The sequence below is a fragment of the Pristis pectinata genome, chromosome 9 (genome assembly GCF_009764475.1).
Source record: "Pristis pectinata isolate sPriPec2 chromosome 9, sPriPec2.1.pri, whole genome shotgun sequence".
NCBI lineage: Eukaryota > Metazoa > Chordata > Chondrichthyes > Rhinopristiformes > Pristidae > Pristis > Pristis pectinata.
In genome coordinates, this window is record NC_067413.1 from 36,612,831 (window position 1) to 37,189,546 (window position 576,716).

At 41.7% G+C, this 576,716-nt stretch overlaps 5 protein-coding genes across 14 annotated transcripts; 3 read left to right on the plus strand and 2 right to left on the minus strand.

Annotated features, from left to right (window-relative positions):
- The first annotated feature begins 102,210 nt into the window (after nt 1–102,210).
- On the plus strand, nt 102,211–371,651 carry ctdp1 (CTD (carboxy-terminal domain, RNA polymerase II, polypeptide A) phosphatase, subunit 1). 2 transcript variants are annotated; one of them, XM_052023722.1, is made up of 13 exons: nt 102,211–102,737; nt 129,342–129,425; nt 131,809–131,902; nt 134,293–134,421; nt 135,962–136,112; nt 149,150–149,240; nt 155,021–155,187; nt 157,477–158,589; nt 189,452–189,593; nt 191,527–191,757; nt 220,247–220,424; nt 281,392–281,603; nt 371,316–371,651. In XM_052023722.1, exons 1-13 carry the CDS (start codon nt 102,409–102,411, stop codon nt 371,449–371,451), a joined length of 3,057 nt encoding a protein of 1,018 aa, XP_051879682.1. In that variant the 5' UTR covers nt 102,211–102,408; the 3' UTR covers nt 371,452–371,651. The 2 variants fall into 2 exon arrangements, with proteins under 2 accessions (XP_051879682.1, XP_051879683.1); XM_052023723.1 differs by lacking the exon at nt 281,392–281,603 and having other exon boundaries at nt 371,316–371,458.
- A 32,787-nt stretch (nt 371,652–404,438) lies between these two features.
- On the plus strand, nt 404,439–447,347 carry LOC127574500 (potassium voltage-gated channel subfamily G member 2-like). The gene is made up of 3 exons (XM_052023529.1): nt 404,439–404,554; nt 428,681–429,484; nt 446,559–447,347. The coding sequence occupies exons 2-3, from the start codon at nt 428,750–428,752 to the stop codon at nt 447,345–447,347; spliced, it is 1,524 nt and encodes a 507-aa protein (XP_051879489.1). The 5' UTR covers nt 404,439–404,554; nt 428,681–428,749.
- A 23,648-nt stretch (nt 447,348–470,995) lies between these two features.
- Nucleotides 470,996–513,001, minus strand: LOC127574586 (solute carrier family 66 member 2). Of its 2 annotated transcripts, XM_052023703.1 has the most exons (6): nt 512,906–513,001; nt 506,403–506,861; nt 496,506–496,639; nt 494,197–494,241; nt 478,506–478,722; nt 470,996–474,813 (listed from the first exon to the last, which is right to left on the minus strand). In XM_052023703.1, the coding sequence occupies exons 2-6, from the start codon at nt 506,609–506,611 to the stop codon at nt 474,606–474,608; spliced, it is 813 nt and encodes a 270-aa protein (XP_051879663.1). In that variant the 5' UTR covers nt 506,612–506,861; nt 512,906–513,001; the 3' UTR covers nt 470,996–474,605. The 2 variants fall into 2 exon arrangements, with proteins under 2 accessions (XP_051879663.1, XP_051879664.1); XM_052023704.1 differs by lacking the exon at nt 494,197–494,241.
- Nucleotides 513,002–516,328: 3,327 nt separating this feature from the next.
- txnl4a (thioredoxin-like 4A) lies at nt 516,329–525,743 on the minus strand. Of its 3 annotated transcripts, none has more exons than XM_052023384.1 (4): nt 525,659–525,743; nt 522,774–522,945; nt 521,493–521,596; nt 516,329–517,030 (listed from the first exon to the last, which is right to left on the minus strand). In XM_052023384.1, exons 2-4 carry the CDS (start codon nt 522,924–522,926, stop codon nt 516,859–516,861), a joined length of 429 nt encoding a protein of 142 aa, XP_051879344.1. In that variant the 5' UTR covers nt 522,927–522,945; nt 525,659–525,743; the 3' UTR covers nt 516,329–516,858. The 3 variants fall into 3 exon arrangements, with proteins under 3 accessions (XP_051879344.1, XP_051879343.1, XP_051879345.1); XM_052023385.1 differs by lacking the exon at nt 516,329–517,030 and adding an exon at nt 518,978–519,364 and having other exon boundaries at nt 522,774–523,009; nt 525,659–525,688; XM_052023383.1 differs by lacking the exon at nt 525,659–525,743 and having other exon boundaries at nt 522,774–523,009.
- A 24,181-nt stretch (nt 525,744–549,924) lies between these two features.
- On the plus strand, nt 549,925–568,073 carry tfap2a (transcription factor AP-2 alpha). 6 transcript variants are annotated; one of them, XM_052023689.1, is made up of 9 exons: nt 549,925–550,017; nt 553,947–554,045; nt 556,010–556,084; nt 556,313–556,744; nt 559,188–559,239; nt 561,236–561,467; nt 562,157–562,275; nt 564,597–564,738; nt 566,555–568,073. In XM_052023689.1, exons 1-9 carry the CDS (start codon nt 549,985–549,987, stop codon nt 566,844–566,846), a joined length of 1,476 nt encoding a protein of 491 aa, XP_051879649.1. In that variant the 5' UTR covers nt 549,925–549,984; the 3' UTR covers nt 566,847–568,073. The 6 variants fall into 6 exon arrangements, with proteins under 6 accessions (XP_051879649.1, XP_051879651.1, XP_051879654.1 ...); XM_052023691.1 differs by lacking the exon at nt 556,010–556,084; XM_052023693.1 differs by lacking the exon at nt 553,947–554,045 and having other exon boundaries at nt 549,949–550,017.
- Nucleotides 568,074–576,716: the final 8,643 nt, after the last annotated feature.

Here is a 576,716-nt window from a genome sequence, read left to right on the forward strand (position 1 = left end):
TAAAAAGGTTAAACTGCTCAAAGGAAAACATGGATAAACACTAGATACGAAAATGCCATCCATATTTAACAGCAAATGTTCTTGCTTGTGTAAACTACAGTTTTTTAACTGCCAACATTTGCTTTACAGAAGATGGTCATATCACAACATTAAGGCATCCAGTACATCATTTTAATTATTAATCAAAACTGTTTATCATCCCAGGTAAACTATTTTCACATCCATGCTCTTTGCTACACCATAATTCAATTTATCCACATACACCCACATGAAATAGAACAAAATTCACATGAAAGCTAAACTTCAAAAGAGCAAAATAGTCATCTTTCTCAGTGTTTGGTTCAGGCCCAGATCTGATGTCAAAAGGAGTGCCTGGTCAATATTAAACATTGTGGCATCAGCCTATTGTACACTGCTTCCAGAATTAATTCCATTTAAATACAACATACTGATGATAATATATAGCACAAATAATTCTACCAACCAGGGATGAATTCTGAGACACACAAGGCACAATGGTATGATTGCAGTGTACACAAAGCTCCGTGCATCTGGTATACATGCTTGTACAATTCTATACTACATAGCAATCCCAATCAGAAATAGTCACCTTTCACTTAAAGCACACCCATCTTCACTCAAAATTATCTGCCAAACCTTTTACATAGACTTAAAAGCATAATATGATGATGTATATCATACTTAGGTCTATAATATTTTTTATCAGTTTTCATTTGCAGGATTTCGGCATCACTAACAAGGCCAACATTTAATGCCCATTGCCCTCAGGAGAGCTATTAACAGTAAACCTGATGCAGGGTCTTGGCCTGAAACGTCAACAATTTGTTTTCCCCACAGATACTGCCTGACCTGCTGAATCCCTCCAGCAGTTTGTTCTTTGCTCCAGATTCCAGCATCTGCAGTCTCTTGGGTCTCTAAGAATCAACCACATTGATGTGGATCAGGAGTTATGTATGGAAACACAGAGGAAGAACAGGAGATATCCTTCTGAAAGGATAAGTGAACCAGTTGGGTTTTAACAACAATCCAGAAGCATCCAGATCACCAGTGGAGACGTGGACATTTTTTGTTATTTATTTAGCTGAATGTTTAAATTTCTAACCACGTTTGTGAATTCATACCAGCAAATCCTTAGTCCTAATGTCTGAATTGTTAGTCCTGTAACATAATCATTATGCTTATAGCACTTTTAAGCAGGGGATATATTAATCATCTCTGTATTGTTCCATTCTTGTGTATGCAGTGTATTTGGAGGCTGTTATGTACTGTTAGTCTGTTGGTATGTGCAGAACACCATGATATCTACAGCATACTTAATCCCAGTCTGACAGCAAGCCACACCAACACATGGTGTCATCATATATGCACATTAGCATCCTGTAAGATATTTATTTACATATATTTTGCATAATATTATAATATTACATATTATGCATATTATAGATGAATATGCCAGAGCATATATACTTTGAAGTGAGAACATCATACACGTCTCTCATCCTACTCCTTCCCCAGACAAATCAAATGTGGCAAATGAGTTTTCATGAAGGCTGTGGTCTCCACACTTAATTTCAAGAGACCAGACAGATCGCAATGAAAATAAACATACGCACAAATAGATGATTATTTAAAAATACAACTAACCGCAAGAAAATCTTGTAAGAAATGTTATTAGGTTTAGAAATTGATCACAAAAGCTCCTCAGCAGTTTTTAAGTACTGTTCAGTGGATGAAATCTTCCAATAAATGGCCTTAAAACCCCAATAATGAACAAGACTAAGAAAGAAGCATTGAATTTTAAGGGTCAGAATAATAAAAGAAAACAGAATATGAAGGGAAATGTTAGCAATCACTTGCAAATAACAAAACCCCTTAGATATAAGATTACATGTAGAATTTATTTGATGAGGAATTAGATGTTACTTATAAATGTAATTTGGCTTCTTTAAAATGTCCTGCTTTTAACGTTGGTATTATGAACCCCATTAAGTGAAGTCCACTTGATAGAACATTGTTTATGGTTTCTTCTAAAAGCTAATGTATACTTCATTGTCTAATTTTTCTTGACTAATCTATACTTTAATATGTGGAAGAAAGTATAGTATGCTTGCTTATAGTTTTCAAACACCATTGCCAAGTTCAGCTCATGTGTGGAACTGAAAGTCAAATCCAATGGGACAATGAGTTGCAACTCAGTGCTGCCTTATAATAAAAGAATATTTAAGATGATTTACAATGTCATATTTCAATTCACTCACTTTGTTCGCGCCAAGACGAGACTCATGTGTATCTGGATGAAGCAAGGCATTTTGCAGACAATAATTAACTCAATGTGTGGAAGTCTTTTCAAATTACTGAAAACTCGGACACTCTATTCACTGTGTAAAGTTTAAGCATGTCCAAGTCTGTCAGCTGTGGGTAGAACTCTTGCCAGTGCTGGATACTGTGAGTTCAAGTCCCACTCTGGAGACTTGAGCACAAGAATCTTGGCTGCCATTCTAGAGCAGCACCAAGGAAGAGCCTCACTAACAGAGGTGTCATCTTTCAGATGATACATTTATCAAAGGCCTCATCCATCTTCTCAGGCAGATACAAAGTGCAGGTCCTAGAAAGTCATCCCTAGTTGGTGGTGCTAAAGCCACATATTATACTTGCAGAGTAACATACCTCAGAGTAACATTCCTGTGAAGTCAATGGAATGAATTTCACAGGCAGAGTCCAATGTGTTTCTATGTAGTGTGTTTAGTGCTCCCTGCTGAGATGAATTTCTGGAGACCTATGGAGTTACCCCTGGTCAATACTTATTCTTCAGCACCACAGAAAGAGATTATCTGATCCTTATTACATTGCCATTTGTAGGACCTTGCTATGCTACCTCACAAAAGCAGCCAGCATAATCAAAGACCCCTCCCACCCCACACAATCTCTTCCCCCCACCTCCCCCCATCAGGCAGAAGATATGAAAGCTTGAAAACACGCACCACCAGGCTCAAGGACTGCTTCTATTCTGCTGTTATAAGACACCTGAATGGACGTCTGGTACATTAAAGATAAACCTTTGACCTCACAATCTACTTCATCATGGCCCTTGCACCTTATTGTCTACCTGCACTACATTTTCTCTGTAACTGTAATCGTAATGCTATAATCTGCATTCTGTTATTGTTTTTACCTTGTACTACTTCAGAGTACTTATGTTTTGAAATGATCTGCATGGATGTCTTGCAAAACTAAGTTTTTCACAGTATCTCGGTACATGTGACAATAATAAACCAATACTAATATGTGTTGTGTGCAAAAGGCTGCTACATCATTTCCTGCGAAAAGTTCTTTATGCACTTTGGAAAACCCTGCGGCCATAAACACTATTTAAGTGCAGGTCTTTATTTTCAAATGTTATCTAGCCAGTGCAATCAAGCCAAGTTCTTTAGCAATGAGCAAGAGAAAGAAAGTGGCATTTATTGGTGTTTAGACTTCATCAGGGTTTGGCTCTAATTCCTTCATAGGACATTTAGTCATCCCTGCATTTGAAATTGGTTGTGGCTTTCACAACAACATTTTCAGTAAACAAAACACAGCATAGTCCCATATGCCTTCAGCACCATATAAGAGACAAGATTTAGTGGTTGCAATACACAGCTGCAGAGTAAAATCAGTGAAGAATGATGTCATGTAATCCAAAATGCAAAGGGGAAGGAATATTGTCTCTCCAATAAACCAAGTGAAAAGCAGCGTATAATTTCAAAGGATAAAGCAATGATTATGGTTTGACTGTAAGCCAAAAAGCAAGAGCTAAATAAGTAACAAATCAGAAACAGCAGGCAAATTCCTCATCCATATTGCAATGAGGGTAGATCTTCCACCCTGACTCTAGGGCTTACACTGGGACTTACCCAGCTATTCCCCTGGAAGTCCCAGTTTCCAGTGCTAGTGTCAGCCTTAGCCAGCAGTGACATCTTCGCCCCTTTGGTTAGGCTGTGGCTGCCCTTCATGACAGACTCCTTGTGGAGCTCGATGGGGCAGTGTGATATTCTGCAGGATTGCTACTTTCAGATTAGGAAAGATTAGCTCTCAGAACAGTTGTGGAAATTTTTACTGTTTATTAATAGTTAAGTTTCAATTCTTAATTGATGTTTTGTGTGTTTTTTTTAGTATTTTAAACATACAACATGTCAAATATTTTCAACATTTTAACAATATGTTTTATTTTTTAAACAGGTTCTAAGTGTTACTGAATGAACTTGAATGTTAAAGGCACTCGCAAATAGCCATTAACGTTAACCTTTCGACAGCAGATGAATTGGGGGTCAGGACCTCATCGACAGTCAAAGCCGTTGTGTGAGTGCAACTGACTGCACTGTGATGATCCTTGCATTGCATGGGCTTCACTGAAGTGCTGGGACCTCGATTCCTCAAGGGGACTGTACAGGTGCTGCTCTGGAACCCACAGTGTGCGCCATGGTAGGTAGTTAGCAATCACAAGGCAACAACTAATCTGCCCCATTATATTCACTTTGATTAATCACATGCAATTGTGAAAAAGAACCAACATGGCAATCTTACTCTCTGTAATGCTAATTCTGATACTATTAAAGCATTGATAATATTTACTCTTGCATGTGTTACATTGACTTCCATCATGCAACTAAGTTTAAAACAATTTAATTCCTGTCTAATGGCATGGACTTTGGAATCAATGGTAATAGGGATGACTATTAACCTTTAAGAAAGAGGCCAGCAAAGATCTAATGTGAACCTCCCACTTTCTCAATCTGACAAATCAGTAGGTTCACTGATGTCCAGTAGCTGAGATGTCATCAAAATGTCTGGGCTGCCAGTTGCATTAGGAATTCTTATAGGCAGCAATTGCACACATTTTTAATTAACTTTAACAGAGTGCTAAACGAGGACATGTGGCCAGGTGAGTTTTTATTTAATTTTTTAAAAATTGTAATATTTTACTATCCACATATATATAGGACCAATGATGTTGTGAATCAATATTTATTGTTTAGTACACCATCTAAAACCCCCTTAGACAACATGCAACAAAAAAAGACATTTCCAAAGTATTTTACATTAAGCATGGTCCACAAGTAATAAGTTCATGTCAATTCAACTGATTTCTCTTAGTCACATGGAGAAGGCTCCAATCAACATCAAGGGATTTCAGCCTGAGATGCTAACTCTGTTTCTCTTCCCATAGATCCTGGCTGACCTGCTCAGTGTTCAAACACTTTCTGTTTTTATTTTAGATTTCCAGCATCTACAGTTGTTTGCAATTCCAAACAACATCCTCTGTGGAGGAATCACTGACAGCAACTTAGGATTTGCATGTCAGGCTATGATTCCATGGAAATCCCAAAGCTGCTGTCGGTAACAGAGTTACACAGAATATCAGCTTGTAGTTTCCCTACAAAGACATATCTGAGCCAATTGAGACAAAAATGCATCTGTGTAGTTATATTGGGTTTTGCTGTGCCAATGATGGAACAAGACCTTCAAACTGTATGTTGCTAGTAGATTGTTTTTACTTCAAATGTTTTTATATTTCACTTTTCTCCCCTCTACTCTTGCTCTGCTGGAACTTTTGACTGCTTGACATGGATTCCATGCACCAGTTCTCTTTATGTGTCCTGTCTTACCTTGAGTGTGTTTTGGGGCCCAGTGATGTTGTGATGGGACAGTGGTAATTCTTCTTTTACTTCTTTGTATTAAGTGCTCACTGCTGTTGCCACAGCATTGCAGAGGGCAACAGAGAAGTCGCCGCCTTGTGACTAAGTCTGGAATCACCAATATGCCAGACCAGGTGAGAACAGCAGACCACCAGAGGACATTAGTGAACCAGGTAAGTATTTATGAAATTCAATTAGTTTCATCATTATCATTATTGATAATTGCAATCATCGATAGTAGCTAATGGCGGATTTTATTTGATTAAATGAATTCAAATTCACATATTGTCATGGTGTGGTTTGAATTCATATCTCCAGACCTCTGGATACCAGTAGAGTAACACAAAAGCCATGAGACTATACCCAAAACTTTCTGTGTGTTGAATATTTCTAAACTTAATCAGATAGCTAAGAGCAAAGGTTTTACATTCCTATTGTTGATAATGGCACCGATGTCTTTTAATGTATTTTTGCTTCATATCAACTGCGAGGCAAAACTCTTTGCATGAGTTCTGTTTGCTGTAGTTTCAGGAGGCCCTTTATAAATAGTCATTGCTGTAAACCAACGACCTCTCGTTCATTGACTGCTGCAGTGATGCCAATGCTCACTCACCTCTTTAATTGAGCACTTCTTACCAGACATTTCCAATGTCATCAATTGGTGTACTGCAACTGGGAAAGAAGACCATGTCTAAGCCCATCCTTGAAAGAGGAAAACCACAGGGTAAGTCACTCTTTATTAATCTCACACATTTTGTGACAGCTAGTTCACATCATAGAGGTTTGGGAAAACATTGTTTGAGTGCCTTTTAATTGAATATTTAATATAGTTGTCTAGAGTTCCAAAGAACCAGAAATAAATAACTCATAAAATGGAAGATGAAAATAGTTATTTTTGATTTCAAAGTAGATAAGCACAGTTATGTAACAGCTAGGGCTACATTTGTAAAATGTGACGTGTCCCCTATTAACTTTTAAAAGCTGACCTTTGGATTTTTCCCAAACCTAACAAGCAGTTTCCTTTCCTTGTTCCCTACCTTCTGCAATCAGCATTTGAAAACAACTTACAGAAAATTCTCAGTGGGTAGGACACACAGCTGCAAAAGTTTCCCTGTTTGTCAAAATATTAACGTTAACTTTCTCATAAAGGTCAAGCCACTTCTGTTGTGAGTCATTGGGTACCACATCTGGTTGTGGTGTCAACCCACCTCCAGGCCAATCCTAAAAAAAACATATCCTTATCTCAGACTCCTTGCATTGTTCTTATTTACCTATCCCTACCCACCCTGTGTTGCTAAATCCCTTTCAGTTAAATTAAGACAAAATCCTTCCTTCTTCCCAATTTCAGGGAAGATTTCCACCTCTGATTTGAGCTCCTGTTTGGATGAACATATTTACACCAACTACAAATGACAACGATTTATTTCTTGCAACTTTTTTTGATTTCATGTTAAATAAGAAATAAATGCATTTTCATATTGAGTAAGACTAGGGAAAAATCATTAGCCCAATGGCAGAAGATGCATATTAATAAGACTTCAAAGTCGAGTTTATTGTCGTATACACTCATACATTTATGCACAGGTGCAATGAAAACTTACTTTCAGCAGCATCACAGGCACATAGCATTAGAGACACAACATTCACAAGAAACATATAAATTATACAAAATTATACAAGAAAGAACACAATTAGAACAAAATAAAAATCAAAGTTCATTGTAGTGCAAAGTGGTCATAGTGTTGCTATACTGAGGTAGTGATTCAGGTTGTGCAGGTTGGTTCAAGAACTAAATGGTTGAAGGAAAGTAGCTGCTCTTGATCCTGGTGGTATGGGACATCAGGCTACTGTACCTCCTGCCTGATGGTAGCTGCAAGAAGATGGCATGGCCGGATGGTGGAGATCTTTGATGATAGATGTTGCTTTCTTGAGGCAGCACCTCATGTGGGGAGGGATTTGCCCATGATGTATTATACTGAGTCCACTACTCTCTGCAGCTTCTTACGTTCCTGCAGATTCGAACTGCCGTACCAGACCATAATGCAACCAATCAGGATACTTTAAATAGTACATCTGTAAAAGATTGTTAGAGTGTTTGGTGACCTTCTTAAATATCAAAAGTATTAATACTTTGTGGTATGTATCCATTAACATAGGTCTGAAAGATCAGAAAACTATTGACCTCTTGACTATAAAAGAAAAGTAACAAGGCTGTATTTAGGGGATATTTGGGCAAAAGATAGAAGTATATTAAGTGGCCAACTAAAATTAACCATCAATTTATGATCTAAAACATGCTCTATAATACATAAAAGCTTTTCAAAGCTCTGGCCCCTGAATTCTGTTTCTGGGTCTTCTTCAAGACAACATGGATGTGAGTCGGTCTTCTGAGTAGCTTCTACCTTTGTCACTTCTGTCATTGCCTCTTGTGGCCTGTATGTTATCTGGTTCACTAATCACTGCCACATTGATTCTTTATGTTCAGAACTGGTCTTTCGCAGGGTTAGACTGTAGATTAGTTCCCATTGAGAGTTTTCTGCATCGGTTTCAGTGGCCCATTCATTTGAGCATTTTGTCTGACCTTTGAGGCCAGGAAATAGAAGGCATTGGAATGGAGACTGCTTGAGCATCAGATCACTTTTACTGCTATATTTGGAAGAGCAGACAGCTTTATGATTTGAAAAATCAAAAGCAGAGTCATACAATAGATGAAAAAGTTGCTCATAAACTCCAGCCTTGAACTAGGCATCTAGTATCACCACTAATGGAGCTGTGAAGCATCAGTAGTACTGATGCTTCACAGCTCCAGTGACTCAGATTCAATCCTGACCTCCCATACAGTCTCTGTGGAGTTTGCACATTCTCCCTCTGACCTCATAGGTTCTCACAGGTGCTCAGAGTTCCTCCCACATCCCAATATCTCCCCACTAACTTTCAGTCCAGATGAACGGTCTCGACTCAAAACGTCAACTGTCCATTTCCCTCCATAGATGCTGCCTGATGCATTAAGTTCCTCCAGCATCTTGTGTGTTGCAGGTTACCAGGTTAATTGATTACTGTAAAGTACCCCAAGTGCAATTGAGTGATAAGAGAATCAGAATGGAGTTGATGAATATGTGTGAAAGAATAAACTACAGGGAAAATAAGTAGGAAATTGGATTCAAGGGATTGCTGTGAGAGCTAACCTTCTATGAAAAATCTCAGGCTCTAAGGATAATGTTTCTGCCCAAATTTTAAGGCTAGCCTCTTTAGACAGGGTCTACATTTTGGAATGCCCTACCCTTATACAATTTAACCTCTGTATCTATGTTGCTAAGGGTAACGTCCTCATTCAACTGGGTTCAAGGGTAAATAACTGCTGGTGGAGATGGAACCTCAGACCATCATCATGCACGGATCTGCTGGTCATGGTGGCACCAAAGCCAGTTCTATGGGTTTCAAATATCTGAATTACGTTCCACTGGGGAGTATCAGGATTTTAGAGAACATTCTTTCTTAATAATTTAGTTAACTTTTGCAGTTAGTACTCTGCATTTAACTTAACATTAACCTTAACTTGTAATTCCTTTCACAATCTCAGTCAGTGCTGAACAAGCTGCTTGTAATGACAGTCAATCAGTTACCTGGCTGGAACCTGTTACCTGTTAATTGCTGTCAGCTGGCAGGGGGCTGACTTAGGTTTTTGGAATTTCTGCTGGTATAAATACAGAGGTTTTAGCCAAGTATGAAGTCTGGGGTTTTTTTTTCACTTCTATGGATTCTGGTATTGTTTGTCAGAGACGGAGCTGTGAAGGTCATTGTTGGGAGTTCATTGGTCTATCCATCTTAAAGGTTACTTTTAAATAATAAATCAGTTCATAAAGATTAACTGCTATCTTAAAACTAGATGATTGATACATGTGACAATAATAAACCAATTACCATTCCCCTGGTGAATCAAATAAAAATGCCCGAAACACTCAGCAGGTCAGGCAGCCTCTGTGGAAAGAGAAAGAGTTAACATTTTGGGTCCAAGATCCTGCATCAGAACTAGGAAAGGGAGAAAGCAAATTAGGTTTAGATTGTAGAGAGGGTAGGGAGGTAGGGAGGGATGGACAGGACAGGACAAAGGGAATATCTGTGATAATGTGAGGCAGGGGTAGCCCTGAGGATAAGCTGTAAATGAGATAATCTGTTCAATGGTTAATGGGGGCAGTTGGAGTGAGAGAGAATTTGAACAAAGGAATTATCTTTGTTTCTCCCTCCACAGATGCTGCCTGACCTGCTGAGTGTTTCCAGAATTTGTATTTAACTCTCCAAATCAATACTACAAGGTCCTACCACAATTCAAGTGAAACACATCTGAGAGTTCTACAGCATGGAAACAGGCCCTTTGACCCCCACCCACCCTGGACATTCTCTCTTCGTCCCTCCCCCTACCCTACTCACACCCTAATCAGGCAGAAGATACAAAAGCCTGAAAGCATGTACCACTGGGCTCAAAAACTGCTTCTATCCTGTTATAAGACTATTGAATGTACAATAAGATGGACTCTTGACCTGACAATCTACTTTGTTATGGCCTTGCACCTTATTGTCTGCCTGCACTGCACTTTCTCTATAACTGTAACACTTTAATCTGCATTTCTGTTGTTGTTAGCTTCTCCCTACTTCAATCTGAGGTTCCCATCTGTTTTAAGAAGGCCACTGTCATCCCAGTACCTAAGAAAAACAAGGTAATGTGCCTTAATGGTAGGTACTTAATGGCAGGTAACAGTTTACAGTGCCAGTGACCCGGGTTCAAATCAGGTCACTATCTGCAAGGAGTCTGTACATTCTCCCCATGACTGCGTGGGTTTCCTCCGGGTGCTCCGGTTTCCTCCCACATTCCAAAGACGTACAGGTTAGGAAGTTATGGGCATGCTATGTTGGTGCCAGAAGCATGGCAACACTTGCGGGCTGCCTCCAGTACACACTGCAAAAAGATGCATTTCACTGTGTGTTTCGATGTACAAGCCACTAATAAAGAAATCTCATCTTATCTAATGACTACTGCCTGGTGGCTTGGACTTCTACCATCATGCAGTACTTCAGGATGGCATACATTAACTCCAGCATCCCAGACAACCTCGACCCACTTCAATTCTCCTACCACTGAAACAGGTCTAAAACAGATGCCATCTCACTGGCCCTATGCTCATCTCTGGAGCATCTGAACAGTAAAGGCACCTTTGTTAGACTATTGTTTATTGGCTACAGCTCTGCCTTCAATACTATAATTCCAAGAAAACTCATCACCAAACTCCTAGACCTGGGACTCAACACCTCTCTCTGTAACTGGATCCTTGACTTCCTGACCAACAGACCGCAATCAGTGAGGATAGGCAGCAACACCTCTGCCACAATTATTCTTAACACTGGTGCCCCACAAGGCTGCGTCCTCAGCCCCCTACTGTATATCTGACAATAATAAACCAATTTACCAAACCTGGTCTGTTTTTATTTGTTTTCTAGCAACTGCAGTTTGTTTTTATTTTCAAATGAGGCTTGTCAATATGGCTTAAAACCAAAAACTGGTGGGGAGGGATCAGCTGAGGCAAAAATTAGGAGGTTAGGGAAAGGGCAAGGTGATCATGCAGGCTGTGATCAATGGGCAATGATAACCAATGTGTAACAAGAAGGGACAATGTACTTTCAGAGGTAGGGGGAAAATGGTAAATGAACAAAATGTAAGGTTTTATCTGAATACAGCAAATTGATTTACTATTGTCACATATACTGAAGTACAGTGGAAAAAGTTTGTTTTGCATGCCATCCATACAGATCACTTCATCACATCAGTGTATTGAGGTAGTACAAGGGAAAAGCAATAACAGAATGCAGAATAAAGTGTTATAGTTACAAAGAAAGTGCAGACAATAATGTGCAAGGCAATAACAAGGTAGATTGTGAGGTCAAGAGCGCCCCCTTATCGTACTAGGGGACCGTTCTATAATCTTATAACAGTGGGACAGAAGCTGTCCTTGAGCCTGCTGGATGGATCTTCACTCTGTGCAAGATTCCACATGGACAGGCCCATCCTCAGCCTCGCTGGTCAGTTCCATGTGGGTCTGGAGGTCGGGTTGGTAGTTCATGTGCTCCGGGAGGTTGGAAGATCGCCAGACGTGTAAGTAGATTTAAAAGGACATTATTAGTAATACTTAGTCATAGAATTTAGATTTAAAAGAGTATAACAACTATAGTAGAAATAATGAGAGGATCTACAGAGAGCAGCTTGCAACAAATCACCATGCTCCAGCACCATTTTGCTTGATAGAAGAACTGATGGCCTAAATTGAAGTAAATGGGTACGATCTGATTGGCATTACCAATATATGGTTGTGAGGTGACCAAGGCTGAAAATGCTTTGTGGTGCAACATGTCAAAAAAGATAGACAGAAAAGGATTTGGAGTAACTTTATTAATAGAAAATGAGATCAGCACCATAGTGAGAATGATTTCTATTCATTAACTAATCCTCCATCCATCATAATGTAACCCTGACTGCATGAACTCTTATCTTGTCAGGGAACTACTGACCTGTTAGCTTAATGTCAGTAGTAGGGGAAAATGTTGGAATCTGTAATGAAGGATGAATAACAGAACACTTGGAAAAGAATAATGGGTTTGAGCAGATTCAGCATGGATTTGTGAATGGAAAATCATGTTTAATCTACTGGAGTTCTTTGAGTATGTGAGTAGTAGAATAGACAAGGGGGAATCAATGATAAATTGGTTTATTATTGTCAAATGTACCGAGATACAGTGGAAAAACATTGTTGTGCATGCCATCCATACAGATCATTTCATTGCAACAGTATATTGAGGTTGTACAAGGGAAAACAATAACAGAATGCAGAATATAGTGTTATAGTCACAGAGAAAGTCCAGACAGACAATAAGGTGCAAGGCCACAACGAGGTAGATTGAGGTCAAGAGTCCATCTCATCGAACAAGTGACAATAATAAACCAATACCAATACCGTTCAATGGTCTTATAACAGTGGGATAGAAGCTGTCCTTGAACCTGATGCTATGTGCTTTCAGGCTTTTGTATCTTCTGCCTGGTGGGAGGGGGAGAAGAGAGAATGTTTGGGGTAGGTGGGATCTTTGATTACGTTGTAAATATTTGGATTTTCAAGCTTTTGATAAGTTCCTGCGGTCACAAAATTGAAGTGGGGGGTAATATACTGAGATGGATTGAGAATTGTCTGTTGGGCAGAAGGCAGAATGGGCATATATGAATCTTTCTCAGGTTGGCACCACAGGGATCAGTGTTTGGAACCCAGCTGTTCACTCTCTATAGGCTAAAGGAACCAAGTGTTATATTTCCAAGTTTGCTGATGATGCAGAACTAGATGGAATTGTGACTCCAGGGGAGCATGTAAGGAAAGTTCAGTGGGATAAACACAAGTGAGATGACAGATGGAAGATAGTGTAGAAATGTGTGATGTTATCCACAACAGAAAAGCAGAGAATTTTTAAGTATAACGTTGATGTTCAAAAGTATCTACATGTCCTTGTCCACAAGTCACTGGAGCCAATGTGCATGTCCAGCAAACAATTAAGAAAGCAAATGACATGTTGGCTTTTATTATGAGGATTTGAAAACAGGACCAAAGAGGTCTTACTGCAGTTATATAGGGCTTTGGTGAGAACTCACCTGGAGTATTGTGTTCAGTCTTTGCCTCCTCACCTAAAAAAAGCATACATGTGCCATAAAAGTGCAAGAAAGATTCACCAGTGTTGTTCCTGGGATGGCAGGTTTGCACTGAAAAGAGATTGAGTAGACTAGGCTGGTACTCTCTAGTTTAGAAGACTGAGAGGAGATCCCGTTAAAACTTATACAAAGTTCTTAGAGCTTGGCAGACTGGATGCAGGGAGGACATTTCCCTGACTGAGAAGTCTAGAACAGGGGGATCATAGTCTCAGAATAAGGGGTAAACTGCTTAGGACTGAGATGAGATACTTCTTCAACAGAGGGTAGTGTGTTTTTGTAATTCTCCACCCCAGAAGGCTGTGGAGGCTCTGTCACTGAGCTTGTTCAAAACCAAGATCAATAGGATATTAAGGGAAGCAAGAAATAAGGGGATAGTGCAGGAAAATAGTGGTGAGGAATCAAGGATTCTGGGGAACAGACTGGAAAGTGGATCTTGGACCAAAATCAGATTAGCCTTTATCTTACTGAGGGGCAGAATGTCCTACTCTGTTCCTACTGCCTATGTATGATAAGGGCAGGAGAATGCAGTGAGCTTGGAAAGACATAGAAGGAATGGGTTTTCAGAGCAAGAACAAAGGGTTTTGTCCATTTTATAACAGACATTCATAAAGCAGGCAAGGAACTGATGGCTTAAGGATAGGCAAAGGGAGGAATCAAACCTTGAAATGACGAGAGATGGAGAAAAAATACAAAAAAATTGCTTCTGAAATTAAAACACAAAGATGCTGGAAATACTTAACAGGTCAAGCAGCATCTGTGGAGAGAGAATTACATTTCAAGTCAATGACCTTTAAGTTTTCTGACCTGGTACTTGGATTGCAATGGAGCAGGTTTACCATCGTAGCTCATTTATTATTCTTTCTTTGTTCCACCTTGCTGGCATTGATAGAACACTGACAAGCACCTGCCTTGTGCTCTCTGTCCCTAACTTGTTCAAAATGTGAGGTGAAGCATTTCCCAGCTTCACTAATGCATGTGTTTGCATAGTGTTAATCTATGGGCTATTACGCAGAGGTCTGAAACACTGATCCAGTAATGAAGGTTCAAATCACCACCATGGCAGTTAGAGAATTTAAATTCAAGTAGGCCCATAAAGTCATAGTAGGAAACAGGCCCTTTGGCCCACCAAGTCCATGTCGACCATCAACCACTCATTTGCATTAATTCCATATGATTCCCCCACTTATTCCCATCAACTCCCCCAGATTCTACCATCAATCTACACACTAAGGGCAATTTACAGTGGCCAATAAATCTACCAACCCGCACGTCCTTAGGATCTGGAAGGAAACCAGATGCAGAGAGAACATGCAAACTCCGCACATACAGCACCTGAGGTCAGGATTGAACCTGGGTTGCCAGTGCTCTGAGGCAGTGGGTCTACTAGTAATTAAACCTGGAATCCAAAAAGAAAAGTTTGTGTGATGGTGACCCTGCTTTGTTTTAAAATCCTATCTTGTTCATCGATGTCCTTCAGGGAAAGAAATCTGCCATCCTTGCCTAGTCTGGGTGCATGATTCCACACCCATCAATCTGTTTGATTTTTAATGGCCTCCTCACTTCTGGGGCAATTAAGGATGGGCAATAAATGCAAATATCACCAGCGATGTCCGCCTCCTGTGGATTGACCAATACAATTAAGTCCATGAAGTTAGGAGCCCGGCAGTCTTGCGACTGCCACCAGATATAATTCTAAACCTCTCAGCACCTTTCCAATCAAACAATGTGAAGTTTCCCTTAAGTATCTGCAGGCCATCTGGGTTTGTCTCACCTGCACACTGTGCTGAACCATGCCTGGTGAGCTACAACTCGCTCCCACAACTCACTAGAAATGACCTACCAACTTCCCACGTTTCAACTACCAGTCTCCGGTGGATTCAGCTGCAGTGGAATTTCCGACCCTCATCAAATGGATACAAAAAATGCTTTCCTCCATGGGCACCTTGTCTGCCTGCAATGAATGCATCATTCTAAATTAACTTCCCTAGTTGTCACCATTTTCCACAATCCTGTCTCCCTTCTAGAGCCCCACTTAACTACTAGTGATACAATGCATTATAGTGGCACCCACTGCAATGCAGACTCATCTTAAACTCATATACTCCCCGCTCAATATTTATCCATTATGAAGTATCCAATTATCTGGGCTTTATCAGCTTAGCTGTTGACCGGCATTTGCTGTGAGCAAATTGACTGCTGTCTCCTCCTTTACTGACTATATGTCAAGAGTAGTTTCATTGGTTGTAAGGTGCTCTGCAACATTCTGAAAGGGATATGAAATGTATTTATATAAACATTTTTTCTTTGCAAACAAAGATACTTTTTAAGCTACTTGTGTGTTGCTGCTTATGGATCAGGAAGGGTGCTTCACATGAACAATCGATTCACTGCATAAGATCTGATTTCCTCTCTTTATTCCAGTTTGTATTTTGTTGTATTTAAAACTAAGTCATCATGTGAAGTGTTTGCTATATAAAATCAGGAAATGTTATTACTTGCATTTAAACAGACTTAAAGAGCAGCTAAAAGGTCATTGATTTCACACTTATCTCTCTCCATCCCTTCAAAGGTGACATTTTCCACAGCTCATTAGCACTTGTCATTGTAAGAGTGAAAGACAAAGTGATGAGGTAAGCAGGTACATGGAGATGACCAGGGCATTTCCAGGATTTATTTTATTTCAGATTTCCAGCATCTGCAGTATATTACTTTTGGATTAAAATAAAAACTTGTATAGATTCAAATCCGGCTGCTGTCTGAAAGGAGTTTGTATGTTCTCCCCGTGTCTGCGTGGGTTTCCTCCGGGTGCTCCGGTTTCCTCCCACATTCCAAAGATGTACAGGTTAGGAAGTTGAGGGCATGCTATGTTGGCGCCGGAAGCGTGGCGACACTTGCGGGCTGCCCCCCAAAAATCACTATGCAAAAGATGTATTTCACTGTGTGTTTTGATGTACATGTGACTAATAAAGATCTTATCTTATCTTATCTTATCTTATCTTATCTTATCAACAATGTCCCACCAAGACAATTGACTGCAAATCTGGATACACAGGAGACTGTAGATGCTGGAATCTGGAGCAACAAACAATCTGCTGGAGGAAGTCAGCGCGTCGAGCAGCATCTGAGGGAGGGAAGGAATTGTTGACATTTCAGGTCGAAACCCTGCATCAGGACTGCAAATCTGATTGCTCACTGGAAAGTATTCCAACATTTTCTTCAATAGGTATCAGTCATTTCATGGTTAGTGTTGTGGTTTGAGTCTGGACCTCAGTTCTTTAGTAGTTTGTTGACTTCATTAAGCACTTTATGATACTGTGCCAAGCTCTCTTAGAGGAAGATTGTTTTCGATTATTCTGCAACATAATTTTGAGCTTTTCTTTGAAGTTTAAGCCTCTTTGTAGCAAAGTTTTGTCTTCAGGACATTTGCCCTGATTAAACCGAAAGTTTTGATAAATAGACATGGGGATGAAGTTTATCACAGGCACATGTGAAGTGATATATTTTCAGTAAGAAGTATAAAGAGTAATTAGAAAAGAGAAATCGTGTGCATGAATACATATTTGAAGGTTGCGAGACAGCTGTGTAGAATGCTTAAAGAATTGAATTCTTGGCTTTATAAATGGAGGCACGCTACAAGAGCAAGGAAGTTATTCAAAACCTTTATAAACCACCAGTTAAGCCTCAGCTGGAATAGTATTCCTTTCTGGGTTGCACATTTTAGTAAGTATGTCAAGATCTTGGGGAGAGTGCAGAAGAGATTTCCTAGAATTGTATACAAGATGAAGGACTTTGGTTATACACAGGGACTGGAGAAGTGGGAACTGTTGAAGAAGAAAAAGTTGAGGAGATTTGAGAAGGATGTTTGAAATCACGACCAGCCTTGACAGAATAAATCTGTTTCCAGAGGCGGTAGTCAGTGACCAGAGGATATAGTAACTGGCAAAAGAACTAGATGATATGTAACAAAATTAACAGGAAGTTGTTCTGATTTAGAAAAGGATGATAGAAGCAGATTCAACAGTAGCAATTGAACGTGAAACGGGTAAATTCATTTATTGAGTCTTCAGGCGTAAGAGAACCTCAATGCCAGATTTTGTCCTGACAGATGGAATCACATGTTTGGCTACACACCACCTGTTCCCACTGTCCTTCACCATGTTTTCTTTGGACGACCCATTTTCTATATCCTGACTGGTGTCCACCTTGCAGCTGTTCTGGGAAGAGCAGCCAGTAGCATTTGACATGGACCTCAGTCTGCTCCTTTTCAACATTTGGTCAAAAGACTTCGCCTTTGCCTCTGGTTTAAAATTCTTCTCAGCCAGAAAACTGAGGATATTCCACAGGAACTTGCCTTGGAAAACCTTGGACTGGTAAGCTACTCAAGTCATACGTTTTCAGCACTGAGCGATATATCAATGCCCTGAAGACTTCTGAGGAAGATCATCAGCTTTGTCTTAATTCCCAGTTGCTTTAGTAAAGCTGAAGGTTGGCTCCAAATCACTTCTCCCAATGTTCTTGCTGCTGTCTCCGTTCCTGGGTAGTTGAACTGTAATTAGATAGCTCTTCCACAAAAACAACACATCAAATGGAGTTCTATGCTATCAGTTTATTAAAACCTTGGCTTCAGCAAAGCTCCTGCTGGTGCCTATGCTGAGAAGAAAAGCTAGATAGCACAGGTAGACCATATTGTCCACAGGTCAAATGAAGTTCCACACCAAGTACCGTGCTTGGGTGATGTAAATCAAAGTGGTCAACAAAAATGAATTTGAGAGTTTTTCTTATTGCTCTTTTTACCTGGGAGATCTATAGTTCCCCCAGTCTAGTTCTAAGGCTTCATTGGCTCCAGCTTCTATAGCTTTAATGCAGTCCATCTCAGTAATCTAAAAGATTTTAGCTAGTCCCAATCTTAGACCTTCTAACACCCCTGCTTCATTGCTTTAGATCCTGGCTGCTAATACAACGGCTATTATTTCAACACCTCAGATTTACTGTCACTTTGAATTGCTTCATAAGAGAGCATATGCAGAAGATATTTGCTTCCACCTCTCTCACTCCACCCTGCCACAGTCCACCCAACCAGCTCCCTTAGGGATGAACGGTGACTGCGAGATTAATTTAGCTCTGCACTCTCCAAGTTTCCATTCTAGTCCTCGGCTGTGGAATCCATAGTGGATTGTGCAATATCTAATGGATTCCAGAAGTCATTGGTTAGAAACCATTCCAAACCCAACAGTGGTTGCATGACAACTGGGGGGAGGAGAATTCATTGTCCTCCACACCCATAGTTATTCTCTTCAGGCTTTTAGCTATGACAATGGATGTTCCAAACTGTAAAACAAGTTTTTATTTTTATGCTATGCAGAATTTAGGGGATTATTTATGTAAAATTCCAGGGTATAACACCTAATTTGTCTAAAATCGATCTGTATAACTAAATAACCACTTATAAAATATCTTCTGGTTAGTTTTTGCATCCACTTTGAAAATTGATAACTTAGTTAGTCTTCTACAACGAATGTGGAGGCAAATAGTTTTTTTAATCTTAAATGTATTTGTCTTGCTCTATTGATTATCTCTTCTGTACATGCTGAACACATTAGAGGCTTTGTGGAGTGTATTCCACAATGCACCCATCAGCTCACTCAAGTTAGCATTCTCCATGTGTCAGTCCAGACAATGTCCCATGAAAAATATCTTTTCCAAGCCCAGTGATTGGATGAAGTGCACAAGCATTCATTAATCCAAGAAGGCTCATCCTGTCTCCTGGATACTCAATTCTATCTCTATCTACTGCTGCTTTGCATTATAGCTTTGATGGAGCCTAAATTTAATCTTCACATAACTGAAGTAACAACCATGTGGATAATTACAGCATTGTTTCATTTTCAAAATTTGCGGAGGAACTGTGGTAAAATGGAATTGTCCAAATGCATTGTGGCAGACCACTGATCATAATGTCTGCACTATCTTGCATTTGACAGAGGCCTTTACTAGTGACTTTCATGGACAAGTTTACTGCTGCTGGAACTGATTCTAGGAAGAACTGTTTTTAATGTTCAGATCACAGAAGCAGAGAGCTTTACGGCATAGAAGGCTATTTAGTCTGTTTTGTTCTTTCCAGCCAAAGAGCTATTGAGACAATCCCACTTTCCGGCTGTTGGCAGACAGGTAACAACGTATCAAGCACTCATCCAGACTCGAACCATGGGGGCTTCTTCCTCTATTATTACTTCAGGCTGTGAGTTTCCCATCTTCAGCTGCTTGGTAACAAACTCATATCCTTATCACTGCAGTAATCCTTCTACCATTTGCATTAACACGATGTTCCTTTGTTATCAATCTCTCTGCGAAGGGGAAATAGATCTTTATTTTTCATCCTGTCCAAGCCACGTTTAATTTTATACACCTTAATTATATCTCCCCTCAGCCTCCTCTGTTCCAAAGCAAACAAGTCCAACTTAGCCAGTCTTTCCTCCTAACAAAATTTCTCCAGGCTTGACAGCAGCCGCATAAATCTCCTCTGCGCCCTCTCTCGAGCAATCACATCCTTCCCGTACTGTAATGATCAGAACTGTACACAGTACTGTAGTTGTGGCTTATCTTGCAATAAAGTCAAAAAAGACATGGTTATATTTGGAATAGCTTTAATTTGTGGAAGTGTACACACTACGCATTTCACATCTCTATGTCTTATATTATTTGTATATTAGTATCATATTCTGCTGTAGGAAGGCATCATGATGTTTTTATTGATTGCGTTGACAGGATGGTGAGCTCACAAGTACAAAGTCCAATTACACAAACCACAAAGCAATCAGCAACTCATAGACACATCTGTAATTTAGCTCAACTGTTAATTTGTATCCATACATGCTAACAAGCAGTCTACGGTCCAAGTTCTTGCATGACATATAGCTGTTAACCTGCCCTGTTTCTTTCAAGCTATTTCTCAAATGTTGCCCATGGGGGAAATCCTAGGTAATTGAACTATTTTTTCCTGGCTAATGTTCCTCGCTCAAACAACACCACCCAAAAAAAAATTGATTAGCTCTGGTTCATTTCATTGGGCTGAATTGTGCTGGCTGTCACCAACAGTTCCAAAGGGAACAGCTAGGATTCAGCCAGTCCAACAGCCAGGATTCAGCCAGTCCAACACAAGTAAGTTCCAAAACAAAGTGGACCTACAGTGAATCTGGATCATGTTGTGTGGTAGATGCCACTGCACCTTCATTCTTGTCTGACACTGGACTCCCACGTTTTGCTGGAATTCTGGAATACACACCACCATCTGCATCAATGCCGCTGAGGTGGAGACGGTTGACAGCTTCAAGTTCCTTGGTGTAAATATCAGTGTCGACTTGTTCTGGTCCAGTCACATGGACACTATGGCCAAGAAAGCGCACCAGCACCTCTACTTCCTCAGAAGGCTAAGGAAATTTGGCATGTCCCTGATGACCCTCCCCAATTTTTACAGATGTACCATAGAAAGCATCTTATGTGGATGCATCACAGCTTGGTATGGCAACTGCTCTGTCCAAGCCTGCAGAGAATTGTGAGCACAGCCCAGTCTATCATAAAAACCAGCCTCCCCTGCATTGACTCTGTCTACACTTCCTGCTGTCTCAGGAATACAACCAATGTACTCAAAGACCCCTCCCACCCCGGTCATTCTCTCTTCTTCCTGCCCCCACCCCCACCCCTCCCACTTCCATCGGGCAGAAGATACAAAAGCTTGAGAACATGTACCACCAAAGGACAGCTTCTATCCCTCTGTTGTAAGACTTTTTAATGGCCCTCTTATATGATAAAGATGAACTCTTTGTCTCTCAATTTACCTCATCATGGCACTTGCACCTTAGTTGCCTACCTGCACTGCATTTTCTTTGTATCTGTTAATGCTATATTCAGCGGTCTGTTATTGTTTTCCTTTCGTACTACCTCAGTGTACTTAAGTATGGAATGATCTGTCTGGATGGCAAGCAAAACAAAGCTCTTCACTGCATCTCAGTACATGTGACAATAATAAATCAATTACCAATTCCCCATTATTATGGACATAGTAGCACAGTGATTAAGTTACTGTGCTTAGCCGACTAATCTAGAGATCCCACCTATGCAGCTGGGGAATTTATATGTGAGTAATTAGTTCTGAAAACAAAAGGCCAGTTTCATCTTTTAATGATAATAATGAAACTACTGCATTGTTTGGATCATTGTCCTACAGGGAAGGAAATCTGCCATCATTACCTAATGAGACTTCAGACCAATCCACGTGGTTGACTCTTAACTGTTTCCTCAGTTTGGGGGCAGGTAGGGATGGATAATAAATGCTGGCATTGGCAGTGATTTCCACATGTGAACAAATGAGTAAAGCTAATTCCTGCTCCAGAATGGAGAATTCAACTCTGCTCCTACATCAGTTAGACCAGGTGTAGGATCAGAGACCCCACTCATTTCAGTGGGGTTTGTCAGCCTAGAGAATAAGGAAGGTAATCACTATTTAAAATGATTTTACTTTGGTTTAATGCTTATTGATTTAATTCTTTCACTGTTAGAACGAACCATAGAACACTAAAGCACAGAAAACAGGCCATTCGGCCCTTCTAGTCTGTGCAGAAACTTTATTCCACTAGTCGCATTGACCTGCACCCAGTCCGTAACCCTCCAGACCTCTCCCGTCCATGTATCTATCCAATTTATTCTTAAAACTTGAAAGTGAGCCCGCATTTACCACGTCAGATGGCAGCCCGTTCCACACTCCCACCACTCTCTGAGTGAAGAAGTTCCCCCTAAGCCTTTCCCCTTTCACCCTAAAGCCATGTCCTCTCGTACTTATCTCTCCTAACCTAGGTGGAAAGAGCCTACCCTCATTTACTCTATCTATACCCCTCATAATTTTGTAAACCTCTGTCAAATCTCCCCTCATTCTTCTACGCTCCAAGGAATAAAGTCCTAACCTGTTCAATCTTTCCTTGTAACTCAACTCCTGAAGACCCGGCAACATTCTAGTACATCTTCTCTGCACTCTTTTAGTCTTACTGATATCCTTCCTATAGTTACGTGGGTGACCAGAACTGCACACAATATTCTAAATTTAGCCTCACCAAAGTCTTATACAACCTCACCATAACATCCCAACTCCTATACTCAATACTTCGATTTATGAATGCCAGAATGCCAAAAGCCCTCTTTACAACCCTGTCTACCTGTGACGTAACTTTCAGGGAATTATGTATCTGAACTCTCAGATCCTTTTGTTCCTCCACACTCCTCAGTGCCCTACCATTTACTGTGTATGTCCTACCTTGATTTGTCCTTCCAAAATGCAACACCTCACACTTGTCTGCATTAAATTCTATCTGCCATCTTCTGGCCCACTTTTTCAGTTGGTCCAGATCCCTCTGCCAGCTTTGAAAACCTTCCTCGCTGTCACAACACCTCCAATCTTTGTGTCATCAGCAAACATTATCTTTAATTATCTTTTCATAAGTGTAACTTTGAATTATTAATTTTAATTGAGATTCAACAACTATCAATAACAAAAGCCTCAACTAATCTGCAAGAGACCTACCACTGAAGTTTCTATGTCTCTTCACTCAATACCTCGATGTGTAGAGTCAGCAATCACTCCTCTATTTCCAGCCCAGGTAGTGTGGGTGGGTGGGGAACGCTGGTAGCAATTCTGGGCAGTTGCCTGACTTGGGGAGTTTTGCCCCATAAGCTATCTGTGAGATCTTGATGTGTACAAAATGCTCTGTTGCATTCACTTAAATGACAACAATGGCTGCCTTTCACTAAATGTCAAGTATAGTTAAGGTGCTCATGAAACACGTTAAGGTTCAATATAGTCATTGTGTTGTTGCTTTGCATCCCTAACTTAATGTGAAAGGAACATAGAACAGGAATAGCTACTTATCTCCTCAAGCCTGCTCCCCCATTGAGTGAGACCATGGCCAACTTGTGCCCCAGCTCCAAGTACCTGCCTTCCCCCAATTCCTTTGTAATTTTTAAGTTATGAAAATGAAAAAGATTTAAAATAAACAATTGTCCCTTATTAATTGTTGTTTGGAGAAGATTCCAGACTTCTACCACATGTAGAAGAATCAGATTTATTATCACTGTCTTATGACATGAAATGTGTTGCTTTGCGGCAGCAGTACAGTGAAAAGGCATAAAATTTCTTTGAATTACAGAATAAATAGTGCAAAAAAAAGGAATAACAAGGTAGTGTTCATTGACCGTTCAGAAATCTGATGGCAGAGGGGAAGAAGCTGTTTCTGAATCATTGAGTGTGGGTCTTCAGGATCCTGTACCTCCTCTCTGATGGTAGTAACGAGAAGAGGGCATGTCCCGGATGGTGAGGGTCCTTAGTGATGGATGCCAACTACTTGAGGCACTGCCTCTTGAAGATGTCCTCGGTGGTGGCACCGGGATTGTGTTTGTGATGGAATTGGCTGAGTCTACAACCCTCTGCAGCCTCTTGTGATCCTGTGCATTGGAGCCTCCATACCAATCAGATGCTCTCCACCGTACATCTATAGAAATTTGCAAGAATTTGGTGACATACAAAATCTCCTCAAACTCCTCATGAAGTAGAACCACTGCCATGCCTTCTTCATGATTGCATCAATGTGTTGGGCCCAGGATAGATCATGTGAAATGTTGACACCCAGGAACTTAAAGTTGCTCAAAACTTTGATATGGATGTATTAATTTGAATGCCATATCATAGAATCACAAAAATTTATGGTATACAGGGTCCTTTCAGCCCACTTTCCAGCTCTCAGTCCATAGGCCCGCAGGTTATGGGTCTTTAAGTACTCATCCAGATCCTTTTAAAATGTGTGCAGGCTTCTACCTTCACCACCCTCTCAGGTAGTGAGTTCCAAACCCCCAACTCTTGGTCATCAACATTTTCTTAACTCCCCTTTAATCTTTCCATCAATTAACTTACATCGACGCCACCTTGTCCCCTTTCATTACTGACCTCACTGCTAAGGGAGATAGTTTCCTTGTTATCGAGGTAGAGCCGCTGGCACGCCTTCTTCATGATTGCATCCAGGACAGAACCTCCAAGATGTTGACATCCAGGAACTTAAAGCTGCTCACCCTTTCCACCGCTGACCCCTCAATGAGGACTGGTGTATGTTCTCCCAGCTTCCCCTTCCTGAAGTCCACAGTCAATTCTTTGGTCTTGCTGATGCTGAGTGCGAGGTTCTTGTTGCAACACCACTCAATCAGCCGATCTTTCTTTCTTTTTCAATTTTTTTTTAGTTTTCAAATACAGATTAATATATAACATCAATGTTTGTACATGTAATACAAAGAGATCGGGAGAACCATCATGGCATGGATAATCATAAAAAACAATAAAGTATATAAAAAAATCTGTATATCCAATGATCTCTTAGTGAATGAATAAAAGAAAGGAAAGAAAAAGATTTATTATAAAATATAAAAGAAAGAAAAAAAAAATCCCCAAAACAATAAGAAAATTTATAAACAGTATATCAAACCAAACTAAGCTAAGGAAAAAAAAAAATTCAAAAAGAAAACAAACAGAAAAAAAAACTGGACTAAAATTTCTAGTTGAAACAGCAATATTATGTTCTCAACTCCATTCCTCTAAGTTGAAAGGTTATTACAAGGGGATCTATATCATGTGAAAATATTGAATAAATGGACTCCCAACTTCCTCAAATTTAAGCGAAGGATCAACAGTACCACTCCTAATTTTTTCCAAGTTTAAACATGATATAGTTTGAGAGATCTATCTCACTCCTGTGCACCTCCTCATCGCCATCTGAGATGAAACAGTGGTGTCACCTGCAAATTTATAGATACCATTAAAGCTGTACTTAGCCACACAGTCATGAGTGCAGAGGGAGTAGAGCAGTGGGCTAAGCACGCATCCTTGAGATGTGCCTGCGTTGATCATCAGTGAGGGGGAGATGTTATCACCGATTTGTACTGACTGTGGTCTCTTGATTAGGATGTCAAGGGTCCAGTTGCAGAGGGGGGTACAGAGGCCCAGGTTTTGAAGCTTGTTGTTTAATACCAAGGGGATTATGGTGTTGAACACCAAGCTGTAATCGATGAACAGCAGCCTGACGTATGTTTTGCTGTTGTCTAGGTGCTCCAAGGCAGAGTGGAGAGCCAGTGAGATTGCGTACGCCATAGACCTGTTGCAGCAGTAGGCAAATTGCAGTGGGTCCAGGTCCTTGCTCAGGCAGGAGTTAATTCTAGCCGTGCCCAACCTCTCAAAGCACTTCATCACAGTAGATGTGAGTGCTACTGGGCGATAGTCATTGAGGAAGCTCACCCAGCTCTTCTTAGGCACTGGTATGATTGCTGCCCTTTGGAAGCGGGTGAGAACCTTCCACCACAGCAGTGAGAGGTTGAAGATGTCCTTGAGCACTCCAGCCAGTTGGTCGGCACAGGTTTTCAGTACCCTGCCAGGTACACCACCGAGGCCTGACGCCTTGTGAGGGTTCATCCTCTTGAAGGATATTTTGACATCGGCCTCCAAGACAGAGATCACAGAGTCACCAGATGCTGTGGGGATTCACACAGGTGTAGTGTTATTCTCCCTTTCAAAGTGTGCATAAATGTCATTGAGCTTATTGGAGAGTGAAGCATCACTGCCACTTATGCTGTTTGGTTTTGCCTTATAGGAAATAATGGCATGCAAACCCTGCCACAGCCGTCTTGCATCTGATTGTGTCTCTAATTTCACAGAGAATTGCCTTTTCACTCTCACGATGGCTGTAGGTTGTTCCCAGACTTCTTGTGGGGTTCTGAATCACTGGTCTTGAACGCCACAGATCTAGCCCTCAGCAGACTGAGGATCTCTTGTTTCATTCAGGGCTTCTGGTTTGGGAAGACTCAGTATGTTCTTGAAGGCACACACTCACCCACGCGGGACTTTGTGAAGTCGGTGAAGGCTGTGGCATATTCATTCAGATCCGAAGATGAATCCCTGAATATGGTCCAGTCCATTGATTCAAAGCAGTTCTGTAAAAGGTCCTCCGCTTCCTCTTCGTGGTCCTCACCACTGATGCTGCGGTCCTCAGTCTCCGCCTATACGCCAGGAGTAGAAGTACAGCCAGGTGGTCAGAGTTGCCAAAGTGTGGGCACTGGATGGCACGGTAAGCATCCTTGATGGTGGTGTAACAGTGATCAAGTGTGTTGGCTCCTCTGGTTCTGCAGGTGATGTGTTGGTGGTAGTTTGTCAGAGACTTCTTCAAGCTGGCCTGGTTGAAGTTCTGTGCGGAAGTTGTCAGGGTGCACTGTCTCATGGCTGTTGATCACAATGCTCAGCTCCTCCAGTGCCAGCCTGACGTCTGCCAGGAGTGGAATGTACACTGCAACAAGGATGACAGTGGAGAACTCCCTTGGCAGGTAAAACGGACAGCACTTGACTGTCAGATATTCCACGTCAGGAGAGCAGGACTGAGACAGAACCGCCACAGCTGTGCACCACAATGAGTTAATCATGAAGCAAACGCCGCCACCTCTGCCTTTACCTGATGTCACCAACCAGTCCTCACGGTGGATGGTGAAGCCCTTAGGCTGGAGCACTGTATCCAGAGTGCTGGGGGTGAGCCATGTCTCTGTGAAGCAGAGTCCCTGACGTCCCTCTGCAGTCTTGCTCTGAGGTCTTCAATTTTATTTTCCAGACCTTACATTGGCAGGGAGGATGGTAGGGAAGGGGGGCCTTAGGGCCCTGTGTTTCAGTTTTACCTGCAGCCATCCCTGGCAGCCAGGTTTTCTGAGACAATGGAGACATTCCCTGAGCTTCTGGCTGCTGCACTCACTCCCTGGGTGGTCTGAAGTCCCAAGTCTGCCGGTTCTGAAGATTCATTTAAGTGACTTGAAACAATATTGCTTGCTGCAGTGTCTGTGACTGCAGATTTCAGCTGCAGTAGTTGTAAACGGGAATTCTTGATGATTCCCTTGGGAGCGGCACACAAAAAGTCACCCCTCTCTTGCGCCATTTTAAAAAGGCATTTCGGAAGTGTTTTTCAAGTTCACTCCCGAAAGACCCGGCTCTAATATTTGGATCACGCCCCCTAATCTTAGATCCCCACCTCTTCCTATCCAACTTTGCAGTTTTCTTTTATGTTAAATGTTGAATACATTGCTCACTAACCTTCTGAATTCCAAAATAAAAGAAGCAAATGCTGGAGAAACACATCAGGTTTCAAGTTTTCAACCCCTTGTTACAACTATTCTGAAACATTAACTATTTCTCTGTCCACAGATGCTGTCCAATTTGCTGAGTATCTCCAGCAATTATTTTTTTAATTTTTATTTAAGGTTTCCAGCACCTGCAGTTTTTTTTGACTCACTTACTTCTAAGTTCCAGCCCTAGTTTATGTGATCTCTCTTCATTATATAGTCCTTGGACATTGTACTGATATTTTGCAGTGCAACATCTGGGTTGCAATAAAGTGATGGACAAAACCAAATGATGTTGCTGTAATTAGCTGCTCTGATGTGGCATTGCTCATGGCAAATTGGGTGATTATAAGACCAAAGGGGTTAAAAGATGTGTTGTTCAACTAAGGTAATTTAAGTTCTTCAAATGCCTAATTGTGGACCAATTAGAAACTGGTGTCAGAGTTAATAAGATTTAATTGTTTAAGTATACAGGAGGAGGTGAAGCAAAACATGATCCTTCTTTAAAAGAAAAGCAAGATTTGCAGATGCTACATACCCAAATTAGAAACAAAATGCAAGGAATACTCAACAGATCAGGCACCCTCTGTGGAGAGAGGAACAGAGTTAAGGTTGAAGACTATTTATTAGATTATTGACTTGAAGTATTAATTCTGTTTCTCTCTCCACAGATGCTGCCTGATGGCTGAGTGTCTCCAGCACTTTTTGTTTTTATTTTGTCCTTTATGTTGGCAAGAGGGTATCTAAGTTGTAATATGTGGGTTTCTTTTATTTTCAGTTATTCTGTGCTACAACTAATCCAATGTATTTGTTCTTGGTAGGAAAGTTTCTCTGTGAATGTTTCTGACTGGGTTTCTTCTGGAGGAAATCCAATCTATATTTGTAAGAAATTTTATTGAACAACATATAACAGCAGGAGTTATTTGATGCCCTGATTCTGTGCCAGTTCTCTGAAACTAATTGTCCCATTATTTCTCCAACCCTCCATCTCTGTCCTCTGGTTCCTGTTCTTCATGGTGTAGTAAATATATGCACTTCATAAATTAGTATGCTAATAGATACCCCTCCAACCATCTCTGCTATACAACCAGTAGTTCCTGTTTCTCTGGTATCTCTAACATCACCAAATTTCATAATGTCTGCTAAATTGTCTTTCAGTTTAAAGAATTACATGGGATGTAAGATGCAGAAACAGTCCATTTGGCTCAACCAGTTCATGCCAACTCAAGCTGCATCCCATCGAAATCTATCAGTGTAATTCTTTATTTCCTTTTCTGTCATGCTTGTCCAGCTTCTCTTCAAATGCTTCAATGCAGTTCATCTCAACCAGTCACTAAGGAAGTGAGCTTTGTAATCTCATCACCTTTTGTGTAAGAGGTTCCTTCTGACTACAACATGGATTTTTTGGCAACTATCTTGCATTAACAGTCTTCAGTCTTCCTCTCTGCATCCACTCTATCAAAGCCTTACATCATTTGAAAGACCTCCATTTGGTCACCCTTGACCTTTCTACAGAGATGAGACACAGTCCATTCATCCTTTCCTGATGTGAATACCCTCACATTTCCGGCATCACTTTTTAAGTCTCTCAAGTCAAGCCAAGTTGAGTTTATTGCCATGTGCACAAGTACAGTGAGGTAAAGGTACAATGAAAAACTTGCTTGCATCTGCACATAAGTGCAGACCACACAGGATATAAATTATACAAGGCAGTGAAGAAAGAGAGAAAAAAAGACTTTAGTGCAAAAACAAGACCTCAGTGCAAAAACAAAACAAAACAAAGAATCTTTTCTGGACCTTCTCCAGTGCCTCTAACCTTTTTATATGACATCCAGAACTGTATCTAGTACTTTAATTGTGCTCTGAATAAGGTTTGTTACAGGTTTAATATAACTACCCTACTTTTCAATTGTCTTGCTCTAGGAATATATACTAGCATTTAGTTTGCTTTTCTTTTGATCTTGCCGACCTATGACTTAACTTGTAGTAATTGGTTTATTTACATAACTCCATTCTCGACACAGCAGTTAGCTTGATCTGTGCGCCTCCCATTGGACTCAATATCACACCCCCTTCTACCATCAGCACACTAATGCTGCAGAGTGTATAATCTATGTCATCTCCTCAAGGATCCTTCAACAGCAGCATGTCTGTGATCTCAAGACCAGCAATGATGCAGAGATACCACTTCCTCCAAATCATAGGTGATTATGACAGATATACATTTTCTCTGATGTCATTAATTCAAAATCCTGAAATCCTCTGCCAAAACCTATAAAGATACTTTTATTTATATAGTGTCTTTCACAACCTTGATGTTCTTTTTGAAGTGTAGTCACTGTTCTAACGTGGGGAAAGTGGAGAACAGTTTTCTGAAACACTTACATGATGACTGCCAGTTTTAACTGTTTTGATAATGTTGGTTGAACGTTAAATATTGGCCAAGGCTTTGGAAAGAACTTCCCTGCTCTTCTTTGAAATAAGGCAATGGGAAATTTTTTTATCCACTAGAGTAATCATGGTTTAATATTTCATCCAAGGGATAGCACTTCAAACAGTGCAGCCATCCAATACTTAATTGAAGCATCTGCCTACATTGTGTCTCTGGAGAGTAATTAGAACACACAACCTTTTGTCACGGAGGGAAGACACAGCTCAAAATATCAATAAAGACTGCAAAAGTTTCAGGAAAAATGCCAGCCACCACTCATCCTCGCATCCGAAAAGGTTAGGCAAAGAGTGCAGCCTTGTGTTCCAGGTAAAGTCCCCAGCTTATCCACTGCAGTCAATGGAGCCAAAATTCTGAAGCTGGAAATAATGTTCAGCTTCTACTATATCACATGTTTAGTTCAAGTAACAAGGATGATTTCTTATCCTGTACCTCTCATCTGTTACTAAAATTGGAACTCAGTTGGGCTAATGGTCTGATTAGTAAGAATCCCTCAGCTTTGAAATATCAGGGTGGGATTTCTAATCATGCGAATTAATTTGGAAAGTAAAAGGGTAAATTGTGACTTTTCCTTGCAATTTTTACACATTTTGGTTTTCACTTTAGGTTTTGGAAATTTTGAATAGTAGAGGTGAGTCAGTGGTAGAGCTGTGTCAAGACTTTTTTCTGCTATTATTTAAAAGGAGCAAGATTTTCCCTGCAGTAATTTTTGAAGAGTTGCAGAACAAGAATAGAGGGAGAGAAAATGACTGGAGAAGGAAAGTTCTCCCCATATGATCGTTTTCTATTTTAAATAATCAATTGCGATGTTGAAAAAGATATATTCACACAGCAGAGAGTAAGGAGTACTTGTATCTTTGAATCTGATTTATTTTGCCACTATGACACTGCCTATACTAAAGAATTATTAATTATTTGTAATTGTTTGTGATTGTAATTGTTTTAAATTCCAACTCTAGGATATTGAGACCCTTGTGTCTGAGACATGATGCATCTAAACCTATCTGTAGCACCATACAAAATCTGAGATACTTTATTAATTGGGCCAAATTTCCAAGAACCAAATAAACCATTCTACCACCTGTCCAGCCTTACTCTCCAAAATGTTGAATTTGTCAAGCAACACTTGACTATCACAGAATTTGATTCTACACACTGATGTATTGTTAGGAATAATTTCAAGTGCCGCAGTCTCTGATAACTTCTTCCAACACAATTTGAAGTATGTTTTGCACACGATGCCATTCCATCATACTTTTTGCATTGAAGACAAAGGAATAGAATTTTATAACCCTTCCACACCGCATCCTTTGTTTAGCATAAATGTCCTGATGAACTTCATAAACTTTACTCTCTTAAAATATGGTTATTTTCTATGTTTTTTTTTCCAGAAAGCCTTCAGAGAAAAATGTATATTTAAATTGGTTTAATATTGTCACATGTACCAAGGTTCAGTGATAAACTTTGTTTTGCATGCCATCCATATGTATCATTTCATTACAACAGTGCATTGAGGTAGTACAAGAGAAAATAATAACAGAATGCAGAATAAAGTGTTACAGCTACAGCGAAAGTGCAGTGCAGGCAGACAATAAGGTGCAAGGCTATGATGAGATAGATTGTGAGGACAATAGTCCATCTTATTGTATTAGGGGACCGTTCAATAGTGCTGTCCTTGAGCCTGGTGGTACGTGATTTCGTATCTTCTGCCTGATGGGAGGGGGGAGAAGAGAGAATGTCCGGGATGGGTGGGATCTTTGATTATGTTGGCTGCTTTAGTGAGGTACTGAGAAGTATAGACAGAGTCCATGGATGGGAGGTTGGTTTCTGTGATGTACTGAGCTGTGTCGACAACTTTCTGCAGTTTCTTGCGGTCTTGGGCAGAGCAGTTATCATACCAAACCATGATGCATATGGATAGCATGTTTTCTATGGTGCATCAATAAAAATTGGTGAGGGTCAAAGGGGACATGCCAAATTTCTTTAGCCTCCTGAGGAAGTCTACTTTCATATTCCTTTCTGAACATTCCACCATATTTTCTATCCAACACAAACTACTCTAGAAATATAGTCACTGTTGCAAATATGCGAAACACCCGTTTGCCTGTTTGTGCACAGCAAGATCCCACAAATTGCAACACAATCTATTTTGGCAGCATTGGCACAAAAGCACCCCTCTTCTTCTTCAATATTGTGCCACAGGAGAAAACAGACAGGGCCTCTGTTTCACATCACATTCCAAAGATGTACAATGTTGCTGAGATCTTTGCGTCCAAGCACCTAAGACGGGACTTGAACCCACAATCTCCTGACTCTGAAGCAAGAGTGTTTTCAGCTGAGCCACAGCTGATAACATAGCAACCATGCAATCATAAAAGCTATTATATATAAGCATTTTACAGTTGTTGTGTGGTTAGCTGTATCAGTTTAGTTTACTCTCATGTGAGTTGCTCTTTAGTGTTAATTATGGAATCATCTTCCTTGTCTTGAACATGTAGTTGAATGAACCAAAATCAGCCCCACACACCCTACCTTTCTGCAAACTTAGAACATGGTTTCCATCATGAACCAGATTTCAAGTTTTTGTGAGCTGTCTGTAATTTTAAAAATACTGGTCAGAAACTCCAAACAACTTAAATTCACAATACTGGATTTTATTTGATCCTGATAAGGATTTCTGTTTATTTAGGATTTTGAATGCAGATGTATACGTCATCATTGGTGTTATGAATTCAGATAAAACATTATTGCAGTCATAAAATATATATCGCCTGGTCTTGGGTTAATTAACTTCATTGTTTTTTGAGGGGGAAGGAATTGTGCTACATGTTCACTTAATCCCAAATTCACAAAGGTCACTTCAATAAGCTCGTGTTACAACAGGAAGGACTGAGAATGGAAAAAAAAACTAAATCATTTTGGGTTAATTTAGGTGTATAACTAAATTAAATCCAATTGATGTGAATTTGTGTAGAAGCTGGCATCATTGGGCTCTTTGAAAAGATCAACATTGCTTGGCCACTTAGCAAGTTGGACATTTTCCACTCAGCCCCAGCTTGCTGGCTAGCTACGGGCATAATCAGAACATGTCTGGTGTTTGTTATTACCAGTGTGGCTAAACAGAAGGATGTCATACTCCTGGGCATCTGTGATAAAGCAGGGAGATTCCAATTCCAGCAAACTAATTGAAGAAATTTCACTTCACCTTCTCCAACCCTTGGCTGATCAGAGGCGTGTGGTCCTTGGGGGTTTGTGGTGCATAAAGTGCTGGATGGTGAAAAGATAAGTTCCAAGAGAAATGACAACCTGCTGTCTGAAGACACATCCCAATTGTCACCAGTACAAGAGGCTCTCTTTAAACACAGACCACTGGGAATAGACAGACAAATTTCTCTTCAGCCCAAGAGGAGCCTTTGGTAGAGTAGCCTCTGACCTACTCCTGACTTTCAAACAGACACCACTTAACCCTTGCAGTCACAGGACACCCATTCTATTCCATACAATTTCCCCACAGTCTACATTTGAGGGGTTCCCATTCAGTGTTGGAAAGGGTGTCCTGGGATGTTGGGATCTTAACTTTGGACACACTGTAGCGTAGTGGTTAGCGTAACATTTTACAGCGCCAGTGACCCAGGTTCAATTCAGGCCACTGTCTCTGTTAGGAGTTTGTACGTTCTCCCCATGTGTGTGTGTGGGTTTCCTTCGGGTGCTCCAGTTTCCTCCCACATTCCAAAGGCGTACGGGTTAGGAAGTTTTGGGCATGCTATGTTGGCACCGCGGCGACATTCGCGGGCTGCCCCCAGAACACTATTTGCTTGTTAATGCAACAAATTTTGTGATGGATGCATCCAGAGAAAGGGAAGGCAAACTGTTTTGGTTTAAATGATGTACAAAATGATTGGGCATGGTAATCCAGTTATGAACAATCACATGCTCTGCATTGTACATTTTTTTTCAGATGTGATTCTAAGTAGCAAACACCACAGCTCAGATTGATAATGCACTCAAATATATTGGGTAGCAGCTGCTTATGCAGCCAATTATGGGTTGGAATCTCTGCACATGTGTGACCATTTAATGACAACTATTTGCCAGCATCTACAAGTTGGTAAATATTAACTTTTAATTTTTTTCAAAGAACCAGTAAAAGGTTTCAGCTCTGGGTTGTGGAGGCAACAAACCACTTAGAAGGCAAGGGAAAAAAGATTTAATAAGTGATCAAGAAGGCAACAGATGATGAACTCAAAGCATTAGAGTTTCTGAAGGAGGTTTTGTGGTTTAATTTATAATTAAAAAAAAATAATAATTTGGAGCTCATTTAATTTAAACTCTATCTACTATATTACCATTTACAGTTTTTGTTTCTCTCTTGGCTCATACTTTCTTACCCAATAAAATTGCAGGAGTGTTTTGAATACAGGAATTAATGGTGAATGCATGGCTCAGTTACAGGACAAAGTTAGTCACTTCAGAGTAAAAGCAACATTCCAGCAGGAAATCCATTTTTCTGTTTAGGAAAGCTTTGAGTTAGAGGTGGTGAAAGGAAATGTACTGTTGAGCATCACAAATAGTTTTCCAGACTGCTTTAGACACGCCTGCAAATGTTATTGTTCAAACACTTTTTGTGGGTGTTGCCACCCATACAGTTATACAATCGCATTTTATGTCTGGTAGTGAAGTGAGTGTATGCACTATAAAAAGACTGCTTCCAGCTATGGCTAATAATTAAAAACAGATTCTGGCTCCAAATACAATATCATCACCGCATTCTAGGGATGGAAATTATAAACCAAAGCAACTTTATAATTTAAATTTTTGGTTGATTCCATGTTGATCAATATCAATATGAAATAATATTAGAAATAGCCAATCTGCCCCTTAAGTTTGCTCTGCCATTCGATAAGGTTTGGGCTGCTCCGCCATTCAATTAATCTGGGCCCTACTCTCAACCATTACTCCCTTATACTTTTTATTCCCTTTACATTCAAACATCTATCAGCCCCAATCTCGAATATACTCTGCAGACAAATATTCACTGGCATTTGGGAATTGCAAAGATTCATCAATGCATGCTTCCTCTTTTTTACACTTAAAATCACTGGCAAATATTTCTATTGTGTTATGTGTAAACCGGGTGAAATCCACTCACTGGTAATACAACCCTAGATTGCTCCATGCTGGACCATTCTCAGTTTTCTTTCTTCCAACCTTTGTCATTGTGAGGCTTTGCTATTAAGGAATAACCTTATGCCTGTAGATTGGTAGAACTTAATAAATGAGTTGTAAATGTAGAACTTACTTCCCATTGCAGCTAACAATGGGAGGTAACTATGACCTTAGAACTCTAGGTTCACCAGCAGTGGCTGTCATCTCTTAATTTAAGGATGATCTGTTCAGGTAAGTGTGAGCTGATGCATTTTGGGAAACCAAACCAGGGTAGGGCTTGTACAGTGAATGATAAGGCCCGGGAGAGTGTTGTAGAACAGAGGGACCTAGGAGTGCAAGTATATAGTTCACTGAAAGTGGCATCACAGGTAGACAGTGTGGTGAAGAAGGCACTTGGTGTGCTGGCCTTCATCAGTCAGGGCACTGAGTATAGGAGTTGGGACATTATGTTGCAGTTGTACAAGACACTGGTGAGACCACACCTGGAGTATCGTGTACAGTTTTGGTCAACCTGTTATAGCAAGGATGCCACCAATCTGGAAAGAGTGCAAAGAATATTAACAATAATTTTGCTGGGACTCAAGGGCCTGAGTTATAGGAGAGGTTGGGCAGGCTAAGACTTCATTCCTTGGAGCATATGAGACTGAGGGGGGACCCTACAGAGGTGTATAAAATCATGAGGGACATAGATAGGGTGAATGCACACAGTCTTTTTCCCAGGGAAAGGGACATAAAAACTAGAGGGCATAGGTTTAAGATGAGAGGGGAGAGATTTAAAAGAGACCCGAGGGGTAACTTCTTCACACAAAGGATGGAGAGTATATGGAATGAGCTGCCAGAGAAAACAGTTGAGGCAAGTACAATAACAACATTCAAAAGACATTTGGACAGGTATATGGATAGGAAAGGTTTGGGACTACTTTAGGTGAGCACCTTAGTTGGCATGGACGAGTTAGGCCAAAGGGCCTGTTTCCATGCAATATTACTCTATGACCTTTAATGTGGTTTGTTAGTGGATCCTGTGGAAACTCAATAATCTAATCCTAGGCAAATTCCTCTCCAAAATTTCAAGTTGCTGCTCTGTGTGAGAGCTATCCACTAGTCTAAATTTCTTTTCTTTTCCTTCTAATGCCCTTTCTTTTTAGCTCCAACGATAAGCTGTTTCTCTACAAAGCAGGCTTATGCTTAATAGAGGCTTTGAGATCAGTCAGTGACCCACTTTTCCCAGCATGTGATGACCATGTCTCTTTTCTTGATGTTTTCCTTCTGTGCATCTTGCTTCCTGTGGTTGTTGTGGAATCTCTGGCCAATCTGGACTGAAAACCAGAGGCAAAAACTAAACAAACTAACCTTCTAAAAGCAACATTCTTAATGGAGCAAACTATCTTCATATATAATCAATAACCAATCATTGCCTTTTTTTAACTTTCAAAATATATGAACCTTAATGTTCAACTTGTTTTATTTAAATTGGTTTGCAAATATGGAGGTATTATGTTCAAAGTTTTGCCATTTCATGTTACCTTGGATGTAATTCCAATGCAACAAAGATAACTTATTGAAATGTAAAATTTTGAAGGGTTGACATAAGAAATGCTGTGAGATGTTCCCTCAGGAGGGGATGTTTATTACTAAAGGTCATGGACTCAGGGTAAAGGGACACTCATTTAAACTTGAGAAACAGAGGATTTTCTTTTCACCGGGTAATGAATCTTTGGAATTCTCTACTCCAAAGTGCTGTGGAGTTGTGTCATTAAGTATATTCCAGCCTGAGATTTTGGGAATAAAAGGGAATCATCCATCTACCTCTGTCTAAATGTTACAGGGATTGTGCATCAACTGTGATACTATTGAATAGCAGAGCAGACTTCTATCAAATTTCCCAATTTTTATCAAATTTCATTCAGATTTTGATGTAGGCCATTAAGGCAATGTTTCTTTTGTGCACTTGTATAGACATTTTCTGATGTATAAGAGAGAGATCCAGCCACATTTAGTAACAGTTACAATCTGTTTCATTTATTTCCATTCATTTTGCACTATCTCTCAAGATGGGGCACATTTCTTAAGGCATGCTCTTGAAATATTTACTTATTGTAAACTAGTCCAAGGATTTTACAAATTTGCTTATTTGAATTTTTTATTTATTTACAGGAAGTGGCCAAAACTGACAAGGCTAGTGTTTATTATCCATTGAACTGAGTAGTTTGCTCAGTGCTTCGGAGGGCAATCTCGGAGTCAACCATCTTATTGAGGTCCAAGACTGACTTTTGAAGCAGAAATGGTAAGGATAGCATAGTTTTCTTCCCGGACAATGCATTTTTTCAACAGTTATAGTCACCATTATAGCTCAGTAGATTTTTGATTCCAGATTTAAACAACTGTTTAAATTCCCCAGCTGTAATTTGAACTCATTCCTCAGGAGCTTTAGTTCTACAATTTTAATCAGTTCTGCATCCAGGAACATTGCCACAATGCTTTCTGGGTCTTCCATTGACATTTAGCCTCCTTTAACTTTAAATAAGATAATCTTGGCCGTCTATTATCAGATATTGCCAAGGTGTGTCAGGCCATCTGAGCAGATTTTTGAGAAGCTGGTAGATGTAGGCAGAGAAGTACGTGGTATAATTCCACAAATTCACAAATGCAATCCTGGGACAGAAGGACAAATTCCAAAAATTCCATTGTAAAAGAGCAGGCTTCTTCAGAGTTTACTTTTGGATCGACATGGCACTGGACACAATGTTGTGAAAATAGGATGTTGTAGAGGAAGTTATTGGACAGGTTATTTTTTCCACTTATGAAGGAAGCTTGTCAAACTCAGTTATGACTTGTCTTATTAATCAGTGTGTTCAACAGCTTCCTTTGCTTATGATGAGTCATAAGCAATTGGAGATTTCTTATCATTGAAAGAAGTACCTGATAGAGGTAATGTGGGCTATTCTGGGATGTTTGTTGTCAGGTAATGGTGAGTTGGGAAGAAGACCATAGGAACCTGGAAGTAATCACCTCGTAACCATCCATTGCTGGAGTTCTATTTTATCTAAGGCCCAGACTGCCGTGCAAAGCTGTTCCCTGTGTAGATTTTATTCTTTCAGATAGAGGGGCCTAGCTGTCTTCTGGCATCAGCTGAAGTAGAAATATTCAGTTGCAAATCTGCCAAATCTATTGAAGGATAGGTTAGTTGGACCCCACTTATAGGCTGAAGGATAGGATAGGTTAGATGGACCCCACTCATTAGCACCAATTGCTGTTTGCAGACTCTGTTCCATTTTTAAGGGGTAGTAATAACTAGTTTCCTATGCATAACTTTAACAGCACCAATTCATTCTAGGAATAGTCAACTTTAACATGAGTTCAAGTTTATTGTCATAGGCACACATGCACGGGCTATAAGTGCCATGAAAATGAACTTTTTCAGCAGCATAATATGTTACAAGACGAGGACAAACATAAGCCAACATAAACTCAAATTAACACAAATTACACGTGCAAATTAAACAATGAAATAAACAATGACATTAGTGAAAGAGTAGGCCATTCACCCCAGTGTTCTCTCCCCCAGCGCGTGTGTGTGCATGTGCGCACACGCGCACACACACACAGACACACACGCGCACACACACACACACACACACACACACACACACCTGGCCACCTAGTTTTCTTCTCCCTTGGTTCACCTTTCCGTGCCCTCCCCACTTGGTTCCATCTGTCCATCACCTCATCCCCATCTGGTTCTCTATGATCGCCTAACAGCTTCTGACCCATCTCCCAACCCTTCATACTGCTATGTACTAGCTAATCTTTCCACTTCCCTCTTGACCCAAAGCATCGACTTACCCCATTTGCCTCAACAAATGTTGACTGCCTCCAGCGCTATGTTTTTGATTCAGCCCTTTGAGCCTGCTCTGCCATTCGGTAATATCTTTTACGTATCCCAATTCCATCCCTTGCCCTTGGTCCCAGATTCCTTAATATCCTAGGCTATCAAATCTTTGATGAGTTCAGATATAAAATGATTAACTAAATGTCCAGTTACTGTTCCATACTTCTGTTGTCTTTTATGTGGAGGGTGCACCAAGGAATTCTGCGCCAATTTCACATTTTTATTTTGGGTACACTAAGGATGTGTTGCATCTAGCCTAAAACATCCAGTCAAATCCCCCAGAAAAGATTTCCAAAATTGAACAAAAATCCATTAAAAGAAAAACTATAACATCTTGCATACAGGTCTGTGCATTAAAACAGGTCCTGTGCAGTTCTTGCATGTAGAGCTTACATTTGGTGCACTGCTGCTGCACTGATTGTTAGGAATTGAGCCAGTGCTCATTTCTCCCCACTGCAGCCACACAATGGCAGAAAGAGCCTCCAAGGAGATGAGGGGGAATATTGGAGAGAGGGACATGGCACTCTCCAGCGTGTCTGACTATCCTCCATGATGAAGTGGATAGATCAAGTCCAGACAACACTGTGAGATGAGGGCTGATCAAGGAACTGCAGATTGCAACATGATTTGATTTTTAAGTCAAAGGCTACAATCATTGAAGGAATCCCCACTGGTTAATAATGCTAACTATTGGACATTAAGGATGGGAAATGCTGGGTTCAATGTTGCAGTGCAACTCCTTTAAGTTCCAATCTCATATCTAATCCCTGTACAATGTGCTAGTAACTTTCCACTGAGTTATCAATAAGGCTTGTAGATTTTTCCCCCAAAAGCTCCATTTGGTGCTGGGTCTGAAGGAAAGGCACACCCCGTGATCTATGATGTCATTAAATAGACAACTGAAGCTGAACAAATGTCAGCTACGCTAAGGTGAAGTGCCTGAACCAATTTCCTGATGGATGCTATTTCACCCAGAAGTAATTGCTAGCATGCTTCTCAATCAAATGGTTCTGAATTTAAGCCTGTTGCTCTTGTCTTCAAGTCCCCTGCCAGATGAGAGAGAGGAGACAAATTCTCCCTATCCATCTTTTTGAATTTCAAAAACCTCCAGAAAATCCTTTTAGAGATGGGCAATAAATGATGGGCTTACTGGCAATATCCACTGCCCATGAATGATATTTTAAAAACATGCATTGAACTTATAAAAGCAAATTACAGATCCTCCCGAAGTTATGACAGTTCCATTCCTGAAAACTGTTCGTAACCCAAACGGTTCTCAAGTTGGAAATGCAGTCGCCTTGCAATATATTTAAAATAAAATGTAGGCCATCCAAGTACAAGGTGTAGTTAAACCAGGGTGTTTAATTCAACCATACAAATATTGCCATGAACCAAGTTCCTACATGGCAAAAGATGCCTGCAGCCCCACAGCACCTGGCAAATGCATCTGGCCGGTCTCTGAGAAACTCAGTCACGTGTATGGGCTGTACATAAGTTGGAAGCCATAACCTGAAAAGAACCTGTGGATATGTGACTACATGTATCTCTGAAATTTTTACGCATCTGGCAATTAATTTATACAAGGAATCCTAATCTAAGTACTGCTTATTAACTTGTTTTGCATTTTTAATTCAGACATACTTCAGCAATTTTGAGAATTCTTGGCCATTATTCCAGAAGAAAAACTGGTGATCAAGGGACAAGGTCAGAAAATCAACTAAATTGGAATGTACTTTGCTCTGTATATAAAGTAAATATATTTCTTTTGGTAAGCTTGGAAGGTTTAGTGCTGTAACTAGGGGAGTTCTCCAATACTTGTGCTGTAATATTTTGTGTATAATTGCCACCTGAGATTGGAATTTTCAACTCTTGCTGAGCAGAGTCAAAGTTCCATGCTTACCAAGGCTCAATGAACACGTCTGCTATGAAGCTACCAGAAAATGATGATCATTCGCCAGATTTGTGCAAAATTGGGTCCTGCATCACAAACAAAATATCTTCAGATCTTGCATGACGAGTTTGGCAGTTTTCCTGTCCCCAAGCCTTTGACCAGCAATCCTCATATCTGTGACTCAGCAGCAAATTCTGTCTGGTTACATTCTTGCAGATTGCTGGATGGACCATGTTTTGAATAATATCTATTATTTTGGGAAACATATTCTTGGAAAGAGTTTGTTGAAGCTTCACTAGAATGTTACTGGGACTTCACCAGTTAAACTATGAGGAGGAATTACGTAATTTATGTTTCAGTCTGGAAGGTTTAGAGGATTTTACAGAGGTTTATGAAATTAGAAGGTGGATAGGGAGAATTCATCCTTCTTTCCTCAACCCCACCTACCCCTGCTACTGACTCAAGCAAGGGACGCAGCTTTAAATTCAGATTCAGATTGGTGTGGAGAGGTTTGGAGATGTGTCTTCAAAACCAGATCCATCTGAGTAGGTTTTAAGGACATGTGGCACATAAAAGCAATGTTTCCCAGATTATGTTGTGCTAGCAGTCACTTCTGGGTCAAATAGTACCCATCAGGAAACTGATTCAGACACTTCACCTTAGCAAAGCTGACGGTTGCTTAGCTTTAATTGTCTACTTAATGACTTTATAGATCATGGGGTGTGTCTTTCCTTCAGAGTTAGCAGCAATTGGAACTTTTGGGGGAAACACCTACAAGCCTCATTGATAACTCTGTGGAAAATAAGGAGCACATCATACAGAGATCCGGAATAAGATCAGAACTTAAAGAACCTGTATTTCAACATTGAATCAAACATTCTTTACTGCCTTGATCTGAAATGGTATGCTGGGGCATAAGAGGGAGGTAAAAATTAATTACGTTGCTGTGCATTCCCAAGCCAAACAAGGTAAGGATAGCATATTTACTTTCCTGAAAGACATTAGTGAACCAAGTGAGTTTTTCTTTACTACAAAAAGGAATTTTCACCATTAGTGATACCATTTTATTTATTCCAGATTAGTTTAGTTCCATTCAGTGAAAGTTATTCTCAATATCTCAGCTCCAAAGTGGGCATGCCTCTGGTGCAGGAATCCACTTCTGCAAAAACACATGTCCTTCTCTTTGCAATGCTCACCTTACTCTATGCTGCCACCTCAGTGGTCAGAACTACCCTTCACCAATTGACTCTTGATGTCATTCTCATATTGGACCATTGCTGTGCAACTATTGGACAGTTCTGTGAAAAAGGCAGGTTCTGGCATCTTATGCTCCTTCCAAAACATCTCCTCTCCCTTTGAGCCTTTCCACTGAAGTTTCCATTACAAAACACCTTCAGGAATGTAGGATTCAGGAACACCACTTCCCAGATATGCTTTGGGACAAGGGGAGTAGCTAACGTTTGGGAACCACAGTTTGCTTGGAACCTTTAGTCAACTAGTGGATGGCACACACCATATATTCTTTAATCATAGTTTGTCTTCTCCTCTTGCAGAAATTATGATCTTGACTTAAAAAACTGAACATTTATTCATTGCCCTCCTAACAACCCAAGATCCTATGCAGCCCATTTTATTTTCTCCTGACCTTTTCCTTACCCCTTAGAACTGAATTCAGGCCGAAGCCAATTATTGCAATTTCAAGAAATCTGATTATTCCCCAGTTGCATTGACTGACTCATTTCTTTTTATAGTGATAAAGTTCCTTTAACAAAAGCCAATTTCTGTTTTCCTTTCCATTTACCATTTAAAACACAACTGTGGCCTTTTTTTTAATTAGAAACAGTTTAACTTTAGTTCAGTAGCCAAATCTGAATTTATAGTTGTCAGATGGCTTGGAGGCTGTCCAATTGATCTGATTCAGAGGTGGGAGTATTCTGTTGCTTAGTCACCAGCTTGGTTGGTAAAACAAAGCTCAAGGAGTGCATGCATGGTGAAGCTAATCAGAATTTGTCTAGACACAGTCAAATACATGTCTTTGAGTAGCATTATTATTATTTACTGCAAAATGTTGTCATAGATAATTGATACATTTAATTTTGTTTTCACAAGGAATGCATTTTCCCTGTTACTGTGTACAATTTCTTATCTTAAAGACAATTTCATAACTCAAGCCCAGGCTCTCTTACAGAATTGGAATGGACAATCAAAAATTGTGAGGTATCAAAGGGTGAGTTAATTTAGTTCACGTAGGTTCTTAGGCAGTCCCAGGGGACAAAGGTGATTTGTTTTCACTCAAGTTGTGAAGTGACAGAGGCCAATGTGGGATCTGCAGATTCTGCTACATAGAACATAGTACAGCACAGGAGCAGGCCCTTTGGCCCACAATGTCTGTGCTGCACATGGTCCACATCCCTCCATCCTCTGCATGTTCATGTGTCTATCTAAAAGCCTCTTAAATACCACTATCGTAACTGCTTCCATCACTACTCCTGGCAGCCCATTCCAGGCACCTACTAATCTATGTGGTAAAAACAAAAACTGCTCCACACATCTCCTTTAAACTTTCCTCATCTCACCTTAGAGCAATGCCTTCTAGTATTTGACATTTCCACCCTGGGAAAAAGATTCTGACTATCTACCCTATCTATGCCTCTCATAATTTTATAAACTCATATCAGGTCTGCCCTCAGCCTCTGATGCTGTAGAAAAATCAACTCAGGCTTGTCCAACTTCGCCTTATAGCTCAGACTCTCTAATCCAGGCAGCATCCTGGTAAGGTCCATGGAGGGAAATGAACAGTTGACGTTTCGGGTCAAGACCCAGTCTCGACCCAAAAAGTCAACTGCCCATTTCCCTCCATAGATGCTGCCTGACCTGCTGAGTTCCTCCAGTGTTTTGTGTGTTGCTGCAGATTCCAGCATCTGCAGTCACTTGTGTTAGCATCTCAGTAGATCTCTTCTGTAGACCTTTTCTAAAACCTTCACATCCTTCCTGTAATGGGGCAACCAGAATTGCACACAATAACATATGGGGCAAGGAACGTTTGATGGAGTAGGAAAGTGGGTACTGTGGGAGGTGGTGAGCTCCTCCTGCCATTTGGTGATTTGCATGTTCCCACTGAATGACTCAAGGTTCTCAGTGCTTACCAGGACTCTCCTCAGTTGTCACTGGATTCTGTCAGCTGCATTGAAATTGCCTTCAGCCGGCACTTCCATGAAGAACCACCATCCATAGGCAGCCCATGGCTCAGCAATCCAAGTGCAGCCAGGTACATATGTCCAAGACAAGTCAGAGGCCTGACCTCCTGTTCCATCACTGAACTTAATGTGCAATGGAAGTCCAGGAGATGCAATGCAATGGACTGCAGATCCCCAATGGTTCTCCACAGGGCTGCTTGTGTGAGGTAAGCAATCTGACCTGTAGGAACTAGCCTCTAAATGCCACCACTCTCCATTTCCTGGGCACCAATGAACATGTGGAAATGACCACTTATTCCTCATGAACAGTGCACCGAGTTCCTCACTGAGCAAGGATGAAACTGCTGTACTTGTGTCTTTGCCTAAAGCAGTAAAGCCAGGCTTTCAGACACCCCTTCACTATCAAGGTAAGAATTTGACATGTAACTAACTGAATGGAAGACTGCTCGCCAATTCTCATACTCCCGACCCTTCCCATTTACAAAGCCTTTACCCAGACACTCTTCCACTTTCTTCCCCTGAGTCAACCTGGGCCTCTTGGATCCCAATTTTTCCTCCCTCCCTTGCTCCATAATTGTCCTCCAAAATCCCTCCACCCTGGTCCTCACTCACAGCAGGCAGACCAATATTCAATCACTCCTCTGGAGATTCACTACATCTCACCAGCTTCATAGAAATGAGGCCTGAGGTCCAATATCCAGGACAGCCCAATCCTCCCCATCCAAGTGCAGAAATATTCTATGCTTCAAACCAATCCCACAGCAACCCCCCCAAACTGACCACATCTGTGCTTCTAACCCATAGTCACTATATTTTGTATCTATAGCATGAATATCTTAAGTTCAGCTGTCAGTATAATTTTGCAAACACCCCCTCTGTATTTTGTTGACGAAAGAAATAACAGACTACTTTAGAATGATTACAATGCAATTCTGAAGTTGATGTGCAGATGATAATTATAAATTAGGTTTTGCTGGCAGTTTATGTTCGGTGTCCCACTTTTATTTTGATAATCATACAAGGAATTATTTATTCAATTTTTCAGTTAGAAAGCACTTCTCCATTTTACAGGGAGTTTGGTAAAGATGAACTATCATACTCTACATTGTTTTCTATCAGCCTGGGTGAGAATTGACTTTTTTCCATTTCTGTAAGGAAGAAAAAGGAATGAAAAATTTTTCACAGCCTCAGGACATCCCAAATTACTTTCAGCCAATGAAAGTGTGGCCTTTGCAGTAATATAGGAGAAGCAGCATTCAATTTGCACACAGTAAGATCCCACAAACAACAATGTGATAACGACCTGTTAATTTATTTTTGTGGTGATGACTGTACTTGCTGACACAACCACTCCCAGTGAAGGAACATCTCCAATTGTTAAATCTCATCCTTGTTTTAAACCTATCCTGTAATCTCCTCCAGATATCTGCTCTCCTCCATTTATGGCCTCTTGTTCTTCCCACCACCTCTGACAGTCATGCCTTCAGCTAAGAGGGCTCTAACCTCTGGAATTTCCTCCCTCAGTCTCTCTGCTGCTATCTCATAGAGTCACAGAATCTAGTCAAAGAGAGATACAGTGTGGAAAATGGCCCTTCAGCCCAACAAGCTCTGGCCAACCCTCAACCATCTTTTTATACTAATTCTATATTAATCCCATTTTTCATTCTTCCCACATTCTCATCAACTCCCCCTGATTCTACCACTCACCTGCACACCAGGGGCATTTTACTGTGGCCAATTAATGTACCAATCAAACTCCCTTGTGGAAAGACCTGAGCATCCATCATTCATTTGAATATCTTTGCTATCTGCTGCAATTTTTGAAACACAGTGGCCAACCTTTCTTTTTCATATACATCTTTTCCATTTTTTTTTTGGTGTGATTGTATAATATTATGGGAAGGCTAGAAGTGATAACAAGGAAACTATCTCCCTTAGCAGTGAGGTCAGTAATGAGAGGGGACAAGGTGGCATTGATGTAAGTTAATTGATGGAAAGATTAAAGGGGAGTTAAGAAAATGTTGATGACCAAGAGTTGGGGGTTTGGAACTCACTACCTGAGAGGGTGGTGAAGGTAGAAGCCTGCACACATTTTAAAAGGATCTGGATGAGTACTTAAAGACCCATAACCTGCAGGCCTATGGACTGAGAGCTGGAAAGTGGGCTGAAAGGACTTGTATACCATAAATTTTTGTGATTCTATAATATGGCATTCAAATTAATACATTCATATCCAAGTTTCGAGCAACTTTAGGTTCCTGGATGTCAATGTCTCACAGGATCTATCCTGGGCCCAACACATTGATGCAATCATGAAGAAGGCATGGCAGCGGTTCTACTTCATGAGGAGTTTGAGGAGATTTGGTATGTCACCAAAGGTTCTTGCAAATTTCTATAGATATATGGTAGAGAGCATCTGACTAGTTGCATCACAGCCTGGTATGGAGGCTCCAATGGCACAGGATCGCAAGAGGCTGCAGAGGGTTGCAGACTCCGCCAACTCCATCATGGGCACAACCCTCCCCACCATCGAGGACATCTTCAAGAGGCAGTGCCTCAAGAAGGCAGCATCCATCACTAAGGACCCTCACCATCCAGGACGTGCCCTCTTCTCATTAGTACCACAAGGGAGGAGGTACAGGATCCTGAAGACCCACATTCAATGATTCAGAAACAGCTTCTTCCCCTCTGCCATCAGATTTCTGAACAGTCCATGAACACTACCTCATTATTCCTTATTGTTGCACTATTTATTTTGTAATTTTATGTCTTTGCATTGTACTGCTGCTTCAAAACAACAAATTTCACATCATATAAGACAGTGATAATAAACCTGATTCTGATTCTACTCACTTATGACGGAGATCTGATCTGTCAAGTGAAAGAAGCAGCAAAAATATTTTAAAAATAAGATCATTGCATATTTTCAAGTGTAAATTAATTAGCTTCCTGTTTACACAGAATTAGTTATTGAAGCAGGATTCTAGGACAGATGTTCAATTAGATTGAACACTTTGCAGGCTACCAGAAATGACTGGTAACCTGGAAGTAGGTGGTGCCCTCAGATGTTAGTGATCTCTGCGTAGTTAGATTTGATATAAAAATAAATGCGAAGGCCAAGAATAATAAGTGCACTGTCCCTGGGATGGACAAATTCCAAGTCTGTGACGAGAGTTCTGTAAAGGAATGTGTAAAACTGGAAAAACAAAATAGATTTTCAAAATTATTATAGGGAACAGAGAATATGTCATGTCTTCATAAGAGAAAATAGACCAGCAAGAAACAAGATTAAGAGCATAAATAAATAATTCCTGTAGTTCACGGTCATCACTGATGTTAGATTTTAATTCCAGATTAATGAAATTCCTTGAATTCAAATTTTACATTTGTCATGGTGGGACTTGACATTGTCTCCAAGTCGCTGGCCAATAACTTAACTCATGTAATTTGGTAAATTACATTAATTTAATACATTAATTTATTTAGCGACTTGAAGACAAGGTCAAGTCCCACCATGACAAATGTAAAATTTGAATTCAAGTAGTTTCATAAACCTGAATTAAAATCTGATATTCTCTCATCTCCCCCTCGCGTTGGGCAGAAGATACAAAAGACTGAAAGCATGTACCACCAGGCTCAAGGACAGCTTCTACCCTGCTGTTATAAGACTATTGAATGGTCCCCTTGTATGATAAGATGAACTCTTGACCTCGCAATCTACCTCGTCGTGGCCTTGCACCTTATTGTCTACCTGCATTGCACTTTCTCTGTAATTGTAACACTTTATTCTGCATTCTGTTATTGTTTTTCCATTGTACTGCCTTGATGTACTGATGTGATGAAATGATCTGCATGGAACACACGCAGTTTTTCACTGTACCTCGGTACATTAACAATAATTTACCAATTTACTTATTTACCAATGTTAATATCAGTGAGCACCATGAAACCACTGGAATGGAGTAAAAACAAAATAATATTTTTCTACAGCCCTTTAAGGAAAGCAAGCTGCCATCCCTACCCAGTTTGGCCTATATACAGTGGCATGCAAAAGTTTGGGCACTCCTGGTCAAAATTTCTGTTACTGTGAATAGTTAAGTGAGGAGAAGATGAACTGATCTCCAAAAGTCATAAAGTTAAAGATGAAACATTATTTTCAACATTTTAAGCAAGATTAGTGTATTATTTTTGTCTTGTACAATTTTAGAGTGAAAAAAGGAAAAAAGCACCATGCAAAAATTTGGGCACCCCAAGAGATTTGAGCTCTCAGATAACTTTCACCAAGGGTTCAGACCTTCATTAGTTTGTTAGAGCTATGGCTTGTTCACAGTCATTGTTAGGAAAGGCCAAGTGATGCAAATTTCAAAGCTTTATAAATACCTTGACTCCTCAAACCTTGTGCCAACAATCAGCAGCCATGGGCTCCTTTAAGCAGCTGCCTAGCACTCTTAAAATTAAAATAAATGATGCCCACAGAGCAGGAGAAGGCTATAAGAAGATAGCAAAGCGTTTTCAGGTAGCCGTTTCCTCAGTTCGTAATGTAATTAAGAAATGGCAGTTAACGGGAACAGTGGAGGTCAAGTTGAGGTCTGGAAGACCAAGAAAACTTTCCAAGAGAACTGCTCGTAGGATTGCTAAGAAGGCAAATCAAAACCCCTGTTTGACTGGAAAAGACCTTCAGGAAGATTTAGCAGACTCTGGAGTGGTGATGCACTGTTCTACTGTGCAGTGACACCTGCACAAATATGACCTTCATGGAAGAGTCATCAGAAGAAAACCTTTCCTGCGTCCTCACCACAAAATTCAGCATCAGAAGTTTGCAAAGGAACATCTAAACAAGCCTGATGCATTTTGGAAACAAGTCCTGTGGACTGATGAAGTTAAAATAGAACTTTTTGGCCGCAATGAGCAAAGGTATGTTTGGAGAAAAAAGGGTGCAGAATTTCATGAAAAGAACACCTCTTCAACTGTTAAGCACAGAGGTGGATCGATCATGCTTTGGGCTTGTGTTGCAGCCGGTGGCATGGGGAACATTTCACTGGTAGAGGGAAGAATGAATTCAATTAAATACCAGCAAATTCTGGAAGCAAACATCACAGCGTCTGTAAAAAAGCTGAAGATGAAAAGAGGATGGCTTCTACAACAGGATAACGATCCTAAACATACCTCAAAATCCACAATGGACTACCTCAAGAGGCACAAGCTTGAAGGTTTTGCCATGGCCCTCACAGTCTCCCAACCTAAACATCATCGAAAATCTGTGGATAGACCTCAAAAGAGCAGTGCATGCAAGACGGCCCAAGCATCTCACAGAACTAGAAGACTTTTGCAAGGAAGAATGGGCGAAAATCCCCCAAACAAGAATTGAAAGCATTTCAAGAAAGCATTTACAAGCTGTGATACTTGCCAAAGGGGGTGTTACTAAGTACTGACCATGCAGGGTGCCCAAACTTTTGCTTCGGGCCCTTTTCCTGTTTTGTTATTTTGAAACTGTAAAAGATGGAAATAAAAAAGTAATCTTGCTTAAAATATTGAAGAAATGTGTCATCTTTAACTTTATGCCTTTTGGAAATCAGGTCATCTTTTACTCGCTTAGCTATTCACAGTAACAGAAATTTTGACCAGGGGTGCCCAAACTTTTACATGCCACTGTATGACTCTAGACTCAAGGCAATGTGGTTGATTTTATCAGCAAGTCACACAGTTGATAAGCAATAATTACTTGCCAAACCAACAACTCTCTTATCCCCTGAATAAAACAAAAATGAAGGTTTCAAATGATGGAAGGAAGCAAGATAGTGGAAAATACAATCTATTATAAACAACAGAACACAATATTTAAAAAGACTTAGAGAATGATAGAAGTACAAGCAACGAACAATCTGCTGGAGGAACTCCACGGGCCGAGCAGCACCTGTGGGAGGAAAAGAGCTGTCAACATTTCAGATCGAAACCCTGCATCAGGAAATACAAGTTCTAGATTGCAACATGACAAGTTTTTTTTTGTTATGTTGCAAAATAGACCATTGGGTGGAATAATTATCAGGAAAGGAGAAATGTTAAATTACTCAAACTGGGAATTGTCAACAATTTATAAATGGGCATCAGCAAAGCACTGTGCGAAGAAATTTCAGTAATTGACTGTATTTGGGGCATCGAGACCAATACTCTACTATCTCAGAGGAAGTGAATGAGGAAATGGGCAAGAGGGGGTCCTTTACTGAAATACCCAATGGATCACAGGTTCAACGACAGCAAACCCATGGAGCTGCATCATCAGATGACTTCCTCTGAAGAGGGTGAGCCACTCTTGTAATACACCAAGGACCTGACCCACCCGAAACTGATAACAAAAAATCAAGCACTGATGAAAACAAAACAGAAATATCAGCGGAAGTGGAGCAAAGGAGTGGCTGTTAGCAAAGGGGAAAAAGGAAAGGGCATCAGCACCATTATTAGCAATAAACTGAATCCAATCAGAATAAAGCTGTTAATATAATCACATAGGTCTGGAAAAAGTAATTAGAATATTGAATCCTTTTAATTAAGATTTAAAATTAAACACATTTTTTAGGCGGAAAATTGGGCAATGGAACTGGCCCTGAACAAGAGTACAAAGCCAATTAATCCCTTTTTAAAAAAAGATGTTTAAAAATTTAAAGCAGAATGGAGCCGTAAATGTAAGCAGATTTAGCGTGGAATTACTATCAGCAGTGTTACAAAGGATGCATAGTCTATGAAATGATCTCCTGAATTTGTACTGAATTAGTTTCACACCTCACAAAACATCAACTAAGATAAAGCTTGATTAAAGTTCCAAGATAAAGCTTGTGTTATGTGCCCATTCAGATGCCTAATTCCAAATCATTGCTGACTGATGAGGATAAAAGGATGGATCTTGCACTTAATAGTCAGAAGACAAAATTCCTTCAGTGATCAGCCACCACCATACAACACCCCAATTCCCCCAACAAGCAAGACCAGAGAAATCATGACCCGCTGAGTTCCTTCAGCGTTTTGTGTTGCTCCAGATTCCAGTATCTACATTCTCTTGCGTTGAGATTTTGCTGCTCCACTGCAAAGTCTCTTCAAGGTATGCCTACCTTGAAGAAGTTTTCCTCCTCTCTTCAATGGGAGTTCTGTGAGACCCTCTTTCACTGCTTCCCCTCTGTGATCTCTGCTACTCACCTGCCAAGCTCTTGCTCCACCCCTTCCCTCCACCTTTTTATATGAGCTATCTCTCCTCTTTCCTTCCAGTCCAGATGAAGGGTCTCGACTCGAAACATGGACTGTCCATTGCCCTCCATAGATGCTGCCTGACCTGCTGAGTTCCTCCAGGACTTTGTGTGTTGCTCCAGATTCCAGCATCTGCAGTCATTTGTGTCTCCAGAGAAATCATGAATTACTTTCCATATCTCAGGAGACATGTCCAGGCAAAGCTAGATATTGATTAAAATTCACTTTGGCCTTCATTATGTCAGTACAGCCAGTGGCTATTTGAGAAAGAGGGTTAGAAGGCAAAACCACAAGCCTGGTACCAAGCTCATGGTCTAACAGGCAGCAATGGTCTCCACATCCCTACATACTTTGAAGACATGGTCACCTTACAGTGGGCACCTCAAAGCATGAGAAATACCACTGTCTTTGCCAACTCCTCCAAGCCTATTGACAGGATAAGCAAAATAATGTCATTGTTTTCTCCTAGGCCAACATTGTCAACATCGAGACTTAATCACAATCAAATAGTTGTAGTGGGTGGGTCACATCATCTGCACACCCAACACCACAGAGTCCAGAAGCAAGCCCTCCACTCTGAGCTCCATCACAGCAAGAGATTTTCAAGAGCACAGATCATATCAAGGTCCCTCTCCTCCACACTGTTCAATATTCTCCTATTTATTGTGTATTCCCCTTGCTTTTTGCAACTCCCTCATTAGCTCAAACTTTTCTGGATTGAATTTTATTTGTTTCTTTTCTGTCCACATGACAAGATCATCAATGTCTTGCTGCAGTCTAAAGTTTTCCTCTGCTCTGTCAACCATGTGGCTAGTTGTTTTATGATCTGCAAACTTCTTTATTGGGCCAGACATTTAGACAGGTACATGGATAGGAAAGGTTTATTGGGATATGGGCCAAACACAGGGACTAGCTTGGATAGACATCTTGGTCGGCATGGATGAGTTGGGCCAAAGGTTTGTTTCCATGCTGTATAACTCTATGACTCTATATTTCAAGGGCATTCTCTAAGTCTCTTTGTAACAATGTACCATCTGCCCCAACACAGTGGTGCAGCTGGTAGAGCTGTGCCTCACTACTCCAACGGCCCAGATTCAATCCTAACCTCCGGTGCTGTCTGTGTGGTGTTTACACCTCCATGTGACAGTGTAGGTTTTCTCCAGGTGCTCTGGTTTCCTCCCACATCCCAAAAATGGTCAGGCTGGTAGGTTAAATGGCTCCAGTAAATTACCCCTAGCTTGCAGATGAGTGATAGAATCTGAGAAGAGTTAATGGGAATATGAGAGGATGAAATGGGTTAGGGTAGGATTAGTATAACAATGGGTGCTTGATGGTTGATGTAGACTTGATGGGCTGAAGGGCCTGTTTATATGCTGTATCTCTCTCTGGCTCTATGTAACACTGGAAGCTATATGTCATTCAGTCTTTGCTGGGGCAGACTGTCAAAGTTTGTCCAGCCAACATTTGGTGGTTTTATTTTGTTGTCCAATATCATGCTGCATTAGATTGTAGCCATGGATGAGACAGTTTGCTTTAGAGTGGGCACTGCCTCTACCTCTAACTGAGACATAATCCAGATATCTGAGGATCTGTAGTCAAGCAAACCCAACAACCTCTTGTGGACTTTCAACATTTCTTTAGAGGTCAGTGATTCTGAGGAGTTAAACTTGGATCAAGTCCACTTTCAGCAGACCGCTGGAACTCCCTAGTGCTGTAAATACCACATGTTAACTAGGACAAGGTCAATTCTGGTTGTTATAATTTGGCAGGACTACAGCAATAATAATTTGTGTTTTATCCCAACCTATAGTTTTTCTCCAGAGATTGGTTATCGAGGAAGCTAAGAGCTTGGATGAGTGCCAACCCATTGTAAGAACCGTCAATTTACCATTTCTCTTCCACTTATGGAAAAATACTCAGCTCATCTCCTGCTGAAAACCACATCCTCACCTTTGTCACCTCTAGATCTGAGAATTCTAACACTCTCCTATCTATCCTATGTCCATCAACATGCCATAGACTTGGTGTCATTCCACACTATACTATCTGAGCTCATGCACTAAGTTCCATTCATCTACGACCCCTCCATTCATTGTCCCCTTGTTAAACGATGCTCCAGTTTTAAAATTCTCCAATTTATTTTCAAATCACTCCATGCCCTCACTGCTTCCTGTGTCTGCAATCTTCTCTGACCCAATAATGGTTTGAGATCTCTGCAGAATTTTATTTCAGGCCTTTTGTTCATCCTTGTAATTAATCACTACACCACTGCACAGTGTAGGCAAACTTGTCTAGGATGATGGGACCAAACAATGCTGAAAGGCTGCTCCTTCTCAATGCAAGGTCTAGAATTCAAGAATGAAGAATTGATTATTGAGGACTGAGATGGTGAGAACTTTTTTTATGTGGCGGTTGCAGAATCTTTGTCCCACAATGCTGGGGGTGCTCAATCATTGGTTAAATTCAAGGCTGAGATTGGAAACTAAATGGATCAAGGGAAATGTTAATGGGTGGTGGTGTGTGGTGGAAGAGGGCTTGAGGGATTGGTTCAATCATAATCTTACTGAATGGAGGAGTGGGTTAATGAATCTAAATGGTTCAATTATTTTTATGTCCTTTTGTTTTTAAAATGCAACCAGCATCAACATTTAACATTAGCCTCAATCTTCGCACGTTTGTTCCTCAGTGTCAGCGGCGTGTTGCAGACAGAGTCGTACCTTCTTATTCCCAGCAGTCAGCTCATGGCTAAACCACCAATTCGAGTTTATTAAAAGCCAATTTAGAAATAAATAGAAGCATGTTACATGAACTTTAAACAAAATAATACTTCTTTTATAAACTGTAACTAAATGATCTACAAAACTATAGATACAGACCAAGGAGCTCTCCAGTGAGGCACAGCATGTGGCAATTACACAATGCTTGGCCTGAGTTATTTGCAGTTGCAATCCTTGCACCTCAGTGAGTTGTATTATTGTCTCTGGTCTAGAAGGCTGTAGACTCAAGACCTGTTCCAGCACAAATATTTAATGACATTCTAATGGAATGCTGCACTGTTAGGGGTGTTTTCTTTTAGATGAGTCATTAAACTGAGGTCCTCTCTATCCATTCTGATAGAGACATTGATATACCTACTCATGTCAATGCAAAAGATCCCACTCCACTATTTCAAAGATGAGTTACCCACACCATTTCAGCTGAACTGTATCCATAAACAATATTACCAAAACAAATATGGTAATTCACATGAACAAGCAAGATGCTGGGGGAACCTCGTTGGTCAGGCAACATCTGTGGAGGGAAATGGATAGATCATCTGGACTGAAAGACAGAGGGTGGATAGCCAGTATAAAAAGATGGAGGGAGGGAGTGAAGCAAGAGCTGGCAAGCAATAGGCTATCAACCCCCTCAGCTGGATCCACCTATCAGATATCAGCTCTTGCTCCACCCCTTCCCACAAGAGAGATAGAAGGAGATTTCTTTATCTAGATGACAGTGAACCTTTGAAATTTTCTACCCAAGAGGGCTGTAGCGGCTCAGAATACACTACTCTTGCAGACTGAATGGGGGTTATTTTTAATATGGTCACCTAATCTACATTTGGGTTCTCCAATGCAGAGGGATATGGAAAGGTCTGAGGGATATGGGTCAAACACAGGCAAATGGGACTAGCTCAGTTTGGTTACTTGGTTGGCATGGGCAAGTTAGACTGAAGGTCCTGTTTCCTTGTTGTATAGCTCTATGACATCAGAAGCACTGAGTGCAGTACACTAGATTAGAAGAAGTCCAACTGAATCACTGCTTCACCTGAAAGGAGTGTGTGAGTCCCTGGATGTTGGGAAAGGCAGAGGTATATTTAAAATGGAATTCATAGATACTAAGGAATATGGGGTTTGTGCAGGAAAGTGACACTGAGGTACAGGATTGGCAATGAGCTTCCTGAATGGTGGAGCAGGCACAGGAAGCTCAATAGTCTACTACTGTTTCTATTTATAATTTGTTCTTATGTTCTTATTCTGCGCAGCCTCACAAATCCTTTTCAGAAGGCAGCACATTGCTGCCAGAATTCCTTTGCACCACAGACGAAGAAAGTGACACTGTTGATCTTCCATCAGAACCACTTGCTCTTCCTCTGTTAACAGTGCAGCTCATCTGGCATATTAACCACATTCCCTGGCTTGTGGGCAGAAGAGGTTGGAGACACTTACAGGATGTCTCCAGCTCCTGGCTTGTTCAAAGTTCTTGGCCTACAAACTCAAACGAGACGAACATAAACCACAAATAATGCCATCCAAACATTGCAATGTGCGGTGTGCGATGTTTGTGATAGCATGTTTGTGCGTCAGTATGAGAGTGAGGGTAACTGGAATGGAACTAGCATAATCCTGGTTTGTAAAAGACATCTGGCCCTTCAAGTTACCCATCTCCCTTGAAAATGTCTCCCCCAATGACGTCTGGGTTTGAGTCCCTTTCAAATCCATCTCTGTTCATCTTTATTCTCTCTCCTCTTCTGGTCAAACTTTGCTAAGTTTTTACTCATCCGCAGGGTATGACCCTCACAAGCAACACACATCCCTAACTGCCATTAAAAGTGTGGTGGTAAAACCCCTTCATAAACTGTTGGAGCCCTGTGGTGAAGCTGCAAGGTGGTTTGTGATACAATATTGTGGCTGGCTCGGCCTATTCTGGGGACAGTTGAGAATTAACCACGTTACTGTGGGTCTGGACTCATAGACTAGTAAGACTAGATTGAGTAAGTACAGCTGATTTCCTTCCCTAAAGCACGTGTAGCTACATCTACTGTGTCAAAATTTCTGTTAGACCACAGTTAGAAGTTTCAGCTACAAATTGCTGGTTGCATTTGGCTTTTGTTACATACGGTGTCAGCATCCAATGGCCATCTGTGTGGTGTCACAGCCACATGAGACAAACCTCTAGCAAGACATGAAGTCAGTATGAAAAGAGCAGCTCTTTGTGTGTATCCCTCTCTGCATGTTCGTGTGGCCTGAAAGCTTTCCCCAACCTGAGTTCTTAGAAATGCTTTGATTCTGTCAGAAATTTAAGCAGTGTTATTCTTGGGGACGTTGTTCTACTTACCTTTATCTTCAGCCTTTCCTTTCCCTGTGCTTTATCAAATCATAGAACAGGAGGAGGCCACTCAGTCCATCATGTCCACACTGGTGCATATAGAACTACCCATCTAGAGGGGCATAGATAGAGTGAACAGGATAGATTCTTTAATCATGAGCCAGTCAGTATACGAGGCTAAGGGCTGACCTCATAGACATTTATAAAATCACAAGCAGCACAGATGAGGGGGATAGTCACAGTCTTTTTCCCAAGGAAAGGGAATCAAACACAAGAGGGCGTAGGTCTGAGGTGAGAGGGGAATAATTTTAAAGGGATCCAACAGGCAACTTCTTCATGCAGAGGGTGGTGCGTATATGGAATGAGCTGCCGGAGGAAGTGGTTGAGGCAGGTACAATAACACCATTTAAAAGACATTTGGACAGATACGTGGATAGGAAAGGCTTAGAGGGGGATGGGCCAAATGCGGACAACTGGGACTAGGTTAGATAGGCATCTTGCTTGGCGTGGATGAGTTGGGCCGAAGGGCCAGATTCCGTGCTGTGTTACTCTATGTCTCCATGACTCTACCCAACCTAATCCCACCTTCCAGCACCACGTCTGTAGCCCTGTGAGTCACAGCCTCTCAAGCTCACGTTTCAAGTACCGCGACACACTGTTGCAGCTAATAGAGCTACTGCCTCACAGCTTCAGTGACTCAGGTTCAATCCTATATAGAGTTTGTACATTCTCCCTGTGACTGCATGGGTTTTTTACCCCAGACACTTCAGCTACCTCCCACATCCCAAAGGTGTGCAGGTTGGTAGGTTAATTGGCCGCTGTAAATTGCCCCTAGTGTACAGGTGGGTGTTAGAATCTGGGGGAAACTGATGGGAATGTGAAGAGAATAAAACAGGTTAAGTGTAAGTGGGTACTTGATGGTCAGTGTGGACTCAGTGGGTCAAAGGGCCTGTTTCCATGCTGGATGACTCCAAGACTCTATGTTTTTAAAAGTAATAAGGGTATTGACCAATACCACCAAAGATTTCCAGACCATCGCTAACCTGTGGGTGAAGATCGTTCCCCACAAATGATTACAGTCTTTTTCCCAGGTAGGGGAGTCTAAAACTAGAGGGCAGAGGTTTAAGGTGAGAGGGAAATTATATAAAAGGGACCTGAGTGGCAAGTTTTCCACAGGGTGGTGGGTATATGGAATGAGCTGCCAGAGGAAGTAGTAGAGCCGGGTACAGTTACAACATTTAAAAGACATTTGGACAGGCACATGGATAGGAAAGGTTTAGAGGGATATAGGCCAAATGCAGGCAAATGGGACTAGCTCAGGTTGGAACCTTGGTTGGCATGAACGAGTTGGGCTGAAGGGCCTGATTCCATGCTGTATAACTCTATGACTCTATAATTCCCCTATAATCCTTCTACTGAGTATTTAAGTCCAAGGATAGCAAACATCAGCATTCAGTCAGATTCTGAACTGGTAGGCTCCTGCACAGAAATATTGTAGCACTAATACCCACTGTGTATTGCCCTGTGCCAATGCAAGCATTAAATGTCAACTTAATCCAAGTTCCCTCAACAGTAATAATTATTTCCAACACTTTATTCAACATCCAGCTGGAAGGCTGCAAGAATTACACAGTCTGCTGACAATAAGATTATCAGATGTTAACAGGCAGGTGAAAGTTCTATGAAACCAAAGTTTAGGAGTAACCTCAAATACCACAAGAGTACATAGACTGCACTTTCTAGGCTACAACCACACATTATAGGGGATGAGATGTATACCGTTATGTGTTTACCCCTCTTTCTATAACAGTGCCGGGGATGTATAACAGTACATCGTGTACTCTTGGCTAACCTTCTACACAAATTGATCAACTTTATCTTCAACAGCTTGTATTTATGGAGCATCTGTACCAGAGCAGCTTGATCAAAAGAACTTCACAAGAACGATTATCAAACAAGATTTAATACCAAGCCACACAAGGAAGTTCTGGCCAAAAATAGCCAAAATTTTTGGAGGTGGGTTTAGTATGTCTCCTGAAGCAGGAAAAAGCTAGGGAGGTGGAGAAGTTTGGGAAGTAAGTTCTGGAGCATAGGGTCTTGGTTGGAGTGAAGTGGAAAATGCAGAGATCTTGTCAGTCTGCAAGAGGATGGAAAGAGAGGGCAGGGCCACAGAGATATTGACAAAGAAGGATAAGTATTTTAAAGGAAGAAAGACACACTAATAAAACCTTTTATGTCCTTTACAAGATGTCCCAAAGTGCTTTACAGACACATTTCAAGTTTAGTCACTGCTGCGATGAGGGAAATGTGGCAACCAATTTGTGCACAGCAAGGTCCCACAAACAGCAATGCAATAATGACCGGATCATCTATTTTTGTGTAGTTTGCTGAGTGATAAGTATTTGCCAGGATAATTGGGATAAGCCCTTCTTTTCCTTTACATTCAGCTGGTAGAACAGATGGGGCTCAATTTAAAGGCCAACATCTGCATCTGAACAGCACTCTCTTTAGAGAGGCACAGTGGCACAGCTAGCAAAACCACTGACTCGCGGCGCTGGAGACCCTGGTTCAATCCTGACCTCCATCTTTGTGTGGAGTATGTATGCTCTCCACATTACCATCTGGATTTCCTCCGGGTGCTCTGGTTTCCTCCTGCATCCCAAAGGCATGAGAGTTGGTAGGTTATTTAGCCATCGTAATTTGCTCCTAGCACGTAGGTAACTGGTAGAATCTGGGAGGAGTTTACTAGAATGTGGGAAGAATAAAAAATGGGAATAAAGTAGGATATGAGGGATATGTAAATGGGTTGGTGCGGATTCAATAGCCCAAAGGGTCTATTTCCTAGCTGTAAGACTCTATACTAATACTGCTTCTAAGATCATGTATTCCCAGACTGATCAGTGACCACAGAAGGAAGCGAGTCAATGGGATTTGATCCTTGAACAATAACACAATATTTTTTCCTCGAGCAGTTCCAGCTGAGGAAGACCATTACCTCGGCATTGTAACTGGCAGAAGCTTCATTAGTCCAGAGTGGAAACAACAGCTGTTCCTGGAGATGTATCTAAGTACAGGAAGCCCTGGTTGTAAATAATTTCTGTAGCGCTAGTTAACTCATTGCAATGACTTCCTCACTTTGTAACTAAGCTTCATGAGAATAAGAGCATTGACTAACAAAGGCTTCCTGTATTTCTTTATATCTGTTTCAAAACAAAAAAGAAATCTGTTCCTCCGATCTTGCGTATAAGTGAAAACCAGGTCATCTGAGTTGCTAGGTGTAACTTACTCACTCTGGGCACAGTGAGAAATTTCTCAATGAAAAGTGGTGCCCCGCCTCAAAATGTGGTTATAATGGCTCATGAATAACAACATACTGGCAGATGGCAAGTCTTTCCATGGATGGACAAAAATGGTCTTCTTTGGTTAATTTTCTGGCACAAAACATTGAATCATAGAATTACGCTCACAGAACCAGGCCAATCAGCTCAATATGTTTGTGCTTGCCCTTTGGTGGAGCCATTCAGTTAATCACTATCATCAGCTTCTTAATGATAGGGAGAATAACAACTTCATCATTTTCATCCTATTCTAGAGCAAAGAGGGTCAACTAATAATCTATCTAAAGTTCTACCATTTCCACTCTGATCTGGCTAGTAAATGATGTGTGTGAGTGAAACGAGAGATTGGAGTCTGTGTGTGTGTGTGCGTGCGTGCGTGCGTGCGTGCGTGCGTGCGTGCGTGCGTGTGTGTGCGTGTGTCTGTGTCTGTGTCTGTGTTATTTGCTCACATGGTTGGGTATGTATATAGGTAGTGTGTGTGTGTGTGTTTTTAAACCTGCATGTGTGTGTGTGCATATGGTAGGTGTGTGCATGTGTATGGTCACAGGGTTCGTGAGTGTTGTCGTCTGGATTTGTGGCTATTTTCGTGTGTGGCTGTGTGTGCATAATGAGCGTATGCGTTTGCTTGGGTAGGAAAAGTTTCTGCTCTTCTCTATCCCTTTCCACTATAATAGTACAAGAACTTGAGGAATAGCAGCAATTTGCCTTTGCAACAGCAAGCCCAACAGATGTGCAACTCTATTCATTTAATGACATCAAAGGCTCCGTGGGGAAGGACTACAGTTTAGGGTTCTTCTGCCACTGGAGAGGGAGGGGCGGGGACAGGCGAGAAAGCCCCTAAATATTGTAAATATGGGACCGGGTAGCTTCCAGGGAGCCACATGTGTGGCATCGGTGCTGTTTTCATTATAAAAAGGTAACACTAATGAGTGATCTGTACAAGAATGTAAAGGTTAGCACTGTTTTGTAATTGTATATAGTTTGTCTTTTATTATGAATAAAGTTTATTTTGTATAAAAAAAATCACCTGTTTGTGCATCAAACAAGCTCTTGAAGGTTATTTGCCCATACTCATCCTGGTAGTCAGTTTTAGTACAATACCCATGATAGCTGGAAGTCACAATTGTCTGGAATGTTTGCAGTGACTGGAAAGGTCCATGAAGTGGGACTACTTTAAGAAGAAGGAAGTGTTTTCCCTATCTCTCCACGTGCCCAAATAGCCTCAGTAGATTCAAAGGTGAGCCACAGAGCCCTGTGAAGCAGTAATGTTAAAAGTTCAATTACTAGTTTATTCACCTCACACAGGGGAACAGTAAGAGCACAGGAGTTGATCTCAAGATGCCTGGAATTGAAAGGAGAAAACATTAGTCCTATGCTTCAATGTTATAAAAGGGCAGCTAGGAGTGAGGTTAGAAAACACTGAAGGACTCCTTATACACCACAATGTAATGTCAGATTACACTGCAATATTATCTCCATGTATCTCCAAATAGAACTGTTGCAATTCCTCTCTGGAATTCTGTTTTTTTTTTAAGACCAGCTGGTATCAGAACTTCAGCAAGGCAGCAGGATAAGGCCATCACAGTGCTGGTACCAACACATCATTGTAAGTCCCTACAATCAAAGTCCTGTACTTCCTAAGGAGACCAGGATGTTGCCCTCACTGTTCAGATTGTACGTAATACAGTTACATACAGGAGTATAATGGCTAAGTTACTGGACTAGTATCCAAAGGCCTGGGTGATCGAATGCGAACATCAGCTTGAATCCCACCATCACAAATGGGGAGCTTCAATTCAAGTGATTAAATAAGTCTGGAATTAATGGTGAAAGTGGAACCCACCTGGTTCTGCTTTACTTACCACCCTGGTCAAGAAGGGTATTGGCTCTTAACTGCCTCTCACCCCAAATATTCCCTCTTCTCCCTCTCCTATTCTATCCTGCTGTTATCAGACTCTTGAACGAACCTCTAATATGCTAAACGTGAGCTCTTGATCTTCCAATCTACCTCATCTTTGCCCTTGCACCTTATTTGTCTACCCAGACTGCACTTTCTCTGTAGCTGGAACACAATATTCTTCATTCTGTTTTCTTTACACTACCTTGATGTATTTACGTATGACATGATCTGTCTGGATGGTATGCAAATAAATATTTTTCACTGTATCTTGGTACATATGACAATAACAGACCTCTGAAATGGTCTAACAACCTGTCCCAGTCCAGGGACAATTAGGAGTCCAATCAAGCCAGTGTTGCCCACATCCCATGAATAAACAAAAAAAAGAATCATTTAACAATTTGATTTAACAGAAGTGAAAAGGGGATGATTTTCAACAGCACTGTTTACATTGGAAGTAAATAACTATCAAAGGCAGGTTCGGTGTAAGGTACCTGTATAGAACCTTGTTCCTGCAACTCGGTTCCAACATCACAAATTTAGCAATTAAATCAGAAGGCAAATCTCAATCCCAAGCCGGTTGGTTAACAACCATTTGGACAGTCTAAAACAAATTCTAAATGGTCTCAAATTGGTCACCAACACTCCTGCCCAAAGCAGGTGGAAGACTTCTTTCATATGGAGTGGGGAAGAGCAGAAGAAATGGAGAGAGAGAGAGAGAGAGAGACAGAGAGAGAGAGAGAGAGAGACAGAGAGAGAGAGAGACAGAGAGAGAGAGAGAGAGAGATGGCTGTGTTCACTTTGTCCCAGTGTAGAGAGGTTGCTGAAAGCCATTCAATAAACATTTCCACTGGGAGAAAGTTTCCACCTGGAGCATAAACACATCACAGCCTTCCATTGGATGACATGCTACCATACATCACTTCTGTTCCCTTTCCTAGTGGGTCACATACTTCCAGTGTGGGCCTACAAAGGAGACAGGGGTTTTCAGCCTGATGCCTTTCTACCATCTTGCTGTCTGTTAAGGCACATTAAATTGGAGACACAAGAGACTGCAGATGCCGGAACACACAGAAAGCTGGAGGAACTCAGCAGGTCAGGCAACATACAGCACCTCATATTCCACCTGGGTGGTCTACAATCAGACAGCATGAGCATTAAGTTCTCCAATTTCAGGTAACCTGTTCCCCCTCTGTCCCTTTTCTCTCTCCTCCTGATCTACCCAGTTCCTCCTACCCTCACCCCAACCCGACACCCTGTTTCTTTCCCCTCCTCCACACAATCCTCCCACAGGGACCCCTCGCCCACTGTTCCCATCTGCCCTCTCCACCTCTCTTATTTAATTCCATGCTCCACCTTCCTTTCCTATCAGATTCCATCATCTGCAGCCCTTGGTTGTGTCCACCTGTCACCTCCCAGCCTCTGTCATGATTTCCACTCTTCCCTCCCCCATCTGTCTATCACCCCTCCTCACCTGAATCCACCTATTATTTGTCAGCTCCTGCTCCACCCCTTCCCTTCACCTATTTATACTGGCTACCTCCCCTCTATCTTTCAGTCCAGATCAAGGTCTCGACCTGAAACATCGACAATCCATTTCCCTCCACAGATACTGGCTGACCCACTGAGTTCCTCCAGCTTCTTTTGTGTTGTGGTACATTAAGCACTGACCAGCTCACTAATAGTGTTCCAACAAGGCACAAATTTCCAAACAGTTCACCCTTCTCCTGAACCAGACTTCATTGCCTGTCCTGGATGTAGATTGGACCACGGTCATCTCCCAAGATTGCTCAAGCTTACAATGCCCTGTTTTTTTTAACCCCTTCCCTCTTCCCAGAAGGGAAGCATAATTGCTGGAGAAATTTAAAACTATGTGAAAATATTTCCCCAGTGCATTGGCTGAACAAAAAGAGAGAAGTATCTGCTTAGTATCAGGTGACCTTTTCTCCAACAAGTCATTACTTCTGTACTGATCCAAATTGTTCACCCAGAACTAGACTGAATGAAAAATGATGCCTCCCCAGAAAAAGCATTGTTAGCACCAGAACTTCAGAACTGAGGCCTTGCTGATAATGTGCTTGCTGAGAAATTATAATCACCAGATTTTTTTAAAGAAAAATTGGCAAGTGTTGTATACAGGACTTGAGCTATTCATTAGCTTGGTGCTATTTAAATAGCTGTTATAATGTTGTAAAATTATAATTTATAGGTATGTGCTTTGACTACACGGCTCCAAATTAGGATTGGACACAGAAGAAAGCACATTGACACCAGTGCAGAGCAAATTGTGGAACGAGAAACCAGGATCTCTGTAAAATATTGATGAGGGGGAAGTCAATGAACAATTCCTTGGAAAGATTGACTTTGCTGTGAAACTGAGACTGAGGAACTCACTGGTTTAGTCCGTTTGTGTACACTTTGTGAATAGATGAGACATGGAAAGATGGGTCCACACTTGTGATGGTGCAAGAATGTCCCAGTCTTCCACAGTTCTCAGGCTTGTTTTCAGATTCCTCCCTGGTCTCAGTCCTATCTCTATAATCTCTTCAATTTCATATCCCTCTGGAGAAATCTGCACTCCTCCAATTTTGACCTGTTGCACATTCCTTGACTAGTCTGGATTCTGTGCTATGCAATTCCCTCCCGAAATCTCTGCTTCCTTTGACCAAACTTGCCACCTGGAAATTCCAGTGCATACACAAGATGAACAACAACTGTTTTGGGCATAGTTCCATTGCATTAAGATTCTGTTCCCATTGGTAAAGGGTCAGGAACCCAGGAACAGAAAGATCAATGTGATTGGCAAAAGAACCATAAATGACGTAAGGTATAACTTTTCTAGATGGTATTGGTATTGGCACCAGTTTATTATTGTCACATGTACCGAGATATAGTGAAAAGCTTCAGTCTGCATGCCATCCAGACAGAAGATTCCATGTATAAGTACATCGATGTAGTAAAAGGGAAAGCAGCATGCAAAATATAGTGTTGCAGTTACAGAGAAAACACAGTGTAGGTAGACAAATATGATGCAAGGGCCATGACGAAATAGATTGGGAAATCAAGAGTTCATCTATTTGCGTATGAGGTGTTCGTTCCCACAGTGGGATAGAAGCTGTCGAGCCTGGTGGGACGTGCTCTCATGTTTTTGTATCTTCTACCCAACAGGAGAGGGGAGAAGAGAGAATGACCAGTGTGGGAGATGTCCTTGGTTATGTTGGCTGCTTTCCCGAAACAGCGGGAAGTGTAGACAAAGTCGATGGAGGGGAGGTTGTTTTTGCGTGATGGACTGGGCTGCGTTCACGACTCTCTGCAGTTTCTTGCAGTCTTGGGCAGAGCAGTTGACATTCTGAAATGCACTGTAGTGGAGGCAGATCCAATTGTAGCATTCAAAAGGCAGCTGACTTTGTTTCTGAAAGAGAAGAATTTACAGAGATACAGGGAAAGCGAGGGAATGGAACTGGCTGGATTGTTCTGATCTGAAGCTGGGATGCAGTCAATTGGCTGAATGGCCTCCATCCATGCTGGAGTTATTCTGTGATTGAGTTGAAACCTGTCAGTAGCTCCCAGCCTGCTGCCCAGTTCTCCACCCCAGAGTCCAGAAAACCAATCAGTGGCCAGGGTGGGGGAGACACTTAGTTCATCCACTTACTTGATTCATCACCAGTGTTCCGAAACTCCAGACAGCAGAGTATTTGTGGAGGGAGAGTGATGAGGGAACAGGACACCACTTCTTGTGGTGTGAGGGGGAAAGGGTATCAGTTTACTTTCATCACATGTACTGAGGTACAGTGAAAAGCTTTTGTTTGCATGCCATTCAAGCAGATCATTCCATACATAAGTACATCAAGGTAGTAAAATGGAAAACAAAATGCAGTATATAGTGTTGCAGTTGCAGAGGAAATGCAGTGCAGGTAGACTGTGTGTGTGGGAGTTAATGTGGCACTTGCTGTGGGGAGGGAAGTGTGATTGTTGCACTGGTAAAGGGGATTCCATACACAAAAATAAGTTTCATGAACAATGTCAGGCTGTGAACCCTGGTGAGGAAGTTGTCTCACGACAGGAAGAGCAGTCAAATGTCATGATATGCATGATATGCATCATTTTAAGCATAGATTTAGACATTCAGATAGCACAGAAGCAGGCCCTTCGGCCCACCCTGTCCATGTTGACCATGGGTACCGGTTCATACCAGCACTTAGCCTTCTATTCTCAATAGCCTTGGAAATGGATTGCAGGTTAAATCAAATGGCAATCCCATAATGCTGAATTAAACATCCCTTTGCCATCAAATTTCTGGGCACTCTCCTTTGACTTAGTTTTTGGTTACTTGGTCTGCATTCTGTTATTGCCTTCCCCCTATGTACTGTTGCGAAGAAATGATCTGTATGGATGGCATACAAAACAGTTTTTCACTGAACCTCAGTACATGTGACAATAATAAACCTATTTACTTGGCATTAAAACCTGTTGCGGAGGGTTTAAACTAGTTTGGCAAGCGATGGGAACCAGAGTGATAGGTCAGAGGGTGGGGCAGTTGGTGTACAGGTTGATACAGCTTGGGGAAAGACTGTGAGGAAGGATAGGCAGTTGACAGGGCAAAATTGCAATCAGTTGGATGGGTTGAAGTTTGTCTATTTTAATGCAAGAAGTATCAGGAACAAGGGTGATGAAATTAGAGCATGGGTCAGTACATGGAACTACGATGTTGCAGCCATTACAGAGACTTGGCTGTCACGAGGGCAGGAATGGCTGCTGTATGTTCCGGGGTTTAAATGTTTTAAAAGGGACATGGAGGGAGGTAAAAGAGGTGGGGGAGTGGCATTGCTAATCAGGGATAGTATCACAGCTGCAGAAAGGGAAGACGTCCCGGAGGGATCATCTACTGAGTCAGTGTGGGTGGAGGTCAGAAACAGAAAGGGAGCAATCACTCTATTGGGAGTATTCTATTGACCCCCCCCCCCCTCCATAGCAGCAGAGACACTGAGGAACTGATCAGGAGGCAGATTTTGGAAAGATGCAAAAATAACAGGGTTGTTGTCATGGGTGATTTCAACTTCCCTAGTACTGATTGGCACCTCCTTAGTGCAAAAGGTTTGGATGGGGCGGAATTTATTAGATATGTCTAGGAAAGATTCCTGACACAATATGTAGACAGGCCGATTAGAGGAGAGGCCATTCTGGGTCTGGTACTAGGCAATGAACCTGGTCAAGTGTCAGGTCTCTTGGTGGGTGAGCATTTTGGAGATAGTGACCACAACTTCCTGACCTTTACCCTTGCCTTGGAGAGGGATAGGAGAAGACGATATGGGAAGGTATTTATTTAGGGGAGGAGGAATTATGGTGCTATTAGGCAGGAACTTAGGAGTGTAACTTGGTTGTAGGTGTACTCAGGGAAATGCACAATGGAAATGAAGAGGTTGTTTAGAGATCACTTGCATGGAGTTCTGGATAAGTTTGTCCCAATGAGGTAGGAAAAGGATGGTAGGGTGAAGGAACCACGGTTGACAAGGGATGTGGAATATAAGATAAGATATCTTTACTGGTCACATGTACATTGAAACACACAGTGAAATGCACCTTTTTCGTAGAGTGTTCTGGGGGCAGCCCACAACTGTCGCCATGCTTCCGGTGCCAACATAGCATGTCCACAACTTCCTAACTTGTACGTCTTTGGAATGTGGGAGAAAACCGGATCACCTGGAGGAAACCCACACAGACACAGGGAGCACGTACAAACTCCTTACCGACAGTAGCTGGAATTGAACCTGGGTCGCTGGCGCTGTAATAGCGTTGCGCTAACCGCTACACTACCGTGCTGAATATCTAGTGAAAGAAGCTTACATAAGGTTTAGGAAGCAAGGATCAGACAGGACTCAGACAGAGTTACAAGGTAGCCAGGAAGGAGCTTAAGAATGGACTTAGGAGAGCTAGAAGGGGCCATGAGAATGCCATGGCGAGTAGGATTAAGGAAAACCCCAAGGCGTTCTACTTGTATGTGAAGAACAGGAGAATGACCAGAGTGAAGGTAGGATCATTGGGGATAGAGAAGGAAATGTGCCTGGAGTTGGAGGAGGTAGGGGAGGTTCTTAATGAATACTTTGCTTTAGTATTCACATGTGAGAAAGACATTGACGTTTGTGAGGAATGTGTAAAACAAGCTGATAAGCTAGAACATGTCGATGTTAAGAAAGAGGATGTGCTGGAACTTTTGAAAAACATTAAGATAGATAAGTCCCCAGGACAGGACAGGATATATCCCAGGATACTACAGGAAGCAATGGAAGAAATTTCTGAGCCCTTGGCAATGATCTTTGCATCTTCACTGGCCACAGGAGTAGTTCCAGATGATTGGAAGGTGACAAATGTTATTCCTTTGTTCAAGAAAAGGCGTAGGGCTAACCCTGGGAATTATAGACTAGTGAGTCTTACTTTAGTGATGGGAAAATTATTGGAAAAGATTCTGAGGGACGGGATTTATGAGCATTTGGAGAAGCATAGTCTGATTAGGGTTAGTCAGCATGGCTTTGTGAGGGGCAGGTTGTGCCTCACGAGCCTGATTGAATTCCTTGAGGATATGACAAAACACATTGATGAGGGTTGAGCAGTGGATGTGGTGAATATGGACTTTAGTAAGGTGTTTGATAAGGTTCCCCATGATAGGCTCATTCAGAAGGATGGGAGGCATGGGATCCAGGGAAACTTGGCTGTATCGATACGGAATTGGCTTGCCCATAGAAGCCAGAGAATGGTTGTAGATGGAGTGTATTCTGCCTGGAGGTCGGTGACCAGTGGTGTTCCGCAGGGATCTGTTCTGGGACACCTGCTCTTCGTGATTTTTATAAATGACTTGGATGAGGAAGTGGAAGGGTGAGTTAGTAAGTTTGCAGATGACACAAAGGTTGGTGGTGTCGTGGATAGTGTAGAAGGGTTGTCGAGGGTTACAACGGAACATTGATGGGATGCAAAGCTGGGCTGAGAAGTGGCAGATGGAGTACAACCTAGAAAGATGGGAAGTGATTCACTTTGGAAGGCCAAATTTGAAGGCAGAATACGCGGTTAATGGCAGGATTCTTAGCAGTATGGAGGAACAGAGGGATCTTGGGGTCCAAGTCCATAGATCTCTCAAAGTTGCCGTGCAAGTTGATAGGGTTGTTAAGAAAGTGTATGGCCTGTTGGCCTTCATTAGTCAGGGGATTGAGTTCAATAGCCATGAGGTAATGTTGCAGGTCTATAAAACCCTGGTTAGACTACACTTAGAATATTGTGTTCAGTTCTGGTCGCCTCACTATAGGAAGGATGTGGAAGCTTTGGAAAGGGTGCAGAGGAGATTTAGCAGAATGCTACCTGGATTGGAGAGCATGGCTTCTTGAGGATAGGTTGAGTGAACTAGGGCTTTTCTCTTTGGAGCGAAGGAGGATGAAAGGTGACCTGATAGAGGTGTGCAAGATGATAAGAGGCATAGGTCGAGTGGACATCCAGAGACGTTTTCTCAAGGCGGAAATGGCTAACACGAGGGGACATAATTTTAAGGTGATTGGAGGAAAGTACAGGAGGGATATCAGAGGTAAGTTTTTTACACAGAGAGTCGTGGGTGCGTGGAATGCGCTTCCAGGGGTGCTGGTAGAGGCAGATACATTAGGGACATTTAAGAGACTCTTAGATAGGCACATGGATGATAGAAAAATATGGGAGGGAATGGTTAGATTGATCCTAAAGTAGGTTAAAAGGTCGGCATAACATCGTGGGCCGAAGGGACTGTACTGTGCTGTAATGTCTTATGTTCTATGTAAAACCTCAATGTGCTGGTTGGATTTAGATTTTGTTTGATTGTCACTCCTGTGAACCACCTTCGGATTTTTTGCTGTGGTAAAGATACCATAGGAGAACAAGTCATTTTCTCCAGCTCACTGGGTTTCTCTAAAGTTGGGTTCACTATGTGGTCGGAATGTTTGGAACGCAATTGGGAATTGCCAGTGGGAAATTCAATGTTAGTACTAAGTCTGCAATGCTACAATCTGGTGAGCTAGATTAGACTGGATTAGGATGAAACAGCCACTGTGGGTGCTGGGAGCAGGGACAGTGTTCAGATTAAGATTCACTGTTTTATAAAGAAAGCGGAGAAAAGCCTCTGGTATCTGAAGATAGAAAGTCCCATGAGAGGATGAGTGTAATGTTCCGGAGGGAGGTGCAAGAGAAGATTATTGCAGCCTCCATTTACCTCTCACAGGCTGCCACGTAGTGCAGGAAGAGGTTTAATGATCACATAAGGGGGGTTCAGGTAAGTGAAGGGATTCTACCCCCTTACCATTCACCATCCTGAATGAATAAAAGATATGCATCTCACCTCTTTAGCTGTCATGCCCACTCTGTATGCCTTCAACCTAATGACAGAGAAAAGACTCAATTCACCAGGACTATTTGGAAATAATATGCCATCACGTTAACTCATGTTGGTGCCACAGCTGAATTCGGCTGGTCTTGAAGCAGAGGTATTTAATATGGGTCTGTACCTGCAAGGTTTTATAATCATGGTAAGGACAAAGAGAATAGTAACAGAAAAGTAATTTCCAGTCATGTTCCACCTTCTCCCAGTTCTATTTTTGCAAAGGAAAAGTCTGTGGTTAAACCTTTCAAGTCTGACAGATATTCTCTCAGTTACAGAGCGATGGTCATTTTTATGAGGCCTGACCCACCAACATCCAAGTGAGTCCATATTTCCCATTGTCTAACTAGGGTCTAACAATAAAACACACCTGTGGTCTCAACAGGCTTTATGACACATTCTTAGGCAATGTTTTACATTTTTTAATGATTAAAAGTAGATAATTTCAGGACACATACAAAAATGTAAAATGTAAAACAGTGGTAACATGGCCTTAGTTAGTAGCCCTGTGACCCAAACTGCTGGCCCAGATGTGGGATCAAATCCCACCAGAGATGTCCTTAAAAGCAGTCACCCAATCTATATTTGATTTCTCTAGTACAGAGGAGACCACACCACAAGCACCAAACACAACATGCTAAATTGGAATAATTACAATGGAATCATAGATTCATAGAGTCACAGAGTTATACAGAATGGAAGCAGGCCCTTTAGCCCAACTCCTCCTGCCAACCAAGATGCCTATCTAAGCTACTCGCTTTTGCCTGCCTTTGCCTCATCTCCCTCTAAGCCTTTCCTATCCATGTACCTGTCCAGGTGTCTTTTAAATGTTGTAATTGTACTCAGCTCTACCCCCTCCTCTGGCAGTTCGTTCTATATACGCATCATCCTCTGTGTGGAAAAATTTGCCTTTTAAATCTTTCCCCTCTCATCTTAAACCTGTGCACTCTAGTTCACTTTGCAGAATTTATTTGTTCCAGTTTAGAAGCCTATCCCTGAGCCCTAGTTTGCAGTCACTTTAATTCACTGCCCCACTCTCACCCTGACCTCTCTGTCTTCCGATTCCTACATTGCCCCAATGATGCCCAGTGCAGGCTTAAGGAGCAACATCTCATTTTTGGTCTGAATATTGGGAGGTAATATTGAACTTAACAGTTTTGGGTAAGCCCCTTTTTTCTCTCCTTCTACACGGATGTGGTTGTACCTTCCTGTTTCAATGTGTTTCATTTTTCTTTTCTATCTCCGACTTAAGTTAATTGTTATCTTGGCAACTTTGCTGTGCACCCTATCACAGACATTCCCCCTGTTCTCTCCACCCCTACCCTCTCTGCAGCTTAAAACACGCTTGCTTTTTCATTTTTCCAGTTCTGATGAAGGGTCCATGACTCTGTTTCTTTCCCCACAGATGCTGCCTGACCTGCTGAGTGTTCCCAACAGTTTCTGTTTTTGTTTTGGATTTCCAGCATCTACAGTTTTTTTGCTCAAAGTAGTTAAAAGCGACTAAAGAAATTAGACCTATATTCTATGGAGTTTAGAAAAATGATGGGAGATGTTACTGAATCAAGATCCTTCAAGGGCATGGCAGAGTAGACGTTGAGATTTTTTTTCACTGATGGGAGAATCTCAAATGAGGGGACATAGTGACTGGATAAGGGGTTATGAAGGTTTAAAATGAAGGTGCGTAGGAATTTCTTGTTGCGGAGAGTGGTGAATCTCTGGAATTCTCTATCCTGGAGGGCTGTGGAGATAGATCATTGGGAGTATTCAAAGAGGAAGCAGAAATCTTTCTGAAAGATCAGGGAACAGAGGGCTATGGGGAGCTGGCACAGAAGAAGAGATGAGACCCGGGGCAGATCAGCCACAATCATATTAAATGGTGGGACAGGCTTGAGAGGCCGAATGGCTTACTCCTGCTCCTATTTCCTTGTCTTTATGTTCTTATAATCTCACATGCAATGCCAAAACGATCAATTGATTTAATCAGGCATTCATGCTAGATGTCCTTGATTACTCCAAGTCTTTGCAAATGATCATTAACCTTGTCCTTCAGAAATGTTTCCATAACTTGTCCCAACAACCACGTTAGAGTCAAAGAGCCAGAGTTAAAATGCATGGATACAGGCCCTTCAGCCCAACTCGTCCATACCAACCAAGCTGCCTGTCTGAACTGGTCCATATCCCTCTAAACCTTTCCTATTCATGTCACTGTCCAAATATCCTTTAAATGTCTTTAAACCCTCCCCTGCAGCTTCCTTTAACAGCTCATTCCATGTACCCACCACCCTCTATGAAAAACTTGCCCCTCAGGTCTAAATCTTTCCCCTCTGACCTTGCATCTATGCCCTCTAATTTTAAACTGCTCTACCCGGGGAAAAAGACCATCTATCTTATCTAAACACCTCATGATTTTGTAAGCCTCTATAAGGTCATCCCTCAGCCTCCTACACTGACTGACCTATAATTAAAGAATCTATCCTGTTCTGCCACTTTAAATGATGGTGCCACATTAAAAATCCTTAAGTCCTCTGCCATTTCATATGTGTTAGACAATACAGTCAGAACCTCTGTTGTTTCCTCCCTTATTTGCTTCAGTGCTCTGGGACTCTGACTGTCAGTACTCTTCATTATTGGTGTGTCAATTAGAAGACAGCTTTAAGTAACTATAGAAGGGAGCTAAATACAGGAATTCGGAATTTGCATGTTCAAGCTTCTCAGTTTTCCCACAAACTATGATATAATAGTTTTGAATTCATATACACAGAGGGGCTTGAAAATGATAGGTACGAAACTCATCAGAATATTCATCAGAATGCAGTGTCAACATAATTCTTAACAACAGAATTAATTTAAGCTACCGTTACAAAGTCTCCTACCTTATTTTCTTTTGTAGATGTGGAAGATTATACCTTTAAATTTTAACTATCATTGGATGTTGTAAAAATGTATAAAAATATCAACGTTCATTGATTATTTTTGTCTCTTATCACTCTTTCTGAGTTGAGCCTTTTCCCTCTTTTAATATAACTTTCTGCACATGCTTTTTTTACTGAATTAGATATTCTAACTGATTGGGTCAGATGCAATTAACTCAATTTTGTTGGTTATGGACAAAGCCCATTTCTTGCTGAGTTCATGCTAGATCTAAGTAATCCATGGTATTCCCTGTAGCAAAATGGCTTCCTAATGACAGAAAGTTCTAATGCAGAGTCCCAGAGTGTAAAGCTCAGCACCACTCTCACACAACTGACCACAAAATATGGCCCAATGTGTTTTGAAATAAGAACTCCAGTGATCCAGTGTCTCGAAATGTCAAAGACCTTTAAAATTTCTGAACAAAAAGAATAACAAGTATTAAAATTGCTTATTCAGAAATGTGGTACAGTAAAAATTTCCCTCTTAAACAATAGAATTTCACTTTTCTTCACATTAGTTAAGACATATGTAGGGTTACTGGAGGTTCTGTCAAGGCAAGGTCAGTTGTTACACTGATTAATTTAGTTTAATTTAATCAGTTCTGTATAATTTGTGGATTGTAGACACTCCAGTGATTAATCTATGCCTCACAATAAGGGATATCTTTCACCTAGGTCATGGAATCCAAGACAATGGTGTTATGAGAAAGGTTCTTTTGGTATCTTAAAGGTAAAGGTATCTGGACACACAGTCTTTGTACTTTAAAAGGAGGATTTTATTCACAAATACCAACAGGGGAACAGAATGTGAAGGAACAAATGCACCCTCATACACTCGCACTAGGGTGATCGCGAAACATGGGGGGAGTCGCAACAGGGGTGAAGTGCACACACGCTCACACACACACAACGAACTAGTACGAACAAGTACGTTGTCTGGACCCCCTGAACTGGGACAAACAATGGCTCTACACTACTGGGAGTCTACTCAGGACGCTCCTAGACCCCCGTGGAAGTGCACCCTCTCACCTGTGGTCTCAACCCCAACAGCAATCAGAAAAAGAGGAAGAGAGCCCACATGTACCATCTTTTATAGGGCTGTAGTGGGGTGGAGCCTGCTCAGGTGAAACAAGCAAATGGCTCAGGGTCAATAACAAAGGTGGGTTACAAGCCAATCCTCAGGTGTGCTCTTTAATAGTTGGGGCGGAGCCGGACCCCTGATTGACAGTGGTGTAGCCTCCCACCTGATAGGCAATGCTATCATCCGACCATGGGGGCTCAGTAGTGTTGTCACTGTCATCTGACCCCTGGCCTTTCATACTACACATGGAAACAGGCACTTTGGCCCACCAACTCTGTGCTGACCATCAACCACCATTTACAATGATCCCATTTTATTCTCCCGACATTGTCATCACCTGCCCCCAGATTCTACCACTCATCTACACACCAGGGGCAATTTACAGTGGACAAATAGCCTATCAACCCACACATCATTGGGATGTGGCAGGAAAATAGAGCACCCAGGGGAAACACACGTGGCCACAGGGGGAACGTGCAAACTTCACACAGACAGCATCAGAGGTCAGGGTCAAACCTGAGTTGCTGGAGCTGTGAGATAGCAGTTCTACCAGCTGCTCCACTGAGAACCCAATGCAGTCTCCACTTGTCTTCCCATACAGATACAGATATCACACACAAAATGGTGTCATCATCCTGCCATCCCTGTCATTGGTAGATATGGTAACTTGTTGTGCCTCCAACCTATTCTTTAGGAATGCAAGTATTCCAAAAGCTGAAAGTTCCTTGCCAGTCATTGTTCTGTTAATGTACTACTTCCCCAGATACAAACTTTGCTTCAGTACTGTCTGAGACAGGACCCACCCAATTTTCCAATCAGAATTCATACATGTGGCTTCACAGGCTCCAAGTATAATTTGTGGTTAATGACAGTGGTTTCTGTTGTTGCTGTTGCTCATAATAAAGAATGGGATAAACGTAGTGGAGAGAAATGGTCATTGTTCGGAAAATCAAGAAGTAGAATCAGTTGGGTGGAGCAAAAGCCAGAAAATATTGGTGCAAGTTGTGTATTGTCTCCCAAATAGTTGGGGAAAGCATTAATCAGGAAATGAGAGGCACATGTGACAAGTGCAATACGTTAATCATGGAGGACTTAAATCAGTGTATAAACTCGGCAAACCACATCGGCAATAAGATTGTGGAAGATGAATTCATAGTGTAGAAGATCAGTAGGTTGAGGAACCAATGAGGGAACAGGCATTTCAGATCTAGTTTTGTGCATTGAGAAAGGGTTCATTAATAATCTTGCAGTTCAGGGAGCTTTAGGAACAAGAAATCATGATATGATAGAATTTCATATAAATATTGAACATGATTTAGTTCAATCTGACACTAGAGTCTTAAATCTAAACAAATCAAACTACAAGTGTATGAGATGGCCATGGTAGATTGGGAAACAGCTTGAAAAAGGATGAGAAGGGTAAATCAACCATGATCATATTGAATGGCAGGGCTACACTGAGGGGGTCAAGTAGCCTACTCCCGCTCCTATGTTCTTGTGTTTGCTTTATTTTAATTAATAGTACAATTTTTAGTTGATTTATTCAAGCTAAATTAATTTAGTTTTAACTTTTTATATTATTATCATAATAAAATATTGTAATTATTGCAAAGCTTTTCATCAGTTTCTAAATATCGCTGACCATTGGAGTCATTGTGAAAATGCCTTTGACAACATGGGCTGTCTAAAGGTCATCAGGGCGGTCTGCGGTCTGGGTCTTAGTTTCCAGCCATTCGTGGGCTGCACCCTCCCTCATCAAATGGCCTGGGATGGTGTAGGGAGTAAGGTGGTCACCAAAGACAAGTGAGATGGTGGGCATCCCAGAAGAGGAGAGCTCGTGGTGACAGCCACATCCAGTGGCTCAACCTCCAATATGCATGAGCAAAAGAAATCCCTCTCCCTCATATCAAAATGATTCTTAGGACATAGAACATGCCAAACTACTTAACCTGGTAATTAAACACCTAACTAAACTAATCCCTTCTGCCTACGCAGTGTCCATATCCCTCCATTTTCTGCACATTCATGTACCTATCTAAGAGCCTCTTAGACACCTCTGTCATATTTGCTTCCACTACAACCACTGGAAGCGCATTCCAGGCACCCACCACATTCTGTGTAAAAAAACTTGCCCCGCATATCTGCTGTGAACTTGCCTCTATCTTACCTTAAATGCATGCTCTCTAGCATTAGGCATTTCGACCATGGGAGAAATGTATCGGCTGCCTACTCTATCTATGCCTCTCATAATCTTATAAACTTCCATCAGATCTCCCCTCAGCCTCCACCGCTGCAGAGAAAACACCCAAGTTTGTCCAACCTCTCCTTACAGCACATGCCCTCTGATCCAGGCAGCATCCTGGTAAACCTCTTCTACACGTTCTCCAAAGCCTCCGCATCCTTCCTTTAATGGGGTGACCAGAATTGAATACAATACTCCAGATGTAGCCTAACCAGAGCTTTATAAAGCTGCAACATGAATTGTTCTTTATAATTATTGTTGAATGGTATTTGTTTAACTCACAAGGGGGCAGTTAAAGAATCTTAGAACTTCATTGCACAATGGATGGTACATTGGTGCAGCTGGTACAAGTGACCCGGTTCCATTGACCCGGGTTCGATTGTGACCTCCAGTGCTGTCTGTGCGTAGTTTGCTCATTCTCCCTGTGCTCTCACTCCTTGCCCCCAGGTGCTCCAGTATCCTCCCATATCCTGAAGGCAATTAAATTGGGCAAGTTAATTAGCCAATGTAAATTGGCCCTCGTGTGCAGATGAATGGCAGAAGTGTCGGAGTAGGTCATTTGGCCCTTCAAGCTTGCTCTGCCATTTATCAAGGTTATGGCTGATCTTTTACTTTGTCTCCACTGTCCAGCCCTATCCACATATCCACATTCTCCTGTGTCTGCATGGGTTTCCTCCAGGTGCTCTGGTTTCCTCTCACATTGCAAAGACATACAGGTAGGTTAATTTGGATTTAAAATGGGCGGCGCGGACTCGTTGGGCCGGAAGGGCCTGTTACCACGCTGTAAATAAAATTTAATATTTAATATCACTTGATTCTCTCAAGATAAAGGCAGCTTTTGAATTCTGCTTTGATTAAACTCTACCTCTGAGGCTCCACCGTCCTTCAGAATAGAGAATTCTACAGATTCACCCCTTTCTGAGAGGAAATTTCTCCTCATCTCAGTACTAATAAATAATCCTGAGACTGTGGCCCTGGTTCTACACTCCTCAGCCTCTTGCTGAGCCCTGTAAGACTGCAATGGTGCCCCCAAGGAACCTCTAGACAGCAACCAGTAGATTTCTATATATTGTTCTCATGTGCAGAGGCAAGAATTTAATGCAAATTTCATTAAGTAATAACAGTGAGTACTGACAGTTGGCGATCAACATATTATTTAGAAAAAAAAGGTTTATTAGCATTCTTACAATGTTTTCATTGTTTTCAATTCAGCATTTACAAAATGTACAGCAAATTAAAACATTGCCATATTGCCATCCTTGTCCAGGATGCACTCCAGCCCCTGCAGCATCCACCGGTCCTGGAACATCTCCAGAGAACCAGTGGGTACAGTGTGCTCCCTCTTCAGGGACACCCATGTACAGGCATACCCTCGGAAGAAGGGCAGGCAATCAGCTTGGGTGGAGCTCTCGATGGCCCACTACCTGGACCTGTGAATGACCACCTTGGCCAGGCCCAGGAGCAGACCGATGAGGAGGTCTTCTGACTGACTCATCCTCCTCCACACCAGGTCATAGAGTCATAGAGCATGGAAACTGGCCCATTAGCCCAACTTGTCCATGCTGACCAAGATGCCCAGCCAAGCTAGTCCCATTTGCCTGTGTTTGGCCTATAACCTTCTAAAGCCTTCCTATCCGTGTACCTGTCCAACTGTCTTTTAAAAGTTGTTGTTGCACCTGCCTCAACCACTTCCTCTGTGTAAAACAAAAAGTTGCCACTCAAGTTCCTATCAAATCTTTCCCCTCTCACCTTAAACCTATGCCCTCTAGTTCTTGAGTCCCCAATCCTGGGAAAAAGACTGAGAGCATTCACCCCACCTATGCCCCTCATGATTTTATGCACCTCTATAAGATGACCTCTCAGTCTCCAACACTCCAAAGATAAAAGTCCTAGTCTGTCTAACCTCTCCCTGTAATTCAGTCCCTCGAGTCCTGGCAACATCCTTGTAAATCTTTTCTGCACTCTTTCAAATTTAATAACATCTTTCCAAAGATAAGAAGAGTGGGGCTGAAGTGCAACCAGAAGTTGAGGAGCAGCCCCTTAAAATTTTCAAACAGGGGCTGCCATCTCTCACACTCAATGCATACACGGAACACGGACTCCTCCAGGCCACAGAAATGGCAGGCAACCTGGGAGTCTGTGAACCAACTTCAAAACCTATTGCACGGCACTGCTCTGTGCAACACTCTCCACCCCAGGTACCTGATGTAAAGGGGGAGGACTCCCGCTGAGAGAGACCATCGTTGCGGACCCCCATTCACTGCCGGATGGCAGGACAGACCACCACTGCATGTCCAGAGGGCAGACAAGGGCAAGGAAGTGGAGAATGTGCAAAAGCAGTCTGTACAGGAAACACCTCTGTATCATACATTCTAATTTATTGAGTTTCCACTGGGCAAGTTAATACCTCTGAATAACATGTTAAGCTTCCATTACAGTAAAACTCCGATGATCCAGCTTGAGACTTGGTGGTGATATATTGACAGATTTTTCAGACTATTGGATGGTATTCCTATTAGTATACCAACATACTTCAAGTTCACTTTATGTTAGATGTCGCGCTGTATGATAATAAATTTCCAGTGAACACGGTAGATTTAAAGAGTGCACAGGAACTGGGACACTGGTGAGTTTCAGGGGAGCACAGAAAATGTGAGCTAGATGCTGAGCCATCGGGGTTTCTAAATAGTCGGATAACGGATTATTGGGTTTTTGATGCATTTTTTTAAAATTAGGTATGAAAGTACTTTGCCAGTCAAGCTGAAAGTTAAGGGATCTTCTTGAAATATAAAACCAGTTCATGGACGGCAATGCAGTGACACATGGGTATGCATTGCCACCTGGTGGCTCTTTTCCATATGGCTTGATGCTTCTGTAAGCGTTAACCTCTCATTGATGGACATTCATAACACATGGTGCCACACAACACAATTTTTTTAAATAGTTTCTTTTTCTCAGAAGACTGAGAGATGAACTAATACAGATATTTAGGAGTGTGGAAGTACTGTTGGGGTGAGCAAAGAAGATATTTTCACCAGTTGGGAGATCAAAACTAATATCGGACGACCACTGATAAATCCAATAAAAGAAATGTCTTTGTGAAGAAAGTGGAAAGAATGCATGAGCAGCAGTGGTTAGCGTAACACTATTACGGCGCCAGCGACCCAGATTCAGTTCCCGGCGCTGTCTGTAAGGAGATTGTACGTTCTCCCCATGTGTCTACGCAGGTTTCTTCGGGTGGGCATGCTATGCTGCGGCCAGAAGAGTGGCGACACTTGCAGACTGGCCCCAGCACATTCTCAGTAACGCAAAAAGATGCATTTTACTGTGTGTTTTGACGTACGTGTGACTAATAAATAAATAAATATCTTGATTATCAGAGATACATTGAAGTAGAACCTGAATTAACCCATGAGGGAGGAACAAACAGAGGGTTATATTGGTAAGATTAGATGAAAGTGAGTGAGGGTGTGGAGGAATCATCTATAGAGTAAAAGCCAAGGCAAATCAATTAGCTCAAGTAGCCTATTCCTGAGTTGAAGATACCATTCAGTTTGTGGTTCAATACGGTCAGAGCTCACCATGTGGAATTGTAGGCTTACGTATAGTTTTAGATTCTCTGGATTAGATTTACTTTGTGATCTTTAACAGGTACAGACATATAGTTGAGACACAAGAGGCTGCAGATGTTGGAATCTGGAGCAACACACAAGATACTGGAGGAACTCAGTGGGTCAGCCAGCACCTGTGGAGGGAAATGGACAGACGAAGGGTCTCTGACTCGCTGAGTTCCTCCATCATTGTGCTTGTTGCTGTCTATATAAAGTTGCTATTTGTGTGCCATCCTCTGATTTCAATTGGGTGCCTCACCAAAACCCAGTAACCTTTTAGTAAATTAATAACACGACAGATTGGGAAATGATTTGGGGCCTAAAACCAGCAGGAAACAGCTGTGTTGGGTCCACTCTGGTACGGATGATCTGAAGCCCAGAATGTCATTCTACTGTACTGGTCTACACTAGCATTAATGCTTTACATCTCCTCATCTAGCACCCCTCAATGTTTCCTTCAATTCCATTTCCCCTTATGTCTTTTCTCATCTTGCCCTCCATACATCTCTACTATTCACCTCAACCACATCCTATGTGATACTGGAAATCTGAAGTCAAACAGAAAATGCTGGGAGATATTCAGCAGATCAGGCAGCATCCATGGAGAGAGAAACAAATTATTCTCAATGACTCTTCAACAGAACTCCTGAGTATTTCCAGCATTCTGTTTTCATTTTGCCTGAGAGAGGGGGGAATGGTGACATCCAGTGGCAAGACTGATAAACTACAATAGCTCAAATTTGCTTAAAGCTACCAGTAATATAACGATTCATCCACTTCCTTGTTTTGCATATACACAGTATCTCAGCAAAGCATCTGTGTTTCATGATTCAATACCATAGAATAGAAAGGGGTGGTGAATCGGGACAATCACCTAATCTGGGTGCAAAATCACAGAAGAAAGAATTATATTCTTCATTGAAACTCTTCCATCCAGTGCTCTCATTGTTAGAGTTCTTGTTGATAACATAAACATAAAGGAGGTATTTAGGATACCATCCATGAAAAGGTTTCAATGCTCTATCATTATTCAGATCACTAGCATCTCTGCCAAATGCTTGGGACCAGAATTTTACTTATGAAAGTGGACTAATCTTACGGCACATTAACTCTTAGGAATCAGAGAATCGTGGAAAATTTACAGCACAGAAGGAGCCCATTGAGCCTATCCGCACAACCTCGCTATCAGTGTAAGTTACTAATTCCACCCTTGTCCCTTTTTCTGTCATCTTGCAAACTTTTCCTCATTATACATTTATTCAATTCCCTCTGGAAGGCCACATTGAAACCTGTCTCCACCAAATCTACAGGCAGCACATTCTAGATTCCAACTACATGCTGTGTAAAACATCTTTTCTTCATGTCAGTCTTAATCCACTTCCCTTTATTTTGTACCTGTGACCTCAAATCCTCAGCCCCTCCACCAAAAGAAACAGACTGCCAGTATCTTCTCTGCCAAGACCCCCCAGTATTTCTTATCCAATCAAATCTCCCCTCATTCTTCTCCGAAGAAAACAGTCCCAGCCTCTCTAATCTATCCCACAAAGATTCAGTGGTAATGAATTTGTAACTGTAAAAGTGACCCATTTCTCTTGATACTGTTGGCTTTGGCCAAAAAAACCATTGGCTGAGAAAGGTTTAGTTTAAGAGAACATGTGCTTTGCTTGCTAATATAATGTAGCCAAAATAATAAAAAAGAGTGGTAAACAAAAATTAAAATAAACTTTCACATGAGAGAGGAGGACATGAGCTACTTAAGTGAAACATTAACATTCTGGGTTGCATAGTTGGACAATGTAGATTTTCCAAAGGTCGGAATTACACATACTGACATAAAGAAACATTGCTCCTATTTCTTGATGTGCTGACGTCAACCGACATGGACCGAATCAACATTTCCAGTCAATGAACCAGGCTCTAGTTAAAGGGCATCAACCTGAAAAGTTAACTCTGCTTCTCTCTCCGCAGATGCTGCCTGATCTGCTGAGTGTTTCTGGCATTTTCTGTTTGAATTAAACCACACAAAAAAAATAGTTCTTGTACATTTAGTCAGTAAGTTTGCAGATAACATGAAAATTGGTGACGTTGTTGATAGGAGGATAGTCATAGGCTGATGTAGATGAGTTGGTAAAATGGGCAGCACAATGGCAGATGGAATTTAATCCTGATATATGTGAAGTGATGCACTGCAGAAGGACTAATAGGACTAATTGCAGGGCTTCAGTGAGTATTGAGGAACAGAGGGACTTTGGTGTACAAGTCCAAAGATTCCTAAAGACGGTAGCACAGGTAGATAGGGTGGTGAAGAAGGTATATGCAATACTTGCCTTCATTAATCAGGGCATAAAATATCAGAGCAGAGAGGTTATGGTACAACTTCAGTAAAAAACATTGATTAGGCTACAGCTGGAATATTGTGTGCAGTTTTGGTCACCACACGATAGGAAGAACATAACTGCATTGGAGAGGACGCAAAGGAGATTCACAAGGACGTTGCCTGGGATGGAATGTTCCAGTCATGAGAAGAGACCCCTGGGACGAATTGTGCCAAAGGTTTACAAGGAGTCTGCAACCCTTAATAAAATTGAGACAATTTAGCTGGAAAGTTCATAAGTAAAGTAAAAATAAAACAAAAATAAAGTTGGCATAGTAGTTGCCCTTAAAAGGAACGACCCATGATGTCATCCCTGCCAGTCCTGATGAAGGGTCTTGGCCCAAAATGTCGACTGTTCATTTCCCTCCATAGATGCTGCCTGACCAGCTGAGTTCCTCCAGCATTTTGCATGTGTTGCTCCAGACTTCCAGCATCTGCAATCTCTCTTGTATCTCCATGATGTCATCAGGTGTCAATGGGAGGGGGAAGTATTTTTGCCAACTTGAACAGAAGGGCACTTTCCTTCTGAAAATTTGGGACCTCCTGATGTCAAGGAGGTTTAAGTGAGAGAAGCAGAACCATCATTGAAATTTGTTGGACTCACTATTGAGCCCAGAAGACTGTAATGTGCCTGGCTAAAAGCTGGTGTCTTTCCTTAAGCCGTGAGCTTCTGTTAAACTGTGTGGCAAGCCAAAAGACCAGGAGGCAAGAGTCAAATTGGGGTGGAGAATTGACACAAGTGATGATCAGAATTCACTCTGGCAAACTGTTCATTCAATCTGCTATTTATCTTCATACACTATTTATTTTCTCATTTCTCCAGCCTTACTAAGTATAAGTAGAAATAAGTACCACTACTTCCTATACGGAATCCTTAATGTTTTTCCATTGGTTTATGAAGGGAAAATAAAAGCTAAATATACTGATTTCAAGAAGCAACTTCGAAGCATATCTTTCTAAGACTGATCACCTAAAATGTATTGTGATTATCATCTACTCAAGCATTCAGGAATAAAAGCCTGAATAGCTTGATAGCACCTTTGCCTACTCTGCCTCAAAAGGTCTCTAAAGCTTCAAAATAATAACTGTGACATATACTATTCTTTGGCTACTATTCCAACAGTCCAGTTGTTGCTTCCTTTGGAGAGAACAAACAGTAGGGAGTTTAGGGAGAGGGAAAAGACTACAGATGCTGGAATCTGGAGCAATTAACAAACTGCTGGAGGAATTTGGTGGGTCGAGGAGCATCTGTGGAGGGAGAGGAATAGTCAACATTTTGGGTCGGGACCCTGCATCCTGACCCTGTGGCAGGGAGATTAGCTTGAACCTACACCTAAGCTCATTATTTGCTTCTCATGGCCCATGTTAGGAGATTGGATTGAATATATAATCCTGTTTAGCATCAAATGTTCCTGCCAATGGATCTCACAATCATTGTGTGGCTGGTATTCACCATCGAACCCGACGCCTGCTTACATACTCGGAGAACCCAGCAGTTTAATAGTTATGCCTCATGTCATTTGGATTCGAGATTTATGTCTATTCCAGAAGTTTCCATGCTCCTCTCTAACTTATCCAAAGACAAACACCTGAGAAGATGTAATCTGATGCAGATTGATAGCCAGCTTTGGCTCATAGCAAATAAGCATAGAAGAAACACAGCTGCTGCCACACAGCACCAGAGACCCAGGTTCAATCCGGGACTGTCTGTGTGGAAGTTGCACTTATTATCTGTGACCATTTGGGTTTCTTCTTGATGCTCTGGTTTCCTCCCACAACCCAAGGATGTGCAAATTGGTAGATTAACTGGCCACTGTAAAATTGCTCCAAGCATACAGGTGAGTGGTAGAATATGGGACAATGTTGATAAGATTGTGGGAAAAACTTTAAAAATGGATTAACAGGATTAGTGTAACTGGGTGCTTGATGGTTGATGTGGACTCAGTGGGCTGAAGGGCCTGTTTCTGTCCTATATCTCACTATGATTCTAATCACCGTTTTTATCCGATTCAACTTGTCGCTCTGCAATAATAATAAAAATAATGAATATGCCACGTTTCCCCACGCTTTGAGTCATCTTGTATAACTTAACAAGTATAGGAAAGAACTACTGTGCTACGTTCTAATCTATTGATACTGATGATAACTTAAACCCCCAGTTGCCTACCTCTATAAAGTCTCAGTCATAGAGCATGGATCACTCAGTCAACTGATCAAGGAGGAAGGCTATTTCCTCATTCCTTGGTTTCTGCTGGTGGTTGGATACCCTGCTCTTTGATTCCAGGGTTGTCCCAAGACATTACATGCTGTGCATTGGGACCACCACCTGGGATGATGTGACATTATAGGAATGGCTTCGGTTTCTGTATTACAAAGCTCAAAGAGTAAGGCACCAATTACAACATCAGTGGCTAGTCTTCAGCTCAGTGGGTAGCATGCTTGTTGGCACAATTCCCACTCCAAATACATGAACTAGAAAGTCCAGGTTGATGCATTAATGCAGTACAGAGAGAATGCTACACTCTCAGTGACTTCCCCTTTCAAGATGAAATATTAAATGATGTCCCCATTGACCTTCAGAGACAAATGTATTTAAAATAAAATCCTGTTGCAATACTCTGAAGAACAGGGAAATTGTTCCATGTGCCCTTACCAATGTTTATTGCTTAATCAGCATCATTAAAAGAGATTACTGATTATTATTACACAGCTGTTTGTGGGATCTTGCCATGTACAAATTGACTGCTGCATTTTCGACATCACAGCAGCAAACAAAGTTTGAGAGTGCTTCATTGGATAGAAAGCATGGTGGAATATTCTGAAAGATTGTATGTAAATGCAAGACTTGCTTTCCCATAGAGGCAAGCCTCTGTCTTATTAACCTAATAATTATTAGCCGCTTCTGCAATGACTTATCCAGACTGTCCACCCACAGAGACTGTTTATTAGTGCTTTGCATCTTAGGTGATACAAACAGGAAGTATTAAAATGAGGCATGTGTTCCTGGGAAAAATTCAAAATGTTTTAATGTTTAATTAACTCCTCATTTGCAGGGCTGAAATATTAAATCCACTGCAATTCCCTGAATTAATCTTCCACTGACGTGAATTAGCATGATCAAAGTCCTGGTTATTTATTTTTTACATATTTGAAAGAGCATAAGTTACTTTAAAACAGGTGGTCTATAAATAAAAGACCAATGTGATCAGAATGAGCGTGATTAAACTAAAGCAACAAAGAAAATGCTGGAGGAACTCTGTGGGTTGTGCAGCATTGTGGAGGGAAATGGACAGTTAACATTTCAAGTTGAGACCCTTCATCCGGACTTTCTTTGTTGCTCCTGACTCCAACATCTGCAGTCTTTTGTGTCTCCGTGATTAAGCTAAAACTGCATTACCGCAGTGAACTGTAATGGAGAAAGTGAAATACAATGCACTAAGTGCCAATAAAATGGACATGATCATATGCATGGTCAACATATGGTCTTGTATTCAACATTTAGACGCGATAAGGATGAAAATTGTTTGAATACAAATGAGTGAATTTCTAAATATGGCTTCATACACGCAAAATTCCAGTTTGTCATAAATAATTGGAAAAAGATAGTAAAAGCCAAATTATCTCCCAAATTCATGATTCCTGCCACCTCGAACAACAAGGGCAGGTAGGGGATGTAAAAACCAAATCCTGACTTGAAAAGGTATCACCATTCGTTCATGGTCACTGGCTCAAAGTCTTGGAACTCCCTGACCAGTAGCACTGTGAGAGCCCCTTCATCAGAAGGACAGTAGTGGTTCAAGAAGGCAGCTCACCATCACCTTCGCAAGGGCAATCAGGGATGGGCAATAAGTTCTGGCCCAGATCACATGAATGAGCAAAACAAAAAATTAGGTTTAATTTTATGATGATAAAGAAATAAACTTGTGGAAGTTTAGTAAAGTGGAGCAAGACTATGAATTTTAAACACTGATTTCACTTACATCCCTGATTTTTTTTACAGTAGGTTCTATCTGCACATAGATACTCACAGGCGATCCCTGCGTGACGGACATTCGGGTAATGGAAATTCACTTCCACTAAATTCACAAATCACTACCCAAAAATTTGAGATAAGGAATAAAATTCACTCTAATGGAATTTATGTGAAAAAAGTAAATAAATACAGGCCATCCCCTGGTTACTACCTATATACATACGAGCTCCATAATATCATTAAATTCAAACATCTAATGTAAATACACATGTTTATTGCTACAAATGGCAGCACTAGTTTCCTCTCTCTGTCCACTTTTGGTAATTGTTCTTTCTTGTCAGTCTTATGTCTTGCAGCCTAGAACCACAAAGTTTATTTTTTCCAACTGGCATTTGAGATAGCACTGCCTTACATTACTGAATATCACGACATGGACTGTTTTCTAGGAATGCAAGCCCGCCCCACCCCACCCCAACCCCGTCATGTGGGAGTTGCATTACAATTTGCCACACATTGATAATTCTAATGAAGGCTAATTACAAAGTGTTTTTATGACCTTATACTGGAATAATCATTGCAAAATATGCAGCTTAATTGCATGCAACATAAAATTCTCTCAGTTTAACTCCCTGCAGCACAGCGGTGCAAAACCTCTAGCGACCATGGTTCAATCCTGACCTCGGGTGCTGTCTGTTTGGAGTTTGCATGTTTTTAGCTGTGACCACATGGGTTTTCCTCAGGTGCTCCTGTATTTTCCCATATCCCAAAAATATGTGGATTTGTAGATTAATTGACTGCTGTAAGTGTCCCCTATTGAGTAGATGAGGGGTAGAACCAAAGGTTGGGGGAAGATTGTTGATGGAAATATGAGGACAAAGGTTTACAGCAGAAATTAGTGGGAGTGGGATTGTTCTGTGAGCTATCATGGACTTAATGGGCTGAAATAGCCTCCTTGTATGTAATGTAACATGTATAAGAAGTGACCTAGAACTTCAAAAATGCTACACCTTCATCCAGAATTAGTTCCCACTATTCCTTGTCCTTTAACCTTTTAATGAAAGTCACTTATTTTTAATAGCTTTCTCCTTTCACGACAAAGTCAACTAATGCTAAAATTTACTAGAGTTTGTGATAATGCATTATCATTTGATACATTGCAGTAGCTCTCTGGAATGTCCAAGAGACATTCATCAAGTGTGCATCAGGAAAATGTGGCACAGTGATTATAAGGGAGATCTCAGCATTACTCATCAGGAAAATGTCACAACAGTGCTCAGAGAGGACATACTGGAGGGCTCATCTACTGAGGCAATATGAGTGGGCTCATATTGAGAAATAAGAAAAAGATGACCATGTAATTGGGACCATATTACAGACCTCCTAATAGTCAGCAGCATTTAGAGCAACAAATTTGTAGAGAGATAGCAGACAGTCGCAAGAAAAATAAGGTTGTGATAGGTGATTTTAACTTTCCACATATTGACTGGGACTCCCATACTCTAAAGGGATTGGATGGTATAGAGTTTGTCAAATGTGTTCAGAGAAGTTTCCTTAATCAGTATGTAGAGGTCCCAATTAGAGAGAGTGCGATACTGGATCTCCTCTTTGGAAACGAGACAAGGCAGGTGACGGAAGTGTGTGCAGGCGAAGACTTTGGATCTAGTGATTATGATTCCGTTGGTTTCAAGATAATTATGGATAAGAATAGGACTGGTCCTCAGGTTGAGATTCTAAATTGGAGTAGGGCCAATTTTGATGATATCAGAAGGGATCTGGCAGGTGTGGATTGGGATAGGCTGTTTTCCGACAAAGAGATGCTTGGTAAGTGGGAGGCTTTCAAAAGCGAAATATTGAGAGTACAGAATCTGTATGTTACTGTTAGAATAAAAGGCAAGGCTAACAGGTTTAGGGAACCTTGGTTATCAAGGGATATTGAGGCCCTAGTAAAGAAAAAGAAGGTGGCGCATGTCAGGTATAGGCAGTTAGGATCAAATGAGGCACTTGAGGAGTATAAGAAATGCAAGAGAACACTTCAGGGAGAAATCAGGAGGGCAAAAAGAGGACATGAGGTTGTTCTGGCAGACAGGGTGAAAGACAATCTCAAGGGTTTCTACAGTTACATTAAGAGCTAAAGGGTAGTAAGGGACAAAATTGGTCCTCTTGAAGATCAGCGTGGTCATCTATGCATGGAGCCGAAAGAGATGGGGGAGATCTTAAATGAATGTCTTGCATCTGTATTTACTGTGGAGAAAGACACAGAGACTATAGAACTGAGGCAAAAGAGTAGAAAGGTCATGGACCATATCTGAATTACGGAAGAGGAGGCGCTGGCTGTCTTGACGCGAATTAAGGTGGATAAATCCCCAAGGCCTGACAAGGTGCCCCCTCTGACCTTGTGGGAGGCTAGTGCAGTAATTGCAGGGGCCCTGGCAGAGATATTTAAAATATCCTTAGCCACGGGTAAGGTGCCAGAGGACTGGAGGATAGCTAATGTTCTGTTGTTCAAGAAAGGGTCTAAGAATAAGCTGGGAAATTATTGGCCAGTGAGCCTGATGTTAGTCGAAGGTATTCTAAGGGACAGGATATATAAATATTTGGATAGACAGGGCCTGATTAGGGGTAGTTAACATGGCTTTGTGCACGGTAGGTCATGTCTAACCAATCTTATAGAATATTTCGAGGAGATTACCAAGAAGGGCGATGAGGGAAAGGCAGTGGATGTTGTCTACATGGACTTTAGCAAGGCCTTTGACAAAGTTCCACATGGGAGGCTGGTCCAGAAGGTTAAGTCGCTTGGCATTCAGGATGAAGTAGCCAATTGGATTCAACATTGGTTTAATGCAAGAAGCCAGAGTGTGGTAGTAGGTGGTTGTCTCTCTGACTGGAGGCCTGTGTCTAGTGGTGTGCCGCAGGGACTGGTGCTGGGTCCATTGTTGTTTATCATCTATACTAATGATTTAGATGATAACCTGGTGAACTGGATCAGCAAATTTGCGGATGATGCCAAGATTGGGAGCACAGTGGACAGTGAGGAAAACTATCAAAGCTTGCAGCGTGATCTTGACCAGCTAAGTAAATGGGCGGAAAGATGGCAGCTGGAATTTAATGCAGACAAGTGTGAGTTGTTGCACTTTGGGAGTACAAACCAGGGTAAGACTTACACAGTGAATTGTAGGGCTCTGCAGAGTGCAGTAGAACAAAGGGACCTGGGAATACATATCCATAGTTCCTTGAAAGTGGCGTCACAGGTGGATAGGGTCATAAAAAGAGCTTTTGGCACTTTGGTCTTCATAAATCAGGCCATTGAGTACAGGAGATGGGATGTTATGTTGAAGTTGTTCAAGACATTGGTGAGACCGAATTTAGAGTATTGTGTGCAGTTCAGCTCCACCTACCTACAGGAAAGATATCAACAAGCTTGAAAGAGTGCAGAGAAATTTTACAAGGATGTTTCTGGGACTTGAAGACCTGTTATAGGGAAAGGTTGAATAGGTTAGGAGCGCAGGAGAATGCGGGGAGATCTCATAGAGGTATACAAAATTATGAGGGGTATAGATAGGGTGAATGCATGCAGGCTTTTTCCCCTAAAGTTGGTTGAGACTAGAACTAGAGGGCATAGGTTTATGGTGAAAGGTGAAATATTAAGGAGAATCTGAGGGGAAATTTCTTCACTCAGAGGGTGGTGCGAGTGTGGAATGAGCTGCCAATGGAAGTGGTGGATGTGGTTTCAATGGTAACATTTAAGAGAAGTTTGGATAGGTATATGGATGGGAGGGGTTTGGAGAGATATGGTCTGGGTGCAGGTAGATAGGACTAGGCAGAAGATCAGGTCAGCATGGACTAGATAGGCTGAAGGGCCAGTTTCTGTGCTGTAGTCCTCTATAACTCTACTCTATGACTCTTTAATTAACTCAGCCTTTTCCATGCAGCACTTCCAAAAGGTCATTTCATGCTGTCTATCATAAGCTCCATCATTCAATCTTTCATTTCATGCAAAAAGAGAATCTTGTATTGAACTGAATGATCGATGATTAAAAGCAGGTCTTGAGTGAAAAGTGGCTATATAAGTGCAAGCTTTTAAATTGCCATGTTAAAGGCGAATAAATGGTATTTCTAAGAATACTTGAATTAATTGAAATGTTTATACTTTCACAGCTTTCACAGCTTCAGATCCCCCAAAGTGCTCTATAGCCAATGAAATATTCCTGAACTGTCCCAACTCTTGTGACAACCAATCTTCTACCCCCAATGGTAAGTGTAGCAATGGCCAGGTAATCTATTCTAGCAATGGTGATCGAGGGATTACCATAATATTGGCTTAAATATATATGAGCTGTATGTCTCTATGATTCTACCAGAAGCAGCTAGTAAACTCCAGAGAATAAACTACAGTGCTGGAATAACATACCAATTGTAAATCTGGCCAGCTTCCTCCTATGTTGCCCAGTGCTCCTTGAACATATGTATGACCTGCCAAGGATTTTACTCTTCTAGATATGGAAAAAGCTACACATAGACAGGACATGACTTTTCTTTGAAGTGCTGTTTGTGTTGTGGTGGAAAGGGAAATAGTAGGCCAGATGAATTCATGGCTGAGGAGCAGGTGCAGGGGGCAAGGATTCAGGTTCTTGGACCATTGGGATCTCTTCTGGGGTAGAGGTGACTTGTACAAGAGGGACGGGTTGCACTTGAACCAGAAGGGGACCAATATCCTTGCAGAGAAATTTCCTAGGGCTGGCATAGTAGTGTAGCAGTCAGCATAACGCTATTACAGCACCAGTGACCCAGGTTCAATTCTAGCCTCTGTCTGTAAGGAGTTTGTATGTTCTCCCTGTGTCTGCATGGGTTTCCTCCTGCATTCCAAAGGCGAACGGGTTAGAAAGTTGTGGGCATGCTACATTGGTGCCGGAAGCGTGGCAATACTTGCGGGCTGCCCCCAGAACACTCTATGCAAAAGATGCATTACACTGTGTGTTTTGATGTACATGTGACTAATAAAGATATCTTATTTTATCTAGTGCCACGTGGGAGGGTTTAAACTAGAATGGCAAGGGGTTGGGACTCAGCAGGAGCAAGTCATGGGATAAAGCAGTAGCCAGCGAGAGCATATTTAGTAGTCAGGATAGACAGGGGCACAGTAAAGACAGGGAAAGGAATACTCAGTTAAGATGCATTTATTTCAATGCCCAAGGTTTAACAGGTAAGGCGGATGAATTCAGAGCATGGATTGGCTCTGAAGAGTGGGATGTTATAGCCATAACAGAAACATAGTTGAGAGAAGGGCAGGACCGGCAGCTCAATATTCCAGGATACAGATGCTACGAACGTGACAGAGGTTCAGGTAAGCAAGGAGGGAGTTTTGCCTTTTTGATAAGGGAGGACGTAACAGTAGAGATGACATTCTTGGTGGATTGTCCAATGAGGCCATATTGGTATTGGTTTATTATTGTCACTTGTACCGAGGTACAGTGAAAAACTTGTCTTGCATACCGATCGTACAGGTCAATTCATTACACAGTGCAGTTATATGGGTAGAACTTAGAAACAAGAAGGGGAGGGTCACTCTAGTGGGGCTGTATTATAGACCCCCCCCCCAATAGTCAGTGGGAACTTGAGGAGCAGGTGTGTAGAGAAATTGCTCATAGTTTAAGAATAATAGGGTTGTATTAATGGGAGATTTTAATTTCCCTGGTATTGAACGGGCCACCCAGAGTTTTTAGGGCCTGGACAGGGTGGAATTGGTGAAATATGTCCAGGGAAGTTTCCTGAGATGATACATAGAGGGCACTGCTTGGGAGGGTGCAATACTGGACCTCCTCTTAGGGAACAAGGCAGGCCAAGTAACTGAAGTGGCAGGCAGGGAGCACCTTGTCTCTCATGACCACAATTCTTTTAGTTTTAAGATAGTGCTGGAAAGGGATAGGACAGGTCCACAGGTTAGGGTCCTAAACTGGAGCAGGGCTAATTTGGGGGAATTAGGCAGAATCTAGCAGATGTCGATAAGGTGAGCCTGTTTGAAGGGAAAGGAATGAATGGCAAGTGGGAGGTTTTTAAGAGTGTGATATCAAGAGTCCAGGAGCAGCATGTTCCTGTTAGCGTGAAGGGTAAGCCTGGCAAGTTTAGGGAACCATGGCTGACGAGGGATATTGAGGCTCTGGTCAAGAAAAAGGAAGCATACATTGAGTTTAGGAGGTCATGGATGAGTGAATCCATTGATGACTATAAAAAGATTAAGAATACTCTTAAGAGGGAAATCAGCAGGGCAAAGAGAGGGTATGAGATGGATCTGGCAGGTAAGATTAATTAAGGAAAATCCCAAGAGGTTCTGTAGCTACATTAAGAGTAAAAATGTGACCAGGGAGAGAGTAGGTCCCCTCAGAGATCAGCAGGGCCGCCTATGTCTTGAGTCGCAAGAGATGGGTGGGATTTTTAATGACTATTTCTCCTCGATGTTTACTGAGGAGAAAATCATGGTTGCTCAAGAGATACGGGAAACAAGTGGAGATGTTATGGTGGACATTCATATTACCAGGGAGGAGGTATTTGCAGCCTTACAGTGCTTTAAGTGGATAAATTCCCAGGGCCTGACTGAGTGTAACCTTGGACTTTGTGGGAGGCTAGAGGAGAAATTGCAGAGGCCCTTGCAGAGATATTTGCTTCATCGTTAGCCATTGGTGTGAAGTTCCTGAAGACTGGAAGATGGCTAATGTTGTTCTGTTGTCTAAGAAGGGTACCAAGGACAAACCAGGGAACCACAGGCCTGTCAGCCTGACATCAGTAGTGGGGAAGTTACTGGAGGGAATTCTGAGGGACAGGATCTACCGGCATTTGGATAGACAGAGTATGATTTGGAACAGTCAGCATGGCTTTGTGCATGGAAAGTTGTGCTTGACAAACAATTTAGAGTTTTTTGAAGAGGTAACCAAAAAGGTAGATGAGGGTAGGGCAGTGGATGTTGTTTATTTGGACTTTAGTAAGGCCTTCGACAAGGTCCCACATGGCAGGCTGGTCTGGAAGGTTAGGTCCCATGGAATACAGGGAGAGGTAGTTAAGTGGATTCAAAATTGTCTTGGAGGTAGTGGGCAGATGGTGGTGGTTGAGGGTTGTTTCTTGGAATGGAGGCCAATGACTAGTGGTGTGCTACAGGGGTCAGTGTTGGGACCCTTGTTATTTGTTATTTATATATATAATATGGATGCGAATACACAAGGCTTGATCAGTAAGTTTGCGGATGACATGAAGTTAGAAGGTGTTGTTGATGTGAAGAAGGTTATTGTAGATTTCAGAGGGATCTTGATCAGTTAGGGAAGCGGGCCAAGGTGTGGCAAATGGATCTCAATATAGATAAGTATGAGGTGATGCATTTTGGAAAGTCAAACCAGCGTAGGACTTATACTATGAATGGTAGGGCACTAGGGAGTGTAATGGAACAGAGGGACCTAGGAGTACAATTGCATAGTTTGTTGAAAGCGATGTCACAGGTGGACAGGGTCATGAAAAAAGGCGTTTAGCATGCTGGCCTTCATCAGTCCGGGCATTGAGTATAGGAGTTGGGACCTTATGTTGCAGTTGTATAAGTCGTTGGCGAGGCTGCACTTGGAGTGCCGTGTGCAGTTTTGGTCGCCCTGTTATAGGAAAGACGTGGTTAGACTGTAAAAAGTGTAGAAAAGATTTACGAGGATGTTGCCAGGACCAGAGCGGCTGAGTTATACGGAGCGATTGTGCAGGCTAGGTCTTTATTCATTGGAACATAGGAGAATGAGGGGCAACCCTATAGAAGTGTTTAAAATTATGAAAGGTATAGATAAGGTGGATGATAACAGTCTTTTCCTCAGGATAGGGAGTTCAAAACTAGGGGGCATAGACTTAGGATGAGAGGGGAAAGATTTAAAAGGGATCCAAGGGGCAACACTTTCACACAGAGGGTCATGAGTACATGGAACGATCTGCCAGGTACAATAGTAGCATTTAAGAAGCATTTGAATAGGTACGTGGAGGGGCGAAGGTTAGAGGGATATGGGCTGAACACAGGAAATTGGGACTAGCTGGGTGAGCACCATGGTCGGCATGGACTCATTGGGCCGAAGGGCCTGTATCCTTGCTGTATTTCTCTATGATTTTATGACTCTAACAATGTATTAATGCATCTTGCCTACTATAACGGTTCTCCAAGAGACTTCACTGATACATTTAAGTTAAATCAAGTGAGTCTGGCTAACATGGTTACAAAGATTTCAAGGAAGCAATTAACTGAATGTGTATGACATTCAAAGCCCTGTTTGAAAACTCCCACAATATTGTGAGCAGAAAAAGCTTTCACTCAATGAATTGTAGGATATGAACAACCACAAAAATTGCACAGAATTCCCTCCAGTCCAGAAAGTTGCTGTGAAGAGTTCCTCATGGACCAATCCAACATACCTTCCCCTCTATGTCCAGGATTGATTGGTGGTTGGAGCTGTACTCTGCAGTCTTAGTTGATGATGCCAAAGGTAATAGGAGATAAAATGAAGCCCATGCAACAGGAAGATTGTTGGAGCAAAGAACAGCCAATCTATTCTCTTTTTAAGTGCTAGAATAAATCAGGTGGCTCCTAAAACATTTGTACTCTCTTTCCAAAGTGGATGAATTACTTACAGCACATAAACAAACCACCTAACACTATAGGACCATGCTGATGGATCATCCTGTCAAGATTTCCTTTTGTTTCTTTTTCTCCTATCCAACCTTACTTTAAACGTACACATTTAGATAATTTTCCTCAACTGCTCCAATCATATGTGGGAGGAGGAAGGGGAGAAACAGGAGTACAGACTGTCAATAATCATCCACACGGAACAGTGCACATTTTTCCTCCAGAATTAAAGGCACACACACATGTCTTCAAAACCCTGCAAATTTAAATTCCTGTTCAATCTGCTGACTCAAGGAGTTGGAAACTTTCATGTTCCAACCATTCTCTGGGTGAACAGATTTCTCCTGAATTCCCTATTGGGCTTGTTAGTGGACTGTTGTACATTAATGACCCCTGCTTCTAATCTTATCTGCAAATTAAAACCATCTACTGTAAACCCCCTCCCTGCCCCCCCCCGACCTTCCCTTTGCTAAATTTAAAGAAACAGAATCATATTGGTTCATGAGCTTCCAATCTCTGAAGATCCTCGGTGTGGAGATTGGTATGGTGGGTCCAATCTGATATCATTCCAAAACTGTAAAACCATTATTGGAACTTTCCCAGTTAGCTCTATTGTCATAGAGTCATACAGCGCTCAAACAGGCCCTTCAGCCCACCGGGTCTGCACCAACCATCAACCACCCAGCTACACTAAACCTATACTAATCCCATGTTATTCTCCCTCCATTCTCATCAACTTCCCCCAGATTCTATCACACACCTATACAAGAGGGGTAATTTACAGTGGCTAATTAGCCTACCAACCTTCATGTCTTTGGCACGTTGGAGGAAAGCAGACAACCTGGAGGAAACCCACACAGTTACAGGGAGAATGTTCAAACTCCACACAGACAGCACCGGAGGTGAGGATCAAACCTGGGTCACTGCAGCAGTGAGGCAGTGGCTCCACCAGTTGCTTTGCTGTGCCACTCTAAATTGTAAACATTTGTCTATTCTAAATTATAAAGATTTGGGTGAAAATTCATCTTTGATTGCATTTACTATGCACTTCCATATAATGGTATCAGTGGCTCTTCTCAGCTTCCAAAAATCTGTTCTGTCAAGGAACCTGCAGTTCAAATACAGATTTCAACACAGCCACCACTACGTTACATACTTAGTGCAGGGGAATGAGGAGTAATAGGGTGGCACAGTGGATGACTTCCCAAACTGCTCTACTTATAAACTTGAGTTCATCCAATCGCCTCCCAGCCTCTGTTGCTATTTCCACTGTTCCCTCCTCCATCTGCCTATCACTCCTCATGTGGATCCACCGATCACTTTCCTGCTCTTGCCCCACCCCTTCCCCTCTCCTCTTTATCTGCCTATCTCCCCTATCCTCTTTCAGTCCAGATGAAGAGTCAAAACTATGATTGTCCATTTCACTCTACAGATGCTACCTGACTCGCTGAGTTCTTCCAGAAATTTGTTTTTTTGCTCCTAATTCATACCATCCTACCAACCCATAAGAGCATTGCTCGCTGATTAACTCTGGCTCATTAATTGGCAACACAATTAAATTTTCCATTCCTGTCTGTGAATTCCTCTGTTGCCTTCTACCTCCCTATTTCTCACGTCTTCCACAGTCCTCCAACTCTTTAATTCTGACCTCTTATGCATCTCTGAAATTAAAAGCGCTACCTTTGGTAGCCATGTCCTCAATTATCAAGACTTAAGCTCTAGAATTTCCTCTCTAAACCCCTCCACCTTACTCTCCTCATTTAAGGCATGCTTTAAATCTAAACCTTTGACCAAGCATTTGGTTACTTGACCCAATATTCCCTGATAACCTTCATTGCTAATTCATTTTAATAATGGCTCCTGCGAACTGTCTTATGAAATTTTACTGCAGTAAAAGCACTATAATAATTTTTGTTCATACTTTCCAGAATAAAAGGAAAATTAACATATTTTTGGTTCATCTTAAATTGTTGTTCAGATAAAAATTTTGGATCAGGATCAAATGTTTGCATACTCTTGATTGATGAATATATGATAAGCAAATTGTTCATTAAAAACAATGGCTCCCATGCAATAGCAGTTATGAATCCTGTAGAATTCAACTTGTTAAGACTTATTGTTGCTTATTATGAAATTAAACTTATGGTATAGAGTCATGAAGCAGATCTGGGAGAAGATAGAACGTGAAAGTAAATTAGTGAGAAATCTAAAGATTATACTAGTTTCTACAATGAGTTCCAAAATAAATCCAGGTCCCATGAAGAGAATGACAAGAGAAATTATAATGGGGAATAAAGGAACAGTTAAGGCATTAAATAAAGATTGTAGGAGAGCCAATAATTAGAGTTATAGAGTTGCACAGATCCTTTGGCCCAATTTGTCCATACTGACTAAGATGTCTTCCTGAACATGTCCCATTTGCCTGCATTTCGCCCATATCCCTCTAAACCTTTCCTATCCATGAACTGGTCCAACTGTCTTAAATGTTGTAATTGTACCCACCTCTGGCAGCTCGTTCCATATACTCACTACCCTCTGTGTGAAAAACTTGCCCCTCAGGTCCCCTTTAAAACTCTCCCCTCTCAAATTAAACCTGTGCCCTCTAGTTTTAGACTCCCCTATCCTGGGAAAAAGACTGTGACCATCCACCTTATCTACGCACCTCATAATTTTATAAATCTTTATAAGGTCATGCCTTAGCCTTCTTTGCTCCAGAGAAAAGAGTCTCAGCCTATCCAGTCTCTCCTCATAACTCAAGCCCTCCAGTCCCAGCAACATCCTTATGAATCTTTTCTGCACCCGCTCAGTTGAACCAGTTAATAGGGAGACCAAAAGTTGTTGATGTGAGGGATACAAAATATTTAATATTAACAAAAGAAGTACTGTTTTTTTATTAATTAAAATATTAATAAAAGAAGTACCACCAGAAGCGCCAGGATCTCCCGGTGGCCAGCCATTTTAATTCCACCTCCCATTCCCATACTGACACGTCTGTCCATGGCCTCCTCTACTGCCAAGTTGGAGCTAGACGAAGATTAGAGGAACAACACCTCATATTCCATTTCGGCAGTCTCCAACCTGATGGCATCAACCTCGATTTCTTTAACTTCCGGTAACCACTCCCTCTTTTTTGGTTTACCCTTATCCCTCTGGCCCTTTTATCCCTTCTCTTTTCTCTCCTCCGCCCTCACGACCTGCCCATCACCCACACCTCCCTCTTTCTGGTTCCCCACCTCCTTCCCTTTATTCTATGGTCTACTGTCCTCATCTATCAGATTCCATCTTGTTCAGCTCTTTGCCTCTTCCACTATCACCTCCCAGCTTCTCACATCATTCCCACTTTTCCCCCTCCCCCACCTACCTTCCTCTCTCACCTGTATTCACCTGTCATCCACCAGCCTGTGCTCTTCCCCCTCCACCCACCCTTTTATTCTGGCTCCTGCTCTCTTTCATTCCAGTCCTGATGAAGGGTCTCGGCCCGAAACGGCAACCGTTCATTTCCCTCCACAGATACTGCCTGACCCACTGAGTTCCTCCAGCATTTTGTGTGCTGCTATATCTGTTCAGCAGGACAGGTAACATCTGGGGAAAGAGAAAGGGTTAATGTTTCAGGTCGAAAACCCTTCATCAGAACCTCTCCTTCCCAGAAACGTTAACTCTGTTTCTCTGTCCACTGAAGCTGCCTGACCTACTGGGTGTTCTCCAACATCTGCAGTTTTTTATGTTCTTTTACTCTTGATTCTGCAACCATCCCAGCATATTAGAAGATAGGAGGGAAGGATGGAAAAAGAAAATTGGAAACCACAGACAAGTTAGGTTGACATCAGCTGTTGGGAAAATGTGGGAATTCATTATAAAGGACATAGTGATAGGGCACTTAGAAAATCAAAATATAATTTGGTGGAGTCAAATGCAATATATTCTATTGTGATGCATAAGGGGGAACTAGTGGATGTAGTATATCTGGATTTTCAAAAGTCATTGGATAAGGTACTCACAAAAGGGCTCAGGAGGTAGGGTATACAGTAGCAGGGATTGCTTGAAGGAGGAGAAAGTACAACAGGGATAAATGGAAAATCTTTAGGTTCACGGAATTACTTTTTCAGTTCCACAGGAATCAATATTGGGTCTTCAACTATTCATCATGTTTATTAATGACAAATGAAAAGACAGAATAATTTATCCAAGTTTGCTGATGATACAAAACTATCTGAAGAACTGAGGCAAGAGGAGGACTTAAAGAATCTTCAGAAGGATAAGGATATTAATGAGTGGGCAGATGCAATATAATCTGCAAAAAAGAAGGCAACATCCATCATCAAAGATCCCCACCATCCGGGCCATGCCATCTTCTTGCAGCTACCATCAGGCAGGAGGTACAGAAGCCTGAAGTCCCGCACCACCAGGTTCAAGAACAGCTACTTCCCTTCAACCATGCAGTTTTTGAACCAACCGATAAAACCCTAATCACTACAGTTTAGCAACGCTATGACCACTATGATCACTTTGCACTAAAATGGAATTTGTTTTATTTGTTCCAATTGTGTTCTTTCTCGTAAAAATTGTGTATAATTTATGTTTAATTTATGCTTTTGCTGTGAATGCTGCTTATATGATGGAATGTGCCTGTGATGCTGCTGTAAGTAAGTTTTTCATTGCACCTGTGCACACATGTACTTGTGCATATGACAATGAACTTCACTCTTTGACTTTGGTAGGAAGAATAAAAAAACTGAATAAGGTGTAAATTGGTGTTCAAAAGGACCTTGGTATACTGGTTCATGAGCTATGGAAATTTAACAATGTATCTACTGCAAACGAATAGGAAGGTTAATGGTACATAGCTCTTTATGGTAAGCGGGTTGTACTACAACATAAGCAAATTTTATTGAAACTGTAAAAGCTTTGGGGAGCTCTCATCCATGGTACTGTGTGCAGTTTTGGTGTCCATGCTAAAGGAAGAGTGCACTTTGGTGCTTGTGCATTGTTGATTCACCATACACCAGTTTCCTGGGATGTGGGAGTTGCCTATGAAGAGAAATTCCATCCGATTGTTACATATTTATTGGATTTGAGAAGACTGAAAAGTGGTTACAATGATAACTTTAGGATATTGAGAGTAATTTTCAGAGAAAATGCTCCTTTTTCTGGCTGGATAGCCTAGAACTGGGGATGGGGAAGTCTAAGGATAAAGACTTGGCCATTTGGGATTGAGGTGAGGAGTAATTTCATTAAAAGGTTGTAAATTTTTGGAGCACAGCCACACAGCTGTGGCTGTTCAGTAATTGTTTACATTTTAAGACCAGGGCCATGGATTATTGGGCACTAAGGAAATCAGGGGATATGAGAATCAAGTAAATCAAGTAGACAAGATAGGCAAAAAACCATAATCTTATTGAATGGCAGAGCAGACTCAAAGTGCTATATGCTCCTTTTTTTTCATTTTTATTGTTCAGTGTTGCATCTTGGTAAATTAAACCTGGGCAGGACTTGCACTGTAAATGGCAGGGCCCTGGAGAGTGTTGTAGAACGGAGAGATCTTCGAGTACAAGTATATAGCTTCCTGAAAGCTGCAACACAGATATACAGAAGGTGTTTGGCATGCTTGCCTTCATTAGTCAGGGCATTTTGTGCAAGAGTTGGAACATTATAACTGTACAAGACGTTGGTGAGACCAGAATTAGAGTATTGTGTGCAGTTCTGGTTGCCTAGCTATAGGAAGGATGTCATTAAGTTGGAAAGGGTGCAGAAAAGATTCACCAGGATGTTACCAGGTCTGGAGAGCATGAATTATAAGGGGAGACTGGATAGGCTGGGACTTTTTTCCCCTGGAACACAGGAGGCCGAGGGGTTACCTTATTGAGGTACGGTATATAAGATCATGAGGGACATAGATAGGGTGAATTCACACAGTCTTTCTCCCAGGGTAGGAGAGTCTAAAACTAGAAGGCATAGACTTAAGGTGAGAGGGGAGAAATTTAAAGGGGAAATGAGCAGCAACTTTTTCTCACAGTGTTGGGTAGATGGAACAAGCTGCCAGAGGAAGTGGTTGAGGCAGGTACAATTAGAACATTTAAAGATATTTGGACAGGTACATGGATAGGAAAGGTTTAGAGGGATATGAGCCAACCACAGGCAAATGGGACTAGCTCAGGTAGGCAACTTGGTCAGCATGGATGAGTTAGGCTGAAGGAACTGTTTCTATGCTGTATAACTCTACGTATCTAAACTGCTTTATAGTTCACCAGATCTTTCAAGTTACACTAATGTCCCTGATACTATTTTTATTCCCATATTTTAAACATTTAATATCCTTTGGGGGCAGAGTTTTAGCTTAAAAGGTAAAATTATACCGAGCTGGAAATGTGAAAAAGGCATGCAAACTCAACCTTTTCTGCAGGACTACCCTCCTTGAAGCTACATTACACGTCATTCACATTGCCTTTCACTAAAATTAAAATCCATTGGTCTCCACACTGGCACTTCGATCCACTGCTATTTTACTATTTTTCCCTACAATTTAAGCGAAGCGCTGGCAATGCAGGCAGCTTAACTTGTCAACTGCTGCAGCTAATGATTTTTATAGCTTTCATTTTTGAGACTCATTTGACTTTTTTTATTTGTTTCTTCCCACACTAAGTTAGTCTAGTCGTGGAAATAACTGCCCTGCCTTGTTGGGAGAGTGACGTTAAACAGAAGTTTCATCTGTTTTGGGGATCATTTACATCCACCCCAAAACAGGTGAAACGTTATCTTAAAGTCGCTCTCCTAACACAGCACGTCGGACAGTGCTGCACTCCCTCGATATTCAACGGGTGCAACAGCCTGGATTTTTTGCATTCCACTTTCTTGGGGTGGAGTTTTGAGTTTGGAACCTGCTGAATCACCGAGCCTACAGCAGACACCAACCAAACGGCCGAATGACAAGCCCTTGATCAGCTGCAATTAGACCACCTCCTTATTTTGACCTTTAATGATTCGGGCCTGATAATTGTCGCCGTTTTCTCTTTTTTTCTTATCGTGGCGAGAAGTTACTGTCGCCAGCGTTGACTTGAAACCATTGAGCTAGCTTTCCTTGAATGCAATATGAATGTTGGTGTCATTATGCAGTGCTGTCAAACCTACGCGCGTGAAAAAATCCTCTGTGATTGCAAGGTCAGGCTGCAAAGTAAGAGTTTATACGCGCTTCTGTGTGTGTTTGAGCGCTGGGACAGTGCAGTCGGAAGACGTACTGTAAGATCCCTGCATGTGTACCGGAAGTTCCCTGTGCAGGCTCCGGGTGTATTATTTCCTGTTTACAGGCGGGAAGAGTGAACCTTTTCTTACACTTTTGCCTCTGAATATTTCCCCACTTGGAGGCTGAGGATTTGCAAAACACAGAACGCGGAGAAATCGTCTCATCGCCCTTTTCCTAGCGGTGAGAAGATGGCGACGTTGGCGGAGGCGGGGGAGTCGGACCGGGACCGAGAAGGAGATCAGGACCAGGACCAGACGCCCGCAGCTGCAGCCGGGGCCGTGCTGGAAGTGTCGGCCCCGGGCTCCGTACCGTTACGGCTGCTGGAATGGAGCGTGAAAGTAGGCTGTCCGGTGCAGATAGGCTCGGTGCTGGCCCACTGCCTCCCCGTGGAATCAGACGACGGCGGCGCCGAACGCGAAAGGCCCCGGTCCCGGCCGCAGGAGAAGCGGGTGAAGTCGGACCGGGCTGGGGTGGTGAAGGAGCTTTGCTGGCAACCGGGCCAAGTGGTTCCCAGCGGGTAAGAGGCAGGCGAGGAGTTGCAACGCGTGACAGAACGCGTTACAGTGGGAATGGAACGTGGCCCGGGGATGGAACACAGCGCGTTACAGTGGGAATGGAACGTGGCCCGGGGATGGAACACAGCGCGTTACATTGGGAATGGAACGTGGCCCGGGGATGGAACGTCCGCGCGAGGGGCGAAACAGCTCAACTGTCTACAAGTGGTGGCGGAGTGCGCGCGGAGAGAGACCCACTTCACGGGCCACTTGCAAGAAGCAAAATGTTTGGCCAAAAATGCATGTTGATTGCTCGGAGAAGGGGGTGTGTTTCTTCCGTGGGAGGGCTTAAACAGCACTTGAGTTTTTAAGTTATGGGTATGCAACTAAACGAGTGTAAGTTTAGGATTTAAAGGGTGCACAAGATGACATGCATTTCTTTGAGATGCATCTCAGGTGAGACGAAATGAAATTGAACACACGTGATTACTGTAGAGTGGATTCCCGTCTACTTTTTCCCAATAACTTCAAATTTGCGTCGAGCCGGGTAAAGCCACTCTTTTTATTCGTGGTTGATATCCAAGGCTGTCGTGTTTGTCACTTTTGTCCCGTCCATCTTGGAGGTTGCCAACCTAGCACTATAAGTTGAGATGTAACTTGCATTTCAGCGACAAATTATCTTTGTTATGGATAGGTAGTGGCGAAGTGTTTTGCAAATTCGTGTCATTGAAGCTCGCGAATGGAATAGTTTTTAAGTCGAACAGCAAAATACTGGACAGGATAGTAAGCATCTGCGGAATGAGAACCAGTTGTCGTTTCAGGTCCGGGATCCTTCAGCAGACGAACTTCCATTTGCTGTCGTTTTAACTCTTCGCGTTACTGTTGTGATAACTGAAAGGAAGGTTTCAAACATTTCTACACAATTGACTGATGAATAAGTCACCAGAGACTGAGGTGCATATCAGGACTGTCAACTTCGTGTTTGATTTAAACAGAAGTTGCGGTTTCTGGAAGCAAAACTTGTCCCTCCCACTTTAGCCACCGTTATGCTTAGAACATTACAGATGGGGTCGGCAGAGTTGATGTAAACTTTTAAGTTCTTGTCATTCTCTTCAGGGAATTGAGTTCGCTAAGTGTGTGGTTACTTCAGTTGCTGCCAGCCAAGTGTTGACAAAGGCCCCCCGGGATAGCTGTGTATTAGTGTTAAAATTAAACTTTGTGCAGCTGTTTACCAGACAATTGGACAGCTCAGGAGCATTTATAGTGTTGAATTGGTTGTCATTACATTGTGGCTAATATGTGACCAATGTGGTGTAGAATTACTTTCGTTGATGGTGCATTCATTGATTTTAGGAAGTTGCATGGTTTAGTGATACAATGCACTTTGCTGGAGTGTTATTTGAGGGTGTGAGTTCGAATCCTGTTATGGAGGCTTGGGCATGAAGTCCTAGGTTGACAGTGTTGTAATAACAAGTACTGCATTCTACCATTTGCTGTTGTTTAACTGAGGTGTTAATCCAAGGCCCTATTGGGTTACTTGTTTTAAAAAAAATCCCATGGCACTGGTTTGAAGAAGAGCAGGGTTTTGTTTTACCTGAATTACTAGCCTGCATTTAACCCTGAATCAGTGTCTGTAGAAAGAGATAATCTGAACATTGCTGTTCATAGTAGCAAACTGTATGCCAATTGACTGCCGTGATCGGCCAGATAGCAGCTGACTTCAAAAGTACTACATTGCCTGTGAAGTGCTTTGGGATTTTCTGAAAGGAATGTGAAGAAATGCAAGTCTCTCTCAGTCTCTCTCAGTCTCTCTCAGTCTCTCTCAGTCTCTCTCAGTCTCTCTCAGTCTCAGTATTTGTTGCTATAAATAGGAAAAGAACCCTCCACAGCACTGACTAGATGGTGCTAAAGGATCTAACAAATGGTTTTTAAGTTCCTAAGTGGATTTGTAAATCAGTTGGTTCATGGTTTTGTATTAAAAACCATAACTAGCAGATTTTCTGTGGAGTTGCAAATTGGATGTTGTCCTGTTTTGCTAACATTGGCCTATATAGTGTATAAGATCAGAATATCTAATATTCCTTGCTACTTTCACTTAATACATTCCTTCACAGGACTACTGGGATCACACAAAGCTTATCCATACCACTGGTCGATCTCCCATCATATTTAAACAGTATTTTGACATATTTGGTCACTTTCTCCTGCTGCCTCTGAAAGAAAGAAAAGACATGCCTATGTAGTGTTTTTTCGTGCATCCTGAAGTAAATAGGACATGGGCACTATAATAGCTTAGGAAATAGGGGAGTTGTCGTATACAGTGAGATCTCACAACAGCATACAGTTATGGAGTCATACAGCATGGAAATAGGCCCTTCGGCCCAACTCATCCAAGCCAACCAAGTTGTCTGAAAGAACTAGTCTTGTTTGCCTGCGTTTGGCCCATTTCCCTCTAAACCTTTCCTATAACTCAATGTAACTGCACAGTGTAATGAATTGACCTGTACGATTGGTATGCAAGACAAGTTTTTCACTGTACCTCAGTACAAGTGACAATAATATACCAATACCTGTCCAGATGTCTTTTAAATGTCATAATTGTACCTGCCTCTTCCTCTGGCAGCTTGTTCCATAAACCCACCACCATCTTGGTGGAAAAGGTTGCTTCCTGGGTCCTTTTTAAATCTTTTCCTTGTCACTTTAAACCTGTGCCCTCTAGTTTTGGACTCCCCCCTCCCTGGGGAGATAATGACCAGATAGTTTCTTAGTGGTGTTTTGTGCAGGATGAAAGATGCTGGGAAATGCACCCAGTTCTGTGAAAGAATGAAGATCTTTTAAGTCTACACACGTTTGTCTATTCTGGAAGATGACAGCTGCAACAATGCAGCACTTCCTCAGCACTGCACAAAAGTAGTTGAAACCTCTGTCTCAGTCTTCTGCTTCCATCCTGTTAATTCTTCTTTTTCTTTGTTTCTTTGCTTTCCTTTAATTCTGAAAACAGCAGATTGTTGTGAAGCACTCAAGAGTTCCATTCTGAGTTTGCAATGACTTGGCTCCATTGATGCCAGTGTTGCCATGTAGTCCTTCCAAGTTGTCTTATTCATTGGAAAATAATACATGTTGTTGACATTCTCCAACAAACTAGTCTCCATTACAATGTATTGCTATCTTTCTCTGTCACCTTCAGAGGTGTATTTGAGTCAGTTACATGTTAAATATTAAAGCAACTGTCCCACCATAATAATGGGGACACTTAAATTCAATAGAACAGTACTGCACAAGAACAGGTTCTTCGGTCCACTATGTCTGTGCCAAACACAATGCCAGATTAAATTAAATCTCTTCTTCCTCAGCATGATCCATATCCCTCAATTCCCTGCATATTCATATGTCTATCTAAAAGCCTCTTGAACACCACTAAGGTATCTATTTTTACCACTGCCCCTGGCAGCCTGTTCCAGGCACCTACTACTCTGTGTAAAATAAAAACTTGCCCCGCACATCTCCTTTAAACTGCTCTTTCCCCCCCCCCCCCCTTAAATGCGTGTCCTCTAGTATTTGACATTTCTACCCTAGGAAAAAGATTCTGACTGTCTATCTTTGCCTCTCATGGTTTTAAAAGCTTCTATCAGGTCTTCCCTCAGCCTCTGCACCAGAGAAAACAACCCAAGGTTGTCCAACCTCTCCTTGTAGCTCATACCCTCGAATCCAAGCAGCATTCTGGTAAACCTGCAGCTATTCCGAAGTCTCTATGTCCTTCCTGTCACGGGGTGACCAGAATTGCACACAATACTCCACGTGTGGCCTAACCAAAGTTTTGTGTAGCTTTGTTGTATAAATCTGGAACAAAGAAATAGTGGTTATAATGGCCTGAAAGCTATCAGATTGTTGGAAAACTATCATATTATCTCGTATTTCTTTGATATAAAGGTGGCTATTTGGTCCATCAAATCTACTAACTGTCATCACATTCCTATCAGTCCAACTTGCCATTTGAACATCACCTTCCCACATTCTCCTGATATCCACTTACACTAGGAGTAACTTGCAATTAGTAACTAAATAATCTGCACTTCCTTTGGTGGGAGAAAACCAGAGCACCTAACTCAAGTCCATTTTGCCACAGAGAACATGCAGAATCTTCTTGGTGAACACCCAAGGTCAAGATTGAACCTGGGTTGCTCTAGCTGTGAGGCAGCAGCACTGTCTGCTGTGCCACTTTCTACTTCACTGACCTTGAGGGTAGGAAATCTTACCAGGTCTGGCCTCTTTATGATACCAGATTCACAGTAGCCTGGTTAATCTTAACTACCCTATGAATGGCTAGCAGGCCAGTCAGGTCAAAGGCTGTCAGAGACAGACAATTAATGCTGGCTTTGCTCTGAAGCCCACAGCCTGAGAACTCATTAAAGCCATAAATATCCCACAGCCCCATTATTTGTCTTGATGAGATTTTTGCAACTTGTGCTTTAAGTGGAAATGGAAGTGTGTATATTGTAGCTTTCTTGTACAAAGACAGTAGTGATGTTTCCATGTGCTTTTGTTACACAAGGTTCACACCATTTGGAAGACATCAGAGTGCAGCTCATGCAGTTTACTGTCTTCTGTTTATCACAAGCAATAATATTATTGTTGATCCCAAATATTACCTGATGCAGAAAAATAAGCAGTTGGGGGTCTTTGCTTGATATTTGCATAGTATTTTGAAATAGAAAGTGATCTTTTGGCTCAATATTTAATCTCAACCTTTCTCTACCCAACTGCAAACCCTTTGTTTTGTAATCCACTGGGCCATTACCTATATCTTGCTAAGGTCCTCTTGGAATATTACGTGGCTATTAACATTTCCATTGAATAACACTTTGAATCTTTTGGCTCTGGATTTCTTCACACCCTCTTGCCCCTTTATTCCCACACCATTCCCTATGCCAGTTCCAGGTAATACCCTAAATATTGCTTTGTTATATAATTACAAAACCTGACCTGAAATATATGCCCTTAAGGTGCAACAAACAATCTGCTGGAGGAAGTCAGTGGGTCGAGCAGTATCTGTAGCAGGGGGTGGGGGAGGAATCGTTGACACTCTGGATGGAAACCCTACATCCAGCCCTGACGCAGGGTTTCAACTTGAAACGTCAACAATTCCTTTCCTCCCGCAGATGCTGCTCAACCCACTGAGTTCCTCCAGCAGATTGTTTGTTCACAAGACAAAGGAGCAGAAGTAGGCCATCGAGTCTGCTCCGCTACCTCACCATAAGCTAAACTATTCCTATCTAGCCCCAATTTCCAGCCTTTTCCCCATATCCCTTGATACCTTGACTAATTAGATACCTATCAATCTCCTCCTTAAACACCCTCAATGATCAGGCCTCCACAGTTGTACGTGACAATGAATTCCACAAATCCACAACCTTCTGGCTAAAGAAATTTCTTCTCATTTCTGTTCTAAATGGGTACCCTCTAATTCTAAGACTGTGCCCTCTAGTCCCGGACTCACCCACCAAGGGAAACAGCTTGGCCACATCTACTCTGTCCCGTCCTTGCAACATTCAAAATGTTTCTATGAGGTCCCCTCTCATTCTTCTGTACTCCAGTGAGTACAGTCCAAGAGCTGACAAATGCTCATCGTATATTAGCCCTTTCATTCTGGGAATTATCTCCGTAAATCTTTTCTGAACCCTCTCCAACGTCAGTACATCCTTCCTAAGATAAGGGGCCCAAAACTGCACACAGTACTCCAAATGAGGTCTCACCAGTGCCCCATAGAGCCTCATCAACACTTCCTTATTTTTATACGTTATACCTCTTGAAATGAATGCCAACATAGCATTCGCTTTCCTTACTGCCGATCCAACCTGGTGGTTAACCTTTAGGGTATCCTGCACGAGGACCTCCAAGTCCCTTTGCACTTCTGTACATTGAATTTTCTCCCCATCTAAATAATAATCTGCCCGCTTATTTCTTCTTCCAAAGTGTACAACCACACATTTCTCAACATTGAATCTCATTTGTCATTTCTTTGCCCATGCTCCTAAACTATCTAAGTCTCTCTGCAACCTTAATGTTTCTTCAATACTCCCTACTCCTCCCCCTATCTTGGTGTTGTCTGCAAACTTAGCCACAAAACCATTTACACCATAATCTAAATCATCGATATAGTATAAAAAGAAGCGGCCCCAACACCGACCCCTGCGGAACACCACTGGTAACCGGCCGCCAACCAGAGCAGTATCCCTTTATTCCCACCCTTTGCTTTCTGCCTATCAGCCAATGCTCCACCCATTCCAATATCCTACCTGTAATTCCATGAGCTCTCATATTATTTAGCAGCCTCTTGTGTGGCATCTTGTCAAAGGCCTTTTGAAAATCCAAATACACAGCATCCACAGCCTCTCCCTTATTGCTCCCAGGTTCCAACATTTGCAGTCTACATGCCCTTAAGGAAGTGGAAGTTATAGTGGGATAGCCAAATTTTTTTGTTTGGTGGTGTGTATAAGTAGATGGTTCATAGAGTGTGATGTGCCACTGTTTCAAAGGGAGGTTTGAAAAGCCAGTATCCCATTACATATTTGTATCTCAGAACAGTAAATTTAATTGATGTTCAGATATGAAGTAAATTTTGCCATGGTTGCCTATGAAACTCTTCTTTATGTTGTGATCCACGATATAAACTGCATCTGCTAATTTGTCCTTCTGCATGCTATTAAATATATAACCTGAACAAAAAGTGCCTTCTGATGGCGTGTACAGATATGGAATTGTAACTGATACAACACTGGAGACTTCTCAGCTGTTCATGCTGGTGCCAACTCTGTGTTAATTTGATAAGAAAATTCACATTCTTGTTTCCAAATTCCTCTGTGTCTTGCCCCTCCATATTTCTGTAACCTCTTCCAGTCCTACTACTCTCTGAGATTGCTGTGACATCCCAATTTTGGCCTCTTGGTCATCCTTGCTTCACCACTGCTGGCCATAAGCTCTGGAATTCCTGCCCTAAACTTCTCTGCCTCTGTCATCCTTTAATCGTCTCCCTTTATTGATCAAACCTTTGGTCACCTGTCCTAATACCCATTTTGTCAACATTTTTTATCTGATAATGTTCTTGGGAAACAGCTTGGAACGTTTTTTTTGCTGTATTAAAGATGCTACGCAACTGAAAGTTGTTGCAAGAGCTCTCCAATTCGTCCCACTCCACTTATTTTTCCCCACAGCCTTGGATGTGTTTCTGTTCCAAATTTCCTGTTGAAGTTCTGATTGAATCTGCTCTCTTGAGCAATGTGTTCCAGATTGCAACAAGTTGCAGTAGGCAACTTTTTGTTGTCTTAAAACGTAGAACAGCACAGCACAGGAACAGGCCCTTCAGCCCACGATGTTGTGTTGAACTAATTAAGCTAATGACACCTAATCCCTTTTGACTATACAATGTCCATATCCCTCCATTCTCTGCATATTCATGTGCCCATCTAAGAGCCTCATAAACGCCTCTATCATATCTGCCTCCACTGCCACCCCGGCAACACATTCTAGGTACCCATTACTCTCTATAAGAAAAAAACTTGCCCTGCTCATCTCCTTTTGGATATTCTCCCTCTCACCTCAAATGCATGCCCTCTCGTATTAGACGTTTTGACCCTGGAGGAAAAAGATACAGGCTGTCTACTCTATCTATGCCTCTCGTAATTTTATAAACTTCTATCAGTCTCCCCTCAGCCTCTGCCGCTCCAGAGAAAATAACCCTAGTTTGCCCAACCTCTCCTGATAGCAAATGCCCTCTAATTCAGGCAGCATTCTGGTAAACCTCCTCTGCACCCTTTACATAGCCCTCCACATCCTTCCTATAATGAGATGACCAGAATTCAGATGTGGCCTGACCAGAGTTTTATAAAGCTGCAATATAGCTGCCTGACTCTTGAACTCAGTGTCTCTTGACTCAATGCCTTCCCCCTTCTGGTTCTCCTGCCCCATCATCTTCAGTCTGTGTCCTCTGATTATATCCAGCAAGCATTTTTCTCCATCAAACCCTTGTAGGGTCATAGAGTCGTACAGCAAGGAAACGTGCCCTTCAGCCCATTGAGTCTGCACTATACTAATCCCATTTTATTCTCCCACATTCTTGCATATTAGGGGCAGTTTACAGTGGCCAATTAACTTACCAACTCACATCTCTTTTGGGAGGTGGGAGGAAACTGAAGCACCCCGAGGAAACCCATGCAGCCACAGGGAGAATGTGCAAACTCCACACAGGCAACATCCAAGGTCAGCACCTAACCCTAAGTTGTTGGAGTTGTGGGGCAGCAGCTCTACCAGCTGTGCAGTTGTGCCACATAGTGTTTGACGATGTAAGTCTCTTTCCTCCCCCCCCCCCCCCCCCACCACTTGCAGGTTGTTGGTGGGTGTGGGCCAGGTTGTTGTTGGCCTCCATTTCTGATGGTAACAGAAGCAGTCAACGGCCCATTTTACCATCGTAAAAGGGCACATGGCTTTTGGGACAAAGTTTGTCTCTTGGCAGATGTCCTTCTGTGTTCACTGGATATCTTGTGACGTAGTCAAAAGGTGATGGAGGCAGATATGTGTTGATTAGAAATGTGGCAGATACAACAAAATGCATTTGTTTTCCATTCTATGAACTGAGTTTAATTCCAATGGAAATGTATTTATTACAGCTGTTTAACTTTTTAAAAAAATATGCCTTTCTTTTGTTGACAAGCAAAAACCTGCAATGCTTGAAATCCAAAATAAAAATAGAAAATACCCAAAATATTTTAAGTGAGGTGGCAGCCAATGAGAGAGAAATGGTGTTAATGTTTTAGGTCAGAACTGACTTTTGATGAATTTTGATGAAGGTTTATTGACCTGAAACTTTAACTCTGTTTCTTTCTCCACGCTGCCTGACCTGCTTAGTATTTTGGGCTTTTGCTGTTGTTATGATCACAAATTTCTTCAGCACTATTTGTACTTGGAGAATGTACCAAAAGGGCTTTGCAGCATGCAGGAAATGCAGTGATTAATTTGTGCACAGCAAGCTGCCACAAATAGCATTCTACCACATGTACAGGGTTGGATTTTCCTCCTGTGTTTGACTGATCTGATCCTTAATGGGTATGCAGTCTACAGCTTTAAATCCCCTGTGGTTAATTGCTTGAGGTTATTTGGTGGTGATTTGTAAATTTCTGGCTCCATGTGTGAGGAAGTGAATGTGAAATGATTGTTTTTTTTTAAAAAAAATATACACACACCTAGAAATTCCTCAAATGTGTCTATTAGTGCAAAGTTCTTTATTCTGCTTAATTTAGAAACTTATTAGAGTGACCCGTGCAGTCTTGTGAGCCTGCTCTGCAATTCAGTAAGATCACAGCTGATCCTGTGCCTCAAGTCCATTTCACCGCATGAACCCCATTAACCTTTACTTGGTGTCTGATAAATCTTTTATTCTTGGCTTTGAATACACTTGGTTACTGAGCACCCACAGCTCTTTGGGGTGGAGAATTCCAAAGGTACACAGCCCTCTGAGTGAAGAAATTCCTCCTCCTCCTCCATGCTGAACCTGCAATGTCTCCAACTCCCTTTTATCCTGCAACATTGCAAGATAATGCATCTCTTGCAACATTTCACATTTAAGAGTTTTCTTGGATTTGTTTCGGATGAGAAAAGAGAGAAAACTAAAGGTACACATTTGAATGCAGAAGAATGAAACCTGGGGTGTGTTTTTTTTTAATGAATGAATCGGAAAAGTGCAGTAGTGGAACTCCACATTCTTTACCAAGGTTCTGGTTTCATTCTTGTCCCTGTATCTTAAATGCAAAGGCATGTGTTTGCCCCTTGTACTTGCAGATTTTGGTGCAGTACTGATGGGCAATTGAGAACCATCTAACCGATCTTTAGACCGCAAATGCATCCTGGAATGAGATCTGCACAGCAGGAAGGTGTTTCTGAGAGACTTTGATAAATGTTTTCCAAGATTTTTGTCCAGTCAAAAATAAAGCAATTTAAATATGTTTTCCTCAATGTATTTTCCAACCTTTTAGTCAGTAAGGTGGGATTATCAGGGCTATCAGCACCAGTGAGTGCTGAGGTAAAGCAGAAAATGTCTTGATCACGGTTTGCATTCAAGAACTTTGTTGAGAAGCAGTTGCACAAGTATGATTAGGTGAGTTTGAATGAGTACACTGAGATTCGGAGTGTAAAATACAGTTGCGTTGAGGCTCCTGATGAGTTAGCCTGTGGAAAGAGAGGAGGATGAGGTCATTGGAAGGATTTGGAAGCAGAGTATTTTTAGAGGTCTTGCCTTTTTATGTTGTGGCTTCCATTTCCCTTTCAAGGACATCCCAAAGTGCTTTGTGGCCATTGAAGAACATTTGCAGGGTAGTCAAGGAGCAAATGCAGCAGCCATTTATACACAGCAAGCTCCCACAAAACAATATTGAGCTAATGATCAGATCATCTGTTTTAGTGATGTTGATTGAGAGTTAATTATTGGCTGGGACCCTGGTGAGATCTTCCAAACTACTCTTTAAAAGGATGCCGTGGGATATTTTGTGTCTATCCGAGAGAGCTCAGTTTAACAGCTGGAGCTTAATTTGGCCAAGTGGGAGGTGTTGCACTTTGGGAGATCAAAGGTAAAGGGATCACACGCTGTTAATGGCAAGACCCTTAACAATGTTGATGTACAGAGGAATCTTGGGTCCAAGTTCATAGCTCCCTGAGAGTGGCTGCACGGGTTGAAAGGGTGGTAAGGAAGGTGTATGGCACGCTTGCCTTTATTAATCAAGACATTGAGTTTGGGAAGTTACGTTGCAGCTTTATAAAACTCTGGTTAGGCTGCAGCTGGAGTATTGCATTGAATTCTGGTTGCACCATTATAGGATGGATGTGGAGGCTTCGGAGAGGGTGCAGAAGAGGTTACCAGGATGCTGCCTGGATTAGAGGGCATAGGAGGAGAGGTTGGACAATGTTAGGTTGTTTTCTCTGGAGCAGCGGAGGCTGAAGGGAGACCTGATAGAAGTTTATAGGATTATGAGAGGCATAGATAGACAGCTAGTATCTTTTTCCCAGGGTTGAAATGTCTAATACTAGGGCGCATGCATTTAAGGTGAGAGGGGGAAAGTTGAAAGATGTGTGGGCCAAGTCTTTTTTTCCAGAGTGGTGGGTGCCTGGAATGTGCTGCCAGGGGTGGTAGTGGAGGCAAATGTGATAGAGGTGTTTAAGGGTTTCTTAGATAGGCACATGAATGTGTAGAGAACACCAGGCTATGGATATTGTGTAGGCAGAAGGGATTAGTTTAGTTAAACATTTAATTAGTTTGGCACAACATCGTGGACCATGGGGCACACTCCTGTGCTGTACTGTTCTATGTTAACATGTTGCCCAATACAGTAAAAGTCTGCTAATCCGGCACATCTGGGACTTTGTTGTTGGACTGGCAGATTTTTTTGGACAATTGGATGTTATTCCAATTAATACTCCAACACACTTTTAATTCACTTTTTTTAATAAAAAGGTGTTGCATAGTAAATTAGCAAAATAAATTTTCCAGTGAACCCGCTAAATCTCAGGGAAGCTCGGGGAAAAGAACCAGGTAGGTTCCAAGGGAGGATGGAATCCCATGGAACTTCAAGAGTGCCGGAACCAGAGACCTGGTGAGCCAGATGTCGAATCATCAGGAACCATCCCATTTACAAAGCACCAGAAAGCAGATTGTTGGAGTTTTAGTGGAGATGATCCCTCTGTGTGTGCAGCAGATCCTATGCTGTTACTAGTGCCAACCTAGGTGTTGAAGGATGTGGAGTCTCCTTGAGTAAGAGGCCTGTTTTGCCCCATTCAATGAGATCATGCCTGTCCTAGGCTCTAACTCCATTCACCCTTTGTTCCACATCTAAGTAGCTCTGATTTAAGAACCTAATCGCTGATTTAAAGGTAGCATTAACGAGCTTCAATTGTTCCCCCACACACACCCACGGTACAAACTGTCTCCTCACTTCACTCCTGAAAGGTCTGACTCAAATTCTTGGACTTGTCCGAAACCCTCCGACTCTGAGGCAGGAGTGCTTTCAAGTGAGCCACAGCTGGCACTGAGGAATCCATTGCTCAGTGAAGTGTTGTCTCCCCAGTATCTGGATTGGTTCCAGCATCGTTGCATTGTTGTAAGTTTCTCATCAGTGACTGCGGCTAATTGATTTGTGTGATGGGGAAGGTCACTCAGAGGGCACCAGATGGTAAGGGGGTTAAAGATCTTAAACTAACATCAATATACTGTGCACTTAAAGAATGGCTTCAGCGCAGTTGCAAATGGCAGATTAAAAGTAATTATTTTGTAATTTTGTCTGCAGTTACTGCGCACAGTGGAGGGGAACATGCTGTTCAAAGCCAGCTGTGGAAACCTTCTGCTTTTACTGTTCTAATTTTGAAATGCTTACCGGAACTTCATTTAACGTTCAGTGAAAAGTAAATCTGATGCAGTCTCAGTGGTTCTAATTGTGTGGCACCGTGGTGGTTTGTGTCATGTGATTGAATCGCGAGGACTTTTGCGTCTCCTTTGCTAGCAGATGCCAGTTCGAAAGTTTAAACCCCAGAAGGGGGACGTGTCTGTGGAGATTTTTTTCACCAGTCTGCCTGTTTGGCTGTTAACCAGTAATTCTGGAAATTTGCAAAGCCATGGAGACCAATCCCATTTTCAGTATATGCCGCTGAGGTGATGGTGGACACGTGAGCTGGTATAGGTTGGGCACACACAGGAGGCTGACAGGTGGTCATGTAAACCGAGACTGTTGGATACACGTGCTGTCGGGAAGGATTGTAGAATGATGATGTGGATGTAATTCCAGGGTAGGTTTTATTTTAAACCCCTTTTCTAATCCGGGGGCATGAAGGCCACTTGATGTCCCACCTGAATCTGACCTCATTTTCCCACATTACTATATTGACTACACTGGATTGATGTAAAGTGTTCGGGGTCTACAACAAAGCACGTCTCTCATTGGGTGCAGGTTTCCTCCGGCTGCTCAAGTTTCTTCCCATGTTGCAAAAACTTGTGGGTTGGTAGGGTAGTTGGCCGTAGTGTGCAGGGGTGCTGGGGGAAGGGGAGTTGATGGGAATGTGGGAAGAGTAAAATAGATTAGGATAGGATTAGTGTAAATGTGACCATTATTGTTCACGAGAGGCACAGTCTCAGTGAGCTAAAGGGCTCGTCTTTGTGCTGTATTGGTTTATTCTTGTCACTTGTACCGAGGTACAGTGGAAAAACTTGTCTTGCATACCGATCGTACAGATCAATTCATTGCACGGTGCAGTACATTGGGTTACGTCTCTGATTCCTTATGGACCTATGATAAATGCTGAAGCCCTCCCAGCTTCCATAATTAAAAATACTTGATAATAATTGGAAAATTTAAACTCTCTATAATTAGCATTGGCTGAGGCTCTGGCAAATTCATCAGAGACAGAGCGCTCTGGGTTCAAGACCCACTCCAGAGGATCGAGAGCATAATCTCGTGTAACACTGTGTGGTATTACGTTATGCTACTAAGGTGTTAAACTGAGGTGCTCTCTACCCTCTTGGGTTGATGTTGATGATTCTATTGGACTTGATGAATGTTCTTTTTCAGCCAAGATTGTAAGTTCTTTCATCTGTTCATGGGCTATTGTGTACAAATGGGTTGCCCAGTACCCCATTTTATAACACTTGACTGTGCCTCAGTAGTAATTCACTGCTTTGGGACATGCAGTGGTCATGAAAGCAAACTTTTTATGCAATTGCAAATTTGCTCTATCAGTAAAATGCATTGTGTTTAAGAATTGGCTTATTATTTACACTCAGTGAAGTTTGGTTTCCATTTGTTCATGGTTTTTATATTTGGTTTGTAGCTGTTGAACAGTCAGTTTGCTGTGTTTCTCCATATTTCCTGCTGTGTTTCTCCATATTTCCTGCTGTATCCTTGTGTTTTTTTTACAAAAAAGTATTGATGACTGCAGCTTGCATTCGTATAAAGCCTTTAGTGTTGTTTTTCATTGCAAAACCCCTCGTGGTAACACATCTCAAACTGAATTTTGCATAATAGGTTATGAACAAGGTCAAGTAGCAAACAGTATGGTACACCCCCGTGTTTCAGAGGTGGTGTTCCTAAAAAAAAATTGTCCATATCATGATTTTCTGTATCACAAACTTGTTGGGGGGGGGGGGGAGTATTGACAAAATTTGTTTCTTTCTCATTTTGTATTTAGTTTTTTTTGTATGAGTTCTTTAAATTTTATTCTGTATCTCAAATTTCCTGGTAATGATTTGTGAATTCCATAAGAGTGAATTTCCATTACATAGGGCAAGACTGCATAAAGCATTAAAATGTAATTATAATTTAATCCAGAAAAAATGCAGTCAGGTAGCCTTCTGGATTGAGTGCTGGATTTTGGACTATTAGATCTCTTGTTGGACTGGATATACTTTGTCTGCCACCTGTCTCAGGTTGGTGATGAACATGAGACTTAAATGGGACACTGCTTGTGATACCAGCACAATAGGCTTGCCTTTAAACACTGCTTGGTATTCCGCGAATGGATTGTTTCTATTCCCAGGTGGAAAATCTGGGTCCACTGTTCTCTTGGGATTCTCTCCTTCCTCGGGACTTGTTTATAAACATAAGCCTAGGTGGGGCTGGTGGAGAGCTTAGCCGGATGCCTTTTCATTTAGCAGTCAGATTTCTGAAAGACAGTGGAAAATGCTCGAGCACTCACATATAACATGAATGATGGAGAAAGGTAAGATTGCAATTATAGTTGGTGCTTATCCAGTTAGTTTCACATCCTGTGTATTTTTCAATCAGAAAGGATTTTTCCTCTCCCCGGAATGTGTTTTTGTTTTCATTAGAGTACATTAGAACAGTACAGCACAGGAGCAGGCCCTTCAGCCCATGATGTCTGTGCTGACCATGATGCCAATCCAAACTAATCTCATCTGCCTGCACATAGTCTATATTTCTCCATTCCCGGTCTGTTCACGTGACTATCTAAATGCCTCTTCAACATTGCTATAGTATCGGCTTCTATCACTTTTCTGGCAGTGTGTTCCAGGCACCTACCGCTCTGTGTGGGGGAGGGAAAAAAACTGCTTTGTAAATCTCCTGTAAACTTTCTCCCTCTGATCTTGGCACTCTGCCCTCATATTTCACATTTCCACCCAGGGAGAGAGACCCTGACTCTCGACCCTATCCTTGCCTCTCATAATTTTATATACTCCTATCAGGTTGCCCCTCAGCCTCCAATACTCAATTGTTTTCTTAATGTGGAATGCTGAATAATTTTCTTTAGTTATGAGTTCATGGATTTTAGTTTATGTAATAGTCATAGCCTGGAAACAGGTCCTTCAGCCCAACTGGTCTATGCCAACCAAGATTCCTATTTGCCCATGTTTGGCCTGTATCCCTCTAAACCTTTCCTATCCATGTACCTGCCCAAGTTCCTTTTAAATGTTGTGAATGTACCTGCCTCAGCCACTTCCTTTGACAACTCATTCCTTATACGGAGTACCCTCTGGGTGAATAAAGTTGCCCTTCAGGTTCCTATTAAATCGCTCCCCTCTCACCTTAAACTTATGCCCTCTAGTTCTTGATTCTCCAACCCTGAGGAGGGAAAAAAGCCCTGTGCATTCACCCTAGCTATGCTCCTCATGATTTTATATACCTCTATAAGATCATCCCTTATTCTTATTCACTCCAGTGAATAAAGTCACTGAATACATTTAAGGATAAGTAAATTTTCATACACATAGGTGTCAAGGGGTATGGAGAGAGAACAAGAATATAGGATTGAGGTAAAGGATCAGCCATGATTGTGTTGAATGGTGCAGCAGGTTTGGAGAGCCCAGTGGCCATCTACTGCTCCTATCTTCTGCTACCCTGACCAGAATTGGGTGCAAGCCTCCAGTTGTGGCCAGACCAGTGTTTGATAAGGATTTATCCTCATTGTGAATTCCATGATACTTGTAAACCCCAGGATTAATAAAAATTGGGTACTGCACCATATTTGATCCCAGTAAATGGTTAGACCATAAGATGTAGGAGCAGAATTAGGCCAGTCATCCCATCGTGTCTTCTCCGCCATTCAATCATGGCAGTTTTTTTTTCAACCCCATTCTCCTGCCTTCTTCCCATAACCCTTAACCTCCTTACCATCAAGAACCTATCAGTCTCTGCCTTAAATACACCCAATGACTTGGCCTCCACAGCTCTCTGTGGCAACAAATTCCACAGATTCACCACCATCTGGCTGAAGAAATTCCTCCTCCTCTCAGTTTTGAAGGGACATCCCTTTATTCTGAGGCTGTGCCCTTAGATCCTAGACACTGTGACTAATAGAAACATCTGATGTTTGACAAGTCAAAGGCACGATGTAAATATGTTGTATTGTTCTTTGATCTGGCACTCCTGGTCCAGTCAACTTGATGTTTTACATTGTGATGTAGTAATTTGTCATATGTAAACCATGTATTTATGGTTTGCACTTAAAGCCACAGCAACCTATAATTTTCAGAAATATGCCCTTAAGGGCATTTCTCCATTGGGACTTGGTATAAGAAAGCCTGCAGTTGATTGAGTGAATGGGTCGTTGTAGGTTCATATTATCAATTGCTTCAAATCCTGCCTATTTATTTTTCTAAAAACTTATTTCAAAGATTGAACTCTACCGATAGAATTGAAAACTGTGGATTTAACATCAAAGATTTAGAACATAAGTGATGGAGGGATAGCGTTTTTGTTGGCTAGAACAATTAGTTGCATAATTATAACAGGTTTTAACAGAGAACATCCCAGTGCATAGCCAAATGTTGAGACCTACGTAATGTAAGGACATAAATAGAAGTAGGAGTAGGCCATTTAGCCCCATGTGCTTGCTCCACCATTCAACGAGATCATGGCTGACTTTGTTTCCACTGCTTTTCTTGCACTAACTCTATGTCGCTCAATTTGCTTAATATTCAGGACTCTCTCAATTTCTGCCTTGGATGTACTGACAGAGCTTCCGTGACCATCTTGCGCTGTGAACTGCAAACATTTCAATAGCCTCTGGTTGCATGGTGGAAGGGCAGATGCTTCTACATGTGCAATGCACCCCAAAGAACTTTCAAAAAGGTTCACATTGATCCAATAGAGTTCAGTTGACTCCTGTAACCATCCCCTTCCAGCTTCATGATACAGTAATCTGACGGTTCAATTAGTAGCAGTCTTGTCTCTGATTGAAACGTTGTAATTACAAAGTCTAGGCCAGTGCTTCCTGTGCCAGTCCTGAGGGAGTGGCGTACAATCAGGAAATCAAAAACAACCTGCAGGTGCTTGAAATATGAAACAAAACCAGAAAATGCTGGAAACGCTCAGCAGTTCAGGCAGCATTTGTGGAGAGAGAGACTGAGTTGGTCTTAAGTTGAAGACTCATCATTAGATCTGGGGAAAGAGGGGGAAAAAAAAAAGTTCAATTCCAGAGGTGGTGGTGGGCAGGAGGGATGGCTAGGACAAAGGAGAGATCTGTGGTAAGGAGAGGCCTGGGTTGATGTGGGAATAAGTTGTTAATGGAGCAGCTGGAGACTGATTAGGAGAGTGCTGTGAAAATAGGTTGGTGTGCTGATAGAGAGGAGGAAAAAAATACTGATCAACTATAACGGGCCAGTTGCAGTGAATCTGGCCAGTTCTGATGCAGAGAAAGCAAATTATTGGAAGTTGGAGAATCTGATATTCGAGAAGGCCGCAACATGCCCAGAAGGAAGATGAGGTGCTGTTTCTCAGATGTTGGGCCTTGTTATGAAAGTGCAAGAGGCCACAGACAAATTGCAGTGAAAGTGGGGTGGAGAATTAAAGTGGCAGGCAGCAGGAAGCTCATGGTTGTCCCCGTCACTTGAATACAGATGGTCTGCAAAACAGTCACCCAATCTGCCTTTGGTTTCTCCAGTATGAGATAAGATGAGATATCTTTATTAGTCACATGTACATCAAAACACACAGTGAAATGCATCTTGTGTGTCGAGTGTTCTGGGGGTCAGCCTGCAAGTGTCGCCACGCTTCCAGCGCCAACATAACGTGCCCACAACCTCCTAACCCGTACGTCTTTGGAATGTGGGAGGAAACCCACGCAGACGTGGGGAGAACGTACAAACTCCTTACAGACAGCGACCGGAATTGAACCCTGGTCGCTGGCGCTGTAAAGCGTTACGCTAACCGCTACACTACTGTGCCTGCCCCTTATAGAGGAGACCACATTGCTGCTTCACGTGGAAAGACTGTTCGGCACAGAGTTATTTCACAACTCTGTAAAGTTCAGTGTCAGTTTAATTAGATTCGTAACATGTTCAATTTTTAGTGATAAGGACTTAATTTAATCTCTGTAGTGTATTTTGATTTGCATTAAAGCACACAGCAGATGTATCCTTAAATCAAAGAAGCCGCAGTTGCCGTTGCTTTTGCCTTGATCTGTTTGAAATGCTGAAAGGGGAGGGGACGATGTATCTGGTGGTGGAGTTGGCAGGAACTGTGAAGGATGATGCATTGAGAGAGGAGGCTGGGATAGAAGGTGAGGATCAGGGGAACCCTGTTCTTGCTCTGGGGGGGGATAAAAAACCTGCAGATGCTGGAAAGCTGAAATGAAAACAGAAAATGTCAGAAATACTCTGCAGGTCAGGCAGCATCTGTGGAAAGAGAAACAGTCAATATTTCGGATCTGAGATCCTTTGCCAGAACTGGAAAAGTGTTCCTGGCATTTTTTTGTATCCTTGTTCTGTCCAGGGTCAGAGGGTATTGGTTTATTATTGTCACATGTACTGAGATAGAGTGAAAAGCTTGTGTTTGCTTGTCATCCAGACAGATCATTCCATACATCAAGCTAGTAAAAAGAAAAACAGAATGCAGAATATAGTGTAGCGGTCACAGAGAAAGTGCAGTGTAAGTAGGCAAGGGCCACAATGAGGCAGATTGGAAGATCAACAGAGAGTAGAGGTGCTGTATGGTCAGAAGTACTTTTGTTCACACAAGGCATTAAAACTCTGCTCTCTCAGGCAGTTATAGTTGATCTTGTGGCATTTTTCAAAGACAACAGGGGCATTTGTTCTGTTGCGTGGGAGCCAATGTTTATTCCTGAATCAGCATCACTAAAAGCAGGTAATGTGCTCATTAACACTTTGCTATTTGTGAATGCTTGCTGTGTGCAAATTGACTGTCATCTTTTCCAGATTAAAGGAATATCTGCACTTTACAAATAAATATGTTTTGGGAATTCCTGAGATTGTGAAAGTCCTTTTGTAATACAAATCTTATCTTTACCTCATTGCTGTTTAGTGATATCTGCCATCTAGTAGCCTTCAGAGCCAAGAAAGCAGTCAGTAGAACATGTTTTTAAAGACTTCTTGAAACAAAAACTTATCTGGAGTCTTGCTCACTTTCTTGAGCATTTGAGGGAATAACTCATTTGGGACTTCAGGCATGGAGTTATTCCACAACTGCAAAGTTCAGAGTCAATTTAATTAGATTTTTAACTTCAATTTTCAGTGATGAGGACCAAATTTAATCTCTGTAGCATTTCTTGATTGAAGTATAAATTTGACGGAATGCTTTAATGCAAAAATCAAAGTATTCTGCAGTGTTCTAAGAGCTGTCCAAGTTCCTAACTGAAGGTCTTTCTTCCTTCTTCCTGTGTTTGTCAGCACTCCAAGAGCTTTGCACCAAAACCAGCTTTTAACATTCCAGATCTCCATTAAAAGAGAAACTTGTAGATGTTCTCCTTTGTAGTGCTTCATCTAAATCCTGTGCACTTCCTAAAAATGTCTTCAATTTCTGCTTTCCATCTGGAGGATATGTGGAGCTGCAGGCCATCTTAGCAACAGGGTTCACAGTTACAACAGTATTCCGAGGACTGAGGGATGTGGTGATGTGCAGCTTTTACTTTGAAAGGCATTGTGTTCATGAGCCTTGTGGTTAAATTACTAGACTCTGTCTTGGGGAGGGTGGAGTGAAATACCACTGTGCCAAATTGAGAATTTGATTTCTCTTTTAATGGTGGAATGTTAAAAGCTGGTTCTGGTTTTAAAAAAAGCTCTTGGAGTACTGACAAACTCAAGCAGAAGGAAGGAAAAACTTTGGGAACTCGGACAGCATTTAGAACAATGACTTAGAGGGTTAATTAACACCAGATTTAAAATAGTCTAAATGCAAGTCTCTTCATATATACCTACTTTTATGATATTTAACCAAAATAACCTCAAAATAGTTCCCCAATAATTAGCCAAAATAATATATTTTGTATTGGTATTTGTTTATTATTGTCGCATGTACTAAGATACAGTGAAAAAACTTGTGTTTGTGTGCTGTCCAGGCAGATGCATGCCATATGTAAGTGTATCAAGGTAGTTAGAAAGCTGAGAATTAAGAGTAGAACGATTCTAATAAATGTAATGAGAGAATCTTCTGGGGACAGCTCATAAAGAGTTTGCCCAAAAATAACTCAAATAATAAACAATTTATCCAAAATAAGCTTAGTCGCTTATTTTATACAATATTCACCTTTCTTTATAAACTGCATTTCAAGAAATACATTTGCATAATCCTTATAGCTTTGCCTTGGGTGTTAGATTTGATGCGATTAGATGGATTGACATTTGAGAATAATGTGTCAGTGAACAACTGTAAATAAAGAAATATGCTCGGTTGGAACACCACCCTCCAGTGCTCATGTTGTTGTGCAACTGAGTCAGTGCATCACCTGTCAGCTAGTAGGTGGAACTTAAGGTAGCAGTCATACCAAGTGATAGAGTCATTGAGACATACGGCCTTTGGACTACTATCCTTGCTGACCATCAAGAACCCATCTGTACTCATCCCATTTATCTGCACTTGGTCCATAGCCTGGGCAGTTCAGGTGCTTGTCTGGATGCTTCTTCAACTTGCCTCTGCCAACTCCTTAGGCAGTGTGTTCCAGATTTCAGTCACCCCCTGTTTGGTGGGAGGGTGGGGGGAAGCTCCTCCTCCGATCCCCTCCAAACACTTTACCTTTTGCCCTAAGTCTGTGCCCTAGAGTTTTAGACACCTCTGCTATGGGGTAAAATATCTTGCCATCTGCCTTACCCAAGCCCCTTATTATTTTGAATACCTGTCCCTCATAAACTTAAAAATTTCCCTAATGACATTAAAATTAGGAGTAGGCTATCTGGCCCTTCAAACCATTCATCAAAATCATGGCTAATCTTGTACCTCAGCACCACTTTTCCTGCACTATCCCTGTATTTGTTGATTCCCTTTTTAAAAAAAAGAACATAGCAATCTTGATTTTTGAATGAACTCATTGACTGAGCCTACACAGCCCCTTTGGGGTAGAGAATACCAAAGATCAAATGAAGAACCTTATCCTTATCCAAGTCCCAAATAGCTGACCTCTTCTGAGATGGTGATTCCTTGTTCTGGACTCTTCAACGAGGGGAAACCTCTTCCCTGCATCCACCCTGTTGAGCCCTGTAAGGATTATGCAAGTTTCAATGAAATCACCTGTCATTCTTCTAAACTCTATTCACTACTCTCCTTAATCTCTTCTCCTATGGCTTATAACCAGCCGTGAAACCAATGTAGTGAATCTTTACTGTACTCCCTATTTGGAAAATGTATCTTTTTTTTCTTTAACTTACAAGACCAAAAAGATACGGTCTCACCAGTGTTCTACATACATGTAGTAAGTCCTCTTTACTCCTGTATTCAAATCCTCTTGTAATAAGAGCCAGTGTACCCTTTGCACCTGCTTATGGGCATTCGGTGTACTTCGTGTCACCATTTCCCAATATGTCACCATTTTTAAAAAAATGTTCTGTTTGTGCATCTAAGTACATATTTTTACATGTATTCCTATTGCCATGTTCTAACCCAATGACTCAGGTTGTCTCTATTCTCTCTGTATTGTTCTCACTATTCACAATCCTGCCTAGTTCTGTACCATCAGCAAATTTGAAAATGTGGTTTTGGTCTGCTCAGCAAATATTTCAGATTTCCTGCGTCTTTAGTTATTTCTTTTATCTTTTCATCGATTATAGGTCATTGAAAAGCTGTGACCCAAGTACCAACCCTGTGGTACCCACCAGTCAGGGCCTGGCAGCCTGAGAAAGACCAGTTTATTTCTTCTTGTTGCTTCTAGTCTCTTAACTAACTCTTAATCCACAGCAGTGTAGCTTGTCCTCGTCCAACCATGTAGACGTCATGGCCAAGAAAGCACACTAGCACCTCTACTTCTTTAGAAAGCTAAAGAAATGTGGCATCTCCTTAATGATCCTCACCAATTTTTTTAAAATGCACCATAGAGAGCATTCTCTCTGGATTCATCACAGGTATAGCAACTGTTCTGCCCGAGACCGCAAAAGATTGCAGAGCGTTGCGGACACAACTCAGTCCATCACGAAAACCAGCCTCCCCTCCGTGGACTCTGTCTACATTTCCCACTGCCTTGAAAAAGCAACCAGCATAATCAAAGACTCCTCCCACCTGAGATATTCTCCCTTCTTCCTCCTTGAAAACACACACCACCAGGTTCAAGGACAACTTCTATCCCGCTGTTATAAGACCCTCGAACGGACCTCTTGTTTTGATGATGATGATATCCTTGATTTCCCAATCTACCTTGCCATGGCCCTTGCACTTTGTCTACCTGCACTGCACTTTCTCTGTAACTGTAATACTACATTCTGCATTCTGTTACTGCTTTTCCCTTTTGTACTCCCTTGATATACTTGTGTTTTGGAATGATCTGTATGAATGGCATGCAAAGCAAAGCTTTTCACTATCTTGGTACATGTGGCAATAAACTAATTACCAATTAATTACCCCACAATTTCATGTGCTCTAACTTTGTTGACCAATCTCCTTTTCTGGGACCTTTATGGAAAGCCTTCTTGAAAATATAATTACACCATGCACGCTGATACACCCGTATCTATTCTGCCAGTTACATCCTTGAAGTATTCTTTTCATAGATCCATGCTGACTCCACTCAATACCATCATTCTTTTCAGGGTGTTCTGCTAGTTCTTCATTATAGATTCCATGATTGTCCCTACCATTTAGAGAACTGGTTTGTAGTTCCATGCTTCCTGTCTCTCTTTTTCTCAATCAGTGGGGTCACATTTGCCATCCTTCAATCCACAGGAACCAGTGCAGGCTTCATAGAATTTTGGAAGATGATACCAGCGCATGCACCATCTCTAACTCCACCTTTTTGAAAATTGTAGATCATAAGGCCCTTGATGCTCCCATATTACTGTCAGATTTTTTTGTCTTCTGTGAAAGCAGGCAGACGGTATTTGTTTAATTCCTCACCCATTTCCTTCACCCCCCCCCCATTTTAATTCTCTTTTCTTTGACCATCAGTGACCAGCATTTACCCTTGCTGTTTCTTTTTACCTTTTTGCATATTGATAGAAACTCTTGCAGTCTAGTTTTTATGTTTACTCTCGGATTCTATCTTCCCTTTATCGGCTCCTTCCTTTGTCATCTACTAAAATACTTCCGGTCTTTAGGACTACAGTTATTTCTAGAAACTTTATAAGCTTCTTCCTTAATACTACCCTTCATTTTTCCTTTCAGCCATAGATGCACCACTTCTCTATTTGTGTTTTTGTGCCTTAGAAAAATATTTATTTTGGAAATCATGTATTTCTTCAAATGTTGGATCATCGTCATGCCTTCTGATTGAAGTTTCCTAAACAACTACAGCCATCTTGCCCCTCATATCTTTATAGTTTATTTTGTTTAGATTTAAGATTAGTTTCAGATTGAACTGCATCACTTTAAGACTCAATGTAAGATTCTTTCAGATGATGGTCACTTAAAGACCCTTAAATCTTCCTCGAAGGTAATTGATGACAAGGTAATTAACCATTTTTCATAGCATAATGCAAGATCTAAAGCTCTTCCCCAAGTTAGTTCTTCAACATATTGATTTGGAGAACAGTCTTGTATGTATTCCATGAATTGTCCCTGGTCTTATTACTGTTGACTTTAATTGTCCACTCTCAGTGTAGGTTAAATGCCTCCATGATTACTACATTAACTTTGTTGTACACGCATCTAATTTTCTGATTTTATGCTGTGCCTGATAACTACTATCTGGTGGCCTCTAAGTAATTCCCAGCAATGTTTTCTGCCCTCTTTGTGTCTTGGCTCCACTCAAACTGACTGTAATTCTATATCACGATCTGCTGAGCCAGAAGTATTTCTCACCCCTGTACTGATCTCATCCTTTATAGTGCTGCTCCACCTCCTTTACCTTTTTACCTGTCCTTCCTGAATATCGAATACCCTTGAACATTCAGCTCCTGCCTCTTGTCACATTGCAGCCATGTTTCTGTAATGGCAGTTGGATCAGATCCATTCACTTGTGCCATTAATTCCTCTTGTTTTGTGAATGCAGCATGCATCCAGAAATAGTACTTTTAAAATTTTGCCCTCCTAACACTTTTCTATAATTTTAATTTCTTTTGATGCTTTGCTGTAGTTTCCTCTGCTTTATTTTGCTTGTTATTTTTCTAGCTTCCAGTTCCTGCTTTGTTTTCTCTGCTCCCTGAATTCCAAGGGTCAAGCTTGTTTAGACTCACCCCTGTTAAAGTACCCTGTGAGGTTACTGGTTCCCAGCCCTGTTGAGTGTAACATGTCCTATTGATACGAGTGCCTGTATACTTTTTGCCCAGGTTTGCTGACTCCCCTCCCCACCCCACCCCTCCCCCCCACCCCCCGCCAATCTCCCATGCTTTAAACTTTCACGCTGCTCTCTTCCTGCTGTGCCCAGCCCCACTGCCTTTTCTGACTTCCATGTCACAAAGTGCTTCGTGGCCAGTGAAGTACTTTAAAACTGTGGCTGCTATTGCAATGCAGTACCCTGCCACTACAAGCTGGTGTCGTTAATTTATTGCGGGGTAAGTGTTTGGCGGAACAGGGGAGAAAGCTCTGTAGCAGCTCTTCAATGTAGTGCAGTGAGGAGAGAGCAAACAGGGCTTGGGTTTACTGCCCTACCTAAAGCTCAGCACCTCCATCTCTCAGTACTGAGCTGGTGTGTCAGCATGAATTATTGTCCTCAATTCTCTGGAGCGGGACTTGAACTCATAGCCTTCTGACCGAGAGCCGAGAGTGCTACCCACTGAGCCACAGCTGCCACCAGTCTCGCCCAGCACGCAGGATTCATATCCACAGCTGCAGCAGTGTCTCCTGATTATCATCTGTGATTTCTGCAGCAGAGTGCAGGTGACTGGCGTAAGGTCATACAATGCAAACAGTGCAAAGTGGCTGGGATTGATTTTTAGACAGTGTCCAGGTGAGATTGACGGTGATAATTACTAACTCATTCCTTGTCTGCACACGGCTTGTGGTGTTGCTGTTTGCATCAGGGCTGTAAACCTGGAGGCAGCTGGCGGAGATCTGATCTCCAAGGAAGTTCCCAACACCTTTAGCGAAGAAGTACAGCTGCTGGGAAATGTAGGTGTCTCAAACTGTTTATTAAGCAGGAAGTTTGTTCATTGGCTGCTTGTGCAGCTTGTGTGAAGGAAAATCCAAGCAGAAGGTGAGGCAGCTGGCTGCCCTGGTCACTGCAAGTGAAGGACCAGGAGGATTCCAGGATCCCTTTCAGATCCTCTGGCTTGTTCTGCCCTTTGATGACAGAAGTGAGTGAGTCTAGCTGCAGTCAGAGAGGTCTCTTGTAGAACCACACTTGAAGTTTGGATTTCTGTAGCAAAGGAATGATCGGTTCACAGAATAAATTCTGGTGTGCTGTCCATGAGGAGAGGGTGATTAACATTGGGCTATACTTATCGGAATTATGAATAATGAGAGGTGATCCCATTGAGAGATGGGACACGAGTGCAGATGCTGGAATCAAGAGCAAAAAAAATGAGCTGCTGGCGGAACTCAGTGGGTCAGGCAGCGTCTGTGGAAGGAAACGAACAGTTGGCATTTCTGGTGGAGAGAGGATTGCCGGGGTGGGTGCTGATAGGCAAGCAAGTCTGGGACAAGAGGAGAGTCTTCTGGGTTAAGGGGCCAGACATTTAGGAAAGTGATGTGGGGGGAATATGCTGTGAATCTCTACCTCAGTCAACTGTAGATACTGGTTATTGAGCATAGCCAGGGCAGAGATTAATTTATCTTTGGGCTCCAGGGATAGTGGAGTTTGGCAGGTTAGTGAACTGACATAGAAGATCAGTCATGATCTTATTGAAGAGCAAAATAGGTGTGAGTGGCCGAATGCTGACACCTGTTCCAATTTCCTTTGTCCTTTCCGTCCCTCATGCAGCCATCTCTACAATTTAAAATTATCCTCCTTTATTTTCTTTTATTATCTTTTTTATTTCTCTTTTCCAGTTCTGATGAGGGGTCTCTGAACTGAAACATTAACTCTGTTTCTCTTTCCACAGATGCTGCCTGACCTGCAGTGTGTTTCTTTTTCTAGCACTTTTTTGTTTCGAGTTGTACAGCATGGAAATGGGTCCTTTGGCTCAACTCATCCATGCCGATCAGGTCCAGGTCTCCAGTGTCTGCAGTTTTGTTTCTTATTTTCACCCCACCTGTAGCAGTACCTTTTCTTAAAGAAAACATTTCCTTGCGTCCATGCTAATGACATCTCTCCTTTGATCTTTGCAGAGCTGTATTAGTGCGACTTGAAGGATGCAATCATCCTGTCATCATGAAAGGTCTCTGTGCAGCATGTGGTCAAGACTTGACACAGTAAGTTTCTTTCTCCCCCTTGCATCCACTTATCTTTGTTTCAAAATGTACATCATAGTGAGATCCGAAGCAGAGTCTTTGCAGAATAACCTTCCCTTCTGGTTGTTTGGAATTGCCTCAACCTAACTGGTTCACCAAAGTGGAGTTGTTTCTCTCCGGTATTTCTGGATGTACAAGTCATTGGTGAGGCCACACTTGGAGTACTCTGTACGGTTTTGGTCACCTGATTCTAGAAAAGATGTGGTTAAGCTGGAAAAAGTACAGAGAAGATTTACGAGGATGTTGCCAGGACGAGAAGGCCTGAGTTATAGGGAGAGGTTGGCCAGGGTAGGTCTTTATTCCTTGGAGCAGAGGAGAATGAGAGACGACCTTATAGAAGTGCTTAAAATTATGAGAGGCATAGATAAGGTGGATGGTGACAGTTTTTTCCCCATGGCAGGTGAGTCCAAAACCAGGGGCATGGGTTTAGAGTGAGAGGGGAAAGATTTAAAAGGGACCAGAGGGGCAATTTTTTCACACAGAGGGTGGTGAGTATATGGAATGAGCTGCCAGAGGAAGTGTTGAGGCAGGTACAATAGTGTCATTTAAGAAGCACTTGGATAGGTATGTGGAGGGGCAGGGCTTAGAGGGAAATGGGCCAAATGCAGGAAATTGGAACTGGCTGGGTGGACACCATGGTCCGCATGGACTGGTTGGTCTGAAGGGCCTGTATCATGACTTCATGACTCTAAGAAAGAAAGGCTTAGGATGTCCCAATGTGTTCTACTTCCAATGATGTGCTATTAGAAGTCACTTTGTGCTTGACAAGCAGTAACCTGTTGAGAGCCAGATTGCAGTTAGAGGTGATGACGTGGGAAGGGTAAATATTGGCTCTGGAGCAACTCCCATCCCACCTGCCAGTTCCTCTTCAGAATACTACTGTGGGATCCTTGTCATCGACATGAGAGAGCAGGTGGACTCTTGGTTTAACATCTCATGGAAGGCAGAGCCTCTGATGGAATAATACAACTTGGAAGCAAGCCCTTCAGCCCACTGGGGTCCTGCTGACCGTCACTCATCCTACCCTAACCTATTTTATTCTCCAGACATTCTTATCAATTCCACTCAGATTCAAACATGCACCTGCACACTAGGGGCGATTTACAGTAGGCAGTTAACCTACCAACCCTCCCTGAGAGAGGAAACTGGAGCACTTGGTAGAAACCCGTGTGTTCACTGGGAAAATGAGCAAACTGCACACAGACCACACTGGAGGTCAGGAGCTGCGAGGGTGAGGCTCTGCCCACTGTGCTACTGCAAATGTAGCACTTCCAAGGTGCAGCATTAGTCAGCCCAAAATATTCCTGTGTCCAAACTGAGATATGGCCTCTGTAACCTTCTGACTCAGAGGTGAGTCTTGGCAGGCATGAAGTGCTGTTATCGTCAGGCTCACCTTGAGCAGTGAATTCCTTGGCAGGTAAAGGAATCTGAAGCATGGGAGAAGAGCCAAATTACCATGATTGAAGGGGTTGAAAATGGGTACACAATTGTTCCACAGTCCCTCACTTTGTTCACTCATCCCTTTTTTAATCCAAGGAGGGCACCAGTCCCATATTGGAATTCCTAAATAGCTCTGTGTCGTAGCCTGTCTAGTTGTCTTTGTAATGTCTGTGACCTTCGAAGGAGTGTTGCAAATTGAGTGTACAGTAAAACATCGACTGTCCATTTCCTTCCATAGATTCTGTCTGACCCACTAAGTTCCTCCAGTTTTCTGTCTGGATTTTTGAGCTTTTACTGTCTTGGTTGTACTGAACTTGTCTCCAATTTATAGAAAGGACACTGGGATAGTAGAGGGTGCAGAAATGATTTTCGAGTAAGTTCGTGCTTCCAGGCGAAGGCTGGAGTTATTTTCTCTAGAAAGGGGAAGGTTGAGTGGCCTTTCTGATAATGGAAGGGGTTGATAACATGGGTGTGGATATTATGTTTCACAGAGGAGGCCAGAACTGGAAGTCACCTGTGTATGAACACGAGAAAATAGCAGGAGTAGGCCACTCAGCTCCTCAAACACCTGCCCCCACCATTCATGCTTGATCTGTCCCAAACCTCGCCTCTTCTGTGCCAATTCCCCATAACCTTCAATTCCTCAATCTTTCATAAATTTATCTTCTCCCTCTTTAAATAACCATAATGATTTAGCCTCTACAACCTGTGAGTAGAAAATTTCAGAGATTTACCACCCTTTGTAATAAGAAATTCCTAAATACCTCACCATCCCTGCCACCTTTCACCAGGAACCATCGCAAAGGAGGGCTGAGAATATTGGGCCAGACAACACTCCTTTTCTCCTCTGATCCATGTCTGCTTGGATGGTGATTCATCCTTTGTTTTGCCTTTTTGTCTTCAGGTTACAGAAGAAGAATGGGAAGCAAATGGTGCCAGTAGCCACAGCAACAGTTTCCATGGTTCACAGTGTTCCAGAGCTGATGGTGAGCTCTGAGGTGAGTATAGTGAAATTAAAACCCAGTGTTTGTGTTGCACATCAGTGTGTTGCCCCTCTCTTGGTCTCCTCTCTCTTTTTGGTTTTCTCCCTCTTGCCTCTCATTCCTGCCTGTGTCTTTTTAGAACGATCTTCAAGTTAATCTCCTTTCCATGAATTTCTTCTTGCTGTTCCTGAGCCCAGTAGGTGGCACTCTCGAGTGTACCTGACCTATTATCGATAGGTGGTGCTGTCGCTCAGTAATTGCACAGCATTGAGGCTGTTCCAGTTGACATTTGAGTTTGCATTTATTGGCATGTTTATCCACGTCATTTGCAAACAAAAAATATCTTCTTGCTTGTATTGTTGCCAGCATAATTTATTCCTTGTTGTATTTCCTTCAGTGTACCTGACCTATTATCGATAGGTGGTGCTGTCGCTCAGTAATTGCACAGCAGAGAGGCTGTTCCAGTTGACATTTGAGTTTGCATTTATTGGCATGTTTATCCACGTCATTTGCAAACAAAAAATATCTTCTTGCTTGTATTGTTGCCAGCATAATTTATTCCTTGTTGTATTTCCTTCAATCCTTTTGAAAGTCGTGCTAATTTTTTGTATTCACTGCTGCAGAGTTTCCAGCAGTGTTTTAATTCTTGCTCCTTTTCTGCATCTTTCCACAAACGCATTTACTGGAAAAGATATCTAGTGCTTAACAGGTTATGTTATGAAGATGGGTTACAAAACTTGCTTTGTATTCCTATGGATTATGTTGGGAAGGGAGTGAAGCTGTTCCTAGTGGTGTGATAGCCAGAGTAAGAAATCAACTTCTTAAAGTGAAAGATGTGCTGTTCTGAAGTGAATCAGAGAGCACGTTTATTCCCCCTACACATAAGAATAGAAGACAACAACCAGCTTTTTGATATTCCTGATTTAATTGGAACCTTGAGACTATTAGATTTACATGGGCAAGGGTATCAGTTAATGTTGAGATACAGATTAACCAAGATCTTGCTGAATTGTAGGACAGACTCAAAACGTTGAATAATCTATCATGATTCTTTTTCTGACATCACTTGGTTTATTTTTCCCTTAACGTCTTTCATATTTCATGGCTGGCATGAAATATATTCCTGGTTGGTCAGAGTTGATCTGTGTTAATCCATTCCGTTATTACAATAACCTGTCTGCTACTCAAAGATATACCATCTTGATATGCTGGTGAAGGGAGTTAACTTCACGGTGAAAATTGGACAGGATAGGCTGCACTACACATTGCAGGTTCTTCTGACATTCTCAAGCATCCAGCAATCACTGATGTGCTCATGGATCACACTGCGCTACCCTCCTTATGGAGGGAGAAAATATGGAACTGACACAGGCCAGTGGGTTGAATGACTTCATTCTGCACTGTGCCTTTTTATAATTCAAAGAGCAGGAAAAAGTTGATGTCGAGCACTGATGCCAGAATTCTCTGGGAACACTGAATTGGACAGTGCTCTTTTCCCAGGAAAAGCGAATATTTAAGAAGTGGCCTACAAAATTATGAAGAGGTTGAATAGTCAATAATTGAGTTTAATAGTTGAGTTTATTGTCATACATACAGTAAGTACATGTATGCATTGGTGCAATGAAAAACTTACTTGTGGCAGCATCACAGACGTATAGCATCAGATAAGCAGCATTCACAGAAAAAACATAAATTAAACATAAATTACACCCAATTTTTATAAGAGAGAACACAATTAGAACAAAAAAAAAGTCCATTGGAGTGAAAAGTGATCAAAGTGGTCATAGTGTTGTAGTGATTGGGGTTGTGCCAGTTGGTTCAAGAACTGAATGGTTGAAGAGAAGTAGCTGTTCTTGAACCTGGTGGTGCAGGACTTCAGGCTTCTGTACCTCCTGCCTGATGGTAGCTGCAAGAAGATGGCATGGCCCAGATGGTGGGGATCTTTGATGGATGTTTCCTTTCTGAGGCAGCACCTCCTGTAGATACTACCGATGGTGGGGAGAGATGTGCCTGTGATGTATTGAACAGGACAGACTAGAGAAAATGTGTCCATTTATGGGTGTCCAAAACTTGCAGGTGTAAATTTAAGATGATCACTGTTAAGTCATGAACTCTAAAAGTTCTTTACCCAGAGAACAGTAGGAGTGTGGATCTCATTAAACCAGAGAGTAGTTGAGGTATTTACCAGGTGCTTTTAATGGAAACCCACGTGAAAGAGAAAAGAATAGAAGAATATGCTGATGTGGTTAGGCATTTGAAGGAGGCTTATACAGAGTACAAAGTCCATCATGCATATGGAGATTGAATAGCCTTTTACTGTGCTGTGAAGTTTCTCTGTACATGATATGTTAATAGATATGTATGAATTTTTAAAATTTTTTCTTCTTGCCCCCCTCATCACACAGCAAGCTGAGCAATTGGGTCGAGAGGATCAGCAGTGGCTACATAAGAACAGAAAGCTAGTGTTGATGGTGGATCTGGATCAGACTTTAATCCACACAACAGAGCAGCTGTGCCAAAAAATGTCCAACAAGGTGAGCTCTTGCTGAGTGGAAACTTATCACTGGGTCTAGGTCCTGGAATGCCCTCCACAATGGTACTGTAAGACTACCTTCACTAGAAAGACTGCAGCGGTTCAGGAAGGCAGCTCATCACCACGTTCTTGAGGGCAAGTAGGGACAGGCAATAAACAGTGGCCTTGCCAGCGATGCCCACGACCAAATTAATTGGTAAAAGTATTGATTATCTGTGGAACATGTTAATTGTGTAGACATGAGACTGCAGATGCTGGAATCTGAAGCAAAACACAACCTACTGGAGGAACTCAACGAGTCAGGCAGCATCTGTAGAGGGACATGGACAGTCGACATTTCGGGTCAACGCCCTTCATCTGGACCGATGAAGGCTCTCTACCTGAAACTTCAACTGTTCATTTCCCTCCACAGATGCTGCCTGATCTGTTGAGTTCTTCCAGCAGCTTGTTTCTTGCTCCATGTGAATTGTATTTCTGTACTCTGTGCTCTCAGATAATTACAACCACCTGTAATCTTTTTCATGGTCCTGCTATTTCGTATTGATAATGATGAAGTTATAATGTAACGGGCAGGACACATTTTTAAAACAGAAATCTTGCTGAGAGGTGTGGAAATAACATGGGAAATGCAGACTGAAGCCCTTGGCCACGATAAAATCAACTCAAAGGAGGTGATGAGAAGTCTACTGCCCAGACACTGGATTAAAAAAAGTGGAAGAGTATCTTTGTTTGGAGGCAGTAACAAAACAGCATCGGCTGTGACCCAGTTATTAGCACTTTGTTCTCCGAGCCAGAATGTTGGGTATTAGTTGGAGGCTTCAGCACAGAAGTCCAGACTGACAACCATTATGGTACTGAGGGAATGATGCATTGTTGGAGGTGTCACCCCACAGCCAATTATATGAAACTGAGGCCCCTTCTGCTCTTGTGGATGAATGCTTTGGATCCTAAGGCACTATTTTGGGATAGAGTGGAGCAGTGTGTCCTGGCCAATATTTATCCCACAACCAAAAGTGGAAAATCTAGTCATTATTATGATCAGCTTGTGGAAGCTTACTGTGCACAAAGACATTGCTGTGCTTCCTGCATTACAGTGACAGTACTCCATTGGGTATAATGTCTCAATAAAGAGCTCAGTGTCGCATTTTATTGCTGGTGTTGCCGTGCAGTGCCCAGCATTATTTTACAATGTTAAGGCTGCTCTGTAAGTTCCTTAGCAAACACCATCATGAACGTCAACTCAGTCCGAAGCTCTGTGGCCAGTGTAGAACTTGCCTTTTTCCTATTTTTATGAGCTGGTTAGCAGATGATGATTGGGTTTGCGGTGCACATGATTTGGTGTTCGTAATTTATGCGTGATCTGAAAATTGGTGGACTTGTCTACCTCAATGCACTCTGTACTAACTCAATGTGACTGCACTGTTTAATGAATTGACCTGTGCAATTGGTATGCAAGGCAAGTTTTTCACCGTACCTCGGTACAAGTGACAATAGTAAACCAATACCAATTTATCTGTGTTGATTTCTATTATCACCTGCAGGGAATATTTCACTTCCAGCTAGGCAGAGGAGAGCCGATGCTACATACACGCCTGAGACCGCATTGCAAAGAGTTTCTGGAAAAGATAGCCAAACTCTACGAGCTGCACGTATTCACCTTTGGGAGCAGGCTCTACGCGCATACTATCGCAGGTATGCAGGGCAAGGTGGACAACAGCTTCTAACTAACTTCTCAGAGTGCCGTCAAAAATTGGGAATTAAAAAAAAATGATTTGTTCACAGGACATTGCGGGAGAGACATTGTCCACCACTGATTGCCTCCTGAATCGAATTGGTTGTTGGGCCATTTCGGAGGCAATTGAGGGTCAGAGGGTCAGGGGCTGGCCAGTTGAGGAGAGCAGTTTTCTTCACTGATGGACTTGAGTGAAGCTGGTGTGTTTTTACGACAGGCTGGTAGTTTACGAAAATAAAATGAAAAGCAACGGTGAGTGGTAAATTGGTCTAAGATACCACACTAGTCCAAATGAGATTCAAACTCCAGTCTCCAGATCAGAAGTTCAGGAAGTTAATTACTGGTAATTTGGCCACCAGTGTTCCATAGCCCTTATTATCTCTGTGTGTTCAGCTGTTTCTTGATGTTGCTTGGAATGAATTGAATTGGCTGAATACCACCTTCTGTGATGCTGGGGATCTTGGGAGGAAGCTGAGATGCATCATTCATTTGCGTACCTTGGTTGCTCATGCTTTAGCCTTGCCTTTTATAATCAGTTGCTGGCTCCACCATTGCGAAGAATATAAATGTTTTTGGGGCTACCTCTTCCTGTTAGCTGTCTGACTTTCTGTTGCCATTCACCACTTAATTTGTTGTGGATTTCATTGCTCTGTCTGTGTCATGCTGCTTTAGATTTTAGCATCGGTTTGGTATCTCATTTTTAGTTATGCCTGGTGTTGCTTCCAAGCATACCTCTACATATTATTAAACTCAAGTTGGTCCCTTGGCTTGATGCTAGGCTATGTAGGTTATGGATTGAGATGGAATACAACTCTGCTGCTGGTGGTCCACAGCTTCTCTTGGATTCCCAGTCTTGATAATGCCTGATCTGTTTGGAATCTATCCTGTTGAGCACATTTGTGGTGGAGGGTGTCCTGGGTGTGAAGATGGGACTTGGTCTCCATGGGTACTGTGTGGCGGCTACTCTCCCATGAATGTCATGGACAAGTGCGCCCCCAACTGATAGACTGGTGAGGAAGAGGTCAAGCAGTTCTTTCCTTGTGTTGGTTCAGCCACTAGACCAGGGATGAGTGCAGATGCAAACTAGGTGACCGTTTTGCTGAGCACATGCGTTCCTTTGGCCATAGCTGTCTGGAGCTCCCAGTTGCAGGTCATTTTAATTCTCCTCTCCATTCCCACACTGACATGTCTGTTCTCAGCCTCTTCCACTGCCAGAGTGAGGTTCAACGCACAGCATCTCGTATTTCGCCTGGGTGGTCTAAACCCGACGGCATGAACATTAAATTCTCCAAGTTCAGGTGGACTGCTCCCCCTCTGTCCCTTTCCTCTCTCCTCCTGATCTACCCTGTTCTTCCTACACTCACCCCAGCCCCTCATCACCCACACACTCCTCCCACTGGTTCCTCTCCTCCACTGTTCTCATCTGCCCTCCCCACTTCCCTCACTTTATTCCATGATCTACCTTCCTCTCCTATCAGATTCCATCAGCTTCAGCCCTTTGTTGCTTCACCTGTCACCTCTCAGGTTTTGTTGCTTTATCCACTCTAACCTCCTCCATCTACCTATCTCCCCTCCTCATCTGGATCCTTCCATTGCTTGCCAACTCTTGCTCCATCCCTTCCCTCCACCTTCTTATACTGGCCATCTTCCCTCACTCTTCCAGTCCAGATGAAGGGTCTCAACTTGAAACATCAACTGTCCATTTTCCTCCACAGATGCTGCCTGACCGGCTAAGTTCCTCCACCACCTTATTTGTTGCTCTAGATTCCAGCATCTGCAGTCTTGTGACTCTGTCACTACCTGTCGCATACCCAGTTGGCCACTATTCCCTTTGGGGCCTGGCCAGTGGTGGTGCTACCTCATCAGTGATGGTCTCCCCTTGACCTTTACAACCCTGAGTACATTCTGAACCAATACTACTGTTAGTGCTGCTTCCAGCTGGTGTTCAGTGTGGGAGGAAGGGTAGGGATGTTGCCTTTTTCCTCTGAGAGTTTGGGCATCTTTGTGTGCAAGCATTTAAGAGGTTTTGTGTGTGATACTTGTTGGTTGTTGCCTCTGTTTCAGTGGGCGAGGGACCCTGTTCTGTAGCACTAGATTCCGGCTGTTTCGTGATGTGATAATTTTGACCAACTTTTGAAGCTTTTGTAATGGGTTGGGTGCCTTGGTGTGGTTACTTTATTTACTGGCCTATAGTCTAGTTCAGGAACTGTGGCAATTCTAATTTGTGCTCTTTCACTTCCATACAAGACAATATCTGGCCCTAAGCCATTGATGTTTGTGGAGCCCAGAGGATGACTTTCAGTCTGAACCGTGCATCACATTGGACCCCTGGTTCAGAATTCAGATGACTCCTACCTGGCAATGAATTGTGAGATTTTTAGTAAAGAAGGTAACATTTCGGCCCACCAACTTTTTGTCAAGGCTACCCTTCAGGACTTCAAGTACCTGAAGAAAATATGTAAACTTCAAACCAGCTCGGTTTGAAAACGTCAGAACTGAGGTTAAAAGGCTTAAGGACAAGATTATTAAAGATTATGGAACTGGGACTGGTTGAAGGTACAGTAGCATGATCTAATTCAGTGGCAGATCAGGCATGAAGGGCTGAATGGCCTTGTCCTATTTTGTTTGAGTGAAGACACTACCCTCCCTATAATAATAACTGACTTTGCAATAATATACAGGCAACCTATGATACAGTTCGCTCCTTTGTTTCTGAAATGTGCAGTTCTGTCCCTTGAAACAAATAGTTTTATTTAAATAGAAGTTGAAACTGTCTTGGAAGGGCACGTTCTTTTTCATTCCCTCTTTGAATATTTCCAAATGTTTTGAGGAAATTTTGTTTTGAACAGTGATTCACCTTTTAGGCTAAATTCCAGGCAGTGACAGTATTTAAAGTGACTGGTTGTCAGTGTTGAGCTTCCTAGAGATGGAAACATATTTACACTTGTTCCCTCAAGTCGAGGCTGACCAGAGGCTATGGAATGGAAATTCATGGTGGAATAATTCTAAATGAAAACAGGAGATACTGGAGATACTTTGTAGGTGAGGCTACGTTGATGGAGAGCAAAATAGAGTTGAGACACAAGAGATGGCACAACATCATGCACTGAAGGCCCTGTTCTATGAGACTGGAATCTGGAGTAACAAACAGTCCTTTGGAGGACATCAGCAGGTCGAGCATCATCTGTTGGGGGCGGGGGAAGAAACTGAGAAATAGAAAGGAAAAGAGAAATAGGCTTGATGTTTTGGGTTGATGATCCTTCATCAGAACAGGAAAGGTGAGAGAGGTGGTGAGAACAAAGGAAATGTCTGCATTAGAGTGGAGATCAAGTTTATCCAAGGGGCAAGGTGCTTTCAGAGCTGTCTAGTTAATAGGTGAATGAGGCTGACAGAGGGTAAAAGAACAAACTGGAGCTGAGTGAGGCAGAACCTAGCAGTTGCTGGGAATCTGAAACAAAAGAGAACACTGCGAATATCCAGCAGGTCATTCGGCACCTGTGAAGAGACAACTGAGTTAATATTACAGGTGGATGTAACATTGCAACAGTACTTGCTAGTTCTAATACCAACAGGAAAATCTTCATATCTGAAATGGTTAAGTTTATTATTGATTCCCGAGGGCTGTACCATACCCTGATGAAGGATGAGGTGCTGTTCCTTGAGTTTGTATTGGAATTCATTGGAGTAGTGCAGAAGGCCAAAGGCAGAAGTCAGTGTGGGAGTGGTTACAATAATGGAACAGCCGTCATAGACTGAATAGCCTTTTCTTGCTTCATTAACTTTCAAAATAAATGTAACTTCCAAGTTTCTACAAAAAAGAGTTGAGTGCTATTCCTGCAGTGCTGCAGGTTTGTGTTTGTTTGCAAAAGAAATTATAAATACAGATCTGGAGAAAGGAGCCACATTACTTGTGCCTGTTGTCTAATGTTTCATTTACATCCTGTCTCCTATTCCAATCAAGCAGTTTTTCTTTGATGATAAACCAAAAATGCTGGAGAGTCAGAAAGCTGATGAAAGATCATTGATCTGAAATGTTAACCCTATTTCCCTCTTCTTGACCAGAAACATTGACTGCCCATTTCCCTCCACAGATACTGCTTGACCCACTGAGTTCCTCCAGCATCTTGTTTTCTGCTCCAGATTCCAGCATCTTGTATCTGCATTTAAATTTAATCTGGTTTAGGGGATTTTATATTTAATCTTTGGAATGAATTGTGCTGCTGCAACTGAACACAGGACAGCAGCATCAACCTGGATCTTGGAACTCCTCCAGTAGTTCCATTAATAAAACATCCTGGAAAAGAATGCATTCATTTTCTTCCCTTAAAAACAATCTGAATGACTCATGAAATGATTGCCACAGGGAAGCAGGCCATTCAGCCCATAACATCTCTTTGCAAGATCATTCCAACTAATCCTACTACCCTACCCTCTTCTCACTACCCTCCATTTTCTTTCCATTCATGTCATTAGGGAGATACAGCACGGAAACAGGCCCTTCAACTCACCGAGCCGGTGTTGACCATCAACTACCCATTTACACAAATCCCACATTGATCCCATTTTTTGACTCTCCCCAAATTCTCAAACTCCTCCAGATTCTATCGCTCGCCTACACACCAGGGGTAATTTACAGTGGTCAATTAACCTACCAACGCGCACATTTTTGGGACGTGGGAGGAAACCGGATCACCTGGGGGGAAAACCCACGTGGTCACAGGGAGAATGGGCCAACTCCACACAAACAGCACCTGAGGTCAGGATTGAACCCGGATCTCTGTCAATGCTAGGCAGTGGTTCTGTTAGCTTATGTCTAGGTCTCCCTCAAGTGCCATGGTTGAATCTTCCTTCACTGCTACCTCAAAGTCAAGTTATTTGTTGCTCTTTTTTTTAAAGAACAAGTGATCTTCATTCTGTCTTCTGGTTTTGAACACATTTTCCCACACCTGTTGTTCGCTCCTAGTTGCCCTTATGAGTAGTGGCGAGCAGTCACCTTGATCCACTTTTCATTATGTTATTTCTGCAGTGCTGTTGGATAGGTGTTTCCAGGATTTAGACCCAGTGATGGTGAAGAAGCAGCAATATATTTCAATGTCATGATGCTGTATGAGCTGCACATGGTGGAGTTTCCATGTGCCTTCTGCCTGCGTTCTTGGTGGTAAAGGCTGTGGGTTTGGAAGGTGGTGTTAGAGTAGCTGAGGTGAGCAGTGCTCCATCACACTCCTGACTAGTGCCTTGTGGATGCTGGAAAAGATTTGAGGTGCTCATCCCAGGATATGCAGCTTTTAATCTGCTCTTGTGACTGCAGTTTGGATGTAGTTGTCCAGTTGGCATTCTGGGTTTTGATGACTTTTTTCTCCCCCCCCCCCCCCCCCCCTCCCCTGAGGATGTTGACGTTGAGGGACGTGGCAGTGATAATGCTTTTGAACAACAACTTCTCCATGATGATGTGTGGGAAGAATGTTGGTAAGGACACCGGGAGAATATCCTTCTGTACTAATCAAACACCATAGTTCAATGCAGAATACAATCACTCCGAAGAAGTAGAGTACCTTGGAAACAGCACTGATGTGCTAGACCAAGACCTGGAACTGGCTTGAACCCATGATCTTCTGAATCAGAGACAAAAATTGTCCAAAGAAACAAAGCTGAGCACCAGAATAAAAGAATTTCTATCTCTATTGCACCTTTCAAAACTAGATCAAGATCTTTATTAGTCACATGTACATCGAAGCACACAATGAAATGCATCTTTTGCGCAGTGTGTTCTGGGGACAGCCCGCAAGTGTCGCCACGCTTCCGGTGCCAACATAGCATGCCCACAACTTCCTAACCGGTACGTCTTTGGAATGTGGGAGGAAACCAGAGCACCTGGAGGAAACTCACACAGTCACAGGGAGAACGTACAAACTCCTTACAGACAGCAGCGGGAATTGAACCCAGGTCGCTTGCGGTGTAATAGCATTACTCTAACTGCTATGCTACCGTGCCTGCCCTACGGATTGCTTGAAAGTGCTTTACTGTCAAAGTACTACTTTGGGTCTTGTCGTTGGTTTAAAGTGAGAAGCCTGGTAGCCAGTTACACTCAGCTTTCATGGGTAACAGTGAAGTGATGGGCAGTGTGGTGCAGCTGTTGGTGCTGTTACTTCACAGCTCCAGTAACCCAAGTTTGATCCTGACCTCCGGTGTTGTCTGTGTGGAGTGTGCATGTTCTCCCTGTGACTGCATGTATTTTTACTGGGTACTCCGGTTTTCTCCCACATCCTGGCTGGTGGATTAATTGGCTGCAGTACATTGCCTTTAGTGTAGGTGAGGGGGACAAGAGAATTGGGGGTAGTTGAGAGCAATGCGAGAGAGAATATGTTAAGGGAGATATGTGGGAGAATGGTGAGACTCGGGGCTGGTTTAGAATCAGGAAGCAAATGGTCTCCTGTGTCATAAAGAAAGAAATGAGAATTGCACAACTGAGCATAATACATAAGTTGATGTGGATCCTACTTCATTGGTACCGCTGTCACCTGAGTTTATAGAACTGTGCTCCATCTGCTGTCTATTAGCTTTGCGTAGTGCATGTACTGTCAGCAACAACAACTTTCATTTGCATGGCGCTTCTGGTACTGTCACCTCAAGCTGCTTTACAGGAATGAGCAGGGGTCAAACAAAAGAAAGCTGTTGTTAGTAAAGCTGTGCCTTTTATACTCCAGTGACCTGGGTTCAATCCTGACCTCTGGTGCTGTCTAGGTGGAGATTGCTCGCGATCCTTGTGACTGTGTGAGTTTTCCCCGGGGTACTCCCGTTTCCTCCCACATCACAGAGTGCGGGTTGGTAGGTTAATTGGCTGTTGTAAATTTCCTCTAGTGTGTGGGTGAGTGGTAAAATCTGGGGGAGTTAATGAGAATGTGGGGAGAATAAAAATGAGATTAATATAGAATTAGTGTAAATGAGTTCCTCCAGCAGTATGATTTTTTGTTTGCTCTATTTTCCAGCATCTACAGCCTCTTGTGCATGTGGAAGGTTGGTCATTGCAGCAAAGGGCCTGTTTCTCTGCTGTATCTCTCTATAACGGCTCTTACGGGAGAAAGAGGGGTGGGGAAGGAAGTGGTCAGTCACGGTTTTTCCCAAACACCTATAGGTCATAGATTGTTATGAGAAACTGGAGCAGGTGACCAAGAGTTGGTCAAAGGGGTAAGTCTTCAGGAGCAAATTTAGTGTAAGGGTGGTAGAGAAATTCACGGGTGGGTGAAATTTCAGAGCTTGGGCCTCGGACAGACAAAGCAAGTTTAAAAAAATGTAATCAACAGGTCAAATTACAACTCATTTTAAAACCTTAGTCATCTATTGGCAGATCAATCTAAAGATTCTACTATGAAAAGTAAAAATTATGCCTTGAATACATTACACAGTATGTAAACCACACCTGGTAATGTTCATGAGGGTAGAATCCTTGACTTGAGGCTAATGTGCAGTCACTGAGTTGAAGGCAACACACTCTCTGCTTTGAGAGTAGCCTTGTGAGTTTAGCCTTCTGAAAGCATTTGGTAAATGGCAAACAGCTAACAATGGTTTTTGTGCATTCCAAGGTAGTTTGATTGTTCACTGCAAGAACCATGTGAGTTGCTGAGAAAATTGGTTGCATAGTCACTGTAAATTCTATTGCAGAAGAAATCTTACTGGATATGTGAAACGTTCTTAATTTCTTCCTATAAGTGTATGTGGTAACTTGCAGAGTGCAGCACTGTCATCCAAGAACTACCCTTCCCCCCCCCCCGCCAAATATGCATGCAATCACATATGTGTTGTAACGCAGCCCCACAGTGAGGGGCAGACATGACACTGGGAGATGTCAAAACATTTTCATGGTTGGATGAGCATTTTGTCTTCGTGATAACATTTATCAGCAGGTGCTGGGAATAATTCTGCTGTTCCTTAAATCATTCTTTCATTTCCTTTCTGTGGCACAAGGTCTTACTTTTTGTTCTTTCTTTTCTCCTTTCCTCCCTTCCCTGAACCACTGGTTTCTAAAAACTCATTGCGTCTGCAGTATTTCTGGATTCTGATGAAAGGTCACGATCTTGAAACAGGTGTTGTCTGACCTGTTGAGGATGTCCAACGTTTTCTGTTTATGCTGCACATTTCTGGCATCTGTTTTCTGTTGGGTAAAAGTGTTTTGGACTTCAGTCTGTAGGAAAATATATCCACATTTTAATTTCTCTTTACTATTCCTGTTTGCAGAGGCAATTAAACCGAGTTGCATTGCTTCTTAATTATTAGATATTTCAAAGTCTGCAGTCCTCAAATTAATAAATTAACAATTTGTTACTTTGGCTCATTTGACAGTCACCTGCAGCATTTTGTGTTAATAATTAACATTCTAATATCTCTGCATCTCTGAGTGTATGGAGAATGGCTAATTTTTTCTTTGAAGCTGTTTGGGATTCGTTTTTGTATCTTTGCAATGTCTGTGCTACATCTGCATTTGGGCAGGTTTTTATATTTTAAAACCACACGAGTTCTGAATTTCCAATCAAATCTGAAGGCTTAAAATTTGATTTGTTTTTTCTTTGGATCAGTTGGGAATCTTCAGTTCTCAGTGTTGGGAGCACTGCAGCATGGTGGGTTGTTTTTCATCATTAAAATAGTGGGATATGGGTAGTGATGAGAATTTGCAATCCCTTTCTCTTGTTTGGCAAGCCACCCACTCATTTCATGTGCTTAATTTTAAGAATTTCGAATTCCCTTTAATGTCATTCCCACTGGTTATATGTATGCATTTGAGAAGCGCAAGTTCTCTGCCAGTACAATAGCAAAATATTGCAGGTTCTGGGAACCCAAAGTAAAATTAGGAAATTGGGGGGCGGTGGGGGTGTTGGGGTAGGCAGCGGGGGTGGGGTGGGATTTGCTCATCCGGTCAGGTGTCATCTGTGGAGAGAGAAAAACAAAGCTCTCTATTTTAGATTGAGGACCTCCCATTAGAACTGGGAAAAGATGGAGATAAAGCCAGTAATAGGCTACAGGGAACATTCCACAGGTGCTGCTTGACCAGCTGAGTATTCCCAGCACTTCCAGTTTTTCTTTCAGATTCTTGGTATCTGTGGGATTTTTTTTTACATTTTCCTTTTTAGATCTGGTATTCTCCAATGAAAACGGGTGAATTAAGAATGTTGTTCTGGTTAAGGAGCAATTGGCAAACATGACATAATAGAATTTAAAGGCTGAAAATTACTAAGAAATGAGGCATGAGTTGTCAATGATAAATTGAGAAAAGATATGAGACTGAACAAGCAATGCCAACATTTAAAAAAAAGTTAATAGATAAGATTTCTTAATTAGTCACGTACATCGAAACACACAGTGAAATGCATCTCTTTGCATAGAATGTTCTCGGGGCAGCCCGCAAGTGTCTCCGTGCTTCCGACGCCAACGTAGCATGCCCACAACTTCCTAACCCGTACGTCTTTGGAATGTGGGAGGAAACCGGAGCACCTGGAGGAAATCCAAGTAGACACAGGGAGAACGTACAAACTCCTTACAGACAGTGGCTGGAATTACAAGTACTAGTTATCTCTGTAAGGAACAAACACCCAATAGAAAAAGTGGTCCAGCTATGGCTATGCAGGAGAGTTAAAGATAGTATTAGATCAAAGGAAAAGGCTTATAATGTTGCCAAAAAGAGCAGTAACTAGTAGAAAAGGTGTGTCTGGAGGAAGTGTAATTGGGTATTGCAGAATCATTACTTTAAGTTGTTGGTTAATGAGCTAAAGAAAACATTTTATGCTCGGCATATAAAATAGCAGCTCCACAGATTTGCTATTGGATTAAGGCTCCTTATTATAACAAACTGCTGATTTGGACCCGGTTTCTTGCCTTTTCGTTCTCTATAAAGTCTGCCCTCAGTTGGATACCTACATTTGTGGATCAGCTGTTGCTCAGTTGCCAGCTCTTCTGGCTGAGTCAGGTCACAAGTTCAACTTGCCTTACACAAAACGTAGAAGAGTACAGCACAAGAGTAGGCCCTACAGCCCACGATGTTTGTGCTGACCATGGTGCCAAATTAAACAAATCCCAATTGCCTACACATGATCCATATCCCTCTATTCCCTGCCTGTCCAAATGCCACCATTACAGGACGTAGAATGGTATAGCACAGGAGAAGGCCCTTTGGCCCACGATGTTGTGCCAAACTAATTTAAACACCCAACTAAATTAATCCCTTCTGCCTACACAATGTCCACATGCCTCCATTCTCTGCACATTCATGTGCCTATCTAAGAGCCTCTTAAAATGTCTCTTATTGTATTTGCCTCCACTACTACCACTGGCAGTGCTTTCCAGGCACCCACAACTTTTTTAAAACAAAACTTGCCCCCTCTCACCTTAAATGCATGCCTTCCAGTATTAATGACACACATTATCATGTCTGCTCCTATCACCTCCCCTGTCAGAGTTCCAGACACCTACCACTCTCTATGGAAAAACAAAGGACTGTAGATGATGGAATATCTAGATGAAAAACACAATGATGCTGGATGCTGGAGGCCAGGCCAGGCAGCATCCTTGGAGAAAAGCAGGCAGCCAACATTTTGGGTCAGGACCCTTCTTTGGGACTGAAGATGGTCCACCCCCTCTTTTATCCACCTATCACTGCTCTGCTTTTTCCTCCCATATATAGGGCTTCCCCAGTCCCATCTTCAGTCTTGAAAAAGGGTCCTGACCCGAAACGTTGACCGCCTGCTTTTCTCCACAGATGCTGCCTGGCCTGCTGAGTTCCTCCAGCATAATCGTGTTTTTCAGTTGCTCCTCTTTGTGTGGAAAACAAAAATGCCCCACACATCTCCTTCACACTTTTCGCCTCTCACCTTTTAACCTTTGCCCTTGAGTATTTGACATTTCCAGCCTGGGAAAAAGACTATCTACATGATCTATACCTCTCATAATTTTATAAACTTCTATCCAGTCTCCCCTCAGCCTCTGATGCTCCAGAGAAAACAATCCAAGTTTGTCCAACCTCTGCTTGCATTAAACTTAAGCATACAAATCTGCCCTGCTGCTGCTGTGCAGTACTCTAGGGGAGCTGCTTTGTTGGGGGTGCCTGCACAATTGAAGCGACGCTGCATTTGTCTCCTTGGGTAGATGTTGGTCCCAAAGCATTGGAATCAAAGAAGAGCAATGACAGTATTCAATATCCTGATTCATTTTATCCCACCAAAATAAACTGTGGTGATTATTGTGTTGCTCTTTATGGGAGCACGCTGTGCACATATTAACCACTCTGTTTCTACCATTACAACTGCGATTATACTTCAGAGGATTTGATTGGTGCTAGGAGGTTGGAGACACCTTGAAGTAAAAGGCACTATACAAATGCAAGTCTTTTTTCCTTGTACCTGAGATGACCACAAGATGAAATAGGGGGAAGCAGATTTGGAACCAGGGTGAAGCAAAATAATTTAGATCTTTTCATATTATGTACTTGGGATTAAGTCTTCATCGCTTTAAAGATACTTGAACAAGTTAATTCAAACATAATTACAGGGCACTGAGTATAGAGTAAGGAAATCACATAGCAGCTAAATAAAACTTTGGTTGGGCCATACTTGAAGTATTGTGTGTAATTCTGATTGCCCCATTACGGGAAGTTATGTGGAGGCTTTGGAAAGGATGCAGAAGTTGTTTACCAGGGTGCTGCCTGGATTAGAGGGTATGAGCTATATGGAGAGTTTGGACAAACTTGGGTTGTTTTCTCTGGAGCATTGGAGGCTGAGGGGAGACCTGATAGAGATTTGTAAAATTATGAAACCATAGATAGGGTAGGCAGTCGATATTTTTCCCAGGGTAGGCCGTTGATATTTTTCCCAGGGTAGAAATGTCACATACTAGAGGACATGCATTTAAGGTGAGAGGGGGAAAGTTTAAAGGAGATGCGCAGGGCAAGTTTTTTTTTTACACAGTGGTGGGTACCTGGAACAGGCTGCCAGGTGTAGTGTGGAAGCAGATATGATAGTGGCGTTTAAGAAGCTGTTAGACAGACACATGAATACGTGGGGAATGGAGGGCTATGGATCACCTACAGGCAGAAGGGATTTAGTTTAATCTGGCATCGTGTTTGGGGCAGACATTGTGACCCTTGAGGCCTGTTCCTGTGCTGTATTGTTCTATGTTCTAATGAGAAATAACTCGAACAACAATCCACTGAGGAACTCGGCCGGTCGAGCAGCATCTATGGAGGAAAAGGAATTGTTGACATTTCGGGTTGAAACCTTGCATCATGATTGAGGCTGGAGAGGGAAGATGGCCAGTTCCTCCAGCAGATTCCAGCATTTGCAGTCTCTTGTGTCTCCGAGAAATCTGCTCATCTGTGCTGTTTCATTCTTGGTTTAGTCCTCGTCCAGCACTTGAGCCGTATTTTATGAATGGCTGATATTAAATAAAAAGAAGGCATACTGGCAGTGGGTGAAAACGTTAACTCTTGTTTCCTTCTCCACAGACGCTGTCTGATCTCCTGAATATTCTTGTAATTTGATTGTATTAATCTGATTTAATTTCAGATTTCCTACTTCTGTAGCATTGCACTTTTATGATTGAACACTTGGGTTTACAGACCTGTAAAGATTGACTATGCTCTCGGGTAATGAGTGGGTTCCAATTTTACGGATGTCCATGAGTCAGAAAATGCACAAAGATCACTCAATATGGTAACCATGCCTCCATAGTATTTTAATGAATAGCATCAAAAGCACAAAGAAAATTACTGTAAGTGCAGAGAGAGAGAGGGGAAACTAATGTTGTCGTTCATAGGAAGGAATGTATGTTGGACTTTTGAATTTAATAATTTTATGGGAGCTCGTTCATATGTAGGGGATGTCCATATGTTGGGTGTTCGTAACCCGTAGATGGCCTGTACTTGAAACTTTGTACCTTGTGACTTCATTTCCACCCATGTTTAACTCAAATTTAATATTCCATCTTTTTTCCTATTTCTCCTTATTTTTAACTGAAGGCTTTCTGGATCCGGAAAAGAAACTTTTCTCGCATCGAATTTTATCAAGAGATGAGTGCATTGATCCATATTCTAAAACTGGCAATCTACGGTGAGTACTGTGCAAAGTGTTTATAACCCTCTACTTATACATATTTGGGTCAGAGTGTCTTGGAGGGGTACCTGCTGCCTTTCCCTGTGTGCCTGCTGCCTTTATCCTTCTAGAGATGGTGAACGTTGTAGGTTTGAGAGTATCACTTGAAGAAGCCTTGGTGAGTTGGTGCACTGCATCAAGTAGATGGCACATGCTACAACCATGGTAGTGGGAGTGGGTATTTAGGGGAGCATATGAGCAAATGTGTGCTGCAGCTGATCCTTTTGCAGACAAGGATGAGATTTTTAGAAGCATTTCTTGTTCCTGAGCATTGTCTACAAAATGTTTGGATCGGTCAGGAGTCAGCAAGTGCGGCTGCAGTATTGCTGATAGGCCTTGTGAATAGGTTAATGACTTTTGTCATGTTTCTAGGTCAGAATCTAGTATGTCTTCATCTCATTGGCTGTAAATTGTTTTGGGATTGGCTGATGCCCTGGAAAGTGTAATCTTCTTTCATCACAGATTCCATTACCCTGATCTCTCCATGGTCACCATTCCCACCCCTCAATATAACCTGATCACTGCCTCCCTGCTGTTGTTGTTATTGGCAAACTTAATTGAGCACAGCCACTTTCATCTCTCACTTCCCAGTATTATTTTCCATCTTTTATTTTTAAATGGCTGTTCAAAATGAAACACAATCCCCTGCACCCTGTGGTCTTGGATCCCACCAACACAAGGACATCGGTTCTCGGACGTGGCACTAGCAGGCTGTCTTATAGCGGCAGTGGGGAGGGGCTCTGCCTCGCACAACTTCAGCGCAGGAGCTTGTGCTACCTGGCTGGCTTCGTCTCATCTTCCCATTCCCAGTAGGGCAGTAGCAAGATGCATGTTATCAACTGCTCCCTTCCTCCTGGAGGTTCCCAACGGGAACATAACATAGTGCCGCAACATTCACTTCAGGAAGTTCTTAGGTCATTTTCAAAATAAATGAGTTGAAGTATTGCAGAAAGGAGATCTTGGAGAAAAGTTTTTTATATATATTCAGAGAGTGATTGATATCTGTAAAGTGTGATCTTCCTACTCCATAGATTCCATTCTAGTGGGGGTGTGGAATCGGATACAATTACTATGTTTAAGCTGTAGAAAGATGAACACTTAAATGGGCAATGCATGGAAGGATACAGTCCTGATCTGGGCAAATGAGATCAGTGTAGGTGGGCAAAAGGTTTGGTGCGGAAGTGGTGGGCTGAAGGGCTTGTTCCTATGTTGTACAACTCTGACTCTCTGAAAATTTGCAGGTGTATTTCAAACTTCAATATCAAACCTCAAGCAGCACCAGGACTACAGTAATAAGTGGTAGACTGCAGAGGTACTTCAGTGTTTTTTCCTATTCAGCTGGTCACTGTAGGGCAAGGTTGTTGAGTGATACGTCGTCCAGCATGATGTGTGCAGCTGCTTTCATGGGTGCCTAAAGCAACTTAATTGACAGCCAGCCCCTTGACAATCATCCATTTATGAGTGATGGCTTCATTTTCTTTGGAACTGTAATAGTGTAGAAGGAAATTGTTCAGAGAAAATAGAAAGCGGAGCATTCTTTTTAAGAGAGAAAAGATTGAAAGGTGTTTTTGTTCAGAGAGAACTGGATGTCCTTGTACGCGAATCATTAAAAGTTGGTGTATATTTGCAGCAAGCAATTGGAGTCATAGAGCCATACAGCATGGAAACCGGTCATTCGGCCCACCAAGACCACCCCATCCGCCTCTATTAATCCCATCTTCCAGCACTTGGCCCATAGCCTTCTGTCCAGGCAATTCAAGTGCTCTTCTTACACTTTTCTTAAATTATGTCAGTGACTCCTGCTTCCACCACTCTCTCAGGCAGTGCATTCCAGATACTCACCACTCTCTGGGTGAAAAGGGTCCCCCTCGGATCTCCTCTAAATCTTTTACCCCTTAACCTAAATCCATATCCTCTAGTTTTATTCACCTCTGAAAAAGGGAATAGTTTCCTGCAGTCGACTTATCTATCCCTCATAACTTCATTAAACTCAGTCGTGTCCCCTCTTAACCTCCTCCGTTCCAGGGAAAATTGACCAAGCCTCCCTAGTCTCTCCTCATCAATGAAACACTCCATCCAAGGCAAAATACTACAACCCTCAAGTTCTTGAACCAACCTGCACAACCCTGAACCAACCTCAACAAAAGAACACTATGGACCACCTCTTACATTACCATGGACTCCTCTCTGATTGTGGCTTGGTGTTGCACTAAGTTCTTGTTGCTCAGTTTCTCGTGCTCTCTCTCGCGCGTGCTCTCTCTCTCTCGCGCTCTCCACTTTCTTGTATGATTTATGTATGATTTGTATTCTGTGTTGTCTGTACCTACATGCCTGTGATGCTGCTGCAAGCTAGTTTTTTTTATTGCACCTGTATCTTGCCGTACTTGTGCACATGACAATAAACTCAACTCAACTTGACTTGAAATCCTGGTGAATCTCCTCTGCACTCTCTCTAGTGCTATTACATCTTTAAAAAGACAAATGACGTGTTGGCCTTTATTACAGGAGGATTTGAATACAAAAGTAACATCTTACTACAGATACGTAGAGCCCTGGCGAGACCGCACTTTGAATATAGTGTACAGTGTAAGGAAGCATACATGTATGATAGAGGGAGTGCAGCAAAACTTCACCAGATTGATTGGTGTGATGGCCTGTTTGTCACATGAGAAGTGATTAAGTGACTGAGCCTATACTTCCTTGAGTTTAGAAGAATGAGAGATGTCCCCATTCTAAAGGGGCTTGAAAGGATAGATGTGGAGTGATGTATTCCTCTGGCTGAAGTGCCCAGAACCAGGGGTTGAAGTCTCGGAATGAGGTGTTGGTCATCCGGCACTTAGATGCAAACATTTCTTCACCCAGAAAGAAGTGAGCCTTTGGAATTCTCTACCCAAGAGGACTGTGGAGGTTCATTTGATTATATTCAAGACAAATTATATTAGAATAATTAATGTAAATCGAGGGAAATGCAGTTATTGTTGGAAAATGGTTGAGTTTAAGGATCATGATTTTATTGAATGGTCAAGCAAGTATGAAGGGTCAAATAGCCTACTCTTATTTATAATATAAGCCTGTGTCAGATGATGTCTTGTGGTAAGTGTGAATAAAAGCACCACTGCAACTCTTGGCTGTCTCCTTATTGGAAGAAACATTCCACCAAAATTACACCAATGATCTTGGACAGAACTATTCACTTGGAAAACATTCAGCCCAACTAGTTGTTGCTAGTATTTATATGTTTCATGAGTCAGAGTGTGGAAATGTAGGGCACAGCTGCAAAAAGCCAAAGCTGCCAGCTGTTAACAAACTTAAATCTGAAATCAGTAGGTTCTTGCAACACCAGGATATCTAAATATTTGGGCAGTTGGATAGAGCTTGAGTAGCCAATCGGCCACAATCCCATTGGGTGGCAGGATGGGCCTGAAAGGCAAAGTGGCCTGCACGTCCCTCTCTTCTCTTGATCTAAACCCATTATTGTATCAAGTTTGGCAGCTTTCTAGGGGTATTGTGTACCCTGTGGTGTTCAGAGTGTTGGGGAAGAGCAATCTCAGTACTTGTGGCAGTGGGAAGAGAAGTGGATGATCAGTGGAAGGCCGATGCTGAGCTCGGCACATGTGAATCAGTGAGTTGATTTTTTAAAAAAAAATTAATAAAGATGCGGCGAAATGGACAATTCCGTGGAGGTGATCGCCTCTGGATATAGTTGGCTGGAAGTTGTTTTAAACTGGATTTACCTCAACCATTGACAGTAACACAACAAATTGCAAACATCTACTGTGTCAGTATTTCAGTTAATACTGACAATTAAATTGTTTTGTTTAACGTTTATAATTATTTCTACAATTACATATTTTTGATAGAAATAATAAAGGTGCAAACTGTTTTGAAGGGGGTAAAATATGAATTTGTGGTTGCCACACTATGGGAATGATTTGGGCTGGAGAGGGTGCAGAGGAGATTCACCAGGCTGTTGCTTGGATTGGACCTTTTTCAGTTAAAAGGAAAGATTTGATATGCTGGGTTTGTTTTCCCGAGAGTGGAGGAGACTGAGGATGATCTGTCAGAAGTGTATAAAATTTATAAGAATAATGGGTAGAGTAGATAATAAGAATTTTCCCCAATGGTAGAGGTGTCTAAGACTAGAGGGCACAGGTTTATGGTGAGAGGTGGTAGGTTTAGAGGGGATCTTGGAGGGAAATTTCTTCATCCAGAGGGTGTTTGGAGTCTGGAAGTTACTGCCCAAGGAGGTGATGGAGGCAGATACTCTCACAACATTTAAGAACCGTCTTGACGAGTACGTGAATTGCCAGGGTATGTAAGGTTATGGACTAATGCAGGTAAATGGGGTCAGTATGGATGGGTGCAATAGTCAGCATGGATTTGGTGGGCCAAAAGACCCATTTTCTGTGCTCTGTGACACTATGAATCTGTATGAATCGATGGTAACAGCTGTCATACTCATTTCCAAACATGTCAAATTGCTTGAGTTACTTTTGAGGGTTAGTTGCTCTTACAGTGTAAGAAACATAGCAGCTTGTTGGCACAAAGCAAGTTTGCACAGACATCAATGTGATGAATACCAGTTAATTTGGTTTTTTTTTGGTTAATATTGGTCAGGATAATTTCCCTCCTCTTTGAACTAGTTTTTTTAAAACTTTTTTAAAAAAAACTTTATTTATATGGCATGGTAACAGGCCCTTCCGGCCCAGCAAGTCCACTGCGCGCATTTAAACTCATGTCAACCTACCCGTACGTCTTTGGAAAGTGGGAGGAAACTGGAGCACCTGGAGGAAACCCACGCAGACGAGGGGAGAACGTAGAAACTCCTTACAGGTAGCGATGGGAATTGAACCCCGAGAGCTGGCGCTGTAATAGTGTCACACTAACCACTATGCTACCGTGCCACCCTTTGCAAGATATTTGTGTGCACCTGCAAAAGCAGATGGCTGCCTTGGTTTGATGCCTCATCTGAAATATTGTACCTCCAGAGTGAAGCTCTCATTCTGAACTGCACATTTGAGTTGCTGGAGTTGGGGTCTAAAACCACAAACCTCTGATGCAGTGGCTAGAGTACTGTCAACTGAGCAATCGCCAGCGATATATTCTAGGCATAGCCAAAAATAGTTTTTGTTGCAAGTGATGCAAGGTAATGTAGATGAAATGTGTAAATAATAACAACAGCAGCAGCATTTACTTCTGTGCACTGGTATAGATGAGCTGAGCTAACCGACAGAAATGATTGTTGAACTGAGAATGGGATCTGCAGACTTTTCCTATGGTTTTTCCACCAGTCATCTTTGTTTTTGAACAGTGAGCAAACTCACTCATTGCAAGTGCTGGAGCTGCCATATATTACATGAAATGCCATGGAGGCAATGATGAGCAATGTTCCTCAAACTCTCAGTTCTCAGCCATCCAATTTAATTAATGTTTGGTAAAAGTGGATTAAGGAATAAGTGGAGGATTGAAACTTTTTTTTTGTAGCATTTGTACTTTGACTGGAAACATTCAGATGGTCTGGCAACGTCTGTGGAGGGAGAAACAGTTAACTTTCAGGTTGATGACTTTTCATCAGAACCACTCTGATGAAAGGTCATTGATCTGAAACATTAAGTCTGTTTCAGTCTCCACAGATGCTACTTGACCAGCTGAAAATTCCCAGAATTTTCTGTTTTTGTTTATATTTCAGATTGCCAGCATTTCTAGTCTTTGATTTTATATTTTATTCATCAATTTAGAAATCTTTTTCCATGTGGTGACTCGATGGTTTGCATCATTGATGATCGGGAAGATGTCTGGAAGTTTGCACCAAACTTAATAGTGGTTAAAAAATACACCTATTTTCAAGGAACTGGAGATATCAATGCTCCACCAGGATCAAAAGATGTACCAGTGAAGAAGAGGGGTGAGTCTTAATCAGTGTATGTAGCATGCTGCAAGAGTTTTTTAAATAGCCCTCTTGGATACAGAAGCAATATAGTTAAGCTACTGGAGTTTAAATTTCACTATGGAATACAAAATCTGTTAATAAATTCTGGAAGTTAAAAGCTCCTATCCAATCTAGGTTGTTGTTAAAAAAAACCCTTTTCAATATGCATTATGAAATCCACCATCCTTACTGCCATGGTTGTGTGTGACACTAAACCCTCAGCAATTGTTTGAATCTTATGAGCCCTTTAGAATGATCATAGCAAGCCACTGGATCCAGGGGCACTTTGGGAATAGGTAAAAAGGTGATGGCCTTGCTTGCAATGCCCATACTCTGAATCAAAAATGGTCTTTGCATCCAGCTTTTGCTGAGAGCTTTTCTGCTTAATAGTGGAGAGGTTCAGCAGGTTGAGACTGTTTTCATTGAAGCGCAGGAGACTGAGGAGTGATTTTATAGAGGAGTATGTTATCATGAGAGGCATAGGGTGAATGCACAGTCTTTTGCCCATGGTTGGGGAATCAAGAACTAAAGGGCATAGGTTATGCACTGATGTGATGAAATGATCTGTATGGATGGCAAGTTTTTCACTGTACCTCAGTACATGTGACAATAATAAACCAATTGATGTTTAAGGTTAGAGGGGGAGAAATTTAATAGGAACCTGAGGGGCAACTTTCTGATCCAGAGGATGGTCAGTATATGGAATGAGCTGCCAGAGGAAGAGGTTGAGGCAGGTATCCTAACAACATTTGAAAGGTACTTTGACAGGTACATGGATAGGAAAGGTTTAGAAGGATATGGGCTAAACTTGGGCAAATGGGACCAACTTAGATGGGAATCTTGGCTGGCTTGGACCAGTTGAGCAGAAGGGCCCGTTTCCGTGCCTTATGACTCTATGACTATTATGAGACTGAGGCTGAAAGTTCCTAGAGAATGAGCACAAAGTTAGTGTTTGGAATACTACACAAGCCAATTGTAAAATGGGACCTCAAGGTACGGTAATTTGCTAAACAGATGTTACTGTTGAACAAGTTATGGCTGCCTTCTATATCTAGAACCCAGTAGAACAAGGGTCTTGACCTGAAAAGTAGACCAGTTCTTTGTCTACATAGATGCTGCTCGACCAGAGTTCCTCCAGCAGTTTGTTTTTTTAGAACATAGGACATTACAGCACAATACAGGCCATTCTGCCCATGATGTTGCGCCAACCTTTTAACCCAAGATCAATCTAACCCTTCCCTCCCACATAGCCACATGGATGATAGGAAAATAAAGGGCTGTCTAAGAGTCTCTTTAAGTGTTCCTAATGCATCTGCCTCTACCAACACCCCTGGTGGCACGTTCCATGCACACACCACTCTCTGTGTATAAAACTTACCTCTGACATCCCCCCTGTACTTTCCTCCAATCACCTTAAAATTATGCCCCTTGTGTTGGTCATTTCTGCCCTGGGGAAAAAGTCTCTGACTGTCCACTCGATCTATGCCTCTTATCATGTACACCTCTATCAGGTCACCCCTCATCCTCCTCCACTCCAAAGAGAAAAGCCCTGGCTTGCTCAACCTATCCTCATAAGATGTGCTTTCCAATCCAGGTAGCGTTCTGGTAAATTTCCTCTGCACCCATGCTAAAGCTTCCACATCCTTCCTATAGTGAGGCAACCAGAACTGAACACAGTATTCTAAGTGTGGCCTAACCAGGGTTTTATAGAGCTGCAAATTTACCTCATGACTCTTGAACTCAATCCCCCGACTAATGAAGGCCAACATGCCTTCTTAATAAGCCTATCAATTTGTGCAGCAATTTTGAGGGATCTGTGGACTTTGGACCCCAAGCTCCCTCTGTTCCTTCACAATGCTTAAAATCCTGCCATTAACTCTTTATTCTGCCTTCAAATTCGACCTTCTAGAGTGAATCACTTCACACCTTTCCAGGTTGAACTCCATCTGCCACTTCTCAGCCCAGCTTTGCATCCTATCAATGTCCTGTTGTAACCCTCGGCAACCTTCTATGCTATCCACAACACCATCAACCTTTGTCATCTGCAAACTTACTAACCCACCCTTCCACTTTCGCATCTAAGTCATTTACAAAAATTACAATTTGCTCCAGATTTCAGCATCTGCAATCTTTTGTCTCCCCATTTAGAATGGTTGGATTGATTGATTGAAAGTGTGTTTTTACTTTATTCTAGATAGCGATTTTTAGTAATCTTACTAGCGTTTCTAATTTTAGTATGGTTTTTTTTCCTGCTCTGTTCCACAGTAAATCATTCTTCGAAGGCCACAGAAGGATTGGAGCAGCCAGTGCCCATTTCAACAGACGCTCTCAGTACGAGCAACAGATGTAGTGAGGGAATGGAGAGAACAGAGGAAAGTAATGGCCTTGGGGAGTGTTCCAAGAAGCAAAATGGTAGCAATAGTGTCCTAAAGGATGAATCTTTAAAATGTGGTCCTAGTGCAAACACCTTACATGATAAAGAACACGAAAGGATACCTTTATGTGACGCTAGTCTATCCCACACAAAAACTGCTAGTGCTGATGCTTCTGATAAAGCAAAAGAGTCTGAACAGTTGTCAGAGTGTGGAGTTACGCCAGCAGAGAGCAGCTTGGGGCAGTCTGCCAAGGAAGGCGAAAGTCATTTAAAGGCGGCTAGCAGTGAGCTTGACTTTGACCTGTCGAGTGACAGCGATAGTGAACCGGAGGAGGGGAAAAGAGGCTCCACCTCTCCCTCGCCCACCCTGAGCTTGGACAGCGAGAAGAACGTGTCGAAGAAAAAGACGAGGAAGCAGCGAAAGGGGTGTACAGAGGCAAAACTTAACCACTCAGAGAAGAAGGTGCTTGATTTACTGGAGTCCGATTCGCAGGACAAGAATGCCGACCAGGAGCCTGAGGCAGATGCTGACCAGGACTTGCTTGGCGACGTAGGGAATGGGTGCACCGACAAGAAAGAGGCTGAGACGGAGTCTCAGAACAGCGAACAGTCTGGCGTGACCATGGGCGAGTCCCTGGATCAAAGCATGGACGTGGAAGAGGAGGAGGAGGAGGAGGAGGAGGAGGACCAAGATGAGGATGACCATTTGATTCACTTGGAAATGATCCTGGTCCATGTCCACACTGAGTATTATGCTCAGTATGAGAAGTACCTCAAAAAGGAGAGGCAAGTGCCCGATCTGAGGAAGATTGTCCCAGAACTGAAGAGCAAGGCTCTTGAAGGCACAAGGATAATATTCAGTGGACTCTACCCAACAAACTACCCCATGGAAAAGACAAGAGAGTGGTACCATGCCACAGCCCTTGGAGCCAAGGTTAGCAAAACCTTATCTTTGAATCCCAAAGACCCCAACAGGACAACTCACTTAGTTGCTGCTCGTCCTGGTAAGTGCTCTGTCGTCTACCTTGTTGAGCTTCATTTTTTTTGGAGGAGAAATGAAGATTGGTTCTTTTAAACACTACTTGTTGGGTTGGGCTGCTTTCTTCTTGTGGTTAATAGTGTTTGGTAATGGACTGTTTGCTGTTTTTGGCTCATAATATTGCACCTTGTTATGTGATAAGGCTCCACATTCGTATAGGCTGCAATTTTTGAAAATTAATTTCATTTCTGTCCTAACACTTTAGATTTTTATTGTGGGTTTGTGCGTCTAAAGATGTGCCATCTGTTCCTGTCACTTACTTCACTGGTTAGTGTTTGCAAACTTACAAAAACGTGTTGTCTGTAATGCCTTTAGCAAGAGAAAGCCTTCCAAAGCAGTTCATAGGAGAGCAGTGAGAGAGAGGTTGAAGCAAAAACAAAGAGAAAGATAACGGGATGGGTGGCTAAAACCTTGGTCACTAAGTTGGGTTCTTAAAAAGTGTCCTTGATGGAAAGGAGGGAATTCTGGAACTCTGGGCCCAGCCAGTGGAAGGAATTGAGGTCAATGGAGAGGATATACAAGAGGCAAGGATTGGCAGAGTGCAGAGTGACTGGAGGGTTGCAGTTCTGGATGTGGTTCCAGAACTAGGCAGGGCAAAGTGGGGGAAGGATTTGAGTGTTGGAATTTCATGTTGGTGGACTGGAAGCCAGGCCAGGGAGTATTGGGATGAATAGTCCAGTGTGTAAGTTTGGAAGCAGCCAGGAGAGTCTTGAAAGAGTTCAAGCTCATGGATTCTGGAGGTTGGCAAGGTAGGTGTAGGTGAAGATAATGTGTGTGAGAGAGACTTTCTTTGACAGCAGCACCCAAGCCCACACCTGCTATAACCACCTTCTCTTTAAGAACAGCAGAGTAGATTAGCTGAGTGAACAGTTGGAAGGTTGAAAGTTCTGTGGAGGGGGGTGTGTGTGTGTGTGTGAAAGTTTTGTTTGCCAGGGAACAAGTGTAGAGGAAGGAGACTAGAAAGGAGGAAGTGCAGAGTGAGAAATACAAGGAGGAAAACTGAAACGTCTTTGTCGGTGTTCGAGATATTGGGAGCAGACAAGCTTCATGAGATAGCAGGTCGAGGGACAATTATAGGAGAGTTTCCATAAGAGGTTTAGGAAGCATAGAAGGAGCAGAGTGGGCAAGGTGAAGTTGGATGTATTTTAACCTTTGGAGATGTTTAAACTTTGGACAGCAGAGAGTTGATGAAAGCAGTGTCAATAATTTGGGTAGGGACATTACATGAAATTTCTCATGGAAATTCACTTGAGGCTCTGTGTGAAAGTAGACCCCTCATCTTTGATCTGGAGATGCATTATTTTTGAAATTATTTATTACTAAAATATCTTTTGAGATACTCCATGTACAAACAGACCTGCTGGCCCACTGGACATTCCTATTTGAAATTACAGTGCCACTAGGTCTCGATATCGCCTCCTGGGTCTCCATTGTTGGCAAGTCTCGTGAGAATGCTGCAGTTCCAAAATGTCTCCAGGAACGTGCAGAGTGAGTGGAGGTAAGAGCAGAGAACTGACAGGGGGTCTTTCTAACCTGCCTCCCCTCCCTCTCGCCATGTCCTGGCATCATTCCTTCATCCTCCCCATTGGGACAATGGGTTCTACTGAGCATTTTGAATTGTAAAGAGAAAAATAAAGTGCTTTAAAAGTGGGGAAAGGGTCAATATTCAGATACCTTGTTAATCTTAATCACATGCCTCAAAACAGTGGGCTGATTGTACATTAATGCTTCATTGTCTAAAAATAAATAAGTTGGACTACAGGAATAAGGATACTTGGAGAAAACAGGCCAGTACATACTGAAGGGGATTGGGTGTGTTTTATGTGCAGTGTTAGTTGATTCTACCTAGAGTAAGGCACGTGTATAGTTATACGGTGGAGTTGTTGGATGCTGTTTCGAGCTTTGTGGCATTGATGCAGAGTTAAGATCTCACCAGGAAAACTGGAGAATTTAAATTCAAATTGTTAAGTAAATTTGAGATTGGTAATGGTGGAAGTGAAGTGGCAGAATTCCATCTAATCTCCATCCTTCAGTGAGGGAAGTCTGCTGTCCCTTCCTGATCGGGTTCATGTGTGATTTAGATAAGTACATTGATAGGAGAGGTTTAGAGGGATACAGGCCAAACGTGGGCAAATGGGATTATCTTGGTGGGCACCATGGTTGGAATGGACAAGTTGGGCCGAAGGGCCCGCTTCCATGCTGTGTTACTCTGTGACTCAACTAATGTGGGTGTTCTAACCTGTCCTCTGATAACAAACAAAAAGTAATTAGTATTTGGTAATAAATTCTGGCCTTGCCAGTGATATCCACATCTGGTGAATAAATAAAATTCTCAGTGTGAGGAGAGCATGATGGTGTTTTTACTCCATCAGCATTGTAGGGCTCGTGAGGATCAACCACATAAATACTGTGGTTCCTAGAGGCTGGGTATCCTGCGGTGAGTGACTTGTCTCCTGACATCTTGGCGTCTTTCCATCATCACCATGCCAAAAGCCAGGAGTGTGATGGAATTCTCCCCACCTGCCTGATTGAGTGCAGCTCCAATGACATTCAAAACTTAAAATCATTCAGGACGCTAGATTGGTAGCCTCTTGACCCCTGGTACACTGGCTGCAATGAGTACCACCAATAAAATGCATTGCAGTTACTAGGCCGGGCTACTCTGACTGCACCTCCCAAACCCATGACATCTACCACCAAGATGGACAATGGCAGCAGGTGCAGGGAAACATTACCACTAACAGCTTCCCTTCCAAGTTATGTACTGTTCTGATTTGGAAATATGCAACAGTTCATCTTTGAGGTCAAACTCCCTACCCTGCAGAACTGTGGGTACACCTTCATCTTAAAGACATCTGCAATTGAAGAATTCAGTTCACCACCACCTTCTCCAGAGCATGAGAGATGGGAAATAAATGCTGGCATAGCCAGTGATGGGCAGATCATTATAAGTAGCACATAAAAGTCACAAACAAACCCTGGAGACACAGATTGCAGATGCTGGAATCTTGGGAAACACAAAAAGCTGGAATAACTCGCAGGTCAGGAGGTATCTGTGGAGGGAAATGGACAGTTGATGTTTTGGGTTGAGACCCTTCACAGCAGCACCTTTTGTGTTGCTCCAGCCTCTTGTGGTGCTGCTTGGAGTGTAATGAAGTACAGACGGGGATATTACTCCGGATCCCATCTAGCTTGTCCATTCAGTGCAGGAGTAGGAATGGGCTGTGCAGTCTGTGGAGGTACTCAGTCCATCTGACCTTGACAATTCCACTCTCCTGGCTGACTCCCATAACTCTCGACTACCCTACAGTCCAAAAAATTTTTCATTCAATCTTGATTACATGCAACAACTCTGCCTCCCCTTCTCTCTCTGGTAGTGAATTCCAAAGATTCATAACTTTTTGAGGGAAGAAATTCATCTCTCATCTTCATTTTAAATGAGCCTCTTTATTTTTTTCTCTTCTCCCCCCCCCCCCCCCCCCTCATGTTTTGAAACATTTGCCCCTCGGTTTTAGATTTTCTTCTTACCCGCCCACCCCCCCCCCCCCCCCCAGTAAGAAGTGTAGTGTCCTCTTGGCATCTGCCTTGCCAAGCTTGTATCTTACTAACATCACCTCTCGTTCTTCTACGTATCAGCTCACCCTACCCAATTGTTCCCAAAAATTAGGAACCACTCAATTACCTACTTCCTCAAACATTTAGAGTCTTGGAGTCTGACAGCACAGAAAGAGACCCTTCAGCCCAACAAGACCATGCCAACCATTAAGTACTCATGTACACTAATCCCTTTTTTTTAATTCTCCCCCCCTTGCCTTCCCACTAACTCTTCTTTCCACCACCCCTGCCCCCTACACCCCTTCTCACTAGGAGCAATGTAAAGCAGCCAATTCACCTTCAAACCTGCATGACTTTGGGATGTGGGAAAAAACTGGAGCACTCAGGGGAAACCCATGCAGTCACAGAGAGAATGCGCAAACTCCACACAGACAGCACCAGAGGACACGATTGGACCCTGGAGTTGTGAGGCAGCAGCTCTTCTAGCCGTGCCACTGACATTTGTCCATTTATCTCTTAAAACTTTGTATTGTTTCCCTGGATGGGACATATTCACAACACTGGCTTTGCACTCATTTCCTGTGATCTTGCTACCCTGATGATAGGAGTGTGCCAATCCCATCCACAATTTGGGTGTTTAATTTCTATTCTTACCTTTCCTGTCTTCATTACTTGCATCATTTTTAACCTTCAATAATCTGTCTTGTTTTCAGATTCCTCCACTGGTTTTGGGGCCTCTCTCTGCCAGAGTAGATTTATCATCTCTCTGATGTCTATCAGGGCATTCCTTACGATTCTTCTTAGCCCTAGTTTTTGTGGTCATTTGCTTGGTGCAAAACCATAGAGTTTGATTCTCTCTCTGCTTTTCTTATCTTGCTAATTACTTTTCCTTGTAACAAAGTGAAGTACTTCTACTCATGGCAGAGTTGCAGGGCATTCCTTCCTCATTTATCTGGAAGGTACCAACTCCAAATCCTCCAAGTTCACTGGAATGGTAGGTGAGATGACATCCCTGGCATTGGGGCCCTAGTTACAATCAATTGGCCCCATTGGGTGGGTCAGGATCAGGTTTATTATCACTGACATATGTCATGAAATTTGTTGTTTGGTGTCATGTAGTTCACTTGCCTCACACCAGACTCGAAACTGATTGTGTTCCAAGCTCTGTTATTGCAAGAGAACTATCAAGCAGAAAAATACAATTCAAGGATGTGCTTGGAGCCTCCTTGGAGGGGGGGGCAGCATACAACATCCCCACAGGCTCTCGGAAATCCCTCGCCCATGAGTCCTCAAAGTGGAGAAGGAGCAGGTAATGAGCGGAAAGGTAACGAGAATCTTGAGCCCAGAGTACACAGCGGAAGAAACACCCCATTCTCACAAACTCTTCGTTTAGAGAGAGATATGAGACTGCAGATGCTGGAATCTGGAGCAACAAACAATCTGCTGGAAGAACTCAATGGGTCAAACAGCATCTGTTTGCGGGGGGGGTTGTTGGGGGGGCGGAGGAGGGGAGAAATTGTTGACGTTTCGGGTCGAAACCCTGCATCAGGACTGAGAGTTGGGAGATGGCCAGTATAAAGAGGAGAAGGGGAGTGGTGATATAGGAGTCCGAGGTGATTGGTGGACTGAAGACTGGCAGGTTGTGTCAGGGAGGGGAGGGCAGGGTGGAGTAGGGAGACGGTGGCACATGTTTCAAGGTGATTGGTGTATCCATCCATCTACCCCATCAGCCATCTCCTGCCCCATCTGTGGAAGAGTCTGCCTTTCCACATTGGCTTCAACAGCCACCTCGTAATCTACAGACCTGAATGGAAGGCAGTCATCCTCGATCCCAATGGACTGCCTAAGGAGAAGTTGATGGCCCAGAGAGTGCAAGGCAAAGGCGACGCGGGAGATAGAGTTGAGTTTGGTGTGGACCACAAGCAGCGGTGTGGACCAGATGGACTGTGGCCTCATTTCATCCTGAGTGTACACTGAAGAGTAAACTTGCCCTGGCCACAGTGCCATGTAGTTGTACCAGATGAGGAGCAGGCTTGAGGGGCTGTCCTGTGAGGAGAGATTGAATAGAATATATCCACATTTATTGAAGTTGGAAAAAAAAAGGTGATCTCATTGGTTCAGTAAGATTCTGCGTAGCTGAAAGCCAGCCAGGAGGTTATTTCTTCAAGCTGGAGTCAGGAAGTAAGGTCTCATATTTACGGGTTAGTGATTTAGGACGGGGTGAAGGAATTTCTTTACTTGGGGTTATAAATCTTTATAATTCACGTCTTGCTTTGATAGAGGTTTACAACCCTGAGTAGAGAATCGAGGGTTACGGGGATTAAGAGTGGAACGGATTTGAAGTAAAACAGCGGTGAATAACTTTGTTGCGGGTGAGATGGATTGACAATCCAAAACACTTCCGAGGACCACTCGATTTTTTTTTTGTTGTGTGTGTTTGAATCATTTGTGAATGCCAAAAAGATTTATAGACATTCAATGTTGTGATAGCTTTGACAACCAGCAAGTCTGCTGGCATGATTTTAACCAGCTCTCAAAGCACTTCTGGGGTCTTGGTGGTGGTTGTGCTATTTTTCATAAGACCTCAAAATTCAGGAGCCAGTTTTGGACTGAGTTGCCACTGGGGTTAAATGCAGGGAGGGACCTGTGAGCACAGGTGCAGAGCCAGTCTCACAGTTGAGCTGGATGGAACTATCCCATTGGCCAGATGTTGAGCACTGTGGAGGTAAAAGATTAGCCATGATTGTACTGAATGATGGAGCAGGCTTGAGGGGAATCGTTGTGATCACTCCTAGCTTCAACTTCTAATGCTCTTTGTAAATTCTGGCCCCTCTCTATTGCTGTCCATGTGTGAGTTAGAGTTTGCTCCCAGGTAAAGCTAAGCTGCTTTCAGTAGACTAGACCAGATCTTTTTCTGATTGTTGTTGTTTTAATGATACTATCATTTGATTTAATGAAAAAGATGACAACTGTTACCTAAAATAGTGCAGATTGGAGGATCGCTGTTGTTGCTGGGACCGAGAGAGGGGTAGGTTCATTTGATTAAAATACAAAGTCCCAGTTAGTTTTAATGAAGACATCAAGCGTAATATATTTAAGTTTGCTGCGGATACAAAGCTGGGTGCCAGTGAGGCTGTGAGGATGCAGAAAGGCTTCAGAGGGATGTTGACAGGCTAACTGAATGAGTGAGTATGTGGCAGAAGAAATATAATTTAGAAAAATGTGAAGCTGGCCATTTTGGGAAAAACAAAATAGAAAAACGGGGTATTTTTTAAATGGCAAGGGACTGAAAGACACTGGTGTTCTGAGGGACTTGGGTATCGTGTTCATGAATCACTGAAAGTTAATTCCACAAGAACACAAAACACTTAGGAAGGTGAATACTATATTACCCTTTTATTGGGAGTGGATTTGAGTATGAGAGTAAAGATGTCTGACAGGAATTAGATAAAGACCTGGTGAGGCAACACTTGGAGTATTGTTACAGACCTGGTCACCTTGGGAAAGATGTACTTGTGATGGAGGGACTGCAGTGAAGGTGTAACAGATTGATATGTGGTATGGGGGTTTTGACCTGTGAGAGATTTGGGAAACTGAACCTGTACTCCAGAATGACGGATGATCAGGGGGAAAGAACAAAAAGACCTCCTCCACCTTCTGCTTCTTATGTTGGCAAACATTCAATTTAAACAGCAAGTATGGAGCTGCTGAGTTGGGGGTCAGGGTATTGTTATTCTCAGTGATCTTGTCACTGCATCCAGTCTCTTGCATTGGGAGAGATCGTGCACCTCTCTGATGTGCTGGGAGCTAGTCTACCAGTGGAAGACTACATCCTGGGCCCTGCTGGAAGGAAAGGTGTGCAGAGACTGGCAAACTGGTGGAGGAAATGGAAACTACAGCAACTTCTCTCAATAACAGTGGTTAATTTCTCTGGAAAAAGTGCAATGAGTGGTGTATAGTTGCATATAAATCATGTACATAAAATAAACCTTGGTCACTCACAAAGGATGATTACCAAGCTCGTTGACAATAACTAATCATCTTTATTTTGCCTGGCTGTAGCGTTATTTCTATGTGTACCTTAAATAGAGTCATGGAAGCAGGCTCTTCGGCCCAACTCCATGCTGACCAAAGATGCTGACCAAAGATGCTCACCTAAGCTAGTGTCATTTGCCAGTGTTTGGCCCATATCCCTCTGAACCTTTTCTATCCATGTATCTGTCCGTGTCTTTTAAATGCAGTTAATGTACCTGCCTCAACCACTTCTTATAATAGCTCTTTCCATGTACAGACCACCCTCTGTTTAAAAACTTGCCCCTCAGGTTCATATTAAATCTCCCCCCTCTCACCTTAAACCTATGCCCTCTAGTTCTCGATTCCCTAACCCTGGGGAAAAAGACTTGAGTGCATTCACCCTATCTATGTCCCTCATGATTTTATACACCTTGATAAGGTCACCCCCCCCATTCTCCTACCCTCTAAGAAATAAAGTCCCAGTTTACCCAACCTCTGCCTATAATTCAGGCCTTCACGTCCTGGCAACATTCTCATAAATCTTCTTTGCACTTTTTCTAGCTTAATGGTGTCCCCTCAATAACAGGGTGATCAAAACTGTACACAGTACTTCCAAGTGCGATATCACCAATGTCCTGTACAACTGCAACATTACATCTCAACTCCAATATTCAATGCCCTGACTAATGAAGGCCAGTGTGTCTTCTTCACCACCCTACCTGTGTCTCCACTTTCAGGGAACTGTGTACTTGTACTCCTAGGTCCCTCTGTTCTACAACACTTCCCAGGACCCTGCCGTTCACTGTGAAAGTCCTGTCCTAGTTTGACTTCTCAAAATGCAGCATAAATGTAAGTCTTTTGTTCTCTATCAATTTGTAATTGTTAGGCCATCAGGTTTATGTTCCAAACAGCTGGCAGAATTTGTGTTTGTGGGAGACCAAACATCCTTTGATATATTTTTAATACTTCAATTTCAGCCCACAAACTTTTTGATGTATGAATTAACATACATGATAACTATTAGCTTTCTGGAGTGCAGTCAGGGCTAAAAAGCACATCAAATGCATTTGTTTGCAGTTTAAAACAGCACGTTAATCTCATCACAGAATCAAAAGGCCACAATGATTTATCCCTATCAAACTAAAAGCTTTGTAAGAATTTAAATTTGGACGTATTACTGGATCCAGCAGGTAATTTAGTGGATACCAGCAGTTGAGTTGTAGACCGTTTTGTCTCTCTGGCTCAGCTGTGGCTCTATTATCTAAGCCATTAGGAGAGCTAATGAGTTTAGCTGCAAATTGCACTTATAACCTGCAGCAAATCTGTGCAGCTGAAGCCAGTGTGACAACCTATCTTCGGATATCTATGTCATCTATTCTCTGTCCATTTCCTTTTTCTTGGCAGTGCTGTAATAGAGTACTGTCTGCACACATCTTCCTGTAATATATTCCCTACACAGGCCAATGCATCCTGTTGAACGCTGATGTGCAAAGCTGGTTGGCATTTCTTTCACCCTTGCCCTTGATTCTAGCAGGTGATGCTGTAGTGAAATGGTCGACTATAGGCTGTCCTTCAGGGTATCTCACTTTTACTCTTGGATCACTTGCAAAGCTTCGAGGAGGCAAGAATAAACATCAGCTATTCCTTGGGAATAGAAATATCTGATACTCAGCACTATTTTGGGGGAAAAAAAATCTTAATTTGTTGAGTTAGTGGAGATGGGTCACGGGTAGACACGGTGGTGAAGAAAGCATTTGGCGCACTGACCTTCAGTCAGTGCATTGAGTTCAAGAGTTGGGAAGTTGTGTTGCAGTGGTACAAGATGTTGGTGAGGTCGTACTTGGAGTATTGTGTACTGTTTTGGTTGCCCTGTTATAGGAAAGATGTCATTAAATTAGAAAGAGTGGGAAAGATTTACCAGGATGTTGCCTGGACTTGGGGGGCCTGAGTTACAAGGAGAGGCTGCGTAGATTAGGAATGTAGGAGATTGAGGGGTGACCTGATAGAGGTATATGAGATCATGAGGGGCGTAGGCAGGGTTGAAAGCACATTGTCTTTTTCCCAGTGAGGAGGTGCTAAAAACAAGAGGGCATATCAGAGGCAAGAGATTTAAAAGGGACATCAGGGGCAAAGGGTGGTGTGTATTTGGAATGAGCTGCCAGAAATCATGGTTGAGAGGGATCATTAGTTACATTTAAAAGCCATCTAGGTAAGTATGTGGATAGGAGAGGTTTAGAGGGCTATGGGCCAAATGGGGGCAGATAGAACTAGGTCTCTAGGCAACACAGCATGGACGAGTTGAGCTGAAGGGCTCTTTCCTTGCTGTATGACTCTCTGATTCTATTGGGCTTCTTGGGTTTCAAAGATTATAGGTGATCTCATTGAAACGTCAGATTCTGTGAGTGCTTGGATTCTCTTAGTGGTATGTAAAGGGCATTGTTTCAGGGTCATGGGTCAGATTTAAGTTCAGGTTTATTGTTGTCGTAGGCATTCATACACAGTACAAATGCCATGGAAAAATTAGCTGCTTGCAGCAGCAGCACAGTATATTACAAGATGAGGACAAACGATTAACACAAACTGAAATTAACGTAAATTATACATGTGCATGTGCAAAATAAACAATAAAATGAACATAGCGACACTCGTGTAAGATTGAGAGAGAAAAAAAATAGTCTGAGGTAGTATTAAGGTTTTTCAGGTCGGTTTGTAGACCTGATGACAGTGGGGAAGAAGGGAACTTGCAGATTAGGAGCAGGAATAAGCCACTTGAACTGTTGAGCTTGCTCCACCTTTCAATAAGATCATGGCTGATCAAACTGTAACCTCAACTCCATCCCCAGTAACCTTTCTTGCTTATCAAGGATCTGTTTATCTCTGCCTTTAAAAATATGTAAAAGCTCTGCTTCCACTGTCTTTTCAGGAAGACGGTTCCAAAAGCTTGCGGCCCTCAGAGATGAGGTGAAAATCTTGCATTTGCAACGCCTTACTTTCAAATAGTAGCAACAAACAAGAAGTTGGAGTCAGGCAGCATCTATGGAGGGAAATGGAATGTCGATGCTTCAAGATTCGAAACGTTGATTGTCCATTTCCCTCCACAGATATTGCCTGACCTGAGGAGTTCCTCCAGCATCTTGTTTGTTGCTCCAGATTCCAGCATCTGAAGTGTCTTGTTTCTCAATTTTAAATAGTAGTGTCTTGTTGGAGATTCCCCTATAAAAGAAAATATCCTCTCCACGTCCACCCTGTTGAGACCTTTTTTATATTAGCACTAAGGGGAAGAGAAAGTTCTTCTTCCCAAAGTTGTGCAACTTTAAATTTCTCAGTCCTGGGGAGTTGTTGAGGCCGAGTCATGAAGTGTATTCAATTGTGGCATGTGGCAGCAAGTTCTACATCTCTAATTACTGAGTGAAGTTGTTTTGCCTGAATAATCTATTGCATTTATTAATGACATATTAATAGACCCTAGTTTTTATCTCCACCATCATCTTCCTGCTTGGGCAGTCCCTTGGGATCGAGGATGACTTGCTTCCATTCCAGTTATCTGGGTTCTAAGTGGCTGATGAGTCCACTTTGGGATCGTTGTTCTCTGTTATTATACCTGTGCAGTCAAACTTTCAAGATGGTAATTACTTCTGTTAGGTCTTCCCTTTGCTTTCTCTTCTTGAGTTATAAAGAGCCCCTGTCTCTTGGGTGTTACCTTTTTAATGTGGATGTCATTTTTTATAGCTGCTTTTTTTTGTGCTGTGTGTGAAAGAGAAGCTACCATATGGTGACATGAGAGACACTGCAGATGCAAATTAACTACTGGAGGAACTCAGTGGGTCAAGCAGCATCTGTGGAGGCAGTGGGATAGTCAACGTTTCAGGTTGAGACCCTACACCAGGACTGAGAGTGTAGAGGGGAGACGACCAGTATAAAGAGGTGAAAAAGAGGGGTGAGGTAAGGGCTGGCAGGTGATGGGTGGAACGAGGTGAGAAAGAGGAAGATGCACATTTTAGGTTGTCTAATCTCTAGACTTCAACTGCAGAGAAAGTAAGAGAGTCAAACACTTATTTGAGGCTACCTTTCAAAAACAAAGTTAAAAGTTTGAGCCAGGCTGCCTCTTAATTACCACTTAATTATCAATGATTGAATTGACACTTATAACATATTACCATTGCAAAGTGTGACATTTGTCAGATGAAGGGTGAACCATAGAGAGAGAGAGAGAGAGAGAGTCTCTAATTATCACTTACTTATCACCCATTATGTTGGTAGAAAATGTTAAGGTTCCAATTAGTGAATCAAAAATAAAATCCTGTGGTTGCTGGGAATCTGAAATAAAACCAGAAAATGCTGGAGATGCTCGGTAGGTCAGAGAATAGGACAGGTACATTTCAGATTCATGAAGTCTCATCAGAATCACTCGTAGTTAGTTCTAATCATTAATTCTAATGGATAATGCCACAGTGATTGTGAGAAAAATGATGAAACCAAGAGAGAATGTTTTTCCTCTTAATTTGACCTTTTCAAAACTGAATTTAGGAAATATTATTCATTGGGCAAATTTCCTTGCAACAGAGGAGAGGCCATTTAGTCCATTGGTGGGGAATCCCATTCCCCACCAATTTTCCCTGAAATGTGTTCTCCCTACATTCCCATCTATTCTACCATCCACCTATATGAGTGGCAATTTACCATGGACAATTAACCTGTCAACCTGCTTGTCATTGGGATGTTGGAAGAAATTGGAGCACCCAGAGAAAAGCTGCAAGGCCTTGGTAATTCATAAATTGGTTTATTATTGTCACATGTTCTGAAGTAAGTGAAAAACTTTGTTTTGCATGCCATCCATACAGATCATTTCATTACATCAGTACATTGAGGGTAGTACAAGGGAAAAGCAATAACAGAATACAGGAAGTGTTACAGTTACAGAGAGAGTGCAGTGCAGGCAGACAATAAGGTGCAAGGCCATGACAAGGTAGATTGTGAGGTAAAGAGTCTATCTTATCGCACAAGGGGACTGTTCAATAGTATTATAACAGCGGAATAGAAGGTGTCCTTGAGCCTGGTGTTACGTGCTTTCAGGCTTTTGTGTCTTCTGCCCGAGGGAAGGAGGGAGAAGAGAGAATGACTAGGGTGGGAGGGGTCTTTGATTATGTTGGCTGCTTTCTTGAGTCAGCGGGAAGTGTAGACAGAGTCCATTGGAGGGGAGGTTGGTTTTCATGATGTGCTGAGCTGTGTCCACAACTCTCTGCAGTTTCTTGCAGTTTTGGGCAGAGCAGTTGCCAGACCAAGCTGTGACACATCCAGATAGGATACTTTCTATGGTGCATCTATAAAAATTGGTGAGGCTTAATGGGAACATGCTGAATTTCCTTAGCCTCCTGAGTAAGAGATTGTCCAAGAGTAAGAGGAAACCTTGCTGCATTTGCATGGGCTTTGGTGAGACCACCCTCAAGTAGTGTTCAATGTTGGTCTCTAAGGAAGGATGTGTGTGAAGGAGTGCAGCAAAAGTTTTGTCAATTGACTGCTGGTAAAGCGTTGTTAAATAAGAAGTTGTCACAAGATCACAAGACAAGGGAGCAGAAGTAGGCCATTCGGCCCATCGAGCCTGCTCCAAAGAAAAGAAAGGGAAAAAGAAATGAGAAATGGGGGAATGTCCATGAGAGGAAAAAAGACTATTCCTTTCTAGCCCCAATTTCCGGCCTTATCCCCATATCCCTTGATACCTTGTCTAATTAGATAACTATCTATCTCCCCCTTAAACACCTCCAATGATCGGGCCTCCACTGCTGTACGTGGCAAAGAATTCCATAAATTCATTACCTTCTGGCTAAAGAAATTTCTCCTTAACTCTGTTTTAAACCTGTACCCTCTAATTCTAAGATTGTGCCCTCTGGTCCTGTACTCATCCACCAAGGGAAACAGCTTGGCCACATCTACTCTGTCCAGTCCTTGCAACATTCTAAATGTTTCTATGAGGTTCCCTCTCATTCTTCTGTACTCCAGTGAGTATAGTCCAAGAGCTGACAAACGCTCATCATATGTAAGCCCTTTCATTCCGGGAATCATCCTCGTAAATCTCCTCTGAACCCTCTCCAACATCATTACATCCTTCCTAAGATATGGGGCCCAAAACTGCACACAGTATTCCAAATGAGACCTCACTAGTTGTGCCGAAGGGGGTTGTACTTCCTGGAATTTAGAAGAATGGCAAGTGGTCACACTTAGGATTCAGACTGTGTGTGATGTAGTAGATCCTATTTCCCCCTGGTTGCAGGGTGTAGAATGAAGGTCACAGTTTTAATTCGAAGTCAGCCATTAGCCACTGAGATGAAGAGGTGTTCTTTTACTCAAATGGTTGTAAATGTTTGGAATTCTCTTCCCCAGAGAGCTATGTGTGCCCAGTCAGTGAGGATATTTAAAACTGAAGCAACAAGCAATCTGCTGGAGGAACTCAGCGTGTCGAGCAGCATCAATGTGGGGGGAAGGAATTGTCAATGTTTCAGGTCAAAACCCTGCATCAGGACTGAGAGTGGAGCAGGGAGGTGGCCAGTATAAAGAGAAGAAGAGGAATGGTGAGACAAGAGTCTGAGGTGATTGGTGGATTGAGAGGGATGAAAGATGACAGGCAGGTTACTCAAAGTGGGGGGGGTGGTGGAGGTTAAATTTAAATTTTATTTACAGCGTGGTAACAGGCCCTTTCGGCCCAACGAGTCTGCGCCACCCATTTTTTAAACCCCCAAATTAACCTACCTGTACGTCTTTCAAATGTGGGAGGAAACTGGAGCACCCAGAGGAAACGAGTTGGGACAGAGTGGGAGGTGAATGATAGCGGCAGACAGACAGGAAAAAAAAATTGCAAGGCAGATGGAGTGAGGTTGGGGGGGGGGGGTGGCGTGGGTGGTGGGAGTGTGAAGGTCTCGTGTCTCTATTTAAATTGGAATTGGTTTATTATTATCACATGTTCTGAGATACAGTGGAAAAACTTTGCATACCATCCATACAGATCATTTCTAAACATAAGTACATCGAGGTAGTACAAGGGAAAAACAATAACATAATGCAGAATATAGTGTTATAGTTACAGAGAAAGTGCAGTGCAGGCAGACAATAAGGTGTAAGGACCATGAGGAGGTAGATTGAGAGGTCAAGAGTTCATCTTTATCGTACAAGAGGTCCATTCAAGAGTCTTATAACAGTAGGATAGAAGCTGTCCTTGAGCCTGGTATGTGCTTTCAAGCTCTTGTGTCTTCTGCAAGATGGAAGGGGGAGAAGAGAGAATGTGTAGTGTGGGTGGAGTCTTTGATGACGCTGGCTGCTTTTCTGAGGCAGCGTGAAGTGAAGACAGAATCCATGGAGGGGAGGCTGGTTTTTGCTGAGCTGTGTCCACAACTCTGCAATTTCTTTGCTGTCTTGGGCAGGCCAGTTGCCATACCAAGCTATGATGTGTCTGGATGGGATGCTTACTGTGGTGCATTTTATAAATTCGGTCAGGGTCAATGGGGACATGCTGAATTTCCTTAACTTTGTGAGGAAATAGAGGCGCTGGTGAGCTTTCTTGGCCATAACATCTATATGGTTGGACCGGGGCAAGCTATTGGTGATGTTTACACCTAGGAGCTTGAACCATCTCCAACTCAGCACCATTGATGCATACAGGGGTGTGTGTTTCATCCCGCTTCCTGAAGTCAATGACCAGCTCTTTTGTTTTGCTGACATTTGAGGGAAAGGTTGTCATGACGCCATGCTACTAGGCACTCTATCTCCTTCCTGTACTCTGTCTTGTCGAACTTGTAGATGGCATCAGAGCAGAATTTGGCCATGCAGTTCTGAGTGTACAAAACCGAGATGGAGAGATTTTTGGGAAGTAAGAATTGGATGGGCAAGTGGAGCCAAGGTTCAGGATTAGCCAAGTACTTGATGAATGGCAGAGCAGGTTCAGGAGGTTATATACATATACTTCCTTTCCAAACTTTAATTCAAGTTTAAAAAATGTTTCTGCCCAATTCCAAACTGGAATTCTAACTGAAAGTACAGTTTGACCGAAATTATTTCTTGCTCCTACTTGTTTTTTGTACTGATGGATTAAGTATTCCTTTTGACTCTCAAGAATGAGAGCAAACTTCAGCTCCTGAATTGTTTACTGTAACTCTTTCTCTGCGAAGAGCTTATTGACAGCAACATGTGATCATCACCAGTGCAAATACATTAAATCATTTATAAGATTTTAAAGCTCCCATTGCTCGTTCATGAAATGAAGTTGACTGGAACGAAGATTTGTGGCTCTAATTAAAGTTCAAATGCAAGAAGGGAACAGGAATGGTATTTGGAGGTTGTCAGAAATCTAGCATCACTTTACATTAGCAAGGACATCTTGACTGGTTTGATTCAATTTGCACGTTATTTTTCTTTTTATGTTTCTCTAATACATTAAAACGCACTGAAGGGAATGTTGACCTTTAAGGGCATAGGAAAAGTCTCTTGTTTACGATCAATTTGACCATAGTGGTAATTGCTTATTAGGAAGAGTGTATCATTTTTTAAATTTAATTTTTGGCTCTAGTGCTGTTTCATTTGTTCTGTACGTATTTAAGTGCTCGATTCAAACTTAAGTTTGCTTGTGCCAGACTGGGTTTATAATCACTTTGTGGCATAGGTGGGGAGTTGACAGTCATTCACCTCTGCACTTAAAGGAGTTAAGTGTGTGTGGGTGTGCGACGTGTGAAATAGGTCTGATAATATAAAGGTTTGCAATAGGAAAAGTCTTCCAGAGGTTGTTGGTAAGGTATCAGAGATACCAATCCCATTGAAAGAATTGATGCAGTGCAATAGGTGGCCATTTATCCCTTCCTACCCATTCCAGCATAGAGTTGTGCAGCACAGAAACTGGCCCTTCGGCCCAACTGGTCCATGCCAACCAAGATTTCCATCTAAGCTAGTCCCATTTGGCTCATATCTAAACCTCCCCTATCCATGTTCCTGTCCAAGCATGTTTTAAATGTTGTTAGTAAAAGTTGCCTCTCAGGTTCCTATTAAATCTTTCCCCTCTCACCTTAAACCTGTGCTCTCTAGGTCTTGATTCCCCAACCCTGGGAGAAAGATTGTGTGCATTCACCCTATCTGTGTCCCATTTTGAAAGAGATATCCAATAAGTCATCCACTTTGTTCTCCTCTATAATCCTGCAGTATTTCCCTCTTTCGCAGCAGATCTGGATAAATAGTTGGTTACTTTTGATCCTTGCACCACCATTCCAGGCAGTGCAACCCAGGTCATAACTGGCCACACAACAAGATTTATCTTCACCTTGTCTTTTGCTCATTTATCTCGAATACGACTCTATTGGTAACCAACCCGCCGCCGTCTCATTCTTCTTCATTCTGCATTTGTCGAGCCAGTTCTAAGGAAAGAGGATGAAAGTGTTTTTTAAAAAAATCCAAAAGAAAACTGCAGAAGCTGGAAGTCTGAAATAAAAGCAAAGGCAAGAAAAACTCAGCAGGTCGGGCAGCATCTGTGGGAAAAGAAGCTGTCAACGCTTCAGGTCTGGGACCCTGCATTAGAATGTTTGAACATCGTGAACTGTCTACAACCCCTACCTAAGCCCTTCCCTCTACTCTCCTCTCTGAAAGCCAATCATCTGCACTCTTTTATTTCCTCCACCCATCGCCTCTCAGCCTCTATCGCTATTTCCACTCTCCCCTCCTCTGTCTGCTTGTCACTCCGCCTCACCTGGATTTGCCAATCACTTGCCAGCTCTTGCCCCACCCCTTCTCCCCCCCCCCCCCCCCCCCCCCAGCTCTTTATACTGGCCATCTCCCCTCTATCTATCAGGGTGAAGGTTCTCAACCTGAAACATCGACTGTCCATTTCCTCTACAAATGCTGCCTAACCTGTTGAGTTTTAAGTCAATTCAAGTTGTTGCTTCATTGTTCAGCTAAGATGTGGCGGACCGGTGGTGGCTATGATGTGGTGGGAATGAACCTGCTGTGGTGCATTTACACAAGTATTGTTGCCTATGTTCATGGGTGTTGGGAGAATGAAGTGCTGTCAATGCATTGTGACTCGAAAGTAAGTCTCAGACTACCATTAGTGAGAAAGTGGAAGATTGATAAATCAAAGTTGTTTGCTAAACTTGCATCTGTAAATGTGCAAAATGTTTATATGATACTAATCTGCCTTTGATCTTCACTATGATTCTAACTAATTCCAACATTCCCCTTATATTTCTATGCTTTAGTCTCGCAGGGATCATTGCTCACCTTTTGGGCAGACAGTGATTCCTGCCCTCTTCTGTGCTTCTGATGCTTGGACTACCAAGTACCTCAAGCAAGCACCTCAAAATCCTCCAGATCTACTGGCAGGATAAGTGCACCAACATCAGCATGCTCTCCTCGGCTAACATCCCCAGTATTGAGGTCCTAATGATACTTGGGTTGGCTTTGCTGGGCAGGCCACATCACTTGTGACTCTGCTCTTTGACACAGAAAGGTTAACAGGTAGACAGGTTTCAGGAATGATCTCAAAGCCTCCTTGGAAAAACCATCTGAAACTTCCTGTCCCATCTGTGGAAGAATCTGATTCCCACACTGGCCTATCAGTCACTTCAGAAATTACAGAACTGGAGTGGAAGCAAGTCATCCTCAATCCTGAGGGACTGCTGAAGGAGAAGGGTCTAGTTTATTAGGCATTTTATATTGTGAGCAGCTATTTTGTATTCGCTACACTTTGAGTTGCATAATTCACTGTTTAATAGGACTTGAATTTCTGTAATCCTTTTTCTGATCCCTTTGGAATGTCCAGAAGTCCTTTACAGCCAATGAAGTACTTTTGAAGTGTAGTCTATGTTGTAACGTAGGAAATGTGGCATGTTCCCGGAAATGTCATTGTTACATTGGCCAGAGAATGTCATTTTTGACTGATGCTGGACAAGTATTGGCCAGGACATGGAAGATGGTTCCCTGTGTCTCTTCAAAGTGGATCTTTTACATTCACCCAAGAGAGCATCAGGGCTACAATTTATCGTCTGATCTGGGAGACAGCAGTCCTGAGAGTTCAGCGCTCCCTCGGCACTGTACTGAAAAGGCCATCAGGAGTTTGTGGTTGAGACTTGTGGGTCTTTCAAGCCACAGCTTTCTGTTTTGGAGGCAGGAATCAGAGAATCAGCACAGAAACAGGCCCTTTGACCCACTGTCTGTGGTATCAAGCATCCATTCTTTCACCTGATCCTATTCCTAATCTCCAAATTCCCATCAACCCTCTCCTAGATTCCACCACTCATGTACACACTAGGGCAATTCACAGTTGCCATTAACCTACCATCCCATGTATCTTTGGGATATGGGAGGAAACTGGAGCAAACCCATGCAGTCACAGGGAGAAGTTGCAAACTCCACACAGATAGCACCGGAGGTCAGGGTTAAACCTGGGCTGCCTGAGTGTGTGTCAGTAGCTCCACTAGCTGTGCCACTGTACCACCCACTGACTGGTTATCCACTGAGCCACTGTTATCGCAGGATGTAATTTATAATGCAACAGAGTAAACATTTAATGATGAACTGGAAATGTATGAGTATCACAGAATGGATTAGTTTCAGGACACAATGTGTCTTTCTAAGTATCACATATATCAGTTTTGATAATGCTCATTGATCTTTGTAAGCGATCGTGGCTATCAGGCAAATGTGCTACCATTTGAGTTATCCTCATGACCTGATGTGTTGAATCTTTGGAGTGAAAGATTGTCCCTTCCTCTCCAAGATTCCTGCAAGAAAAGTTTCAGGATAAACTTTGACTGGTGACATACTTGTGACAACTGGTTTAGGGGTATAATTTACCCATCACGGATGATGTATGTGTTTATTACTTGCTTTGTAAAGGAAGGTTGTTGAGTGAATATTGATTTTATTTTTTTGTTCACTGTTTTGTGAGTAATCTGAAAGCAATGAATGAACAGCTTGTTTGGTGAGTTGGTGCTTGACATGCTGCCACTGGGATTTCGATCCATCACTTATTGGAGATGCAATTTTAATTCATGGATGGTGTAATGATGGACCCGTTGTTTGTTCTCTGACATAAATTTGTTGTTTATAAATTTGACTTCCTCCAGATACATGGATCACTAAACTGGTGGCATGTAGGTTGTGAATAATGCCTTTGGCTGGTGCACAGTAAACTTGTTATGTTGCTGCTTGATAAACGTGTTCTTCACAGTGAGAAACTATTCTTAGTACTGAAAGAGCAGAGTAGTGACAGAACATCAAATTGACGATATGCTCTTCAAATACATCAGAAGAAGAGATGTTTTGGAATAATAACAAGGAAATAATCGAACCTGGTGACCTTTCTAACTTTTGTGTCAGTCACAATTCATTCATGGTATACACATTAAATGTTTTTGTTTGCTTTCCTCACTCTTTAGTTTGTTTAGTAGTACTGGCAGGTCATTCAAAACGAGAAACTGGAAAATAAAAAAGAAAAGATGAAACAAAAAAAAACAGAAAATGCTGGCAACAATTAGTATAGGCCCCTTATGTGTTAGAAACATTAATAACTTGAATGTGAATGTAAGAGAATATAGCTGGCAAATGACACAAAAATTGCTGGTGTTGATAGTGAGGAGGATAGTCTTGGGCTACTGACCAAATTGGTCAACTGGTAATATGGATTAAGCTATGATAGATGGAATTTAATCTTGCCAAGTGCAAGATGATGCATCTTGGCAGGTTGAATAAGGGAAGAGCATGGAATGGTAAAGCCCTAAGGAGTATTGAGAAGCAGGAGGAGTCTACAAGTTCATAGATCCCTAAAGGTGTCAACACAGGTAGATGAGGTGGTGAGCAAGGCATACAGAATGCTGGCCTTCATTAGCTGGGGCATAGAATATAAGAACATGGCGGGGGTCATGTTACAACTTAATAAAACATTGGTGAGGCCAATGCTAGAGCATTGTGTGCCGTTCTGGTCACTGCAGTGTAAAAAGGACGTGATTGCACTGAAGAGGCTGCAGAGGAGATTTACCAAGATGTTGCCTGGGATTGAATGTTTCAGTGATGAGGAGAGACTGGATAAGCTAGGTTTGTTTTACTTGGAGTGGAGGTGACTAAGAGGGAACCTGGTAGAAGTATACAAATTTTATGAGGGCCAGAGGGTGGAAGATAAGGAACTTTTTCACATAACAAAGACATCTAAAAGCAGAGGGCATTGGTTTAAGTTGAGGCGCAAGAGGGTTTCAGGGGATCTAAGGGAAAAAGAAGTTTGCCCAGAAGGTGGTTGCACTCTGGAATACACTGCACAAGAAAGTAGAGGAGTCAGGTACTCTCAACATTTGATAACTATCTGAATGAGCACTTGAATCGCCAAGGCATAGAAGGCTAAGGACCAAGTGTGGTAAACAGCATGCACGTGGTGGGCTGAAGGGCCTGTTTCTGTGGGTATGACTCTGTGACTCAACGGGTCAGGCATCAACTATGGAAAGAGAAAGGGGGTTGATGTTTCAGGTCAAAGAACTGACGATATTAACTGTTTGTCTTTCCCCAGATGCTGCCTGACCTACTGAGTGTTTCCAGCAGTTTCTGTTTTGATTCGAGAATTAGACTTGATGATCTGGTTCAATGGAGTTTGTCAACTTCTTTCAGATTTGATTAATATAAACAGTTTTTAATCTAATCTGGGACAAGGAGGAAGGGATGAGAGGGAATACAACAAAATTAAGTAACTGTGCTTGGAGACATTAAATGATAAAAGGGCTAATGGTGTGAGCCAAAAGTGAATGGTAGAGGAATGTTTGTTTTGGAAAAAAAAATCAAAGATGAACCTGGAGGGGGTCCAAATGGAAGCAATGGAACTATGGTTGGCCAGTGACTGTTTTGCGTGAAAATGGGAGCAGTGGTTACAAAAATCTGAACTCCATTGTGATCGCTGGAAAATTATAAAATGCCTAAGCAGAAGATGAGGTGCCTCACGTTGAACCCTTGAGTGATCCCTCACTGTAGGAGAATGCAGGTCATTGTGTGTTTCAAACTTTGCCAACATTGAGAACTGGGGACAACTGCAATGACTTACTCCAAGCCACCATACTGCAAGACTTGATCTTTGCCAGCTAGATTTTGACTTGTGATTGATGTGGATTGCATATGAAATCAGTGAGAAGCTCAAACCAACTTTGAGTCAATGCTCCATAATCGTACAAAGGATTAAGTTTCCATGTGGATCTTCATCCCCACCTCTGACAGTGTCTCTTTCCAAAAGCCTCCTGGACTTCACTCCCTCCGCAGCAGTCTATGAAATGGCGGTTATTCTCCATCCTGATTCCAGCTGAACTTAGCCAATCTTCTTTTCTATTCCAAACACAACCAGATATATGTATTCTAATAACCCATTAAACATGCTTTTTCCCTTGTGCGTGTTTTAGCTGCCACTTCAAACCTGCACTTGTCAGTTCTCTTCCTGTTTTTCTTTGTTTTGTCCTTTTTCTTATCCCTCCGCGACCCTTTGTCATTTCTTCCCTCTGCACCCATAGAACCAATCAGCCCTGCTCAAAATTCCAACGTTGTTGGGTCAAAAGCATACTAATTAAGGAAGTTCTCCTAACCATGTTTTAACCATTCCTCCCATTCTTTGTCCTTTGCTCTGACATTATCCCAATCAGTGTTAGGTTATTAAATCTGCCATTATCACCACTCCACAGGCAAATCTGACCCAAGAAGACAGGCTGACCTTTTGGAAATTCAGTTGCACGGTGCTTTATTTTATGCATCTGAAAATTACTCAAGTTCAAGGTGGCCGAATGGCCATTTTGGGAATTGTTCTATTTTGTAAATTCAACCAGGCACTTCTGGTTTCACTGGTACCATTTCCACAGGATCTGGAGGCTATGGAGAGGGTTCAGAAGAGGTTTACCAGGACGCTGCCTGGATTAGAGGGCACTCATGACTGTATGGCCAGATTCTGCTCTAACTCCAAGTTTGCAGATGATAATGCCACAGTGGGCCGTATGATGAGTCAGAGTACAGGAAGGAGATGGCGAGCTTAGTTATGTGTGTCATAACAACAACCTTTCCCTCAATATCAGCAAAACAAAAGAGCTGGTCATTGACTTCAGGAAGGGGGCCGGTACACATGCTCCTGTCTACATCAATGGTGCTGAGGTCGAGAGGGTTGAGAGCTTCAAATTCCTAGGAGCGAACATCACCAATAGCCTGTCCTGGTCCAACCACATAGATGCCACAGCCAAGAAAGCTCACCAGTGCCTCTACTTAATCAGGAGGCTGAAGAAATTTGGCATGTCCCCATTGACCCTCACCAATTTTTATTGATGCATTATATCCAGATGCATCAGGGCTTGGTGTGGCAACGGCTCTGCCCGCAACCGCAAGAAACCACAGAGTTGTGGACACGGCCCAGCACATCACGGAAACCAGCCTCCTCTCCATGGACTCTGTCTGTACTTCTTGCTGCCTCGGTAAAGCAGCCAACATAATAAAAGACCCCACCCATCCTGGACATTCTCTCTTCTCCCCTCCCATCAACCAGAAGATACAAAAACCTGAAAGCATGTACCACTGGGCTCAAGGACAGCTTCTATCCTGCTGTTATAAGACTATTGAACGGTTCCCTAGTACAATAAGATGGACTCTTGACCTCTCAGTCTACCTTGTAATAACCTTGCACCTTATGGTATACCTGCACTGCACTTTCTCCGTAACACTATATTCTGCATTCTGATATTAGAACATAGAACAGTACTGCTCTTCGGCCCACAATGTTGTGCTGACATAGCTATTCCCTCCTGCCGGCAGAATGCCCATTTCCCTCTATTTTCCTCTCATTCATGTGGCCCATCCAAGCCCCTCTTCAAAGCCTCCAATGAATTTGCCTCCACCACTCTATCAGGCAACACATTCCAGGCATCCACTGCTCTCTCAGTAAAAAAAAAACGTACCCCTCACATCTGCTCTGAACCTACACCCTCTCATCTTAAATGCATGCCCTCTGGTATTGGATCACTCAGTAATGGGGAAAAAGATATTGCTTGTCCACCCTATCTATGCCTCTCATAATTTTATACACTTTCAACAAATCACTTCTCAGCCTCTGCCGCTCCATTGATAAGAGCCCAAGTTTGTCCAGCCTCTCCTGATAGCATGTGTCTTTTAATCCAGGCAGCATCCTAGTAAACCTCCTCTGCACCCTCTCTGAAGCCTCAACATCCTTCCTATAGTGAGGTGACCAGAATTGCATGCAATACTCTGAATGCTGCCTAACCAGAGTTCTATAGAGATGCATCATAACTTCTTGACTCCTATACTCAATACCCCGATTAATAAATTCAAGTATTCCATAAACTTTCTTAACCACCCTGTCTACCTCTGTAGCCACTTTCAATGAGTCATGGACTTGCACCCCAAGGTCTCTCTGCTCTTCAACACTGTTAAAGGTCTTGCCCTTAAGAGTGTACTGCCTTTTGACATAAGTCCTACCAAGGTGCAACACCTCACATTTATCTGGGTTAAACTCCATCTGCCATTTTCTGCCCACATCTGCAGCTGATCTATATCACGCTGGATCTGTTGCCAGTCTTCTACACTATTCACAACTCCAATCTTGGTATCATCTGCAAACTTACTAACCCATCCATCAACATACTCATCCAGGTCATTTATGTACATCACAAACAGCAGAGGTCCCACTATGGATCCCTGCGGAACACCACTACTCACAGGCCTCCAGCCCAAACAAGTCCCTTTGTCTTCTATGGGCAAGCCAGTTCTGGATCCACACAACCAATTCTCCACTGACCCCATGCATCCGAACTTTCTTGATTAACTGATTATGTGGGACCTTGTTAAATGCCTTACTGAGGTCCATATAGATGATATCCATAGCTCTACCTTCATCAATCTCTCTCATCACCCTGTCAAAAAACTCAACCAGCTTAGTAAGACACGACTTGTCCCGCACAAAGCCATGCTGGGTTTCCCTAATCAAGCCATTGGATCCAGATGCTCGTATATCCTATCTCTAAGAATTTTCTCCAGCAATTTCCCTGCAACTGACGTGAGACTCACCGGTCTATAGTTCCCTAGATTTTCCCTTGTTCCTTTCTTAAATAGAGGAACAACATTAGCCACTCGCCAGTCATCTGGGACCTCACCTGTGGTCAAAGAGGACACAAAGATACTAGTCAAGGCCCAGCAATTTCCTTTCTCACCTCCCTCAGTAACCTGGGGTTTTACCTTGTGCTACCTTGATGTACTGTGTAATGAATTGATCTGTATGAACAGTATGTAAGACAAGTTTTTCCACTCTACCTCAGTACATGTGAGAGTAATATTCCAATTCCATGTGCTACAGGGAGAGGTTGGACAAAATAAGGTTGTTTTCTCTGGAGCGGCGGAGGCCGAGGGGAGACCTGTTAGTTTATAAAATTATGAGAGACATAGATAGGGTAGACAGCTGGTGTCTTTTACCCAGGGCTGAAATGTCTAATACTAGAGGCATGAACTTAAGGTGAGAGGGGGAAAGTTCAAAGGAGATGTGATGTGTGGGGCAAGTTTTTTTTTTACAGAGTGGTGCGTGCCTGGAATGCGCTGCCAGAGGTGTTGGTGGAGGCAGGTACAATAGAAGCGTTTAAGAGGCTCTTAGATAGGCATGTGAAAATACAGAGAATGGAGAGATATGGATCATATGCAGGCAGAAGGGGTTTTGTGTCATTAGCTTAATTAGTTCAGCATGACTTCACGGGCTGAAGGGCCTGTTCCTGTGCTATAATGTTCTGTGTTCTTAATCCATGAATGATGTGATATCCTGTGCAACGTTCCTTTGGAATATTGTCTTGGAAATTAGGCCATGTTGTTCTTAGGAATGCGCCATTAGCACTCCTGGAACAACCAACCTTGACATGCAGCAGTACTCTTTGGAAGGGCAGGGCCAGGACCAGCATCGGGAACCCAATCCTGGTAGGTGTCCATTAAAATCTTTGTCAAACTTGCATTTAATGTTCGGGCGTCTTTTTTCATTTCCTGCATCACCTCCAAAACCCCAACATCCAGTCAAAACCTTTCTCCCACCACTCACCCCCCCAGGCTGTGATTGGGGACCTTGACTGATGGCCCTCTCTACTCCCATTCTCCTCCCAAATCCAAAGCATACAATGGAGCCTGCTGCCTTGAGCCTGATAACTTTTGAATTTTGCTGTGATTGCCCCTTGTCTAGAACATGCCATTGGCATATGGCACAGTGACCCCTTATTGAGTCATTAAGGGGGCAAATTCTTTTTTGGATGGATTGTGCCCAAGTTGAGCTCAAGGCCACATGGGGGCACTATCTCCAGGCCTGTCTCCACCCCTCCTTTAACTCCCCTCTGCTGAAACCCTAATCTGTACCAATGTTACGGTTAAACTTGACTGTTTTAGTGGACCTTTGGCTGGTCTTCCTCCTCCTATCCTGTCCATATGTGGTTATCTAAAACTCTGTGGGCTATGTCCTAACTCTCAGCAAGTCCCAGTCACCTATCAGCCCCATGATCGTTGATCTACATATGGATTGGTCAATATCTCCATATTCTCCCATTCTCCCCACAGACCTATCTCTCCCCACCAGCCCCATGATCTTCAATGCCATTCCCCAGTTTTGGGTTTTTGACCCGCTCTCCATTTTCATTGCTCTACATTGGCAAATGTGTCTTCAGTTACCAAGACCTGAAGTTGTAGAATTCTGTTCCTAAAACCCTCGGCGCATCTCTTCCTCTATATTGCTCCTTACTCCTCTCTGACCTGGAATTTCAACATTTTCCTAACCATTATCAGTGGCAGTGTATGTTTGACATTCCTGTAAAGTGTCTCAGGATGTTGAGCTCTGACAGGAGTGCCCTCTCTCTTTCTTCTTCTCCGCCCCCCCCCAGAAACAAAAGGGCAGAAGGTACAAAAACTTGAGAACATGGCTCAAGGACGACTTCTATCTCCCTGTTATAAGACTCTTGAACAGAGCTCTTGTACAATAAAGATGAACTCTTGATCTCTGTGTAGCTTGTCGTGGCCCTTGCACCTTATTGTCTACCTGCACCGCATTTTTTTTGTAACTGTAACACTATATTCTGCATTCTGTTATTGTTTTCCTTTTGTACTACCTTGACGTACTTGTGTATGGAATTATTTGGATGGCATGCAAACAAAAGCTTTTAACTCTGTCTCCTTGCATGTGACAATAATAAACCTAAAGCCAACATAAATACCAGTTTTTCTTGGAGGTCAAGTTGGAATGTGCTATACTGAATCCCAGTTGTCACTGCCTATTAAGGGGAAACATCTGCATTTTCCTTTCCCACTGTTAATTCCCCTTTTTAGAAATGGACACTTGAGTTAAAGACATTACTGTCTCTCAGCTTGGACACCAGTTCTCTTATTTATGCCCCACACTTACCAGGAGTGCTAATCTCTCTAAACACATGTTGCACAATTTTGAGGAAAGTAAGCTCCTTTTGCCTTGTGTAACATGGACCAAATTGTTCCTCAAGTGCAAATGCTGTGTTAACCATGAATTAAGAGAACATGTTTGCGTCAAGACAGTCTATTAAGCCTACATGAGATTTGGTTCCCACTGTAGTCTCCTGTCAAAGTCGAGTTTATTGTCATATGCACAAATACATGTATGCATAAGTGCAATGAAAAGCTTACTTGCAGCAGCATGTAGTATATCTGACAAAAACACAAACACAACTTATACAAAGAACATAATTGGAACAAAAAAAAAAGTCCATTGCACTGCAAAGTGGTCATATTGTTGCAATACTGAGGTGGTGATTAGGGTTGTGCAGTTTGGCTCAAGAACTGAATGGTTGAAGGGAAGTAACTGTTCTTGAACCTGGTGATGTGGGACTTTGGGCTTCTGTACTTCCTGCCCGATGATGGCTGCAAGAAGATGGCATGGCCCAGATGGTGGCTGGTAAATCAGAACTGCTCCACACTGCCAATCTCTTGGTAATATTACTTGGGGATGGGCAGATGCAGAAAGTGCTTCATAGTAGAGTAGAGGCTGCAGTGAAGAGAGGTTATTGTACTCGAGACCCAGGAGAGTATTAGATCAGCTTGTATTTGTGGGAAGAGTCACATGATGAGGAGAGGGAAGGAGGTGTAACAGGTAGACAGACTGTTCAAGAAGAAAGGGTCTAATGACAAAAGGTTAATGTTTCAAATGCCAGAAATCTGAAATTAAAAATAACAAGCAAATGAGCAGACCCTTAGCAAGTTGGGGAGCATCTGTGGAGAGAGAAAAAGACTGAGTTAATGTTGCGTTTTCCTTGGAGTCGAGTGAACTGCTTATTAGGGAACAATAGCCATTTAAGGTGTAATTATGTTAAGTTATGTTGTAGGTAGGGAAGGAGGCTTTGTTATTCCTGAAGTGGATGTTTTCTTGCAGCCATCTTTTTAATGAAACTGTAGATAATGTCGCTCATTATTTCAAGTCTTGTTTAGTCTGACAGTAACTACTCCTTGAGCCCATCCTTTGACTTCCATTACATTTGTTACCCCTCTCCACTCTGCTGTTACTCAGAGTTCAGGCACAAACTTTTAGTTGAATCAAATATCAAAATTGTCCTCTTGTATTTTCTAAGAAATTTAATAAATATTTCAAAACTGTTTTGGGTGTGACTTAGCATTCTGAACAAGCATTTTTATGGAGAATGGGGGTAATAGACTGATTCTCAAAGTGACGGGACATGACTAAGGATGTTGCACTATTCTCGGTGTTAATGAGCAACTTTCCCAATGGGACAAAGTCACGTGCCAGTGTAATAGACAATATTAATGGCAGTTGGATATAACATTGACAAGTTTGGGTTCTCCCTCTTTGACTTTTAAAGAGGCTTGAACCAAGAAACTGTGGAAGATTTGGGCATTATGTTAAAATGGTGCAGACGTGTACAGAATGGTGGAAAAGGCTCACAGGACTAACAGCATTTCCTCCAGTACTGTTGATCCTATTAAACATTACATTGGGAGAGCATGGAATGGAATATTGGCTATTAGATCTGGAGGGCTAGAATGCAAGTCATGGTACTGCAATACAAAGCCTTGTTCAGAACAGTTCTGGAAACCACAGATTGGCCTGGGAGGGACTGCAGTGTAGATGAACCCGAATGATTCTTGCACTCTAAGGTTTGGACTACAATGAGATACCAAGCAGGGATGTATTCCCTGGAATTTGGGATGATGAGGGATGAGACGATTGGAGTTTTCAAGATTGCTAGAGGACTACTGGGGTCAACACAAGAAAACTGGAGCTTGGGAACCAAGAGATGATATTTTTTTTTAAAAAAAAAGGAGCTAGTGTTCTTGAGAGTGAAGTAAGGAGGTGGTAGAAACTTGGATGTTGCTTCTGCAAATGGCAATTGATTGTCATTTATTAATTTTAATCCTGATATTGATTTGCTTAATCAGAGGCGTTAAGGGGTGTATGATAAAACTCGGTATACAGACTACACAATAGCTACAATCACATTAAACAACTTTGAGCCAGCAGGCTTCCTCCACTGCCCATGTTTGGCTGAGGGGAACAAATACCATATTTCCAAACTTGTTGCTGCTGCAGAACAAGCCAGGGTTGTGAGTAGGGAGGAGGATATAAAGAGGGCTCGAGAGCCTGAGTTACGTGGAGAATTTGGGCAGGTTGGGACCATTTCTTGGAACATAGGAGATTGAGGGGTGACCTTAGAGGTGTATAAGATCACGAGGGGCATAGATAGGGTGAATGCACATAGTCCTTTTCCCAGGAAAGGGGGATCTAAAATCTAGAAGTTGTAGGTTGAAGGTGAGAGGTGAAAGATTTAAAAGGGATCCGAGGGCAACTGCTTCACGTATAGGGTGGTGCGTATATGTGCTGTCAGAGGAAGTGGTTGAGGCAGGTACAATAAAAAGATTTAAAAGACATTTGGATTAGTACATGGATAGGAAGGGTTCAGAGGGATATGGGCCAAAAACTGACAAATAGGACTAGCTTAATGGGCACCATGGTCAGCATGGACAAGTTGGGCCGGAGGGCCTGTTTCCATGCTGTATTACTTTGTGACTCTATGGCTCCATGTGGACATGGACAAGCAGAATGTGGGGGCAAGAACATGGCAGGTGCAATATACTGTGGAAAAATATGATGCACATTGGTGCAGGAAACAGAAAAGCAGGATTTCAAATGATGAGAGATTGAATAATGTTGATGCTCAAAGGAACCTGGTTATCCTTGTACGCAAGTAACTGAAAACCAGCAGGTTACTACAGTGAGCCATGGGGAAGGTAAATGGAATGTTTATTACAAGAGGATTTGAGTACAGGAGTAAAGGTGTCTTACTGCAGTATATAGGCCTTGATGAGGGCTGCATCTGGTGTATTGTGTACAGTTTGTGTAATCTCTCCTCAGTTCAACCCTTCAAGTCCAGGTGTCATTCTGGAAAATCTATGCTCTGTTCCCTCCAAGACCAACATATTCTCCTGAAGATGTGTTCAGAATTACTGTCTAAACCAGGGCATTGTGAAGATTGAGCACAACCTCTACATCCTTGCAGTCTATTGACTTACAGTAACTTTTAAGTTCTTGAATATTGATGGCTGGATGGGCACATCTAGATGGATAAATGTGGAAAGACTGTTTGAGAGAGATAGGAGATACAAGAGACTGCGGATGCTGGAATCCGGAGCAAAAAAAAACAAGCTACTGGAGGAACTCAGTGGGTGAGGCAGCATTTGTGGAAGGAAATTGACAGTCAAACTTACAGTTTGAGACCCTTCATCTGGACGGATTAAGGATCTCGACCCGAAACGTTGACTGTCTATTTGCCTCTACCCATGCTGCCTGACTCGCTGAATTCCTCCAGTACAGATGGGAAAGAATTTTTAAATGTAAAATGATGGAAAAGGACCCATACCGAAATCAAAGGGCTTGAAGAAAAAGGGGAAAAAAATAGTCACTTTGATTTGAGTAGTGTTATTGATAAACAATGGACCATTCTTTGTTAGCTTGATGAAGCTATTAGAACTCTTCTTTTTTCAGCTTTGGTGAGTTCTGGATCATATACTTCTGTGGTGTGGCTTGTAGAAATTATCATATAATGGTGTCTAGGTTAATTAGCCACCGCTAGTGGATGACTGTTAGACCCCTGACGCAACAACAAAGAGGAGACTTCAAACTGACGCGGTCATTGATAAGAATGCAACATCTGTACTGTCTGTTTATGTTTAAGCAGAGTTTGGCAATAAAAAGACTTTCATTCTCCTGACAGGAACTGAGAAAGTTCGACAAGCGCAAGCATGTAAGCATCTTCATGTGGTCAACCCAGACTGGTTATGGTGCTCTCTAGAACGCTGGGAAAGAGTCGAGGAAAAGTTATTCCCACTGAAAGAAGACTACGTCAAAACTCAAAGGTAAACAACAACGAGCATTTATATAAGCACCTTTAATGTAGAAAAAGGTCATAAAAATGCTTTGCACACAGATAATCAAATAAAGGAGGAAGCTAAGCACAGGAGGCGGTGGAATGGAAGGGGCTGATGTTAAGCCTAGTCCAAGGGGTGGTATTTATTGTGTTTCAGAGGACCTGTAGGGATGGGGGTCTAGCCTGAACTCCAGGTAGCTAAAGGCTTCATTTCTAGTGGTCAGGTGAGGGAGGCGAGAGTCGTACAAGATGCCAATATTGGAAGAAAGGCTTCTCCCAGAAGTTTCCAGCTGCACAGGGCACAGAAATAGAGAGGGTCAAAGACTCTGAAAAGATTTGCATGTGGGTTTTAAACTGGGGCAGACAGAGAGCCAATAGGTGAGTGGGACCCACTTCATGGTAGGATGGTTGACTTGGAATATGTGTGCTGACCAGGAGAATGATGGATTGGTTGAGTCTTGAGGTGATACTACAGCAGTGGGGTGGCCTGGAATAGGTGCAGGGATAGGCGCTGAGAGTCTTCATGAGACTGTGACGCAGGATGCTTGTCTAAATAATATGTTGATGTTAAGAACAATCTAGGGGAAGGGGTGGTGGCAGGGTATGGGTGAAGACAACACCTTCTGTCCACCCCCCCCCCAAACTGCAGCTCGTCCAAGATGGATCATTGGACAAAATGTCTGATATTGCAGGCACTGGAGCAGTTGGGAAAGATGATGCTGTCACTTGTCAGGGAAGCTTGGAGACACAAGAGACTGCAGATGCTCGAACCTGGAGCAACAAACAGTCTGCTGGAGGAACTCAGTGGGTCGAGCAGCACCTGTGGGAGGAAAGGAATTGTTGACATTTTGGGTTGAAACCCTGCATCAAACCAAGCTTTGGAAGCGGTTGGTTTCTATTTGAATAGGTCTTTCATTTAAAATAGGGCATCTAATATCTGTTAGTAATTCAAAGGCTTCATACAGGTTGACTGCTGGTGCGAAATCTTTCAGATCTGTTAGAGATTAAAAATGGTTAACTTTTGCTGCATATGACTACCTCAATTATATCACCTCGGATGTGTTATTAGTGTAGCATTTTAAATCCTTTGGCAATTTCTCGAGCTCCAAGAAGCATCTTCTGATATTAATGAACTCTTTTTTTCTAACATCGTCTCAAAGATTTCTAAAAGGGAGGGCAGAAATGTTAGAGGTAATCAATATTATTCAAACTATGCCCACAGCTTGCCTTTAATCATTTCAGTGAGGTGTGAATAAAATTTGAAGTCCCTCGTTATCTTGAGCACAGCTTTTCTAAGCATCAGACTAATGCACTCACACTTGCTGTATGATGCTCAAAATGCATCTGTGAGCCATGGTTAAATGGAAGAACGTAGCCCTGAGATAATTTTAATTGTTATAAGCCTGTCCTGAAGACACACTGGAGTAGATAACAGCAACCACACATTACACTCGTTGAGGATTCAGTTTTTCCCCCTTTATATCTTTAAAGCTCCGATCCTTTACCATTTAAAAATTCAATTGATCACAGCCCAAGTACTATCTCTCAGTTCTAAAACAATGATTGTTTCTATTTCTGAGACGCCAGTTCTTTGTAGAACCCCACCTGACCTCCAATCACTCCATGGATGGCTGCCTTGCCTTCAGTCACCCAGGTGTCACCATTTGGAATGCCCTCTGTAAACTTTTCCTCTCTAGCCTTTCTCAAAAGCTAGTGCTTTGACCAAGCTGTTGGTCACCTTCCGCAATATCCCTTTAGTCATGGCATCAATTATTTTTGGATCACATTTCTGTGATGTTCTTTGGTGTGGCTTTCTTTATTATGGTCAGTATATGAAAATACTGCTGTCCCTGAACCATTTCTGTTGCCATGGTAGATCTGTAGACATCTATTAATGCATCTATTTCTGCCTTTGTCCACAGAGCCAGCAGCCCTGCTAGTTTCCCTGAACTTCAAGGTGGCTTCCAAACACCATTATTTCATCCGACTCCCATTCATCCGAAGGTACAGCCCGGACCCGATGTCCGCATTTACGACCCCAACACTGGGAAGCTAATCCGGAAAGACTCCCAGGGCAACAGACAATCCGCATACATCCAACCTCCAGCAGCTCCTGTTAAGTTACCGGTTCATGGAGAACAATCATCGTTCAGGTAATGGTCCCAGAAAACTCCAGAGCACTCAGCTGTCTATTTAGTTCAGTTGTTCTTTTAAAATTGTTGTAAACACCAAGGTCACAGTGCTAATAGAATTATTGTTATCAGTTGCTGCTTGTGCATTGTTGTAAGGAGTAGAGGAGAGGGAAAATGGACAGTGAACACATTGATGGAATAGTTTGCAAAAGATTTCTGTGAAGAGTTATTTCAAGCAGTTTGAGGAGCTGAGAGGTTTATGTTTGCAAGTCCCATTGCTTAATGACAGCCAGCAAATTCTCACTGCCAATCTCACAAATGCCATTCATTGCATTGTAGCTTAAAATTTCCTCTGAACACTCGCCCAAAGGCAAAAAGTAGACTTTGCAAAATGTTGATGGATGTAAATGAAGTATCACTTGTAAGATTGCATGTGTTTTCCTTCATGTTCCCAATCTTGGCCATGGTCTTGTGAGGATTCATAATGTGGAGACCAGTTGTGTTTGATTGAATCAGAAGGTACAAACAACAAAGCTTGATGACTTGCTGGAAGGTTAGCAGCAGGGTTGGTTTGAATATCTTCTCAGCTGGGGCTGACCTGGAGTTCTCTGTGACCTTTTGAGGGGTGAACAATATTGTTAAAGAATCGGTTGATTATATCCATAGATATGACTGAATACTAAAGGGTTTGGGAAATATAAATCTTTATTTAAAAATGCTTTTTTTAAAAAGCTTATGGAAAATGTGAATTTTAACTGTGTAATACTGTTTGTAAACTATTAATAATCAGTTTGCATTTCCAGTCATTTATTAGTGGATTTACTAAAGGAACTCTCTTTTGTTTCTTGAACTACGAGTAAATAATTTTATTCACTGCAACCAGGGTAATTAATTTGAGTGATGCTTTTGTTATCTTGAATGCTCAGACTGGCTGTCATTGGATAGTTATGAAAGAAAGATATTTTCTTCACACAGAGCAACTCTGTTTGTCACAAGTATTATGACCTAGAATTCTAGTGCATCGCCAGGAGTGCACTAGCTGGTCTTTGCTCTGTCATACTTGGAATATTTTTGGTCACAAGCTGAGTATTGCAAGTTTCAGTAGTCCCTGAATGTAATTGCAAGGGGGTTGCACATTTTCCTGATCAAAAATATGACACTAGGATGGAGGTCACCTGGATTTGAGGGAGTTTGGGGGGGGGGGGGGGGCGCGGGCAGCAGCTATAATTGGAACAAATGGTTGGGTAGATGAGCAAACCAAGTTGCCACAGGGAGAGGGTTTGTGGGAATTAGTGGTAGCTGGGGAAGGGGAATGGAGGAAGAGTTGAGGATCACATGGAAGCAGCCAGAGGTGAGTCGTAGGATTGGAGTTCTGATGTGGCAGTGTGGAATTCGTTTGTGGGCGTGAGGAAGAGATAGATATTTCTGCCGTGATGAGATTGGAATTGGGGGTAAGGGTGAGGTTGGTGCCAGGGAATCGGTGGTATGGCATTTGCCTTTGTGGGAATCTCACTCCAGCAGTGCGCTGTGAAGGCTTCAGTGTCTTAGGAGATCTCAGTGACGGTCGGTCCTATGACAGCTTGGTCTAATTGGCTATGAATTGCTCCAGTTGGAATGGTGCACAGGGAATGATGTCATCCCTCATGTAGACACGACAGACAGCTGATGCTGGAACTTGGAGCAACAAACAATCTGCTGGAGGAACTCAGCGGGTCGAGCGTCATCTCTGGAGAGGAAAGGAATTGTTGACATTTTGGGTCAAAACCCTGCATCAGAACTGAGAATGGAGAGGAGAAATGGTTTAAGGAGGGGCGGTACGGTGAAGTGGGCCAGTAGATGATTGGCGGACCTAGGAGGGGTGAAGAATGATGGGCAAATGGAGCTAGATAGGGCAGGGGGGACAGGTGGGAGCTGAGAAACAAAGGCAGGTGAATGAAAGGTGGAGGAGGGAGCCAGGTGGGGGGAGGGGATGGGAAATTGAAGGTGGATACAGCTAGGAGGGTGATAATCAGTAACACAAAGGCTGCCAGTGCTGGAATTTGATTATTGGTGTTGGTTTATTATTGTCACTTGTACTGAGGTACAGTGGAAAAATTTGTCTTGCATACAGTTCGTGCAGATCAATTCATTACACAGTGCATTGAGTTAGCACAGAGTGCATTGAGGTAGTACAGGGTAAAAACAATAACAGAATACAGAGTAAAGTGTCACAGCTACAGGGAAGTGCATTGCAGGTAGACAATAAGGTGCAAGGACAAACAAGGTAGATTGTGAGGTCAAGAGTCCATCTCATCGTATAAGGGACTATTCAATAGTCTTATCACCATGGGATAGAAGCTGTCTTTGACCCTGGTGGTATGTGCCCTCAGGCTCCTGTATCTTCTGCCTGATGGGAGAGGAGAGGAGAATGACCCGGGTGGGTGTGGTCTTTGATTATGCTGGCTGCTTCACCAAGGCAGTGAGAGGTATTGTCACAGGTACAGTGAAAAGCTTTGTATGTGTGCCATCCAGACATCTTCCATTAATAAATATATCAAGGTAGTACAAAAGGAAAACAATAACAGAATTCAGAACATATTGTTACAGTTACAGAGAAAGTGCAGATAGGTGCAAAGGTGCAAAGGCCATGACGAGGTAGATTGAGAGATCAAGCTGATGTTTAGCATATAAGAGGTCTGTTCAAGAATCTTATAACACTGGGATAGAAGCTGTCCTTGATCCTGGTGGTAGGTGTTCTCAGGCTTTTGTATCCTCTGCCTGATGAGAGGTGGGAGAAGAGGGAATTCCCGGGATGAGAGGAGTCTTTGATTACGTTGACTGCATTTCTGAGACGGCTGGAAGTGTAGACAGTGTCAATGGAGGAGAGACTGGTTTTCCTGATAGACTGGGCTGTGTTCACAACTTTCTGCAATTTCTTGCGGTCCAGGGCAGAGCAGTTGCTGTACCAAGCTGTGAATAAACCCAGCCTCTCCAATCTCTCCTTATAACTGCAGCCCTCCATTCTGGGCAATAATTGGTAACGTGTATACTGCAGATGGTCTATTCCTTCTGAGAGGTTCCAAATAAACTGTGACCTCAGCTTTAATAAAGTCAATATCTGGGAGTCTTTCAGAGTGTCTGTTTGACTCTGAAGAATGAAATCTTTTGGATCTCTCAGAAATTTCGCTCAAGTACTTGTAATCTATATTAAAGGCATGATTTGTGGAACAGAGGTGACAAGGGAAAAAATAAACAGATAAAATAGAAGAGAGAATTAAGTGAAGTTAAGAGAACAAGGAGAACAAGCTTGACAACTTGACTTTGGGGAAAAAAGATGAGGCAGAACAAATTGATTACTCCAGAAGGTTGATCACAATCCATAGGGGATAAAACAACTACAAGACTCTGCCTTCAAAACCTTGACTGTTGGAACGTGCACGATGAATAAAACATCTTAGCTCATTCATTTTCCCATAATCCTGCTTCCTGGGAGTCAAGATTTCTTGCAGAGGTTAAAAACTGTTTCAAACCACACAATAAATCCCTGCAACTGAGTAAATAAGATAACAACAGACAATTAATCAATTTAACAGTTTATAAATATCCAAAGTTAGCCCCCAAGTTAGCAAAAAGAGCAGCAAATTTGCTCTTCCTGTACTCGTGGGTCAGATTAGTTTAATAATGATATAGTATAAGCAAAAGTCCTGTAAGGACGAACATTAATACTGTATGTACTTCATAACTTTGAGCTCCTCTTTAGATATTACTCCTGAGCTTGAGAACAGACTCTGCCATGTTAAATGTTAACTAACTCATTCCATCATCAATCAGCTGACTCAATTCTTTCATTGTTCTCTTCGCTATATGAAAGCCAGCGCAAAGGGTTCTCTCTTCACTCTGATCTAGTTGCTAACATGGGTCAAGTGTCAGGTGACAGGATCAAGGAGCAAATGTGGGAGCCTGTCACCAAGGAAAGATCAAAATTCTTAGAAGATCATAGGCCTGGAAGTTTATGCACGTACCACTGTTCTTCTTAGTGCCAAACATTTAAAAGTTCTTCGTTGTATCTCTGTACATGTGACAATAATAAACCAATTACCAATTACTCTCACTGGGATATAGGAGGCTGAGGGGTGACCTTGTAGAGCTTTATAAAATCGAGAGGCATGGATGGTCAGAATATTTTTCCCAGGGCAGGGGGAGTCTGCAACTAGAAGGCATAGGTTTAAGGTAAGAGGGGAGACATTTAAAGGAGATATGAGGGATGTGGTACATAGAGTGAGTGCGGAAGAGATTCACCAGAATGTTACCTGGAATGGAAGGCTATAGTTGTAAGGAGGGATTAGTTAGGCTGATTTATTCTCACTGGAACCTAGGAGGTTGAGGGGTGACCTGGGAGATTTATAAAATATCAAGGGGGCATAGACAGGAACGATAGATGTTCTCCTTTTCCCAGGGGAGTCTAGGACTAGAGGACACAGATGTAAAGTGAAGGGAGAAATTTAAAGGAGATATGAGGGGCAAGCTTTTCCGCACAGAGGATGATGAATATCTGGATCGAGCTGCCAGAGGAGATGGAGGCAGATATAATTACAGCATTTAAAAGGCGTATGGGCAGGTACTTGGATGGGAAAGGCATAGAGGAATATGGGCCTAATACAGGCAAATGGGACTAATGCAGATATGCATCACAGTTGGCATGTACAAAAAAGTGGCCTATTCCTCTGCTGTTCAGTTCTATGATTCTATGAATTATGTCGCCGGAAGGCTTGCTGGTCATTGGATGACCTCATCCAATACCTTGCCTGTCTCTGATCAATTCATTTCAATTCTCTGTGTTTTGGTCAGAAATGTTCTTGTGTTAGGCCTGGTGAAGCGTGATATTAATCACTAAATAAATTATAGCCTTCCTGTTAATGTTCAACGCAGAGGAGAAGATTAAATAAGGCCTTATAACACTTTGGCTTTGAGACCTTTTTCCCCATCCCTCATCTTCTCCACATCTATCCTATCAGATGACTGCATCCTGAGATTTCTGCTGTTTTATTGCATTATTGTTGTTCAGCTGTTTCATTTCAGTCCACACTTCCAAGGACATGTTAATAGAGTGTGAGATGACATGTCTAATGGGATTAGAATGACCTTTTTCCCCTTTGGAGTTCAATGATTGTACTTTAACCTCCTGTATACTTGGTGACTGTCTTAATTTCATAATTTAACCCATTCTTTTACTTGGAATAAACTATGAAACTTCACAGCATACGTGTTCCGAAGAAGTATTTCAGTTCTGCATGAGCACTTAAATAAAGAATGGAAGAGGTAAACATGACCTTGCTCAAATTGTCATCAGCCAAAGCCTATTTCTTGCAGTAAGGAAGAAGGTCATTGTGTGCAGTAACTTAATCACAGATGAGTTCAATACTTGGAATATAGTTTCATTTAAAAAGCCAATAATATAAAATTGGGTACATTTTTAATGACTCAAATAAAATGTGTGTGAACATGCTCTGCTGAAATTACTATCTGTGAAACCTGTAAGTCTAAATTCTCAGTGGCTGGTCCACTTGTTACTTATCTGCCTCTAATGGAATTGGCATTTTGTAGTGTGGCTGAATAAATGCAGTCTGTTTTGGATGAGTAGAAGAAAACTAATCTTGAATTTCTCATCATTTTCATTTTGATCAAAATCAGCTTCAACTTTTTTTAACCCAGGGTATGCATGAGTTGTGGGCAGGTCAGGATTTATCTCTCATTCACTAATTCTCTTGAACTGCGAGTGAATAGAATATTTCAAAGATCAGTTAAAACTCTGTCAAATTAAGATGAGAAGGGCAGATTTCATTGCCAAGAGGGCATTCATTAACCATATATAGTTTATGGAAATCTGGTAGCCTAACAAAAAAAGACTTTATTTATTATGGAACCTTTTAATAGAGTCATAGAGTTGTACAGGACAGAACTGGGCCCTTTTACCACCATGTTCGTGCGATTCTTTTTGCTCATCTGCACTATTCCCATTTGCCCACATATCCTTCTATACCTTGCCTATTTAAGGGACTGTCAAAATGCCTCTTAAGTGTAATAATTGTATCTGATTCCACCACCACCTCTGGCAGCATTTTCCAGATATCAACCACTCTGTGTAAAAAAAAACCTTACCCCCTCAGATCCCCTTTAAATCTCCTTCCTCTCACCTTAAAACTGATGCCAAAATGATTCCAAGCTGCTTCACAGGAGTATTCTCAAACAAAATATTGACACCAACCAACAGAAGAAGCTCATAAATTAGGTGACAAAATCTTGGTGGTAGAGTTAAGTTTTGACCTCTAGAAGGAACAAAGAGAGAGGTGGAAAGGTTTCCTTAAGGGACAACGCAGTGGTGCAGCAGTTAGTGCTGCTGCCTCTCAGTTCCAGGGACCTATGTTTGATTCAGACCCCGGGTGCAGTCTGTGTGGAGATTTGTGCGTTCTCTCTGTGACCATGTGGGTTCCTGCGGGCACTCCAGTTTAGTCCCACATCCTAAAGGTCTGCTCGTAGGTTAATTGACTGCTGTAAATTACCCTTTGTGTAGGCCAGTGGCAAAAAGGCTCAAAGGAGAATTGATAGACACGTGAGAAACCAAGTTGCAGGGGAACAGGGAAATTGGGAGGTGGGGAATGGAAACTGGCATGGACAATGGGCCAAATGTGATAAGTATGATACAAGACAACTTAACAGGTCAGTTTTCTTATTCCAAATTCATTTGATTTGTCAGTGACTAGGGTAGGATTTAAACCCAATCCCTCCTCACAGTTTGGCCTTTGAATTACTAGAACTACTATACTACCATGCCTCCTGAATTTCAAACGATGGACCCACATGGCAATCACTCAGAGAATTTGACTTGGGCTACTCCCAGTTTTCTGGAAGGAAGTCTGTCCTTAATAGAGAAATAATATGAACTTGCCAGTACATGAAGCTGGATGTTCAGTTGCAACACAGAAGATGCTGGAGGAAGCAGCATCTGTGGGTGAGGCAGCATCTGTGGAGGGAAATGGACAGTCGACGTCGACGTTTCAGGTTGAGACCCTTCAAGGCTGAAAGATAAAAGAGATGGCCAGTATAAAGAGGTGAGGGGAAGGGGTGGAAGGGAAGAGCTAGCAAGTGATAGATGGATCCAGGTGAGGAGGGATGATATGCAGATGGAGGAGGGGAGAGTGGAAAAAGGGACAGGCTGGGAGGTGATAGGACAAAGGGCTCCTGATTCCTGCAGTCTCTTGGATGTAGAGTTATTTGATACATCCAAGCTCACATTCTGGGTGTCATTTTACTCGTGAATTCCACCAACAAAATCTGTTTTTATTAGTTAAAGGCATTTGTGTTTTTACTGATCCACGTTTTTCAATCCATTATTTTTGTGTAGTTCTGCTTATGGTTCTCAAAACCTAACAAGCCCAACTAATTCACAAACACAGGAGACAAGACCAGAAATGTACAATTAAGACCTTGACTAATCAGCTGTGGTGTATCTTCAAAATACCATTAAAATTAATATTTTCAGCTAATCATGACCAAGGAGATCATGTGACAATCACATGGGTCTCGTGTCTTCCATTAGACAGGATATGTGACTTCAGTAAGTCTTTTTTTAACCATTTATTATTTTCAGAGTATTTGTTGACACAAATCAATGATTTGAAAGTAGATTAGAATCTAACAAAGAGTCTCATAAATAAGTTTACTGCACACGAAAGTCTGGTTACTTAAAAGAAAAGTCTTTTTAAAGAGGAATGGAAACAAAAACTACAGCAGCTTCTCCTGACAAAGTGAAGGTAATATTGTCGCATGTTAGTTCTATGCACAAAATTATTCTTGGTTAATTGGAGTTGTGTGGTCATCAAGCTGGATTGCAGAGTTAAAAACCCAATCACCTCCACTCCCTCTGTTTATAGTATTGACCTTGTTTTTAAATCCAGATTTTAAACTACTTTTAATATTAAATAAGTTTCTGAGAAAACTTATTTCTAAATAAAACCAGAAATGACAGACAGTTATGTCAGAGGGGCTCGGTTTCCCAGCTGAATCAGAATCAGGTTTATTATCACTGTCTTATGACGTGAAATTAGTTGTTTTGCGGCAGCAGTACAGTCATAAAGTTACTATAAATCACAAAATAAATAGTGCAAAGAAACAAATCTCACTGCGAGGTAGCAAGCCGGGTCCAAGTTGCTTGTCCCACTAAGGGAGTTGCACCAGGCAGGTACCTGCTTTTTTCATTGACAGCAAATTCTGGGGCGTGCATTATTAGACATTATAAACCTGAGAACAATTTTTAGGTTGTGTGCAGATGGGAATAGTTAAGATTGGCATGGTCAGTACAGACATTGTGGGCTGAAGGGTCTGCTTCTCTACCGTACAATTCTATGTTCTAGTAATTTACTATCTGTAGGAATGAAATTGTTCCCTTTTTGTCCAAATGAGGTTGAGCACTATTGTAGGAATATAAATCTTGTAACTAATGGGGTCCTTGCACCTCTGAGTTCCAGCCCTGACACACTTCAGAGAGTTTAATTCCTGTTGCTGTGATGGTACAGCAATTTCTCAAGACTCGCGGTGAGGTCTGACAGCGAGCTCCTGTTTTTAATCAAGCTTAAAGGTGGAGATTTGCAGATGATTTGCATCTCCTGAGGCCTTTTGTCCTCTCACCGCTAGTTACTGGGTAGTTTATGCACCAATAACTGCATAGGCAATAATTACAGATTCTGACCCAGAATAAATGTTTCTGTTGGTTGTGTGAAACTCCTGTATTATCGCTCTTACTATGTAGGACGTAAACCACTTGGAAACAGTACAATATTTTGTTTGCAGCATTGACATACATGCACATGTGACAAATAAATAGTTTCATAAGTCATCACAATTACAGTAGACTTGATGTATTTCATTTGCACTAGACTAGTAGGTTTGTAGACTGTCACAACTTCAACTACTATTGAGAAGAAGGATGATTTTTGTTGAATTAAGTTTTTGTATTTCTCCTGATCCTTGAGCGTGCTATTTGCTATGCTATAAAGTGGACATGGAGAGGATGTCTCCATTAGTAGGAGTGTCTAGGATCCGAGGGCACAGCCTCGGAATAAAGGGATGCCCCTTTAAAACTGAGATGAGGAATTCCTTCAGCCAGAGGATGATGAATCTGTGGAATTCGTTGCCACAGAGGTCAGTGGAAACCGAGTCATTGTGTGTATTTAAGGTAGAAATTGATTGGTTCTTGATTGGTAAGCGGGTTAAGGTTCACAGGGAGAAGGTGGGAGAATAGTTGAAAAAAGATTGCCCATGATTGAATAGCAGAGCAGACTCGATGGGCGGAATGGCCTAATTCAGCTCCTATATTTTATGTCTTACCCCCATGCTGTCCTGTCTTGGTTGCTAGCACGGTCTGCCCTATCCTGGGTTATAAACTCTTCAGGTGAATGGAAGCAGACAACAAAAAAATCTGTGGTGTGCCCAAGATGTGTAGAAAAATATTCCAGGGATCTCACATTTTGCATACATGTGTTTAAGCTGTCGGATTCGTTCTTGTGGAATAGTGTGAGTGTCTGATTTGACAATGATTATAATTAGCGGCATCAGATAGATGCTTAAAATGATTGTGAGCTCTGGCATGTCATCGTTTGAGAAGGAAGACAGAAATGAATCATAGTCCTAAAATACACTTTAATTGTCTGGATGACGAATAAGTTTCTTCAATATTTGCAGATTGTAGTTTTATATGCAGCATGAGAAATAAAGTTATTTAGAAATAAAATACTTTGCTGTCCACTATTAATTGTGAAATCATAGCCACACCAACTACTCCTGAGTCCAGATGAAGGGTCTCGACCTGAAACATTGACTGTCCATTTCCCTCCACAGATGCTGCTTGACCCAGAGGTCCTTGTTTGTTGCTTAACTTACTGTGGCCCTTGTGCAATAGTTCAGGTCCACATTTCTGCCTGAGCAGATGATTTTGCTGAAACACAAATCCTGAGGGGCTTGACGGGTCTGATGCTCAAGGAATGTTTAGCCCCTTAGGGGGAATCTAGAACTATGGGATAGATCTTAGTAAATTGGTTTATTATTGTCATAGAGGTACAGTGGAAAAACTTTGTTTTGCATGCCATCCAACGTCAGAATAAGAGGTCACCCATTTAAGATAGATAAGGAAATTCTTCCCTCTGGGGGTGATGAATCTTTGGAATTATCTCTCAGAGAGAGCTGAATTGCTGAATACATTCAGGAGTGAGATAGAGAGATTTCTGGTCTACAGGAGAGTGCAACTGAGACAAAGGTCAGATCAGGCACATTTATTAATTGGTGAAGCAGGCATGAGAGGCTGCTCCTATTTCTTGTGTTCATGTGACAGTTTCCAAGAATTAATTGTGAGTGTCCAGTAGCCAATGCTGCATTATTGATTTCTAATGAGCATTTATCTGGTCATGGTTTAGTTTGTGTTCACCTCTTGCAGTTGTTAGAACTGTGGAATTTCTGCTCTAATTGCAGAACTATGTCCAGGGTTTGTCCATCGTGCTCTTCAGCACACAGCTGTCTCGACACTGTTCTGGTGATTAATGTCCAGGAGGTGCTGTGGCGTAGTGCTTTAGTTATTGGACTAGTAATGAGAAGGTGGGAATATGGACCCAGAAATGAGAGTTCAAATCCTGCTGGGGCAGATTAGAAATTTAAATTTGGTTAATTAAGTCAATCTAGAATTAACAGACTGATCCCAGTTGTCACACTGCTGCCCAATCCTGGTTTTTATTTGAAAGTCAATTTATGACATGGTAAAAATTCAAAACATTACAATACTGCTATTTCTACAATGCAGTTCATAAACACTCAAACAAAACTTCAACACAGTAAATTATCATCATTATCAAGGATGTAGTCCTAGACTAATACCAGATGGGAACAGGCCCTTCAGCCCAACTCATCCATGCTGACCGTGGTGTCCAGAGGCTAGTCCCATTTGCCCGTGTTTGGCCCACATCCCTGTAAACATCTCCCCTCCATGTACTTATCCAAATGTCTTTTAAATGATGTTATTATAGCTATTATTGTTGGTGTAGCCAAAACTCTGTAGCTGTGACACTTTACTCTGTACTGTTATTTTTTTTTACCTGTACTACATCAATGCACTCTGTACTAACTTGATGTAACTGCACTGTGTAATGAATTGACCTGTAAGATTGGTTTGTAAGAAGTTTTTCACTGTACCTCAGTACAAGTGACAATAATAAACCAATACCAATACCCACTGGTCCCGGAAGGCCTCCAAGGTGTACGTGGACACCGCATGCTCCCTCTCCAGGGACGCTCAGGCACGACATATACTCGGGGGCAGGCAGTCGGCTCAGGTGGAATCCTCGACTGCCCGCTGCCTATTTGGTTTACTGATATCCTTTGGGGATAATCAGGGAAGGGAATATGTTATTCTTACCTGATCTGGCCTGTATGTGACGCCAGACTTGCTTTACTGAATGGTGTTAGCAGTCACTCCGATCTCAAAATTCACAGAAACTGGTCAAAAATCCCATGCAGTAGCACTCTGGTGTTAGCGCACAGAATCCTGTGCTAACATGGAAACTGTAAAGTTTCCGTCAAGAGATTTACAAGTTCATGGTTCCCTGAAAGTGATGTCAGAGGTAGACAGGGTGGTGAAGGTGGCTTTTGGTATGCTGGCCTTCATCAGTCAGGGCGCTGAGTATAGAAGTTGGGATGTTATGTTGATGTTAGTGAGGTCACATTTGGAATATTATGTTCAGTTTTGGTCACCCTGCAATAAGAAAGGTGCCGTTAAGCTGGAAAGAGTGCAAAAAAGATTAATGAGGATGTTGCCAGGACTCAAGGGACTGAGTTATAGAGAAGTTTAGCAGGCTAGGACTTTGGAGACACAAGAAATTCTGCAGATGCTAGAATCTGGAGCAATACACAAAAAGTGCTGGAGAACTCAGCAGGTCAGGCAGCATCCACGGAGGAAAATAAATGGTCGACATTTCGTGACTAGCTTAGATGGGCATCTTGGTCAGCATGGGCCAGTTGGGCCAAAGGGCCTCTTTCCATGCTGTATGACTGTGTGTAGAACTTGACCAAGTCTTAACTTCCTTCTCTGTTGGGGACAATCAAAGACTCATAGTAAGTGCTGCCTGAATTAACATCTAAATCCTGAGAGTGAATAATAAAAAGTAATTGCAATGTAAATGAAACAAATTCAACTTCAGTTCAGATTGTACGTTAGATTACAACTGGTTTATTAATTCCAGTTGATCTATCTGAAAAGGATGTCGATAGGAAATGAATGAGAACAGAGGAGGGAAGAAAAAGTTCTTGACTGACTCAGCCAGTGTTGGTGGTTTATCTAAACTCTTAACCAGCAAATAGTAAATGGAGGTGTGAGTTAAACTAAATGGAAAAACTATGCAAGTGTAAAATGAAAGAGTAAACATTTTTGTAACACATTGTCCCAGAATTTCATTGCACACTATTCACAGCCTTGGTTTAAACTGCTGAGATCTTAAATTTTTGATTTCTCTCTTTAAACTTCTCAGCTTGTGATGAAGGCTTTGATCATCTGTCCTGAGGTTACCTTAAGTAGACTGGTATCAGAATCAGTTTAATCTGCAGTAAGTCACTTTGGGATGTTTTAGTGCATTGACAGTGCAGTACAGTTACGCAGTTTATAATTGTTCAGTAAGTTAACTTTGGGAGATTGTTTAAAATGAATATTTAAATAATGCACATGTGTGGTATTTTGCCTATTTATACAGATTATAACATGGCTAGAGTTGGAATGTATTCAGCCATTAAAGTGACTGGTAGGCTTATTTTCGGCTGTATGTCTCCTTGGGCACTTCCTCTGGATCAAGAATGCCTTATTTCCACTTGGATTTTGTGGGTTCTGAGGTGGCTGATGAGATTCTCACTTACAGATGGGGCAGGTAGTGGGTGGGTGGCTAATTTTTGAGGTGGTGCACTCTTTTCGCCACTCACAAAGGGATGCTGTGTGCTTCTGATACACAGACTCAAGGTCCTCAACACCATTCAGAATGCTCCTTCCCCACTCTGAGGAGTCGTGGGCCAGAGTTTCTCCAGGAGTTGGTGTGAATACTGCATTTCTTGAAGGAAACTTTGAGAACCTTTGAATCTTTTTCCCTTTATTGGCCAGGTAATCTTTTCTCGTGACAGAATGGAATAGACTATGTTTCAGGAGTCTGGTATCAGGCAGGTATATGACAGGATTTGTCCAATGTGGCCAACTAAGTACAACTCAGGCTGCAATACAATGCCTGTGTACTGCAGGCTGTGTTTACTGCCTGAACAATTTGAGTGTTGTACCCCTATATTAATTACATGGAAGACTATGATATTATCAAACCATAATGAAGAGTAAATCACAAGTTTTAAGCCAGAATAAGATGATGATTTTGCACTCGCTGCTAAAGATGGCAAATTATTGTGCGTTATCTGCAATATTTCATTCATTGACTAGAAAATGAGCTTAAAACATTACATGGGTAGAGGTTCACAAGGTCACTGGCTATGGTAGTAATTAGCCATGTTGCAGCAGGTATATGTTTAGTGTTTTTTTGGTACATTTTGAGGTGGTGTGTTAGCAATAAAAATGTATTTGTAAGGCAAGTAATTACAAGCCTGAGAGTCTTAGGTCAGGAAATATTTGGAAAAAAGTTCTGAGGAAAAGGATTAATCTGCACTTGGAAAGGCAAAGGTTAATCGAAGATGGTCAGTATGGCTTTGTTATGGGGTTCATTCTATCTGACCCATTGGACTGAATTTTTCAAAAGGGTAACAAAATATGTTGATTCCGTCTACATAGGCTTCACTAAGGCCTTAGACAATATCCTACTTAAGAAACTGGTCCAAAAAGTTAGAGCCCATGGGATCCAAGGCAAGTTGGCAAATTTTATCCATAATTGGCTTCGTAATAGGAGGGTGATGGTGATATTGCTTTTGTGATTGGGAAGCCTGTGACCAGCAATGCACCATAGAGATCCATGTTGGTAACTTCACTGAACACTATATATATTAAAGATTTGAATGTGAATGTAGTATGTTGTAGTTTGTAGAATGTATAAAAATTGGTGGGGGGATAAAAACTGCTGGAGGAACTCTGTAGGTCAAGCAGTATCTGTGGGGAGGAAAGGAACTGTCAACGTTTCTGGCCGAGACCCTTCATCTGTACTGAAAGTGGAGAGCAAAAATAGCCAGTGTAAAGAGGAGAGGAGGGAGGGATAAGATGGGCCAGTAGGTGATAGGTGAAGTAGGTGATTACTGAAGAGGGGTAAAAATGGGTGGTAATGTTATAGTCGTAGGCTACAGGATGATATTGATCGTGGACAGAGCTGTGGCAGATAGAACTTAATCCTGTTAAGTCCAAGATGATACACTTTGGGAGGACTAATAAGGGTAGAACATATACGAGGCAGCAATGAGGAGCAGAAGGACCTTAGTCTGTAAGCCCAAGGATCTCTGAAGATGGCAGTACAAGTAGATAAGGTGGTGAGGAAGGTATACAGGATACTTGCCTTTGTTCACTGGGGCATAGAATGTAAGAGCAGAGAGATTATGATACAACTTTATAAAACATTGGTGATGCCACAACTGGAGTATTGTATGCGGTTCTGGTCACCAAACTTTTGGAAGGACATGATTGCACTGGAGAGGGTGCAGAAGAGATTTACCAGAATGTTGCCTGGGATGGAGCTTTGTAGTTGTAAGGAGAGATGTGAAAGGCTAATTTGTTTCCTTGGAGTGAAAGAGGCTGATCGGGGGACCAAATACAGGTGTACACAATTATGAGAGGCATAGGTAGGAGAGACAGTAGGAAACCTTTCCTCTTAACACAGGTATCTAAAACCCAGAGGGCATGGGTTTGGGGTAAGAGATTTAGAGGGGATCTGAGGAAGAACTTTTCCCACTCCGGAAAATGCTCTGCCTGAGAGGGTAATGGAGGCAGGGACTCTCACACCATTTAAGTATCCAAAAAAACACTAGAGTCACCAAAGCATGGAAAGCTAAGGGCCATCTGCTGGAAAATGGGATTAGATGGGTACAGATGAGTATGTGATAGCCAGCATTGACATGGTGAGCTGGACGGCCTGCTTCTGTGCCGTATGACACTCTTAACTGATTAACATGTGGGTGCAAGGGAAAGAAGCTATGGCTAGCCCTGTATTAGATTTGGCATGCCCCCGTTGACCCTCACCAATTTCTATACATGGGCCATAGAAAGCATCCTATCCAGATGCATCATGGCTTGGTATGGCAACTACTCTGCCCAAGACCTCAAGAAATTGCAGAGAGTTCTGGACACAGCTCAGTCCATCATGAAAACCAGCCTCCCCTCCATGGACTCTGTCTACACTTCCCACTGCCTCGGAAAAGCAGCCAGCATGATCAAAAATACCTCACATTCTGGACATTCTCTCTTCTCCCCCCTCCATCGGGTAGAAGATACAAAAGCTTGAAAGCACCACCAGGCTCAAGGACAGCTTTTATCCTGCTGTTATCAGACTCTTGAACAGACCTTGTATGTTAAAGGTGAACTCTTAAGCGCACAATCTACCTCATCGTGGCTCTTGCATCTTATTGTCTACCTGCACTGCACTTTCTCTGTAAATGTAACACAATATTCTGCATTCTGTTATTGCTTTTCCCTTGTACTACCGTGATGTACTAATGTTTTGAAATGATCTGTATGGATGGCATGCGGAACAAAGTTTTTCACTATCTTGGTACATGTGGCAATAATAAACCAATTTACCAGATTCTACTTGCAGACCACAAAAATTAAATATTTTGACCTCAATTTTCTTCCAAGAGGTTCTTGTATTTCATTATATACTAAGTGTCATCGTGCTGTTGTGGGGGCACTGAAAAAGCAAATGCTCACCTAAGCTGTTAAACTCACCTCAATCAAAATTTTTTCTTTTTAATTTTTTAAATTTTACTTACAGCGTGGTAACGCCCTTCCGGCCCAACGAGTCTGCGCCGCCCGTTTTAAACCCAATTAACCTACCCGTACATCTTTGCAATGTGGGAGGAAACCAGAGCACCCGGAGGACACCCACGCAGACACGGGAGAACATACAAACTCCTTACAGACAGCGGGAATCGAACCCCGATCGCTGGCGCTGTAATAGCGTCGCACTAACCGCTATGCTACCGTGAAGATGTTCATTTACTTAAACACTTATGACATTGCCTGCAAATTGTAACAGAAGTAGATCAGTCTGCTTTGAGTCAAGGGACACCATAAGTATATTTTGTAGTTCAGGCTTTTGTGAAAATCTAATTTTCTCACTGGCTTTCTCCTTTGTGATCTGCAAAAGACAGGGTTCCAAAGAGGGTTACTTTTATAATGAAGCGTAATTTGTCCTGGCATTTAATTTTGTTGTGAAAATATCCCTTATATTAGAGGTACATAGACTGCTACTTCAGTTTTCTTTTTCATTAGGCTTGTACATTTTCATCTTCAAAGCATTATTTCCCCCATTTGTCATGGTTAGAAGTGCAGAAGTTAATGGAGACTAAATCGCAATATTGTTCACAAGTCCTGTTTGGAATGTTCTCACTCCCAAATGGACTTCTTGTCTTCATTAGTTACAACACAGACCTGAATAACAAATGTGTGGAAGACTTGTGTTTCTCCTGATAAAATCACCCATCTTACTGTGAATAGACTGTCACTTTTTTTTGAGTTGTTCATCGATCAGTTACATTGGTTGAAGCCCGCATATGAGTGAGTTGACATTACTTCCTCATTGGTGCCTGAACTGTTTGTTGCCTCTCATCTGATTAAACCACATTGCAAAGCTTCCTTGAAGAAATGTAATATCCTTATCAACTCCTGGGAATTTCTGGCGTTTGACCACTCAAGGTGGAGAAGGAACATTTGGGATGGTATTGAGAACCGCAAGGTCATACACTGGAAGCACGGAGAGGCACTGCGTAAGAAAAGGACCACCTCACAAACTGACCCATGTACCTGTCCCATCTGTGCAAGAGTCTGTGGTTCCCACATTGGTCTCATTAGTCACCTTAGAACCCTCAAAACTGGAGTTGGAAGTAAGTCATCCTAGATCCCGAGGGACTACCCAATAAGAAGACCGCCTTGGGGACTGACCATGATAGCTGCTGAATGAATTGATTCTGGAGTGATGGGAGAGAGGGCAGCTCAGTGCTGGCAGGCTGTCCTAGGGACCTGAATGGACCAGTGAAGAATGGCAAACAATCTGTTAGAGGAACTCAGCAGGTCGAGCAGCGTCTGTGGGGAGGGTGGGAGGGGGAAGAAGGAATTGTCGACATCACAGGTTGAGACCCTGCATCGACAATTCCTTTCCCCTCCTCAGATGATGCTTGACTCGCTGAGTTCCTCCAGCAGATTGTTTCTTGCTCCAGATTCCAGCATCTTTGCAGAAGAGATTCACCAGGATGCTGCCTGGATTAGAGAGTATGAGCAATAAGGAGAGGTTGGACAGACCTGGATTGTTTTCTCTGGAGTCGCGGAGGCTGAGGGGAGACCTGGTAGAAGTTTATAGACATCCAGAATCTTTTTCCCAACGTAGAAATGTTGAATACTAGAAGGAGAACTTTAAGGTGAGAGGGGAAGTTTAAAGGGAATGAGCGGGGCAAGTTTTTATTTTACACAGATTGGCAGCTGCCTGGAATGCGCTGCCAGGAGTGTCATTCAAGAGGCTTTTAGATAACTACATGAATACGCAGAGAATGGAGGGACATGGATCATGTGCAGGCAGAAGCGATTAGTTTAATTTGGCATCATGTTCAGCACAGAACATCGTGGGCGAAAGGACCTGTTTCTGTGCTGTACTGTTCTATGTTCTATTTGCGGTCTCTTGTGTCTCTAGTGAAGAATAATGTAATAGGATGCATGGTATTTAAACAAAGGGGCTGAGAGACCTCCAAGACTGCAGGCAGGTGGGAAGTTGCCAGGGTAGTCTCTGTAGGCATGGGTGCAGTCTGAGTGTCAGCACTTTGGGAAAGCCTGCAGTCCTGATGCAGGGTTTAGACCCAAAACGTTGATGATTCCTTCCCCCACACAGATGCTGCTCAGCCCACTGAGTTCCTCCAGCAGATTGTTTGTTGCTCCAGATTCCAGCATCTGCAGACTCTTGTCTCCAGAAAAATGCTCTTGTCTGTTTTTGTGGACTAAAGGGAAAGTATATTTAAGTTCAATTTCAAGTTTATTGTCATGGGCATACATACACACAGCATAAGTGCCATGAAAATTAGCTTTTTGCAGCAGCAGCACTGTACACTATAAACATGACAAACATAAGTTAACATAAATTAAACAGAACTTCCGTGACAAAATAAACATAATGACAACAAGACTAGTGCAAATTGAGAAAGAGAGGAAAGGAAATATAGTCCAAGGTAGTGTTGAGGTTTATTGAGCCAACAATATATTTCTCGGACAAAATTGCAAACTTTATTTCATTGCAATAACAAACAATGTTTTAGAGTCAGTGCGTTCCTAGTTAAAGTTGTGCAGCTGCATTGTCTTTATAAATACACTTGCCATTTAGGCTATGTGGTCTTGTACATTGTGTGCAGAGGAGGCCTTTAAACAGTGGTCTTCCAAAAAGTTCCTTTCCACAGATCACACCTCCAGCTTGCACTCTTGGTTCTTGGAGTTAGATGGTCAGCATTACTTGTTTGGGGGATACTTCCTACTTTTAGGAAGAGTGGGAGATATGGGCAGACTACAGAATCCTTCACCAAATAGGTAGTCTTAAGACAGTGATTGACATCTGTGTTGTGTAATTGAGGGAGCATCTTCTAGAGCAGGAGTCTTCTGTGTGTTGCTGAGTTCTTGGAAACAAACCAAGACCCAAACCCACACTTCTCTCCACACCTCTTGCCTAAGCCAAAGTTGTAGCTTAGGCTGATGTTTCAGTTGACAGAGGACATATTTCTGGAGGTGTGGCGACTCACCGTCTAGTCGGACGAACCGTCTCGGCAGTCGGGTCGCGTGGCGTCGGAGCGACGAGGCCCAAGATGGCGGCGGGCCTCGTCTTTCCGAGCGACGGGGAGAACCCGAGCGCGGGAAAGTCCTGATGACGTAGGACTTACGTCATTGCCGGTTGTTTTGGGTGGGAACATTCTCCCTTAAAGGGCCCGCGCAAGGCGGGAAAATAAACCAGTTCTGTTTGGCAATCCTCCGAGTAGAGTCTTGTTTTATTCCGTGGTAGCAACCGCTACAGAGGAAACATTAAACTAAGGACTCACCTACCTGTAGTCCTGAAACTGTTAAAGAGCAGGAGCCTGGAACAGGTTGAGCTTTGAGAGATGAAAAGATGGAGGGATTTAAAATGATCAACAGTTATTGTTGGGCAGACATTGTGATTACAGGGAGAGAGTGATAACTGTTCTTGGACTAAAATTGAGCATTTATCACTGCAAAGCACTGGTTATACAATTGTTACTATCTTTTTTTTCTATTGAAAATCTATTGCACTCCTTGGATGTACCTTGGCCTTTGACTTCTTTCTTGTTTAGCCCCTTGGTGAATTGTTTGTAGTTGTACTCACACAGAGTGGATATGGAAATCTCCATGCCTGAAGTGTAGCCCACAACCCTTTCCATAAGCCCCTTGTATGAATAAAATTGTGATACAAAACTGGAGATTAGTTTCCTGTGTAATATGTGGTCTTTTAAATCATTCCCACCTTAGTTGTTCCATACAGACCCTTATTTTCTCTCTTTCTGTTCTTTATCATTTTGATCCTCTAATATTTTTCAAAAAATAAGAGATCTCTTTATAATTTTGTGTAAGGATTGTGATATGGTACAAGTATTGATTTCTCTGAGATATGGGAGCAGAAATAATTCTCTGTCTCTCTCCTCAACCATTCCTACCAATGACTTAAACCTTGGATCTCTGTCAGCCTTTACAGATGACTTTTCACTTGCCGGTGCAGGTGTAATGGTGTGAAGGCCATCCTCTGCGCTTTAATTCATATGATTTATGAAACCAGTGAATTCTGGAAATGAATGTCATAAAAATGTGCCTCTGTTCATTATTTTGTCTTTAACAATAGTAATGTTCATGCCACCACCCTCAAAGTTGCAAAATCCAGTTGTGTCCCTGCTGCTGACCATCAGAGCAGAACACTACTTGTCACTTTTTCAGTTTATCCTCCTGAATGGTTGGCGTTGTTAGCTCCTGAGTGTGTGATGGTCTTCAGTGAGGCAGCTGGTAGAGCTGCTGCCTCACAACTCCAGCGACCTGGGTTCAATCCTGACCCCCAGTACTGTCTGTGTGGAGTTCTTCCTGTGACCTTGTGGATTTCTCTTGGGTGCTCCTATTTCCTCCCGCATCTCAAAGATGTGCTGGTAGGTTAATTGGCTGGTCTAAGATGCCTCCAGTATGCAGGTGAGTGGTAGAAACTGGGAAAGTTGATGGGAATTGGGGAGAATAAAATGTGATTAGTGTAAATGGGTGATTGATGGTTGGCATGGACTAGGTGGGCCAAAGGGCCTGTTTCCATGCTGTATGACTCTAACCTTGAAGCTCACTTGAGATGTTCATCTCCTTCTAACTTGCCCATCTGCTAGTAAAAAGCACTTCCAGGTTTAATTATAGATAAATAAAGAGAATAGTTGGGTAAGAGAATAGTTGGGTAAGACAATGTATGTGCAGCCCATTAACAGTGTCCAGTGTAACAAATACCAATATCAGCCATAAGATGAAGGAGCAATCGACATAAAATATAATAAAGAGAGTTTTGTAGTTACGCATTCTGACAGGAAGAATGAGAGACGATAAAGGCAAAATGGCGCAGTTTTGAGAGGTGTTGAAGAACTGAGGAAGAAAACATGCAAGCTCCTTAAGTATCAATGTGTTGAGAGAGTGGTGATACAAGAGACTGCAGATGCTGGAATCTGGAGCAAAAAACAAATTGCTGGAAGAACTCAGCGGGTTAGGCAACATCTGGAGGGAATGGTCAGTCATCTGGACTCGGGAGTTGACCCAAAGTGTCAACTGTCCATTTCCTTCCACAGATGCTGCCTGACCCGCTGAGTTTCTCCAGCAGTCTGTTTTTGTGTTGAGAGAGTGTTTAGAACATAGACATAGAACACTACAGCACAGTACACGCCTTTCAGTCCACAATGTTATGCCAGCATTTTATCCTGCTCTAGGATCTATCTAACCCTTCCCTCCCCCATAGCCCTCCACTTATCTATCATTCATGTGTCTATCTAAAAGTCTCTTAAATGTCCCTAATGTATCTGTCCCCACAACCTCTGCTGGCAGTGCGTTCCACGCACCCACAACTCTCTGTGTATTAAAAAAAACCAGACAAACAACTTACCTCTGACATCCCCCTTATACTCCAGTCACCTTAAAATTATATCCCCTCGTGTTAGCCATTGTTACTCCGGGAAAAAGTCTCTGACTGTCCACTCGATCTATGCCTCTTATCGTCTTGTACACCACTATCAAGTCACTTCTCATCCTCCTCCTCTCCAAAGAGAAAAGCCCTAGCTCACTCAACCTATCTTCATGAGACATGCTGTCCAGTCCAGGCAACATCCTGGTAAAGCTCCTCTGCACCCCCTCTAATGCTTCCACATCCTTCCGATAATTAGGCAACCAGAACTGAACACACTACTCGGCAAGTGTGGTCTACCCAGAGTTCTATACAGCTGCAACATTACCTCACAGCTCTTGAACTCAATACCCCGACAAACGAAGGCCAACCCACCATACACCTTCTCAGAACCCTATCGACCTGCGCAGCAACCTTGAGGGATCTATGGATGCGGACCCCAAGATCCCTCTGTTCCTCCACACTGCAAAGAGTCCTGCCATTGACCTTGTATTCTGCTTTCAAATTCAATCCCCCGAAGTGTATCACCTCACACTTAACCGGGTTGAACTCCATCTGCCACTTCTCAGCCCAGGTCTGCATTCTATCAATATCCTGTTGTAATCTACAGCAACCTTCTACACTATCCACAACACCACCAACCTTTGTATCATCAGCAAACTTACCAACCCACCCTTCCACATCCTCATCCAAGTCATTTATAAAAGTCACAAAGAACAGGGGTCCCAGAACAGATCACTGCAGAATACCACTGGTCACCGACCTCCAGGCAGAATATGGTGCATCTACCACCACCCTATAGTAAAGCACATCGATCCTTAGATTCATTAATAGAGCGGAGAAGTTATGTCAAACCTGGACAAAACAGAGTGTAACAGACTGAGAGGAGATTGTTTAGAGGTGCATAAAATCATGAGGGGCACAGATAAGGTGAATGCACTCAGTCTTTTCCCCAGAGTTGGGGAATCGAGAACTAGAGGGCATAGGTTTAAGGTGAGATGGGAAAGATTTAGCAGGAACTTGAGGGGCAACTTTTTTTTTTATGCACAGAGGGTGGTAAGTATATGGAATGAACTGTCAGAAGAAGTGGTTAAGGCAGGTACAATAACAAGTGTTAAAAGACGGTTGGATTGGTATATGGATAGAAAAGGTTTTCGAAGGTTATGGACCAAATGCTGGCAAATGGGACGAGCTTAGATGGGCATCTTGGTTAGCATGGACCAGTTGGGCTGAAGGGCCTGTTTTTATGCTGTATGATTCTGTGACTCTAAAAACATAAGTTATGCCTAGCTGGAGTATTGTATCCAATTCTGATCATCACAACTTGGAGAGGATATGAAAGTCCTTGCGAGAGTACACAAAAGATTTACAATAATTTGAGGGATTCCAGCTCCCAACAGTTTGGCATGGCTTAGCCAGACTCGCTCACTGCCAATCTTGTCAGCAATAATCTCTCCATGTCATTAGGACCATTGAATATTTGTGAATTCCAAAAAAAAAATTTGGAGCTTGTTTTTCTAAAAAAATATATATATTTTTAAATAGACCTTTTAACATTCTGCACATGGTAAACCTGGTAATGCACCATGGGGCAACACAGTAGTGCTGTTGCCTCAACTCCAGAGACCCAAGTTCAGTCCTGACCTCCATCAGTCCACTGCAGTCTGTGTCGAGTTTGCATGTTCTCCCTGTGACCGCCTGCATTTTCCCCTAGGTGTTGTGGTTTCCTCCCATGTCCTAAAGACATGGGTTGATAAGTTAATTAGCTACTGTAAGTTGCCCCTAGTGTGTAAGTGAGTGGTTGGCTCTTGTGGAGAGAATAAAATGGAATTATTGTAAATGGGTGCTTGATGATCAGTGTGGACTCTGGGCTGAAGGGCCTGTTTCCATGCTGTTTGACTCTCTGACCATCACACTGAAGAACAATTAAAACATTGAAACATAGAACAGTACAGCACAGGAACAGGCCCTTCAGCCCACAATGTCTGCACCGAACACTATGTCAAATTAAATTAATTCTCTTCTGCCTGTACATGATCCATATCTATCCATTCTCTGCATATTCATATGTCTGTCTTTACAGCCTCTTACATGCCACTATCTTATCTACTTCCACACTCCCCCGAGCAGCACTTCCGCTATCTCCAATGGGACCCCACCATCAAGCAAATCTTTCCCTCCCCACCCCTTTCAGCCTTTTGTAGGGACTGCTTTCTCCACGACTCCCTAGTTCACTCCTCACTCCCCACCCATCCTGCTCCCACCCTGGGGACTTTCCATTGCCCCCGCCATAGGTGCAACACCTGCCCCTACACCACATCCATCACCTCCATCCAGGGACCCAAACAGTCCTTTCAGGTGAGACAAAGATTCACCTGTACCTCCCTTAATATCATCTACTGCATTCGGTGCTCCAAGTGTGGTCTTCTCTACATTGGTGAGACCAAACGCAGACTTGATGACCATTTCGCAGAACACCTACGCTCCATCCGTAACCGCAGCCTGTATCTCCCTGTCGCCGGTCACTTCAACTCTTCCTCCTACTCCATCACAAATATGTCAGTCCTCGGGCTCCTCCACTGCCAGGAGAAGTGCAAGCGCAAACTGGAAGGAACGGCACCTCATTTTCCGTCTTGGAACCTTGGAGCCTAACAGCATGAATATTGAATTCTCCCACTTAAAGTAACCCCCTCAACCCCCAACCCCCCCCCCCCCCCCCACCACCACCAACCATGCCTCTTCTTTTCTTCCCTTTCCTAGCCCCTTCTCTCTCTTTTTCCTACCCTTTTTCCCCCTTACCTTTGACCCATCCCTCAGTGGATCTGCTCTCCCCTCCTCCCCCCTCATCTGCCTATCACTACACTGTGCCCACCCTGCCGCCCCCCCCCCCTTTTGTCCATCTATCACTGCTCTGCTTTTCCCCCTATATATTGGGCTTCCCCTTTTCCTATCTTCAGTCCTAAAGAAGGGTCCTGACCCAAAACGTTGACTGCCTGCTTTTCTCCACGGATGCTGCCTGACCTGCTGAGTTCCTCCAGCATCATCGTGTTTTTCACCTTAAATGCATGTCCTCTAGTCTTTGACATTTCTACCCTGGGAAAAAGATTCTGACTGTCTACCCTGTGTGTGCCTCTCATCATTTTATAAACTTTTGTCAGGTCTCCCCTCAGCCTCTGACACTCCAGAGAAAACAACCCAGGTTTGTCCAACCTCTCCTTCTAGCTCATACCCTCTAATCCAGGCAGTGTCCTGGTGAACCTCTTCTGTACCCTTTCCAAACTCTCCACATCCTTCCTGTAAAGGGGCAACTAGAATTGCACACAGTTCTCCAAGTGCAGCCTAACCAAAGTTTTGCATGGCTGCAACTTGACTTCCTGATTCTTTTACTCAGTGCCCCGACAAAGGCAAGCATTGTGTATGCCTTCTTTACCACCTTATCTACTTGCATGGCCACTTTCAGTGAGAAACTTAGAGTCATAGAGTAATATAGCATAGAAACGGGCCCTTTGGCCCAGCTCATCTATGTCAACTGTGGTGACCATCCAAACTAATCTCGTTTGGCCCATGTTTCTCGAAACCCCTCCTATCTAAGTACTCATCCAACTGTCTTTTAGAACATGGAGCAGTACAGGACTGCTCGCAACTTATTTGGAAAAATACTTGTCTTTTTCTCCCACAAGCTGATGTTCCCCATGTACTAAATGGGGGCTTCCCATGCCTGCCCTAGTCCAGGATTTGGGCAGATTGAGAGTGGGGAAGCTGGTGGAGGTTCACTCTGTCTTGATGGGCTCCAAAAATAAATCTTTCAGAGCGATACGGGCAGCTATAGCCCAGGTGGCCAGGAGAAAGACATCACCTTCAATTTGGACTGATGTTAATGCTTGAAACTAGGACTGCCACTTGGAAACCTGGAGAACTCAGCATTGGTGTAGGTTTTGAGACAGAAGATCCCACTGGTGCTGGTGTCGAGACAGAAGATCCATTCGGGAAGGAAGTGGACCTAGCCTTGGATTTCTTTGTATCTTTGCTGCTAGCTTCGCTTTTAAACATCTCATATTTTCAGACTATTATCACCAATATAGAAAGCAGTTAAGAAAGGAATGCCACTACATTTGGCAGAGAGCTTTGACTTTACCATTTCAATGTGAATCAAAATGGTGGCAAAATCCCATTAATGCTGGATGTTTCCATTGAATAATTTATAAGTTTACTTGCATTATAGGCAGCAAATTTATTGGTCATCTCTGTACAGACCAGAAACAACTGTAATGAAACCCCTAGCAGTGCAGAACATATTTTAAATTGATTCATCTGGTGTTATAAAAATAGTTTTATAAAAGTCCTGCTTTCGCACTGTCATGCACTGAGAAAGCATCTAGCAATGCATTGATTAGTTTTAATACTTAACGCATCAGGACCATCTCTCAGTGCGTTGAGATGTTAAATATAGGTGGGAACATTGAAGTGATAATTAAAAATTACAACTTTACAATGTCAAAATTAAATAGCTTGTGCAATTTTCCTAAATTATGCTGGTACCAATGTCTAAAATAAGCTTATTGACAGCTTTTCTTGCAATAATTATTAAAAACAAGGTCTAGTTGGTAGCTCTGTGATTCTTAAAGGGAAGAAAGCTGTGTGGAAAAATTGATGTGGAATATTAAATATTATTTGGAAGATGGATATTTATATTAATGATTTTAACTGAACATCAATGAGCTCTAACATTTATTTTTTATGGTTCAGTCTCTACTTGACTATTTTGTCCTCCAACAAAATAAAATTAGCAAACACCGATTGATAGTGTTATCATGAGGAAGTCGCGTTACGCTCCAGTGCTTTATGCTGAAAGGATTGCTGTGCATGTACACAGTGTTCTGGAGTACAATCCAATTCAACATTTCTGCCCATCACTCAAATCATATAATAAAATCTGGCATTGCAAAAATAACAAGTCATATGTGTATTAATAAAACAGTACTTGGAGGGGAAAGAACATGATGTACGTACTTCAAATGTTTTAGGGGTATCTTGATGTAAGGTATTAAGGAGGACTTGTAGTGAAGGAGAATGTTTCTACTGTTTGAAGACCCTGGGGCTAGAAGGGTGCAGAAGCTACAAATATGAACAAGGTCTTTCATGAGTGAAGTTATGGAGCACATCTCGATATAGCAGATGGTAGATATCAGTAGTTGACTTCTGCAAGATGGCCATCGTTGCTGGTTTCACCCTATCACTCTCTCAGAACTTGTCACATCTCAATGGAGTTGTGTCTCATTCTTCAAATCTCTGGTGCGCCGCGCCATTCTTCCTCTGTCTTTCCTCAGGACACACCCTCATCCCAGGATTTGTTCTGTTTTTACCCTTTCCAGCTGAGGTTTTCATTATGTGTGACAAACAGTTTGCCAAATGGCATTGCACATCAACAAGTTGGTATTGCCTTTGGCTGGCTGGTGGTTTTTTTTAAAGCCTCTTTTAAAAGCACAACTCCAGAGAGTTGTGGACGCAGCTCAGTCCATCACGGAAACCAGCCTCCCTTCTATGAACTCTGTCTACACTTCTCACTGCCTCAGTAATGAAATCATGCATGATGGCATGCAAAACAAAGTTTTCAGTGTACCTCAGTACGTGACAATAATAAATTTACCAATTTCAAATCTCGCTCCATGCCAATCAATATTAATGCAGCCTCATACCTGACAATTGAAATGCCTGTATTCAAGTTGGTATAGTGGCTCTGCAGAGATAATATGTCAACTTGGAATGGTACAGATCCATTCGATGGAGTTGCACTGTAGGTCAACTATGATTTAATTGAATGAAAGAACAGGAATGAGAGGATGAATTGGTTTCTGGTCCTGTGTCGTAAAACCTAATGATAGGCCACTTCAATGTGGTCCGCCACTTTAATTGGGATGGATATAATTCAATGACTTGATGGTCATTTCAGTGGAGTGTGCTAGATTAAAGTGGTCATATCACCTTCAGCAGATGGTGCTCCTTTCAGTTGGAACATAAGGGAATTATTTTTTTTTTGTTTTAATAAATTTACATCAACCATATTTCTGTCATATTCTCTAACCATAGAATTCAGTTATGTATGACAGTAGAAAATTGACATTTAAAGTCTATGAGTTTATTGTCATGTGCATAAGTGCAGTGAGGTACAGGTGTTATGTAAATCTTGCTTGCAGCAGCATCACAGGCACATAGATTCAGACAACGTTCACAGAACATAAATCATTACATGTGTCCTTAATTGTGAAGTATTACACACATCTAAAATTCATATCCACAGTTTTACCTGTCTGCATCTCTGTAACTTCCTCCAAAACTGCCTTACACCATTTCCCAAACTCTCCTTTTCTCCAGCCTTGGGGGGAGGGGGGAGCCATACTTTCAACCACTAAACCCCCTCAAACACCTGGAATTCTCTCCATGAGTTCTTGACCATCAATTTCTTCTTAAGATGCTACTGAACGATCATCTCCTTGACTGGATCTTGGTAACATCTGCTCCTTCACAATATCTCCCCTTTGGCTCAAGTGACAACTTCCATGTAATTATTCAAGCACCTTTTATCCCATGACCCAATTCACATGATACATTTGATCACCATTTTCACTTGGGTAGCCTCCTATGTAAGATGATCTTAAAGTTTTCCAAAGAAGTTTGAATCCCCTTCAGAAGACTTTTAAATGTCAAATTATTGATTTCTAACGGTGCAAATTAAACATGTTGATTTCATTTGTAGCAACCTTTAACAGTAATATGTTTTGAAACACGCCCTGGCCCTGGAATGGCAAATAATTATTTCAAATAATCAAATTCCCCAAACCTATTTTATGGCTTTTAGCTTCTCCATATCCCCACTCAATTTAATCCCAATTAAGTGAGGTCCGGGCAACTGTAAATTATTGAAGTAAATACATTAGGTCCTGTTAAATATTTTATGCCGGTAGGGTTTATTTTTTTTTACAGTGACCAAACAAAGTCATTAAAACTGGAAAAGTTCTGTAGTCAAAGAAGATTTGTCCCTTGCCTTTCTCTTCCCACAACAAAGTAAATCAGGATCTTACTGAGCAGAAAGTTTGTCTTAAATGAGGTTGAGTTGGGTTGTGTGTTTTGTTTTGTGGCAGGATTGTTCAGCCTCACCAGCACCACATCTTGGACGAAGATGAGCTGCCGAACTCCAGTCAGAATGACGAAAAGCCCGGCCCGTCACGTCCCGGAGGGCGGAAGCGACAGCCCAGCATGTCTGAGACGATGCCTCTGTACACACTCTGCAAGGAGGACTTGGAAAGCATGGACAAAGAGGTGAGCCCAAACTGATCCCAGATTCTAAAAGTACCCCCTAAGTACCTGGAGAGGAATTTGAATTCACAACCTTCTTACTCAGACACGAGTGCTATCCCCGAGCCACAGCTGACACGAACACACATTGTAGATATTCAGTGAAATTTACTTTAAAAACTGTACTTAGAATTGAGATCAATATGTGGTAAAAATGGAATTGACTTTGTAGCAATGCTGTAAAACTTAGGACTATTTAAAAAAGGATGATAAATTATTGCCTAAACTATTTCAGAACTGACACAGAACATCAATGCCTAGAAATACAAACATGTCATTATTGCTATATAGTCAATAGAATCAATTTATGAAGTTGGAACAAATGCACTGAAGCTACAGTGCTGTGTTCTTACCAAACCATGGATGAAAATCTAGACAAAGAAATCTATTAGAACCAAGGAGCTTACATGAACCTAAATTTCAGAGTGTACTATTATTTTGGAGATTTCAGAGTTGGCCCATGATGTTGCTTGACAACAGACTGAGGTTCAGCTGATGGTTATGATGTCCAGCTGCTAAGCTGGAGCCATCCCTTGCCATTCAGATGTTGTCTTAATGGATAACTAGTTGATGAGGAATGCAGTTATCAAATGAGGAAAGTGGATAAACCCAGTGAGGAACTACCAAGATATGAGAAGCTACCATCATGGAAAGAGTGAGGAATGAGCCAGTTTCTACAAGTATGTTTGACATTTGGCTGTCCACTTGATTTCATCACTCATTTTGTAAAACTATGGAGCAGGGGCAAGAAATTGCAAGATTTACCAGAAGGTAATTACAGTTTAACCATTGTTTTTTGGGTTTTGAATGGTCTAAATCTCTGTGTGCTGTCACCTTTTGTGGGAAGCCTGATTCTCAAACTTTAATTAGTTTGCTGTCAATTGAAGCTCTGCTTCCAGTGTCCATTAGTGCCAACGCCCATGGAACATTTTGTGGCAAAACTTGGGCCAAAGATTTCTTCATTCACCAAATGTGAAACATCAGCTCTGTTTCTCTCAGTAAATGAAAGCAAAAAAGAAAGATGGAAATCTGACATAAAATAGAAAATGCTGGAAAACCTCAGCTGGTCAGGCAGCACCTGTTGGGAGAGAAATGGTCAAAATTTTGGGAAAGGGTTGTAGACCCGAAACAACAACTGTATCTCTTTCTGCAGATGTTGCTTTACCTGCTGAACATCCCCAGCATTTTCTGTTTGCATTTGCAATGTATGTTACGTGAAGTATTAAGACCAGTGTCATGCACAGAACCTTGTCAGAACTGGCAAAAAAAGTACTTGTCGGGTATAAAAATTATTTAACTTTATTTGTTGCATGTACAATTTCTTTGAACGCTCCGTTTTGCCTTCCTCTTCAGCCATTTATGGCTGTAATGTTTGCAATATTTTCAGCAGCAAGTCCTCATGAAAAAAAAATTAGTTTTGGAGGCTTTGATTTGTTGGAGTCATATGGCACTGAAGTGGGCCTTCAGTTCCTGAGTCCATACCAATCATTAAGCACCCATTTGCTCTAATCCTACATTAATCTCATTTTATTCTCGCCACTGTCCCATCAACTCGCCCCAGATTCTATGACTTACCAACACACTCAGAAATTTATAGTGGCCAATTAACTACTACAATTACTACCTTTAAAAGCCAGTTGGGCAGGTATGTGGATAGGACAGGTGTAGAAGGATATGGGCCAAACGCAGGCAAATGGGATTAGAGTAGGTAGGCATCTTGTTTGGCATGGACAGGTTGGGTCGAAGGGCCTGCTTCCGTGCCATGTAACTCTGAATTTATGAACCTGCAACTTTTCGGGATTGGGAGGAGACTGGAGCACCCGGGGGGGGGGGGGGGGGGGAGCGGGGGGCTGCTTGGGGAAGCTCACAGTCGCAGGAAGAATGTATAAACTCCACGCAAACACCATCTGAAGTCAGCATTGAACCCGGGTAACTGGAGCTGTGAGGCAGCAGCTCTATGAGCTATGCCACTGAGTTGCCCACTCCATAGCTGGAAAGCTCGAGCTCAGTGATTACTTCAAGCCCTTTGTGAAGGGACAATATTTACTTCTGTATAATAGAGCAGCTTCAGCAGCTTAAATTGCACAGCTCATGATTATAATGAATCATGCTACCAAAGTTGTGCTTTTGAAAATATGTTTGCAAAGAACGATGCAATACTCCCACACATATCAGGTATTTTCATTCATTATTTTTAAATGTTAGGCATTTCATCAACCATATAATTTTTAAATGGTGCTAGAAATGGCTGCTGTGATTCATCAAGGCTGCTTAACCAATGAAAGATGAAAGCCAGTGTCCTCCAATATCTTGTGCTCTCATCAAATTCTGTGCCCTCTGCATGGCTTCTGTTTCCTTCCTCAACGAAGCAGGCTTTGTACAGATTCAGATTAGTTTATTGCCATATACTCTAGGGTGCAATGAAATGCCTTGCTTTGACAAACTTTGAGCCTGAGCTGAGATTTTGACTCCATTGCAACCTCCGCTTACATCTCAGCTGTTGCTGGAATGGACATCCATGCCCTTCCCATCTCAACACTTGGGTGCATCAAATTCTTAGCTCTGTCATCTCCAGTTTAAGGTTCCTTCCTGGTTTTGACCTTATTTGTGTCCTCCACCCTCTCTCTGTTCTCTAACTCCTGCAATTTGTAGAGCTCCCTCTTTCTTTGACCCACCAGGAATGTCCACTGACCCTCTTACTCTCTCTTTCTTTAGAAATCCTCACCATGTTGCCCAAGGCATTCGGTCATTCCCTTGGGTTATCCCCCTCATTCCTTAGCTCGGCATCCTGCCTTCCTCCTCCATAAAATATACCATCTGCATTCAATGAACAAGATGGAGGAACTCAGCAAGTCAGGCAGCATCTGTGGAGGGAAATGGCATTTCAGGTGAAGACCCTTTACCTAGACTGATGAAGATTCCAGCATCTGCAGTCTCTTGTGTCTCCATCTACATTCAGGCTGCTGAACTAGTTTTGTATAGGCACCTGGCCATTAGTGCAACATGAACTTGTCACCAGCGTTTCTGATCTCTCCAGTGGATCAATGCTGCTCTTGGAAACAAGGCTGTTCACCAGCACCCAATGTCGGCTGTGTACTCTGGGTGGGTTGCATTGGATATACTACTCGTGATGTATCTCAGCACTCGAGCTGTTAAGCATTTATATCTTGATGCCTTTGTTATCAGTCAGATTATTGGCATTTATCTTCATGCAGGGACAGTCGCCACTTCAAATGGGTGAGGAGGTTGCAGTTCATCTGAAGTATTGTTAAATTTTATAGGGGCAGCAGTGTAAGTGGCCTGTTGAGTTTTGTTGCGATTCTTCACAAGAGTTCACCAACGATTGGGAGAAATAAAACCAAGCTGTCACCTTTTGCTTAAATCAGTTGTTGAGAAACATACATGACATCCATGGTGATTAAAGCGCTGTCTATGAGAAGAATCCTCTCGTTCTTAACAATTCTGCCAATGTCATGAAATATATGGGGTTGTTGAATCTGTGCTTCAAGTTTAGCAGGCAGGTTTTCCAATGTAACTGCTGGAAAATTGGTAAATTGGTTTATTATTGTCACATGTACCGAGGTACAGTGAAAAATCTTTGCCATCCATATGGATCATTTCATTACAACAGTGCATTAAGGTAGTACATGGGAAAGCAATAACAGAATGCTGAATAAAGTGTTACAGTTACAGACAAGGTGCAGTGCAGGGCAGACAATAAGGTGCAGGGCCATCTTAGAGTCATAGAATTTAGATTTAAAGGAGTAGAAAGAATTTAATAGAAGTAATGGATAGATCTGCAGAGAGCAGCTTGCAATGAGTCGTCATGCTCTGGTGCCATTGATCTCCTGTTAAAGTTAATTAAAGATAATTGAAGTTTAAATAAAACTGTTTGAAGTTGGTAATCCTTTGCTGGACTCAAGTTCTGTGTCATAGCCCACTGGATGAATTGCCACAGAACCTCTCAAGTTTGGACTTTTTCCAAGTTTGTGCGGCATTCTCGAAATTGATGAGTTCTCTTGAGGTCAATACTTGTGTAAGTGCAAATCTTTCCCAGGAATGGACGAGTTGAGCTGAAGGGCCTGTTTCCATGCTACATAACTCTGTGAATGTATAATAGGAAAGTTGGAAGAGAGCGCACAGTTTGAATGATCTGATGATGCATAGACCTGCCATTGTTCATCATCTTCACTCTCACCCTACCCTAGTTACTGATTTCATGCCTCTGCCATTTAGGAGGTTGCAACACACTGTCAGAAGAATTGAGTGTAATCCCTTAAGTCATTCTCCCCTGTTTCCTCTTTACTCCATTGACAGCCTTTCACTAGCTATGAAGCTGCGATGATTTGAGAAAATGGAACAAATCCACATTTGTTTTTGATGCAGCAGGGGTTAAACTGTAGACTGACCTGTCCTGGTTGTTGGCTCCGAAGGGAACTGCCAGCATCTCCAGTCATTCAGTGCTAGACCCTCTGGGACATGCTGAGTGACAGATGTTGACCAGCATTGGAGTCCAATCATGCTGGGAGTCCAAGGCATTAATGTGGAAAATCCAATTCTCCAAATTTGCATCAGTCAAGCCTAGAATACATTCAGAATCCCCATTTATTAAAATGGTGAGGAAGAAAAAGGTAAGTTGTTTGTTTTAACATTTTTAATGATTTTTCAGTGCTTTTACACTTGTTTAATTAATGTTCTAATACTTTTAAGTTAGTTGCACCAGCCCTAGTAGTTTTTAAATGTCTTTGAGTATCAGAGAGATTTAAAAATTGTTTTGAATAAAACTCCTCATAGTTTTGACAGGAAGTGCATCTCAGTCTCTAGGCTTGCCTTCTATGTTCAGGGGTAGTGCCTGAGGTGCATTGGCTGATCATGGCCCACTCCATTTCATGGGAGGACTCTCGGGTACGGAAGGTCATCTCAGCCAGCACTCCACATCTGGAGGAGGTGAGTACGGTGAGGACCCCTGTTGAAGGGCCAAATTGAGTTGATTTAAGCTCAAGTTAGCTGCATGCCCCCTTCCACAACACCAAGGTGTCCAAAGTGCTATGTAACCAAGGTACTTTTGAAGCATGGTCCCTGGTGTAAAGTTCAAATTATTACAATTCTTAAAGGTATTATGCTTCAAGTACCATGAGATTCTTTGTTATGAGTTCTGCAACGACAGAAAAAGTCTTTTTATTAGATTTGGCAAAAGTCAACATTTTAAAAAATCAAGGCAGCATCGGCTGAAATATTGGAAACTATTTTCAGATTGGAGGCTTTATCCACATAATCATAAAGGACTCTTTAAATTTTTAAAAAGGAGTTCTTCAAAAATTGTTGTTCTAGTTTGTCCTTAGAACCATAGAACAATACAGGCCCTTCGGCCCACCATGTTGTGCCGACCCTCAAATCATACCTAAGACTATCTAACCCCTTCCTCCCACATATCCCTCTATGTTAAATTCCTCCATATGCTTATCTAACAATCTCTTGAACTTGACCAACGTATCTGCCTCCACCACCACCCCCGGCAGCGCATTCCATGCACCAACCACTCTCTGGGTGAAAAACCTCCCTCTGACATTTTCCTTGAACTTCCCACCCATTACCTTAAAGCCATGTCCTTTTGTTTTCAGCATTGGCGCCCTGGGAAAGAGGTGCTGGCTGTCCACTCTATCTGTTCCTCTTAATATTTTGTATAACTCTATCATGTCTACCCTCATCCTCCTTCTCTCCAATGAGTAAACCTTAGCTCCCTTAGTCTCTCCTCATAATCCATACTCTCTAATCCAGGCAACATCCTGGTAAATCTCCTCTGCACCCTTTCCGATGCCTCCACATCCTTCCTATAATGAGGCGACCAGAACTGGACACAGTACTCCAAGTGTGGTCTAACCAGAGTTTTGTAAAGCTGCATCATTATTTCCCGGTCTTAAACTGGATCCCACGACTTATGAAAGCTAACATCCCATAAACTTTCTTAACTACCCTATCCACCTGTGAGGCAACTTTCAGTGATATGTGGATATGAACGCCCAGATCCCTCTGCTCCTCTACACTGCCCAGAATCCTGCCATTTACCTTGTACTCTGCCCTGGAGTTTGTCCTTCCAAAGTGTACCACTTCACACTTCTCCGATTGAACTCCATCTGCCACAGTGTTAGAAGGTGCTCTCTGTCAAGCTGCTTAGTTATTGAGACCTGCTTCCTGGAAGCAGCCAGGCATTGCTAGTGGTGAATTTGTTGGACATGCTAACTCATCCTTCACCCTTTGGCTTCAGGGTTCTGGGAGTGGGGTGCTGAATAGTCAGCCTTGAGAATGGTGTTTGACACCATTCTTTTCGCAGTCACCTCCAGATTAAACCTGCATTGGATCTCTCTCTTAATTACCTTCAGAAATATAAGATCAGTGTGCCAATCAGAAAATTCTAACTGATTAAGTATCTGCAGATTTCTGCCTTAAAAGGGTGATTCCTCCTCTAGGAAGTATGTTTGTTTTTTGTAGTTTTATGCAATTTCTGGTGTGTGTGGGGTGGGGGGGGGAGGGGGGGGGAGAAATACTGGGATGTTTTGGACCACAGGTATTTTCATATACACGTCACTGCCTACCCAAACATTTCAAAGTAATCTTTTATTTTGCTAAATCATGCATAATTCATTATGTCACATTGTAATGAGGAAAGGCAAAATGAGGTCTTGAGCTATTGTTTGTATATCAGTGTGCCTAATTCTTGTTTTCTAGCTGTGGATGATTGCTCATTTCTACAGTCTAGTCATGAAAGCAATTGTAGATTTTCCATTTCTAAGGAATTGGTAATCAGGGATGCAGAGAGCTCTAAAAGATAATTTACTTCACAATGCCCAAAATTATAATCTTCAAACGTGTTCCAAGGGCTTCCACTTATTCTTGATGAGTGCATAATTTCCACCTGTTCTAATCTGTAAATTAATTGATAGTGATTGTCTGGATATACACACTCTCTTTGGCAGTCCTGTTTGGAACCAAATATTGTTATTTCATGATTATCCATGCTTTTCTTTCATTTGTGTTCATCTTTAATTTTCAGCCAATGTTGGACAAATATTGGAGGAGTGCCTAACAATATCTGTTCCTTTTAATAAATCATGGAGCTCTTAAATATTTCCCTTAATGGGCACAAGAGCCAAAGGCATTACATTGGGCCAAATTTATGCAAGCAAATAATACCGCTGTGGACTTGCACTTTGCATCTTGTGTTGATTAGGGACAAGATTTTCCATTTTGTGATGTAATTGGCCATGAAGCTGAAATCTCTTGCACTAGTTTTAATGAACTTCTCCTGTGTTCTAGTCTGAATGGAGCATATTTCTAATCAAGTTTTGTGCACAAACTCACTCACAGTCACTTACATCAGTGTGGTTACCAAACTTCATTGACGGAGACTACCCAATCATCTCAAATTCGGCTAGCCACAGCATTGTCTCTGTGTGAAGCCAGGTACCAAGAAGATCACTCAATCTGTAAACAACAAGCTTCCACTAACAACAATGATAGAAGATATGTTTTAGTAATGCTGGTTAAGGAATAAATGTTGCTTTGGACACATGGAACGATGCTGCTGCTCATCTTTGAATGTTGGCATGGAATTTTTATGCCCAACTGAGAGAATAGTTGGACCTCGGTTTTATGTCTTATCCAGAAGATGATATGTCCAAAAGATCATTGGCTTATGTGCCTGGGTGGGATTGAACCCATGACTTTCTAGTTGAGAGGTGAGAGGTCCATCCACTTGAGCCATGGCTAACATTGAACTGTGGATTTTTGGAATTGTCCTCTTTCCTAATCCAAGGAAGGGTTTTAAGTTGAATCCTTTGGGACTGGATTGAGATGTGCACTCAAGGTCAGATAAAGTGAGGAAGGAATACAGGAGAGTGGTCAGAGAGCACCAGGGCTTGTTTGGATTGCGAGTGGAACCAAGCAAGCATTTATATAGCCTCTTCAGCGTAATCTTACAGTGTGAGTGTCCAGTTAACTTGATTGCACTAATAATAAACTGTTCCCAGAAGCAGAGAAATTGTCCATTGTGGGAAAAGTGCTTTTAATCAAGATCTGGGAAAGCAGTGACCTATAATGTATGTTGATGTGGAACTTGAATACATGATTGTATTTGTGTTTGTTCTTCCTATCATTCTGAGCCTTTGATAGGATCCCTTTAAGTTACAACTCAAGGGTTATCAATATTACAAAGTCCTTATGAAAATTTGTTTTCCTGTTTGCACGTTAAATTGGGATGGGGGGGGTGGAGGGGAGGTGGGGATGGTGAGACTTTTGTACACTCACACAGCTGATTAGAAAATCAAAATGGATAGATTCACAAGTAGATTTCAGTATTGGCCTTCCAAGTACATTGTAAACTCATCTAAACTCACCAAGTCTGAATGAGTGTGTCATCGCACTCCTGTTTTAGAGTTGGCGTACAGTGCACAGACTTTGTGAAAAAAACGTTTTCTGTAATTATTTTTACTCAACACATGCCTGGTTGTTTGACCAACAATGCTATTTGCTGCCGCATTGGAGGCGAAAGGGTGTTAAGTGTGTTCATTGACTATTAAATGGAGGATGCACAGCACTTACAGCCAGGAAAGTTGAAGTATCTGAAGTGTGAGCAGTGAGTTGTCACAGTGAGACTCTCTGCTGTCAAGGGAAGGGAAGAGCCTGATTAGATTCACACTCTGGTTGCAGGCATATGAACAAGTGTGCATCTATAGATAACCTTGTTATTTAATGCTGATAAACATTCTGTAGTGTTGTTCATTAGTGCGATCTGTGTTTAAGCATGCAGTCTGTGCTGTTTCATATTCACCTCTGAAAGATCTCAAGGAAAACAATTTCCAGAGTTGTCTTTGGAATTTATACACTGGACTGAATGGATTCAAAAGATGCCAGTGGATGTTATATCACCAACTGAGATTTTGCTATCTTGAGTTACCTCAGAGAAGTGAAGGTGCACTCCTAGTCTTTCCTCACATTTCCTAATGTTGGTTTGTGAAAAGTCTTTGGTAAAGCACTTGAACAAAGACTCTAAGATTTTAACTTTTTATAGAGATTACAGGTTTTCCCAAAGGGTCATGGAATTGGGCAGTTTTATTGGTTCACCTAGAAATGACAGTTATCATGCTCACCACAGTATAATCAAACAAGCTAGACACATGACCCATACCAGATTTGGTGATTTCCTGGTGATAGTTTACTCAGGTAAATGGTGAACAGTAAGTTGTCTTAGCAATGGTCATTGTCATCTTAAGCTAATCAAGGTGATGAGCCAAGACCATCTTTTGAAGGATGCATGTCAGAAAGCTCTTGATCTTCCCCTTCCTGCACCTTATTTCAAGAGGATGGCAAATGGTCCCTGTCTACCGCTATCCGAATTACCTCAGTGCATTAATGAACCATCACAAACAAATGTGTACCCCTCCCTACACTTCCTTGATTAGCTAATTATGACCCTTCTCCATCTCTGGTTTTGTTCTAGTGGTCTTGCCATCTCTCGTTCCATCTGGTAAACTCATTCTGTTGACACCAACAATTGATGACCATCGTATCTGTCTAAAGGTTTCCCTTTCCCTTATCTACATCCCAGCTAGCATGAACATAGAACATAGAACAGTACAGCACAGGAACAAGCCATTCAGCCCACCATGTCTGTACTGAGCATGATGCCAAATTAAACTAGTCCCTTCTGCCTACACATGATCCATATCCCTCCATCCCCAGCATGGTCATGTTGTCTGTCTAAAAGCCTCTTGAATGCCACTGACATACCTGCTTCCACTACCAACCCTGGCAGCGAACTCCATGCATCTACCACTCTCTGTATATAAAAAAAATACTTGCCCCACACATCTCCTTTAAACTTTCCTCCTCTTGTTTTAAAGCTGTGTCTTCTTGTATTCAACATGTCTACCCTGGGTAAAAGATTCTGGCTGTTTACCCTATCTATACCTCCGTTAATTTTATAAACTTCTATCGGGTTTCCCCTCAGCCTCCAACACTCCTGAGAAAACAATCCAATTTTGTCCAACCTCTCCTTATAGCTAATACCCTCTAATTCAGGCAGCATCCTGGTAAACATCTTCTGAACCTTCTCCAAAGCCTCCACATCCTTCCTGTAATGGGTGACCAGAACTGCACGCAATACTCCAAATGGTTTATTTGTCCAGACAAAATGTAACTTGGCCTTACCTGGGCAACAGGTGTTTTTTTTCTGCTCTGCTAAAGCTGTTTGTAGCTTTGTCATTAATGAATGCTGTTCCAACCTCCTCATGTTCTTCCTCCCTCACTTAAATTTCTCCCAAATCGTAACACCTTGACTGTTACTATTAAGTCATTTAATTAATGGCTTTGTGCAAAGAATATCATAGTCTTTATCACCGTTCAGCTGCTAACTGGTCCATAAACTAACTTTAAATGTATGAATGTGGTCGTACCAAGCTGAAAGTCTCACTCATACCTTCTGCATTTCAGATGAGCATCATGTATTACACAATAAATGAAAGTTTATAAACTGCAGAAACTGGAAATCTGAAACAGAAACACAAAATGCTGAAAACATTCTGAACAGATAAAAGGTCTTTGATCTGAAGAGCTAACTCTGTTTCTTTTACCACAGATGCTGCCTGATTCCAGCAGTTTCTGATTTTGTGTCACGTATTATTCTGCAGTTTACTTAATCACATAGGTTTGAATGGGAGGATTAGGATTTCAGCGTCCAATGCAATCACTTGTATAAATATTTATTCAGGGTAAAGAGATAGTATAAAACCATTGGCTCTTCAAAAATCCACAATATTTGTTTGAAGTAGGTTTTTTAAAAATGCAGAAGTTGAAATGAAGTATAGTGGCAGCATGTTTCCTCGAAGGATGTTGAATAAATGCAAGCAATTATCAGTGAGGTTGGAGATTACTGGTGGACATTTTGTTGACAGCATCAAATTTCTGTGTGAAAATCAAAAAGCTGCAGCTGATGGAATTCTGAAATAAACACACAAAATGCTGGAAACATTCAACAGGTCAAGCAGCATCTGTGCAAAGAGAAACAGCATCAGAACTGACAAAGTTTTGCTCTTCACAGTTACTGTCTGATCTGAGTTTCTAGCAGATTTCTATGTAATGACTTGTCTTAGAAGTTCTGTATTAAGCAATTGATGTCACAGTTTAAGTTTAGAACTGTGCCTGAAATCATGGAAAGCTTAAGTGTTCAGGAAAGAGTGCAACATATACTTGCCTAATACGATAACCAAAAGATTTACATTCCCTGTGTCCGCGTGCATGCGTGTGTATGTGTGTTCTCTTCTACCTCGCAAGGCTCTGAAATTGAATGCATGCCTTGGGATGCAAACCAGTCAATTATTTTCGTAATTCTTTCAAAAAGAAAATCATGATTTCAACCCCAGTTTGAAAATACCCACAAATCGATTCTGCAGTTGTGATTTTGTTTTGATTAAGAATTTTTGGTATGGAAATATAAATGGTGTGGACCTGTAAAACATTTGCATTTAAATTTCCAGGTTAAGTACAGATTATTGAGCTCCCAAATTGATTGGCAAATGGGTAAAGTCTTGAGACACTGAGAAGATCTTAAGAAATAGGAGGTTACTTGGTCTTTCAAAGCTGCATTAAGATCACAGCAGGTCTACCTGATCTCCATTTTCCTGTCCTGCCCTGGTTCTCTGTAATTCCTTCATGATTTAGAACTATTTTTATTGTAACTAGCAGGCACCTCAACATTTATCAGCCCTTGTTGCTGACATCTATCCCTCTTTTCACTGCAGACTCTAAATTTAATGGTACTGAGGCAGCTGTTAATCATCAGTCAAGTACAGGCATTTGATTCTGTGCATGTTCCCCAAATTTCAAAATTGCTTTTTGCTTGTTGTTTGTCCTAGCTTCATATTATTACTTTACAATGCACTCAGTTCTTTTTTTATGGAAGTTGTAAATTTCCCTGGCGTGCACAGTTCCTTGCATCTCTACAGTATTGAGGCTTTCCTTTTTTTGAAAGCTTAGCAGTTTCTTAAAACCTATCACCTACCAGCCACTGTCTCTGCTCTTCCCCCTCCCGTCCAGCTCCATCTGCCTAATCTTACCCCCTCCCCATCTGTTTTCATCTGTCACCTACCAGCCTTTGTTTCAACACTCCCCCTCCTCCACTACCTCATTCCATCATTCCTCTCCACCATCACCCCCCCCGCCCCCCCCATCTGTTTCCACCTTTCTCCTACCAGCTTCTTCTGTCTCACCCCTTCCTCTTACTTCAGTATACTGGCTATCTCCCTCTATACTCTCATCCCTGATGCAGGGTCTCGACTTGAAGCATCAGCCATCCGTTTGCCTCCATGGATGCTACCCAACCTGCTGAGTTCTTCCAGCAATTTATTTTTTACTCTTAAAACCTCTAACTCGATTGGCATCACAGTTGTTTCACCATGGCTAAACTTGATTGGCATAGCAGTGCCGAGCTTAGTTTTGAGTTGGCTTTGACCAGGAAGTTCTTGCTGAGGAGGGGACAGAGGTAAGCAGGACCTTGCTCTGGATATCACTGGCAAATGTGTATGGTTGACTCTTTTGTCAGGAATGACTATTGGATCTGTCAGGTGGAATGCTATATTGCAGACATTTTAGTGGACTGTAGATAAAGTTGTATGTAATCTGCCAAAGAGAGAAAGCATCATCACAGAAGTCGTTTAAGGATTGTTTTCCAGAATTGGAATTATTTTTAAAAATAAATAAATTTGATCTTGAGACGTTTATTGTCATGGGGACCCAAGTCATTTCAGAGTTACGCTGAAGCAAAAAAGTTTGTTATTTTCGTACTGCTGGGAATTACGATTTTCTTGTGACAAGTTCTGCATTTGCAAATTAAATAATGATGCCTTTAATGTGGCAGAATGTCTCAGAGGGAACACCAGCCTGGACCCTCCATGCCTTGTGTTTGCCATTCATGGAAAGCCTGGTGTCGCACTAACCTTTGTAACGGTGTGAGCTCCAATAACCTGGTGGCGTTGCTGTTGTGGCAGTTTGTGCAGTGAAGCCACCTCTGAGTAGTGACCACGTGACAGGCCGCAGAACCCCACCGGTGGAACCTCCCCAATGGTCTTCTGACCACTAGGCCTCTATTCCCCCATTTTGTACGGTTTTGTTTGTTTTAAAATATCTGTTAAAGCATCAGCAAATAATTAATATACAATATTATCCTCCTTGTCATGGAAGACCTCCACTGACCAAGCAGGCATCATGAGAGCGTAAATGTAGTATCAGTGAACCTGCTGGTGACCCACCCACGGCCTTCCCACCACGGCAAGGACCAAGAGTAGACTGACAAAGAAGTCCCTCGGCTGATCTGTCCCCCAGCTGATCTGTCCCCTTCTGAACTGGGTGCTCAAAGATCAGGGGGGTGGGGCTGATCCTATCAAGGCCCTTTTCACTGTCTCAGACATCCAAATAAACATTTAAATAATTTAAAATTAAAAATATTAATAAAAATTCATTTGAAATCACATTCAACTTGTGTAGATTAATTAAAACGATTTTGGTTAAAGTTTTAAAAAAAAAAGCACTTTTCATGGAGGTCAGTGACCCCATTCACATGATTGGGCCTCACCAAATGTAAAGCTGAGTGGCCAGGTATGAAGTGCATGTGACCCCACTCCGCTCCACGAGTTACGGAATGCCCAGCGCAGTGGCAGCGCAATGGGTGCTCAGAGGCATTGCAGTCAGACTGCCAATGCATTTCATACTTCCGTGCTGCAGTGCGTAGGTGCAGACTTGTAGATCATGCTGTCACGTGCACTGAAGGTGTCTGGTGCTTCTTCAAGGAATAGCCAGTTGTTTTCACCGGAGCTGTCTGTCCTATCAAGCAAAGACTGATGCTCAGCCACGTAAGGAGATATGAGGGCGGGTGACTTATCACCTTCCAATCTCTGTCTCTATCCTTCTTCCTCCCCTTCCCCCATCTGACCCACCTCACCTGGTTCCACCTATCACCTACCAGCCTCTGTCTCACCGCTCCCTTTCGCCTCTTTACACTGACTGTCTTTCCAAGACACTCTCACTCCTGATGTAGGGTCTAGATTGAAATGTCAACCATCCCTCTGCGTCCACAGATGCTGCTCGACTTGCTGAGTTCCTCCAGCAGTTTTTTTTTGTTCCAGATTCCAGCATCTGCAGTCTTGGTTGGAAAGCCAGGTTTTAAGGGAGGAGGGAGGGGTGGAGAGGTTCAAGAGCTTTAGGGCTTTGATAGGTCAAGGAATAGCCTATTAAATAGGTGGAGAGGTTAAAATTAGGATGCTGGGGAGGCCACACTTATTGAACTACAGACATGAGTATCTGATTGCTTAAAGAGATTCCAGTAGTAAAGAATGGCAAATTCCACATATCCGTATTTCCTTACAGGATAGAAAGGAGGTTACCTTGACCCATCAAGTCTATGTCGGCTCACATAGGAATTCTTCTCTCCCACTTATTTTCCCTGTAACTTAGTCTCCCTACATTGCCAACAACTCTCTCCAGATTCTACCACCCACCTACACACCAGGGGCATTCTACGGTGGAAATTTAACCTATCAACCTATATATCTTTGGGACATGGAAGGAAACCAGAACACTGCCGCGCATTCACAGGGGGAACTTGCAAGCTCCACAGCGACACAACACTGGAGGTCAGGATTGAACCTGGGTTGCTGGAGCTGTGAGGCATCAGCTCTATCAGCTGCACCACTCAATGTGCTGCTTTTGAGGGCAAGATCAAGGAGTTGTGGGAACTTCAAAATTGAGGCATTCTTAACCAAGTATCTTCCTCATAAATGTATTCACAGGGAAAAAAAACATTGTTCCTGTAAATGTCCAAGCCAATCACATGCTGCTTAAGTAGGAGCAAATGTAAAATACAGAATTAGTTTTCTTAATTTATTTTTTACTTGCACTGATATAAAACACCATAAAGGGAAGGAGACACGAGACTGCAGATGCTGGAATCTGGAGCAACAAACAATGTGCTGGAGGAACTCAGTGGGTCAAGCAGCATCTGTGGGAGGAAAGAAATGGTCGACCTTTCGGGTCAAAACCCTGTATCAGGACTGTAAAAGGAACTGTGGAATTCCATCCTGGCAAAGAGTGAGAGTTGATTGCTGCAGCTGAAAATGTAAAATTGCAGATTAATGAAAATTTTTTGAATCGTGGGTTGATTTGCCCAAAATCTTATTCATCAGGACAAGAAAGAGGTTCAAAGTTTTCAGTAAGAATATTTTTAGTGTTGCTAATAAATGTCAATTGGGTTGGGGAATCTCATGAACCTAAGTGAGCTGTGCCAGCGTGCTAGTTGCCTCTCCGAGCACAAGTGTTCGGTTTCACCCCTGAATCCCCAGAACAAGCTTGTTAAGCATTGGGTCCCACCCTGACTCACCAGCTGCCAAAGCTGTTGTACAAATGAAAAGATACGTGTACATCTCCAACCTCATCTACTGCATTCGGAGGTCCTGATGTGGCCTCCTCTACGTTGGCGGCACCAAGCACAGACTGGGTGACATCAAATACTAGACGACATGCATTTAAGGTGGGAGGGGGAAAGCTAGAAGCAGATGTTCGGGGTAAGTTTTTTTACACAGAGGGTGGTGGGTGCCTGGAGCTAGCTGCCAGGGGTAGCGGTGGAAGCCGATACGACAGTGGTATTTAACAGGGTTTTAGATAGACATATGCAGGTAATGGAGGGATATGGAACTTATGCAGGCAGAAGTGATTTAGTTTAATTTCACGTCATGTTCAGCATGGGCACTGTGGGCTGAAGGGCCTGTTTCTGTGCTGTACTGTGCTGTGTTCTATATTCTAGATCCAAGAGAAAGATTGGGGTCAGTGTTTTTATGGTCGATTACGCAAACTTTAAGTGAAAATGGAAGAATGTAGAGGTGTAAAAAAAAAACCCAAGGAACTGAGAACTTAAGTTTGACTATTGGATCTTAATCTAAGTTAAGCATGGCAAATGCAGGAATTGAGCACAAGCTGATGTGATCACAGAAATCGGTGCTAGAGCTTCTGACCTTAACTATGCCCAGCTATTTTAAACAAGCCTATTATTGATCAGTCTTAGTACCATGAAAACCGTTTCACTCACTTGTAAAGTTAAAAATTGTTGCTTAATGTCATGGCCATAACATAAAACAGGTATTTTTAGATACCTTCCCATTTCTATTTATGGGACCTGGTTGTGATCAAATTGGCTGTTTCGTAACTGTGAGCACACTTTAAAAATATTTCATTCTCCTGAGGCTGGGAAAGATTCTGTATCAACTCACTCCTTTCCTCACAATTCCTTTTTCCTGCTTTTCCAGTTTCCCTTTTTATTTTGTGGGAGTGGCAGTCTGGAGTGACCTGGAATTGAATTTTCAGTTGCTTGCAACTTCAAAGCACATTTCTTTAGTAAGGCTGGAAAACTGCAATTACACATAACAGCTGCTTCCATAGGTGAAATGTTAGGTTTACATTTTCTGTTGGAGTGTCTCAACTAGGAACCACAACCTGCTTTTTATTTTTCTTGCTTTGATGGTGATGGCCTGGCTGTGTTTTTTTGCTTGTTAATAATACAGTAGGATGTATGTAGACCAACATAAAAGGCAGATCATAGCATTTTATTGAAGGTTCGAATCAATTCGTGAAGTTGCTTCACGCTGTCGATCACAGGAGTACAGGTGTCCACTTTTTTTTTATTCCCCCCCCCTCTCTCTGGCTGAAATTCATAGAGTCACACCACCCTTCAGTGCAATGTGTCCAACAAGCGCCTCCACCCATCCAATTCTCCCGCCACCCACCTGTGCACCAGGGACAACTTATAATGGCCAATTAATCTATAAAGCTGTGCATCTTTGAGATGAGGGAGGAAACCCATGCAATCAGGAGAACGTGCAAACTCCACCCAGACAGCACTGGCAGTGAGGCAGCAGCTCTGCTAGTTTTGTCTCTGTGCATGCTCCAGTTATTTAATCGTTCAGTACATTCTTTGAGCAAGTAGATTTATTCCCCAAGCTGCTTTTGAAATACAGCAATGGAGCATGAATTAGACAAGTATAGAACCATAAGGTAGGGCAGGTGGATGTTGAGTCTGTTAACAGTCCCAGCACTTTGAAAGCAGATCCAATTAGTTTCCCTGCTCCTCTTGCAGCCCACTGCAAGTGTCTCCACTTTCAACTATTTATCCAGTTCCTTTTTGAAGTGTTTATTGAATCTGCTTCCCCCAGCCTTTCAAGAGGTACATTCCAGTTTGTAACCACTCACTGAGTAAAGAAATTTCTCTCTGTTTTACCCATGGCTTTTTCTTTCACAAAGTGAAACATGGAAATGCAACACCATCCTCATCCTTCGTATGGAGTCCTGATTCAGTCGGTAGAAGTTCAAGCCCCACACCAGAGATTCCAGGACTAAAATTGACACTCAGATGCAGTGCCAGTGGAGAGATGCACTGTCAAGCTGCCACCTTTTGGGAAAGATCTTAAACCAGAGCCTTTTCTGCCCTGTCAGATGGGCATAAAGAATCACATGGTGCTTTTTTGGAGGCTGAATATGGAAGTGCTCCCTGAACTTTGTCGTCCTTAATCCCAAAAATCGTCAGCTGCCTGACTTGGACCAGATGGATTTTCCGTTATGGTCCTGGGCACAGTTTTCCCTCCCGGAGCCTGGCTCCCTGCTCATTGGCACAGTGGGCTACCATTTTAGGGCATTGCCAGATGCAAATGGGTAACTGCCTCCCAGAAGGATTTTGGCTGTTGGGAAGACCCGCCTTCAGGCTCATCTGCTGTCTCTGCAATTGAATGTTTGTCATCATCAAAGATATGTTGACCCCTGGCCAACTAACTTGCAAATCACACGAATCTTGATTAATTCAAAACTGGCACTTTATTTCATCTATGCAAATATCAACGTAAATTGTGTTGACCCCTGGCCAACTAACTTAGGTTCCTGAGCGCCACTGTTGCTTTTCTGCCAGTACTTATCCCAGACCACCACTCCAACTTGTAATACCAAAATAGAGGATCTGCTGTTGGCTGGGGGATTGATCCTTCTCTCTGCCCCTGGCATGGGGCTCTTCCTTGCAATAGTTAGTTTCTGGAGCTCTCACTGCTCTGCACCTGAAATCCTTTATTCTTAGTCTCTTTTCTTATGTGTTCTGCACCGTTATGCTTTGATTTGGTTGGTTCTGACTTATCTGGCTAGCCTGTGTCAACCTTTCATTGCCCAAGGCTACAGGTAGCATTACCTCATTGCTTTTCTCCCAAATAAGGACTTGCCTCTGATGTCATTACTTTGCTTTTCCATGAGTCAGGCCACTTCAAACTAATTACAGCCAGCTCAGGCCATACACTGAGCTTGGGTTACTTCAGTTCACAGACACAGACTGCTCTTCTTATAAGCTTGAACCTTCTACCTTATCAAAGAACATTCCAGAAATAACATCTTAATTGGCAATGGTCTGTGATTTAGCAGATTATCAGTAGGGGCCTTGTTGTGTCCACTTTCAATTGCTCCCATCCAAGCCATCCCTGAGTAAAAACCAGTTCAGAAAACAGTTCACAAAATGGTGGTCGCAAGAACATTCTCACAAAATAGCAGCCTCCATTTCTTCCATCAGATGGCAAGAACGAAGACGTTTGTTCTGTCTACCTCCACTGTCCTTGACTCATTCCAGGTAGCTGCAAATTTTTTATTCCTTTGTGGCCAACGGATACTCTGAAACATTCAGATACAATGAAAAACTTGCTTGCAGCAGCATCACAGGCATGTAGGTACAGACAACATATAGAACATAAATCATACAAGACAGTGAAAAGAGAAAAGACTGAGGTTAAAAAAAAAGGCACAGAGACAAGTCTGTAGCAGTGCAAGAGGTGGTCTGTATTGTTCCATTGCTGAGGTAGGATTAGGATTGTGCAGGTCGGTTCGAGAAAAGTCAAAAGTAATAATAAAAAAACACTAAAGCACTCGCAGTTAAATTTAATTAAACTAAATTTGTTAAAAAGATCTATTTCCCATTTGCCTAGAAGCCTTCCCTTCCCATAGATTGTATTGGAGCTGCTGTATTTGTGTCAGGTTTAACTAAAGGGCCCATTTTTCACTCTGGAAGCTGGGAAGCTTACAGAAGTTCCCGTTGCCCAGTGCTGCAGTGCAGTGCTTGTGACAGGTGCCATTGAAGAAGATGCCCGGCTGGCTTAAGAGCCATTAGAAACTGAGACTTCTGTAAAGCAAAAGCACTGACTACTCTTCAGTGGTACTTGTTTGGCAAGTTTCTGGGGATCTGAGTGTCATTGACAAAGCCAGCATTTATTACCTATCTCACATTGCCCTTGAGAAGTTGGAGGCGAGTGGCTTGCTAGTCAGCTTGAGGATTTTGCAAAGTCATGATGTGGGTCTGGAGTCACATTTTGGCCAGACCAGGTTAGGATATCAGATAACTTATCCCCTTCTGCTCAAGTTCTCACTAATTTTCAAAATTGTAAATGTTTTAAACTTCAACATGGAACCAGACAGGGATGTCCTTTGAGCCCTTTGCTCTTTGATTTGGCTTTAGAACCTTAGGCCATTTCTCTCCAAGAATCTAGAGATATCCTTGGTATCTCCAGAAGAGGTATTAACCACATAGTTTCTTTATATGCTGATGATTTATTACTTTTTATATCTAATGTTGAAGCCTCATTACCTCCTATGCTTTCTTTACTTTCTCGCTTTAGTCATTTTTCAGGCTACAAATTGAACTTATACAAAAGTGAACTTTTTCCTCTGAATAACCTGGTACCATTTGATATTAACATTCCTTTTAAAATTGTAAGAAATCATTTTACCTATCTAGGAGTGTCAATTACTAAAAATTATTAACATTTATTTAAAGAAAATATTTTCACCTTACTGCATTATGTGAAAAGGGTTTTATCAAGTTGGTCTCCCCTTTCTATATCATTGATTGGCTGAATTAATGCCATTAAAATGAATATTTTACCTAAATTTATATATCTGTTTCAGGCTTTTACCTGTTTTTATTCCTAAGTCTTTCTTTGACTCTCTTGAGTCAATTATATCTTCCTACATATGGAATAATAAACATCCTAGACCAAATAAAGTTCACCTTCAGAAGGTTAAAAAGAACAGAGGTCTAGCCCTACCTAATTTTAGGTTTTATTACTGGGCAGCCAATATACGAAATTTTACGTTTTGGTTACATTACATTAATCAAGAAGCTTGTCCAATATGGGTTTCTTCGGCAGTTAACTCTGTTAAAAAAATTTCTATTATTTCTCTGCTTGGTTCTTCACTTCCAATATCATTAAATAAACTAACAGATAATTTAGTAGTTAAACATGCTTTGAGGATTTGGTTACAATTTAGAAAATATTTTGGCTTATTGAGTTTTTCTTTGTCCAGTCCCATTTTCTCTAATTATTTTTTTAAAGAGTGGGACAAATTAGGTATTACTTGTTTTCAAGATCTGTTTGTTGGAGGAAACCTTTCTTCGTTTGAACAATTGTCTACCAAGTATAATTTACCAAAATCTCATTTTATTAGATATTTACAAATTAGAGATTTTCTTCGATCTCAATTACATTATTTTCCTTTGAGTCCTGATTAAAAATTTATTAGATGTAATTTTTAATTTGGAACCCTTTCAGGATGGCTCAATATCTAATATTTATGATGGATTACTAGGAATGAGTAAGATGCCACTAGATAAAATTAAAAACACTTGGGAACAAGATTTGCAGATGTCAATTTCTGAGGAAACTTGGAATGAAATTTTCAAGTTGGTTAATACTTCGTCATTATGTGCCCATCATTCTCTCTTTCAATTTAAAGTGGTCCATAGAGCTCACTTGTCTAAAGATAAACTATCCCATTTTTATTCCGCTATATCTCCTTATTATGACAAATGTAATAATGAAGTGGCTTCTTTAATTCACATTTTCTGGACGTGTCAGTCTTAAAAAATATTGGACAGAGGTCTTTCATACTTTTTCTGTACTTTTCAAAATAAATTTTAAAACTTAATCCTTTGACTGCACTATTTGGGATCGTTGGAGAAAAAGATATAACCTTGAAGGCTTCTGATTTACACATTCTGCCTTTTATTTCTCTTATAGCCAGGAGAGCTGTATTGCTTAAATCGTAGGAAGTTACTCCGCCTACTCATGCTCAATGGTTACGGGATGTTATGTCATACCTGAATCTAGAGAAGATTCGCTGTTCAGTTTTTGAATCTAACTTAGACTTTCAAACCTTGTGGGGACCTTATTTGAATTATTTTCAAAATCTCTGATTTGGTGACTAAAACGCAGATATTGGCTGACACTGTTACGTTTTTAAGGGTTTTTCCTTGTTGTTTTTTCCATCAAACAGCTTTGGTTTTTGGTAGGGGGAGTAGATTTCTTTTATAATAAAATATTTCAATTTTTTTTCCTTTATTAACTAACTATTATATGTGATTATTAGAGTATTGTGATCTTAAGTATGATTTAACACAATGTATTCAGTAGTATTTTTACTCTCTTTGATGCATGTACTCTGTATTTTTTCCATGTATTTAATAAAAATATTGTAAAAGAAAGGATATCAGATAACTGAATGTTCTGTTTACACAACCATCTGGTAATATTACTGGTCATCTAAGATCTGTAGTTGTTTTTCAAATTCCAGATGATCAATGAGGAGTGTTTGATGGCTCTGGGCCTGTACTTGATGGGGCTCAGAAGGATGGGGGAGGGTGGTGGTGGATCTCATTGAAACCTACTGAATATTGCAGGGCCTGGATAGAGTGGATGTGAAGAGGATGTTTTGATTACTAGGAGAATCTAGGATCCGAGGGCACAGCCCCACAATGAAGGGACTTTTGTTTAAAACGGAGATGAGGAGGAATTTCTTCAGCCAGAGGGTGGTGAATATGTGGGATTTGTTGCCACAGAGGGCTTTGGAGGCTAAGTCATTGGATGTATTTAAGGCAGAGACAGGTTCTTGATTGGTAAGGGGGATAAAGGTTACGGTGAAAAGGCGGGAGAATGGGGTTTGAACAAAAAATCAGCCATGATTGAATGGCGTTGCAGACTATGGACCAAATGGCCTAATTCTGCTTCTATATCTTATGATCTTAATTGAATTTAAGTTTCACAGCTGGGATTTGAACCCAGGTGTCCAGATAGTTAACCACTGTGCCACCATTGCTCCCAGTTATGCAAGGTGCTGTATAGTAAATAGCTTCATTGTTTGAGCAGAGCTTTAAATTCTCAAGGAGACAGTGTAACTCTGAGACTATACAGACCCTGTGTATGACGGTGCATATAAAACAAGACCTACAATACAGTGAAATTATTTGGCCAATGCTGTGCCAGTACTTTGTACACTTCTGCTCGAGTTACTTAAGAGCGAACAAGATGATGGTGCAGCTTCAAGTCCAGGTACAAGCTACCCTAATGAGCGATTTAGCAAAGAAAAATGAATCAATTAAACAATCTCCCAGATACAAGATTTTGTGGGCTTCCCAGAATCATTTTGCAGGATCAGGGAGGTTATTAATGGGTGATGACTTGAACAATATATTATTCAGGGTGTTTTAAATTTGGAAAAGAGGTTAAATTTAGTGCGGGATTTGTGGCTATTTTTATACAGATAGCTTGGAAGATTAATTGATGCCATCAAACATTGTTGTGTATAGTTAATGAGCTGCTTGTAGTACAAATACAGTGAAGGAGAAACTGAGCTTGGCTTTGTACTTGATATCAAGCTTTGAGCTGCTTGCTATGGGAATACCTGATACTGATGGGCGTTTAGTTGCTTAAGTGTTTTGCGTATTTCCTTATGACATAGAAAAAGGCCTTTCAATTTAATTCTGGCTCCAGAGCAATCCCACTTCCCTCTTAACTTTTCCTGGAACTTACTCTCTCTGCAATCCCACCAACTGGTCCCAGATTCTCCCACTCACCTGTACACTGGGGACAATTTACATTGGCCAGTTTGCCTACCAACCAGCATGTCTTTGGGATAAAAATGGGAAATACTGGAAATGCTCTGCAGATCAAACAGCCTCCATGGAAAGGCAACAAACAATCTTCTGGAGGAACTCGGGATCAGAATCAGGTTTATTATCGCTGACATTTATCATGAAATTTCTGGTTTTGTGGCAGCAGTACAGTGCAAGACATAAAGACATAAAAATTACAATAAGTTACAAAAACAAATAGTGCAAAAGAGGATCATCTTGATGGTCAAGCATCATCTGTGGGGTGGAGAGGGATTGTGGACTGCATCAGGACTGGTACAGGTTTCACCCTAAAACATTGACAGTCCCTCCCCACATATGACCGCCACACACACACACACACACACACACACACACACACACACACACACACACACACACAGACACACTCACACACAAACACACACTCTCACACACACACACACACTCACACACACACACACACAGACACACACACACACACACACACACACACACCACTGAGTTCCTCCGGCAGATTGTTTGTTGCTCCAGATTCCAGCATCTGGTGTCTTTCGTGCCTCTGTGGACAGGGATACAGTTAACATTTCGGGCCTGGGAGGCTTCATCAGAACTAATGTCTTTGGGGTGTGGGAGGAACCCAGGGGAAAACCACGTGGTTACAGAGAATGTGCAAACACCACACAACAGCAGAAGTCGGGATCAAACCCAGGTCACTGGAGCTGTGAGGCAGCTGCATCACCACTGCAGCCATTTAAGAATATTGCTGTATAAATACAAGTTCTTTGTTTTAGTAAATAGCATTGATCAGAGCTTTGAACTCTCAAAGAGATACTAAAACTCTGAATGAAGAGCTTTAGACTTGATAGGCTGGGGTCATTCTCACCAGAGTGCAGGAGGCTGAGGGGTGACCTTATAGAGGTCTATAAAATTCTGAGGTAGATAGGGGAGTCTAAAACTAGAGGACATAGGTTTAAAGTGAGAGGGGAAAGATTTAAAGGGGATCTTGGGGACAAGTTGTTCACACAGAGGGTGGTGGGTATATGCAACGAGCTACCAGAGGAAATGGTAGAGGCAGGTACAGTTAGAATATTTAAAAGGCATTTGGACAGGTGTATGGGTAGGAAAGGTTTAGAGGGATTTGGGCCAAATGCAGGCAAATGGGATTACCATAGTTGGGCAGCTTGGTCAGCATGGACGGGTCAGGCCAAAGAGTCTTTTCCAGTGCTGAATGACTCTATGATTCAATTTTACCAGATATTCGTTACAGACTACTACAGTCTGGGAGGGATGTTATTGATGAGGATATGACTTTGCCCTGGTTTTGCTTCTGGGCATTACGCAGCTCCATGTGGAAATGCAGAGCAAAGTTCCCTCCATTGTGCTTGTGTAACATTGAACAAGATTTTAATTCTTAAATCCCATTCTCATATTCTCCACTAAATCTTTTCCTGCCTCTGCGGTTTGGAGGGTAACATTCCCTCTTTGCTGTCAGCAATCTGGGCATTTACACTTTTAGAACATAGCAGAACCTCTCCACGTATATCACAGGAACGATATTGAGCAAAATTTGACACTGAGAACTTAAGGAATGGTAAGTACAGGTTGCTGAAACAGGCATTACCTTCTGACAGGGAGAGAGATTGCATGGGAGGGAAAGATTAGAGGGTGTAAGATTTTGGATTACAGACTTGTCTGGGATTGGGTTTGAAGATGACCCATACATTTTATCCTGTGCATCTTCAACAATTTAGCACTGTATTTTTAGATATCCCTGCTGCCATATTGCCTCTTACTCTTCTTATTAAACCTGGGTGGATTTTCAACACATCACTGGTGCAGGAGTCCAGAACTAGTAATGATGAAAAGTTGTACTGAGTGAGCAACTATATATAAATAGCAAGGTCAATTAAAGTGTGTGGTGAAGTGTTTTGTTTTATATGATCTTTTGCATTGTTTTCTTATCCCCAACCTTTTCTTGCCTATTCCCTCTTTTGCAATCACCCTCCTTTTGCCCTCTCTTGCTTACTCTCTCACATTTTTCCTCTTCTATACTGTCTTTTGCATTCACTCTGTCTGCCTTGCATCCTTTCTCTCTCCTGCACATTCCTAGAATATATAGAACATAGAACAGTACAGCACAGAAACAGGCCCTTCAGCCCACGCTGTCTGTGCAGACCATTTAAACTGCACATCTGTTTGCACATGGTCTATATCCCTCCATTCCCTGCCTGTTCATGTGCCTGTCCAAATGTCTCTTCCATATTGCTGATGTATCTGCTTCCACCATTTCCCCTGGCAGCACGTTCCAGGCACCTACCACTCTCTGTGTAAAAAAAAAACACCACAAACTTCCCTTATAAATCTCCTTTAAACTTTCCCCCTCTTGTCTTAAAGCTACGGCCTCTAATATTTGACATTTCCACCCTTGGAAAATGACTCTGACTACCCACCCTGTCTATGTGTCTCATAATTTTATACATTTCTATCAGCTCGCCTCCTTAGTCTCCAATGCTCCAAAGAGAGCTATTCTAGTTTGTCCAACCTCCTTATGGCTAATACTCTCCAATATTGGTGAACCTCTTCTGCACTCTCTCCAAATCCTGCACATTCTGCCTGTAATGGGGCAACCAGAACTGCACGCAATACTCCAAATGAGGCCTGACCAAAGTTTTATACAGCTGCAACATGACGTTCGCTGCCTATTTTAATCCTCTTGTTTTCTTTTGCATTGTCTTGGTTTCCATGTCCATCACAGAAGCAGCTGGAAGGTTCTTCTGGAAGAGCCAGTGAGTGGCAACTGGCTGCATTTCCCAGCTGTGGCAGAGAGTGCATTCTTCACTAATGATCAGGTTGTCAGAATCTCGCGGCCAGTGAAAAACCTCCCCCTGCTTCTGTGCTCTTGAGGAGATTCATTTATGTGATTTATGCTTGTGCTGCACCACTAGATGGATGGATTACTGGAAAATAAATCACGAGTCTATAAATAGTTGGAGACCCAACCCAGGAGATTACTTTTCCCCTTTCTCTCCTTGTTAACCATTGGTCCCTCATATTGAGATTATACATAGAATGCACATTTCAAGATAAAAAACAATAAAAGTTTATTCTTTAATTTTATTTTAATTTTCCACTTGCAGTTAGAAACAGTTAAGCAGTGCAGTACTCAGTGACAGTTTAAGATTTTATTAGATGCGTCAGATGGAGCCATATCTGAGTCAGAGCCCTGCTTTGCGTGTTTTGAGCTCATCCAAAATTCCGTTATATGTATCCTAACATCTTATTCACCCATAACCGCACCCCTACTGTGTGCCTGCCTTGCTGTTTCTCTTTGTCTGACGTTACCTTAAAACTCTTCAGTTAAGATTATTCGTTATTTTTAGTCAGTAGGGTCCACATTTGATTATAAGTTTGTGCGGTATCTTCACTCTTATAAGTAGTCCTTCAGTACTTTCCATGGTAAAAATGAAAGCCTTCTCATGTTGCATAGAAATTTAGCTGTGTGATCGTATCACTTTATACAATCTGAACTGAGTACCAGTTTCCCGCAAGTTGGCGGAGCAGACTCGATAGGCCGAATGGCCTAATTCTGCTCTTCTATCTTATGGTCTAGGATGCTGATGTAAAAAGTGGTTTATTCATCTTTTATTTCGTTCAGAGATTGAAATTTCTGTTACCAAATTAAAACTGGAATGAATCTAAATATTCCATGTACAGCATTAGTATTTTTAAGCTTATGGTTCTTTTGGGTTCTTTGAAGTCCTGGCTTGAACCAGATACTTTCATGCAAAATTATGAATTACTGGGTGTGCTGAGCTTTGCAGGGTGCAAGGCTAACCTAATTGATAAAGACTGCAGAGGTCTTGAATCAGAAGCTGTTCAAAATTGTTTGAATTAAGGAAGAGGACAAATTTGTAAATGGCTGTTAGGATGAAATGCTGAAAATCAAGAAAACTGTATATGTTGGAAATCTGGAATAAAACCAGAAAATGCTGGAAACACTAAGCAGGCCACGCCACATCTGTGGAAAGAAATAGTTAATGTTTCAGTTTTGAAGAACTTCTGTCAGAGTGGTACTTTGTGTTGATTGGGAAGAGGAGCCTTGTGTGGCTTGGTGTCAGATTTTGTTCAATAACGCTTGCGAGGCTTGGGCACTTACACTTATTGAGGGTATGGGAGAGATGCAGTGGTCAAGTAAGTGATTGAGTGGCCTGGACTACTGCCCAGAGATGTTAGTTCAAATACTACTGCGGCAACTGTGGAATTTTATATTCAGTTAATTAAAGTCGGTTTTGGTGATGTCATCAAAGGCTATTTGGTTCATTAAATATCCTGCAAGGGCGGAAATCATCCCTTCTTTGGACTCCAAACTTCTGAATAATGTGGCTGGCATTTAACTGCCCTCCAAAATCACCCAGCATTCAGTTATATGTATCATAACCAAAGCTGGCTCACCTGTAGGTAGGGATGGGCAAGAAATGCTGGTGTTTGCAACAAAGTACGTATCCTGAGAAATAAATAAGTAGAAGTGCAAGTTTTGCCTTTGTCCTCATATATCCTTGTGAGGGTCAAAAAAGTGCAATTTGTGTATCAAATGAACCTGCCTAATTGTCAAGTTAATAGTGTCAATTCTCACCCTACCGTTAACCTTATTTATACATGCATAGATCTCCACTCATCTCCTCCAGCTACTATTGTTTGGACACACAAAGTATTGAGAAGAATTAGAGGTGGAAGGAGGAATATTGTGTACAGATATGGTCTACCTGATGAAGACAGTGAAGATTCACCAGATTGATTTTTGGGATGGGAGGATTGTTCAGAGGTGAAACCAAGCACACTATATCTGGACTCTCTTAGGCTTGGAAGATTGAGAGGTGATCTCATTGAAACATACAAAATTCTTACAGAGCTTGAGAGGGGAGATGCAGGTATGATGCTTTCTCTGGCTGGGGTGCCTAGAACCAGGGGTCATAACCTTAAAATAGGCATCAGCCATTCAGGACAGAAATGAGAAGAAATGTCTTCACACAAAGGTAGTGAATCTGTGGAAATGCTTCCTAATGTCACTTCTGAAAGGCCTGTCTCTGAGTATTTGACACCATCATGCCAAACTTCAACCAGGAGAAAAGATTTTTCTCTATCTTCCTTTTCAGTTCTTCTCTCCTGATTATTAAATTACTAAGTTTATGTAATCTCTCCTCATAAATACCCAGGATCAAAATGGCAACATATAGCCCTCATGATGAAGGTCCTCCCATTCTAAATTTTCAACCAACATTGATGAAGGAATGGTGATACTTCTGAATCAGGATGGTCTGTGACTGATCAAGCCAGTCTGCCAATAGCGCAAACTGTAAGTAGCCTACCCAGTATCCTGGTACAGAATAAATTACCAGCACCCAGTGAGGTAGCCTGACTCTCATGCTCTTTAATTATTCTGATTAGGTGTTGTACTGACACGTAGGAATGCTCTGTGTGTTTTAATTTTGAAGTTGTCAATAGCTCAGTGGTCACAATTAATAATTCCTTCATTTGATGTGGTAAATTCATTCCACTCTCGTTCTATGGCAATTTATCATTCTTACATAAAATGAGCCTCCTAGCAATTTGCATAAATTAGACCTAAAATAAGACATCTAGATAAATTGCTCATTGTTCTGGCAAGTTAGCAGAGTATTTCCTTGTTGCAGTTTGAACTGTTCTTAAAAAAAAGTACAGCAAATAAGGAGGTTAAAAAAACAATTTTAGCACTACCTAATGAGATATGATATTTACTGGGCAAATTGGTGCAATCTCTCTCAGTACGATTGCTTATCACGGTCAGGAAGGAATGAAGTTGTTTCAAAATGTTGTGTACATGGGAGCACCCCTTCAGATAGTATTGGCTTCTGAGCCTTCTGCTCCAAAAGGATATGTTAACAGCCCAAAGCAGAGCTGGTTCACTGGCAGGGACATGATTCTGATTATTCCCTTTCTTGGTCACTTGTCCTGCTGCCACTTTTCTTGGTTTGCTGCCTGGTTTTGTCAAAATAAGTTGGTAAATTGGTTTGTTGTCACATGTATCGAGGTACAGTGAAAAACTTTGTTTTGCATGCCATCAATACAGACCATTTCATCACATCAGTACATTGAGGTAGTACAAGGGAAAAGCAATAACAGAATGCAGAACAAAGTATTACAGTTACAGAGAAAGTGCAGTGCAGGCAGACAATAAGGTGCAAGGCCATAACGAGATAGATTGTGATGTCAAGAGTCCATCTTATTGTATTAGTGGACTGTTCAATAGTCTTATAACTGTGGGATAGAAGCTGTCCTTGAGCCTGGTGATAACGTGCTTGCAGGCTTTTGTATCTTCTGCCCGATGGGAGGGGGGAGAAGAGAGAATGTCAGGGGTGATTGGGGTCTTTGATTATGTTGGCTGCTTTACCGAGGCAACAAGAAGTCTAGACAGAGTCTATGGAGGGGAGCCTGGTTTCTGTGATGTGCTGAGCTGTGTCCACGACTCTCGGTTGTTTCTTGCGATCTTGGGCAGAGCAGTTGCCATATCAAATGGTGATACATCCAGAGAGGATGCTTTCTTCTGTGCATCGATAAAAATTTGTGGGTCAAAGGGGACATGCCAAATTTCTCCAGCCTCCTGACAAAGTAGAGGTGTTGGTGAGCTTTCTTGGCCATGGCGCACTCCCTAGTGTCTAAGGCTACTTTCCCACTTGAAATATGCTTTCCAAATATACTATTGGCAAATTGGCTTGACCAGTCACAGGCCATCCTGATTTAGAAGTATCACTGTTCCTTCATCAATCAGTCCAGATGAAGGGTTTTGAACTGATGAATCGACTGCCCATTTCCTTCTACAGATCCTACCTGAGCTGCTGAGTTCCTCCAGCGAGTTTGTTTTGTGCTCCAGATTCTAGCATCTGCAGCCTCTTGTGTTTCCTTCATCAGTGTTGGTTCAAGATCTAAAATGGGAGGACCTTCATTATGAGGGCTAGATTTTGCCATTTTGTTTCTGGGTATTTATGAGGAGAGATTTCATAAACTTAGTTATTAAATAAGTAAGAGAGAAGAACTGATAAGGAAGATGGAGAAAAACCTTTCCTCCAGTTGAAGTTTGGCATGATAACATCAAACGCTTAGAGCCAGGCCTTTCAAGAGTGGTGTTAGGAAACATTTCAACAGACATGGAACTAAAAATTGTCATATTTCTCATGATATAGAAGGAGCCTGTTTGGACCATCAATTATACACCAGCTCCCAGAGCATTCAGTGCAAACAAGATAGCGCCAGAGTGTAGCAACTCTTTGTAAGCTGCTCTCTCCATTACATCTATTATGATCATTTTACTCTTAAATCTAAATTCTATGATTTTATGCTATATTGCGCATTCTGTTATTGCTTTACCCTTTGTTTTACCTCAATGTACTTATGTTTTGGAATGATCTGTATAGATGGCACGCAGAACAAAGTTTTTCACTGCATCTTTGGTACATGTGACAATAATAAACCAATTACAATTACATTCCTTCACTTACTTCTCTATACCCTATCATCTCTCGCATGCTCATCAACATGTTCCTATCACCCACCTACACGGGGCAATAATTTACAGCAGCCAATTAACCTACCATACAGCATGTATTTGGGATGTGGGAGGGAACCCAGGCACCTGGGGGAAACTCATGAAATCATAGGGAGAACGTGCAAACTCCATGCAGACAGCACCAGAAATTTGGATTGAATCTGGGTTGCTGGAGCTGTGAGGCAGCAGCACGAATTAAACTCTCTTGTGCAAGTGGTAATTAAAATTGAGTCAGTTCTTAATTTGAATTCTCAGATTATATTTTAGTTGGAATTGGTTTATTATTGTCACATGTACCAAGATACAGTGAAAAGTTTTTGTTTGCGATCCATCCAGACAGATCATTCCATACATAAGGACATCGAGGTAGTGAAAAGGAAAAACAGAATGCAGAATATGGGGTTACAGTTACAGAGAAAATGCAGTGCAGGTAGGCAAATAAAATGCAAGGGCCACAATGAGGTAGATTGAGAGATCAAGACTTAACCTTGTTGTGTACAAGAGGTGCATTCAAGAGTCTGATAACAGCAGGATAAAAGCTGTCCTTGAGCCTGGTGGTCCGTGTCCTCAAGCTTTTTGTGTCTTCTGCCTGACGGGAGGGCGAGAAGAGAGAATGATCAGGGTGGGAGGGGTTCTTATGTTGGCTACTTTCTTGAGGCGGCAGGAAGCATAGACAGAGTCAATAGAAAAGGCTGGTTTGTGTGATGGACTGGGCTGTGTTCACAACAAAGGTGTTAAGGAATATTTGGGCAAAGGTGAGTTAACAGAGTTAAGTACATTTGATGAAAACTGCCATGATCATATTGAATGGAGGAACAGGCTTGATGGGTTGAATAGTCTTCGATTTTAGTGATTACATCTGAGACAAATCACCTCACGAGTTTTGTTCCATTTCGATTGACTGTACTGTTCAACACTGCTGATTTCAAATCTGTATATTTTTACTTTTGCATCTAGGAAATTATCTAGGTAGGGTAATGAATGGTTATGAGTCTGGGTATGTTATCTGGTTCCTTGAGCTCATGAGCCATAATGGCAGTTTGAATTTAGTTTCAGAGAGGACGGCTAAGAGTGAAAGCATGGTTTCAATAAAGTAACTGTGAATTTGCTGGACTGATTAAAAAATCGAGCTTGTTGGGTGACGTCCTTCAGAGAAGAAATTGTCCTAACTTGATTTGACCTATGTTGACTCCAGTCGCACACCAGTGGCCATCTGACTCGCCAAGCTACAGTGTTGTACCCAACATCTGGCAGTTTATGGGGGTGACCTACCACCATCTTCTCAGGGTAACTAGGGGTAGGTAATAAATGACAGAGCTGGCTTCATCTCATAAAAATCCATGAAGAAAAATCTGTGTACACTAACTACCTATTTTCAGTTAACAGAAGTTATTCAAGGGTTTCACTTGCAAAAGTCAAAGTTTCTTGTAATACGCTGACCTTTCCAACATTGCCTGAACTCCATATTAGATGTTCAGAGCTCTGAAGAATAGGGAATTCGAAACTCTGATGCCTTTGTGTCCAAGGGTTTGTTTTTCTGAGTTTTGAACATCTGAATACCAAGGAATTGAATAAAAGGCTTGTTCTAAATGCCCTGTGGGTTTGTTGCAAAGGTCCCCAAGGCAGATCCTCGCTCTGCTGTCTGGTGGTAGTGATACTCTTATTTCTGGCTATGACTGTAGTAGTGTTGGGTTGTTTGAAATTTTAATGATATTGATGAAAAGCTAATGAGCTGATGGGGAAAAAAATGTTTTTTAATGAGCTTTTGCTTGCTCTTGTTCCCCACTGTGTGCTCCAACAGAAACAAAAGTTATTGGTATGTTAATCTCAGTTATAGAAAAGTCATTGGTTTTCTTAATCTTGCGCAATGTATATCTTTCTTGGAGCACTGTTGTAATGTTTAACATTATTTTAAGCTTTAGTAATTGCTGTTATTACTCAAGATACAATGAGGACCTTGGTATGTTTATCATCAATTAAAGGAAAGACGATTAAATGACTCTTATTCTGTTGAAAATATTTTTAAAAGCAGATCTTAACACTTGCTATATGACTACACTTTAAAAGTATTTTCTTGACTGTAAAGTGCTCTTGGAAACGTATTGAGGTTGTGAATGGCTGTACAAATGCAAGTCTTTTTTTCCTTCCTAATTTGCTATCACCTGCCAGCTTGTGCTCCTCCCCCTCCCCTTACCTTGTTAGTCTGCCCTCTTCCTTTCCAGTCCTGATGAAGGATCTCAACCCAAAACGTCGACTGTTTATTTCCCTCCAGAGATGCTGCCTGACCTGCTGAGTTCCTACAGCATTTTGTGTGGGTTGCTCCAGATTCCACCATCTCCTGAATCTCTTGTGTCTCCTATTTGTTCCTTTTTTCTTTTACTTTCTTTCTCTTTCACTTTTCTTCACTTTCTGTTTTTGCTCTTTCACTTTTTGCTTTTTTCCTTCTCCCTCTCATTCTTTTTCTCTTTCACTTTTCTTTTTTTCTCTGTCTTGTGCCAGAAAAATGGGATGGGTTTTCCCATCTACTGATACAGATGCCATCTTAAAGTCCCCACCTGCTTTTTGTTAGTTTTGAATGCTGCATCATAAAGGTTGAGTGCAGGATCAGAGTAACTCCACGGGCACAGTAGACAGTAAGGTAGAGGGCAAGCTAAGTGTCTCGTGACATGTGGAACTTAGCTGGTACTGATGAAGCACTTGCTCCATGTGGCTGGCCCACTCAGCATCATGATTGGAAGAGAGTCAGAGATACAGCAGAGAAATAGCCCCTTCAGCCCACCAAGTTCATGTTGACCATCAACTATCCATTTGCACTAATCATATCCTAACCCATGTTATTCTTCCCACATTCCAGTTAACTTCCCCCAGATTCTCCCACTTATCTACCCACTAGGGACAACTTACAGTGGTCAATTCACCTACCACCAACATGTTTTGGGGATGTGGGAGGAAACTTGCACGGTCACAGACAGAAGGTGCAAGCTCCACACACACAGCACCTGAGGCCAGGATTGAACCTGGGTGGCAAGAGGTTTATTATGTAGACGACTTTAAGCTTTCCATTGGTTTGATGTATGCCAATTATGTTTGTGCACTGCTGTTTTATTTACCCACTATTAATCCATATAGTTACTAAAATCACCACTTACAAAAAGCACAACTTCTAAGAATCCAACTTAACTGAGGTGCAATGGGTTACAATTGTAAAACTTATTTCAGCGCATTTGTTGCCACTAATTTTGTTTCACTCATCTCCTTCTGGATAATATACCATTTATATAGTTCCTTTCTATTAGTAATGACTTGCAATGCATATTTCAGGGGTGTTATCAAACACTAACATTGGTACTGAGCCATATAAGGAGATACTAGAGACACAAAAGACTGCAGATGCTGGAATCTGGAGCAACAAGCAAGAGGCTGAAGGAACTCAGTGAACCGAGCAACATCTGTGGAGGGAAATGGACAGTCGACATTTTGGGTCAAGTCCCTTCATCTGGACTAAAAGATAGAGGGAAGATAGCCGGTATCACTAATACTGACTATTGAAACAATGAAGTGTCTCGACCCAAAATGTTAACTGTCCATTTCCCTCCACAGATCCAACTGACTGCTGAGTTCCTCCTGCATCTTGTTTGTTGTAAGGAGATATTAGAACAGGTGCCAGAGACAGAGAGGTTTAAGAAAAGAATTTCTGGGCTTGAGGCCTCGCAGTGGTGGAACGACTAAAATTGAGGACAAGAAAGAGATCAGAGTTAGAGGAGACTTGTCAGGTAAAAGGAGTCTTAAACATGAACAGCTGAAGATTAAGCCTATGTGGGGGAAGCTTTCACAAAACAATTTCTGCTTCCTTCCAGCCCTTGGATCTGTCTTCCAACTTGGTCCTTGGAGGGTGATGCAGAAATGGGTATATTCATGGTCTGCTTTTGCTTTTCAGTAGCAACTACTCTGCTATATAATCTGTGAAATTTGGCAATTCTGTCACAGGGCTTATGCAGTCAGAGGGAGTGGCAAACAGTTACAGGCAACGCCTGCATTACCACAGTTCAGGAACGAAAATTCACCCTTATAGAATTCACAAGTCACTACGAAAAAATGTGAGATATGGAATAAAAATTTGCTCTTTCAAAACTTATGTGGGGGAAAAAAAAGTAAACACAAAATTTATTTTTCTCAACTGGCATTTAGATGACGTGGCTTCACGTTATGGAAAATTGCGATACATACCATTTACCAGGAATGCAATCCCCATAATGCAGGGGTCACCTGTATTAATTAGAAATGAGAGTGCTCGTAAAAGGAGGGAGTGAAATGGAACTTCTTGTGATTGTGATTTTTTTTAAACATACCAACAGGGGATACTTTTTGCATGGAAGTTGGCTGTGAGGGAGCACAGCAGTTTGATGGAACAAGTTAAAAGGAGGCTAAAGGCAATAGTTAAGGCTGAGAAAACCTAAAATTCCATTTGATTTTTTTGGTTTAGTCCCCAAAATGTGCAGGAATATAAAAGCCATTGGGTAACACTGAGTCTAAATAAAACTTCCAGGGAATGCAAGACTGAGATGCATCAGGTGACGTCAGCTGAAGTTTGGCAGGAAGCCACGAGTCTCGGATGTTTGCAAAGAAACTGTCATTGGAAGTGTCGGAGGTGTGTTATCAATTCCGTACTCTGACTTTGTTTTAACTGAGGCAGCTCTGGCTTCTCCTTGCTTCAGCTTTTGTACTTTGGTGGGATTGGTACAAGCATTATTTTGGAGACAAAACCTTGATTGCAAAGATCTGGTGCAGGACCTGTCCCTTACAGGCGTTCAGTCCCCGACTGTTTCATAATTCGGCTGAAACCCTCACTCAGAATTGGATTTGTTATCACTGACGTATATGATGTGAAATTTGTTGTTTTGCGGCAGCAGTACAGTGCATAGGCATAACATTACTATAAATTACAAAAACAAATAGTGCAAAAAAAAGGAATAACAAGGTACTGTTCGTGGACTGTTCAGAAATCTGATGGTGGGGAGGAAGAAGCTGTTCCTGAATCGTTGAGTGTGGGTCTCCAGGCTCCTGTACCTCCTCCCCGATGGTATTAACGAGAAGAGGGCATGTCCTGGATGGTGAGGGCCCTTAGTGATGGATGTTGCCTTCTTGAGGCACCAGCTCTTGAAGATATCCTCGATGGTGGGGAAGGTTGTGCCTGTGATGGAGCTGGCTGAGTCTATAACCCTCTGCAGCCTCTTGCATTCCTTCTCATTGGAGCCTCTGTACCAGGCTGTGATACATGAGAGCATAAGAAACGGGAACATTGAATAGGCCACTCAACCCCTTCACACCTGCTCTGTCATTCAATAATATCATCTGATCTCTTTTCTTAGTCCTGTTTTCCTCTACTAGCCCCATATCCCCTGATTCCCTCAATATTTTAGAATCTTTCGAACTCTGAAATGTTTCTGCCTGGTTACCTCTAGGCTTGACTATTCCAAATACACTCTGGTCCCATCCTGTTCTATTATTCGGTTAATGCAGTCATCCAAAACTCTGCTGTCTGTGTTCTACATCTCACCAGGTCCTGTTCACCTATCCCTCTTGTCCTTTCTGACTTGCACTGGCTCTCAGTTAAGCAACACCTCAATTTTCAAAATTCCCATTTGTGTTTTTGCATCCCCCTACAGCCCCTTGTGTCTACTGATCTGATGTTGCTCATCCATTTTCTTGTCCTTTCCCAGTGACCAGTGAGTCACTTACTGATAAAAAATCTATCCATCCCAGCCTTAAATGTACACAAAGATGCTGCTCCCACAGCTCTCTGTGGTAAGGAGTTCCAATGACTTTCTGAGATTCTCTCTGAGGGAAGAAATTTTGCCTCATCTCAGGCCCAGGGCCTAACTCTGCAATATTCTGATAGTCCTGACCCACTGATGTTCCTAACACACCTATCATTCCAATGCACCAGGCCCCCTGACTCTTTGATTCCCCCCAACACACACACACACCCCTTGCCCCCTGCCCCCATCGCCACCCCTGACCACAGCCCTTCCTGGCCCAAACTTCAAGTTAGACACCCTTCCTCCCCTGCCAGCCACTTTCTTCACTTCACTTTAACTTGACCAACCCAGGTAGCCACCCAAGTTCCCACTGTAGAAATGGACCACACCTTGCAGTGGCCTGATCATGAGGTGAGAAAAATTTCTTCCCTCAATAGGGTTAAGAGTCCTTGGATCTCCTTGCCACAGGGAGCTGTGGAGACAGTGTCCTCTGGGAGAGTTACAGCTGGATTTCTGGTCAGTAAGGGGCTTGAGAGATGAGGGGAAAAGGCAAGAATGTGGACTTGAGAGAAGTCAGTTCATCCAAGGCTTAAAGGGCTGCAGAGGGAAGTGAAAACATAAGGAAGAATTGTTAAATTGAATCTTATTGTGCTACTGAAATTTGTAGTTGAGTTGGGGTTGGCCGCAAGGTCTTCAGCACAAAATAGGCATCTTTGCAAATAAGAAAACAAGTCGAGTTTATTGTCACAGGCACAAGTACATGTATGCACAGATGCAATGAAAAACTTACTTGCAGCAGCATCAGAGGTACAACATTCAGAAGAAAAACATAAATTAAACATAAGTTGTACATAAATTATACAAGAATTGTACGAGAAAGAACACAATTAGGACCAAAAAGTAAACAAAGTTCATTGTAGTGCAATGTGGTCATATATACTATATAGTATAGTAACACTGTACTATAGTGTTACTATACTATACTGAGGTAGTGATTAGGGTTGTGCAGGTTGGTTCAACAAGTAAAAACGCAGACACTGGAATCCTGAATCAACAACAGAAATGCTGGAAGAACTCGGCCAGTCAAGCAGCATTTGTGGAAAGAGAAACCAGTTAATTTTTCAGGTCATAGACCTTTTATCTTTGCGAATCAACTTTAACCAGACCTCTGTCCTATCTTGAGTGGTTAATCCTCTGAGCTGGTTCCTCCACTGCCAGGAGAATTCCAAGCGCAAACTGGAGGAACAGCGCCTCATTTTCTGTCTTGGAACCTTGCAGCCTAACGGCATGAACATTGAATTCTCCCGCTTTAAGTAATCCCTACCCCCCCCCCCCAACAACCCCTCCCTCCCCCCTAACCATGTTTCTTCTCTTCTTCCCTTTCCTAACCTCTTTTTTCCTACCTCTTTTTTCCTTTCTCTCCCTACCTTTGACCCATCCCCCAGTGGATCTGCTCTCCCCTCCTCCCCTGCACCTGCCTATCACTATCTCTTACCTCCATCTACCTATCACCACCTTGTGCCGACCCCACCTCCCCTCTTTTGTCCACCTATCACTGCTTGGCTTTTCTCTCTTATATATTGGGCTTCCCTTTTTCCTATCTTCAGTCCTGAAGAAGGGTCCTGACTGAAACGTTGACCACCTGCTTTCCTCTATGGATGCTGCCTGGCCCGCTGAGTTCCTCCAGCATCATCATGTTTTTCAATCCTCTGAGCTGGTTTGCTCTTATCTTGTTCCCTAACTCATTTGACTGACTATCACCTCAGTACAGTAGGGTGAGCACTTCAACATAGCATGAAAACACCCACACTGCTTTTGGCAAGCTGAAGGTATGAGCCATCTGAATAATATCTCTGTGAAGAAAATTTTCTTCCACAATTTGACAGCAGTACTTTGTGAGATACATTTGCATTGCTTATGCGACTGATCCTTGTGAGTTTTCAGAGGAAGTTGTCGATTTACTGGCAGCTATTGTTCGGCAAAAGCCAGTTTTATCTTGTGGACTTAAATCAATCATAGGCTTGATTGAGGCTTACTTAACTTCAGATCTCTTACCTGTGTGGAATGAATAGCCACTTCAAAGCAAAGTAAAAGTGTGGGTGTGTGCGTTAGGGTTGTGCTACAGGGCACAGGAGCTGTGGAAAGAGCAGCACAAAATTGGTCCATGAGGAGTGGGAGGTTGAATTACTGTCATGAGTGACAGCTGAGCTAAAAGATGTAAAGATGGAGTGAACATTTTGTTTTTCCAGCTATTGCAAAGAACTGTGCTCAAGTGGAGCTTGATATTCTTGTACTCCAGTTACTGAAAGCAAGTCCAGCAGGCAACTGATACCACAGGAGATTGCAGATGCTGGAATCTGGAGCAACACGCAAAACGCAGGAGGAGCTTAACAGGGCAGGCAGCATCTATGGAATTCATCAGTCCAGATAAAGGGTCTCGACCCGAAACATCGACTGTCTGCCTTCCTCTATGGATGCTGCCTGACCTGCTGAGTTCCTCCAGCGTTTTGTGCGTTGAGGCAAATGGTACATTGGCCCTTATTGCAAGAGAGCTTTGAGTGCAAGAACAAAGTTGTCTTACCACAATTATATAGGGCCTTGGTGAGATCATACCTGGAATATCGTGTATAACTTTGGACTTCTACCTAAAAAAAAGACCAAAATTGTATATACATAATATTTGCTGGAGAGAATATGCAGCAAAGATTCACAGCACTGGTTCCAGGAAAGGAGGGTGTGTCATGTGAGGAGAAATTCATTAGGCCAGGCCTGTGTTCTGTAGAGTTTAGAAGAATGCGAGGTGATCTCATTGAAACATAAAAAATTCATCAAAGGCTAAACAGGATAGATACAAAGAGGATACATCCTCCGCTTGCGAAGTCGAGAACTAGTGGTCTCGAAATAAGGGATGGGCCATTTAGGACTGTGATGAGGAGAAATTTCTTCGCCTAAGGGGTGAATCTTTGGAATTCTCAACCCCATGGATTGTAGAAGCTCGGGCATTGATCGCATTCTATGCGGTTGATATTGGAAGAATCAAGGGCTATAGGGATAGAGCAGGAAAATAATATGAGGTAGAAGATCACCCTGATCCTGTCGAATGGTGCAGGATACTTGAGGGGCTGAATGGCCTACTCCTAAAGTTTCTTATGCTTTCATGTGAGTGGAATACCAGGTGGGCCCAGCTCTTGTGGGCAAATTGTTCCTTTTTGCAAAAACGCACATCATAAAATAGATCCATCATCTTGGCCTGTGACCTGAACTGAAAGAATCGATATTATTGAATATTATATTGAATGTATTTGAATATTTTTGAATACTTGAGCTAAATTATTCTTTGCAACTCTTGTTATTTGAAGCAATCTTTCTTTGCAAGTTTATTGAAAGAAATGTAAATATCTTGGCATTTGAATGTCCCCTGTGCCCTTAAAAGGGAAGTGATTTCCCTATTGTTTCCTTGCCCCAACCTAGTTCTCATTTTTCTAGGACATTCAGCCTATCAAGTCTATGCCTGCTTTCACAGCAATTCCATAGCAACACACAAAGCATTGGAGGAACTCAGCAGGTCAGGCAGCATCTATGGAGGGAGATGGACAGTTGATGTTTCGGATCGAGACCCTTCATCTGGACTTCAGTTCAGATAAAGGGTCTCGATCCAAAATGTCGACTGTCTGTTCACCTCCCCACCCCCCCCCCCCACCCCCAAGATGCTGCCTGAGCTGCTGAGTTTCTCCAGCGCATTGTGTGTTGCTCCATATTCCAGCATTTGCAAACTCTTCTGTCTCCATCAATTCCATACCCCCACTTAATTCCCTTTAACTAATTCTCTCTCACATGCTCACCATAAATCTACCCTATTCCTCTCACCACTCACCTACACTGTGGGTAACTTACAGCGGCCAGTTAACCTCCCAACCTACACATCTTTGGGATGTGGGAGGAAACCAGAGCACCTGGGAGAAACCCACACAGTCACAAGGAGAACATACAAACTCTCTGCAGTCAGGATTGAACCCAGGGTGCTGGAGCTGTGAGCCAGTTGCTCTACCAGCTGCACCACTGTCACTTCAGTCCCCTCACCAACAACTTGAGCTCTCGGCCTCCTTCTCAAGCTGCCCAGCGAATTACACCAAGGGCCCATCAACTGCAAGAGTTTGTGCCATAAGTGTGCACCCACCTGCAATGCTCACGCCCTGAGAATTAGTTTGCTAATTTCTAAAAATATATTCTACGTATCCTTCACTTCCCTCCTTGTGGCTCCCCTTTATTCAGCGTTACAATTACGGAAACAAATTTTGTCTGTGAGCCAACAGTTTGGCATCCAGCAGAAGAAGTGACCAACAGGCAATGGGTAGAAGATTTGGAAAATAAAACAGGATAAGTTGAGGTGTCCAAGTTTTCACATGCTTCAGACGCAGTTAGATTGTCTGGCTTTTCACGTTCTTGTATAAAACTACACTGTGGAACTAGGAGTGAACACAGCAAGACAAGTCTTTTTGAAATGTTGTATTATTATTTCAGAAGCTGTCACCGCCAATCATCCAAATATTACAGTTTGATTGAATACACATCACTTTAGGGTATTTCCAGATGGAGCTCTCCACTAAATTGGGAAGTTAGAGGTTGGGAAGGGCCAAGATAGTTCATCGAAATATAGTTCCACAGAAGGGGAGCGTTTGGCCTGTCGAATCTGTGCCTGATATGGATGAAAACTCTTGCACTGACATAAACCAAGGGCCGTCCAGTAAGTTTTATTGAAAAACTGTGTATTTACAAACCTTTGACCTACAATCCTTACCCTGGTTAATCTGCAATTAACCCCAAACCCATACATGTTATTGGTGTCATAACTGCTAACCTGCAGTGGTCAGCAAACCAGACAATAAATGTGGTCAGAATTGACAACATCCTGACAACCAGTCCTAAAAGTAATATTCCATCTCTTTCTCCTCCCGTTTCTACCACAATTTTCAGAGTAAGCAGACTAGAACATTTCTCTGCTTCTGAGTGAAAATAATTTTATGACAGTACCTTCAATTGACAAGTGGCCTGTTTGAAAAGTGCACTGTTATTTGCTAATAAGGAAACAACAGTTTTGATTGAAGTGGTATCTGGGGAAGATAGTTATGAGCAACCAGTGACGTATCATATGAATCTGGCTGGGGACAGTTAGCCTGATGCCTAAATCTTCATCTCGTCACACATGTGACATTTTGGAACTCTCATGATGCCAATCATAATGAACTATATTACTAGTCACTTTTAATTTTCCCTGTGCTAATAATGATTAACTGGAAATTCTTTTCCTCTTTTCTCCCCCTCCCCTTCATATAGTTTCTCCAAATTAGTCAACAAATGATATGTGTGGGATCTGCTGGAGGATATATTTCATATCTCATTCTGTCTCCATTTAAGGTTATGAAAGGATCTTTCATAATCTTAAACGGAGAAGTTCACCTTAACTTAAGTTAAGCTTAATTTAATTTAAAAGATTTAAAGCTCTGAGATTATATTTTGGTTTATTAGAACATAGGACATTACAGCACAGTACAGGCTCTTTGGCTCACAATGTTGTGCCAATATTTTATCCTGCTCTAAGATCTATCTAACCCTCCCCTCCCACATAGCCCTCCATTTCTCTATCATTCATGTGTCTATCTAAGAGTCTATTAAATTGTCAAATGCATGCACAGTTTCTTGTCTGAGTATTGTGTAAATATATTTATTTTTACAGTTTACCATTTCATTAAGGACCATCATTCTGTATTTCCACACAGAACATAGAATAGTACAGCACAGCAACAGGCCATTCGACCCACAACGTTGTGCCAAACCAATTAAACTAATAATTAAACGCCTAACTAAACTAAGCCCTTCTGCCTACACAACATCCATATCCCTCCATTTTCTGCACATTCATGTGCGTATCTTAGAGCCTCTTAAACACCTCTATCATATTTGCCTCCACCACCACCCCTGATGGTGCATTCCAGACACCCACATCTCCTTTGAACTTACCCCCTCTCACCTTAAATGCATGCCCTCTATATTAGACATTTCGACCTTGGGAAAAAGATGCTGGCTGTCTATCTATGGCTCTCATAATCTTACAAATTTCTATCAGGTCTCCCCTTAGCTTCTGCCATTCCAGAGAAAACAACCCAAGTTTGTCCAACCTCTTCTTATAGCACCTGCCCTTTAGTTCAAGCAGCATTCCGGTACACCTCTTCTGCACCCTCTCCAAAGCCTCCACATCCTTCCTATAATGGGGTGAACAGAAATGAATGCAATTCTCCAGATGCGGCCTAACCAGAGTTTTATAAAGTTGCAACGTAACTTCCCGCCTCTTGAACGCAAGGCCTCGACTAATAAAGGCAAGCATGTCATGTGCCTTCTTTACTACCCTATCAACCTGTGCAGCCACATTCAGGGAGCTATGGACTTGGACCCCATTGATCCCTCTGTACATCAACACTGTTAAGGGTCCTGTCATTAACTATGTACTGTCCCATTACATTTGAATGTTGGGAACTTTTGAACTTATGGCATGTTACAATTTACCGGCCAGTTCATTGTGTCTACACTTAGCAAAGTAGCCAGCAGGGGAATGAGAATATGCTGAAGATGGACTTCCCATGACGGGTAAAATAGTTTCCTAACAGGGTTTATATTGACTGGAAACTTGATCATTATTTTTTTTGTATACAAATGTGAACACATTTTAAAAAAAGTCTATAGTTTTAGATATCACTTGTTTTGAAGAATGGGTTCTATCATTGTAAGAAAATGTACTGATTTCTGGCAAGATAACAGAGAATAGTGGAAGCACGCAGTTATTAAGTTTGCAGATGACATTAAAATAGGTGGTGTCGTAGTGAAGATGGTCAATCAGGAATTACAGAGGGATCTTGATCAGCTGGAGGAGGAATGGCAAATGGAGATTAATTCAGATAAGTGCTAGGTGTTGCATTTTGGGAAGTCAAACCAGGTTAGGATTTTCACAGTGAACGGTAGGGCCCTGGGGAGTGTTGTAGCGCAGAGAAACCTAGGAGTACAAGTAGGTCATCACAGGCAGACAGGGTGGTGAGGAAGGCTTTTAGCACGCTGGCCTTCAGTCAGGGCATTGAGTATAGAAGTTGGGATGTTATGTTGCAGTTGTACAAGACGTTGGTGAGGCTGCACCTGGAGTATTGTGTTCAGTTTTGGTCACCATGTTATAGGAAAGATACCATTAAGCAGAAAGAGTGCAGAAAAGACTCATGAGGGACTGAGTTATAGAGACAGGTTGAGCAGGCTGGAACTTTATTGGAGAGTAAGAAAATGAGACATGATCTGATAAGAGGTGTATAAATTCATGAGGGGCAAAGAAAGGGTGAATGCACAAAGTCTTTTTCACAGGGTTGGGGAATGAAGAACTAGAGGGCATAGGATTAAGGTGAGAGGGGAGAGATTTAATAGGAACCTGAAGGGCAACTTTTTCACTCAGAGGGTGGTCAGTATATGGAACGAGCTGCCAGAGGTTGAAGCAGGTACATTGGCAACGTTTAAAAGACACTTGCACTGGTACATGGATAGGAAAGGTTCAGGGGGATATGGGCCAAACCCAGGCAAATGGGACTAGCTGAGATGGGCATCTTGTTCGGCATGGACTGGTTGGGCTGAAGGGCCTTTTTCTGTGTTGTATGACTCTAAGTCAGGTGGCATCTGTGGAGAGTTCACATTTCAGGGCAGTTACCTTGCTGATGAACAGGGTTTTTTTTTCTTTCAGATTTTAGCATCTGTATTATTTTGCTTTTTGGATGATTTCTGGAATTGTTTGACAGCTATTTACACAGAGGAGGTAAATACATGTTTGGACAGAATACAGAGGTATTGAGTTATCATCTAGAGCAAAAAATTCATCCAACATTTATAGGGTGTGCACTCTTCATCAAACAGGTGTGTGACCTTTTCTGCTGTCTTGTTTTCTTGTATTTTCTTAAGGCAGAGTATATTTTATTTCTCATGGGTATAAACATAAAAATGTGTGTTGTTTTTGAATTTCAGATTTTGCTTAGAGCCATTCCCACAGCTAACATTGCCATAACAAGCTGGAAGTTTTTTTTTGTATTTTGTCTTAATGCAGTAATGTCGACGTGGAGGTAGATGGTTTATTGTAACTGCTGCTGGACTGCTGGATGCTCTTTGTCATGTTCCATGGTGATTAAAGAGGTGGATCATTAAATGGATATTTAGCAAAATGTGACACACAATAGATGATCTAAAGCTCAGCCAAAGAGGTAGATCTTAAGAAGCATCACAAGGGTGGAGAGAGAGGGATGGAGAGGTTTGGGGAAAGAATTGCAAACTTATGGTCAAGGGAGTAGAAGTGGTGGAAAGGTGAAAAACAAAGATGGTTGAGGCCAGAACTGGAGATCTCAGAAGGCAAACAAGGGCTGGTAGAAGTGAGGGTGTGGAAGGGTGCAAGGTCAGGGCTGGGTGTGTCAGATCCAGTTATTTTTGAATCCACAGATTCTTTCAGGAGTCCAAGAATGAGTTGAAAACAACTTGGTGCTTCAAAAGTTTTATTGGAAAAGTTTAAAACAAAGAAACAGGCACAGAGCACATGGCACCAGCTTTACTACTGGAAGAGCTGAGACAAAGGAACTAAAGTGAGCTAGGGGGAGGGGTAAGAGACCAAGAGAGTGATTAATAAAAAATGACACCTTTTATACCTGAGGGAAGAGGTACTCCTTAGATAACAATAGTCCAATCAGAAAACCTATTAGATACCTGTGGCAAAATCAACCAATGAGAAAACACGTATTCACCTGATGGACAAACCAATAAGCTAAGAAGCGGTTATACCTTGTACAGCCACTTGAGGTGTATTAAACACTATACATGTTAAAAAAAACTACTTAACAGTCAAATCCAACAGGTGGGAGTCAGGGGAGACTTTAAAATAAGGGTGAGGTTTTTAAACTGACATATTGTTGGAACAGGAATCATTAAGTGTGAGCAAACATAGCCATGTGGGGCATACAAGTGTTGGAGCTGGTTAATGCACAGGCAGCCCAGTCTTGGATGAGCAAATTTGCATAGGTTAGAAGATTGGATTGGGGACATTGTCAATTCAAGATTATGTTGGCCACGCCAGGTCTGATTTTGATTTATATGAGTGAACGTCCAATTCAAATTGATTATGATTCCCAGGTTTTATATAACAGCATTACTGAAGCTTTAAACAAAATTGTTATAAATTTCTGTGCCTCTCCACAAAAAACAGGATAAATTTATCCTGTGCAGTCCCCACTCTATCAGACTCTGTGCACTATCAGTGGAGTGATCAGTAAAAGGCTACCAGAATTCAGCATGTCCCCATGTGTTTGACAGCCTGTAAAGTACTTTTGATGTGTTGTTCTTGCTGCTGAATAGGTTAAAGAGACAGATATTGATGTTGCATTATTGTATAAGAGGGCCTACTTGGAAGAAGTATGAAGTTTCATCACTGATGCTTCTAAATTAAAAGCTGTTCCATATGCTTACAAAGAAAAGGTTCATGATATGGCAATCTGCTTCTGTGTCACTTTATATTGTGGTCCGTGTTCTGTCCTCTTTCAAGTGTTTCATATAATATTGAAGTAATGAGGGAAAAAAGGCTCTTTTGCTGCTGTGATGTTTGTAAAGTGGCACTGGACATGGTGCTGATCTTTTATTTTGTGTTAATAGTTTCAAGTTGATATCTCAGCAGTTAAATGGTCTGTGAATTTTCTGCGTAAGAAACAGCATGCTGCACCTTAATATTTGCTCTGAAAAAGTGTTGTATCTGTGCGGCTGTGTGGCTGGAAATCTTAGGCACTGTGATTGTATTCCAATATTACCACTCTTAAGGAATCTAATCACGTTTTTCTGTTTTTAGTTAGGAACAGTGCTCCTGCAGTGTTTTAAGTGGCTTGTGAAAGCCACAATTATCTTAAGAGCGAAGATTTCTTTTGCAATAAATTAAATAATATATTAGATTAGTCAATGAGAAGACTAGTTATATGGTCTTGTCAATTAACCTGAGAGAAAATGATTTGCAAAGAGGAGTGGGAGAACAGGATTGAGCAGTTTATTCTGCAGGGAACTAGCATAGGTTCGCTGGGCTGAATGGCCTTCTGTGCTACAACGATCCAATGATTCTAACTGCATGATTACTTCAGGGTACGTAGGGTATAGAACACTTCATATTTTATTGCAATTGTTATATCCAGCAATTTTAAAACACAAGTATCCTTCCCCTGTGTATTTGATCTAATTTATCAGTTGGCTGCTGGAGATGTCCTTGCAGAGTTGGCCAGAAAGCTGTGGTGTCTACTGTACATACGCAATTAAATTTTAAAGCAAAAGAAGCTATTAGGTAAATCATTCTGTGGCTTAAATGAACAAAACCTTAATTATTTTGTATTTGGTTTAATGATACTAATTATGATATTTGCATCAACTGCTTTAATTTAAAATCTGGTGCTACAAGCTTTGAAGAAATTAGGTGCTCATTTTAATCACCTTACACAAATGGGCATTTTATCCTTAGAAGGTGCCCTATTTACAAGTTATTTCAGGTCCATTTTTTAAGTAAATGTCATTATTTCAAGCATCAGCTGAGCTCCATTGGTGGAATGCCAGCTTTTGAGTCAGGAGCCCATGCATGGTGCACCCACTTCTGAGACTTCTGTAGAAAACCTAGGCTGAGCCCTCACTGCAGGCCGGAGGGAGTGCTGCACTGTTGGAGGACCCATCTTTTGGGTGCAGTGTTAAACATGTTAGGATTTGGTTGAATAGCGGGGCAAGCTAAGAATAGTGGGGCAGCAACCTAGCCAATGGACTCCACAAAAGTACAGTGGGCTAAAAAGTGGATTTTATCCAAATCCTAACCACTGAACACAAATGGTTATGGGGGCTGCCTCGTGCACAAACTTTGGACATTATTTGAGCAAAATCTTGCAGCACATTTGAAGCTACTCTCACTGAAGCAAACTGCTTCAGCATTAGTTAGAAGGAGCTCTGACCATGGTTGGATCGAGGTGACACCAGATTGTGTTGGCTTACAGATTAGTCCTCCTCTAAATGTCCTTCCTAGTGTTCTAGGAATACTCTACCCCTTCTCTCCATTCAATCCCTTGCTGACATTGTGTCAATTGCATGCCCAACCCTGGGCAGTGTACCATAAAGAAAAATGGATCAGTGTTAGGATGGGTGGATGCTTGATGGTTGGTGCAGACTTGGTGGACAGGGGCCTGTTTCCTTGTTCTATGATTCTATGAGCTGCCTGTCTCCCATAACTGACACTCAATTGAGGGTCCAGCACCCATCCTTTAATCATCTCCTCCCTAGAGTTACTTCACCAGCAGTTCCCCCACCTCATCTTCCATCCTCCCGTTGTTCTTGCTCCACAGCCCACCTGGAAGTGCAGCTGCTGGTGGAGATGGTGGAAGTAAGCTATGTCTTGGTATATGTGTGCAAAGCCTATGGAGCCTGTTATCCAGAGGAAGTACCTGCCTGGGAGGTGAAGGGGGGGGAGGGCCTATGTAGAAAAGTCTTGCATATTCTCATGTAGAATCATTTTAATCTATCCATTCTGACCCACTTTCTTTGCTACTGAAAACTAACTTGTTTTCTCTCTTCCCCAGTTCTGATGAAGGATCTCAGAACTGAAATCTTAGTTCTCTTTCTCTTTACAGAGATGCTGCCTGACCAGCTGAGTGTTTCCAACATGTTTATATTTTTATTTCAGATTTCCAGCATTGCAGTTTTTTTTCCCGATTTGCCCCACTTTAATCTTCCTTTTCGGTCATTGTGAAGTTTCTAGTCCCATTGTGCTGCCATTAGAATTTTACAGCTTGTGAGATCTTGCTGGTGCAAATCAGTTGTGGTATTTCCTACATCACACCTGTGTGTGAGCTTCAAGAGTGCTTCATTAACTGTGGAAATGTCCCAATGTCATGAAGGGTGAGGTGTGCATTCTAGAATCTCAAGATTGATGCAGTTTTTGTACCCTATCCTCACGGATCCTTCAGATAGCAATCTCTGCTGAAAAGCTTAGTGCAAGGATTATTTGAAGCTGGTTTCGATGATCCTGAAACTCTGTGATTAACGAATGACTTTGATCTTTAACTCTTACTAAACAGGGTACCAGAATGCAACGTTATGCTTTCTCCTTCCTCTTTATAAAAAGAATCTTTATAAAAAGATTCTGCTCGAACTCCATCTACAAGTTTGCAGATGACACCACCGTTGTAGGCCGTATTTCCAACAGCGATGAGTCGGAGTACAGGAAGGAGATAGAGAGCTTAGTGGAATGGTGTCATGACAACAACCTTTCCCTCAATGTCAACAAAACAAAAGAGCTGGTCATTGACTTCAGGAAAGGAGGTGGTGTACATGCACCTGTCTACTTCAATGGTGCTGAGATCGAGAGGGTTGAGAGCTTCAAGTTCCTGGGAGTGAACATCACCAACAGCCTGTCCTGGTCAAATCACGTAGATGCCACAGCCAAGAAAGCTCACCAGCGCCTCTACTTCCTCAGGAGGCTAAAGAAATTTGGTTTGTCCCCTTTGACTCTCACCAACTTTTACCGATGCACCATTGAAAGCATCCTATCTGGATGTATCACGGCTTGATACGGCAACTGCTCTGCCCAAGACCGCAAGAAGCCGCAGAGAGTTGTGGACACAGCCCAGTGCATCACGGACACCAGCCTTCCCTCCTTGGACTCTGTCTTTACCTCTTGTTGTCTTGGTGTAGCAGCCAGCATAATCAAAGACCCCACCCACCCGGGATATTCTTTCTTCTCTCCTCTTCCATCGGGTAGAAGATACAGGAGCCTGAGGGCACATACCACCAGACTTAAGGACAGCTTCTATCCCACTGTGATAAGACTATTGAACGGTTTCCTTATACAATGAGATGGACTATGACCTCACGATCTACCTTGTTGTGACCTTGCACCTTATTGCACTGCACTTTCTCTATAGCTGTGACACTTTACTCTGTACTGTTACTGTTTTTACCTGTACTACATCAATGCACTTTGTACTAACTCAATGTAGCTGCACTGTGTAATGAATTGACCTGTAAGATCGGTTTGTAAGACAAGCTTTTCACTGTACCTCGGTACAAGTGACAATAATAAACCAATACCAATACCTTCAGTTCACCCTGACCATCAAGCACCCATCTACACTAGTCCCATGATTTATTCTCCCTACATTCCCACAACTTCCCCCAAATTCCTTCCGCTCAGCTACACACCAGGGTTAATTTACAGCATCAGTTAATCTACCAACATGCGCGCCTTTGGAAAGTGGGAGGAAACCCACACGGACACAGGGAGAACATGCAAACTCCACACCGACAACACCGGAGGTCAGGACTGAACCCAGATCTCTTACGCTATGAGGCAGCTGCTCTACCAGCTGTGCCACTGTGCCTTCTCAGGAAAGCTTGGCGTCCAACCACTAATATCTTGCTCATTAGTTTGAATGGATAGAAGCAATCCCATTCTCAGTTCTCAATAAGGATAACTGTTGTGAGTGTTTCAGCTGACATTAAAAAATATTGATCACATATTATTTCTTGAGGGCACTACAGCTGTGTTTACCCCCACCCCCAAGCAGGAACTGATTAAAAGGATACAACTTTGATCTTCTAAACATTCTGGAAAATTATCATCTAGCATCTCAGTTGAGAGTTCCAGCATTGTGTGTGCCTTTTAATCCTGAGATCTTGTTAAAAAGACAATACTTCAAATGTGCAAATCACTCCTGTTAGTAGTCTTAAACTGGCAGAAGAATGTAGTTGGTCTCCTGATTTTCTTGGCTGTGGTACAGTGACTGTAACAGTTGGACAGTAGATTGGCTTTAAATTAATGGGATCTGTAACTGATAACTTAGAAGTTCTTGCGTTTATCATTTAAATGCAAAAATGTATCCTGAACTCTGACACTTAAATTTCATCCAAGTGGACCTCATCTTGGCTTTGTACCAATCACACACGTGAACAACCTGCTGTTATTGGACTCCAGAAAAATGATATTGCTATTAATATTGGGTAACCAGAAATATGTACATTCTAGTATAATTTGAAAGTGAGAGCTCAAATGCTTCAGAAGCCATATTTTAGTGGATGAGCCTCAAGGTTTAGCAGCATTGAAAGTACTTTACAGGCTGTGTTTTTTAAAGTTTATTTAGTTGGTGAATTTGGGTAGGAGTGAACAGTCAGTTCACAATTAATAACTGTGCCTTCAGTATCCTCCACTGTGAGTTTGAGAATTCTTTCCTTAAATCCCTCCATCTTTCCACTTCTCTCTGCTCCCTTTAGAACCTTAACTTTGACCAAGCTTTATCAAAACTTCGATTTCTGAGGTTCAGTGTTGACCTTTAACTTTTCCTTGAGAAAATTTTACTGCATTAAGGGTGCTGTATAAATGCAAATTATTATTAGCACAGGTGAAGTGAGGAAGAGATATGACCTGGGTTACTGCAACCTGTAACTGATTGATTTTCTGATTTATTGAATTGTGGCAAGTTTGTTTGCTCATTGAAGGAGTATCAAGTAAGTTCCACTCCCCTATCCTTCATCCCATTGCCTGGTAGACTTCAAATATTTTTCCATTTCCTTTTGAAAGCTACTGTTAAATCTGCTTCTACCATCCTTTCAGTCAGTGTAATATAGATCATCCTTTCACACTGCCTCCTCATATTACTTCTGGTTCCTTTGTTAATTAACCTTAAAACAATGCTACGAGCTTTATTAGATCTGGAGTGTAATGTTATGGAAATAATTAAGTGTCATGTGAATAAAACTGAAGCCAAGTATTAAATTGTGATTTAATTTCAAATTATTAAGCCATTTATTTACTCAAGTGCAATGATTCTGTATATGTTAAATGAATACAAACAGTGGTTTATTACAGGAATACATTTTATTTATAGATCGTTAAACTAAGCCCAAGAAAGCTAGACATCTAAAGAAACGCCACAGCAGATCACTTAATGGGACAATTCATCAGGACAGTAGTTTAAATAACTGTTTTGACAATAAATTTTAATGGCATTTATTTTAAAGACCTATTGGGTGAATAAATGGTGATTTAAGTACAAGCATTAATAGTGTTCTGAAAAAATTTTTTGCTGCAAATTACAGGAACAAATCTGTCCATGGCCAAAATCAACAAATGTGTCTTGGAAGACCATGCAACAGATTCTCAGTATGACAGTGGAGTGTCACCATGGATTTTGCTATTCAAGTCTTTGACTAAGAGTTGAGAGTGCAACCAAGTGAGCCACCGATGACATCTGGTTGTACTATTCTGATGTTAACTGGTTGTCACAAAATCTGTGGGGGAGGAATGGACAGTCGATGTTTCGGGTTGAGACCCTTAACCGTATGTAGGTCTAGGTACATGAACACACTGGATGCTGATCTGGGAGAGTGATCACTGGGTTACAAAGGTTAACAGTAGTCTGGAGACCAACCAGATAGGGCAGCATTTTTATTGATCATTTATTGTCAAGCAGGGAGAAACTTATATGCATTTAAAAATATTTAGTTTGTGAGGCCAGAATCGCTACTCCCCTTAAAAGAAAAATCAAGTTGTGCTTAGTTACATTTTCAGTGGCCCATTTTGATCTCCCCATCTTCCTCCCAACTTTTGCCCCAAATTCCACCTCATCTACGTACCAGGGGCAATTTACAGTGGCCAATTAACCTACCAACCTGGACATCTTTGGGATGTGGGAGGAAACCGGAGCAGTTCATAACTTGGCTGAAGACTGTATAGAATTTGGATTCTTTATTCAACATCCTTTTGAGGAGAAGTGCAACATGTCCTTGGTACTACAGCACTGCAGCTTAAATTTTGGTGTCTGAGCCTTTGACCTGGCGTTGAGGTTGCAAGCATCTGAGCCACACTTGGGGTGGCATAGTGGTGTAACTAGCAGAGCTACTATCAGCAACACAGGTCCAATCCTGAGCTATTGGTGCTGTCTATGTGGAGTTTTCATGCCCTTCCTGTGACCGCCTGGCTTTCCTCTGGATGCTCTGTTTTCTTCCCACATCCCAAAGACATTCAGGTTGGTAGGTTAATTGGTCATTGTAGTTGTCCCAGGTACATATATGAGATAGAATCTGGGTGACAGGGTATTGGTAGAAAGATGGGGAGATTACAGTGGGGGTAAGTATAAGATTAGTATAAATGCATGCTTGATATTTGGTGCAGACTCAGTGGACCAAAGGGCCTGTTTCTGTGATGCATGACTCTGAGATACAGTGTGACCATTGTATCAGTGTTTTAAGCATTTTCTCTTTTTTTTTGCAGATTACCTGCATCTGCAGTTTTTTTATTTTCTGTTGCCTTGATTTTAAACTTTTCCTCCAGGGTTTAGTCTCACTTGTTCCTCCACTGGCAGCCATGCCTTCAGTATCTAAGGCCCTGGAATTCCCTCACTAATCCTCTCTTCTTTCCTGCCATTCTTCCCTCTAATCATGAGGATGTTGCTGGGACTGGAGGACTTGAATTACAAGGCGTGGATGGATAGGCTGGGACTTTTTCCCCAGAGTGCAGGAGACTATAAAGGTGTATAAAATCATGAGGTACATAGATAAGATGAATTTTCACAGTCAAAAGCCACTCTTTACCCAAACCATTGTTCAGCTGTCCTTAAGTATCCCAGTATCAATTATTTTTTTGTTTGATGCTGTTTCTTTGAAGTGCCCCACAAAGTTTTTGCTGCCTTGATGATGCTATATAACAGGTGCTATATAATGTCAAGTTTTTTTTAATCACCTTTTACACCTGTGAGTCTCAGAATACAAGGCAAGATGTTCAGGATTAAGACGCAAAATTTCTTCACTCAGAGGATGTTGAACCTGTGGAATTCTCCATTACAGAGAAGGAGGTTAAGTCGCCAAATATATTTAAGGAGATGTATTTCTAGATACAAAAGATATCAAAGGGTATGGGGAAAAAGCTGGAATTTGGTATTGAGATAGAAGATCGGCTAGAATCATATTAAAGGGCCAAATGGCCAACTACTGCTCCTATTTTTCTCTGTAAATGTTTTGTTTTATTACTAACCAATAAGCATATTGTTAACAGGCACTCCTATTGTTTTGTTCAAATTGCGTATACAAAACTTACAAAGAAGTAAAGCTGTTAAAATTTAGTTGGACTCCAGGGAGAAGTTCAGTGACTAAACAGTGCGTCACCTTTGCCATTTCAAGAGATTCTCATAAAGCTTACACATCTCACAGGCTGGCTGTTTGAATGTCTAATTTGGATTGTAATAAACTCTTTAACAGTCTGCCAAATTGAATGGCTATGAATAGGGAGGATGACAGACTCAATTTTAGATTTGAAATCAAAATTATTTTCCATTCATATTTGCTGACTAGAATATATATAAAAAACTTGTCTTGGTAAAGATCACCTTGAAACTTTTGATGATATTTTTAAAAACCCAACCACTTCATTAATATCCTTAAAGGAAGTGAAACCTTATCTAGTCTAGGACTAGCTGTGACTGGAGTCCTGGACCCTAGAATCACAGAAGTATACAGCACAGAAGGAAACCCTTTAGCTCATACAATCCAATGGATTTTAGATTAATTCCACAACCTAGCTCTTGGTCCCTCACCCTCCAGTTTATGGCCCTATAAAGTCCAAGTCGAGCTTACTGTCATATGCACAAGTACATGTATGCACAGGTGCAATGAAAATCTTACTTGCAGCAGCATCACAAGCACGTAGCATTAGAGGCACCACATTCGCAAGACAAACATAAATTATTCAATATTATTTAAGAAAACATATAATTTTTAAAAAGTTCATTATAGTGAAAAGTGGTCATAGTGTTGCTATGCTGAGTTAGGGTTGTGTAGGTTGGTTCAAGAACAGAATGGTTGAAGGGAAGTAGCTATTCTTGAACCTGGTGGTGAGGGACTTCAGGCTTCTGTACCTCCTGCCTGATGGTAGCTGTGAGAAGATGGCATAGCCCGGATGGTGGGGATCTTTGATGATGGATGTTGCCTTCTTGAGGCAGTGCCCCATGTAGATACTATCGATGGTGCTCATCTGAGTATTTTTTTAAATGTGGTGGGGGCTTCTGCCTCTATCGTCCTCTCATTGAGGAAAATACTCCCCTTTTAACCTTGTGTTTGATTTAGTTTATTATGGTCACATGTACCAAAATACAATGAAAGGCTTTTGTTTGAGTGCCATCCAGACAGATCATTCCATACATAAGTACATCGAGGTAGTAAAAAAGAAAAACAGAATGCAGAATATAGTGTGACAGTTACAGAGAAAGTGCAGTGCAGGGAGGCAAATAAAGTGCAAGGTCACGGCAAGGTAGATGGAGAGATCAGGAGTTCACCTTTTAGCGTCTAAAAGATCCATTCAAGAGTCTGATAACAGCGGGATAGAAGCTGTCCTTGAGCCTGGTGGTACATGCTGTCAAGCTTTTATATCTTCTGCCTGATGGGAGAGGGGGGTGGAAGAGAGAATGACTGGGGTGGGAGTCCTTGATTATGTTTTTTAAAAGCTTTCCCGAGGCAGCGAGAAGTGTAAACAGAGTCAGTGGAGGGGAGGCTGGTTTGTGCGATGGACTGGGCTGCGATCGCAACTTTCTGCAATTTCTTGCGGTCTTGGGCAGAGCAGGTGCCATACCAAGCTGTGATGGTCATAGAACAGTGCAGTACGAGAACAGGCCCTTCGGCCCACAATGACTGTGCTGACCATCATGCCGATTTAAATTGCACATTTGCCTGCACGTGGTCTCTATTCCTCCATTCCCTGCCTGTTGATGTTTCTTTCTAAATCTTAAATCAATGCCTTCTCCCAATTAAATGTAAATCTCCCCACCTGCTGCCCTCAGCTACTGACCTCACCGCTCACTGTTTGCCCAACCTGAGCCTCCCATAATCTTATAGATCTCATTTAAGTCTCTCCTCAAATGCAGCAGTGCCAAACATGGTCAGATTTTCCTCACAACTAAAAGTCTTTAGCACAGGCAATGTCCATGTATATCTTCTTGGCACCCTCAGTTGTGTTACCACATCCTCTCTGTAATGTGGTGACCAGAACTGCATGCACTCCTCTCATTTTACCATCCTGCAATTATTTAGAGCCTTAGTGAGGCCACAACTGGAGTACTATGTACAATTTTGGTCTCCTCTCCTAAGGGAGGGTATACATGCAATGCCGGGAGTGCTGTGAAGATTTAACAGACTGATTCCTGGGAATAGTAAACATTGAGTCGGTAGACCTTTGTTCTCTTAAGTTGAGAAGTGCCCTCTTTGAAGCATGCAAAATCTTAGGGGGTTGACAGGGTAGGCTTGAGGAGGATGTGTCCTCTGTCTAAGGAGTTTATAACTATAGATCACAGTCTCCAAATAAGGGAGAGCCAATTCACAACTGAGATTTCTTAACTGAGAGTATGGTAGATCTTTCGAACTTTCTACTCTGGAAGGTTGTAACGTCTCAAATTTTAAATGCATTCAAAATGGAGTTTGGATTTCTAGTTATTAAAGGAATCAAAGGAGAAAGGAAAACAGTGCTTGAGGTAGAAATCAGCCCTGATCTTGTTGAATAGTGACACAGACTAGAGGAGCCAAATAGCCTACATTTCCTACTTCTTACATTGTAATGTTCTTAACTAATGTTTTATACAGTTAAAACATGCTGTACAAGACATCAGTGCTTAAAAGAACTCTATGCTTGCTATTTTTTCAGAGAACAGGCAAAAATTATATGTTTATTTCTCTCCCCAGCAGAAACAGTACAAATAAATAGGACAGCTGTGGACCATCTTAAAATGACCAGGACAAGGATATTGGACAGTCAGTACATTACCTGATGTTAAACCTTCAGTCCCTGCTCTGTGCTGAGTCAGTTAGCCAGCAGTGAGAGCACTCCCTGTACTAGGAAGTTTACAATAAACTTCTTTGCTCCTGTGTGAATCTTGCAGGTTCCAAATAAGGGCAGGCATGGTAGTGTAGCGGCTAGCGTAACGCTATTACAGCGCCAGCGACCTGGGTTCAATTTGGCTGCTGTCTGTAAGGAGTTTGTACGTTCTCCCCGTGATTGCATGGGTTTCCTCTGGGTGCTTTGGTTTCCTCCCACATTCCAAAGATTAGGAAGTTGTGGGCATGCCATGTTGGTGCCGGAAGTATGGCGATACTTGCGGGCTGCTCCCAGAACACTTTATGCAAAAGATACATTTCACTGTGCATTTCGATGTACATTTGACTAGTAAAGAAATCTTATCTTAAAATGATGACTGGTTATTTTGATCAGGACAAGCTTCATGAAGTCTAATTTAAACAGAAGTTCCCTGGACAGCTGCAAAGATGTCAGATGTAATTACGATCTATTGTAGAACCTTAAAGAAATATTGACGCTGGAGGCACTGAATTGTGTAAGCCAAATATTGGGTATGTCTAATTAATCATTCTATAATAACTCCTTGTGGTGAGCACTTGGTTCCTGTGTGTATCTGTGCATTGAAAAGTTTGGGATTTTTGAGTTATTTTTCTGATTTGCATTTGTCTGGCACCTTTAACTACTGCAGGGGGTCCCAAAGCTTTCTGCAGCCAGAAGTTGAACAGAAGGAAACATGGCTGCCAGGTTGTGCACAGCATGATCCCAGAAGGTATAATAAGCAAATGAGTAACTAATCTGTTTGACCTAAGGATATTGTTGCCCAACACACCAGGGTTAACTGTTGTACTCTTCAGAATGCTGTCATAGGGGCTTTTGTATTCACTTGAAGGCAGAAAGGGTCTTGATTTTGCAGCTCATCCAAGAGATGGCACCTCAGACCGTGTGGCACCCCCTCAGTACTGCTCTGGCGTTTCAGCTTTAATGTTTGCATTAAAATCTCTGGAGTAGGGATGGTACTCAATATTGCAGCAGATGAGTCTTAATTGGGCAGAGTGAGACCTTTCCCTTCTCCTCCCGTTTCTACCAGCACAGACTTGGTAAAGATGCCATAAGGGCAAGATCCATTCATGGCAATTAGTTTCACTTGAGTGTGTTCATCTTGTCAAAGCTGGCCAGAAATGATTTTATGTTCTTCATTGTGTGGCCTTTTATTAAAATTGATTCATATTTTGGGATCTGGACATCACTGGCATGTCCACCATGTGTGGGCCATCCCTTGAGAAGGTGATGGTGAGCCACCTTCTCGAACCACTGCTGTCCTTTTGGTGAAGGTGTTCCCACAGTGCTGTGGGGAAGGGAGCTCCAGGATTTAGACCAAACAATGAAGAAGGACTGGTGATATTTCCAAGTCAGGATGGTGTGCGATTTGGAGGGGCACGTGCAGTTGGTGGTGCTGTTCATGTCCTCATTGGTGATAGAGGTCACCGGTTTGGGAGGTGTTGTTTGAGTAGACTCAATAATTTTGTAGTTTGCAGCCACTGTGTATCACTGATGAAGGGAATTAATATTTAGGAAAGGGGGAGCCAATCATATAGCTGTTTTTCCCTCATGGTGTCGAGCTTCTTTAATGTTGGAACTGTACTCATCAAGACCAGTGGAGGGTGTTCCATCACACTCTTCTCTTTTACCATGTGGATGGTGGAAAGACTTTGGTTTGTCAGGAAACGAGTTACTTGCCACAGGATACCCAGCTTCTGGCCTGCTCTTGAAGCCATTGTAATTATGTGGCTGGACCAGTTCAGTTCCTAGTTAAAGGTGTCACCTCCAAGGATGTTGATGGTGGGAACTCAGCAGTAGTAATGCCGTTGAATGTCATGGGTAGGTGGTTACCCTTTCTTATAGTGATCATTATTGCCTGGCACCTATGTAATTTGCCACTTAACAGCTTATGCTTGAGTGCTTAGATCTTGCTGAGTGTAGGCATGGGTTGCTTTATTTGCTAAGGAGTTACAAATGGAATTAAACATTGTACAATCGTTAAGCATCCCCAATGACCATCTGATAGAAGGACGGTCATGGATGAAACGTCTGAAGAGTGCTGGGCCCAGGACTCAACCTTTGTTTCTGGCTCAAGTGCACAGACATAGCAAAATAGAACAAAATGGTAACACTGAACCATATAGATGATGGGATTCCCACATTTGCAGCCTAGTCGTGGCTGAGTTTCAGAAGACATTGTCAAGTTCTGCACTTAGTTTAGATCACCTTGGAATGAAGAAAAGAGACCTGCGATTGCATAATGCCTTTGATGTACAATTTTTGACTTCTGCCTAAAAGAACCTAAAGACACCTGCTGTTACAATGTAGAAAAGCTGGCAGCCAGTTGTAGGAAAGCTCTGACAAGCAACAATGTGATTATCACCAGATGATTTATTTTACCCCTCTGGCTTCCTCCCCACTGCACCCCCCCCCCCAACAATCTGTCACATCTTGGATTATCTAAGGCACTGATTTTGTTAATAGTACAATTAAAGTACAATTAAGATTTCTATTATGTTTCTGAGACAACTAGAATGGTGTGCTTGCTGGTGCCCAGCTGGTTATTGCAGACTGTATTTGAAGAGCTAATTGGCTTCACGGACTTGGCAAATATCACTAAGGCTTTTGTTTTGTCTATTCTGAGATATAGTTTAGAAGCAATGTGTAAATTAGTTTGTCCATTCTAGTCTCAAAACACTCACAACAGTGAGTTAGCAATGGTTTGTAGCTGCAACAGATTTCTTAAACAGAACACATACAACCAGGCTCAAGAAGAGCTTCTATCCCACTGTTGTAAGACTCTTGAATGGACCTCTTTATAAGGTAAAGATGAACTTTTGATCTCTCAATCTACCTTGTTGTGGCCCTTGCATTTTATTCGTCCACCTGCACTGCACTTTTTCTGTAACTGTAACACTACATTTTGCATTTTTTTTCCCCTTTCCTCAATGAAATTATGTATGGAATGATCTGTCTGGATGGCATTGCAAACAAAAGCTTTTCACTATATCTCAGTACATGTGACAACAAAATACCAATAACTAGAGAACAAGGGAAAATCCTAATGCTTTGTGTGTTATCTACTCACCAGGGTAAGTTAATGTTGTAAATGTTAGTTGTGGTTCAGTTAATAGCATATCTGCAAAAGCTTGTGGGTTTCAGTCCAGCACTCCAGTGTGTTCTTGAAAGAGCAGGAGGATAATGCATTCCATCCACACTCAATGGCCCAGATCTTCAAGGTAAAAGCCTTTGTATCTGCCGGCTTTTAAGCACTTCACTGAGTGTTAGCTCAGGAATAACAAGCACAAGCTAAAGTGCAGCTTTCTGCTTTAATTAAACTCCGTCCCTGGACACCTGGGTTGTACCAGTGGACTCCTCGTGGAGTCGTCCAGTTCAGTGCATACTCAGCAAGGTTCCCAGCTCCTAGACTGGGCTAAATCTGATGCAAGTACAGCAGCTCCAATGAAATAAATAGAAAGAAACTCCAGGAGATGGTAAGTTGATTTGCCATTGAATTTAAATGTTTTGAGAACTTTTTAATATTAATTTCTCCTTTTCAAGTATCTACAAATGTTAGGCATTCTCAGATAGTCAAGTTAAGCAACAGCTTTGGCATTCTGGGATTACAGCTGGTAATGTGCTCAGAGTTCTTGCATTACACCATGTAGCATGGGCCTTTCCTCTGACTGTACCTCGGACCATGCAGGAATAACAATGTGGTCGAAACCCAAGGAATCACTGCGGCCGCAGAAGGTCTGCCCGATGTAATTTGAGTGTGTCTGTGTCAATCAACATAGATGGTTGTTTGGCAGCAAGGATAGAAAAGATCAGGAAAAGATTAATACTTCATTGAAAGCATTCAATTGATGTCAAACTATAATTAGGTTAGTTGCACTTTTGATTGCAGTTTTGGAGAGTTTCAGCTTCGAGTCCTCGCAAGTCGAGACATTGAGAATGTTGCAAAGTGAATGTATGCTTCATGCAGAACAGGGAGATATGTTGCTTGGCACTGCAGGTGCATCAACCCCTTTTATGGAAAATGTGAGAAGAGACAACTATATGGGAGGTGTACTTTTCACTAGAAGAGAATTGACCTGATGAAGGTCTTTAAAAATTCTGGTTCGATGGAGAAGACATAGAGAAATTGCTTGCAGCATGGAGGAAAAATTGGAAGCAGCAGCTAAGGTAGTGATGAATAATCCCAATGTAGAACTCAGGAGGAAAAAAATATTTCCCCCAGAATGTGAGGACACAGAATTCACTAAAGGTGCTTTATTGGGTGTAAGGTGTCTCAGGACAACGTGAAGGCTCTGGCACTTGGATTGGTTAAGGCATGCATTGTAGAAGGATACAAGAGAAAGTTAATTGAGTAGATAAGGGAAAAGGAATATAAAAAATGTTGAAAACTGGAGCAGTAGCACATGCGTTTTCTAACTAGAGTCATAGACATGATACATTAACCCTGTTTCTCTTTCCACAGATGCTGCCTGATCTGTTGAGTGTTTCCAGCATTTTCTGTTTTTATTTCAGATTTGCATCATCTGCAGTTTATTTTATTTTCCACAAGCATCATCTGTTGGATTGCGTGGCTGTAAAAGTCTCTATTTCCGGTTGACTTAATTTAACAATGCAACCCCATTTGGCAGGTTGATGACATCTTGGGAGAAGACAGTGACAATGAAAGTGAGAGTGAGAAAGAAGAGAAGGTGAAGGAACAGGTTGAGCAGCCCCAGGAGGAGGTGTCGCAGCAGAAACAGTTGAGACCAGAACATGGAGCAACAGAAAGTGTGAAGACCGAAATAGAAACAAGGCCCAAGTCATCGTCCAGTGAAGGAAGTTTGACAGGCAGAGTTCTCAGGTAATGTTGCACCTGGTTCTTGATTCAGGAATCAGAATCAGATTTATTATCACTGACTTGTATGACGTGAAATTTATTGTTTTGCGGCAGCAGTACAGTGCAAAGACATAAAAAATTATTATAAATTACAAAATTAAATGGTGCAAAAAAAAAAGGATTAACAAGGTAGTGTTCATGGGTTCATGGACCATTCAGAAATCTGATGGCGGAGGGAAAGAAGCTGTTTCCGAATCATTGAGTGTGGGTCTTCAGGCTCCTGTACCTCCTCCCCGATGGTAGCAATAAGAGGGCATGTCCTGGATGGCCTCTGAGGAAGGAGATATTGCCAACACTAATCATGGTTTAAGAGCTTCCATCATATCAACCATTTGCTGGAAGTTTAATTTTGCCTTCAGTCTGCTTTGAACCTCAATGATTCCCATGAGTTCCTTAAAAGCTTCCACCAAACCTGCTACTCAACGGATTCTCAGAGGTTGAGTTTCATTTTGACTTTGAAGGTCATTGACTCCAGACACTAATGGCTCTGAGGTTTTGTTCTGCAAGTCTTTGTAGAGTGCAGCTTCTCAGCACACTCTCCTGTGAGGTATGCGCTATGTGAATGATGAGGTAACCCACTGATCTCCTGTTTTTTAAAGTCAGTGGAACTGAATTTCAGAATGCCGTTGAAAACATTTAATAACACAACTTCAAGTGTTAAGCGCATAGAAAATCTAAACACACTTGAGGCAGAGGAATTTGCAGGGTTGTGAAGAAAGAGAAGAGATGCGGAACTAATTGCCTCTCAGCTCCAGAGACCCGGGTTCAATATTGACCTCTGGCACTATCTGTGTGGAGTTTGCATGTTCTCCCTGTGGCCAGGTGGGTTTTCTTGAGTGCTCCAGTTTACTCCCACATTTCAAAGACATTTCAAAGGTTCTACTTCTATTTTTCTTTTTATTTATTAGTCACATGTACATCAAAACACACAGTGAAATGTGTCTTTTTGCGTTACTGAGAATATGATAGGGGTAGCCTGCAAGTGTCGCCATGCTTCCGGCGTCAACATAGCATGCCCACAACTCCTAACCTGTATGTCTTTGGAATGTGGGAGGAAACCTACGCAGACACACAGGGAGAACGTACAAACTCCTTGCAGACAGTGGTGGAAATTGAACCCAGGTTGCTGGTGCTTTAATAGCGTTACACTAACTGCTACACTACCATGGGTTAATTGGCTACTGTCAATTGCCCCTGGTGTGCAGATGAGTGGTTGGATCTGGGAGGGTGTTAATAAGAAAGTGAAGAGAATAGTTTACAGGAAAAATGACAGGGATGCTCTGAGAGCCAGCAAAGACTTAATGGACCAAATAGCCTCCCATGACATTTGGATACAGATCAACAGAAACGCAGTAACCCAAGTGATGGCCTCCTGTGCTGTAAAATTTCATGGGTCTAAGAGGGAGGGGATCCATGGAGTAAAGGCAGGCATGCTAACCAACCTGTGATGATATATTTGCCAATATTCAGTCCATAAGAATTGGGGTTGGGCAACAAGTTCTGGCCTTGATATCAAGACCTGCATCAGTAAATTAGTAAAAAAAAATCACCATCTTCTGGTGCAGCACGAATGAGAGTTTAATGTCTATTTCATTTTTTTTCTGGAATGCTCAAAGATTAAATGTTATCAAAACCTCTAGATGAAAGCTTTGAGTTTGAGGCCTATACTTAGCTGTTGCCTAGCAGATAGCAATAAAACCATGGAAACAGACTTCAGAGCATCCAGTGATCTTTCTCGGATGAGACTTTCTGGAAAACATATTTACTTTTAAAATCACATATTCCCTTGCCAGTATATTTCCTGTCATTAAATCTATGGCTTCTTAAATCATTATTTTTGGAGTTCATAAACAAAAGAGTATAATTTTTTTACACAAAGGGTGGTATGTATGTGGAATGAGCTGCCAGAGGAAGTGGTTGAGTCAGGTACAGTAACAACTTTCAAAAGGCACTTGGACAGGTACATGGATAGGAAAGGTTTAGACAGGGGACAAATGCTGGCAAATGGAGGTATTTGGATGGGCATCTTGGTCAGCATGGAGCATTTGGGCCGAAGGGCCTGTTTCTGTGCTGTATGACTCTATTTTCGAATGGGTATTTTTTAAGGGGAGGGTTGGTTGTGGATAAATATGTGAGCTAATTTAATATTACAGGGAAATGAGTTTAAATGAAAAGATCTTTCAGAATCCCAGCACAGATGAAGTGGACTGAATGCCCTACTCCACCTGTTGTAACATTTTGAATCCAAGGGAAAATTGGTTAATTTCCTCTGTAAATATATGAACCTTCAAAATACAGTCCATCCAGGTTATACATGTTGAGACCAGATGGTGCTAGGCTAAATGATTCAAAGCTTCCTGCTGTGTTGCCATTATTGATGTCGACTGGAAGTAGCCACCTTAATTGTTGTACCATTATTATCTCTGCATGAACAATGCAATGTGAGGTTTTAGTGGTACATTTGGGTGGCCTGTGTTCCTAAATAGGCAGTACAGTATGTTTGGCAGCATCGTTGGAAAGAAAAAGAGTCAATGTTTCTGGTCTGCGACCCTTCATCAGAACTGGGAATGAGAGAGTACACGTTAGTTTTCAGTGGCAGGAAAGGTGGAGGAGGGACGGATGGAGCAAAGGGAATATCTCGGGTAGGGTGAGATCAAATAGGCTGCTGTGGCCGTTCAGTTGCAGATTAAGCTTATTTGCCTGTGTAATGCGTTGTAAATTAAAAGGCTGTGAGACATACCTAGCAGGTCAGACGTTACAAATAGAAAAAAGATACAATGAGCCAAAATGATGGTAGATAATGTGGGAGGATACAGACCAAGAGACACTGAAGACCTTTACTTTCCATCCCTCCCCTAATCTTGCAATTTAAGACATGTCTTTGTTGTAATTTTTCCAACTTCTGGTGAGAATAAATTTCCCCTTCTATGTCAAGGGTCTGATGCCAATTAAATTTTGGTCATTTCAGCTCCATTCATGCAAGGTTCACAGGTTCATAATCTGTTACCACAGAGATGGTCGTTTCTCCAAATTTTCCACTGTATTTCTGGCAAAAAGTTGCATAAGTAACCATTTTGCAATTTTACCAGGATCTCTGCCCAAGTTCTGGCTGAAGACCATTATGGTAGGAATACTACCCTTAATTTGAAACTGGATTCAAAATCCCTTTAAGTTACTATTGTGAAAAATGGGTATTGGCTAATGGAATAAAAGTGACATCACTCCATCCTGACTGCAGGGTATTAATGTTGGTGCTGGGTAATCAAAATGGTAAAATACTTGTTTTCTAATGTTTCCCATTTGCACTGAGAGATCATTGACCAATGATCACTCAGAATCAGATTTATTATCACAGATTTATATGATGTGAATTTTATTGTTTTACGGCAGCAGTACAGTGCAAAGACATAAAATTACTATAAGTTACAAAAATAAATAGTGCCAAAAAAAAAGGAATCACAAGATAGTGTTCATGAGTTCAGGAACTGTTCAGAAATCTCATGGCAAAGGGGAAGAAGCTGTTCCTGAATCATTGAGTTTGGGTCTTCAGGCTCCCGTACCACCTCCCCGATGGTAGTAATGAAAAGAGGGCATGTCCCAGACAGTGGGAGTCCTTAGTGATGAATGCCACCTTCTTGAGGCACTACCTCTCTGTATGTCTCGTATGTTCTCTTTGTAGTCTGGATATCATAGACAGGAGCTTTTGTTTCTGATAGTCACTACAGGTAATGATCGAATTCATAATCTCAGCAGTTCCCAAGTATGTAACATGCACTGACCAATTATGACATTAGAACCTTTTAGTTTGTAATTCATGTGGAGAAAATGCCAATAGTTTACTTAAAATGGCTATTTCCAGTCAATTGCAGTCAACAGCAAAATGGCATTGCAGTATAAGATTTGAACAGTTGGGTAGGAACTGGATTAAAGTTTGAAGTGTCCCACTTGCAAACCCAAATGTTCTTGATGACCACTGCCCACAGAGTCAAGTCAAATAGAGATTATTTTCATATGCACAAGTACAGTGAATTTCAGGTACAATGAAAATTTTGCTTGCAGAAGGCATGTAGATTCAGACAACACACAGAACATAAGTTATACATAAATTATACAAGACAGTGAAAAGAATAGACTGCAAAACAAGACATTAGTGCAAAAAATAACACAATCAGAGAGAAGTCCATGGTAGTGCAAGAGGAGGTCCGCCATGTTCCGTTGCTGAGGTAGGGTTGGGGTTGTGCAGGGCGGTTCAAGAACCCAATGATTTTAGGAAAGTAGCTGTTCCTGAACATGGTGGTGTGGGCTTCCTGTTGTCACAGGTACCAAGATCAAAGGAGGTCAGGCAACACCTGAAGAAGTGGGACAGAGAGCAAGAGAGAAAGAGTGCTACTTCTCCTGTGTGCCTCAGACATTATCTCCTTTTCGCATTGCGCAACAGCCAGTCCATTATAACCGTTGCCTTGAAATAGAGACCTGAGTGCTGGCCTGCACATACTATGGGGTCTGGCCAGCTTAACTCACTCACTTCATTACATCAAGAAAGTTGAGGTGCCTTCAAAGCCAAGTGTCTGCATCAAAAAGCTGCTTCCGGAGATGCAGGCTAAGAGAACGGTTTCAGGGATAAAAGTGAGGAAACACTGGAAATTCTCAGCCGGTTAGGGAGGATGTCGGTGCCAGTGCTGTTATTGACAGAAAGCTATCCTCATCGCACTCTTTCCTCCTCCCACTTTCCCCTCCCCCACCCCACGCTCCCCACCCCTCCCTCCCCTCCCCCACCTCTCTCTCCTATCCTCCCCGTCTCCCCTTCTCTCTTCCCTCCCTTCTCTCCTCCCCCAGCTCGCTCTTCTCCCCCATTCTCTCCTCCCTCCCCATTCTCTCCTCCCTCCCCATTCTCTCCTCCCTCCCCATTCTCTCCCTTCCATTCTCTCCTTGCCCTGCTCCCTCACTCCCTCATAGCCCTAACCCTTCCTCCTCCTTCCTCTCTAACCTCTCCCCCTCTCCTTCACTCACCCTCTCTTTCTCTCCCTCACACTCTATGCTGTCTAATATACCTGATATTCTCAGCATTTTCATCTTTGATGTTGGACCCGTGGGATCTTTATTACGGTGCTCCAAGAGACTTATTCTTAAATATGAATGGTACATATAGAAAATATTGCTGTGGTTTAAGACATTTTTGATAAAGCATTTGCATGCAATATTTCCTATATTTTTGTTGGAAAGAAATATTATATGCATTTTGTTTTACAACAATTAAGTATTTTGAGTGAAAATATTGTTTAAATGTTTTCATAATGATGTACTGCAAGTGCTTTTAATCTCATTTTCAATTATTATGAGTCTTCTCAAATTGATTATAATGGTGTACTATTCTTAGACAAGGTTAATAGAGGTTTATGGATTCTAATTTCTCATTGTCAGTAATTAACATTAAGTTACACGTTATCATAACATGCTCATTAACTAAGGTATTTCTCCACACTGCAAAGATCAAAAATGTTAAGTTCCCTCTCTATTTCCACCTTCACATATTCCTTCATTTTCTGTATCAGGAAGATTTGATCCAATATAATCCAACTGTGTTTGTTTCTGATAAAATATCTCACTCCTCATAATTAGTACTGGAAAAAAAACAAATGTGTCAAATATTTTATATTCAGATTTTTGGAGAATTAAGTTTTAGTGGCAAAAAGTGTGAGCAGATGAATTTTTATCCATATTTAATATTTAGTTTGGCAGTTCTGTGTGTTATTTTAACTAATCAACCTAGATTTTGCATTCAGTAGTGAAGTTCCAGCACTTGCTGCTTTCCTTGAAGAATGCTGCCCATAAAAGTCCAGTGTGATCAAGATAGACATCAGTAGATTTTTGGATATCAAAAGAATTCTGGTATGTGGGATTAGAACAGAAAAGAATGCTGAAGTTAAAAATGAGCCACGCTCTTTTTGGATGGCAGAACAGACTCAAAGTGTATGATCTTTGAGGCATGGACCTCCATTTGAAATGACAGTGAACACTGACAGTTGTGACATTATTGTGTTGCAGGCACTTAATTGTTATCCTCGTGTTCAGAATGCTTTTGCTTTATTTTAATTAACCATTGCCAACATGTGACATTAATGAGAACTCAAATTAGCTGCCTCTGAGAGGTGAATTTCAAAGTAGTTGTTTAGGGATTAAATTTTTATGGTTTAATTGTAATGTATTGAACAGCTGATTTAAAACAAATTGATGGCAAAATTGAAGCTTAGTTTAGAAATTGGATTAAAGAAGTATCAGAAACAGACGTCACCCATTTTAAGATGCAGATGAGGAATTTGTTGTGAATCTTTGGAACTCTCTGTCCCAGTGAGTAGCAGAGGCTGGGTACTGAATATGTTCAAGGCTGATGTAGATTTTTGGTCAATAGAGGAGTCAAATTTTATGGGAAGCATGTAGGAAAGTGGAGCCGGGACCAAGATCAGATCCCTCATGAGTCATGAGGTCCATTCCTGCTCTTATTTCTTATGTTCTTATACTAGAAGTAATTCAGATGCTAAGTCACTGTTCCAAGATGAGGACATTTAAGAGAGAGATGAGACAAAATGTTCTTTCTCCATCAAAGGGAATCAGAGTCTCTGAGGTATATAGATTCTTGATTAGGAAGGGATAAAAGATTACCAGAGATAGATAACTATGGAGTTGTAGCTACAATCAGATTTGTCATGACCTAGCCAAATAGTGGAGCAGGCACTAGAGGCTAAATGACCTACTCTTGCTCCTAATTTGTACATTTGTACTTAAAAGTATTACTTAATGCTCTAGGTACATGGCATACTTTATTGATGCTATGTCATCATATTGACAAAAGAAATACAACATGATCTTGGTGTGATCACTGGCTTAGACTGTGTTAGATAGAAGTGTAAGAGGTGATTCTATTCTGCACCTATGTCCATTTTATCACTCGAATCCTTTCCACAAAGTACCCTTCTGACAAATATGTCCACAATTTCTGAGGCTTCGTCTGGACTGTTTCCGTACCAGGCTTCGAACAATTCTGTTTTACAAAGCAGTCACCATCACATCCATGGGCAAGAATGTGCCCCTATTTGCAGCATTCCCATTAACAGATTTGTACCTGCGCTACACCCTAACAACTACACTTGTGGGTCTCTTGTGACTGTATATAGGATGACTTCCAAAACAGTGGATCAGAAGTATTCTTTTTTGAGCATCACTTGTATGTTACTGTTTGGGTATTTTTACTTACCTCTACACAGGGAGTAGACATCTGTGGCAATGATGGAATTTATTGTCCGTCTCTAATTGCTTCTGAACTAGGGAGGCAGTTAGGAGATAACCCTGGCACTGCTAAAGATAGCAAAAGATTTTCCCTTTCTCTTTTGCTTTCTTGAGTGTTGTGAGCAAACTACAACATTAAAAAAAACAAAAGGTAGTTCTAGCAAAAGTATAGGTGGCATACAGTGGCCCAACAGACAGAGCTGCGGCCTCACCTCCAGTAACCTAGCAATGCAGGTTCAATCCTGACCTCCAGCTCTGTCTGTTTGCACCTTCTCCCTGTGACACCATGAGTTTCCCCGGGGACTCCAGTTTCCTCCCACATCCCAAAGTCACGTTGATTTTGTAGGTTAATTGGACTCTAAATGAGTGTGTAGGTGAGTGGTAATAGAATCGGGATGGAGTTGATGGGCATGTGAGAGTGAATAGGTTATAAAGAAAGAAATAGAAGAATGGGATTGATGGAATTGCTCTGAGAGCTGGCATTAACTCAGTGGGCTGAATGGCCTCTATTTCTGATGTAACAAAATATAAAATAAGTTATGGAAAAATGGCACAGCAAAATAGTTACCAACCCTTGCTGTCTAAAAAATTGGGAGCAGTTGGATGGTTTCAAGTCATAGATACTAAATTATATTGCTGTGGTTAAAAATCCAAATGGAAGGAAAAATCCATCTAAAAAAAAATGAATATTTTTCATGGGAGAACAGATTAAAAAGGACATAGCCTTTCAATGAAAAAGAAAAGACTGAAATAACATCTTTCAAAGCCTTTAAGTCCCAGAGAGCTTTGTAGCCAATGAAATCCTATTGAATTGGAGACTCTGATTTATATACTGTCTTCCAGTTTCTCAGAAAACACCAAAGCACTTCAGATACAATGGGTTACACTGAAATGCAGTAATGTATTGAAAGCGGATGGGCCGGCTGTTTAGATTAGAGATCGAAATTGTAAGAGGTTGAGAAAACTCTAGGGAAATCAAAGCAAACTGAACGGGGAAGGGAAGACAATTGTAGATGCTCCAGCTATGCAGAATGGATGTGTGAAGAGAAGATTAATTGAAGTAGTGCTTAATGCAAACCCTGTGTGTGTGTGTGTGTGTGTGTGTGTGTGTGTGTGTGTGTGTGTGTGTGAGAGAGAGAGAGAGAGAGAGTAAATTAATTGGTAAATTGGCTTATTTATTGTCACATTTACCGAGGTACAGTGAAAAACTTTGTTTTGCATGCCATTCCTACAGATCAATTAATTACAACAGTGGATTGAGGTAGTATAAGGGAAATCAATAACAAAATGCAGAGAATAAACTGTTAGAGTTATAGAGAAAGTTTAGTGCAGGCAGACAATAAAATGCAAGGCCATAACGAGGTAGATTGTGAGGTCAAGAGTCCGTCTTATCATACTAGGGGACCGTTCAACAGTCTTATAACAGCAGGATAGAAGCTGTCTTTGAGCCTGGTGGTACATACTTTAAGGCTTTTGTATCTTCTGCCTGATGGGAGGGGGGAGAAGAGAGAATGGCTGCTTTACCAATGCAGTGAGAAGTATAAACAGAGTCTGTGGAGGGGATGCTGGTTTCCATGATGTGCTGAGCTGTGTCCACAACACTGCAGTTTCTTGTGGTCTCAGGCAGAGTAGTTGCCATACCAAGCTGTGATGCATCCGGGTAAGATAATAGAGAGAGACTATGTTGGAACTGTAATGAGATAGTCCTGGTGTGTTGGAAATACAGTATATGTGAAGATCTGAAACTGTGGTGGTATCTTGCTGTTTTAGGTTGTAACTTGAAGGAAGTAGCATTGTTAATTTGCAACAGCTTCACTCAGAATTTTTTCTGCTGGAGACATTTTAGACTTACCTTTGCTTGGGATTTTTTTTTTGTAAAGTTCAGTAACTTTGATTGATGTGTTTGAGATATGAGTAACTTCAGGCAACATTTTTCAAATTTTGGCAATTGTAATCAGCATGAAACATTGAAACCAAAAATACTTCCACTTAAGGACTTTACTCATTATTGCACCTCTGGTGAAATTGGAGAGCAATGTTTGAATTGTATTGAAGGCAGTTATCACTGTTCATCCCTCTAAGAAAGTAACCATTATTCAAAGTACTCATAATTAAGAAGTGAGATCAGCTTCCTACCAAATATGTCACTGAATACTATTGGCTCTGCTCTGTGACTGTGTCTATAATTTGTACTCAAGTCTTAGACATAAATCTCTAAATACATGATCTTTGGTCTCAAAGATGAGGGTGCTACCTACTGAACACAATTATAAAAGTCTGTCTCACTCTTTGGATGAAGTTAATAATAGCAACTTGTATTTGTATAGTGACACAACCCAAAGCATTTTTCAGGAACACTACCAAACAAAACTTGGCACCAAACCACATAAGGAGCTGCCAGGTACCTTGGTTGAATGAGGGAGATTTAAGTGAACATCTTAAAGTAGAAAAGAGAGGCAGAGAGAGGTCATTTCAGAGCTTTAGAGCCTTGGCAGCTGAAGACAATGGTGAGGGCAGTTAAATTTAAGTGTGAGTGAAAGACCAGTATTGGAGGTGTGCAGAATGTGAAGTACTTGAACAGAAAACAAAAGCAAAGTTTTACCTAAGACACGTGCTAGCACAGACAGTAATGACGTTTGCCTCAAGTGCAAGTTTTCTGTCCTTTATATTGCATTGTCCAAGCAATATGGATGTTGTAAGCTAGCTTCACATATTGGACAACTCAATAATTAAGGTTTATATTGATACTATTTTAGCTGTCCATTGAGTTACTTGGTGTAACTCTAGCCATGAGATCAGGGCAGAGTCTGCGAATGTGAGCAAGTAACTCATCACTTGACCCCTCAGAGCCAAATTCTCTCTACGGGCTTAAAGTCAGGAGTGTGATATAATATTCATGGCAACAACAGGACTCAGGAAGTTCAGCATCTTCCTGGACACAGCTGTTCTGATGAATGGTCTTGGATTGGAAACACTAACTCTGTTTCTCTTTCCATAGATGCTGCCTGACCTGCTGAGGGTTTCCAGCATTTTTATTACTGCTGTTCACTAATTAACATCCAGTCACTGCACTAAATATTCACCCCATCCATCACCACTGCATTTTGGCCATAAGTATGGATGATCTACACAGCATCTCACGAAGTTTACTCCATTCCCTGCCTCACACACCCTCTAAACAGTTAGTAGCAGCAGTGTTATGGGGAAACCTCATCTCCAGCTCACATACTAAATGAACTTGGACATAGATTGCACTTCCTACATTAGTTGCCTTTGAATTTCCTGACACTTTTAAGAGCACAAATATCACACTGAAAGGCAGTGCATCACCATCTTCTTGGGGCAACAGAAGATGGGTATTAAAGCACCCTTTCCTGCATTTCCCACATCCCAAGGAACAGAAATGTTCAGAAAAGTACAGAGCATTATTTAAGGATTTCCTGATGAAGGGTCTCAACCCAAAATGTTGACTGTCCCTTTCCTTCCATAGCTGCTGCCTGGCCCGCTGAGTTCCTCTAGCAGTTTCTGTGTTGCTTAAAGATTTCCAAGTCAAGTTTATTGTCATGTGCACAAGTATGGTGAGGTACAGGTACAATGAAGAACTTGCTTGCAGCAGCATCACAGGCATTTAGGTACAGACAATACAGAATATAAATTACATATAAATTTTATATATATAATTATTACTATGCAGTGGAAAAAAAAGACTGTGCAAATGCAAGACCTTAGTGCAAAAGAAAGCAAAGACACAATGGAAGACAAGCCCATGGTAGTGCAAGAGGTGGTCTGTGGTGTTCTGTTACTTGGGGTAGGGTCAAGGAATAGATTTCGCTATTAGGCCATTGCTTTGTCCATTGCAAAATAATTTTGAAATCCCTTATCACAAATGGTAAACCAAACTTCAGCTTTTCTGACAAGACAATAGCAAATTTTACAGTTTCTGCTCAGTCTCACTTGGTAGAACAGGTGCCTTTCAGTCAGGTTCATATCCGGGTTGATGCTCCAGAACAATGCTGAGAGAGATGGGCAGCACAGTGATGCAGCTGGTAGATCTGCTGCCTCGCAGCTCTAGGGATCCGGGTTCAATCCTGACTCTGGATGCTATATCTGTGTGGAGTTTGCATGTTCTCTCTGACCATGTGGGTTTCCTCTGGGTGATCCAGTTTCTTCCCACATTCCAAAGACATGCATGTTGGTAGGTTAACTGGCTGCTGTAAATTGCCCCTAGTATGTGGGTGAATGGTTGAATCTGAGGGGAGTTGATGAGAATGTAAGGAGAATATAACATGGGGTAAATGTTAGGATTAGTTTAAATGGGTGGTTGATGGTCAGCACAGACTCAGTGGGCTGAAGTGTCAGTTTCTGTGCCGTGGCTCTCTGTAACTCTGAGTGCTGCGCTGTCAGAAATGCTGTCTCTTGGATGAAATGTTAAACTGAAGCCTCATCTACTCTTTCAGCGGGTCATAAGAGATACAATGACACTATTTTGAACAGGAATGGTGGCGTTAAATCCAGCATACTGGTCAGTATTTATCCCTCGAGAAACATTGGTGAAATAGACCATCTGGTGATGGTCAAGTCACTATTTGTGGGATCTTTCTTTGAGCCAATTGCTTGGCAGGTCATTGCAACAGTGCCTGCACTTTCAACAGTAATTGACTCTGGGATATCCTGAAAGAGATGTGAACGTTACTATATAAATGCAAGCCTTTCTTTTGGCTCTAATGTGTGTCAGAGTTGGCTGAGATTTCCCATTGTTGTATGGTTTTGTCACTGAGTTTTCATTGCCAGTTTGACACGAGTTCAGAGGTAACCTTGTTGCTTTCTTTCTGGGATTGACCTCAGTGTGTGGCTGGATCCCTTGTCTATAGTCATGACCCAGTGCTGTGGTTCCACTCTCTCTTGAGGACTGCGAAATGAAGTTTCCATCTCTGCGCAATTCTTCTTGTACTTAAATCAATCTCAGAAATGATAGCTTGTGAATAATCACAGTGTACTCAATCCAACTGGAGGCAATAGAATGACTCAGAAAGCAGTGTTTCACTTTCAAAACAAGTGCGGAATGATCCAATGTGAGTCATCATGCTTGCTTCAGGAGACCTTGGACAATGTCTTTCGACTTTTATAACTGGAATAGCATGATGTTTTCGTTATGCAGTGGGGCTTAACTGTTAACGTTGCAGCTTGGCAGTTTTCACCTTATGTCATAGAGTCGTATGGCACGGAAACGGGCCCTTCAGTCCAGCTGATCCATGCTGACAAGATGCCCATCCAAGCTCGTCCCATTTGCCAGCGTTTGGCCCTTAACCTTCTAAACCTTTCCTGAACATGTACCTGTCCAATTGTCTTTTAAAAGTTGTTATTGTACCTGACTCAACCACTTCCTCTGGCAGCTCATTCCACATACAAAACACCCTTCGTGTAAATAAAAGTTAAGAAGGTGATCTTACAGAAACATGTAAAATTCTGAGGGGGTTTAACAAAGATACTGAGAGCTCGGTTCTCCTTGTGGGGGGTCACTCGTTTGGGAAGGAGATGATGAATTTCTTTCCTTTGTGGAATAGTCTACCCCAGAGAAGCCCAATCATTGAATACCTTCTAGTCTGAGACACATTTTCAGATTGTCAAGAAGTCTGGGGTTAAGGGGAACTGGATTTTAAATAAAGCCCCTTACTTCTTTAATCAAGTGTTACAGGCATATGTAAAGCAGTTTCAATGCAAGAAAACATTTCATTATCGTATTATGGAGCTGAGACCAAGATCAGATCAGCCAAGATCTTACTGAATTGCAGAGCAGGCTTGAAGGGTCATACGATACTCCTGCTCCTATTTCTTATGTTCTCATATTTTTGTGAATTCCACTTGTTTGTCCACTTGATCCCCTTTCTCAATACAATCTAAATAAGACAAAAACAAACCACTTCTGTTGAGTAAATTGGAACTTGACATTTACACCGGCAAAGGTTTGAACCAACAGGCCTATGCATTAAATTCTCCACTGCCATTCCAGGTTTTGTACCATAATTCTTTTAAGGAAAGAAATGTAGATTTGAATTTATATAGCACCTTTCACAAACATAGCATGTGCCAGAGTTCTTTATTGTGCAGAAAGAAGCCATTTGTGCCACCTTGCCTCTGCTGTTCTTTGAAGGAGCTGCTCCCTTGCTTTTGCTAAACCTTCCTGTAAGATTTTCCTTTTATAGAATACAAGCACCTATTTCAGCCAGTGTGGATCTCTTCAAGAGTAGTCAACATTAAATTTTAGGAAACAAGGCAAACACTTCAAAAATACAAAGTCCCACCAATAACCATATGGTAGTAGTCTGTAGTTAGTTGTTGAATGAGAGGCAAATATTGGTTGGAGAACTCTGCTGTTTTTCATCAAACTGGTGGCATGGGTTTCATGTCAACCTGAGAGAGTGACAGGGATTAACATATGACAGCACTTCCAACAGCGCAGCACCCCTTCTGTACTGCACTGGATGTGCTAGCCTAGATTTATTCTGAAGTACTTGGAGTGAACCCAAAGCCATCTGATTGCAGGGTGCAGACAACCAAGTCACAGCTTCCATGACCTTCACTAAGGCAAACACTGGGAAGGGACTAATTGATATAAACAACCCTGTTGGATTGGGTGTTTACGTTGTTATGATTGACGTTAGCAACATAATTCTTGGCTTTCCTTTTGACTTAGCCTGCCCTGTATTGTTTGAGATGTCAATGTTCCTCCCTCTTGCCTGTGCAACTCCAATTTCTTTTGATTCCATTTTTGTTTCCAGTTGTCTTGACCCAGCTCTCTGGAATTCACAATGACCCATCACTTATTCTATCTCACTTTCTCTTGTTCTCTCTGCCTTTTTCTTTCTTTCCCTCTTCTTTCTCCCTAATGCTCTCCCATCTCTCCCTCTCCCTCATCTCTCCTCTCTCTCTGCTCCCTCCCTCTCCCTCCCTCCCTCTCCCTCCTCTCTCCTCTCTCTCCTTGAACACTCTGCATTAAAATCTATTGCCTTGACTAAGCTTTGAGTTACATTCAGTAATATTTTTTCTTTGGCTTGGAATTGGTTTATGTTTGATAACACACGGGGGATGTTTTATTGTGTTAAAGCTGCCATTGAAATGCATTTTACTCTTTTGATTTCAAAAGTAAAGACCTTTTTTCAATAGAATTCATTTCAAACCATTTGTTATCAAAGATTAAGTGATTTTTCAATATTGTTTTCTCATTTGTTGATAATATAAAAGAAAAATGTTGCATTACTATTAATACTGTAGATGTTAAAGCAGCTTTCTTGAATTGTTGTATCCTTGAATCCTGTGTAGCCCACGTACACAAACCACAGTTCTAATATGATGCATTAGCCAGAAAATTATAGATTTGAGTCTGACCCCCTATGATACCCTGGCTGATCTTAAGGACTATTGGTTTTAGTGAGAAGATCTAAAGCCCTGGCTTGATATGTTAAATTGAGGCTATAGTCTTTGTGACTTGAACTTAGCTTTGTTTCAAAAATCTTCTCTTAAGGGAAGCCTTGTTTCTCATCTTTGAGTATGGCTGTTTTGGGAATCTTTACAAAGCATGGGTTCAGGAAATGGAATCCACAATGGATCTTGGACTCTTTGGAATATTTTAATCTATCGGTAGCTTGTCTGGTCTCTGCCACCTTGAGAGTTCTGTAACCTTTATTTTTCTGTATTTGTTAGCATGTTAAACACATATTATTTTGTAGCGATTAACAACCTGAGTTCTTGTCCGTTCAGGAAAGCCCAAGGGAACAAAAGTGCTGATGGAATGAGTAATGAGAAGCAGGTTCAGCTGATAGGTGGGTCAGTTATCAAGGGGCACAGATATAAAAATAATTGGCACAAACTCTTGAGGGGTCATTGGAGTAAATGTGCTTAAACAGCGAGATGTGAAATTCCGGAATGAAAACAAAGCAAGCTCAAAATACTTGGCCGGTCACATGGATGTCATCAAAGCTACTAAAAGCTTGTCAACCTGAAATGTTAACTCTGCTTCTCTCTCCACAGATGTAGTCTGATCTGCTGAACATTTCCAGCATTTTCTGTTTTAAATTGGAGTTCCAACTTGCATTGCCTAAAAATGCAGTGGAAGCTGATTCAGTTAGTTATGTTCAAAGAGGGTTAAATGATTGAATGGGAGAATATAGCAAAGTTGGGGAAAACGCAGCTGAATGGGAACAGTTGGAATATCTTTCGACGAGTTAGCCCAGTAACAATAGACCAAGTGGCTTCCTTGCTGTATAATAAACATTGTCTACCATGTCAGAATTTTCAAATGCTATTTTCAGATGGTATGAGGGTGTGTAGGGGGCTGTGTGGAGGGAGAACCTGGCCACCTGACTCAAGACCAACAGAACCAGACCATCTTTATTAGGTTTGGTTCATGTCAAATTTCAAAAGGTTCATAAGTGCTTGGGTTGGGTCCAGTTGGGATATAAATTTCATGCTGGAGCAGAGGTCTATGGAAGTTAATTATTCTCGTGCAGGAGGAGTGGTGTTGTTAGGAGGAAACAATCTTTAGGAGTCAACATTTACGGACGCTACTGTATCTTGGGATTTGCAAGGGACCTTGGAGTTTGTATAAGACAAGGACAGCACTGCTGTTTACTTCTTCTTCAGCCATCCCTCGGGATTGAGGAGGCTTTGCTTCTACTCCAGTATTGTGGGTTCTCAGGTGATTGATGAGACTGATGTGGGAACTGTGGATGGCACGGTGGGTGGGTAGTTTGTAAGGTGGTGCGCTCTTTCCACCACTTAGGTGGGGCTTCTGTGTTCTCCTTACATACGGACTTCTCAATACTATCACGAATGCTCCTTTTCCTCTTTGAGAGATTCTAGCCCAGGGATTCCCAGGAGTCAGTGGTAATGTTGCAATTTTCCAAGGAGGTTTTGAGTACATCCTTGAAAACTCATTGGTTAATATCATGGCTCACACATTGATCAGGTCTAAGATGGAGATAAATTCATTTGGGAATTTGAGGACAGTACTCTACAGTCCTTCCCAGTTGATGAAGTCATATGCTTTAATGAGAGTCAACAAATGCCACATAAAAGACGTTGCTCCCAATAGATCAAAAAACCCTGCATTTTCCTCAGAGTTGTCAAATGGTGAAGATCATGTGCGACTCTGAATGGACAGAGTCCACACCGTAGTTTGGGCAGCAGCTCTTTGTTCAATGTGAGGAGGCGGTTGAGGAGGACCCGGGCAATGACTTTCCCTGTGACAGACAGCAGGGAGACCCCTCTGTAGTTACCACAGTCCTACAGGTCTCTTTTTTTTGAAGATGGCCACAATGACAGCATCTCTGAGGTCCCCTGGTATATCCTCTTCTTCCAAGGTGTGGACAATGAGATTGGAGACTCCTAACTGATTTTATGCGTTGCCAAATGGTAGAATTTCAGCAGGAATAGCGTCTGCCCCTAAAATCTTTATTAATTGTGATTGATATGGCCTATAATTGTAATTGAAACAGCAGCAAGACTGAATCAAATAGGCTGCTATGGGTTGGAGTCATGAGCTGTCATATCAAGGACAGAGTTACAGTTGAGGTCTTCATATTGTCCCTTCCAGTGCGCACTGACTACCTGTCCTTGATAAGTTCACCTCCGTTTTTGGTTCTCAGTGGGGCAGGCTATCTCTTTCGCTTTGGGGAAAGATGGAGCTTCCAATCCAGGAACGCCTTACGTTTGTGATCAATTAGTTCCTCAATCTCTCAGTCATTCTCATCAATTCAATCCTCATTGTTCTTGGTCGAGAAACCAAGTGTAACTTCCGCTGGACTTCTTGGGCAGCTGCGGACTCCCTATGGCTCCTGTTGGCTGGGAGTCAACAGGTTGACTGAGAAGGTCAACCTTTGTAGGATCCATGGTGTTGCTGATCATCAGCAGAAAACCTGATTGTAAGCAGATTGTAACCTAAAATAGTGTCTGTTTGGCATCAAATGTTATCTGGTAATACTCCTGTGAAATGCCTTGGGATACTTTGTTCAATTCAGGTTTGTGTTGTCATACCTTGAGCATCTGTTCTGTTGGAGTCATTCAAGTACCCTACTTCATAGGAGCTGGTCGCATTGATGATACTTACATGTTAAGTGCAGGGGTTGTTCCTGCCTCTCTGTTTCTGAGTTGTTACTGAGGCCTCTCTGCTTCTGCGGATTGTTTGATTGAAGCTCCTCAATTATTCTTAATTACCTTTTGGTAATCAGAGGAAGAGGGCTGACAGTTTTAGTCCAAATCCTTCAGTCTCTGTGTTTTTGATGGCATTTGAACAAGTTCTGATTTTTAAAGAGAGAAGTGGCAAATAAGAATATGTAAAAATAGCTCAAATGTTGCTCAAATGTTACTCAAATAAATTAGAGCGAGCTTGCATTTATCGCGGCCCTTTCTCCATCTGTGATGACCTGAGGTGATTTCCAGCCAGTTTGATGAGGTCTTGAACTGAGTGGTAGGTTAGAAATTCATCTGCACCTTTAGTGACATGCTGGGTGGTCCTTACACACCTCGCTCACAGCCGTTTCCATCTTGGGCCCATCGCTGTGCAGTTCAGGAGTACCTGAGGGCTAAGGTATCTTGTATTTATTTCTCATATTTTCTTAAAACACAGAAGGCCAATTTTTGTATCTTCGGGGAGTATTTGGTATAATGATTAAGATTCCCAACTGTCAGGTGGGTGATCAAGGTTAATTCCCCAACGGAGAAAGGCAGTCAGTGTTTCAAAATTTAGTGAGCGGCACAGTTGCACAGCTAGTAGAACTGAGGCAGCCTGGATTCGACCTTGATCTCCATATTAACTGTGTGGAGTTCGCACGTTTTACCTGTGACCACGTGGGTTTCCTCCAGGCACTTCGTTTTCCTCCCACATCCCAAAGAAGTTCAATTTGGTCAGTTAATTGGCCACTGTAAATTGCCCCTAGTGTGTAGGTGAGTTGTAGAATCTGGGAAGAGCATAAAATGGGATGAGTAGAAATGGGTGCTTGAATGAGGAAAAGTGGGCTGAAGGGCCCATTTCCATGCTGTATGTTTTTAGGAGTTAAGTAGCTGGATGAGCATGGTTTTAAGTTGCTTTTAAACAGGACAGTGCAGGGTTTGGATGTTCTTCACATATTGAATTAAATCGCAAGGAATGCACGTGCTACACCACTTGTCCTTCAATCAGATTTGAATTTTAAGCAATCAAGTCATTCTTCCTTTTGGAATGGATTTGCCAAACTAATTTGTTTCTTTGCCAACAACCAGTCTGTATCGCACTAGGCAAACAGAATTAACGGCTCTGTTTAATCACTTCCTGCACATTTTGGTGGAGGTGGAAAACATTTTGAACACAATCCTCATTTCATTTTCAGTAATTTAAAACTTGTTTGCAGTGATCCTTTCTGTAAAGGAAAGTACTGTAAGGCATCTATGATTCTTTTTGCTGACAAGCATGCAGTGAAGCCCCATTTTGAAGTTCACAGTTGTTGCACTAAAGTGATTTTCGGTGCTGGCTTTTACATTGAGAAATCTGAGGACATCTGTAATAGATGTCCTCAGCCTTTTCATGTTTAGCTTACTTTGAGGTACCTTCATGTCAATTTAACCTCTTATAACTCTGAATATTTATTTCCAAAATACTAAAGATGATATAATCCTGACAAATGCAAGGTTTTGGCAGGGCAAACAATGGTAGCAAGTACACAGTAAATAGTGGGACCTTAAGAATGTTGATGAACAGTGGGACTTTGGAGTACCATAAGACATTATATTAGAATTAGGCCATTCGACCCATCGAGTGTGCTCCACCATTTAATTATGACTGATTTATTTTCAACCCCATTCTCCTGCCTTCTTCCTGTAACCATTAACTCCCTCACCAATCAAGAACCTATCAATCTCTGCCTTAAATACACCCAGTGACTTGGCCTCCACAGCCCTCTGTGGCAACTAATTCAACACCCTCTGGCTGAAGAAATTCCTCCTCATCTCTGTTTTGAAGGGACATCCCTTTATTCTGAGGCTGTGCCCTCAGATCCTAGACTCTCCGACTAATGGAAACATCCTCTCCACGTCCACACTATCCAGGCCTTTCAGTATCCGGTAGGTATCAATGAAATCTCCCCTCGACCTTCTGAACTCCATTGAGTACAGGACCAGAGACATCAAACGCTCCTCATAGGTTAAGTCTTTCATTCCTGAGATCATTCTTGGGAAGCTCCTCTGGACCCTCTCCAGGGCCAGCACATCTTTCCTTAGATATGGGGCTTACAAAATTCCAAATGCAGTCTAACCAATGCCTTATAAAGCCTGAGCAGCACATCCTTGCTTTTATGTCTAGTCCCAGGTACAAGTCCATAGATCCTTGAAAGTGGCACCACAGGTGGATAAGGTGGTGAAGGCGGCGTATGAGATGGTTTCCTTCATTGGCCGTGGCGTAAAATATAAGAGCATAAGATTTCTTCGTTAGTCACATGTACATTGAAACACACAGTGAAATACATCTTTGCAGAGAGTGTTCTGGGGGCAGCCCGCAAGTGTCGCCACGCTTCCAGTGCCAACATAGCATGCCCACAACTTCCTAACCCGTACATCTTTTGGAATGTGGGAGGAAACTGGAGCACACGGAGGAAATCCACGCAGTCACAGGGAGAACGTACAAACTCCTTACAGACGGCGGCCGGACTTGAACCTGGGTCACTGATACTGTAATAGCGTTACGCTGCTACACTACCGTGCCTACCCCCAATGGTTGGCAACAACTTCATAAAACTGGTTCAGCCACTCTTGGAGTATTGTTTGCAGTTATGCCCACCACACTATAGGAAGGATGTGATTGTGCTGGAGAGATTCACAAGAATGTTGCCTGGATTGGAGCATTATAAGGAGAGGCTGGGTTTGTTTTCCCTGATGCGCAGGAAGCTGAGGGGTGACCTGATAGAGGTATGCAAGATTATGGGAGGGATAGATAGGGTAGATAGAAGCTTTTCCCATAGTACAAAAAACAAGCTGCTAGACAAACTCAGGGGGTCGAGCAAGCATCTATGGGGGAGAGGAATTGTCGATGTTTTGGGTCGAGACCCTGCATCAGGACTGAGAATGGAGAGGGAAGATAGCCAGTATAAAGAGGAGAGGGGGAGTGGTGAAACAGGGGCTGGTAGGTGATTGGTGGACCAATGAGGGGGTGAAGGATGTTGGGAAGATATAGCCAGATAGAGGAGGAGGTAGGGTAGAGTTAGGAGACAGCTGCTGGAGCTGTCTCCCAACATAAGCAGGGACGCAGAGGCTACAAGTGCCACAAGGAATCTGATAAATAAGGAAGGTGAGAATGGGAACCATCAGGGGAGAGATGAAGGGCAGATGGAACCAGGAGGGGAACAAAATGGGTGCTGGGATCTTGTTGGGGGGGTGGGGATGGGGATGGTATGGGAAAGGGGACAAAAGTGGGAGGACTGGAGGTGGGAGGTGGATCGGAAAGAGAGAGAGGGGGGGAACATAGGAGGTGAGGGTTGCTGAAACTGGAAAATTCAGTGTTCACATCATTGGGTTGTAGATACCCAGGCAGAATATGTTGCAGTTTGTTTTTGTTTTGCTCCAGATTACATCTGCAATCTCCTGTGCCTCCATTTTTCCCATGGTAGGTGTGTCTAAGGCAAGAGGGTTTAAGGTGAGAGGTCAGAGGCTTAGAGGGGATCTGAGGGGGATTTCTTCACTCAGGGTGATTGGAGTCTGGAATATACTGCCTGAGGAGATGATGAAGGCAGAGTCTCTCACAACATTTAAGAAGCATCTGGACAAGTAGTTGAATCACCAAGGCATAGAAGGCCCAGATCTAATGTGGGTAAATGGGTTCAGTTAGATAGGTCCAGTGGCCACTATGGACATAGTGGGCCAAAGGGCCTGTTGCTGTGCTGTACGACTGACTCCATAGCACAACAACCATGCAAATTGTCTGTTAATTGGATATCTCTCAATTCTGTTATCTCTGACAGCAAGGAGGATAAGAAGCACAACAGAACACCACCATTTGGAGATCCCTCTCCAAGTTACACACCATCCTGACTTGGAAGTATATCACCCGTTGTTAATCCAATCATTGGGTCCAGATCTTGGAAGTCCCCAAGAGGACTGTGGTGGGACCTTCACCAGAAGGGCTGCAACAATTCATGAAGGTGGCTCACCACTTAGGGGTGGGTAATAAATGCTGGCCTTGCCAGTGATGCCCAGATCCTGGAGGAGAAATGTATTTAAAAAAATCCTTGCCTCCTCTCCAGGGCAATTGATAGGAATGTTACAAGCCCAGCCAATCCAATCTTCCCCCATAACTAAAAAACTAAAATCCTCAAATCCAGGCAACTTCCTGGTGAATCTCCTCTACACTCTCTCCAGTGTAATTGTATCCTTCTTGTTTGTAGTACAGTGATCAGAACTGCATACAACACTCCAAGTGCATGGAGCCACCAATTAGCCCCACTCCCTTACTTCTTCATAGTAGCTCTGCAGTTCATTTATTAGAAAACTACTACTGGATGTGTATCCAACAATGCAACAAGGGATAATGAATTACCTGGGTGGTGGGGGAGGTGGTGGTGGATTTGAATAAAATGATGTAAAATGTATGCCTCAGTTGCAAAAAGTCTCATTTGGATGACTTCTGGGATACTATGCTTCGATCCAGGCATCACTTCTCATGAAGGTAGATTACCTACGAAGGTAGGTGGCGGGAGCTCCACATGGATCCAGCAAAACAACGGCAAAACTGAACAGATTGAAGTTATGTAGGCAGCTGGCACCACCTGAGCTTGTGTTCCCTTATGGTCAAAAGGAATGACATGTTTTGAGGGCTCTAACAGGATTTCATAGAGTAGATGGAAGCTATTCCTCTGGTGTATACATTTATGTATTGACATGAGATGAATAATAGTGTTGTGACAAAAATTGTATGGTTAATTTCATGGCATTGTGTTGGTTTCACATTATTATTACTCACATATAACAAAAGCAAATACCACCTGACCCAGTGAGATAGTGCTTTACCCTATAGAAGTATACTTGCCAAATATTTTTCTTGTGTAACTTTTAATGTTGTTTTATGGAACATTTATACTCATGGTGATGACGGATCCATGCTGTTTTCTGGGGAGCAATCTGATTTGTCCCATTCCCCCTCTCCTTACTTCCTGGTACCCCTGCAACTTGCTCTCCCTCGCAGATGCTCGTCAGCTCCCCTTTGATTCTTTTTGCTATTAACCTACTCCAAGAGACAATTTACAGGAGCCAGTTAACCTTACCTACATGTCTTTGGAATTCCTGCACCTGAGGACCCAGACCGTCATGCAAACTCTGCATAGACAGCACCTGAGCACAGTATTGACTTGGGTCCCTGGAACTATGAGACAACAGCTGCTCCACCATACCATCCCAACGCGCACTTGCTCACACTAGACAGGTATTCACCCTCTCCCACACCCTTCCAGAAACACTGATGATATCACAGGCCAGTGTTTTTATAATGAACTTCTTAATTAACTTATGATGACATAATTAAAGCCTGTCATTTTTGGTGGACCCAGCACCACCCACTGAAAAGGCCATCCTCCCCAAGCTGGGAACCACTGGTGTAGAAGATCCATCAGTGGATATTAAACAAGAAAGTGGTTTGTCAAATTCTACTGTAACTTCTGGCAGCTGGCTATGTATATTTACAACAGTGGCATTTGAGAAGAGAATAGATGAATCTATTAGCAATAAATAATCTGCTGGAGAAACTCAGCAGGTCGAGCAGCATCAGTGGGAAGGGAAGGAATTGTTGACGTTTCAGGTCGAAACCCTACATCAGGATTGAAAGGGGAGATGGCCAGTATAAAGAGGAGAAGGGGAGTACTGAGACAGGAGCCCGAGGTGATTGGTAGAGTGAGGAGGGGTGAAGGATGACGGCAGGTTGAGCCAGGTAGGGGAGACAGAGGCAGGTGGATCATGGATGGAGGCAGAGAGGAAAAAAGAAGGAGAGGCAGACGGAGCGAGGTAGGGGGATCAGGGTGTGACCAGCTCACTTTCACAAGGGTAATTGGGGATGGGCAATTAATACTGGCATGTCAGTGGCACCCACACACACCACATGAATAAAAATTGAGCTTTTTGTTAACTGCAGCTAATGTAGAAACTTAAAGAATTCTTTCAGGCTCTGAGCTAGAAGATCAGCCGTGACCTTCACGATTGGTGGAGGAGGCTCGAAGGGTCAGATGGCCAACTCCACCTTCTGGTCCTTACATTACAGAGTCATAGCACAGAAACAGGCCCTTTGGCCCACTCATCCATGCCAACTAAGATTCCCATCTGAGCTAGTCCCATTTGGCCCGTATCTGTCCAAATCTTTCCTATCCATGTACCTGTCCAAGTACCTTTCAAATATTATTAATGTACCTGCCTCAACCACTTCCTCTGGCAACTCATTCCATATTCTGACCACTGATCCTTGTCCTTCAGTTTCTGATTAAATTTCTCCCCTCTCACCTTAAACCTATGCCCTTTAGTTCTGGATTCCCCAACCTGGGAAAAAGGTCTGTGTGCATTCATCCTACTTATGCCCCACATGATTTTATATACCTCTATAAGATCAATGTTATGTTAAGAGGTAGACTTTTGTATCATCCAAGGATACATAGAGTTGACTTTCCACTAAACATTTGTAATAGTGAGGAACATGAAATAATGAGGATCACATTTTAGACATTTCAGATGTAATGTCAAATTTAATTACTTGTTCTTTATTCAGTCTGATAATGAGAAAATGTAGACATTACTCTATGAGGAGACTCCCCAGCCTGCACTTGTTAATGAAAGGACAATTTTGTGCAGAATATAATTTCCCCTTGGAATAATTCAACAAGAAAACTGCTGTCCTTGGTTCCTCTGGGCGGCTTAACCCTTTCACTGCTGCTACTTTATTCAGGACTAATGTTGTGTTTTACAATCTTATGCATTTATATAGCACTTACTTTAACCTTGTAAGATCTCCCAAGGTGCTTCACAGAAGGCTCAAATTAGACAAAGGAGATGGTGGGACTTCGAACCAAAAGCTTGCTTAGAGGGATGAGTTCTAAGGAGCACTTTAAAAGAAGAAACAAGGGAAAGATGATTTAAGAACAGATTTCCAAGGTTTTGATCCTTTGCATTTGAACACAAGAAAACAGAAGCAGGAGTAGGCTCCCAGGCCCCTCAAACCTGCCCTGCCTTTCAATATGATCATGGCTGATCTAGGCTAGCGTCATCTCGTCTTCTGTTACGGTTCCCCATAGCCCTCAATTCCTCAATCTTTCAAATGTTTATCTGTCTCCACCTTAAATATAATGATATGACTTCCACCACCTTCAGGGACAGAGAATTCAGAGATTCACTACCCTGTGAGAGAAGGAATTTCTATCCACCTCCATTTTAAATGATCAGCCCCTTATTTTGTAGCCATGCCCTCTTGTTCATGACTCTCCCACTAGTGAAAACATCTCAACGTGTACCTTGTCAAGCCCCCTTAGGATCTTGTATGTTCACCCCTTATTCTTCTGAAGGTATAGCTGCCAGTGGTGGAAGTGATAAACAAAAGATCAAAATGGGGGAGCAGTATTCTTGGAGATCCATAGGGCTGGAGGGAGTCGCAGAGATAGAAACTGGTGTTTATTATTGAACTGCCAACAAGAGCATGCCACATCAAAACTCAAATAGTTCATGCTGTGGATTAGATTCATGACAGAGTAATTTGCTTAAGTTTTGTTCTGAATTAATCCAAATAATTCAAATCCAAATAATCAAAACGATGTCCACATTTTCAAGTCACTGTACATAAAATGTTTGGCAAATGGTGCTACAGTATTAATGTGTTTAGCACCCTGTGTCGTGCAATTCAGACTAGCAAAATCTTCGTCCAATGTCCAGTCCCTCATGAACATGGGAACTGATGAGGCCATTTACCCAACACCCCCCCCCCTTTATTGTTCTGTCATTTGGTGATATCATAGCTGGTCAGGACTTCAAACATACTCTATGTGGACCAAACGCGGGCAAATGGAACGAGCTTAGATTGGAATCTTGTTCGGTATGGACCAGTTGGGCTGAAAGGGCTGTTTCCATTGCTGTATGACTCTGTATACACAATACATATATATAATGAGTGTGCTCATATCTCTGGCAAAGCACAGGGTATAAAGTAGCAGAGTGATTGTTCGTTCTTATCTACCATTGACTGGTTTGATTGTCAATTCCAGTTGTAACCCTCTGGATGCTGGTTGTAACATTTGGACCATAGAGGTAAATTGGTTTATTATTGTCACATGTACTGAGGTACAGTGAAAAACTTGTCTTGTATACTGTTCATACGGATCAATTCATTAGATAAGATGAGATATCTTAATTAGTCGCATGTACATTGAAACACACAGTGAAATACATCTTTTGCGTAGAGTGTTCTTGGAGCAGCCTGTAAGTGCCGCCACGCTTCTGGCACCAACATAGCATGCCCACAACTTCCTAACCCGTAAGTCTTTGGAATGTGGGAGGAAACCGGAACACCCAGAGGAAACCCACGCAGACGTGGGGAGAGCGTACAAACTCCTTACAGACAGTGGCCAGAATTGAACCTTGAACCTCCAACAGTGTATTGAGGTAGTACAAATGAAAACAATAACAGAATGCAGAATAAAGTGCTACAGTTACATAGAAAGTGCAGTGCAGGTAGACAATAAGGTGCAAGGTCAAAATGAGGTAGATTGCGAGGTCAAGTGTCCATCTTAGCATACTAGGGAACTGTTCAAGTCTTATAATAGCGGGATAGAAGTTGTCCTTGAGCCTGGTGGTACATGCTTTCAGGCTTTTGTATCTTCTGCCCGATGGGAGAGTGGATGGAGATGTTTTGTTGTCACAGCATTGAATTCAATGGCACCTTGTGTTAATTTTAGGTTCTGTAGAGTCTTAACAATCTGCAGTATAATATATGAGTGCATTGATGTGTTACTGATGATGTAATGCATCTACCATTATTTCATGACTGATTTACTGCTATTGTATAGTCTATTTAAAGCAATCACATTATCTTTCCACCCATGCCTCTGAATATTTCAGTAAATGGCCTCCATTTTTAATATTTAATAGGTAAAAGTCGGAAGTTCATTAAAAGGTGTTAAGTTCTTTGACCCACTCCAGATGGTGAGGTAATTGGTTCCAGTCATGCCAAATCGAAGTAGTACTTAAATGATGGATTCCTCACATGTTAGTAAGTTCAGAAGATTGCAATGGGAACACATTTATCCAAAAAGGTCCTTTAATATGTTATTCATGTTGCAAGCAAATACCCATACTTACTTAATACTTTGCCAGCTCAATTGCCAAATGCAGCACTAGATCCCAATGCAGAAACAATAGAGAAACCAAACAAATATATTGGAGATTCTGAGCAGGTCAGACAGCATCAATGGATAAGAAAATAGAGCATCAGTGGAGTGAGAAAGAGAGTTGGCATGATTTCTTCACTGATGCTGTTTGACCTGCTGAGTACTTCCAGCATTTTCTGTTTGTTGTTTTGAATTTCTAGTAAGTGCTGGATTTTGCTTTTCGGGAGATGCAGGAACTTGTGTGGTTGTACCTCTGAGTGAAGGTGAATGGGAGATGGGAGAGGAGGCAATATCTGGAGAAGACAAATGAATCAGCAAAACTCAATCCCTTACGTCATATGTCAATAGTTTTGAGTTACTCTATGAAAGACCGCAGCTCTTTCAAATATTAAATTGCTAAAGTTTGAATGCAGAGCAGGAAGGTGATGAAGGAGGATATTATATGGTAAATAATATAAGTTTTAATTGACCAATCTTGACCTGGCTTTGTTACTTGGTACAGAAACAATCTATTCAATGAAACTGATCTTATGCCTGTGTTTATTGTCCACAGAAACTTGCTCCCACTTACATCGCCTAAATCGATCAGCGTATCCTACTGTTCCTATCTCCCTCGTGTAGTTACCGAGCTTCCCCTTGACTGTGTCTGTGCTAATCTCTTTTACAATTCTTGTGGCACTGAGTTCCACATTCTCTGGGCAGAGCAGTCAGTTCTGAATTCCCTATTGGATTTATTCCTGATTGTTTGGCGTTCATGCCCCCCATCCCATCCCCTGCTACGGTACATGGTTAGAATTTCTTTCCTCCTCTGTTCCTTTGTATTTTAAACCAATTTAGTTATTTATTATAACACATAAAGAAGCTAATCAGACCATCTGGTCCGTGTAGTTAGCAACAGGACAATCCTTTCAGTCCCATTCCCCCTCTCCTTGTGTTCCCTGTATCCCTGCTGCAACTTGACCTCTTTCACACACAAGCCCATCAAATTCCAGCTGGTTCCTTTGCACAAAGGAGTAATATGCAGTAGCCTATTAAACCACATCTTTGGGATGTGGGAGGAAACTGGAGCACCCAGGGAAAATCCATGCGATCACAGTGTGCAAACTCCACACAGACAGCGCCCAAAGTCAGGATCGGAAGTGGGTCCTTGGAGTAGTGAAGCAACAGCCACCATGCCACCCTAATGGACTAAAAAATGTTCCCATTAACTTCAGAAAAAACGGTATGATTTTTGGCCACCACCAGTCACAAACTAGAGATATATAGACAGACAATGCTTTGCGTTAGATTAGCCAAATGACCTGAAGCTCTGCCATTTCTAATAATCATGAAGCCCTGGGATAATTTCATTGACATTTTGAAGTATCTCATAAATTTTCATTTACCATTTATTAAACAGGAATACTAAGGGTCAACAGTAACCTGAGGTAATAAGTGACCTAATCAGTTGAATTATTAAGCAATTATCTATTGCAGCAGCATCATAAAACTAGGAAGGATACCAACAATTGATAAATCGGTTGTTCCAAACCAAAACCATTTTTATTTTGTTCTCTTCCACTGCAAACACCCGGGAGGTCACTCACAAAAGTTTTCCTGAACCACCACAGTTGCACATTCCAAGTTCATTAATTATTCTACTGACAGACATTAGTTCAAAGTTTCCTCCATACTTCGTGGGTAAACTTAAGTAGACAGTTCCTGATGTAATTGAATGGAGGATATGATAGGGTGTAGTGTAGTTTTATGAAAACGCTCAGAGTCAATTCAGCTTTCCTGGTTATGTTATGGAGACCAATTTAAAATTGTGTGATGGAGCACACAGTGCAAGAGGCGCCATAGCCAGCTTGCCCATTGATAGGTTCCATAAACCAAGGGCCAGATCATCTGTTTCTGTCAAATTCTTTGTTCTTTACATCATCCCACATTTTGTACATCTGTCTGAGCAGGCAGGCATCCTTCCACTTGAGGGTTCATCAGAAGGAAGGTACCTCCAATATGGCAGCATTTCCTCTGAATGGCACTGCATTAACAACTGAAATCCAACAGAGAACTTGAAGCAAGACCATAACTGAGCAAGTCAGCTGACCCATAAATGGCAGGGTAACAAATGATGAATTCATTGGACCCATCCTCAGCATCTGTGCCTTCTGCTACCTGGAGTCTTAGTGCTGGAATTCTCTCTCTGTCTCTTTCTCGCTGTCCCCCTCTCTCTCTCGCTGTCCCTGTCTCTCTCTCTCTCTCTCGCTCTCTCTCCTTTCCTCCCTTTGTCAGCCTGACTCTATATCTCTCTCTCTCTTTTTCCTCAAAACCTACCTCTTCAACTGAGCTCTGGTCATCTGCCCTAACATCTCCTTACACTGCTCACTATCAGTAATTTGTTTAAATGTGCCCTATGAAGTGCCTTGGGATATTTTGCAACATCAGGGGCATCATGCAAGAGGAAGGTATTGCATTGACTGTCGATGGTGAAGGTACATGTATGGAAGAGTTTCTCTCTATAACCTTCTACTGCAAGGAGAAAAAGTTAAGCATGTTGCCTTTGGGATAAGGTGAAGAGAAATGTATGTACCCAAATGGATCGACATCAGATGGCTGTAGATGCTCAGATGTTTGAGTATATTCATTGCTGTGATTGATAAATTGGATATTGAGATAGTCAGCAGATATGGGGTTAAAAACAGGAAATGCTAGATTTGCCCACAAAGTCTAGTGGTATCCAAGAAGCGAGAAATCAAATTAACGTTTCAGGCTGATGACCTGTGTTAAAAGTTACAGGTTAAGCAAGTTTTAAGATTCAGAGCAGGTAACAAAAACAAAAGGAAATGTGATAGGTATTAAATGTATTAGATGGTGCAAGACGAAAATAGTTGGTAATGGGACAAGGAAGAAACAATGGTCCAGGGGAAATTGGAAGTAGCAGAATCATTTTCAGAAAGTGTTGAATTCAATATTGTGCCTGGGAGCAACAAATAATCTGCTGAACTCAGTGGGTCGAGTAGCATCTATGGTAGGGAGGAGGGGAGGTGGAATTGTCGATGTTTCGGGTCGGGATCCTGCATCAGGACATCTCCTGTGTTTCCATTCAGCCTGGGAGACTGTAAGGTGCCCGTGGATTTGGAAGGCAGATGTTGAATTCAGGGTCAGCCATAGTCTTATTGAATGGCAAAGCAAGCTTGAGGATACGTATGTTCTACTATAGCCCCTTCTTCCTGTGCTTTTTAATGTGGAGTAGTTAAAGTGGGTGTCATTTGTGCCTTTCAGTTTCTTTACCTCCAGTGTCGTAAAGTGATTCTTTTTGGATAAATAATTCATCATCACTGATTTTCTACTGACAAAACAAAAATATCGCTGGATATTTTCTGGGGTTTTTTTTGTGACTACTTTCTTTGAAGAGGCAGAGGGTATGTTAATGAAGAGGCACATCTCAGATATGCTTCAAAAATTAAACTGAAAAGGTAAACTCTAGGCTTTCCATCTGAGAACATTGAGTCATAAGACAAATAATAAGCTTAATGTTCAGCATAAAATGGAAATTATTCTAGTTGAAGCCAAGTTTATGTTTGCAGCAGTTGTTTGTGAACCACGTTGTTGCTAGGACATGGCAATTTCTAATTGAATAACTTTTTAATTGAAGAAATCTTGGATGCTGATTTAGGATATAAATATAAAATCGTTACTTCCCCACAGGTGTAATCTGCTGTTTTACAAATGCCAACCGATGTTTCAAAATGCTAATAAATGTTAAAGCAAAATGCTGCAGCTTGATTGTGCACTTGGCATCCTGATTTAAACCAACTCCACCCAAAAGCCTTCGACAAAATAAAGAATAAAACTTTAATGGATGACACAAAATCTTGCAGATGTTGGAAATCTGAACTAAAACAGTGTGCTGGAAATGCTCAGCAGGTGAGGGAGCATCTGTAGAGAGAGAAAAACGAGAGAGAATCATCCATTAAAGATGAAGTTTAATGTCATTCACGGGTTAGGTTTCTTTATGGAACTTAACAGAAATACACCTTAGTAGTTAAATTAAATTAAGGAACAACTCGAAGAATGCCCAGAGTCTTAATTGTCATTCCTTAATCCTCTGCAGTTGTCTGGTGTGAGTTTGACAGTGATGCTTTCAAAGGTAACAATGTCTGTTAGTTTCATGCGTAAAATTTCAGAAAGAAAGAACATGCATTTACATAGACACTGCCACATCCTCAGAACATCACAAACTTCTTTACAACCAGTAAAATAATTTTGACTTATTCTCTGTTGTAATTTAAGGGAAACACCAATTTCCCACACGTTGCTGTGAGATTGTGAATAAATAACTTGTTTCAGTGAGGTAAATTGAGGGATAAGTATTTGCCCAGGATTCAGAGGAGAACTCCCTTGCCCTTCAAAATGGTGCTATCTGTCTGGCATAGTCTTGGTTTATGTCTCATTTGGAAGACAGCATCTCTGACAACGCAGCACTCCCCCCTACCTTACAACTGGATTATGCCCTCAAGTGTCTGGAATGGGACCAGAACCCACAGCCTATTTGACTCAGAGGTGAGGGTGCAACTCACTGAGCTTTGGCTGCCAGGTACCTGATGGATGTACCCTAGACTGCCCCCTGCAAATGCCTTCAGACAAAGAGATGGCAACAAAATCAAACATTTTACTTTAACTTATTTGTAAATACGTTCGCATCCAGCTGTCTCTTTTTCATCTTATGGTGTAAAAGAGGAGGCTATTTATCCCATTTGTGCTGGTTCTTTGAAACAGCTCTCCAATGACACTCCCTCCTCTGCTGTTTCCCCAGAGCCTCTCACTATTTTTTTCTTCTTTTGTTTTTGAAGTTATTATTGAGTTTAGTTTCACCATCCTTTCATAATAACCGACAGCAAAGCCTGCAATTGGTTGTTGCTTAAGAACCATTCATGGAGAAACACAAAATTACTTACTAGTGGCAGTACTCCTGATCAAGGATCTGTTGTTGCCTTTACTTGTAAAATCGAAGTAGAGAATCGTATCAGTCAGTCATGGGCACTGAGACTCTGGGGTCATTTTTAATCATGTTAAATGTAATTGGCCAAGTTGGGTATCCAGAACTCCCTGACTAATTTGATCTAACTTAAACTTTGCAATTTAGCTTTGGGCTATAAATGCAGATGTGCAGTTTTATTTCTTAGGAAAAGATCAAATTGTAAAATGAGTTCATTATGGCCTTTCCCACCCAACCTTGGACTGCTAAAGAGTGCCTCTTAATATCAGTATTGAAGATGTGTTTGGAGGTGTGTTTGAAAGGTCCGTGTCTCTTGAATCTTAAACGCTGAACAGCTGATGCTAGAACAAAAAGCACTAGGCTCCAGTGTCCTGCCATTTTGCAGATAATAGATCTGACTTAGCCTCAGCCCCTCTTCTGTGCATTTTTATTGACAGCAGTCAACCTTCTGAATCACATAAATACCTTTCTAAAGATCAAACTCAAGATCTTATTAAAGTGAGATATTTCCTTTGCCCACAGAATATAGATTTTTAATATCAAGGCTTCCTATTGTTCACAGGGGCTGCTACTTTCACAAAGATTTATCTGACACAGAATGTCAATAAAATGTAAACAACCCTTTCTGTCTTCAGCTTCATGTTTTCAAAGCAACTCAATCAACTACTGCTGGGAACTATGCCCTCATCAATGGTAATTCAGAGATTGGGAGTAATGTAACAAATAAGATGCTGGAGGAACTCAGTCCAGATGAAGGGTCTTGACCCAAAATGTTGATTGTCCATTTCCCTCCAGAGATGCTGCCTGACTTGCTGAGTTCCTTCAGCATCTTGTTTGTTCCAGATTCTAGCATCTTCAGTGTCTTGTGTCTCCATTGGGAATAATGTGCTGTGGCTGGATTTCTGTTGTATATCGTTCATTTGCCTTTTGGACTCGAAGGGAAAAATGGACAATCTTAAAATCAGCACTGAGTTGCTTGGATTTACTTTGCTGGTTTCCCGTTTCTGAGTCAAGTTCGAGTTCACTTGGCCAGTCAAGCTGAGTGATAATGGGTGACTTGTGTCTCAGCGGTTTGTGCCTCAGGTAGTCTGGGAATTCCGCATGTGCAGGATGCACTTCACATCCGGCCCCTCACCTTTACAGAGGGAGGGCTGGTGTTCAGACCCATGAATGGGGTCACTGATTGTGTGGAAGAAGGTAAATGCTTAATGTTTATAATAATTTGTGTTTTTTGGTTAGTTGATAATTACATCTATTTGAATATTTTTTAGGAATATTATCAAAGGCATTTTAAAACTGTTCAAAGGCCTTTGACAGTTGGCAGGCTGCCAGAGGCCTCCAGGGTGTTCCTGAGTGAGCCCTGTGGATACACCTACTTGAGGCTTTGAGCCCTGGGTGCAGCCTGGCCTTCCTTATCCAGATAAAGTACACCTGTTGGGTGGATATATGGATGGCGAGTCTGGACATTGAACTGATTCTGGACAATCCACCCTTCCCTGCACCTACTTTACTGCAATATGGCACTGCGGTTATGTAGGAACATACTCTTTGACAGACATACGTTGCCTTAAATGTATGTGAATCTCATATAGCGTAGAAATTGCAGTACAAAAACAGACCATTCAATTCCAAGCAAACCTTCTTCCACCCTTCTACATCTAACCTAACAATATACGCTTCTGTTCTTTTCTTCCTGTTAAGTTTATTTAACTTCCCTTAGATTTATTCATATCTTGCATTTTATGTACTAAATACTTTTCAGTAAATGTATCTGTGCAGTAACTACATTTGCATCTGTGAAGATAATGAAAGTTCCTTATTAAGCCTTTCCCAGTAAGTCCTAGCACTGGGACTTGTAAATACTTACATAGTCTTATAAGTACTTCATAAGAGTCGTAGAGTAACACACATAGAGACAGGTCCTTCGGCCCAACTCGTCCATGCCAACCAAGATGCCCATCTAAGCTAGTCCCATTTGCCCACATTTGACCCATATATCTCTAAGCCTTTCCTGTCCATGAACCTGTCCAAATGTCTTTTCAAAGTTGCTATTGTACATGCTTCACCTACTTTCTCTGGCAGCTCGTTACATATACACACCACCCTCTGTGTGAACAAGTTGCCCCTCAGGCCTCTCAAATCTTTTTCCTCTCACCTTAAACCCATACCCTCTAGTTCTTGATTGCCCAACCCTGGGAAAAATACTGTGTGTATTCACCCTTTCTGTTCCCCTCATGATTTTATACATCTCTGTAAGATCACTCCTACGCTCCAAGGAATACAGTCCTAGCCTGCACAGAGAAATGTAGGGGGGCGGGGGGCAGAATTGAAAAGAATACCAGGAAACATGGCATTTAGTGCGGTTTTGTTCTTCCCTGAGCCACTGCCACCCATTATTGCTTCAAATCATCATGATTCTTCAATTAAACTTAGCTTACTAAATCAACAGTGAAAATAGGACTCGCACAGTCCCACAATCTTCCATTGGCTTTAGAGTAAACATAGTACTGTCGATGATGTAGTAATGACCTTTTGCCACATTACCATAGATCCTGACTTGTGCATCTCAAGAATGATGTATCTCTTTCTGCACTGCATGGACCTTATTTATGAATTACAGGAGTACAAAAATGCTGTCACGTTAGAGATGAATTTGGGAAATTGTTTCCTTCTGCAGTGAGTGATTTAGCAGTAAAAGCATTCTAAGTGCTGGTCCAGGGTGTATCATCAATGGTCGCTGTTGTTGTCAGATGTTGGGATTAGTGTAGGATTTGTGTAAGTGGGTGCTTGATGGTCAGTGTGGACTTCGTGGGCCAAAATTACCTGTGCTGTGTAACTGTGACTAAGATATGAACATTGATTCAAAGGTGAATGCCTTTATATTCAACTTAAAATTCTTATTTCTTTTACCTTCTTGCCTCTATTTTCCTCTTTATTTTACCCTTTCTAATTTAGAGTCACAGAGCAGTACAGCACAGAAACAGGCCCTTTGGGCCACCATGTCCATGCTGCCCATCGTAACTATCTACACTAATCCTATTTACTTGTATTAGGCTTTCTATGCCTTGGCGATTGAAATGTTTGTCCAGGAGAACTTATTGTTCCAGAAGGGGGTTTGGACATTACTTGAGTAGTTCTTGAAACTTGAGTGGGGATAAAAAGAGTGGAAGCACTTGTGCTGTTCTGTTTTGGTGATTTGTACAGTGTTAGAGTTACTGACATTGATCCCATTTGAAGGTTGCTTAGTCCCAAGGGACAAATAGTAAGTTACCTCTGGTTACTTTATGTGATTGATTTTAAGATTCTCATCCTTTTTATCACATCTCTCCATGGCCTTCCTCACCATTGCTGTAACCTCCTCCTGCCCTTTATCTCTGCAAATTCTCTGAGCATCCCCCAGTTCCAGCCTCTTGTGCACCGATTTCCATCACTCCACCACTGGTGTCCATACCTTCCACTCTCAAGATCCCTAGCTCTGGAATTCCCTCCAATATCTCTCCTTTCCTCCAACCCACCTCATTGGCCAAGCCTTTGGTCATTCATTCTAAAATATCCTTACACAACTTGGCATCAGTTTTTGTGTAATGCCCCTCCCGTGAAGCAACCTAGGGCATTTTGAATTCTATTAAAGAGAGCTGGAAGAATGTTCACTGCTTCAATGGCACTTCATAAATGTAGGTCATTGTCTAAAGTTGCCATCTTTTCAAACTTGTTACAACTGTTTTTGCTTTGAAGAATTGACAAGGTGCTCAATTTTGTAAGTATTTGTACTCTATTGGATGTTAGATTTTCAACTCTCCAAATGAAATCAATGCAAATGGAACTGTTCTCTTTTATGTAAATGACTCAAAATTCCAGTTTTATGCCTGGGAGATTAGCTGAAGGTCACCTGTTTTTAAATTAGGAGAATGAGAAACACAGGAACAAGCGGAGGATAGTTATTCCCTTCAGTCTTTTCTGCCTTTTGATAAGTTCACATTTGATAACCCCATGTGTCCACCTCTGTTGCATGTCCCTTATTATCCTTGGTTTACAAAAGTCTATTCATCTCAAGTCTAAGTTTAGCAACATTTGTCATTTGCAGAAGAGAGTTACAATTTTCACCACTTTTTAGATGTGGAAATGTTTCCTAACCTCATCCTTAAAGTCTAATCTTTATTTTTTAGATTCTGCTTCCTAATCCTAGACTTGTCTATTAGAGGAAGTGGTTTCTTTATATCCACCCAGTCAGTTCCCCTTAATATCTTGAAAACCTCGATCAGTTTCATCCTAATCTTCTGAGTTCCGTGGCATACGACCCCAGTTTGTCATCCTGTTTACGTAACCTAACCCTTCGAATCCAGTAATATTCTGGTTAGTCTATGCTGCTCTTTCTCTAAAACCAGAATATTTTGTCTAAGATATGGTGCCCACAACTGCTCACAACATGATTTGTCCAGGCAGAGCTTTGTACAATTGGTAATTGGTTTATTATTGTCACATGTACCGAGATAGAGTGGAAAAACGTTGTTTTGCATGTCATCCATACAGATTATTCCAAAACATAAGTACATCAAGATAGTACAAAGGGAAAAGCAATAACAGAATGCAGAATATAGTGTTGCAGTTACAGAGGAAGTGTAGTGCAGGTAGGCAAATAAGGTGCAAGGGCCACGACGAGATAGATTGAGAGATCAAAAGTTCATCTTTATCATACAAGTGGTCGTTCAATAGTCTTATAACAGCAGGATTGAAGTTGTCCTTGAGCCTGGTAGTGCATGTTCTCAAGCTTTTGTGTCTTCTGCCTGATGGAAGCAGGGAGAAGAGAGAAAGACCGAGGTGGGAGGGATCGTTGATTATGTTGGCTGCTTTCCCAAGGCATCAAGAAGTATAGACAAGAGTTAGTGGAGTACAGCGGTAACATAATTTCTATCTCCTTTACTCCATCTAGAATCATAGAAAATTTACACCACAGAAAGAAGCCATTCAGCCCATCATATCCATTGTGATAGATGAAAGGTTTGCCAGTTCAGTCCCACCTCCCTTAGGTGGTACAGTAGTGTAGCTAGTAGAGCTGCTGCCTCACAGCTCCACTGACCCGGGTTTAATCCTGACCTCCAGTGCTGTCTGTGTAGAGTTTGCTTCTCTGTGACTCAGTGGGTTTCCTCCAGGTGTCCCAAAGACGTGCATGTTGGTAGATTTAATTGGCTTCTGTAAATTGCCCCTAGTGTGTATGTGAATGGTGGCATCTGGGGAGAATTGATGGGAATGTGGGGAGAATAATAAAAAAAAGATGTGTAGGATTGATATAAATGGGTAATTAATAGTCAGTTGTCACGAACCAGCAACAAAAGAAACACACTGAGCATGATTTAGTGTTAAAAACTATTTTATTAATCACTACTATTGATAATACGTAAAATAAAAGTAAAAATGTTAGTATGTTAGAATTCAAGAATGTTAAACCTCGAACGTTAACCCCAAAACTAAACTCTTCGTGTGTGTGTGTGTGACAAAGTCCAAAACTCCCAGTTCCTGAATGGTTCTTAAAGTTCAGTTCCGCAAGCCATAAGGTGAAACATGAGCAAGGGCTTCTTCAACAACCACCGTTGTCTGAAGATAAGATGTAGATGTAGAAAAACATAGAGAGAGTACATACGAAATCCAAATGTTCCACGATGGAACCCAAACGACACTTCAGTGTTTACTCGGTAGTGACTTCCTCACCCCGAAAAGCATCCGAACTGTGGTCGTCCACACACAAATACCTGTTTCCTTCTACAGGTCAGCAACAAAGTGAACTCCACCGGATTACTTCCAACTTCCATACATGGATTTCAGTGGCAAACACAGTTATTGTTTCTCATCCATCGATAGAGAAAACAAGCAGGCTGGTGTCTCTCTCCCTTCTCTCTCTCTCTTTCTTCTTCTTCTTCTTCAACAACGTCATTACGTCCTTTATCTTCTATTGACGTAAGCACGCCCCACACACACATACACACACACTTTCTATCTTAAAGGGACTTTCACTGAGTCCGTAACACCTCCCACCTAAAAAAAAAATTTTCCCAAGAAAATTTTAACCGCGCATAGTTAGTAATGTTAATAATTATCATGCTACACAACTACAGACTATCAGATTAGTACAGATACATGTTTCCCACTTAACATCGAGAAAGACAATCAGCAATCACATTATCTTTGCCTTTAATGTGAGTTATCATGAGATCAAACTCTTGCAAAATTAAACTCCAGTTTAACAGCCTTCTGTTCTTGTTTTTGACTCGGCTCAGAAACACCAATGGGTTATGATCTGTATACACAGTCAATGGTTTCTGAGCGGTGCAAACATATACACTGAAATGTTGCAAGGCTAAAACAAGCGACAGTAATTCTTTCTCTATGGTGGAATAATTCTTTTGATGCTCATTAAATTTCTTTGAAAAGTAAGCTACAGGATGGTCAATATCATCAAGGTCACCCTTCTGCAACAACACAGCTCCTGCAGCTTCATCACTGGCATCTACTGCTAATGAAAATGGCTTTTCAAAGTCAGGTGTTCTGAGCACAGGATGGTAGCATAAAATGGCTTTCAGCTTCTCAAATGCTTCTTGACAAGAATCTGTCCAAACAAACTTTACTCCCTTCTTCTGAAGATTAGTTAGGGGAAGAGCAATATCAGCAAAATTTTTACAAAATTTTCGGTAATATCCAACCATTCCCAAAAATCTTCTAACAGTCCTCGTACCTGTGGGAATAGGGAACTCAGATATTGCTTGAACTTTTGCCTGAACAGGAGCTTGCTTGCCTTGACCTACAACATAACCAAGATACGTCACAGTGGCATGGCCAAATTCACTTTTAGCCAAGTTAACTGTAAGGTTAGCCTTGGAAAGTCTTTCAAACAACCTTTCTAACGCAGAGATGTGATCTTCCCAAGTATCATTCCCAGTCACTAAGTCGTCAATGTAGGCATCTGTATGTTTTAACCCATGAATCACTGAATTAATCATTCTTTGAAATGTTGCCGGAGCATTTTTCATTCCAAATGGCAAAACATTGTATTCATACAATCCAGAAGGGGTTACAAAGGCTGAAATCTCCCTTCCTCTATCTGTTAATGGAACACACCAGTACCCTTTTAATAGGTCAATCTTTGTAAGAAATTTTGCCTTTCCCACTCTGTCTATGCAATCATCCACTCTAGGAATAGGGTAAGCATCTGACTTTGTTACAGCATTCACTTTCCTGTAATCTGTGCAAAATCTAACAGTTCCATCAGGTTTAGGTACAATAACACAGGGCGAACTCCAATTTGAACTAGAATGTCTAATAATATCATTTTCCAACATGTATTTTATTTCCTGATCAACAAGTTTACTTTTTTCCACATTCATTCGATATGGGTGTTGTTTGATTGGTTTTGCATCCCCAACATCAACATCATGGGTAATTATCGATGTTCTGTTTGGAACATCTGGGAACAGATTTTTAAATTTTAAAATTAATTCTCTCATCTGTTGTTTTTGTGAAACTTGTAAATGGTCCAACTTCGTTTCAAGGTTCTCCATGATATTTTGGTTTTTCAGTTTCGATGGAACAATATTTGGTCTAAATTGGCCTTCCTCAACATCAACATCAGGCATTCTAGAAACAACCTTTTCACCATCCACCAAGGCCACAACTGAATCCCTCTCATAATAAGGTTTTAGCATGTTTACGTGACAGAGTTGTGTTTTCTTGCGTCTATCTGGTGTTTTGATTATATATGTTAGATCAGTCACTCGAGATTCAATAACATAGGGTCCAGAAAAACGAGCTTGCAAGGGATTATTTTGGCTAGGGAAAAATACCAACACCTTTTGCCCCACTGCGAATGTCCTAGGCCGAGCACGTCTATCAAAATATGTCTTCATTCTTATCTGGCTTGTTTTCAGATTCTCTCTCGCTAGCTGGCAGACTCTCTCCAACCGAGTTTTAAATTTTTGGACATAGTCCAACAGACTCAAGTGAACTTCCTCATTAACCCATTGCTCTCTTAACAACTCCAAAGGTCCTCTCACCCTATGTCCAAACACAAGCTCAAACGGACTAAATCCGATTGACTCCTGGATCGATTCTCTAACGGCAAACAAAAGTAAATGGATACCTTCGTCCCAATCCTTTGTGTTTTCAAAGCAATAAGTCTTCAGCATATTTTTGAGAGTAGAATGAAATCTCTCCAGAGCTCCTTGAGATTCTGGGTGATATGCAGATGATACAATCTGCTTTGCTCCCAGCTCATAGACTATTTGTTGAAAAATTTTTGACATAAAATTACTACCTTGATCAGATTGGATTTCTTTTGGCAAACCAAACAAGGTAAAAAATTTTACAAGAGCCTTTGACACCGTCTTAGCCTTAATATTTCTAAGGGGTATTGCCTCTGGAAATCTAGAAGTGGCACACATGATGGTTAACAAATACTGATTTCCAGTCTTAGACTTTGGTAAGGGGCCAACACAGTCCACAATCACCTTCGAAAAGGGTTCACCAAAAGCAGGAATTGGTTTCAAAGGAGCCACAGGGGGTTTTTGATTTGGTTTACCTACCATCTGACATGTGTGGCAGGTTCGACAAAACATCACCACATCTTTTCTCAAACCAGGCCAATAGAATTGTTTCAAGATCTTCCCTACAGTTTTATTCACACCAAAATGACCACCCAAAGGCATACTATGGGCCAGGTTTAAAATCTCATCCCTATAAACTTTTGGAACAACAACCTGATGAATAACTTCCCATTCCTCAGTAACAGGAACATGAGGAGGTCTCCATTTCCTCATTAACACTCCATTTTTGACATAGTATCCAGTTGGCACTTTTTCAATCTCCTCACATGAGAGTGCTTTTTCTTTCAATTCTGTCAATTCAGGGTCCTTTGTCTGTTCCACCATAAAATCCTTCCTCGACAAAGACAAATCTTTAAATTCAGGCTCACTATAAGGATGTTGATCCTCCAGTGAAGACAGAAAAGTCTCAGATAAGGCATCATAATTTTCTTCCTGTTTAGGACTGTCACAAGGAACTACATCAGACTGCACCGGACTGTCTGTCTTGGCTAATTCTTTAGCTCTAGCTCGAGTCACCGCACATGATGGGTAAACATCTGAATCATCCTCAGACTCATCAATCCTTGGTTTGGTTGTTAACCGTACCACAGGATCACTTTCTCCATTTGCAAGGTCATTTCCCAATAACAAAGAAACTCCTTCCACTGGCAAACTAGGTCTTATCCCTATCTCGACTGGTCCTTCTACGAACTTTGACTTTAAAATCACCCTGTGAAAAGGGACAGACATGGTCTCACCTGTAACACCTCGTACTAGATTTACTTCACCAGTGTCACTTTCTTCACCAAAATTTAAAACACTGTCCAGCAAGAGAGATTGACTAGCCCCAGTATCTCTAAGAATTTTCACTGGCACCTGGGGTGACTCATCATTCAGTGAAACAAAACCCTCTGATACATAAGAACGTAATTCCTGTCTCACCTCCTCCAACTCTTCCGCTTTTACCTCTTGCAAGGACTGATCTTTAACAGCATCTCCTAAACCTTTTCGATTTTTAATTGCCTGAAAGCAAGCATTGGGCCCAGCTTCCTTCTTTTTCTTCAAAAGGGCACAATTAGATATCACGTGGCCAGGTTTCCTACAGTAATAACAAGTACGCTCAACAGGTTTCTCCAGCCCTGGCTTCTTTTCATCTTTTCCTTTTTGATTACCTCCCAATTTAATCTCCGGTTTACCTGGATTGTCTTTGTAACTCTTTTGAAAGGTTTTAGGTTGTCCCCATTTGGATTTATGGGTTAAAGCATAATCATCTGCCAACCTAGCAGTTTCTTGTAAAGTTTCCACTGCCTTTTCATTTAAATATGTTGTTAATTCAGCTGGAACACATCTTTTAAAGTCTTCCACCAGTATCAATTCTGTCAATTTATCGTAATCCCCATCTACATTTTTAGCCAGGCACCATCGTTCAAAACATATTCTCTTTCCATTGGCAAATTCCATATAAGTCTGATCTGCAGATTTCCTCAAGTCTCTGAATTTTTGTCTATAAGCCTCAGGGACCAATTCATAGGCCTTCAATATAGCTTGTTTTACCTTGGTATAATCAGCTGCATCCTCAACAGACAAAGCAGAATAAGCTTTTTGAGCTTTACCTTTAATCACACTCTGTACCATAAGAGCCCATCCTTTCCTTGGCCAGTTTGAACTCTCAGCAACCTTTTCAAAATGTTGGAAATACTGATCAACCTGATCTTCTTCAAACGGAGGGACTAATCGAACCTCCCTGCTGGCTGAAAAACCATCATCAGAATCAGATTCCAAACTCTCTCTTGCTTCATTTGTAACTCATGCTGCCTCTGTTTCTCCTTCTCCTCACTATCCAGCTCCATCCTCTTCAATTCCATCTGCTTCATTGCTAGATCAGCCTCTATCTTCATCTGAGTTAGCTTTTGTTCGGCCTCTATCTTTAACTGGGTCTGTTCTTGTTCGGCCTCTAATCTCTTTTGTTCTCGTTCAGCTTCTATCTTTAACTGGGTTTGTTCTCGTTCAGCTTCTATCTTTGCCAGCTGCACCTGTGCCTCAGAAATTGCTATTTCACTGCCAGGAAACTGTTTTAACACTTCCTTCTCAAACACCTTCTTTTCCACATAATGGCCAGCTATCGGTCTCTGAATATCTGCCTTTCTCATAGACTGCTTTACTTCTGTAAGGTTTAGCCTTGTAGCAATCTTTATCAAATCATCCTTTTTTCGCCACTTCCAATCCCTTTTGGGTTGGTGACTCCAAAAATGCCTTAATATCCATTGCTGCTGGTTTCCACACACACAAGCCAATTAAAAAAGAATTTATCAGACCTCCCTCAAAAATCTATGGATTGAATCTCGAACAAATCTCGTCAATCTGGGGTACAATCCCAGACGACACTTGTTAACCTTGGGAACTATCCCGGACGAGCCCCCAATTTTGTCACGAACCAGCAACAAAAGAAACACACTGAGCATGATTTAGTGTTAAAAACTATTTTATTAATCACTACTATTGATAATACGTAAAATAAAAGTAAAAATGTTAGTATGTTAGAATTCAAGAATGTTAAACCTCGAACGTTAACCCCAAAACTAAACTCTTCGTGTGTGTGTGTGTGTGACAAAGTCCAAAACTCCCAGTTCCTGAATGGTTCTTAAAGTTCAGTTCCGCAAGCCATAAGGTGAAACATGAGCAAGGGCTTCTTCAACAACCACCGTTGTCTGAAGATAAGATGTAGATGTAGAAAAACATAGAGAGAGTACATACGAAATCCAAATGTTCCACGATGGAACCCAAACGACACTTCAGTGTTTACTCGGTAGTGACTTCCTCACCCCGAAAAGCATCCGAACTGTGGTCGTCCACACACAAATACCTGTTTCCTTCTACAGGTCAGCAACAAAGTGAACTCCACCGGATTACTTCCAACTTCCATACATGGATTTCAGTGGCAAACACAGTTATTGTTTCTCATCCATCGATAGAGAAAACAAGCAGGCTGGTGTCTCTCTCCCTTCTCTCTCTCTCTTTCTTCTTCTTCTTCTTCAACAATGTCATTACGTCCTTTATCTTCTATTGACGTAAGCACGCCCCACACACACATACACACACACTTTCTATCTTAAAGGGACTTTCACTGAGTCCGTAACACAGTGCAGACATGGTGGACTGAAGCTCCTATTTCCGTGCTGTATAACCATTCATTCCCAACCTTTGGTCCATAGCCCTGCAAGTCATGGCTGTCCAATTACACATCCAAGTATTGTCTAAATGTAGTGAGGGTTTCTGCCTCCATCACCCTTCGGGGTAGCAAGTTCCAGACCCCTAGAGTCTTCATCCTCTCTCTAACCCTTCTACCAATCAATTTAAATCCATGCCACTTGGTTGTTGGCTCCTTTACTGAGGGAAATAGCTCCTTCCTATTTTTGTAGACATCTCATAATTTTAGGCTCTGCAAGTAAATCTTCTCTCAGCCTCCACAACTGCAAGGAAAGTAACCTCGACTATTCCACTCTTTCCTCATAGCTGGAATATAAAAGCCAGCATTCTGTTACCTATTTCAATGAAAGGCTGTTTTCTCTGTTCTGGGAAAGTTCAAGCTAATGGAGACACAAGAAACTGCAGATACTGGAATCTGGAGCAACACACAAAACGCTGGAGGAATTCAGCAGGTCAGGCAGGATCTATGGAGGGAAATGAGTCCAGATGAAGGGTCTTGACACGAAATTTCAACTGTCCATTTCCCTCCAAGTTCAAATTAACATTGATTTTACTTTTCCCTTTCCTGCAAAGTTATATTTCTTTCCCTCCCAGCCCCGATATAACATCAGAGCTAGTTTTCAGTATTGGCAGCTGTCTTGTAACAGATGCTTTGGTTAATGGCGGAAGCCTGAGTAATGATGCACAATGTCTTTGCAAGACTTGTCACAGAATGTCATGCAGATCAATATTTTGCCAAAGGTGTGGAAGTTTGTTCTCTGTTGCTTGCACCAAGTATGCACTTGAAATTGTTGGAATCGAATTTCAGAAGCAGATTTGTAATGTACAATTAATTCACTACCTGTCCACTCTGGCTTTTGGGACACTGGCCTTAATCAGTCAGAGCACTGAGTATAGAAGTTGGGAGGTTATGGTGCAGTGAGGCTGCACTTGGAGTATTGTGTTCAGTTTTGGTCACCCTGGTACAGGAAGGATGCCATTAAACTAGAAAGAGTGCGGAAAAGACTTGCCAGGACTCGAGGGACTGAGTTATAGGGAAAGGTTGGCCAGGCTAGGACGTTATTCCTTGGAGTGCAGGAAAATGAGGGATGATCTTATAGAGGTGTATAAAATCATGAGGGGCATAGATAGGCTGAATGCACAGAGTCTTTTCCCGAGTGTTGGGGAAACAAGAACTAGAAGGAATAGGTTTAAGGTGAGAGGGGAGAGATTTAACAGGAACTTGATGGGCAGCTTTTTTTTAAACACACAGAGTGATATGTATGTGGAATGAGATGCCAGAGGAAGTAGTTGAGGTAGGTACATTAGCAACTTTTTAAAGACTGTTAGACCGGTACATGGGATAGGAAAGGTTCAGAGAGATATGCGCCAAATGCTGGCAAATGGGACTAGCTTGGATGGGCATCTTGGTTGGTACGGACCACTTGGACCAAAGAGGCTGTTTCCATGCTGTGTGGCTCTATGATCTAATTGCTAATAGCTTGTGCAACTGGTGATAAATTTCCTGCTCAGTATCTTTCAGGCTGCCTATGCACAGTGGTAATGCATATTTAGTGTAGGAGCTACTGGAGGTGCCACTGTGAGTGTGTATTACCCCGCAGGCATTATAAATGCCGCACAATATTATAACCAGGGCTGGTTCCACAAGGTGAAAACCAGCAGCAGTCTACGCAGTCCATTGGGAATCTATGGAGTCACCCCAAATATGAAACCCACAGTCAACTGGCTAAAGAGCCAACATTTCTTATCTCATCTCTAGAATTCTCGACCCCAGAAGGATGTGGAAGCTGGATTATCAGAGGTATTTAAGATGGAAGCGGATAAATTTTTTGAAAATAGGGGAATTTAAGGCTTTGGGAAACTGACGCAGAAGAGGAGCTGAGGCCAGGGTAGACCAGCCATGATGATATGAGGGAAACAGCTCCACCCTATTTATCTCGGTACCTCATATAATTTAATGCTCTGCAATAAGGTTTCCCCTCATCCATCTCCATTCCAAGGGAAACAACCCCAACCATGACAGGGCAGGTTTGAGGGACCTGGTGGTCTACTCCTGCTCGTATTTTCTTGTGTCTGTGTGTGTGTGTCTGTGTTCATGATATTTAATTCACCAAGTTTACAGCTACAAATACATTATAGTTGTGAGCTCTGGTTTCTGAATTTTTGGCAGCAGTGGAGTATTAATGCCTTGGATGGTTGCATTTACCTTTTCAGTTTGAAATCAGTTCAGAATAGGTCTGATTCCTCCTCAGAAAATGAACCTGCTACTACTAGTCCACTGACTAGGCAAGATGTCAAAACAAGCATTTCCCCTCGTGTTACAAATCTCTCTCTTTCTAAAAGCTTTCAGAAACAGAACCACTTCACGTGTAGACAACCCATGGAGATGCTGTAAATGTCTACCTGTATATAAAAAGGAGAGATACATCAAGCCATTACACAAAATAAGTGTGGTGATTGCTGGATTATTCTGAGCTCCTTTACAACAATTCCAGTCCCATGTTAACACACAGCTACACAAACTGTAGTTCCTTGTTCTGTTGGGGTTGCAAATCTTTGGAATTCTCTCTCCCAGAGAGCTGTGGAAACTGAATCTTTAATTAGGAAATTTTAAGTTGTTGGAGTGTAGATTCTTTCTGTAGACCGCTGAGGGGATTAAAATTCAGCAGCAAGCTACTGTCAAAATCAGATTTTCGTGTCTACTCTCAAAACCCTTCACTATTCTCAAATGTTAGAGAAAGCAGAAGAGAGCTGAGGTTTGACAAGCACACAAGGTGTGGAAGTTAACAGAAACCTATTAGTTTTTATTAGCTCCTTCACTGAGTTAATTTATCCCCTTTTGCCTTGCAGATTAAGCTAAGACTAAATGCAATGTTGAAGGCTTTAGGCTACATTTTAACCTCTTCCCTTTCTAAATTTTTATTAGACCACAATTTTTAAAAAAATTCCAACTTGGGAGAAGAAAAAAATCAAAGGCTGCTCTTCGTAACTCCCCGTATAGCATTGTACATTTCCTTGCGTAAAAACTACCTGGGTTTAAAATTGAATTTTTTTCTTCAAATTACAACATTTTGTGTTTTAACAATTCAAATAACCTCCAATAAAGAAAGACCTTTTTTTGTTTACCATGTCTGCATTCAGAAAATTGCACAGTAAAAATTAAGATTTGCATTTATATTGCATCTTTCATAACCTCAAGACATGCAAGAGTGTTTTACAAGCAGATTAAGTGCATCTGGACTGCAGCCCTGACAAAATGAAGAAAACATTATGGCCAGTTTGTAGACAGTAAGTTCCCACAGACACAGTAATAAGTGGATAATCAGTTCTGCTATTGCTGCACAGTTCTTGATTAATCAGCATGTGTATTTTTTCTGACATGTAATGTAGTAGAAATAATTAAAAATTGAGCTTTAAGTTCAAAGGAATGGAATATTGACCAGAGAATGATTGCCTTCAGCTTTACCAGTTTTATCTAGGCTCCATGCTTGTAAAATCTCGTCACCTCCAGAGTAAAATTTCACACAGGATTGGAAAAGATTTGCATTTGTGCATCTTTTTCATCATCTTAATCAAAGAGAAAAGATTTGAATGATGGTCATACATATATCTATTGCTTTCTTTATAGAGTGATTTTCATATTCATGAGCTTTATGGAGATTTCTCAGGAAGAAGAGTTCTTTCCAACGTGTGAGTTTTATGAAATCTCCTTTTGTTGGATTCATTTTTGAAATGATGGCGTTCTCCCATGGAGGAACGATCAAGGAAGATTGGACTGTGGTCTCCAGATTTTAGAAGATTGAGAGTTAAGTTCAAGTTTATCATCATGGGCATACATACCCAGGGTATAAATGCTATGAAAAATTGCCTTTTTGTGGCAGCAGCTCAGTGTATTACAAACATGAAGAGCATAAATTATATAAACTTAAATTGACATAAATTATACATAACTTATACAACACAATAATCAAAAATGATATAACATTAATGCAAGTTGAGGGAAATATAGTGCCAGATGGAATTAGTCAAGGGTTTTTCAGATCAGTGACAGTGGGGAAGAAGCTATAGAAATGCAACTAATCAATGTAAAGCGAGTATTGAGTCATGCCATCTTGTATCAATTTAATGTATTAGTTGGTCAAGCAAAGTTAACTTGATAAATGGGAAGCCATTAGAATTATATCAGAGCATTTGCAACTATTGCCCTGATTAGTATGGTTGTTACTATGGAACTGCGCAAATAACCTACATAAAGAGAGTGTTGAGTGATGCCGTTTCGCAGCAGTTTAATGCATTAGTTGGTCAAAAACAGTTAACGCGAAAAAATGAGAAGCCGTTAGAGTCTGGTCGCCTGTGTAAGTAATTCTCCCAGACCCACAAAAGATACGCAGCTGGAATTATGTATCAGTTATCCCACAGGTAAACTTCCCTGTTCTTAAGCAATTGAGCACTCTAACTGACCAACTCTTTTTGGAAGAATTTATCATCTAACCAAAAATCCAGACAGGAGTGGTTCTGGCCATCAGCTCTTTGGAACAGATTAATGAATATCAGTCTATATATAAAACATAAAGGAAGATCTTAGAGACCATTGAAAGTGATTGAGTTAAGTAAATTTGGTTCATAGAGTCATGCAACACAGAAATGGGCCCTATTGGTCCATGCCGCCAATGATGCCCATCTACACTAGTCCCATTTGCCTACATATCTCTCTAAACCTTTCAATGTAAGTAACTGTAAATTGGTTTATTATTGTCACATGTACCGGGATACAGTGAAAACTGGTCTTGCTTACCATTCATACGGGTCAATTCATTACAACAATGTATTGAGGTAGTAAAAGGTAAAACAATAAAGTGTTACAGTTACAGAGAGAGTGCGGGTAGACAGTAAGATGCAAGGTCATAATGAGGTAGATTGTGAGGTCAAGTCCATCTTATCAAACCAGGGAACTGTTCAATAGTCTTGTAACAGCAGGATAGAAGCTGTCCTTGAGCCTGGTGGTGCATGCTTTCAGGCTTTTGTATCTTCTGCCCGATGGGAGGGGGGAGAAGAGAGAATGTCTGGGGTGGGTGGGGTCTTTGATTATGCCGGCTGCTTTACCGAGGCAGTGAGAAGTATAGACAGAGTCCGTGGAGAGGAGGGTAGTTTCCATGATGTGCTAAGCTGTGTCCACAACTCATTGTCATTTCTTGCAGTCTCGATCAGAGCAGTTGCCATACCAAGCCATGATGCATCTGGATAAGATGGTGCATCGATAAAAATTGGTGAGGGTCAAAGGGGACATGCCAAATTTCTTTAGCCTCCTTAGGAAGTAGAGGCCCAAATGTCTTCTTAATGTTGTAATTGTATTTGCCTCTACCACCCCCTCTGGCAGCTTATTCCAGATAACCACCACTCTCTGTATGTAAAAAAACACTTGCATTTATTCAGTGGTTGCAGAGGTCAACAAGGTTGGAGTAATGTGCAGATTTGTTTGTAGCCCCCAACACTGTGCTGTTGTTAACTGCCCTACACTTTGAACATTTGGCCATGAACATGTATAGTAGTGCTACATGTTGTGTCTTACATAGCAGAATTTGAGGGGAGGGGAGCAACAGGTTTCACGTTGTGGCTTCAAGATTTTCTTTCCATAAGAAAATCTGCAGCTAAGAATATTTTCTTCTGGTGAGAGGTGAAGGGGAATGCAGATTGCATTTGTATGGTTCTCGGTGATGCCTGACAATCGATGGCAACATAACGATGAAAGGAACAAAAGGTTGTAAAGAGCAAGATGGGTAATTGTGTTTCAGACTCTATAAAAGGACGACGACATAATAGGTTGTCATGTCAAGAAGCGCAGACGAATTGGCACCTCCCAAACACACAACCTCTACCACCAAGAAGAACGAGGACAGCAAGTGAAAGGAAACACCACGACTCCAGGTTGCCCTCCAAGTTGCACACAGTCATAAGTTGGAAATATTTTGCTGTTTCATCATAACTGGATCTAAATCCTGGTACTCCCTCCCCAACAGCATAGTGGGAACAGCTTCATTAGAAGAACCACACAGGTTCAAGAAGGCAACTCATCAAAGACAGTAAAGAATGGGTAACACGTCCTGCCATTGCCAGTGGCATCCACGTCCCATAAAATGAGTTTTAAAGAAGATAATCTGAATAGTTAACCTCGAAAATAAGGAGCTTCTCTTATTCAACCATCTTAACCTATGGCAGGATAAGGATTTATAAGCAGGTGGAGCCTAGGGAAATTCTCCTCTCAATGTTAAAAGAAACCAAGTCTGTTATTGTTCTCAAAATAACTCTCAAATACTTTTTGTTAGTGTTTGGATCTTGTGGCAGGAGACAGTGGTTTCTGATATTTTGTGGTTGTGTTTGACTTGATAAAACTTGGGATGTTCAGCAGAGTTCTCTTCAATATTGATAAAGAACTGAATTACCTGGAGAATGATGCTTGAGATTTTTATTATAAAGCAAGCTCTCTTGAAAGCTATTGATGCTGGGTTTGGTCTGATAAATTGAGATGTCACTAAAGTACAAAATTTCGCACGACCCTTTATTTAATTAACTAACAGCTGCTAGATGGGATTTGAACTCATGTTTCTGGACCAATAGACCACAACCCCAGATGCCAGTCCAGTAACTTAACCACTGTGCTACCATACCATATTGTATGAGTTTATATATTCTGTTGTAAATCAAAGTTTCCTTTTATTAGAGTACTTTGAATGCACTAAAAAACAGCATTATAGACAACTTCAAAACGAAAATGTGAGTAGAGGTTTTGAAGATTGCTTCAAACCTTTCGATATTTTGGTCATTGCAAATCTTATAGCAAGGTACTACATCATGTTGCGCCAAGTGGTAGTTTACGCCCAATATTGGTTTAGCAATTCTACTGGTATTAGAACCTTGCACAGTTAATTAAATGTGAAAGGAGTTGTAAAGAAAGAAGAATTAATTTCAAGAAACATTGTAGGGTTCTAATATGAAAAAACATTGCTTATTGCAACTTTGACAATAAATTGAAAGATTATTGTTGCCACAGTGGTTGCCACTCAAAAAAAATGCAGTGTGATTTAGTTATGCATATCCAGCATAGAGAGCTAATTGCAGAGGCTATATAAAGTTAACAAAAAATGTTTAGCAACCAAATTATCTTCCCTGTTTTCTTGGGCAGTGAACATAATCCTATTTCTATCAAGATGGAAATATTATCAATTTAGTATGATTATGGTCAGTCTAGAATATTTATTGTAATGCTTATATAGGAACATAAGTTAAATATGTTTATGTAAATGGTAATGGAAGTTTTATAATATACACAAAGATAAATTGGCAATACATGTTTTCCATATAAACTTTCTATTGCATTGGGATCCAATTTATACTTCCCAAACATTTGAGTGATAGATTATCCATAATACTTCAGCTCCTAAGTAAAGAATCAGTTACATTTACATTGTCCCTTTTACGTTTGTCTCAAAGTACTTTATAGCCAATGAAATATTTCTGAAGTGTAGCCATTTGGAAGGCAACAACAGCCAGTTTGCACACAGTAAACAATCACAAGCAGTTGCCTGCTGATTGTACGTGCTTGTGGCAGGAGAGAGAGGTTTCTACTATTCCATGGTTATGTTTGATCTGTCACCTCCCCCTGCGCCCCCCAACCCCTCACTGTTCCCACCTGCCCATTATACCTCCCTTATTTGGTTCCACTCTTCACTTGCCTTTCTGATCATACTCCATAGTCTCCACCTATCACCTCCCAGCCAATCTCCACCCTTCCCTTTGCCCACCTATCTCCATTTGCCCATCAACTCCTCCTCACCTGGCTCCAGGTTCCAGCAGTCTCTAATGTCTCCAGAGAAAAGCTTGCTCAGCTTGATGCTCAATTCAGACCAGAAAGATTCAGATTAATCATGTCAATCTTGCTGTTCCATTATGGTTCATCATTATCAAATGCAAAGTATGGTCTTGATATTACAACAAGAAAGGCTTAGCTGACAAAAATCACAGCCAACATTGAATAAATTGCCAGATGAAAATTGCAGCTTGTGGAAATATAAATTCCAAACAACATTTGCATATATAGAAAGCTCCATTTAACTGGAATGACTTAAGACCAGATATAAATGCCATGGAAATGCACACAGTGTTGTCAAATGAGGTTAGCAATAGGTTGTATTGTTTTGTTTCTTTTTTTTGAATGCTGGAGATGAAAGGAAAAGCATGCTAATGCTGAAGTGCACAGCATGATATCAGATACTAGAAGATTTTTCAAAAGCTCTCTTTTAGAATGGGTGGCACTGTAGCGTAGCGGTTAGTGCGACGCTATTACGGCGCCAGCGATCGGGGTCAATTCCCATCGCTGTCTGTAAGGAGTTTGTACGTTCTCCTGTGTCTGTGTGGGTTTCCTCTGGGTGCTCCGGATTCCTCCCACATTCCAAAGACGTACGGGTAGGTTAACATGGGTCTAAAATGGGCGGCGCGGACTCATTGGGCCGGAAGGGCCTGTTACCACGCTGTAAATAAAATTTATAATTTATAAATTTGTAATGGAACTGTTCTGAACTTTGTGCTCACTTTTGTTGTTGAGTTTAATTTGAGTGTCACCTCACTGGGAAGAGAAAGACTTGCATTTCTATATTGCCACATCATCAGGACGTCAGGATTCATTTTACAACCATTGACAAACGTTTAAACTGTAATCATCTTTAAAATGCAGAAAACACAGCAGCCAAGAGTGCACAGCCAGCTTTCATAGAGCAATCAGATAAAGGCCAGATGATCTCTGACTGAGGGACAAGTATTGGCCAGGAATGCAGCAAATTCTCCTGCTTTTCTTCCTGATCTTTTACATCTACCAGAGAGAGCAGACTGAGTCTTAGTTTTAAATATTGGCACCTCTGACATGTTGTATTCCCTCGGTATTGCATTGAAGTGGCAGTTCTTTCAGACAGAAGGATGTTCCTTCTGCTGGATGCCACAACTCTTAATTAAGTGCCAATATTGCAGACTGAACTCTGTTGCACAACCTTGTGTTCCTTGAGCTGCCTGGAGAATGGGCCCAGGTAGATGTGGTCACACTGCACAAATTAAGGAAAAGTCCTGAGTATAATTGTGCCACACCCATCAGATTGTGGTCCATGTCCCAAATTCTTGCCCTGAATAATCCTTTAGCAGCGGAAGAGCAACCATGTCTGAAGCTAATAAGGGGATCCATAACCTCACCAAACTGCATCCATCTGTTGCACAAATGATGGGAGTGTGGGATGGGCTGCCATCTGATGTGCCATTGTTCTTGTTAGAGAAATAATCAAAGAGAGTGACAAATGGCTTTTGTCAATCAAATAACCCTGTCATTCTCATTTTGTGATGTCATGAAGTAAAGATAACCTCAACCAAAGCTAGAACAACCAAACTAATAAAGCCACTTGGAAATAAATTTTGTTGCAACCTTTGATATTATTAAATACTGATTTTAATCTTCCAAAGACCGTTGACCTTTCTTAATTTTATATTAATCACAAGAGACATATTATCTCATTACTGTTGTACTTTCATATTCCTGTCTTTGTCCAAGGCAGATCTGCTCATTAACTTCATAATTTTCCCCATTGAAGTAGTCCCACTCGCAGGTTTTTATATTAAGATAATTATCTTGACTTTCATATTAGAACTGATACCCAAGCCTTTATTGCCAACCAGTCAAAAGCATTGTGTTCTAAGAAAACAAATAAGGTGCAATGCTAAGATCTGTAACAAGATGAAGGTCAACAGGTAGTAGATTCAGACTCCACAAGGGATTTTCAAAACAATGTTTTAGAGATAAACATTCCAATCACTGAAAATCTAGACAATTGTACACACTACTGGCTTGTTGCTGATTTTGGCTCAGTTTCTTTGCATGGCAAGGACCTTCAGATGTCCAAATAAAGACACCTTGACTTTTTACTGTTGGTGACATAATCCTCAGAGCGATATACATTCATACATTAATCAAGATGTTCTTTGTTAAAATTTGGAAAAGTTAGAGATTGAACAAGAGAATATGATGAAAAGTTGTTGAACTGCAATGCCAACTGTGTCGATCTCTCCATGGATGCTGCCTAACCTGCTTGTATTTTGGAGCTTTTTAATTATATTAGCAGGGTAGTACATAACACTTCTCTGTAAAATAGCTCTTTATTCAAATTACCATAAGTAATGCCATGAATGTTACAGTGTTACACCTACCAGCCCCTGCCTCATCCCTCCCTCTCATCTCTTTATACTGGCTATCTCCCCTCTGCACTCGCAGTTCTGATGCAGGGTCTCGACCCGAAGTGTCAACCATCCCTTTCCCTCCACAGACAATACTTGACCTACTGAGTTCCTCTAGTAGTTTGCCCTTGCTCCAGATTCCAGCATCTGCAGTCTCTTGCGTCTCTGTTTTTAACACCAAGAGATATCCATAATAAACCTGTCTCACAACTGGCCCTGTTTTTTGTCCCTGGTTATATTGGATAACTGTTATAAGCACACGTAAAACAATGCCTTGTTATGGACAACTGTTCTGCTGCTTAAGCATTGTCTGTCTTTAAGGTCACCAACCCTGACTGCTGTGAAGTAAACAAATACTGGGATCATTGAGTTTAACTGCTGCTTTTGGTTAGGAACCTTGTTCTGCTCCCGCCTTGCTTAAATCCGAGGCTGCAAATGTCCGTTCCCGGATAGTTTCCTCTGTGTACTTCCAGAAACTAAATTTGTCCTTTCTCACTTCCTTTGAAGACAAAACATTTAAGTGCAGCATAAAATATCACACATGCTAAGTGTGTCCTTTTACTTATTTATTCTTGATCCTTTGTATTAATGTTTTAATGGTTTGGAATTTTGTTTCAAAACTTGAAACACTCTTTGTGTATTTTTATAAAGGATTCTGGATTCACTGTGAATTGGAGTCACATGAGACTGCAATCTGGAGCAACAAACAATCTGCTGGAGGAACTCAACGGGAGCATCCGTAGGAGGAAGGGAATTGTCAATACTTCAGGTTGCTAGTCCAGATGCAGGGTTTTGACCCAAAACGTCAACAGTTCCTCCCACAGATGCTGCTCAACCCGCAGAGTTCCTCCAGCAGATTGTTTGTTGTTCATTGTGTGAATTGTTCTGCTGCTCTTGAGCTAAAATGGTGCCCTCCCATTAATGGCGTGAGCTCCTAAATCAGGTGGTACAATGTTCAGTGACATTGCAGGGACTCTTAACGTTGCCTGAAAATACAGCCTCAAATCCAGCTCAAGGGAAGCAGTTGTTATTGAACCATGTGACATGTGGCTGTAATCATCTGGTGAACTGAAACACATTTCATCTGGATCTTAACATTGATCATCGGGGACAGATGAAATTTCCAGTTCTATTCTTCTAGCCAAGAGTTGATCACAGTTTGCCAAGAGCAGTATATTATTCCCGTGTATCATTCAGCTATTCAAGTCTAAACATCACATATCAAGTATATATCAGGTTAAAAGACAATACTCCCCTACTGTACTAGTTTAGTGGTTGTTCATTTCCCTCTAAACATGAGCTTACATTAAGGTTTAGGGAGGGAATAATTCACTCCCTATACCTAAATATAAGCTCATGTTTAGAACTTAGGGTCTTTGGCATCTGACAGCATGGCCACTAGTGGTACAATTAACTTCAGGGGTGCTTCAGTGGCTGGAATCAGGGGCACTCAGAGATATATGTGAGCTGAAGTTTATAGGGCTATAGGCCTGGAGGAAATTGCAGAGGTAAGGAGAGCTAAGAGGCACTGTGACCTCTTGTCTGTCTCTGTTTGTCTTCATTTCTCCCATTTACTGCTGCCTGAGAAAATACACAGAGCCCATGAACCTCACTAACTTTTACAGAAGCACCATAGAAAGCATCCTATATGGATGCATCACAGCTTGGTAAGGCAACTGCTCTGCCCAAGACTGCAAGAAATTGCAGACAGTTGTGAACGCTGCCCAGTCCATAACGCAAACCAGCCTCCCCTCCATTGACTCTGACTACATTTCCCGTGGCCTCGGGAAAACAGCCAATATAATCAAAGACCCCTCCCACCCTGATCATTCTCCCTTCTTCCCCCCTCCCATTGGACAGAAGCTTGAGAACACGTACCACCAGGCTCAAGGACAGCTTCTATCCTGCTGTTATGAGACTCTTGACCAGGCCTCTTATGATAAAGACGAACTTTTGATCTCCCAATCTACCTCGTCATGGCCCTTGCACTTTATTTGTCTACCTGTACTGCACTTTCTCTGTAACTGTAACACTATATTCTGAATTCTGTTTTTTTTGTCTCCTTTTGTACTACCTCAATGTACTTGTGTATGGAATGATCTGTCTGAATGGCATGCAAACAAAAGCTTTTCACTGTATCTCGGAACGTGACGATAATAAACCAATTACCAATTTAATATCTCATCTGGCAAATGACTGCTCTGACTCTGCAGCACTCCATTGGAACCACACCCAGTCAGATTGTTAGAGGTTCAAGTGCCTGATATGCAACTGGAACCCACATTGTTTTGACTGGGGTGAAAGTTGCTCCCAATTGAATCACAATTGCCACAGCATGAACTTGACCTGAGCCCGTGGAAGCATATTTTGTGAATCTTTTGGAAAGCACCAGTTTTTTTCTGCACGATCTCCTGTGCTGCTGATTTGAATAAAGCACAGCGACAAACTACGCCCCCATTGAAGCAGGGATGGATAAAATCCTGAGGCACAGGAAGCTTGTACTCCCTGTGGCCCCTGAGCATTGCTCTGGGTTAAACCTGATCTAATCTTTTCCTTTACACTCGCATCTGTTACATATTCTCACTCACCTTTATAGAACAGTACAGCACAGGAACAGGCCCTTCGGCCCACCATGTCTGTGCTAGCTTGATAGCAAATTAAACTAATCCCTTCAGCCTGCATATGATCCATATCCCTCTATTCCCTGCATATTCATCTATCTAAAAGCCTCTTAAATGTCATTATTGTATCTGCCTCCACCACCACTTCTAGCAGCGCATTTCAGGCACCCACCACTCTACCCAAAAAAAATTTGTCCCAGTCCTTTGTCCTTTAAACTTTCCCCCTCTCACCTTAAAGCCATGCCCTCTTGTATTTGAAAATTTATTCAAGGAAAATTATTAGAACAGTACAGCATAGGAACAGGCCCTTCGGCCCATGATGTTGTGCCAAGCTAATTAGATTTGTAATTAAACACCTAACTAAACTCATCCCTTCTGCCTGCACAACATCCATATCCCTCCATCCTCTGCATATTCATGTGCCTATCTATGAGCCTCTTAAACACCACTGTTGTATTTGCTTCCACCACCACCCCTGGCAGAGCATTCCAGGCACCCACCACTCTCTGTGTAAAAAGAAACTTGCCCCGCACATCTCCTTTGAACTTTTCCCCCTCTCACTTTAAATGCATGCCCTCTAGTATTAGACATTTTGACTCTGGGAAAAAGATACTGGCTGTCAGCTACATGCAATGGGTATTTACTAGGTGAACTTATAAGAAGAGACAGGTACTGATCTGACTTTAGTGATTGCTTCTCATGGTTATCACAATACAGTGAAGCTCTGCCAGAAGGCAGCAAATCCTTCACAAATTTAGGATGTTGCAGTGATATGCGTGATCATTATGGCACATGGTTTTCACAGCAGCTTCATTACAAAATAATTTCATTTCAGAAGCTCTTTGAATGTCCTCATCTATCCAGTTGAGTGTGTTGTAAAAGAAATCAAATGAATTGCAATGTAGCAACAATCAACAGTTCATTCTTCAAAGATATGCAAGCTTAAAATGATCCGAGAGCTATACTCTGAATAAGTGATGTGCTTTTTGAACTCCAAAGTGTCAAAGTCATGCCGCTGTCCGAATGGAAGTAAAACCAGGAGCTGATCCATTGTCTACTGGGACCCACTTGCTGTTCAGCACCATGGGTAACGTTCTATCATGTCTATTCGAAGGGGGCGGCATGGTGGCAAGCTGTTGGAGCTGCTGCCTCACAGCTCCAGGGACCCAGGTTCGATCCTGACCATGGGTAACAGATCGGCTTATTGTCACATAGACCAGGGTGCAATGAAATTCCTTGCTCGCATGAAGCTCAGAGAGTAAACAGTATATATGGTAATAATAAATACAGTGCAAAAACAACAGATCATTGCACAGTATAGTACTGCAAACTAAAGTAGTGCAAAAAGAAATGTGAATGTAACAATAACAAAGAGGTAGAATTAAGGGTTCAAAACGTGGCAGCACCACTGGGAAGGGGGTGTGAAAGAGGTGATTGGTTCAGGAATCTGACAGCAGTGGGGAAGAAGCTGTTCTTGAGTCTGTTTGTGTACCAATAAATTTAGTCGAATAATCTTTATTATTGGTCTTTGGCTGTTGTTGAATTTATAATTTAATGCATATTGCTGTAAACATTTTGTCATTTGTCTCACTGGTGTGCTATTCTTGAGTCTGTGTTGGGTTTTGCCCATTCTGCCTGTGATTGCTTGGGTTTCCGCCAAATGCTCTGGTTTCATCCCAAGGCTGTGCTGGAAGGTTCGAGACTGCAGATGCTGGAATCTGGAGCAAACAGCAAACTGCTGGAGGAACTCAGCGGGTCAGGCAGCATCTGTAGAGGGAAGTGGACAGTCATAGTTTTGGGTTGAGACTCTTCATCTGGACTGAAAGAGAGGAGGTGCCCAATATAAAGAGGTGAGGAGAAGGGGTGGGGCAAGAGCTGGCAAGCGATAGGTGCATGCAGGTGAGGAGGGGTGATAGGCAGATGGAGGAGGGAAGAATGGAAATAGCACCAGAGGCTGGGAAGTGATGGGTGGAGGCAACAAGGGGCTGCAGATGGTGGAATCTGATAGGAAAGAAAACAAAGAACTCCCTTATTTGGTTCCATGGTCCACCTTGGAAATGAAGGGTCTCGACCCAAAACATTGACTGTCCATTTCCCCCTACAAAATGCTGCCTGTCTCAGTGAATTCCTCCAGCCGTTTTTTTTCTATGCTGGAATGTTAATTGGCTTCTGTAAATTACCCCTCAATGTAGGTAAGTAGCAAAAAGAACTAAAGAGAAACTGCTGGGCCTTTGAGAGACAATAAGTTGCAGGGTTACAGGATAAAGGGAAAGAGGAATGAGACTGATAAGGTTGCTCTGCTGAGAACTGGTATGGACCCATGGAGCCAAGTGGCCTTCTTTCCCATGATAAATCGCTTGCTTCCAAAAGTACATCAATTCTGACAAGGGTCATTGGCTAACTATCCGCAACCCTCTTTGGTAGAAAGCCCCTAAGGTTCACACCCCATGAGTGAAGAAATTTCTCTTCATCTTAGTCCTAAGCGACTGCAGCTTTCATCCTGTGTCGATGAGATCTAGACTCCAACCAGAGGAAATAACCACTTGGCTCCTGAACAGTGTCAGATGCCCTTGGCTTTACCCTGATTGTGCAGTTTTTCCTTCATCAGTAAAATATCTCCTTAACACTGGCCATAATTCTTTCAAAGAAAAATTAGAACCTTTCCAGAATTCTTTTCAGAAAACCAGTGTTGTCCCACAACTCGATCCCTCAGCACATCTTTTACAACAGGGTCGCAGTCCCAAAATGGGTGACCATCACAGAACATACAGCAGTACAGCACAGGAACAGGCCCTTCAGCCCGTAATGTCTGAACATGATGCCGAATTAAACTAATTCCCTTTTGTCTGCACATGATCCATATCCCTCCATGCCCTGCATATTCATGTGTCTAATAGCCTCTTAAATGCCATAAATGTATCTGCTTCCACCACTACCCCTGGCAGCCCGTTCCAGGCACCTACCATGCTCTGTAAAAATATTTCAAGGATATATGTATAGCAAATCCTGCTTTAATGCACAGTAAGTGGCAGTTTGAGTATTTGATTCAAGACATTCCGCAATTATTCATCGCCTACTAGTTGTTCATTTTAAACATTTCATCTTTAAATCGTTTCATGGCCCCGACCCTTCCTAATTCAGTCACCTCTAGCCGAAGCCTGTTGCCTCGTCTGACCGTTATGCACCACCCTGCCTGGAAATATACCACCAGTCCTTCACCCTTGCTGGGTCTAAATCCTGGAACTCCTTCACCAGAAGGACTGCAACAATTCAAGAAGGTGGCTCACCACCACCTTCTCTGGGGAAGTTAGAGATGGGTGGTAAATGTTGGCCTTGCCAGCGATATCCACATCAAGTAAATGAATTGTAAAAAAAAAGATACTCCCTTGTGTGTCCTTCAGTTGAATTACTGCAGCTGCTTTGCGTTAGGCAATAGCCTTGCTGAATAGGCCCTGTAGCCTGGGTTTAAGCTGGTCCTAGCCCACAACCAAATGCCATGTTCCTCTACCTGATGTATCCTTGACCTACCTGTTGAAGGATGCTGGTCAATGGAGCTTGCATCAAACTCAACGTCAGCTAATTACTGCACTCCCTAGTGTTGCACTCTACGTCTTCCTTTTACTACCACAGGAGTCTGTTTAAAAAAAATGTTGAGTTTATTGTCATATACGCAGGTGCAATGAAAGACTTACTTGCAGCAGTATCACAGGCACATAGCATCATTTAAGCAATATTCACAAGAAAAACATAAATTATACACAATTTTTACAAGAAAGAACACAATTAAAACAAAAAAAGAAGTCCATTTTAGTGCAAAATGATCAAAATGGCCATAGTGTTGCTAAACTGTAGTGATTAGGGTTGTGCTAGTTGGTTCAAGAACCAAATTTTTGAAGGGAAGTAGCTGTTCTTGAACCTTGTGGTGTGGGACTTCAGGCTTCTGTACCTCCTGCCCAATGGTAGCTGTGAGGAGATGACATGGCCGCGATAGTGGGTATCTTTGATGACAGGTGTTGCCTTCTTAAGGCAGCGCCTCATGTAGATACTACTGATGGTGAGGAGGGATATGCCTGTTGTGTATTAGGCTGAGTTCATTACACTCTGCAGCTTCTTACATTCCTGTGCATGCGAATTGCCGTACTAGACCATGATGCAACCAGTCAGGATACTTACCACGGTACATCTGTAGAAGTTTGTTGGAGTGTTGGTGACAAGCCGAACCTCCTTAGCCTCCTAAGAAAGTAAAGACACTGGCCCGCTTTTCTTATGATTACATCTATGTGCTGGGCCCAGAGCAGGTCATCAGATATGTTAATGCCCAGGAATTTAAAGCTGCTGACTCTCTCCACCGCCAACCCCCAATGTAGACTGGCGCATGTTCACCCACCTTCCCCTTCCTGAAGTCAACAGTCAACACTAGTTTTGCTGACGTTGAGCGAGAGGTTGTTGCAGCACCACTCAACCAGGTGTCCTATCTCACTCCAGTAAGCTGACTCATCACCACCTATGATTTGTCCAACAACAGTATAGTATCATCGGCAAACTTGAAGATGGCATTGGAGCTGTGCTTAGCCACACAGTCATTGTGTATAGAGAGAAGAGCAGTGGGCTAAGAACGCAGCCTTGAGGGGCACCTGTGTTGGTGATCAGCGAGGAGGAGATGTTGTTACCAATCCTCAATGACTGAGGTCTGCTGATGAAGAAGCTGAGTATCCAGTTGCAGAGGGTGGTACAAAGGCCCAGGTCTTGAAGCTTGATGATGAGTTTGGATGGGATGATTGTTTTGAACAGCCACACTTGAAGTTTTGGCACACACTTGGTTGAGAGCAGAATTTAAATGTAACTGCTGCATTATTGAGGACCTGAGTTTGTTTTAATGTATGCCATTCTTCAGAGATAATTACAGCCATGTGTTTTCTAGGCTTTGCAGTTTGTGTTATTCTTGTTGCTGTAGGCGTGAGTCCCAACATTATTCTGATGTGGGCATATTAAACAGCGCCCATCGGAATTAGCTTTGTTGTGGGTGTAATTAATATTCCGTTTTCTATGTCTTCCTGCAACATTTCCATGCAAGCTGATGAAAGATTCTGCTCGGTGAGTTGTTCAGTAATTAAAGTTTCCACCGTGTAATTCTGTTTGGGGAAACTTAGTGCAATAATGTGTAACTATTTAACATTTTATCAGATGCTTGAACTAAGTGTTGAATTTAGCTCTTTTGCTTATCTTAGTAAATACAATTAAAGCAGATGCTTCCACTTGTTATGTTCTAATGCCGAATGATATTGCTGATAAAAGATAAAAGCTCTTGAAATACAGCTCTTTAGTGATGCTGCAATAATAATCTTTGTAGTTCAGTCAACTTGCGTTGTGTCAACTTGATTTTCTGCCCCTTGGGAATTTGTACCTCAAAGTACAAATTGGATGTCTCTAATTTAATTTTAGAGATAAGAAGAGAAAATGCTCAAAAGGTCAGGCAGCACCCGTAGAGGGTGAAAAATGGAGTTAACATTACTAGTTGATGAAATGTCCTTGGATCTGGTAGTTTTGATACAAGCTGGAAAAGCAGGTTCTGAAATCACTGAATTTAGTGTCAAGTTCTGAGGGCTGTAATGCACCTTGTTGGAAAATGAATTGCTGTTATTTTGGGCTTCATTGGAACAGTTGAGAGAACGGAATTGAAGTGACAGGCAATTGGAAACTGTGGGTCACTCCTGCAGACTGAATGGAAATATTCTGCAAAGCAGTCGTCCAGCCTGCATTCAGTTTCTTCAGTTTATAGAAGACTACATCATGAATCCCAGTGCAGTACACTGCAATTGGAAGCATTGCAAATGAATTGCAACTTCCCCAAAATGAATGTATGGGTCCTTGGGCATGAGAAGGAAAGAGGTAAAAGGGGTGGCTGTTGCTTCTCCTGTGCCATGAGAAGGGGTGTGGATGTTGGTGAATCAAGGAGATGCTGCTGGGATTGTCCCTTCGTAACACTGAGAGGGAAGGGGAAAATGTGCTAGCTGATAGCATCTTGTTGAAGGTGGTAGAAATCTGTTGAACGTGGATACTGATGGGATGGCAGGTGAGGACAAGGGGAACCCTATCCTTACTGTGGGGGGAAGAGAGGGTGTGAGACCAGAAGTTGGGGAAATGGAACAGATGTGGTTGAGATCTCTGTCAACTTTGATAGCAAGGAAGCCACTGTTAAGGAATTAGGAAGATACCTCAGAAACGGCGGTATGGAAGGTGGTATCCTCATAACTGATGGGACTGAGCCACAGAAAGTGGGAGAATGGAATGAAGTCCTTGCCAGAAGCAGGTTGGGAGGAGGTGTAGTCAAGTTAGCTATGGCAAATGATGGACTTGTAATGGATGTTGGTTGCAGACCTAACCCCTGAGATGGAGGCAGATAAGTCAAGAAATTGAGTGGAAGAGTCAGAATGGGACCATGTGAAAGGGAGAACGGGCTCTGATTAGCTTCTTTGACTGGTGAAAAATAGAGAAGGACACAAATTGTGAAGATTTGGACAAAGCAATGCTGGAAGGGTTTCATCAACAAAGAGATAAAAGTACACCAGTGACTAGACTTATTTGTGCTAAAGAGGCTTAGTTTTTGATGCTCCTGGAATGGACAGAATTTAAGCACTTCATCCAAATGGCTGATTTGATGTACAGAAATGACATGGCATCTAGGAGATCTGTATTCAAGGGGCAAAGTTATGTGCAGACAGGTCAGCTGCCAAGAAGAACTCACAGCGATCATTGTAAAAGAAGAGCTGCAACCAGAGTGGATTTACAAAACAAAGAAAACCAAATGTTGTTGGAAATGCTTACCAACGAGGGCCTTTGCATTCAAACTTTTACCACCAATTGTGTCTTCATCCAGTCTGTAGGTAAGGGAGTGATTGCATACATTATAAGGTATTATTGATCTGGGCGTTTACAAAAATATACTTGTGAGGGGAACAATTTGAAAAGCTTTTGGAAGAAGTAGACAGGATGTGGTTCATGAGGTGGCCAGAGTACAGAGTGCTGTGGTGGCCATAACAAAGAATGCAGCGGTCAAGAGTATTGCACACAGTGTGCTGGCCATAAACGTAGGCTGCAGTGGCCAGAGTACTGAGTGCAGTGAAACCAGTCGGATCATGGAGCAAAATCTCTCCAGAGGTTACGACAGGGAGGAGGAAGAAAGTTCAGTAGCAGACCCCATGGAAGTCATGCAGCAAACGGATGGAGGTGAAAGGGTCAACGTGGGCAACGTTGAGGAGTGGCTACACAATGAGCCTAAATATGAGTTGTTTTCTAACAATGGCATTGTACATGGACAGAGCACAAGATTGAGCAAGTGTGAAGGAGGGAAGATTTGATTCCATAGCATTGGGTTTAATACTCTGCAGTCCTAGTCTATGTAGGGACCCTGCTCGACTGTGTGGAGCACCAAGATTCCATGTCCCTGAATGTCGGTGCTGGCAGAAGCAAATTACAGGCAGAGGTTAGCAAAGAAAGTAAGCCAATCATTGCAACAAGGAGACATGATGGAGTATTTTAATAAGCAGTGAATTACTACGCATCAGCTCTGATATCTCGATATGTTTTCCATTATCCATATCTTTGCATTATCTGTGGAGTGCCAGTCTCCCAGCCCCACGATGACCCTAGATAATCGAGTGTCAACCATTTTGTCTCAGCATTTAACGTCTCGTTTGAAGGGTCAACACCTCACACAGCATTTCATTAAACCGCCAGCCTCTAATTTTGCATAGACCTCACTGAAAATAAAGGTCCCAGCCAGTTTGGTTGCTACTTTGACACACAGGATGTGGAGGCTTTGGAAAAGGGTGTAAAAGAGGTTTACCAGGATGCTGCCTGGATTAGAGGGTATGAGCTATAAGGAGAGGTTGGACAAACTTGGATTGTTTTCTCTGGAGCGTTGGAAGCTAACGGGAGATCTGATAGAAATTTATAAGATAATAAGATTATAGATATTCAAAATCTTTTTCCCAGTGTAGAAATGTCAAGAACTAGAGGACATGCATTTAAGGTGATAGGGGGAAAGTTTAAAGGTGATGTATGGGGCAAGTTTTTTTTCACACAGAGTGGTGGGTGCCCGGATTGGGCTGCTTGGGGTGGTAATGATAGCAGATACGATAGTGGTGTTTGAGGCTGTTAGGTAGGTACATGAATATGCAGGGAATGGAGAAATATGGGTCATATGCAGGCAGAAGAGATTTAGTTTAATTTGGCATCGAGTTCAGTGCAGACATTGTGGACCGAAGGGCCTGTTCCTGTGCTGTACAATTCTACGTGCTTCCCCTTTGTTGCTAAATTTACTGCATTGTGTAAAGAGGACAGATTTGGCACGAGATAAACTGGAACATTAAAGGGCTACTTTAAAAAAAATACTTATTACACGTTTCATCAGCATTGCCAAGTTGTTACTTTAAATTTCTCCTTTGAGCGTAAACCTTTCATCATTAAAGATATCACAAATTTTAGGCTGTACGTCCACCGATATTAAAGTGAAATTTAATGTTATGCGATTTCATTATGATTCTGTTAAATATTTATATTGATTTGTACAGCTGTTAAAAATGTGTAATAAGCTGTTTTAGTTTAAAAATAATTTAGCAGCTTTCATTTGTTGTACATCAAGTAGATCAAATTATTTAGCAACTCCACTAAACAAACATATTCCATTGGATCCTAATCTCCTGAGGTACGTTAATGTAAAAAAAATAAGTAAAATTGATTCCAGCAGTAAAGAGGAAATGTGTTTTTAAATATACTAATTCATCATTATTATGTAACTCATTCTACTGCCAGGCTGAACAGAGACTTAGTCATGCATGGCCCATTTGTTAGCCTCGATGCGTGGATCTAATCTGAAGCTTTAGAGCGTAGCTCGCAGAGTGATGGAAGTGATGTGTATTCATGCCAGTGATGGTTTGTACACAGAATTCCCATGCATAGCTGTGATGCAGGGACAGTCATTCAGTACAATCTGTAGCTTGGAGATTGGATCCATTGGATTTTTTTTTCATGTGCAAATCATGCATAAAAGCAACTGTGGCTGAGGTAGAACATGCAAATGATCATTTTCGGGTGAAATCACGTTCATCAGGAAATTGGCCATTATACCTGTGTCTGCAATACAACTTAGTACTATTGATATTTCCCTTGCATCAGTCATGTACCTAATAATGTCCTACTGTTGCTCTAAGTTGAAACTTACGACCTCCATTAGCACCCACAAAAGGCTAAAGAGTGCATTGCACAGAGTTTGTCAGAGAGATCTCATGTAAAGGATCAGCATTCCAACATTGATATCTTTCACTCCCACCCCCGTTTGCAATGAAGTCACCATTATCCTTCATCATGCAGATCACCTCCGAGCTGGAATAAATAAGTTTCAAAACTTAAATTGATTTTGTTTTTTTTATTATTCTTGATTTAAAGCTTATGAAGTAAAAGTTTAACATATTCTCAACCTAACAGAGGTTTTTCTTAAAAGTCCCCAACAGTTGAGAGTAACTCGTTCATCATGGCAGCTTAGACACTGGATTTTCACGCCAGTTGTCAGTTGAACCAGTTGTATTGTTTACTTCAAAGTCCTTTCACTTAAATGTGAAGCAGTTCTTCTTCAATTGCCTATGTACCCTTAATTTTTTTAGTGCTCCCTTCTCTTTGAACTTCTTTTCATTGCGAGCAATTTGTCTTGATTCCTTTATTAGTTTATTTCAGAATTGATTTAAAGAAAATTCAATTAACTTAATGTCACTTTTCTAATGTCAGCAAGCCTGATCACCTTTCCTCATGACTTCGACTTCTTCCATTGTATATCATTCTTGATGTACTTTTCCTGACCCTCTTAAAGGTCAAAATATCATTACAGTTCTGACAGAAGATTATCATCCTATAATGTTAACTCTTTCTCCCATCTGGCCTGAACTACTGACCATTTCCACCAAGATCCATTTAGATTTCCAACATTCGCACTATGTTGCTGCTATCTCAGGATCTTGGGATAGGTTTTCAACCAATTTTTTTTATTTGCCATAAATATCTTGGTTGACATCAATGTTAGAACATAGTACAGCACAGGAGCAGGCTCTTCAGCCCACAGTGTTGTACTGAACTAATTAAGCCAATGACAGCTAATTACACTAATCCCTTCAATCTGCACATGATTGATATCCCTCCATTCTCTGCATATTCATGTGCCTATATAAGAGCTTCTTAAACACCTCTCTCATATCTGCCTCCACCACTACCCCTGGCAGTGCATTTCAGGCAGCTACCACTGTGTTTAAAAAAAAACTTGCCCTGCGCATCATCTTTGAACTTGCCCCCTCTCACCTTAAATGCATGCCCTCTAGTATTAGACATTTCAACTCCAGGAAAACAGTACTGGCTGTGTACTCTGTCTATGCCTCTCATAATTTTATGAACTTCTACCAGGTCTCCCCTCAGCCTCTGCCGCTCCAGAGAAAACAACCTTAATTTGTCCAACCTCTCCTTATAGCTCATGCACTCTAATCCAGGCAGAATCTTGGTAAACCTCTTCAGCACCCTCTCCATAGCCTCCACATCCTTCCTATAATAGGGCGACCAGAATTGAATGCAATACTCCAGATAAGGCCTAACCAGAGTTTTTGTAAAGCTGCAACATTATTTTGAATTATTTTATTTATTTCTTTATTACTTTATTTCTTCTTGGTTCAATGCAAATCACTTCACATTTATCTATATTTAGTCTCTGATACTCCAATTCTTCAGAAGATTGAAATCCAAATATTATTTAGTTCATTATATTTCATACTGAATATTTGTTGTTACGTTCTTCATACATCTCCAAGTGGTATCCATTGTGGGTGGGATGCTAAAGTCTTTGTACTGATTATTATGTTTGGATAGTTGGCATCAGTAACAAAAACCAATGAGCATTTTCCAATGTTGTGCAAGATGGCTGGCTCAGAGCTTGTGAACCTATTCTTGGAAAAGGCCAGCAGTTGAGTGGTGATGTGAAATCTGGATCCTGCCCTAAGTCTTTCCTGGAGTTAAAAACAGAAAATGGTGGAAGCACTCAGCAGGTCAGGCAGCATCTGTGGAAAGAGACACAGGTCCAGGACTGTTTGTCAGAACTTGGAAAGAGAGAAAAACAAGTTAGTTTTTTATTAAGAGAGAAGCTGGAGGAGGGATGGATAGAACACAGAGTATCTGATGGAGTGAGACCAAATGGGTTAGGTACCAGCACATTATGCTTCTTTGCCTGTGTAATGTGTTGTTGGTGGGACTTATCCAGCAGGACATGCAATATATGATTTGAATAAGAAAAACTGAACCAAGATGATGAGAGGAAGAAATGGCTAATTAGGATACAGACAGAAAGAGTGAGTTGCCTGAAGTTTTTGATTTTCCTTCCTGGAGTTGAGGGTCACAGTTTTCCTACCCCTAAGGTTCTGATTTTTACCTGTGATAGGCAGGGATAAACTAGAGGCTGGTTCCCCTGATTCCAAATGCATGCTTTCCTGTTGAGATATTAGCAGTGATACTGAGAGAAAGTCACTGCCTTCCATGCAGAGGAGAATATAAAAAAGGTAATGAGCAGGGAGCCTGACTACTTTAATGCTGCCCTTGAGCTAGATACAACAAAAATCTTTGTGATGGACAATTACCTGCTTACCGAGTGCTTCAGTTCCCACTGAAGGTTGAGTGGCTTCGGATTTTGGTTGAAATATCCCTGTTGCATAGCAACTTGGCAAAATGATTATTGTAAGTTGAGAAAATAAAGTAACACAAGTGACAGTGTTCTGAAATGAGCCATCCTGCTGGCTTCTTTTTAATACTCCTGACCCCATAAATAACCACGCACTGTCTAATTATCTCCATTTCGACAACTTGATCTCATAAACAATCAGCTATTACCAGGTCAAAATCCATTCAGAGTCTCCAGCGTGCAGTTCATAGTTAATTATGTCCCTAAACATTATCCCTTATGTTTTCTGTAACTGTGCCTCCATTCAGTGGTACTTTCACCACATCTTTGCAAAAACAAGATGAGAACCAATTTGTGTAGGCTTAACCATTATGATGAAATCCTTTGGAAAAATTGCTTCCAAAATTGCCAACAAAAGGAAGGCAAAGTTGACATAGGTTCAAGAGGTATGATGAAAATAATGCATTAAAATGCATGTCAATGTAAAACATGCTGATTTAAGACAACAGAAGCAAAACAAATTTGTTGTATTTCATTTCCTTAAGGATTAAGGCAGTGCTTGTTGTCCATAATAATGAAATGCATTATAAAGCTGCAGCTCGTTGATAGGAGATTCTGCTGGCAATTTTACGTTTCTTCAAATACTAAATTAACTCATGGCATCTGAGTGTTGTGTCTGAATTTGCTGGGCTGGGAGCCTTAAAGTAGCACTGCACAGATGGAGAACTTGAATTTCTCTGTTTACCTTGGTGTGAGCTCTTCACCTCTCACCATGGAACACACAGGAGAATAGGAGTTGGTTATAAAGCACATCAAAAACGCAGAAAATGACAGGAGTCAGAGTCATACAGCACGGAAACAGGCCCTTCGGCCCAACTCGTCCTTGCCGATCGTGGTGCCCACCTAAGCTAGTCCCATCTGCCCACATTTGGCTCCTATCCCTCTAAACCTTTCCTATCCATATACTTTTCCAAGTGTCTTTTAAATGTTGATATTGTACCTGCCTCAACCACTTCCTCTGGCAGCTCGTTTCATGTACGGACCACCCTATGCATTGAAGAAGTTGCCCTTTGGGTCCCTTTTAAATCTTTCACCTCTCACCTTAAACCTATGCCCTCTGGTTTTTGGTTCCTTTCCCTGGGAAAAAGACTGTGTGTATTCACCTTATCTATGCCTTTCACAAGTTTATACACCCCTCTAAGGTCACCCCTCATTCTCCTACACTCCAAGGAATAAAGTCCTAGCTTGCCCAACCTCTCCCTAAAACTCAGGTCCTCGAGTCTTGGCAACATCCTAGTAAGTCTCAGTAGTCAAGTAGCATCCATGGGGAGAGAAACAGAGTCAAGGATTCTTCATCAAAATGAGGCCTTTTAAAACATGGATTGCACAGTGGCCTAACTGGTAGAGCCACTGCCTCCCAGTTCCAGAGACCCAGGTTCACTCCTGACCCCAGATGCTGTCGTGTGCAGTTTGCACATTCTCCCTGTGACTGCGTGTTTCTCCACAGTTGCTCCAGTTTCCTCCCACATCCGAAAGGTGTGGGGTTGGAAAGTTACTTGGCCATTGTAAGTTACCGCTATTGTGAATGGGTGGTAGAATCTGTGTGGAATTGTTAGAAATGTGGAGAGAATAAAGTAAGATTAGTGTAGGATTAGTATAAATGGGTGCTTGATGGTTGGGACGGACCCAGTGGGGAGAAGAGCCTGTTTCAGTGAAATATGACTCTCTGACATCCTTGCCTAAAGCATCTGTTTCTCTCCTCACCAATGCTGCTTGACCTGCTGAGTATTTCCAGCATTTTGTGTTTCTGTTTTAGTCGTCTGGCACCTGTGGTTTTTGGCTCCCGTTACTTAAACAAGTCACCCCAGGTAACTGAGAACCCTAGCCAATGTTTTGTACGCTCCCATCTTCCACCAGCTGCAAGTTTGAGGTTATACAAATCTCTGGTGTTCGTTCCCTAACTCACACCCAGTTCTCTTTCAATTGCCACTCTGCTTGCCAACACTCAATTTTTAAATTCCCAACTTTGTTTTCAGATCCCTCCTTCTCAGTGCTCTAAGCCTGAAATGGGAACATCCTCGGCCATTGGTGCCTGTTGTCTTGGCTGAGACCATCTGTAATTCAGGACTAAAACTGAGTGGCCGGGGTTGAATATCTTGGCAAAGAGCTTAATTCACAAAGTGCTTTTTTCACCCATCTGTCAAATGCAAAGTTATTGTTAATTGTTGTTAAATTATTTTTGGGTCTCAGACACCTGCACAAGGTTATCGTACAAATGCGTCTGGGCTGAAATTCCGGTGCAGTCCTGAAGAATTGAGGGACTGTTACATTGTGAGCCTCCATTTTAAGTTGAGAAGTGAAACCAAGGCCCTGTTGTGTGACTCTGAAGGAGTATCGAGGATTAATCCCTTGTGCACTGGCTAATATTTATCCCGCAACAAACATTATCACATTGCAGTTGAGGGAGCTTACTGCGGGCCATTGTCTACAACAGCCACTCCATTTCAAAGCCACTTCACTGCCAATAACAGTTTGGAATGTTGTTCAGGTGATTAAAGGCACTCTCGAGATTAAAGGTTTTCTTTCCTTTCTCCCCTGACACCTGAATTTCTGATGGAAATTGTGTAGAGGATGGTAAAAGGAATGCTGATTAAGCAGGAATGCATGTAAAGGTGTGTGTCTTTCATAGAATCATAGAACTGGCCAGCACACATATAGGCCTTTCAGCCCACCTCGTCCATGCCGACTGTGGTGCCTGTCTACACTAGTCCCATTTGCATGCATTAGGCCCATATCCCTCTGCGCCTTTCCTATCCAAGTACCTGTCCAAATGCCTTTTTGAACATAATTGTATGTGCCTCCACCAACACCCATTGCAGCTCGTTCCAGATATTCACCACCCTCTGTGTGAAAAATTTACTTCTGGTTTCCCTTTTATATTTCTCCCCTCTCACCTGAAACCTGTGCTGTCTAATTCTGGACTCCCCTGCCCTGGGGAAAAAAGATTCTGACTAACTATCCTACCTATGTCCCTCATCATTTTATATACTTTATGGTCACTCTTCAGCCACTGATGTTCCAGTGAGAATTAAGACCACTTACTTTTCTCTGCTGTTTCAGACTTGTTCACTTTTAACTAGATGTCCAATCTGAATGTGGACTTCAAAGCACCTCTAATTTACATGTACCTTCAAGTACAGCCATTTCTTCATTTCTGAAAGGCGTGAAATGTTTCAGGAAGCAAAACTTTGTAAATCGAGAAGGCTGTGCTAAAATTTATCACTGTCAAGTCAGTATAGTACATTCCTGCCCATGTATTCATCACACTGAAAAATAATCAAAAATATGAAGCCCAAAAGAGTCAGTACTCCTCAGGCCTGATAGTAAAAATTCATAGAACGTAGAACAGTACAGCACAGTATGGGCCCTTCAGCCCACGATGTTGTGCCAACTTATATAAACCTTATCCCTATTCAATCTATCCCCCTCTCCATCTACCATAAATTTCTATTTTTCTTTCATCCATGTGCCTGTCTAGTAGCCTCTTAAATTACCCTATTGTATCGGCCCCAACCACCAACCCCGGCAATGCATTCCAGGCACCCACTACTCTGTGTGTAAAAAAAAACTACCTCTGACATCTCCCCTGAACTTTCCTCCACACATCTTAAATGGGTGACCTCTAGTATTGGCCATAGCCACCCTGGGGAAAAGATGCTGGCTGTCCACTCTGTCTATGCCTCTCATAATCTTATATACCTCTATCAAGTCTCCTCTCATCCTCCGTCGCTCCAAAGAATAAAGCCATAACTCTCTTGATATCTCCTTATAAGACACACTCTCCAACCCAGATAGCATCCTTGTAAATCTCCTCTGCACCCTCTCCAAAGCTTCCACATCCTTCCTATAATGTGGTGACCAGAACTGAACACTGTATTCCAAGTGTGGTCTAACTAGAGTCTTATAGAGCTGCAACATTACCTCTTGGCTCTTGAACTCAGTCCCCTGGCTAATGAAGGCCAGCACACCATACACTTTCTTAACCACCCTATCCACTTGTGCGGCAACTTTGAGGGATCTATGTCCCAAGATCTTTCTGTTCCTCCACACTGCTAAGGATCCTGCCATTAACCATGTACTCTGCCTTCAAGTTCATTCTTCCAAAGCGTATCACTTCACAGGATTGAACTCCATCTGCTACTTCTCCACCCAGCTCTGCATCCTGTCTAAATCCTGTTGCAACCTATGACAACCTTCTTCAATATCTACTACACCACCAACCTTTGTGTCATCTACAAACTTACCAACCCATCCTTCCACTTCCTCATCCAAGTCATTTATAAAAATCACTAAGATCAGGGGTTCCAGAGCAGATCCCTGCGGAACACCACTAGTCACCGACCTCCAGGTCGAATACTCCCCTTCTACAACCATCCTCTGCCTTCTGTGGGCAAGCCAACTTCGAATCCACACAGCCAATTTTCCATGGATCCCATCCCTCATGACCTTCTGAATGAGCCTACCATGGGGAACTTTGTCAAACACCTTGCTAAAATCCATATATACCACATCCACCGCACTACCTTCATCAATTTGTCTTGTCACTTCCTCAAAAAACTGTTAGGCTCATGAGGCACAACCTGCCCTTCACAAAGCCATGTTGACTATCCCTAATAAGTCTATGCTTCTCCAAATGCTCATAAATCCTGTCCCTAAAAATACTCTCCAATAGTTTGCCCACCAATGATATAAGACTCACTGATCTATAATTCCCAGAATTATCCCTTCTACCTTTTTTGAAAAATGGAACAACATTCGCCATCCTCCAATCCACCGGTACCGCTCCTGTGGCCAGGGTGGACTCAAAGGTTATTGTTAATGCTCCAGCAATCTCTTCTCTTGCTTCCCATAGTAAACTGGGATATATCCTGTCCGACCCCGGGGACTTATCTATCCTGATGCTTTTTAGTAGCTCCAACACTGCTTCCTTCTCAACCGCAACATGCTCCAACACATTTCTCTATTCTACGCTAACCTCACATTCACCTAAGTCCCTCTCCCTGGTGAACACTGAAGCAAAATATTAATTTAGGACCTCCCCTACCTCCTTTGCCTCCAGACACATTTTCCCCCCTTATCCCTGAGCAGTCTTGCCCTCACCCTAGTCATTCTCTTGTTCCTCATATACGTGTAGAATGCCTTAGGGTTTTCCTTAACTCTACTTGCCAAGGCCTTCTCATGTCCCCTTCTAGCTCTCCTAAGTCCTTTCTTAGGCTCCTTCCTGGCTACCTTATAACTCTCAAGAACCCTGTCTGATCTTTGCTTCCTAAACCTTAAATATGCTTCCTCCTTCCTCTTGACTAAACCTTCCACCTCTCTTGTTAACCATGGTTCCTTCACCCTACCATCCTTTCCTTGTCTCAGTGGGACAAACCTATCTGGAACCCCATGCAAGTGGTCCCTAAACAACCTCCACATTTCTGCAGAACATTTACCAGAGAATATCTGTTCCCAGTTTACGCTCCCAAGTTCTTGCTTAATACCATTGTAATTTGCCCTCCCCCAATTAAATACTTTCCCACAATGTCTGCTCCCATCTTTGTCCATGGCTATGCTAAAGGTCAGGGAGTTGTGGTCACTATCCCCGAAATGCTCGCCTACCGAGAGGTCTTTCACCTGACCAGATTCATTGCCTAGTACCAGATCCAGCATGGCATCTCTCCTAGTCAGCCTGTCTACATACTGTGTCAGGAATCCTTCCTGTACACACCTCACAGATTCTGCCCCAAATATACCTTTTTCACTTTTGCACTACCTTTTGCCAATCAATATTAGGGAAGTTGAAGTCACCCATGCAACAACCCTGTTATTTTTGCACCTTTCCAAAATCTGCTTGCTTATCTGCTCCTCGGTGTCCTGGTGGCTATTTGGGGGCCTATAGAATACTCCCAATAGAGTGCTCCCTCCCTGTTTCTGACTTCCACCCACACTGACTCAACAGACAATCCTTCTGTGATGTCCTCCCTTCCTACAGCTGTGATACCATCCCTGATTAGCAATTCCACCCCCCCACCCCTTCTATCCCCCTTCCTTATCCCTTCTACTCCCTTCCCTATCCCTTTTGAAACATCTAAACCTCGGAACCTCAAGCAGCCACTCCTGCCCTTGTGACAGCCAAGTCTCTGTTATGGCCACAACATCATAGTTCCATCTACTGATCCATGCCATAAGTTCATCACATTTATTCTTAACATTTCTCTCATTAGGTTAAACACATCTTAACCCATCTAACTGATTACATTTATGCCCTATCCCCTGCCTGTCCCTTCTCACCTTCTCTGTACACATCTCATCTGCTTCTACACCAACTGATCCATCTTCTAATCTAACACTCCGGTTCCCATTCTCCTGCTAACAGTCTAAACCCTCCCCAACAGCTCCAGCAAAGCTGCCTGCAAAGACATTGGTCCCTCTCCAATTCAGGTGTAAACTGTCCCTTTTGTACAGGTCATACCTACCCCAGATGAGATCCCACAAATCTGAACCCCTGCCCCAACTCTTCAGCCACTCATTAGTCTGCCGTATCTTCCTATGCTTTCCCTCCCTGGCATGTGGCACAGGCAGCAATCCAGAGATTACTACCCTTGAGGTCCTGCTTTTTAGCTTCCTTCCTAACTCCCAATACTCACTCTTCAGGAGCTCATCCCTTATCTTACCCATGTCATTGGTACCAATGTGCACCATGACTTCTGCCCCACCACCACCCCACCCCCCCCCCCAAGAATGCTGTGCACTTGATCTGAGATGTCCCTGACCCTGGCAGGCAACATACCACCGAGGAGTCTCGTTCTTGTCCACAGAATCTACTGTCTGTCCCGCTAACCAATGAATCCCCTATCACTATCGCACCCCTCCTCTCCACCGGTGACTCATCCCTCCCCCAACAGCATCCAAAACTATATACTTGTTATCGAAGGAAACGGTCAGCAGGGTACCCTGTACCAAATGCCTACTCCTTTTCCCTCCCCTAATGGTCACCCAGCTACCTACATCCTGCACCCTAGATGTAACTGCCTCCTGAGAACTCTTATCTATCATCTTCCCAAATGATCCAAAGTTCATCCAGCTGCAGCTCCAGCTCCCTAACGCAGTCTGTCAGGAGCTGCAGCCGGATGCACTTCCTGCAGGTGAAGTCATCAGGAACACTGGAGGTCACCCGATTTCCCACCTCCTACAGGAGGAGCATCCTTCTGCCCTGACTGCCATTCCCACCGTTCTATACAAAGAAAATTACAAATAACAAAGAAAGGAAGAGAACCTACCAGAAGCCTCCACTCACCTACTCTACCTCGTCACACCGAAGCCTCTTTAGCCAAAACCTCAGCTCCTCACTCTAACAATGGCTGCTCTGCTTGACCCTTACTTCTTTTTATTGGCAGCTGCTGCCTAATTATCCAATTAACTAATCAACAGACCTATCAACTCAGCACAGCAACAAAAACAACAACAATGGGCCTACCTTTTAAAACTGCTTCCCGCTCTCATTCTTGTTCTCGTTCTAGTTCTTGCAGTACTTACCATGGCAACGAGACTTCCTGCTCCCATATTCGTACTACTCACCACAGCAACTGTCAATTTCGTAAAATGACTGTTTATAAAACAGAGGAAATATTGCACTACTTTCTGGTACCCAGCTGAGGTGTCCCACTGTTACATTCACTTCTTGTTCTGAAGGAGTTTCTTCTCTTGCAATGTTATTGCCATCCATCTTGGGCCCTGGATCATTCCAAAAGGTACTGTGGTGACAGAGAAGAAAAAAAATCTTGTATTTCTTGAGGGCATTAATCCAAAGTGTGTGGTGTAATCACGGTTATTGACAAAAGCCAACAAGTAGGTTCCCTTAAATAGTAACTTGATGTTTGTTGGGGATAAATGTAGCTAGTACATAAAGGATTATTCCTTGACTCTCCTTCAGAGTTACAAAGTTAGAAAATAACTTTTATTAACTTAGAAAATAAGAAATAACTTTTGCTAACTTGCAAAACTTAAACAAAACTGTACCAGTTTAAGAAAATTCTAGTATTATAATTAATTTGAGAAATAATATGTTTTTTGACAATCAAATGGAATTTCTTTTAATTTTTCAGGATAAGAATTGAATTTCATTGCAGTAATACACATTGCCATTAGTATTATAATTGCTATTTTATTGAGAGTGAACTTTTACCACTTGTGATATACTTTTGCTTAAAATTATTCTATTATAAAATCATTAAAATGTTGTACAATTAACCAGAGGAACTGTATACATTTTGCAAGGCATTCTAAATTGATTAGATTGCTGTTTCTTTTAGAGCACAGTAAAACTTCATTTATATTTGTACAAAACAAGACAGTGCAAAAAAATTACAATCATGGTAGTGCAAGAGGTGGTCTGTAGTGTTCTGTTGCTGAGGCAGGATTTGGCTTGTGCAAGTCGGTTCACTGATCTCTCAAGTGTGCATGGAAACGCCAATAATCCACCATCTGACCATCGTCTGGCTCACTAAGTGATGTTTGCCATGCTCTCCATCCACTCACTGGGGCCCTGGTTCTCACACCCCCTTGAACTCACCTGGTTCTGTTGGCTATGCTCCCTCAAATAAAAAGCTGGTAACATCTTTTTAAAAAGTGAATTAAAAGTGTGTTGGAGTATTAACAAAATATCATCTAGTAGTCCGGAAAATCAGCTGGTCTGGCACAACCAGAGTCTCAAGTGGGCCAGATTAACGGAGTTTTACTTTACTATTTCAGAGAAGACTAGGGAAATTATCCCCAGTGTTGGGTTGTTAACTCACTGCTGTTTGCATAAGCTTGTCATACCCAAGTTGGTTGTCATGTTTCCCACAAAACAATGGGGACTCTATCTTAAAATTATATCATTTGGGGCATAGCTGAGTTTATGAAAAAAGCTATACAGATGTAACTTGTTTCCTTCTGTTGGAGATATGAGTTTAAATTATGGAAGTAGATTTCTCAAAGTTAGTCCAGGCACACAGTGCACACTTTCATAGTTACTGCATCTTTAAACACGATGGATGTTCGACCATTGTTTACCAGAATTAATAAAACACTGAAACAGAATACCACAGAACTCGGAGCAAAGAATTACAGATGCTGGAAATCTGAAATAAAAAGAAAATAATGTGATATTCAGCAGGTTAAGTATGTCTCTGATCTAAAAGGTGAACTCTATTTTTCTCTCTCCACAGATGCTGTCTGATCTGCTGAGTATCCCCAGCATTTTCTGTATTTACATCTGTTTTGTTCTGTTTAAGAGACAAGTAATTTTGTCTCCCTTATCCAGGCATTTATTATTTGTTTTCATTCTGAAGTATTTTGTGCAGTTTCTACATTTCAACCTCTTCATTTCTCAAACCTATTTCTGAATTATTTACATGATTTTGAAAGATTTTGCCTAACTTATAAAGGAATTTGATGATGAAATAGAAAGCCATCTATCAGAGTTTGTCACTGGTGCAATGATTGATGCCTTTAAGAATATAAGAGCTTGAAACAGAAGCGGGCTATTCAACCCTTTGTGCCTGCTCCACCACTCATTAAGATCATGGCGGATCCTTCCTGCACTCACCCCATGCCCCACTGATTCCCATATTTTCCAAAATTCTATCAATCTCTGTCTTGAATGTGCTCAGTGACTGAATTTCCTTGGATGAGGAACAAGAGAGTACTGGTGCTGGCTGTGAGAGAGGGGTGAAACATAGTTGGTCGATCTGTATGAAGCAGATTTAAATAAAAAGAGACTCTTCCATTTTTACCAGCACCTTACTCCCCTTCTGACAGCACCCTCCCATGCAACTGGCTGTTAACCTCTCCCCTCTCCAGTCTCTGTATATATGGCATGATCTGTCTGGATGGCACACGAAACTAAAGCTTTTCACTGTATCCCGATACATGTGACAATAATAAACCAATAACTCAAGTTTATTGTCATGGGCATACATACCCAGGGTATAAGTGCTATAAAAATTTGCTTTTTGCAGCAGCTGCACAGTACATTACAAACATGACAAACATAAATTACATAAACTTAGATTAACATAAATAATATGTAACTTGTACGACAAAATAAACAAAAGTAGATATAACGACATTAGTTGAGGGAAATATAGCCCGAGGTAGAATTAGGGTTTTTCAAGTCAGTTCAAGAACCTGATGGCAGTGGGGAAGAAGCTGTTGTTGAACCTTGAGGTGTGGGTCTTCAGGCTCCTGTACCTCCTGCCTGATGACAGCAATGAGAAGAAGGCATGGCCCGGATGGTGAGGGTCCTTGATGATGATGTCAACTTCCTGAGACATCGCCTCTTGTAGATGTCCTCGGTGGTGGGGATAGCTGTACCCATGGTGGAACTGCCAACTGGAATACCAAAGCCAGTTCTTTGAGCTGAACCAGTAATTCACTTGGAGCAACAAACAGTCCGCTGAAGGAACTCAGCAGGTCGAGCAGCACCTGTGGGAGGAAAGGAATTGCCGACTTTTTGGGTCGAAACCCTGCATCAGGACTGGATAATCCGTTTGTTCTTCTTCAGATTTAATGTACAGCAACCGGTGCCCCACCCCTTGCCCCTTGGGTGAGGAGACCCCTTCTTCTTTCATTCCTGAATGGCCAACAATTTTTTCCTGAGACCATGCTGCTTAGTTATAGACCCACCTCACTTAGGGTAAGTATTTTCCTTTCATCTATCCTGTACAACATTGTAAAAAATTTTGAGTATTTCAATGAAATCATCTCTTCTAAACTCAAGAGAGTGTGGGCCTAGTCTGCTGAAACTTGAAAAAATATTTCATAGGTTCAGCGAATGGGTATAACTGTACAAATAAATTTCAGTGTAGCCAAAATGTAAAGGAACTCACTTCAGCAAGACAAAATATTTGGTTGTTGACCTTAGTTGGTGGGGATGGGGGAGTGAACATAACCCTGTCCTTGTCAACAGAGCTGCTGTCGAGATGGTCAACAGCTTCAAGTTACTTGGCATCCATGTCACCAGCAACCTCACCTGGGTCCTTCACACTGATGCAGTGATCAAGAAAGCACATTTGTGTATTTACTTAAGTGTCTGAGAAGATTTGGCAGGTTCATGAGGATTCTCTCAAACTTCTACAGTACGTTACAGAAAGTATCCTGATGGATTGCATCTCAGCCTGGTAAGCTTTAGACCGATGGAACCTGCGGGGAGTGGTAAACACTGCCCAGTCCATCATAGGCTCATCACTTCCTTCTATCCAGTCCATCTTCATGGTCCTTTGCTTCAGGAAGACTAATAGTTTCGTCAAGGATGCCTGCCACCCTGACCATTCCCTTTTCTCTCTTCTACCTTTTAAGAAAAGATACAGGAGTTTGAAAGCCCAGACATCCAGACCTAACAGCTACTTCCCCACTGCAGAACCAATCACCTCTTTTACATCCCCTTCTCAGTGGTGTTACCATGTTCTCAAACTCTTAATTCTACCTCTCTCGGTTATTCTGTTATTGTCACTTTAGCATTTCTTTTTGCACTACTTCAGATTGCACTCCAATCTTTGCACCGTTCTGCTGTGTTGCACTCATCGCTGTATTTATTGTTGTATTTATTATTATCGTATATACTGTTTACTCTATGAGCTTCATGCGAGCAAGGAATTTCATTGCACCCTGCTAACAATAAACTAATCTGAATCTGAAAAGGATGGAACTGAGTACTTTCAAAACGGTGAAAAGCAAGAAGCAATGATCCAAAAGAGATTTTGGCCGGAGGGTGTTGTCCATATTCATAAATACAGATATAATCACAAGGCTTTGGGAAGTGTTGGCCTTTATATCAAGAGGACTAGATACCAAGAGGGAAAGCCTGCAGTGTACCCAAACCACACCAGGACAATTGGGCGCAGTTCTGGCTAGAGCTTGTGTACACAACCCAAACTTGAGGCGACACATTGATATACCTTGGGTTCAGATATCAAAAATTCATGTACTTGGGCTCAGGAAGGATTCGGATCAAGTTTTACTTTTATACCTGAGCGGGCCTCTCATTTTGGGCCCAACTCTTTTGTCCTTGGAAGGAGCACAGTTGCAGACTCCTAGAGTTAAGTTACAAGGAGGGATTACACGAAAGCTATATTCGCTGAAATTTCAAAGCGTAAATGGTGATTCACTTAAAATTTTAAAGTTATTAAGGATCAATAGGAGGGAAGCAATTTCTGTTGGGGAGGCAGAATTAGTGGTGTTGTTGAGCTTTTTGGGAGTGAGTTTTGGAAACACTTCCACATGCGGGGAGTGGGAGACATTTGGAACTGATCCACTAAGAGCAGCTGATGCCAGCGCTGAAATTGATGGACTTTTGATAACCAAGGATGTGAAAAGAGATAGGGAAAGGTGGGCATATGGAATAAGGTCACAAATTAGCCACGTCCTCATTGGACAGCAGTAAAGCCCAAACCCATTCCATTAACAAGCAGCAATTTGCAAAGTCTCAAAGTAACAATGCAGTATTTCCAAAATTCTTCCCAAGTTTGATGAGTGGTGCATTCCAGCATCATCATTGTTGTTGAGACTTTCTGTTTTTTATTCTGTAAAACTTTTTAAAGAAAAAGTTTACCCTGTAGCGGTTGCTACCGCGGAATAAAACAAGACTCTACTCGGAGGATTGCCAAACAGAACTGGTTTATTTTCCCGCCTTGCGCGGGCCCTTTAAGGGAGAATGTTCCCGCCCAAAACAACCGGTAATGACGTAAGTCCTACGTCATCAGGACTTTCCCACGCGTGGGTTCTCCCCGTCGCTCGGAAAGACGAGGCCCGCCGCCATCTTGGGCCTCGTCGCTCCGATGCCGCGCGACCCGACTACTGAGCCGGTTCGCCCGACTAGACGGTGAGTCGCCACACAACCCCCCCCCCCCCCCCCCAGAACCGGCGATACAGTCCCCAAGGTCCGTGGGCTGTGCCAGCTGCCGCTTAAGGGGGCGGCCTCTGCGTCGCGGCGTGGCAACCTCGACAGGCTGTTGCAGATCCAAATGGGCCGGTTTGAGGCGGTCCGCCGTGAAAACCTGTTCCCTGCCTCCAATGTCCAAAATAAAAGTGGATCCGTTATTCCGTATGACTCGGAACGGTCCCTCATATGGTCGTTGCAGTGGCGCCTGAGGTGTGCCCCTGCGAACGAAAACAAACTTACAGTCCTGTAGTTCCTTGGGCTGGCAGGATGGGGCTTGACCGTGCCGTGAGGTGGGAATCAGGGCCAAGTCGCCAAGCTTCTAGCGCAGTCTTTGTAGGACTGCTGGGGGTTGTTCCCCTTGGTCCCGGAGGGCAGGTATGAAATCCCCGGGGACAACTAGTGGCGCCCCGTATACAAGCTCAGCTGACGAAGTGCGGAGGTCTTCTTTGGGGGCAGTGCGTATGCCGAGCAGGACCCAAGGCAGCTCGTCAACCCAGTTAGGACCCTTCAGGCGGGCCATCAAGGCCGATTTCAGATGGCCGTGAAAACGTTCCACCAACCCGTTTGATTGAGGATGGTAGGCCGTGGTGGTGTGCAGCTGCGTCCCTAGCAGTTTCGCTAATGCAGCCCAGAGACTGGAAGTGAATTGGGTGCCTCTGTCTGAAGTGATGTGGGCCGGAACGCCAAAACGTGAGACCCAAGTTGTGAGCAGCGCCCGGGCGCAGGAATCAGTGGTGATGTCAGTCAGGGGGGTTGCCTCAGGCCACCTCGTGAACCGGTCCACGATGGTAAGGAGGTACCGGGCTCCTCTTGAAACCGGCAGAGGGCCCACGAGGTCGACGTGTATGTGGTCGAACCTCCTACGGGTAGGCTCGAACTGCTGTGGTGGGACCTTGGTGTGTCGCTGGATTTTTGACGTCTGGCAGTGCGGACAAGTCCTGGCCCACTCACTGACCTGTTTGCGCAGGCCATGCCAGACAAACTTGCTGGCGACCAAGCGGACAGTAGATCTGATGGACGGGTGCGCCAACCCATGTACCGAGTCAAAAACGCGTCTCCGCCAGGCTGCAGGGACTATAGGGAGGGGCTGACCAGTCGCAACGTCGCAAAGTAGGGTCCGCTGACCTGGACCAACCAAGAAATCTCGGAGCTGCAGACCCGAGACTGCGGTTCTGTAGCTGGGCAGTTCGTCGTCGGCTTGCTGTGCGTCAGCTAGGGCTGTGTAGTTGACACCCAAGGATAGGTTGTGGATGGTTGGTCTGGAAAGTGCATCAGCAATGACATTATCCTTTCCGGAGACATGTTGGATGTCAGTTGTGAACTCGGAAATGTAGGATAAATGTCTCTGCTGACGAGCTGACCAGGGATCGGAGACTTTGGAGAAGGCAAAGAACAGAGGCTTATGATCGGTGAAAGCGGTGAAAGGCCTGCCTTCTAGAAAGTATCGGAAATGCCGGACCGCCAAATACAGCGCTAGAAGTTCCCGATCAAAAGCGCTGTACTTCAGTTCGGGCAGTCTAAGGTGCTTGCTGAAAAATGCCAAGGGTTGCCAGCGGCCTTCGAGCAGCTGTTCCAGTACCCCACCCACCGCGGTGTTGGACGCGTCTACCGTGAGGGCAGTCGGGACGTCAGTCCTGGGGTGTACCAGCATCGTGGCGTCTGCCAGGGCATCTTTGGCCTTAACGAAAGCAGCCGCAGCCTCGTCAGTCCAGGTGATGTCCTTGCCCTTACCAGCCAGCAGCGAGAACAGAGGGCACATGATACGGGCTGCTGCAGGGATGAAACGATGGTAAAAGTTGACCATCCCAAGGAATTCCTGTAGGCCTTTGACTGTGTCGGGGCGGGCAAAATGGCGGATAGCATCCACCTTGGCGGGTAGGGGTGTTGCCCCGTCGCTGGTGATTTTGTGGCCAAGGAAATCGATAGAGTCAAGTCCGAATTGGCACTTGGACAGGTTGATCGTGAGGCCGAAATCGCGGAGGCGGGAATACAGCTGGCGGAGGTGGGAAAGGTGTTCCTGGCGGTTACGGCTGGCGATCAGTATGTCGTCCAAGTAAATGAACACGAAGTCCAGGTCTCGGCCTACCGCGTCCATCAGCCGCTGGAAGGTCTGCGCGGCGTTCTTAAGGCCGAACGGCATCCGAAGGAATTCGAACAGGCCGAATGGGGTGATAATCGCAGTTTTGGGGACGTCATCTGGATGGACCGGGATTTGGTGGTATCCCCTAACAAGGTCCACTTTGGAAAAGATGCGGGCCCTGTGTAAGTTCGCTGCGAAGTCCTGGATGTGAGGGATGGGATAGCGGTCCGGGGTGGTGGCGTCATTCAGCCTACGGTAGTCGCCGCAGGGCCTCCACCCTCCGGTGGCTTTGGGGACCATGTGCAGGGGGGAGGCCCAGGGGCTGTCTGACCTGCGAACAATCCCCAGCTCCTCCATGTGACGGAACTCTTCCTTTGCCAGGCGGAGCTTGTCTGGAGGTAATCATCGTGCTCGGGCATGAAGGGGTGGCCCTGTGGTAATGATGTGGTGTCGTACCCCGTGTGTGGGCCTAGAGTTTGTAAACGAAGGTGCCAAAATCGATGGGAATTCGGCTAGGAGCTTGGCGAAATCGTCGCCAGAAAGGGAAATGGAGTCCAGGCGCGGGGCTGGTGGGCTGATTTCTCCCAGGGGATAGGTCCGAAGAGTGCTAGAGTGGACTAACCGCTTCTGTCGCAGGTCGACTAACAGGTTGTGGGCCCGAAGGAAATCGGCTCCTAAGAGTGGTCGGGTGACGGTGGCAAGGGTAAAGGTCCAGGTAAAACAGCTGCCGCCAAAGTGTAATTGAAGCGTACGGGTGCCAAAAGACCGTATCGTTGTACCGTTGGCGGCATTGAGTAGAGGACCTGGTGGCCTGTCACGAGTGTCGTGGCCTGTCGGGGGCAAAATATTGACCTCCACTCCAGTATCAACGAGGAAAGGCCGTCCAGATTTCTTGTCCTGAACGAATAGGAGGCTCTGTCGGCGGCCAGCCACCGTAGCCATCAGCGGCGGCTGGCCCTGGCGTTTCCCTGAAACTTGCAGGGTGGGCGGCATCGACGGGCCTCCGCACCCCACCTCTGATGGTAGAAGCACAGCTGGTCACCCGTGTCGTCGTCTGCGTTCCTGGGGCGTGGTTGCTCGGTTGCTGGGGCCGGGCGAGGCGGGCGTTGGGCTCACGGCCTAGTGATTTGACTGACGGACGAACCGCTCTCGCGCTTGGCCCTCCACAGAACATCTGCCCGGGCGGCCACCTCACGGGGATTGCTGAAGTCGGCGTCAGCTAACAACAAGTGGATGTCATCGGGGAACTGTTCGAGGAAGGCCTGTTCGAACATCAGGCATGGCTTGTGACCCTCGGCCAATGCCAGCATCTCATTCATTAGGGCGGATGGGGATCTGTCCCCCAGGCCATCCTGATGAAGCAGGCAGGCGGCGCGCTCACGACGGGAGAGGCCGAAGGTCCGGATCAAAAGGTCTTTGAAAGCCGGGTACTTATCTTCCTCCGGAGGCGACTGGATGAAGTCTCCAACCTGGGCGGCTGTCTCCTGGTCCAGAGAGCTAACCACATGGTAGTACTTCGTGGAGTCGGAGGTGATCTGCCGAAGGTGGAATTGCGCTTCGGCCTGTGTAAACCAGACACTGGGCCGAAGTGTCCAAAAGGTGGGCAGCTTGAGGGCCACTGCATTGGCTGCTGCGCTGTCGTTCATTTTGCGGGTCCAAAAGCCATTTGGACTGTCAGGGTCACCAATGTAGCGGTTGCTACCGCGGAATAAAACAAGACTCTACTCGGAGGATTGCCAAACAGAACTGGTTTATTTTCCCGCCTTGCGCGGGCCCTTTAAGGGAGAATGTTCCCGCCCAAAACAACCGGTAATGACATAAGTCCTACGTCATCAGGACTTCCCCGCGCGCGGGTTCTCCCCGTCGCTCGGAAAGACGAGGCCCGCCGCCATCTTGGGCCTCGTCGCTCCGACGCCGCGCGACCCGACTGCCGAGCCGGTTCGCCCGACTAGACGGTGAGTCGCCACAACCCTGTATTTATTGTTTTAGGCACTAAAATTACTTCTGTGCACTATAAAACTGTCAACGTCACAGGTTTCTTTAAATCTTTTGAAGGATAGACTAGCCTAGTACTTACTAGATATCTGTAAGTTGATAAGAATTCCTTTGGGTAGGATCAACCCACTGATGGCAGCATTAGTTATTTGACTGAGATTAATGATTAGAATTTCAGTAGCACCATGATGTTGGTGTGCTGCACAGTATTTGTTAACTCAAGGTGAAGTTCCCCTTTATAGGGAAAGTGAGCAAAGTTTTATCCCCTTGGATTAGTGCAGAAGAGTTGAGCTACCAATCCATTACAAAATTTGCTTCTGATGTACCTTGTTATTGTCATGCTGACATGGAAATTGACAGTAGCATCTGCTTTCTTTTCCCACTCTGCTACTCTTCATGATTGAAGACTGACACTACTGGATGACATAAGCTAGCAATCAAAGGAGATTAATGTCAAAAAAACTGCCAGATTTGGGGGTCTGAAATAAAAACAAACTGAAAACACTCAGCAGCTCAGGTAGGATCTGTGGGAAAAGAAACAGTTAACATTTGACCAGGAGTCCTGGACCTGAAAGGTTAACTCTGTTTCTTGATGTACCGAGGGATCTTGGGGTCCAAGTCCATAACTCCCTGAAAGTGGCTGCACGGGTCTATAGGGTGGTTAAGAAGGTGTATGGCATGCTTGCCCTTATTAATCAAGGCATTGAGTTCAAGAGTCAGGAAGTTATGTTGCAGCTTTATAAAACACTGGTTGAGCCACATCTGGAGTATTGCATTCAGTTCTGGTTGCCCCATTATAGGAAGGATGTGGAGGCTATGGAGATGGTGCAGATGACGTTTACCAGGTTGCTGCCTGGATTAGAAGGTTTTAGCTGTAAGAAGAAGTTGGACAAACTTGGGTTGTTTTCTCTGGGGCAGCAGAGCTTGAGGGGAAACCTGATAGAAGCTCACAAAATTATGAGAGGCAAAGGTAGACAGCTGGTATCTTTTTCCCAGGGTCAGAATGTCTAATACTAGAAGGCATGCATTTAAGGTGAGAGGGGGAATTCAAAGGAGATGTGTGGGGCAGGTTTTTTTACACAGAGAGTGGTGGATGCCTGGAATGTGCTGCCAGGACAGGTGATGGAGGCAGATTCAATAGAGGCATTAAAGAGGTTCTTAGATAGGCACATGAATGTGCAGAGAATGGAGGGATACAGACATTGTGCAGGCAGAAGGGATTAGGTGTCATTAGTTTAATTAGTTCAGCACAGCATCATGGGCCGAAGGGACTGTTCCTGTGCTCTACTGTTCTATGTTTCTCTTTCTTCGGATGCTGCCTGACCTGCTGAGTATTTCCAGCATTTTCAGTTCTTAAACCAAATGAGCTGGAATCTTACTATGCTGGATCATTCAACATGAGCCCAGCATTCACTCCATCACATATCCACCTTTGCCAATAGAAATTCCAGCTTCCATACTGGCATCAGCTGAAGTTACCAGTGGCATGTGCCACCTTCTCAGCTGTGTTCATGGGACCACATGAACTTCCACAGGCTTTCTGGCTCTGAGGCAGGGAAATCTGCCTGCTGATTCTGTGTGGACTTAAACCTGGTGTATGCCTTGTCACTGCTGTTCAAATGGATAGGGGACATCAACCCCCAGGAGAAAGATTTTTTTTATTAGAGACGCTAGAGACTGCAGATGCTGGAATCTGGAGCAACGACAATCTGCTGGAGGAACTCAGCGGATCGAGCAGCATCTGTTTGTCGATGGAATTGTCAGTATTTTGGGTTGAAACCCTGCATCAGGACTGTTTATTATTTAAGTTGATTTTCGTGTTTTCAATGAGCTTTTCATTTCTGAGTGACACATTAACTGTTTCCCTTCCCACAGATGCTGTGTGACCAATTGAGTTTTTCCAGCATTTTCTGTTTTTATTTCAGATTTCCAGCATCTGCAGTTTTTTTAAAATTTTCATTTGTGAATCTGTTTTAGCGTTAAATGTAAAAAAAAGATTTTTTTTTAACAGATCCATCTGCTTGTGAATGTCAAAAACACATGCAAATAGTAACGCTGATAGCTGGTGAGACTGGTGGATGGAAGGGAGGCCTCACCGCCTGTCAAAGCAGTTTTATGAGTGCATCAGGCTGCCTGCTGAGACACTCCCTGTGCTGTACTCAGACACACTGAAATGCCAAGCTGTCAACAGAAGACATCACCCACAGCCAGACAGGAAGATCTGCCCCAGTGATTAAAAACATTCCACCCCTCAAACCTGCCCCGCTAATCAATCTGATCAAGGTTGACCAATGCTGGCCTCAACTCTTCTTCTGCCCCAGTTCCCCATGACCCTCGATTCCTCGACCTCTTAAATATATACCCATCTCCACCTTAAATATACCTAATATATTTAAAAGCATATTTATGTAAGGAAAATATTTTTAAAAATGTATATGTGGCAGTAGTTTAATGAATGATTCACCCATTGTTGACGGGTGAATCAACCATCAGGCGGAAGATGTAAAAGCTTGAGAACAAATACCACCAGGCTCAAGGACAGCTTCTCTCCAGCTGTTATCAGACTCTTAAATGAACCTCTTATATGCTAAAGATGAACTCTTGATCTCTCAATCTACCTCGTCATGGCCCTTGCACTTTATTGTCTACCTGCGCTGCACTTTCTCTGTAACTGTAACACTATATTCTACATTCTTTTTTTTCCTTTTGTATTACCTCGATGTACTTATGGGTGGAATGATCTGCCCAGATGGCATGCAAACGAAAGCTTTTCACTGTAGCTCAGTACATGTGACAATAATAATGTCAATTACCAATTAACTTGGCACACTTGGAACTTTGGTGCCAGACCAGCAGATTTTTCCAGACTCTTGAACGTTCCAATGCACACTTAGTTCACTTTTTTTGGGATGTTACACAGTAGAATAATAAACGTTACAGTGAACCCAGTAAGTTTAAGAAGGTGCATTAAACAAGGCCCCAGTAACTTTCAAGGGAGTGAGGGGAACAGAACCAGGTGAGTTTCAAGTGAGTATGGGAACAGGAGCCCTGGTGAGATTAAAGGGAGCATAGGAACCAGGGCCCTGGTGAGTTGGAAGGAAGCACAACAAACATCACCAGGTGAGCCAGATACTGAACCAATGCAATTTCTAAATAATCAACAGTGATTATCAAGTTTTACTGTACACAGTAAAGAGTCCAACTGCAATTCATGCAAACCTTTAGAGTCAGCAGGCAAAGACAAATTTCTCCTTTAACCCAAACAGGTTTTGAATGGGGGGGGAGGGGGGTGGAAATAGAATCATTTGTGATAAAGCTCAATCACCCTACTCTCCTCAGTGAAATTCAGTGCGTCTAATATATAATTCTGGTTTATTTCAATCAAAGTATTGTGTGTAGTTTGCTGTGAAAAATGTGCTACCTGGGCCTTGAGTTGGCTAATCAAAGTATAAAAGGCTTGTCATTGGAGCTTTGTATTCCACCCATTTCAAGAGGGCTCAGGACAGCACTAGGTTATAAAGTACGTCATCTGGGTGGTGAGTTTTCCTCCAGTGCATCACGTTGCAGTGGTTATTGCAGCAGGTTCCCAACTGATCCTTTGCATGAGTTTATTTCATTGGAGTGAGGAGTCCTATGGCCAAACTGACAGCATGGCATCAACTAATGAGAAGCATTAAAGCACTTCCTTTGCATAGACAGGTTTCACAGCAAACATGGAATGAAGAATTCAGTTTCTCTTCCACCTGTGTAACAGGTGAAATAAGCAGCAGGGGTAGCTAAGTGAGTGATCTTGTGAGGAGCCACTATATAACGATTATTGAACACACAAGTTGCATTATCTTGGCAGTTTCCCAGTTGCACAGTTCTGTGGATTCAATGGGTTAACTTCCACTGCTGCTTTGTTTTTCACAAAGCAGTTCTACATTTATTGAGTAATAATTATAAATGCAAAACTTTCATCTTAAACAGAGAATAATTAAATGCAGATAATCTAGTGCTCTTTGATATCATTATGCATTTTCTGCAGTGGGCTATCTTCTTCCTTCTCACTCTCTACCCCACCTCTGTCTCTCCTTCCTCCCTGTCTCTCCCCGCCTCTCTGTCGCTCCTCCACCTCTGTCTCTCCCCCACTCCGTCTCTCCCCCCCTGTCTCTCCTCCCCTCCCTGTCTCTTTGCCCACTTCCCCCTTCCCTCTCTCTTCCCCCTCCCCTCTCTTCTCCCCTCTCTTCTCCCCTCCCTTCCCCCTCCCCTCTTCCCCTCCCTCCTCTCCCCCTTTTCACCACATTCCCACCCCTCTCCCCTCTATCCCCTCCCCCTCTACCAGCCCTCTGCCCCCTCCACCCTTCCCTCCCTCTCCCCTCCTGCCTTCTCCCCCTCCTCTTTCCCACCTCTCCCCCCTCCTCATACCCACCTCCCTGCTCCCTTACCTTCCCACTCCCTTTCTCCACTCCTGCCCTCTCTTCCCTTTCCTTTCTGTAATTGCATCCTTCTCTCATTTTCCTGTTTCTCTCTCTTCTTTCCCTCCCCCTTTTCTCTCCCCTGTTTCAAGAACCTGTAGATAACCCTGCGAGAGTCAGGTGTGCTTTTATTTTGACCCTCTTTGTAATACGGCCTGTTTTCTGTTGTTGAAGGGGCTGCAAGCGTAAGTTAGAGGAAGATGGAGCTGCCAGCGATTCCAGCAAGCTCTCCAGCAATGAGGACGACAGCAGTTCGGAAGCTGATGAGATGGCAGCAGCGCTCGAAGCGGAGCTGAACGATTTCATTTGACGCCGGTGTGGGTAGACGATTTACTTAATGTGACAGATCTTGGACTAAAGACCCTGGAATGTTGTAAAATTTTTTGTCACCTTAGAAACTTTATGCCAGAACCAGTAACCAGATTTCAAAACTGAAACTTCATGCTTTTTACAAGGGAACAATATTCTTAGGTTTTTTTTCTTATTTTAAATGTAAAAATATTGGGTTGGGCTGGAATAAGAGGGGGGCTGGTAAAGGGGGCTGGGGGGGAATATTTCTGGAATGTAGTACTATTACATTGGGTTGGTGTAATAAGCCAAAGAATGTAGGGATCATCGGCAACTCTGTACGAGAGTAAAAACTGTGTGATCTGTTGACATCAAGTAAATTCTTCATTGACCCTCTTGTGAAGGGTTTAGTGACGTTTGACTGTGGGCGTGAGCTATCAGTTTTTTGGGTGGGTGGGCAAGGGCTCCCAAGATTCGATTCAGTAACTAGTTTGTTGCATTTCATGGTTTTTAAAGAGAGGTTGGGTTGCAGACTAGTTGGGTTCTTCAGAAGAACATTGTGTAGATTTTTATTCTAAACTCCTGTGTAACGAGTGATTCTGGCACAGTGTGCTGTGCGACCATCAGCTACCATAAGCTTGTTTCCCCTCCATCCATTATCAATTTCATGCAGAGAAGTGCAGCTAGGATTTCCTAGTTAAGGATTTTATTTTTTTTCTTTGTTTGCAGAACCAATGTAAAGTTTTTGTATATTCAATTTCATATTTGACACACTGAAAAATTTCTTTCATTAAATAAAGATTTAAAAAATTATTTTGTACATGTGGTGCAGGTGACTTTTCTTTCTTCCTGGAATGATGTAATAAATCGTCCAAGTTACTTTGCTGTATAGTCCTGTACAGTGCCAGTGCTATGGGCAACCAGCATGGAGATGATTGGATCATTCCACAGCCAATCAGGTTTGACGATCACAGTGTTGTAAGTGACTTAAAATATATTTTATGCCCAGAAAGAATAGTCCTTTCTCTGCATTTTCCTAAAGAAATTATCCTGCTCTGATCAGCAGAAGTTGCTGTAGGTACTCTTTCCTCCACTTTGTTAGACGCTGTTTTCCGAGTAATTTAACTTAGTTTGCTGTACAATAGAGTGTTTAATGTGTGTAATGTTCTGCTTCCAATTCATTGGCTGATTGCTAATTAGTTTATTATTGTCACAGTGAAAAACTTTGTCTTGCATGCCATTTGTACAGATCATTTTAAAACCTAAGTACATTGAGGTAGTAGAAGGGAAAAACAATAACAGAATATAGAATGTATGATGTGGTGATGTCACTAAATCCTTGGTAGTAATTCCATAGAGTTGAATGTTAGAAGTTGCGTACACCCACCCAATACTCTTACGTATTTTGTAATAACAAGTAAATATGAATTTCTCCCACTGTTTCAGAAGCTACGGTACAAGCCATGCCAGTCAAATAGTCCATCCCAATGTTAATGTTTCAGTCAAGCTCCCTCCAATACTCTACCAACTGGTGCAGAAGAGGAATTGAGGCCTGGGGCAGATCAGCCATGACCTTACTGAATAGCAAGGCAGACTTGAGGGGCCGAGTGGCCCCCTCCTCGTATTTTCTTGTGTACTTTGTATGTCCAGCTGACACGGCCCCATTGAGCCCCAAGATTTGTTTCTTTCTTCCTAACTATAGTTCTGTCCTGGAGCGATACAGACCACATTGTCTGCAACTTCCTAACCCTCTGAGGTGACAGAATTTCTCTGAGTGTACCATCACACCTAAAGACCATGAAGGGAGTACTTTGCAAGCCATTCCTCCTTCAGTGTGGTGACCAGTTCACCTCTCGCGGCCATTTCCCCACCATTAGAAAAATTACTTTGTGAAGTACTTGCATCTGTTGTTTCCCTTTAAGTTACTCTCATTGTAAAGTTTTAAAATAGTTTACTATGTTCCTCATATTTCTTCCCCTGAGCATATTACTTTTTTCTCAGTGCTTTTAGTTAGTCATCACCTTGCATCACCTTGCCCCATGTGACACTGTGGTCCAGTCTCCCTCCACTGGTCACTTATCCAAAGTGGCTATTATCCAAATGACAGCTTGAACTGGCTATTCAGCCCATGGAGGGGGGTGGGGGGGGTGCAACAGAGATGGCCAATCAAATGCTCGTTGGATGGAGCACATGTTCAGACATCCAGTAGAGAAAGCTGAGGTAAGAGGAGGAGGCAGAACTTCCGCTGTTTAACTGCACCAAAAGAGCAAATGTATCAGCTCACGTGGTCCAGCAATTGAACCTGAGATAAGCTTGGTTTACGTGACTGAGCTCAGTAAAAATGGTGACTTGAACTGAAATCATCCAGTTTCAACGTAAAGGAACTGAATGCAGACAGAATTTATTGGGGAATATTATGTCTTAAATGAACCTTAAATTAGCTATAATAATCGTTATAAATATCAAATATAATAAATATCAAATAATTGTTGTGCTCTAACAAGCTATTCAAATGTACACAACTTACAAAATATTTAACAAATGAAACAAACAGAGGTATGTCCAGGCACAAAATGCACATGGTATTTTTTTCTATATTTTATAACAAGCTCATCAATTCAGAATTTCATTAGAGCCTTTCTGTTGGCACTATTAATTGACTCAAAAGCCCGCAGAAAGCTTTCCTTTTCTAATAAGCCCAATACTCGAATACAGAGGATGGAGAATGTGTCTTTTCTCTTCTGTGTTACAAGGTACACATTGTATTTATCAAATCTCTTTATTCTGTTGAGTTTGATCACTGTTGTTCTTTGAAGCAATTCACCATGTATAAAAATATTATTAAATAAATGGTAATGCCAAGGAAGGATTTAGTATTCTTCTATTCACAATGTCAACTTAGGGAGGCACAGTAGTGAGGCTATAGCTTCCTCTGATGTCCCAAAGAATTGGCTAAAATTGGCTACTATAAATTTACCCTAGGTTGCAGGAGAATCAGGCTGGAGTTAAAGGAGATCTGAGTAAGTTACAGGGAAGTTCACTGAAAGTGGCTATGCAAGTGGATAAGGTGGCAAAGAAGGCATATGGAATGCTTGCGTTCATTGGTAGGGCTGTTGAGTATAAGAGTAAGGAAGTCATGCTGCAGCTATATAAAACATTAGTCAGACCACACTTGTGTGCAGTTCTGGTCTCCCCATTTTAGGAAGGATGTGGAGACTGGAGATTGTGCAGAAGAGGTTTACCAGGATGCTGCCCAGATTAGAGGGTATGAGCTTTCAGGAAAGCTTGAGCAAACTTGTGTTGTTCTCCCTTGAGCATTGGGGGCTGAGGGGAGACCTGATAGAGGTTTTTAAAATTATGAGAGACATAGATACGGTAGACGGTCAGAATCTTTTCCCCAGGATGGAGATATCAAAAACCAGAGGACATGCTTTTAAGGTTAGGGGGGAAGCTGAAAGGTGATTTGAGAGGCAAGATTTTTATGCAGAGCATGGTAGTTGCCTGGAACGGGTTACAAGGGTAGTAGTGGAAGCAGGCAGTTTGGTGGAGTTTAAAAGGCTTTTAGATAGACACATGACTATGAAGGGAATGGAGGGATATGGATGAAACACAGGAAGAGGACATTTAGGCATCAGCACAGCATCGTAAGTAGGGGAATGGAATGTACTGAGATCTAGCACAGATTCAAAGGGCTGAATGGCCTCATGTCATGAGGTAGGTGCTTTTTATCCACTAAGATCTTTTATGCAAACTTTTATCTTCTGTATCCCCATTAATATTCCCAGTTTTCTGCTGGGACCGTAGAGGTTGGGAGGTTTAACGTTATGTGAGGTCGAGACAGGATGATAAAAAAGGATTTAATTCCCCCCGGCAGAGAGGTCAGCAACCAGGAAACGTGGTGGAGGGGTTTGAGGGGAGTTCAGGGGAAAAGAATTCACCTGTGGAATGTTGGGGTTCTGGAGCTCGGTGTGTGCAGGGGTGGTGAATATAGAACTCCTAGCATTTTCTGGAAATTGCTATTACCTGCAGGGCCACCCTCCAAGAGCTGGGAAGTTTTGGCTATATGGACCTAATGATTCTAATCTGGGCTCTAAATTGATTCTTTGACATGCTGGTTTGCTTGCTACACAACACACAAAAAGCTGGAGGAACTCGGTGAGCCAGGCAGCATCCATAGAGGGAAATCGACGGTTGACATTTCAGGTCGAGACTCTTCATCTGGACAGATTTACTTGCGATGTCAATTTACTTGATCTCCTGATTTCATGTTCATTCACGTTTAAACTTGTTTTTATTACACTCCCATGTGTTTCACTGTTTATTCATTAGCAACTAATTAAACTAAAGCCGCTGCCAAGACTGTATCCCCACAGTACTGCATCATCACTGGATTAAGAAAATGAAGGTATGGTGAGTAAAGACTTTGAAAGATGAGGAAAACAAGTAATTTTAGGCAACTAGACTCCTTACCTTGTTTCTCCCTCCACAGATGCTGCCTGACCTGCTGAACATTTTCAGCAGACTCTGATTTTATTTCAGATTTCCAGCTTCTGCAGCATTTTCTTTTGCGAATAGTCATGCGGGCTTAATGGTACATTTGATGTGTCTTCTTGGAGCTATTTTCAATTGTTATTTCTCTGCATTTCTTGTGAGTATCTGCATATTCTAGTTTCATTTTTGTTGAAAATTATTGAATGATGGAGCATAGAGGAGGCCGTTCAGTCATTACACTGGTATCAGCATGTTCAAAGCAAGATCCAGTCACTGGTGGGCTGTCAAGCTGTATGTTTCTTGCCACTTCACAGTCAGCATTAGGACATGGAAATTGTATGGCACCAGAAAGATGTGTTGAATGGGCACTGTGCGAAGTCATGGACACAGCACATGAATCGCGGGACATTGTGTATTAGAGAGCAGGCCTTCTCCACTCATGCGCAACCATTATGGAGGATTGATTCAGGTCAGGTCACCGACCGACAAGTAAAGATCTACTGCTCAGGGTGGGCCTGGGGCTTGGAGACGAGGTCAGGCCAGGAGCTGGGACTAGGGTCAAGTCTGGAGATCAGGCCTGGACAGTGGCTTGGAGATTGGTGAAGTGGGGTTCATGGTCAGGAAAGTAGAGCGGTACTGTGACAGCTAACTATAGACATAAGACTGCCTACCTACCTTCATGGAGTCATTATATCTCAGTTTATAGCCACACATATTTGATGGATTGGTTACTTGCCGAACCTGCAGATAAATATATAAGGTAAGGTTTCTCGTTGTTGCAGTCCAATAACGTGAAAACGTTGTTATTCATTTCAGAATAGCCCTGTATTGTTCTAGCTAATTTCTATGAGCCCCTTTCATGCATGTATTCATATGCTTTAATAGGTTAAGTGATCACTTTGCAAAGGAGTAGAGGAGGTCTGTGAAGTCCATATTCCACGTCACTTGAAATCTCACAGATAATGTAAAACTCTTTTCTGTGGTGTCTTTGATTTGTTTTAAAACTTTGCTGTGTCTATCAGAGCAGTGTCCCCTTAAGGACAAAGGATAAGGGCGACCGATAGGTCATGGCACTGAGATAAAGGATCAGCTACAATTTTATTGAATGGCAGAGCAGGCATAAGGGGCCAAATGGACTACTCTGGCTCCTCTTCCTCACGTCCATTTGAGATGAGGAGGAATTTCTTCAGTCAGACAGTGGTGAATCTGTGGAATTTGTTGCCACAAAGGGCTGTGGAGGCCAAGATATTGAGTGTATTTAAAGCAAAAATCGATAGGTTCTTGATTGGTAAGGGGGTTAAGGGTTATGGGGAGAAGGCGGGAGAATGAGGTTGAGAAAAATAGTCACAATTGAATGGCGGAGCTGACTTGATGGGCTGAATGGCCTAATTCGGCTCCTATATCTTATGGTCTTATTTCTGGCTGTATGCTCATCTGGAAATGTAGCACTGTAAAATCACTTCCATTGCAGTCGTGCCCAATGAGAAGACATAATTCTTCACTTTACAAAAAGTTTCCTGGAAATGGGTTCGGTATTACGATATTTAGTAAATTGATAAAATGGGCAAAATGCATTACATTTATTTTGGTACAATATATTCCTATGGTAAGAGAGTGGCATGCCACTCGTTATAGCAAAAAAATAGATACGTAAATTAAAGATACGGACCCCATGGAGTCAATGGTGTTACAGCTAAACTTTCCCATAAATCAAATATTTGTAAATAGGACGTCCTTACGAATTCGATGTTCAGCAATACTGCTAAGCCCAGTGATACAGGTGAGAGAGGAAATTGACATCGTGGGCTAATGTGCCATCATGCATTAACACACAGATGGAAAGAGATTGCAACCGTGCCAATGTATAGCACTGCTGTTGGATTACAATGTCACAGAAGATTATAACTAATAAACAATGAAGAGGAGATCTAACCCTGGCCAAAATGCATTTCATAAGTCTTTTATTGGTACACTGATGATGTTACATTGAGGATATTAATGAGACAAATCCATCATTACTAATTATGAAATATATATCACATTCAATTTAAAGGGTGAAGTTTCCGAGCACATAAAGGGATACTGCCTTCTACCTGGTGACATTGTGTCCGAGTACATTCTCCACACTCGACTGGATTCCATACAGGCCGAGCTTTTTAAAAGTCTGCAGGGCTTGCTAATTGCCTGAGGGGAAACCATATTTGATGAGGTGTTTAATCAGCATGAATTTAGTGGAAAACACATGAATTAGTGAATGACATTTTATTAAAAAATGAACAGAACTGCAGATGCTGGAGATCTGAAATAAAAACAAAATGCTGGAAACATGAAATGACAATTTATATTTAATTTCTGAAATAACGCAAGTCTTTATGAGTAAAAATGACAGCATTCAACACGGTTGTGTTATGCCTGACTTTAGGCATTCAGATTGAAAATGGACAGTAAAGGCTAATATATTTCCAATTATATCATGCATCTTGCATTGTAAAAACAATCTGATCCTGAGGTATATAGAGAGATGTTAGCATGGAACGACAAAAGCTTGGTCAAAGGATTAAGGTGGAGTCTTAATGAGCAGGTTGGGAGGGATTTGAGGTGAGAATTCCAGAGTTTAATACCTGGGTGACCTAGGGCAATGCGGGGACAATGAAATCGGAGATGTACGAGAGTCCAGAATTGGCCAAGTATAGATAGCTTGGCAGGCTACAGAGATGGTGCTGTGGGGAGAGGGTGACCAGGCCCTGGAGAGAAATCAATATGTGACAAGAATTTGAAAATTGAGGCCTTGCCAAAGAGAGAGGCAGTGCAGGACGGTGAGAGAGGGGTGGTGGATAAATGGGACGATTCAAGTTAGAGTTGTTTTCAATGAGTTCAAAATGAGTTAACCAATTAATCGCCTTACAATGAGGAATATTGACTCAGCACAGTGAACTAACGTACATAGAGTAATAAGAAACAACTATTCTTGACAATACCCCTATCTATATTGTTTTGGGAAGAATTCATTCAACCTATGGACACAATGACCTGCCCAGTGAAGTTGGTGTTTAATATCCATGGGCCCGACATTACCTACGGACAGAACTCTGGCAATTGTGTGTTGGTCTTCCCAATTGTTTCTGAGGATTTGTAGAAGATGGTGTTGATGGTGATGTTCCAAGGCACCCAGGTTTTACAGCCATTAAAGTGGCTTGGTTTAACTGTGGCATTGTACAGTATCTGAGAGTTGTGATTGTTGAAAATGTGATGTATTGGTTCTTGTAGGCAGAACCTGCAAACCAGTCCTGTGCTGGATATTGTTCCCAGTATTGCTTCCTGGTGCTTTGGGGCTGTCCAGAGGATGGTTAATAGGGATGTGGGCTGTCCTGGCCTGAATGATTCATGGTGAGAGTGTCGGCTGTCTGGGAGATGATTGATACAAGGTGTGGGTGTGGCTTATCCAGGAGATGGTTCATACATGGTGGCGGTGTGGACTGTCAAGGGCTAGTTGATGTCACACCTTTACTCTCTCAATATTGATAACAAGTCCAAGACATTTGAAAAAGTGGTCTGCGTGGTTTCTTCTGTGTGAGCTATAATTTACAGTCATCAGCGTACACAAGTTCAGTGATTGATGTCCTGTTGGTTTTGAACTTGAGGTGTAGATGGGCAAGATTGTAAAGTTTTTGTATCAGTTTGGTGGTAATTGGCGTTGGAAGGTGGTCAATGAGAAATAGGGTGCAAGGAAAATGGTAAGAAAGAAGGTTGGGCAATGATTGGCTCTTGGTAATGGCAAAAGGCTCCATGTCTGAACCACTGCCTTGGACTGTGGCAGTCATATGGCTATGCAGGAGGGTCACAATGTTAACAAACTTCTGCAGGCATCAGAATTCAATCAGCCGTTATCACAGGACTAGGCAGCCAACAGGGTCCTGGGGGAGAGTTGATGGAAATAAATTATAAATGGGTGGTTGATGGTCGGCACGACTCGGTGGGCAGAGGGCCTGTTTCCGTGACTCAAAGACCATAGAGGGATTGATGAAAGCCATAAACCACTCTACAAAGATATGGTCAGTAGTTTCCCTTGCTGGTCTAAAGCCACAGTGTGACTCCAGCAGGATTTCCCCAGAAAAGGGAAGGATACTGTCCAGGAGAGTTTGATGGAGAGGAGTGAGATGCCATGGTAGTTCCCACAGTGAGACCTATTCCCACGAACGTGCTCACTATTTCAGCATTCCCTGGATCAACAGGAATTTCTTCATAGTCTCACATTGTAGCCACGAGGTTCTGACAAAGGCGTCTTCAACCTGAAACGATGTACCTCAACCTTAAAGCAGGTACCACCAGGCTCAAGGACACTTCTATCCCACTATCATAAGACTATCGAACGGTTCCCGAGTACGATGAGATGGACTCTTGACTTCACAAACAACCTTGTTGTGACCTTGCACCTTATTGTCTACCTGCATTGCACTTTCTCTGTAGCTGTTACACTTTATTCTGCACTCTGTATTGTTTTACCTTGTACTACTTCAATGCACTGTTGTAATGAATTGATCTGTATGAACGGTCTGCAAGACAAGTTTTTCCCTGTACCTCAGTACATGTGACAATAGTAAATCAATTCCAATTCCAATTCTGTCTTTCCCTCCACAGGTGCTGCTAGGCCTGCTGAGTGTTCCCAGCATTTTCTGGGTTTGTTTCAGATTTCCAGTGTTAGCAGTATTTTTTGATTTCCATAATCAAGAGGTTGTGGCCTCTCCTCTGGCATTCAAGTTCTTTGCCGGAATACTGTCTTGTTCAGAGGCCTTGTTCTTTCTCATCATCCCAACAGGATGGTAAAGGTCACCAAGGGATGGGAGCTGAGATTAGATAGATAATTTTTTTGTTGTATATTGCAGGATGGATTCAATGGTGCCATCGGTTACCTGAGTCCCTGTTATAAATCATTGAAAAGTGCATTTACATAGTGCCTTCAACATCGTAAGATATCCCAAATGATCAATCTTTAATCACGTCCAATCAAAGCCCACTTCAATTCCCACTGCTGTCTGGAAGGAGTTTGTACGTTCTCTCCGTGACTATGTGGGTTTCCTCCGGGTGCTCCAGTTTCCTCCCACATTCCAAAGATGTATGGGTTAGTAGGTTAACATGGTTGTAATTGGGTGACATGGTCTCATTGGGCCAGAAGGGCCTATTACCATGCTGTATGAATTTTTTTTTAAAACATAAATAACATCCTCTTGATGCAAGTCCCAGTTGACTGACCAGCTGGTATGTGCTTTAAGAAGAGAACAAGTTACCAAACCATAGTTTAAGATCACTCAAATTAAAGTGGAACATTGCACCGCGGCTAACTTTTGGAACAGAAACTGACTTAAGTAGGAGGCACTTAAAACTATTTGACACAAAGCACACATCAATATTCACCAACCCAATTAAAGAGATCAAGTTAAATGCCATTTCAACATGGCTGCTTTGCTTGTTCCAACAATGCAGGCTTTTAACACTTGCTAATCCTCCTTTAACCAGAGTGTTCCTTTGTGGTGATGCTCAGTTGTAACCATGGGATGTCTTTTTACTTCTGCAAGAAGTTTACATTTATATCTAAGGTTTGAGTCTTTGAATACACTCAACTTTACTTCCAATTCTATCTGACAGGAGCAGGTTGATCAGTTCCCTCCTAATCCTGTGACATGCTTGAATTATAAAGCAAACTACATAATAAGATTCCAAATTGCCCAATGTTGAAGTGATACTGTATGAAAGAATCTTCCCCTAAAGAGATGGATGTTGTTCCTTACAAATCTTTTGAAGGTGCTAATTCAATAATGTTCAGTAAGTAATTTCTTTTTGAAATAGTTTAATTTAATTACTTCTACTCTGTGCTGTAAGATTTATATCATCATTCATTGATTTAATATTGTTTAAACTGTGTCTATAGTTTACTTGCAGAATCATTTCTTATTATAGGTTTTGGTAATTGGTTTATTATTGTCACTTATACTGTGATATAGTGAAAAGCTTTGTTTGTATGCCATCCAGAGAGATCATTCCAAACATAGGTACACTGAGGTAGTACGAAAGGATAAAGAACAGAATTCAGAATACAGTGTTACAGTTATAGAGAAAGTGCAGTGTAGGTAAACAAATAAGATGCAAGGGCCATTAAGAGGTAGATTGAGAGAACAAGAGTTCAACTAACACTAAAGTCACTTCAGTATGATGAAGGTACCAAAATTATGTGGTTGGCTCAGTATAAATGGCACCTAACTTTCTAATTCTCTTTCCTCCTTAGACATACCTGAAAGCTGACCTCTTTGACCCAACTTTTTGTCAATTGCCCTGGCTCAGTATCAATATTTGTTCTTCTGCACTGTGAAGTGCATTTAACATAACCCAAGGCCAGCAGCAGAGCAGATGGTCAGATACAATGGCTCTTTGGCTCCAGTTGTCTTGGGTTATGACCTTTCACCACACACATACATAAAATCTGAAAAGTGATGCAGACCTCTGCACTCTTCTGGGCAAGTTTCATTTCCAGCTTTTGAGTTAATTACAACAATGACAAGTGCAGTTTCTAATAAACCGTATCTAAACTTCCTGCTGGCAGTGAGTGGCGAGGTTTAATCAGCTATAATTATTCAAATGATTGTTAGCATATATTATTCGGATGCTAATTTGTGCCAATAACAATAATAGATCTAATGTTGCTGTTGGCAATGATGCAAAATGAAGGCCAAGTTGCATGTAGAGGAACGGCATATGTTGTCAGAGGAAATGATATTGAAACTGATCAAAAGGCTCCACAAGGAAGAAAGTTTTCCACTGCAGTCTCAGCAATCTGGGTACCCAAAAATTGTATTGGCAGATTTTTAAGTGGTACTAAAAGTAGTTAAACAGTACTCTGTGTAACACCTGCTTTACCATGGTATTAATATTCCCTGCATAAACCTCTCAGTGTCTGACGTACATTGTTTCTCACTTCCAGCATGGGTGCAGTTTCATAGCCTTTCTGTATCTTTGCTGCCTTGATGAAGATTTTAATTGCTCTTGGAACATGGTGTTTAAATGCAAGAGGGCAAAGGATATTCAGATGAGAGGGAATTGTAAATAGACAGCAAGCATGTGCCAAGCAAGATGAGTTATTTTGTGATACGTTGCCAATGGACAATATGTGCACATAACGGCACAGTGGGGCAGAAGTAGTACGATAGTAAAGATGCTCTCCACACAGCTCCAGCGACCCAGATTTGATCCTGACCTTGGGCACTGTTTGTGTGGAGTTTGCACATTCGCCTGGTGACCACGTGGGTTTCTTTTGGATACACTGTTTCCTCCCATATCCCAAAGAGGTGCAGGTTGGTGGGTTTATTGGACACTGTAAATTGTCCCTGGTGAGTGGGAGAATCTGGGGAAAGTTGATTAGAATGTTGGGAGAATAGAGTGGAATTCATGTAAATAGATGCATGGACTTGGTGGGCCCAAGAGCCTGTTTCTGTGCCATATGGAGGCCAAGTCATTGGGTGCCTTCGAGGCAGGGATTGACAGGTTCTTGACTGGCAAAGGGAGTTAAGGATTATGGGGAGAAGGCAGGAAAATGGGGTTGAAATAAAAAAATCAGCCATGATTGAATGGTGGAGCAGGCTCAATGGGCCAAATGGCCTAATTCTGCTCCTATCTCCAATGGTCTGATGACTGTAAACAATAAAATCCATCATTAGATCTTAGCAGATTTAGCAAAATGGGTGCACTTTCTTTTGGAATTTAACAAGCTTTCTGAAAAGGCTTTCACTGCATAGCAAGGAGGCTTGCCAACCACATTCAGTAGATGGTGGTCCACTGCACTCCCAGAAATTCAGACATTAATGTTATGCATCAATGCTGGTGCCCCATTCATGATCCCTACACTTGAATTCATTCTGGAGTGCCTTAGTACAGCTGGGCAAGATGAATCAGAATCAGATTTATTGTCACTGACTTATATGATGTGAAATTTGTTATTTTACTATAAGTTACAAAAATAAATAAATAGTGCAAGAAAAAGGGATAATGAGATAGTGTTCATGGATTCATGGACCATTCAGAAATCTGACGGTGGAGGGGAAGAAGCTGTTTCTGAATCATTGAGTGTGGGTCTTCAGGCTCCTGTACCTCCTCCCCGATGGTAGTAATGAGAAGAGGGCATGTCCCAGACGGTGAGGGTCCTTTTATCCGTAACACTACAGCAACATATAGGATTCCTGTGCCACCGACTTGGTAAATTGGTTTATTATTGTCACATGTACAGTGAAAAACTTTGTTTAACATGCCATCCATACAGATCATTTCATTACAACATTGCACTGAGGCAGTACAAGGAAAAGCAATAACAATGCAGAATAAAGTGTTACAGTTACAGAAAAAGTGCAGGGCAGACAGACAATAAGGTGCAAGCCATAATGAGGTAGATTGTGAGGTCAAGGGTCCATCTTATCGTACTAGGTGACCATTCAATAGTCTTATAACAGCCTTGAGCCTGGTGGTACATGCTTTCAGGGTTTTGTATCTTCTGCCTAATAGGAGGGAGGAGAGAATGTCTGAGATGGGTGGGGTCTTTGATTATGCTGGCTGCTTTACCGAGGCAGCGAGAAGTGTAGACAAGAGTCCATGGAGGGGAGGCTGGTTTCCGTGATGTGCTGAGCTGTGTCCACAACTCTCTGCAGTTTCTTGCAGTCTCAATCAGGGCAGTTGCCATACCAAGCCATGATGCATCCAGATAAGTTGGAGGGGATCGCCAAATCAGATTTTAATATACCTCTGGGATGTTATGTTGCAGTTGTACAAGACGTTGGTGAGGCTGCATGTGGAATATTGTGTTCAGTTTTGGTCACCCTGCCATAGAAAAGATATCATCAAGCTGGAAAGAGTGCAGAGGAGATTTATGAAGATGTTGCCGGGACTCGAGGAACTGAGTTATGGAGAGAGATTGAGCAGGTTGGGACTGTTTTCATTGGAGTGTAGGAGAATCTTACAGAGGTATATAAAATCATGAGAGGCATAGATAGGGTCAAAGCGCACAGTCTTTTTCCCAGGGTTGGGGAATGGCAGGCATGGTAGTGTAGCTGTTAGTGTAATGCTTTACAGCGCCGGCGACCCGGGTTCAAATCCGGCCACTGTCTGTAAGGAGTTTGTACGTTCTCCCCATGTCTGCGTGGGTTTCCTCTGAGTGCTCCGGTTTCCTCCCACATTCCAAAGACGTACAGGTTAGGAAGTTGTGGGTATGCTATTTGGCGCCGGAATCATGGCAACACTTGCGGGCTGCCCCCAGAACACTCGACGCAAAAAGATGTATTTCACTATGTGTTTCGACATTCATGTGACTGATAAATAAAGATATCTTGTCTTATCAAGAACTAGAGGGCATAGGTTTAAGGTGAGGGGGGAGAGATTTAATATGAACCTGAGGGGCAAATTTTTCACCCAGTGGGCAGTCAGTATATGGATTGACCTGCCAGAGGAAGTGGTTGAGGCAGGTACATTAACAACATTTAAAAGGTACTTGGACAGGTACACGGATAGGAAAGGTTTAGAGGGATAAGGGCCAAACACAGGCAAATGGAACTAGCTTAGATGGGAATCTTGGTCGGCATGGACCAGTTGGGCTGAAGGGTCTGTTTCTGTGCTGTATGTCTCTATGACTCCATGACTCAACTATCCTCTTTAATGAAGTATGCTTTCTCTTAAGTTACCAATCATCTTCTCCCTCTATACCCCAGACTTTCAATCCAGTATGACAAATAATTGGATGCTGTTCACCCTTCTATGCATATTGTAGCAGTATCTGGAATGGTCAGGTCATTGTGGGTTCCTCTCTCCAGCACCTAACTGATTTCATAGATTAAAGTCAAAGTTATCCTGGCCTGTTCCAGGTACACAGTTATGAATATGAATGATAGCATCGTGATTAAGTTAATGGTGTGGGCAATCGATCAAATCCCACATGGCCCTTAGGGAACTTAAATTAATTTAATTAAATAACTCTGTAACAATAGGGGCAGCACGATAGCATAACAGTTAGTGTGGCGCTATTACAGCGCCAGCGAATGGGGTTCAATTCCAGCTGCTGTCTGTAAAGAGTTTGTACGTTCTCCCCGTGTCTGTGTAGGTTTCCTCTGGGTGCTCCAGTTTCCTCCCATGTTCCAAAAACGTACAGGTAGGTTAACATGGGTTTAAATGGGCGGCGCGGAGTTGTTGGGCCGGAAGGGCCTGTTACCGTGCTGTATAAGTAAAGTTTAATAGTATCAGTAATGGTGGCAGTGAAGCTTCTGGATTGTCATGAAGAAAGAAGACATCAAATGTCGATGGAGGGAAGTGGACAGTCGACATTTCAGGTCGAGACCCTTCATCTGGACTGAAAGAAAGAGGGGAGATACCAGTATAAAAAGGTGAAGGGAAGGGGTGGAATAAAGGGAGGGAGGTGGGGAGGGGAACCAGTGGGAGGGGAGTGTGGATGGTAGGCAGATGGAGAGGGTGGGGGAGAAGAAAGAGAGAGGGTGATGGGGGCCAGTCAGGACAGAGAAAAGCAAAAAAAAGAAAAGGAACAGAGGGGCAGCGGTCATCGGAAGTTTGAGGATTCAACGTTCATGCCGCCAGGTTGGAGACTGCTCGGGCGGCATATGGGCTGCTCTCCATCTGCCCGTCTCCCCACCTCCCTCCCTTTATTCCACACTCTACTTTCCTCTCCTAGCAGATTCCATCATCTTCATCCCTTTGTCACTTCCACCTATCACCTCCCAGCTTCTGACACCATTCCCACTCTCCTCCCTCCCTCAACTGCCTATCATCGCGCCCCCCCCCACCCCCTCACCTGGATCCACCTATCACCTGCCAGCTCAAGCTCCACTCCTTCCCTCCACCTTTTTATACCGGCGATCTCCCCTCTTTCCACATTCCGGCATTTGCAGTCTCTTGTGTGTCCTTACTTGGTTTGCCTGTGTGTATCTCCCGGTCCAATAAGTCTTAACAGCCTCTGAAAATAGCCCACCAATCAGGGCCAGCTGGGTGCAGATAAGAAACAGTGGCCTTCCTGGTGACACCCACTTCCAGTGAGTTAATGTTTCTTAAAGGATCATTGCACTTCAATATTATTTTTAAGTTAGAAAATTACTTCTTTTCTCGATTCACATGAGAGCAATTGGAAACAGCATGGCTTAGCTAATGATATTGGAATGATATTGAAATGGGAATAATTGGATAGGTCCTTCGAAAAGCCAAGCATGCACAGTGGGCTAAATCATCTTTCTGTTTGCTGTTTCAATAATTTCATGTTCTGTATCTTGTATGTAACACTTCAGTAGATTGGACAACCCACCATGAGCCAAGTCCCATACTCATCTGGAGTCTTTCTGCCCAACATCATTCCCACACAGCATCAATAAATCTGCTCCCCACCCCATATCGATCCCAGCCCCCTACCCTGTGGCTCTTCAGCCTCTGAACTTCAGACCCCGTGATACATCTGGGCTTCCAATGGAGACCTTGATCCCCTTGTAGTCCCCTCCCCTACACCACTGTCATTTATTTCAACCCTAACCCCGATGCCTCTTCCCCACCCCAACTGACCATGATGTGAGCACCGGCTTTGATCCCTCCCCCCCCCCCCCCAACTCCCATGTCCTGTGACTCAAGCATTGATCTTGACCCCTCTTCCCTCCCCCAACCAATCATACTTTTGCACCCTGCCCCACCAACCCTGTCTCGAGTCCTAGCCCAAATCCTCCCACCCCTGCCAACTCCCCAACAATTGAAATTCTCCCTCTTTATGAAACTTCATTGAAGGCTATCTACAGTCCTGTTTTAATAGCAGAAAAATGACCTGGAGCAATTTCTAGGCCATCAAATTTGTTCTGTCTGTCAAGATGCTGGACAGTTTTCTCTCTGTACCAAGTCTCAGCCACACTTACTTTTTATAAAGAGAATCGACATGTTTATATCACATGCATTGGAGAGAACAAAGTGAATTTTAAAGAAACTTTTACAATGTAGCTTGACAGATTGAATTCCTTGACTGCAAGATAAACCTTTGACTCTAAGATAGATCAATCCGTCGGGTTTGTACAGGGTTGGCCATACACTTACGAATGTGTTGTGAGGCAGCAATTAAGAAATTCACACTGTGCAATAAACAATGAGAATTACATTTGACTGGATTATAGACATGACTTGAACTCTAAAACTAATTTATAATCCATAATTGACAGATTCCTGGTATTTTTCTAATGCATATTATTTGTGGAGCTTTGTACTGATCTCACAAACTATGTCCTTGACACACAAAATGATTCACAAAAAGTTAGGACCACAGCAGAACAGAATTTCTTTTAGTTGGCTCAATGACTCTGTTATTAAACGTGCTGCCCTGTGAGGAACTGATCCACACAGATTGAGAAGGCTAAAATAAAAACTCAGCAGGTCAGGCAGCACCTGTAGAGAAAGAAACAGAGTTGATGTTTCAGCTCATTGACCTTCTGTGAAAGATTCTGATGAATGTTTTCAAACTGAAATGGTAACCCTATTTCTTTCTCCACAGATGCTATCCAATCTGGTGAGTGTTTGCATAAATTTCTGTATATACTTCAGATTTCTGGCATCTGCCCCATTTGCCTTTGGAGATTGAGAGGGCTCCAGATTACATTCTTCTCTGGCATTGAATTAGCTCATTGCATTTTAGACAGTGGTAGGAGTATTAGGTAGATTGAGTACCTCTGGGGTCTTGAAGCCATGGGAGATGGCATTAAGGGGAAGAGACACAGAAACAGGGGGATGGGAGATTAATCAGGAGGGAAATTGAGCATTTGGAAGGAAATCAGAGGCCCAGGGGAGGGGGCAGGTTGGAATCCAGGGATAATCATTGGAAGCAGAAGGGTGCAGATTTGGAACCAAGGGAAGGAAGAAAGGGATTAGAATATGGGAGGAGGAATATGCTGAGGAGGCATATGAGATCAGGAGAGGATGAAGTTTGAGGGCCAGCAGGAGGAGAGAGGAGAAAATGGAGGACTGAATGGCCCCCATTTCATAAACATGTGATCAAGAGGACAGGCAGTGTCCCTCCAACCTCCACATTCTAGTCAGTAAATCCCTAAAACTGAACTGGTCACAAATGGTCCTGTTTTGCCTGATTACAGCTGGAATTGGCTGTCTCAGACCCATCCAGTCTTGCATTGAACTGAACCTCTCACTGGGTGATGGAAAAGACCTAGCAACCATTTCAGGAACTGCCCAATGGTTGTCATTTGTAATTCCCATTATGAAAGGCAGTGGATTTCCATCCAGAAATGATTCCCCATTTCCTGCGCTGCAAACTGGGACCGGAGTAGCCCAAATATGGGCATTTCTGGGCAAGAGAGGTTTAGTGCATTGCATTGTCAATTATCACATCATTGAAAAGGGGCTTGGAATGCAAATTACTAATGTAAATATCCTGCTATGAGTTTAACGTTAACTTAATGTACAAATCCAGCATCCAGGGTGAGGGAAGAAAAGGGCAAGCTGGAGTTTTCCCTGGGCTAATGATAGGGCAGCACTTATCATCCACAAACATGTTAATTTGCAACTCGAGGTAATTCTTCCTCCATAGGTTTTTGGTAGCATTATGGGTAGAGGTACAAGAAGATAGCAGTCACATTACTGACTCGTAGAATAATGATTTGGATACACGAGTTCAAATCCCACCCTATTAAATTTGGGTTAATTAATTAACTCTGGAATAAAAATCTAGCAACAGTAATGGTGACCTTGAAGGTAATGGATTGTTAGAACATAGAACAGTACAGTACAGGAACCGGCTGTCAGCCCACGCTGTTGTGCCAAACCAATTAAGCTGATGATGTCTAGTTGAACTAATCCCTTCTGCCTGCATATGGTCCATTCTCTGCATCTTCAGGTGCCTATCTAAGAGCCTCTTGAATGCCTCTATTGTATCTGCCTCTACCATCACCCCTGGCAGCGCATTCCAGGCACCCACCACTCACTGTGTTTAAAAAAATCTTGCCCCACACATCTCCTTTGAACTTTTCCCCCTCTTACCTTGCCCTCTAGTGTTAAACATTTCAACCCTGGGAAAAAGAGACCAGCTGTCTACTCTGCCTAGGCCTCTCATAATTTTATAAACTTCTACAGGTTTCCCCTCAGCCTTTGTCACTCCAGAGAAAACAACCCTAGCTTGTCCAAGTTCTCCTCATAGCGCATCCCTCTAATCCAGGCAACATCCTGGTAAACTTCTGCATCCTGTCCATAGCCTCCACATCCTTCCTGTAATGGGGCAACCAGAAATGAATGCAATACTCCAGATGCGGCCTAACCAGAGTTTTACAAAGCTGCAACATAACTTCTTGACTCTTGAACTCAATGCTTTAACTAATAAAGGCAAGCATGCTATACGCCGCCTTTACCACCTTATCGATTTGTGTGGCCACTTTCAGGGAGCTATGGACTCCAAGATGCCTCTGCACATCAATGCCATTAAGGGTCCTGCCATTAACTGTGCACTTTCCCTTTACATTTGACATCCCAAAGTGCAATACTTCACACTTGCCTGGATTGAACTCCATCTGCCATTTCTCCATCCATATCTGCAACTGATCTCTATCCCTTTGTATCTTTTGGCAACCTTCTACACTGTCCACAATGCCACCAATCTTTGTGTCATCTGCAAACTTACTAACCACCCATCCCCATCCACATTTTCATCCAAGTCATTGATATATATCACCAGCACCAGAGGTCCCAGTACAGATTCCAAAACCACTGGTCACGGACCTCCAGCCAGACTAAGACCCATCGACCACTACCCTCTGTCTTCTATAGGCAAGCCAACTGTGAATCCAAATGGCCAAGTGTTGTAAGTTCCTATCTGGTTTACTAATGTCGGTCAGAGAAGGAAATGTGTTGCCCTTACCCAGTTTGGCTACCTTGGACTCCAAACCCACAACAATGTAATTGACTCTCAACTGCTCTCCAAATGTGACCAACCAGCCAATCCTTCCAAAAGCAATTAGGGTTGGGCAATAGATGCTGGTTTAGCCAGTAAGGACCCCATCCTCAAATAAATAAAAATGCTACTTGTTGATTTATGCATTAATAACATGCAGTGCCATTTAATTCACTGTTGTTTCGGTAGAAAGTTCTGTGGCAGTTACATCAATTAAACAGAGAATTAAATTGATTGATTTAGCTGATCAGCAAGAAATCAAGCAAAACAATTAGCTGCCATATAATGAAAGGGAATTAGAAATAGAAAATTAACAGTTAGTTAATGTGATAGATTTTAACTATCAATAATATATTTAACTAGAGGTAAGCTATGAGAGAAATGAGGAGTGTTTCTGTAAGTATTCAAGAATATTTACATGATAAGTTTATTTCTCTTCTGTTCTTGAAAAGAGGACAATTTCACTTGGATCTGGGTTATGAAGCTGGACAAGCAGGCAGTCTTAAAGAAGTGAAAGATTTGGTGTACAATGATTACAATATAATTAGATTCAGTTTAATAATGGAAAAGGGAAAAGAAAGGTCAAGGACAAGACTGGAAAAAAAATCAAATTACAATGGGATAAAAAGAGACCTTGCCTAGATTTAGTGACAAGTAAAATTGTCAAGCAGAACCATAAATCATTGTTCAAAAACATTTAACCTAAGCGCACAAATCAAGAATATTCCAATAAAAAAGCAAAGTGCACTGACAGATGGGATTCTGTAAATTAGTAGGGAGGTTAGGTCAAATTTGAAACTGAAAAGGAAGCTATTTTAAAGATTGTGGAAAATGTACAATGTTGAGATGGAAGAGGTGTAACGTTAAGATGGGAAAGGCAAAGAGAAGTGTTTGACAGGATTTGCAAAAGGCATTTAAGTATTTCTGTAGTTATCTGAATGGTAAGATAGGACTAGACCTAATAACCAGCAAAGGAGGCAAAAATATAAAATATGTACCTTAGCAAAGTTTTCACAAGTGACTTATTATTGTAAGTTAAGAAATGAACAGTGTGGAATAGTAAATGGAGGTTCTCTTCAAAGAGAGATTTTACTATACAAGTTAAAGAGTGTAAAAAAACATATTGCATTCTTTGTGTCTTCACAATGTCCTAAAATGCATACCTCCCAAGTGCAGTTATTATTGTTTAATTGGCAATTTTCATAGGGTTAATCTGATTTATGGGGGACAGGAGAGCAAGATCCCGTGGTTTATATCCAGGTAACCTGAAAAAGATAAAAAATTACTAGAAAGAAAATTTGTCCCAGAGGACTGAAGAGTATCACATCTAACAGTCCTTTTAAATAAATCAGAGTAGGTTGATGCTGGCCAATAATTACCCATTTGCATAGTCTACAAAGGGTATGAAAGTCCTTGACAAAAGGATGAGGAGACATCTTTAGAGAGTAGTGAGAATGTGGAACCAGCTCACCACATAGAGCAGCTGAAGCAAATGGCAGGGATGTATTTAAGGAGAAATCAGATCAGACTGAGTAGGAGAAAGCAATTTGCAGATAGGGTTAGGTGGGGTAGGGTGAGAGCAAGTTTGTGTGGAGTATGTTCACCAGCATTAACATGTAGTCTGTTACTGTGCTGTAAATTCAAAGCAATTTTACATAATATTTTAGCCAATCAATACCTGTTGGTGGGGACTGCAAGGAATTCTTCAACAGAACAAAAAGGGTAGGTTTTATATGAATTTTCTGTTTCCTGTTTTAAACATTTTTGTTTGCAAATCAAAACTTTGATTTTCCAGTTTACATGTTCAATTAGTTTAGAAATGATTCCTTTTATCTTTCCTTTTATTTCCAACCAAGTGCTCATGTTTCTTTGCTCTTATTCTAAACCTAATTCTATCATGGACATTGCTTCTCAGAATATACTTGATCTCCCACCAACTCCTCATCATCACTCCAAAACAAAGCTGAGGAACTTCCTTCCACATTGGAGTAACAACATACTCAGGGGATGCATCTTTAACCTTAATGAGCAAACGTTTGTGTGTGTGTGCATCATAACCTCTTTCTTTAAAGATGATTTTTGGTAGGCAGGGGAGTCTACTTCAATATTCTGCTCCCCACCATCCATGAATCTATTGAAAAGGTAACCTTTAATTTCTGCCACCATTTGCTAGCCATGCAAGACCACTTTTCCCTACAAATAAGGTACCTAGATTAACCCAATTCTTCTGCTCACCTCCTATTCCCTTTATCAGTGAATAACTAATTCCTTCTTAAGGTCTCTGCCTTTCAGAACTTTGGAGTGCCTCATTTCCAGTTTATGGCAGAGATATTTCACTTCCTCACAACCTTCTAACAGGAATTTACAAGCCAATTAGCCCTGCTCCATTTGGAAAGAATCTTTCTCTATTCCTCACTTTAATTTTTTTTGTGTGATTATCTTTAGTTGTGTCCTCTATCTGACCAATGAAAACCATTTTCCACTACTTACTAAGCATTGTTAATCACAGATAATCAAAGGTGCAGAATTATACTTGGCTTCATTACCACCACCACAGGCGCTGATATTTTGATAGCAGATCTCCAAAAAGATATTGTACACATACATGGATAACCCAAATCTCTGAAGGAACACCACCCTATCAGCATGGTTTGAGCTAACAAATTATGGTCATTTATGTGCACTCTGCTTTTCATTCCTCAGATAGCAAATGTCAACACATGAAGGATACTTGTTTATAGACTGTAATGGGGAAAACCAATCCAAACAAGGTGCTGAAGTTACTCCCTTTTTTTAAAACACAAATTGCAGTTCAGTGATTCCTCTTCATTAATCAGCGTCCTTATAGGTTACACCAACCTTCTCCCTAAATTAGAACAAGTCATCAGGGGTTGCATTGGTCCCAAACTCTATTAACTCTTTCAAGTGTCAGTTGAAGAGGTGCAGGCTGTACAACAAGTATTCAGAAGCTCTTTATCTGCTAAAGACAGATCTGATTATATCCCAAGATCAATGCCCTGCACTTAGAGCAGTGATTAAGAAAACATGGGCAGGAAAGAGAGTTTAACATGGAAGTTCATGAGTGAACCAGACAGGTTTTTTTAAGGGAACTTGGAACTTTATGCTCACCATTATATGTACTAGGCTTCTCATAACAGATACTTAATTAATGGAACAGATTATAATGTCGGCACAACATTGTGGGCCAAAGGGCCTGTACTGTGCTGTACTGTTCTATGTTCTAATACTGCATCAGCCAAGATATAAGACAGGATATTCCTCCCAAGGAAAGGAAATCAAAAACCAGACGACATAGGTTTAAGGTGAGAGAGGAAAGATTTAAAAGGGACCTGAGGGGCAACTTCTTCACCCAACAGATGGTCAGTATATGGATTGACCTGCCAGAGGAAGTGGTTGAGGCAGGTACATTAACAACATTTAAAAGACACATGGACAGGTATGTGGATAAGAAAGGTTTTGAGGCATATGAGCCAAACACAGGCAAATGGGACTAGCTTAGTTGGCATCTTGGTCGGCATGGACAGATTGGGCTGATAAGGCTTATTTCCGTGCAGTATAACTCTATGACTCTAAAAATGGGAAAGGTCATCGACTTAGAATGGGAATATTTTAAATGGAGAGGAAGTGGGGGCAGTTTAATGCAGAGAATAACTGGTTATCAGTTATAATAGTGCAAATAGATGCATTCATATGTAAAAGGAAACAGAATCCTTGATTTTATTTTGTGAGCAAAGAGTGCTTCACACCAGACCACATTGGGAGTATCATGTGTGTTGAATATTCACATTGTAGGAAGAAGATAAAGACAAATATAAAGTGATTTGAAAATTCACCAGGGTGTCACTGTGGACAAGTGGTCAATTATGCTGAGGGAGCAGACAGGATGCATTACAATCCTTTCAGTACTTCAGTGGAGAGTCAATATAGATTTTTGTGTTTGTCTCTATATCTTACTATCATTTACATACAAACATGTATACAAATTAAGAGCTGGAGTTGGCCACTCACTCCTTGAGCCAGTTCCACCCTTCAGTAAAGCCACTGCTGATTTGATTGTAAACTCAACTCTGCAGTCCCACCAACCTATAAAATTCTTTCAGCCCTTGCTTATCCAGAATATTTCTACCTCTGCCATAAAAAGTAGTCAAAGACTCTGCTTCCACTTTGAAAAAGAGGTTTCCAAAGAGTCACGACATACTGGCATGGACGAGTTGGGCTGAAGAACCTGTTTCCGTGCTGTATTACTCTATGACACTGAAAGGAAACATTTAGCCCCATCTCTGCTATAAATGGGCCACCGCTTATTTTTAAACACTAACCCTGGTTCTAGAATATATTTTCGTCTGAGTTCTAGATATGTATGAAAATATGGATAATTGAAATCAATTAACATTATCAGTTGAAAGTGGGAATAAATATTTAATTCATGATGAGTGTTACCTTGAATCTTACAGCCATTCTTAAATGAATGTAAAGCAAATTAGCAAAAAAGTTAAAAGAAAGTGCTTGTTAATTCAGGAATCTTGTCAAGATTATGCAGGATTGCTCCACACCCATCCTGTCAAGAGCCCCTGGATTCTTAAATGTTTTAATCAAATCGACTCTCACTCTTCTAAACTCCGGTGAACACAAGCTTAGCTTGTCGACTTTCCCTTATAAGACAACCTACGCATTCCAGGCAACTATTAAACCCTCTCTGAACTGCTTCCAATGCATTAACATCCTCCCTTAAATAAGGACTGTAATACTGCACACAGTATTCCAAATGTGCTCTCACTAATGCTGTATATTTGTGTTTAATTCTTCTAGCAATGAATGATAACTTTCAGTTAACTTTCCTAATTACCAGCTGTACCTGCATACTCGTCTTTTCTCAGTCTTCTCTGGGACATCCAGATCCCTCTACACCTCTGAGCTCTGCAATCTCTCCTCATTTAGATAATAGAATTCTTTTTTTATTTCTTCTACCAAGATGGACAATTTCACATTTTCTCACATTATACTCCATTTACCAGATCTTTATACAATTTTATTCTGAAGTCAGGATTCATTTCATTTAAATCTTTCCTGAGTGATCCTTGCATAATCTTTACAAAAATGTTAACATTTACAAGCACTTTCTTTTAACCTTTTTGCAATTTGCTTTACATTCATTTAAGAATGGTTTAAGATCCAAAGGCACACAAATAATGAATGAAATGTGTATTACTAATCTCAACCAGTAATATTGACCTATCTTAATTATCTGTATGCTCATAAATATTTATCATGGAGAGGAAAATATGTTCTTTTCTGACCTGCAGTAGTAACTTGATAATATTGGAGTTATCATTCAGACAATCTGAACTTCATGTCTGAGAGATAATAAATAAGGTGCACCAATGGGGAACACTCAGAGCTATAATTTATTATTCTACAAGTTTGCTTAACCGACAACATCAGCTATGCTTCAGAGGTAATCCACTATGTGTGATTAATTGCTTTATTACATTTTTTTCTTTGACCTTGAATTTCCTTAGGTCTTTTCAGAACCCCTTTGGCAATAGACTTCCCTCCTCCAAGGATATCTGACAACAAGGGAAATCTCCCTCTCCCAATTCCCTCCCTTCACCAGATGGTTGGTGAGATCTTTTACATCTTCTACTGGAGCCCATGTAGCTTATCAAATGGTTCAAGTCAAATTGAGTTTATTGTCATGTGCATAAGTATGGTGAGGTACAGGTGCAACCAAAAACTTGCTTGCAGCAGCATCACAGGCACATAGTTCATTGTATCTGCCTCTTCCACCCCCATCACCAGTTTAGTGGCGTACGCAGGCGCACACATGATACGCCTGAGGCACTTATGGAGAAATTATTGAACAATAAGTCAGCTTCAGCAGCCACTGGGTCCCTTTCTTCTCTTTGTTTCTCTCTTCCTTTCTCCTCCCCCCCCCCACCCCCACTACTCCTTCCCATTTCCCTTTCTTCCCTACTTATCCTCTTCCCTTCCTACCCCTCCCTCCCCTTCTTCATCCTTCCTCTTCTCTTTCCCTCCCCTTCTTCTCACCTTCACCCTCCCCTTCTTCACCCTCCCCTTCTTCACCCTCCTTCTCCCTTTCTCCCTCCCTCCGCTTCTCCCTCCCTCCCCTTCTCCTCCCTCTCCTATCCCCCTTTCCCCCTGCTCCTCTCCTCCTTTCTCTTTTCCAGCTCTTGTCTTCCTCCGCCACTCTTTGTCCCTCTTCATTCTCTCCTCCTTTCTCCTCACCGACTTCTCCCCACCTCTCATTTCTCAGTCCCTCCCACTTTCCCTCTTTCTTCCTATTGCTTTCACCTCTCTCTCTCTCTCTCTATCTCTCTCTCCTGCCACTCTCCCACCACCTCTCTTTCATTTCTGATTTCCTGTCTTTCTCTATCTCCCCATCTCTCTCTCTGCCTTGCTCTCTCCTTTTTCCCTCTCCCCTTTCTCTCTCTCTCTCTCTATTCCCACTTTCTCTCTCTTCTCCTTTTCCCCTTTCCCCACTTTCACTCTTTCCATCCCTTCCCGCCTTCCTCTCCCTCTCTGTTATGTTAGCTTGTCCATTAATGAAGTATTAATCTGTTACTTCTGTATTTTTACACCGTGTGCTTTTCATATTATTGGCTTTGCAGTTTTGAAAAGATTGTTAGGTTATTATGTGCAATGTTAGTCTTTTTGTGTCCTGAAGGTTTAATCTGTTGCTAAGTGATTGTAAAGTCTGAAGGACTAATGTGTTTCCACATCCAATACAGAACAGGGATCTGTTTCTGTTTGCTTATATTGGACATCAGTTAGTACAGTAGACCGCAGATTACAACAACTTTCAGAAGCCTTTCACAGTCCAAAGTACCACATGGCCTGTTGTCACTGTTATAATATGGAAAATGCAACAACACGCACAGACGAAGGATCAATAAAGAACAATGCAGTAAGTGACATGATCCTGATGCAGATGAGATAGATACGATCATGAGCTTGTGCAGCTGGTCTGCTTCTGAAATGTGGTCATATTGAAGTTAATGGCAGTGAATTTCAGAAGCAGCTGATGCAATGTTGTGTGATTTAGGACTATGGAAACACAAGTGACTGCAGATGCTGGAATCTAGAGCAACAAACAATCTGCTGGAGGAACTCAGCGGGTTGAGCAGCATCTGTGGGAAGAAAGGAATTGTCAATGTTTTGGGTCGAAACCCTGCAACAGGACATCTCCGTTTCAGGTCGAGCCCTTTCATCAGGACTGATGAAAGGTCTTGACTTGAAACGTTGACTGTTTATTTCCCACCATAGATGCCGCCTGACCTGCTGAGTTCCTCCAGCATTTAGTGTGTGTTGCTCCAGATTCCAGCATCTGCAGAACCTCTTGTGTCAGGATATCTCCTTTGTTTCCCCTGACCCTGGGAGACTGTGAGGTGCCTGTGGATTTGGGGAGATCCATAGGATGTAGGGTTTTGACCCAAAATGTCAACAATTCTTTTCCACCCACAGGTGCTGCTGGACCTGCTGAATTCCTCCAGCAGATTTATTTGATTTAGGACTATGTTTTGGTTAGGTACTGATTGAAGGGTGAAATAAATGTTAGCCACCCAACAGGGAACTTCACATGCTTATTGAAATTGTGTGATGGGATCATTGTGAGAGCAGAGGGTCCCCCTGTTTATGTCCCATCCATGGGACAACATTCCCTCAGCGCTGCTCTTAAAGTGCTAGCCTAGAATATGTTTTCAAGTTTGTGGACTGTGATTTTTACTCAGTTATTATGGCACAGAATGAGGCCATTCAGTCCATCAGATCCATCAGATCCATATGGCTCCCAGCAGAGCAATCCCATCAGCCCCCTTCTCCCTGCCCACTGTCCTTATATAGCCCTGCTACTTAGTCATAGAGTTATACAGCATATCAGCAGGCTCTTTGGCCCATTATTTCCGTGGTGACCATCAAGCACCCATCTATACTAATCCCATTTTTCCTCTCACATCCCCATCAACTAAGCACCCCTCCCCCCAACGCCTCCCAATTCTCCTTCCACCTACGTATACGAAGCACGATCTACCACAGCCAACTAACCTACCAACCAGCACATCTGTATTATGGGGAAGGAAACCGGAGCACCCAGAGGAATCTCACACAGTCATGGAGAGAACGAGTGAACTCCATGCAGACAGCACCGGGGTTTGGGATTGAACCCAGGCACAGGAGCTGTGAGGCAGCTGAAGATCTGAATCAGAAGTAAGAGTGCTTCAGGGAACCTAGACTGGCACTTAGAAAGAAGAAATTTGGAAAGGGAAAGCCAAACCAATGAGAAGATTTTAAGATGATTGATAGGGTCCAATCTTTGCAACATTCTTTTTTAGTATTTTTAGTTGTAGAGCAAACGTGGGAGAAAGAGAATTTCTGTCTCTATATTTGAACAACAACTCCAGGGTGGGGATAAATGTATAGTGAGCAAAACCGGTGGACCACAGTAAAATCTGAAAGAGTTACATGCTGGATATGCCCATATCTATTAGCTAAATGCAATATGTACTAGCTAAGTCAAAACCAGGAATGTATTCTGTAAGAATTATACCACCTATCCATTAGCTTTAGGACATTCCTGAGGGTAGGAGCAATGCAGCCACTGGGGAGGGATGGAAGGCAAGTAATGGTCACTCAAGGGCTGGTGATCTCTTTGATCACAGAATGTTTTGGGAGGTGCAGCCGGTGTTCAGGTTGTATTATTTGCAAACACAAGAGACTGCAAATCTGGAACAACACACAAGATGCTGGAGGAACTCAGTGGGTCATGCAGCATTTGGTTTGCATCTAGCTTGAGTCCAGATGAAGGGTCTCAACCCAAAATGCCTACTGTCTATTTCCTTCCATAGATGTTGCCTGACCTGCTGAGTTCCTCCAGCATTTTGTGTGTTGTATTTTTTTGCATGTCTTTAATGCAAATGGGAGGCTGTTTTAGGCAGTATTTTAGTTCAGCAGCTCTTTCCTGCACTAACCCCATGACTCTTGAGTCCCTGAATAGCTTTTTAAATGAATCTCTGTCTTGAGTATGCTCAGTCACTGGTCCTTGGGTGTCTTGAGTAAAAAAAAAATTCTGAAGGTTCATTGTCCTCTGGATGAAGATATTTCTTTTCGTCTTTGTCCCAATTTCCAGCCCCATTTTGATAATGGTATTGATAGGGATCCCATCTTTTGGATAAGACATTAAGCCAAGGCCTGTTCTACTTTCTGAAGAAGATATAAAAGATCACATGGTCCTTTTCAGAAGAGGTCCTTGCTGGTGTCCTGGGTAACACTTGCCCCTGATTGAACATCACCAAAATAGATTATCTGGTCATTATCATACTGCTCTCTGTGGGAACTGCCATGTGCCAGTTTGACTGTGATGTCTCCTACATTGAAACAATGACAACATTTCAAAAGCACTTAGTAATATGCAAAGTGGCATTTTTTTCATATAACATCCTAGTTGGAAGGTTAATCAATATAAAATATATATTATAAATGGCCAGGATGAAAATGTAGATGGGTAAGTTAATAGGTTCATAGACAATACAAAGATTGGTGGTGTTGTGGATAGTGTAGAAAATTGCCAAAGGATGCTGTGGGATGTAGATCAGTTGTAGATATGGGAGGAGAAAAGGCAGATGGAGTTTAATCGGGCCAAATGTGAGGTGTTGCACTTTGGAAGATCTAATGTGAAGGGACAGTACACTGTTAATGGCAGGACCCTTAACAGTGTTGATGTAGAGGGATCTTGGACCCCAAGTTCTTAGCTCCCTGAAATTGGCTGCACAGGTTGATAGGGTGGTAAAGAAGGCATATGGCATGCTTTCCTTTATTAGTCAAGGCAATGAGTTTAAGAGTCAGGAAGTTACATTGCAGCTTTATAAAACTCTAATTAGGCCACATTAGGAGTGTTACATTCAATTCTGGTTGCCCCATTATGGGAAGGATGTGGAGGCTTTGGAGAGGGTGCAGAAGAGGGTTACCAGGATGCTGCCTGGATTAGAGGGCATGTGCAATAAGGAGAGGTTGGATGAATTTGTGCTGTTTTCTCTGGAGTGGCAGAGGCTGAGGGGAGACCTGATAAAGGTTTGTAAGATTATGAGAGGCATAGATAGAATAGACAGCTGGTTTCTTTTTCCTAAGGTCGAAATGTCTAATACTAGAGGGCATTCATTTAAGGTGAGAGGGGGTAAATTCAAAGGAGATGCGTGGAGTAAGTTTTTTTTAAACAAAGAGTGGTGGGTGCCTGGAATGCGCTGCCGGGGTGGTGGTGGAGGCAAATATGATAGAGGTGTTCAAGAAGCTCTTAGATAGGCACATGAATGTGCAGAGAATGGAGGGATAATGACATTGTGTAGGCAAAGGGATTAGTTTAGTTAGGCATTTGATTACTAGTTTAATTAGTAGGGCACAACATCATGGGCTGGAGGTCCTGTTCTTGTGCTGTACTGTTCTATGTTCTATAATAAAAGCTCTTCTAAAATCTTTGTGAGAGCCAACCACCATTCTAACAGATCTTTGCAGAACAAAATGCTTTGGTTTGGTGTAAATCCATGGCCAGGCTCTGAATTAACTGTGGAAAGAAACAGTGTTACACTCCCTAGAGGAATCAAATTGGCAGAATTTGGTTTAAAGATACTGCAGCTGCTGAAAATCTGAGATAAGACTAGAAAATGTTGGAAATACTCGGCAGGTCAAGCAGTATCTGCGCAGAGAGAAACAGAGTTAATGTCCCTGGTTGGACCTTTCAAGGTAACTTGGAATGTTAGACATATAATGAGTTTTAAATTGTATTGAAGACCATGTGGCAAGTGGAGAGAAGGAGAAACAAAAGCAACAAACAATCTGCTGGAGGAACTCAGCAGGTTGAGCAGCATCTGTTGGGGGAAAGAAATAGTTGACGTTTTGGGTCGAAACCCTGCTGCAGGACCCAAGATGAATCTTGATTGCAGGGTTTAGACACAAAATGTCAACAGTTCCCTTTTCCACCACAGATGCTGCTCGACCCGCTGAGTTCCTCCAGCAGATTGTTTGTTGCTCCAGATTCCAGCATCAGCAGTCTCTCGTGTCACCAGTAGAAACAAAAGGGAAGGTTTGCGGTTGAGTGGAATGAAGGGGAGATTTAAAGGGGAAAAAAAGTGATGATATTGCAAGGAAAAGGGGGCGTTAGTGTGATGGGGAAAGGAAGGAAAGATGGGTCGATGGAATGGGAAGAAGAATAGCAGAATCCTTGTATGAAATCATTGAACTCGGTGTTGGGTCCAGAAGGTTGTAAATAAGCCCAATCGGAAGATGAGGTGCTGTTTCTTGAGCTTACATTTGAGCTGCACCAAAACAGGAGGCAGAGGACAGAATGATGAGAATGGGAGGACCATGGACAATGAATGTGACAGGCAGCAGGGAGCTCTGGACCAAGCTTGTGTCCCTCAAAGGAACGCCCAGTCAGCTGAGATCCGATAAGGTACGCAGCCTAGTTCCGATGGTGTCACACCAGGTGGACAGTCGTGACATCCAGAGGACTCTGTCAAGTCAAGTGGAGTTTATTGTCATGTGCACAAGTAGGGTGAGGTACAGGTGCAATGAAAAGTTTGCTTGTAGCAGCATCACAGGCATGTAGATTCAGACAACGCACAGAACATAAATTATACGAGACAATGAAGTAAAAGACTGGGCAGAACAAGACATGAGTGCAAAAAAAAACACAATCAGTGACAAGTCCATGGTAGTGCAAGAGGTGGTCGGTAGTATTCTCTGCTGAGGTAGGTTTAGGGTTGTGCAGGTCGGTTCAAGAACCTAATGGTTGCAGGAAAGTAGCTGTTCCCGAATCCGGTGGTGTGGGACTTCAAGCTTCATTGAACAGTTGGACAACACAGATACTGCTTTCCTTGTGATGTCCAAGGAACTGCATTTAATCCGGAGGAAGCTCCTGCCAGCACACACGTGCAGTATCCTTCCTGGACAACAGGACTGTGAATCAGAGAACGGGGCTGTCTGCAGAGAGTGCGCGGCGATAACGCCGCAAGTTTCGAGTACGCGGGGAGCAACTTCGCTGCCCCACTAAACCGACTGTGCAGTGCTGGATTGAAAACCGCTCAAATTTCGGGTTGGGAAGCGGCGGAGGGAGCAAACACGTGTTAGTTCCAAAGAGGTGACAGAATCTTGAAGGGGGAGGATAACGAGGTGGAATCAAACTAACACTTGGGATTTTGAAACAAGGCTGGGATGTTGGTTTGGAAGAGGGAGGGTGAAATGCCGACGTCTTGCCTGCACGTTGCCACGGGTCTCCTTGAGCTGGTCCTGTTCTCGCTGGAAGCGCTCTGTTTCAGTCTCGTCCAGCGCACCTTCAAAGCTGCTGGCAGACCCCGTGAGGACCTTGGTGAGCGAACCCTTACAATGTCACGGCGTGAAGAGGAAGCTAAAGTAAAGAGTAGGCAGTGGTGTGGGTGAAAGTGCGGGGAGATTCGGTCCGCACTACATTTATTGATCCTTCTCTTTGTAAGAAATCTTTGGCGGTTGTCTTGTGTCCTGCAAGTTCAGTTCAGTCAATACTTCGCAATGGTGCGGCCAAGGCGGGTTAAAATGTGCTTTTTTTTTCAAACTGGATATTTGAAAGCAATATCCCTTCCAATAAAGCGAGGTGGGAAGGGGAACTCTGATCTTTGTGGAGGAGGGAGGGGGTGTGGGATTTGCACAGCCGGATTTTCTTTGTAAATGCAAAGTGCCAGAAATGGGGTTTGCGATTATTGGAGACACGTGTGTAAATACCGACGGGTTAAAGGCGAAGTCCGCACACAGAGGCCAGTGCTGCATCTGGAGAGAGCGACCGGATTCCTTGAAAGGGGTTGGTGGGGTTTGACCCAGAGAAAGTACTTGCACTTGTGAAGGAGGGGGAGGTCACTACTGTAGCGTAGCGGGATAGACGCAACGAAAAGCACCGGACTGAATGATAGACTGGATGTAGAACTCGGTACTGCGATTGGCACTGACGCGTTTAAGTGTGAGAGTGAAAGGAACAGAGAAGAGTAGGCTGGTGGGATTCCCTGAAGAGGGATGGGAGGGAGCTGAGGCGGCCATAGAGCAGTTGGGCCGAACGGCCTGTTTGCTTACTCTAAAACATTGCGCCCCCGTGCATTGAGCGAACGAACCTTGGCTTCAGGGGCTCGGCTACTGACTCAGATCGAGCGATTTCTGGATTTTGGAGGGTCGATTGAGATAGGTTGGTGGAGGGACTGAACGGCGTAGTCCCACTGCCATTTGTAATTCAGCTGGTTAGTGGGGAAGGGGGTAGAACTGGGCAAAGGGCGGCCGCTGTGCGCAACAAGAGCCCAGTGTGGGCGTCACATTCGCCTTGGCTGAGACTGGAGCAACAGGTAAGGTGTGGGGATCTGGGGGAACGGGTCACAGAGGACGTTCAACGTGCTGGTGCGGAGGGCAAGAGGCCAACTCCACCTCCCTTCGAGGCACTCCAAGCCCAGTAACCAGGGAGGGCTCTGTACACCACTCGGTTACAGACCGAGGAAGAGAAAACAAGTCGGGATTGAAACAAACTCCAACATATCTCCCTTCAGCTCGCTACAGAAGAGCGAGTGCTTCAATAAACGCCGGACTCTGTCCACTTGGAATCTTAACTTGGATAAATGACCTGAAGAAATATGTGCCTGAAGTAAGTCGCCCTTAAATAATCGTAGGGTTATTTCCTGAGCATCTGGTTGTTGAGTCTTTGTGTGATATTGTGTGTGTTTTTTTAATGATTTTCATTGAAAAGAAGTTGTTTAACACTGGGGATAGTTATCCGAAACGCCGTTTCTATATAATGGAACTACACGCCATACCCCATCAAAACTCGGGGATCTAATGGTATGGTTCTCCAGATGAGATGGCCTCTCCAACACAAAGCTTCCGAACTCGGCGATCTGTGCTCACTGAACCTCTCGTGAATAGCCAAACTAACTGGTCTGTCTCAAGTGAAAGATTGTTCATGCAATTTGTACCAGAATTTTCTTTTTGTAGTGCGTCGTGTTCTGGTTATGCGCTTATACCTCGACTACCCCAGCAGATCAGAGCGAACGAAGGTTGGTAACATCAAACAGAATTCAATTATATTACCAGTTTTAATCGGCCAACATTGCGTTTCAACGTTGAAAGCTCCGTGACATGGTATCACACTTCGTAATCTATTTAGGATCCTTGGTTTGTTTATGCATTGGGATGTGTACACGGTGTTTATTGTATTCCATTTGTATATTGGCGTGCAGTGTTGGTATATGTGCTTGTAGGTTGGCATTCTGTCCCTGGTTTTGTGATGGATTTGTAGGTTGGTATTCTGGATATAGTTTTGTAGGTTGGGGTTCTGTCTTTGGCTTTATGGTGTATTTCTGTATTGGGATTATGATTGTGTTTTGTTCTTTATGTTTGGGATTCCATATCAGGGTTTTGCTTGTGTATTGAGGGCTCTTCATTTTATCTTGAATTTGTGAGTTGGGAGCTCTTTTCATGTGTCCTCTACCATTGCCACGTCAACAGTCCTGCCTTGCACCAGTACCTTCAGTTCTGTAAAAGGTTTACCCAAATGATCTATGGCAACATTTTACTAAATCAGAATTCCAGTTACCTGGCATCTTTAGCCCTGTTTAAAACAGAATGCAAATCCAATTGAAATAGATGTCTGATTGTTCTGTGTAAAAGACCAGTTTGCCTATTATACAAAAGCAGGGCTGCTGCTGTGAATGTGGAGATTGTTGATTGCAATGTATATTACATCTCCACAACATTGTATGATAATTGTACTGTTCATTGTTCTGATCAAGAGCTGCCGGAGGAAGCGGGTAAAATTACAACATTTAAAGGACATATGGATAGGTTCAGAGGGACATGGGCCAAAAGCAGGCAAGTGGGACTAGCTCAGGAAGGCACCTTGGTTGGCATGGATGAGTTGGGCCAAAGGGCCTGTTTCCTCGCTGTATAACGCTGACTCTATCTTTCAGGTTGTATGTTCTAAGTCTTAACAAAGCTCTGTATGAATATGCCTAACTAACTCTTAAATTATTTAGCCAATTGCTTTGTCTATAAACATTGTTTGCTGCTTCTCTGCCTGAACACTGTGACTATCTCTACTTGCTCTATCAAAACCTTTACACTGTGAATTCTTCTATTAGACTTTGCCTGAGCTTCCTCTGTTCTAAGGAGAATAATCTCACTTCTCCAGTATCCAAACACAATTGAAGACCACTTTCCCTTAAACTCCAACAAACCCTTTCTGAGAGGTGGAGGAACAGATATGTAGACAGGTTATGGAAAGGTGCAGAAACAACAGGGTTGTCATAGTGGGGAATTTCAACTTCCCCAGTATTGAGTGGAACTTTCTTAATACAAGATGCTTTAGATGGGGTGGGATTTCATCAGTGCATCTGAGAGGGGTTCTTGAAACAGTATGTGGAGAGTCCAACTAGAGGAGAGAACATACTGGACCTAGTTTTCAGAAATGAGCCAGGCTCGGTGACAGACCTAATAGTGGGTGAACATTTTGGGAACAGTGACCACAACTCATTATGTTTTAAGATAGTTATGAGTAAGGCTAATATTGGAAGGTACTAAATTGGGGGAGGGCAAACTACAACAGGATAAGACAGGAGCTAAGGGGTGTTGATTGGGAGCAGCTGCTGTCAGACAAATCCACATCTGACATGTGGGAGTTGTTTAAAGACCAGCTGATCGGAGTTCAGGATCAGCATTTCCGATAAGGAGTTAAGGACAAGGATGGTAAGGTAAGGGAACCTTGGGTGACCTGAGAGGTCCCAAATTTAGTCAGGAAGGAAAAGAAGCATACATAAGGTTTAGGAAGCTATAATCAGACTGGGCCCTTGTGGAATATAAAGACAACAGGAAAGTGCTCAAGCAGGTGTTTAGGAAAGCCAAAAGAGGCCATGAAATTGTCCTTGGCAAGCGGGGTCAAGAATAATCCCAAGGCATTTTAAATTTGTATTAAGAAAAAGTGGATAACTAAGGAGCAGGTAGGTCCACTCAAGGCTAAAGGAGAGAGTTTGTGCTTTGAGTCATAGCAAGTGGCTGAAGTACTAAATGAGTACTTTGTGTCAGTATTTACCAAGGAGAAGGAATTTGAGGATAGTGAAAACAGTGGGGCATGGTAATGTGATGGGACATTTTGAAATCAAAGAGGAGGTAGTGCTGGGTCTTCTGAAAAGCACTAAGGTGGGTAAGTGCCCTGGCTTGATGGCATATTTCCCAGAATACTGAAAGAAGCAAGTGAGGAGATTGCTGGAGTTTTGACGAGGATCTTTGTCCTAACTGGCAACAGATGAGGTCCTGGGGGACTGGAGAGTAGCAAATGTTGTGCCTTTGTTCAAGAAGGGAAATAGGGATAATCCAGGTAACTCTAGGCTAGTGTGCCTCGTGTCTGTGGTAGAGAAGCTATTGGAGAAGATACTGAGGGATAGGATTTATGTACATTTGGAAAGGCATGGCCTGCTTAGGGACAGTCAGCATGGCTTTGTGGGGGGCAGGTCATGTCTTACACACTTGACTGAATTTTTTGAGGAGGTGACAAATATGCTTGATGAGGGTAAGGCAGTGGATGTTATCTGCATGGACTTTAGTAAGGCATTTGACGAGATCCCTCATGCTAGGTTGATTCAGAAGATGAAGGTGCATGGGAGCCAGGGTAAATTACAAGTTTGGATTCAGAACTGGCTTGCCCATAGAAGACAGAGAGTAGGGGTGGAAGGCTGTTTGTCTGGCTGGAGGTCCGTGACCAGTGATGTTCTGCAAGGATCAGTGCTGGGACCTCTGTTGTTTGTGATATATCAATGATTTGGATGAAAATGTAGATGGGTGGATTAGCAAGTTTGCAAATGACACCAAGTTTGGTGGAGTTGTCAATAGTGTAAAGGACTATCAGGATATAGATCAGTTACAGATATGGGCAGAGAAGTGGCAGATAGAGTCGAATCCAGGCAAGTGTGAGGTGTTGCACTTTGGGAGGTCAAATGAAAGGGGAAAGTATGCAGTTACTGGTAGGCCCCTTAATAGCATTGAGGTACGAAGGGATCTTGGGGTCCAAGTCCATAGTTTACTGAAAGTGGCTACACAAGTGGATAAGGTGGTAAAGGAGGTGTATGGCATGTTTGCCCTCACTGGTAGGGGTGTTGAGTGCAAGACTATAGAAGACATGTTGCAGTTAAATAAAACTTTAGTCAGAGCACACTGATAGAGGTTTTTAAAATTATGAGAGGCATAGATAGGGCAGAGAAGTCAGAATCTGTGTCCCCAGGGTAGAAATGTCAAACACCAAAGGACATGCTTTCAAGGTTTGGGGGGATGTTTAAAGGCAACATGAGGGCAAGTTTTTTTTACGCAGAGAGTGGTTGGTGCCTGGAATGGGTTACCAGGGATAGTAGTGGAATCGGGCAGTTTGCTGAAGTTTGAAGCTTTCAGATAGACACACAAATATGAAAGGAATGGAGGGATATGGGTGATGAGCAGGAGGAGGATAGTTAGTATAAATCAGCATCAAGATTGGCACAGCATTGTGGGCCTCATGGCCTGTCCAGCGCTGTACTGTCCTATGTTTTGAATCTTGTCCAAATGTTGACATCCTCCCCAAACTGTCGTGCTCAGAATTGGATGTACAGACTTATTACAAGTTGAAACTCTGCTTCAGCATTCTGTGGTCCAGCATGTTTTAAATCTATGGTATGGATCTGTACTAATTAACTAGTTCTAACTAAGATCTAAAATTAACTAAAATCTGAAGCTAATTAACCTACCAGTGCAACTTTTGCAATCTCAGCAGATGCATTTCTGACCTCGGGAAACTTTTGGGTTATGGACAGTTCTCAGAACCCTCCAGTTTCCATTTCCCACAGCTGTCCCACCGTGCTTAAAAAGAACAGTTCTCCTGCTCAGGAAGATGATTGGGAGCAATTTCTGTGACCTGACACTGGTCAAGTCCCAAGGGTTGACCAGGTCATGAGAGTTTCAACCTGTATTGACAGTTCTATGTGAGCCAGTGAGTTGCACGTAAGCTGAGATATATATTCAGGCTTGAGGCAAACATAAGACTGTACAACTGACTATATATGCCTATTTAACATAATTCCTTATGACACAGCAGAGGGCCACTTGGCTCAGCGGAGTCTATGCTGGCTCACAGAGCAATCCCTTCACCACCAATTTTTCCTGTAACCCATTCTTATCACATCCCAATAACTACCCCAGCTACCACCATCTCCCTATAGACTAGAGACAATTTATAGTGGCCAATTAACCTGTCAATTCACACGACCTTGGATGTGGGAAGAAACCAGAGCACCTGGAGGGGTCCCACAGGGTCACAGGGAAAACGTGCTGTCTGCATGACATTTGCCCCAGCGTTCAGGATTGAACCTGGGTCACTGGAGCTATAAGGCAGTAGTTCTCCTCACTGCATCACTGTGTTGCCCAACTTTAATTTACTCAGCAAACAGTCTGCTTAATAAGCAGAAAATAACAGCAGCTTTTTGCAGTGTATTTGCACCAGGAACTCAGGAAGTGGAAGATAGTTACAATTGAGACATAGGGTATTACAGCATGGAAACAGGCTCTTCAGCCCAACTCATCCATGTTACCCACCAATCTAGTCTCCTACGTTCCAAGGAATAAAGTCCTAGCCTGTTCAACCTCTCCCTATAGCTCAGGTCTTTGAGTCCTGGCAGCATCCTCCTAGATCTTCTCTGCACTTTTTCCAGTTTAATGATGTCTTTCCTATAATGGGGCAATCAAAACTGTTCACAATACTCCAAGTGTGGTCTCACCAATTATATGCTTCAACTAAGTGTTGTGGTAATGATGGAATTTCCCAATGATGTCCATGTTGTCTTATAGTCTCATTGCCACTTTATGCAATTCCAGCCAAAATACTTCAGTCACGGTCCCAGTCAGTGTTCCGTAAAAGTCTGACATGACTTCTATGCCTTTTGAGTTGCATTTTTTGCTTTCACAGACCTTTCTTCAGTCTGCCCTGCCGCCTTCAGAGATGGTAACTGTGTACACCAGGCCAAGTTTATGCCACCTCTCCCTGCTGCTTCTCCCACAATGTTTCACTTTGTTACCCAGAACAAATTGCATCACTTCAGATTTGTCCATTTCACCTGTCTTTTTGTATCTTTATTACTAGCCCAGGTTTGTAGCATTGCTAAACTCCTTGTTGGCAAGTCCAGTCTACTTGCATAAGGAAGAAATCACAGGTCCTAAAGTCGGCCCTGGGGGACATTCCAAAAATCATGGGGTTCCTGGAGTTAATATAATGGGAACGTTGCATGAAGTAGGTCAGCAAGTGAGGGACTAGTGGGATTTTTGGGTTTAGGAAGCTGTTTGAATCCAGATGAAGGGTCTCAACCCAAAATGTCAGTTGTCCATTTCCTTCCACAGATGCTGCCTGACCCGCTGAGTTCCTCTAGCAGTTTTTTTTTGCTGCAGATTCCAGTATCTGCAGTGTCTTGTATCTCCATTTCTTCTGGGTTCCTCCAGCTGTGTTAAAGAGATTCCCCAGCAAATGCAGGAGATTCCCTGACAATCCCAGTGAGATGGTAAACTTACTTTTTAAGTTAGAAGAGGGACAAAAATGTGGAGTTTATTTGACAATCAGCAACAAATTTTCCCATGTGTCCAATACCTGTGGGGCTATAATGCTCCCTTCCTGGAGATATCACACATCGTTCTGAGACATTTTTCACTAGAACTAATTCAAAAGGAAGGACATAACAGAGTGAGTCAACAGCACAGTTAGGAAGCTGCCTTGTGCATTAGAAGCACTTATTGAAAATATATGCAGCGATAAAATGACCTCGGCAGGCAGCAATGAATGGTTAATGTGCAAGACATCTGCAGTAAGCTCATTAGCTCCAGTAGGCAAAGGAAGTTAATGGACCTGACTGGGCTATGTGGAACAGTCAAGGATGATGGTTTTATAGGGAATTGCTCTTTACTTTTGCAGTTAGGCTTTTGCAATTGTAGTACCACCATTGTGAGGAGGGATCATTGCAGGGCAGAGGAAGAATGATTAATTGTCATCTGAGAGTTGCTAAGTTGATTTTTTTTGTAGTGCTGAAGAAGCCTTTGACTTCTCTCACATTTATCAATGTCATCACAGTTCCAAATTTTGTGTTAAATCCCTGAACAATTGAGGAGTCTGTGATGGGCCCGCTTCACTCTTTCTGGCCCAGATTAAAATTACCGGTAATATATTGATATTGTGTTTTGCAAATAACCAGTCATCGTACTTTGCAAATTCTGTAATAAGTGGCTGATCTCTTTCTCTCTGGTTTGTTTTGAGATGTGGGGAAGGGATAGCAGGTAACCATAAAACCGTGGGCAAAGTGTTTCTATCAGAGAAGCTTTAGAGAGGGTGCAGAGGAGATTTACCAGGATGCTGCCTGGATTGGAGAACATGTCTTACGAGGATAGGTTAAGTGAGCTGGGGCTTTTCTCTTTGGAGAGGAGGAGGATGAGAGACTTGATAGAGGTGTACAAGGTGATAAGAGACATAGATCGAGTGGACAGTCACTTTTTCCCAGGGCGAAAATGGCTAACACAAGGTGGCATAATTTTAAGGTGATTGTAGGAAGGTATAAGGGGGATGTCAGAGCTAAGTTTTTTTTAAGAGTGTGGTGGGTGCACAGAATACACTGCTGGCAGAGGTTGTGGGAGCAGATACATTAGGGACATTTAAGAGACTCTTGGATAGCCACATGAATGATAGAGAAATGGAGAGCTATGTGGGAGGGAAGGGTTAGATAGTTATTAGAGCAGGATAAGATGTTGTTGCAACGTTGTGGGCCGAAGGGCCTATGCTGTAATGTTCTTAAGATACTTGAGAGAGGGCTGTATGTGTGCACAATAAATGAATTCAGTTTTGCGAGTTTGTCTGCATCATATTCTTGTCAAAGTTGTAGTGTCTGGGTTCCTCATCTATGATAGTGTGGCATTCAGGTCTGTCATTGTTGGGGTTGTTCCTGGGGGTTCTAATCTTCCAGGTCTCAGATTCTGGAGAGTGGAAGGTACCCCTATGTCATTTCTCTTGATGTGGGGTGACTTTTGCATGCCTGTTGCCACAGAGTCCTGACAGGGCAAAGTCTTCGCCCTATGGCAAAGGGGTCAAAGATGATCAGAGCCCTGGCTTTGCTACATGGTCTTAAAACACTGAGATGTGCACTCACGCACTGACTGTGCACAAACAGAAGGCACAGGCTCCCAATTCTTTGCCCACACCTTCTTTCCCAGTAGCTCACTTCTAAGCCCCTCCCTCTCACAGCTGTATCTCTGTGGGCACACATTCCTTTTCTGACAACCCGCACGCACCGCCCCTCCTCTTCTCTAAACCCCCTGTTTCAATGCTCCCTGCTCTTGCACTCTTTTCCCCAACAACTCTGACTCTGGCTCTTGCCTCCTCTGATCTGCTGCTCTCCCCTCCTTCCCCTCTGCTTTCACCTCCCTTGTCCCAGCAATTGTGCTGAGTGAGGTTTGCGATCTAATGTGAACATTGAGGCCAAGCTCCAAGTCATCGTTGATTCCTTCACTGAAGCATTTGAGAGGGTGTGTTTTACCCAAAAACTTTGCAAGTCCAAAGGCTTCTACCACACTTGACAGTCAATATCCACAAGGTCCCAGGAAACCCTGGCTCATTCTCTATATTCTCAGGGGCCATCTCTCAGTGAGGGCTATGTCAATGATGAAATTCACCAATACCTCTAATGTACCAGCACAGCCAGCTAACGGAGAAAAGCATTTGAAGATGAAGACCTGGTGACAACCTTGCAGTCTACTGGGCAACAAAGACCCCTGGTGTGGTTGGAAGGCATGGACAACCCACAGGAGGCACCTCAGAGTGGTAGAGAATGTGGATGCTGTAGCAAGGCAAGGGTGAAGATTTATGTAAGAATATATATAATATAAGAAAAATCACTAAGACTGTCTCTGCACAATCCTCCAAATCCAATGGCTTAATAAGCAGCCAGTGCCAGTGTCCAACCCCAGCACGGATATTCTGAAGCCAATTCCATTGGAGTATGTCACTGAACGTGATGTAGACCACTGGAGGACATCAGTGAACCAGTGGTCCATTCTAGGCTCCTGATAAAGGCACATCCAGCTCCATCACTGCATGGGAGTTTCGTGGGGATGGAAAATGCTTCAAGGATGTTCTAAATGTAACGCCCTCACTAGCACAAGGAAATCCCTGGTCCATGATTGGCAAATTGGTTCATTATTGTCACGTGTACTGAGGTACAGTTTTAAAAAAAAACTTGTCTTGCATACCATTCATACAGATCAATTCATTACAACAGTGCATTGAGGTAGTACAAGGTAAAACGATAACTGAATACAGAATAAAGTGTTACAGTTACAGAGTGCAGTGCAGGTAGACAATAAGGTGCAAGGTCATAACAAGGTAGATTGAGAGGTCAAGAGCCCATATTATCGTACAAGGGACCTGTTCAATAGTCTTACAACAGCGGGACAGAAGATATCCTTGAGTCTGGTGGTAGGTGTTTTCAGACTTTTGTACAGTCTGCCTGATGGGAGGGGAGAGATGAGAGAATGTCTGGGGTGGGAGGGGTCTTTGATTACGTTGGCTGCTTTACCGAGGCAGCAGGAAGTGTAGATGGAGTCCATGGAGGAGAGGCTGGTTTCTGTGATGTGCTGAGCTGTCCACAACTCCCTGCGGTTTCACATGGCCACAGGCAGAGCAGTTGCCATACTAAACTGTAGTGCATCTGGATAGGATGCTTTCTATGGTGCATCGATTAAAATTGAGAGTCAAAGAGGATATGCCAAATTTCATTAGCCTCCTGAGGAAGTGGAATGTGCTCGTGAGCTTTCTTGGCCGTGGTGTCTATGTGGTTGGACCAGGACAGGCTATTGGTAATGTTCACTCCTAGGAACTTGAAACTCTCGACCTCAGCACCATTGATGTAGACAGGAGCATGTGTACCATCCCCCTTCCTGAAGTCAATGACCAGCTCTTTTGTTTTGCTGATGTTGAGGGACATGTTGTTGTCATGACACCATGTCACTAGATTATCTCCTTCCTGAACTCCGACTCATTATTTCAGATACAGCCCACTACAGTGGTATCATCTGCAGACTTGTAGATGGAGTTAGAGCAGAATCTGGCCATGCAGTAATGAGTGTATAGGGAGTAGAGGGCTGAGAACGCAGCCTTGTGGGGCACCAGTGTTGAGAATAATCATGGTGGACGTGTTGCTGCCTATCCTTGTTGATTGCGGCCTGTTGGTCAGGAAGTCAAGGATCCAGTTGCAAAGGGAGGTGTTGAGTCCCAGGCTTCGGAGTTTGGTGAACGAGTTTGCTTGGAATTATAGTATTGGAGGTGGAGCTGTGGTCAATAAATAGTCGTCTAATGTAGGTGTCTTTACTGTCCCGATGCTCCAGAGCTGAGTGTAGGGCCAGGGAGATGGTGTCTGCTGTAGACCTGTTTCAGTGGTAGGCGAATTGCAGTGGGTCGAGGTCTTCTGGGAGGCTGGAGTTGATGAGTACCATGACCAGCATCTCAAAGTACTTTGTGACGGTGGATGTCAGAGCCACCAAGCGGTCGTCATTAAGGCACGTTACCTTAGGTACCAGGATGATAGAGGTCTTCATAAAGCAGGTGGGAACCTTGGACTGAAGCAGGGAGAGGTTAAAAATGTCTGCAAATACCCCCACCAGCTGATTTGCACAGGATCTAAGGACATGGCTAGGGACACCATCTGGGCCAGATGCTTTATGTGGGTTCACTCTCCAGAAGACTGATCTTGCATCCGCAATGGTGACTGTGGGTTCAGGTGCATTGGAGGCTCTCTCAGTACATCGATGTAGTACAAAGGAAAAGCAATAATAGAATTCAGATTATAGTATTACAGAGAGAGTGCAGTGCAGGCAAACCATAAGGTGCAAGAGCCACGATGAGGTAGATTATGAGGTCAAGAGTCCATCTTATCATACAAGAGGTCCATTCAATGGTCTTGTACTCGAGATGTAGAAGAAAGGCAAAGTGAGGCTTTCTAAACTACTCACACATACCCATCCCCTCAAGCACCCCAGGTCCCACCTGCAGCAGATCTACAGATCACACATGGGACTCCTCAGCCACCTCAGAACCTGTGGTGCAAGTCAAGGGGCTGCCCCTCAAACCCTAGGCACTGCCTGAGAAGAATTCTTGTAGCACACCATATATGAGCAGGTAAATGTGTCAGTGGATTTGTAAGTCATTTGGGTGGCCAAGTTTTGGTTTGTATTTGCTTTGACTTTGACTCGCAATTTGCTGAAAATGTGTCCTCAGCTGCTTGGGGGATTTGGGAGCTTGCAGTTCACTGGTGGAAGGCCGAATGATATTTCATGTACCTGGCTAAAGGTCTGATCTTTTCGGATCGATCCCATAAATCAGCAAAGTGTTGCCAGACCAGTGTGGGGAGAATGCATCAATGATTTAACCACAAATGTCATGGAACATTAGTAAGATCAATTTAACAAGGCTTGGCATTCAAGGGAGTTTTTTTTTCTCTTCTGTAAATGATGACAATTAATCGCATCAAGTACAACATGACTTTAATGTGCCCTGAAATACTGTTCAGATTGTCATCCAGATCTGTCACAGCGCTGTCTGCAGATGATTTATTCAGAGCATTGTAACCCTGTGTATGCAGCTTGAACTTATTTTCTGATACTTTGCAGTCAGAATTTGCTTTATGGTACTTTATGCACTTTGTGTTATTGCTTCCTGGAAAGGAAGGGTGTGGACAGTCGCCAAACAAGTGAAATATTTTGCAAACAAAATGTTTGAAGGCACAAGGTCCTCATCATGTCGCTGGAAGTTGAATCCCCAAGTCATCTTGTAAGGTTGTGTTCAGCTCTCCGGACTCCACTGAAATTTTTTTGTGCCCCAAAGAAAGGCATCAGACTGGGAAGGAAAGGCAACTTCTGCTCTGGGACTTGGGGTTTGGGGTGTTGGGAGAAAGGATGGGGAAGAGAGCAGAAGTTTTTTGCAAATAGGGATGTCGGATGTGGATCGCTGCAGGACAAAGATTGGAAAGCTGGGAGTGGGAAACCAGAGTTTTAAGTTACCCAAGGCAGACTTTTGTAGACTCCAAAAGGAATCAGGTTGTGGTAGAAATTAGAGTAGGCCATTTAGGTCAATGGTTCTAACCAAAAAATTGTCTTTGCTCTATGATTTATCAGAATGAATACTTGTCAAATGTGTACAACCATGTAACTGGAAATGTTGCAATTGTTATTTTCAGCCAAAAATTAATCCATATAATTAAGAAATAAGATGTTGGCTGCTTGTGCTTTTATTCCAGACTTGAGTGCTGTGGCATGGGAGGGTTGGTACTTTGTATGGCTTGTTACTAACTGGGCATTAATGGTACTGTGGCTTCTTCAGAAGACCCAACCCTCTGCTCCTCATAAATCCCTGCCCTTCACAATCCTATTGTGAAACAGCTCTCTGAAAGTGCCACCCTGCTTATTGCAAAGTACTGTTGGAAATAACGTTCAATGTAACTAGGGAGCATTTGCTTCACAGATGGCAAAACCAAGAGGGTTGATAGACATTGGCTCTGTTTGTGGAAATATGCTAATGAAATGTAGTTGGAAGTGAGCTGCTGGTTAATCTATCTGCAAGATATTAAGTCGTACTAAATTCCCTTTCCTTAACACCATTAAGGGCATAGAAAATTAAGAAACAGGAATGCTTGAACAAGAAGGTTTGATTGGAGGAGTAAGGAAGTTTTATTACAATTGCATAGGTGAGACAGCACTTAAAATATTGTGTACAGTTTGGTCTCTTTGTCCATGTAAAGGGTGTGCTTGCCAGAGAGGGAGTGCAGCGAAGGATCTATTAGACTGGTTTCAGGGATGCTATCACATGAAAAGTTCAGTAGGTTGGGACTGTATTTTCTAGAGTTTAGAAAAATGGGAGACCTCATTGAAACATAGAAAATCCTTAGTGTATTTAAGACCAGGTACCAGAGGTGTGCTCCTCCTGACTGAGGAGTCGAGAATCAGAAGGTTGACCTTATTCATAAGAGGTAGGCTGTTTTGGACTGAGATGAGAAATTTCTTCACTTGGAGTGTGGTGAACTTTTACAATTCTCTACCCTAGAGGGCTGTGGAGGCTTGGTCATTGTGTTGATACAAAATGGAGATCAATAGATTTCTGGGTATTAAGAGATGTGGGGATAGTGCTGAGGTAGAAGATCAGCCACAATCTTGATGAATAGCAGAGGAGGCTCAAAACGCCATACAGCCTGCTCCTATTTCTTGAGTTGTTAACTATTGCTGATCATCTATTGGCTGAGGGGAAGGATGTGGGTTACAAAGAATGCAAATCTGACCGAGATTGAGGACGAACTCCCAGTTGGATACTGTGGAGCCTGAAACAAGTTCACAATCTTGAAGATTGGTTTCTTTGCCTTGCAGATATCATCAATCAGCAACGGGGGTGTGGCTTTACCAGTGATGACATCAACATATGAGGGACAGTCACGTTACCATCCCCCACATAGCAATAATCCGAGTGTTGCTGGATCTGCTAAATTCGTTTTTTTTTGAGCTGGTCCTAATTGTCCTTCCTGATTGCAGATCTTTAAAATCTGTTGAAATAAATTTAAATAACATGTTTTTTTTTTAAATACATTTTAAAAATAGTTAAACCAAGCACATTGTGGCCACAATAATGCAGTGGGTGGGGGATAGTCATCAGGCTGGTTGGACCAGGTTGACTATCTGCCCTCTGCTACTCTATATGTCTTTGACTTATTGTGCCTGCGTACTGCAGTGGGGAAGGATGGGACACTCTGAAGATCAATTGCTTGGCACATCTGACCTCCCACTCCAGTGCTGGAATCAGCACTGAGCAAAGGGCTAGGATGCATTTCACACTGGGCCCCTCAACTTTAGTTCAACCATTGCTGGTGCACCTAGTACAGCCCCAGTCATTGGATTGGACTTGTACAAATGGAAAAGTGAGCAGTTTGGTGATGCTACTCTGTTAGCCTGAGATGCCAGTTACTAGACTAAAATGCCAGATAACAACGCATTTACCATATATGATGTGTGTAATAAAAGTATGGCCTATGTAATGTAGGTTGGTATCAATTTAAAGATTGTATCATGTGACTAACTGCTCCAGATATTGTTGCAACATCATTTAGTGTGGAACTTGTCAGTGAGCCTGTCTCTGTGGGGGAGTCACAGTGAGAGGAAAGGCACTATAAACTTGTATTTCATAAAGTACCTTTTGTTAGTTTGAATTTCTGACTATTTTACAGAATCTTAAATACATAGAGAATGCGTCACATTTCTTAAGTGTCTGAGTCCAGATGAAGGGTCTCAACCTAAACGTCAGCTGTCCATTTCCCTCCACAGATGCTGCCTCACCTGCTGAGTTCCTCCAGCACTGTGTGCGTGTTGCTCCAGATTCCAGCATCTGCAGTCTCCTGTGTCACATTTAAGTGTCTGCTCTGGCACACCTCTCAACTGCTTGGCCAGGCTGGAGGAATTTGGAGAACAAATTTTTAAATTTGCCAATGATACCAAGTTGCAATTTATGAGTTGCATATATAAGGCTTTAGTTTGTAAGCAGGTTGCAAGTTGGACTGAAGAAAAGTGCAGTTCAATGAACAAAAGCAATGTAGCAATAAATTTTTGGAGTAAGAATAATAAAAGGAAATGCATCTTTAAACAAACAATAGCATCAATGACACAGTCATTACTTGTGTTAACTTGGCAGAAAAGTAACTAAGTCTTTGGCTCTGCTGCCAGAAGCAAAGATAAGTTAACTTGTACAAAACCAAAGTGAGGTCATAGTTGGACAATTGTGTGCAGTTTTGGTTATATCAGCAATTAAATGGATGTTACCATGATGTGATGGCCATTGTGTGCCCATTTTTCCAAAGCAACTATTATAATTCTCTTTTAAACAGACCAGTGGGGTCCTCATAGTTGTGAGGAGAGATTCAAGCCTTTTTCACTGGAGCGGAGAGGTTTGAAACTTGAATCATCAGGTACGATGATAAAGCCAATCATGATAGATTGTAAGATATGGTGATGGCTGAGATGATAATCAGAGGGCAAAATATTTACGGTAGTGACAAATAACGAACATGATAGCTGTTGTTTTGCTAAGGTAGTTTGAATGTGAAATTCTTAAGAGTGCAGATAGCGATGCATCCTTACACACGTGGATTGCATTATACCTTTGAAATTTGGCCCATTGAAATCAGTGGGATTGTACACTGCCCAAAATTCAATGTGCATATGTGTTTGAAAACAAGTGTATGAGGACTGTGCTAGGCTGCTTAAAATAGATTTATGTAGTAGCTTCAGAAAAATAAGTGGTACTGCTGCCTCTCGGCTCCGGCAGCCTGGGTTCAATCCAAATCTCTGGTGCTACATGTGTGGAGCTTGCCTGCTCTTCCTGAAAATGCATTGGTTACCTTGGGTGTTCTGGTTTCCTCTTGCATCCCAAAGATGTGGTTGGTAGGTTAATTGGCAACTGAAACCTAATGTAGGTAGGTGGGAAGAGAATGGATTGTAGAGCAGTAGGTGAGGGAATGGGATTGCTGTGAGAGCAAGCAGTTACTCAATGGGCTGAATGGCATCCTGTGCAATGGAAAACAATGAAAGCATGTAGGATTCGGTGAAAGTGTGTTGTAAACTGATGGGCCATTGTCTAGATTCGGCTTTGGGGATCTGGAATAAATTGTGGGAATGGGAAAGTAATTATTGAAGCATAAGAAACAACAGGGTGTTTGTTGAAGTGTTATCTGGGCTGCAGGAAATACCACTGTAGCTGTCTACAACTCCATTAAGCTGCCTATTGTTTCTTCTTTATATTAACACCTTGATCTATTAGCTAAATAGAAATTAGTTAGAAGTGCATATGATAAAGAGTTGTGTTTATACAATATATTTTGTGACCTTGATGTTACAAAACATTCATAGCCAATTAATATAGTCACCGTCATAATACAGGAAGCACAGCCACCAACTTGCATCTTGGAATCTCCTACAAAAAGTTATAAAGACAAGAAATGCTAGAAACAGTCAGCAGGTCACACAGCAGAAAAAGAAACACAGTTAACATTTCGGGTCTGGGACCCTTTGTCAGAATTGGGAAAGAGGGACAAAAAGTTAGTTTTCAATAGGAGAGAAGGTGGGGGAGGCAAAGTTAGAACAAAAGGAATTTCTTAGAAAGGGATTTCCTTTGTTCTATCCATCTCCCTCCTCCAGCTTCTCTGCTGCCTAAAACTAACTTGCTTTCTCTTTTTCACAATTCTGATGAAAGGTACCGGACCTGAAATCTTAACTGTTTCTCTTCCCATGGATGCAGTGACCAGAGTTTCTGCTTATTTCGAATTCTTTGCCTCTGCAACCACTTTATTTGGGATTTTCATTGATTTTTCCTACAAATGATCTTTGTGTCTATGTGAGAGGTTTGAGAAGATCTGAGTTTAACCTGTCATTCCGAAAGCCAGCTGCTCCAACAACAACAGCACTCCCTCAGGACTGCTTGGGCTGAATTCTGAGGATGAATGCACAAAATTATCAGATTCGGAGGCAAGAATCTTACCAATAGCATCACTGTTGACATTGAGTCAAATGTTCAGATACCCAAGAGGCTGACTGAAGTGAAATCTGATGTCATTCAGAATAACAATGGGGGACAACCTCCTCAGTAGTAAAATGCAGAGCCATTGCTGATGGTGAACACTATGGTTACCAGGAATATTGATTTCATTGGAGAACAGGGTAGCCTGCTGGCACAGCTAGTAGAGCTGCTGCCTCGTGACTCCAACAATCCAGGCTCAATCCTAAGTGGAGTTTGCACTTTCTCCTCTGGGTGCTCTGGTTTCCTCCTACATCCCAGTATAACTGGCCACTGTACATTGCCTCAAGTGTGTAGGTAATTGGTGGAATCCATTGATGTGAATGTGGGGAGATTAAAATGGGATCAGTATAAATGGGTGCTTGATGGTTGCTGTGGACTTGGTGGGGGGAGCTGACTGATGGGCCTGTTTCTGTGCTTTGAGGCTTTGACTTCCTATCACCTTGGCTTTAAATTATTTATTCAGTTTTGAACAGGCAAGAAGTTGAGCAGTTCTAGAGAACTGTAAAAGGTTTGAAGAGCACTGGAACATCAAATGAATTCAAGAAATACAGGTTACTGTTGAAGAACTTCACAACCTTTGGTATCATGATTTAAAATGATTAAAACCAAATGTCACCCTTAAGCCAGTTAGGATGAAATGTCAATGTCATTGAAAAGGAATGTAGCAATGGAGTCCTATTTCTTCGTTTGTATTGCCAACTATTTTGTGGTTATATTCAAAGGAAAATTAAAATTAATTGATACAATATTTTGTTTTGAAGTGCAACAGGGGGCTTAAGATAAACTGTCAATAGATGGAGCAGACGGCAATATATTCCTCTGCCTTCTCTAATCTGTTACCATCTGTTTCATGTCTCATCCTACACTTCACCCTCTTAAGGAAGAACTCATATATATGAAGTAACCTCCACGGCTTTGCTTTTTTTGATTCCAGTTGGCTGACTCTGGAATCACTGGCTGTGAGATAACCATTATATGAAGTAGTTAGTCTCCACACCCACGTGAAATAGCAAAATTTACCTTCCACTTTTACACATTCCAATCAGCAATTCACTATTCTAGAATTAAATTAATTGTCATCATGATCTGAATTTGCATCTATTACCCAGATGTACTTTTTTTCAATGAGCGCACACGGTTCATTTCTATAGTTTGCCACATCAAAGCAACAATAATTGAAGAATTGCAATTCTCCATGAAAGGCACTATTTATGCATTTAAATTAAACAAATGTGTTGTTTGAACAGAGGGCCATGACAATCTTTGGTGGTTTGGCTCTCTTGAGTGTATGAATGTTTTAAGTTGTATTCTGTAAATTTTGTGATGTGTTGGCTTGTGCAAAAGTCCAGTTTGCAGATTTTTATCACTTTGTTTTCAAGACATTCTGCAGATTTAAATTTCTTATTTTTTTTTAAAGCAGTCAATCCTGATGCAATGACCCTCGGGTGATTGTTTAAATAATTAGATAAAAAGAGCCAGACCCAGCAAACAACTCTCTCTTCACCCCACTCATTCCCTCGCTAGCTGTTGATCTTGTTCTATTATATCTCCAAAGGGCCACCTACGCACCCTCTACTTGGCCGTTGTGCAGTTCTCCGTGTGAAAACCAGGATCGAGCTAAACTCTCATTTCAAAAATGTCGAAACAGTCTCATGTTTAGATTAACATGATGGGAATATAACAAATGGGGTGTACAAAGCTCAGACTGGCATGATATAATTTTTTTATTAATATGAAGATACTATTTATGCCTTAATAATAACAAAATTGAGGGAGATCATTCTGCCTGTCAAGTCTGTACCAGCTCTTTGAAGGTAATCCTGTCAATCCCATTGCCATACTCGTTCCCCATAACCCTGCAGATTGTTTTCCTGAGAGTGTCATTCCAATCCCCTTTTGAAATATTTCTTAAGATAACTCCCCAAAAAGGGAAAGATTTGGATCAAGTCAAAAGTTTAAACATTTTAAAATGTCCTTAAACAAAAATTCCCAACCCCACCCACTTCTAAAGAGGAGGGGAGAAAAGGTGACCAATCCACCCACAAGATGAACTTTAAATATCATGATGAGGGTGCCTGCCTTCATTTTAACAGCCACACTTGGAGAGTTGACTGTGCTTAATCAGGAATTGGGGAGCATGAGAACAATGGATGACAATGGTGCAGTTTAGTCCAGGAGGAGATTTGAGCAAATTCTATGTTCTGGATTTATTAGGTGATCTGGGAAGGAGGATAGAGTTGCTTTGGCTGGAGTTTCCATCCGGAAAATATGGAACAACCTGCTACTGAAGAGAATTTATTGATATTTTGGAAGCTTGCAGTGACCTATTCAATGTTTGTGGCACCTGGTGTAAAAGGATCGGGGGTTTTGACCCAGATAAAAACAATTTATTTTACACCCATTTCTTAACTGTTTTGGCGTGAAGGAAATAAAAGAAGGTATCTTGTCTAAGTTCTCTCCCTTTAGCTTGACTGTCAGTTTGATTCTGAAGATATTCTTGATTTCATTCAAGTAGCTGCTGAGGCTATTGCCAGTGACAATTCCTCTCCTTCTCTACATCCTGCAGGTTTCACTATGTCTTCCTTTTTCACATTTGAAGGTTTTTTTTCTTCACTGTAGTTGGTGGAGCCTTCAACCACGTCCAGTCCACGTCCTGGTTTTCTGGTCCTACTGTTCCCCCTTTTTCCCACCACCCCCCTCCCCGACCATAATACCTTTTGCCCTTGATCCAACCTTCCATACCACCAGCCTCCACTGATCATTCCCTTCCATTTCTAATAGCTCCCAGAATGACACCATCTTGAGGACATCTGTCCTCCACCCCTCCTTTCAGCATTACAGAGAGACCATTCCCTTGGGGACACCCTGGTTCAATCTACAACACCAACAATCTACAACAAATGGGTCCATGAACCCATGAACATCACCTCGTTCCTTTTTTTTGCACTAGTTATTTTTGTAATTTATAGTAGCTTTATTTCTTTGCACTGTACTGCTGCCACAAAACAATCAATTTCATGGCATACAAGTCAGTGACAATTCTGATTCTGAACATACCCTCCTACTCCCCTGCATTTGCCATGACCACCAGCCATTTTACTTTCTCACTTCCCATAGTGCAGGTCCCAAATGTTCCTTCCAGAAGAAAAAGGATTTTTTTTCATATTTCATTCAGTTTGTAAAATTCACCGCTGACAGTGCAGCCCCCTCTGTACTGAGGAGAGCAGTTACAGATTGGGTGACGACTTTGCTGAACACCTTTCTTCAGTAAACTAGCATGACCTTGAGCTTCACCTGTCACTCGAACACTCCTTTACACTCCCACACCAACCTCTGTCCTTGGCCTCCAATATACAATCTATGCATCCCAACGTAAACTCCAGAAATAGCACCTCACTGTTCGACCATATCTTTCAGATTCAACATAGAGTTCAACCATTCTGGGCAACAATTCTACTCTGATTTACAATTCCTCTACATTTGGTTTTCATCTTCAAATTGCTCCTAATCACCCCACAATGGCATACACTTTTTTGTTCCCTTCCTGCTTCCTTTATCAGCATCTTAAGGCTTACTTGATCTTATTTCCTCCACTCATGTTGCCTAACCTGTCTATTCCATCATTTTCTGTTTCTCCTTCCAGCGGGGATCATTGAGTCACGGTGAGGAACAGGAACGCTGTGTGCATGCAATACTTCTCACAGCAGAAGCAGCAAATTCATTTGGGCATCTTTCCTGCAACTACAGCTATGGTCCACCAACTTGGCTAGTCCAGAAACATTATTGGACAGTGTTGGACTTTTATTGGTTCCATTACCATTACAATGGTACTGAGTGAATTATAATCCAACTCATTTGTAAAAATACATACTCTGGTCTGCTGACACTAATGTTGGATTTTAATTCATGAATTCATCATTTCCTGATTTTATTCTGTCCTCCATTAGTGACTCTGTTTCTGCTGCCTTGGTCTTAAGCTCTGGAATTCCCTCCCTACATTTCTCTGCTCTCGACTACTCTGCCTTCCTTTAACACGTAATTTAATACATCCCCCTCAAGCCAATCCTTTGGTCATCTGTTGTGGCTTGATGTCATTTCTTCTTTTGATAGTACTCTTGTGTGTCTTGGGACATTTCATGACACCTGAGATGCTATGTAGTTGCAAGTTGTTGAAGGCAGGACAGAACTTGCAAATTTCACTCATTCAGTCTACTTGAAGAGTATACCCCAGCAAACCACAGTCACTTTAAAAAATAATCTGTACCAATGTCAGATCATGACCAAAAAATACAACAGCTTCTTATTGAAACCAAGATGAGTTCTCCAAAGTACTGTCTCTGCAGGATAATTAGAATTTGTACCCATAATTTGCGTTATCTATATAAATCATTTGCAGCTTCCAGATATGATTGACAGGAGATAATCTCTTCATTCCTGGTGTTGTTCGTTATTACTAAATGCAGTCTTATACTTGAAGCATTTAATTCATTAAGCAATCCGAGGACACATCCGAGGAGCAGGTTCCAAAATTACACATGATTTCTGGAAATTCTTTCTCACAGTTTTTCATTCATAGTCCCTAGTCTAATTAATTACACCGTGATGACATCTTAGCAAATACTTCATAACTTTTTTTAATCTTGCATTATAATTTGTTTTAAAATTTTATATCCATGTTAATTTACAAGCCTCAGTTCTTGAAGGAAATATAATTAACTTGTGCATTTTTGCTTTATGTGCTTGTTTATAAGTCATTGGGTGATTTGGAATGGATTGTAATCAATTGATAATATAAAAACAGTAAAGTTGAAACTACATTTTTTTCCAAGAGGCAATAACTAACCACAATAGGTATCCACTTGACAGAAATTTACTGACTGACCTGCTGAGTGTTTCCAGCACTTTCTGTTTTTGTTTAAGAACATTACTTGAATTTGGCACCTGCCAAATAAACTGAGACTGCAATTTAACGGAGCCTTAAAAGGTGACAAATACATAATCTTTGTTCTGTATCTTAGTCTAATTTCTGGCTGGCCACATACAACACATTGACTGAAGTATTTTCACTTTTAACTGACATCTCCAACCAAGAGAAATTAAGCAAGATTTTATGCCAAATTTGTTTTGGATTTTGTAACTGCCATGATTTCTTTTTAATATTAAACTAATTTGACCTTTAGGTTTCCTCTTTTTGCCCAATTATTAAAGGAAGATAAGAAGCAGTTAAGCTGTTAACATCAGAATCAGAAAAAGCAGCAGTTCTGAGTTAACAACAAACCTTTAACATGGCAGAAATGTCTCAAGTTAGAACATGGACAGTCCCTTCAGCCCATGATGTTAATTAATTAAACTAGTAATTAAATGCCTAACTAAACTAATCCCTTCTGCCTATACAATGTCCATATCCCTTCATTCTCGGCACATTCACGTGCCTATCTAAGAGCCTCTTAAATGCCTCTATCATATTTGTCTCCACCACCACCCCTACTGGCAGCACATTTCAGGCACTCACCGCTTTCTGTGTGTGTGTGTGTGTTTGTGTGTGTGTGTCATATAGCCCCATCTCACACTGTCTATTCCTCTCATAATCTTCTAAACTTCTATCAGGTCTCCTGATACTTCAAAAATCAATAGTTTGATCAGAGAGGCAAGTTATAAAGAGCTCTGTAAAGGAGGAAAGGGAGGTGGTAGAACATGGGGCCCAGGCAGCTAAAGGCACATGCGCTGGACATTTTCTAGCTTCCTAATCTTGGCATTTTAGTATCTCTACCTATTCCCTTTTTTTGCATGATCAACTGATTTCTTTTTAAATGCATAGCATCTAAGCTACTTGCCTCATTCATTTCCTGGACTGGTGATTTCTACATTCTAGCTACTTCCAAACTTGAAAAAAGAAATTTTTCTTTTAATCACTTGTGATTGTTAGTAACGAGCATGTACCTCAAACCTCTAGTTTTGGTTACTTCCATGTCTGGAAACAACTTAAAAATATCCTACTTTTATCAGGTCTATACTTTTCTGAGAAGAAAATAACAGCCAGGGTTTCTCAATTCTGGGACGATCCTTTGTAAAAGCTCTGTGCAGTTTCTGCAGAGTTTGAGTCCATTTTGTAATAAACCCACTGGAACTGTATACAACATTGCAGTTAACTCGAAGTCTGTGACTGAGTGCTGGACTTCTGTGTGAATGGTTGAACACCGGAGATTCCCTTTGGAATTGCTGGCCATAGTCAACAGGGTTCTGACCAACCTTATGAGCTGACGACCCTTAGTTGCAACTCTCCAGAATGTCAATCTGATGAAAGAAAATGGTCATGGAAGTAATAGAGAAATACAGCACAGAAACAGTCCCTATGGCCGATCAAGTCTGTGCTGACCATCAACCACCCACTTGCACTGATCCTATATTAATCCCATTTTTCATCTGTCCTATGTTCTCATCAACTCTGTCCAGATTATACCACTCATCAGGGGTAATTTATAGTGGCCAATTATAGTGTCCTTTGTTGGAATGTGTTAACTGGTTTTTCTCCCTTCAATTGCTGCCTGATTTGTTGAGTATTTCAGATTTCCGGCATCTGTGGTGTTGGCCTTAATGCATTAAGATATCTTTTTTAGTCACATGTATATCAAAACAGTGAAATGCATTGTTTTGCATAGAGTGCTTTGGGGGCAGCCCACAAGTGTCACCATGCTTCCGGCGCCAACATAACATGCCCACAACTTCCTAACCTGTGCGTCTTTGGAATGTGGGAGGAATCCATAGCACCCGGAGGAAACCCACGCAGACACAGGGAGAACGTACAAACTCCTTACAGGCAGTGGCAGGAATTGAACCCAGGTCGCTGGCGCTGTAAAGTGTTACGCTAACCACTACACTACTGTGCCTGCCCCTTCAGTAATATCTTCAGTAATAGGCCATAAGATATTTGAGCAGAATTAAATCATTTGGCCTATCAAATCTGCTCTGCCATTCAATCAAGGGTGATTTTTCTTTTCAACCCCATTTGCTTTGTCTCCAAAACACTTAACCCCCTTTATCAATCTCTGCCTTAAGTGCACACAATGACTTGGCCTCCACCACCCTCTGTGGCAACGAATGTCACAGACTCACCACCCCCTTGCTGTAGAAATTTCTCCTCATAGTTTTGAAGGGATCTCCCTTTATTCTGAGGCTGTGCCCTTGGATCCTGGATCCTAGATAATCTGGCATCCAATTGTTCAGAAATCCTGATAGTCTGGCATCTGGTCCACACGTTAATCTGGAATGTAGGCTGGCCATCCAGAGGGCAGGCCAGGTGTGCAGTCAATGCCGGAGTCTGGAATGTGGTTGGGCCAAGGGTCTGGACTGTGGGTTGGATAAACCTGTTCGAGGGTGAAAGGAGTTTAACAAGTGCGACCAGATGTGTCCCGCTCAGGGTGAAGCAACTAGCCCTATGATATCGGGTCGACTCACCACAGGAGCCGGAGTGGGTGGGTTGGTGGCTGGAGCCTGGGTCCAGAGTGTTCATGTATTTCCAAATCCCTTTAAATTCACTGGGTTCACTGGTAAATGTATCACGCTATTGTGTGATGTGTAAAACAAAACATGAAATCAGTGTGTTTGGATATTAGGAGGAACATCCAATAGAACATAGAACAGTACAGCACAGGAACAGGCTCTTTGGCCCATGATGTCTGCACCGAACATGATGCCAAATTAAACTAAATCTCTTCTGCCTGTATATGATCCATATCCTTTCATACCCTGCATGTTCATGTATCTCTCTAAAAGCCTCTTAAACTCCACTGTCATATCTGCTTGCACCAATACCTCTGGCAGCCCATTCCAGGCACCCACTGCTCTGTGCCTGGAACAGGCTGCCAGGGCTTGCAGTGGAAGCAGATACGATAGTGGTGTTTAAGAGACTTGTAGACACATGAATATTGCAGGGAATGGAGGAATCTGGATCGTGTGCAAGCAGAAGGGATTTAGTTTAATCTGGCATCAGGTTCGGTGCAGACATCATGGGCCAAAGGCCCTGTTCCTGTGCTGTACTGTTCTATGTTCCATTGGATATTACTACTACTTGGATTATTGTAGTTTTGCTGTTTGTGACTCCTTATTTTGTTTTGCTTATTACAGATGCAGCAGGTCTTTTTTCCATGACAACGGCCAACTGACTGGTCAATCCCTGCAGTAGATCACATTGCGATGGCTCTTCTGGCTGAAGGCAGGTCTGAGCGACAGCTCAGCAACTTCACCTGCACCTTGGAAAAGGTGGAAAGCTGCACCAGGAAGGGCATTTACTACCAAAAAGCCAAACTGCTTCAGCCTAATGAGGATGCATACAGTATTGCCCAACTCAACGACAGAACCTTTGTTATTGTCAATGTTGGAGGCAATAAGTATCAGATTCCGTGGACTACACTGGACCAGATCCCACTAACGCGTCTGGGCAAGCTTAAAGCGTGCAGCAATTATGAGGAAATCATGGATATCTGTGATGATTACGATGTAAACCACAACGAATTTTTCTTTGACCGCAATCCTTGTGCCTTCAGAACTATCATGACGTTCCTGACAGCTGGGAAACTCAGGCTTATCAGAGAAATGTGTGCCCTCTCCTTCCAGGAGGAGCTGGTTTACTGGGGCATCGAGGACGAGAACCTGGAGTGGTGTTGTCGCCGTAAACTCTACCAGAAAGTGGAGGATTTTGAAGAGATCAAGAGGGATTTTGAAGTGCTCCTTACTGAAGAATCACAGGGTGCCTTTGACGACACGACTCGGCTGGGTTATTGCATGAAGAAGCTCAGGGACATGGTGGAAAATCCTGATTCAGGAATCCCAGGAAAGATCTTTGCCTGCCTCTCGGTTCTATTCGTGACAATCACTACAGTAAGTCTCTGCGTCAGCACCATGCCTGATCTGAGGCAAGAAGAGGAGAGGGTAAGTCTCTGTTCATTGTGGTCCAAACATTTGATCAGTGCACTGAGCACCGGCAGCAATTACACCAGTGTTTATCGAGCCATACAGCATGGAAGCAGGCCCTTCGGCCCGACTTGTCCATGCCGACTGTGTTGCTCAGCGAGCTAGTCCCATCTGCCCGTGCTTGGCCTACAGCTCTCTAAACGTCTCCTATCCATAGCTCCTTTAAAGTAGCAAAAACTACCCAAGGCTCTTTACAGGACATTATCAACAAAAAATTGATGCTGAATCCCAATATTACATGCTGTATTATGAGTACAACAGTCATATGTGTAAGAGTATATTTCATCTATTATGAACATCTTTGTCATGGACTTCTTACTGATTTTCATCAGTCTCCGTCTCTTTAATTGCATAACAAGTTTATTCATGTTATGACTGTGAATACACCTCTAAATAAAGGACTCCAAAGCGCTTTGGGATTTCCCAAAGTTGTGAAAGGCATTCGTTAGGAAGAAGTCTCTTTTTGGTTCTGGATTGCCTACCTACACTCTCCACTTCTCAACCCCTCTCTCTTCTTTAACACTCTCCTTCAAACCTTCTATCAAACATTTGATCATCTGTCTCATTATCTCCTTGGGGAGATCCAGTTACCTCTAATAAAAGCAGAAAATGCTGTAAACACTCAGCAGGTCGGGCAGCATTTGCAGACGAGAGACAGAGTTAAAATCTCAGTTCCTTTCTTTCCCAGTCTTTAAGCTGAAATATTAACGCTGATTCTCTTCCTACAGATGCTGCCTGACCTGCTGAGTGCTTACAATGTTTTCTGTTTGCAGCACTGGAAGTCAGATTGAACCTGGCTTGGTGGAACTTGGAGACAGCAGCACTATCTGCTGCACCACTGTGCCTGGTGTGTCTATCCTTTTGGCCTTGCACATAGAGTTGTAGAGTTATACAGTACAGAAACAGGCCCTTCAGCCTACCTCATTCCTGCCAAACATGACAACTATCTATGCTAATCCTTTTATCCACATTAGTCCCATATCCCTCTTCTACTTTCCTATCCAAATACCTGTCCAAATGTCTTTTAAATGCTGTAATTGCATCCACCTCTACCACCACCTCTGGGAGCTCATTCCATAGAACCACCACCCTCTTGTTACACATCCTTGTGGCACATTTAGAAAGAGCCTGGTTCCACGGGAGTCGGCCCAGGGACGCCTGTTAGGTCCTGATCCACAGCAGAGAGAAACAAGTTACTGTTAAGTTTAGGAAGCCTATGTTCAACTCATTATTCACATCTGAGGCAACAAACAAGATGCTGGAGGAACTTAGAGGGTCAGGCAGTACCTGTGGAGGGAAATGGACAGTAGATGTTTTGGGTGGAGACCCTTCATCTGGACTTCATGTCGGCAGTTGGAAATGGAAAGATCGAGAGAGGATAAAAGGCCAGAAGGGGCTGTCCAAGGGGAAGAGGAGGGTTGGAGATGGGAGAAAGGGTTATCAGGCAGGGGTAAGGACTCCTTACCAAAGGAATAGGTGAGGAGGAAGAGGCAACAGAAGAAGAACTCAACATCATGGTGGGCCCGGGACTCATTGAGGTGTGGCCGCAGGGTTACAAAGGTGAGGCCTCTGTTGAGGACAGACTGCTCTGCATCAGAGAGGGGGAGGCCAGAGTGGATGATAAAGTCCAGATGAAGGGTCTCGACCTGAAACATCAACTATCCATTTCCCTCCACAGATGCTGCCTGACCCGCTGTATTCCTCCAGCATCTTGCGTTTTACTCCAGATCCGAACATTTGCAGTCTCTTGTGTCTCCAATCAAATATGAGGATCCAGAACTAACCACAAGCACGGGCAGGCATGGTAGTGTAGCGGTTAGCGTAACGCTGTTACAGCACCAGCAACCCGGGTTCAATTCCAGCTACTGTCTGTGAGGAGTTTGTACGTTCTCCCCCTGTCTGCGTGGGTTTCCTCCCACATTCCAAAGACGTATGGGTGAGGAAGTTGTGGGCATGCTATGTTGGCACTGGAAGAGTGGTGACACCTGCGGGCTGCCCCCAGAACACTACGCATTTCACTGTGTGTTTCAATGTACATGTGATTAATAAAGATCTTATAAAGAGATCTGAGCTAACACGTTCACATTTAAAAGAAGCTTCTTGAGTCCTTTTACATTGAAGGTTAGTGCAGGAGAAACATGAAGATTAGAAATGATTTGAAATGTAAACACAGATCTTTTATTGAGCGCTTCCCACTTGATAGATTTGTCTGAGCTCTGGTAAGAGTTTGGGGTTAACAGCCATTTTCTGGTCAGAACAGAAGACCATGGGGGACTGAAATTTGCTGGCATTTCCATGTAGTAACACATGAGTGTGAGGTGACGGTTGGGTGCATGGGATGAGTCAATGGCTTACAACATTTGTTTGATTTCACTTAGACAAGATTCTATCGTGTATTCGAGGTTGGTGGTTAGCGTGGGCCTGTAGCACTGAAGCAGAGGTCTTAAATGGAGAGTTGAGACCTGTTTCATCTTTGATTATGGGATACCAATGGTCCCTCGGCCACTCTTAGATGTAACCATCTTCTCCAAGGTAGGTGCCATATTTGACCTTCCCCCGTCACTGATTACCCCCACACCCTGTCATTTCCAGCCCCCTGCTGAGCATGTGCTTTCATCCTTTAAAATCATCTCTCCACCTCCTTCTTCACCCCTCCCTAGAAAGCAGTCCCTAGCTCTCTCCCACTGATCGCTGCAAGCACGTGGAATGAAAAGGGACCTGTCTACAATACATAATGCCATGTCCCAGATTTGGCCACTGTGCCATCATTACCGTACAACATGGATGGGAGGCCATTGAGTCTATGCCAGCTCACAGAGCAATCACATTTCCACACTGATTTACCATACGGCCTGTTCTCCCCACTTTTCTGTCAACTCCCCAGATTCAATCCCACACAGCCACAAGGGACAATTTACAGTAGCCAATTAATCTGTCTTTGAGATGTGGGAGGGAACCAGAGCACCCGGGCTAAACCTGTGTGGCCACTGGGAGAATGTGCAAACTCCACACAAAGCATCCGATGTCGGGATTGAACGTGGGTCATTGGTGCTGTGAGTTAGCAGCTCCATAACCTGCACTACTATGCATTGTTTGGCTCGAGGGATCACTGTACAGCAGTGTACCTAGTGAATCATAGTAAATACCCAGTGGGGGCTCCACATACCAGATAATTGACACTGAGCCAGCTAAGAGGATCTTGGACAAAGGTAGTTTTTAAAGAGGAACAATGTGCTGGAGGAATTCAGCGGGTCAAACACATCTTGGGGGTGGGGGATTGTCGACATCTTGGGTGGAAACCCTGCACCCCAGCCTCCAAGCTGATAGTGACCCAATCCTGCACTTCCCGCATCTACATTTTCCTTGCAGAAGCCAGATGACAGCTCTCTGATGCCTCTTCATACCAACCCCTAGACTATGACCCTACTGATGAACACCAGGCCCTGTCTCCCACACTGTCACAGATCTCATCACATCAGGAGATCTCCCCTCCACAGCTTCCAATGCGATAGTGCCCCAGCCCCGCACTTCCCGCTTCTCTCTCTCAATTCCTCCCTCCCACCTCCCCCCCCCCCCCCCCCCCCCAATAGATGCTGCTCAACTCGCCGAGTCCCTCCAGCAGATTGTTTGTTGCTCCAGATTCCAGCATCTGCAGTCTCTGTGGTTTTCATGAGAGAGAGATGGGGAGGTTTTGCAAGAGAATGCCAAAGACACCTGAAGACATAGCTGTGAGGGAGGGGCAGATGAAATGAAAGGAGCGAGGGCTAGACTAACATGAAAACAGAGCTCTCAAGGGTTTAGGGGCTGCAGGTGTATAGAAAGTGTAAAGCCTTAATGGTATTACAATATATTGTTGAAGGTTCACTGTTTGACTTCAGCACCTTCTAATATTTATCTAAGTATTGGGTAGGAAAGGGTATTGTGTCCATAGATTCTTCCATGTTGCTGCTTGCAAAGGGAAATAGAGGTGGAGCAATCAACAGAACATCCTTTGGTTGAGAGCCACTGCCTTCATTAATAGCAGTGTCTGTTACAACAAGGTATCAAAAGTTATATCACACATCATACTCAGTTCTTAAAGGTGCACTTGCACTTTAACCATAGGTTAATTAGGCACTAAATTTTCTCTTTGTGTAGGCAAGTGTAGTGGTAAAAAGTGGGGTGAGTTGATGGGAATATGGGAGAATAAAGTGGGATTAGTATAAAGGTCACTTGATGGTCAGCACCACAGACTTGGTAGGCCAAAGGACCTGTTTTTGTGCCGTATGACGCGTTCAAAGTTGGTCATAATGTGGGGTAATAAATGTAATAAAACACAGCCTAAAATGCCTTTGTTATTTAGCAAACACATACCTACAAATCCAATCAACAGCCTCCTTGTTTGCAGAGTTCAGCATTGTTAGACCACCCTGGAGTTTGGAGTCAGACATCATGTTGAGGCACAGATACTGTAGCCCTGCTTTTACCAGCTAGGAATGCACAATTATTGATAGGTCTGTTCTCCACCCTAGTGTGTGATTAAGGAAGCCCTGGCTATTTTGAAGAGGACATCATTTGAACAGGTAAATTATTGTAGATTTTTCTACCTGAATTGTTTTACAGGACTCAAAGTAAATTTTATTAACAGACTTGCTTCAGAAAAATTCATAAGACTTAATCATTAGTATCAATTTTTTTCTCATTACATCTGTTAAAATTAACTGCAGTCATAAAATCAATTGCAGATATTTAAATCCTAGAATTACCAAGTGTATTCTGATTTAATGAAAGTTCTACAACATTGCTGTGTGATCTAAAGGCAATTGAGCAAAATGGGTCTGTGTAAAATATGAAGAAAGATTATTAGCTGAACTGTTAAGAGAAATGTTCTCTTAACTACAGACATGGAGAAAATACACTTCCAGTCACAACCATCAGCCTGTCTCAATAAATGCTACTGAGCAAATCTCCTTTGGGTCCAATTAACTGCAAACAATTGCTTCATCTATGCCCTGCTCTCCAATTCACTTGGACTATCTCTGACACCTCTCTCTCCTTCCTCAATCTTGCTATCTCCATCTCAGGAGATTCTTCCTGCTCTCCAATTCACTCGAACTGTCTCCGACACCTCTCTCTCTCCTTCCTCGATCTTTCCATCTCTACCTCAGGAGATTCCTTATCCACCAATACGCCACTGCTTAATCTATGTACAACTTTGCCAAGGCTCCGGCAACACAATCTAGTAAAATACTGCACCAGGCAACAAAGACACTGTGGTGGCTACACAGCAACAACTTGCATTTATACAGCAGTGAAACACTCTAAAGGGTCATTCCAAAATGTGCTAAAATAGAAAATTTGATACTGAAGCACAGTAGCCATTAGGTGAGGTGACCAAAGTCTTGATTGAAGTAGTAAAACAGAGAATGCTGGGAACACTCATTTGGCCAGGCAGCAACTGTGGAGAGAGAAGAGTTAACAGTTCAGGTCAAGGACCTTTGACTATTATGAGCATTTTATTTTGTTTTCAAATTTCCACCATCCAAAACATATTCCTTAGGTTTTAAGACATTGTGTTAAAAGGAAGAGAGGTGGAGATGGAGAGATTTCCAAAATGTTTTTTTTGGGCATCAGCAGCTGAAGGCATAAAATCAGTGCTGTAAAGTCAAAAATCAAAGTTGAGTTTATTGTCATATTCACAAGTGTCACAGGCACATAGCATCAGATAAGCAACATTCACAAGAAAGACATAAATTAAACATAAATTATCTACAATTTTTACAAGAAAGAACACAATTAGAACAAAAAAAAGTCCATTGTAGTGCAAATGATCATCATATTGCTATACTGTAGTGATTAGATTTGGGAAATTAACAGAGGCCAGGATTGGAGTACAGAGATATCAGAGTGTTAAAGGTTACAGAGGTAGCAGGCAAATTGAACACAAATGATGGTGAGCTCTAGCAACAAGGTTGACGTTTGAACAACATTTTGTGCGGGTTGTGATATGGGAGCCAAGTTTAATGATGTGCTGAATTTCACAGAGTGTGAAAGGAGGCTGACCAGGTGAGTGTTGCACTAGGTGGGTTAAGAAGTAGTAAAGATTGAGGGCTTCAGCAGTAGAGAAGCCAAGGCAACCAGATGTCAGGTTAATGGCATTATTATGCAGGTGAAGCAGAAACCATGTGGGAAATCTGAAATAAAAATGGAAACACTCAGCAGATTGGGCAGCATCTGTGGAGAGAAAGAGTTAACATTTCAGGTCAAAACTTCAATGAAATTGTAGAGGTTGAGAGAGATGGTCTTGATGGGGAGGAGTTGCCCAGTGCGGTCTAGTGCATGTGCTCTATCCCATGGGAATATAAGCATTCCATTTAACTGACCCTTTTCTGATTAATGCCAATGGATCTGGCCCGATCCCTGAGCTCACCCTCTATGGTACCCACATGCACTAATTTAAAGTGAATATGAAGGGCCAGGCCAGCCTACCTCCTGAGTGCCTCCTGTGAGATGTGAAGGGCCCCAAGCAGTGACTTGATAGATGCTGTGGCCCTTCCCCTTAGCCATATTTCTAAAGACATATGGCTGATTTTAAAATGTCTCTGATACATTTAAAAAAAAGGGCAGAAGCTTAAAGAATTAAAAGAGGAATGTTTTTAAATTAATTGTGTTAAAAGCCTAAACATTAAACTTTAAATCATTTACCTGTACTTTCCCACCCATTCAGGATCAGTGACCACCTCTGCTCTGTATATCTGTGCTCCATCGCTGGACTGCCTATGCCATTGTCCAACCTTCACGTTTCAATGCGCGGGTGTGGAAGTTGGAGACAAGCTGGACGGCAAGACAGTGATGTGCATCCAGTAATTCTCTGCCAGCAAGGATGTCCACAATCTGGCCCCTTGTCTGACTCATGATATATCCCATTAAAACATCAGCAATTTATTTAGCTAGCCCTTATTTCTTGGAGAACCACTTCATTTCAAATTTAATTATGTTGTACAGTTATATTAAGAGAGATCTATGTTGTAAGTATTGTGCAGTAATTGTGTTTTTGGAAAGAAACCTGTTCCTTGTGCGTTACTAAGTACCCATAGATCCTTGAACTGTGATTGTTACTAAACACATAATGATCATCTCTTGGGGATAGCCATCAGGAATGAAGCAGTTATGTACTTAAAGCAAATGATCTGCAGAAAGAAACCAGCCTCCTTTTTATCTGGAATTATACCACGTCTTCCATTGAAGCTTGTAATGTAATTGGCTGCTGGTCTCATTACCAGAAAAGAACTGGTCTAATTATGTAGATCATACCATACCTTTACCAGAAATGCATCTCTAAAAGAATGACCCACCCCATAAATAATGCAATTAACAAATTTGCTAATTATCCAAAGCTCTTCTGCAGTTATGTGCAAGAAATTCATCACCAGATACTGAGCTTTAACATGCAAGCATCTTTTTCAGAATACTGATCATTTGAATGTTATTTTTAAACTTGCAAATAACAAGATGCAAAAGGAGAACATAAGAGCACACAAAACAAAAACCTTCTTCGTTTATGGTTTAAAGAGATGAGATGATTTTTTTTCCTCCTGGGATGGGCTGCCTGAAAGTTGGGGGTGGAGGAAATTCAATAGCAACTTTCTAACAGAAATTGGATGAAGGGGAGAAAATTGCAGGGCTCGGAGAAAGGCACTAATTGGACAGCTCTTTCAATGAGCCAACACAAGCACAATGTACTAAGTGACCTCCTTCTGTGCTCTAAAATTCTATGAATCCCAAGCTTCGACAGAAGAGGTTGTTTTGCCTGTATTTAGTAATTGTAAAAGAAGTTTTTTCAAAGGCAACTACTAATTAGCTGTTGAGGTGGTTGTATCCAGTACCACTTCTTGACCATTGTATGTCAGACCATAATAGAATTCTTATACCACTGGTCTAGCATACCAACACACTGTAAAACATTAACTCTTTCTTTCCAGTGCTAGTTTTGCCCTTTTTAAAAGAGGAAGCAGGGAGGGGAGGAATAGAGGACAGAAAGGAAAAGGGTAGGGAGAGTGAGGTGGAGAAGATAGGAGGTAGAGGGGAAGTAGGAGGGAAGGAGATGATGACAGGGTGGGAAGGAAAGGCAAGACACTGGAATGACTTGGTGGCACAGCCAGTTAGAAATGTTGCTTCACAGCTCCAATGATTCAAGTTCAGTCATGCTCTCTAGTACTGTTTGTGTGGAGTTTGCATGTTTTTTCCCTGTAAATGTGTGTGTTTCCTCCCACATCCCAAAGGCGTGCATGTTGGTAGGTTAACTGGCCAATGTAAAAAAAAAAAAAATTGTCATTAGTGTAGGTGGGTGGTAGAATTTTGATGGGAATGGGGGGAGAATAGGCATAGACTTGATGGGCCAAATGTCTTCTATGGAAATCTGGAGCTGATGTTCAGTGAAATGATCCACAAAATAGTTAAGTCTGATGGCGTTCGGCTGAGGTTTAACTCTGTGATGAGGGAAACCAGGGGAAAGAGGCATAGAGACTTAGAGTGCAGAAGGAATCAATTCAGCCCATTGTATTCCTGATAGACAACAATTGTGAAAGATCTCAACAGATATTGTAACCAGGACTTAAAGCTTGTATGAGCCTTAAGAGATCTGAGCTGACATGTTCACATTTAAAACAAGCTTCTAGAGTCGCTTTCACATTTAGTGCAGGAGAAACACAAAGATTAGAAGTGATCTAAAATGTAAACACAGATCTTTTGTTGAGTGCTTCCCATTTGATGGATTTGTGTGAGCTCTGGTTTATTGGAATCCATATCAAGCCTATGGGGTTCATAGCCATTTTCTGGTCAGAACAGAAGACCATGGCAGATTGAAACTTGCTTGTGTTTCCATGTAGCAATATGTAAGGGTGTGGTGACAGTTGGTTGCATGGAGTGAGTCAAATGGCTTACAACGTTAGTTTGATTTCACTTAGACAATATTCTGTCACGTACAGGAGGCTGGTGGTTAGCGTGGGCCTCAAGCACCAAAGCAGGTCCTAAGTAGAGAGTTGAGACCCATTTTGGCTTTGGTTATGGGGTGCCAATAACTCTCAGCCTCCCTTAGTCATAAGCATTTTCTCTAAGGTAAGATGATATATCTTTATTAGTCACATGTACATCAAAACACACAGTGAAATGCATCTTTTGCATAAAGTCTTCTGGGGGCAGCCCGCAAGTGTCACAATGCTTCTGGCACCAACATAGCATGCCCGCAACTTCCTAACCCGTATGTCTTTGGAATGTGGGAGGAAACCGGAGCACCCGGAGGAAACCCACACAGACACAGGGAGAACATACAAACTCCTTACAGACAGTGACTGGAATTGAACCTGGGTCACTGGCGCTGTAATGGTGTTACGCTAACCGCTATACTACTGTGCCTGTGTCATATTTGACTTGCTGTCATCACTGATCATGCCCTATGCCTTCACAGTTGCTACTCATTACCACAGAGCTTCTGTCTCAGCTGGGCCCCAACACTTTGACTGGCACACATGGATTTTTCTGCACAAGTTCCAAACCATGCATCAATGCTGAAGTTAAGTAGCTTGGGCAGTGGCCTCTTCTACCATGCCACTTGTGTAGCCAGCTCCCCTTGTACTCTGCTGTGCTGTTGGATTCCCAATGTAGCCCAGCAGACAGTGAGAAACAAACAAGCTTCCCAGCTCTTGGGGAGTGCAGCCAATGAGCCTGCAAGGGTACCAGCCCCATTTCAAATCAAAGGGAGGAAATGTTGCTGGGAGAACATTTTGGAGACCTTTTCAATTAACTAAATACAATCAAATATTAAATTATTTAAGTGTGAGCAATTTTAATGATTTTAAATGGTCCTAATGTTTTTTGGTCTTTGTGCTTGACTGCACACTCATGCTGAGTGGTGCATCAGGACCACATTGGCCCAAGAGTAGCATGAAGAATGCCATCTTGGGGCAGTGGAATTGTGCAATGAAAATTAAACCATTTCTGTTATCAAGCTGGTTCTGTATAGCAAAACATTCTGTTCTTAGATCTTAATTTTTTTCCTGTTGGAATCTGCATCCTTTGTTTATGATCCTCTGTTTATTCCTGTGTGACTAAAAGTATAATCTTGCCAAGGATGAATATAATTACTCTGTAGTGATATTTTGCCAACTGGTTAGTGGCATTTGTAATGAATACTTATTTGCATTCATTAAGAATTCTTTGCATCATCAGTGCATGAATTCCAGCAGTGGGCCTGTAGGAAAGTTGATAGCTGTTGGTGATGCATCAAGGATCTAAAATTCCACAAGTACTGCAGCATGTAATATTCCATTTTAAAAATAATACAGCTGGTAAATGTACAATTAAATAGAAAGAGGTAGAATTATGTCTGTTGTAATATGTTATAATGCTAAACATGTTATGATAGTAATATTTGTACACTGAGGTCCTCAAATTCAATGAAGACTAATTTCTGAATCTATTCAATGCACTAAGTTGTATCTTTAGTCAATAAAGATTTAAGATTTCCTTATTAGTCACATGTACATTGAAACACACAGTGAAATGCATCTTTGTGTAGAGTGCTCTGGGGCCAGCCTGCAAGTGTTGCCACATTTTTGGCACTAACATAGCATGCCCACAACTTCCTAACCTGTACATCTTTGGAATGTGGGAGAAACTGGAATGTAAAAACTCCTTACAGACAGTGGCCGGATTTGAACCCGGGTTGCTGGCACTGTAAAGCGTTACGTTAACTGCTACACTACTATGCCTGTACCTAGAGGAAGCCCATGCAGTCACAGGGAGAATGTACAGACTCCTTACAGTCGGCAGCCAGAATTGAACCTGGGTTGCTGATACTAATAGCATTATGTTAACCACTACACTACCATGCCTGCCCAATTTACGGGAGGGAGAGGAGTGGTGGGGTGAAAATAAGAGAGAAAGGAGAGTGGGGAAAGGGGAGAGAAGAGGAGGAAGTTAACATTTGCACAACCTCTAAAGTTAAGACACTGGACTGGATATTCAGTGAGATGATTTCCCAGTACTATTAATTCCACTGGCACTCTGTCTAGGATTAAATCTTGTGATGAAGGAAGTCGCAAGAAAGACATAGGACAGAACGAGACAATTCAGCCAAATGTATCCACATTGCTAGCCAAGAATGATGAAAAATCTCAACACGAGTCAACACCATAGCAACAGAGATTTTAAAAAAAAGGGACATGAACCATTTTCTATTTAATTTGTTCAATATAAATTGCATTTCGTAATCCATTGTTTGTTTGGATTTATTGCCTAGACTTCCATTGGGTGCTTTTATAACCATTTCCAGTCTAAATGTCAGACTACTGGATGTATTATTACCAAATACATCTGACCTAACCTGTGAACTGTGCTTTCACAGGTGCATTAGCTGCTTTCTAGGCCACTGGTTGGACAGTGGCACTAAGTGTGAGCGAATTTCTCACAACTCTGCACACTTCCCCAAATTCCTTTCTGATCTATGGAACTTCATGAAATTCAAAGTCAGTCTTGCACAAGTTAACGGTTATCTATATATAAAAAAAACAATAACTTGTTAGTTTAGTGCTATGAAGGACTCCAATCAGTAGCTGAGTGGAAGAGAATAGTTAGTGGAAAAAATGGACCTGACACTACCACAACATTTTCTCTTCTTGCCTGCTTTCCTCAGGGAACTGAAAGTTGCTGAGTGTAGTTCCACAGGTTGCAGCAGTCCTTTGATTTTTGCAGAGAAGATATGTAATGGCCACTGGTGGCATAATGGTTATAGAGTCATACAGCACAGAAATAGGCCCTTTGACCCACCAAATCCATTAATCACCTCATCAACTAATCCAATTTTATTCTCATATAGCCAATGACTTCCTTGAGACTCTACCCACTGACCTACACAAGGTCACTTACAGTGACCAATTAACCTACCAACCCATGCCTCTCTGGAATGTGGGAGGAATCCAGAGTACCCGGGGGAACACAGGTGGTCACTGAGAGAACATAAAAATTCCACACATACAGCACTGGTAGCAAGTATGAACCTGGGTCATTGGAGCCAAGGGGCAGCAGCTCCACAACTGTGCTGACCCAGACTAATGGAGTTCAGAGAATAACATTTCAAATCCTTCCTAGTTAGGGAATTTAAATACAGCTAGTTAAATAAACCTGGAACTAGGATTAGTAATGAAACCACTGGTTGGTGTAAAAAAAATTGCATCTCCTCTTCTATGTTTAAAGGAAATCTGCTGTACCTACCTACTCTGTCCTAAATGAGAGTACAGCCCAATTAAAACCTCTTGCCCTCTGAAATGTGTTAGCAGGTCCCTCCGTTCAAACAAATTAGGGATAGGGATTAAATACTGTTTTACAAGTTATGCCCACTTCCTGCAAATGAATAGAGAATAAAAGAAATAGGGGCTAGAGTAAAAATGAGAAATTCAGTGGGTCAGGCAGCATCTGTGGAGGGAAACAGTCAAGTTGAGACCCTTCATCAGGACTGAAAGAGTAGAGGGGAGATAGCCAGAATAGAGGTGAGGAGGAGGGGTGGAGCAAGCCAAAGGTTGATCCAGGTGAGGAGGGATTGATTGGCAAATGGAGTCAGGTGAGGAAGGGTGGGGATTGGTACGTCACCACCCACCCCTGACACAGCCTCAAATGCACTTTAACCCATAATGCAGATGCAAGATCAGTCTTCCAGAGAGTGAACCTGTGGAAGGTACCTGGCCTGGATGGTTACCCTAGCCGTGTCCTCAGATCCTGTGCAAATCAGCTGATGGGGATATTTGAAGACATTTTTAACCTCTCTCTGCTTCAATCTGGGGTTCCCACCTGCTTTAAGAAGACCTCTATCATCCCAGTACCTAAGAAAAACAAGGTAACCTGCCTTAATGACAACCGCCTGGTGGCTCTGACATTCACCATCATGAAGTGCTTTGAGAGGCTGGTCATGGCACACATTAATTCCAGCCTCCCAGACTACCTCAATCCACTGCAATTCGCCTATTGCTGAAACAGGTCTACAGCGGATGCCATCTCTCTGGAGCATCTGGACAGTAGAGGCAGCTGCGTTAGACTGTTTATTGACTACAGCTCTGCCTTCAGTACTAATTCCAAGCAAACTAGTCACCAAACTCCGAGATCTGGGACTCAACACCTCCCTTTGCAACTGGATCCTCGACTTCCTGACCAACAGACTGCAATCAGTAAGGATAGGCTGCAACACCTCTGCCACAATTATTTTCAACACTGGTACCCCACAAGGCTGCATCCTCAGCCCCCTGCTCTACTCCCTATACACTCATGACTGCGTGGCCACGTTCTGCTCTAACCCCATCTACAAGTTTGCAGATGATACCACTATAGTGGGCTGTATCTCAAATAATGATGAGTTGGAGTACAGGAAGGAGATAGAGCACTTTGCAACACTGTGTCATGACAACAACCCTTCCCTCAATATCAGCAAAGCAGGAGGGGTGGGGGTGGCTGGGGGGAAGCAGTGCACACACTCTTGTTTACATCAACGTTGCTGTTGAGAGATTGAAGTTCCTAGGAGTGAATATCATCAATAGCCCATTTTGGTCCAACCACATAGACACCACAGCCAAGAAAGCTCACCAGCACCTCTACTTCCTCAGAAGGCTAAAGAAATAGGGCATCAACCCTTACCAATTTTTAAAACCAATGCACCATAGAAAGCATCCTATCTGGCTGCATCACAGCTTCATATGGCAACTGCTCTGCCCGTGACTGCAAGAAACAGTTATGGACACAGTTCAGCACATCACAATTCAGCACTCAAGGACAGCTTCTATCCTGCTGTTGCAAGACTATTGAACGGTTCCCTAGTATGATAAGATGGATGCTTGATCTCACAATCCACCTAGTTATGACCTTGTACCTTATTGTCTACCTGCGCTACACTTTCTCTGTAGCTGTTACACCTTATTCTGCGTTCTGTTATTGTTTTACCTTGTACTACCTCAATGCACTGTTGTAATGAATTGTTCTACGTGAACGGTATGCAAGACAAGTTTTCACTGTACCTCGGTACATGCAACAATAATAAACCAATTCCAATGATAAAGGCTGGGAGGTGATCGGTGGAGGCAGAGGGCTGCAGATTGTGGAATCCAGAGTGGGCTATTCCACCATACACTATGATCATTAGCCTCATCCAACTGTCCTTCCTGATCTTCCTAATCCCATAATTTTCCTAAAGTCTAAAAATCCACTTCTGCCTCCATGACAAGACACCCACATCCCTACGGAGAATTCCAAAGATTCATCACCCCCATTCCATGGGGTAAAAGATACAAAAGCTTGAAAACATGCACCACCAGGCTCAAGGATGGCTTCTATCCCGCTGTCATAAGACTCTTGAGAACAGACCTCTTGTACGTTGAATTCCACTCATCTCAGTTACCCTATCCTGAGACGATACCATCTATTTCAAGGTTCCACTACCAGAGGAGACAATCCCTCAGTATCTACCTTGTCAAATCTCATCAGGATCATGTGTTTTAATAAGATCATTTTTCTCTTCTACACTTGCAGGAGGAAGACTCAATCTGCTTTAATCTTTCCTCATAAGATGATCCTTTCTCCAAGCAATCAACTTTCCTGCCTGTAAGGAAAATATCTTTCCCCTTTATGGTCTCACTGCCTCGGAAAAGCAGCCAGCATGATCAATCCAGCCTCCCAGACAGTCTTGACCCACCGCAATTCGCTTATCGCCGAAACAGGTCCACAGCGGACACCATCCCCCTGGCCTTACACTCAGCTCTGGAGCATCTGGACAGTAAAGACACCTACATTGGACTATCGTTTATTGACTACAGCTCTGCCTTCAATACAATAATCCCAAGCAAACTTGTCACCAAACTCCGAGACCTAAGACTCAATACCTCCCTCTGTAACTGGATCCTTGACTTTCTAACCAACAGACCACAATCAGTGAGGATAGGCAGCAATACCTCTGGCACAATTATTCTCAACACTGGTGCCCCACAAGGCAGCGTCCTCAGACCTCTACTCTACTCCCTATACACTCATGACTGTGTAGCCAGAGTCTGCTCTAACTCCATCCATAAGTTTGCAGATGATACCACCATTGCGGGTCGTATCTCAAACAGCAATGAGTCGGAGTACAGGAAGGAGATAGAGAGCTTAGTGGAATGGTATCATGACAACAACCTTTCCCTCAATGTCAACAAAACAAAAGAGCTGGCCATTGACTTTAGGAAAGGGGGCGGTGTACATGCACCTGTCTACATCAATGGTGCTGAGGTTGAGAGGGTCAAGAGCTTCAAGTTCCTGGGAGTGAACATCACCAACAGCCTGTTCTGGTCAAATCATGTAGATGCCATGGCCAAGAAAGCTCACCAGTGCCTCTACTTCCTCAGGAGGCTAAAGAAATTCGGTTTGTCCCCTTTGACTCTCACCAACTTTTATCAATGCACCATAGAAAGCATCCTATCTGGATGTATCACAGCTTGGTATGGCAACTGCTCTGCCCAGGACCACAGGAACTGCAGAGACACAGCCCAGCACATCACAGACACCAGCCTCCCCTCCTTGGACTCTGTCTTTACCTCTCGTTGTCTTGGTGTAGCAGCCAGCATAATCAAAGACCCCACCCACCTGGGTCATTCTCTCTTCTCTCCTCTTCCATCGGGTAGAAGATACAGGAGCCTGAGGGCACATACCACCAGACTAAAGGACAGCTTCTACCCCACTGTGATTAGACTATTGAACAGTTCCCTTATACGATGAGATGGACTTTGACTTCACGATCTACCTTGTTGTGACCTTGCACCTTATTGCACTGCACTTTCTCTGTAGCTGTGACACTTTGTACTGTTATTGTTTTTAACTGTACTACATCAATGCAATCTGTACCATCTCAATGCACTCTGTACTAACCCAATGTAACTGCACCATGTAATGAATTGATCTGTACGATTCGTATGCAAGACAAGTTTTTCACTGTACCTCAGTGACAATAATAAACCAATACCCAGCCCAGACATTCTCTCTTCTCCCTCCTTCCATTGGGCAGAAGATACAAAAGCTTGAAAACATGTACCACCAGGTTCAAGGATGCCTACTATCCCGCTGTCATAAGACTCTTGAGAACAGACTTCTTGTATGTTGAAGGTGAACTCTTGACCTCACAATCTACCTTGTCATGGCCTTGTACCATATTGTCTACCTGCACTGCACTTTCTCTAACTGCAACACAATATTCTGAATTCTGTTATTGTGTTTCCCTTGTACTATCTCAAAGTACTTATGTTTTTGAAATGATCTGTATGAATGGCTTGCAAACTAAGTTTTTCACTGAATCTCAGAGCATGTGACAATAATAAACCAATACCAAACAAGGAGACCAGTTGAAAGTTCTGGAGTTCTATTCTGTTGACAAGGGCATCACAGATGGGCATGGTCCTGTCTTGATCAAACAATCCCATAGACACCTCCTAGCACTATTCACTGGCTTGCAAGAAGCATGATAGTTATAAGGGCCCTTTCTAATTCATGATGTGACTGATCTGAATACTGACCAGGAATCAAAACACAGGATCTCCACCCACTTGATAGTGAGAAACCTTCCTCCATAAAAGGAGGTATTTAAAACCAGAGGGCACAGGTTTAAGGTGAGGAGTGAGAAGGTTAAAAGGAGAAAAAAATTCATCAGAGGGTGGTTAAAATCTGGAACACACTGCCTGAGGGGATGGTGGAGGCATAACATTTAAAAAGTATCTGAACGAGCATTTGAATCACCAAAGCAAAAGGCGGCAACAGACCAAGTGTTGGTAAATTGAATTAATATAGATGGGCACCTAATGGTCAGCATGGACATGGTGGGCTGAAAGGCCTGCTTATGTGCTGAAATGACTGCATGACCTCATCTGGTTGGCTCAGTATCCCCTACAATGAGTTTGATTCATCCATTAAGTCACTGGATGTACAATCATTCATAATAGAATGTTCAAGTCTTCACCAGGTTAAGATGATTTTCCTCTTCCTCTTTTCCCAGGGTGAATGCTCCCAGAAGTGTTACAACATGTTTGTACTGGAGACCGTCTGTGTGGCCTGGTTTTCATTCGAGTTCCTGCTGCGGTTCATCCAAGCGCAGAGCAAGTGTGCGTTTCTGAGAACACCTCTGAATATCATCGACATAATGGCCATTTTGCCTTATTACATCAGCCTGATTATTGATGCCTTTTCAGTTGAGGAGAAGCCAAGTGGCTCTGGAAACATGGATTTGGAGAAAATAGGCCTGGTCCTCCGGGTTTTGCGTGCCTTGAGGATTTTGTACGTGATGAGGCTGGTGCGTCATTCTCTGGGGTTACAGACACTGGGCCTCACAATTCAACGGTGCACGCGAGAATTTGGGCTCCTTCTGCTCTTCCTCTGCGTGGCTATGGCACTTTACTCACCTCTGGTATTTTTAGCTGAGAGGGAGCTGGGTGCCAAGCATGAATTTGCCAGCATTCCCAGCAGCTACTGGTGGGCAGTGATCTCAATGACCACCGTGGGTTACGGAGACATGGTCCCTCGCAGTATACCTGGGCAGGTGGTAGCTTTGAGCAGCATCCTGAGCGGCATTCTCCTCATGGCCTTCCCGGTTACCTCGATCTTTCACACCTTCTCCCGTTCCTACTTGGAACTGAAAGATCAGCAGCAGCGCATTTCAAACAGCAAGGCCCAGTTCAAAGGAGACATCAAGTCCCCAAACAGTGACAGCTCTCAGGAAACTGACATCTCCTTCCCAATGAACTTTGGTAAAACAAGAGAGTCAAGTACACAGGGGCCAGCAGACTGAAGAACATTAAATCAAAGACGTCTTTTCTGTCCAGACTGGAAGCGACCAGCATCTTCACATAGAGTTGTTGAAACCAATATTTATCTTATCATATCTATATTTGGGATCGACTTGTTAACATGGTTGGAGCTGATGCCCAACTTAAAAAAAAACAAGGAAAAGGCAGTAGGCAAACCTCCTGCAGTCTATAACACTGCATATATAGTGAGAAAATCATGTGGCATCTTAGTTTCGTAGAGTATAGGGTGGAAAATCAAATTATGCGCAAGTGCTTGGCAGTTAAAGTTTCTTGCGTAGACTGTGATAGTGCTGGCACAGTGCATGCTCTGATATTCTACTTTTGTTTCATTTCACTTGGTACATTCTTTAACTGATTCATTTAATCAGGACATATAGCATCTGTCGTGCTAATATTTTATTTGGAGGAAGAAATGAATTTGAATTCATGATATTAAAATTTTCTTACTAATTGCCTTAGCCTCTGACTTCTCATCTGATAGAGTTACTAAAAACTTACTATGTTGGAGATTTGACGTAAGTGCTGAGACTTGTCAAATAATTTTATTTAAATTTGTAAATTCAAAGCCTGGATAATTCATTCTCCTAAAATTACGCAAAATTCCATTTAAACCAATTGTTATGGTTTGAGAAAATATTTTCCAATGTTAAATTAAAGCCTGCAGTCAGGTTCTGGATGATGCAATGATTTAGCATGTCCAAGCGAATTGACTTCTACTGTAATTCCATTTATTCACCTACGTTAAGGCCTTCCATCACTGCTGCATAAAAACAAATCTAAGGACGAGCACCGGATGTTCACAAATCTAAATGAAACAGCTTACTGATTTTACTCCTAAATGGCAGGGTCCAATGTCAAATTATACTCTCATTCCAGAATCCCCCATTAGTCAAAATAGTTTCTGTATCTACACTCTTAAATGCCATTATCATTTCAAATATCACGATTCCATCACCTGTCAACATGCAAATCCCAAAGGAATACATGCAAAGTTTACGTAATGCAGTTCTGAGATTCAGTACCGAAAATTAAACAGCATTCCAGATTACTGCCTGACTCTAACTCCGTGGCATTGCTTCTTCAGTTATGTATTTTACCATTGTTGATCACTCTTTCTGCGAGCGATGTGAATGCATAGGCACCTTCATTGCCAACCCTTACCTCCTAATCTCTCACCATTAAGGAAATATTCCAGTGTCACAAATTGATCTCCATCTGCTAAAATACTGTCCAGTCAGGTCTGGCAATGTCCCTTTTATACTTCTCCCATGAGCATGTTTTCAAACACATCTTGCATATAAAATTAATTTTCCTCATACATTATTAATATGAAAAGTGAAGACAGCAGTACAGATTCCTAGGGTATGTTATTTGTCACATTTTGCTAACCATGGAATAAATCTCTATTCTTTTGCTTTCTCTTGCTCCATCTGCTTTTATTTTTGTTTATGGTCTTTTGTGCAGAAAGGCAACAGATGCCTTCTGAAATCGCATGTACACTACATCGTTAGTCACCTCCCTGTGCCTGTGATGTCCTCAATCAGATCGCTCAGACAGCATAGAATACAAGACAGTACAGCACAGGAACAGGCCCTTCGGCCCATGATGTTGTGCTGAACTAATTAAACTAGTAATTAAAAGCCTAACTAAACTAATCCATTCTTCCTAAGCAATGTTCATATCGCTCCATTCTCTGCACACTCATGTGCCTATCTAAGAGCCCCTTAAACTCATATTTGCCTCCACTACCACCCCTGGCAGTGCACTCCAGGCACCCAGCACTCTGAGTAAATAAAAACTTGCTCTGCACACCTCTTTTGAACTTACCCCCTCTCACATTAAATGCATGCCCTCTAGTATTGGACATTTAGACCCTGGGAAAAAGATACCAGCTGTCCATGCTCTCATAATCTTATAAACTTCTATCAGGTCTCCTCTCAGCCTCCACTGCTCTAGAGAAAACAATCCATTTGTCTAACCTCTCCTCTTTAAAGATGCCCTCTAATTCAGGCAGTATCCTGGTAAACCTCTTCTGTATCCTCTCCAAAGCTTCCACATCCTTCCTGTAATGGGGCGACCAGAATTGAATGCAACATTCCAGATGTGGCCTAACTGGAGTTTTATAAAGCTGCAGTTTTAAAAGCTGAGCTCCCATCATACATCCAAGCTAGTCAACCATTGTATACTTGTTCAAGTATTCAGTCAGTCTATGATTCAGTAACCTCTCTTCCTTTTTAAATATTGATGTAGCCTGTGTTATTTTATAATCCACTCCAAAGAGTCAGAGTAATACAGCATGGAAACAGGCCCTTTGACCCAACTCGTCCATGCTGATCAAGATGCCCATCTAAGCTAGTTCCATTTGCCCACGTTTGGCCCATATCCCTCTAAGCCTTTCCATATACCTCTCCGAGCATCTTTTAAATGTTATTATTGTAACATTTTAAAATGTATTATTGCCTCAAACACTTCCTCTGGCAGCTCATTCCATATACACACCGTCCTCTGTGAAGAGGTTGCCCCTCAGGTCCCCTTTTACATCTTCCCCCTCTCCCTGTCAACCTAGCTCCTCTAGTTTTTGATTCTTTTTCCCTAGGGAAAAAAAAATCAGGAAAATTACAGCAGATTTATCTGTATGCTTTTCAGCCTTTTTCTGTGGTATAAATCAATGAGTTGGATCAATATTTTCTTTGTTCCCATTATTTTTTTTAAACTTTCTGTTCTGTTTTGCACAACTAATCATCTGCAAGTTCCTGAAAACCTATTGTTGTCCTTTTACCTCTGAGATTTAGATTTAAATCCAGCCCACGCTAATGGAATTAAAGCCTCCTCTCTCCTATTTAATAAAATAAAGTTTGGTTCAGTTTTAGTCTAGTTTCCCAGTGTCTTTGCTTTCATGACCCAAAACCACTCCTAATTTAGCTAAAAGAAAAGTGGTCAAGCATTTATTACGTTATTAAAGGTTAGTTCAAATAAACTCTTTGCGGATACTTATGCTCATCTAACATTTTTAGTTGAAATAATTTATGCTTTGGAAGGTTGAAAAAAACATGTAAAGCAGTGATTATAACAGCTCATAAAGAGTGCCAGTTTTGAACAAATAAGATAAAGGCATCCTTAAGCTGGAAAGAGTGAAGAAAAGATTTATGAGGATGCTGCCAGGACTCAAGGGCTTGACTTATCTGGAGAAGTTGGGCAGGCTTGGACTTTATTCCTTGGAACACAAGAGATTTGAGAGGTAACTTTATAGAGTTGTATAAAAACATAATCGGTATAGATAGGGTGAATGCACATAGTCTTTTTCCCAGGGAAGGGGAACTAAAAACTAGAGGGCATAGTTTTAAGGTGAGAGGTGAAAAATTTAAAAAGGGACCCAAGGGGCAACTTCTTCCTTTTAATAGCCAGTGTGTGGATTCATCCATCCAACAGAGGGTGGTGCATATATGGAATGAGCTGCCAGAGAAAGTGGTTGAGGCAGAAACAATAACAACATTTAAAAGACATTTGGACAAATTCATAGAGAGGACGAGTTCAAGGTTTAAGAGAGATATGGGCCAAACACAGGCAAATTGGATTAGCTTGGTGGGCACCATAGTCAGCATGGACAAGTTGGGCTGAAGGTCCTGTTTCTGTGCTATATTACTCTATGACTCTGCAGAAAACTAAGTGTCTTTCAGCTGGCTTCTAACTTAGATTAACAATTATTTTTCAAAATGTTCTGAGTGTGCAGGCTATTGGTCAAGCCTAGTTGCACTGAAGCAATGGTTTAGGCCTTTTTGACCTTCCATTCTACAGTCTTTGGCCCAACCAAGGTCATCAACCCCAATTTCGTGTTGCTGTATCTAGAGACATTGAATCATACAGCACAGAAACAGGCCTTTCTGCCCACCAAGTCTGTGCCTACTATGATGCGCCCATTTACAATAATCCTACACAAATCCCATTGTATTCTCTGCTTAGATTCTACATACTAGGGGCAATTTATAGTAGCTAATTAACCTACCAACCTGCACATCTTTGGGATGTGGAAGGAAACCAGAGCACCTGGAGGAAGCCCACATGGTCAAAGGGAGAATGTGCAATTCTCCTCCAGTTCCTGTTTGAAGGTTGGCAAAAGGCAGTTCCTTTTTGGAGGAATTGTAAATCAAGCACAATTCTGCAATATTGTTAGTAGAGAACTCCTAAACTTTAGCTTGGGTCAGAATAGGATTATTGCTTCAGCATCACAGATTCAGCAGATTTGAACAATGTACTATTTTGGTCCATTCTCATTGTGGAAAATTATGGATGAATCCACACGCTGGCCGTTAAGAAAATGCGTCTAGTGGAAAAGGTCATTCCGATCATCCATTAAGATGAAATCAGTGCACGTTTCCTAAAGGATATTCTGATGAGAAAAAATACAATTAAAGGAATGTTATTCCAAATGGCACCAAATGGAAAATTAGGAACCTGAAATTGTGACAAGCACTCAGCCTGCTTAAGATTATGATATGGGGAAAAAAAATCAAATGCATAATTTGACACTAAAAGTAATTCCAGCAATTTATTTATTCTGTTTCTAAAATACTGAGGTGACTTGATGGTCTAACTCTTAAAAACAATTAAATATTTCATTTCTTTAACAAAATTCTTAGCCATAACAATTTGCAGTTAGAATAGCACACTGAATGTAGGAAAATGTACCAAGAAGCAATTATCAAACAAGATTTGACCCCAAGATACTCATGGAACTATTAGAATAAGTCTAAATGTCCAGGGACAGTTGATTTGTTTTAGGGAGCATCTTCATGGAGGAAAGAGTCAGCAAGGTGCAAGGTAGAATCAAGAGCTGAGGGTCTTGGTAGCAGAGAGCACAACCCGATAAAGGCTATTGGGCAGGGCAGAGGTTGTGTTACCTACAGGTTTCATCACTGCTCGTGGGATGGGCACACCACTGAGGCCTTGAGGTTGTTGGGAGCCATGTGTCCACAAAGGGCGAAGCTGGCATGGAGCGAGCACACGCAGTGGCTCAGATCAAGCATGACCCTGCCCACTTACACAGCAAGTAGTCATTTGGCCCACTGTGTTCACCCTGACTCTTTAAAATGTGCAGGAAGCCAGAACTGAAGGTAAACAGAGCACTGAGCTTTGTAATGATAGAGAAGGTTGCAGGGTGAGAGAGAGCGCGAACCAGAAGGCACTGTTAGTCACCAACAATGGTGACGGGTGAACAGGATATGGTGCAAGCTGGGATTTGGATGAACTTAAATTTACAGAGGGTAGGAGAGGCTTGCCAATGGAATGCTGCAATGTTTAAGTCCACAGACAAGAATTAAGTTTTTGCTTTTAAAATGCCCTTGCTTTTCAACTGACCTAGAGCTTTATACCAGTGCAATTGGCAAAAAAAAAATTGAGATGAAAAAATGCAATGATGCTGGAGGAACTCAGTAGGCCAGGCAGCATCCGTGGAGAAAAGCAGGCAGTCAATGTGGTCAGGACCCTTCTTCAGGACTGAAGATAGGAAAAGGGGAAGCCCAATATATAGGAGGCAAAGCAGAGCAGTGATAGGTGGACAAAAGAGGGGAGGCGGGGTGGGCACAAGGTGGTGACAGGTAGATGCATTTTAGAGACAGTGATAGGCAGGTGTGGGGGAGGAGGGGAGAGCAGATCCCCCAGGGGATGGGCCAAAGGTAAGAAGAGAGGAAAAATGGTAGAAAGAACCTAAGGCAAGTAAGCATCTGCAGTCCTTTGTTTCTCTCAAAAAATTGAGATGCTTGGTTAAGTGAAATAAACTTCCTACACATCTGTGTTGATACAAATGAAGGAAGTTGAGACATTAAACGGGGCACCAAAATTAGTCCTGTTCAAACAGCACCATAATTTAACAGTCTCCCCCAACCCCACACACACACACACAATTTGAGTTATGAATAGAAGAACTAGCAATTAGAATAATTTGATGGAATTATATAAAATGTCATTTGTGGCTCAGTTGGCACATTGGGGTCAGAAGGTTATGTTCAAGTCCAACCCTAGAAACCTGAACACAAGTACCTTGGTAGTACCAAGGGGGTGCTGAGCAGCTCAGTGTGCCATGATCATAATATTATAATATGGTAGAACTTTATATAAAGATTGAAAACTGAAATCAGGGTCTTAAATCTGAATGAAATAAATTTAAAAAGTCTTAAGTAGTGAGTTACTCATGACAGATTGGGAAAATAAAGATATGACAGTAAATGATTAATGGTTAACATTTAAAGAATTAGTACATAACTTACAAGTAATATTTCCCTGTAAGGAATAAAACAGAAAGTGGTTCTACCATAACAAAAGAAGTTAAAGGTAGTATTTAAAGGAAAAGGCTTATAAAGTTGCCAAAAAAACCAACAAGATTTAAGACTGGGAAAATGACAGAATTCAGTAAAGTTGGACTGAAACATTGATAAGGGAAAGGAAAATGAGTATGCTAGCAACAAGCAAACAAAAAATTGTAACAGCTAAAGAGGAAAAGATCAGCTAAAATTGATGTGGGTCTCTTGCAGACTGAAGCAGAGAAATTATATGGAGGAATAAATAAATGGCAGAGAAATTTAATGAATATTTTCAATGTCTTCATGGATGCAAAAGTTTAAAAACCAATGGGGAAATTAATGAGTCTAAAAAGATGATAAATCCCCAAGACCTGCATCTTAATGTTTTGGAATTTGTGGCTATAGGGTTAGTGGATGCACAGATTATCACTTGCTAAAATTTCACAGACTCCAGAATTAGTTTACTCAGATTAGAAGGGAGTAGATACAACCCTGTTGTTTAAAAAGAAGTGAGAAGACAGGGAAGCATAGACCAGAGTGTCTGACACCAGTAGCACAGAAAATGCAGGACCCTGTTATTAAATGGTAACAGCCCACTTTAAAATTAATAGAACTGGGCAGATAAATATGCATTTATGAAAGGAAAATCACATTCAACAAATCTGTTGGAATTTTTTAAAGTTATAACCAGCAGAATAAACAAGGGAAAACTAGTTAATGCATGCATTTAGACTTTCAGAAGGCTTTCAAAAAGGTAGCACTCAAGCAATTATAAAACAAAATTAGGGTGCACAATATTGCAGATATTGTCCTTCCACTGGGGTTTTTTTTTAATGGACAAAAGAAAATGGAGAGTAGGAATAAATGTGTAATTTTCAGTTTGGCAAACTGCGACTGGTGGGGTACCCTCCAGCTTTTCACAAACTACGAAATGGATAAGTGGACCAAGCACAATTACATCATTTAAAATGATTTTGGATGGATAATGGACAGAAAAGGTTCAGAGGGATATGGGCCAAATTCAGGCAGATAGGACTAGCTCAGGTAAGCAACTTGGTCAGCATGCAAGCGTTGAGCTGAAGGGCCTGTTTCTGTGCTCTATGATTCTATGACTCTAATATATCCAAGTCTGCTGATAATACAAAGTTGGTTGGCAGTGTAGGGTGCAAGAGGAGGCAGAGGGACTTAAGGGGCTAGAGACACGCAAGTGAATGGGCAAGGACATTGCAGATAGAACATAATATGAAAATGCCTCTCACTTTCTACAGATCAAGGGCATAGCTATGGGCACTCACATGGGCCCCAGCTATGCCTGCCTCTTCATTGGCTACGTTGAACAGTTTCCATTCTAAGCCTACTCTGGCCCCATTCCTCAACTCTTTCTCCGCTATATCGATGACTGCATTGGTGCCACCTCTTACACCCGTGCAGAACTTGACAGTTCCATAAATTTTGTCACAAATTTTCACCCTGCTCTCCAATTCACTTGGACTATCTCTGACACCTCTCTCTCCTTCCTTAATCTTTCCATTTCCATCTCAGGAGATTCTTATTCACTGACGTCTTCAACAAACCCACTGATGCCCACAGCTACCTCAATTACAGCTCCTCCCACCCTGTCTCTTGCAAGGATGCTATCCCTTTTTCTCAATTTCTCCAACTCCGCTGCATCTGCTCCCATGATGAGGCTTTCCACTCCAGGACATCAGAGATGTCCAACTTCCCTCCACTGCTGTGGTCGAGAGAACTCGTACCTGTCTCTCTGCCATTTCCCACACATCTGCTCTCATCCCCACCCCTCCCAGACCCAACAGGCATAGGGTCCCCCTTGTCCTCACATTTCATCCCACCAGCCTATGTATCCAACATATTATTCTCCGCCACTTCCACCATCTCCAACGAGACCCCACCACCAGGCATATCTTCCGCTCCCCACCCCTTTTTGCCTTTTGCAGGGTCCGTTCTCTTCGCAATTTCTTAGTTCACTCCCCCCGCCCCCCCCCCCCCCCGGGAACTTTCCACTGCCCCCACCATAGGTGCAACACCCGGCCCGACACCACCTCCATCATGGGACCCAAACAAGTCCTTTCAGATGAGACAGAGATTCATCTGCACCTCCCTTAATATCATCTACTGCATTTGGTGCTCCAAGTGTGGCCTCCCCTACATTGGCAAGACCAAATGCAGACTAGGTGACAATTTTGCAGAACACCTGCACTCCATCCGTAATTACAATCCGTGTTGCCAGGCACTTCAACTCCCCCTCCCACACTATCACTGATATGTCAGTTCTCGGTCTCCTTCACTGCCAGGAGAGTTCCAAGTGCAAACTGGAGGAACAGCACCTCATTTTCTGTCTTGGAACCTTGCAGCCTAATGGCATGAACATTGAATTCTCCCACTTTAAGTAATCCCCACACCCTCCTTTATCTCCCCCCCCCCCCCAACCAACCATGCCTCTTCTTCCCTTTCCTAGCCTCTCTTTTTTCTACCCCCACTTTTTTCTACCCCCGCTTTTTTCCTCCTTAACTTTGACCCATTCCCCGGTGGATCTGCTCTCCCCTCCTCCTCCGCACCTGCCTATCACTATCCCTTACCTGCATCTACCTGTCACCGTCTTGTGCCCACCCCACCTCCCCTCTTTTGTCCACCTATCACTGCTCTGCTTTTCCCTCCTAAATACTGGGCTTCCCCTTTTCCTTTCTTCAGTCCTGAAGAAGGGTCCCAACCCGAAACGGTGACTGCCTGCTTTTCTCCACGGATGCTGCCTGGCCTGCTGAGTTCCTCCAGCATCATCGTGTTTTTCATCTAGATTCCAGCATCTGCAGACCTTTGTTTCTCATGTGAAAATGCAAGATCATCTACCTAGATAGAAAAAGGAATATTTTTTAAATGAAGAGACACTTAAAGATATGTGTGTTCAGTCAAAGTCAAGTTTATTGCCACATGCACAAGTACAATGTAAAACTTACTTGCAGCAGCATCACAGGCATATAGCATCAGATAAGCAGCATTCACAACAAAAACATAAATTATGCACAATTTTTACAAGAAAGAACAATTAGAACAAAAAAAAGTCAATTTTAGTGCAAAATGATCAAAGTGGTCATAGTGTTGCTGAACTGTAGTGATTAGGGTTGTGTCAGTTGGTTCAACAAACAAATGATTGAAGAGCAATAGCTGTTCTTGAACCTAAAGGTGTGGGACTTCAGGCTTCTGTACTTCCTGGATGATGGTAGCTCTGAAAAGATGGCATGGCCCATATGGTGGGGATCTTTGACGATGCCTTCTTGAGGCAGCGCCTCCTGTAGATACTACTGATGGTGGGGAGGGATAAGCCCATGATGTATTGGGCACATCCCTCCATGATGCATCTAGTTAGTATACTTTCAACAGTACAACTGTAGAAGTTTGTTCGAGTGTTCGGTGATAAGTTGAACCTCCTAAGAAAGTAAAGACGCTGGCGTGCTTTCCTTATGATTGCATTTATATGCTGGTCCCAGGACAGGACAGGAACCCAAGTGTGCTTGAACATCAATCACACAGTTAATATGCAGGTTCAGCAAACAATTAAGGTGGCAAACAGTAGGATAGTCTTATTGTAAAAGGATTTAAATGCAAAATTACAGGCAACTTGCTCCAGTTAAACATAGTCTTTGTGAGACTACATTTGGAATATTTTGTGCAGGTCTAGTCTTCTAAGGGAGGGAGTGCTCACTGGATTGCTCCCTGGGATATTGCACTTGTTGTACAAGGAGAGCTTAAGCAGGGTGGAGTTTGGAAGAATGGGAGGTGATCTCATTTAATAGATACAAAATTCTTAATAGGGTTGACAGTGTAGATGTGGAACTGCCCTGGCTGGGTACATATTCTCAAATTAAGGGAGCAGCCATTAGAACAGAAACCTCTTCACCCAGGGCATGGTGAACCTTTGGAATTCACTATCCTATACGGCTACAGCGATTCAGTCACTGAGTATAATTATAATTTTATATTATTATATTTACATAATAAAATAATTACACATTATATACAAAAATCAATATTTAAAAAATAACAACTAGTATATAATAAATAGACTAAGACAGATCAGTGGATATTGAGGGATATGGTTAATGCACAAAGGTGGTTGTGATCAGCCATAATCCTATTGAATGGCGGAGCAGACACAAGGGGATGAATGGCCTTATCTGCTTCTAATGTTGCACGTTCTTATGTTCATTCAGATGCAACATTAAATCAAGGCAGCAGCAGCTTGCTGAGAATGTGTTGGACTACTTCAAGAGAAGAGCAGGGGTCCCATCTCTGGTGCAGGCTAATATTCACCTGTACTCAATACTTCAAAATAGATTAGCTGGTCATTATTACATAGCTGTTTGTTAGTGCTTGCTGTATGCAATATGACTATAGAACATAAAACAGTAGAGCACAGGAACAGACCCTTCAGCCCATGATAGCCACGCTGAATAATTTGTACAGGTAGAAGTTTAATTCAACATGATCCATATCCCTCTATTCCCTGCATATTCATGTGTCTATCTAATTGTCTCTTAAATGCCATTATCACATCTGCTTCCACCACTCCCTCGGCAGACCGTTCCAGGCACCTACCAGTCTCTCTAAAAAGCTTGCCCTGCACATCTCCTTTAAACTTTCCCCCTCTTGCCTTAAATGTATGTCCTCTAGTACTTGTTATTTCCACCCTGGGAAAAAGATTCTGAGTGTCCACCCTATCTATGCCTCTCATAATCTTATAAACTTCTATTAGGTCTCCCCTCAGCCTCTGACACTCCAGAGAAAACAACCCAAATTTGTCCAACCTTTCCTTACAGTTGATACTCTCTATACCAGGCAGCATCCTGGTAAACCTCTTCTGCATCCTTTCCAAAGCCCCCACATCCTTCCTGTAAAGGGGGCAACCAGAATTGCACACAATACTCCAAGTGCAGCCTAACCAAAGTTTTACATCACTGCAACACGACTTTGTGTCTCCCATGTTTCCTGCTTTACACCAGTGACACCCCCACCCCTTCAAAAGTGCCTTTTCTGTAAGTCCAGGAAAACACTAAAATATTTGAGTCTAATGTTAACAGATGGAATGAGATGCAAGATAATAAAATATGCTATATATTTGCAAGCATTTTTTAATTGAAAAAAATCATTAACATACTGCAATTAGGTTGCTATACCAGTTTTAAATCATTTAAACTTCTGCAATGCTAGAAGGCTTATTTTATCTTGATTATAGTAATGTGTCAAGAGACCAGATGTTATCAAGGGACTGATAGATATAGTGCAGGAACAGCATTGTTGGTGAGATAGAGAACGGGTAGTTAATTAAAAACCAAAGAATCTTCAGATGTTGGAAATCTGAATCAACAGAAAATGCTGGAAACATGACGGAGGTCAGTTATCATCGATGCGGCTGACCTGCTGAATGTTTAAAGCATTTTCTGTTTTTATTGAGGTTGATTAAATCTTTGTGCTTCACTCTTTAATCCTTGGCCTATTGTTCACTCTCGGAACTTCTGTGTTCATTATTTAATGTTACAAGGAGAGCTAGCTTTATTATCATAATTATTAACTGAAGGATTATTCTGCAACAGATGCAGGATTTTTGTCTCATTTATAAATCTGCAGTCAATTGTCAAAGGTGGACTTCCATGCTTCAGAGTTTAGTAATAGTTCCTACATTGCCTATTGTGGAGTGACATTTCAGTAAACGAGTTCACAAAAAGTGTTCATGTACTATACAAACTGATAATTGGTGCAATGGATAGAGGGGATGTTTGTTGAAACTGCAGTAGACAGCAGTCCAGAGAGGGCAAAACTCAATCAACTTGTCAGAGGATGGTACAATGCAGCAGAAAGTTACTCAGTTCTTGATGTCCACTTTGACTCATTTTATGGGTCTCTGGGTGGTGCTCCAGTTGTTTACCCTCTTAAGTTCAGTCCTAATTCACCATTCACTACTTAATTCCCCTCACAGAAATATATAAAAGTGTTTTAAACCTGATGGTTTCAACACTAAACCACATTCCTTCCAAGTCCCAAAAATGTTCGGAGTTAATTTTCCAGAAATTCATCCCTCCCTGATTGGCAGCACTAAAGGTGCTATTTAATAGCAACAGTCAGATTCAAACAGTGGGCAAGTAACCCTTCAGCCCACCAAGTCCCTACTGGTTATTAAACACCTGTTTATACTACACTAATCCCATTTAAAAAAAATATTCCCATACCAATCAACTCCTTCCAGATTCTATCACCACTAGCAGAAACTTACAGTTACCAATTTACCTACCTACCCATGCCTTTGGGTTGTGAAAGGGAACAGAAACACCTATGTGGTCACAGGGAAACCATACAAACTCCACACAGACAGCACTGGAGGTCAGGATTGAAGCTGGGTTGCTGGAGCTGCGAGGCAGTACTGTACTGTCACTGCACCACTCTCAACAGTCACATTTTGCCTACAGAATTCATTGTGTTGAATCATAGAAAATTTACAGCAAAGGAGGAGAAATATCCAAACTTCCTGCAACATGTCCATAGCCCTGCAGGGTATGGCACTAAGTACATATCCAAGTACTATTTATATATGATGAGGGTTTCTGCTTCTAACATTCCTTCATGACGTAAGGTCCAGACTCTGTTCACTTTTATCTACCCCTCATCTTCCCTTTAATCCCTCCATCAATTACTTTTAATCTATGCCCCCTGGTTTTCAATACCTCTAATAACTTATGGAAGTGGAGGCAGAATACAGCAAACACTAACGCTACTCCATGGCACATTTGGCGCTGGATGGATTCCTGGGCAAACTACTGTTTTTTTTGAGGGAAGGGGTAGTGTGCTGATCCTGGCAGTGCTTTGCAAGTTAATTTCATAGGTTGAGGAAGACTACGTTGCTCCCAAAGCAACAGATTAAACTATTCATTCTGATAGTTCTCAGTGTTATCAGGGTCCCTGAGATCTGAGAATCACTGACAAGCCAGGAGATATAAAATAAAGGTAAAATATAAGGCAATATCCACATTGGATCATGTCCTGATCACCTGAAAGTCCACTGCCATTATTACAACTGGAAGTGGGCATGTTGTTAATACAACCTTTCCATTTTTATTGTAGTTAATTAAATCTTTATGCTTCACTCTTCAATCATTGGCCTATTCTTCACTTGTGGATCAGACTTCTGATTTACAATAAACACATTAAATCCATACCCATCCCTTGACAATACTGGGTTGTGTGGAGGGGCAGGTGGGTGGGAAGGAAGAGGAATGTTTAAAATTATTTCTACCTGATAGCTTCATAAAGCTTTTTATAAAGAGTTTGGAAATCAAAAAATATTAGCATACCAGTCTTGTACTAGAGAACAGATAATCTCGCAATATTTATTTCTCATTTGCATGATTTATCAGGACATGAGTGGATTAATTTCTCAAATATTCTGTCATATTACATGACAAGCAAAACATTGACACTTACCAACAAAGTGCTTGCCTTTATTTTAAAAGTAACTGATTTTTAACACTTAAAGCACAGGTTCATTTTCAGAAACAAATATTTATCATGATGAAAGAATCTTATTATGAAATATCTGTTCTTGATATAGCCAAAGGCAAAATAGGCCATTGATAAAGACTTTTTTTAAAATGAAGAAAATCATAAGAAGAGGGAAGGATTTGCGTTCAACTAGATCCTTTATCTTTTATTTGTTGATTTCAACTCTTCTTTGACTATATCCAACCATCATCTCTTCCCAACACCTCGGTATCTCTTGAACAAAATAAAACAGCTTTCTCTAGTGACCTTTGCTTCTTCCCAAATGCTGCATTCAATTAGAATTTCCTCAGTTTTAAATTGTGTTTATCCACTACTCAAACATAACCAAAATAGAATTTTGAAGTCTTTTCTCCAAAGATCTTTTTTTAAACCCCCAACATGAATGGTGACTTGGCAACACTTTCCTCTTGGAATTATAAATACTATATAACAATTTCAACTACACCTTAAAAACAAAACTACTCACTTGGCTGCAAATCATTTTGCCCCATTCCTAGCTAGTGAAAGGTGCTGTGTAAATGCAGATTTGTTTTTTTTTAAATGTTTACTTTCCCTCAATACTCCTGTACCACAAAAGGCTCCAAGGCTAAGCTAATGATATATAGCGACGGCAACATGGTAAAATGCATCAGAACACTTCACAAGAGGATTATTAAAGCAAGCTAGCTTGTAAGGGGCTATCAAACAAGAATGCATTAACAGTTAGTGGGTAGTTCCATAGCTGCAACGTATTCATCGGTGTATTCCGAATCTCTGTGCCTGCAGACTGCATGGCATGCACTGGAGTTTACAAATGACCTATCAGTGCACCTCTAGACTTGTCAATGATTTCAGGGGAGGCTCCTTAAGGCACAGGCACCAAATTAAAGGGCTGGATACACTTTGTATCCAGGCTCCCCCCCCCACTCAACAGTACGCCCGCCGTGGCTGTGACCCATCCAGTAATCTCCATTCATCTGAATGAGGTCTCTGACCCTTATTTAAAATGTAAGTGAAAGCAAGTGGTTTGCTTTTTAAGTTAAGTTTTTTTTAATTAATGTAGACAATGTGTTTTTAATTTTTAATCAACTTTGTAATTATATAACTGTTTCTAAACTGTTTCAAGTCCTTTGATCATCAGAAACATTTAGAAACACTGGAAAAGCCTGTGAAATCATGAGGTGTCGGAAGATCATCAGGCTGGTTTGCGGGCAGAGTTTTAGTCCGTTCCACCCAGGGTTTAAACGGCACTTGCAGACTGCTCCGCCTCGCAAAATGGCTGTAGCAAAGAGGAATGACATTGAGATAGTGCAGCCACAGAAGTGGTGGGCTGGGTGAGCACAATCTGGGTCAATAGCAGAGAAGACCAAGAGGTGGGCTATAGGGAGCACTGTAACGTGGAGTAAAGAGACACTGAAGGAAGTAACAACATAGTAATACAGCTTTTCCTTTCAATTGGGCAACTTCACTGTATGATGTGGTCAAGGTATGGCTGTGGTTTGGGGGGTTTTAAGATATTCAGAGAATCAAAGGGTATGGAGTTAGTGCAGGAAAGTGATGCTGAGGCGAAGTGATCTTATTGAATGATATAACAGTTGCAAGGGGATAAATGGTTTACTCCAGCTTTTGCTTCTTATATTCTTCTTCTGTTTAGAAGGAGTTTACTTAATCTCATCAGGAGATTAATCACCACACTCTTGGTAGCTTCCACTTTCTATTATCATTTGCGGTTTCTTTGTCAGCAAACACAGCTTTGTGTTTATCAAACCAATTTACATTTGTTTATGCCGTTCCAATCATCAAATAACATTGGGAGTTTGGTTGGTTAATTGGTCACAGGAAATTCCCCCTAGCATGTAGGCGAGCAGTTGAATCTGGGAGAGTTGATGTGATTGTGGGGCAAATAAAATTGGATTGACGTAAGTGGGTGCTTGATGGCCGATGCAAACTCAGTGGGCAGGAGGGCCTGTTTCCGTGCTGCATCACACTATGACTCTAATATTAGTAATGTATTGGGGGTTGCCAAGTCCATGGGGATTATACTATACAAAGCTTACTTACTGGGGAGTAAAACATACCATGAAGCTAAACAGCATTAATATCATTAATCACATCAGTAACAATACTGAAACTGAGCAATTAAATAAAAATCTAGCCAAAGCTATGACAGCTTGTAGGATATAGGTTCCAATTCCTTGCATGCTGTACACCATTTTCATGTCATGACCAACACTGTAGTGCCACACAGAATTTGATTTCTGTTGGCTGATGTCCAGTTGAGGGCCTGCTTTCCATCAGCCATCGTTTTAATAAACAACAGATGGGAAATTGCTCCAGAATGCCTCTGCTCTCTGACTTCTGTCATTTTGGAGACTTACTTGACTTCTGCTCTCTTTAGATTTCCAAAGGCTAAAAAGCTCACATATTGTACAACCCTGACTTTCAATGGAAATAAAACATTTCAATCCAACTTTTAGCATCTTGATTCATACTTGATAGTAAAATTCCTAAGCTTTATGCACCTCAGTTATTCTTACCCAGATTATTCACATTAGTATTGCATACAATTAACATACTGTATGTGCAAGAATAATTTAAATACAACAATGAGCAAATTTCAAATGGCACACTAATAAAAGTGTCTTTAAAGAATTGGAAATAAAACTTCAATTGCATGTGGAATCATTTCTTCTTTACATTAACAGGTTATGCAAGAGATTTTGGTTATGAAATTTAATGAAGCATCAAGCACAGCATAAGTGCGTGCCACATACCAAATCCTTTGCAGAAGCCAAATTTATCTGCAAGAGATCCTACCTAAAAAGACGTTATTTGATTTTAATAAAGAGTACAATTATATTTGATCTATCCCTAGCAAATGTAGTGAGAGGCAGTCATTTCGAGAGGTGTCTCATGACTATATACACAGCAACAGGTTACAAGGGAAATACAAAAACTTATTATGGTGTGTGAACAGTAAATCAGAGAATGTGCTCTTACCAGCCTCTGATGTCTTCCGGTTATTATTCTTTCCTTTTCTGCTCATTGCTTTAGTTTTCCCTCCTGTTCCTTGATCCATTTTTTTTTACACTTTTCAACCTTTTTCTTCCAGGTTGGAGATATTGGATGGTGTCAACTGAGAGGCAGAAAAAGGGCTATCAAGAGACATAGGTTGCCATTAGCAATGAGCATCCTCAGAGAAAATACAGCCTTCAGTGTCCACCTTCACCAAATCATTTAGGCTTCCTCAATTGCCATTTATAACCTTGCATTGATCTACTACAACTCTAACCACTATCCCTATCTCTAATCAATTCAACCCTTGTATTCATCTGCCACCACAGCTTTGCGCCACCACTCCTCTCTTCATCCACACTCCTGACTTCCACTTGCACCCCTTTACCTATGTGGGGGGAAAAAAAGGCCATAGAATCACCCTCCCTTTCTCATCCCTTCTCCTCCTCTCCAGGTAGTCAATCCATCTCTCTTAGCCCAAATCAAATTTCAATGGGAAACTTTGCCTAGCTAGCTCTCTCTGGATCTTGCTTTCCACCTCTCACAAGTATAGATGATTGGCATTGATTGATCCAAACAGGTGGGGAAGATCAATTGCCATTAAAATGCAATTGGCACTTTTGTTAAGAGAGTAACATTTCATGAAGAATGCAGCATTTCCTCCCTTCTCCACCACTCTGTTTCTCTCCTAGTTTCTTTCCCTTTCTCTCACTCCCTTTCCTTGTTAGAATCATAGAGAGATACATCCCTTTGGCCCACCAGGTTCATGCTGACCATCAAAGCACCCTTTTTATTCTTCCCACTTTCCTTCAGATTCCCCCACCCACACACACATTCTGCCACTCATCTACATACCAGGGCAATTTATAAGGGTCAATTACTGCACTGCACCACAGCACACCACACCTGTTCTAATGGTGCTAAACCTTATAGCACTGTTTGATCAGAATATTGCACTTGATTGTGACTCTGTGGCATCAAAGGAGGTCAGCTAATGTATTTTGCCAATCTTTTTCTCCCACTTTGCAAATTCACAGGAAGCAGACTTTCCAAGTGTAGAATCAAAACTTATTGTTTTTCTTCACATTTGCACACACTTAGCCTCTCCAAAAAAATGCTAGAACTTTTACATTACTGAAACTTTTGGAATTTGGCCGATAGCATTTCAAATTTCTTTAAAGAACATGCTGGGCAGAGAATGCTAGAGTTGCAAGTATCCCATCTGAAGGAATCCCCTGAATGTACTGGGCACTTTGAGAAATTAGATGCATATTGCAAGATACAGGCTCAGTGATCTGGGCAAAAATATCAATTAATATTTGTGCAAGGATAATGTAAATAGACAAATAAGCAAATTTCAAAGGAGCTTTATTGGTTGAAAACCTCAATGGAAAAACTTGAAGGAAAGCATTAAAAGAAATTAAATGCAACCCAATAATAACTGCAATCAAATTAGTTTGAAATCTACAAGTTTTTAAAATTTGTTTTCCACAATTATTTCTTTATATTTCAATTTATGAGAAAATAGTGACAGAAAATAATTTTCAGAACACATTAACAGCTGTCTAATGGGTAAAACGCAGTGCCACAGTGATATACGTGGTGAATAGCAAACATGGTGTGCTATTTTGAAAGTACCTACCATAGCACCACCCACAGGTGGAAGTTTTCAATTAAATGCATTAATCATATACTAGATTTAAAGTACCCTTAGATGACCCCCTTTAGCACACCAGGGTCATGATCAAGTGCAATATTCTGATCAAATGGTGTTATAGAGTTTAGTTTCACTGGAACAAAACCCATAAGAGATGGTGTGTGGGACAGAAACAAACAAACTGGGCCAGTGAGAAATAAATGGAGTGATGGAGCAGCGAAGAAATGGGGCAGTGAAAAGAGGAAGGGTAACGGGACAGCCAAATCCATAATGCTCCCAGACACTTCATCATGGGACTTTAGTCCATAGAGTGATGAGGGCAAGGTGGTAAGAAGGTGGGAAGTTTGACCTTGCAAAGTTAATCAATGATCAGCAAGGAAGGCATTTGCAAACTATCGATGCTTAATGAATAAAAGCAATGCTGGTGCATGCCTAATGACCATGTTACCTCTCTCATTGGCGTAAGGATTACATTCTTTATTTATTCATTTGACCACATTTTTACCATGCTCAATAAAACTCTGATAATCTGGTATGCTCAGGACTTTGATGGTGCTGGACTGGAAGATGTTCCAGACTCTTGGATGTTATTCTCATTAATACCCTAACATAGTTTTAATCCACTTTTATCAGATGTTATTCATAAAGCGTAACACACTTCTTGTTCAACCTAAATTTAAAGGGAACTGAGGCAACAGAGCCCTGCTGAGTTAAATGGGAGCATGGGAAACATCACCTGATGAGCTGGTTGCCAAACCATCAGGATGATGGATTATGAGCTTTACTGCACATAGAAATTATTTCTGCTAGATGTTGAGGTTTAGACTAGATAGCAGAGTCTAAAGATTACTGCAAGGGTTTACTGTAGTTAGAAACACTTCTACCTGCAGACAGTGTCAGAAATTTGGAACTCTTCTAGAGATGCAAAGCTTTATCCCCCACTTAAAATGAGTGGTAAACATTTTGAGGAGAAGCAATGAGATGAGGCAAGATAAGACTAAGTGGCACAATTTTAACAGGTAGGGAGGGGAAAGAGTAGATAGATAGATAGAAGACCTGGATGTTTTTGTTGTGCATGTACCTTTAAGTATGGCAGGATAGGTAGGAATACAGACTTTCCAGAATACATGGGATCTATGCTTCAGAAGTACAGAAGTAGGGATGTTTCATACTACGTGGGTTGGGCTTCAACTGGAGTTTTAGCTCCAACTCTGAACATATTGGCAAGAATGCAAAGGTCTTGGAGAGAGTACAGGAAATTACAAGAATGGTACCTAGAATGAAGAATTTTAGTCATGCATAAAAACTATGGAAAGTCAGATTGTTCTGCTTAGAGCAGAGGATTGCAAAATTATGGTGTGTCTCAAGATAACTGGCAAAATAAGGAGAAATGTTTATATTACAATCTACATTGCAAAGTCAGTAAGAGCAGTAAAAATAGAGCCAATAGAAACTTTCAAAAGGAGATTGGATAAATGTTTGCAGTAAAGTGGTTTTGCAGGAGAGTGGGACTAATTGGATCACTCTTTCAAAGCACTGCCTCCTATGCTGTATTCATGGTAGAACAATAATACCATCCATTCTGATGTCGCTAACTGGAATAGACAACATCAATGCAGGCAAGTAGATGGGGGAAACAAACTGATTAGGAATAAAGCAAAGAAACAAGTCACAACAAATGTGTATTGGAGTAAAATAACTTTTGAATAGTAGATCAAATCAAACATTTACCAGTTAAAGTGCTAAGTACAAGTTTTTAAAGAATGAATAAGCACTCTTCCTGTTCAGCTTACTCTGTGTTAGTTTTATTTAATTGGAGCATCACTATATTACAGGATTTAAGTAGCTTGATTTAATTTGATGTATAAACTGTAAATAGATGCATTTAAACCATAGCTGGAGAATGTAGTAATTAGTTTTGGATTGTCCAACTATAAACCTTAGCTTGCACTGTATTTAAATGAATTGCTATTTACTGTTAACTATTTGATGCTTAGATCTGGCAAATATAAAAATAGTTAACCAAATGTCTGCCTTCCTTTGTGCTACATCTGATTTTGATGCAGATTTGGGTTTCAGGTCATGTGTACACACAAGCAATCTCTTCCATTTCCAACAGATGAATTGATTCTAGCTACAAATATTTTAAGTAGGAAAAAAAATGCATTGATACAAACAGGAAAACATGCAATTGGCACATTTAACCCAATTCATGATCTCCTTACGTGGTGATTAAAAATCTGGGAAAATAGCTTCTGGTAATGCAACATTTGGAATCAGTGACAAGAGATTCATATCACAGATGTCTCATGTCAATTGGAATTTGTTAAGGATTAAGACAGCTTGGACAAGAGGAAAGCATTAAAGAGAACTTGGCCCTCCCTTGTACAATGAGGTTTTCCATAGCCAGATTGTGAGCAAGGGCCCCAAATATCACCAGATAAAGACTTGAAGTGGACTGTGATTTCTCATGTGAATTCCTTTGAAATTACACCAACTAACACTTGGTGAGACAGGGCTTAAATTCTAATTGACGTCTTCACAGTAAGTTGAACCTACAAAAAGGAAGTTAGGATCAGATGAACTTAATTTAACTTATTTAGAAATAATACTGGCACGCAAGCCCAAATCAGGTATTCATCTTGCTCATCTTAAGATGGCTTCTAATTGTTCTCCAGCATTTCTGAGTTAGTTCTCTCAGCTTCAGCCTTTTGTATCTATTAGGTATGACCGTGCCTTCAACCTTCCCATTTCCAAAGTGACCACTCCACCAGCCTTAAGTCATACCTCATAGTGATCTTGGATGCCTGTGAACTATGTCTGGAATGTTATGGTGGGGATGCTCTCTTTTTATTGCCTAGATGGGTAACAAATGAGCCATTTACAGTTCAAAAACACAGTAAAATAGCTGCTTGTTAGCATTTTAACTACACAGTGTCTTCAATTTTCTTTGTATTTAAACTAGTCTGGATATTTGTTAAGACACAGCTCCTAAGACCTTTATGCTGGAAGATGATCAAAAGCTCCCAGAGCACTGGAAAATACACCAAATAACAAGCATAACCCTTCATTTAAGGGTGTGTGGCAAATTGATCTGTAGGAATCTGGACATTAAATGGCGAGAGAGGCAAACAGATATATGCATGGAATTAACTCAAGAAGAAGCTGGAGGAATAGGCAGATGGGTAATGGAGCAAGTGCCCTTTGGAGTTTTATGGATTGAGGGCAAGTTATGTCACACCTTCCCAAAATACAACAGTTTAAGCATGGCAAGTATCTTTTTTAAATGTTGGCTTTTTGGGCACTGATTATAATGAAGAATTCTAAAACAGCTTCATGGTTGGTTTCTGGAGGAATCAAAGTGAATTATTTTAAGACATAAATTTTATTTCACTGGAGGCCCAGTTGTAAAAGATCGACAAAGCTTCCAACAGGTTTTGGCTCTTCATGATTTAATATGTACATATGAAGTACATATTAAATGTGAAGATGGATTCTGCTTCCACCGCCCTTTCTGGCAGCAGGTTCCAGATCCCTACAACCCTGTGCATGAAAAAATATCCCCCCTTATCCTCTCTAATCCTTCTATCAATTACTTTCAATCTATGTTCCCTGGTTTCTGACACCTCGAAGGGAACTGGGCCTTTCCTGTTTTTCTCTACCTAGACCATCAGTTAAATCTCCCCTCAGCCTCCTCTGTTCCAAAGAAAATCCTAATCCAATCGTTCCTCATAATTTACCTCCCCTGTAACATGTCGACTGAATCAATATTTCTTAATAGATGTAACCTCAGATTACTCACCTTTTTTTTTAGCACTTATTCCAAGTCAAGCTTTACAAGTTGCTTCAAGCCATTGTGCAATTTCCCCCCAGGCTTCATGTGTAATTGTACTGTATGTGTAATATTAATATAATAAATGTAAACATGTATACAATTAGTGCAACAGTAATTGGAAATTCAAGATGCTCATGGAACCTTCACTCCAACAACACAAAATGCTGGAGGAACGCAGCAGGTCAGGCAGCATCTATGGAGGGAAATGGACTGAAACATTGGCTGACCATTTCCCTCCACAGGTGCTGCCTGATCTGCCAGGTTAAATTAAGTTTCAAGCAGATATTTTTCAAAATAAAAAGCAAATAACTTGCATTAATTATTTTAACTGAACAAACTGACAATGATCCAGTTGGCATCTAGTCCCAGCTTTTAACTTCTTAAATCCAAGCAACTTCAATCAAGTACAAGGACAAGGGCTTGCCTTTGGAGATTTTTAAAAATGCGTGCCCCCCTCAAAAAAAAACAACCTCCAAGGATTAAATTTGCAGATTTGTAATCAGAATGGAATTTAAGATTTCAATGCAGCCAGTGTCAAAAAGGCTTGGCAATTTAATGAATTAACTTCATGTTGCTCTGTGAAAATCAAATGTGAAATCATCTTTTAAACAAACAGAATTTCTTTGAAAAATGAAAAAAATTAGTTCCAAAATATTTAGGCCCACATTTGGCACACACAAACAACAACTGCAGGTCAAAGTTTGGAAAGACAGAAGTTGCTCGGTAGCAAAAGTATGTATGTAGATCTGGGCATTTTCAAAACATTAATCAAGATTGTACAATAAATCTCTAATTATTTATTCAAAAGAATTGTTACATTTTAGGTTTGAGACAGAGCTCTGATTAGATGTGTAGATTTATTTTGGGAAAAAGTAAATCAGGACAGGTCTTGCTAAAAGTTAATGTACAAATTAGCACATTTTTCTGCTAAGCATGTGGCTGAAAGTTCCTAATGACATCTTCAAAAAAAAAATCACATTTCCATCACAGAACATATCCATGAAACTGTGCCACCATTAATCATCAAAATCTATGGATCACAGACAAAAGCATCGTCTGTAAGGTATGCTGTCTGATAGAAAAACAAAAGGAACAAGTATTTCAATGTTCAATGCACCAAATCCATTGCACAGAATCACTTTAGCCAATATGAAAATTGACAGCAATACATTTCTTATTATTTGTACACGTGTTTCTTACATAACCAATTATAATATTAGAAATGTGTGTTCTAATCTATGATTTAATGGGATGGAAATAAATACATTCACAAGATTCCACTCTCAGTTCCAAATACTTTTATTTAGGTTTTAGTTTAATACGTGATTACAAAGAGTAGGCTAATGAATGCACTTCAAATTTTATCACATTTTCTTGTTTCCTTTAGCAGCCTTATAACATATTCATAAGCGGTAAAACACCTAAGTATAATGTTGAGTGGCTGCACAGGCTTAAGTCTGAGTGAAGGCTGGTTGTATTGTGCAAAATTCTTGTGCCAGTTTAGTGCTTTCACCTGTTTTCTTTTGGCAATGAACAAGTCTTTTACTTTTTTGGTAGATTTGACACAATACAAAGATGCTAATTATTCAAATGCTTAAAAACATAAAAGCTAAATAAAATTATGTAAACCTACTCAATGTAATTTATATTAAAAAATTGGTAAAACAGTTTAAACATTTCATGGCCAGTCAAGAAGTGCATGTCCCATAGTAAATACTTTGATACCATTAAGCAGAACACCAAATAGGAAAGACAATATTCTGTAAACATAATTAAGATTATTGCACCCAATATTAGGAATCAAGATTAGGAATACCTCTATCTCCTGATGTGCATTAGTAATGGTATTTTATATTCTAGGAACAGGGATGGAGGTCTTGGGATTCCCAAACTCAAGGTACGAATCCCACTGTCCATAATTAATAAATAAAGGTTCTAAGCAAGCTAATGATAGGATGGTGAGACTTTCCTTCAGTTTGCAGGAATTGACACTAAAGTTATAGAAATTTAACTTGTCTAAAAGCTAGTATTTATAATTGATGATGTCAGACAAGATCAACCTCATTTTTGGCTTGCTCATTGAGAGCAGTAGGCTGTGTGTTGTACTGCTGCCTCCTCATGGCTACAAACTGTGTAAACAATTGGAATAGGCCTGTGTAAGCCTTAACATGGTGACCGTGTGCTTAGCAAATCTTGACTGCAGAGTTTGGGTGATAAAGGTTTGCAAGGTTTACTCAGAACACCACTGTGAAAGACTGCGCAACCTGGCTTCAGCAGAATAAATGACGTCACTCTTACTAAATCTCAAGTGCAGCTAATACATGCACAAATGTAGAATTATTATTGATTTTGAAAAGTATTTTCTTAAGAAAATATTTTAGAAAATTTAAATGATAAGGTGGAAAGGCCAGTATTTAGCAGCCCCCTAATTTTTGAATACACATGCGGCTGTCTGAACGCAGAAGCACAGACAGCTTGGCTTAAAATGTTCCTCTTTACATTTCATTTGTAAGGTCACTTAGGCCCAAAGCAAACTATGACAACCAGCTATGGGTCAGAAAGACCAAACCTGTTGTAGAACAAATGTCATCCAGTGACAAAAGTTTTAGTGGAAATTTAGTGAATAGCTCCTGAGCAAAATCGAGAGAGTGATGGCTGACAATCTTTTTGGTACGACCATCGGGGAGGAGGTACAGGAACCTGAAGACCCCCCACTCAACAATTCAGAAACAGCTTCTTCCCCTCCTCTATCCACAAAACCATGAACACTACCTTGTTATTCCTTTTTTTGCACTATTTGTAATTTATGGTGATTTTATGTCTTCGCGAAACAACAAATTTCACATCATCTTAGTGATAATAAATCTGATTCTGAAATTATAAAGAACCTTTCAAGGTACAACTCTCATTTGTTCTGTGCATAGCCTAAGGTAGGTCACCCAATGGAGTAGTTCCGTAACAGCTTTACTCAACCTATTTACACATCTTGGTGAAATTTCTTCCAGCCATTGTAAATTAGCTGGTGACAGTTTAAATTCAGTCTGCAAAAATACAATTTCACAGATTGCTGGAATCCTGTGAATGCAGAACAATTAACTGTAATACAATTATTCACACAAAAACTGATTCAGATTAACACATAATGATCAGAACCCCATTCAACAGTTTAAGTGAATGAAAGGAGGTTGGTTAAATGCTTATTAAAAACACAGGATTGTAATATCACATTTCCACTCAAACGCTGAGGAGTGGGTATTCATTGGTACCAAGTCCTCATTCAAAGTATTCAGGAAAGAAGATCGATTTAATTCAGCAATCAGTGTGATCATACTGACCTTTCTTTGTAGGAAAAGGATTAGATTATTCAACTACATTCAGACTGGTAAAACCTTGCCTGTGGCTCAGATGGCTGTTTCAGAGTGCTGAGTGAGAAGACTACCCTTGTAATTCCCACACAGTCTAATTGGGATGAAGAACTACCATGGGGTGGGGAAAGCAAATGATGGTACCAGGAGGTTCCCCAAATGGGAAAATAAAGAAAATAATGTAACACATGGACTGAGTCATTTGGAATGAAGAACGGCACAGGAAGCACCAACTGGACATGCATCCAAAATGGATTATAGTTGAGTTTCATATATATAAATGCTTTCCTGAAACAGTGTTATTTACTTAAACAGATCCTCTGTAAAATGTAGGCAGACTTAAGTGCCGATGCGAACACCAAGAGGTGGGGCAGATGAGAAGCAAACTAGGTCATCTGTGTTTAAGAATGATCACTACACTACTACACAAAATTAATGTGTGAACATAATATGCCAATAAATCTAAAAGGGAAAATAGAGTCAGCATTATTGAGTGCATTGAAAGAGTAAATGTATTTTGTTAAAAGCAATTCTCACTTCCATTACCATTTTTATCAAAATGAAAAGTGATCATAATTAACTTTATTTCATTGCTGAGTATATCTGTACAATATTTTTTGTGCTTTTTCTTCTTCTTCTCCTGTGATCTCCTATCATTCATGTCTGAGCAAATATCTTAGCTGCCCCAGTCTTTAGCCAATGTTGTTCCAAAGCTGTTCTAAGAGGCCCTCAGACTTCACCCTGGATAAGCACCTGGTGTGATCTGTTGTGGGGGGGGGGGGGGATCCCAAGCACAAAATTAATGTGCAACCTTTCTCTTTCACTCCACAGAGTGCCCAGTTCCAATGGACAATATCACTGTAGCATCCAATCATAATCAAATGAAATTGGCTCCCAGTTCTCCACAATACCTCTGGAGGGTACATATGATTTTTGTGGGTCCAGTTTTAACTAGTTACTGATAAATTAACTCAGATCACATGGACATAACAAGTGTGAATGTGACTTCAGTGCCTTCCCACTATCACAGAGATTTCTTTTACGTGTGTCTCCTTTTGGCTGTTTAAGAAGAAAGTGGAAATGGTGGTCACATTAAAAGAAAATGTGAAAATGAATCAAAAGATTTATTTTTAAAAGTGGGTCCTTAATGCAAGACTCTCTTTGGATGTATGCAAAAGATTTAACAAAAACTGGTTCTCAGAAGATCACAATACTATCACAAAGTAAGACATACAAAACACCATTGGAAAAAAGCCCCAGAAAATGAAAATGTTCCAGAAACAGTTCATATGGTAAGGCATTTAGGTAAACTGATCTAAAGACAATGGTTGAATTAAGCATAATAGAATATATAAATAATCAAAGACATTCCGACAATAGTTTAACCATGTAAACCTCTTTACTTGAAAGCAACTTTGATATTCTTCCAGAATCCTGAGAACCAATATTAAGTTATTGACACTGGTTCAATTTGCCACCCTTTCCAAGATTTGATCATTTGGTGCTCCTGTTGAATGGCATTGCAATTAAAGTGCCTTGGTGCTTGTGGAAGGGACAGTGTGAGAAGATGGTTTCTGAGGGTAACGGTCGTAGTAGTAAGCTTGAAAGAGAATAGTAATATCGACACAAACTTGGAGCAATCCACATATCCAGAACTGGAAAGGTGCCTGGTTCAGAATGAAGTAAGCAGTCTTGAAAGTGTCGCCGCTCGCCCACATCAACACCATTGTGATACTTTATGGGGAGAAAAAACACTGAAAATTAGTTATCCTTTGCTTACTAGACTTGGGTAGACTCAAATGTATCCAGGATAACAAACTGTATTGCTGTAAAATATACACACTACCTAGCTGATTGATTAGTCTCTACCTGATGTTTGTACTGCTGTAGAGCTCCACAAAAGAAATTAGCATTTGCATTTACTAGCCCCTTCACTCAACTGACATTGACTAATTGAGTTCTGCTTAATACTTCAGAAGAATAAGAGTTTGGTAGATCAAAGTATCTGCCGTAGCAATCTTGTCATTGGTTCAAGTGCCTTCCAGCACAAAAGATCACACAAAATGTTCACATTCCTGTGTAGGGAACTTTTTACGGATGAGATATTAAAGCAAGATACTGCCTACCCTCAGGTGGATCGAAAAGACACTAAGGCCATATTTTGAAGAGGAGCAGGGGAGCCATTTCCAATCCTTCAACTAAGGTTGCAAAAAGCAAACAGTCAGGTCCTTATCTTGGTGATTGTGGGAGCTTGCTGTGCACAAATTTGCTGTTGCATTTTCCACATTACAATAAACAGTTTGTTGGCAGAAAAATGCTTAGGGGAGTGAAAGACACTAAATAAATGTACATTTTTCCCCCTCAGCAAACTAAGATAGGAACCATTTCACATTTGCATCCTCCTGCCTCAGCCCAAATCTTATCTCAGCATTGTCTTTCACATCTCTTAGAATTTTTGACTGAAGGCATCAAAAACAGCAGCAGCTTACAGGTGGAACTATACATGATTTTGCTCTCAAACAGAAGGATGAAAAGCAACTGATGATAAGATTGAGGTATAATCATGAACAAAAAAAAATCAAGCAATGGCAGTGGCTTTAAAGAAAAATGACAAATGGAAAGACTGCAAACCTATCTAAGTGAATAGATTTTATTCATGGCAACATCATTTTTTAAAAAAATGATGCCGAGTTTCTTTTGGCAGAGAATAATAATTATGACTTGAAGATTCAACTGACTTGACAGTTTGGATTATTTTGCTCATCTCTTCAGCCAAATGCCAATCACTTGAATTTAAAAACAATTTTGAAGTTTTTTTTCCGCTGTGAAAAATAAAGACAGCTCCATAAAGTTCCATGTTTGCAATCCATCTTGATCTTTTTGATTCTTAGCTCATTGTCATTTTTAAACATCTCCTGGTTGACAAGCTGACAAATCTAGAGGGGCTCCTCCAATTGTTCTGACTAGTGAGAGTGGAGGATTTGCCCCTTCCAATACATTTACACCATAAAATAAGCCTAATGAGCAATATCCAGCACTTCCCCATAGTTACCCCCACCATCTGGGCCATGCCCTCTTCTCGATGCTGCCATCAGGCAGGAGGTACAGGAGGCTGAAGCCCCACACCTCAAGGTTCAACAACAGCTTCTTCCCCACTGCCACCAGGTTTTTGAACCGAACTGAAAATGCTAAAAATACCTCGGGCTATATTTCTTTTTCTCTCTCTCAGTTTGTACTAATGCCATTATGTTTATTTTGTCCCGCAAGTTATGTATAATTTATGTTAATTTAACTTTATGTTAATTTTGTTTGTCATGTTTGCAATGTACTGTGCTACTGCAGCAAAAAGCTCATTTTCATGACATTTATACCTTGGGTATGTATGCCTATGAAAATAAATTTGAACTTGAACGCCTTCCCCTCTTGACATACTTCCTCATTTACTGTTTTTAATATTGAAAGAATAGCCATCTGGAGAACAATAATCACTTTTGAAGGCAGATCCTCAAGAAAGAAAAACTAGACTTTTTGAACTGGGAAAGGTGCAGATTCGGAGTAAGACCAGAGCTTAATATTTAGAGTAAGATAAGTTGCATAGACATTGTCTGCAATTCTTTGTGTTTACAGAGTTGAGGAGTAATTTCATTGAAAATGTTATGGGGATCTGATACGAAATGTTATCCTGATAGAGGGGCTGAAGGACAGGCAAGTGAGCAAGAGGATGCAATGGGCAGAAAATGAGCACAATGAGAATACAAGTGGATGAGACAAATTCTGTGGCTTTACACATAGCCACAATTGTTGCTTGCATTCGAAAGTTGCAAATGTCAGGTGATCTGAAGTAGTTTAGAAGAATAAAGTTTTGTTTTTTTAAAAATGCTCCACTGCTTTTTCATATTTACAAAGGATTCTGAATGATGAACCAATGGCTGACTCAATACCTGTCACTGAGGTCCCAGACTAAAGCTACATTAATGACTCTGCCACATTTAGTGGTGAGCAACCCCTGAAACACTATTTTAAATTGACATGCAACTCAAGTGAAGTGTATCAATTTGACAGTTCTAGGATAGAAAAATGCATTAACTGCTGCATATGCTGGCTCTATGGAGTTTGTTCATTCATGAGCTAATACTTGTCTTCTGGTTTAGGTTCCAAACTGCAGCCCGACAACCACACAAAAGAAATGAGACAACAGCTTGGCAGCACATCGAGCAGCAAGCCAGGGTATAATAGCAAAAATCCTGTTTTGCTCTCAGGTCCTTGCTAATTTATTTAAATAACAAAGCAGATAAAAACACAGCCTAATTCAAAGGATGAATGAGGACTGTTTATGAAGTCATTATTGACATTGTACTCAGGGAGCATATCTAATACAAGTAGTTTCAAAATAGAATCAAAGCCATAGATTTGATTGACTTTGAACCTGATTTACATTTCACACATTTATAATTGTTGCAGACCAGAACAGCCTTAACGGATGCTAAACTTGTTCCACAAATGCACTATTGGAGAACTAATCAGTTCTGCTTAGAGCATCTCAAGAAAGAGCTGAGAGGAAAACAAGACAAATAAAAACAATTATAATTTCAGAAAGAGGTTAACACTTAAGAGGTTACCTTACTGAAGTAGTTTTTTCTCATGTGTAGAAAAGCTGACAGGACTTTGAAATGGGAGAAAAGTAGGACAAGAGAATGTAGATGGAAATGAGTAAGTAGTATATTTAGGGGAATAAATTGGAAAAGTCTGAGAGCCGGAAGAGTAGAGTGAAAAAAGGATGTACAAGCTTTGGCTGAATGCTAAAAGGGCACCATATTAATAGACAAGTTTCAAAAGATCAGATTATTCATTCATGGTTCCAACTTTGTATACTTAAAACAAAACGATTGACTTGGGTAAGGTCAATGAGTGATCTTTCAAAAATAGGAAGATGTTTTGGGGGAATCCAACCACTTGATTTATTAGCAGCCTTAATGTGAAGGCAGTACACTGCTGTATTACTAATTACAACTTTAAAGTTGATTCAGTATATTGGTAGAACTCTAATGTTTGCCTTCCAAAATATTCAAACTCGAGTCCAGGGGCAAAGCCAAAAAACGTAAGCTGACATTTCAGTGTAGTACTGAGTGCTACAACATTAGAGATGAAATCTTCCAGCTGTGGTGTTAAATCAAGGCTCCACAAGTTCAGGAAGATGCAAAAGACCAGAGAATTCTTCTTGTGGCTTCACCAACATTTGCCTATCCACTATCACCAGCTTCAACTGTCTTTCCTTACCATCTGTAGGGCCTTGCTAAGCAGGAATTGGCTAAAGCTTTAACCCAATGTGATTATGCTTCAAAAGGTAATAGACAGGCAAAACATACAATAAATAGAAGTTTGTTCTTTTCACAAAAACATTATCAGTATTGCATAGGCCTTCTTACCTCATTCCTTCTGTGGATTTGTTCTCATAGTTGCGATACAACTGTGGTGTGCCCAGCATGGCTTCAGTAAAGACAGCGAAGAAACCAAGCATTTCCACAAAGAGTGAAGAGTCAATAAGGAGGTAGGTTATATATGCAGCAACAACAGTGAAAGCCAATACACACTGGATATAATCAATAAATCTGCTCCACAGCCAGAAGTATTGTAGATCAAAGTCTAAAGCAGAAACAAAATGTTAAGAAAAGTTCCAGGCAAATTTCTAGGGTTTTATTAGTCCTAGATTATATCACGATGAATTAAACATTATAACACATGTCACATTCAATTGTTATATGAGAAAGTAAAAATAAAGATTTAAACCGTACATCCTAATATATTCATTTTTCTGCTTAATGGAATGCATTATCTATGCAACAATGACAAATGTTCTCCTATTTCCATTTTCATGTCTCTCCTTTTAATCACAGTACACAGGAGAGTAAAAATTCTATCTGTATTGCTAGTTTCTTTGAAAGAATTTCAGTTACAAATCCTGGTGCCACCAGACTTCTACTATACAAGAGTTCTTAATCTGACACTGAATTTGCACTCTCAACCAGAGATTACTACTGTACAATACCAGTAATGTTGGAACAAAATGATAAAACACTTCATAGAAGTGCAAATCGGCATTCATTAGTGCCAAACCAAAGGAGATGTTAAAAAAGTTGACAGAGTTAAAAGTTAAAAACCTTAACCAAGTAGGCAGGTTTTAAGAAGGGTTGAAGGATAGAAGTTTGGAGAGTGGCAAGGTTTAGGGAGAAATTCAAAGGTTAGAATCTAAACAGCTGAATGTAAAACAGCGAATGACAGGTGAAGATTGGAGATGCACAGAAAGCTATTTCGGGAAGACAGAAAGTTTTTAAAAAGGGGTTTAAACATGGAAAAGGTTATAGATATGGGGAGCCTCTGCAATCTTAGGTTTTTAAACAGAGTTTGAGAATTTTAGATCTGAGGGAACTAAGGTAAATCAGCGAATACAGTGGTGGTGGGGGAGCCAAAACTGGTGCAAGCAGATGAACTTTAGACTTTTGCACGAAGTGAAATGAGGAACAAAATTCAGCTTCTTATGTCTGCCCTCTGTTCTAATAGATCTGTACATTTGCTTCGGAGTAATGATCTTTTGGTGATGCTCCTCATGCAAGAATACACATCAGAATGTAGTTCTATATCTATCCCCAAGATACCTTTAACATCTTAAATGACTCAGCTACATCACCTCATCCCCTTCAAAATTCAGGAAAATGCAGACAAAGTTCATGAAACTTTTTAATAATCGATCCCACGTCCATAACCTTTTCAATACTCAAACCCCTTAAAAACGTGTTCTCGCAGAAACAGCTTTCTGTGCATCTCCATCCTAACTATACTATATTGTTCGGTAGATGCCAGGATTTGCAATATGGAAAATTGCTCAGTGTGTCTCAGCCACAAAACCCAGGGCAAATCCAATCTGGTTAATTATTGCCCAATCATTCTGCCCTTAATCAGCAACAAAGCTATCAAAGGTGATGTGAACTGTGCTATCAAATGGCAGCTATGGAGGACTCCCCCAAATTTGCTCGTTAAAGGCCTAGTCAGAGCCTTCATCCGAACACTGACCAAAGAGTTGAATTCCAGAGCCGAGGTGAGATTGACTGCTCCTGACAGGAAGATAATGTTACGAACTGGGTTACTATTGGTGAATGTCCCTTTAAGATAGAGCATAGTGTGTGTGTTGGCGTGCTTATGTCAACAGAAGATAAAGGACGTAATGACATTTTTGAAGGAGTCAGTCTGAAGGAGAGGGAGAGGGAGAGGGAGAGGCCTGCTAGTCTCTATTGATGGATGAGAAACAATAACTGTGTCTGTCACTACAATCGTATGGATTTTTGGAGTAATCCAGTGGAGTCCATTTTGTCGTTAACCTGTAGAGGGAAACAGGTATTTGCGTGGACGGCCACGATTCGAGTGCCTTTCGGGATGAGGAAGATGTGGTGGAGTGGTCACTGCTGAGTAGACATTGGGGTGTCGTTTGGGTTCCATCGTGGAACATTTGGATTTCGTAATTACTCTCTATTTTCTCTCTACATCTATGTTTTGTCTTCAGTCAACGGTGGTTGTGGAAGAAGCCTTTGCTCACGTTTCACCTTATAGCTTGCTGAACTGAACTTTAAGAACCATTCCTGGACTTGGAGTTTGGGAATTTGCCACACACACACTACGAGTTTAGTTTTTGGGGTTAATGTTTAAGATCTAACATTTTTACTTCTAACATTCTCACATTTTTACTTTTATTTTTCTTATTATCATAAGTAGTTATTAATAAAGTAGTTTTTAAACACTTATACATGACTCAGAGTGTTTCTTTTGTTGCTGGTACGTAACAATAATATTTGACCTAAAGTAGCATCAAGGAATCTTGATGAAACTGATGCCAATGGGCATCAAGGGGAAAACATTCCAATGCTCACACAGGATAATGGCAGTGGCTGTTGGAAGTCAATCATTCCAGCTCTGGGACATTGCTGTAGGAGTTCCAAGCAATGAGAATCTCAGGTGAGAAAATCTAGCCATCTAACCTTGACATTCAGTTCCATTACCAGTGTTGAGTACCACTGGATGCGGAAGGGGGGGTGGGGGAGGAGGGAAAAGAGAGAGGAGAAGGGAACTGTCCTCACTAAGTAGAATCTCAACTGGACCAGTTGCATAATTATAGTGCATACAAGAAAAGGTCAAAAGGACAGTGTTGTTCAGTAACCAACTCACTTTATAAAACCCCACCTTTCCACCATCTACAAGGCACAGGTCAGGCGTGTGGTGGCATGTTCTTCACATTCCTGAATAAACCCAGCACCAACACTCAATAAAGCTCATCACCATACAGAAAAAAAAGTCTGCCTGATGGGCATCCCATCCACTACCCTAAACATTCCAGCCCTTTGGTACCATCTACAAAATAAACTTGACCTCTACCATCAATGACAGGAGCAGCAGGCACACAGAAACCATTTGCAGGTCACCCTATGTCATAAACCACCTCAACCTTGGAAACACACTGTTGTTCTTTCATCAATGGATCCAAATCCTGGAACCCCTACCCAAAAGCACTGGGGGAATCACCTTTACCAGGTTCAAGATGGGACCTCATCATCACCTTCTCAAGAATGTTGGGGTTGGGCAATACAATATGACCTTATGAACAAAGGCCATATCCCTAAAAAAGAATTATAAAAAATCCTCCATAGCCAAAACACCTCTCTTGAAACTTGGCACATTGAATGGAACACAGATGGGATCTGACCAAGATTGACAAATATAGCAACATTCTCATTATTATACTTCAACCTTCCCAAGTTAAATGGTTAAGATTCCCTTAGCTTTTTGGATCAGTTTTTGTATCTGTGCCGAAGTTTGTGATTGGCACAATGCACAAAAGCATTGTACTTGGCCTATGTAAGGAAACCAGACTTACTTGCTCCATTGTTGTTGAGGCCAACATGTGGATCCTCATGTGGATCTCTTAAGATTTTTTGCTTGCCCCTCATGGGCGCACACCTAACAAAATGCACACCCCATTGTGAACATCTTTCAGGCTTGCTACCAGACCCAAGGACGATTTTATCTTCAATGGCCCGACATCATAGAGTCATAAAGTTATACATCATGGAAAAAGGCCCTTCGGACCAACTCATCCATGCTAGCCAAGGTACCTATCCAACCTAGTCCCATTTGCCTGCAATTGACCCATATCCCTCTCAACCTTTTTTATCCATGTACTGTCTAAATGTCTTTTAAACATTGCAATTGTACCTGCCTCTACAGCTTCCTCTGGGAGCTCATTCCATGTACCCAACAACCTGTGTACATCCTACCTGGTCATATCCCTGATCCCATGTTCCTTCACTAATACTCAGATGTAGCCCTCACTGTCTTAATCCCAACAAGGTCTGAACTTCCCTAGTTGCTCACGTTGCTAATTTTAATCGCACATGATCCCTTCATGTGCAATACAATGATGCTGTGAGGTGAGGAAGGGTTTGCACATAACACACACTAGACCTTATTGGTATTGGTTTATTATTGTCACTTGTACCGAGGTACAGTGAAAAACTTGTCTTACAAACCGATCTTACAGGTCAATTCATTACACAGTGCAGTTACATTAAGTTAGTACAGAGTGCATTGATATAGTACGGGTAAAAAAAACAATAACAGTACAGAGTAAAGTGTCACAGCTACAGAGAAAGTGCAGTGCAATAAGGTGCAAGGTCACAACAAGGTAGATCGTGAGGTCATAGGTCATAGTCCATCTCATTGTATAAGGGAACTGTTCAATAGTCTTAGTCTTGCCAGTTCACTGTGTCTTCGTTGTCTGATCCAAAGTTGATGACCCACCCCCCCCCCACCCCCATGGTGAATTATGAATGGCGTTGCTTTGCCTATCCCCAATTTTTAACTTCCCACTCCATCTACACAACTTATTGCAACCAATTTAAAGAAATATAATAAATTTTATTGGAAATGTCTCCCCAAATGATGTTGATTTCTTTTTCACTCTGCAAATGGTATAGTGTGTACAAGCGACTTGCTGCCCTGATGTTTGAGGACATTGCCAAAAATCAGATACATGTTCATACCCACAACCTCAATGCTAAACAGCCACCTCACCAGGAAGGAAGGAAGCAGAATCAGATAAACAGAATCAGACACTTAGCCACAGGGAAGTGAAAACAGCTCTTAAAAGAAAAAAATCCTTGAAACATTAAACCCTTTTCAAACCTTTAAAGTAACAATGGTAGTTTATGTCTGGGTTTATTTTTTTCCCTGCTTAAACAACAAACTGAGTCTAAACAGATTTACTAACAATACTTCAGGATATTTTCCTCTCATCATGTGACTTTGGGTTTTACATGACTCTCTGGGTCTTATATAAGTAGGTTAAAAGATATTGAGTAACATCCTGTCAAAGGTTGTCATAAGCAAAAATAATTAGAGAACTCTTAGTTTCTCACTCTCATGTGTACCAATTATTCTTGGTACTTTACACTGGAGGTATGCCAGCATCTGAACTATATTTAAAGTCCATTCCTCCCTTGACAGGGGGATACATTTTCATATATTTAAAATAATAATTTAGTTTTAGAAAATACTTTATATCTACAGAGTAAAATATGCTCCTTGATTTCATCCACATTGCAACATAACATTCTAACCGATGGGCTAAAAGACCTCCAAGTGTGATAAATGTTTGGTTCCATTTTGTATTAATTCCATGAAGAAAAAAGAATATTCCTGTAGGACTATGTAAGTTTACATTTATATACATTGTGCAAAGTAACATCAAAGTATGGTACATGTGCAACAACCTATTTTCTTTGCTTGTAGAGTGGAGAGTGAAAAGCAGGTGGACAAAGTTGGTTGGCTGGGGGACACAGATAGGAAATCGAATGAAAGAGAAAACAAAACTGCTAAGTGGCCCTTGAAACTGAACTTCTGCAAGCAGTGAAATGACAACAGCCCATTTTACTAAGATGTAAGATTGGACAAATGTGCCCACAATGATAGAAGCTACAAATGAGAGAAAGAACAAAAAAGATATAAAGAAGACTATTTTATAAAAATACTAAGTACAGCACTAAAACAGGCCATTTTGTCCAACAAATCTCCCAATTTGTTTGAGTATTTGAGATGATATGTATAGTAGGAAGAATTAGATATATATAATAAATGCTAAACGGTAACATCTTTAAAGAGTGCAAGACCAGTCACTTGGCGATATTTGTTCACAAATTTTTGAGAGTGCCAAATCAAGTTAACATGCAGTTAATCAAGCACATGGTATGATGAGTGACAGAGATGGAACAAGAATCTAAGCCAGGAAATGAAATTAAATTTACCCTCAGCTTCACTGTTCTGTCCAGTTCCCACAGCCCTTGACTCCTCAGTTGACCAAAAAACCTATCCATCTTGTCCTTGAATATATTCAATGACTCAACTTCCACAGCCCTGAGGTAAAATTCATAACCTCCTGAGAAAAAATTCCCTCTCACCTCTCTAAAGTGAACAAGTCCTTATTCTAGTTCTAGATTTCCCCCATGAGGGGAAACATATCTCAGCACCCACCATGCCAAGGTCCCTCAGAAACTTGCACATTTCATTAGAAGCATCTCCCATTCTTATAAACATCAATGAGTATATGTCAAACTTTCTCAACCTTTCTTCATAACCATTTCATCCTCCAAATTAAAGACCTTTCTCTGAACTGCTTCCATTGAAGTCTATCCCTTATTAAATAAGGTGGCTGAAACTCTATACAGTGCTCCAGGTGTGGCCTTTCCAAAGCCCTGGAGTTGCATAAAAACATCCCTATTTTTATACTCTATTCTTTTTGCACTAAAGACCAACATTCCATTTTGCCTTTCTAATAACTTGCTGTACCCACATGTTAATTTTTCAGATTTTGTTTATAAGGACATCCTTTCCAGACTCTGCATCCTCCTCCCATTGTTTCCCCCTCACATTGTTTTCCCCTTCTTTGTACTGTCACAAGTTTGGCTACAATACTCTCAGTCCCTTCATATAAATCATTAATGTAGATTGTGAATAATTGAGACCCAGCACTGGTACTTATGGTAACCCACTGGTTGCTACATCAGGCACCACCTGTGGAAGAGTGGTTGTCACACTGGCCTCATCAGTTATTTCAGAACCCATAAAAACAGAAAGGAAGTCATCCTTGATCCCAGGTGACTGCCAAAGATGATGACAAATATTCATTGTTATTTGTTCACTGACTCTGCACATTAGGTTAAGTATTGAGTCTATGCTCTTATTAGAGGCTTATTGGAAATGGAAAACTAAATTCATTAGGAAGTAACATAAAATCCTGAAGGCATTTTGGTACTTTAACATTGTAATTTTGGCCAACGTAGACATTCTGGAAAAAAAAGAGCATGACATAATCTGGCGAGAGAAGGGGTTACATCTGAAAATGAACATAACTTCATCTATTGCTCTGTTCTTTCTTTCCACAGAGAAGTTGCAAAGTTGTGAATGCTTTATGTGCTTACAATCTTCCACAACTGGGCAGATGCTGGAGGCATTAATGTCAGGATGATTCTCCACAAGTCCCACAATCTTTACCAAATCTGTTTCTCAAAAAGTTATGCCTACAGGATGCAGGTATACTTGCGCTTTTGGAATATTATACCGGTGGAAGTACACTCCACAACACAGAGCAATCAATTCTATTAGAGAAGCAGCTTTGGAGCCTACCACTTTACACCCACGCATAACATTGCTATTCCAATTTGCAGTGCTGTGGCGTTAACGACTTCAGCTAGGCATAGTCAGCTGTCTAATTGTATTAATAATTTTATGGAATAGAATGTCAATATTTCCACAAAAAGGATATTTCAAATACATTTTGATTTAATTTCTTTATGCCTTAGGAATATTTCAGCTTCTATCCTAATCATACCCATTTTCTATTTGTTCACTGATTCTGCACATTAAGCTAGTATTGAATCTATAAAGCAAGCATATCAAAGGCTTTTTGGAATTTGAAAGCTAGCTTCGGCTCTCACTAGGAAGCAACACAAAATCCTTTATTTATTGCTCTCTGAAATGGATGTTAATTAAAACTTGCTTTATTTCTTTCTGGAACACAGATAATTTGTCAATGGAATTGGATGCTTCACCTGCATGATGACATGACAGCTACTACATGCCAATGGTCCCCTTGAATTGATGCCCAACCATAACCTCTGTTGGAAAACAAGAACTCTGGTTTCTTTTCAGACCATATAAATCTTTTGCCTTTTACTAAAGATTTTGCCACAGTGAACACAAGATCTTTGTAGGACGCTAAGAATCCAGCAGTTACATCATTGCTTTGTTGCTAAGTGCATATTCAGAGCCAATGCTTCTTAGACAAGTTTCAAAAATTTAATGCCTATGCTCTGCAACAACATTACCAAGAATAACATCTGCTTGGACTGGCCTGAACCAGGGGACAGCACTCCATTCAAACAGGTAGTCATCTGAAAAGTACAAATCCCTCTATAGTCTCCTGATCATCACCACACACCGACCACTAAATTTAACCTATGTCCCGTTTATGCCTAAGATCCTAGAATCTATTACAAACACTAATGAATCAGCTCATTTGCAGCAATATTGTAAGACACCATCGTTAATTCACACCGAGATAAACTATGAATTAGCACTGTTTATGGAGACATACTTAATCCTTCTTGGTTTCTTGTGCAATCTATTAGGCTTAATAACCATTATAATTCCCTCTCGCTCCCTGTCTATGTTAGTGATGATAATTGAAAGTGTTTTTTTAATTAATTGTGGGTTTTTCTTTAAATTGATTTTCCTGGATCTGGGATAATTGGGATCACATTCAATGATAGTTGAGAGCAGCAAGGAAGAATAAATGATGTTGTGCACCTCCAACCCAGTTATCACCGATAATGTTACCTCCCTCAGGTGTATGTATATAACCACACAAACAGCACATCTATTATAGTCTGCATAGTAAGGCTTCCTGATGTACACCAGAAGATAACTTGCCATGCCCACCTCATTGCACAGCTAAGGCACAGGACACCAAGGAGGTAGAAAGGAACTGCCTACGACGACTAGAGTATCAGTCCTCCACATGATATGTATAAGCAATGATTTGGCCAAGACATGTGATCTCTATGTTAGTTCTGAAAGAATTTGATTTAATATCCAAATTCAATGTGTAGTAGCCTTGCTCCAAAATGCTCTAGTGCATTAGTGACTTGGAAGAGCGAATGAAATGTAAAGTCTCCAAGTTTGCACATGACACGAAAATAGGTGGAAGGACATATTGTGATGAGGACATTATGATTCTGCACTGGGATATAGAAAGACTGAGTAATAGGGAAAAAACCTGGCAAATGGAGTTTCATGTGGAAAAGTGAAGGGCCATGCACTTCAGTAAATGGACTCAAAAGGTAGATTATTATATGAATGGAGAGAGACTGCAAATTTCAAAGGGATTTAGGTGTTTTAGTGTATAAATCACAAAAACTTAGCATACGGATCCTGCAAGTAGTTAAGTAGGCAAATGGCATGTTGGCTTTTATTGTGAAGAGAACGGATTTTAAGAATAAGGAGGTTTTGTTGTACAGGTTGTAGTTGAGGCCACACCAGGAATATTATGCACAGTTTTGGCCCTCTTACCTAAAAAGGAATACATTAGCATTAGAGGCAGTCCAAAGGAAATGCACCAGGCTAATTCCTGGGATGTGATGGTTGCTCTATTAAGAGATGCTAGACAGTTTGGGTCTGTATTCCTTGGAATTTAGCAGAATTCAAGCATACAAGATCCTAAGGGGGCTAGACTGGGTAGATGTTGAGATGTTTTCACTAGTAGGAAAGTCACAAACAAAGTGACAGAATATGGGGGCCAGTCATTTAAAACTGAGGTGCATAGAAACTACTTCTTTCAGAGGGGAATGAATCTCTGGAATTCTCTGCCCCCCCTCCCCTCCTCCCTACCCCCCGAGGATGATGGAGGCCAGAACATTAGATACATTTAAGATACATAAATATGTGGGGAAAAGAAATCAAGGAATTGAGGGTTATGGGGATCTGGCACAGAAGAACTGAGGCAAGCACAGATCAGCCATGATCATATTGAAATGGTAGGGCAGGCTCAAGGGGCCAAGTGGCCTACCCCTGCTCCTATTTTCTTGTGTCTTCGTGGTTGAAGCTGTAATCCTAGGAACCAGCTCTGTAATGGTCTTCCTGCTGAGCTATCATATCTAAAACCTGAGGCTAATTTCAATTATTATACAGGTGCTCTAGAGCACTCAGATTTATTGGTGACATTTTGGCAGGTGTCATTCACCCACACTTGGAAGCTCCTAATCACAGTTTTTATCCTGGATTGCTTGAAGAATGAAAGTGTGAGGTTGGCCTAAGGTAGCTGTGGGTAAGACAATATTGGCTTGTCAAATGCTATAGAGGAATATCCTGTACTGCAGACCTCTTAGACAAGTTTCACTCGCTCTTCTCCCCTCTCCCATTGGGCAGAAGGTACAAAAGCTTGAAAGCACATATCACCAGGCTCAAGGACAGCTTCGATTCCACTGTTATAAGACTATTGAATGGTTCCCTGGTACAGTAAGATGGACTCTTGACCTCACAATCAACTTTGTTATGACCTTGCATCTTATTGTCTACCTGCACTGCACTTTCCTTGTAGCTGTTACGCTTTATTCTGCATTGTTTTTACCTTGTACTACCTCAATGCACTGTGTAATGAATTGATCTGTATGAATGGTATGCAAGACAGTTTTTCACTGTACCTCGGTACAAATGACAACAATAAACCAATTTCAATTTTGCCTGCAGAACTTTTTCTATGATAAGAAGTAACAATTATTTTTATTATTGTTGAAAATTCCAATATGGCCAATTTATAAAACATAATTCCAGAAATAAAATAAATTAGATTCAAAGACTCAACAGCTGCAAATTAGATGTACGTATTGGATAAAGTAGAAATTACATTAAAAATTAAATATTTCTGTCTATCCCTTTAAATAAAGTTTTAAACAGTTTCCCTTTAATGCCTGGATTTTGACAACTCCATTTAGAGTGAATTATGCTTGAACATCGGCAAAAATAAGGTTCTCCTTGCCACACTAAGTGAGTTTAATTAGGATGCCAATAAAAACCAAGTTGGAGTAAACGATATGCACATAGCTGTAAAGGGACTGGAGTCTGATCTCTATAGAATTAGCCTATGTGAACCACAGTTAAATTGCCCCCAGTATTCTCCAGCCACAGAGTTAATTACAAGTCAGGCTTCATTCTCCTTGTCACTGATAGGATGTTATAAATGTAAACAAATGTTTTCGTAGTAGTTTACAAGTGTCTTTTCAACTTCAGGAATAAAAACTAAAGATGTTGGAAATAACCAGCAGGATGGACAGATTCTGCAACATTTTAAATCTATCCTATAGGACCTTCCCTTTTATTCTTTTCTTCCTTACTAAATCTCCAAAATTATTTAGCTCTACTTTTTCTCAGTTCTGATGAAAGGTCATCAACATGAAACTTTAACTCTATTTCACTCTCTTCATAGGTGCTGTCCAAACTGCTGTGTTTTCTGGCATTTCCTGCTTTGTTTCAGATTTCCAGTAGTTGCGATATTCTGTTTTTGTCCAGTTCCTAACTTTAAAATGAAGAAACTCCTGTGTGGAATTTTCCTCCCACATTCCAAAGATATGTGAGCAAAGATAGTTAACTGGTCACTGTAAATTTCCCTGAGTGTGTAGGTTAGTGGTACAATCTGAGGGGAGTTGATGTGAATGTGGAGACAGTAAAAAATGGTATGAGTTAATGTTTAGTGTAAATGGATCGTTGATGGTTGGTGCAAAGGGCTGGTTTCCGTTCCATATGACTCTAAAATTTTGCAAGAACCCAATTAATATATGTAATACTATCATCCAACTAAAGTAGTACTAAATTTTTTTCTAAGCAGTGTTGATTACCTCAGGGAAAAGTGGAGGATCTCAAGCAAACATTAGGCCTTTTATTTCCATTTGAATAGGAGCCAATCCCAGCAAGTATGAATAATTTACTTCTCCTTGTCCAACTTGAAAATCTGCGTGGTTCCTACCTATCCATTTTCAGATATCAGAAGTACCTGAAAGGCAGAAATCAAGGCAATACCTACTGTTTTTCCTCAATCATTGGAACTATTAAAGATATTCAGTAGAATCCTGCATGGTACTTTTAACCAGTTTACAGTCCAACTGGAACTAAGGAGGGCAGCGAATGCATTCCTACTGTAAAGTATAAAATATTTTCAGGAGAACTCTGCCTTAAAACCACATTGTAGTCCAAACAAACCAAAAAGGGTAGCGACTGCACTTAAGGTCTAAAACATTGCATGGTAAACCTCAAACAGTTGTGAATAATTGAAACATCTGCAAAGATTTTTTTTAAATGGAAAAGCTACAAAATTGAAGGTAGTATTTTACCTTGAAAGTAAGTTCTATTCAGTCTAGTTTCTTCTCATTTTCTCCTCTGCAGTTAATTGAAAGAATGTGCCTCATGCTGCAAGAAGGGCCAATATACAGAACTGCAAAAAGCCTGAAGTTACTAGGTGTATGCCTACACCTAGGTCTGGTGATCACTGGCATTTTAAATATTACGGTAAGCAATATTGCACATCTTTTCTGAACAACTACCCAAAATAATAATGAGTCAGATATTTATTAATCTAAACCGATGAATTTTCAGCGGTGTTTATATTTGCAGCATGTTTAAAAGTTATACAATGTTTTAGGATTTATTATAATCATTATCAAACACTGACACCTACAGGACCAAAACCTTATTACCTTTTATTTACAAAATTACCTTTTATTTACAAAAGTCATAATATCAGGCAAAAACTAAATCTACCATTATTTAAACAGTTAAAGATCTCTACATTCTATCCAGTTATGCTTAAGTTAGGCAAGACTAATGTGTATTTTACCAAAAGTGGCACAGAACACAAAACTCCCACATTTGAAAGACAAAGATTTATGGTCCATTATTAATTCTTCCTACACTCCTATGAGTGGGAATATGCATATGCTATGTATTGTACTATGATTAAATCTTATGCTTTTCAATGGTATGGATCAGACTGAGACTAAAAGAAATTACATACTTCTTCAGATTAATTATACCATTTATGTCAAATATCAGGATTGCATGTCACCTGAAAGCATGAACCACCAGACACAAGGACATATTCTATCCCACTGTTATCAGACTCTTGAACAGACCTCTCATACACTAAACGATGAACTCTTGAACTCCTACCTACCTTGTTGTAGCCCTTGCACTTTATTTGTCTACCTGCACTGTGCTTTCTCTGTGACTTCAAAACTATATTCTGCATTCGGTTTTCTCTTTACTACTTTGATGTAATTATGTATGGCATGATCTGTCTGGATGGCACGCAAATCAAAATCCTTTCACTGTATCTCGGTGCATGTTACAATAATAAACTGATACCAACAGCTTAGCTGAATTAATCACAAAAAACGTTGGGAATAACCAGCAGGTCTGGCAACATTAAGAATCATGTTAAATTAGGCCAAGCACCGTATCCCAGGTGAAAGGCTGAGCAGACTCTACCTTTGTAACTGGTTACCATCAAAAGCAAAGGAATGACCCATTTTCCTCCCAGACTAAGCATCAGCCTGCCTGCACAGGATGGTCCACATGGTGCTGGAAACAGATCCCGTACAAGGCAGGCCAGTGGTCAGGAATGAACGATGCAACATGCAATATCTGACAGAGCTCATTTTTGCCTTTGGGAAGGGGCAAAACTTTCAAGAACTCTTCCTTTGGAGAGTAAATGAGAGGAAACAGAATCTAACATAGCACATTAATGGTTTATTTTCTCCATTCTACAAACACCAAGAAATCTTCCTTCAGAGATTAAATGAAAAAACAAAATCTGCCTTAGCACATTTATGATTTATTTTCTACATTCCACATGCACTAAAAAAGAGACAACTTTTTGCTGGAACAACTTGACACCACACCACAAGGTGGAAATCTTATGAAACATTTGAAATGAAAACCACCCTACAATTTTCACAACGTGGAGGTCAGCTTCAAATCAATTCAACATTTTGCTCCCATTGTTAAGTTCCAGCAGTAAATTAGGGATTTAAAAATATTATCTTATAGCTATCAGGATAGAATACAACTGATATTCTATATCAGTCCAGATGAAGGGTCTCAATCCAAAAAGTCGACTGTCTAATTTCCCTTAATAGAAGCTGCCTGACCTGCTGAGTTCTTCCAGCATCATTTGTTGCTCCAGATTCCAGCATCTACAGTCTCTTGTGTCTTCATTCTGACTTTTTGTACCCTCACCTCTTCCATTAGTGCCTCATCAACTTACACTATATTCTCATCATTTACTCTCTCCCACTCTCACCCTATCACAGCCATCTTCCTCTCCTCTCCTCCTCTCTTTGTATCTTAAAAGTTGTTTAGCTTTTCCCAGCTCTGACAGAAGATCATTGGCCCAAAAGTCTAAAAACTTCTCTCTTCACAGATGCTATTTATTTCCAATAGTTTCTAGCTTTATTTCAGATGTCCAGCTTCTGCAATATATTATTTCTTGATGAGCTTTATCAGAATACAAATTTTTGTGAACTCACATCATCAAAACAACATTACTACATTGCTGCCTAAAATACATGTTGTTCCAGTAACACTTCTTTGTAGCAAGGTCAGTGAACTCTACAACCTGATTAAATGTGGTCTATGAAAACCCATGAAAGGCTTAACGAACCAGATTATTGCTAAAGCAGTTATTCCTGCTGGCAATGCAGATTAGTTCCCGCAATGACTGGACGTGGTATGATATGCATTTTGGTTAAAAAAGTTGGAAGATGCAACCTGAAATTCCCCATGGATTATTGAACTTTTAAACTAGGATAGGGAGTGGTAACAAAATCAGCCAACATAAACAAATGTCCACGAGTTGTCCTAAAACTCCTTATCAAACTACAAAGTTTTGTAGAACAATCTCATCAGAGGTAACAAGTCTTGATTATGTACTTCTAAATTTACTAATCCTGGTTTAAAAATTTCTGGAGGTCATTCATAAACAGAAGCATCAGGATATTTAACATCTCCTTAAAGTTAAAGGATTTTAAGTTTTAAGAAGATGTTGTAAGATACTTAATATGCTCAAGTGAAATTATTTTGCTGCTGCAATCAGTTTTTTTAAAAACGTGGCCAATAATGCTATTAAAATAAGATAATTTCATGCTCCTGTGTTAAGCATTCAAATGCTAAATCCCAAGTACAAATCAATTAAAAGACTGTTCTATGCCAATATGTAGACTTGGACAGTAAAGTCTCTTTATTAGTGACTTGGACTTGCACACCAACTTGCCAGCCTCAATCATGCAGCAGGCATAGCATGGCAAGAGACCATGTTCTGTCTGAAGGTAAGGAACAGAAATCTTTCAAGCCTTTTGTCAAAGAAAAACCCTGACACTCATCTGGAATACGAGAATGCTTGCAGAATAATGTTAAAAAAAAGTTCTTTGGAGCTACAATTGTAAAATTTAAAGATCTCAGATATTAATTAACTCTGCACAGCTGAAGTATGGCAACACAATTAGGAACTCGTATACTATGTTAATTTAAAAGACTTTTACTTGCTATTATGCCCAGATGTAATACAAATTTAGCCATTTATTTTAAATACACTCATCAGTTTTGGCTGAGACTTAATAGGTATACCTACTTTTCTTAATGTTCTCAATGAATTAAGGCCTTGGACTGCGCAAATCCTTCGCATAGAATAGGATAAAATTAAGTTGTACATTTACATGTTCAATATTTCCTGATCAAAATGACAAGTATATTCAAGGCTTTGATATGCTCAGAACTACCCAACCCCTCCCATTTTATTTTGACATGTGCAAACACTCCCTTCCAATGAAAAGATGCTGCGCAGGTCAAGTCTTAACCCACACCAAGATAAACATGCATTCAACAGAACAAAATTAAACTGGAAAAATGCAAGGGTCAGAGTGAGACTATAAAATGAATTGTGGGTAATTGCATGCTACATGGGTGTATACATACCCAGAAAGAACTTCCTAGGAGTTTTGATTTCTTCATCTTTACTGTCTGTTATGATAGACCAATAGCCCAAAAGAAAAGAGAACAAGAAGCAAGTTGATTTTTTGATTCAGCCCAGCATTTTTCAGTGACCATTGCACAGTGCTACTTTGTTGGCAAAGCAGAGATGTTAGTAGGAGATGTTAGTAAAGAATGTCTGAATGTTAACCTTTTCAGCCCATGCTTTCTCCACCACCCCCACCCCTCCCCAAGACCAGGATTTATTATTTCCCCTCTTTAAATCTGTAATTGGCTTTAATAATTGAGTCTTCATGATATAGCTCCTGTATTGTGTTGTTTTACAAAACTGAGAACACTTAGAGTAAGCAGCCAACATGTTTAGCACAGTCAGGATGAAAACTAAAATTTTCTGGGAAGAAAATGCACCATTTCTTTCAACAAAAGATCAAAGGTACTTTAGCAAAAGTACAAAGCAGCACTGAACCTGGCCATTAAGCTAAAAGTAAAATATTAGGAGCTTAAATTGAGACCACTTCCATGTTGCACACATTCAGATGATTTTTGTTTAATATTAACAGACAACCTTTTCTTAACTAATATAAAATGTCCAAAGGCTATTTATCCAATTCAACAGATATAGGACATCCTCCAGTTATTCTCAGGCAATGCCTATTTGGGACACCAACCCTGTACTTCACTTGGACTTTATGCATAAATATTGGGATTTCCCATCAAGTCAATGTTTGTGGTATGATGCAAAGTCATACAGACAAAGTTGATTAGTCAAGAGCTAGCTAAACTGTAGGGTGCCACATATGGCCTTCAACGGAATTTCTTCAGAAGGATTCAGAAAGGGCTCCTGATTATCATTCAAAAATCCCACGAGCAAATATATATACACTTAGATCCAGCAAGAACAAGATCAGATAAAATTATACCATTCCCCATTGGTAGAATTAAACATAAAGCTACTCATCTCCTAGGTACACTGTTGAGTAGAGGACATATGGAAACATAGTATATAGGGAGACGTACAAATCACTGAGTTCCCAGAGGACAGAACACCAGCGGAAAATATTAATTAACTTAGACTATTTCATTTCCCCACCTCCCTTTTTGGTTTCTGTATGTAAACACTTGAATTAAGATCAATCTCACTCAATACAGAGACCATAGTCTGTTCAACATTCAGCCGTATTCCCAACTCCTCCCTTTTTAAATCTGTGCCTCATTATAAGTTGGAATATTGTCCAGATGTTACAACAGATAAAATTCAGTCTGAGGAAGTAATAACTTAATGCCATTAAACCAAATGTTGATAGACTATCTTTCTGAAAAATAACAGGGTTTTGTACCAAACCATCTCCTGGGAAACAATTAGCAGTTAGGTGCAACATTATAAACACTGGTGCAAAGTACATATTTATCTGTATCCAGAATTATTTTAACAAGTCAATTTTATTGCCGCCTACCACTTAAAGCTGTACACATCTGAAACATTGATAAGCAGAGCACCGAGATAACTGATGATTTATATTAACCATTAGAATCCAGGATTCTATTCAACGTAATTAAAAATTGTAGAATGTGTAATTTGCACAATTACAATGGAGTGATACATTTATATTAATATTTAAAACATACCAGTAGGAGGCACGCCCTTCTGTTAAAACAACACATCTTTTGTTTAGCCTCAAATATCAGCATTACCCTCCTCCTCCTTCCCTCAAATGTCAATAAGTTGGGTGCATAGAATTAGATGCTGAGAAGTTGGCAACATATTTACCTCATTAGCCAAGGTCAGGCTGAATTTCCTCCTGTTGCTTATTTAAAAAAAGAATGCAATGCATATGGTCAATAATACAAATATATTTGATTAGCTATAGGGGATTAGGGATAACTGAGATGAGAATGATTTCAACCAGCAGTGGGATGTGCTGGAAGATGAAGTTCAATAATAAAGCCTCTTACTTTCCTTGCCTTGGCAGTTCAGTGAAGATATTTGGCCAATTTAAAAGTCCAATGACCTCACAGCAAGTTTGTTCACTTTTTTAAAATACAAGGATAAACTAGATAAGCCACCATCAGACAAAGCATTTTTTTCAAAACCAATTCCTCCCCACCCAAAGAGCGATTAAGTCATTATGGAATCAGGAACTAAAGTTACAAAACTCATTTAAACATAATAAAATTGTTATAAGCTTATTTAAATTGTTACTTTCATTGAAATGGTTCTCTTGATTTTTTACATAAATAAATTTTCTGTGATAAAACAAACATGGGTACCTCTGTTCCATTAGATTGACACTAACCTGAAAAGGCACGGCGTCGTGTCGTGAGTTCATTGGTCATTCGGACAGCTGTACATAGCTTCAACATCACTAACATGGTAATGATCATGATAATACTTTGTAACAAGAGGGGTGGCTCAAAGTACCTTCCAAACCTTAAGTAAAGAACATATTAGATTCGCACTTCAAACTGTACAAGTTCTTTTAAATGGTTAATTAGAAATATATATTTAAATGAAATAGCACACTTTCATAGAATTACACAGAATTAATGACATAAAAATAGGTAATTTGGGCCTCTATTACCCTCTTCCTCATGCGCAACATGCCTTCCCTCAAATGCATCAATGCTGCCAACTTTAAACCATTATGCCAACAAGTCCTGCATGTTTTTCTATTTAACATCATCAACAAAGCCAGCAGTTATTGTCCATCCCCAGTTGCCTTAGAGAAAGTGGTGATCAGCCACACTCTTGAACTGCTGCAATCATTCTGGTAAAGATACTCCTAGAGTGTTGTCAGGTAGGCAGTTCTGAGATTTAGACCCAGCCATGATGAAGGAATGGTAATGCAGTAAACCCTCAACTCTCACAGGGTTTGTATTCCAAAAATCGCCCCAAATCCCAAAAACTATGATTACCATTTTTACGTACTACATACAGGATGTATGTGGTGTAATAAATAATACAACACTGTTAACAAATTCAATATTGATACTACAACTACTACGATCACATATTGTGCTAGTGACTCTGATGTTTGCTACTTCAGTGGTAGCCACTTGCTACCAGCTGCAGTGTATGGTGAGGGTGTTTGTTGTCCCATTTTAAATAGCTTGTTTATTTAGTCCGGATAGTATAAGGGAACCAGAGATAACCAGGTGCAGTAAAAAGCTTTGGCTGTTAATTTGCTCCTGTTATGTTGTCCTGTTACATTCCTCAAAATACTTACATCCACGAAGGAGCTGACTGCGAATTTACAAAACCATGCAAATAAGTAAGCAAAAGTCAAGCATGCTCCTAGTCAGAGTGGTGTGGAACTTGGAGGGGAGCATGTAAAGTTCCCACGAACCTAGTGCCCTAGCCTGTTCAAGTGGTAGAATCACTGGTTAAGAGGTGCTATTGGAGTAGTCTAGGCAAGTAACTCCAGTGCATTCTGTAGATGGTAAACACTGCAGCCAGGGTGTGTAGGTCATGGTTGGAATGAGTGTTTAAGGTGGTGGATAGATTCCCAATCGAACAAGCCATTTTGTCTGGATGATGTCAAGCTTCTTGACTGGTGTTGGAGCTGCACTCTTCCAGGTAACTGGAAAGCATTCCACCACACTCCTGAGTTGATGGTGGAAAGGCTTCATGGAGTCAGGAGAGTTACTTGTTGCAGGATACACAGCCTCCGATCTGCACTTACAGCTAGAGTATTGCCACAGCACTTGATTTTGAGTCAATGGTGATCTCCAAGAAATTGATGGTGGTGGACTCAGTGATGGTGATGTCATTGAATATCAAGGGGAGGTGGTTAGGGGCTGTCTTGCTGGTCATGATCATTGCTTGGCATCTATGTGGCACTAAAAGTTAACTGCCACTTATTAGTGCAGGTTTAAATGGTGTCACTGTCCTGCTCTATGCAGGCATGGGCTGCTTCATTTTCTGAGTTGCCAATGAAATTGAACACTGAGCAATCATCAGTGAACAGCCACACCTGTGATGGAAGACTATTGAAGCAAGATGATTTATCACTCTAGAAATAAAGTTTCATGCATTCTGACAAAGAAGTTCTGACAAAGGGCCTTCAATCCAAGATGTTAACTCTGTTTCTCTTTCTACAGATGCTGTCTGACCTGCAGCATCTCTCTAGCATTTTCTATTTTTATTTCAGATTTTCATCAGAGTTACCATTTTAGGTCAAAGATCCTTTGTCAGAGCTAGGGAGGAGAGGAAATAAGTTATTAAGTTGCAGGGAGGAAGGGGAGGAGACGGATTGAACAAAGGGAATATCTCTGAGAGGATGAGGCCAGTGTTTCCCCAGGGGATATTTGGTTGATGTGTGAATGAGGGCAATCAGGGTGACAGAACATGACCTTTTTCCATCAATCCCATGAAATGAGGTCAGTTAGAGAGTACAAATACAACCAAAGGAATGTAACATTTTTGAAATACAGAGTGCAGGATATGCCCTATAAGTCAGGTTGTGCTAATGGAGAGAGAAAAATGGAGCCAATATCACATATGGATGACCTAATACAGAGAAAGTGAAGTAACTTAAGTTCCAAAATTCAATACAGTCAAGAAGGCTGCAGCATGCTTCGACAGAAGATGAAGCACTATTGCTCAAGTTTACAATGGGCCTGTAATAACAGAGTAGCAGACAGATTGTGGGGGTGGGGGGGCAGGGATGGGGAATTGGCATGGAGAATTAAAATGGCAGGTAACAGGAAGTTCAGGGCTGTTATTGTAGACCCTGAGCTTGAACAATGCTCCACAAAGCCGTAACCCAATGGTTTCTCCAGTGTAGAGACCACAATGTGAACACTAAATGCAGAACAGTGGAATGGAAGAAGTGCAAGTAAATTGCTGCTTCACCTGGAAGGACTCTTTGGGTCCCTAGATGGTAGGAAGGGAAGAAGTGAAAAGATGGATGTTGCATCTCCTGCAGTTGCATGGGAAAATGCTGTAAGAAGGGGAGCGATAAGAACAGATTAGGGAGTCGTGAACAGAATGGCCCCCTTGAAATGTTGAAAGGGGAGGGGTGGGGAGGGGAAGGGAAGGGAACATGTGTGTGGTGGTGGAATCTCTTTGAAGGTGGCAGAAATTGAGAAAGGCAATCCATTGACTGTGGAGACTCATGGGTGGTAGGTGATGACCAGGAGAATTCTATCCTTGCTCTGTCCAGGAAGCGAGAATGTGAGAGCAGAGGTGCCAAAATAGACGAGATGTAGTCAAGGGCTCCGCTTACTATGGTGGACAGGAAGCCACAGTTCAGGAAGAAGATACGTCAGAGGGACCTGTATGCAAATTCTCACCATCAGAGCAAATTTGATGGGTTTTACGAACAAAGGACCACGTTATCCCTCCCTATTTGCCTCCACTTAGCCATCAACTGGATGGCTATTTACAGCTTATCCCCAAGACGACTCAGTTTCTTCCTACCACAGCATTAACTGCTCTATGCCAGTGTCTATGCTGTACACAAACCACCTGCCAGCCTTCTTGGTATTGGTGTTGGTTTATTATTGTCACTTGTACCGAGGTACAGTGAAAAACTTGTTTTGCATATCATTCATACAGATCAGTTTATTACACAGTTCACTGAGGTAGTACAGGGTAAAAACAATAACAGAATACAGAGTAAAGTGTCACAGCTGCAGGGAAGTGCATTACAGGGAGACAATAAGGTGCAAGGACATAACAAGGTAGATTGTGAGGTCAAGAGTCCATCTCATCGTTTAAGGGAACGGTTCAATAGTCTTATCACAGTGGGATAGCAGTCCTTGAGCCTGGTGGTGTGTGCCCTCAGGCTCCTGTATCTTCTGCCTGATGGGAGGGAAGAAGAGAGAATGACTCGGGTGGATGGGGTCTTTGATTATGCTGGCTGCTTCACCAAGGCAGCGAAAGGTATAGACAGAGTTCATAGAGGGGAGGCTGGTTTCCATGATGTGCTGGGCTGTGTCCACAACTCTCTGCAGTTTCTTGCAGTCCCGGGCAGAGCAGTTGTCATATCAAGCCATGATTCATCCAGATATGATGCTTTCTCTGGTGCATCGATAAAAGTTGGTGTGTCAAAGGGGACGTGCCAAATTTCTTTAGCCTCCTGAGGAACTAGAGGCACTGGTGATCTTTCTCGTCCGTGGTGTCTACGTGGTTGGGCCAGGACAGGCTACTGATTATGTTCACTCCAAGGAACTTGAAGCTCTCAACCCTCTCGACCTCAGCACCATTGATGTAGACAGGTCCATGTACATCACCCCCTTTCCTGAAGTCAATGACCAGCTCTTTTGTTTTGCTGACAATGAAGAAAAGGTTGTTGTCATGACACCTTGTCACTAAGCTATCTTCTTCTTGTACTCTGACTCATTGTTATTTGAGATATGGTCTACTACAGTGGTATCATCTGCAAACTTGTATATGGAGTTGGAGCAGAATCTGTCCATGCAGTCATGAGTGTATAGGGAGTAGAGGGCTGAGGATGCAGCGTTGTGGGGCACCAGTGTTGAGAATAATCGTGCTGGAAGTGTTACTGTCTATACTCACTGATTGTGGTCTGTTGGTCAGAAAAAAAATCGAGGATCCAGTTGCAGCGGGATCTTCATTTCATCCCACCAACAGTCCTCTATTTCATTTCCTCTTTTTGTTTTCCCATCTTTCCTTAAATGGACCTATGACACCCACTTTACCTTTTCCTTATGGACGCAAGTTCCACATTCTAACCATTGTAGTAAATCAAGGAAGTTTCTCCTTAATTTACAACTGGATTTATTAGGTTTCAAGCAGAAGCATATTCTTTACATTCAGCCAATTAAATCCTTTTATATATTTAAGAGCTCTTGCATGTCTCGTTTATAAAAATCCAGTGGTTATCCAAGATTTCTCAACCTCTCTGTGGATGAGAGCAATATGTGAAGTGATGTGTAGGTTCAGTACCAGAAAGGTCCCCAGTTGATCCCCAAATTGGTAAATTTTAGGTAGGGTGTCAATGCAGGCACTGCACTGGGCATGAACAGAGTAGACCCCCGACATCTTAAACCTTAATTAATTAAAATAAGCAGCTTCACAACCTGACATGTTCTGTTGAAAAGTACTACTTTTCCCATTATGATTTATTAAGCTTGCACACCAAGCATGGATTACAAGATACAATTGTATACCATCAGAGGTAACATACAGTCTAGGCTAGAATCCTAATGATTCAGGTCCTTTAATATCAATTTACAGATTTGTATTATTTCAGTACAACTCAAATTAAACTTGGCCTTCAAATCTTGTGTTAACCAACGGAAACCAGTATCTCACAGAGAGTCCTTGTTAAATAACCTGTTCCATTCATCCTAGTCCACATATGTTGACGTGCATAATACTCGCCTGCCACTTCAAATCTGATGTTGCATTGAATAGGGCATAAAATAATCTTGATTGTCCAGAATTTACTGGCAAACTAACTGCAAGTCAAAAGCACACACTACCAATAGTGTGAAAAAGATACAAACTTCTATGCCACAAATTGCTCCAAATTGTGAATTGTCACTGCTCGATAATTTGAGCCAATTTAAGCCATTTTGTTTACCTAGACAAAATGTCCATCAAGGAACTGCTGTAATGTTGCAAAAACAAATTAAAATTGCTGTTGAGAGGTAGGCCTGGTATTTAGTGGTGGCAGACCGCTGTTAATGGAGTTATTTTCAATGGCCTTCCACTTTGAAACAAGTCAGCAATCAAGTGATAAAATTGTTCCATGACTCCTACAGAATACACACCAGCAGGATTAACTGATTTGTTAAATTGATTTGTCATCTGTCCTGGCCAGGAGTAAAGTCAATGCTAAATTCATTGGCTACAGGGCCAGACAATATCCCATCTGTAGTATTGAAGACCTGCACTCTAGAGCTAGCTGTGTCTTTTGACGAGCTCTATGCAACAATGGGGAAAGTTGCTCAGGTATGTAACAAGTACTAATGATTAATTACCAGCAAATCAGTTTAATTGGTAATCAGTTTATTATTGTCACATGTACCAAGCTATAACAGAATGCAGAATATAGTTTTACAGTTACAGAGAAAGTGCAGTGCAGATAGACTGACAAAGTGCAAGGGCCATGACGAGATACACTGAGAGATCGAGAGTTCATCGTTATTGTACAAGAAGTCTGTTCAGGAGTCTTATAACAGCAGGCTAGAGGGTGTCCTTGAGCCTGGTGGTATGTGTTTTCAAGCTTTTGAATCTTCTGCCTGATGGAAGAGGAAGAAGAGAGAATGGGAGGGTTGATTACATTGGCTACTTTCCCGAGGCAGCAGGAAGTGTAGACAGAGTCAATGGAGGGGAGGCTGGTTTTCATGATAGACTGGGCTGTATTCATGACTCTGCAATTTCTTGCAGTCTTCGGCAGAGCAGTTGCCATACCGAGCTGCGATGCATCCGGATTGGTTGCTTTCTATGGTGCATCTATAAAAATTTGTAAGGGTCATCGGAAACATGATGAATTTCCTTAGCCTTCTGAGGAAGTAGAAGTGCTGGTGAGTTTTCTTGGCCGTAGCATCTGTGGTTGGACTAGAATAAGCTATTGGTGATAGTTTTACCAAGGAGCTTGAAGCTCTCAACCATCTCCTCCTCAGCATCACTGATACAGACAGGGGCATGTACTCAATCATCAGCCAAGTGATGGAAGCTGTCAATGACAGTGCTGCCAAGTAGTACTTACTCACCAATAACCTGCTCACTGATGCCTAGCTTGGGTTTCACCAAGACCAATTGATTCCAGACCTCACTACGGCCTTGATCTAAACATGGATCCTAGAGGTGAGACTAGAGCGAGTGCCTTGACATTAAGTCAGCATTTGACTTACTGTGACATCAAGAAACTCTTAAACTGATGTCAATCGGTATCAATGGGAAAACACCCCAGTGGCTGAAGTCATACCTTTCACAAAGGAAGATGGTTATGCTTGTTGGAAGTCAATCATTCCAGCAAGTTTCTCAGCACACTGTCCAAGCCCAACCATCTTCAGCTGCTTCATCAATGAAATTTCTTTAATCACAAGGTTAGTTGTGGGGATGTTCGCTAATGATTATGTCACTTGATTTCACAACATTCAATTCCATTCACAACTCCTCAGAAAATGGAGCTATGTCTACATGCAGTAAGACCTAGACAACAGTTAGGCATGGACTGATAAGTGGCAGGTAACATTTGCACCACAATAGTGCTGGGGAATGCCACTACAACAGCAGTACAATCACCTGCTTTTGAAATTCAATGGCATTACCATCACTGAGTCCTCCACCATCAATAATTAGGGGTTCACTACAGACCAGAAACTGGACCAGCCACATACAAAAGCAGATCAGAGCTGGGCATCTTGAAGAAAGACTTCTGACACCCTAAAGCCTTTGTGTCAACTACAAAGCAGCAGCATAATGGGATATCCTCCACTTGTCTGCACGAGTATAGTTCCAACAACTGTAAAGTTGCTTGATGCCCTATAGAACAAAACAACAGCTTGATTGGCATCCTGCCTAACACCCTAAACATGCATTCCCTCCACTGCTAGTGTGCTGTGGCTGCAGTGTGTACATCCACAAAACGAACTTACTCTGACAGAACCTCCAAATGCCATCACCTCTACGCCAAGAAGAACAAGGGCAGCAAGCACCTGGGAAAAAACCATCCTGATTAGGAAATATATAGCCAGTCCTTCAAAGTCACTTGCTAAGCCCTGGAACTCTCCCCTCTACCCAATGGTATTATGAGAGTACTTTCACCAGAAGGACTGCAATGGTCTACTTCCACCTTTAATAGAGATTTGGGATGGGCAATAAATGGTGCCCTTGCCAGTGACACCCAGAACTAGGAAATATAAATAAACTTAAAAAAAAACAGGTTATCGGCCTTCAGTCATGTTAGTTCATATTCCACAGTTCTTATGACGCAAGAGGGAGCTATTTGGCCCATCAAGTGTATGCTAGCTATCAGAGCAATCCCATCAAACCCATTCCCCCACCTAGTTCCCTGCAATCCACTTTCTCTCATATGCACATCAATTCAATCTTAATTCTCCTACCACACACCAACCTACACTAGGGATAATTTACAGTGGCCAGTTAACCTACGAACCAATGTGTCTTTGGCATGTGGGAAGTACCCAGAGAACCCGAGGGAAACCCATGTGGTCACAGAGAGCACATGCAAACTCCACACAGATAGTGGAGGTGTGAGGCAGCAGCTCTACTTTAACTTGCAAGTAACCCAAAATCCTCATTCTGATTCCAGGAGAAACACATCCTTTGAATTTCTAGTTTTTACGTGAAGGCATCAGATGCCTACTGCGTTTGAATTTTACAAGCTACAGAAAGAATCTCAACTTTAACAAGTGGGCATCTTACTCATGTGTTCTACATCATGTCTATGGCTATACACAAGCAAAAATTGTTCATTCTGCAATATTAGGCCTCCACTGCAATTTTTTTTGGCCTGGGCCTTCAGTGCCAAGTGTTGCCCCACTCACTCCCTTGAGGATGAAGGACAAATTTTAAGGTGCTATGGGGTGCACACCAGAAAATTCTGGGGCTTTTTTTTAAAAATCAGATTGTGATGAGAATTCTCTACTGGATAATTGACTATTACAGCAGTTTAAATGTATAGCATTTATCAGCAATATTACTGTGGTAGTAAAATATTGGGCCACTTATTTTACCTTGTTCAATTTTTTTAAAAAAACAGGAACAGCCTTTTACCCAAATCTGTCTTGCCATTCAATCACATCATGGGTAATCTATGACCTAACTCCACATAGATGCCATTTAATTAAAATATAGTTATGGAGTTATACAGAATGGAAACAGGCCCTTTGGCCCAACTCATCCATGCTAACTAAGGTGTCTTCCTGAACTAGTCCCCTTTGCCTGCATTTTGCCCATAACCCTCAATGTTTCCTATCTATGTACCTGTCCAAATGCCTTTTAAACATTGTAATTGTCCCTGCTTCTACCACTTCCTTTGGCAGCTCTACTGTGTGAAAAACTTGCTTCTCAGGTCCCCTTTAAATCTTTCACCCTCACCTTAAACCTATGCCCTCCAGCTTTAGCCTTCCTTACCCTGGTAAAAAGACAGTGACAATCCATCTTATCTATGACCCTCATGATTTTAGAAACATCTATAAGGTCACCCCTCAGCTTCCTTTGCTCCAGGTAAAACAATACCAGTTTATCCAATCTCTCCTTAACAGTCCCCTCCTATCCAGTCTCTGCTTATTTTAACTATCAATTTCAGATAAAATTTATCTTATCTCACACCACCTGGCATTTGCAGAAAGGAAATCCAAACTTTTATCACCCTTTTCTAACTTCACACCCAAAGCCCAATTTCTATTATGCTATGATCCTAGTGCTGGTCTGTACTACCTGAAGAAGCTCTGTCAACTGAATCAAATATGCTTACCGTCATGCAAACAGGGACAAATTCATCCCCAAACACTCATATTTCTTGGAAATACAAGTCTGTTCTGCCTAATTGCTTCTCATAATTTAGCTCAGAATCCAGGTAGCATACTAGTAAATTCACAATGCATTCTGTCAAGAGGCCAAGACATCCTTCAGAAAGGTTTGACTCCAGGACTTGGAACAGCATGCCACACGTGGTCCGAAAGGCCTCCCATTTATATCCAGCTGGTCCTTAGTCTTGCAGGTGATACTGAATGACAGGCAGGCTTGTGGAGCCAAGAGGCCTACTCCTGCTCCTATTTTCTTATGTTTGAAAGTTCTAATCACTATCCACTGACTGCCGGCTGGAGAATGAACATCTGAATTACACCCAGTTGTGATGACTCAATGCACACACCTGTCACTCACTATCCTACCCAAGAACAAGTTGTTACTTCCGACATCCACATCTATGAAACTACAATCCAGGCAAAATACGGTTTGCCAGTCAGTGTAAAAATAAATCACAATCCCCTCGGCCAAGGCGACATTGTGAAACATAGATATTCTAACTTCCCGAAAGTCAAAGCAAATACTTTTAAAATTAAAAAAAAACATTAGGACATCACACTTGACGATTCTCAGGTTAAACTATAATATTCATTGGTATCCAAATACCCCAATCATTGAATTAAACATACACAGTGCAAAAGTATATTATTTTAAAAAACAAACGATTCGTGCGATTAATGTGAGCTTATAAAAAGTTTGATAAAGTTTCGTGCATGCTTACCAAAACAATATTCTTAATATATTGGCCACAAGTAACACCAGACAAACGTAGATGGAGAATCCCTCTGCATTCTGGGTACGTTTAATGTCCCTATATTGAGGAATATAAGGCAAGACACCACCAAACACCATTGCTACAGCTGCTGTCCAAGAAGCCAGCTTGCTGACAGGTAGGGCGAACAGCTGAAGAGAGCCGAGGCTTTTTTCCATTTTCCGTTTCACTCCCAAATTCCAAACCAACCCGCCGAGAGAGATATTCGGGCCCTTTTCAGTCACTAAATTTGCAGTCTTCAACCGGCTGGTGCATTGCGTTCGTCGCCTTGCAAAAGGTCCCGGGGACGCCTCGAAATTGTTGGGTAATTGCAGTGTTGAAATGGGCGCCGCGGAGAGACCAACACGACCTTAAGATCTCTCGCGATGTCACTTAAACATCCGGACTTCCTCAATGCCACGCCGACAACTGAAATGTTAAAAAGCATTTTTTTTATTTGGAAAAAATGTACGAAAAAAATCTCGTTTTATTTTCATGGCAAGGAAAAGGACGAGTTAAATAGTTTACATTTTATTGATTGTAAGGCATCCACGTGATGTCTCACTGGAAAGTATTTTCAAGACGAGGTATTTCAATATTTGTGGTTAAAACCTTCAATTGCATTTCGACACTGAGTTGCGGGACCGGTCTGAGAAAGTTATATAATTCTTTCCCTAGATAAGTCTTAAAGACCATAAAAATGACTAAGATAGGAAACCATAAAATGCTGATACTATAAAGGAATGTTTTGAGCAATACATGTTCTTATCTCTCACTGATACCAAACATTTTTAACTTTCTAGGACTGATCTCTCTTGCACACCATGTTCTTCTAAGCGAGTGTGTGTTGATACAGTGGACGTTGCCACCAGTAAACCAAGTTGAGCAGTTTTAATTTTCAATAGAACAGTTTTTTCAATAAGTCATGTTCTCTTTCTCCCACCCCAATAACCGGTGGTACAGAGACTTTAAATTATTTAGGCGATTAACAGCAAAACTAATCAGAATACAAGTGCTGTATATAGAATACAAATGTGCTGTACATATAATACAAATACTGCTCCTGCCTTGGGATTTGCCACCTCATCATTCCCACTGTCTAAGGGTAATGTTTTAACCAATTGAGAACTTGGAAGTTGCAGGTTCAATGCCAGATCTCGCAGAGGGGCAATGATATTTCCCTAGGATCGCAAATGGAAAATCAGTGACTTCTACTGAAAGCGTGTGCATACACGTACTCAGTGGTAAACCCTGGGTGAGGATAGGACTGGAATGGCCAGAATAACTGTGCTTGTTGGTGGCAAAGAAAGCTGCCAACAAGATCTAGTGATGCAAGTCATGGACTTATCCTTTCCTGACATCAGTTATTGCCAGGCGTCCATTCAAAGGGATCCATGGAACCCAGCATCTGTAATATCATCAAGCAGGTTTACAATCAATCACTGGTGTTGAATAATTCTCATACAGCAAACCAGGAAGGATTTTAAGGGAAAATTTTTAAATCACCGTTGCCATCAATTTCACACTGTAATGATAATAAACTTTTAGTTTCATTAACACATGTCTAGGTGCTTTACAGCAAGAAAATACACAAACTTGCAACAATTATAGGCCTGTGAGGGAATTAATGTCAGGAAGGAAGGGGAAAAAGCTGAGAGAAAAATACTGCAGTCCTAGATATAAATCTTAAAGGAAAAGAATTTATAGGATTGTTAGTTTACTTATTTCCAATTGCATTTTGGCTTAGAGTTATGCACCTAGTGTCCCCTCAGTGTCTTGGTCCCAATTTTCTCCAGGGTCCAATTCTGCCTTAAAGCTAACAATGAATTTGTTATCCACTTTGGTTAAAATATCTTTATTAGTCACATGTATATCAAAACACAAAGTGAAATGCATCTTTTGTGTAGAGTGTTCTGGGGGCAGCCCGCAAGTGTCGCCACACTCCTGGCGTCAACATAGTATGCCCACAACTTCCTAACCCGTACGTCTTTGGAATGTTGAAGGAAACCGGAGCACCCAGAGGAAACCCACAGAGACATGGGGAGAACGTACAAACTCCTTACAGATAGTGGCCAGAATTGAACCCGGGTTGCTGGCGCTGTAATAGCATTATACTGCTATGCGTGCAGAAAAGAATCAACAATAGTTTATATCAGAGCATCCAATGGCACAAAGTTCTTGGTTAATTACTAATTTTCTCTGTAATCAAAGAATGACATAAATAGTATTTAATAGAGCAGGGATTATCTTATTTTACAACAGATATACCCAGAATCACTAAGAGTTCAGTTGCAATCATATCCCTCCATGAAATCAATGGTGCTCAACATTAACATTGCACATTTTCTGTAGAGTATTTTGCTTTCCATACAACCACATAAATGTTCTTCATCACCTCCAACAATTATTTAAAAAAAATAGGTTCAGTGGTAAAGCAAGGAGAAATTAAGAACATTCAGTCCATCAAGTCTACGCCAGCTCCCCAAGCAATCCCATTCTCTCTCTTATTTCCCTGTAACCTTTTCTCTTACACATGCCCATTAACATCCACATGATTCTCCCAGTGGTCATGTGGGGGGGGGGTGGGGGGAGGGGGAGGTGGGGGGGGAGGGGAGGGGGGGTGGGGGGGAGGGGGAGGGGGGAGGGGAGGGGGGGAGGTGGGGGGAGGGGGGGGGAGGGGGGGGGGAAGGGAGGGGAGGGGGGGGAGGGTGGGGGGAGGGGGGGGTGGGGTGGGGAGGGGGTGGGGTGGGGAGGAGGGGGGGTGGGGTGGGGAGGGGGGTGGGGTGGGGAGGAGGGGGGGGTGGGGAGGGGGGGGGAGGAGGGGGTGGGGGGACCCATGTGGTCACAGGGAGAATGTGCCAACTCCATATAGTTGGAGATCAGAATTGTACCTGGGTCCTGGAGTTGTGAGACACTGTACTACCTAGAGCACGACTATGGCACCCTATGAACAACATTTTTCCAATTACCAATACTCTACAAGCTCCATCCTAATTTGCATTCATTTATCACACCCAATGAAGGCCAAAGATCAGAACAACTAAGAATTTATTGATTGGCTGAGCAGGCATGAGGGGCTATAGACCCCACTCCTCCTCCTCTTGTTCTTATGGACCCACATCAGAAATACCAACAATGTAAAATTGTCAGCTGTCAGTTTAGATCATTCCAAAGCTCACTTGTCCCTAACTGTAACCCCCTCCAGTCCAGCAACACTTCAGAATCTTTACTCCTCCAATTCTGACCACTGGGACAAAGACCCATGCTCAACGATTCAGAAATAGCTTCTTCCCCTCCATCATCAGATTTCTGAATGGTCCATGAACACTACCTTGTTATTCCTTCTATTTATTTTTGTAACTTATAATAATTTTATGTCTTTACACTGTACTGCTGCTGCAGAACAACAAATTTCACGTCATTTAAGTCGATGATAATAAATCTAATTCCAACTGTGCATCTCCAATTTTCAGTGATTCGATCGATCACCTTGTCTTCCGTTGCTTTTTCTTAAAATTCATTCACCAGATGTTGGCATTGGTGATATAGCCAACAATTATTGCACATAGTTAATTAATCTTTGACAAGGTGGTGGTAAATTGCCATCTTGAATCTCTGCAGCCAATATGAATAAACTGTTCCAGCAATTAAACACAAGAATGAGAAAAGAATCAGTGATACAAGGTGCCAGACATTAAAGAGGAACTCACTGGTTGTAGAGTTCCCATGTACTGTATCTGCTGCCCTGTCCTCCTTGGTGGTAGAAATTGTGGATTTGGGAAGCACTGTAACTGTTGCAGTGCATTTTGCGGATGGTACACACTACAGCCTCCATGTGCCAATGGTGGAGGTAGTCAATGTTTAGGGTGGAGTATTGGCTGCCATTCAAGCAAGCTACTTTGTCCTGAATGATGAAAAGCTTTATGTTTGTTAGAGCTGCATTCATTCAGGAAAGTCAAGAGTAGTCTCAACATATGTTGCAGACAATGAAAAGACTTTGGTATGTCAGGAGAATCATTTGCTGCAAGATACCCGGCCTCTCACCTGTTTTGAGTACCCACAATTTTTGTGATCATTCCAGTTAAGCTTCCGCTCAATGGTAATCCTTTAGAATGTTGAGTGGGAGGGATTCAGCATTGGTAATGCCATTGAACATCATGGGGAATATTCACTGCCTGAATCTTATCTAGGTTTTACTACATGCAGGTACAGACTGCATCATTACCTAGCACTGCGAATTGAAATTGAACATTGGTGCAATCAACAACACATCCTCATTTCTAACCTTCTGATGGAGAGGTCAGTGGTGACACCCAAGGTCTAGAGTACCCTGTCTAAATGTCTATACTACTCTAGCTGTCCCTCCGCCTTCAACACAATCCTTGATATTTAATTCTTTTAGCCATGGCTCTATGAAAAGATTTTTTCACAATGTATAAATGCATTGTTATTAATATTGTGATGCTATTTTTCTCTATTTTTGCTATCTAATACAGATAGATAAAATATATCCTTGCATACTACCTGAACCATATTTTTTTAAAAAAAAGTAATTTGCTGTTGAAGTGTGAAAATGTTTCAGATTTTCTTTGACAGTCTCTCCTGGGTTGCTGCAACCAAGGACAGCATTTAGTACTGAAATAGTGAAATATATTAGCAACTTGTATGGCAGCAGCCTCTCATCATCTATCACTAATGGGTCACCAGATGGAACTACAGTGCCTTAGTCACTGGGGCTCAAATGTCTTGTGTTGATCTGCAAGTTGACAGATGAACATGTATTTTTCTCTAAGAAATCCTAAAATCAATTGGAGATACATTCTAATGGCACAATGTCCACCTCCTTCCTTCTCCCACCCAACCTGCTTCCTAACATACTCTCCCCTTTCCCTCTTTTCTCCCCACCCCTGACCACTTTCCTCACCACCCCACTAAAGCCCTAATCTACCCTCCCCAGTCTGCAATCCCTCGCCATTTCCCTCAACCTTTGACCCCTACCTCACTCCCCACACCTCACTTCTGTCCTTTGTCAACCCCTCAACCCCCAACCTGACTGTAACCGCCCCAGGCACTGGGCTTATTAACACCCACACTCAGCTTCCTACATTGCTCCCTACACCCCAGCCGCCTCACTCCCCATGACAATGCCATGCCTAACTCTCCCCCCACTCTGCCTCACTACCCCCACCTCCCTCTCCGCACTCCTCCTCACTACCCCACCTCCCTTCCCGCACTCTTCCCCCATCCCGCTGTCGTACTCCCGCCTCACCTCTCTACCCCTGCCTCTCCCCTCCACCCCACCTCTCCCTCCCACATCCCTCCCCAACTCACCTCTTCCTCCTACACCCCTCCCTTCCCCAACTCACCTCTCCCTCCTACACCCCTCCCCTCCCCCCCAAACATCCCCACCAGGCCTCTTACCCCTCACGCACACCTCTCCCCACCCCACACAGCACCAGGCCTCTCCTCCCCACAACCCCAATCAGGCCTCTCATCCCGCGCCTCTCCCCACTAACCCCCAATACTCCTAACCCTCTCCTCACTCCCCTGCCTCCTCACTTCCCCCACACCCCTTCTCACTCCTGCTTCTCCCCTTCCTGCCCAACTCAGCCCCTCTCTCCTGCTCCACACCCTCCCTACCACCCCACTCACCCCTCCCAGCCCCCCACACTCACCATCCCTCCCCCACTCACCCGCCCCTCCTTCCGTCCCTCCCACCCCACTCGTCCCACCCCTCCGTCCCTCCCTCCCCACTCGTCCCACCCCACTTGTCCCTCCCTCCCCACTCGTCCCACCCTCCCCCACCCCCTCACACCCACCCCCTCCCTCACCCCTCCCCCACTCCCTCCTCCCACTCTCCCTCCCTCCCCTCTCCTCCATCCCCTCCCCCCCTCTCCTCCTCCCCACTCCCTCTTCTCCCCACCCTCCCCCACCCCACTCCCCCCTCCCTCCTCCTCTCCTCCCCCCTCCTCTCCTCCCCACCACTCCCCCCTCCCACCCCCCTACACCACTCCCCCCTCCCACCCCCCTACACCACTCCCTTCCCCCTCACCCCACACCCATCCCACTCCCTCCTCCCCTCTTCTCTTCTCCCCACCCTACTCCCCCTCCCTCCTCCCCCACCACACCCCCCACCCCTCCCACTCCCCCTACCCTCACCCCACTCCTCTCCCACTCCCCGCTGCCCCCTCACCCCCAACCCCACTCCCCTCTCCCACTCCTCCCCCACCGACCACATTCCCCCACCCTCCCTCCCCCACTCCCCCCAACTCCCACATCCCCCCTCCCCCCAACTCCCACATCCCCCCTCCCCCCACTCCCCCAACCCACCCCCCAACCCCCCTCCCCACTCCACTCCCCCAACCCCCCTCCCCACTCCACTCCCCCAACCCCCCTCCCCACTCCACTCCCCCACCCCAAACCCCCTCCCCCAACCCACCTCACTCCCCAAATGACCTCCCCTCCCCACTCACCCGGGCCCATCTCCTCTTCTCTCTCACCAGCGTTCATCCGCCAGATCCTCCTACTGCGCATGCGACCCAACAGCGGACACCGCCGCTGGGTCTCAACGCTGTTGGATTACACGAACCCTCAAGGGGCAGCAGATTTTCAGACCTTTCTGTCCATCGCATGCACATACAACTACCTTAAACGATGAAGATTTCCGTCTACTGATTTTTATTGCTTCAGCAAAGTTTTTTTCCCCACATTCCAACGAGAAAACTCTTCTAGAACAACAATTTATGCTAGGTTAATTGTTATTTTGATATCTAAGGTATCACTGGTTGTGAGGACAAGGCAGGTATTTTTAGTCAAGCCATAAAATAGCCACGGGGCCTGTCACCCTGGCATCTAATTGACAGTTCAGTCGGGAAATACTGGCCAGCTGCAGTAAATGTGTCAGAATATTTCTAAATTTCTGTCCCTATATAATGCTTCTGGCCTCTTCCTGTACTGCAAGACTCAACCGAGTCCAGGATGAAGCACTGAGTCAAATCTGCCTCAACTTTACGCTAATAATGGCTGTGCAACTGGTGCAGTCCTATTCAAATGAATATCGTCACCAACCTTCAGTAAAAAGAAAAGGTAAACAAGTTTTTTATTTTAATTAATATTTTAAAATAATTTATGTAAGTTGTATGTGTCTTTAAATAAAAACTAGAGTGCATGGAAGGCTTGAGGGTGATACAGAGAGGGTGATACAGAGAGGCTAAGTGAATGGGCAAATACAAGACAGATAGAATATAATGTGAAAAATGTAATCAATTTTGAAGAATAAACACAAAAGGTGCAGTATTTTTTTGAGGAGTGAATGATTGAAAAGCATTGGTGTTCAGAGGGGCCTGGGTATCTTTGCACATGAATCACAGAAAGTTAACAATGCAGGTACAGCAAACAACTAGGAAGGCAAACTGTATATATTCCTTTATTACAAGAAGATTTGAGCTCAAGACTGTATTGTAGTTTTTCTTGTGAATGCTGTTTAAATGATGCTATGTGCCTGTGATGCTGCTGCAAGTAAGATTTTCATTGAACCTGTACATACATGTACTTGTGCATGACAATAAACTGACTTTGTAGCCTCATAACCTCTTCACAACTTATTGTATTACCTCCCTCCATGTCATCAGCAAAGTTAATACTGTACCTTCACCCAAGATGCTTATACAAGTCGTTCAGTGTCAATGCCATGACACACCACTCTCTACATCTTACCAACCAGAAAATGACCTATATATGCCTACCATCTGATTAGCCAATTTGCTAATGTCTACTCTTAAAGCAATGAATGTCTTTAGCTTTAAACATTAGTCATCAATCTTCATGAGTAAGATTGGTAAAAGCTATTAGACAATTCAAGACTAAATCAGTGCACAGCAGTCATCTACATTTATTTACCTACTACATTTTCCTTTGTCCAAGATCAATTGCAAACATGTTGGTGAACATAAAACTGCATTAACCAAGATGATTCTGCCATTTTCAGATCTGAAGAGCTTACTATTCACATTAAACTGTACATTTGCCAACCAAATCCTGTTCACTTAAGTTCAATTTTTTAAGAAATCTGAATTATAGGAACAAATATTCCTTTGAGTTTCCAGTGTAAGCCAACTTGATACCCAAGGAAAATGCAAGTTCTGTAAATGTTCAGATGAATAATTATAATCTGAAATGACAACATTCTTACAAATGCTAAGTCTTCACAGGGAACCAATTTTATAAAATTGATATTCTTAACAGTTTAACTCAATTAAATCTATTAGTCTAGTCATTTTAAAGGATTTTGAGCATGATAGTCAGACTTTATTTATGGCAGGAAATTATTTAATTTATTGATTGAAGTGATTAGCAAATTTATCATGAAGTACTTACTACTGATCTTAATACATCCTTTGAAGTCCACAATTTTTACATGTCCACATTAGCTTATCTCTTTTTGGAATTCAATTTAATTTTCCAAATTTAATTTTTAAAAACGCTGCCATCTGATGGCAGCTGTATGCTTGATAGTATAATAACAGGAAGCGATGTTTGAATCCAGAAATTTCATCAGGGAAAGTAGTAAAGAGGCATTGATTCATTGTATGCCATTCAATTCTTTCCTGTTTTAAACTGTTCATTATCCTTGCTCCTGTCATGTGAAGAAGGGCATTTTACTGTGTGAAATCCATTCCCATTCATCCCACCAGCCTCCCAAATGGTCATTCATATACACGGGGTGCCAATAAGTTGGGTGTTCATAACCCGGGGAGGACCCATACATGACTACAAAAATGTATATTGGTTCCAACAACTCCAAGATACATTTCCTTTTATGAGACAACAGGCAAACAAAGTGATCTAGTAACACTAAAGGTGATTAACAGAGAGTCACACAATTACTTTGACAAAAATTCAGTGCTTTTGCTTTCTAAGTAGTCAAGAATACTTCTTGGTGATGTGTACATCTGTGCTGTAAGTGACAATATTTGTCACTACTTTTATACAGGCACTTCAGAGTTTTGACCTTCAGGAAACAAGCTTCCAATTGACAGATGAATTGTTAAAAGAACAAGTTGGGGTTCACAGGGGATGATGAATCACCAATAAACCACCATGTTTAGATTTCAAAAATGTTATCACTTTGATCAAGCCTAAACATTTAGTTGCCAAATTAAGCAGTTGAAAGACCCTAGCAAAGAGATAAACCAGGTACTGCAGATGCTGGAAATCTGAAAATTATTAATAATAGATGCTGTCAGCATCTGTGGAGAATTGACATTTCAGTGTGACAACCTTTGTCAGAAACTTTTCAAAAGGTCATTGACCTGAAACATTAACTCGGTTTCTCTTGCCAAAGCAACTGTCAGACCCATTTACCTTCAGCATTATATTCCCAGTAACTCATTGAATGTTCAGTTTAGACAAGGTACATCTAATCTGTTGTCATACCACTTTCATTTTGAAAAAAAAAGACACAATTTGACAACAAATTGTGACTGGTTGCAATTAGGCATTTCATAGTGACTGTGGACCTGACCAACTTCACTAGATAACTTTGTCTTTCCAGTAAAATTCTCTCATTACAGAAAATATATCTTGAGATTGTTAGAACCATTGTATAATTTTGCAATGACGTGTGTCTGCATTATATATATCTAGAAATGCCCATTGCAAAAAAAGTGTTGGGTATGCAGTTTTAAGGAGAAAATTAACATTACATATTCTATGCTTGATATATTCATTAAACTAAAGGATGTAATTTTTGATATAATTACATGTCAACATTTATAACAACTACACTGTTTTTTTCCTAATCCTACCATAACTTTTTGATGAGATTCGTTTTTGGCTCTACAAACAACAGAACTACAGAGCAAATGATACTAATAAAAACATTACTTTTATTCTGAGATCATTTATAATTTATTTCTTCAGAAAGCCAGCTACCATGTGGCAGATAACAAAAAAAATACTTGGCTTGTAAACACATACAATATATAATGGCTGTTGGGAATAGAAATGATGACTTATGCCTTTCCAATCAGGCTAAGAGCAATATTATAAACTCCTCCCATTGGTCATGAACTGTTCTTTTATATTTACTTGGATGTCAAAAAGGCACAAACTGTAATGATTCAGCTATTCAAATCATTAAATTAAAAATATAATTTATTGCCAAAGTTAGGTCACAGATATCCATGAAAAGCTAGGATGGCAAATAATCCAACGTGTCTTTTAAGGACGACAGAAAACAGCCGTAAAACACAATTCTCCATTCATTTATAGAATACATGTTATGCATTAGACAATATAAAATAATGAGGGTATCCAGTGCAAATGTCTAAACAGAAACGAAGTTGAAGGCTGGTGTTTTATTTACAATGGTAATAATCCAGGGTGAAGTATATGGCAAATTGTTTGACTGTGCTTGCACAACACCTCAATATCTGTATTTTGTGGAGTAGTCTTTTGGAGATACCACAAGACCCCGTCCCTTGCGAGCTCCTCTGTAAACTGTTTCAACAATATCAATCATCTCCTGCTTGTCTTCCATCGGCCAATTAATTTTGTTGTTGTTGCCAGTACCCAAGTCAATCATGATGTGCTTGTTTCTGAAAAGAGCAAAAATTAGGCAAGGAAAAATTAAAAGAAAAGGCTTTCTGCTGTTCCAAGTTTTTGACAGAAAAGCAAATCACTGCTTTAATTTCTTTAAATTCTCCAGTTACTAAAATGAGCTACAAGTGCTCTGACAATCCACTAACAGTGCACAGACCAGACTAATCCACATTTGAATCGAAGTATAGGGTTTGAAAATCTCAGCCCAGGCAATGCTCTAAGCACTGTATTTTTATTTACTACCCCCAGGTCAAGGGAGAAACAGCTTAGGTTCCACTTGTGATGACTGTCCATTTAGCTTACTGGAAATGCACGTGTGAATGTAGGATAAACACAGAGTTTGGCTGCATTAGAACTTCCAAAAGTCACTTGGGCAAAGTACTGGTGTGTCCAGTATGTGGAGCTACAAAGGATTTAAAGGTTGCAGGAGATGACAAAAAACAAAATTAAAGCTTGTTTTAATACCCTTGCACTATAATTAACAATAAAAATTGTCACGAAGTGTCATTTGAGTTGCTCAATATGTCAGGACTGAGACAAAGATTAAGCTCTGGAATAGCATAGCACTGAAATAAATTAACAAAAAATTTTAAATTTAGCTCTCAGGATGTCTTCCAAGTATCTGATTCTCATTTGCATGTTACAAGTAGATAGTACTCTCCTTGTTGAACAGTAAATTAACCAGCATGATGTACGAGTGCTGAACCACAGCCATGTGCTTCCATGTGAGAGTGAAATAGAAAACTAGAGGACCAGTAATCATAGACTGCTCTCTGACCAGCTGCAAAGCAGGATCGCCACGCAACTGGAACTTGTGCCAAGTGTGCCCTCTACTGGCATCAGTGCCTTAACACAGAACTAACATGGCAGGACAATAATGAAAAATAATTCTGCTTTTGAAGGCAAATGTCAGCAGTTCCTGTGTTACAGCTGAGATTTCCCTCCACTCACAACTTTGGGATCAACATGGGAACATCCAAATTCTTAAGTTGCAGGAAGCCGTTTATTGATGATCTTTCCCTGAGTTATAAGGAGAGACTGGATAGACTGGGACTGTTTTCCCTAGAGTGAAGGAGGCTGAGGCGTCACCTTATAGGTGTTTAGAAAAATATGAGTAGCATAGATAAGGTGAATGGTCACAGTCTCTTTTTTCCCCAGGGTAGGGAAGTCTAAAACTAGAGGGCAAAGGTTTAAGGTGAGAAGGGAAAGACTTAAAGGGGACCTGAGGAGCAAGTTTTTCTCACAGAGGGTGGTAGGTGCATGGAAAGAGCTGCCAGAGGAAGTGGGTACAATTACATTTAAAAGGTATTTGAACAGGTACGTGGATAGGAAAGGTTTAGAAGGATATGGGCCAAATGGGACTAGCTCAGGAAGGGACCTTAGTCAGCATGAACAATTTGAGCCGAAGGGCCTGTTTCCATGCTGTATAACTCTATGACTCTAATATTACAACACTGGACTCATGGTAGAAGGAGCAACTTGGGCCTTTTGCCCTATACTGACAGTCTGAACTCTCCTTGAGGTTTGCTTCTCCATCAACTTCAATAGAAGGAGACTAACACATTAAGCAATTAGATATCTTAAAATTGTTTGGATTTAAAGATTTTATACATTCTTATGAATGCTTTTACTAGTTTGAATAGTTTTTTTTAGTCTTTTGAATTTCAGCCAGCTAAGCCAGGGGGCCATGGCTCTGCCAGTCAAAGTATATTTCCAGTATTTTTTTTAGGTTGGAATTCATTCTACCACCATCTGATCCCAATATGGCACAGAAGGCACTGCCTGATATATGGCCATGCCATGGTGGATCCAACCAGCTTCACCCTAAAGTTTCTGCTAGGGGATATACACATGATATTTATGAACTTTCTTGGAAGTCAGCAGTGAATGCAAGCATCTTGCCTCAAACCCTGGACCTTATTTCTTCTAAAGTAGATCAGAACATGCTATGCATTCACAAATGTAGGTGGTGACTGGGAGGACAGATGTCCAGCCTTTTTAGACTCATGCTGCACAGAAACAGGCCCTCAAGTACCCATCTACACAATTCCATTCACCAGCAATTGGTCCAGAGCCTTCTATGCCTTGGCAATTCAATTTCTCATCCAGATACTTTTAAAATGTTATCATGTAATGCAACACCACAATTACATTATTGTTTTTTTTTTAACAAAATTGTTGTTCCTGACTTACGATATTTTCCTTTGGAGCAACCTGAATAGCTGATTTGTCACACTGAGTGGTGTGTTCCAAAAAGCATCAGTGCTAATCGACCTTTAAATGTGCCGCAGAGATTTTGGTACAGTGCCATCCAGTAGGAGAATTGGCCACTGCAGCAAACAATTTCAATCATATTACAGTCAACAATAACTGGCAAGAAAGCAATTTTATTATTCATCTAAAAAAATTAAGACAAAACCCAAACATCTGAAGAAAAACTTAAGGTAAACTGTTTCTTCTGACAGTAAAAACCATAAATCTACATGGAGCAGTGTATTAGTGAAGATGCTAATAATTCTTCATCAGTCAACACTACTATGGAATAATAACCCACCCTCTTACATTATACTGTATGTTCAAAAACAAGAATCTGGCTTGCCACCAGCAAATGTCCTTCAGTATTCAAACCAGATGAATGGGATGAGTAATTTACCACAGCACAATGTCCTGTGATAGTGGGTCACAGCAAGTTTACTTTACAATACTAGTTCTTTAGTTTCTCTCCTTGTCCTGAACATAGCATGATCTTAACTGCTAGTACTCGGGTAAGTTCACTGAAAACTAAAGGTTAGTACCACCTTTTGTTAACAGTTCTAGTGAACTGATTATAATTAGTCTGAATATCTAGCATAAGACTTCTAGTCAGCTTCTGATCTTACAGAATTTTCTTCCTTCTCTGGAATAGTCACATTTACAGCAAGTCACATCCTAAAACTGCTATCATGTGAATAGTCACATCCTCAAATTGCCACCTGGTCCTTTTAGAAGTCAACCCTTGAATTGGTGAAAAGAGTTTCAGGCCATCCCTGGGTAACAAACAGGTTCTGTTTTTACAGATGTCTGTAAGTCAATTTTGTCCATAAGTCGGAAAACACACAAAAATCACTTGATATGGTAACCATACCTCCACAGTTTGTAATGAATAGCATCAAAAGCACAGAAGACTGATAAGAAAGAACAGTGGAGAACAAATGTGTGTAGATAGGTTGGATTTTTGAATGTAATATTATTATGGGAGCTCGTTCTCAAGTATGGGATGTCCATAAGGTGGGTGTTCGTAACCCGGGGACAGACTGTATATAATACCCACACTATCATGAATCAACAGAAGCTAGCAGTGCAGAAATACAAGTTGTGTATTAACCTGCTGGAAGAAAATATTGAGTATATAAATCCTTCCCAAGGAACCATCAGCTGAGGTAAAAGAAAATTGGGGTATCCATTTAGAACTGAAATGAGGAAAAACATCAGAGGATGGCGAATCTTCAGAAAACTCTCTCGCAATGGGCTGCAGAGGCTCAGTCATTGACTGCATTTTGGATATTAAAGAAGATATGGGGATAGGGGAGGTAAGTAGTGATTGAGGTAGTAACCAGGAGCTCATTGAATGGTGGAGTAAGTTCAAGGGGGTCGCATGGCCTCTTCCTGCACACATTTCTTATGGTGCCTGCAGGTAACAGAAATATGGGGAAAAAAGTCTGTGCACCAAGAATGTTGATCAGCTGGTAGTACAGTCAACAACCTATCAGATCACTCACTGGTGTTTTATCAGGAGTAATTGAGAGAGATGTCAATGCCCACAGTAAAACCAATTATTGAAAAAAGGTATTGAAAGATGAATGGGCAAAAAGGTGTTTAGTAAATAGTGAAGGAAAACAGCAACAAATAAAATGCTGGACGAACTCCTTTACTGACACAGCAGAAGGCATACATTAACCAGGGGTGAAACAGTTCTTCAGTGCTGAGGGCAACCAAGCTACCTGTTGTATTTAAGGTTGTAATGTACCCAACTGAGTTCAGTCCCTACAACACTGATTTGACATAGACTATATTTAAAAAGAATACAGCCTGACTATGAATACAATTGTCAAGTTGGAAAATAGCAAAGGAATAAAGGGAAGAACACCAAGTTCTGAACAAGCAACCTATCTGATTTGCATTTTTTAAACTCAGACAGCACAGCAATGCACCAGAATATTACATTCAGTGCAAAGCTGATGTAAACCGCTTCATTTGGGGATTTTCTACCTTCTGGAAACTTAGGAAGCTGTATTGTAATCACAAACTAGACCAGTGGAGCACCAGACTTGGAAATGTTTGATGTAAGCAATATTACTCTTCTTTACAAACTGCAGAACTTACTCTATTCAATTACCAAAGCTACAAATCTTATAACAGGTGTTTTAAAGGTTGTGACTTATTTGTGTTATACTGATCTAGAACTGTGATTTTACATACCGGAAGAAAAACATAACAGTGCATGGATCATATAACTCGTACATCTTGTTGAAGTCTGGTACCTCGGTGATATCCACAAGATAAATAACAGCAAAATTTTTCACCTAAAAAACAACATTGATTACAGATTTTATATTATATGAAATAAATTGATTATTTTCCAGGAATCAAAAACTGGGCTTCTTAAGAGTTAATATGATAAAGCAAAGCCAAAAAATGTTGATTTCAATTTTATTAAAGCTTTTTAAAAAGAGATCTAATAAGTTGGCACCATCTCCAAGAAGTAATTATGTTTTTCATGATTTTTTTCCTGAAAGTTATGCAATATTTAAAGTCAAGACTGTAAAGGATAGCTTGATACTGATTTTAACAAAAGCAGGGTGCAGTGGGTGTACATGTGATGACATTTGAATACTCAGCGCCTCAAGGTGGGAAGAAGTAAATGGAAACCAGAATATTTTCCTGATGGATTGGAAAAAAAAATTAGAGGGAGCTGTAAAATATGATTGCCCATGACTTCAACAAATCAATGTGGAGAATCAGTAAGACTATTTCTAGCTGTTCATTGCAAATTCGGGCAAAATGAGGATTGGTTAATTTACATACCATCAAAAAAAATAAATTCAAAAGATAAAAGGATATGCTTTTTTTTTCCAAAATTTGTATTTACTATCCATTCCTAATTGTTTCAGACATTTCAGAAGAGCTTTACAAGTCAACCACACTGGTGGATCTGCAGTTGCAAGTCTGCCAAAGAGTAAAGATGGTAGATTTTCTTTACCAAAGGAGATTAACATATCAAAGGTTTTTTTTAGGATATCTCTGTAGTTTCATGGTAGTCACTGATAAAAGATTTTTATTGGAGACACAAGAGATGCTGGAATCTGGAGCAAAAATCTGCTGGAGGAACTCAGTGTGTCAGGCAGCACCTATAGAGGGAAATGGACTGTCGACATTTTGGGTCGAGACCATCTGAACTGTTCATTTCCTTCTATAGATGCTGCCTGACTTGCTGATTTCCTCCAGCACTTTGTTTTTTGCTCATGTATTTTTATTACCAGTTTACCTAATTATTTGAATTTAAATCCCCCAGTTGCCTTGGTGAGATTTGAACCAGTGTCTCCAGATCAACAGTCTAGCCTTTGAACACTGGTCTAGTAACTTCGCCCTATACTCTGATTACATGAAAAGGAACCCATGGCTGATCATTATTCTGGTATTCTATTTAAATAATATTGATACAAAATCTTGCTGCATTCCTTGATATTTTCAAAGGCTCACCTTTTCAGCAATACTGTACAACACCTCATCCATCTTCATACAAGTTGGATCCCAGTCGTGACCAAAACGAATGACGACAACACGATCTTCCTCTGACAGAATGGCCTGGTCAACTTGCCAACCATTGTGGAGATGTGGTAACATATACGACATTCTGGCAGAGTTGTACTAACTTCCAACACCAATAAAAATAGCTTCCAATTATTACTCCAAACAAATGAGGGTTTCAATTACTCCTAAACCAACCAGTTCAACATATGAGTAAAAGTTCTGTAGGGCTGAGAGGATCTTTAAAAAATTGTAAAGATAGTGATGGCCTGATAGAATTCAACCCGGAAAAGTGTGAAGTGATAAACTTTGGAAGATTGAATTTGAAGGCAAAATACAAGGTTAATCATAGGACTCTTTGCAGTGTGGAGGAACAGAGGGATCTTGGGGTCCAAATCCATAAATCCCTCAAGGTTGCTGCGCAGGTTGATAGGGTTGTTAAGAAGGTGTATTGGCCTTCATTAGTCGGGGTATTGAGTTCAAGAGCTGCCAGGTAATGTCACAGCTCTAAAACTCTGGTTAGACCACACTTGCAGTACTGTGTTCCGTTCTGGTTGCCTCATTAATAGGAAGGATGTGGAAGCTTTAGAGAGGGTGCAGAGGAGATTTACCAGGATGCTGCCTAGATTGGAGAGCATATCTTATGAACATAGATTGAGCGAGCTAGGGCTTTTCTCTTTGGAGCGAAGGAGGTTGAGAGGTGACTTGATAGCAGTGTACAAAATGATAAGAGGCACAGATCGAGTGGACAGTCAGAGGTTTTTTCTCAGGCGAAAATGGCTAACACTAGGAGCATAACTTTAAGGTGACTGGAGGAAGGTATAGGGGGATGTCAGAGGTAAGGTTTTTTTTACACAGAGAGTGGTGGGCATGTGGAACGCACTGCTGGCAGAGGTAGTAGAAGCAGATACATTCAGGACATTTAAGAGACTCTTAGATAGCCACATGAATGACAGAAAAATGGAGGGCTATGTGGGAGGGAAGGGCTAGATAGATCTTAGAGCAGGATAAAATGTCAGCACAACATTGTGGGCCGAAGGGCCTGTACCGTGCTGTTATGTTCTATGATATAAATAAGTTGCAAAGACATTATATAAAAACATTTAAAGAATGGCATCACAGCTGTTATACTGCAATTAACACTGCAATTCTATTAAATAAAAATACTGTACAGAATTTTCACCTCTTATTTACCCCCCCCTTTAATGTTCCACCTGTATTAGTCCATTTGGTTAGAAATTACCATTGGAGCTTTTAATATTAATACATGGAATGAACAAAAGAACAATATATTTTAACTTAAAGGAACAACAACAATTTAAGTATTCAGTTTTAAATAATATACAAGCTGATCTCTTAAATTGATGGATTTGTGATAGCACTGATTTACAAAAGGAACATCTATGTGCAAGGTATACACATTCCTATTCTTACAAACATACTTTCAAATACAAAATGCTAAATTCAAGCACAGCAATGATGAGATACTGGTGAGTAACTTGTGGCTCAATAATACTGCTAACTACACTCCCTGAGCCTTTGCTAATGATGAGAGGTAATAGATCAGCAACTGGCTTACTTGGAATTTGTGTAGAGAACTGGGAGGTCTAACACAGCCAATCTAGACATAACTCAAGCTTAGGGACTCAGTCTTTTGATGTCCAACTGAAGCCAACACATGTGGTTGGGTCCTGTCAGACTCAGATCAGGTAGCCAGGTTTGATAGTGAAACAAGAACAATGTCCCATGCTATTTGCATGCTCCCAGCTGCAAGATCAATCTGCCCTTATCATATCCCACAGTACTGAGCCTTACTGCAATTACTTACAAAGAGCTAGCTTAGCCAAAACCAAGCCGAGCTAGAGGACTGATAATATTTTGATTCCTCACTCAAACCCAACACCTCAAATCAGATTCCAGAGCTTGGCTTGGGCAGCCTGGTCTCACTCAGGACATTTGTAGGAAGCTAGTTGGAGAGATGCCTCCACCTTCTCAGGAACATTTCTGCCAGGTTTACCCAATGAACAAAACTAACTGACAGTGGAACTGTTCAGGATATCTGCTGTCTTTGGACCAACAGAAGTCAGAGAACCATAGGGATTTACAGCATAGAAACAGGCCCTATCAAATCTGTACCACCAACCACATATTTACACTAATCCTTCATTAACCCTGTTTTTGTTATTCTCTCCACATTCTCGTCAACTCTTGCCAGATTCTATCATTCACCTGCATACTAGGGTCAATTTAGAGTGGCCATATCTTTGGGGTCTGGGAGGAAATGCACCCAGTCACAGGGAGAATAAGCAAACTCCATGCAGGCAGCACAAGAGTAAGGATTGAACCAGGGATTCTCTGCGCAAATTCAAGGAACATCAGCTGCCACCCTAATTTTAACACAGGCCTTTTTTTTAGTAACAAGCCAAAATGGAATGGATGAAGAAAGGGCACCAAAAATACTTTTAAAACAATTTAAATGAAAAAAATGTGCTCTGTAAAAGGGATTGGGGAGCAGAGAGGGGCAGGGGAAGCTGAGAGGTGAAGGGGGGGGAGTGGGTAGGGGAAGGGGAGGATAATGGGGGGGTTGGGGAAGGGGAATGGGTAAGGGAAGGGGGATGATGGGTTAGGGAGGGGGAGCGGGGAGGGGGGAGGGGAAGCAGAGAGGCGAAGGGGGCAGGGGAGGATAATGGGGGGTTGGGGAGAGGCGAGGGGGGTGGGTTGGGGAAGAGGCGAAGGGGTCGGTAGGGGGTTGGTGAAGGGGGAACGACGGGGGGAGGTTGGGGTGCTGGTGCCGGCCCACCGACCCCAGACCCATTCAACAGCAACCAGACGCTCACCTGCGGCCACTCCGGTTACCAGGACGCCCGGCGCATGCGCGGAATCTGTCGGAAAATGTCGCGAGATCCCGAGTCTGCGCAAGACAACAACAACTGAGGCGGCAACGGCAGCAGCAACAACTGAGGCAGCAGCAGCAGCAGCAACAACAACAACTGAGGCAGCAGCAGCAGCAACAGTAGCAGTAACAACTGAGGCAGCAGCAGCAGCAGCAGCAGCAACAGTAGCAGTAACAACTGAGGCAGCAGCAGCAGCAACAGTAGCAGTAATAACTGAGGCAGCAGCAGCAACAGTAGCAGTAACAACTGAGGCAGCAGCAGCAGCAACAGTAGCAGTAACAACTGAGGCAGCAGCAGCAACAACAACTGAGGCAGCAGCAGCAACAACAACAACTGAGGCAGCAGCAGCAACAACAACTGAGGCAGCAGCAGCAACAACAACTGAGGCGGCAGCAGCAGCAGCAACAACAACTGAGGCGGCAGCAGCAGCAGCAACAACAACTGAGGCAGCAGCAGCAGCAACAACAACTGAGGCATCAGCAGCAAACTTGCAGTGGAGCAGCAGATGCAAAGCCAACCGGAATTCCATTTTTTCCCCCTCGGTTTTCCCATCGTAACCCACTGTTACGATGCACTGTTACTCCTTTAATCGCTTAATATCTCGTGCTTTCATGGGAAAAGCAAAAACAAAACTGCAATGGAGTAAATCTGAACTAAAATTAGGAAATGCTGGAAATACTCAGTGGGTCCGACAGCATCGGCGGAGAGAGAAGTACAGTTAAATTTTCCCATTTCCTGACGATAGGCCAGAAACTTGAATCATTGACTCTGTTTCTTTATCTCCAAAGATGCTGCCTGGCTTACTGCGCATTTTCTGCTTTTACCTTGAGATTCGAGCCAGATTAGTTTGGAAATTGGGCTTAAGTTTGAATGGTTCAGTGACTTTGGCGAAAAAATGGAGGAGCGTTCTAAGGACAAAGAGGACAGTGACGATTTTACTGAGGAGGATTAAACTGATTACAATTCTTGCGGAGGGATGACCATTTACAATAGGAGCTGAAATAAGTCTGTAATTTAAGATAGGTAGTCAACTATTGGGAATGGGGACATTGCGCTTGATCGGGCCAATCACATTCGATAAACAATCTAATGTTTGCTGTGATTGCAATGTTCATTTTCCTCCTGATGTATGTTATATCTCTTCAATATTCCATCATTCTTGCTTTCTCAGTTTAACCTTTGTCATTTTATCTCCATATATGGTCTCATCCAATTTAGAGACTGAAATTCTTGCAGACTTTTGAATGTTACATTTTTCATCTACAATGTCTGCCACTTCTTCCTTCCCCAGGCAGCACCACCCACCCTCAGAACTGTAGAATATCTACACCATAGGAAGAGGACATTCAGCCATTTGCTCTGCATTGGTTAGTTGAAAGATGTATACGACTTGGTACAATCCATATTGCCCTGCAGGACTCTCCTTTTCAGGTATATTTATTTAATTTCCCTTGAGAATTGTTCTTTTCAGGTAATGCTTTCACAACAAGACACTGCCTAAAATCAAATTCTTCTCATTTCAGTAACAACAGCATTACTACCTACCTAACCCACAGCCAGGCTGTGTCCAGATTTGCCAAGAATTCTGCTGATGGATTACAATATCCCACTCCTTCTGCAAGTTTCTTGCTCATTCTGTGTAATTATTTTATTGTATCAGTGAAAGTACAAACATTCAGAACGTTTTCTCTAAATTAATGTGATGTTAACAAATATATTTGCTGAACTATTTTGTGAGATCATTAGATGGCGCTGTGAACCAATAAATGAGACTACCAGTTTTCTACATTTTAAAGCAATAATTTATTAACACGGGGATACTGAACATTGCTGATCACTAGTATGTGTGTATACAGAAAACTGTATAACTGCATAGTTCACACTAAAGTCCAATTATAGACAAGATTTGTTTGCAAATTCTTTGTCAGAATTGGAGACCAACATCCAATCGAACATATTCCAACAGCTTCTTTTGGGAAGGTTGTCTTTTGGAAGAGAAATGTTTCACGAGGGGAAAGAACATCAATGGATACTTCACTCTCTCGTCAACCACCAGCTACTCTGCTAAGCCTACCACTCTATTGCAAGAGTTAGACATGTTGATGGTGACCACCAACTCATGTCTCAGGTGGAAAATAGTACAGAACACAGGAGAACCTAGAAATAGGTACACAGACTAAAATTGGAAGGTATGTTTTTAAAGAATTTGTTAGAAATATGATCAATGCTAATCTCAAGTACAAATTACAGTTGGGGTTGATTTAGGTTTAGCTCCAAGGTAAGGTGTGACAGTTTATGCTGTGAAGGGTGTTATAGAATGCATTTCTTTCAAGCCTTTCTCATAACCCTTTCAGTCAATTCTTGTTGATTTTTCTGCATTATAGCTACAGCTTAGTTGGTAACACTGCTGCTTTTGTGTTAGAAGGCAGTGGGTAAGTTTCACTCCAGAGATTTCAGCGCAAAACCTAGGCTAACAAAGTAGTATAACATGATAGGGTATTGCCAGAGGTCTAGTCTTGTTAAAACTGAAACCCTGCATTCACTCACACGTGGCAGCCATAAAAGATCCTATGATGACTATTTGGAAGAAGAACCAAAGAGTAATCCTGGGTGTCTGGGCCAATATTTATCCCTCACTCAGCATCAAAATGGGTCAGAATGTAAAATGTCTGTGATCACAGCTGACCTACATGGTAAGCACACTTTTACCTTTTGCAAATTCCCCCATTATCAATTTGCATCCAAGTACCTGTCTATTCCTTGGTGGAAACTCCCTATGCAGTGCAGAGCCCTGTGCAATGCAAGCCTCCCATACAAAACAGTAGCTAAAAGCTTTGCCAGTCAGGCAATCTATGCTCACTGGCTCACCCTGTCGTCAATATTCAGAGTCATTCGAAACTACTAAAAGTTAATGAAGCAATTGAAAAATTAAAATTGAACTCAATTCAATAAAGGCCAATAAACAGTTTACCTTCCTAATTGCTTGCTCTACCTGCATATTAATTTTCAGTGATTCAAAAAGGACATGAAGGTCCAGCTGAGCATCAACAACATTCAATCTCTCAGCATTGGTCTTTTTCTAGCTCTCACCAAGTGGATGACTACATATTTTCCACATTGTATTCCATCTCCCATACCCTTATCAGTTCACTTAGCTTGTTTATAATTCCTCAAAGACTCTCTGAATCCTCCACAGTATCATGAACAAACTTGGATTTATTACACTTGGTCTCTCATCCAAATCATTGATACAGACTGAACTGCTGGAGACCCAGCACTGATCCTTTTGGCACTTTACCAATCATAGTCTTTAAACCTGAAAATGACCCGTTCATTCTTATTCTCTGTTCTCTGTCCATTAACTGATTCTCAGTCCATACCAGTATATTACTCAAAATCCCATGTGCTCTAATTTTGTTTAATAACATCTTGCATGGCACCTCATCAAAGGCTTTAGAAAGTTCAAATACACCACATTCACTGATAGTCATAGTCTCAAAAAACTCTTAACAGGTTCATCAAACACTACTTTCTTTTCATTAGTACATGTTCACTCTGCCCAATCCTAATATTATTTTGTAATTGCTGTGCAACCATATTCTTTATGATAGTTTCAAGCATTTTCCCTACTACTGATGTCAGGCTCAATTGCCCTAAGTCATTGTTTCTTCACTCCCTCTGTTCACCAATTTTTATGGATGCAGCATAGAAAGCATCCTATCCAGATGCATCACAGCTTGGTGTGACATTGCTCTGCCCATGACCACAAGAACTGCAGAGTTGTGGACACAGCTCAGTCCATCATGAAAACCAGCCTCCCCTCTTGTCTACACTTCCTGCAACCTCGGGAAAGCAGCCAACATAATCAAAGACCCCTCCCACCCTGTTATTCTCTCTTCTCCCCCCCTCCATCAGGTGGAAGATACTAAATCTTGAAAACATGCACCACCAGGCTCAAGGTCAGCTTCTACAATACTCTTAAATGGACCTCTTGTACAATTAAGATGAACTCTTGAACTTTCAATCTATGTCATTGTGGCCCTTGCACCTTATTGTCTACCTGCATTCCACTTTCTTTGTAACTGTAACACTATATTCTGCATTCTGTTATTGCTTTTCCCTTTGTACTACCTTGACATACTTATTTTTGGAAATGATCTGTATGGATGACATACAAAACAAATATTTTCACTGTATCCCGCTACATGTGACAATAATAAATCAATTACCAATTAACATTTCAAACATTCCAGTCTTTGGGAACTATTTTAAAAATTTGTGGAATAAAGTGACCTTATTCAAACATATAAGATCCTAAAGGGGCTTGACAAGGTTGATGTTGGCTTGTTTTCACTAGGGGAAGAGTCACAAACAAGGGGACATAGTTATAAAATAAGGCGCCAGTCATTTAAAACTGACATGTGTTGACATTTCTTCTCTCAGAAGTTACTGAATCTCTGGAATTCTCTTCCTCAGAGGATGGTGGAGACCAGATCATTAGATACATTTAAGGTGGAGGTAGATAACTATTTGAAAGATTGGGGAACTGAGGGTTATGGGGAACTAGTACAGAAGAGGAGTTGAGGCCAGCATAGATCAGCTATGATCACATTGAATGGCAGGGCAGGGTTGAGGGGCCTGGTGGCCTACTCCTGCTCCTATTTTCTTGTGTGCATCCTTTATCTTCTTAGCCGTCCCTTTCAAAATTTTGGGATGCAGTTCATCAGGTCGTCAGGACATTGGCTTTTGGTTCCATTAATTTCTCCAATATTATTTATTGCTCTTGCTAGTTTCACTCAGCTCCTCATTCACTCCACGCCTGTGCACCAGTGTTTCTGTGAGGTCTTCTGTGTCTTCTTCTGTGATTACAATCACAAAACAATTTATTTAATTTCTTTATTCCTTAATATTATTTCTCCTGTCTTAGACATTAAGGGACTCACATAAATGTCCAATAAGCTTTTCCTTTTATAGTCTGTATTTGTTTAAATTTTCCTCTCAAGATTACTTGCACAGTCTACTTTCCATTTCCTTATCAATTTCTTGATCCTCCTTTGCTGAATTCTGAAATTTCCCCAATTCAAAGGCTTACTGTGTTTTATTGGCAACTTTATCAGCCTTTTCTTTTGACCTAGTACTACCTTTAACTTCTCTTGTTGGACACGATTGGATGACTTATCATGTTGGTTTTGCATACCTTAAAGGGATATATATTTGCAATAAACAATGGATTAATTCTTTATTATTGAAGTATTATATGTATGCTATGTATTGATCAACTGTTGCTCACTTACTGTTACACCTATTAACACAGCTTTCCATAAGACCATAAGACATAAGAGCAGAATTAGGCCATTCGGCCCATCGAGTCTGCTCCGCCATTCAGTCATGGTTGATTTATTTTTTCCTCTCAACCCCGTTCTCCTGCCTTCTCCCCGTAACCTTTGATGACCTTACGAATCAAGAACCTATCAACCTCCACTTTAAATATACCCAATGACTTGGCCTCCACAGCCGTCTGTGGCAATGAATTCCACAGATTTGCCACCGTCTGGCTAAAGAAATTCCTCCTCACAAACATCTTCTCCACGTCCACTCTATCCAGGTCTTTCAATGTTTGGTAGGTTTCAATGAGATCCCCCTCATCCTTGTAAACTCCAGCGAGTACAGGCCCAGAGCATCAAATACTCCTCATACGTTAACCCTTTCATCCCCGGGATCATTCTCGTAAACCTCCTCTGGACCCTCTCCAATACCAGCACATCCTTCCTTAAATATGAGGACCAAAACTGATCACATTACTCCAATGACCAACACCTTATAAAGCCTCAGCATTATATCCTTGCCTTTATATTCTAGTCCTCTCAAAATGAATGGTAACATTGCATTTTCCTTCCTTACTATCAACTCAACCTGCAAGTTAACCTTCAGGGAATCCTGCACTCGGACCCCCAGGTCCCTTTGCATCTCTGATTTCTGAATTCTCTCCCTATTTGGAGAATAGTTTATACCTTTATTCCTTCTACCAAAGTGCATGACCATACAACTTCCCTGTGCTCTATTCCATCTGCCACTTCTTTGCCCATTCTCCCAACCTGTCCAAGTCCTTCTGCAGACTCCCTGCTTCCTCAATGCTACCTGCCCCTCCACCTATCTTCGTATCATCCGCAAACTTGGGCACAAAGCCATTGATTCCATCATCCAGATCATTAACATATAACATGAAAAGTAGCAGACCCAACACCGACCCCTGCGGAACATGACTAGTCACCAGCAGCCAACCAGAAAAGGCCCCCTTTATTCCCACTCTTTGCCTTCTGCCAGACAGCCAATCTTCTATCCATGCTAGTACCTTTCCTGTAATACCATGGGCTCCTACCTTGTTTAGCAGCCTCATGTGCAGCACCTTGTCAAGGGCCTTCTGAAAATCCGAGTAAACAACATCTCCTGACTCTCCTTGGTCTATCCTGCCTGTTACTTCCTCAAAGAATTCCAACAGATTCGTCAGGCAAGATCTCCTCTTAAGGAAACCATGCTGACTTTGGCCTATTTATCATGTGCTTCCAAACACCCCGAAACCTCATCTTTAATAATGGACACTAACATCTTCCCAACCACTGAAGTCAGGCTAACTGGCCTATAATTTCCTTTTTTCTTTCTCCCTTCTTAGAGTGGAGTGACACTTGCAATTTTCCAGTCCTCCAGAACCATTCCTGAATCTAGTGATTCTTGAAAGATCACTACTAATGCCTCCACAATCTCTTCAGCTACCTCTTTCAGAACCCTGGGGTATAGTCTATCTGGTCCAGGTGACTTATCCACCTTCAGACCTTTCAGCTTCCCAAGCACCTTCTCCTTAGTAATAGCGACTACACTCACTTCTGCCCCCTGACTCTCTCGAATTTCCAGCATGTTGCTGGTGTCTTCACTGTGGAAGACTGACGCAAAATAATTATTCAGTTCATCCGCCATTTCTCTGCTCCCCATTACTACCTCTCCAGAGTCATTTTCCAGCAGTCCGATGTCCACCCTTGCCTCTCTTTTACTCTATATATCTGAAAAAAATATGCTATCCTCTTTTATATTATTGGCTAGCTTACCTTCATATTTCATCATTTCTCCCCTTATTGCTTTTTTAGTTGCCTTCTGTTGGTTTTTAAAAGCTTCCCAATCCTCCAGCTTCCCACTAAATTTTGCAATATTGAATGCCCTCTCTTTTGCTTTTATGCAGTCTTTGATTTCCCTTGTCAGCCACGGTTGCTTCATCATCCCTTTAGAGTGCTGCTTCTTCTTTGGGATGAAATGATTCTGTGTCTTCCGAATTACTCCCAGAAACTCCTGCCATTGCTGCTCTACCATCATCCCTGCTAGAGTCCCCTTCCAATCAACTTTGATCAGCTCCTCCCTCATGCCTCTGTAGTTACCTTTACTTAACTGTAATACCGATACATCTGATTTTAGCTTCTCCCTCTCAAACTGCAGGATAAATTTGATCATACTATGATCACTGCCTCCTAAGGGTTTCTTTACCTTAAGCTCCCTCATCAAATCTGGTTCATTTCACAACGCCAAATCCAGAATTGCCTTTTCCCTAGTGGGCTCGACCACAAGCTGCTCTAAAGAGCCATCTCATAAGCTTTATACAAATTCCTTCTCTTGGGATCCAGTGGTAACCTTATTTTCCCAATCTACCTGCATATTGAAATACCCCATGACCACCGTAACATTGCCCTTCTTACATGCCTTTCTTTTTATCTCCTTTTGTAATTTGTACCCCACATCCTGGCTACTATTCAGAGGCCTGTGTATAGTTCCCATCAGGGTCTTTTTACCCTTACAGTTTCTTAACTCTACTCACAAAAATTCTACATCTTCTGATCCTATGTCACTTCTTGCTAAGGATTTGATTTCATTTTTTACCAACAGAGCCCCTCTGCCCACCTGCTTGTATTTTCGATGAGATGTGTATCCTTGGATGTTTAGCTCCCAGCTATGATCTTCTGTCAACCAGGACTCTGTGATGCTCACAACATCATACCTGCCAATTTCTAACTGTGCTATAAGCTCATCTACCTTATTTCGTATACTGTGTGCATTCGAACATAACACCTTCAGTCCTGTAGGCACCACCCTTCTTCTCAAATTTGTCTCCATTTTGCCTGAAGTTAAATTCTTATTCCTTTCTAAACATCCTGTCTTATTCTTTATTCTGGAGACTTCAGTAACCTCTCCTGTACTCTCCTTCCTTTTCAATTTATCCATACTTTACCAATCTGTTGAACCCACCCCCCCTGCTATTTAGTTTAAAGCCCTATCCACAGCCCTAGTTATGCAATTTGCTGGGACCCTGGTCCCAGCATGGTTCAGGTAGAGCTGTCCCATCAGAACAGCTCCCTCCTTCTACAATACTAGTGCTAATGTCCCATGAATTCAATCCCACTTCTCCCACACCAGTTTACTTTTTCCAGTTTACCTTCGGCAACTCTTGCCTCAAAGATTTGCAGTTTCAATTGGTGAGTTCTTGGATCTTGCACCAATTCATATAGGATACAAGGGATGGTTTTTCCAGTGTGGTTCCCCATGAGGAACCCAGCAATAGAGCAGCTGACAGGTTCGACCCTTCGAATTTATCAGTGAGCCAGACCTCTGTGTCTGACAATGCCCATGTGAAAGTCTCGGAATTACTTCATCTTCAATGACTACATGCAGGCAGAACCTCTGGCAAAGGTCATTTATTTGTGTTTCCCCTCTTCATAGTCCCAATAATAACATGCAATGTGCAAAAAAGCTCAAGAGATGGCACTATTTACCAAGAAATAGTCGTGATAAATCCTAATGCATGCATTGCACAACTAAGTCACTTTAATTCTTTTTCTAATTAATTTCATTTCCTGCATTAAATTGGAGCAAAATAGAAAGTAACAATATTACACATGCAATGTACTATAACCCCTTTATTTACCCTCCTCCACATTCATTGTAATATTGTGACAGTTCAGAAGAAAATGGAGTGCAATCATAATGAGGTTTCATGTAATGAAGCTTACCTGAACAATGGCATGGTCTGAGGATTGCCATTCCTGTATCCACGTGAGTTTGAGTTTTTCAGTATTGTATCGCACAGAACTTGAAGGTCCTATTTGTTTTGAAATGTGTTTCCAAAATGTACTGTAAAGAAGGTGAAGTGATCCACAATTCAGCTAATTGAGTAGTGAAGGTTGAAGGACTGCATTCATTACATACCACAGTTTACAACTGCAGCATTGATCATAAATCCTGGTGTACAAGTTACATTTTAACTCACCATCCAGGTGTAGATGAATACTTGCTACTGCCCAATGCTGAAGGTATTAGTCTATTTTTCATTGTGCTCATTTTTATAATACTGAATAAAGTATGTCAATTAAGAACATTTACTAGCTTATACATACTGAGTGTTTTTTAAAATTGTGTTCATATAATGTGAGTATCACCAGGCAGGACAATATTTGCAGTTTATCCCTAATTGCCCCTGGACAGAATGGCTTACTGAATCATTTTAGAGTGTGGTTGGAAACAGCAGGTGTTACTTCCATGAACAAAGTAGAACAGTTATACAGATAGCAAGAAATTCTACAGAGACACAAGAAAATTCACCCAAAACGGTGACTGTCCATTTCCCTCCATAGATGCCGCCTGACCCGCTGAGTTCCTCCAGCATCTTGTGCGTTGCAAGGAATTCTACAGTATTGCTGGTAAAGAAACTTGCCTTAAAATCAGATTTTTAAAATTTTAAATCTAAAGCCATGTAAAACTTCAAGCCCACCAAAAAGCACCTAGCAAGAACAATTGACTGAAACCAATGATTTCTATCAGCAAATGTCTAGCATTCCACTGTTTGAAATTGTAATGCTGTTTAATGTTACACAGACACTGATAAGGGATCACAAGGAGCCCATCTCTCTCCCTTAAATCCTCTGTTATGCTTACTCTGCTAATTTAGACCATAGAGCAGAAATTATTAAGTAGGACTTTTGAAATGCAAATATCTGCATTAGGTACAGTGTGGCATTCATTAGAAAGGTGACGAAAACATTCCTGAGGCTGAATTTCCAAGTGGGCTCGCTTTTGTGGACTTGTTTGTGATGCACTTTTTGAAACAGCTAAGCCTTTGCATTGAATGATCCCGTAATGATTTCTAAATCTGATTTTTAAAGAGATCTGGCTGATTTATTGACTTTTCAGTAGTTTTTCAAGTGAACTTTGATGAACCTACTAAGTTGAGGAATGGAATATTTTTTTCAGCATACTGATACAGGCCAGGTGTAGCACAGTTTACATGTGGACAAACTCCATTTCTCTCTTATTTCAAAAATAAACTTTATTCATAATAAAAAAATATACAAAAGACTAAACACAGTGCAAAACTTTTTTTACATTCTTAATGTCATATGGTCAATTCATTCAATAACGTTAACAACATTTTTTTAAACCATTGCACCATTAATACTCATGTGCCCCCCTGGGGTGATACACCACTTCAATGATTGAGGGGCTTCCCCACCCAATTCAACCCCTCCATATCTGTGGTCCTTCCCCACAGAGCTTTAGCATTGGCTGTACCAAGCATCTGTGCATCCCTCAGCACGTACTCCTGCAACCTGGAGTGTGCCAGTTGACAGCGTTCCCTTATGGACATCTTGCTGTGCTGGAAGACCAATAAGTTTCGGGCAGACCAAAGAGTGTCTTTCACCAGGTTGATGATCTTCCAACAGTACTTGATGTCTGTTTCAGTGTGTGCCCCTGGGAACAGCCCATAGTTCAGAGAGTCCTCTGTTATGCAGCTGCTGAGGATGAACTGAGACAAGGACCTTCATATCCTTCTCCACACCCTCTTAGCAAATCCAAAGTCTGCAAAGAGGTGGCTTTGCTTAGCCACACTGCCTAAGAAATGGGGGATTATTTGCTCCTGACACAGGGCTTCATGACATTACTTTAGCCAATGTATGGAGAACTCTCCTTCAAGATTTATGGCAGTTTAGCTTGTCTCAATTCACACCAGTGTGATATGTCACTTTCTCATACCAGCTGGTATGCTGCATCTCAAAGTGTTTGTGGTAATGCAGGATACATTTGTCTAGCAAGTTTCATGTTCATGCAAATTAGCTTCAGCTCCAAGTCCACTGAAATGGCAGGACATAAATCAGGGCTCGTGCTGAAACTACAGCAAATCTGGAAAAACCTCTGGAGAAGTCTTGTACTATTTCACTTTGACATGAAGTGTAGATCCAGTGTTTTTCCAAATTAGATCCCACAGACATTTTGTAAACTCTGTTGTCTTAACAATGCCAAATTATGACTGACACCAGTTCAAAAATAGATTAATATTGTTTCCAATAATTTCATGTACTAAGGTCCTAATAACTTGCAGAAGGAAGAGGCTTTTATTGACCCTGCCTAGAATGGTTTGAATGCCAGTTTCTAAAGGGTAAGTGACATCACAGATCCTCACTGAGCTACCTAATCCCTCCTGCTTCCTTCCAGCTAAGAAATGACAACAACCAACTGCGCATATTGGTAACATTATAAATATTATAATAACTTACATTTGTACAGATAGCCCCTCATAACGTTGAAAGGTTTGCATTTTTATGGCATCATTCACATCCCTTCAGAATGATCCAAAGCACTTTACAGCCACAGAAACAGGCCCTTTGGCCCATTGCATCTTTGCTGGCCAACAAGCACCCATCCACACTCATCCCATTTCCCTCTGCCATTCCCACCAATTCCTGAAACCCCCTTCCCCTAGGGACAAGTTTTACAGTAACTAAGTAGCTAAGAAATCCCTAGGATGTGGGAGGAAACCAGAGCTTCTGGAGGAAACCCACACGGTCATGGGGGGTACTTGCAGACTGAGGTCAGGATCAACCCTGGGTCACTGGTGCTGTGGGACCACAGGTTTAATAGTGTGCCACAGGAAGCTCCCACAAACAGCTCAATGACCATGTCCAGGTTTTCTGTTCAAATGATATCGAATGAGGTATAAATATTGAACCAAGATACTGTGGAGAGCTCCACTTCCCTTCTTTAAGATAGTGGCAAGGTATCTTCCTGAGGGAGAATAAGGGAGCTTGCTTTAGCATCCACTCTGAAAGTTGACACCTCCAACAATGCTGCATTGCATAGATTTTTGTCCTTGTCACTAGAGTAGGACTTATGCTTATAACAGTCTGTCTCAGAAGCAAGCATGCTTGCTCAATGGCAGCCCTAACTTTGAAGGTTGAGGCTTCGAACCCCACTCCAAGCACTTGAATGCTGAGGTGAGCCATACTACACTGCTGGAAATGCTATCTTTGAGGCTTTTGTATCTTCTCGTGGTATACGTGTATGAAAGACCCCATAGCTTTAAGTGAAGATAGACCAGGGAAGTTTTCCAAACTACAATTTATTTCTCAATCAGGTTCACCTGAAAAACAAATTATCTGTCCATTTAACACCTTTTTCTGCTTGCAAATTGGTGGCTCCACGTGCTTACATTATAACAGTATCTGCACTTCAGTAAAATAGTTGGTTGATTGTGGGTTGACATCCCAAATGTAATTTATTTGCTGATTATTTATTTGCCATAACATCTCAAACTGCTTTACAGTGGTGCAGTCACAAACATTAGAAATGCTGATGCTTCAGAAAAATATCATTAGAGAGGCAAGTCATAAACTTGCTCAAAGAGGTCGCATTTCCCTTATGACCACAGAAGAAGTTGCAGTTGTTTTATGAAGGATTAATGTCTGTGTAAATTGCTACAATGTAACTCAAAGAATGAGAGATTTCCCAATGATGGTATGAGTTGTGACAGAGATGATAAAATTACATAGGTCATGTCGCACAGGAAACTAACCTGGATTTTAGTTTCATTAATCCGAACTACCAGATGCACAGTAACACAATACGACGGGAATTGAAATGAGAACATTAAAAGACCGACTTATCTATCTGTCTGTCTGTCTGTCTGTCTGTCTGTCTGTCTGTCTGTCTGTCTATCTATCTATCTATCTATCTATCTATCTATCTATCTATCTATCTATCTATCTATCTATCTATCTATCTATCTATCTATCTATCTATCTATCTATCTATCTCTATCTATTTATTTATTTATGGCTATTTTGATCTTTCTCCCTGCACAAATGCAAAGGATTCAAAAGAATTTTATAATTGACTGACTGGTTGGTAAACTGGTCACACTACTCAAAAGAACCACAGCCTAAGTGACTAAATGCTTGGCATACCTCTTTATCACATATAGTTAAATGAAGAACAATGGGTGATTTTCGTAATAATTAAATCACTCATTGGTGACATAGCAATAAATTATAAATCACTCTTATTGTACAATATTGTTGTCTTCATTACATTTTTTTGCTCCAAAATGAAAATATCTATGGAGGTGTGGAAAATCCTCTGAGCAATGCCCTGTCTCACTGTTCCAGTGACCTGGATTCCATCCTGACCTTCAGTGCTGTCTGTGTGGAGTTTGCTAGTTCTCCCTATGACCATGCAGGTTTCCTTCAGGTCCTCCCACCACATCCCAAATTAATTGGAATTAGAATTGTTTTTTTTTATTGTCACATGTCCCAAGATACAATGAAAAGCTTTTGCTTTGCATGCCATCCAGGCAGATCGTTCCACACATAATTACATCGAGGTAGTAAAAAGAAGACAGAATGCAGAACATAGTGTTGCAGCTACAGAGAAAGTGCAGTACAGGTAGACAAATAAAGTACAAGGGCCACGTCAAGGTAGATTGGGAGATCAAGGGTGCAAAATTTCAGATTTTAGCATATGAGAGGTTCATTCAAGAGTCTGATAGCAGCGGGATAGAAGCTGTCCTTGAGTCTGGTGGTTCATGCTCTCAGGCGCTTCCATTTTGTATGGTCACTGTAAATTCCCCCTTGTGTGCGGGTGAGTATAGAATCTGGAGGAAGTCAATGGGAATGAGGGGAGAATAAAATTAGGTTAGGTGTATGATTAGGGTAAATGGGTGTTGGATGGTCAACATGAACCAAAGGTCCCATTTCAGGGCTGTATGACCTCGTGACCTCCAAGACAATAGAGGCTAGATTACTGGGAGTAATTGGGTTCAGAATTTCAGGTCATCAAGGAAACAACATCGCTTACCACTGTCTTTAAAGAGAGTAATCTCTGTAGTGTTGAATTCACCTTTTCCAGTGATTTATGCTCTCAGATAATTTCTCTTATGTCCATCAGTTGTGATGTCACTAAGTTTACTGAGCAGCCAATCACATAAAACAAACCAGGGTGCATGAAGCACAATTTTTAAGCAATGTAAATGTTGTTCTGAGTGCTAAATATAGGTTGGAACTTAATTATAAAATTAGGGTAGGGAGAAGATGAAAACAATCAGTTTTTTTATTTTAAAACTTTTAAAATTTTGACATATTTATTTGAAGGAATTACAATTCATATACATAAAATTAGTTACTTCAAGCCAACTAGCTTCCTGAGCACCAATTATGCTTTGCACACAATTTAAAACTCACTTAAACTTCATGTAACAAAATGTGTAAGATTTTCAAGCTATATAACAATGAGACCTCTTCATAAATAACTTAAGTTCCTTTCAGTTCAAACAATTTTCCTTAATTGTGAACAAAAATGTTGTCGACACCTATGGAAGGGCTCTGAAATGCCAACAGAAACTGTGGGGTTTCTGCATTAAACTGTGCATTCTGGAAATACTGCAGTAGATGTAAGTTTCCCAGAGTTATGTTGGCAAAATCATCATATTTGCTGTTCTGACTGTCACTGCCTATATTATTATATATTGGCTAAGAAACAAGTACTCAATACAATTTGAAAGAATTTTAATTTCAAACAGAATTTAGGTCTGTTTTATGATTGTTTTGAATTTTAGAAAAAAAGTTCCAGTCCAGGACTTCCTGTTTGCAACCATCTCACTTGTCATTAATTTAGATTTATTCTACACTACCTGTGTCACCATCATTGACTGAAACTAATTGCTACATCGGTAACACTGGTAAACTGTTGATTCACATTTGTAAGCTTGAAATTGCAGGTTACTGACGCCATAGTTAGAAGTAAAAACCTATAAGAATCCAGTTAGATAGTTTTATGGTGTTGAGGCAGATGAAGTGGCATATATATGAATGTCTATATCTTCATACAATATTATAGTTTAAGATCTGTTTAACTCTAATATAATATGTCAGAATCAATTCTAATATTTTATCCCCATTGGCCCCTTTTTATTATAGCACACTGTCCCTCTAATCTATGGCACCACCAATTAGATTACCTTTGTGCTAATGCACACCATTCAGAAACTACTTATTGTTCCAATAATACAACATTATTATTGCTACTCTTGCCTTTGTAGCAAATTCAATGATGTCCATGATAAATTCATTATTTTCACCCTCAGAATAGCAGTCAATATAAAAGGAATGTAAAGGTACTCTATTAAAGTTCAAGTTTATGTTCTGGTGACACTAATAATATTGGACCATTGTTAAACATGAAGCAGTTCTCAACAGTAATAATGTAACTGTTGCTCTGTCTCCCTCCAATCTAGGAGCACAAAGACCCAGCATTTGTAATTGGTGATTGGTTTATTATTGTCACATGTAACAAGGTACAGTGAGAAACTTTTGCATGCCGATCATTTCATCACATCAGTACATCAGGGTAGTACAAGGGAAAAGCAATAACAGAATGGTAGGATAATGACAATACTCTCTCTTGCATACTGTCAAGCTAAACATGAAAACGTTCAGCAACCTCTGGCACCTGTCGTCAGGGTTATTCTGCGCTCCCACAAGAAGCATTGTTGTAGTTTTCGTCATACATATTGGGGGTGGGAGGAGGGAGTTGAAGGAGATGGAAGATGAAAAATGAGATTCATGTAGATGAGTGCTTGCTGATTGGCATGGACTTGGTGGGTTCAAGGGCCTGTCTCCATACTATGACCCTATATCAGAAAAGGTTCAGTGACTTGATGTAACTTCAACCTTTTTATCTGCTGTTTTCATTGTATAAACATTGTGAAGCCTTGTTGAATGAGGAGTAACCGAGCATTCTAAAACATAATTACTCCTAAACAATTTCTCTGAAAAGCTAATTTAATATCTGAGGGTTGTCATGCCCTTGACAATATTTGAAAATTCCATTATTTTGAAAACAATAAAATGCATTTTCATGGTATTTTAGCCTCCACACTACTTCTATTTTTGTTTCTCATTCTTTATTTCACTTACTATAGCATGATATAAAAAAAATAAAATTAAAGCTTTTTACATCCTTGTTTACTGTCTGAGAGTGAAGAATTGTCATTGGTCGTTTAGCTGGCTTGATGGCTTACTGTTGTTGGATGCCAGGGAATCCCTCTGTAGCCTTCACCTGAATCGCAGTCATGTCAGGAACAGCGAAATCAGTACTGGTGAGCCTTCTTAATTTTTACAGCTAGGTTTCGTTGACACAGCATTAACCCAGCACTGGGTCAAACCGAGATTAAGAAGTGCATAGGGAGTTCATTGAACCTCCTGGGCCCTTGCCAACTTGAAACAGAGTTTATATAAATGCTTTGGGAAGAAGGCCTGGCTTCTCATATGTAATACATTGCAAATTTACTGCATGAAAACAGAGCTCCTTGGCTGTGAGAGTTGGATTTATAGCCAGGCATTATAAATAAAAGGCTGCTGGTTGAAAATTGATACTGTAACTACTGACATCAGTAGCTACTGTATAACAGTAGCCTCAGGGTTTCTGACATCACCAAGTCCTTGTGATTGAGTTACACTGTTTTAATAAATACAAGTTACTTTATCTCTTTGCATTTTCTGAAAATTATATCCCTATAATCCGTGCAGTCATTGGTCACATCATATAAATTACGTTTCTGTAAATTTCCCTTCTCTGACATTAGATACCTATCATCCTCTTACATCTATGCCAGCACACACCCACTTTCGGTCAGTATCTGATGCGATGATTAAATTTCCTCAAAGAAAATGGGAAATATTGGGTGGATTGGCCCATGACTACTCAAAGCAGAGAAACAGCATGCACGATGGTGTTGAGAACCTCAAGCCTGTCCATCAGGAGCACACGGAAACCCAGAGTAAGTAGCACAAGGAGCGCACCACCTCACAAACTTTTAACACACCCACTCCATCAGCCATCTCCTATGCCCTCTGTGGAAGAATCTACAGTTCCCACATTGTCCTCATGAGCCCACAGAACCCACAGAACCAGAGTGGAAACAGTCATCCTTGAGTCCAAAGGACACCCTAAGAAGTAGGGAGGGAATTTTTCTGCATTATTGTTATGCTTATCTCTTTTTTTTCTCAAACCAAAATTCTATGCTTCTATGATCTATATATGGTGGTGGGGGGGGGGGGGGGGGGGAGTCTAAAGGAGATGTGTGGGGCAGGTTTTTTACACAGAGAGTGGTGGGCGCCTGGAACAGGCTGACAGGGATAATGGTGGAAGCAGATATGATAGTGGTACTTAAGAGGCTTTTAAATAGACATATGAATATGCAGGGAATGGAGGGATATGGACCATGATCAGGCAGATAGGTTTAATTAGGCATCGTGTTCGGTACAAGCATTGTGGGCTGAAGGGCCTGTTCCTGTGCTGTACTGTTCTGTGTTCTTTAGTTCGCTGCAAGATCGCTGGTTGTATAAGATTCTTTCTCTGAACTATTCTTAATTCTGAACGTCTCTCACCGCCACACCAGTTACTTTGCATCTCTGTTTTATCTCTTAGTGTTCCTCATCCCTGCTTCAATGTCTTTTTCTCCCTCATTTATCCCTAATGTGTTAAAAATCTTTCCAGTTTCTATGGATCGTTTCTTTCCTCTAACCCTCATCCTTTATTCTACATGAATCTCTCCCAGTTCCTCTTCCAGTTATCTGTCATTTTTCCCTCCACATTATCACCCTGACATTCTGTGAGGACATCTTATCTGTCAGCTTCATCGCTTTTCCAATGTTTTGGAGCGTTTGCTCTGTGGTCACACACATCTGTTGCGCCCCACGTGGACTTCACGGGATTGCAATGGAAATCGTTCATGTTCCCAGAATATCGACGCATCCGCTGCAAAAACGACCCACCCTCTGACTGGATACATCTCACACCTGTGCATGTCCTTGCCTTTTTGCACGGCTAACTGTTTCTCTGCCTCGGGGTTAAACTAGTGGGGGCGATGTTGGGTCCTTTCCCGCAGGATAAGACTCAAACATTACCGAGGGTACCCACGGTGTCTGTTCGGCATATTCAGCGGGAATATTGAGTTGGTGACCGTCTCTGTTCCATCACTACCGTGTCTAAGTAGTTCATTTGACTAAAGCTGGCCAATTAAATGATCACGAAGTTGTCCATCAACGCGAGAAGAGAAGCAGGGAGCTGGTCTCGAGTTTCCACACCGCGTCCACCCGCTGTATATCTTGTACTGGATTTCCATTGTCTTAAATATCCCCTAAAATGTAGTCAAACACAAAGTTCTGATTGTCAGCATTTTTCCATTGTTGGAGTGCTTTCTACATTGAAATTTCTGCAATGAATTCGTTGCAAAGTTACTTTATTGGCGACAAAGGGGACGTGAAATGTGCTAAAGAAATGCAAGTTTATTTCTTTGAGATGCGATTGCATTGATCGCTCGCTGCGCCCGATTATAATCAGCTCCCGGGCTGTTATCGCTAGAGGGCACACTGTGCTTCAGCAGAATGTGCTCCGCATTGCATCCAGCCGTAATCAGCAGAAGCTGTTATGTGCATGTCTGAGAACGCTAGCGAATTGGAAATAGATATTTTATCATTTGAGGTGGCTTTCACTCCACCTTGCCTTCCCGCCGCCGATAAAATAGCAGAACTCAAAATAAAAATGACACGTCCTTTATTATCTGTCAGTTCCAGCATCCTCACTGAAGAAACCCTATCTTATTTTTCTCTCTCTCAGAAAAAAGCCTCCCTGGGACTGTCGACTTATGAATGTTGCTATCTTCAGACGGCTCGTGCACATTTTTGCAAGTGGCAATAGCTGTAAGTGTTTATCATTGGGGCAGATGTGTGGTAGAATGGAGCGGGAAGTCTCGTCAATCTTTGGGGGAAATCTTACTTTGCCCCTCCCTCCCTCACCCCTTCACCTCCACGCACAACTCTTCACAAGATCAATCTTCCCAGAATGCTACCATAGACTTTATGTTAATAGATTCCTTCTCCGTCGCCTCCCTTTACGCTATATGCTTACCTGTATGTAAATGTGCACCTGCGCTCAAAACAGAGGTGACTACAGATACATTGAAGGGTATAGACGGCAGTGTACAGAATACTCTATAAATTTAAACTGGCAGATTGACGATGAGTATGTCCATATTTACTTAATGAATAGAGAGATGCTTGCACGTTAGACACATGAGTGATGCTTACTTGGAAAGTATATGCCAACATGCATAGACACATTTAGGTATGTCTTTTCTCACAAAATATGGAAATATGCTTGTTTTATATGGATAAAAAGTCCCCCATACTACCATCACATAAAGTGCACCTGTGAGGTTCGATGTTGCTACAGAACTGGATGCACATATAATGATCTATTGGGAAAGCACTCACTGCGTTCGGCGATTCATTCCCAATTACAAACCAGGAGTTTTCGCTACTTTACTGGAGAATGCCTTGAATCTATGCATTGATACATGCTCGACTGTATTAAATAATTCCCGATAACTAATGAGCGAGACACCGCAGTGTGAAAATGCATCACTCCAGCCTCCCCTGCCCTCCACCCCCAGGATAGTCGAATCTGTAAAACTGGATGTTACACATGGGAAAGGCTTTGCAGGAACTGTTAGACTGATTCTTTAATACTTTTTAAAGTACACATCCACTATTCTAAAACATTCCTTAACAGATGTTGCTCTGTATAGGCGCGTTCCAGGGTACAATTGATCCAGCGAATATCTACAGTGACATAAATTTGACGAAGTTTACCGTTTGGTTATATTTTGATCATTGGCTTCATACACACTTCATTTTCATGCTCTAAGTCCATAATGAATCCTTGGAACGGCGAATACCAAGTGCCCGGTTGCGTATGCACAATTATTCGATGTATTCTGAAAAGGGGGCTACTGGAATTACTGTTTCTCTATCTACATCTCAGGGATTGTATTGACCGGGACATATATTTTGTGTTCGTTGGCCGTTTTAAGACCCCAAGAATATTTCCCCAATGTTTGAAGTAACAACTCACACGAAGCCTCATGGGCATTTGGTCCTCGATAAGATAACTTTGTTACTGAAGTATCGAAATTCCTAACTTCTAAACTGCGTTGATGCTCTCATTTAAGTAACTTCAGGACGTTTTGGGTATCAATCGCGGGGTAGGGGCTCAACGGGTATGACATAGAACTCGCTGCGTAAACGAACGCGTTGCTTTGCGGATGAATTGCAGTCAACGTGATATTCCACGAAGAAAGACACCTCGCGTTTCTTCAGATTTGCATCAACAAAATAGGAAACGGGGCAGTGAGAGAGCGAGAGGGAAATGCCTCATCAAAATAAAATCCTGAATTATCTGGTTGCATCTTAAGGTGGATGTTTTTGTAAGGCAGATCCGGATTCACAACTGATCAATCTGACTTTGAAGTCGAACAGTATCCTTATCGGAAATGTGTTATTTATTGCTGCATATTTGCACTTCAAAATTACTATTTGTGACTTGATGGTGCAGAGCCGTTGTCACTTCAGTTCCACTGAGAATTCACAGCGCTGGCTAAAGACAGTGTAAGCGTTTCGTTCCAGAATGAGTTCAATGTAGGTATTTATTCGTGAATAAATTCCGCGCAGACTTGTCTTCCTAGTTCAGATTTACATCCTATAATTGCATGTTTGAAGCAAAACTGAGAAACAGCAGTTACCTTTATTTGATTTCTTTCAGATCACCCAGATCACTGTGCTCCAACGAAATTTGATCCGGGGTTCAACCTAAAAAAATTAAAACACTCGCAATAACGAAAAAAAAATACACGGCTCAATTTCAGAAAATTCCAATTTGTTTTCATAGAATGGAAGGCTTCAAATTGATATTTACTTTCTTCTTAGATTAAATGTTTAGGCACTTGCCAGATTTTGGATAATACTTTAAAAAACAACAAAGTCAACGGCAATTCTGCGCAGGGATATCAAGCATTTTCTGTCTCCTTCTCTCACCCTGGCTTGTTGATACAGATGAACACTTTATCAGTAAATATGCACCATGTAACTGAATTGTATAGTTCAAAGCATTACTCGGACCTTTATGTCGCTGTGTAATTAAAAGCAGCAGCATACTTTTATGTACTAATGTAATTCAGAATAACTAAAATATTTTGAGCAAATAGTTGCTGTAGCAAACTCTGCCAGCCCGCTAGCTGTCAATGTCCTGCATTACTTCAGAAAGTTTCCTGTTTAATCACAAACTTTGAACACGCTGCCCAGCACCTACACAAGAACATGGAAAAGGCGCTGGTAATAAAATGTAAACAACGATTCGCTTCCCTGGTTCTTTTTCTCCCTCTCTAAACGCTAACAGAATAAATTGATGCCAGCATTGTAATTAATTTGTGAGCTGTACTAATTCTGGTAACTTGAACCGACCAGTATAATCTTTCTAAGTGCTGGCAGCTCCGGTGGGGATTCGCACATTTCATGCTTCATTACTTAAGTCAAGCGCCTCCTCTCAGTATATAACCCGCGTGCACGCTGCCCTCTGAAATTAGAAGTGAAATATAAAATTAATATATACAAAATATAACTTTTTTCATGCCTAGATTTTCAGAAAATAAATACGATTTAATTATTTCCAGCACCTGAGAATCCTTAAACTTTAGTGTTGTAATGATCTTCGGTGTTGCAATTACGCAGTTCAATAGACGGGAATATTTCTGTGTTCATCTATGAAAGGCTTAGCAATATTTACTTACACACACAACCAGCTTATATTATAGACAGAATTACAGTAATTACTGCCGATGAAGATTTCTTATTTCACTGGCTAAGGTCAGATCTAACATTTGCTGGTTACTTGTATTAAACAATCTGAGACAGAATAAAAAATAAATTAATCTAATCCATAGGTGCACTTGCACTTGAAAATAGTTTCGAAGGGAACGATAATCTTCAATGAACTAATATGACAGTCCTGTAAAAATCCGGGGGATGGTGCAATGTGACATTTTTACATCAGAAATACACACTAACAAAGTATGAGCCAAAAGTTATAAATGATTTATGATAACATTTCTGCATTTAATAGTTCTAGGCACTTAACCGGGATATCCTTTAAGCTGATTAGATCTTAAACATTGGCTGAAATGGTACATGAAGTACGAAATAGTCAAACTATTTTATGATGTAGAAAGATTTTCCGCTGATCTACAAGGGTGATTTATAAGCACCAGCAGTCAATATACCACTGATAAGTTTGGTTTTGAAAATGCATGCATTTGAAATAAAATACAAGACTAATAGAAATATAACGCTTAATGATGACACGCATGTAAGACGAACTTGAGAAAAAACTGTACCATGGGAGACAGTGGCCATGCAATTAAAAGAGCCCATCCACATATTGTAAATACTTTGAAGGGGTATATGTTTGCGTACAGAGAAGGCTATACCAAATATACTAACAGAAGAATAAATGCCAACGATATGCACAAATATGTTGTGTGACCTTTTGCATTTCTGTGATAGGTATCGGCCTGATACCGTGCGATGAAGTGTAACTGATACCGAAGGGAAACTTTAGAGGAGCTAATAGACTTTTTAAAGTTGTAACAATCCATTCACCCAACATAAGCAGGCTTTGGAAATAAGTACGCCCGTATTATGAGGCTAACTTAAGGAATTTCCTTTAAAAAGTTAGAAAATAACAAAACAAAAATATCTAATTGTCTGAAATCACAAATGCACCCACTAGTCCTAATTAGATTAAGTGATTAAGGAATGGCTTTATTGTAATAGCCACGTAATCAAGATATGACACCCAGCCAAGAATGAATATTTTTTGTAAGGCGGCCACTAGTGTACCAGAAAGTAGACTTATTTTTAAAATAAAAACCAATCAGTACTAGAACACCATGAGATTAGTACAGAACAGTTTTAAAGTTAATGTAGAACACCTGCCACATGCACAATGGTTTAGGTAAAATTAGCAGCAAGGTGGAAGATTAATTTAGCTATAATGTTGTTAGTGAATATTATTTTCTCTATAATCATGTACTACTACTTATGTACGTATTACTTACAATACGGGGCCAATATCATGTTTTCATTTAAAACTGATGGTTTCAATTTCTTTATTAGATTGACTACTCTGCACTCCAAACCGCACCTCTGAACTTTCATATGCAGTTGTGTCCTACAACATAACCTAATGTTTAAATGCTGATAACATTTTGTCGAGACACTTTTTTTAAAAATGGCATAAGCAAATCCAAGCGCAAAATTGACGAGCAACAGTAATTTACACAAAATAAAGAACAGTCAACAAATTCCAACGCCAACGACCAGAAACAAAGAAAGGTGCACACGAGTTCGATTGTAGAAAGGACGTCGAAGGTCGAAGTGGATCTCAATCCGACACATGGGTCCCTTTTGTTATATTCGTACGGAGTTAACATAAGAGCGAAAAAGGAGCAAAGAGAGAGCGAAAAATAAAACGTTCCAACCACTTGTTGAAGTCGATTCCTTCCCCTCTGTGTTTTCTATCCATTTGTGGCAATCTCTGCACCTTTTGGATACGCTTTGAAACTCTTCTACCTGAGCTTTCTTTCCCTCCCCTATCATCTGAAACAGACTTCACAACACTCCTAGTAATTGAAGATGCCTTTTGCAGGTAATAATAAACTCCCCCAAATTCATTGCAGTGGAGCTCCTGCAGTCATGAATAGCTCTGTGTGTGTGTGTGTGTGTGTGTGTGTGTGTGTGTGTGTGTGTGTGTGTGTGTGTGTGTGTGTGTGTCTTGGTCAAGATGAGATCTGGTGGCTGATGGAGCTTCTGGACGCAGAGGTATATGTCTGTTGTAAATCCATCAGTGTTGAGGCAAGCTGTTAGATTCTGACATACCTGACGAGTACGCAGGCGCGGGCAGGTGGCACCCAGCATTTTATGACCAGGTGAGATGATTCTGTAGAGGTAAAAGGAGAAATTACTCAACAGTTCGCAGATCCTTTGACGACACGACGGACATCTCCAGGCAATATGTCGATACTGGGCAAAATGGGCGACTGGCAGGTATGTGGAGAATCTTATTAACTACACGGCTTGAACATTGCAACCTATGTTTCACTAGCTGCTGAAAGTTGCTCTTTAAGTAGTACCTCAGTTGTGCATACACATTTAATTAATAAATCCAAGCTCCTAGGGCGAAGTACTGGGAACTTGAAGTCCTTAAATCCAAACTTTCTACCAGTACTTATATTTACCTGGTTGACATAAGTGAGATATACTTGTAAGTAGTTTGCGGTTGAATAAGAGGAGGATTTAATTATTCCCAACAGCTCTATTCAGATAAAAACTATCTAAGTTTTAAATACATGATCTGTTAATTTTTTTTTGCTTTGGGCTGTGCAAAGACTTGCTTTTACAATATGCCCTAAACCCTTTTGCCTTTGCCTTCTGTGTTTTGCATGAATTTGTAGTCAATTTGCTCCCGACGCAGCTTTCTAGATTTGTAGAAAACGCACGATTACAGCCATGGTCATACTACAACCTGGAGCAAATTACAGTGCGATTAAAAAAACAAGAAAGATTAAGGTCTGCTTTTATATTTCATCTCAATACTTGCTTCATTTGAGTGGCATTTCATTGACCAATGCTGCTAATCTTGGACAGGTATGCCACGTTGAATAAAATGAATGTACAATTTTCTTTTATATTTTTATTCGTAATTAAGACACGTAAAAATCAATTGATATGTATTTGCAGACTAATTGCAAATCACGTACTTAATTTTAAGTTTATGAAAGACCTACATGGTAATCAATTATAGTTGTAAGGGCATAAAGCATGAGGTTTAATATTTACGCCAAACATTTGAAATTTTTAACTCTAAGTGAAACAACAATATTAGGTAAACACAATTTTGTAAAACCTATCTACACTTTACTCTCTACAAATTGTGTTAATAGTTGTGCAGCTCAAAAATTGCCCAGAATTTAAAGATTAGGATGAAATAGTGTGTCGGTGATTCCGGTCTTGAATTGAAATATTGCATTAAATGTATAAGTTTCCAAATTCGGACTGCTTAAGAGTTGGAGTTATGTGTAGTAAGTTTGAAACTTCGCAATAATCAATGACTCTTATGGTGGGACGGGATGGGAGGTGAGGGTGAGGTAGCATACTGGCGTGTAGCTTGTGGAAGTTCTTAAGAAGCGGGGGTGGGATGGGGGGGGGGGGGGAATTCTATCACCTGAAGCGAGGTAACCTCCACTTAAAAAGTTTGAGGTACGCTGATTGTTAGCATTGGTGCTAGTAACATCAGAATCTATTGAAATCTGTTTTTCCATTGAACAAACATATCAGCAGCTGCTTTTTCTTTTGTTTTCAAAGAAGACGTATTTCAATATTGTGATGTATCTACCAATGGTTTATTTAATATTTTTATATACCGGGAAACGAAAACTTATCAAAACAACCAAAACACATGCTCAGTTTAGACCAGGTGCTTCCAATGCTTTAAACATGTCACAGACTAACTGGACATTTAAAATTCCCTCTAACCTGCGCGCTTTTCAACTACATGCTTTTATAGCACAGATTTAAAGTTTTCGTGTAATAGCCAGTGTAAAATGCAACAGGTGCGCAGAGAAATCTAAGAGTAAATTTAAAACTAGTAAGGAGAGGATTTCATTGCGTGTGATCTCACTTCGGAACAGTAAAGATTTTTAACCGAATAGTCCAATGCGATTTTGTTTTCTTCCATACTGAAAATCAACGGCCTTTATTTTAACGAGGGACCCGCGCCTCCTTATGGTTAGATGCATAGATTTCCATTTAATTAAAATGACAGCAATTTGGGAGGGGAGGGGAAAGGGCGGTTCGAGTAATTTTCAGTTTTTTTAAACTCTCAAATAGTTTCACAAAAACGAGAACCAAACTATTCAGTTAAAGTTGTTTCCACTGAGCTGCAACATTGCATTTAATTATTCATTGCATTTTCATATACTAGTGCCTCAGAGGTTAATTCTATAGAAAATGAGCCGACTATTTGCACGTAAGTCCTAATGAGCTTTCCGGTAAAGAAATTATTTTCTCAAAATAATTTCGACTTTACAACAAACTAATACCATATAATAATTTATAGTCCAATATATTATTTAAGCAAAAGTAACAGGAATCAGGTAATTATACGTTCTTTAAATCAACAGGCGTTTGGTCATAGATAAATTTGCACTGCCTGATATTGCCTTGACCATTAATTATATCAAATAGATATCAGTTTTAATTCGGGTCATTTTGTTTCCTCTCGACCTGAAATAACTACAAATGCAAACATGTAATGCAAACGACAGGTCCTGAATAAATACTTAACAACTGAACGTGAGCAGGTTAAAAAAAACTTCCTAAAAATCTGAAAACGAAGTGGTACTGTTTGTAAGTGCCTTCTGAAAAACGAAAGTATTAAGAAAAGGTATATACCAGGTGAACAGAGCGTTTGTGAATGCGTTATGTTAGCTCGATAGACAAGTGATTATATTTAAAAATATATATTTAGGTCTAAGCAAAAGACTTTTACCTCGTTTTAGCCGCATTGCTGTAATTCTCGCACAAGACAAGGGTGGAAATTATTTTTCATCGGGTATCAAAGGATTTGGCCTTTTGGAGCGAGGTATCTTGAAGCGGTTGATATTTCGGGTCTTCTAATTAAAGACAATAGGTTTTGATGACATCTTTATCCCGGAGCTCCACCAAAAATGGTAATGAAGATTAACTAAAAACGACGCCTAAATCTGGCCACACAGATTACCTGCACTGAGTTTTATCCTTACACACTTTGTCACCTTGGAAGAAAGACCTTGCGTCTCAATTCATAATTCAAAGTCAATTAGCTATTTATTATGATAATAACTTCTACGTAAAACACAGCGAAACGATTTGGAAGACGGCGCTGGCTCCAAATACTTTGCTTTTAAGTCTCTGTTTATGCGTGGCCTTAAATAGCTACATAACAACCTGATTTCCACATCAATTGGTGGTAAACCCACACTTTACTCGTTGTTATTTAAAGCTGGGAAAAATCAAAGAGAGGTGAATTTCGAATGAAGTTCTCCTGAGCAGACTCACTGTTTCATAGGGATGCGACAGAAGACAGCTACGGAAAGCATCTGATTAACAATGCGTTTTAGCACCACTTCATTCCGCCGTTCTAATAGGCTGAAAGTCTCCTAGAAATAAATTGTATGGTGATAAAAACTGGATTTTCTTTACCTGCTCCATCTGAACTTCCCCGGGGAGATGATGTAAAAATAGCAAGGGTAATGAAATCGCTGTCAGTTCATAATCTATTTAAACACACCCATTGTAAAATGGATAAATGTTAAATCCATTTATTTATTAGATCACAACATGAAATGAAGTTGGCTGCTTGATGCATAAAGGAGTACAACACTAAGAGCTGCTTGAAAATACATATATTTATTACTAATGTGGAGACTTAGCAAAAATTTAAAATGCATTTCATCGAGGTTAGTTATTCTTATTAAAAAGTAAGCTATAGTACTTTAAACAATCGAGCCCCCTGTGTTTCAATACGATGATGAGTCACTTGGGAAAGTATCATCGTATACAGTAACTACTGAATCATCGTCGGTATTTCTGTTGGGGAAAGAGTTTCTGCGCATTGACACAATAGTCCATAAGTTAGGATTTAACAATTTGGGATTCCAATTCAATGTAACAAATGGCTCGATGTACATGTATAAAGTGCAGTGCACCTCACTATGTATTTATGTTGACGTCCATTACCAGTCGACAGGGCAAAGCTCTATACCTGTGTCCATTGGAGCAGTAATGCGGTTGCATGAGTGTTGGCTGGCGTTCATATGCTAATTGGGCTGTTATTAGCGAGTTACTAAAGAGCTGAGAGGCGAACTCGATCGACCATTAGAGGGAGATCTCAGAGCACATACAGAGCTCTAAACCAACACACACTCTCTATACAGGACTGTCCGCTTTCTGATACACCCAGCCAGCCACTTTTACACCAATCCATGAGAATGCTGTGGAAATTAGCGGACAATATCAAATATGAAGAGTGTGAGGTAAGAAATTTTATATTAGCTTTAAAAAAAATAAAACGCAGTTTTCAATGCACCGCCGAGGGAACAAAACATCTATACATCACATCCAACGTAAATCAAATATTGCAAAGGATTTCTTTAAGCATTAAACAATTTTCCATAAATAGATGAAGCGAAAACAAAAACTGATGCATTCACACATTCGGCTTGATAATGCAACCTCGGATTGTTCTGTGCATACGTATTGCGTGTCACTAGCTCCCGCTTGTAAACAATGCAAAAAAAAAACGAGGTTTGAGAAATCTGATCATTAGGTTTAAAAAAAAATCTGAAATACCACCGACTGATAAATCTGGCTGCAAACTTTCGTTTGTAGATATTTAAAATAAAATATTTAAAAAGGGCAGTTGGTAAACGACGGTTTCGATGTAGAAATACCATTAAAATGTTAAAAATGTTAAGTTAATCACAGTATTGCCATAAAGCAATGTAGCGAATTCTGACGTAGCTGAACTCAGTGCATGTTTTTGTAGTAAACTTCTGTAGTAAAATTTCTACCCGTCTGCATTTGTTAATAAACGTTCGTTCCCTTCCCTCCGCCCCAAACCGCCCAGTAAAAACATTGAAATCTGCACAAAAAAACCGGGTTGCCGTTATGATTAAAGGATTTGCGTAAATATGTGTGTGTACGTATGCGTGTGTGAAAGCGGCACCAGACAGTAAGGTGGTAATGGCTAAAGGCCGTGACTATACCCGGATTGAGAAAGTTGATCTGCAGAGTTTGCTAGGCAGTATTTGGGGGAGTTGGTTTTTGTAGTTGTACAGCCGGTCGAACGGGTTTACGGAGCTAGGCTGGAAGACAGCTCATTCCAGGAGCTGAGCTAGACAGTCCTTGAGTTTCACTTTCCCCCCCCCCCCTCCCCCGGAACTGAAGGCTTTTTTTTATATTTAAAAAAGTTAAAAAAAAACAGAGAGCAGAGAAAACTATGAAGGATCGGCGCGATCTTCCGGCGAAGAGAGTTAACGATCAAAGCTGAAATCCGTTTATTTGGAACTGGCTTCGAGCTGAGTTTAGACAAAAGTGGTGTTTTTCAGGATCGCTGTAGGGAGCAGCTTGCGTAGAAGTGCGTGGAAGCGAATGAGGGCTCCGGAGACTCCATAGTGTCTCTGTTGCTCCCTCTGTCTCTTAACTTTTAACCCATTGTACGATGGACCAGGCTACTAGTGACCCAAGATCAGGGCAGAACACATCTCCGGGAAAAGATCTCAAAAGGAAGAGAGCTGAGAGCCCCGGTAGCCTCTCGCCAGTCAGGAAACGAGTGCCCGCCGACATGCCTCTAGCATTCTCTGGATTTTCACACGAAAACGAGGTGCAAATTCCTTCTCGTGTCACCCTCTCTCTTTTTCTCTCTCTCGTTCCTTTCTTTCTCTATGTCTCTATCTCCATCCCTTTCCTTTCCCCCTCTCCCTCTCTCTCTCTCACTTTCGCATACCCTCGATCACTTTAAAATGTTCTCCTCTTCACTGTGATTCGTCAGACCCAGCGGTGTGTCCCCCTCTTCTCTCTCTCTCCCTCTCTCTCTCTGATTAGATACACTGAATCTTTATTCAATGGACGTCATTTATAACAGACACAGCCTTCAGTTGCTTCCTCGCTTCACGCTTGATTTCCGACCATTCTTCCCTTATTAAGTATTCGTGTAATATTAATAGTCATGAATATTTGCTATTATGTGCGGACTTGAAGCCGCTGCTCCTCGTTAGTGGAGGAGAGAGAGGAAAAAGTTTGAAAAAAAATCTATCGACGTGACGCCCTGAAACTAGACACAAATGTGATTTTTTTTAAATGTGTGTTATTCCCAATGAAGACATTTTTCAAGTGCTGATGGATTCCGCTCCCTTGTTCCTGCATGTGACTTCCCGGCGTTGTGCTCGTGTTGTAGTTGTATAGTACTGGACTGTTTTTTTCCAATTTTCCACTCTAGGTCTCTCTCTTTTTTCCCCCTGACGAGCTCAGATCAGACTGTCCGCAGATGTTAGTGCACAGTTTCTCGGCTATGGTGAGTTACAGTGAGATGCCACTAGATTTAAACCAACCCCAACTGGTAGCACTTTCGATTTTGAACCCTGTGGAATAATATTTTGCTGAATTCGCCCCCCACTTACCACGTATTCCTGTTACGGTTAAAACTTGTGATTGCAAAGATGCAAACAGAACGAATGTGCATAGCCAGCAATGATTTTTGAAATTGTTTTTAATGCCATCTTAATGTCTGATTTCGTTGCAGGATCGACACGATGGAACCAGTAATGGGACTCCACGTTTGCCCCAGTTAGGGACAGTCAGCCAGTCTCCATATCCGACCGCCCCGCCGCTGTCTCACACCCCTAACACGGATTTCCAGCCACCTTACTTCCCTCCACCGTACCAACCCATCTACCCGCAATCGCAGGACCCTTATTCCCATGTGAACGACCCGTACTCGCTCAACTCTCTGCACCCGCAGCCGCAGCCGCAGCACCCGACCTGGCCGCAGAGACAGAACCAAGAAGCCGGCATCCTGCACCAACACCGCGCTCTGCCGCAGCTGGCTGGCTTGGACCCACGGAGAGACTACCGGCGGCCTGAGGTCCTACTACACAGCACCCACGGACTCGATTCCGGCCTTGGAGATTCATTACCCATCCACAGCATCGCACACGCCATCGAGGATGTACAGGTAACTTCTTAGCAGCCCATGGGAGTTTTATTGTATATTTCATTTCAACCCCCTCCCAATTTCTCCCCCTCCCCCCCCCCCCCGCTGTTTAATGAGATATTTTCAAATCTGAGAGGGCGTTTCCTCCCCCCTAGTTTTGCTTTGGCGAAGAATTGATCTTCAGTTAGAATTTCAAAGTGAAGTCAAACCATTTGGAGAGCTGTTTTATATCTGGTTATAAGACAGCATAAATCCAACAAAAATGCAGTAAGAATACTCCATAACACATTTGCTACTATGCATTAAATACAAACAGATCATTATTTTCAATAGCCAAAATAGATATTTATGTTCTTCATTTAATTAAATTGAACGTTCCCGTTTTAACTTTTTGTTTGCAATTTGTAAACAATTAGCTCCCACCAGAGTACAGAGTACTGTGTGTCTTAGTCAATCTTTCAACTTGGCAGTAAAGATTTATTTCAATCTGTACTTTCTGGAATGCTTCATAGATGAGAAATATGTATTTTTAAATCGTTCTGAAGATGCTTTAATTCCCCCTCTCCCGAGAAAAGAAGGGACGTTTTATTACTTGCACTTATGTACTAGAGCTAAATTCATCTCCTTTGCTCATTGTGGGGTTATTATTATGGTGCATGTAAAAATACAAAGGGCATATGCTTGCATTGTGTTAAATTGACCATTATTCAGTGAAGAGGGAAATTGAATTCCCAGGTTATATCACAATATGAATTTCTACCTTCAATGATAATCTGAAATATTTATAAGTAGATATTGCTTATCTTGCAAACAAAAGACGCGTAAAATGAAAACCAACCGCCCTGTTGGTCGGCTTAGTTTGAGGCAATGTTTTGTTTCGAAACACTACTTTTAATTTCGTTTAACAAAAATGCAGATCTCAAAGCTCTCGTAAAATATTCATAAGCAAGAAACCATCATGCATTCACTTCCAAACAAATACTCATTATGAATGCTTAGTGCGATTGAAAGCTGTTCAACATTCCACTTAATACCTGCGGCCATACTTTGCTTAAATGTGACTGGCTCTTTAACACACATACGCGCGCGCACACACACAAACAAAAATCTGCTGTAAACAAGCCTAAAATACAGCTTTAACTGTATGATATGCGGTCTCGCTACTCTGGGAGAACATTTAACAATAAAATCATAATAGGTTGCTAAAAAAAGTAGAAGAGGAAAATCGGAAAAAAATAATGTAAATGGTTCAGCTTATTTTGGTGTGAGTGTGTTTGTGTGAATCAGGAATTAAAAAGTCCTCACTATGGTGAAATATTGTCCAGTATTTGTATTTCAGTGTTGTAGGGGAGCTTCCCGCTTTGGAGTGTAATTATTATAATGAAACCTCTTTAACACTCTGGTGTCAATTCTTCAGACTGTCAAAGTGGTGCCAATTTTATACATTTTTGTAGTTAGACCAGCGATTAGCGCCTTTAGCCACGATTAACGGGGATATATATTCTTTTCTAAACCTTTTAAAGTATATAGACTCCTGGATTATAAACCTTTTAAGCAAAGCGGCTCCTAGATTTTTTTTTACAAAAAGCACAGAATCTCAATTGGTCGAGCCACGCTGTTGATCATTTTCGATGGATGGTTAATAGAGACAGTTCCAGCGTTGATTTTAAGAAATAATTTAAAACTAAACCTGCTTAAATTAAAAAAAATACAATTGGGGCAGGTTGCATGTGTCTGAACCGCAGTTTGAAAAAAAAACAAAATGAGGAGTCTGGAGATAATGTAGTGGGAAGCTGGAGATGGAGGTTGCAATAATAAATAACAAAGGGGGAGAATCAAAGCTGAATGAATGATGCTAGGTCGGTTCCTGAGATTGCAGCGGCGATTTGGAAGTGACTGGTATTTGTAAATGAACTGGCTGTTCTGCGGAGATTGCCAATCGCTCAGTCTCGGTAGAATTCGTGTCAAATTGGCAAACATATTCCGGCACTGTATTGCATGTCGATGTTGCAATGAGCAGATTTGCTCTCACTTAATGGTCCCCATAACTAATAAAAGCTGAGGACAAATGCATTTCTGGGGGAAAAGTACTGGTGGGGTTGGGCAGTGTATCGATGTACAACCCAGCCCTCCCCAACCCCCCCCCCCCACACACACACATACATTTTACCTCACAAAGGGAAATTATCAAACAAACAATTCTCAGAACTCCAGCCTTTTACCAAACACATAAAAATACTACAACGAATATCAAAATGATGTATTGAACAGGAAACGGGAATTATCATGCTGTGGTTAATGCACGCATTATCATATTTATTCAGAGGAATGTGCCAGGCACTGGGTGGATTTTAACAACTTCTAACGTGACTCAGTTTCATGCACTTCCTGCCATGGCAAAGACTGTCCACCGTCTTTATTTCCACAATTTTATAGTAATATTATTTTAAAAATTCCATTTCAGCATGTTGATGACCAAGGCATTAACATCCAGGACCACACCGTTATTAAAAAAGGCAAGTTCTATTTATTTTTCTTTCAAATCCAACGCTTTTGTACAGACGTTGACAGAGGCCAACTGCTTTATTGGAGTTTTGTTGTAATGCAGCGACTAATGACAAACCAGGGAATGGAGACAATTAAGAGAAAGAGAGATACGATGGGACGCTACATAACCCTTGGCTGTTTAAATTTTGGTGCAGCGGGAACGCTCACAGAAAATAACCACGTTGGTGTGGATTTAAGGAATTCTTTACAGTTGTGCTCCTTTAATGAGCAAAGGAATTAGGGAGCATATAAATCAAACCAAATGCCCGAACTTGCAGAAGCAATTATACTGTCGATTGGCGTTACATGCTTTTGAGGGTCTGGTTAGTCATGTGCGTTTGGACATGTATTTATTTCTGTGGAGCTTTGCTTGGGCAGTATGCATTCTTAGCCTAGTCTTCATAAAGAGCCGCCTGCTTCCCTTGCTAAGATGCTTATTGAGATGTTGCTGTAGAAATGATTTGATTCGAATTGGGGTTGCATGCAATAGTGCGTTTGTGCACATTAATTCGTAAAACTGCAGTCTACGATTAAATGGTTTAAGTTTCATCTTTCTGCTTCTCCAGGTTTTGTCACGTCAAATTACATGTGCAAGGGATAAATCTTAAGAGATGCTCTTTCCACGTCAACATGATAATTGGCTCTTTTATTAGTAATCTCAAGAGTTCGTTTAACTCCTATTGTCTCTGTTAGCCTCCCCAGAGCTATTAATGTCACAAGTGATCTATCCGGAACTAGGAACTCGACGCCTTCAAAGATCTAGAGTAGATTTCCAGTGGCATAAAGAGAGCCCCTAAGCAGTGCAGTTGATTGCGTTGCAAAGGTGCTTTTTTATGGGGGAGACGTGTAAATGCAGTGTAGATCTCTAGCCTACATTTTTAGACAGTCAGGCAATAAAAAAAATGAACTATATTGTTGCACTGGTTCGTTCTCCAGAGTGAAGGAGAAATTTGGTGGATGCATTGCATTGTTTAGTCTAATTCGGCTCTGTTGATCAGAATTCCACAATTGTTCATTTTTATTCCGGACGCTTAGAAGAGCCCATTGACTGAATGCAGGTTGTTTCGCGAAAACGGCTACATTAATTTCTTGCCAATTACATCTTTTTTTTGTTGTTGTTGTTGCAATGAGCTGATAAATTGAGGTTAGAAGTTGATCTGCTGATGTTCCGGTATGTGTCGGTCCGTTTAGCCGACAGAAGCAATAATAATTCCTCCCGTGCTGAGTGTTGTAGGATGCAAGTCCAGATGCAGACTGCAACGGAATTGAAATGCTATTAGAATAAAACAGTATAAAAGCAGCTAGCGCGCCTTGCTTACATTATTGCAAAATAAATGCTTCGAAATTAATTTAACAAATAATTCTAAACACAAATAAGGACGGAGCACATTTTAAAACAGTGTTAGCGATTTAAGCGTGTGACACGGATATATTAGAATATGAGTTCATTCTTGACTTGCCAAACAAGGAATCTATTTATGTTGTGTTGAATCACAGGAGTATTTTTTCTATTACACAATGGAAATGACTTTACTGTGATATTGACACGTTTCGAAATTGGCCTTGGCAGCAAAATGCAGTTAGCAAGCTAACTTTGGAAAGAATGTGCATATAATAAAGACGTGGTTCACTTCAATTTGGTCTGAACGCTCAACTGATCAGGTTTCATTTTATGTTTGTCTTAAAATATACAATCTAAAAGTACAATTCTGTTCAGGCGACATTGCATTAATGTGCACAGCGGATGCTGCTTCTGATGACAGTGTGTCCCATGAATAAGACAAAGGCCTGATACACTCTTATATAAAATCTAATTCGCCGCGTGCAGACAAACTTACAGAGAGGTTGGAGTTGTAGGGTTAGTGGGGACCAACACTGCGGAGAGTTGTAAAGTCACCTTTTTGTTACTTTATGCATTGTTAGCCATGGGGTGGGTTACTGATCTGTATGATACTTCTCTTTCAGGTCCCATGTCCCTATCCAAGTCACACAGTGGGGCTGTCACCTCGATCTCAGTTAATAAGGACGGGCTCTTTGGAGGGGTTGCGAACCCAAACGAGGTGTTCTGTTCAGTTCCGGGTCGCCTCTCCCTCCTCAGTTCAACATCAAAGTACAAGGTGACGGTGGCGGAAGTGCAGAGACGCCTCTCTCCGCCTGAGTGTCTCAATGCTTCGTTACTGGGCGGAGTGCTGAGGAGGTGAGGGCTATTGGGCATCTTCCTAACCAGCTCAACTTGGTGAAAACACAAGACTGCACACACAACAGGGAAAATCTCATAGATTTCACAGTTAAAATATTTCAGCAATGTTGCCATTCTTTATTTTTCGCCTTTTGCTAATTATTTTTAATTCCAACAACCACAATTACATTTTGATAATACTTGCAAAGCATATTGTCTTTTTTCTTGCATCTGTGCACACAGACACAAATGCTCTGTTGCACCGAACTGATCAATAGTTTGAAAAGCAGCCACTCGTTACTGAAATAAATTAAGACCAGCACATACTTCCATGAACAACTTTACACATATATTTTAACAGTGTTAAGTATAATTGTTATATACAGCTTTGCACAGAATTTACTAAAGCCGTTTCACACTTTCGATGACACGAGATGGATCCGCTAGAACAGTTTTATCAAATCATTTCAAAAAATCGAATACAGAAAGTTTTTAGAATTTCAAAGGTGTGCATTAAAATGAAAAGTATTTTTGGAATCACAGATTTGTTTGAAAACTGCTTTGTAATTCCCAAGTGAGCATGTTTCAATTTTTATTTGCAGCGAGAGTCTTAACACTTTAGAATAATACGTATAAAGACTTTAGTTACAGGATGTGTATGCAGTTGCAATTTAACCAAAAGCTCCCCTCTATTTTTTTTGTAATAGAGCGAAATCTAAAAATGGAGGACGATCATTAAGAGAAAAATTAGACAAAATTGGATTAAATTTACCAGCCGGTAGACGCAAAGCTGCCAATGTAACGCTATTAACATCACTTGTTGAGGGTAAGTGGATTTTATTGCATTTCCTTATTAAGGATAAAGGCACAGTGTTAACTTGGGATGTTTGTGGAGGGAGCGGGAAATTTTGTTTTTGTGGGACCACGTGCCCTTATGTAATCCGCACCGGCATACAGCATTCATTGCCTTGTGTTAACCCTTCAAAGTGCCGACAGAAAAGAAGGAAAAGTAACAAGAGTCCGCTTTAGTACCGAACATTGCAACGATTGTCTTAGAATGTATACAGTAAGTTTCCGCCGGAGTTATTAGAAGAGTGAAGAGGGGGCCTGAGATCACCAGATGTGGTTAGAGGATGTGCTCCGTGTGTTGAGGGAGTGTAGGAAGATTGCAAATCGCTTTTTTTTTCGCGGGTCGGGGGTGTAGAGAAGGTGGTGCGTGGATGGATTGCTTTGTGCATTTGGTATAATGCCTGAAGTAACATCATGCGAATGAAGTGCTAATGATGGACCCAAAGTCAACGGTCTGCCTTCATATTGTCTCCAGGACTGTTGAGCTACAAAATATGATGCAGCACAGAGGCTATAGAAAATATTTTAATTTACCTGGTTTGGAGAGTGAGATAATCAACGGATTATCCCAATCCATTATTTGGTTAGAGGATAAATCCAAACCTTACGACTTAGTATTTTCCTCGTTGGATGTATAAAAAACAGACTTAAGAGTGAAAAGCGTTTGTGTATCTGTTTATAATTGATGTTCATTGTGCCCAGGGTCTAGGTTGTAATATGGTTACAATAGACCAGTGTGTCAGGATAGTATGGAGAGAGGTTCTTAAAGAAAATCATTAATCTGATTATGGTTCTGGGTTATAATTAGCCAGGAGTGGATTCACGCGTAGATGGTTTGCTGATGAATGTGTGACCAGTTGGATTTCTAAGGGCCAGGCTGTTGGACTGTGTCCTGTTGTTATTGTTTATGATCTGTTCCATTTTATGGAAACGAGTTACTGGACTGTGCCTTTGAAGCACTAATTGGCGCATGCGTCCTTCCGGTGCTGGCTAATAGCAGGAAGCCCTGCAGTAAAACCCAACTGGTTCAGGAAATTAAAACCAAAGGCTTTGAAATCAACAAAAAGACAGGGTTCTAGAGACTGATGTACCCGAGCTGTTTAAGAGAAACTGACAAATATGTGTTTGTTGTTTGCAAGTTCTTCTTTTTCCAAAGTGTTTAGTCTGCAGTCGCGGGGAACCGTATATTATTTTAACATTGTATCGACTAACTAATTGTAATGATAAAAACATGGTAAATCGTCCGGAATGTTGATTATTTATGGTGCATTGCATCGAACGGCACGTGCATTTGATTTCAATCATGTTTTCTTTTAACCAAGCGGATTTGTTATATTTTTGCCTGGTCAATGAACTGCTTCTATTTTTTTTAAGTGTAGTTAAACTGCAGTTCGTCTACAGGCAGTCTTTTTTTTACAATCGACAGAAGTTCAGACATATCCACACACGACTCATCCTTTTATGAAGTGCCGTCTAAAGCCAGTCTGGGTCACGAGAACCATACCGCTGTAATGTTTATGAGCCAACATGTGAAAAATCACAAACGGCCATTTCTGCCCGGTATAACTACAATATGCTTTGTTGTGTAGTTGCTTTGGGTTTACGGAACACAGGCTGTGTGCGAGAGGATGTTGCATAGACATGGTTTGAACTGGCACTGAATGTATGACAACAAAAGAGATATTGTCAATTTATTTGATATCCTATCCAGTTCACTATTTAGCTCCTCGTAATGTCGTTAAATGACTCACTGAAGCTTTCCAAGTTTTTTTTATTGCATGCTTCAAATATTTAGTTTGTGACAAATGGCATTATGAAGGTTCCAGCAGGGTAGTTCTGAACTATTCCTTACATTAAGATGCTGAAAGAAGCTGGACTGTAGTGTAGGGATGTTAGTTATAGTGCACGCAATCTAAATATTTAAAGAGACACTTCCATTTTTTTCTGCTGCATTGTACCAATGGTAAAAAGATCATTTCAAACAAATCTGCAAACAACTTAATATGTGTCTTCTTTATGTAAGTCCTGTCATTAAAGTTAATCGTCTTAATATGCAGCTCCAACCAAATTTCAATAATGCGAGTAAAAAGGCAGCTACCTTTTACAGGGTCATAAAATGAGCTTTGAAGCACTTTAAATGTAATATGTAAAACAATTCTATTAAACATTTGGAGAGCGGTCGCTGCCATTAGTTTGCATGTCGTATCAGTCTACCATCATTAGAATCAATTGCAATGTTAACATTGGGTTTAAAGGATCGACCTACATTTTGCACATGTCATTCATTTCCATGCCCAGGTGAAGCCGTGCACCTTGCCCGGGATTTTGGTTACGTTTGCGAAACGGAGTTCCCAGCCAAAGCAATAGCCGAGTACGTCAACCGACAACACTCCGATCCCAACGAGCAAGTGACGCGCAAAAACATGTTACTGGCAACAAAGTGAGTCCATTTTTAAATGAAAACTTCAACAGCCGCCCACCACCACCCCCCCCCCCCCCCCCCCCCCCCCCCCCCAACCTCCCCGTCTGTATTCTGGTCTGCAGTGAAGTTCTGGGAATATAGGTTGCAAGAACTGCTTGGGTTTGGATGGGTTCAAAATCGGGCAATAGGAATATTCCGAATATACCCACTTGGGTTCTGGCAAGTGCAGAGAAATATAAGATAAAAGGCAAAAGGTTTAGGAGTAGGTTGTGAATCAGTAGTCGATAACAGCCTAAACCCTCACACCTGGTACTTGTGGTGTTATCATCAGTATTAATTTTATGACCTCCTGCTATCAGTAGCAGCGCCGCCTCACTTGGCATCCAATGCTTTCACTGTTAAGAGCACATGAACCACCGTCATTTTGTGAAGTCACATATCAGATGGAGTTATTTAAGCCGTAATATTTTCTCAGCGGTTAATAAGCATTATTTAGCATTTGTGTACAGCGGAACTGCTTGGATGAAAAGGCACGTGTGAAAAGTAAATTATCCGTGCTGAAATGTTGGAGGAAATTTCCAGGCTTGTTTTCTAGCCTTTAATTAAGAATTTGAAATGTCACCGAAGGGCATTGCGGTGTATAGGTATTGGGAGGTTGGTGGAGCAATTTGTATCGATGGTTACACTCCCAGTGAAGTAAGCATTCTTTCAGAAGGTGTGAGATTTTACCACTTCAGGTTTAGAAATATATTTTGCTTAGTTCCGAAGAGGCTTTGAAAATTGATTCAGCACATTAAACGATATAGAATTCCAAATATTAGCTGAATTAGCAGATCTAATGAAAGCTACACCCTCACTCACATTCAGACATGTATACATGTGCGCGCGCGCACACAGAGGAATATTCATCGGCGCGCACGCACACATGAGGCATGACTTGAGCCATATGTATTATAGTGATTATTTTATACACATTAATTAATCTGATTTTTCTAAGACTGTAGCGCTGGAAGACAATATAGTTGTTACTGCCCTCTGCATTCCGTTATGTTAATGTGAATTTATTGTACCAATTTGTCATCTAACAGTATTTTACATGGGGTGCACACAGTATATTTAGAACCTCAACATAGAAACACAGATCAGCTCTAACTTCAGAGAAGCACTAAGTGAAAACTAAATGGTCAGATATTTGCTTTCCCTTATTGGCCTACCAAACTTCAACGGGCTTTGGTGTATTAGAATACATTGTATATCAAAATCTTTTTAGTTTAACTTCTGAAAATTAGTTTCTATGCACTGAGAAAACGCTCGAACTACTGATAACTTATACTAAAATGTGCACTCCAACTTTCTTGAGATTGTTTCAAAAGATTGCGTAGCAAGAATTTATAATGATGTACAACTAATTAATACGAATAATCGGGATCGATTTAATGTTAACATACCCATTTAAAAGAATAATCGACCATTGATCCACTCAAGAAGAGCAGGCAGTATCAAGAAAGTGTCTGCTGTAGGTAAATCTGAAGGAATCTTCTCTGTGAAGCTGCCCATTATTATTCAGGACAATCATATATTCCTATGTAGTGGCCTTTGAAGCAGAAGCCTTTCAAAGGTGGTCTTATGTTAGGCCATTTGTTAACTCCCTACCTGTGCCATGTTTGTCGGTGAAGAAGGGCGAAGCACTTGAAAGTTAACTCGAGTACGGTTCCAGAAAAAGTGCTGAATAAAAGTTGTTGCCCTTCCAATCCTCCACCCATCCCCTCCCCACTCTTCTACCCCGGAGAGATGCTGTACCTTGAACATTACAACCTGTTATCTTAATTTTCAGACAAATCTGCAAAGAGTTTACAGACTTGCTGACACAAGACCGATCTCCTTTGGGGAACTCACGACCTGCCCCGATCTTGGAGCCTGGTATTCAGAGCTGCCTGACTCACTTCAGTCTAATCACACACGGCTTCGGGAGTCCGGCTCTGTGCGCTGCTATAACCGCCTTACAGAACTATCTCACCGAAGCACTCAAAGCCATGGACAAAATGTACATGAACAATACTCCCAACAACCACACGGGTGAAAATCCCAGTAAAAGCGGAGACAAGGACGAGAAACACAGAAAGTAGTTGGATAGCAAACTACAATTTCCTAAAGAAACAAAACATTTAAAAGTTGTCATATAGGTGTGACTGTTTCCCTCTCAACCTGGAACTCGGAGCCTTAGCGAGCAGAAAAGGCGATGAAGAACTTTGAACTGCTTTTTGAGAGAGAGAAAAAAGACGAGAAGTTTCTAAAACTTTTTACCGAGTTAAACCTTCATCGGACTGCATCTTGATTGACATACCCCGTTGTTTAAGTCTATTAAGATTGTAGTCACAATCATTTAAAGAAGGTAACGAAAGCACATTTTATCAGTATTGTAAGTAAACTCGAGCAGTTCTTCTGTCATTACCATCGTTGTTGACAAAATGAAATCCTCTGAGGTATTGGTCAATTTAAACATCTATTGCAACTTGCAGTTCACGGTATAATAAGGGAAACAATGTTCATGTATGTATATATTTATTTATGCGTAATTTAATGGGAATTGTAAATATGGTGCGTCTGTTTAAGCCTTTATTTTATTTATCTGGTGATATCGTTTACCTCCTGTAAGTGGGTTTTAATCTTCATCACATACAGTAGATCTTTCCGTGATTTTATGGTACTGACTTAGAAAGATATTGGGGAAACCCTGGGAAACACATTTTAGCCCTCTGTAGCATGTTGTGGCGATAAGCAGTTGAGCAAAATCCAAGGTGGGGGGGGGGGGGCGGGGGGAGAAACGAGTTTTATATGATAAGCATCGAATTTAGTTTATAATACCACAGAAATACGAATTTAAGAATAATACCTAATTTTTTTTAAAAAAGCATCTGTGATGTTTTTTTTGTGTTTTAAAATATCCCATGTGTTGTGACAAAGGAATTATCTGACACCATGTCTTCTTTCCCTACTGAAAAAAACCAGAGCAATAAACTGATATTGTCTATAGAACGGTTTAGTATTTTATTGTTGAACTGACAGCATTTGGGACGAGCTGATATCTTGTATGACCGGTGGCTAAATTGGAAACAGTTTTTAGCTGTATTATATAGAGTTGTGTTGGCAATAGTTTACATGCCTGTCGATGTATCATAGTCCTTTGTTACCCAGATAAATAAATATTTGATACGCTTTATGTCGATTTTTTTTTATTCAGTGGCTCTGTTTTGCCCAGGCGTATTTTTACTTGGCAGTATTTTCCTGCAGCCTTTCTGTATGGCTTGCAGTAATTGGGTTTAACTCTCCCTTGGCAATTGCTCCCCCGCAATAAGCAGCTGAACCCATTGTTTCCCTCAAGTATAATAAAAAAAAACTTGAACTTCAAGTTAGAGTTGAACAGGCTTGCTCTGGTAGTTTATTGAGTCGTAATCAAAATAAATGATAAAAAGGTGGCGGTATTGGGTTGGGAGGGTGGGGGGGGGGGTGAGGGTCGTGGATTGGTGGGGGCGGAGGCGGGTGGGGGTGGAGAGGGGAGTGTATTGCTCAGGTCTTCAGTGCCCTGAAATAATGTACCTAATGATGTGACAAGTCACTAAATAAACCTCGCAGATTTTCATGATACTGTGGTTATAAAATATCGATCTGCTGTTTAACTGGTTAGCACTCTGTTTTCTCAATGGCAGGGATTTTTATTTGGATAATGATAATCATTTTAATATTTTCTAGCGGATTTCCAGGGAGACGTGTTGAGAAAAACTGCATATTGTTTACTGTCTGCTTTAATAAGTCGATCGTCCTACTAACTCCCCCCCCCACCCTCCAGATCCAATGCGTGAGGTATTTTTCATTGCTGTAGTACAGTGCAGCCAATAGATTTAAAACAATAAGGTTGAAAGCGACATTACCCTTTTTATATTGCATTTTTACAGGCTTGATGATTCGTGAATAAAGTAATGTGCGTGCCATACACACAATAATTCCTCAGCTAAGACATGGAATAAATCTGTGAGATAAGAGAAGTTTAATATATAGTTTATAATAAGGTCGTTTGGTTCTTGTTGACTGCAATGTTTAAGTCTTTGTCAAATGCAATTCAGTTTTACGGTATATTATACACACGGATATTCTTAGCTAGATAAACCTCTGTGCGTGTGTGTGTGTGTGTGTGTGTGTGCGTGTGTGTGTGTGTGTGTGTGTGTGTGTGTGTGTGTGTGTGTGTGTGTGTGTGTGGTGTGTGTGTGTGTGTGCGCGCGCTTGACATAAATGAAATGCGCAATGTTAGCAGGTGAGGTGAAACGTTGTCTATCAGAGCTGTTTTTTTCTGGCCGGTTCTCAGAATGTGTGTGGGATACAGTATTTACCTCGGGCACAATGGCATTCATAAACATTATTTCAAGTCTGCTGTTTATACAGGGGGAAGAGACACGAAAACAATTAAAGAAAAATCAAAGCGTATTTATTAAATACCGAACCCAACGTCAGAGATGTAAATACCTGGGAAGTCTATCCTAATTTGAAATACCGTTGGGTTGGCACAATGAACGTCTCCCAGTTGATTGTAGCGGCAACGATATTTTAAAGGGATGACATGCATGTCCAAACAGTTCAGTTTAATCTTGCAAACGCATTAAAAGTTTTTAAAAAGTTGGAAAGCAAAGATTATGAAGCAACATTTTGTCACGTTGAATTTGTCTTTATGTTATTGATTCATATGCAGGCAATCACGTCTCAATCGTGAGACATTAATATTAATGATAACTGCCTCGTAGAACCCCGAATCTAATCAATCCATTTTGTCTTGTTGTGGTAATAGTTTTTTTTTAAACTGGATCTTGTTTAGTCATTTTCGGGAATATTTCATCAACGAGATTACCGCACTCCCTCTCCGATATACTGAAGCAAGTATTGCTTCTTAAATTAAAGAACACATCATTTGTCCCAATGTTTTTTTTCATGGACTTCTGCTCAAAGTTTTCCTGCGAGGAATTACTTCTGATAAGAGCTGCGATTCGCTAATGGGTTCTCCTGGTGGGATGATCTGATGTGTCCCTCTGGCTGAAATTTGTGCACGGCTTCCTGACTGTGAAAAAACTTATTGGCCGCTGTTATCTAACAATGCTGCGTGTGTTTATGGGGAGGGTTAGGGTTAATTAGCGCCATTATCAATCATTAATGCTTGCCTAACATGTCTGAGGTATAATCAGGTTTAGAAGACTGGAATCGACATCTGCTTCGTTCCAATTAAATATTTCATGCTAAATCATTTATTACATACACAGTCTACCTTTCCCAAAGAGGCCGGTTGTTATTGTACCTGAATTAAAATTATAAAGGCGTTTAACCATTAAATAGGGACCTCACCCTTGTGTTATCGAAACATTAAATAGTCGCAAGGCGGTCTGAAAAGCAACAATATCTTTTTTTTCTGAAATCATCTTTTGTTTAAAAAAGTAGTTTTAGTAAAAGTCAGCGATGCCGAGTTTTTTTAAGAATTACCCTGTAGGAAAAGATCTGTTGAATGTAGGGTGAAGTAGAGGCAACAGAAGCGAAAAAGCTATCAACCCGAGGGCTTTTCGGAACCAACTATATTCATCTCTCCCACTTTCTGGGTTATTCACCCTTTTCTACCTAGTTTACTCACACCCCACCCCTCCACTGCAGATAATAAACGGAGAAGTGCGGAGAAGTAGAGAGAACAAGTTAACAACAAAGTTCCTAATTATTTGTAACTTTAAAAAAATCTGATCCAGACTCTCGCTGGCAACAGTTAACATGAAAGGTAGGGGGACTAATTCAATACATCAAGAAATGAAACATTTTCTAGTGTCCAGCTGCCTAGAGTGAGCGATTGACTCGTGTGATCTGTAACAAGTCCCGAGTTACAGGGACCTGGGGCAATCGTTAATCCAAAGAGGCGCTTAATCAGTTTTCCCTGTTTTAAGAACATAAGAATCATCGTTCATCTAATGACTTGGTCAGTTCAGTGCTGTAATATACGAGACAATGCATACAATTTTCAGATTTGATTAAGGATTAAGCAGCCGAATTACTAATGTGGCTTTCACTTTGCAGATGCTGACTGATCTGTGATGTAACCTTGCAGTTTAGTTTTTCCTTTAACTAATAATATGGGTGTTAATGTGGGTCGGAATTAGATAGCCGATGTCACAAAGTGAAAAACTGCCAAACTATATTCAATTGCTTGTTGCCGCTGCGCGAAACATTTTTCCTTCACGCTGTTTGTCCATTCGTTCTACTGTATTCTCAATTACACTCAGTCCCAGCGACAATCGGTGGTATGCGTGTTCTAGTTTAAATGCAGTAGAACCTGCTCCTCCTGCGCACCTGCATGTGTGAACGGTAGCGGTGTGAACGATGGGATGGTGGACATGTATTTCTTGCAACACTGGTAGTGGTGTGTTGAAGATTTGGAGTCACGGTTTGAGGTCCTCAGTGTGTAATCTGTCTTTCTTTATTTGTAGGCTCAATGCTCTGGATACAGGTTGGTGCGTTTTACTTGCAACAGGCAAGTTTATAGTTACGATTCAATCATCTATGCTAGTGTTGATTTAGTCTTCGTTTAGACAATCCGTAGTCAACTAATTTCGACTCTTGGTTCGATTCGATAATCTCTTGCCGTGGTTATGAGCTTGTATTCCGATCACTGCTAGTGGAAAATTCAGGTCCATTTTTAATCACTTGGCTCACCACATCCCTGAGAAGTCAGATTTGTGCACTCAGATTTGTGGATTCCCTGACCCGAGTTAAAAGTGGAAGGGGAATATCTTGGTACCGGTTATTTCAGACGCCAGATAGGATGTCCTGCACACTGTCGATGGACCACTGAATGCTCAGAGGCTCGGGTTTACCCATTCCAGTCTCATTCCATTGATCTAATCCACAAATAAGGACATAGATGGTGAATATCCAATGCACACATTGTACACAATGGTGGGGAGTTGGATGATAGGTAGGAGTTTCGGTTTGCTGGTAGCATTGTGATGAATAGTTTAGCAGGCATGTGTCCTAACTGAACGAACTGATTCTGTGGAACATAGTAATACAGGAAGGGCATTCAGCCCCTTGAGCTTGTTCCAGCATTCTGCTTTGTTGGACTGGTTCACAGGATATGATCATTGCTGGGTATGCCAGCATTTAATGCCCATCCCTAACTGGAACAGAGGGGGCAGTAAAAAGTCAACCACATCAGTGGGTCTGGAATCACATAAAAGGGTGGCAGATTTCCTCACCTGAAGGACATTAGTGGGAAGAATGCAGGAAATTGGGACTAGTTGGGTGGGCACCATGGTTGGCATGGACTGGTTGGGCCGAAGGGCCTGTATCCATGCTGTACTGCTCTATGACTCTGATTCTATGACTGTAATATGAGAGAGAAACACCAGGTCCCTCCTCATGCTTTTGTAGAGGGAACTTGGGTCGGTATCTAACCCATGTCAGGGTTTTACATAGGAAAACATAGAGTGACCTTTACTCAATCTTAACTCCTTTCCTATCCCCATCCCTCATTAAATCTTCCTTTGTTATAAAATCATTTTATCCTGCACCCCCAAAAAAAAACAAAAACCCATAAGGACCTAGGGCACACCCCATCAGTCAAAGAAGGCCTCAAGTCTTCAGTCTCAATCCAAAATGTACACTGTCCATTTCCCTCTACAAGTGCTGCCTGACCCGTTGAGTTCCTATGGTGGTTTGATCTTTGCTCAGGTCTTCAGATACATGTGTGCTTTCCCTCACCTGGGACTGACTCCTGGGACTCCAACATAGCCTCATTCAGAACAGTGTCAAATAACATCAGCACTTTATGGTAAATATATAATTAACAGAGATGTGGTCGGTGTTCATGCTTAAAATCATGTGCCATTTTAAAAGTAGGTTGGGATATGTGTGTTGGAGTTCAAAGTAGATTAATTTTTAATGAGTAATCTGTGCTGGCTCTTTAATGGGATTTACCGAATGATCAGAAACTCTTGTGAAATCCTGAAAAATGGGAGTGTCAATGTACTTAAGCATGCAAGAGGAGCAGTCAACGTACTTAAGCACGCAAGAGGGGCAGAATGTTGAAGGCATGTGTAGTTACCTGACCTTGTACATTAGCTCAGATAGTGACCTGTAATTTAGAGGATTACACAGAGTCATGTTCAGCATCTAATAAGACACTGGGGACAATCAGACCAGGGCTCAGCACTGGTCTGACTAATCACAGGTTTCAGACAACCCAAAGAAGAACCCAGATAAGAACTTTGATAAGACATCTGTAGATTGTGTGACACACAACTAAATTCTTGGGAAGCCTACCTGATACATAGAATCAGGAGAAGGCTGGCACTGTACTTAGCATAGAGCTTGGAGTCCATTTCCACCCTTACTGTTGTTTGTTTGTTGGTCAGCCTAGATGAAGTTGAGGTGGGCATAGTCCTCCACCAGGTCTTCAAGGTCTGCAGCTGCTTGAGGTTGTCCACCAAGGTCACCTCTAGTCTCCTTCATAGAAAGGTAGTAACAGCAATACCAGCATTACTGTGGCCATTGGGGTAGTGCTGTATTGGAGAATTAGGTCAGGCAATGACACTATTGCGTGTGATATAACTTCATTGATGTTTGGTTTGAAATGTTCAACTTGTGCTGGCTTCTTATGTTAGAATAAGGTGGATGTTATGATGGTCAGTGACAGAGGGAAGGTAGTGTGGGATGATTGCTGAACAGGATATTGATAATGGAATTACCAGACACTCAGATGAGCTGATATAGACCACATGGGCAAAAAAAGAGAGTCCATATTGCCTTCTCACTTCCTCACCTCACCTTGTTCTCCTCCTGCTCATTAGCATCATCATACAGCCAATGGCAAGGTGGAGGAAGATGCAGCAGGCCACTACATGGCTTGATGCTGAGTACTGTAGGTCTCCTTCAGTAGGATCAATTTCCTATCCTGTATGGCTTTTCATTGTATGCTTGCTGTCCATTTGTGTTTTACCAAAGTCATCAGCCATTTCATCAGTAGATAACATTTGGCCCATAGTCATATGTTGAGGGAATGAAATCTCTCAGTTTTAATGCAGAGCTGCCATGCATTGCCAATCAAGTGATTTGCATGCAACTACTTCCAGCTTTAGCATGGTAGGGTTGAGCAATATAAACATTTATTGCCACAGTCACCTTGACAATATTTGACAATGCAGTCCCTGCCCTGCTCTGAGACTACAGTTTTGGCTACAGCAGGTGGAAGATTCAAAGTGAGTATTTTACTGAATATGGACATCTTATGTTGCTCCTCACAGTGGTTTGGGTCAGAGAATTGTTCTGTATGTTGAGTGAAATGACTTCCCGCTGAAAGTCCTTCTTCTCCCCTCATTCTCATTACGCCAACTTGTCCTGTTGCAGATTCCTGATGGCTATTTTCCCAGGCAAGCTTTGTTCCTAATGGAATGTGCCCCAGAGCAGCTCTTTATCCAGAAGTTATGAATGCAACAAAAATTCCTTCAAAGCTGACACATCTCTCTCAACAGAATAAAAACAGAGAATGCTGGAAATACTCAGCAGGTTAGGCAGCATCTGTGGAGAGAGAAACGACTTTTTATCAGACTTGTTCGAGGAACTTCTGTAATTTGAAACAACTGTACAATACAGAAGTACTTGTAGAATTGTGCCAAGCACCAGAATAATTCAGTCAACAACCAATCTGTAAGTAGTATTGGTATGAGTCCTGACTATCAGGGAATGCTAGGTTAAGGGTGGGCATTGATTAGAGCACTGTGCTTTGCATATTGATTGAGACCATGATCTGTCTGGCCTGTGTTCTTCCAACGGACATTCACTGAATCCCATCTCTAATATGACACCTGGCACAACTTGCCCAACAAATGCTTGTTTGCTGCCAGTGAAAGTTTGGAGCTCTCACTCTATGGCTATGATCCTAAATAACTGCTGAATCTATTTCAGTATTAGCTGAGAAAAAATTGTTGTGCCCTGACATCGGGAAACCTTTGCTCTTCTCTGAAGAGCATCTTAGTTGAACTCCTCTGATAATGACACTTGCCCTAAGTATTGCAAACTGCCAACCTATATTATTCGTTCACACCCAGGAATGGCATTTAAATCTCGACACCTGAATCTGACACCTATTACTGGGCCAAGCCAATATTTACATCGACAGAAACATTCTCACACCACTGCCCCTGCAAAAACCCAGACCTTGCCTTAATGAGTCATGTTTCCCAGACTTTGAACTGGATTGACTCGAAACTAGCTTTTGTTTGCATTTACAATGCAGATTTAATTTCAGTACAAAATTATTTCATTTCCTAAAGGACTGTTACAGCAAGTGAAGGCTCTTTGAAATATAGTTTCTGTTGTAATGTAAGAAAGGTAGCAGCCAATTTAGGCACAGCAAGCTCCCACAAACAGCAATGTGATAATGACCAGACAATCTGTTTTTGTGTTGTTTATTGAGTGATAAATATTGGCAAGGAGACAGGGATAACTCTCCTGTTCTTTTATTGAAATTACAGTTTCTACCCTAAAGAATAACTGTGGTCTGGGTTTATTGTTCCATCTGAAAGTTGGTACCCTAGGTGCTGGATACAAGCATCCGGCAAGCTTTTCAGACCAATTACTCCAACACCACGGTTTTCTGACTCAAAAAGAAGAGCCCTGCCAATTGAGCCACTCTTGGTTTTTTGCCATCTATAAACCTCCTCATAATGTAATCACCAAAGTATCACTTGGGATATTGATTGCCATGTGCAGTAAGTCTTAAAAGAAAGACTTTCTCAAAGAACTTTAGAGCCAATTACTTAACTTCTAATGTGTAGGCACTGTCGGAGTGTAGAAAGCTTGCTGCCAGTTTGCACAGAGAAAGCATCCATAAATAGCATGATGATCAACTAGATTATCTGTTTTATGGTGTTATTTGAGAGATAAATGTTGTCGAAGTCTTCAGGGCTTGGGGATCTTTTACTTTCTCCTGAGTAAACAGGCAAGACCTTGGTTTAACATTTCATCTGAAGGACATGATTTCCAACAATTCAGGACTCCCTCAGCACCACACTAGAACAAAAGCTGAGAGCTTTATGTTCAAGTCTCTGAACCCAAATATCTTGATGTATACAACAACTCTACAAACTGGTTTATTAGATGACAATATTATGCAACTTCTGTGGAACCTTTTGAGAAAGTTGAATCATAGCCCTGCTTGCTGAGTTTGACTTCTATGTTGCCAACACCAGGTTTACAATTAGATGACAATAAAAAAAAACTGCTGATGTTGGAAATCTGAAATAAAAACAAAAAATGCTGGAAACACTCAGCAGGTCAGGCAGCATCTGTGGAAAGAGAAAAAGTAATGTCTCAGGTCTTAGATCCTTTGTTGTGTTTTTTATTTCCCTTCTAGACTTTACAAGTATCTTTAGTATCTGTGAAATGTTTGCTACAAAGGTAGTGTGAATGTAAATAAGGGCAGTGAAAGAGTGAGTGATCTGTTTATTTGAATTTCTTCACATGTTCAACACTGCTTCATTGCAAACACAAATCTTATGACTTTATGTGCATAGTGCAACACAATAATCTATTCTCTCCCTCTGACTTTGTACCTTTCCTCATTTTAAATATTTATCCAATATTCCATTAAAGGAATTGCAACCTTTACCATGACCACTCTGTTCTGAGGTGCAGCAATCGTCTCAGGGAAGAAACTTCACCCACTCTCTCTTTATGATAATATTAACTTAATTTCTCATCATCACCTACTCTTTGTCTCCAAGAAGTAACTGTGAGAATAATTCTCACAGTGTAACAAAACCTTCTGTCATGTTAGAATCACAGAGAGATACAGCAATATCACGGGTCCTTTGGCCCAAAAAGTCCAAGTTGACCATTCACACTGATTTTACATTAGTCCCTTTATTTCATTCCACCCCCCCCCCCCCACCATTCTCATCAATTTTCCCTTCCTAAGT

Excerpts from the sequence above, each read along its gene's own strand:
- ctdp1 (XM_052023722.1), top strand. The coding sequence starts at position 102,409 with ATGGCGACGTTGGCGGAGGCGGGGGAGTCGGACCGGGACCGAGAAGGA. Across the intron at positions 149,241-155,020 it reads TCTAAAACTGGCAATCTACG|AAATCTTTTTCCATGTGGTG; the intron begins GTGAGTACTGTG and ends TCATCAATTTAG. Across the intron at positions 191,758-220,246 it reads GGAGAACAATCATCGTTCAG|GATTGTTCAGCCTCACCAGC; the intron begins GTAATGGTCCCA and ends GTTTTGTGGCAG.
- LOC127574500 (XM_052023529.1), top strand. The coding sequence starts at position 428,750 with ATGGCTCTTCTGGCTGAAGGCAGGTCTGAGCGACAGCTCAGCAACTTC. Across the intron at positions 429,485-446,558 it reads TGAGGCAAGAAGAGGAGAGG|GGTGAATGCTCCCAGAAGTG; the intron begins GTAAGTCTCTGT and ends CTCTTTTCCCAG.
- LOC127574586 (XM_052023703.1), bottom strand. The coding sequence starts at position 506,611 with ATGGAAAAAAGCCTCGGCTCTCTTCAGCTGTTCGCCCTACCTGTCAGC. Across the intron at positions 494,242-496,505 it reads ACGACGCCGTGCCTTTTCAG|ACAGTAAAGATGAAGAAATC; the intron begins GTTAGTGTCAAT and ends CTATCATAACAG. Across the intron at positions 474,814-478,505 it reads AAATCCACAGAAGGAATGAG|TATCACAATGGTGTTGATGT; the intron begins GTAAGAAGGCCT and ends CTCCCCATAAAG.
- txnl4a (XM_052023384.1), bottom strand. The coding sequence starts at position 522,926 with ATGTCGTATATGTTACCACATCTCCACAATGGTTGGCAAGTTGACCAG. Across the intron at positions 521,597-522,773 it reads TGTACAGTATTGCTGAAAAG|GTGAAAAATTTTGCTGTTAT; the intron begins GTGAGCCTTTGA and ends GTTGTTTTTTAG. Across the intron at positions 517,031-521,492 it reads ACTGTTATGTTTTTCTTCCG|AAACAAGCACATCATGATTG; the intron begins GTATGTAAAATC and ends TGCTCTTTTCAG.
- tfap2a (XM_052023688.1), top strand. The coding sequence starts at position 555,233 with ATGGACCAGGCTACTAGTGACCCAAGATCAGGGCAGAACACATCTCCG. Across the intron at positions 555,395-556,009 it reads GATTTTCACACGAAAACGAG|GTCTCTCTCTTTTTTCCCCC; the intron begins GTGCAAATTCCT and ends TTTCCACTCTAG. Across the intron at positions 561,468-562,156 it reads CTGGGCGGAGTGCTGAGGAG|AGCGAAATCTAAAAATGGAG; the intron begins GTGAGGGCTATT and ends TTTTTGTAATAG.